At 43.0% G+C, this 474,119-nt stretch overlaps 1 protein-coding gene and 1 long non-coding RNA gene across 6 annotated transcripts; both read right to left on the bottom strand.

Moving 5' to 3' along the window:
* Positions 1–17,635: 17,635 nt before the first annotated feature.
* On the bottom strand, positions 17,636–438,434 carry DAB1 (DAB adaptor protein 1). 5 transcript variants are annotated; one of them, XM_082415009.1, is made up of 17 exons: positions 438,285–438,434; positions 303,373–303,575; positions 169,292–169,431; positions 161,258–161,356; positions 96,044–96,175; positions 95,298–95,417; positions 94,783–94,821; positions 93,128–93,193; positions 85,858–85,917; positions 58,596–58,646; positions 58,457–58,504; positions 54,043–54,105; positions 51,628–51,736; positions 43,619–44,167; positions 39,870–39,997; positions 39,390–39,500; positions 17,636–26,959 (listed from the first exon to the last, which is right to left on the bottom strand). In XM_082415009.1, exons 2-16 carry the CDS (start codon positions 303,437–303,439, stop codon positions 39,405–39,407), a joined length of 1,767 nt encoding a protein of 588 aa, XP_082271135.1. In that variant the 5' UTR covers positions 303,440–303,575; positions 438,285–438,434; the 3' UTR covers positions 17,636–26,959; positions 39,390–39,404. The 5 variants fall into 5 exon arrangements, with proteins under 5 accessions (XP_082271135.1, XP_082271137.1, XP_082271138.1 ...); XM_082415011.1 differs by lacking the exon at positions 39,390–39,500; XM_082415012.1 differs by lacking the exon at positions 39,390–39,500 and having other exon boundaries at positions 17,636–24,391.
* Positions 98,010–110,634, bottom strand: LOC309638812. Its single transcript, XR_014251318.1, has 2 exons — positions 106,215–110,634; positions 98,010–106,177 (listed from the first exon to the last, which is right to left on the bottom strand). It is a non-coding gene; the product is annotated as an uncharacterized lncRNA (long non-coding RNA).
* Positions 438,435–474,119: the final 35,685 nt, after the last annotated feature.

Here is a 474,119-nt window from a genome sequence, read left to right as displayed (position 1 = left end):
ATAGACTCCAATGCACAAGTGCTTTTAAAGCCTCTGACTGCAGTAGGTTTCTTAATGTCCCATTGGCCAGAGAAATGGCCAAGCCCACATTCAAGAGACAGAGACACAGATAATACCTGTTGATAGGAGGAAAAGCAGTCACTTTGTAAAGGGGTGTGCATACAACATGGGAAGGAATTTGTGGACATTTTGCAATTTATCCCAGACATATGCCACTTTCATGGTGAAGCAGTTAAAAGCCTGTGTACCTTCTCCATTTCTCTCTTTTTCTGTCCTGGTGATTTGAAAGCATGTGTTGAGATAACAGTGTCTTATGATGGAGGGAGCCTACAACCCTGACACACTGGTTGAGGAGAGTCTCTGCTGACCCATAAAGAACTTTCTATGAGTGAGAATTAAACTTTAATTGTGCTATTTCATTGAGATTTTGTGGTCTATATGTTACTGCAGTAACAGCTACCCTATCCTGGCTAATACACTCTTCTTTCACATACAAAACTTGGTGTGTATGTGCATTTTTCTGGAGAAAAAGTCCATAGCCTTCCTCAGATTCTCAAAAGGATCTGAGATTCAAAAGAAGTAAAAACAAAATGAAATAAGAAGGAAGAATTCCTTTAAGAGATGGAACTTTTTCATCTCACAAAATTATCTGTGGTCTCTTTGAAGGCAGTGTGGAGTAGCCTGAAGTGTTTGGGACATCAGACAGACCTAGATTGGCATTTCATTTCTCTCATTTATTAGTTTATATCCTGGACAAATCCCTTAAGCCCTCCGAGCACTGGTTTCCCTTGTTTCAAATGTAGGCTTGTGAACTAATGCTTCAATAATCATTTATTGAGAGCTACTAGATGCCAGGTACAATGCTAGGTGCCTGGATATAAAGATGAATATGTAATAGACCTTCCTGTAAGAGCTGACACCCTGGTGAGAGGGACAGACACAGTAATACATCAGGGCAGTACCGTGTGATGAGGGCAGTGCTGGAGGCTTGCATTAGTATGGTTTGGATGTAGCCAAATGTGCATGTGTGTGCGTGTGCATGTGGTCACTGAGAAACATTTCTCAAAAGTGATGCTTGAGCTGGCCCCTAAGGGGTGAGGAGGAGGTAGCAAACCAAGCACCAAAGGGAGGGCGCGTGGCAGTACAGGGAGAGGCCAGAAAAATCAAGATGCAAAGGTAAGAAATCGCACAGGGTTTGTGTGGAACCAAAGCCGCTCAATGTTGCTGGAGTCTGGAGTTCAGCTTGAGCAGTGGAAAGAAATGAAACCAGAGAGGCAGGCAGGAGGGGCCTGATGGGCAGGGCTAATGATATGGATTTTATCCTAAGTGCAATGGGGAGCTCTTGATGGGTTTCAGGAGGGAAGGAAGGGGACAGCTGTCTTTGTGAGAGAGATTACTCGGCTGCAGTGTAGAGAATGGATTAGAGGGAGGCAAATTGGAGCAGAGAGACGGTTAGGAGGCTGTTATAATAGTCTGCCGAGAGATGATGAGGGCCTGAATTAGGGCAGTGGTGGCACAGATGGAGAAGAAGGCATAAACGTAATATCTGTCTCCTGTCGTTGATAGAAGCCCTTTGTGAAGGGCTTTGTAAACAATGCAGCTGTGCACAAAGGTGGGGTTATTATGACGGAGACTATGGTTCTCTGTTAAGGAAGGTATATTAAGTCCCCAGGGCTGAGCTTGGCAGCTGTTCCGAGCAGCCCCCCTCCATACAGCTCACGATTCCTTCTTGGTTACCTGGTCCTGTGGATTGATGTGCCCAGGCTTGTCTCTCTTAAGTCGAGTTCCTGGTCTTCCAGGCTCACCTTCCCTGGATCCCGGAGGGAACGCGTTATGCCCGTCTTGTTGTTTGAGTCCTAATCAGTGTCTGTGAGCCCCTCGTCTCCAAAGTTTCTGCTGTTGATTTGTCCTTGAGTCCTGGAGAACCTGATTTAAAAGAGCCCTTAGCAGACCGCTGTGATAACTGCATCACCAGAGGTGGTGATGCACATTGGAACTCCTTATCCACGGCGGGGGTGCTATCACCAGGGTGGTGCAAAATGGGGCCAGAAAGAAGTGTGCATGGACCGAGTGGGCAGCGAGATCTTTGGAGGACTAGTGGGCAAAACAATAACTCACAGGAGAAAAGGAAATGGATCTATTATGAACTAGAAAAATGAGAAGGGGAAAAAAAAAGATAGCCAGGAAAATGAATGAAGAGTCCCATCTTTTCATGGAAAAGAGAATAGCTGTTCACAGATCCCCATCCTCTTCCTCTGAGGCAGTCAGTTACACTACATTTCCCAGCACACCCACAATCCTACTTGGCCCTATGACTAAAGTCACGTGGAATACAGGGAGAAGTGACGCGTGCCATTTTACCCTCCCTTGTGCCACTCCACACTCCTTTCCCTCATCAGCCTGCCAAATGTGGATACCCAGGGTGACCTTGGAAGCCAGTGCTGGAGAGGGTGGAACCTCTGGCAGCCTCGATTCCTGCACGACTGCGTGAAGCAGACTCCTCCCCACTCCCTGTTGACTAGTCTACGCCTGAGTAAGAAATAAACTTTTATTGTGTTGAGCTATTGAGATTATATACAATGGAATGCTACTCAGCCATGAAAAAAGAAATGATATTTTGCCATTCACAGCAACAAGGATAGACTTGGAGGGCATTATGCTCAGTGAAAGAAATCAGACAGAGAAAGATAAATACTGTATGTTATCACTTATACGTGGAATCTAAAATGTACAACAAACTAGTGAATATAACAAAAAAGAAGCAGACTCATAGATATGGAGAACAAACTAGTGGTTACAGTGGGGAGAGGGAAGGGCGAAGGGGCAATAGAGGGGTCAGGGAGTAGGAGGTGTAAGATAGGCTCAAGGATGTATTGTACAACATGGGGAATATAGCCTATATTTTGTTATAACTGTAAATGGAAAGTAACCTTTAAAAATTGTATAAAAAATTTTTTAATTAGAAACAATTTTAGGTAAAAAATAAAAATTAAAAATAAAGAAATGCAAATTAAAAAAAAAAAGAAAGAAATTTCTATTGTGTTGAGCTGCTGAGATTTCAGGGTTTTTCTGTTGTGGCTACCATTACCTAAACTAATACACCCTCCTTCCTACAATTCCCATTCCCCACTTCATGGAATTGGCAAGCATCCCTTGGAAAGGAGTCATGGGTTCACAGCAGTGATCTCAGTAGCCAATGTCTATGACGCAGCTCTGGTGGTGGCAGAAAAGCAGCACCTGTTTAGCAGAGGAGGCTCCCTATCTATGCCAGGGTTTGGTTTGTCTTTTGTGTTGAATTCTGCGTCCTCGACTATGTATATCTCTGCATATAAGTATGGATGTGTGTTTCTCTATGGAATACATAGGTGCCCTGTTTCTTCTATTGTAGATGGTCTCTAAAGGGGAGATACCTATTTCTCTCTGGTTGCAAGTAGAGAGGACTAGCTATAGGACACTGGGCATAAGCCAGACAGTTCAGGAAAACAGAGTAAGTGCGCCAAGAATAGGGGATCAACCCTGATGGGGGTGGTCAGCACTGTAAAGACCAGGTAGATGGGAGAGGCCAGCAGTGGGCTCCAAGGTGAGGGCTGGCCAGAGTGCTGAGGGAAGAGGCAGCTGTGCAGGCTCTGCCTCCATCATCTGGGATGTACTTGCCAAATGCAATTGGGAAGATTGGGAAAGCCCTCTAGGTACAAATGGATTTGCTGCTAGTGATTCGGGGCTGGAGAGGGCACACTGCTTGGCTCCTGGTCATTGGCAAGAGTGCTGATCAGAGAGGACTCTACAGTATATGTGAGAAGAAGAGGTAAAGAAGAAACACTAGAAGACAGGTGGGCCATGACAGTGGTGAAATTCATGCTTTTAATGCAGTCCCTAAACTGGAGAAAACTCTTAGACATAGATCGTGAAGCAGCAGTGTGTCCGGGATTCGCACGTGGGCAAGGTGGACGATTCATAGGTCACCCAGTGGTTCTCAGAGTCTGTACATAATTGTATGTCTAATACTGGAGCACAGGACATCATATTTTCTATTAAACACATTCTTGGTTCCCAAACTCTGAGGATATTTCACTGACCCCATAGAGCCCGTTGACATTACTGGCATTGGCAATGAAACATCTCGAGTTCAACCCAGAGCAACAAGTTTTTGTAAATGTTTTCAGATGAAAGTACAGGCAATTGCTTAAAAATAAAATATTGAGTACTCATTTTCTATTTCAGATATTTCCAGGAATGCTAGAAATGTGTAAGGAGGGGAAATGGGATTCCACCTGGCAATGTGCCAGGAAACTAATTACCTGGGGGACTTGAAATGACTCAGTGGATTATGTAGTTACATTGATTTTGTGGATTAACTGCGGCAAATGGTGAAATTTAAGCTACTTTGTTCATCTGTTCATTCACTCACTAGTGGATCAAGTTCAAACTTTACTTAGCCTGGCAAATGAATAATTTCTCAATCTTTGCCTTAGCTACTCTGACCTTCATACCAATCTGAACTTTGCACCAATGTATTTATTCATTCAAATATTTAGATATTTTTGATGTCTACTGTGCAGGGAGCCCTGTGCTAAACTGGGGGATGCAGCAGTAAATATCACCCTTGCTCCATGCCCACATGGATCTCCCAGGCTCCTAGAGGAAAAAACTCGAGTAATTGCACACATCTATAATGATGACCCGAGTAACTGTTAAGGAATAGAATCATATACTTTCCTGATGTCATCGGGGTGGTGGCTTGGGGTGGGGAAGGAACTCTGGGAAACTTCACCTGTGCTTGGAGACCCCAAACCAAAGCGTGAAGTGGTTGAATAGTCAGATTTTTGAATTACTGATGCAATTACTGATGTTACATTGTGTGACCCAGAGTTTCTGTTATCTGGTGTTTCCACAAAGAATCATCCCAACGAACCCTCCTACGCTGTTGGTGGAAATGTAAATTGGTGCAGCCACTATGGAAAACAGTATGGAGGTTCCTCAAAAAAACTAAAAATAGAGTTGCCATATGACACAGCAATCCCACTCCTGGACATATATCCAGAGAAAACCATAATTCGAAAAGATACATGCACCCCAGTGTTCATTGCAGCACTATTCACAATAGCCAAGACATGAAGAAAACCTAAATGTCCACTGACAGATGAATGGATAAAGAAGACGTGGTACATATATATAATGGAATACTACTCAGCCATGAAAAGAATGAAATAATGCCATTTGCAGCAACATGGATGGACCTAGAAATTACCATACTAAGTGAAGTAAGTCAGAAAGAGAAAGACAAAAACCATATAATATCACTTATATGTGGAATATAAAATATGACACAAATGAACTTACCTATAGAAATAGACTCACAGACACAGAGAACAGACTTGTGGTTGCCAAGGGAGTGGGGTTAGGGAAGGGATGGAGTAGGAGTTTGGGATTAGCAGATGCAAACTATTACATATAGAGTGGATTACAACAAAGTCCTACTGTAGAGCACAGGGAACTATATACAATATCCTGTGATAAACCATAATGGAAAAGAATATATATATATATATATATATATATATATATATATATATAACTGAATCACTTTGCTGTGCAGCAGCAATTAACACAATATTGTAAATCAACTGTACTTCAATAAAATAAATTTTTTAAAAAATCCCAAAACTTAGTGGCTTAAAACCTCAATTATTTTATTATAACTCACAATTCTGAAGGTCAAGAATTTGAACAGTGCCCAGCAGGAGTGGCCATCTCTGTTCCATATGACGTCTGCTGGGACTGGAACATTCCAAATGGCTTCTCCACTCAGATGTTTGTTGACTTGGCTGGGAAGTTGGACAGCTCAGGATTGGCAGGGATGGCTTGACTGGGGCCTCTGACCTCCTCGGGGCCTCTGTCCTCCTTGGGGACTCTTTCTCAGGTGGCCATTCCACAGGGGCTTCTGACATGGCAGCTCAGGGCTCCAAGAAGCTGCCAGACCAAGGCTTTAGCCTGGAACTGGTGCTACCTTGCTTCTATCTCATTCTATTGGTTAAAGTGAGTCACAGGGCCAGCCCTTGTGGGAGGGAGTAACACAAGGGTGTGAATACAGGGAGGTGTGATTCATTGGGAACCATCTTTGGAGACCAGCTACCACATTCAGGAAGTAGCATTGTTTAATGAAGTTGTTGTTGTTTTTAAATGTAAGTCTTAATCACGAGGAGCCTCTTTCTCCCCCAAAAGAGTCTACAAATACCTTTCTTTAACTACTGCTTCTAGAAAATATGGCTCACAGAGGGAGGTAAAGGTTTTTGATTAGAGAGAAAGGTATGCCACTGTCCCGCCACCAGGGGGAAACATCATTTCCAGACTCACAGGCGAAACTCCGACTTTGAGAATTGGCAGGTGTAAAGACCAAGGTCTTCCTCCAAAGGACTGAAAGACTCCTGATACATGGAAGCGACACAATCCAGAGAAAGAGAAGTGCAGGGACACTCAGAAGAGGATCAACAGACCTTACAAGCAAAACAAAGCAGGAGGCATGGTCCAACCGGGACAGAGGCTATACCCTTAGCTGAAGAAGATGTCAACATCAGGACCCCATAGTGTATTCTACATATTTCTGCTTAACTGGGTCATAAATCAGACATATGACACTAGGTTTGCCTTGCATACATGTTAAGAGAACAGGCTCTGAGGTCAGAATGTCTGGGTGTAAAGCCTGCCTCTTCCACTCACTGGATGAGTGGCCCTGGGTCAAGTTACTTGAGTTTTTTGTTCAGGCTGGTGAAGGCACTTAGCACAGTACCATGTATACCAAGATTTCAAGAAACTTTAACAATATCATTATTGATATTATCTTGATGGTTAATTACATAATTTCCAATGTATATGTCCCTCCAGCTGGATACCTGACTTGGATGGGCTCTTGTATCTGTCTACTGATGTGAGAATTGTAGCTCCCAGAGTGGGCAAAACCAGAATGATAGCCCTCTTGGCACAGGGAACATTCATGTCTGTCTAAGTGCAGCCAGTACCCAACCTTGCAGCAGCATGTGCTGGGGAGGAAAGCCATGGCCTTGCAAGCCTGACTCCTGCACAGGGTTGATAAACAGCAGAGTCAATGTCAAGGCCGAATCACCTGGGCATCTAAATCATACCGACTCATCAGCCCAAGAAAGATTTTTTTAAAAAATTGCTTGATGTACAAAGTTATTTTAGGAGTCTTATGTGGATTTAAATATGGTTTTGATTTTTATGCAAAATATTAGTTCGCTAGTTTCTATTTATCCTGAATATACTATTCTATTGATTCTGGACCCACGTCTGAATAACTGCATTTGTCAAAGCGTGCCATCACTCTTCCTCAGAGGCGCTCTTCACCTTGGAAATTGACACCACAGTCTCTGTACATGAGCCAGACACGGAGAAATTCCTTGTCTCCTGAGAGGGTAACATGGGACCGTGGGTACGCACAGACTCTGTAGCCCTGCTGCAGGGTGCAAAAGTGGGTGTCTTTGTCCATTTGGGCTGCTATCACAAAATACCAGACTGGGTGGCTAATAAACAACCAGACATTTATTTCTCACAGTTCTGGAGGTTGGAAGTCCAAGATCACGGTGCCAACAGATTCAGTGTCTGGCGAGAGCCCCCTTCTTGGCTCATAGGCAGCCGTTTTCCAACTTCATGTGTCCTTACCTAGTAGAAGGGGTGAGGGAGTTCTCTGGAGTCTCTTTTATAAGGGCACTAATCCCATTTATGATGACTCTGCCCTCATGACCTAATCACCTCCCAAAGGCTCCATCTCCAAATACCATCACATTGGGGATTAGGTTTCAACATACGAATTTTGGGGGGACACAAACATTCACTCTATAGCAGGGGACTTCTGCACTTACTAGCTATGCTTCTTACCTTCCGTTTTCCTGTCTGGAAAATGGGGTTAATTGTACCCACCTCACAGGGCTCTTGTGAAGGTTAACAAGTTAACATTACATAAAATATTTAGAACAGTTCATGACACATGATGAATACACTTCATAAGCATTAGCCATTATTATTCAGCTTCTATATCAAGCGTGGAGGTTTATTCCTGTCCTCAGGCTTCCCCTGTCTGGACCTGACCCTCAACTCCAAGGACTTCCTTGAACAAGCATGAAAAGGGGCAGAGAGATGGCCTTTTCCAGAGGTAGAGTTCTGCCTGACACCTGGCACCTGGCCTGGGCTTTGAGATTCTTCTAAGAGGCAGAACAGAATGGGAGGGAAAGTTCTGGGTTCATACCACCAGAGAACAGGGTGTGAGACCCATTCATGCCACCTGCATACCACCTGTGTGTGTCCTTGGGAAAGTCACATCTCACACAGTAAGACACTCCCTGTGGACAGGGTAGCCGGGCATTTCAGATCCAGGCAGACTCACTGAGAACGGGCAAGCCTGTGTGTCCCGTGTTCCAGACAGAGTCACTTGAATTTCTTTAGGGACCAGAAAGCAGATGACGGCTGGAGCCAGGCTCCTGGAAATGGGCACAAGGACCCAAAGACGCTGGCTGCTGGCTGGCTTGTGTTCAGATGCTTGCAGAGTGAGTGGCTCTTTTCCACCCCCAAATCTGACAACCTATGTCCTCAGAGGCCGAAAGAAAGCCAGCCTGTGAGTGCGTTCTGTGGGCTACTAAATGGCCCCCTGAGTCTGCTCTGTCCTCCCCAGGCAGGCCTTGCTGGCAAGGTTTCTCTCCAAACCTTCTAGAATCAGCCCAGGCCTCTCCAGTCTGCTGTGACCCTCCGCTCCTTTTTGGTACCTTTTCCTGTTACTTCCACCACCCTGGGGTTCATCTATTTGGTTTTCTCTTTGGTGAGAGGGCAGTTCTGCCCTTCATCAACAGCCCAGACACAGTGCTTACTTCTGTTTTGAGGATTTACACTTTTGAGAGGGAGTTGCCAAGGAGCGGGCAGTGTGGACACTGGAGGAACAATGGGCTGAGTTTGAATCTCAGTTCTGATCCTTACTAGCTCTGTGACTTTGGGCAAGTTCCTTTGCTTCTCTGATCCTCTACACTATAAAGTAGAGAGGATAGTACTTGGTATGAAGTATAAAGAATGTCTAGGACTGTGGCGGGAGGGTCACACAGATGTGGACCCATGTGCCACGAAGGTGAATCAAAAGGTCATTCTATCTTAGGGCACCCTAGGGCCAGACTTTAATCCTACATTTAGCCACATCTCGGGCTTTTGACCAAAAGCCCAACCACAACACTCACCAGAACTCTGTCTTTCCAGCTGGGCAGGAAGAATAAAGCCTCCAAGGAGGACTCGCTGCTTTGAGTTTTCAGCTTTGGCCTCAATCACACAGGTGTCCAGGAAAGAGTTGGCATCCTCTAAATACTGAATGAGAGCCACAGTGATAATGACCATCATAGCATAGGGATAATCACAGAAGGTTTTTTAAAAATGGGCTTTATATTGGCCATGGATAAGTGTACTCCCCATGGAGCTACTTAGGCTATCATTTTTTCCAGGCAGCTCTGACCCAATTGCAGAAACATAAATTCTGCAGAACTTTGGAAGAAGGAAAAGTGCCCCTCTCTTCAGCCCCCTCACTGCTCCACGTCTTAGAGTGTGAGTCTCTGTTTGCCAGGACGACGCTGCTGGAGTGAGGCAGGCGGCAGCCAAGCCTTGGCCAAGGCTGCCTTGCCAGATTCCTTGTCAATACCTGTTGACATTTCCAGGCGCCTCTGGTATATTTCTTCATAACATCGGATGGATTACAGGGGCTGTATTGATTTTGTGGTTTCATGTGTGAAAGATCTAATCTTAATCCTCCATTGTTCATTTTCCTTAACCTTTTAATAACATGATAGGGAGGCAACCCATCAGAATGGAAATTGTTTCTGAGTCATGTTGTCATAAATATATGCCACAGACTGTTTTATTTTATGGGAGCAGCCATATTTTTTTGAAATAATAATAATGATAAAATTTGTATGGTGTATTGCAGTTTACAAAGCACTTTCCCCTGTCAACTCATTTCATCCTGATGGCAATCCTGATAGGTAGGAGTTATTTTATTTATTTTGATTTGTTTATTCTGTGAGTCTTTCCACAACATGAATTTTTATTATTATTTGCTGTGTCACAGATGAGGAACCTGCATTGCTCAAGGTCACACAGCTCTTAAAAATAAGATTTGGAGTCAGGGTGATCTGCACTCAAATCCTGAGACTGCCAGAAGTTGTCACTGTGTAACCTTGGATGAGGGGTTTAAGCTCGCCACGGTTTATTTCTTTACCAAAAAAACTGGGATGATGAAACCTTCCTGGGATTTTGTAAGGATTAAAGCTGATGTAGGTACACCACCTGTACAGTACCTGGAACCAAGGAGAGGACCAATAAATGTTCTCTATTATAATTAAAATAATAATTAATATTATTATTTAATAAAGGTAGGATTTGAGCCAAGGACTCTCACGTCAAACCTCAGTTCTCCTTTGCTGGAGAGAAATCAGAATCTGGCTTCTCTCTCTCCTTCCCTCCTTCTCATTTCTTTCCGTAACTTTAAAAACCCCAGTGAACGAGAGTGGGTCACAGATGCTGGCTAATGTTCCTTCAGGAACAACTACTCTGTCCTCACGAGCATTGAGCTGCCTCACGCCCTTGACTCCGAACCCTTCACTCTGTCCTCCGCCCTTGACAGCTGTCTCTACCCACATTCTGCCCCCTGCTCACCTCTGTTTGGAGTTCGTCTGACTCTTCCTCCTGGCATTTTATCCTCAGGCTCTCTTTCGTGATCTTGAGGCTCTTTTCAATCTGGCTCTTGCTTTCTTGATAAAGACTCCCTGCTCTAGTTCCCAGCCCCACAAAAACCGACTGCGACCCTCCTCAATATTCCTCAGGTTAGTCCCAGCATCCGCAGTGAAATTAACTTGAATCCGGCACAATTACAGAGATGTTTCCATTGGCCAACTTTTCTTGGGTCTCTGGCATGGTCAGTTTCCTTTTAGCGGAAAACAAATCTGCTAAAGCACATCTTCCTTGAAATGATGGTTTCCAGTGCAGCCCTTGGTTTGCAAATTACAGCACCACTTGCAAAAATCCAATTCTTGTTCTACTTAAAACGCCATCAGCACAAAGCATGGATGGCTTTGCAGAATATTATTTTTTGAGTAAGCTCATGTGAAGTTTGATAAATCCTTTTCCTCATGATCCATAAACCAGATGTTTCCACCGAGATAACATGGCATCATTCGTGGCACATCTCATGCATTAATGTAACAGATATTAACTAAGCTCTTTCCATCTTCTGTTCAGGTAAACATAGAAAGAGCCGGAGAAAGGTGTCACAGCCAACCATGGTCCAGCAGCTTCCTGAAAGCGGGGTGTATCCCAAGCCGAAGTGAAAAGCCAGTCACCTCACTCTCATTGTCCCCAGGAAGCACGGAGTAGTGAAAGAGCGAGGGGTTGGGAGTCTGTCTGTCAGGGTTCAAGTTCTGGTCACACCATTTATCTGGAGAGCATTGTCTCCTGACCTGAAGTTCAGTTCCTTCTTTTATAAAATGCAAGTTAGAACACTCATTTCATAGGGCTGTTGTGCCAAAAAAAAAAAAAAAAAATGTAGATATGCTTCATCTCAGATACCATCCTCTATAAGAAAGGTTGTAAGGAGGAGGTGGGGGAAGAAGGGCCTGGTGAAAAGGCGGAAGCTTGAATGTGGGCATAAGTAATGAGCTGCTAAGGGACAGAGTCCTGGACTAGCTGTTTGGGGGTGAAAAGGTAGAACGGGCTGGGGGGGTCACAGGTCAAAGAGCCTCGTCTAAAGGGAGTGGACAACTGGGCCTGTGCCAGCTCAGCAACGAGGCAGAGGGAGATTCTGGGAGACTGAGGATAGACTTGAAGCAGCACTCCAGCCTGATAAGACAGGAAGTGATCCAGGGAGAATAAGGGGCTTGGCTCAAGAAAGTGTGTCAGACCCTGTGGGCAAAGTCAGCTCCAAAGCCCACTTGCTGGTGGCGCTCACCAACTCCCTCCGTGATCAGAGCTGACTCAGTGCTGAGCAGGGTGGGGCTGCCATTGAAGCTTCTGGGACATCTAAGGAGGAGAGTCAACAACTGCTCAGGATCTAACTTTATGATGGAATTCCAGAAACGTGGCCACTCCTGTCATTTTAATTCCTCCTTGTCTCTTGGAAAGCCTGGGTGGAAATATTAGACTCACCCAGACTGAAGTCTACAGGTAAAAAGGAGCCATGTAAGTTCTTAGAAGAAGAGAGTAAATAGGCAGAGCCACGCTTAGGAATATTTAGCAGACACTGTTTAAGAGGAAAGACAAGGTTACCACTTAGGAGGCTTGTATTGCAGTGGTAGTGGGATGGAGAAGGGGTGGATAGATGGACATGCGTGATCAAGGTGGAACTGTCAGAATTCTTCTGTAAAGGCTGGAGAAGGACGTGTGGGTGGTGGATCAGGTAACACTTTTCCCCTGGCCCCTTGAGGGTACCCTGTCTCTATAGGAGAAAGGCTGGATACCTTACCTACCACACTCTCCCTTGCAATGGAGAAGCTCAGGAAGTAAGAAAGGGTGAGGCTGAGAGTCCAACCGTGTGGGGTGGCCCAGGCAAAGCCTTGGAAGGGAGAACTCGAGGATCACAGCAGCTCACTCCATAGCCTAATGTCAAGTCACTTCTCTGCTGGGCCTCCGCTTTCCACTGGAAGTGTGGGGATCGGTGGTCACTCCTGCTTCCAAGAGAGGATCATGATGGCATGTACGGTGCACCAGCAGCCACGTGGGGCTGCAAGACCAGACCTACCTCCACTCCTCCCCAGCTGTGGACCTCAGATAATCTGTTCATATTTAACAGACACGAACATAGGGTTTACATGTGCCAGGCACTTTACAAATGCCAGCTCATTTTTTCCTCATTACAATGATATTCTCATCTCTATTTTACAGATGAGGATATGATAGCTCAGAGAAGTTAACTCACCCAACGACATAGAGCTACTATGTGACAGAGGTGGGCAGCTGGAATTTGAATTGTGTACTTTACAGTAAGAATTCTGTTCCTCAGTTTCATACACACACATGTACACACATATTTATCTGTATTGATTTATGCATACATGAGCGATAATATTCCACACTCATGGTTCTGTGAAGAAAAACAAATTCTATACATAGCATACTACTTATATATTAAAAAAGCATACTCCTATAACAGGGGTCCCCGACTCCTGGGCCATGGACCGATGCTGGTCCGTGGCCTGTTAGGAGCCAGGCTGCACAGCAGGAGGTGAGAGGTGGGTGAGCAAGCCAAGCTGCATCTGTATTTATAGCCGCTCCCCATCGCTCACATTACGGCCTGAGCTCCACCTCCTGTCAGATCAGCGGCGGCATTAGATTCTCATAAGAGCGCGAACCCTACTGTGAACTGCGCATGTGAGGGATCTAGGTTGCACACTCCTTATGAGAATCTAATGCCTGATGATCTGAGGTGGAGCTGAGGCAGTGATACTAGCGCTGGGGAGCAGCTGCAAATACAGATTATCATCAGCAGAGAGGTTTGACTGCACAGAGACCATAATAAATCAATTGCTCGCAGACATATCAAAACCCTATTAGTGAGTGGTAAGTGACAATTAAGCTGCATCTGGTGGCAGGCTTTATAGTGGCAAGTGAGTTGATTTACTTCAGGTGTACAGCTGCATCTGGTGGCAGGCTTTAAGTCAGAATCCGACACTTATTTCAGTCTGTGCGTGGTCCGCCCATTATTTTATTTACCACTTCCATCCTCGCCCCTTTCCCGCACTGTGCACTTGTCTCAGTCACGGTTTTGGTAAGCCCACAAACTAACCCTAGCCAAAATGAGTAAAAAACAAACGTCACTGGAGAGCTTCTTTGAAAAGCGGGAAAGACCCATTGATGAGACAGCAGAAAACTCTAAGACTGCCAAACAAAAAGAAAGTTGCATTTAAAAGAAAATACCAAGAGTCCTACTTAAATTACAGGTTCATTGCAACAGGTGATTCACATTCTCCAAGCCCACTTGTATAATATGTGGTGACCGGCTATCCAGCGAAGCCATGAAACCTTCAAAACTGCTTTGCCACATGGAGACCAAGCACCCTGCATTAAAAGACAAGCCTTTGGAGTTTTTCAAAAGAAAAAAACGTGAACACTAAGAACAGAAGCAATTATTGAAGGCCACCACTTCATCAAATGTGTCTGAACTAAGAGCATCATTCTTAGTGGCTAACTGCATTGCTAAAGCTAAGAAGCCCTTTACCATTGGTGAAGAGTTGATCCTGCCTGCTGCTAAGGACATTTGTTGTGAACTTTTTGGAGAGGCTGCAGTTCAAAAGGTGGCACGTGTTCCTCTTTCGGCTAGCATCATAAGTAGACGAATTGATGAAATAGCAGAGTATATTGCGGCACAATTGTTAGAGAGGATTAATGAGTCACTGTGGTATGCAATCCAGGTTGACAAGTCTCCCAATGTTGACAACAAGGCAGCAGTGCTTGTTTTTGTGCGATATATTTTTCAGGAGGATGTGCATGAGGATATATTATGTGCACTTTCGTTGCCAACCAACACCACAGCTGCAGAACTATTCAAGTCTTTGAATGATTACATATCAGGAAAACTGAATGGGTCATTTTGTGTCGGTATATGCATGGGCGGAGCAGCTGCCATGACTGGACGGCCTTCTGGTTTCACTACTCGGGTCAAAGAGGTCGTTTCTGAATGTGAGTCTACGCACTCTGTCATACATAGAGAAATGCTGGCTAGCTGAAAAATGTCACCTGAACTTAACAACGCTTTGCAGGATGTCATTAAAATTATCAACCACATTAAGGTACACGCCCTTAACTCACGTCTGTTCGTGCAGCTCTGCAAGGAGATGGACGCAGAGCACACACGTCTTCTCTTATACACAGAAGTGAGATGGCTTTCTAAAGGTAGATCACTGGCCAGAGTTTCTGAGTTACGAGAGCCACTCCAGAGATTTCTTTTAGAAAAACAGTCACCACTGGAAGCACATTTCAGTGCCACAGAATGGGTCGCAAAACTTGCTTACTTATGTGACATATTCAACCTGCTCAATGAACTCAATCTGTCACTTCAGGGGAGAACGACAACTGTGTTCAAGTCGGCAGATAAAGTGGCTGCATTCAAAGCCAAACTGGAATTATGGGGGCGACAAGTGAACATTGGGATTTTTGACATGTTTCAAACATTAGCAGAGATTTTGAAAGAGACTGAGCCAGGGCCTTCTTTCTCCCAGCTGGTGCGTGATCACCTATCTCAGCTTTCAAAAGAGTTTGAGCATTACTTCCCAACCACAAAAGACCCCCAAAAGAACTGGGAAGGAATGGATCCCTGACCCATTTGTGAATAAGCCAGGTGAATCGACTTTGTCCGTGCTAGAAGAGGATCATCTGCTTGAGATCGCAAATGAGAGTAGCCTTAAAAGTATGTTTGAGACAACTTCAAATCTCCATACGTTCTGGATGAAAGTCAAGGCGGAATATCCTGAGATTGCCACAAGAGCACTGAAAAGGCTGCTTCCGTTTCCAACATCCTATCTTTGTGAAGCAGGGTTTTCTGCAGTGACAGCAGCCAAAACGAGATTACGGAGTAGACTGGACATAAGCAACACACTTTGGGTGTCACTGTCTCCCATCACCCCCAGATGGAACCATCTAATTGCAGGAAAACAAGCTCAGGGCTCCCACTGATTCTGCATTACAGTGAATTGTATAATTATTTCATTATATATTACAATGTAATAATAATAGAAATAAAGTGCACAATAAATGTAATGCGCTTGAATCATCCTGAAACCACCCCCTTACCCCGGTCTGTGGAAAAACTGTCTTCCATAAAATGGTCACTGGTGCCGAAACGGTTGGGGACTGCTGTCCTATAAGGTAAAACTGTATATTTCTGTAGTGAACATTTGTGAGTGTAAATACTTAGAAGAATCTAGAAGAAGAGACAATGGATAACTGGTTTTCTCTGGGAAGGGAACAAGGAGGGTCAAGAGTTACTTTCCTATGTAATGTTAAAATTATTATATTAAGAATATATTTATGATTTCTATGTAATTCAAAAATACATAGAATTTAAATTTAATATTAAACACGAATTTACAAAACCAATGGCAAAATAAGTTGGCAGAGAGAGCAGGGTTTGGAGGAAACTTATAAGAGCTTTGTATTTATATATTTTATTTTTACTCTACTTTTAATTTTTATATTTGGGAAAACAGATAAAATGCGCCTTCTAAATAAAGCAACACTATTATCAAGTTGCAAGTGATGAACAAGGGGTTTCATAGATGGACTTAGATTGTTTCCCTTTGATCATGTCATGATCTTTTGGGGTGGGGAAGGTGGGGCATGTTGGCGCTGTGCCAGCAATGAGAAGGGAAGCAGACTGCAGGGGCTTGGAAATAAGAATCCCTGGGCGCCCTTCTTACCCCATCTTACCAATTGCCGTGATCCCTAAAATATCTTTGGTTTTCAGAGTGGAATTTTGTGCCTGCTGTGTTAGCAGACTCATCCTCTGCGCAAAAACACAACGGTCCAGCCCTCCCCAAACCATGCTCACCTCTTTTGAAGAATGCATGCAGGGCAGGACACCTGGCCCTTCTTATGGTCCCCTTGAACCTGTTTAGAGGATGATAGTGCGTCATTTAAACCTTGTCCAAAGATCAGCTTCCTTCGAGAAGGGGATTGACGGATCTCTATCAACTGCTTCATTAGCAGGGTCTGAAACTTAGAGTGAGAAATTGCTTACGTGTCCGAGTCCGTTTTGTTGATTCTAATCTCTTTTCTCCAACCAATACTGCTCAACTGGAAAACAAAACCAAAAATTTCAGGACAAAGGATAAAATGGAAGTCATATGAATCCTACCACCTGGATTTTTGCAGGCTTTTTTCTATGAATGTACGTGAATGCATATATTTATACAACCAAATTAGGATCATAATGTGCATATGATTTTACACTCTGCTATATTGAATTATTAATGAAAAAATGGCATGGGGAGCCCTGGGACAAAATATAGGTTCTACAACATTATTTTAGTGACTGCATAGTCCACATTCATAAATATATACTTACTGATACTGAAGATAAATGGGAGAGACATGGCCCTGTCTTCAAGGAGCTTATCATTGACCATGAAGGCATAGCCTCCCATTCTACAGCTATAACATGTAGGCAGTCTCACAGTACTGGAAATTTAGATCTCCAATATTTCTCTATTATGCATAATAAGTGAAGAACATGTTAATATCTATTTGTTCACTATCATGGGAATTTCCATCTTTTAAATTTCAGTCTTAGACATGGAATTACCATGTTGAAGATTATGCAACTTTTAAAAGATTTTGATTTAAAAATATCTTTGAATCAAACACTCAAAGTGTTTGAGAGTGTCTGTTTCCTCATATCCTCACCAACACAGGGGTAATTACCTTTTTAATCATTGCTAATCTGATAGGAAAACACAATCTTGATGAATTTCTTTGATTACAAAAATTTATGCAGTTAAAGAAATACTTTTTGGCCCTTAACAATATTGGAAACATAAGGTATGTAGCAACATAAAATTTCGAAAACTACAATAAAGTTTAGGTGAGAAGTTTGTTTTCTTGCAGGGTTAGTATGTGCCTCATATTGCTCTATGAAAACAAGGACTTTACTTCCCCAGCATATAGAACAATGCCTGGCACATAGCAGGCACTCAATAGATACTTATTAAATGAATGAGCAGTTTCATGAATATCATCATAATAATTTTCTATGGCTATATAAACACCTACATACATATTTTTTATACTATTAATAGAAATGGGAACTTACCAAACCCACTCTTCTTATATGTCTTTGACACTGTTTCATATAAGATTATTTAGAATCATTTCATTTCTTAAAAACGCTGCATAATACTGTAATTTAGTTAATGTGCTCCCTATTGATAAAACATTTTGCTGTTTTCTACTTCTAGCTCTTACTTATGGGCCCTTTGCATTTCTTCTCTGGGAATTGTTTGTTCATATTTAGTTATTTTTCTATAAACTTTTTCTGTAAGCTTTTAGGAGCTTTCTGTGTATTCAGGATAATAAAGCTTTGTTTATAACATATGCTGTAAATAGTTTTCTAATTTTTCCATGGCCTTTTAATGTTGTTTATGGCATTTTTTACATAAACATAAATTTTTATGAAGTTAAATCTCTCCATATTTTTAAAAGTATATATGTTTTGCATTTGGTGTTAGTAGACTTATGAGGGCCTTTTCTACCTCTACATGAATATTCATTAATGTTTTCTCATATACTTTGATGTCTACATATGATACATTTGATATTTAATTTATATGGATTTAATTAACTATATGGTGTGAAGTAAGAGTCTAACTTTTACTAACAAACAGTGTTTATTATCCTATTTCCATTTATTGAATAGTCTTTATCCCCACTGATCTGAATACTTTCAATTATCCATGAATTAATTATGCACTAACTTCTTGACCTAACTTCTGTAGCTTATATTGTTTCCCTGATCATGTTATTCTTTGTCTTATACCAATAACTTTACATTATTTTAGCTTTATGTTTTGAGATCTGTTAGTACATTTATCCTCATTACATCTTCTTGAATATTCTCACATGCTTTTCTCTTCAGATATGCTTTAGAATATTATTGAATATGAATATGTTGTTGAAGATGCACAATTGAGATTATGATTGAAATTGCACTGTTGTAAGTTGATTAGGGAGAATTGACATTTTTATAATCTTGAAACTTCCTCCCTGAATTTGTTCAGTTACTCTGTGCCTTTTGACAAGGTTTTGTAATTAAAAAAAAAAATCTAGATCTTACATATTCAGTATTAAATTTATTCTTGGGTATTTTATTCTTGTTGTTATTATTAATGAAATCTATTTTCCCATTAAGTGTTCTAAAAAGCTATCTATAGTAATATAGAAAATATTGATTTTTATATATTTATTTTAAAATGAATCACCTTAATTCTTTTATTAGTTTTTACAGCTTCTGGTAGATATTTCCTATTAGAAAATATTATCTGCAAACATTGACAATTTTCTCATTTTACATTAAATACCTGATTTTTCTTATATCAGTGCATTGCATTGTCTTAAATTTCAGAATGTTATATGATAGAGGTAATGGCTGACAGCCTCCGTCTGATTTTAATGGGGATGCCCTCAAGTTTCACTGCTATGTCTCCTGTTGGTTGGAGATCAGTGTTCTTCATCACGTAAAGGAAATTCTCTAATTCTAGTTTCCAGTGTTTTTCTTGAAGAAGATAATGAATTTTATCAGATGTCTTTCTGGCATCCACTAAGATGAGACAGTCTCTCTTGACCTATTAATCGCATTCCAAGAATCAACTTTATTTGGTCATGGTTTACAGCTGTGTTTAATTTGCTACTATTTAATTTAGGAATTTCTGATTAATCATTAGAAAGATTAGGTCATAACTGGTACAACTTTTTTGATGTTTTATTATTCTAGCTCTGAAATATTAATTGAGAAACTGGTTTTTCTGTGTTATTCAATAGCTTAAATAGTACATCATTTTCTCCCTTCATTTACAGCCACTCCAGGCACACCAGGCTCATTGGCTGTGCCAGTTCTGCTACAGCTTTTGCCTCTGCTGCCACTGCTTCATGATGAACTCCTACTCATTTCTTAAAACCCAACTCAACCATCAGCACTCCCACCATTCCCATAGTATCAGCTTGTGCCTTTCTTCCAGCACTACTCCTACTATAATTTATTCATCTATTAACTGCTTCTCCCCACTAGAATCTGAACTTCTTGAAGTGGGAATAGTCATGTACACATCTTAAAAATATTTCTGAATCTCCAGTGCTTATCACAGGACCTGGTACATAGCATGTGCTTAACAACTCTTACATGAATAAATCCATGATACATTTTTGCTTTACAGTTTGCCAGTGAAAAAATTTCAGAGATATGTGTATGCTTCTTTGCCTTTCTTTGACAATAAAATAGAGATAATAATCACTTATTGCCATTCTGCACACTTGGTAGAGTTACTGGGATAATAGATGTGAAAGGATAAAGTAAAAGAATTAAACACAAAAATACACAATAGCTATCACTCTTTCTTTAGTATTAATAATAGGTAACATGTATTGAGCACTTACTATGTTCCAGGTATGAAATTTTCAAATTTACGCCTCATAGCAGCCTTATGAGGAAGATATTATTGTCTCAGTTTTACATGTGAGTGAATTGAGTGTTAGTGAGCTTAAAGTGACTTGTCTGAGGTCAAACAACTAGAAAGTCGTGGAGCTAGAACCTACAGAGACTTCCTGATAAAATCGGGTGCATCCAGGGTGGTATGGCCGTAGACCATCAAGACTTTTCTGAATTCAGAGACAACATCTGGAAGCTACTTCTATACTAACTTGCCCGTAAAGACAGTGTGCTCCACTTTTGGAAGAAAAGAGACAAATGATGAGCAAAGGGTGAAGATCTGGTCAAATACTTGACTTCCGAGGTTCTGCCTAAGGTTAGTGCACAATAGGAAGAAAGAAAACTATCGAGTAGCAACCTGCTCGACTTTTGCATCACTTGTTTCTTTTCTGATGAAAGCGGACTAACCATCGACTAAGGTTTCCTTTACTTTTAGTTTATGATAGGATGTTGCTTCATTCTAAAAGAATAAACATGGACTGTGTGATCATTGACCACCTTTCTTTTATCTCCTAAGAAAGTCTGAAAGGGTACAAGACAGCTAAGAAGAAACAACTTCCCTTTAACAAGTAAGTCCTAGATACTTGAGCTCATGGCCCTGAGCTATGGGTAACTGACTTCTATAATCTGAAATGAGACAGATTTCAGGGTGCCTTCCCAGGAGGCATGGTAGGGTTGCTAAAAGTACAGTAGGAAGAAGGACAGCTTAGCATTTCATCGTTGACAAGGTGCCAGCCCTGATCGCTGCTTATTCCCTCTCCCCGCATCCTTGCTCGTTCCCCACTCCAGTCTGTGACCCCAGCGTGAGTGACAGAAATGGCAAGAGGTTGTTCCGAAGATTAAAGACCCAAGTCACCAGAAGCTGCTGCTTCGCAAGAATATTTAGACATTTTCCACTTGGCAGTCATTAATTTTCTTCAGCAAACGATGAACAGAAAAACCTGTTCAAAAAGGTTCCCTCTTCAGATCTCTGTATCTTGGATGATAAAATGAAGGCCAGGGTTTCGTTTTGAAATTAAATATTTATTGGATCGGGTTAGAGTTATCACTGTTTTTGAGACTAAAACTGGATTTTTCTTCTGTTTTTTCAAAAATCTAGTCATTTTCCTGAAGAATCCATTTCTGTACTAAATCAGTTGGGGAATGCCGGGTATGATTTTTCTAATAGACACTACTTGCAATGGAATACAGAAACACTCAAAGTATTTTACAGAGGGTGCATGAGCAATTTGACATCACAGAAACCCTGCAGACAGAAGCAACCATGGAAGAGAGGAAAGAGACTTGAAGGTCAGACCCTGGGAACTACGACAGCCTCTGGGTAAGCTCATCAGATCTGTTCATTGACAGCTGTTTTATAACATCTCTGAGTGTCAGTTTCCTAAGCTATAAAATGGGGAGCATATTTCTTTTCTTCTCAGGGCTTGTGTGAAACTTTGGAAATGATAGCTAGAAAATGAGTGACACATACAGATATAGAGCAGCACAAGAGTGGCAGCTATTATCCCTATTTTAACATAAATACTGAGAATCCGTCACTAAATGGCTTGAAAGCCATTTACGTCTGTTTACTTTTTTTTTTTTTTTATCTTTCAGGCATTGTTGCTAACAATTTCCTTGAATTTAAACATCTTTTAAAAGGTTTCAAAGCTTTGAAGGTTGATTTCAATGAAACCTGTTTTTATTCTAGGCGTTTTTCCTACTGTCATTCTGAGTAAAACAAAAACCATTTACTGTCAAAACAACAAGGGTTTGCTCTGAAGCACAAAATGAAAGCAGGTAAGTCTGCCTGATTTATTTTGGCATCCGCCTAGCAGTTAAATAGGACACCTATTAATTTGTCACTTCTTTAAGATTCAGTTAGGTTGGAAAAGTAAATCACCAGTGCTTGGTTTCAGCTAAACTTGAACTACTTGGGCAAAAAGGTATATTTTTTTATCCCTCAGACACATACCATTTCAAAAGTGTCAGTTAAAGAAGAAACTACAAAGTTGGCAACATACTTAAGATACTAAGATTTAATGTTTTTAAATTTTTACTTAACCTGGAGGAAGTTAGAAATTGAACTTATTTATCAAAGATCAACTAGAGGTCTGCGAAGAGGCATAGGAGGTCAGGCTTTTCAACAAGACCATGTAGAACTATTTTAAAGGGTGAATATCCAGCTTTTAAAAAAATTAAAATCAACTATGAGTAAAGAGACTTGAAATTTAAATTTTAACTCTACCATCTGCTAGCTGAAGAAGCTATTCGATCTCTCCAAGTCTCAGTTTCTTTATATATAAATTGGGGATAACGTCTACTGTTTAGAAGATTAAATGAGGCAATGGCCATACAGCATGGAGCGTCTATCGGGCACATATTAGCTGCTCAACAAGTATGAGGCGCTATATTATTCAGAAAGGCTTCTGTAACGTTTTCTAACAATTCCGTCCAAGAGTGAGCATTTCTTACTGTATGAAAGTTGTTTCTTCTATTTGGCCCAGATTTATTTTGCTGGAATCCATTCTCTCATTTTCTCAAAGTTGTTGGTAACATCTGTTTAATACTTTCTGTTTAAGGAGGCCAGATCGAGGGCATGTGTTTATACAACCGTTAACATAACCATTCCTAAACAGAGGTGCTTTTTGGCATCTCAATGACCTCATCATAATCTGTATTCTGGCTGATTACTGGATCAACCAACTGATTGAATAACAAGAGGAAATAAAAATGACACACACACATACATACACACATAAATACACACACGTGCTTTTCTTTTTCTGTTCTTCAATATATATAAAAGTCAAGGTCCAGCTTCAGACTTCGTTTCCTTTTATGTTTTTTTGTGTGGAGTGTGTGGGGAATGTGAAGGAAGATCAGTGCTTCCTTCTCTGAGTCCCTTAAAGCAGATGCTCTTGAAATGAACTATGGGGCAACTCTTTGAGAGTCTAGGTTAAGTTCGGTCTTCCAACCAACTGTTTAGCAGGTTTTCTGTTTAGTTTTTATTTTATTTTTTTTTTAGTAGAAGACACAAATCCATAGGGTGAATCCTGGGGTCTTTCCCAACTTTGAAAGTCCCACGCTAAATGTGGTCCAAACACTGCATCTATACATGGTGTGCTTTTTCTGACATCCTCCTCATTCCACACTGTGGCTGATCTTCCAAGCGGAGCCAGTACCTGAATTGAACTGAAGACAAACTGATCTAACTCCTCAATGAAGCTCGCTTTTTCTGGCCCAGTGCCAGGAAAACAGAGGCCTTCACCTGGTCTGATGGCAGCTTTGAGAGAAGAAATTTCCTCTTCCAATCCCTCACCTGAATATCTGGTAGAAGCTTGTGGAATAAAACGAGGCTAAACTGTTGTTCTCAAACATGTTTATTGGTAACAGTTTTACATGGAGTGTTACAGAAATTAATGGAAAATTTCTAAAAATTTTGCTGTTCTGTTGAATGCATTGTACATAAAGTTAAAAATAATGTGTCCATATATGTTAACAAACTGTCATCTGAGGTAAAGTTAAAGTAGGTCTAGAAATGTACTGCAACAGTCATTTTCTCTTTCTCATCTTTATTAAAAAAATATGTGTCAGAACGCAGAAATTGAAATGAACCAAACCCACAGAGTAAACATTTTTTTTTTAAAGAAGGTGCCCGGTACATTACATGATGCGGTTTCAGTAGACACTGGGATGAGTACGAATTATCAAAAAAGTCTTGCGGCATGTAAAGATCGGAGAGCTATGGGGAATGGGGACAGAATGACAGGTGGTGTTTCCCTGGTTTCAAAATTTAAAGTGACAAATTTCGTGCTAGTGAAGAATGAGGAATTAACAGTTGTACATGTGGATTTTCTACCAATCTAACTGGAACTGTGCAGACTCCCCCATGGCCTTTTGGTATCGGCACCTCAGCTCTTATTTGGAAATTTCACTGTATTCCTGGGATAGGATACGGTGGTTCTGAGTTCCCCAAACAGTGCTTATTAAACAGCAGAATTCTGCCAGTGATAACATGGATGGCAGTTTAAAATCTTGACTTTATTCTGCTCACTTTAATGAATCACAGGGGCCATCTTCTTTAAGTTCAGAGCCAGTTACATTTTCAACCACATTCAGTGAATGATGACAAGTCCACTGGGCTGTCACTTTCTTCTATGAAATGAGCTCCATACGGTGTACCTGAAATAGCAACATCAGCCAGAGTTCACTTTGAATGTGTCAGAAGCAACCCACAGAATCAGTGGAAGGGTGTGATACTGCAAGACAAACTCAAGACAGCCATATTGAGGGAGAAGATAGCACCACTGGTTTAGAATCAGAATCATGGACAACAGAGCAATTTAAGTCATTTCCCCATGGGAACTGCCTATCTCATCAAATCCTCAGAAAACACAGTTGAACTGGTCTCAGGACAGCTCTCATGGTTATCACACCTTTCCCATTTTCCCCTTCATGTGGAAGGATCAACTCATCAAAGGTATGCACATTCCTGAAGAAATCATGTCGACCAACATGTGACAGCTACAGAGGAAGGTAAATGGCCCTTTTCACCTTTCGGGTTCTTTAGACTTTGCACATTAGGGTGACACTTACATCTATTCTGTAATGGACATTTTTCCAGTTAACTGGAAAACATTCAGATTCCAGTGACCTGATAGTGTAAAACTTGGGCTTCAAACAGTACCAATCACCTTGACTTATCAATTTTTTTCTTGGTCACCATGTATACCTTCTTCCAAACCATTTTAGTTTCTATTGATATGAAGAATCAAAGTACACAGGTCAATTGAAGTCATTCATATCAAGGTAAATCCTACTTTTCAAATTTTAAAACCAAGTTAAGAATAATCACCCCCACCCCCAATCCAATTCATCACATGATTTTTTAAAGTTTTCTTCTTAGTGTTAAACCACTAAATTCAACATACTGTAACTGCATAGGAACATCAGGAAAACACATTTGACCTGTAGAACAATTCTCTGTAGGGCAAAAAATATATAGATTCTTTATGAAAATCATGTGCTAAACATACGAACCAAACACTGCACTTTTTGTCTCATAAATGTAAAAAAAGGAAGCTTAAACTCTTCTGTTTCACATACAAACAGTCCAGTGATGTCTACGGGGGTCGCTGGGAGTGGAGAAGTGGGAGGGAGTTTCAGAATCTGAAGGACAGGCCTTCAGAGCGTGAACTGTCTCTTTCTTGTTTTATGCAGAGGGCCAGTACTCTCGTGGAAAGGCTTAGATTAGCTGATGGAGTCACGTGCTCCCTTCCTGATCACTAGATGCTGATTGGCCGACAGCACCTGCCAGCTGCCCCTGAACTCCAGCTTCCTACCATACACTCCAGAGTAACATCTGGAAAGTGAGCCCCATCCATCAAGTTTGTCACATCTTGCACTCAATCTGCTACCTTCTCTACAGTGTAATGGCATTATTAAAAAGCATTTTCATTAACATTTATATTTACAAAAAAAAAACTGGCAATTTTTTTTCATTAGAACTCCTTAAAGCCATTTCCCTTAAATATTTAAAGAGTTTAATGGTAAGGTTTTTTTTTTTTTTCAAGTTATAAAATAAAAATCCCATTTGAATTTTCTGATGTAGAAAAAGAGATAGAGATGAACCATTGTGACCACGGAATCAGTTTGTTACTCTGAAAATTCATGTCACTATTGTTCTATTAGAAAGTCGGTTTTTAAGATCTCAAACCACATTACCAGGATTGTACCATAATTATTTGGCAAATGACTTTTCTTTGAAAATGGCACGTGAAGAAGACACTGTCTGCATAGCGTCACAGCAGCAAGATATCGGAAAAATAAAAAATCTCATTTTATTGGACTTAGAGTTTAGAGCTTCTGAGGAAATCAGATGCATTTTTCATCTTTCTCATCAATGGGATTCGATGTCCTTTCCTACTCACAGAGTGAAGGTTAAACCGAAAGCTGTCTTTCTTCACCAGGATGCAGAAGAGCTAAAGGGTTGTTTTGGCAACATTCTTGATCAAAAAGAATCATCGACCACTCATCTGTCTTGTGATTTCAAGTTAATTCATTTCATATGAGGTTTTTTTTTTTTTCCCAGTTAGATTTCTTCACCAATACCTAAAAATAGTCAAAAGCAATACAAAAATTTGTACACCCATTAATTTTCAAACATGAAAAAGAAAGGAAAGGGGAAAAAATGGCAGACCAGGCCTTGTGGAGTCATGTAAATACATCATCCTATTTGGAAAGGCATACGGATGATGATATTGTGGTGACAGAGACCTCTTACTTTTGCCTAAATGACGTCAGTGCCAACCCTGATGTAACACTCTGAGGCCTGTCACTCCAAATTTGATGTCTTTACAGTGGCCAACCGGTAGAGAAATAAAAAGAGAACTATGGTTTCACATACTGGGTCATCTTAAACCCACGTGTTAAGAGAGCTTACACTCTTTGTCAAGTAAGCATTTGCTTGATTTGTGATTTAACGTTGGGTATGATTTTTTATGCTTTTGTGTGTTTGTTTTTGTGCTGCCATAGATATCTGCCAGTGGTTGCCAAAAACTCTTAGTTCCCTCTTCCAAACGAGTTCCATTGGGCAATCATGAATTTCTTCGTGGGATGAGGTGAGGTGAAAGAATACAACAGAGCCTGTCGCGATGCTGATTTCCATGCCAGTCTTGAAGCACCCGCCACAAGCCCGCATTGATGCTATTTCTTAGATTTGTTGATCTGCGCATAAAGAGGCTCCAGCTCCTACGGACAGAGGGACAAAGTGAGATCTGCTCTTTTCCGGATACGATTTTCTGAGACAGCATGGGAAGGAGGGTTTGGGATTAGAACAGAAAGGTGACAGTTTATGATGAATGACCTCAGGTTATTTTTGGATTATTCAATCATGGTGCATATCATTTTGGTATCTTTTTTATCCTTAAGAAGAACAACTCACCCAGTTTTGCCCCTGGTTTTCAAGCTGAGCCTGACTGCCTGTTAGGGACATCGCAGGGTCTAGTAGACAGAGCCGGACCAGCTGTGTGATATGGACAAGATACTTACACTTTCTGAGCTTCAGTTTCCCCAACCACGAAATGGGAATAATACTGTTTATCCTACATGGTTCTTGAGAGAATTAGAGAGAATATATATAAAGCCTCTAGCACAGTGCTCAGAAGGAACAGGTCTTCAGAACACGGTAACAATGATCATGAGTTAAGTGAACATTTTTCCAACACGGTTTTACGAACATCCACTTGAGGCTGCTGAAATTCCATCTCAAACCGCTCTTTGGTTTCTACAAGCAGTGATGACTGGCTGCACTTTAGAATAAGAGAAATGGCAATCGTGCCGTTAGCTCTTAGTTAAAAGCTTCTCGAACTTGTTTCGATCCACTCAGCTGTGTGAGGTTTGGCGGGTCACTCGCCTGCACCCATGGGGCTGTGCTAAGACATACACAACGGTTTTCACCAACATATGACACAGCAAACCTCCAATCCAAATGTGTAGATGGGAAATGGCATTTGGCCTTGTTGAAATCACTTCAGACTTTAGTTCATGTTGAAATGGCCCAGGGTGCACTGGCCAAGCAGATCAGGTCAATATTCTGGTCTTAGGCATGCATAGGCCCTTTTATTAAAGTTGGCCTTCATGCTGTCACTCTTGGATATTTGTACCAGAACTAAGTGGACACAGTGACATCTTAATTCTGTCATATTTTATATATTAGCCTGCCTCTTGCCATGTGAGTAAAGATCCCTTTTAACTGCTTATTTTCTTGAAGCAACAGATTGAACTGGCATTCTATAGCCTCTCCTGTGTGTCTGGCACCATGCTAGATATTTTCAAGTACACTGTCTTTTGAAAACATCACAATAGCCTTGTAAGTCAGGTGATTTATCTCTTTTGTAAATGAGAAACCAAGCACAGAGACGTTAAGTAGTTTGTCTATGGTCACACAGCTAGTAAGTTTGGGACATGAGACCTAAAAGTAAGGTCCAGTGCTTTTTCTCATCTATTATAACAGCTGCCATTAAAACAAAACAAAAACAAAAAACCTTCAATCTATAGTGTTGTAGAGTGTTTTGGCGTTTATAAAGCACCCTTATGTCTTATTTAATCTGCCTAACAGTCCTGGGAGTGGCTTATATTCTTTCCATCTTCACTTTGCAGATAAAAACTGAAAATCAAAGAGGTTGTGTGATCTCAAAGTCATTGTGCTGCCTGTCATGGATTTAATATATTGTACTACTTGCTTTTATTGTAAAGTGGGGATGGATTAGAAGATAATTTTGTCCAGACCCATCATTTTACAGATGAGGAATGTGAAGCCCAATGAAGAGAGCTTTTGTTTCCCCAGAGTCACAAGGTTACTTAGTAACCATGCCATGAATAGAATCCAGGACTCCTGAGATCAGGTAGGTCCAGGATGTCTTCTTCTAGAATTCATCATCTCTGTATTCTTTCAGGAAGAAGGAGCTTCCTACCCTTTGAGGCACCCAATCCTGTAAAATAACAGATTGTCAATTTGTCCCTCGATGCTTTCCACCCATGGGACTTCATACTGGCCTTGGAAACATAAAGAATAAGTGTAATACTTCTTCCAAATATCTGATGACAGAAAGTAGGAAAGCCCATTCTTCCATGCCCTACTTCTGAGTTACCACTTTCCCATTCCATCAGCCATTTTACACGTGGACCCAGCACTGTAGGTGCACAATGAAGGTCTGCTGAGTGAATGAATGTCTAGGATACACTTTCTACTTTTTTCACTGTTCTGATCCCTTTGTCCTAAACACACTCTCCCTTGGCTTTATTCTCCCGTAATTGAATCAAAAATCAAAATCTATAGCAAGATGATTTATTAAGCACCTCATCTATTCTCTGCCAACGTCTTGAAATGTTTCAAATACCTGTGGTAAGGCTAAACATGGAACTTTACTGTGTGTTTGTGTTCTGGGGGTGAGGTGGGTGGAGCAAAGCTAGAGTGGTAAAGTAGTGAAGTACCACTACTGGGAAACAACATTTCCTTTTGCCTACGCTGGGCTATAAGGATGCATCTTCATCTTTCCTGGGTAGACTTTCTCAGCTCAGTCTGCTTTTTGGATGCCCTAAGAAGTCTGGCTGCCTTGATCTCACCCTACATTTGCTTTATTCCAATTTTGGAAACTAATTTATTCAACTGAGAATGACACCTAAAAACAGAAGAAGACAGCAGGCTCAGACAGGGTAATTAATGCCACACTGCATTAACTTTCTGCAACTGAGATAAATATTCACACATCTCCTGCTTGCCGGAATTTAGCTTCAAATACCCATCACAACAGTGGTAACGACTGCAGTCAACTCTCAATTATCCCCACTAATGAAGGGGAGCAGTGGTGTGTAAAACCCCAAGCAGCAGATAATCCCAAAGTCTGACACTCTGATGCATTATACGTTTTGGCAATAGCTTTACCTTCCTTGTTACAGAATCTTAGACTGTCAGAGCTGGAGGGGAGCTAAGAAATCATTTGATCCAGAAATTTCTGACCTGACTTCTGGCAAGGTCACCAGGGGGTCTTTAAGCTATTTTCGACATTCCAAAAAGCCTAAATGGAATCACACATTAACACAGCACGCTGTTGATATTTTTTGTTTTCTTTGGTCAGATCTGACCACATCTCGGCCCTGCTTCAAATCCTTCAAAGGCTCCTCATTACCCACAGGGGAAGGTCAAAGCTCCTTCACTGGGCACATAAGACCCATTAGTCTCGTAGTCCATTAGAGCTAATAAATGTCCCTTCCAGACCATGAACCAAAAGTTACCCTTCCTGGGACTTCCCTGGTGGCGCAGTGGTTAAGAATCCGCCTGCCAATGCAGGGGACACGGGTTCGAGCCTTGGTCCGGGAAGATCCCACATGCCGTGGAGCAGCTGAGTCCGTGCGCCACAACTACTGAGCCTGCGCTCTAGAGCCCGCAAGCCACAACTACTGAAGCCTGCGCTATAGAGCCCGTGCTCCACAACAAGAGAAGCCACCGCAATGAGAAGCCCAAGCACTGCAACACAGAGCAGCCCCCGCTCGCCACAACTAGAGAAAGCCCGCGCGCAGCAGCGAAGACCCAACACAGCCAAAAATAAAAATAAATAAATAAACTTATTTAAAAATAAAGTTACCCTTCCGGTCACGTACGTCATGCTTGAAAAAAATTCTTATGCTTCTGTCAGAATGATCTTTCTGAAATGGATTTCGTCATGCCAGTTTCCTGCTTAGAACAACCATCCCAGCTCCTTAAGCCCCCAAGGATAATGCAGACTCCTCGGGATGGTCCACAGGGCCCTTCCAACACGGTCCCCCTTCCCATCCGGCCTCATCTACTTCCTCTCTCTCCTAGCCTGCACCTTCTTCCCTGTACTAATGGTCCCCCCAATATGATGGGATTTCCCATCCCTGAGACTCTGCTTAGACAATTCCTTCCACCTCCAGGACCTCTCCTCGTCCTGCCCCTGGGGGTTCATACTTTCAGAACCAGCCCAAATAGAAGGGCTTCCTGGACTATGCAGGTGACATGGACCACTCTGCCCCGGGACTCCAGCAGTGCCCTGTGGAGTCTACACTGCCACCATGTTATCTCCCAGTGCCTCTACACAGTGAGCTCCGCTGCACCTTTCACGTCAGTATCCCAAATTCTGAGCACAAGCTTGGAACCTGGCAGGCGCACCCACTAACAACATGGAGCTTGAGGATGTGAAGGAGTGAATGAAAAGTGCCTCTCTTACCGGGAGCTGGCGAACACTTATGAACTTTAAGCTCATTTGTGAATCTGACATATTAATAATCTTCATTTCTAGAGGACAACGAAGTAGATTAGAAACCGTGCAGTAAAAATGAAAACAAATCAACTCTCCACCCTTTGACTTAAGTTGAATACCCTGCTTTCTGGGAGGTGCAATGAAAGAGTGCAAGTACACAGATGGGAAATCGGGCAGATCCAGGCTGGTATTCCTACAGCCAACTATTGCCTGCAGCCATAGACCACTGTGAACACACTTACCCTTGAACAAGTTGGGTTTATTACTCATTACAACGAGGGGAACCACGGGCAAGTCTGGAAGAGGTGATTAGAAAGGGCTTCTTATAGGTTTAGGCTTATATTAGATGTTTAGGGGGAGGGTCAAGAAAGTAAGGCTTCTCTCTGGGTTGGATGCTTTCAGGAAGCTGGAGTATGATTATCTTAATAATTCTTATCTGGAAGGCAGGTAGCATGGAGCAAGGCTAAAGCCAGGAGAGAAGAATATTTGGTCAGTTTTGGAATCTGGACAATGTTCCTGTCAGCCATGGCTACCGAGGGGTCTGGATGTGTCTTGACCCATCGCGGTCACGGAATGCTTTGTGCGATGCTGGTGTTCTGTGAAATTGTTTACGTTCAACAGAACACCAAGGGCCCAGCTCTTGCTGTCAGGCTGCTGTTCCCTTTCTCACTGTCACCTACTTAGTAACCTAAAACTCCGTGCAGGTTACTTAACCCTTCTGGGTGCTGGTTTTCTCATCTGTAACATGAGTCTAGAAATCCTCATTGAAGATTGAAGGAGAAAATACACATTGACTGTCTGGCACAGAGCCTGGCATGGAGGAGGTACTCCAAAGACAGTTAGGTTTCTTATGTCTGGGCATGTGGCTCTATCCTTCCTTTATAGAAGATGGTTTTAGGCCTAAAAATCACCTGTAGGTGGCTTTCCAAAGTCCATCTCCTTCATAGACACTACTTCATAGCGTAACTGGGCTGTTAGGAAACATAATAATGCCGCAGGATCCGCCTTGGGAAACTGTGTAGGAAGAATGCGGGGTTAATCTAAAGGATCTGGTTGGAGGGCCCTGTGGATGGCAGAGACTTCCACGTGTTTGCAGATGACTTTAAGTATGAAGTATGAGCTCACGTACAGAAGTCAAGTGGAATCACAGATTTAGAGTAATAATAGCTTATATTTACAGAAACTTTTACAGCCTCTAAAGGGGATTCCTCGATCACATACATGGTCTCATTTGGGCATCGCAGAATCTGTACCCTGGGTATTCCTATCTCCATTTAGAGGGAAGAAGCAGGGCTCCTCAGAGTTTGGTGACTGGCCCAAGGTCACTCAGCTAGCATAGGGCAGAGCTGGGATATAACCAGCTTTGTTATTTTTTTAGCTTTTGTACTGCAGTAAAATATTTAGAGCAAAGCATTTGACATTTTAACCATTTTTAAGCATACAATTCAGGGACATTCATTACACTCATCATGTTGTGCAACCATCACCATTATTTCTAAATCTCTTTCTTCTCCCCAAATAGACTCTGTACCCATTAAGCAGTGACTTGCTAGTCCCCCTGACCCCCAACCCCTGGTAACTAACCTCTAATCTACTTTCCATCTCTATGAATTTACTTATTCTTATATTTAAATCAACTGCATTGAGGTATGATTTGCATACAATGAAATGTTCCCATTTTAAGTGTACAGTTTGATGAGTTGTGAGAAATATATCCACCCATCTGGCCCTCCCCAGAGCAATCAAGCTGTAGAGCATTTCCTCACCCTAAAAACTTCCTCGGGGTCCTGCTCAGTCAACCCTTCACTCCAGTGCGGCAACCACTGATCTGCTTTCGACCACTGTAGATTAGATGTGTTTTCCTGAGCCTTTCATGTAAACACACCCAGCTCTTTCCTAAGCCCACTGTCCTCTCCACTGCCACATGACCCCTTTTGTAAAATGTCAAAGCAAGAAGGGCCATCGATCTGACGGTTCCTTTCCTACAGGAAGAAATGGAGGCCCCCAGATGTGAGGGTTTTGTTTTTCTTTTTCCCCAAAGTCCGCAGGAATCAGTGGAGAGCCAGGAGGGGCAGCCCAGGGTCTGGACTCCCCTTTCTGTGCTTATTCCCTCACTTTCCCTACCTATCTCCACCTGTCTGGCTTGAAGTATAAAGGCATATAGTTTCCAATCCCTCATTATAAGGAGCCCCTTTGGAAAGCCACCTAAATTGTGCTTATGACTTTGCATCCCTTTAATTTTTATTGTGTTTGTTTCTGGAAAGCTTGGCCACATGGAGCAAAGGTATGTCCAAAACAAATGATGAGTGGGGAGAAGACGTGGCATGCTGAGAAAGGTGGTCTTGGACGTGAGGTCACGCGCCATGCAATCTAGCTGCTGAGCAAGCCCATCTCTGCCCCTCTTGGGAACCTGGGGTAAGAGTCACGCCAAGCCAAGCTGGGGGTCAGACTGCAGCTAGGAGGTGAGCCAAAGCTTGAGGTCCTCAGCATTGCCCTGCCTAGGCAGCAACTTCAGCCTCAGGGTCTTTAAGCCCAAACACTTGGGCCTAGCTCAGCAGGGTCTAACATTTCCTGGCCGGATAAAATGAAAAAGGTGATGGTAACCAGGGAGTGGAAATAAGGCTGAAAGAACTCAAAGTTCCACCTGAATCCATGAAAAATGCATGGGGTTTAGCGCCACAAAGACCCCAGCAACTTCCTAACTACCTGTATGAACTGAGGAAGGCATTTCACCTGGGCCTCAGTTTCTTCATCTGTACGATGGGGTTTGTAACATCAACATCATGGGACTGTAACACGTAATAAGTGAGCTCATATGACGTAAGGAATTTTAACAAGGGGCAGGAGTCTTCCTTTCCTTTTTATTCAGAGGAAAGGGAAACAATAAAGCTTTCTGACCACTTTCAGCCTGAAAATCTGGCCTTCAGAGTAGGAAAGTCTTCAAAATACAGGATGGATTTAATGACGATGCCTTAGAGACTGAAGTTGCTGCTGAACGCACTCGCTTCCAGGGGTCTTGGGTGCTGAAACCCACTTGGTGAACACAGAGGTGCACACTCTGAGTTCCCAGGGGGTCTGCACATGTCCTGATCAACTCTGCACTTCCCCAATAATAATAATAATGATGGGTACAAGTTATCTGCTTTGCAGATTTACGTCACCTTTCTTGACCTTGTCACGTAGCAGAGGAGGGCACTGAGGTTGATGGCACCCGTTCTCGGCCATAAGCAGGATGGCCTGTCCTGAGTAGGTTCCTGGTGGTCAGGAGTGGGCCCTGGATCTCACACAGATAGTCACCAGGACCCCTAATGAAGTCAACATATTTCAGGGACTTCTGGCCTTTCCTTCATTAGCTGGGAATAAGGACAGCCTGGGAGAAGGGTGCTGTTGGAAGATCTAGTTTGAGGACTGGGTCTTCCAGGCTCTAGCTGGGTGACCGTGGGCAAGTTAGAGGGTCCTAGAATGTAAGCGCTAGAAGGGCCCGTGGGAATTGCTTTACCGAAGAGAAGACCAGAGGTCAGAAATGAAGCCGTCTGCCTCAGGTCACAAGCAATCAAGTCAGCGAGGCTGCTAAAACCCAGGTGTCTCGGCCTTGGTTGAGTGCTCTTAAGTTATTTAATCTGGGTCTAGATTCAAATCCTAGCCCTATTACAGGTGAATCGTGTGATTTCAACATGTCATGAACCTCTCTACCTTACCTGTCATATCTGTGAAACAGGAATGATAAAAATACTTCAGAGCGTTCCCCTGAGGATTGAATTAGGTGATGTCTATAAAAGTGCTATAAACATCCTAGTAATTTTTACATTTATTTTATTAGTAGTAGTAAATGCAAGGCTACTTGCATTAGCTTCTGCAGGGTGATTCTAGAAACGGTGAGCGTGATCTAACTCAGAGGTCATCATACGACAGCCCACTGGCCCATTTCAGTGGCTGCCAGTTCTTTTGTAAATAAAGTATTATTGGCACTCATCACGCCCAGTCCTTTATGCACTGTCTTTTGCTGCTTTCCTGCTGCAACGGTAGAGTAGATTAGTTGTGACAAAGGCCAGATGGCCCACAGAAACGTAAAGAGTCCCAGAGAGTGTGCTGGCCTCGGGTCTAAGTGATCAGTAGCGTCTAGCTGCGCTCACTACTCCAGGGGCTGAACACCATGTTGAAATCTCCATTTCTAGTCTTTTGTTCTCCAGAGTCTCATAGCCAGCAGTCTACCGGCATCTCTGCTTGGAAGTTCAAGGCCACCTCGGGTACAACTGGTCCCAAAGAAAACTGGCCTTTTTTTCTGCTCAAGCCTGCAGCTCTGCATTCCTTAGCACAGTGCCTGGCACCACCTAGATCCCCCAGTCAGGCAGCAACCTGGGGGTCATCCTAGCACATGCCCTCTTCTTCCTCACCTCCCACTTCCCTGCAGCCTTAAGCGCCTCCTGATTCCATCTTTTCACATCCCTGGGCATCATGCCCATCTCTCCAACCTGGCCGACACTGCTCTCAACCAGGCCTTCCCATCTCCCGCCTGGACTAGCTTGGCTTGGACTTGCCTCGGAGTGCTATGCCCGTGAAAAGGAGAGATTATTTTTCCATTTTTGTGGTTCTCTGTTTTGAGGCTCTTTGTTATGTGATTCTATTTAAAAACAGAAGAGTAACAATAATGCCAAATACGTGTATTCTACTTTCAAAGCTTATAAAGCACTTTCATACTCACGGTATCTTCTGATTCTGGGAGAGCCTGAGGAGGGATCTCTTGCTATGATTCGTCTTTATCCATATATGGTGACCGGGGGTTCCAGGGGCTAGCTAAAGTCCTGCCTAAGGTCACCTGCTTTGGAACCATAATTCAGACCCAAGTCCCCTGACTCTGGGCATTTCCTTTCTTTCTTTCCTTTTTTTTTTAAAAAATCTCTTACCAAAAGCATCTGAAGAGCTGCTTTCTTTGCCCCTAAACACTATAAATCCATCAGGTAACATTTTACATGTCTTGGGTTCCCACTATGAAGACTGGTCTTAAAAAATGACAGTGACTTATTATTTATGGCAATATCTACTGTTACTAAGGGAGACAGACCAAACAATTCCCCACTGTTACAGACGCTACTTTGACTTGACAGCTGGGAAAGTCTGATAGGCAGTTTATTTACTTAGCCATTTAACCAAATAAATGTTTTCATTTTTCTTTCATCTCCTCAAAAGCTAACATTTCACCCTTAAAATTGCTCCAGCAACGTATCAGTGGAGTATAAATTACCTGCCATTCCCACGCCAGCCATTATAATATTATTTGGTTTTTTTTTTTTGCCCCTGTTGACCCAGTCTTTCAAAGACACGTGATTCTCCCAGATGGGAGGGTAGGGGAAAAACATGAAATAACTGAAGATATTCCCCTTTATTGCTAAAACAGAAATGCTGTTTTGAGATTGGCCCCGAAGCTTCCCCCTGAGAGGATTGAGGCCATCCGTTTCCTCTTACTAGGGTGCAATATGGTTTTAACTTATCAACAGATGTCACCCCTACCTACTCAGAATTGTGCGGGCATTTCTAATAAAAAGCAGCTGGAGATAATGGGTGCAAGGTTGATAAGAAGGCTGAGACTCTTGCTCTCCAACTGTATGGAGGCAGCGGGGAAAATAGAGCCATGGACGTAACTCTCCCTGCATGGTATCCTTTTTCCAAATGCCTGGAAAGGCCCTAAGAAATTGCAGTCAGTAAATTGCCAGTTGGGTGGATGGGTGAATGGGATGGAGACAGAAAGATCAAACGTGGCTTATACTGCTATTGAAGGAGGGGCCCGAAAGGCTCGTTTGGACTTCCCTTATGGGTGTCTTAAGGGATGTGTCGGCAAGGCTGGCATCAGCCTCTTGGCATGCAATTCTTGATAGGCAATTGTGTAATTGCCAGACTAAGCTTTCAAAGGGAGAAAACTGTTTCATGGAAGATTACAGCCCAGCCCTCCTTTGGAGCTGGGAACTACTTATTATGATTTACATGTGAATCTAAGATAAAGCTGCTCATTTTTTGAGAAGTGAGAGGTGGCCTGTGAGGCCCTAACAGGGGTCCTTCTGATTATGGGACGGGGCGAGCCAGAAAACTAAGAAGTAGGGTTTTTTCTTTTTCCTTTTTCCCAAAGCTATTTTGAGGCATATTGAAAATTAATTACCTGCAAATAGAAAGTAAAAAGCAAAACCTCCCAGCCAGTGGCCTGGGTCCTTATGGTAGAATTTATTCAACACGAGGACATAAGGGCTAAACGTATAAAATCCAAGGGAGTGGCGAACCACATTTATTGAGCACATAGGATGATGATGGGGGTGGTGGTGATGGTGTTGGTGGTGGCGATGGCAACTAACAGCTCTTGGGTGCTTTCTCTGTGTCAGATGCTGTGCTAAGAGCTCCACACACATCACCTCCTATGATTACTGTCCAAACAATAAGCTTATGAGGAGAACGCTATTTTTACCCTCATTTTTCAAAATAAGATCGAGAATTATTATGACATCTCATGAGGGTCACATAGCTTATAAGTGCTAGCGCCAGATTCTGAACCCACTCTTGCTCCAGAACCAGATTTTTTTAAGCCGAGTACCGAGTACCTGTCTCCATGTGCTACCTTAGTTAATGTAATGTATACAGAAGGCCCTTTCAGCAGATAAGCAAACCAAGACTCAACAGCAAGTATGGTTCTTGCCCAAGATTTCCTGCTCTTAAGTAGCTGAGCTAGAATTTGAACTCAAGTTCCAAATTCTGAGCTCTTCCCACTAGACCACGCCACGTCCATTCACAACTCAACCCTGGCCTAGGGTTCTAGACAGAGCATCAAACACGGAACAGGCTGAAGCCTCACAAAACAGCCTGTACGACTGTCTCAAGCAGAACAGGCTCGTAAAGATGAGGGTGTGAAACATCGATCTGCAAATGCTGCACGTCATCTTTATTCTCTAGAAGAACTCAATTTTAGGACGATGTTGGCTGTTATGCTGATGAATGGCTCTTGTCACCTCTGGTTCATTCATCAAATTTTTCAAGGCAAGGGTGAGCATGTGAAATAAAACATATGTAAGGGGTAGAAAAACCTCTGGGGGAATCTTCCCAAGGTGTCCACCCATCATCTCCAACTTTTGTCTTTCCTGGAACATTGACTTTGCCTGTATCACAAGTTCCCCAAATAGCTTTGCAAGACTGGATTTTTAGATGGGCATTTGCATGGCATGATGTGTTCTCATGTGCTATCGTACTGAGGTGAAACATGGCAAAAAGTACGGTATGTGAGATTCTTTAATCATAAAATCTATTAGCAAAATGCACTTTCAAAACACTGTATGAGCTTTCAAGAACCATCAAAATAACTTACACATGAACTGCGACTGATTCTGAGGTAGCCTCAGAATCCATTTACGAACAGTGAAAACTATTTACCATTTTAATGGTTCTGACCATAATGTTCAGGCCTAAAAACAGAGCTCTGTCGGTATGGCCTTGCAGTCCTACACGTTTACGGAAAACTAGAAAGGTATATGAAAATTGAACACATTTGTCAAGGAGTGACCTTAGAAATCACGCCTGGGTAACAAGGGGTACTTCTGTCTCCTGGGAAGGTTCGCTTCATCAGCCCCTCTTTCTTTCCATAAAATCAGATGTATTAAAATTCAAGTGCCAAAACCCACTTCTAGTAAATGTAAGTACCCCTCTCTTGAAGCTGCTGCTGATGGAGTCTGAAGTGGTTTGGTGGCAAAACACAGGCTGTAGCACAGGTGCAAACAGCAGAGCCTCAGAGGCGAACGTGACAGGTCTCTGAGCTTTGAATTCCACTTTCACGTCAGAAAGGGTGCGGGGGCCCCTTCTGGCCAGACAAAATGGACTACCACGATCTCACATCTCTATCAATCTTATTTCAAGCACTGCTTGTTTCTGTTTCTTAGTCTGGCTTCTCGGTGTGTTTGGTTGGCGACCTTTTTTAGGATCTGCAGAGTGTAGGCAATGCAGTTGACACACTGCTTAAAAGGTTTAAGCATCTGGACCCTATTTCACTGAGAAAGAATCAGGGTGGGCAGAATGTGTCCATCTCAGAATGTTGATGCTTTTAGACACTGAGTCCACGTTAAGTAGCTTTGACCATGCCTCCTTCTATCAACACCCACCCACTCAGAACATATCATTAATAAGATATGACCATTCCCCACTCCTCACCTCTACCCCTCCCTCCCAATATATGTCAAAGGTCATGCAACCATGAGGATAAACAAGGTGGAAAACAGACATCAGGCAAGGCGAGATGATGCAAACATCAGGGATAGGCTCAGGCCAGGAGAGATGGTGCAAACATCAGGGATGTGACTTCAGAGGTAACAAACAAGCAAAAGGGAAAGCGGATGGCTTAAGGGTGGGAGATCAAAAGGACAGATACCTACCCAGACCTGTGCTATCTAGCTACCGGCCTGTGGACTTATATTATCACCATTGGGCTCCACACTGGGCTCACCAAAGGGATCACTGTTGGATGAGGCCTGTGACCCATCAGGCTAGAACACAAGAAGATAACACTTTTTTTTTTTTTTTCTTTTCAGTAATTGAAAATATAAGACAGCTGGGCATATTTTCATGCACACATATACTCTGTTATTTTAAAGGAGGCAGCACTTCGTTTAGAGGATGCCACTTCCGCAACTGTGAGAACTTGTAGTAACAACTTAATGAAAGGATAACGGTTTTCAGCTGCTCATTTGAACATAAAAGAAAACGCCTTTAGTCACCCCTTTAGAACTTAAGAGTCTGAGCCAGCATTCTTTTCTACATAGGTTTCCTCATGCATTGTCCATTTCAGATACAGAGGTTTTAAATTGAAGAATAAAAAAAAACAAACAAACAGAAAGAACAAACCGGTCACTTACAGCTTCTTGCTCTTCACTTTTGCTGGGACTTTCAAAGCCCTCTTCAAAGATGTCATCGGTGGTCGGATCACTGGCGTGGGAGGCAGATGATTTGGATGGAGAGCTCTGTCTAGGGGCTGGGGTTGGAGCTACATAGAGACCATGCAAAAAAAGAAAACATCCTAAGTGTCCGGCAGCAACCGTTTATACCCCACAGAAACCTCAGGGATCTGATTATATTCGAGTCAAATCCCAGGACTCCTCCCTTCCTATCACAAGTCAAATCAGTTGAACAGTTTAATATCTCCTCTGTACCTATTAATCTTGTCCTCTCCCAAACTTGATGGTCAGGAAGGAGCTGGTGGTCCACAGGGATGGGTGAGGCAGTGGTCCTCAAGGGATAGTCCCAGGACCAGAAGCATCAGTCACATCTGGGAACTTGATGGTAACACAGATTCTTGGACCCCACCCTAGACACACCGACTGAATCAGAAACTCTGTGTTTCTGCAGACTCAAATTGAGACCTGCTGGACTATAGTCTTCTTTCTTAACTTCATATAATTATTTCAATAAGAATAAATAGAGAAGAGGACAGTGATATGCATTTATTGAGTGCCTTCTATGTGTCGGAAGCCATCAGAAATTTTACAGGCAACATCGCTAATCTGCATAAAGCCTCTTCGAGGTAGGGGTTCTTCCAATTTTACAGATAAGGAAGGTGAAGACTGCTAAACTGCTCAAGGCCACGGACTTGGCAAGTGGTAGAAGCAGGCTTTGTATCCTGGCACATAGTAGGTATTCGATAAACACGTGCTGAATAGAGTGTCTCAGTGATCTGGGAAAATGAATGTAGCTGATGGCAACTTCACAGCTGGCACTTTTTTCCTTGTTCCATAAGGATCTCCATTTTCTGTCCTAACATTCCCACATTTTCCTTGTCTCCTTTATCCCAGAGGTTTATAATAAATATGGCATTAGAAACTACTTTCCTTTCAATAATTTCTTTTTCTTTTCAATAATTTCTAAATTGGCAGTGAAAATACCCAGCACTGGCTCAGCCCCAAAGGAGGGCGGGGGCGTGGCTTGATTTAATAGCTGAATTTCAAAAGCCATTGACAAGGCCTCCCTGCCATTACATCCCAGAATTTACAAAATCTGGCTGCTTATCAGACAGTGAGTGATTATAAAACTTGGTGAGTTGCTTTTGCCTCGATGAACCTCTCTTTAGAATGATGCTATTTATTGCGTGCCAGCAAGCTAGACACGGTGCTAGGCACTTTGCATTCATTATGCTCTCTAATATAAACCCTGCAAGGTGCTATTGTACCTATTGTCTTTTTCTGATGAAGAAACTGCGGCTCAGAGAGGTGAAGTGCCTTTCTTAGAGTTAACACAACTGTGAAGCAGGAGCGCTGGGATTTAACACATCTGACAGTGTTCAGTCCACTGTGCTTTTCTATTTCTATCTGAGGTGTACTTTTGGTTCCTCTCCACTCAAAACATTCGAAAGGTGATGCTGATGGATAAGAGGTTATAAAGATAGGCTGCACTCATTTTCTTTAAAATAAAACATTGTTTCTTTTTTCTTAATTTAAAAGGAAGTCTGTTTTGTTTCATGAGATGCCTATATAACCAACCAGTTACAGAGAGTTTGAGGTAAGCTTTATGAAAACACCTTGATATGCGGTAGATGCTTAATAATTATGAGTGTAATTGGATTCGGAACTGTGTTTGACATGGTTTCTTGCTTACTAAAGGCTGAGAACCCTGACAGAGCTGCCGATTCTGAGAGATATACTGCTCATACTTATTGGATGGAATCAGTGGGATGCAAAACTCGAAGTTTATTTATGCAAGTGTCTTAACCTTTAGAAGGTTTTGTAGAATACCTCTCTACCCTAAAACTGTGGTTCTCAATCTAGGACAATTTCACTCCCAAGGGACATCTGGCACTGTCTAGAATCATTTTTGGTCATCATGGCTAGGGGAAGAGGATGTGTGCTACCGGGCCTCTAGTGGCTAGAGGCCAGGAATGCTGCTAAACATCCTAAAATCCTCAGGACAGCCGCCCACAACAAAAAATTATCTGGCCCAAAATCTCCCGCTCTGACACACGAGAGTAACTGAGTAGCCTTTGTTTTGTCCCTTCATCCTCTACAATCGTTCCAAAACGCCGCCCATGTGCTAGACACCACACAACCACCATGAGAAGTGTAGCAACACGAGGATGATGAAGACATTTTCCCTGTCCTCAAAGAACTTAAACTTCCCTCTTTTATATGTACAGCTGGCACACAAGCCCCTTGAAAGAGAGACATGTGTCTTCAAAAGATGCTTGCTTTTTATGCATGGCTGTCATTTCTTTAGCATTTCATTTTTTATTCATGATTCTTCCTTGAAACCCTGTGAGCTGAAGTGAAGAGAGATGCCCCCACCATGTAGATCATATGGCCTGAGAGGAAGTAGGTTGTTTACACCCATAGAAGAGGTTCATTTTCAGAACAGCATTCCAAACCTTGCTGAAGTGACATTATCTGATTGTGTTAACATGAGATTTTTTTTTTGACAATTCACGGTCCTGGCTAAGCAGTAATCCATACCACCTGTGACAGTAATGAAAACGCCAACCTCGCTGTTCCATGAGCCTTTTCCTTCCCCTTATCAACTGTCAAGGCACAACTACTATGGGTCACCAGACACCTTCCCCGGATGGTGTCAACCAGGCATCGGTGTGCCCAAGTACCTCTGGATTCTGACTGGCTGCACAGTGCTGGTTTTCCAGATGCTGGCAATAGAAAAGTGAGCTGGGATAGGATCACTGAATGCCAGAACTAGGACAAGGCACAGAGCTATGGAAGCTAGCTCACTTATTTTACCCAAGACACAGCTGAGGTTAAGAGAAGTCACACACTTGCCCAAAGACACAGTTTGGGGTGGAGAAGGCAGGATTAGAACCTCGGTCCAAGACTGCGCAAACCCACTCAGTATGCCCTAACAATGACGATAAAAATACTTCCAACTCTTGTGAGGGACATAATGTTTTAGTACATGTACCACTGAATCCTTTTTATGACCCTTAGCCTAAGACAGATGAGGAAATTGAGGCTCAAAGAAGTAAAATGACTTGCCCATCGACACAAAACTAGTAAGTAATCAAGCCACTCCCTGGATTCCCAGTGCAGAGCTTTCTGACTACCTGAAGCTTTGAGCAAATTCTGGCTGCCACTCTACCAGTTGTAGGAGGCCTTATGGCTGCTCTATCTCTGGCCTGTGTTTTCTCCTGATCTTAATTTTCTAATTTTTTATACTTGTCCTTAACATTTTTTAAATGCACATACACCATTCATTTTTAGTTCAATAAGCCATACCCAAATCTATGTGTCAGAGCTGGGATATACATAAATGAATAAATGAATGTGCAAGGGAACAAAAACTTAAGAGCCAGAGTACCATGCTAGATAAATAACAGGCTTGTATTCAATTCCACCTTTTTGTCTATTTTCTTTGTCTTTGAATCTCACTTTCGTTATCTGTCAAACAGGTCTAACAAAACTTGCCATTAGCATTGTTAGGAGTATAGAAATAATAAATATAAAGCACATGGAGAAGGTGCGTATAACTGGCACCTAATAATGGGAGGCTATTGTTATTAGTAGTAGTCATATAAACAAAGAGGCCTGTTGAATGCAACTGAGGTGATTTCTCTGACACCAGAAACAAGGCATCAATTGCTCTCTGGGGGTTTATGCCTTCAAAGAAGGGCACTCACGTGAGTTGGTTGATGGTGTAGTAGAAGTCACAGGCGTCAAATTCAACTGGGAGATGTCAAAGTCATCACAGTCGTCTGTATCCTGTGCCACCCCGACTTTGTTGAAGTAACTGGAGAAGGCCTCTGAGGTGCAGGTGAGGGAGGGCTGGTCGGGTTTGCGGGAGGGCACGGGTGGAGGCTGGGCCATCTGGAAATCCTTAAACATTTCTTTCCCCATTTTCTGCCTGGGCTTGTCGGTCTGTGGACTTGACCTGGCGGAGTCACTCGTGGCTGGGACGGTTGCAAGGGGGGTGAGGGGACCTTGGAACATGGCAGCTGGCAAAGGCATAACAGTTTGTGTGGGCATGAAGGCGGCTGGCGGAAACTGCCCGGCCACGGTGGGCCAGGGCTGCTGAGCGGCAGGGAAGAGAGCCGGCTGGCCCCACGCGATGGGCTGAGCCCCTGGCATCACCTGAGCGACTGGTGGCTGAGGACCCATGGCGATCTGCTGTTGGACAAGGGGCTGCTGGCCCCAGAAAGATGGGAGGACGGCGCCCATTGCAACATAACCTGCAAGGGTTAAAAAGAAGAGTCAGGCGCCTTGGGAAAGAATCATTCAGGGAGTCAAGTGATGGGCAGAAAGGGACCAAGCAACTGTTGAGTGTCAGGCTGTGTGCTAGGATGCAAAGGTGAGTAAGACAGAAGTCCCTGCTCTGCTGGAGTCTGTCTTCTAGAGCCCTGGTCAGGGAAAACCGCTCTGTGGAGATGACTTGTAAGCAGAGACTAGAATACAGTGAGGGGGACGCCAGGCAGAGATCTGGGGAGTAACGATAATAGTGCTATAGTTCCTAAAGTTCTTATAGTCTTATAATTCTTAGAGGTTTCTGACATCACACAACCTCAGGAACCAGTGTGTCTCAGTGGAAAAGGCAGAGCGCTGGAAACCAGGCACATCTGGGTTTGAATCTTGCCTCCCCTTCTTGCTAGACTTAGGGCATTCCCAAATGCTTCAGCTCTCTAAGAGTCAAGCTCTTTGTTGTAAAGCCAGGTTATAACATCTTCCTTCTCAGCATCGAAGCGGTGTGCAAAATGATTAAGAATCAAAATGTTGGAGTTTTAGAGGCCAAGGTTAAAATTCACACTGCCACTTCTTATCTATGGTATTTGGGGAGAGCTTCAGAAGCTCCCTAAGCCTCTCCTTATCTGTAAAATGGGCAGAAAATACCTTCTGCCTCATTGGGTTAATTTAAAGATTTAATTTAGAGATTAAAAAAAATGTAAGTTAGCATCTACTCAGGACCACCTCATACAGTGGCATAGGTTGGGCACTGCAAAACTCCAGGGGGTGTACTCACATATGTCACCATAATTTTTTGGTACATTATTCCTTTCAGGTGAGATCTAGTCATTTTAAAAGGAGCACAAGTGATACTCTGTACCATAATAAGAGAAACAATAATAATTTCCACGTATTGAATGCTTACAACGTGCTAGGTACAGTATTAGGTGCTTCACATCTTTACAAAATCCCTGCAGGGTCGGTATCATTATCTCCATTTGAGGGATAAGGAGATTGGCGCTCAGAGAAGAAAAGTACCTCATTCAGGTTCACACAGCTGAGACAAGCTGGGATCAGGATCTGAACTGAGGTCATCTGTCCCCAAAGCCAGCATTCTTTCCACTGCCCCACACTGCCTCACCCAGATGGCCAAGACTGACTTCTGATCTTAGCACAGTCCGTAAAGCTGGTCTAGCCGTGTAACGTTTTCGCTCACTGTGGGCCTGGAGGAGACTCCCATGTTCTTCCAGGGGTCCCCACCCTTTTCAGGGTGCAATCAAGCCCAGGAGACAGATGACCAGTCCAGGCAGAGTAGAGGGCCTCTCAAAATATGCATTTTTATGGCTGTCGGAAGGAATTTGCAGGTACAGACCAGTGAGACCAGGAAAAGAAGAGGGTGGTTGCACGGTATCCCAGCAACTTCCAAATGCTAGACTGGCAGGCGTTAGGGCACTGGGCATGTCCTGGGTTGTGTCAGTGACCCTGGTGAGCCCAGAGGAATCACATGTGGGCTGCCTCACTCATGCTCTAGCCTCAGACCTACCTGCCCTTCAACTGATTCATAAGGGATGGAGGCACCTTTCAAAGCCAGTCCATTTCCTTCCAAGGTCAGAGGAGGCTCCAGTAGTGGGGTAGAGACAGACACACGGGTTTCCTGCCGATCAATCTAATAGTGTTAAATACTTTTATGGAATGAGGCAGGAGTGGCAACAAAATAGACAATATCCTTATCAGATCACCTTGGTCCTAGTGCAGGGAAATGAGAGGGGTGAAGAGGCATTGGTGCTGACATTTAAACTTGCAACTTGCTTACACTGTCTATCATAATAATGCAGTGACTTGAACCTACCAACAGACTAAGAATGTTGCAACATTGTTTTTCTTATTTTCTGATTGACTTTGACAGGGTTCAGTGGTTCTCAGTGGGAGTGCTACTGCCTCCTAGGGCATGATTAGGAAATTTCTGGGGCGTGTTTTGGTTGTCATGATAATTTCGCGGCCAGACAGTACTGGCATTTAAGGGGCCAAGAGCATTGACACTAGACCTTCTATAATGTGGGAGATAACGTGCATGACAAAGAAATGTCAGCATTCTGTTTGTGATTATTTGAGTATAGACTGGACTTTTTTAATGAATATTTTATTTTATTATTTATTTTTTTGGGGGGGGTTGGGGTGCCGCAACCCCGTGGCTTGCAGGATTTTAGTTCCCCGACCGGGAATTGAACCCAGGCTACAGCACCAAAAGTGCCGAGTCCTAACCACTGGACCGCCAGGGACTAGATTAGACTTTGAATCACATGGAAAATCAAAGTTTCTTTGCACAGTTTTAATGCACTTCATTTTCCAGGAATGTAAGAACTGTGTATATTTGAGGGAAGACTATATTTCATTTTGTTTGGAACACTGTCAAGAGTTGTTCACCAACTTGGAAAATCATGGTCCCTGATCATGGCATTGGAGGAAGCATGACACTCCTGTACTAGTTGGTCTGAACCTGTGGTGATTCTAGTTATAGGTACACACACCTGACCACTTAGTATGTTTTCTAGTGTAGTTTTACCTGGGTATTTCCTTACCGCAATACATTATCTTGCTATTATAAATTAGTTTCCTTTATTTCTTCTTTATATTACAGTTAGGACATTATATTGATTTTTGGAAAACCAAGTAGGTAGGTTATAGTCTCTCTGAGTTTCATTTCAAAATATTAAAGGAGACATCACAAATCCTTGTTATAAAAAAGGGGGCACTGGGTCTGACAGGGTGAAGACCTGCCCATGGATCTTACAGTCACACCAACCCTGATGCCCATTTTGGTAAATGGATGGAAGGCTTCAGCCTCCAGCCAGACTATTTTTTTGCTTGGCTTCCATCCCACCCTCCTTACTGCCACCAGACGACTGTTCTAAAATGCAAATTCAGTTGACCCTTGAACGACGTGTGGGTTAGGGGCGCTCAACTGCACACAGTGGAAATTCTGCATATAACTCATAGTCGGCCCTCCATATACCTGGTTCTGCATCCACGGAATCAACCAACCACAGACCATATATAGTACTACTGCAGTATTTCTTGGAAAACATCCACGTATAAGTGGACCCGTGCAGTTCAGGCCCGTGCTGTTCAAAGGTCAGCTGTACAGTGCTTCATTACCTTGAGAATGATGCCCAGAGGCCTTAGCTTGACCTTGGAGCTTTTGGGGTCAGTTCCTTTCCACTTCCTCACTCCCATTTTCCGTTTGCTCTCCCACTGGCACCCTTCCCTGCAGCAGTTGCAAACAACCCAACCTGCTCTCTCGTCTCTGTTGGTCCATCTGCCTGGAAAGCCATCCCTAATTCTTTTTCACATGGTTGCCCCTCCTTTGCTCTTTGAGACTTGGTTCAGCATCACCTCTGCCCTCTAGACTCAGCTGGTTCTCCTCTGGGTGTGCAAAGTCCCCCATGTTCATCTCCATCGTGGCACTTGTCACACTGCGCTGGAATTGCCCAGTGATTCTGTCTTCCCTCATGAGACTGGAAAGCTCCTGCTACGAGGAACCTTGTATTTCTTTCTCCCTCCCCCATCTGTGTCTAGCACAGTTTTGGGCACACATCCACTGCCCCATAAATGCTGGAGGCTGGAGAAAGGCTCTAAGTAGAGGTGAATGAGTCACAGTGGAATAAATGCCTTCACTGCATTTTTCTAAGTATCCAATTAAACTCCAGCATCCATAAGTGCTATGATCTCTGATGAGTCAGTCTACTGCTGGTGGCAGGCTTTTTCCTCCCCCATCTTTTTTTTTTTCCTTTTTTCCACAAGGAGCCAACAGATGGGCTGTGTACACTTTTCTGGAGAGAGCTATTAGCATGTCTCCCTGGCTTCATGCCATCTGCTTCAGAACAAAGTACAATATTCAAAAGAAAAAAAAAGGCAACAAGGGTAATTGGGTATCATGTTTGGGAACCTGCAGGTCTCACTTGCTCTTCCTGGCTGGGCGGGATCCCTGCAGTGGGGGCTTTCCCCAGACCTGTGAGCGAAGGCTCTCGGGCCACGTGGCACTGTGCCTCCCTGAAGGGACATCTCTGGCAGGGCTGCAGTAGCACTGGACATGGGAAACCACTGCGCGGCTGCCACTGCAGCCACTTAACAGCTTAGTAACTGTTTACTGGTTAACTTTCAACAGTGGAGGGAGGGGGTGCCAAAGAGCGTCTGTTTATGCCATGAAGTTCAGATCAATCATAAATCTCCTCGCTGTGCAGTGAAAGGAACCACCTGCATTACTGCCTTGCAGTTAGATTTTTTAAAGTGTTGAAAATTGCAATTTATAACCAGATGCTGGCACCTGGGGATACCCTCATTATTTAAAAAAAAAAAAAAAAAAAAAAAAAAAGCAGACTAAAATGGTGAAAACTAAAGGACTCCTCCAACATATATATAGAACTTACATGGTACCTCTTATCTACATTATGTCATTTGATTCATTTGTTCAAAAATGGCCCTCCTGGGTGCCAAGCACTGTTTGTCTTTGGAGATGCAGTGAAGAGCAAGACAGTAAAAAAAAAATCCTTGCCCTAGTGGAGCTCACATTTTTTGTGAAGTTGATCCTTGCAACAAGCCTCTGGGGTAGCTGTTATCAGTATCTCTTTAATCTGCATACAAGGAACCTACAGCTTCAGGAGGGGAAGGTTTGATGTGGCTACACAGCAAGCGTGGGTAGCAGAGCCAGGGTCCCCAGTGAGAAGGGTGGAGAACTTTTTCGGAGTGCTTACTTATGTAAACACTGCCAGGTACTGTTTTAAATGTTTCACTACATGTATTAACTCAGGAACAGCTCTATGAGGTGAAATTATCATCCCCATTTTACAGATAAGTTCCCTGAGGCTCCAAAGCTATATAGCTGAGTGTCACACAGCTGGTTAGGGCAGGGTCTGTACTCATACAGAGCACATTCTCCAAGCTCTTCAGGCCAGCTCTGCCATGTGCAGTCAGGAAGTCAAAGACCTAAACTTTATTTCATGCATTTTTTAAGAAAACATCCCAAGAAGGCAAAGGAAAAAAATATAGGTAAGAAGAAGACATATTTTCTTCTACTTTAGACGTCAGAGTAATAATAATAACAGCATTTTCCACATAGAGCATTTACAACGTGCCAGCATTTTTCAGAGGCACTTGACTTTATTTTCTCATTTAATTCTCATGATATTGTTGCAAGGTAAGTATTATTTTAAATTCAGTTATAAAAATGAAGAAACTCTGACTCTGACAGGTTAAGTAATTTGCCCAGGAGCCTAAAGCTTATAAATAACTGGCTGAGCCAGGGTTCAAACCCAGCCTATTAATTGTGCTGCACACCCCAGGTCATTTCCCATCTCCCAGTCACTGGCTGGGCAATTAGGGACAGGAGGCGGAGATTCAACAGCTGCAGTGATTTTTAAGGCCAGTTAAGGGAGGAAGAAGGCAGACAGTTTAACACCAACTGAAGCCCAGTTTTGTGTCTCAGCATAGCCAAAGTAGAGTAAGAGCAGCAAAAATATGCTAACTGAAATTAATTTTAGACTTACTTTCTAAAAATTAAAATCTTGGAGGTAACCTATCTTTTTTTTTTTTTTTTTTTTTTTTTTTAGCAGCTGAAGAAACAGAATCTGAATGTGCAGAAGTGGTTTATCCACCGTTTGCAACACAGCTGGTCAAGTACAAGACGGCAAAATCCAGGCCTTCAAAGCTCTGGCTGGGGAGAGGGCCCAGAGCAGTGCAGGCAGGTTCTCAGGCATTTTAGTCAAATGTTAGGGCCGGAATTGCATCCAGCCCCTCTGACTCACAGAGAAGGGGATGGAGGAGGGGCCGGGCCATTTCTCCACCTGGAGTACTCTCAATCCTGACGCCTTCCTGGCTCACATCACACATTTGCATAAGCCCCTCCTCCTGACCACAACCTCCATTCACACCTGCCCTGCTCCACATTTCCTTCTGTCCATACCACTGATCATTTTCTAGGATTATGTTAAGCTACTTATTTTTATGTTGTTGTCCATCTCCCCAATAGAAAGTAAGCTCTCTGTAGCCAGGGGTCTGTGTCCTTGGTATTCACTGACACACCCCAGACACCTAGAATAGGACCTGGCCCATAGTGAGTACTGAGTGAATATTTGTGGAATGAACATGCCTAAAAATGAGTAAGTTTGGTGCCATCAAATAGTGGGGACAAAGCATGGTTATTCTGGATACAAGGCTGATGGCACAGGAAGGTGGTACATTTCTGAAAAACTGTTATTCTTATTTAAAATGACAGATTCAATAACACTCTTCCCAAGGACATTTTAATATCCATTTTAGGTAGAGAAAACTAGTCACTGCCACTGTTCCATTTTAGGGGTGGGTAAAACAGATTTGATTGGAGAGCTTAGCAATTAAAGACATTTCTAGCCTACCTATAGATTCTCAACTGTAAGTCAGACCCACTGGCTATCAACCTCTGTTGCTTCTAGAAGTTCATAATGATCCCTCGGCTCATACTACTTTGGAACAGAGTATGAATTTTTAATTTCACTTTGAATAACAGCAAGGTTTATATTTGGTGGCAAGAATTTGTTTCTAATGCTATGTAATTAAAAGTAATTATAGAAGAATGCAAGAAATTTGTATTCTGAAATATTCAAACTCAGTTATTTATATAAATAAAGTAGAAAAAGAAAGATAAAGCCACAGATTTCAAATATGTAGTTAAAGAAAAAAAGTCTTTAAGGATGTTTTTGCCTTAAAGACTTTGCTTTTTGCCATGTATGCAAAAAGTGGAACTAATACCACCTTTGGCCATGTCCAGGTAGAGTGGGCCAGCTACACGGAGTGCCTGATGCCATGGAAACAAGATGCCTCAGACCCCACCAATTTGCACCTGCAACACTGTTCCTATATATATTTTTACCCTGTTGCAAAAGTATATATTATATATATATATATTTTAAAGAATATTTGGAATATAGAACAAATGCTCTTTAAATCACTAAGAGCCCCATTACAGTTCACTGTTAGCGGTTTGTTCTGTCTACTAGGTGTTTCCCTTTGCATGGGGAACCTCCCCTCCTTTAAGCCTCCACCAATAAGGCAGATCTCTTCTATCAAGCAGATCTCTAGAGGTCTGCAGAGCACGGACTCACCCCTCCCCCACCTTCCCTCCACCTGGCTGAGCTGGACAGTACAAATCAGGGTTTGCACTGATTTGCATGGTTGTGTGTGCACCGAGCGCCCCAAAGCTATACACCTGGAATCTTGACCTTTCAGGTGCAAGACATGAGTGATTTCCAGCCTGCAGCATCCCAGAGCTTTGTGAACATACCACCCCCCTGCCCGTGGCAGCTTCTCAATATCACCTGAAGAGTCACAAGGAGAGAATGGTGGTCCCACAGGTGTCTGGCATAAGCTGGCAGTGGTTCAGTCAACCCTTTCTCTTTCTTGGTGGGTGGAGGCAGAAGGAAGGTGGAAGAGGACTTACCTGAGGGTACAGCAGCAGTGCCGAAAGGTACAGAACCAAACATGTCTGCACTCGCCGGAAGTGTCTGAGATGAAGACGGGATAAAGGCATCACCTGGAGTTGCAGGAGTCTGTCAGACAGAGAAGGGCAGGGGTGCGTGAGGCTCCTGGGAGACGTGGCTCAGTGCCAATCAGGACGGGAAGCAGCAGGCACAGGAATGAAGCGGGGCAGTGCTACAGAAGCAAGCCCCGGTCTGGGCCACTTACTGTGGCAGGCAGACCATGAGCTGGTTATAAAGACTATAAAATGGGAAAAACAATACCCATCTCTAGAGCTGCTGAGAAGCTTAAATGAGATCATGCATTTCAATCACTTAGTACCTACCAGACAGAGGCACATAGTAGGTGCTCAGCAAACGCTGGCCAGTATCACGACTGTTTAGTTTGAGCTCCTACTCTTTGAGGGTGTTTTTGGGCCCTCAAATTATCCCACGATATCTTTCACCCTTCAGAAATGGTCAATTCAAAGTGACATACACTCACTCAGGACCTACTGCGTGCCCAGCTCAAGGCTGTCACTTAATACATGGCCAATAAACAGATGTTGACTAAATAAACAAATAAAGATTAGCAAGTAGAGTAGAGACCCTTGGGTCCTGGTGCCTCCCAGAATCCTGCCTGAACCTTCACTTGCAAAAAGAAGCAAATGTTCTCAAGAAGATGATAAAAAAAAAAACGATGCTTGAGCAGCTACAAACTCTAAAGCCTGGCCCATGCTGGAATTCCAAAAAGCCCTGCCGCATGAACTGCTGGGTAAGGTGAGGCTACTGAGATAAAAACATGGGTACTAGTTTTTTCAAAGGTCCACACCCATTTATAGAAGCCTTTTGCCTATAGAGTATGCCTATTTGATGCCATAATATGCTTATTTTTTTCCCCTTGGAATAGACTGGAGCAAGCAATTAATCCTGAAACCATGGCAATTAGACAAGGCCATTTTTAGACTAGCAGCTTGCAGGAGGCATGGCATTGTTCTGAGGATTATTAAATACCCATTTGGACAGCACTTGGGTTCAGGGCCAGAAACACAGCCATGAGCTGCTGCGTTAAGCCCTTTAAAACACAATCAATGTCATTCTCTTTTCTCTGGTGTGACCTTGGGTGAGTCACATGCCCTCTCTGGAACTCAGTTTGCTCATCTGTAAAACGAAGAGGCTAAGGTTAGACAATCTCTCCAGACCTTTCTAGCTCCATGGCCCCATGGTTCAGACATGCAGCTGTTCCCCCTGGGATGGAGGAGAGAAAGACTCTCTAGACCGTCCAGCTTCCCTGGAGACAGGAGCTGCTGTCCCCTCCTTCACAGCTGCTCTGGGCACCAGGCGTTCGGAGCAGAGCAGCTGTGCCTAGATTCCCTGGCGGCAACTGTGGGCAGCAGGCTCTCGTGCCATCTGTCCTCAGTGGTGAGGTTACAGCCTTTTCTCCGTGAGGTGCAGCTAGCCAGTGAACCATAGCACCATCCCTGGGTCTGTGCAACTGCGCGGTGCCCGCAGGAGCCGCCCCCTCCCAGCAGCTTCAGCTGGTGCAGCTGTGGCCGCCTGCTCTCCGCCCACCTCCGGGGAGTGGGCAGGGGAGGAGCTGGAAGGGTCAGCTTGGCATTTTTCTCTGCAGTGGCTGCAGGGTTGCCTCTGAATGCCTCCAGTTCTCAAAGCACTGGGATTCTATTTTGCTTCGGTTTTCATTCTTTTTTTTTTTTTCATTTTCATTTTCATTTTCAAGTGAGGGCTCCCTGCAATCTGTACCCCAGTGCAAGCAATGACTGAGATACCGTGGCTGAAACTAGAGCTGGGAATCCAAAGCTTCATGAGCTCAGAGAAGCCAGCAGGCAGGTGGGAAGGGAGGAGGAAATGAAAAGAAGATGGAGAGGGGAAGAAAAGAAGGAAACGAGAGAGGAGAGGGCAGAAAGGGCCGGGGGGAGAAGATGCTTCCTTTACTGGGCTGACCACCTGGCTTCCTTTACTGCGTAGGTTCTGGGTAGGAGATGACAAATGCCTCATCGGGTCTGCTGTCCTATGGAGTTTCTTGCCCATATTCCCAGCTAGACCATGTGTTCCTTGCAGGCAGGGACCACATCCTGTTCCTGTCTCTCTCCACTGCCCAGCATAACAGCAAGAACCCCAGTGATAGCCTGTAATTGCTGATGCACGGTCTCATTTATTTCTCAAAACAGAGCATGTATCATAATTCCTTTTAAAAATAAAATAGCAGAGGAAATTGAGGTTTAGAATTGCTAGTAAATTTGCCCAAATCACACAGCTTGAAAGAGTCCAAGTTGAAATCCACCAGTAGCCTCTTTTACCCAAAGCCCATATTTTTGTCACCATGTGACTGAAGAAGGAAAGGAAAGAGATGCAGGGCTCTGAGGGAAGTGCATACTTACTGGGGGAGAGGTTATATCAGGAGGGGTGGACATGTCCCCAAAAAGTTCTAACTGGGTCACAGCCTGAAAGGAAAAAAAAAGATAATGATGTAATCACAAGGGGAATTGATGCTGTGGGCATTGCTTTAAAAAAATATGATTTGAGGACATATGTTTCTCTTTTTCATCATGACTATATAAACAATAAACCCAGATGGTCATTATGATACCTCTTGATCCCAAAGACAACATCTCGGATGTAGCCAGAATCAATTATTGCTTCAGTGTGTCCGGCTGTTTATCTGGGCTTAGTCAAGCAGATCTGGGTTTAGCCACCTTGCATAAGCAATAATAATACCACTTTTACATATTTACCATCCGATGCCAACACTGTTTCTCTTCTCCAGGAGACAAAGGCAAGACACAATCTTACCATTTGCTTTTTTTTCATGAGTGTATCCACATGTACAAAATGCCTTTCATGTATCAAGTATAGCAAGTCACCACTTCATGGCCACTTCTCAGTAAATGCTCCCAATAATACTGACCCTGAGAGGTATGAATCCTCATTCCCATTTTTACAAATGAATAAATTGAGTCTCATAGAGGTCACCTCAAGGTCACCTGGGCCATGACTTGAATTTTCTGCATATAGAGCAGGCAGTCAAATGACAGTCCCCAAAAGAATCCATCTTTAAGATAAAAAATGTAGTTGGAGGAGAAGAAAACATATCATTTAATACCAGGAAGGGCATCAAAAACAGCCCAGTATATATACACTATTAATCATTCCGAGGGGCTCCAGCACTGTAGACACTGTATCAACTATATTCCCATCCATCATATGACAGTGTCTGAGCAAGGCCAGCCAGAGCGGTGGGAGAAGCCCTTTAAGACACACTTAGAAATTAATCTGCATACCCTTCCAGCTTCAGAGTCTGCAGGGAGTCTGCGGTCGGCAATCAAATGGCCTGACTTAAAGTATATAATCATGTGTCTTGCGCAAATCTGCCCACTGCAAAAAAGATACTTTCTGCTCGTCTTTGGATTTTAAGTGATAGTTTCTAATTGGGGGAACCTAAAAACACCACCCAACTGAAAGGACAGGGAGAGTCTGCCTGTCTGTCAGGCAGGACCCCTGCCCTCGAAATCTGTTCTAACCAGGCAAGGCAGGATCTCCACGATTCACACAAAGGAACATTCTCTGTTACTGACAAATGCGTGAGCTCTGGGCCCAGGAGGAGTCCCATCCCCAGGGATGGATTTGAGTTCCCCCACTGCCAACCTCTGCAATTCCTCATGGCCACTTTTCCCTCATCTGGACATTGGAGATAATGTCCAGATAATACCTCCTTTGCAGATTTACTGACAATATTACTAGCAGGATTTTGAAGTTTGGGCAAGCCTGGTGAAAAAGGCACAAAAGATTCTTTTTGCTGAAAGTCAAGCAGCTTAGCCTGGTTATTAACTCACTTTCAACTCTTCCCCTTAAGCTTTCAGATCGAATGAACGGTGCGTGGCACACCACAGGGCCCTATACATATTCACTTCCCTCCCAGCTACATAATATGTTTTTTTCTTTTCGTGCACGTCGGACTGTGAGGTGTCAGGCACTGTTCTGGGTGCTCGGAACATAATAATGAGAAATGACAAGTCCCAGCCTGCAGGGAGCTTACAGTCTGGTGGGGTCGATCCATAGAAATAGATTGTAAAACCTGCTTGTCTTCGGGAAGGCTTCTTTAGCATGTGGACAGTAGTTTATATTATTTGGTGAAATGATGTCAATCCTTAGGCTCTCTCCCAAACCCACAAAAGGCGTAATTCTATTTAATCCATTCAAGGGAAGCTTCTGGGCTTCCTGATCCTTGGAACTCAATGCTTTGCAAATGGCCCACGACTATTTTCAGTGGCAGGAAAATATTAAAATGAAGTTAATAATTAAGTCGCACAATTTACATTTCAAATGTGTTGAACTCGTGGCACACTTTCACTAACATCATAAATATAATTTATTGGCTAATTTTCTCCTTAAACACAACTTTTAAAATAACCTTCACTCTTGAGCTACAGACTTTCCTCCTGCCAGATGACTTCCACTCAAGGATTAAACGAGAAAAAAACACGCAGAGGCATTAAACATAGATTGGTATTTCATTCCATTGGATTTGCTGCTTAAATAGAACCTTGAGTTAATTAAATTTTATAGAAAAAGGGGATTCTTAGGCCATAAAATTAAAAATAATTCTAATAACCATATGTGATTGAGAATCTGGAATAATATCTATTTTCACAGGCCCTCTCCCCAAGTTAACCCTAGTCGTTTTATTTGTAACTTAATAAGCCATGTTCCATCTGATAATATTGTTGTAATTAATCACTTTAACGGCCTCATGAGAATAAAACTAACCATTCACATTTGTAAAACACTTTATAGTTTACAACGCATTTTCTGATACAGTATGATCACGTTGGACGCTCCCTGAGCCCCGTGAAGTCGGCAGCCCAGGAATCTCTCTCACTCTCTCTAGTTTGCAGATAAGCTATAGCAGAGGTCTGGAGGTTAAGTAACTTGCCTCTGATTGGTCAGCTAAAAGAAGCTGGGCTTGACCCACAGACCAGCCAGCATCTTGTTTATCCATTGGTCCCTTTACCAAGCCCTAGTTAGCCTTCCTTCAAGGTAGATGTCCAGCCCCACAATATTCTCTACCCAGAAGCCAGGGTCCCCACGAGTCCTGCCATGACACACATCCATCTGAAGAAGTCATCTCCAAGGTCAGCTCCAGATTCCTCCTTGCCTTCCCATTCCGGGCCCTTCGGATGTCTTCAGGTAGAGACGTGGCTGTTGATGGCAGATTCTGCCCCTTCTTTAGGCCCTGGGCGTCCTCCTCCAGGGTAAGCAGAGTGACCCTGGAAGCTGCCAAGGCCAGTGAAGGGGTTGAGGAGGAGCTTGGCTGTTGAGGGGGGAGCCCCTCAGTGTCTCCATCAGGCCTGTCCCCTTCCCCCACAAGCCATCCTTTGATATGAACAAATGATGGTTTTCCAATAACATCTGGAGTGCTGTACAACCTCTTTCAGGATTAGACCCCTGGTCCTTCTTTCAGCTAGCCCACTGCAACTAGACTCCTAGGTCCCTCCTGTAGAGAAGTTCTGAAAGTGCCACTGATGAAGGCAGAGGTATCCTTGACTGACCCCCAAGACATATTCACACAGACCCACTCCTGTTTTGACATCAGGTACTCCTTCGTTCAGGACAAGTATGTAGCCCCTACTGTGCATCAGCTACTGTGCCAAGAGCAGGGGATACAGGGATGAGTAAGGCAAGTTCCTGTTCTGAGTCTCATGAGCTGTCTGTTCTATGGGAAGACAGACCTATAGACACAATCAGGGCAGCGTTACGGAGGAGAGAAGCACCTGGGCTCACGAAAGGAGGGGCTGCCTCAGGGCCTTTGCACACGTTCCTCCTCTGACCTAGAACACACATTCCCTCCCCCAGTGCCTTTCCCACCCATCCTCCAGGACACAGATTAGAGGACTTTATTTCTTCCTGGGAAGTGTTTCCTAACTCAATTTGTACCCCAAATCCCACTGCCCCGAACAGCTTATGTGAGACTCTTAGAACAGTGGTTGTCAGCCTTGGGTGTACGTAAGGGAAAAATGTGAATGCCTGGTTCCCACCCCTTGAGGTTCTGAATTAGTTGGTTTGAGGTACAGTCTAGTAACTGAAACTTTAAAAACTCTCAAGGTGATTCTAATTGGCAGCCCAGATTGAGAACCCCTGTCCCAGAGGCTTCCCAAATGCCCTGTACTCAGGGGTGACAACATTCACCGGCCTATGTATTAACCAATCTGAATAAACACTGGCTGCAAACCAGTACACCTATTCCAGGCTATACCGACCAACTAGCAGCCTTGCCTGGTTTTTATCTCCCCAGGTGCACTGAGCACATCCTGTGTACATGTCTGAATCCCCACTATACTACATTATACTACACTACGCTACGCTCCCCTACCCTACCCTTCTCTACTGACCCCACCCTATCCTCTCCTATGCTATGCAATGTCGCACTGTGTTATACTTAGAGCTCCCTGAGAATAGGGGTTGTGTCTTCCTCTCTATTGCATCTCTAGCATCTATCAGAACACCTAGGACACGTCAGGAGATTGAAAAATATTTGTTGAATGAAATGAAGGGGTGTTACGTCCTCTCCAACACACACCCTCTCTCTCTCTCACGCGTGCAAGCGTGCACACACACATACCCGTGATCCTACACTTCCTTCATCGCGGGGCCCACCAGGAGTCTCCTGTGAACATTAGGATAGGCGGCACCGGAGCAGAGCAGAGCACCTGCCATTCCCGCAGGCGGATGAGGATGCATGGAATGGATGAGAATGACCAGAACAACCCTCATTTCACACGAGCCTGGACGCCTTACCTTTGTTGCCTCAAAAATCTCATCAGAGTGCATCGGCAGGTTTCTGTTCTGTAACCAGAAGGCATGACTTACGAGCGTGAAATGAGCGATGGGACAATGACATGAAACAGTTAATCGGGCTGGGCCCTCTCACACTTACAGGGGTCGCCGCTGCAAACCGTTCTTCAAAATCTTCAAACGCATAGCCGTTCTGAAAGTGTAAGGGATGATGAATGAGGATGAAGTGAATGACATACAGATGACATGGATTTATGAGCTTAATGATGACGGTATCTATGGTTCACACTCCCGTGGTCTCAGGAGGTGGGAGCTGTTGCCAACGTACTGTGAAAACTCTAGAATATGCTCCCAGCATATGATAAAACACGGGCCTGACGAGGAAATACAAGCAATGGGGAGTTTGTAAGTTTAAAGTCTATCTTCCTGAAATTACAGACCTGACTCGGCCAGTCTCAACAGTGGAAGCAGATAAGAGCGTGATGTTTACCCTTGAGATTTTTGCTTTAAAAAGAAAAAGGGTTATCATGTGTTTCAGCCACACTTAACCCTTGGAGCAGCCTGTGAACAGCAGGTTTTATAAGTGCCTTTGTGTGTGCGGCCTTTTCTGCTTGAAATGCTCTTCTCAGCCTTGCAAGCCCAAAGCTCACCCAATTCCTCAAACCCAGTTGAAAGGCCACCTCCTCCACGAAGCTTTCCTTGGTCCGCTAGGCTGAAAACCATCCTCTGAGAGCAAGGGCGCATCACTTGTGCCCACTACACGGTGAACTTCCTGAAGCAGGGACCACGGTGCATTTGTTCTTGAATCCCTAGCAGATCACAGGGGCTCAGGCTTGAAAATGTATGAACAAATGCACGCTGCGAAGAATAGCTGGCGGTTGACCAAACCTAATTGTTTTGATAATTTTTTATTTTGTTGTTTATAACTGTTGAGAGCTTTGCTAAACCGCTCCATAATATTGCTGCCTAAGTATCCACTTTGTGTGGCCAGGCAAGCCTGCACGGGCCTTGAACTGACACCAGTCTCTCCAGTGAGGCAGGCCCTAGATAACAACCCACAGAGTCACAAATAAATGTCAGTTCCTGATATGACCATCCTAACAGCCCTTATGATCACACTCTCCCCAGCCTCCCAGGGCCTTCCTTTATGTACCCCTTAGATAAGATTCCTTTGACACTTACCAAAACCCTGCTCTTTTTTGTTTGAATTGACCAATCCGGCCTCAGTCTAGGAACCCTAATAACGGCAAGTGCCCCAGGTCCTGCCTTGCTCTCTGCCTGCATCCTGCCCTGACCTCCCCTCATGCCCCTTCCTCCAGGAACTGAGAGTAATAAACTTCTCTATTTCAATTCCCTGGTGGTCTTTTGTTGAACCCTGGCTCACCATCCGACAACACCCCAGGGCTTTACTTAACAAATGTTAATTTAACAAAGTCACAACATTAATACATATTAGTATGTATAACATCTCTATATATACACATGTATTTTTTTCTTTTTCCCTCCCTCCCTCCCTCCCTCCCTCTCTTTCTTTCTTTCTGGGCTGCGTCGGGTCTTAGTTGTGGCAGGTGGAATCTTCATTGCAGCGCGGGCTTCTCTCTAGTTGCGGCGCATAGGTTTTCTCTTCTCTAGTTGTGGTGCGGGGTCCAGAGCGCGCGGGCTCTGTAGTTTGCGGCACTCGGGCTCGCTCATTGCGGCGAGCAAGCTCAGTAGTTGTGGCGCATGGGCTTAGTTGCAGCATGTGGGATCTTAGTTCCCTGACCAGGGATCGAACCCGTGTTCCCAGCATTGGAAGGCGGATTCTTTACCACTGGACCGCCAGGGAAGTCCCTATGTACATATATTTTTAATGCCCATGTTTTGGTCTACATTTCCAAGCTAATTACACTTTGGGTGACTTCCAAGCAGTGTAACATTAATATAAATCTGAAATATTGACATTAAATTGGAGTCATTATGCTTGAACAGAAATGCATTGTTTCCAAATTTTGAGGAGAGCTTCCTGTTGGCCATGGAGGAGTGGAGACACCACCAGCCACGATCACTTTCACTCTGACTGTAGCAAACGTGACTGCACATCACTTAGCCCCAGTTACAGGGTCGCAGAGCAGGAAAACCCACATGCCCGCACCTACCACGGCAGAGCCTCCGGGCCAGACACCAGCAAATTCCGTCATCAACCACCTGCTCCCACCAGGCCCTGGCTCGCCAGGAGTCAAGAGTGGCCAAGAGAAGAGGAGGAAGGACCACATCAAATAACCACTTAAATAATAATAATAATAATAATAATAATAATAATAATTATTATTATTATTATTATTATTATTATTTGGCCAGAGACAGGGAGACAATATTAGTCTAAGTGATCCTGTAACCTACAGTGTGGCCTGAAAGGTTAAGGTTATGTTGCTACATCCTTTATAAATCTCACACTTCTAAGGATTTATGGCACAGCCCCTACCAACTAGCTCTGGGTCATAACTTTTAATAAAAACATTTTTTAGTGTCCAAAATCTCATTACATCTGTCCAGTATAAAAAAGCAAATGGCTTCAGAGCATGATGGATGAATTAAATAAATTTGAAAAACAGCCGGTGGGAGAGTCTCATAAAAGCCCCACCATATAATGAAAATGTGTGAGAACAGCCAGCACGAGTGTGAGTCCGTCACTTTGCTGGTGACAGAAGAGGGGGCCTTTGGTGAGGGGTGGGGCTGGGGCGTGAGGGGGCGATTTCCATAAATTCAGACGGAGATGGGTCCGGACGTGAGAGCAAATGCATCTCTCTGGAGTCACACAAATACGGACTGAATCATGGCTGTGCCCCGTGCTGGCTGTGTGACCCTGGACAAGTCCGTGAGCCCCGGTTTTCTCATCTTCAAAGTGGGGATGATAATGATAACATCATCTCAGGTTTATGGAGAGGGTTAACTGAGATGTGTGTGCAATGTTTTGGTTGGTGTTTGGCACATAGAGATGTTTAATAAATCAGAGCTATTATTAGGATCTTCTCATCCTATTTCTTTTGGCTCTGTTTTGCAATGCACAGGGACACATTTTTTAATGTTAAGAAACTAGTACTATATGATATTTGGAAAAAGATAGAAGAAGAAGAAAAAAACATGTTGCAGGAAGCCCCTCTTTAGAAATCACCCCCACTTGAGAGCACGGACCAGACCCTGTGAAGAAGGATGCCCAGCACTTCCTGGCCTTAGTCCTGAACCCCTCAGTCCACTATTGACCCCACCTTCTCCCTCTCCTCTCTTCTGTCTACAGTCTTACCTGAGCATCTTCCCCTCTATATACCCTTTGTACCTGGAGCTTGTGGTTACCTTCCTGTTTTGATCTTGGCTCAGTCATTTCTTGGAGTTCCTTCCTCCCACCTGGGGTAACCTTCAGTAACACTCAGGGCACTTCAGCCACCCAGTGGGAGACCCCTCCAGCCAGTGCACTTTCTCTCAATTGATTCTCATGGGCAGAATCTGGAACCCATTCCCTAGTCTCCCTGCAGCCCCATCTCCTGCTTTACCCACAAATACTACTACAGTTTTTGTTCATTTACTTTCAAGTCTTTTTTTCCCCCTTATCAGATATATTTCTTACAGTTACTATCATGGCATGCATGCAGCTTTGTATTCTGCTTTTAAAAATTCAATACGAGGAATCAGACTCCCTGACTTCAGACTATACTACAAAGCTACAGTAATCAAGACAATACGGTACTGGCACAAAAACAGAAATATAGATCAATGGAACAGGATAGAAAGCCCAGAGATAAACCCACGCACCTATGGTCAACTAATCTATGACAAGGAAGGCAAGGATATACAATGGAAAAAAGACAGTCTCTTCAGTAAGTGGTGCTGGGAAAACTGGACAGCTACATGTAGAAGAATGAAATTAGAACACTCCCTAACACCATACACAAAAATAAACTCAAAATGGATTAAAGACCTAAATGTAAGACAGGACACTATAAAACTCTTAGAGGAAAACATAGGAAGAATACTCTTTGACATAAATCACAGCAAGATCTTTTTTGACCCACTTCCTAGAGTAATGGAAATAAAAACAAAAATAAACAAATGGGACATAATGAAACTTCAAAGCTTTTGCACACCAAAGGAAACTATAAACAAGATGAAAAGACAACCCTCAGAATGGGAGAAAATATTTGCAAATGAATCAACAGACAAAGGATTAATCTCCAAAATATATAAATAGCTCATGCAGCTCAATATTAAAAAAACAAACAACCCACTCCAAAAATGGGCAGAAGACCTAAATAGACATTTCTCCAAAGAAGACATACAGATGGCCAAGACGCACATGAAAAGCTGCTCAACATCACTAATTATTAGAGAAATGCAAATCAAAACTACAATGAGGTATCACCTCACACTGGTTAGAATGGGCATCATTGAAAATCTACAAACAACAAATGCTGGAGAGGGTGTGAAGAAAAGGGAACCCTCTTGCACTTTTGGTGGGAATGTAAATTGATACAGCCACTATGGAGAATGGCATGGAGGGTCCTTCAAAAACTAAAAATAGAATTACCATATGACCCAGCAATCCTACTACTAGGCATATACCCAGAGAAAACCATAATTCAAAAAGACACATGCACCCCAATGTTCATTGCAGCACTGTTTACAATAGCCAGGTCATGGAAGCAACCTAAATGCCCATTGACAGACGAATGGATAAAGAAGATGTGGTACATATATACAATGGAATATTAGCCATAAAAAAGAACGAAATTGGGTCTTTTTGTTCTTTGGATGGATGGACCTAGAGACTGTCATACAGAGTGAAGTAAGTCAGAAAGAGAAAAATATATATCGTATATTAACGCACATATGTGGAATCTAGAAAAATGGTACAGATGAATCGGTTTGCAAGGCAGAAATAGAGACACAGATGTAGAGAACACACATATGGACACCAAGGGGGTAAAGCGGGGTGGGGAGTGGTGATGGTGGGATGAATTGGGAGATTGGGATTGACATATATACACTAATATGTATAAAATAGATAACTAATAAGAACCTGCTGTATAAAAAAAATAAACAAAACTCAATATGACAATCCAATTTACTCACAACTTGAACGTCCAGTGAGGATTTAAAGGAAAAGATTCTCTTGGGTTATTTTAATACAGTTCTAGCCTGAATTGTCATTAAGACATTGAAATAAAGCTTCCACAGGGAGTTTACTTTCCCATAATCTCTTTGGAGCACTGGGGACACTACTATTGTCCCATAACTGAATAAGGTAACTCTTAAGACCAGACTCATGTTACTTTTGCAGCAAAAGTGAGTGGATGAGATGGGACTTGGTGTGAACACGTTAAAAAGGATGAAAACTTATTTATGGCTGCCAAATAAGAAACCTGCAGTGGTTCTCACCCCTGGCTGCACAATGTAATCCTCTGGGGCAGCTTTTACAAAACTTTGCATGCCTGAGCCCTGCATCTAAGACTTGGATTCTACTGGTCTGGTGTGGGGTCCTGGCATCAGTAGGTTCTAAAAGCTCCCCAGGTGATTCTAACAGGCAGCCAGACCTGTGAATCACTGTGTTGGGGAATGAACTCTCTGTAGGAATAATTAGTGAAAGTCCTACTGGGAAAACTGAAGGCATCTTGATTGATTACATAATTGATTCATTAATTTCTTCAACAAACATTCACTGGGTGCTTTCCACTTGCTGTGTCCTGACTAGGCACTGGAGATAACAAAGATGAATAATGCATGGTCCCTGCTCTCTTGAAGCTCAGAGCAGAGCCAGGATATATAATCATTCTAGCATGGGGGTGGGACATGAGTGGGGCAGGGAGGGCACAAGGCATGGAGATCTCAACTCAGAACCCAAGATGATGCTGCAGAAGAATGAATTCAATTATCCATTTAGAAAGCTCAGGAGGAATGGATTAACTTAAGTGATTTGTAACTGCACCAAGGTGGGTACTATTAACGCACCTAGTGATTCCAGGCATTTGGACGCAGGTGCTGTTGCCTGGTGAGTGATCTAACAATGAAGACACGTGCTAATGAAGACTAATGCCCTCTGGGGTATCTAGGAGTTTATGCTCTCTCACTGTTAGCCAGGAGTAAATAGCCACTTTCCTACTTCTCGGCAGAGGAAAACAGGAAAAGCTCTGTTTGGCAACTGAAGAACAAAGGGTTGGGGGGGGGGAGTTGAGATGCAGAGTAGAAAATGTGATGTTAATAAATGATTTCTCCCAAGAGCCGCACTGTCCAACAGAACTTTCTGTGATGATGAAAAGTTGTACACCTGCCCTTCCAACATGGTAGCCAGTGGCTACACGTGGCTATCGAGCACTTCAAATATGGCTTGTGTGACTAATGAATTGCATTTTAAATTTTATTTAGTTTTAATTGATTTCATTTTAAATAGCCACATGTGACCAGCGGCTACTGTACTGGAGAGCTAAGCTCTAGATAATAGATATTAAAAAACAAAACAAAACAAAACAAAAAACTTCAGCTGACTGGGTGCTTTCTAAACACTAAACATATTCCTTCCTTATATAGTCTCTTCTATTCTTTTAAAGAATATCCTACCTGTGCATTGACCAGAAGGGTTGTATGGGACAACTGAATTCTTTGCTATGCCTAGACAGTACCATGAAATCAAATTCAGTTTGCAAAAACAGCAGCCTTCTTCTGGATGTACGTTTTGTCATTGCCTGGGCTAAGCCAGACCCAGATGTTGGTGGGTTTTTTTTAAAGGAAGTTAAGATTCCTTTAATGGATTTCAAGTGGAAATCCGAGAAACCTCATCATCATTCCAACGGAATGGAATCCCCTTTAAGGCCAAAATGTCCCAGCCTACTGGGATTTGGGGCTCAGTGGTCTTGCTGGCCTCAAGGGCTTGATCTAACAGAGGAATTTGTGCTGCTTTGTGGATTTGTCCCTGTAATGACTGAGAAGTTGCCCCTAACTACTCAAAGTTGGGCTGCATTTTAGCAGTTAATTGCCCTCCTTCTGCCAGCTACCATTTTAGGAGGGTCCTAAAGGTTGTCTGGAAGGCTAGAGGGCGGAGGGAAATGCTTAGATCTTATAATGAAAGTTACATCTTCCCTTGAAGTGCACACAAGTGTAATATATCTGCTAATCCCTGGGACAATGAAATATTTACATCCAACTTCCTAAAATGAAGTTGGTCCTTAAAACAGCCTCCATTTTCCCCATTTATTTTTATTGTGGTAAGAACACGACATGGGATCTATCTTCTTAACACATTTTACAGTGTACAACACAGTATTGTTAACTGTAGGCACAATCTCTAGTACTTAATCTTCTTGCATAACAAACTTTATACCAATTAAATAGCATCTCCCCACCTCCCTCTCCCCCAGCCCCTGGCAACCACCATTCTGCTCTCTGCTTCTATGCGTTTGACTACTTTATGGACCTCATACAAGCAGTATCCTGCAGTATTTGCCTTTCTGTGATTGGCTCATTTCACGCAGCATAATGTCCTCAAGGTTCAGCCAAGTTGTCACATAAGCAAGGATAGACTTCTTTTTCAGGGCTAAATAATATGCCACTGTATGTATATACCACATTTTCTTTATCCATTCAGCCATCAGTGGATATTTAGGTTGAAATGGCCTTTGTTAACATGCAAGAAGAGAGTCAGGATGGAGACTGGCGGTAAAAGGAATTTGCTGGTGCTTTATTCAGGGGCATGAGAAAGGTAGACTCCTTGCACGAAGGTGAGGAGGCCAGGTTGACTGGCCTGTGCTAACGTGAATGAACAAGGGCAGCTGTGGCTGAGGACTCTGACTCTGGAGTCTTGAGTTTCCCAACTTTAATCAGGTCAAGAAAACCAATGTGCTTGCATTTGAAAACAATGGATGCTTTTAAAGTGAGAAATTTGATGTTTTTAGGAGAGGCAGGGTGGGGAAGTGGGAAGAGGGATATTAGAAACAGCAGCTTTCACAAGACATGGAAGCAAACTAAATGACCATCGACAGAGGAATGTACATATATACAATGGAATATTACTCAGCCATGAAAAGAGTGAAATAATGCCATTTGCAGCAACATGGATGGACCTAGAGATGATCATACTAAGTGAAGTAAGCCAGACAGAGAGAGACAAATATCATATGATAACAGTTATATGTGGAATCTAAAAAAATGTAATACAAATGAACTTATTTACAAAACAGAAGCAAACTCACAGACTTTGAAAACAAACTTATGGTTACCAAAGGGGAAACGTGGGGAGGGGGATAAATTAGGAGCTTGGGATTAACATAACACACTACTATATATAAAATAGATAATCGACAAGGGCCTACTGTATAGCACAGGGAACACAATATTCTGTAATAACCTATACGGAAAAAGAATCTGAAAAAGAATGGATATATGTATATGCATAACTGAATCACTTTGCTGTACAACTGAAACTAACACAACATTGTAAATCAGCTATACTCCAACAGCGGCTTTCAGTTCAAACTTCTACTTTCATTGGTGTTTCCTCAGATGAATTCCTTCCTCATTCTGAGCCTCAGTTTTCTCCTCAAGAAATAGGAATAATAATGCTTACAACATGGGCTCGCTGAGAAGAAGTGGTGAGAAGGTGGATGTACATGAAAAGAATTAGCACAGCAACTGATGGAGTAAAGTCTCTCGAAGGATGTCAGTTCCCTTTCCAAAAGTACAGAAAGGGAAGGGAGGATGGGAGGGAGGAGGGAGGGGGAGGAACAGGGATGGGGAGGAGGGAGGAAGAAGGGATGAGGGAGAGATGGCTGGGAAAGAGACAGAGCGAGAGAGGAAATGAAGAGAGAGATAGGGAGGAAAGAAAGGAAGAAGAAAGGAAAGGAAAGCCATGGGATTATATGCTTGGTAAGTGAGGGTAGGCGGGTTCCAGGCCATGGCAAAAGTTTGGGAAACACTGGTCCAGGGAAGGAACAAAGTCACCTGGAAGAGAAGCTAAACGTGTGACGTGATTTTCATAGGGCAGACATTGGTCACAGCAGGTTTCTGCTCCTGCACCTTTTCCCCAAACTTGAACCCTGGCAAGGCTGGACCGTTCTGAAGTCCATCAGCCCCACTGTTCATTCCATCTACCCCACACCCTTCTCTTCTCCACTGTCTTCCTTACACCTGTTTCAGAACACAGTGGGCAGCTCTATGTTTTCACACCTGGATTTTCTAAAACACATCCCTTATTTTCTTGAAAATACACCTAAGGATGGGGCTGGAGGTGCAATTTGTAGGCTGCTACCGATTATGCGATAAGATACTAAGATCTAAGTAAGTTTGATCTCAGCAACAGTGATAAAGGGAAGGAGATGCTGGTGGTCATGCCCAGGAAATGATGGTGTCCGTGTTGGGGGGGAGGGCAGCGGTGGTGACACCGACGGCGGTCATTAGCCGTGATAACCCACCACCCAGTCCCTCCACGTCAATTAACTCAGCATCTTCGATAAGACACAGTCCTTGTCCTTACATGGCGTGAGGGAGACAGAGGAGAAAACAGGGAATTATCACATGATTGGTGTCTTAAATGAGATGATTCACATGAAGCCTGTAGTATGTAGGGCGTAGTTCAGAGTGATGACATGACTCACGCCTGTGGTTACTACTGCTAGTATCCGATCCCATCCTGAGGGGGCAGACATTTTGAGACAGTGGCAAGACTGGTGCTGGGGATTTTGATGGTATCAATACTGTTGTCACGAGGCAGTGATTATAAAGAGAGACATGATAATCTGGTGAGAGCCCACATGAGGCCAGTGATGGGGATGAAGAAGAAATGCTGAAAACATCAGTCTACCATGGAGCTTCTCTAGAAGCCCTGGGGGATGACTTCATGCTCTGATACTCGTGGAAGCTTCCTGGGCTCTTGATCTCAGCCCCAGCCCATGACTTCATCCCAGATCTCTGACGTGTGACAAGGAGGATTTTAGAAAGTGGGGGGACCTTCGTTGCTGTGGATCCTTTGTGGGGGAAGGTGCAGGTTGCAAGATAGCTTGGCTACTTTACTGGCTGTCAACAGAATAAACGCACCTGCCCAGGTCTAAACATACAGCGACAACGAGAAACCAAAGGGGAATGATTTCCCAAAGCTTATAATTATTTGTTTTTCATTCTCTCTTCCTTTACCCCATCTCTTTTTTAAAAAAATCCATTATTCTAGTTCCACATTAGCAAAACTCAAGGATTTTTCAAAAACTCCTAACAAGATTTGGCGCCAGTTCAGTACTTTGAAAAGGGGTGAATTAGAATCACAGGAAAGTGAAATTGGCTCCTGTCAGCAGGATGACAGGCTCTCAGCACACTCCTGGGGGGGTGGGCAGGGGGGCTCTCAGACAGGCCGTCAGCTCTTTCTCCGCTGCTGTGTCGCTCTTGGAGAGGCTACTCCTGCGGTCCAGATGGCACCCAAACGGTAACAAGAAATATTGGATGGAGTTGAAATCAAGCGAGAGCAGCAGAGGCTCAGGCTGAAGGCAGAGCAAATCAGAGCAGATCACAAATGGAGAGATGTCACAGCAGAGGAAAAAATAGTCATGGAGGGCTCTGCCTGCTGCTCTGACAGCCGTTCCCTGTAAAATGCTTTTCCTTTTCTTCGCTGGAAGAATGCAGATTTTATATCTTAGGCATCTTTTCCTTTTCTTCGCTGGAAGAATGCAGATTTCATATCTTAGGCATTCATTTCCTTACTCCTTCATTCCTGGATTCAGCTCTCAAGGCATTCATTTCATAATTAATAAACTCTCCTTGAACACCTACACTGGACCAATATTGTGAGCACCAGGGTGCTGTTCCTTCTCTGAGCCGTAACAGTCAAGTGAGGGAGATGGGAGGATGCCCATTCAGGTCAGAGCAAGAGGAGAGTTATGACAGGGGTACCGCACTGAGGATTTTCACAGCGCATGGACCACTTTCACTGCCGCAATGCCATTCACAGGACTGAAGCCAGCTCCACTGCAAATGACCAAAACAAGAATTCTGTTTTCATGTGACTGGAATTTGACTAGTTTACCCATCTCTTGAATTTTTCTTTATTGTAAAATTAGGGAACTATCCACCTCACAAGACTGAAGATTTCCCTGTATAAGATTTGAGGTAACAGCTTAATTAGTACAGTACCTGACATGTAGTAAGACCTCCATTAGTGGGTCAACGATTCAGTGGAGTATCCTTTCAGAATACTATGATGATTTTATAGATCTATTTGATGGCATTTTTGAAAGTTTTATGAATTGCAGAATTGCAGAGGAGTAAAATTAGAAGAGGCTATAGAGATCTCTAACACAACTCAACCCTGTATTTTTCTCAGATGAAGAAACTGAGGCTTTCAAGTTTTTCAAAATCATGATAATGTTAGGGGCCGAGCTGGGATAAAACCCCAAGTTCCCAACTCCTAGTCTACTTCCTTTATTTCCATCACAATTCCCCTCATGGGTGAACAGACTGAGAGGAGGCAAAAAGAAGTAAGAACAGAGAAACCCAGCTCACAATTTACAACTAGGAAACTAAGGCCCCAAGGAAAGCCCAGCTTGCTCATATGTAAGACAGCAAGAGAAATGTCTCCTTCACAGAATTCCAAGGATCAAGAGAGGTGATGTTCACCAACAGTCTAGACTTGGAAGGCAGCCTATAAGTTTGAAGTCAGAGGAAAGCTGCGAGAGCATTATCTATACTTGTCTCAGATTGATTATCCAACCTATAAATAGTTTGTAACTTTGTGTCACGATTTCACCTGCCGTCTTAACAGGTCTCTCAGTATATTCCTTACCCTCTCAGGCCTTGGTACAAGCTACTCCTTGTGATGGGCTGCCCTTCCCATCCTTGTTCATCAGGAGACCCTGGAGACTTGGGTCTAGTCACCTGTCCCAAGCCTTCCTCTAAGGCCCTCCGGATAGACTAGATGATCCTCCTCTGGGCATCACACATGTCCAGTTATAATGGTTGATTGCTTTCTCTCTTCTCTACTACAGACTATGACCTCGTGACACTAAGTTCCTTGTATAGGAAACTGTATCTTATTCATCTTTGTATTCCTAATGTCTAAATAGCCCAGGGGCTAGCACACAAAAAGAAACTACATTGAACTGACAGATTTTAAAAAACAGAAAGAGTAAATGGATGAACTTGCATATACAAGAGAACAGAAAACTGAACAGAAAGAAACTTGGTGATAGCGTGATTTACAAGGCAGAGGGCATGGTAGTCCTTATGGTGTTTTCAAATGCTCAGCATGTATGTGTGTGCACGTGTGTGTATGCACTCACAGAGACATGGCATTTGCTATCGTAAACTCCAAAAAGGATGTCGCATCCACTGTCATTTGACCTAATGAGACTTTGCAATCAGAGTAAATGGCTCTGGCTCTAATTTCAAAGAAATACTAGGGGGATGTTCCAGAAAAAGTTATAAGAACAGGAATATGCTGTTCTTCTAGCTCTTCTAATATCTGGATGGCATTTTCTTCTGAATTCAAGTCCTTCCCATTGGCGAGACCCATCAGCGGCTCGAGCGTGGCAGTCAATCTCCGACGTTCCTCACTACTCGAAGTCCAGCCAATACCTGGCCTTACCATTGTCCCCAGCAAATGATGAAATGACTGTATCCCATACTGTTCAGACTCAAACTTAACAGGTCCAAAGAATTTTTGATCTCCCCAAACCTGTTCTTCCCTTGTCTTCTGATTTCTGTAAAGGCTACCAACTCAGGCCTAGATGCTCAAATCTCCAAGTGTAAAACTTATTCTCCATCCCTCTTTCTCCCACACCCTGACAGCCAATCATTCTTTAGAGAAATTCTGATTCTATCTCTAGGACGTACCCCAACTCCGCCTGCCCCTCTCCTTCTCCTCGGCAGCATTCTCTTTTGCCTGGACTGCTGCTTCTAACAGTTTCCCCCTTAAGTTCATCTCCCGCACAGCAGCCAGAGTGATATTTTAAAATTATCAGATCAGGGGCTTCCCTGGTGGCACAGTGGTTGAGAGTCTGCCTGCCAATGCAGGGAACACGGGTTCGAGCCCTGGTCTGGGAAGATCCCACATGCCGCGGAGCAACTAGGCCCGTGAGCCACAACTACTGAGCCTGTGCGTCTGGAGCCTGTGCTCCGCAACAAGAGAGGCCACGATAGTGAGAGGCCCGCGCACCGCGATGAAGGGTGGCCCCCGCTTGCCGCAACTAGAGAAAGCCCTTGCACGGAAACGAAGACCCAACACAGCCAAAAATAAATAAATAAATTAATTAATTAAAAAAAAATTATCAGATCAGGTTCACTGCCCTGATGAAAACCCTCCACCGTCTTCTGTTACACTTGGGATAAAATCCAAACTCCTTACCGTTACCTCTACTACTGTCCATGCTCGGCTGCTGCCTCTGAGTCTGAGCTCATCCGCCACCACTCTCCCCTTTCCCACCACACTCTGGCCAACACCAGTCTTCTCCATGTTCCTGGTGGACCCCTAGAACACTCCTGCCCCAAGGCCTTTGCCCTTGTCTTTCCCTGTCCTGATCCTACTCTCCATCTGGTTGGTTTCTTCTCGTAATTCAGATCTTGGCTCAGGTGTCATGTCCCTAGAGAACTCCTCTATTTACCTACATGCAGTCACAGCTCCCAGCTCTTGTCACATTTTCCTGTTCGGTTTTGTGCTCTGCGTGCCTGTTTACTTGCTTGTTGGCAGCCTTCTCCCATGAACCGTGAGCTGTGCAAGGGACGAGACCTGCTCTGACTTGTATAGCACCTGTGTCTGTGTGTGACATACGATGGACACTAGACCATATTTGTGGAAGGAGGAAGGAAAGAATGCTTGAACAGAAAAATGCATAAGTGACCAGAGGCTAGTTCTAGGAGGTACCTTCCAGTATTGCAGAAACTATAAAATTAAAACAAAAGGGGCACTTTGTGCATACTACTATAGGGTCAAGGGAACACCACGTTTGTCACTTTGACACCTGTGCTCCGGTCTCTGCCTTCTTTTCCTGTTTGTTCTCTGGTGCTGGACACCCCAACTCTGAAGACAATGGAGCTAGGGCTAGAGGATGGTATATTCAATGAGATCTCATACAGATCCCACAAGCAGAGACCCTCTTTACCTGCATCCTTGCTAAGTCCTATGAAAGACCTTTTTAATTTAATCAGTATCTCTGGTTATGTCACAAGTGGTTGAGATCATTATTTCTGGTTTTGCTAGATCCATCAAGTCCCCAAATGTACAAGTTACTCTTGATCCCTCTCTCTCCCACACCCTGACGTCCAATCATTCTAAGAAATGCTCATTCTATCTCTAGAACATACCCTAAACAGTCCATTCTGGTCTAAAGAGAAAGGAATGAGCTAAATAGTAATATTAAGACCTCATCCCTTCTTGGCCAAGCAGGGGTCAAGCAGGATGATAATCGTAATAGCTGATACTTAGATGGAAGTTCCTCTGTAGGAACCAGCCACGATTCTAAGGTGCTTTCGTATAATAACTCATTTAATTACCATGACAAATGTACGTGTTATTGCTATCCTCATTTTCAGAGGAGGGAACTGAGGCACAGAAGGGTCAATGAACTTGCCCAAGGTCACACTGCTAGTAAATGGCAGAGCTAAGATTTTCACCTAAGTGGGTGAGCTTTGAAGTATGTACTCTTAAGAATTATGCTAGGGTGAGGAGAACAAAAGGCGTGAGACAGTGTGTGTTTTACGATGAGGGTGAGAAGTAAGGGTTCTGGAAGGAGCAGCCACAGTGGGTAGTTCAAGTCCCTGCCAAGTCCACGGCCATCCTCTCTGGAGGACCACGGCCCAATCACACTGCAAATGTTATCCCTACAATGATGACAGGTGTAAGGGGGCTAGGACTTCTGAGGTGACAGTGGAAACAACAGCCTAGAGACAGACAAAGAGACAAGGCTACGAGATTACAAATACAGGAAAGGGGGAGAAAACCAGAGTACCGTGTTGACGGCACGCAATGGTGGGAAAGAGGAGTAATACTGGAGATAAGGCAGCTGCTAAGCTGCTGAAAAGAAACATGATGGCATGCTGACAGGACTCTGTGATAGGTAGAAAAATGGGAGGTGGAGAGGGGGAAAAGTGGTGTAACAAGTGAGAGTGAATGTCACCTTAACATGGAGCCATTCTTTATGCACAAGTGGAGAAGCAAGGGCCTCACCCTGCATATCAGACTTTACTTCCGTCTCCCCTTAGCAACCCAACCTCAATCTTCTCATTCACAAAATGGAGAAAATAATAGTTGTCATGTTAATGGAACTAGATAAACGTAGTGGAGTGTTGGAATCCATTGGGGGAACTTTGTAAATCTCCCTTTATATATAAATATATGCAAGCCTAACAAAAGTAGATCTATAGGGGTGGGGGCCGAGGAAGTTGTGTTTTTAAAAGTGTCACCAATGACTGTTAGGCAATACGGTTTTTGGGAATCACTGAACTAGATACAGCTTGCCAAGCAATGCACACACTCCCTGGCCCCCAGTAAGTGCTCTGCAAATACTTGTTTCTTGTAACGAGGGTTTTACACTTTAGGTTGGGACTGTCACTGATCTACATATTTTTTTTCTCCATGATCATTTATTTATCACTTTCTCCTTTTTTACAACTGGAGTTTGTTCATTATTCTTCTGTGACCACTAATAACAGCAGTTAAGGGAGAAAGAAAGAGCCTCAACACGATGACTTATCTAGAAATGCTGAATTACTGTACCGGGAGAGAATGAGTGTCAGCCTCAATGGATGTTTATGGGGAAACTATATATTACAGCTCTGCTCATTAGAGTTGCTGTAGTTAAAGTTCTGTAAATGTTAATGATCTGTAGTAGAGGAATAAGGATAGACTCATAGCAGCAGCAGTTAACAGATAGCCCTGAATCCCATTTTCTTACCATGTCACAGAGCTCCAAGGAATCTGGTTTATGCCCACTGAAGGAGCAGGCGTGCATTGGGGCACCTGTATCTTGGGGACAGTACTGTCTTTGCTTTAGCACGGGTAGCGTGATTGGCAAAGAGTTTCAGGAACAAAATGGATAGAGAGCGCCTCTCTTCTGTTTGAACTCTCACTGCGTTCTGGTCTTAGAGACAGCTGGACCCAGTGGGAAGAGCATTCACTGTGCTTGGGTAGCATGGACCTGCACCCTGGTCTGCCTAAGATCCCTCCCATTCCTGCCTACTGTCCTCACGGAATTATTAATAGCAACCCCCCTTTCCGTTTCAAAAGCGACCCAGTTTGGATGATAAACTAGGTCACCCTAGCTTCAGGGTCAGAGAGAGCTGGATTAGATTCTTAGTGATGCCTCTTCCGGCTGTGCTGATTTAACTTCTCTTATCTTCAACCGCCTTTACCGTAGAGAAGAGACCTACATCTTAGGGTTATTTGGAAATGTCTTGACGCAGGGCGTTAAGTGCCTTCCACGGGCCCTTGCTTGGTGGTGCTCAACATGTGGTAGTCACAGCTGTTTGTTATCTTCACCCCACAGCCCTGGCACTCCCCTGCAGGTTCAGCCCCCTCCCCTGTTAAACTTGATCTTGTTGGCATTACTGCTCGGGCAGGGAGAACTGAAGGCACTCCAGCCCCTTACTGCCCCCAGGGACACTAAAACACCCTAGAGGTTGAGCCAGGTCTTACTCATCGTCATATTTCTTGAAATACTTGGTACAGTCCTTTGTTCATAGAATAGCTCATAATAATGACTATGGCTAACACTTATTGGGTACTTCCTATATGTCAGGTGCTGTTCTAAATGTTTTCCATGCGTTACCTTATTCAAGTCCTCAAAAGAACTCCATGAAGTAGGTACAATAGTCATTATCCTCATGTTACAAGCGAACACACCGAGACGCAGAGAAGTTTAAATAACCCACCCAAGGTTACGTGGCTGCTAATGCAGGGAGACACTTTTCAAGCCTAAGTAGTCAGTCTTCAAGGCTCACCCTTTTAAGTGCCATCCCATGTTGCCTACCAGGTACTGAGTACCTACTCCGGGCAAACATGACAGCGATCACATCTGTTCTTGTATTTAATCCTCACAGGAACCCAGCGAAATAGCTCTCCCCACACTGTTAACTGGTCACTAAGAAGAATCCAAAAGATAAAGCACCTTGCCTGGAGTCACACAGTTAAGAAGTGTAAAGCTCTGTGTTTTGCAGATACTGAGACCCCCACCAGGTGGAAGAAGTTAACTGTATGCTGCCCACAGCCCTTAGACCACAGACCAGTTGAAACCAAAAGGTTGATGATGTTGACTCCCTATTACCTCACCACCAACCAATCAGAAGAATGTCCACCAGCTGATCACATACCCCACGATCTCCCTCCCTCACCCTGTCTTTTAAAACCTTTCCCCGAAAGCCATCAGGGAGTTCAGGTCTTTTAAGCACTAGCTGCTTGGATTCCTTGCTGGGCTCTGTGCAATAAACACTGCACTTTCCTTCACCACACACACACAAAAAAAAGTGTAAAGCTCTGAATCACTTCACATTTTGTGCTCTTTCTGCTGTTACTGCCTCCCAAAGACCAGACTCCCAATCTGCATTCAGAATTTGATCATCGAATAACAAAGCCTTGTTGGGAAGCCATGTGAAGGAGCTCCCGTCTGCCCGCCCAACTTCTCCCACCCACAGAACTAACTGTGGGTTCCTTTGACAGTGGTTCTCACACTACCCTCTCTGCATCTCTTCCCTTCTAGAACCTTCTGTCCTTCAGAGAGAGGAGGGGAGGGGGCTTCCAGGCAGATGGGCCTTGGGGTTCCAACCACATCTCCTCTTTCATCTGTTTGTATAGACGGCTACTGGGCACATTTCATTCGAATAAAGATTTCTGGGTTTTATCAAAAGCTTGAAGACCATCCCTCCAGGAAACCAGTGGTAGGTATTTTAGCAGAGGAGTGGAGTGATCACTGTTTTATCCAGATGTGATTTTTGCCAACACACAACTGAGCATGCAGAGCACCAGACATCTGCTGACACTTACCCCTCCATATTTGCATCTATGGGAAACAAGTTTCGGGGATGACTAACAGTGAGCTGTCTACAACTCTTTCTGATTCCATTCATGAGAGCCCTCATTTGCAACCCTGGGAGAGAAAGCCAGATATCATTCAAGGCGACAATGTGACCCGGCCCCAACGTGAGTCAGGGACTGAGAACAGAGAAGAAGATGAGAGGGATTACTACTGTCTTTGGCAAGAACCTGAAGACAACGAATGGAAGGGCTGATGCACAAACACCCTTAGAAGTCAGAGCGATAAAACAGCATGTTTGTAAATGACAGAGCTATGGGAGAGGAGACAGGGAGTTTGGTCCAGATCCCCTGGTTACCTGACCGCCCAGTTTGCCACTTTGGATGTAGCTTGTGTTTGTCTCACCCTCCACATCCATGAGACCTTCCAGATCTACCCTTGTCATCCACTCAAATGTACACGCCTCCCCTACCTACCCCCTTTCTCTTGTCTGCAGGGTCTCACCCTCAGTCCAGACCCACCCACAGTGGTCCTCAGTTGCCTACCCCTCACTGCTTTGCCCTCAGAACCATTCTTGCCTTTCCCTGCTCTGTGCTGAATGACAGTGGCTGATCCCTGTAAACTACATTGCCCAGGCTCCCTTGCCAATCCATCTCCACTTACATTTGACCAACAGGAGGCAGGGGTCAGAAATTGGATGGTGGGAGGGAGGGAGAAACAGTGAATTTTTTCCCTGCTCTCTTTGGGCAGTGTTGTTGCAATGGCTGAGTCTCTCCATGGTTTCCACCACACAGCCCCTTTCACTACGGTCTCGGCTCCCACCGGGCAGCTCCCTCTGTGGTCCCAGTGCCTGACGGCAGCCCCAGCTCCTGGGCTCTGCCCACACCACTGCCTTCCTTTGTCCTTTTAGTGCTAGGGATCACTCTAGTAGCAACTTCCAACTGTGACTCATCTGGGTTGGCCCACTGTTTCCCATTTGGCTTTTCAGCTTTTCTAACAGCTTGGTAACTAGTTCCGCATGTTCATTTCCCTTTATTAAACTGCCTGGTGTGGGTTCTGTTTTCCTGACAGAGACACATAGGTAACTCCACTAGCCTCATGACGGTCTCCTCCCCGCCTGCCAAGCCACCTGCCGCAGGCCACCACAGCGATGTTGAAAAATACAACTCCAACAGTGTCATTCCACCACCTGAAAGCAACAGTGGCCTCCCCACAAGTCCCAGCTTCTCAGCACCACATTTCAGGCCTTTTGCTCCCCGGGGCCGGCTTCCCTTGGTAGCCTTGTCTCCTTTCCCATGAAGGCATCCTGTGGTCCTGCCATCCCAGACTGCTCATCAGCCCCTGGGATACGTGAGGCTTTTCCACATTTCAGTGCTTTTAAACATTCAGTTCCCTCTTCCTGAATACTGTTCCACCCGTTCTCCAGTGCCAAACTCCCATCATCTTTTAAGATTATACCTAAACTCTATCCCTTGGGTGAAGACCTCGCTAAACCCACTCAGGCAAAGTTTACTGCCCCTCCACTCTGCTCCCATAGCATCTTGGACACAGCCTTTCACAATCTTGATTATACTGATTGTAATTATTTTTATATGTCTATCTTCTTCTTGAGACCATTAAGATTCTTAAGCAGCTGGTCTTATTCATCTTTATATCTCTAGGGAATAGAACACTGTCTGGCAGGTAGGAGGCTCTTAGTAAATATTTGCTAAATGGATGACTGAATGAATAAATAAGTGAATAGAAGTTGTAAGGAACTCCAAAAAAATAAATAAATAAAAAAGGGCTTTGTAGCAATCAGATGGCTGGGATTATAAAAGTAATGAAGGTCTGTCACTGCAGGTATGTGAATTGAAACCCAAGAGTCAGAGATGTTCATCTGCACTTATCACAAACCTTGGGGGATTCTTGCTTTGGTGGGAAGGCTAAACTAGATAGCATCTCTTAATGTTCCTATTAACTCTAAGATTCTAGAAATTTAGGATTCTATCCCAGGAAAATTTTTAAGTACAGCTAAAAGAAAGTCCACCCAAGAAACATCAGAAGAGGCAAGCTTCTCTTTCATTTGTGGGAATACACAGATTCAGATTCCTTTCTCTCACTTCGGGATGATATCCTCCCTTGTGACATCTATGTTAACTGTGTTGTGATCATTATAATTTCTCTACAATGTGGTGCTTAATGAGGAAGTGAAACTGACAAATGCTCATATTAGATTTAAGCCAATTAGGCAACATCTTGATCCAGATTTCAAACTAAAGGAAAAACTAACCGCTAAATTGTGAATGAAATTTTATTTGCCATGAACGATGGGGGACGGGGGTGTAGGGAAGAGTTGTCCAGAGAATTCTTGAAATTCTTCACATGAATGGATTGCCTCTTCCTACAGAGAAATGGAAATAAATCTAGGGCAAGGAAAACCAAGCAGATGCTGATTGTTGGGGGACAGGGGTCTCGTAGAAAAACACCAAGGAGTTTGGAGGGTTGGGGGAAGGGGTGGCAAAACGGACAGCTTTCTGAGCTTCGGAGGTGGGTGGCTTTCATTGAGATGTGCACCTTAACGTTCAAAAATATCTTTTCAACATCAGGATGAAGAAAGGGTGCCAGGCAGAGTGAGGGTTCAGGAATGGCTTAGACATGGCCACGCCCTCATAGAATTCAGTCTAGAGGTCGAGGGAGGTGTTCACAGCCAGGCAGGGAGTGTTGGGCCTCCGGAGCTCTAAGTGCTCAAAAACAATGAGTGATGGGAGATAGGAACTGAGGCCTGAGTACTAATTCTGAGCAGGTGAGGGTCAGGTGATTCTGACCAGGAGATGGAGGACTTCGCATTTTCTTTAATTCTAAAGGCAGTATATTTTAGTGGAAATTGTGTGGGTGCCTGAGTCAAAACAACGTAGGGTTCCAATTCTGACTCTGTGATCGTGGGTAAGTTATGGGACCTCTCGAAGCCTCAGACTCCTTGTGTGTAAATGACAGCTACCTCCTTGCAGGGTCGTGATTACTGAAGGAGATAAGCCGAGACCAGAGCCTAGGCTGTCCGTGGCACAGAGCAGGTGCTCAGTGGGGTCTGCCTGCTTTTTCCCACAGCTACGTTAGCTTTCGATACGGTACGTATGGCTACTGTCCTGGCATCATAAAACAAAGGAAGAAACTGAATGGAGGCCTGGACTTCATATCCGATCATCAGGGATGTTTATCAGTTTCTCCCAGCCTGGCTCCTTTTCAGGATACAGACAGATCTAGAGCCCTGATTTCAAGCTCTCTAGAAGGAAACTAAGGAGGAACAATTTTTTAAGCACCTACTCTGTGCCCAATGCTTGCTCAGTGATATGACTTGGTTATAATACTTGGTAACCTTCTTCCCATCCAGAGCACTAAGTTCACAGGGCCAGCCCAGAACTTATTGCTGGCCACTTCAGCGTGTGCTCCTTTACAGCCAGGTGATAATAATGAAGATACGAACGGGGCCTGTGGGGTACACGGCTTGGCAGCTGAGCTACTGGCAGCAAGACGATGAGTTAAGTACACAGGGGCAAATGGAGTGCCAGAGGAGATGAATGATTCTGAGGTCCACCACTGTAGTCACCTTTACAATACAAGGATTCCCTTACAGAACCATTTATCAGCTGCTTGAATACTCCTAGGGGCATAGAGCTCGCTACTCTGAGAGGCTGTCCCTTCTTCTGAAAATCAGCTCAGATGGTCTGAAATTCCTTTCTCATCTTGAGCCCAGTTTTGCCCTCTCTTGTCATTAAACTTGAGCCTTTCTCTTACTCATAGGACAGCACATAAAATAAACAGAAGCAACTAATACATACCACCCCTCAATCTTTACTTCCACAGCGTCTCATAAAAGCGACCCCTCATTATCACAGGAAATGCTTTCACATTGCCACGTGAGTCTCACGAAAGGCCTGAGATGTTGGTAGCAGTTGGTCATCCTTTCCGCTTTGCAGCCCAGCGAAAAAAGTCTCAGGAAGTCGAAGTGATTGACAAAAGGGAGGAAAGAACCTCAGGGAGGTCTGATCATTCCTTTCAATTTCTGAATCTGTGTTTCACCAAAAAGAAATTTAATGTCGAGGTCAACGTATCCATTTGACAATCTGTGTCCTTCCTATTTACCACGATGCCAAACTTTTCAGAATCTCTCTTTTGAAGGCCAGAAAAAGTTCAGCTAGAATTCACTGGCTCATTATTACCAATAATTAGAAAGTCTTTTATGCCTAATACAACTACATAAAAGGCTTTTAAACTGGGCAATTCAAAAGGTGAAGGATAAAAGATCTTTTTCAGCTCAAAGAATATTACATGAGGGCGTAAGCGGAGGGGAGAAGAAAAGCGCAGAGTATTTCTCATGCAAAAATGGCATAAGTCATACTAAGATTTAGGCCTGTGTCGTTGAAACAGTGTGACCTTCACGGTAAGTCTCAACCAAGTTCAGTGCTGTGGGGCATAAAAGGGTCTGAAATGGGCCCTTCAGCAGCCTGTGAATGCCCCACTGTGGAACTAGATCATGTCCAAAGGCTAACAGAGTGCAAAAAGCACTAACTAATGAATGCAGACACTTTCTTCCCCACTTAGGAATGTGCATTTTTGACATTCCCAGAGAGGCCAGGGTATTTGTCTAAAGAACATGACAGCATGGTCAGTCAGCTGGCAGAAAGGGAGACTACCTGTCTTCCCCCAAGGGCTTTGAGAGGGAAATTGATGAGAAATTAACCAGGTCTGAGTGCTGCTAAGTAAAGGCAGTATGGACTCAGGAGCCAGGATCCCAGTGATCTGCCCAGAAGTGCTTCCATGCCTCATTTGCCTGTTCAAATCCTGCTCATCCTGCAAGGCTTTGCCCAAGTTGTACCCTCTTTCCTGAAACCTTCCTAACTCTCTAGCCATCCAACATTTCCTGTCAGCAAGCATTTATGCCACTGGATTTCAGAGACCCTGACATAGAAATAGACTCACATATTTAAGATACAGGAAAGATTAGCCCCCATGCAAAGCTTTTGACTTCCTGGACCAGGAAGGGGTGAAATGTATATTTCTAGGAGTGAGTGGGATTAATCCTTATCTGGGCTTCGAGTTCCCAGGAAATGGTGGAGGGGAGCAAAGCATGACCTTAAGGACAAATCTACCAGAAGAAGGGGCTATTACAGGTGCAAAGTAAAATAAGCAAACAAAAGCAACCTAATGTGTTATCTGAGAAAGCAGAACAAGAAAAGGGTCAGTACAGCTGAGCATCTTACGGTCATGGGACAAGGGGGATGTAAAACTACCACAGGGATGAGTAAATGTGAGGGAGTGAAGACATGGAATTGGCTTTCTGCCTGGACCTGGGGCCCAGCTAATTGAAACAAAACTTTGCTCCCATAAGTTGATGCACTGAGGTGGGTAAGAACAATATAACAAACACTGTGAATTCTAACTTCCGCTGCCCTAAAACTCTGAAATCCCCAATACATCAAATTTGCCACCTTACTGAGGATATCTCTGACCATGGAAGAGTGATGACAAGCCACTAGACAGAGGTCTAGACAGAGCTCTAGACAGAGGTTCTAGAGCTGAGATCACGGGATCCCGTCGGCTTCAAGGACTACAAAAATTTACATGTGCACACGTGTTTCTTTCTGGGGAAAGAGTCTACCAGCAAAATCTCAAAGACATCAGAAATCCCAAGAAGAGTTACTTTAGGGATAGTGATGATTAAAAGTGATTCCTGTCCTCAAGGAGCTCGCAGAAAAGTAAGGAAACCAAATAGAATAACAGCTCACAGTTATGGAATCCATACTGCGCACCAAGCACTGTGCTGATTCACATACTTAAGCTCATCTAGTCTTTAGGCAAAAACTAGACAGGGCTATCATTCACCCCGAAGTCAAAGCTTTTAAGGAACCCAAAGTCCAATGGCTCACATGGATACATTAAGAGAAAATAATCCTTTATTATCATTGCAAAGAGAAGGATGGAGGTATCCCAGAGGGGCTGATGACTCTGGGGTAAGAAAGGCTTCCCAGAGGAGGTGTGTCATCCCCTAGAATACTTGGCAATCCCCAGCTGGGTGAGAACTGTTGGCTGGTACCCTGCTTGTTAGAGCAACAAATGGAAATGTTTGCATTTAGTCTACTCCATATCCCCGTAAGGGTTTTACATAAACGTTTCCTTTAATCTTCTAAACAAAGCTACAAGGTAGGCGTTACTTTCTTTTTACAGATGAGGACATTGAGGCTTAGCGATGCAAAAAGCTACTCCAGGACCCTTAGTAGGTGGCCAGGATGAGAGCCATACCCAGATCTGACTCTGAAGACCGGGTGGCTATTTCTTTGGGGGCTGGTTGGTGGCTTTCCCCAACCAGAGCCCCAAGCTGAGTTCCTTATTAGGACTCCATGCAGACCCGTCCCAAGGAAGAAGAAACCAGGTGGTCCCTAGACCAATAGGCCATTGCGCAGTCTCCCTTCTTGTGGGAAACTTGTGGGAGCCCCAAACTCCCTGGAAGCTGCCTAACATGGTCTACTGTGGCTGTGTTTGGTTTGTCTTTCTGGGTAAGGAGCAAGTGGTGAGGGAGCAAATAGCGACAACATGGCAGGGATTTTCGGGGCACAGAGGTATCCTAGGGAAGGTACACTCAGCAGAGTGGCAGGGCTTCCGGGGGAAACCTGGAACACTGGAAGATGTCAGAGCAGCGGGGGACATGGGGTATGTAAAGCACCTCTGGGAGGTTTAGGCAAGTGGGACCAACTTTCCAATACATAGACTATTATCTCCTCAAATCATCTTGCAAGTTAGGTTCCAAAACCCCTTTTGGAAGATGAGAACACTGAGACTCAGAGGGGCAAGGAGACCTGTCAGATGTCCCACAGGCAGTAAGGACAGGAACTAAGATTCTAGCTGAGTCCATCTGCCTCTAACTTGAAATTGTGCGTTTTCACTTCCTGCCTCTCGTAGGCTTTTATTAATACTCAGATAGTTCACGGAAAAGCCATCATCACCATCAGATGCTTCTAGGACTTTATGGAAGAGTGGGTTGGGAGCCACTGCGGGCCATTCAGGCAGCTCCGATATTTTCCAAGCAAAACCTCAGTATGTATAGTTAATGACTATTTTGGAATCAGAATAACAGGGAATTTCCATTAAAAAAAGTAGCAGGGATTATCATAAATTCCTTCTACGGGGTAGAGTCATACGTATATTTATTATATATGAATATATATAATAAATATATACTATTCCTAGAGCAGCTGTGAACCAGACCCTGGGCTTGCTCCTGGTAACACAAGGACCTCAGGAAGCTCCTGGAAGTAATGAGGAAGAAGAAGAATTCCAACACTGTGTGGTCAGAGGTATTCCTGGAAGAATGATAGGTATGGAGGCACAAAGCAGGGGTGATGTGCTCACACGATCGGGAGAAGTAAAGAAAGTCTCCCCCAAAACACAACGCTTGACACTAAGTCAGGATGTTGGGGGAAGGCGTGACTCCCCCAGGAAACTGTAGAGTTCCATCGAGCTGGACCAGGATGGGGCAGGTCAGAGATACAGAGAGGCTGGGACCCAAGTGCCGGGTACGTCAGGCTGAGGAGTCTGAAGGTTTTTTTTTCCTTCAGAGCTATTAAGCATGGAGGTGGTGTGGCCAGACGGGTTAATAACTTCACAAAACCAAGGCGGCAAGTGGAGCATGTTTCCTCATGTATCTAAGCCTGTTAGGGGCAAGTGAGGCAATTTAGGCACAAATTGAATTGGAGGGAGCTGTATGATAGGCGCTGGACCTAACTGAAACTCGAAGAGCAGACCGGTGTCTCGGTGACACGGAGGCTTGATTAAACGCAAAGGGCTCGGGGAGGAAAACCGCTCTTTCCCTGAGTGACACCACACTGCATGCCTTCTACTCTGTTTCTAGGCTCGGGGTTTTTTCAGGGGCTGGTATTCAGACATGCCTTTTCACTAAAACTAATGTGCATTGGGTTTTGGAAGCAGTATTTAGGTGGGATATGGTGGTTTCAAGGTATTGGCAGAGTGGGGTAGAGAAACGGACATGGATCAGAAAGAAAGTTCTCTAGGAAAAAGGGGAGCAGGGGTAGGGGAGGATAAGAAGGGACCAGAAAGACTCCCAGCTGGGGAATCCAGAAGCGCAAATCAGGAAGGAGCAACAAAGGCTCGTCTTGCCCCTCTAGCCATTCAGTGTTTGAATCCCTACTCCCTGCCTCCGCCCCATAATCTTTCTGACAGGTGGTCTCCAAGGCTCTGCTAGTATAGCTCCAGTGACAGGGAGCTCACTCTCTTAGGTGCCAGAGCTCCACCCTTGAGCAGCTCTGACTGTCAGTAGGTCACCCTCACTCGGAGTTAGAGCTGGCTTTCTTGTAGCGCCGCCCACTGGCCTTGGTTCCAAGAGTTGGCTGATACAGAGCAGTATAATCCCCCTTCCATTTAATGGCCCTGTGGATGCCCATCTCCATACTTATGGTTTCCTTTCTCCAGGCCAAACATCTCCAGGCCCTTCAGCTGCCCCTCATATGGGATGGGGTTTCAAACGCTATTATTAATCTCATCTTGAAACATGCAGGGTTGTCTTTATGTCTCTCACAGTATGGGGTCCACAACTGATAACAATGGTCCAGATAAGGTCATTTAGGCTCATAACAGCTGTTAGGACCAGAGCTGGGATTCCTGCGGGTCAGCATGACTTCAAAGCCCATGCTCTTTCCACCCAATGTTGAATGAGATCAACAGTGACTAAACGCCCCAGTTCTTTTTACATAAGCTGTAGCAAAGTCACATGTCCCCCTACTCAAGAGTCTGCACTGGCTCCCCAGGGCTGCCTGGGTTATGTGGAGGGTGCCTTCTGAGTGCCAGCTGAAGGGTGCCTTCTGACCCCAGCGGTGGCACAGAGCTGAGGATTTTCCTTCGTGTCTCAGATTTCCAGGAGTCCCACTAGCAGATGGGGTCCAGGTATACAGTGGGCCCTCTGGGTTCTCTGCGAGCCCACGATACCTGGTCTTTTCGACAGTGTGCTGCCCATTGGCTGGACCCTTATACACTCCAAAGGCTTTGGCCAGCCCTTCTTCTGACCCTCTGAAGCTTCTCGACCACTTTCAAATTGGGTGGACAACTCTCTTCCTAGAACCAAGAACTGCCCCCTGCTTGACCAGGTATAATGAAGTCTTTGGCTGGAGACTTTTTCCATAAAACGCCTGAGACTCTGAATCCCTTGGACACAGTAGTTTGCATGATTCAACTCATTTCCACTCATGGGGCCAGACCTTCATGCACCCCCTCCTTGGCCCCATCATTTCCGCCTCATGCCCCCTTCCCCCTGACCCACTGAGGAGTTCCCCAGCAAAGCCATACAGGTTGGGACTCGTATCCAGAAGGGCGGTTCCCTTCCTAGGACTGCAGACATAGCGTCCACATAAAGCCGGTCATGGGAACCCAGCAGAAGGGAGGAGATATACTTACACTTACAGGTTGACTTTTTGGCACATCATAAACACCTTCCTTCTTTTGGCTGGTGGGAACCTATGGAAAAACCAAATGTGAGACAGTCAAAACACTCTGGTACTACGTTTTCAAAGAACCAAGCAACCAGGCTTCCCCTCCAACGGCTAAGTATGTGTGAGGTGCCCAACTTCCAGAAGAAGGGGCTGCTGGGATCATGAAAGCAGTGGGCGAGGCGCCTTCTCTCAGGAAAACTGGAGGAGGAGAGGGAGGATGTGAATCATTCCACAAGGGTCTGCCACGGGGCTCCTCATAGAACCACAGAATAGGAGGCAAAATGCAGAGACCTCAGAGGTCACGGGGTGGAAAAAATAATCCTCATCTCACTGAAGACAAAAATGAGGCCCAGGGAGGTGCTAGGAGTTGCCTAAAGTGATTAAAAACAGTTTGCAGTGGAGCTTGAACTAGTCCATGCTGATTTGAGATCCAGGCTATTTAAAATACAGTAAATATCAAGGTCCTAGGACAAAGTACAGCTTCTGTTGGGATCATGTACAAACCATCTGATAATCACCAAAGGTTGCTACTCAAGAAAAGGGCCCATCAATGGCAGGAAAAGCATGAGCGAGAATCCAGAAAAATCTCTGATGGTTTTTAACACTTATCTGTAACTTCTTCCCTCCCTCTCTTCTCTTCCTCATCCATCTGGTCTTATTGGGCCACGTGGTAACTAGCAAGCCCTAAGCAGGTCACTTAGCTCCTCTGAACTTCACTATTATAAACTGGAGCTACTGACTCTGCTACTCGCTCAGGTTATTGAGAGGATCAAAAAGAAACGAGAGTAAATAATCAAAAACTATTAGGTACCATCATACTGTAAAGTGTTAGAATGATAATTTCCTTTACCATTGGTACATTATGTAAATATGTATCTAAATACATATGAATAACTGTGGATGCGTGAGATACTTTTCAAATCAGTCAATCAGGGGCCTTGCTCCGAAACATTCCAGTTGAAAAGCAATCACTAGTTCATCCTCAGCAACTAGCAAAGCTTAACTCAAACCTCCATGGGAGGGATCAGCCAGCAGTGCTTTTCTAAATGTCTGATAACCTGTCTTTCTTTCCATCAGACAGAGAGCCCCTTAAAAGCAGTCACAGTGCCTAACAGCCAGTAGGCATTTGGTAGGTGTCTGCCGGGTAAGTGTATCATCGAGGATTGTAGAGAATAGTGAAGAGAAAGTCAAAGCATCTTTTAGGCTGGGACCAGCTAACCACACCATTCTTCTTAGATAAGTAAGAATTTGAGCTTATGCCTTGAGTCCCTTTGTCATTTTCACTCTCATTTACCTTAAAATCCTTACAATAACCCTAAGAAGTTGTTATTATAATCTCCACTTTACATAGTAGAGAGTGAGGCTCAGAGTTGTTACGGAAATTTGCCCAAAGCTTCAAAGCTGGTAAGCGATCAGATTCAAATGTAGCTCATTCTGGCTACCGAACAAGACATTTATCACTAACAGTATGAGCTAACACTGCCAGGGCACTTTCTATGTGCCAGGCATCATGCTAGACATTTGTGTTTACATACATTCTCATGTAATCCTTGGGACAAGTCTTATCAGGTGAGGATGACAATTGTCCCCATGCTGCAGAGGAGGAAAAGGAGCCCTGGAGGGGGTCCCTCAGTCCGTGAACGGAGAGCCAGGAGCTTAAGCCTGGGCGGTCTGCCTTTGAACTGCTACAGCATATAAAGCTGCAGCTCACCCCTGTCCCCACCATTCCCACAGCAGTTTCAGGTGCCTCTTTTCCTCTGACATCACATTCTACACTCCCAGAAGCTCGTGCACATTCTTGCGAAAAACATGACTCTGAGTGAGCACGGCTGCGCAGAAGATGTGCTTTCAGAGCCGCTTCTGCAAACCTTAGTTTGCTGGTAGCCCATGAAGAATGTAATTTCTTTGCTCCTGATAACTGAGCTCCGGCTAAAAGGAATACTGTAAGAATGCCTACAGAGTCCTTGTTAACGAGGGCCGATAAATTACCAGCCCTCACTTTTATTTTTACTAGCTCACCCTTGCCTGAGCAAAACGAACAGTGTTTTTCTGTTCCCCGTAATTCACTGCTCACTATGGGCACTTAGCAAGTTGAACCACAGCTGACTCTCAATTATGCCTGCAAACGGAGGAGAAGCAGTGGATGGCGGAACCCAAACTGTGCATAATTGAAGAAAGCTCTTCTGCTTGGTTGTCCCATGGGTGAGATACCAATCTGCCTGTTTTTCCTTTAAGATTTATTTCTGCCGGGACATCTTCTTGGGAGACTTGTCTGACTCTCTAGGACTGACTTGAGCCTTCCTCTGTACTCTTGTAACCTCTGGTGCATCCTTTCATTAAGAAATAAGTTACCAAGAACCTATTAAGCGTCACGCACTGTGCTTTGCCCAGGACAATGGTGATGAACAAGATGAATACGGCCCCTGATTTATCGGCACTCCTTGACTTGCTGGGGGTAGATGGGAAAGTCATCAGGCTATTGAAGGAGGGTGTAAAATGTGCTTTATCTTATAAAGGAGTTGTCAAACCACACTGCAGCTTCCTGGCCACTCTGAATTCCAACTGATCTATAAGCTTGCTGAGGGCAGCGCGGTTATTTTATTATCCTTGTTTCCCCATCTGTAAATGGTGGTTAAACAAGAAACTTCTAAGCATCAAACATTTACCACATGTGTGCTGAGGACAGAGCACTAGCAGAAGCGCTAAAAGGATGAAGGCCAGAAAGTGCCTGGGTCCTGATTCTCATCTCCCCCCTAGCTGGTCCATCCCGTCTGTAGACCATTTCAGTAACATGATGGTGTGTACAGTGATAACAGTCCTGGACCAAAAGGAGGCAGGAGGTCTGGTTCCTAATCCTGGCTCTGCCACAGGCTGTGTGACCCTGGAGAGGTCACTTTGTTCTCTGAACCTCTGTTTCCTCATCTGGTTGTCATGAGTATCCAAGGAGTTACCTACAAACGCCTTGAAGGTGGGGACCAGGCTGTGGTTACTATTACATCCTCACGTGCCTGGCACAGGCTAGGTGCTCCATACATAATTACTTTTTGAATGAACGCATGAAATTAGTCTAAAAGCTATACGTTAAGGACCATCCATACAGAAGACACTTTCAGTGCAGCAACATATTAACAGGATGGAGAGACAGGTTAAGAGCTGGGTGACATAGGATTAGAGACATATCATTTTAAAATAACAATATGTGACATCTTGGGTGATTAAAAATGATTTTTGAATGAACAAACGTGGAGAATGTGCCCCTGGTGAGCTGCAATCTCGCGTATGCTGGAAGCTTGTTAATGTATGAAAGAACGCTGGGTTTAGAATCAGAGGCTCTGGCCTTGGGCCCATCACTTAAGTATGAAGGACTTGAATTTCTTACATTTAAAATGATAGTCATCGCAACTGCTCTCATCTCACGGAGTTACTGGAAGGGTCAAAATTAAGTGATGGGTAAAATCGCTCTGTACTGTGAGGCTCTGTGTTGTTTTAAAAAAACAACTGATACTTTTTTCTGAGGCATGCAAATAGAAAGACAATTATTATTATTAATCCGGTTTGGAGAATGAGACTACTGAGCCTCAAAGAGAGGTGACAATTACTCAAGGGTCTTTCCCTCCCTTGTGTTGGAGTTACAAATAGCAAAGTCAAGGGAGGCTGCAGCTTTCCGCTGCGCTCTCTGACAAGATGAGGCGAGCAAGTCATGTTCTACTTCACTTAATACATCATCATAAGACGTCTCGAGCAGCATCTGATATTGATGGCATTAGGAAGTAAAAGGAACTGACATTTACACAGAACCTACTACGTACCAAGTGCTGTCCTGGTTGCTTTACATCTTCACACCACTTCTAGAAGCAGAGAATACAGTACCCCTCTTTTGTAGCCCAGGAAATTGAGATACAAAAGTGAGGTACCTCACCTGAGGCCACAAAACAGTTAAAAACTTAGGCCCTCATTCCCGAAAACAGAGGATAAATAAAATCAAATCTGAGACTACCCTGATCAAGCTGAAGTATAAGAAACATTGCAATCGACTCAGGAGGAATAGATATGGAACACTTGTAGGCCCTAAAAAAATCCTGAGGCTCCCAATAGCAGCTCCCTAAGAGCCCAGCCTTATCTTTAGGCCCAAGAGCTTATCTCTTGTTAAGCAAACTGAGGCCCAGCGAACTGGCGAGGCAAGAGAGGAGGATGGCCAGAGGCCTTTCCAAAAGAGGGCGATAAAATATTCATTCCCTTAGATGGTACCTTCCTATTAATGACGGACAGATGGGAAGATCCTGGGCATCAGAACTGTTAAAACAAGTGCGATTTTTAGATAGTGACTTGAAACCTACACAGAATCTACTTGTAAAACTCAGCATCAAGGACATTCTCAGCTGAATAGAGCCTTGGATTTATTTTGTGTACAGAGGTCAGAGAGACCTGGCTATGAGTGGGGGGTTCTACCTCTTGCTAGCTCTGTGACCCTGGGCAAGATACCTTATCTTTGCGAGGCTCACCTTCCTCATCTGTAAAGTGGAAATAATGATATAAGGTACTTGGGGCTGCTGTGAGACATAATAAGATACTGCATGTAAGCGCCCATTCACAGGGACCTGGCTCTATAACTGTTACCAAAACCACACACACACACACACACACACACACACACACACACACACACCCTATTTCCAAGAGTCTTGTTGCTCTGTAAAGCAAGCCAGCATGCTCCTCTAACAGTCCTACGATGAAGCACTGGTTGCAAAGAACAGAAAAGGGCCGCGCCCGAGAGACTCTTCCATCTTATGTGCTCATTTTACAGATGAGTAAACTGAGGCCCAGAGAAAGTAAGGAATTGTCAAGGTGGCTTAATTGCTGTGGATTCAGTGTGTGACTGGGATGAAGCCTCTTCTTTACAGTCTCCACGTGATCTTGTTTCATTCTCATGCCAACATGTGATTTAGGGAGAACTTATTCCCCTATTTTATCGTTGGGGAAACTGAGTCTCAGAGAGGGCAAGTGTCTTGCCCATTACCCCTCAGCCAAATGTAGTTGGTGACAGAGCCAGAACTATACCCCAGTTCCCTGCTTGCCGAAACCGGGTTCTTCCCAGTACACTAGGCTGCCCCGGCAGAGTCCCCCGCAGGGCACAATGGGAGCCCTGCCAACTGTAGCTAACTCTGAAATCAAGAACCTCTTATATTGAAAAGGCTAATTTTATTTTCAAAGGTGCTCCCTCATCATAGGATTACTGGTTAGTGGCTCCTCTGGCCTCATACGGTAACTGAGCAGGACCCTGTGGGGTCTTCCCTGGACAGACGCCTCCCCCATATGCTCTGAAAGTACCTAGATAATAGGTACTGATATACATCTCCTGAGCTGTTCTGCAGATGCTAAAACCTCCACCAAATTGAAGAAGTTAACTACTTGATGACCATGAACATGTAGCCCTGAGACCCACTGATGCCTAAGGATTGATATACTGCGACACCACCTTGTTACCACATGATTAATCAATCAGAGAATTGTGCACGAGCTGATCACATCCCTGCCACTCCCCTCCCTCACCTGGCCTTTAAAAATGCTTTCCTGAAACCCATTGGGAAGTTCAGGTGTTCTGAGCACCAGCTGCCCTGGACTCCTTGCTTGGTGCCCTGCAATAAACTCGGCACTTTCCTTCACCACAACCTGGTGTCAGTAGATTGGCTTTGCTGCATGGGTGAGCGGATCCAAGTTTGGTTCAGTAACAATACTGAGACACTGCAAGGTTGTACCTTAAAATCTGACATTGAGGACAGATATGCAACTTTTCTGTTTAAAGATAGAAACTTCGTAAGCAATGATTTTAAACAAAGACACAAAGCACAACCTCACACTTGAATCCAACCTAGATGGATCCAGTGGATACAAATAGATTATTACTCCATAGGGCTGGTTAAACCGAGTTGTTGGTAGAGCTAACATTATACTTTGGTCATTTAGAATTCTGTGCATTTGATGGAAACTGAAAATCTGTTTTACTTTTGTTACATAAGTAATGCACGCCCAAGGCAGAATAACAGACCACACAACTAAGTAAATTAAGGAAATTAAAATCACTTCTTTAAATACATTAACATTTTTCCTGCTTCTGTAATGTTTATATTTCAAATTAGGACTAAAATTCTAATTAGTGAAAAATTGGAGGTCGTCCTATTTGTTTGATGTGCCCTGTGCTGTAATTACTCAGACTCTTTGGTGGAAAAGCAGAGGGGAAGCAGCATGAGTCCCGCCTTCACACACCTGCCTGGGTTTGATCCCGGCTCTAAACAGCTGTACAGCCCTGAGGAAGCTACTCAACCTTTCTGAGCCTCAGTTTCCCCTTGAGAAAGTGGGATTAAAATACCTATTTTATAGTACATTTAGGAGAATTAACGAGGTAAAAAGTGTGTTCAGCAGACTTGTGATTGCCAAAGGAAGGGAGTTGGGGGAGGAAAGGATTGGGAGTTTGGGGTTAGCAGATGCAAACTATTATATAAACAATGGATAAACAACAAGGTCCTACTGTATAGCACAGGGAACTATACTCAATATCCTGTGATAAACCATGGAAAAGAATATGAAAAAGAAAGTATATATATGTATAATTGAATCATCTTGCTGTACAGTAGAAATTAACACAACCTTGTGAATCAATTATACTCCAATAAAATGAATTTTTAAAAAAACGTGTGTTCAGGGTTCTTCACATAAGCAGACATTTAAGAATATTACTTTACCTTCCCTTCAGAAGGGGTAAAACTTTAGCTAGACTTTCTTTTATTCAGTTAATATTCCCAGTGTTGTCTCCAAATAGCATTTTTGAACTTGGCCTTCATTTTCAGTAGTGCAGTTGACTTTATAAAGAAATTCAACGGCACATTCTCTTGAGAAATGAAGGACCCTATTATATTTCGGACAACAACCCTCCAATAGATTACTTTAGTAAAATGGAATGTTTGACTTCTGAGTCAACTGAAAATAGTTAAGCTCCATTAAAAATTAAAACACTGTACCCAGTTGGCCATTAACCGTGTCTACAATCAGGCATGAAAACTACTGGCAAATGGCAGGGAAGTGGGAAGCAATTCGTGTGAAGGTATTTTAACAAGCCCAGAATGGCCAGAAGAGCAACGTGGAGCGTGTGAGTGAGGAGAGAGCCCGTGGCTGCTCAGCCCCTTCTGTGCATTTACTGGTGGTGGTGCAAAAGGTAGGAGAGGAAAGCGGTTTTATACCTGATAAATGTTTTCTTCCATTTCGGGATCACGGATTGGCTCGTGTCCAGCCTCAAACACAATGTACTATGAGGAGCGGCCAGAGAGGAAAAGTCAGAGGGGAAAATGAAAGAGGAAAAAAAAAAAAAGCATTTGGAATTCAGGATACAAATCGCAGTGAGCATTAAAGACACAGGCACAGGAGAAAACACCTTAAAGAGACAACTGAATTACTGACGTTCCAAATGGCCTGATACATTCCTGCCTCTTCTAAGGAAAACCGTGTCCGATGGTCAGCCCCTTAGCCATGTCTGCGTAAGCCCTCTGCAGACCTCTCTGGAGATATAACCTCTTCATTCAGTGGCATTTATCTCGGCAGTGTCTGCATGTGCTGGCACTGCTGAGTGGGAATGATATCTCCTGGGATCCCAACTTTGCAAACCCTGGGTTACAGTGGTCTCTCCCCTTTGCTCCCTAAGGCTCAGGGTCATATGCCAATTCTGACTTTGCTCAGAAGCCCCAAACTCCCTCATCTCATAAATATCACTTTACTTTACATTCTCAGTTTTAAATACCGAAATCAACTTTTCCATGTACATGTTTCAGACTCTAAAGGACTGGGCCATTTCAAAAAGAGCAATGTTCATCACTCTCCCAGCCCACGAACCAGGGGCTGAGCTCATATTACAGACAAATCCACGCCTCTGGTATTCTAAAGCAAGGCCTGCCGTCAAGCACACCTTTGACTTTTGTTTGCCATCTATGTCAGATACTTCTTCTCCTTCAAGTTATTCAGATTCTATTACTTTTTTATCCATATTATTTTCTTTTTGTCACAGCAGTAGCAGCTTTCTGTGTGAAACTATGCATTTACATAGAATGCATGTGTGACACACACACATATAACCCATGTGTGTCCCAGTTAGAAATGTAAGTTTCAGATTGTCTTTTATGTCCCACAAGTCAAATGTCTGGCTTCGTTCTCTCCTTGGGAATAAGCACAGAGCGGGAGAGGCCTCCTCTTCCCTCTTCTGCATCTGTTTAAGCAGAGCATATACTTGAACCCAAGAGAAGCCATCTCTACCCACACTTAGGCTGCAACCTTGAAGAGAGCACAGAGAAAGCTACGGGCAGGCATGTCTCTGGGATCTCCCTTCCCCCACTCACAACAGCCCCTATGCCATGAGCCAGGGAGTCAGGGGGCAGCCTAGCCAATCGGGGGCCCGAGAGACTTCTCCTCACAGCCTTTCTCAAGCTCACAAACTGTCCTTTGGGTTTGTGTTCAAATGTAGCCAAAATGTCAGTCCCCATCGCTGGTTCTTAACTCACTGAAGCCACCTCATTATTCACAGTCTCTCTAATGAACTCAGAATATTCAAGAGACTCTTGCAAACGTTCAGCTCTGGGATCAAACTTTTACAGATTGTGGAGAGGGCTGAGGCAGGGCAAGAAAGGAGAAGTCTATTTCCAAATCCCATGCTACTGATGCCGGCCAAACTTCTGTTAGTTTTTATGGAAATTCGCTCCTGGAGGGGTTGGCAGCCCTCACCCTCAGAAATAATCTTGGTCCCACTCCAGGCTCTGCAGCCAGCGGATCCTTCAGGTCTCTGACAAAATGTCTATACCACAGGCCTGGCCATTCCTGACCCTCGACCCCAACTAGTTTCAGAAATTACCTGGTATACAGGATCTTCAACATCCTCTTCCAGAATTGTCTACCGCAGAGTGAGGGAAGGGAGGACGCAAAGCAGAGGATATAAAGCGAGAGATGTGAGACGGTATTCAGAAATTACAGGACAGTGAAGAAACCAGCTCTGGGTAGGAGAGGCTGGCGGGTCATTAAGGCAGAAAACAGGCAGAAAAAAATGAAAACCCTGGTGATATTTTACCATTGCACAATCATTTCCAAATCTAATTCCACCCACTGCTAACAACAGCAAATGCAGTTGGGTTTCCTTAGGTCTCCTCCCCTGAAATCTTCCCCTGGTTGCAAGACTTCACTTTCTCCAACACGTCTAGAATCTCAGTGAATAAGCGCTCATGTCTAGTGGCTTTGCTTTCAATAATTTACACGGGAACCTTTCATCTTTGTTTATTTCTACTTGGCAGCAGGAGGAGAAGCCTTGACTGTCAGTTTTCACATCTGTTTATTTTAAGCCCCTGTTGTCTCAGGATAAATTCACAGGTATACCTGATACACAGCTTGTTCGCATTGCTTATCCTTTTGTGCCTTTTTTTCCAATTCTTCTCTTTGCTTCAATTCATAAATAAGTTGAAAGAGATCTCTCAAGTCCAGAATAACGGGTTCAGCCTGGAGTAAAAGGTGGTAAAGCACGTTAATAAAGGGATGGTTACTGAGCTGCAGTTGACCAGTTTTTGTTTTTCCTGGCTACAACCCGCAGCCCTTCCTTTTTCTATTAAACTGCAAGCATTCCATCTTTAATTAATTCTACCTTGTTACACTGGTTTAGCAAAATTGCATCTAAGCTAAAGTTCATTTCTTCAACTAATTATATTTGCAAATTCATAACAATCATAAGCATAAAAGGCACTGCTTTTATTTATTAGTAATTTCAAATTCAATAAAGTTAGGGTAGGCCTTATGCAAAATAGCTATTTGTTTCTTCTTATTTTCTTTTTAAATGAGGCTATGAACACAAGGAAACTTATTTGTATAGTGTGCCTCCGTCCAGCTTAATCAGAAAGGAAAACAATTAGTCATTACGAAATACCCATTAGAAAAAACAACAACACCACAACTGGATGGGCGTGAGCATGCTTCTTTGCTCCGAGGCTGTTCATCTTTTCTAGATGGGAAGCTGAGTGTCAGCATCGCTGAGTCATATGGCACAGTGGGCCCCCGAAGACCCACAGAGTGGCTGTGCTGTCCCAGAAAAGGTACAAGGAAAGGCGTCCTCTTCGGATGGGGATACTCACCGCCTGGGCTGTTTTTATGGCCACAAATCTGTGATTCCCTTCCTTCCCACAAACGTATCCGAAGGCCCGGTGATCTGTGATGTCCTTGGCGATGTAGGAAATTTCGTGAACAGCATGATGCTGCTGAAGGGCCTATGAGAAACAAAAAGAAGAGCCTATTTCAGGGGACTTTCCCTCCGAGATCTTGATCAATAAGAGATGTGTTTCCGCTACATGTGAACAAGCCCAGAGGGCTCCGGAAAAGCTGTTTGGTCCAGATGGAAGGAAAAAGAGCTGTGCCTGCCCTTGAGAAATGGAGGCTTCCTTCCATGGTCTTGGTGCTGTGACCAGAGAGATAAACAGGATTGTTCAGATGCTGAAGGAGCATCTGGCTCTTTTTTCTGCTTGCCAGGACCAGTCAGCCTCAATCAGTGGTATAGGCTCCTGCTACATCTTTCTTCATGACACAGCCCAGTCTAAGTTCTGGATTGATGTTTAGTACATTTACATATCCAGGGCCTCTGCTTGCCCTGCTGGAAGATGTACATTGCACAATGACAGGGGGTGCCCTTCGCATTCAGAGAACCATAGATGTGCATGGTTATAACAATTTTCCAAGAGGTGGCAATAGAGTGACTTGAGGATCAAACGCCCTTCTTTGTTTTGCCCAAGGTCACCACACCTCTGAGGCTTTTCATGTGTTGGTCCCCATGTCTGCAATGCCTGTTCTTTTATCCACCTGCCTGAATCCTATTCCTCTTGCAAAGCCTATTTGAAATAGCACCACCTCTGTGAAACCCCCTGATCAAGGCTTGCCTTCCCTTTCCCTGCAGATGTGATTCCTCCTGCTTCTGTGTTTCCCTAGAGCTTTAGTCTATAGTGATATTGAAACTCCTGATGGATTCCTCACACACAGCTACCCTGGCTCGTGCTTTCGTAGATCTTCCTTCTCTGATATATTTGCCTAAATCCCAGTCTTCCCCACCAGACTCTGTCTTCTTCACCTTTGCCATCCTAATACCTTGCACTGTGCCTGACCCACAGTCGTTGAACTAAAGTAAATTGGGATTGCTGATCAGTAATTCAAAAATCTTTTGATATTGACCTTCCTGCCTTTATTATCTAAACTTCAACAAATAATACTCACCATCCTGTTAAGTGATGGTGATCTTTATGGCCATTTTTCTATATTAAATGTTCCTAAAGCAATCCTCATTAAACAGTCCTCTGCATGTATCTGTGCATTATACGATGTGTTTCAAGTCTTTACAAAGGACCTTTTCATTATCCGGGGTGTTAAGAAGCTTGAATTCTAGCCACTCTATGTGAACACAAGGCACTCACTGTACCTCTCTGGATCTCCGTGTATTCCTCTATTAAAGAAGAACTCTGAACCAGATCAATGGCTCCTAACCCAAAGCTCTGGATCTACTGGGGTCGTTAAAAGTCATAAAAAGAGGTACCAGGCAATTTTCAACATTTCAAAAAGCTAAACAGAAATCTATAATTATCCCTAATAAGATGACACCTTTCATTGTGCACACAAATGAAAACGCCAAGTTTATTTAGAACCATATCCAGTTACTGTTGTACTTCTTAGCTCATCTGGGAGCAGATTCTCTTTGGCAATTAGTGATGGATTCAAATAATGCAAATAGGAAAGTAAATGATTATAACTGCATTTTTTTGGTGAACAAAGTTTCCCACGTTACTAAGTCTGTAGAGGGAAGGAGAAATGTAACACAAGGAGAATTTGGTTACGAAAATGTTGGGAACCACTGGAGTACATTTTCTCCCGGGTCTCTTTCCATCTCCCTGGATCCTTTAGCCATTTGGATTTCACACCACACAGCCAGCCTCTCAGGACAGTGGGCACCTGCCTCTCATGAAGGCCATTGCCTTGGTTCTGAATTATTGGCCCTGACCTTCCAAAATGTCCATTCCCCAGCCTGTTGCCATCCTTCCGGGCTTCTGACCTTAGGAATCATTTCTGCAGTAGAATTTGCTGCTGCACCTTTACCTTCCAGAGTCTGGCCATTCACTCATCTCTTTACTACTCTTGGGACTCTCCAGGTGGTTTCAAGCCTGCCCAGGTTGCCCAGTGTCTACTGGACATCATGCTTGGAGGGTGGTATCACTGCCCGGTCACCCTAGCCCCTCAAGTGGCCATAAGACAACTGTATAATTCTAGTGGATTTTGACACAAAGTTGGTGAAGAAGGAAGTATTTGTTAGTAAAATGATCAAGATTCATTTCTTCCTGTTTTATTAAGAGAACATATTTAGCTAGCAGAGAAAAACTGCTCAGAGAGCAGTAGCTTTTTCATGGTGTTAATGATGTAAAATTGATGAGATTGATATTCACGAAACATGGGGGTATTGATTTAGAGGCTTTTGTGAGATCGAATGGTATACAATAGGGAAAGTGGGAGACAAAGGCATCTTCCTTCTCTCCCTTTCCTGCAAGTATTTCTTTCTCTGCATAATACAGTGAATGTTATTCACATCTTCTATTGAATCAAAGTTTGACGACAGTACTTTATTGATTGCCAAATGGAATATTGTTCTAAAATTAAACCACAATTAGAAGTCTTCCTGGTGGAATTAGATTTGGAGATGATTGTGCAATGGTAAAATATCACCTACTAGGCAAGACAGCAGATGGAGATGTTTTAATTGATCTGGGAATGCTCATTAAGTGTTTTAAAATCAAAACATTTTTAACGCCTGATGATATCTAATGTTGCCTCGTGAAGTGTAGCTGTGTGTGTGCATAAAGTGCTTAAAAGTATTTGTAACATTACCTTTTCCCAGAGTTAATTTTAGGACATGTTAAAAAGGATTGTTCTGAAAGTGGCTCATTCATTTGGAAACGAAGAGCCAGTAAGGGGATACGTCTGCACTTTCTCCAACCGAAACCATGCACATGTCATACAGATCCTTGGACATACAAATATATTAGAATCCTGCTAATCCCACATTATCACATTCATCTTGGCAACACAGAGGACCTTGTAAATACTTGTTCACTGAGCCTCAGAATTGCTCCATGTCTTCAAACAAGTTTTAACAGCACAAATCAAAGACAGTTGGAGCCAGAGGAAACTTAAATATTGTATAGTTCACCTCCGAGTTTATTCATGAAAGGACTGAGGGTCAGACTGTGTTCTGGCTGGACCAATACTTAACCCAGGCCCCACTCTCCCTACTCAGGATGACAAAGCATTGAAAAGAGGAAATGAGATTATTTAGAACCAAGGTTCCTTTCCTTAGACTCCTGGGTCCCTAGACCAACAACAAAACCATGATCTCTGATAAGCTGGGATGAAGAAAGGGAACTGGAGAAGGAGGTAGAGCTGAGGCTATTCTGGATTCCAGCAGGATTCTGATATCAGAAAGGGTCATCAGTCAGAAGGTTTGGGGTCAAGGCCAGCTATCAGGATCTCAAAGAAAAAGGTCAAGGCCACATGGTCTGGAAGGGGAAGCCCAGGGGCTTGGCTACCTGTGGTATCTGCTGAGCAGCCAAGGCCACAAAGGGGAGGTGAGGCCCTTGGTCACAGGAGAAAAGGACCGTTTCATCCCAGGAGTGTTTCTGTGTGGAGTTTCTGGGGCGTCATGGGTTGTTCTGGAGGTGCAGAGAATCCTGGGCCACAGGGAGAGGGAGAGAGCGGAGGAAAGGCAGCTTCTGGGTGCTCTTCTTCCACCCTTCCTTTGGAAAAGAGTTTCTGTCTTCGAAAAACTTAGTCTAGATATTAAAGCACTGCCCCCCAATCAAAGCAGATATTTGATTTTAAAGAGAGAGTCTTCCAGAACACCCGATCTTTCCACCACCACTTCATTTACTCCTCCTATTCCGAACCCTCTCGTTGCAGATGAAAGTTATTGCTGCAGAATTCCAAGGCCGATTCAGAGAATAACCTCCCCAATCCTGTCTGACTTTCCTCCCAGGGGTGAAAATAATCTGAAGGGCTCATCGTCCCCCTTTGGGTTCTGGACTTTCCCACCTCTGTGCCCTTATGCATGTTGTTTTCTCTGCTGATTGCCCCCTTCTTCCCCTGACCCGTGTTTCATCAACTCCACCTAACTATATCATACCTATGCTCAAGGTCTAGCTCCAACATCCTGCTCATGCAGGGAACCTTCCCTGACTCCCCTGTTTCCCTTAGTAATAATTCCCAGCCCTAGATTTCACTGGGTTGTATTTTTTCTTCTATTTGGGATGCTTCATACTTCTTAATTTTGCTACACATTTATCCATGCATATAGTTATTCACACGGTATGTATTAATGCTTATTGAGTGCCTGTTCTTCATTTATCCATGCATATAGTCATTCACACGGTATGTATTAATGCTTATTGAGTGCCTGTTCTTTTCTAGATCTCATGCTAACTGCTACATCTACCCAAAAGATTAAAACATAGTCCCTTCCTCAAGGCCCTTGCAATCTCATAGAACAGGCAGGCAAAGAAACTAACAACCACAATATAAGAAGACAAGCTTTAGATTAAAGGGTTATGTAGGGTCAGAGCAGGAATGGGAAGGGGCATCAGGGAAGACTTGACAAAGGAGCTGACCTTGGACTCAGTCTCGAAGGATAAAGGGGAAGTCCCCAGAAAGTCAGGGGGAAAGGGCATTCTAGGCAGAAAGAATGGAGCATGCAAAGGCCTCTAGGTCCTGAGAACAGGACATCTGGAGAACATCTGTGCATTTGTTTTCTCTCCACTTTGGGGATGTTAGCTCCTTGAAAGAAAGATCCATGTCCGGTTCTCCTCAGTCTTATCCTAGTTACTAATACTGTTCCTTTTGAACAATAAGTGCTAAATAAGGTTTCGTGAATTAAAGAAGGAAGGAAGGAAGAACCAAGCTATCCAAAGATGTACACTGCACAAGGTAGTCACTCAATAAATGCTCAATGATTGACTCCATCAGGTTAATTCATGACATTTCACATAGGATTCATTCTGTAAACAGAGGGTTTCTTATCTGATCACCATTTTTTTCTTAGCATTTCCATGAGCCATTTACCAATGTTTAAATGAAGTACCAAACTGTTTGCAGGGTGATTGTCTGACAGGATAAATTACAGAGAAGACTTAATTTGTAGTATGGTTCAATACAGCCAATTAAATACAGTATGGATTAGAAAGTCATCTGCTCAGACTTTACCATTAGCTTTTTTTAAAGAATAAATTCTACCCTACTTAGCCTTCATATTATTATCGTGTGTGTGTATGTGTGTGTATGAGAGGGTGTGTCTTCCTGAGGCTATACTCTTCAAGGGAAAAACACCCACCAGGATTCAAGTGAGTTAATAAAAAAACAAAACAAGAAAAGCAGACATGCAGATAGCCACAGAACAAAAATAGATACATGAAAAATACACTACTTCACACTACAGGCAATTACGGTAGTTAAAATCTCACAAGACAAAGAGAGACCCAGACTCATTATAAAGGCCTTTCTCTTTTCTAACATATTTTTGGATGCATTTGCTGCATGGCAGTGCCAACAAGGCTGGGAGGCAACCTCTGTACCAGCCTCCAGGCACCCCATCGTCAAGTGCTCAACGGAGTAGGTCAGAGTGAATTCTTCCCTAAGTTCCCATCCTGAAATCTTCTAGAACGCTTTACTCAAGGCCAAGACCAAATTTCCAAAGATCCCAGTCTCTAGCTGAAGAGGCAGCCTGATAACAGAGGAAAGAATATGAACTCTGGAGCCAGAGAGAACACGATTCAAATCCAAGCTGTATCACTGACTGGATGTGTAACTTTGGGCATGTCCCGTGAACTTTCTGAGGCGTCTCTTTTTGTATAATATGAAGAATGATACAGAATCCAAAAAGTTGTTGGAAATATTAAACTGATTCATATAAAATATACCAGATACAACTGAGTTGCCACTTTTCGCCACCAGAATGAGAAAAACGAGATAATACCCAGTGTTGACAAAAGTATGGGGAAACATACTTTCTTGGGCTCTTGGTTTTCTATACATACAATGGGACCAACAGTGCCTCTCTCATGGTCCTGTTAGGAAGACGGATGACTTAGTCTGGTATATATAAAGGGCTTGGAGCAGTGCAAGGCACATACTGTAAGGGCTATGTAAATGTTGGCCATCATGGTTATTTTTGTTATTTGTGGGAGTGTGATTTGTTGCAACTTTTCTGGAGGGCAGACTGGCTGTATGTTTCAAGGCCTTAACAGAATGCACAAACTTTGACTTATGATTCTTCTTGTAGGGATTCAATTATCTGCAAATAATGTAAGATGTGGGCAAAGACTTGGATACAAGATATTCCCTGCAGTGCTATTAGAATAGTGAAAAATTAGAAATGTCTGAACTGTTGAGCATTAACTGATTGGTTGAAGTAACTGCATTTTGCTATAAGATGAAATAATATGCAGCGAACTGAAAATCATCTTGGGAACGTATGTCTTTTTTGCTGTGGAAATATATTCACAACATGGTACTGAATGAAAAAATAAAGGCATATGACAAAACAGTGTGTTCAATATGATCCTGTTTTTGAAAAAAGTATGATTATCCATCTATGTATGTGTATAAAAAGTCTGAAAAAACATCCGATAAAATCTTAACAAGAGTTCTCCCTTGAATGGTGAACTTATTAGTGATTTTAAAAACTGGACTTTTTGCTCACTTATACTAATTTTTTAAAAAAATTATACTTATTTATACAAGTTACATAAAATACTAAGCTTCCTGGACTTTTCTATATGGGACGATTCTTTAGTTTGTCATGACGTATATATGGATACCTATATATATAATACATCAGCTCCAGTGTGTCAGCAACAATATCTTTTTTTTCTCATCTTATCCTGAACATCAAGTATAGTGCCTGACATATAGTAAGGATTTAGTACATATATATCTTTATTGCGGAAAAATATACACAACTTGAATTACAATTTTAACCATTATTAAGTGTATGGCTCTGTGGCATTAAGTACGTTTACACTGCTCTGCAACCATCACCACCATCCATTTCCAGAACTTCTTCATCTCCCCAAAGTGACCATCTGCACCATTAAACACTAACTCCTCATTCCCCTTTTTCCAGTTGCTGGAAACCCCATCCTATGTTCTTTCTCTAATGACTTCGTCAGTACCTATTTTTAAATGAATAATTTGAATGAATGAATCTGTCAGTAAAATCTTGAGTCCAAGTCTGTCCTCGAACCCCCTCCCCACAACCCTACTGGCTCTACTTCTGTTTCTGTAACACTTCCTTTCCTCAGCTGTTAAAATAAGGAGGTTGGCTTCAGTAAATACTCATGTCCTTTTTTGCTCTTAACACTTCTTTTGAAACTTTGTAACAAGACAACAGCTATAAAAGGCAGCTTCTTCTTAGTAACTCTCTAAACATATGTTATAAACACACAGCTCTGGAACCATGTGAGTAAAGTTCTTGCCTAAAAATAGGGAGATGAACTAGTTGTGCTAGCTGAGAGCATTCCAGACCTATGATTTAGGCTTAAATTTGTCTAACAGGCAAAGTGGAGCCAGGTGTGCTGAATCAATTAGCAATCACCAAAGTGACAAGGAAGCAGATTTCTGCTCAGGAGAAATAAAAACCACCTTCAGTAGGAAACGAGCTTCTGTGTGAAGCACTAATTTCCTAACACTGGGGTTCAATCAAAATTCTACATCCCATGACCGAGGATGTGCTACAGCATAATCACAGTTGGTGCCGAGCTGGACTAGCTGTCCTCTCTCTCATTCAATTCGCATTCATGCCTAAAAGCCCTTCGGTACTCGGATACACCTGGAAATACTGAAATGAAGAAGATGCGGTCTGAGCTCTCAAAAGCCAGCAATACGTGTGTATGTGTAAGTCAGGGGGCTCCTCTTTTGCTTCACACTCAGAGTAGTTTGTATATTGTGTTGTCCTGTCCCCATTTCCAAAAGGCATGTCGTGCGATGGAAGGATTTAGATCTCAGCTTTGTCGCCATGTGCAAGTCACCTTACCTCACTGAGCCTCAGTTTCTTCATCTGTACAATGGGAATGTGAAGAAGATCACTTAATGTGTCTAGCAGGGTATCTGGTTGACAGTAGGCTCTGAATACTTTGAATCTTTTCCCAGACAACTGAGATGGCGTTCCCAGAAAGTATTTTAATATATCAACAGACCACAGCCAAAGCCTTAAATCAAACCCACACACAACTGAAAACTGCCTGCTCCATCTCTCACCCTTTTCTTCAGAGACGAGAAGAAAAAACACATGCGTGACCCTCACCCAGTGGTAGACAAGAGCAGCTTATCTGCTCTGCCTGGCTAGGTCTGGAACAAGGAGGCTCAGACTTCTGCTTCCTGGCCTCCTGTGCTCGAGCTCTGATTCCAGGGCCAGTGCTGCCAACCTCTGCCTAGATCCTGAGGGGGCACAGAACCGTGGAGGTCTGCCCCGTGTGGTGTGTCTTGGCGTGGCTTTTCAGCATTGTGCGACCCAACTGGATCTGACCCATCAGGTGACAAAGACACGTGCACAGCCCTACCAGTTCGAAAGTCGGGACAGGGGTATAGGTTTAAATGCAGGTGGTTTGAAGGAGGGATGTTTAATAAAGGCTTTGATTTAATCTTGAAGAAAAAAAAAGATCTAATGACTATGTAACATAGTGTTCAATTACCAAGCATGGTTCCCTCATGTCAGGACTTCCTTAGAACTCACAGGATAGTAGTCTTGGAATAACCAGAGGGTGGTAAGAAAGTCTTCTGGGAAATTGGGTCACCAGGAAAGAGAAAAGAGTTGAAAGAGAGAGCTTCAAACTTTATGACATCATCTAACAACCTGGATCCCACTGTCCTGAGAAATTTAACCTTGTAGTTTTCAGTTATATAATCAGTGAATTCCTTTCGTTGCTTAAGACTGAAGTGAGTTTTTTATTACTTGCAACCAAAAGATTTCTGAACAATACAGTGATCCCCATTATCCCTATCTTAGACAGGAAGAAACAGGCTCAGAAAGAAGTGACTTGCCCAGGGAATATCAGGCTAACATGAGATTTCAGCAAATCTCACTGACACTCAAGTCTATGCCTGGTTTATTGTTAGCAGTAATTCGTATTGGAATTGCAATTTTGAAATTGCTTTGGGTATATGTTAGGATAAAAACAATACATAAATACACTGTTATTAGAAAGCAAGCTTTTCAGTTAAAGAAAAATGAGATCTACATGTAAAAGTTAAGAAATAAGCCAATAATTGTAAATTTGAATTGGAATTATCAATGTGAACTCATCATTTAAAAACTATATTATTAGCACTGTTTGCAGAAAGGGAGTAGAAGCAATGAAACCCCGGGAGCGATGAGCACATCTAATGCAGCTATTTATTATCTAGATATCTATTGATCTATTGATCTCTTAACCTATCTAAAGAGAAAGAGAGTCAGAGAAAGCAAATATGGCGAAAGGTGAAATCTTCTGTTTGTTTGAACATTTTCATGGTAATACGTTAAAGAAAAAAATTAAATCTTAGCACGCTCCTTTCTCTATCTCCCATTCCCTTTTCCTCTCTCTGAGAACAGGAGAGACCAAGGCACTGAACACTTCAGTGACTTAACTGAAAGTAGGCTGCAGACAAAAGGCCTTTATCAAGTCCACCTCAGGCAACCACTGGTCCAAAACACAACGGGTTGTTCAGCACATTCAGAAGAGCTCAGTATAGTGCTGCCAGTTTTCTTTGTTCCTTCTTGCTTTCCCCAAGGCCAGCATAAATAAACATCAGCCAGTTGTGGTTCTATTTGCAACAACATTTTTAAAAGTTCAGGTTGAATAAATATGGAAACAATTTTATACTTCTGAAACTCTGGGGAAAACAATATCCCAAACTTGGAATATTCTCCAAATATGCATAAGGATTCAGATTTAATTTTCATTATGTTTTTTAAAAGGGTACTATCCAGATAATGACTACTATGTGCTAGGCATCGTGCCAGATACTCTACATATGTAATCCTCATTTATTTCACTCACCTGACAACCTTACATATTACTTCCCCTCCTTTTACTACTGACGTAAGTGAGACACAGAGAGGTTGAAGAACTTGACCCAGATCAAATTGCTGATATGGTAGACCCTGGATTGCTGCCAGGTATGGCTGGCTCCAGAACCCAGGCAGCCTCTGTGCACTGAAACCCCGGGAGCGATGAGCACATCTAAGGCAACTTTGAATACAGCTTTGAATGTACGTCAACTGCCTCTACTCTTATTCTCCTAAAATTCTTGTTTTTATTTCTGTCTCTTTCTGCATGAAGAATCCTAATAACCATTGTGGGTGTTTAGTAATGTAACCAATGATTTCAACATTTCAGCTTCTGGTGTAAAATTATTATAGCAGGTAGGTAAATGAGTGTGAATGAATGGAAATGAAACAGCAGGTTTTGCCACAAGTCACTGCAGAAACCAGGTCATTATATTTAATGGAAAATTACTTTTTGTGTTGTAACCAGTTTGAAATTAACCTCTGCCTTGGTCACAAAGAAGTCTTGCATGCCAGAGAGAAACTTACAAGAAAGTGATGTGACTAAAACGCAGCCAGTGGGAAGAATGCTGGATTAGGAGTGAGAAGGTTGGTGTCTTCATTTGTTAATTGAGGTGGATAGCAGGTGGTGGTAGTGGTGAATATGGTTTCTAAGATCTGTTTTAATAAGACACTTGGATGCTGAAGAAACACATGACTTTGGATAGACACCGGTCAGCACTTGAAATCCAAATCTATTCATACTACTTGTGTCAACTTGGGCAAATTACCTAGCTTCTCTGAACCTTAGTGCCCTCATCTGTAACTTCATTCTTTTGGAGGGAGAACTAAGTAACACCCTGGTACCCTGCCTGGAACCTAGTGATGCTTAATAAATGATTCTTCCTCTCCAGTTCAAAGATTCTATTCTCTAAATTGTTTGTGATCATTACATTTTGAATTGTAGCCTCCCCAAATTCATAGGTTGAAGTCCCACACCTCATGACTTTAGAATGTGACCTTATTTGGAAATACAGTTGACCCTTAAACAAAGTGTAGATTAGGGGCACCAACCCCGACTTCCCCCCCTACCCCTGTGTGGTAGAAAAATCCATGTATAACTTAACAGTCAGTCCTGTGTATCTGCAGTTCTGCATCTGCGGATTCACCAACCATAGATTGTACTGTAGTATGTATTTATTGAAAAAATCTGCATATAAGTGGACCCACGCAGTTCAGACCCATGTTGTTCAAGGGTCAACTATAGTCCTAAAACTTAAGGACTTCAGAATGCAACCTTATTTGGAAATAATGTCATTACTGAGGTAATTAGTTAAAATTATGGCATGCTAGAATAGGGTGTGCCTCTAATCCAATATGACTAGTGTCCTTATGAAAAGGGGAAATGTGGACACAGACACATGGACTGAATGCCTTGTGAACATGAAGGCAGAGATCCAGATGATGTGTCTTAAAGCCAAGGAACACCCAAGACTGCCAACAAACCACCAGAAGCCAGGAAAGAGGCCTGGTGCAGACCCTTTCTCACAGTGGTCAGAAGAAGTCAATCCTGCCAAAACTTGGATCTCAGACTTCTAGCCTTTACGAGACAATAAATTTCCATTTAAACCTCTCCGTTGTGGTAATTTGTTATAGCAGCCCCAGGAAAGAAATACAGCAACCTCCTTATTTTATCTCCAGATCCCTTTGTTTGAGGAGTTTGCCGAGAGGATGCAGTAGTGAAACAACAAAATCTTAGGTATCTAGCCCCATCTCCACTCCCTCATTGAGACTCAATTTTCCTACCTGTAAAATGAGGGGCAAGATGGGCCCCTGCCAGCTTTGCTCCGCTTTTCAAGGCAGGATAGCAAAGCCTTTAGTTTTCCTATTACTGCCAGACCTTGCTACTTGAATCAGAAGCCGAGCGTGGTGCAGCGCCGTGCAATATATAACAGCGTCTATCCAATTATTTCCCATTTAGTGCTGTGCGGCGTTTCCCCAAATAAACACCACCAAACCACTGAGGTGGTGGGCTGAGCTCTCTGAGTACCAGGATCAATTGTTTCTCTTACACTAATTGGCCCCATGATTTGTTAGGCTGTTGCCTTGGAAAATGAACTGTCAGGAAAAGAAATCAGCACAAAATTGCCTTTTTCGTTGGAAATACACCAAACACTATCCTGCAGCCATCTCCTCCAACTCACCGTTGGGTTTCAGAGGGCAAAATTGACACGAACTAAGAAATTCTAACCCTCGGCTCTATCATTTTCCAGTTAGAGATGAGAAACTGAGACTCAGAGGGCTTAAGCAACTTGCCCAATCAACGTTCGGTCAGCGGTGAAGATCAGAGCTGGTGCCAAAAGTCGGCGTGATGGCAGCAAACTTCACGCCCATTTTATCGCGTCGGGGTGCCTCCTGAAGGGCAGCGATCGGCAGCTTCTGCCCAGCTCTTTGCTCTCTTACCCCTTCGTCCCCTCCTCCCGCCATCTATCTCTGTGCCAGGCTCAGAGGGAGCAGTACTCAAGTGAGGGCAGCTGTACGGAGGCCTGGCTCGCTCACTTCGTGCTTCCGGCCCCCAAATACCTGCTGGCCCAGCTCCGACTTAGTTCCATGACTCCGTTCTAGTAACGGAGCATCTCCCTTGACCCAGAAACCCCGTGGCAGGCACCGTGCTGGGAATGCAAGGGCAGGATCCTTGCCCCTGGGGAGCTCATAGTCTCTGGGGAGACAGGGCGTTCGTTCGGTGCCTTTCTTTAATGTTTTCAAAGAAACCCATTCCCTTTCTTTCTAACGCATACCACAGTCTGTAATTATCCCTTCACGGGCATGACCGCCTGGTTAATATCTGTATCTTCCATTAGTCTGTGAAGACCAGGGAAGCAGTCCCCGTGTCAGGTCCTGGTCACCACTGCATCCCCAGCACCCAACGCAGGCAGCGGCTGACACTTTGTAGGGGCTCAGTCACCATTTGCTGACTGAATAAAAGAACGTTGCGTTCATGTCATAATAAAGGTAAGAACAGGGTAGGAGTGAAGGCCTGCATGGACTAGATTAGTAGGAGTTGACTTGGTAAAAATCGGTGCTCCTAGGGTTGGTAGGGATGAAGATGTTCCATCCAGGACCCTAATTTACCCTCCCCCCGCCCCCTTTCCCCTTCGGTACCATAAGTTTGTTTTCAAGGTCTGTGAGTCGGTTTCTGTTTTGTAAGTAAGTTCATTTGTATCGTTTTTTTCAGATTCCACATATAAGTGATATCACATGATATTTGTCTTTAGAGTTTGGGATTAACATCTACACACTACTATATATAAAATAATCAACAAGGGCCTACCGTATAGCACAGGGAACTCTACTCAATATTCTGTAATAACCCATGTGGGAAAAGAATCTGAAAAAGAATGGATATCTGTATACGTATAACTGAATCACTTTGCTGTATACCTGAAATGAACACAACATTGTAAATCAACTATACTCCAATATAAAATAAAAATTAAATTCAAAATGAAAAAAAAGATGTTCCATCCAGAGGGATACCAAAGAGATGTGATGCTATCAAATTGCATGTTATACATAGGGAACTGCAATCCGTTTGGGATGATTAACCCGTACAACGCTCGGAGAGTGGCAGTGTGAGAAGATAGGCCACGGCCAGGGGATGCAGGCTTTTGAAGGCCAGGTTAAAACATTGGGGTGGTTGAAATTGTCAGCAGCTTTCTACCTGACTCTGCTGTTAACCTGAGTGCAGCTGACCCTTTCAGCAGGCTGCAAAGGGAGTCCATCCTCTGGCTGGAGAAGGACAGGGAGCTGAGCAGCCCCTCCCTGCCGGGGGCCATCAGGATGGGAGCCAAGGGCATGCACAGCCGAAGCATCCGGGAAGGAGGCTCACAGGTGACAGATGGTTTTACAGGTGAACCGCCTGTCCTGCTGGAGAGGAGGCCCCAAGGGCCCTGGCCAGACTGCAGACTGGGCTTCTGCCCTGGGCTGTAGAAGCATAAGACTCTCTGATCTGGGGACAGTCTGGCAAAAAATGTCTGTGAGCCGAAGATGGATCCTACCTTCATCCACCCCTGCTCCCCGCCCACAATCCACGATCCACAGATGACAGGGGTTCTGTCTTACAAAAAAAACCTGGATGGCGGTGCTGGTAGCGGCAGTGATGATGGCGGGGTGCCGCTTTGTTTCACTGGCTGCACTGGTGGTTTTTGGAGACAACTGGATATGCTCCCAACCTCACAGCATGAGGCTCTGTGTTGCCTCCTGGTGAAGTCCATGCATAAGCACGGTCTGTGTGCCGGGGTCAGATGGGTCTGGAACATTCCTAGGCTCCACCATTTCCTTTGACCTTGGGGAAGTTGCAGACTGTACCAGGCCTCGGGGTGCCCATTCGGGAGATGCTGGCGGATGTAAGTGATGGGGCATCTGGGAGGGCCAGGAAGCACACCGGGCAAGAGCTGAACAGCCTGGATTCTCACGTCACAGACAGCGGCTGAAGGCCTGCTGCGAGGTAGCTGCTGTGGCAGCACAGGGCACGTGAAAGGCACATGGACAGAGGCAGCCCCTGCCCTCCCCAAGCACGTGGTCTAGAGGGCACAGCCGGGGGCCCAGACAATCGCAAGCAGGTGTGGCACCTTCTTAGCGACGCCGAGATCTGCAGATGCCGAGACCTACCAGTAGGGGCAGTTAACCCCACGGGGCAGGCTGCCAGGAAAAGGAGGCAATAGAGCCGGCTAGCAAAAGACAAGGCAGGAGAGGGGAGCAGCATGTGCAAACGCCAGAGCCGAATAGGTGGCTTCAGGGAATTCTAAGGGGTTCTGGGGTTGAGGGGTCAGGGGCTGTGGGTATGAGGTCATCTGCCTGGCCCTTCTGTGCACTCTTCCCAGAGCAACCTCGCAGTGTCATCCGAAGGAGACAGAGGCCGGTGGGGCCAAAATGTGGAGGCCTGTCGTGTCGCTTTGAGGAGTCTACTGCGACCCCAGGGCTGAGCCACTGAAGAACTGGTGCCGGGACTCCTGACGGGTTCCCGTCCCCAGCTGGGTTGGCTACCCGCCTCTGTGCTCCCTGAACCTCTCGGCTGCTGTTCCTGTGCTCCAAACACTTGCTCTTCTGACTTGCAATGACCTGTAATCTGTGCACCTATCTGTAACCTGTCTGGCTGTCCATTCGTGAATCTGCATGAGGATAAGAAGAGCAGTGACTTGCCCAGAGCAGAACTGGCGCAAGGATCCCGCAGACCAGCAATGGAAAGTAGAATGAACTAGTGACAAAGACTCCTTCCCAAACTCTAGCCACGCTCCTCTGAGCCCCCTGCTCGACTAGACCTCAACCGTGGCCAATAAAGACTTGAACAAAACACTAGCATCGTTTCTGACAGCTCAAGGCCACATCCCTAATGGCCCGTGCACCCCTCCAAGTCCCTGCCTAAGATAACTCAAGGTTTCCAAAAGAATTTATTGTTTGTCTCAGCCAACACCTGGAGGTAGGACTGGTCTCCCAGTCTCTGTGGGAGGCTGGAGCCCAAGCTTGGATAAGCGCCGGTTATCACACCCACATGAATTTCACATGGGCTAACCCCCATTTCCTGTTTTTTGTAACGTTTTACTCCCTGACTCTATACAGTCCCCACTCATCATCCCCCCCATTCCCTCATTCTCCCCTTCAAACCCTAGGCACCTCTGCATAAATTGGAAAGAAGTTCAGTTCTTTCCCCTACTGTCAGGAGTTCCTGAGTAAAATCTGTTTTCACTACTGTCGCATCCAGCTGTGTTTCTCTTTGACGCCACACAGGCGATGACAATCTCCACCTGCAGTGCAAAGCCCAGGCCCTGGGCTAAGCGCGTTATCCACGACCTTGTTTATTATGGCCCTGGAGCAGGAGGCATTCTGGGTGGAGAACAGGGAGGGTAGAACTAAGTAGTTAAGAGCCCAGGCTCTGGAGCCAGAGATCAAGACAGGGCCTTTCTATTCACGAGCTGTAACCCCCGGGCTAGGCACTAACCCTTTCTGTGAGCTGGCTTTTTCACCTGGATCCTAGGTATAACCATCTCTACCTCTCAGACTTGTTATGAGAACTGTATGAATCACACACACACACACACACACACACACACACACGCAGGCGTGTTGAGCCCAGAGCACCATAAGGGCTTAATAAATCTGCCACTGTTACTTCAAAGTCATTCAAAGCGTATCCCGTGAGGGAATATCCTCTCTGTTTATGCAAAATATACGCCCTCGCCTAGCACAAATCCCGGTGCACAGTCAATGCTTAATAAGTATTTGTTGAGTAAATGACTCAAGGTTGAAATGCTCATCCTCGCTCTGTTATTCACTCCTACGTGCTTTCCAGTCTGGTCCCAGAAGTGTGAGGCCACCCCTGGCTTGTGTCTGCACAGGAGCACGGGCGGGACCCTTGAGTGCACCTACACGCAGCATATAATTGCATATCTTATAACACGAGGCAGATGAGGATGGGAATGAGCACCTGTGACACCCAGCTGACTCCCAGAGTGGGTCCAGAGCAGAGGCGGCCAGAAGAAACCCTTAACACCCCTGGTCTCAACTGAGCAGAAGCAAAACTTGGCTTGAGACTGCTCCATTTCGTTCTTCCTCCGTGTATCAGAATAGAACGAGGGGACAAAGTGATAGGAGTTGTCAAGTTTTGAAATGAATAATAAGATGTCTTTCGAGTGAGGCATATAAAAGAGATGAGCTAAAAATACAGCTCCGAAAACATCTGGGAAGCTGAAGGATTAGCAAGACGCCTTTAATTGCCACAGAACAAAGGACCCCTGCTGAAGGGAATGTTTCCCCCACCAGTTGCACCTGCAGCAGGTAAGCAAAGGAATGAAAATACGGAGCGTTTATCCTGAATGCCCTCTCCCCACTTTAGGAAATAAATTCCAAAAAGTAGGCATCTAGAAATTTCGCATCATGTGGATGTGAGAGGAAGTAGCAAGGGGCTCAGCCAGTGGGAAACGGGGGTATGTTTTGGAGCACCTCCTACCAGCCTGACGCTTTTCTTATAGGATCAAATTTAATTCTCACGACAAACCAATGAGGATGGTTTTATTATCACTTATCTGACAGAGAAGGACACTGAGGAGAGAGGTGAAGTTGCAGGCTTAGGTTCAAACAGCTAGAAGGTGGAAGTCCTGGGATTGGACACCCACCCCGCTCCAACTCTCTAATCCCCAAATCCAAGACCACAATAATATGCTGCTTCTTACACATTTCCTTTGTTAAGTGTCCTCTACTTGAAGTATGTCTTCTAACATACTGATAAACTCTCTCTCCGTCCATGCATCCATCCATCCATCCATCCATTCACCCTCCCTCCCTCCCCACCTCCATTCTGCCCTGTTTTGAAAAAAAAACTCCCCATTGTTTTTGCAGATCCAAAGCATATAAGGCAAGCACCTCATTTTATCATTCAAAGCTCTCTGACATCTAACAGTTAATATCTAGTTCATACTTAGAAGGGCTAAGAGCTTTATAGCTTTTAAAGCTCCACCTAATGTATTATCCCATCCATTATCTTGTTTCATTACCCTCATGACATAATGAGGACATTACATAGCCCAGAGAGGTTAAGTAATCTGCCCCAAGTCACATTTAGTAAGCAGCAGATCTGAAGCAGGTCACCCTTGAAGACCTTCTGAATCCTACATCCAAGTTCCTTCTGTATCATCTTGATAGAAACAGTAAGTGCAGAGGTTAGGAATATGGGCACTGGGACAAGGCTGCCGGTTCAAATCTTGGCTCTGCCACTTACTAGCTGTGTGGCCTTGGGTAAACATGTATGCCCCTCTGTGTCTGAATTTGCTCATCTATAAAATGAACCTCAGGATGGTTCCTACACCTCAAGGAGTTGTGATGATTAAGTAGGGCATAATATTCAATACACTCAAAATAGTGTCTTGCATCTAGTGAACATTATGTAAGTATTAGGTTTTTATTTGCTTTGATTCTTGTCTTCTTGTTTCTTTTTGAATATGTACCTGCTCTTATGGTGGGAAGTCCTCCCCCAGTTGAGAGCATCCTGTAACTGGCCCAACGCTCCCCAGTTACGAAGTGGAAGAGTTAGGATTTGAACCGAGGCCTGTCTGACTCTTTCGGATGTATCAATGAAGACTCTCACTGGCATTCTTCTCTTTCTGAAACATGGGATTAGATGCAGAAAAGGAACTGGGCCGAGTCTCTCTATCCTGGCCTAGAATAAGGAAGTGTACCTCCTGGAGGGTACCACACCATTGTAAGGACACACTCTCAGGGGCACGTGAGTCATCACCACTGTATATATGACTTTGTTCATTCAACAGAATTATTCATTGAGTAATTGCTAGGTGTCAAGCACTGCCCTGGAAGCTAGGGACACAATGCGGAAACAGACACTGCCCCTGCTCCTCCTGAGTTCAAGGTCTAGTTCAAGGAAGCCGTGCATGAGCAACAGCAATGTGCTGTGCCAGGTGCCCTGAGGGGGAAGTACAGGGTGACTAAGGGGGATCCCATGGGAGATGCCTTTGATCCGTATAGGGGTGGGGTAAGCCCTCAGTACCTGCATTCTGAGACTAAAGACAAGCATTTAGAAACCATACAATTTAGTTTCCCAACCTTAAAAAAAAAAAAAAAAAAAATCCCTCCGAGGCTTCCCTTTCCCAGACACAAAATGAAGTAGTCCGTTTCTGGTTCAGGAAAGGAGTGACGAATGACTGAGAGGGAGTGGAGGGGGCTTCACTCATGTCATTCCCAGAAGGAGAGGAAAAACAGGTACAAGGTGTGAGGAGATCATGCAAAGAGCCAGACAGACCTAGGCGCTCATAGCCACTCTGCCAGTGCATGGCTGTGTCCAGCCTGTTCTTTCTCTGGCTGATTCCAGAGCTGGTAAGCAGCACAGATGACATAAGCGAGACAGAGGTTCAGGGAGAGGTAGGTGGATCCCCAACGCCTCCCTCTTTGCATCATGGCGGCGTGCCCAAGATGCAGAGTCTGGGCACCTCGCACTGCTCAAAAGGTGTTGTCCCTTGTTGGCTCTGAGGCTTCTTAGCACAGAAACAACATACATCTCATGCTCAGTGGACCCAGTTCCAGACTCACGCCTGGGATTCAGGCCTTGAAATCATTCTGTGCCAGCACTGGAGCAATCTCTCCTTATCTAACTTACAATGGGAGACCTGGCCTTAGTTTCCTCATCAACAAAATGGGGATAGTAAAACACCTTCCTTGCAGGGTGACTATGAGAAATAAAATGGATATTGCATATAAAACACATTATCAGGCTCATAACAAGCATCCAATCAATGGACGGTGGTGAGTGAATCCCAGTCTTCCAATAACTAGTATGACCTTAGGCAATAATTTCGCTTCTGGGTGCCTCAGTTTCTTGATCTGTAAAATGGGGACTAATAAACTTCACATCATAAACTTGTGAGTTAAATGAGATGATTTCTGTAAGAACCTAGGAGAGGGCTCAGAATGTCAGGTGGACTCAACTGCTAAGAATCTAGATGACATCTTCAAAACTTTTATTTTTCCTTTTTTTTCCATTTGAGTATAGTTTCTTTCACTTGTTCATTACTTTTTCACCCCTTCAGTAATATTTATGGAGTCCCTGCTCTCAGGCAGGCACACAGCAGGGCAGCTTTGGCTGTCTGTGTCTCTTCTACTTTCAGCAGCTACTTTCACAGGAGGGACAGAGCCCAACCTCAGCTTGCAAACCTTTACAGCATCCACCCTTCCTCATGAGTCTGAGCAATTCTAGCAGCAAAATCCAAATCTCTTTGTTCCTTTCACCTACATACATGGAGATTTGTTTTTTAGATGTACCTTCTCAGCTGCCTGTCTACAAAGGTCAGAGGGCCTGAGGTCAGAGGGGTTATACATAGGAGGAGAAGGGGGGATTTTGGATGCAGTCCTGCTGGAGTCGGCCAGTCCCATCCTAGATTTCCATTACATATTCACTTCTTTAGGGCGGGCAGGATTTCATTTTGATCAATTTGATACGTCTCCTAAAATTATTAGGAAACCAGTATCACAGAGTGTCTCCTGTGGGTAGCTCTCCTTGATCAGGTCCTGAAGGACCTCATTGCTGCCTGTGTGCAATCCTGTCTTTTGTGCCCATATCACACCAGGATCACTGGATGCAAATTCCCACAAAGCCAGGCTGGGTGTAAGTCAGGAGACAGAGCGTGGTGGATTTAGTTTCTGGGAAAGTAGCCCTGCCCTCCTTCTATACCACAGAAAAGTACCTTCCAACCACTCTGGCTGACATTGTTGACAGCCTTAATGCCTTCACCGCGTGCCCTGCATTATTCGTGCTCTTCATCCTACCTACCTGATTTTCCTCGATCTTCACCGATTAGTGGCTTCCTGTTAAAAGCCCTTCTTTGGCTACAGCTTTCCAAGACTGACCTATAATTTCTCCATATACTAAAATTCACTCTCCCTCAGGCTCAGCTGACTTGGTTGGCTCTGAGGAAACTCTTGTACCCATGCACTGAGTTTACCCTGAATGTTTCAGCAAGGCAATGACGCAGGACAGGATTCCACCTAGAGCTGAGAAAATTCAGCATTAACCTCCAATGACTCTTCAGAGTGAGTGGGACTCACTGAGGCAAGAGTCTCGGTCTCTTCAGAGAGCCTTGCTCGTTTGTCCGTCTGGCCTTGGTTTGCCTGCCCTTGGTTCTGTCTTCCTACTTTGAACAACATGGACTGAGGCCCCTGAGGCTGGGGATACCTTACCCTGGACCAGAAAGATGGAGGAAGCAGGTGCCCAGTCCTGTCTTGAAAGTGTATAGTTATCACCAATGTTCGTCCACTGTTTCCCAGCAGCCTGGATTTGGCAGGAAATTTCTCTCTCCTAGTCTCAGGTGCATTTTAGAGGTGAGGATAAATGAGATCATATATGTAAAGTATCCACCCTGATGGCTGGCACAGAGCAGAGTCTCAGCGTATTTTATTACAGTCAAGAAAGAGGACATTCAAAGCTGGGTGGAAGCCTGCTTGAATAAAAGTATGGAGGTCGATTTGGAGGAGAAAACCCTGGGATGTGAGTAATGAGAGTAGGGTTAATAACAGTGGGAGGTGAGGTGGAACTACTCTGGTCAAAAACAAGTGAAAGAGGGCCTCAGTTGCCAGGAGGAGAATTTGGGACTTGATATACTAGGGATAGGAGTCTAATGTAATTTGTGAAATAAATGAAAGCAAAGCCCTCATAAAAAATCACTGCAGAGACAGGGAAGAATAATGCCTCCTAACACAATAAATACGGTGGCGATGATAACAATAATGATAAAGATGAGAATGACAGTAATCATACCAATCACAGCTGATACTATTGACTGAGTGTTTTCTTCTTGCCACTTGCCATGCTAAGAACTTTTAGGCGCTATCTTATTTCAGCCTCATAACCAGCCTATGGGAGAGATGTTATTATTGTCTCCAGTTAATTGATGAGGAAACTGAAGCAAAGAGAGGTCATTCTTTGCCCAAGATCAGCCAGCTGGAAAGGCAGTGGAGCTGGGCTTCACACCCAGGCCTTTCTAACTGCAGAGCCTGTGGGTTTTCCAAATCCACAAAGCACACCGATAGCCTACTTCAACTTCTTTGCTTAAAAGCTTACTGCACATTCTCTCCTGGCTCTTCTCAGAGTACTGCTTTCTGAAATGCCTAAAATAAACGCACGCAAGTCCAATAATGGATACCTCCACTGCAGGAGATAGACTTAAACTCCCTATTTCAAGCAAAGGAAATTAAAAAAAACATCCAGCAAAAGAAAATTGAAATGTCCCAGCAATACCTGACATAGCAATAAGCCTGTAAGTTTCTGCTCCACACCCCTGTCTACCCTGAGAGCTGCATTTTTCATGTCTCCCCAGGGCCTTGAAGTCCATGGGCCCTGGTAAACTCAGTTCATAGATCACCTCCTCACGGGAGCCTCCCTGACCACCCCAGTTAAAGTTGCCCCCTTCAGTTCAACCCTACCATGTCACCCTTTTTTGTGGGCTTCATAATATTACTCTGAAATGAATTTGTTCCCTTATTTATGTCTTTATATATTGTCTTGCCTGTCTTGCTTACCACTATATCCACAGTGCCTAGAACCTGGCATAGAGTAACTGATCGATAAACATTCATAGAACAAATAAAACTCCTACTCATCCACCAAGGCCCTGTTCAACTTCCCCCGAAGCTAGGATTGGTGTCCCTCTTTCTGGGCTCCCATAACACTCCCCTTATCTATCAGCCCTTACCATATTGTATTATAATTCTAGATTTTTCTTGTCTGTTTCTCCAGCTAGATCCTGGCCCCAAGAAGGTAGGGATGATGGAGACTTTTAATTATTATATCCTCAGTACCCAGACTAGAATCTAGCAATGAATAGGTGGTAGGAAAATGTCTGTTGAATAAATAGGCTGATGGATGAATGGATGGACACATTAATAAAGGAAAGAAAAAAAAGAATGATTTTTTTTTCAGTTGTAAAAACTAAAATTTATAAGCACTGCCTGAAATACTGTACCCTCGAAGGCCTATGGTTTAATATATTAAACATATGCTAGGTTAACCATGAAATCTCAATGGCTTGTTACAACTAAGGTTCATCTTTGATTCAAGCTACATGTCCAACCTGGGTTGGCAGGGACTCTGATTACAGAGTCCCACTGGGCCCAGGTTGATGGATGCTTCCAAATCATACCCTATGGCCTTATAGTTGTCAAGGTAGGAGAAGAAGGAGCATCTGATGCTTATGAGATGGGCCTAGAAGTGATGTATGTCACTTCAGTTCATAGCCAGATTTAGTCATGTGGGTCCTAACTGCAGGGGCTGGAAATGTGGAGGAGCCACGGCTATAAGGTGGGGAGCAAATCTCTTCCACACCTGAGGATCACATAACTCCTAAAAGTCATGCTAAGCACTAAGGTGTCCGTGCGCTCCAGGTTTTGGGACATGTCACCCAAACTGCTTTAAGTATTAGTACATCATTGTTTAATTTTTATTTATTTATCAAAAACATGGTTAACTACCAATTGGAGCTTTATTTTTCTTGAATAAGTTGTAGAAGGTGACCTCATGGAGTTAATATAACTCCAATCAAAGCCAGGTAAAAATTCCATTCTGATTATACTTTACAACTTTATTAAAGGTAAATAGAGCTTCTCTCTTTTTGAAATAATAGCTCACATTTATTTACTGTCTACTTGGTGCTATTGTGGTTGGTCCTTTATTTATATAATATCTAATCCTCACAACACCCATGCAAAATAATAACTCCAGTTTTAAAAATGAGGGAACTGAGGCTCATAGGGATTAAGATTCTTGACCAAGGTCACACAAATCATAAGAATTCAACTGGAATTTGAACTCAAGTTTATCTGAAAACACTTTCAGAACCCATAATCATTTAACTAGAGCCCAGTGTATCTGGAGGACAGAGGAAGTAAACTGCTGAACTGATTCTTTCTACTATCCCTTTGACCTCTAACATCCTATGAAAACATTTTATAAGCCACAGTGGAAAAAAAAATCCAAACTGCATTATATAAATGTCTCTGATTTATCATGAATAAATTATGGCTTGTTCCTTGTTTAAAGATGTGAGAAGAAAAATGGAGGATTACAACTTAAGGATTGATGTTCTACCAGACTATAAGCAATCATGGGGCCCACTTAGGGAAACCAAAATAATCATCAACAACCATTGGGGAAATTATTAGGATTATATAAATACTAAATATATCTACGTTGACAGCCCTGGGGATCATATTATTTGAGATCTGCAGGCTCTGGAGTCAAAACACTTGGGTTCAAATCCCAGCTCCATCATCACTAAGCTATAGGATCTTGGGCATGCTACTGATGGGGAGGAAGAAATTTCCTCTACCCTTCTAGGTTCTTCTGGCTGGCCTGAGAATTAAATAGCTACGAGACAGATTAACAGGAGAAAAAAACCAAACAAAAGTCTAATAACATGTTTACATGGGAAAGAGCCAGGAAAACTGAGTAACTTGCCAAAATAGCTGAAGCTGTCACCTTAAATACCATCTTCAGCTAAAAAGTGGATGTTGAGGGTACTGGCTTGAGACTTCAAATGAGAGGAAGGCAATTCACATGGAGTTGGTGGAAAGGCAAATGTTTGGTAAATAAACGTTTTCTGGGCCATGCACAGACGATGGGAAACAGAGTGGACTCTGCTCTTGAGGCCCCTCCTCGCTCATATTCTTTGCAGGTGTCTCTGGTGATAGCTCTGTTCTGGGAATAGCTCCTCCATCGAAATTTTTTTAGGCAGTTAGGGGGAAGGTCAAAGTTTCTTCCCGACTCTCTTGAACACTGATTGTTTTTAGCTCGAAATGATTCACATGCCAAAGAGACATCTTGGGGTAGCAATTTTTGCTCCACTACATTGTGTAACCTCTCTGAACCTGTTTCCTCATCTGTGAAATGAAGATAAAAATAAAATCTACCTCATCAGGTTATTGTGAAGATGAAGTGAGTAAATAGCTTATATATGTTAAGTGCTTCAAATAGTGCCTGGCATACAGCAAGTGCTACACAGCTGCTATTATTGTTATTTTTCAGATGTTAGCATATATCCAAAAAGATTGTGCTACCCAACAGAATCAGACACCTAACTATATTGTTTGTCCATTTATTCTCCTATTTGTTTAACAGCACTGGCTGAGTGCTTTGTCTAGGCACTAGGGAATACAAAGATAATACATCACAGTCTCTATCCTCAGGTAGCTCAGACACACAAATAATGATACTAGACACAGAACAAACTACAATGCAAACACTATATTGCACTGACTCCAAGATGCTACAGACGGTAAGCCAAATCCTTATTGCAGAAATGTTAAAATGGGAGAGAAAAAATATCTTAAAATCACTGAAATATAATATATCCAAGATATAAAGTGGCAGAGGGAAAAGAGTGCCCAATTCTGCCTGGCAGAAGCAGGGGTGCTTCAAGGAAAAAGAATTAGTTAGATTAAGAATTGCAGGTTATGCAAACAAAAGTCCAGGACTGGATGGCGTCACTGTGGAATGCTACTAAACATACAATGAAGAACATATACTGATCCTTCTCACACTCTTCTAAAAGATTAAAGATGAGGGAACACTTCTAAAGTCATTCTATGAAGCCACCATCACCCTGATATTAAAACCAAAGACATTACAAGAAAAAAAAAAGAAAGAAAGAAAATCACAGGCCAATGTCTTTGATGAATATAGATGCAAAAATCCTCAACAAAATATTAGCAAACCAAATCCACCAACACATAAAAAGGATCATACACCATGATTAAGTTGGATTCATCCCGGGGTCACAAGGATGGTTCAACATATGCAAATCAATAAATGTGAGACACCATATCAACAAAAAAGACAAAAACCACACGATCATCTCAATAGATGCAGAAAAAGCATTTGATGTAATTCAACATCCATTCATGATAAAAACTCTTGCCAAAGTGGGTATAGAGGGAACATATCTGAATATAATAAAAGCCATTTATGACAAACCCACAGCCAACATAATGCTAACCAGTGAAAAGCTGAAAGCCTTCCTGCTAAATTCTGGAACAAGACAGGATGACCAATCTCACCACTTTTATTCAACATAGTACTGGAAGTCCTAGCCACAGCAATCAGACAAGAAAAAGAAATAAAAGTATCCAAATTGGAAAGGGAAGAGGTAACATTGTCTTTATATGCAGATGACATGATACTCTATACAGAAAACCCTAAAGACTCCACACAAAAAACATCAGAACTAATAAATGAATTCAGCAAGGTATCAGGATACAAGAGTAATATACAGAAATCTGTTGCATTTCTTTACACTAACAATGAAATAACAGAAGAGAATGTAAAAAACAATCCCGTTTAAAATCACATCAAAAAAATAAAAAAAGTAACTAGGAATAAACCTAACCAAGGAGGTGAAAGACTTATACACTGAGAACTACAAAACATTGATAAAGGAAATTGAAGATGATTCAAAGAAATGGAAAGATATCCCATGCTCTTGGATTGGAACAATTATTATAGTTAAAATGGTCATACAACCCAAAGTAATCTACAGATTTAATGTGATCCCTATCAAATTACCCATGACATTTTTCACAGAACTAGAACAAATAATCCTAAAATTTATGTGGAACCATAACAGACCCAGAATTGCCAAAGCAATCAATCCTGAGGAAAAAGAACAAAGCTGAAGGCATAACCCTTCCAGATTTCAGACAATACTACAAAGCTACATTAATCAAAACAGTGTGGTATTGGCACAAAAACATATATATAGCTCAGTAGAACAGAAGAGAGAGCTCAGAAATAAACTCACACACTTACAGTCAACTAATCTTTGACAAAGGGGGCAAGAATATACAATGGGGAAAAGACAGTCTCTTCAGCAAGTGGTGTTGGAAAGCTAGACAGCTGCATGTAAATCAATGAAGTTAGAACACACCCTCATACCATACACAAAAATAAACTCAAAATGGCTTAAAGACTTAAATATAAGACATGACACAATAAAACGCTTAGAAGAGAACACAGGCAAAATATTCTCCGACATAAATTGTAGCAATATTTTCTTAGGTCAATCTCCCAAAGCAAAAGAAACTTAAAATGGATTAAAGATATAAATGTAAGACCTGAAACCATAAAACTCCTAAAAGAAAACACAGGTGGAACACTCTTTGACATAAATCATAGCAATATTTTTTGGAATATGTTTCCTAATGCAAAGGAAAGAAAAGCAAAAATAAACAACTGGGTTCTAATTAAACTTGAAAGCTTTTTCAGAGCAAAAGAAACCATTGACAAAATGAAAAGACCACCTACTGAATGGCAGAAAATACTTGCAAACAATGCGACCAACAGGGGCTTAATTTCCAAACTATACAAACAGCTCATACAGCTCAATATCAAAATAAAACCAAACAACCCAATCAAAAACTGGGCAGAATACCTAAATAGACACTTCTCCAAAGAAGACACACAGATGACCAACATGAAAAGATGCTCAACATCATTAATTATCAGAGAAATGCAAATCAAAACTATAATGAGGTATCACCTCACACCAGTCAGAATGGCCATCATCAGAAAGTCTACAAATAATAAATGCTGGAGAGGGTGTGGAGAAAAGGGAACCCTCCTACACTACTGGTGGGAATGTAAATTGGTGCAGCCACTATGGAGAACAGGATGGAAATTCCTTAAAAAACTAAGACGGAAGCAACCTAATTGTTCAGATGAATGGATAAAGAAGATGTGACACACACACACACACACACACACACACACACACACACACAATGGAATATTACTCAGCCATAAAAAAGAATGAAATAATGCCATTTGCAGCAACATAGATAGACCTAGAAATTATCATACTAAGTGAAGTCAGATAAAGACAAATATTCTATGATACCACTTATATGTGGAATCTAAAAAAATAGTACAAATGAACTTATTTACAAAATAGAAACAGACATATAGACATAGAAAACAAACTTATGGTTACCAAAGGGTAAGGGAGGGGAGGGATAAATTAGGATTATGGGATTAGCAGATACACACTATCATATATAAAATAGATAAACAACAAGGATTTATTGCATAGCACAGGGAACTATATTCAATATCTTGTAATAACCTATAATGGAAAAGAATAAAAAAAGAATACATATATCTTATATCTACATCTCCAAGTTGCTTTGCTATATACCTGAAACTAACACAATATTGCAAATCAACTATACTTCAATAAAAAATTGAAAAAATTTTAAAAGAAGAACTGCAGGTTAAATAGGAGCTTTCCAAACTGGAGGAGCAGTGAGGAGGAGTGTGGGGGGGGACAGAAGACTGAAGCAGGGAGTCCCAGGGAGCAGTATGAGTAGGTATGGCTCACTGGGGGTGGGAGTGAGAAATAAGATCCATGGGGGAAAAGGCTGGAGAGAAAAGCAGAAGGTAGATCATAAATAATAACATCAAATAATTTTTAGCTCTTACAAGCCAGATACTGTTTAAGCACCTTAATCCTTCCGACTTCCCCATGAGGGTGATACTATTAGTAGCACCATTTCCAGAGGTGGGCGCTGGAGACACTGTGGGTCCACAGCAGAGGCAGGATTTGAACCCAGGCAGCCTGACTCCACAGCTCTTCCATATCTACTCACCATGCCAGACTCTATAAGTCTCACCCTTGCCAGGGCACAGGGTTTGACTTCTGCTCGGGGCCTGGTAAATTGCTACCAAGTCAGACCCAACACAAGGCTGTGTCCAAACAGAATCAACAGTCAACCCTCTTTCAGTCTCTTTTGTAGATTGACTTTCTAACAACTGTTCTCCGGTATTGATGTAATTACTTTGCTATTTGAAAACCAGTAACAAATTAAGGGAGCTACATAATCAACTGTTACGTTAATTAGTCACTCTTTGTTGAAAGGCAAACATCCTGTTAAATGTGTGAGTTAATAATGACTTCTGCAACAATTCTCAGTTTTGCACATTCTCAAAGGCTCAACTTCAGTCCCTGATTCGCAAACCTCTTTGTCTCTCCCGATAGCTATCTGAACCAAGTCCAGTCATCTCCGGGGAGGCCTCAAGTTCCAACAAAGAAGAGGCCTGGATTCTGGCAGAGCCAGTGAAATACAAAGAATGCTATAGATGCAAATAAGTAATGCGTGCTGCGGATTATAGCTGTGCTGTTTATTCACCCATCCGTCCTTCCACTCTTCACGCACTGATTCGTCATCGACTCTACAACAGTCACCGTTCAGGGAACTAGGGGTGTAGAGATAAGGATAACAGCTGACATTCAGTGAGCATTTTCGATGTGCCAGGCATCTTTCTAGGGTTCTACTTATTTAATCCTCATAACCACTCTAGGAGTCAGGCCACTGAGGCATAAAGAAGTGAATTACCTATGCAAAGCCACCAAGCTCACATGTTGGTGGAATGAGATTTGAAACTAGGCTGCCTGGCTCCAGAGCCACTGCTTTTAATCACTACGCCACATTGCCTGCTATTTCCAGGATAAATAAACAAGGGCCCCTGCTCTCAATGAACTCCCCACCTAGTGAGGCAACAGATGTGTAATCAATCAAAGGTCAAAGCAGTGCGATCTTTGCAGTGACAGAAGCATGTTTATAGAAAACCGTGGCCAGAGGATCTTCCTTTCAGGGATTGATTCCCTCTCTCCTTCTCTCTCTTTCTTCCTCCACCCCCTCATCCCCCTCCCTCTCTCCTCTCTCTCTCTGGAATTACCATACACATTGCTAATAGCAAAACCCAAGCCACATTATTTCAGAAACAAAGCTCAAAGGATGTTAGGATGGCTTGAGATAAGCTTAAACACTTGAGAAGAGCTACAGCCGCCATCCTACAGTGATGTTTTAATGATATTATACTGAAAGAGGCTACACTGCTGTCTTCATTATATTAATGCACTATAGTGATTCCAGTCTGTAAATAGTGTTTGGAATTGACTGACATGATACCAAATTTGCACTTGCATGCATAATTCTAGTATTTTATTATTAAACCGGGCTCACAGATTGAGTGCCAGGATTTAAAACAAACAAATATCTATAATTACAGCATATGAATTTTTCTCGTTGCCAGTGCCTGTTCAACTATCTTCATCGAGAATGCTTTTATTCTCCTCTCTTTTCAGAGCTTTCCTCGTTTCCAGTGGAGGCCGATGACACAAAGTATAGGATATCATGAAGTCGTAAAGTTCAGGGGATTCTCTTTCTCCTATTTTAAATGGAAAAAAAATGTTTTTCATCTCCTGAATAGTTCATTTATTCATGTAAATGGATTTCTAACTGTATATTCACATGTGTGAAGAGGCCGGAATATGCTGGGGCCTCCGGGAAGTTGTCAGCTCAGAAGCTCTCTGTCTGGTGCCCAAGGAAGCTCCAGACAAGAAGCTGAAAATGGCCAAGCCCTAGATATGAGTCAGACAGCTCCCTCCTCAAAATGGCAGAGCCTGAATAGGGGAGAAGAAGGTCCCTGCAATTAAGACTGGGTCTCAGAAACCCACAAACCCAGGCCTTTCAGAGAAAATGGACAAAATGGGGCTTTTTTTAGTTGTCCTTCAGGCTCTGCCTAATACCGAATCCCTGGGTGCCAACAGCTGGGTGCTAACATTATCTAGTAAGTGAGATGAGAGGCTACCAGGAAAGAAGGGTCAGCTGGAATGGGGGGATGGTGGCAAAAAGCAAAACGCAGAGACGCATGGAAGGGCATATCTCACTGTGGCGAGGAAGGGGGCGGACAGGAAGATGGTGTGATTTCCTAATCTCAGCACACTGAGGCCTCCTCAGGCCCAGTGAGGGCTCGGGAGAGGCCAACTCAGGCCCCCAGCATCTCCCAGGCTGGGTGTGGCTCTAACTAATAAGCTGTTCATCCCATCCCAGGCAAGTTACTTAACCTCTCTGAGCTTCGGGTTTCTCATTTTAAAAATAGGATGAATCGGGCTTCCCTGGTGGCGCAGTGATTAAGAATCCGCCTGCCAATGCAGAGGACACGGGTTCGAGCCCTGGTCCGGGAAGATCCCACATGCCACGCAGCAACTAAGCCCGTGCACCACAACTGCTGAGCCTGCGCTCTAGAGCCCATGAGCCATAACTACTGAGCCCGTGTGCCACAACTACTGAAGCCTGCGCGCCTAGAGCCCGTGCTCTGCAACAAGAGAAGCCACTGCAGTGAGAAGCCCACGCACCACAACGAAGAGTAGCCCCCGCTCGCCGCAATGAGAGAAAGCCCATGCGCAGAAACGAAGACCCAATGCAGCCAAAAATAAAATAAAATAAATAAATTTTAAAAATAGGATTAATCGTATTGTGGGGATGTGAGGATTAAATGTGATCATCCTTTGCAAAGTACCTAGCACAGAGCCCTGGAGTGGAGTAGCTACATGTACTGGGGTTGTAGGGAGAACATTCTATTCAAGAGGAACAGCAGGGGCAAAGGCCCTGAGGAGGCTTCGGGTGTGGAGGCAGAGGATTTTCACAGAACTGAGAGAAGGCCAGGCATGCAGGGGAGGAGGGAGTGGGGACAAGGATGCCTCAGGGAAGCAGATAGGGGCTGGGGGCCCCAGCACCTTACAGGTCACGGTAAGTGCTGTGATCTTTAGCAGAAGAGCGAAAGAAGCCACCAAAGGGCTTTAAGCAGAAGAGAAACATTCTCTACGTATATATTAATGAGGTTGCCGCAGCTTGATTTTGCAGAATGGATTGAAATGGGTCCAGAAAGGCTACAGAGGGACCAGGTAGGGAGCCCAGCACCCAGGTGAGATGGTGGGCGCTGGGATTACAGTGATGGCAGGTGAGATGAGGCAGGTGGGTGGGTCTAAGATAGGTAAGAGGCAAATGCAACAAGACTTATCACAGTTAGACGTGAGGATCGAGTGTCTGGCTTGTGCAAATGGATGAACGGTGGTGCCAGAGACAGGGGGCCCTGGAAGGTACCGGGTCTCTTCTACCTCACAACACAACGTGCCATGGGGAGTAAGAAGTTAATAACATCCAGAACACACATTTCGTGGTCTGCAGACCGGAATTGGTCTGTAAATTATTACTGATGTGTGGGAAGGTAAGTATGAAGATAGTAGTCTAGAAACCTCTATGGAAATGCTGCTGCAGCATCCAGGTGTGTGCTCAGTGGTCCTGTCTCACTGAGCAGGGCAGGGGTGAGTTTAGTTACCGTGGTGGAGCTCACGTGGTAAGTCACGGGTGGCACAAGGCATTCATTGCAGGACAACGTCTTGGTCCTTGATGGATTGGAAAATAAAGTAACCTGTCCTTCACCACAAATAGCTTAAAGAGGAACACCACTGTAATCTATATCTGACAATTTACATTTTTGCAATTAACATTTGCTGATTTTAACACTGAAGTGGGTTGACATTAAGAGAAGGTGTGCTGGGAATGAAGGCAGGGAGGGCTTAAATTGGTTTCAATCATAGCCTCTTATTTGAATTTATGCTCGACAGTTGAGGAAAGTTGTATATTTCAGGGGAACTGTAAGTTTCAGGCATAAACTATGGGGAGAGATGAAGTGAGTAGAACAGAGCTGAGGGGTTGCCAGCAGCCAGTGTACCCTACAGGAGACATCGACACCAAGACAACGTGAACTCCATGGTGTTTGGTTGAGACCCATGTTAAGAAATGGGAGGAGGAGAGGCTTGAGATCATGAGATCATGTACATGTGTTACAGAAAAAGTGGAAGAGGGTCAGTGGAGCGGTCTATCTGGGATGGTCATAACCAGATCCTATCACAGCGCAAATTCTGTCAAGAGAGGTGGGCTGGGACCCTGAGAGGCCATGTCAGAGAAAAAACTGGCGGTTCACCTACAGTCCTAGGTCACTTCACTGCCTGTCCTCATGAACATCTATCCCCCGAGGTCTGAGCCCATCTCCCAGGGCTGCCTCTAGGTCAAGTACCCTTGTGATAAACTTCAACGTCTGTGTACACTTGAAAATGATCACAGCCGTGCAGAGACAGAAGGGAAACCCCAGAAGGAAGTGAAAGCCCCATCCCACTCATCTGTTTGGTTCAGGTTATCAACAGATTTGGGATCTTTGTAGACAAATCTGGGTATTTTACAAATGCTTTTCCTTCCACCCAGTATACAACAAACACCCTAACTGATGCAAAATACCTCTATGGGAAGCACACGCTGGGAAAGGGGGTGGGGTGGTCTGGATTAATTGGACCCTGAAGTGAATGAGAAAAAAAAAATGCATTTTTCAAAAAGCCAACCTCAAAAGAGCCTGGAAAAGAACAAAGCTCTTTCAAGTGCTTCTCGGTGTGTATTTTTTTTCCCATCCCCCTGTTGTTTGCCGCTCCAGGGAGAGGTGGGAGCAGCCGCGGTCCCCCTCAGTAGGTGCCTGTCACATTGTGTTATTACAATTCTGTATTTCAATTAAAGCAATGTAGCCAATTTAAAAGTTCTTCCATGTGCCACTCAGGAAGCAGAGATCTAAGGATTCAACTCACACATTTTAATACCCCACTTTTTCCCCTTCTTCTCATTTTCATGTAAATCAGGTTGAACGCTGCCTTTCTTCTTCTTCCTCTAATCTAACCCTCAAAATACAATGCCAATTAAACAGTCTGTGCAAAGGCAGACTCTACAGCCCAGCGTGATTGCACTGTGCCACTTTGATTTTCCTTAAAGTTTTCTTTCTATCCTTTTCCTTTTCTATCTTCATATTCTAATTTGATAAGTGATATGATTTCCTTGTAGGGCATACATGCGATTTGGAGGCCTATTACTAATGCTCCTGTTTGATGGGTTTAGGGGAGAAGAACGTGAGTGTGGGGCTGGGAGCCCAGAGTCTGAATCCCAGCTCAGATGCTTCCTATTTGGGGTAACTTCAGGCAGATCTCTTACCCTCTGTAGACTCAGTATCCTGATCTGTCAAGCACAAAGACTAAAACCTGCTTTGCTGCCTTGTCAGTCTTCTATGGCCCCTCTTAGGTGCTCAGTTCCTGTTAGATTCTTTCCCCTTCTCTTAGGCAAAAATAATCACATTGGGTTAACCTTTTCTAAAACAGAAACAAGATCTGAAATGACACATAGAGCCTCTGCTATTTTATTTGATGTTCTGAAATATCTCTTTCTGTTCTTTTCCCCCAGTATTACCTCTTTGCACGAAACCACTGGGGGGAATTTTTAGTTCCTTTAATCTCAACAAGACACAGGCTCATTAAGACCATCTCCACACAGGGGGTGGGAGGAGCGAGTGTTCTGTTTGCCCAACTTAAATGCTTCATCACAAATTTTAGGTCATTTTCCGTATTCCGCGGGGTGTACAGCTCTTTTATAAACAACGAGCATAAGCCATCTTTGATGTATGTGGGTCTCGATCAGTCCCAAAGAGATCCAGTTGGTAGGGTGGAGCTTCCTCTCTGTTTCTTGTCTAAGGAGGGCCATGAAGGATTAGAGATCATAAAAATCTGAATTTTCACTTATACAGCATGAGGCCTTCAAAGACAGAAAAGTGTTTGAGACATAATAGAGCAGCTTCCTTTTGACTGAATCGTAGAAAAAATGAGGTCCCTTTAAAGGCATAAAGATGATAAAGGACTAAAGGAGTGGAATCAACTCATCTTTCACTTCTTTAGCACCTTCTATGTGTAAACTTGGTAGAAACCAAGATGGATAAGAACCTGCTCTTGCCCTCAAGACTCACTGACTGACAGAGGAGCAGAACCAGATAAACAAGTGCATTATAAGAAATAAATAAAAGCAGACACTAAGGAGGAGATGGAATAGAGGAAGAATGACCAATTCTATCAGGGTCTCAGGGAAGCAGGGCTGTATCAATATAGAGCGAGTCAGGGTATCATGGGGCTGGAGAGAATTTCAGGCATCATTTTTTTTTTTTTTTTTTTTTTTTTTGGCCACGCCATGTGGCTTGCAGGAACTTTCCTGACCAGGGACTGAACCCGGACCATGGCAGTGGAAGCACAGAATCCCAACCACTAGGCCACCAGGGAACTCCCTTCAGGCATCATCTTGCCTGATAGACCTGATTCATAGATAAGGTGATTTAATGAGATGAGTAAAAAAAAAAATAAGAAAAAGAAGCAGCTTTGCGATGTGAAAATTCCAAGTATTCTGTGGTCACTTTGCTTTTTCTCACCACTGCCGTCATTGTCACAATTTTGTGAACATACATATTTTAGAAATGCCAGATAATATTTTGAGGAATTATTACGAGCCGGGCATTGTGTTTGGTCCTCCATATGCTTTGTCTCGCTTATCCCCCACCTTGCAGCAGCCCTGTGAGGGAGGCATGGTTATTTTTCCCATATTTCTGATGAGGACAAGAAAAAGGACCTAGCACACAGTAGGTGTTCCTCAGTATTTGTTGAATGATTACATGAATCCTAGCCCCTTAAATGATTTCTAAAGACAATCTGCTGCGCTTCAGAAATCAATTACCCCAGCTGTCATTTAAAGGCTCACAAGCCTTCAAATCATGGATGGATCAATGCATATTACTTCCCGGGGAGGTGGGAATTTCCAGGGAGACATTTCTCCAGACGGACCATGGGGACAGGGCAAGGCCTGAGCTTATAAAAGTTACTCTGAGACACGGGAAGCATAACTCAACAAACTCTTTGTTTAGGCCAAACCTGGAGATGAGTTTGCACATAAGCACTTTTACATGAATGAGCTATAAATACGTGTCCATTCATTTATTACATGTTGATAGAGCATCTGTTCTGTCCAAGGGTCTGCTCTCTGCTAAGGATCAAAAGATGAACGAAACCAGCCTCTGCCACCATTTCCAAATAAAAACTAGGCCACATGTTCAAGAGAAGCAAGTGTTCTAATGGGACAAAATATTCTAAATTGGGGCTCATCTTGGAGAAATGGAGCTCTGTTACCCTCAGAGCTATCAATAACCTACTTCTGTGTACACTGCTGTTCTGAGAGGGACCAGACACTGCTTTCAGATCTACCACAATGGGTTTTGTAATGCTGGGCTTAACTCTTTAACCTCTGTTGGCCTCCATTTCCTTTTGTTTAAATTAAGGAGTTGAATTCATTCAGTGACAGCTAAGGTTCCTTCCAGTTCTGAAATTCTATAATGTTGGAGTATTTACATCTGTAGAGAAAAGGAAGATTTCATTTGTTTACACAAAATATTTACTGTGCACTATTTGTGTTCCAGGAACTGGGCTAGGTAATGCAGATATAAACGTTTATGATACACAGTCTCTGCTCTCAAACCGGAGCCGAATACAAGAGTGTTAACAACTGGCCATGAGGCATATGGTAACAGTAATTACAACAATTGTTTGCCTCTATTGAGTGCTTACTATGAACTAAGTGCTTTATGGGTATTATTTCATTTTCAGCTGTGAGTAACCCTATGCTATAGGCACTATAATTATGCCCATTTATGGATGATGAAACTAAGGTCTAGGGAGATCAAGTAATTCCTTCAAATCATGCATTAGAAAGCTGGAACTCAAACCCAGAGCCTGCCCTAACTCCATTGCCATGGTCTTGATAAATGAACAGACATATATACAACACAGAAGAGAATACGCTAGAATAGAAAAAGAGGAGTACAGATAAAGGGTTTAGGCAAAGGAGGATACTTATTGGGGCTGAATCCAGGGAAGGTTTCTGAGAGAGGAGCTATCTGACCCAGGCATGAAGGATGCGTGGGCTTTGGTTGGGGTAGATGGGGAGAGATGGAATTGTCAACAAGAGGAAGGAAAGGTTGACCGATCTGAACCTTGAGCCCCTCTCCAGCTGATGACATGTCCTTGTTTCACCATCAAGGCTGGGATGTATCAGTTTTCACTTTCGAGCACAAGTGCCTGCTGGTACCGGTCCCCCACAGCATTCTTCCCCCATCCCATGCTTTCGTTCATTCCTTCTTCTACAATTCAAGTTGCGGTTTAAGTGTCCGCTTACCAGAGATGCCTTCCCTTGCTCCTCCTATCTAATTCTGTCAGTCACTCCCTATCACCTTACCCTGAATTAAAAAAAAAAAAATCACAGTACTTATCACTATCTGAAATTATTTATTTACTTACATGGTACTGTCAGACTCTTCCAATAAAATAGAAGGTAAAAAGGGTCATGGCCTCATCTGTCTTGTTCCCTCAGTGCTGAATCCTCGGGGCTTATTATAGGTGATCGATAAACAGTTGTTGCACAGACAAACGACTAAATAATCTCTGCCACGAATTTAGGATGGATTTGTGGCAAGGTCTGGTTAGGTGATCAGGAGTCAAAGAACTTAAATTCTGCTCCAGGCTCTGAAATATTCTACAGGTAGATCCTCAGTTTCCACATCTGCCAAATAAGGTATTACTACTCCCATGAAGCACTTATGGATAAATTAAGTTTCCAACACATAAAAGTCTGTGATGTCATTATGACATTCTTGCTGTCACACTTTCTTTTAGTCTAGGGTCTAAGGGGGAAAGTCAAACTGTCTGCTTAATTTCAGCATTCCTTTCCACCTATCTAGAAGTTTGCTTCCAGTCTAGGAGTCTGAGAGTACAGAATAGTCTCAGGAACCTGTGTTCCGACAGAAAGCCAAAGACAGACTTCAGAGTAAGGGCTGCAGTCACCCTGCCGTGAATCTTCAGGCCAGACCATCCTGAGTCATTGAACATCAATGCAGCTGCTTAGCGAAGTCTCATCAGCCCAGTGGGTGAATCAAGATGGGATGATCCAGTTCCTGGCCTAGCAGGACCTTATGCCACCTTCTACCTGAGAAATCCTGCTGGACTTCCAAGGAGCAAGGATGGATGTAACTGCCAAGCAGGGGTTGGGGGGAAACAGCCATGCATCAGATGTAAACCAATGAGTGGGGCTGTCTTGCAATGAACTTCTATTTATGGACAATGAAATTTAAATTTCATATACTTTTTACACGTCGTGAAATGTTATTCTTCATTCAATTTCTTTCAACCATGAAAAGACATAAAAGCCATCCTTAACCTGTGACTGTACAAACACAGGTGGTGGGCTCCATGTAGCCTACAGGCCATTGCAGTTTGCTGACTCTGACTCCAGACCCAGGATGGGAACCCATTCAGTTTGATGTTAAAGCCCGTTCCCTTCACTAGCAGGTACACAGCACACCCTCAGATCCAAACCTCTCTCATTCCAAAGCACATGCTCATTCTCATAAATGCCCCTATTCCTGAGGAGTATTTGACAAGAATGGCCAAGGAATTCATAATGTACACACTCATAGAGTGGAATTCAACTCAAGGCTGGAACACTTCCCTGCTGCTTTTGGTGATGCCTTAGAGTCACTGTAAGAAGTTGTTTCTATGGAAACTGACCTAGTCCCCCTGCCTCGGTGATCCTTGTTTAAATTCCCTTCCCTGACCAAAATATGAATGCAGAGCTGGGGACCACCCACTATGTTCGCATCTATCCTCCCCAGCCTTCTTGTATTTAGGATTTCAGATATACCAACTTTATAGATAGAATTTATTAGTTAGCAGACCACTCCAGATATATGAGAAAATGGAATGAACATTGTTCATGAAGGTTCATCTTTTTTATTAGGCTCAAAGTTCTTAATGAATGAAAATGGAATGCAGATGGTGCTATTTTCTCCTTTCCTGTATGTTCAGGTTCAGTTACTGTAATTGAACAGATTAACTTAAAAGGGGGCTGGCAAAGAAACCTCCTTGGAAATGTATGGGAATCAACTGGAAAAGGTTTTGCTCTCTCCTTAAAGAGAAATTCCATTTATGTTTGAAAAAAAAAAAGAAGAAGCGACCCAGTGTTGCAGGTCTGTAATCAGTTTTCAAATTACAGAAGATGTTGTCCATTGTTGTGAAATGGGGCTCTGACAAGAAGTCAATCAGGTCTATTTGCTACATCGATTAGCACTTCAGTGGCAGAGGGAGAGGGTGAGCCTTTACGCAGGGCCAGCTCTCCAGGGACTAGATAAGCTCCCATGCTCAGAAGCATCTACTCCACTCAGACATCCTGCTCTGTTTACTCTCCCAAAGCAAGCAGAAGATTCACCGAGGTGCTCCACATTTCAGAAGAGGCAGAGAACCCTTCTGTTGATAGTAAGACAGAAATCAGACTGAAGTGGGTCAAAGTAACAAGACCCAGCGAACATGAGAGGGGCTTCTGAGTTCAGAACACCTGGGTCCCGTTTCAGCCTCTGTCACTTACCATGCTGCTTACTTAACTTTGAAGCTGTGATGTTTTTCATCTATGGAGGGAAGATAATAATCGTATCTACAGGATGGGGTTACTGGGAGAATTAAACATGACACACGCGCGGAAAGTGCTTAGCAGAGCGCCTAACAAAGGAACCCGTGCAGAATGAATAGCCAACATCATCCTCGACGCCCCGAGAGCTAGCATCAGCCTCGCCCCAGTCTCAGTTCACCCTCATCCCACCAGCTCACAGAAGACGCTACGCAGGAACTGACACAGGCGATGACTGCAGCTCCTGCAGGACACAGACACCGATAGTCAGTGGAGAACAGTGGCTCAGAAAGTGAGTTTCAGAGCAGACAGACCCAGCATCCGGTCCCAGCTCAGCTGCTTCCTAGCCATGTATCCTTGGGCAGGTTGACACCGCTAAGCCTCAGGCTGCTCATGTGTTAAATCATGCCTATTTCTAAAAATGTCCAGGTGATTATATATAAAGTGCTTGGCATGGGGTTGCACAGTAAGAAGTGGGCATTTCCACCACAGGGCAGCGTGAGACCAAATCTAGAACAGTCCCGTCTGACAGAACTTTCTGCGATGAAGGAAATGTTCTAAATGGGCACTGTCCGACATAGTAGTTTCCTGTGTGTTTCTCCTTTACTCTCACATGACAACCACACTTCTTACATTTTTGACACCAAATATATGTGGTTCCCCCCGGCCCCCCAACAAGCAATGCTCTGAGACACCAGCTGGGTGTCCTGCAGTGTAACGCAATTCTGACACTGTCTACCTGGCGATAGGGTCAGACCCCGCAGGTAAGGGGCTCATTCCCATTAGACTGCCCCCTCTTCAGATGCCACGTGCAGGTCCAGGTTGTTCTCACCAATTGGTTATAGATTGGAGGTGCCCACGACCCCCTTCTCAGGTTCGATTAACTTGCTAGAGCAGCTCCCAGAACTTAGGAAAACCATTTCCTTACTAGATTACTGGTTTATTATAAAAGGATAAGACAGCAATAGCCAGATGGACGAGCTGCATAGGGTGAGGTCTGCGGGAAGGGGCATAAAGCTCTGATGCCCCCTCTCAGGAAGCCACTCTCCCAGCACCTCCACACGGCGCCAACCCGGGAGCTCTCTGACCTCACACTTGTGGTCATTTTGTGGAGGCTTCATCATGTAGGCGTGATTGATCAGTAACTCAATCTTCAGACCATTCTCCCATTCTCAGGAGAGGGGGTGACGCTCAAAGATGCAAGCTTCTAATCAAGGCTTGGTCTTCCTGGTGACCAGCGCACACCCAGGAGCCACCCAGGAGCCCACCTGAAGTGGCCTCATTAGAACAGATGTCACCCCAGCACCCAGGAAATTCTGAGGGATTTAAGAGCTCTGTGTCAAGAACCAGAGTCAAAGACTCTCAAGTATTACAACAAAAGATATTCCTAGTGTTCTTCTCCCCTAGGAAATTATAAGGGTTTTAGGAGCTCTGTGCCAGGAACCGGGGACAGAGACCAATATATATATATTTCCTATTACTTCACAGGTAGCCACTAGCCACATGTGGCTTTTGAGCACTTGAAATGTGCCTGGGGTGACTGAGACACTGAGTTCTTAAATTTTATTAAAATTTAACTAATTTCAATTTAAATCTAAATAGCCACATGCGGCTAGAGGCTACTACACTGGACGGCACCAGTTCTAGAAGGACAACCTGATGTTTCCTGGGTTTTTAAGAAGCAAAAGGAGGGCTTTCAAATGGGCTGATGAGGAAAGGCCCCATGGGCTAGGGGTCTTCTCTGAGCTGCCCTCTTAAAGAACAGATTCTGACTTGCAGAAGGCTTGTCCTCACTTTGGGTGATGGGGAACGGGCCATTTCTCAAAAGGAAGGGATGTGAAGCTAGGCTGAGTTAGAGCCTCTCTTCAAAAGGCCTGATTACCAAGCTAATGAGGGACCCTCAATAGGCCACAGGGAACGCTGTTCCACGGAGGACAGGTGACATGGGACAGTGGTTCCTGCCCCCAAAGCCAGCTGTTACATGGGGATGCTAGCCCATCTCTCCTCACCCGTCATGACCTAATGTATCACGAACACGTCAATGACACGTGTAGCTACTGTTTCCGCAGCTCAGCAGACCGTGTTCAGGGATTGTTTAGGGACATGGTTCTCATCTCGGAGTGCTTTGCCTTTATACACAGATTAGCTCAGAAGGCAGGCGGAGGCCCTCACAGGGTCCCTCAGCCATACTGCATATATGAACCACACTTCTTTAGAAGCTATTCCAATGATTGCCCTCATTTTACAAGTAGCCAAACAGATGCCAGCAGAAGCACAGGGGACAACTCAGGGTCTCGCCTGCTCATACAAGGATAAAGGGAGCCCAAGGATAAAAAATGGTTCTTGGGGCTGAGAGTCTTTCTCACTAACTGTGCTGATGGTTACGAGAAGGGGAAAAAAGGAGATTATAGCCCAGTGGCTTTAATACTAGAATTACCTTGAATCTACTAAGATACCTGCCATCTTTGAAATATACAGCAGGAAGAAGAAGTAATTAGGTGGCTTTTTACAGCTCTCTGTAACTGCAAGGAATTAATAGGAGCGTCATGGAGAGAATTCTTTTTATGTCCTGGCATATAACTGGCTACAGAGCAGAACTAGCATTTATCCTGAATAGAGATTTCAGTGACTTCATCCCTGCCCTGTACAAACATCATCCAGCAGGCAGCAAAATGAGAGGCCAAGACAGTCAGAGCTCTTCTAATTCACACCTATGTGGAAAAAGCCCAATGATTCCTGGCTTTGACTTCTGTTTCCTCTCTATTCTTTCTCCAGTGAAGGTTATGAAATAGGTAAGAAGAGGCATTTGGCTGAGAAAGCTGGAAATTGTCTTGCAGTAAAAAGTAAGGAGCTCCCAGAGAAATGGAAATAAGAACACAAATAAACAAATGGGACCTAATGAAACTTAAAAGCTTTTGCACAGCAAAGGAAACCATAAACAAGACCAAAAGACAACCATCAGAATGGGAGAAAATATTTGCAAATGAAGCAACTGACAAAGGATTAATCTCCAAGATTTACAAGCAGCTCATGCAGCTCAATAACAAAAAAACGAACAACCCAATCCAAAAATGGGCCGAAGACCTAAATAGACATTTCTCCAAAGAAGATATACAGATGGCCTACAGACACATGAAAGAATGCTCAACATCATTAATCATTAGAGAAATGCAAATCAAAACTACAATGAGATATCATCTCACTCCGGTCAGAATGGCCATCATCAAAAAATCTAGAAACAATAAATGCTGGAGAGGGTGTGGAGGAAAGGGAACCCTCTTGCACTGTTGGTGGGAATGTAAATTGATACAGCCACTATGGAGAACAGTATGGAGGTTCCTTAAAAAACTACAAATAGAACTACCATACGACCCAGCAATCCCACTACTGGGCATATACCCTGAGAAAACCATAGGTCAAAAAGAGTCATGTACCAAAATGTTCATTGCAGCTCTATTTACAATAGCCAGGACATGGAAGCAATCTAAATGTCCATCGACAGATGAATGGATAAAGAAGATGTGGCACATATATACAATGGAATATTACTCAGCCATAAAAAGAAATGAAATGGAGGTATTTGTAATGAGGTGGATGGAGTTAGAGTCTGTCATACAGAGTGAAGTAAGTCAGAAAGAGAAAAACAAATACAGTATGCTAACACATATATACGGAATCTAAGGGGAAAAAAAAAAAAAAAAGAGAAAAAAAAAAAAAAAAAAAAAAAAAAGGCCATGAAGAACCTAGTGGCAAGACGGGAATAAAGACACAGACCTACTAGAGAATGGACTTGAGGATATGGGGAGGGGGTGGGGTGAGATGTGACAGGGTAAGAGAGTGTCATGGACATATATACACTACCAAATGTAAAATAGATAACTAGTGGGAAGCAGCCGCATAGCACAGGGAGATCAGCTCGGTGCTTTGTGACCATCTAGAGGGATGGGATGGGGAGGGTGGGAGGGAGGGAGATGCAAGAGGGAAGAGAAATGGGAACATATTGTATATGTATAACTGATTCACTTTGTTATAAAGCAGAAGCTAACACACCATTGTAAGGCAATTATACTTCAATAAAGATGTTAAAAAAAAAAAAAAAAAAAAAAAAAAAAGTAAGGGTTTCTCCATGGGAAAATTAACTGCAGTTACAGAGGTGCCCTTTGTACTTACAAGGACAGAGCCACTCCACCGGCTGGCCATCCCTATAATAAACATGCTGACTAACATCTGCAGAGTGCTTTAGAGTTCAAGTTTGTTTGTTTTTAATATTTATTTATCTATTTATTTATTTTTGGCTGCGTTCAGTCTTCGTTGCTGCACACGGGCTTTCTCTAGCTGCGGCGACCGGGGGCTACTCTTTGTTGTGGTGCGGGGGCTTCTCACTGCGGTGGCTTCTCTTGTTGCAGAGCATGGGCTCTAGGCGCGCGGGCTTCAGTAGTTGTGGCATGTGGGCTCAGTAGTTGTGGCTTGCAGGCTCTAGAGCACAGGCTTGGGAGTTGTGGCACATGGGCTTAGTTGCTCCGTGGCATGTGGGATCTTCTGGGACCAGGGCTCGAAACCATGTTCCCTGCATTGGCAGGCTGATTCTTAACCACTGCGCCACCAGGGAAGCCCTAGAGTTCAAGTTTTAAACACACAGTTTCACTTACATTGTATTGGAGCCTGACAATCATGCTGGGAAACAGGTGTGGGGTATGAAGATTATTCTGCCCATTTTACAGATAAAGAAATTGAGGCTCGTGGAGGTTAAATGTCCAAGATCATACAACTGGTCACTTGTAGAGCCGCACCATGAGCTTCTAGCTCAGTTCTTAAATGCTGCTCTCTTTCCACTTTTGCAGCAATTAACATTTTGTGGGGTATTTTGCAGTTTTCAAGGCATTTCTGACGTGCATAGTACAGTTCAAATCCTCAGTGCAGTGCAGTATATATCATTACTTACAAATAAAGAAATTGAGCTTCCAAAGCATTTGTGTAACCTGCCAAGATAATGCAGCTCACAAGTAGAACTAGGATTGACCCTGTATTTTCCCCTCCGATCCTTTATTTGTACCAAGCACCGGTTCTGTTTCTAAGCTGTTTTATTTGTGCTCTCACACTAAAAATCTTCCTAAAATGTTTAAGTCCATTTACCTTCCAGCCCTAGTTACAAAAGTCTCATGAAGACCTTCCAGCCCTGGTTACAAAAGTCTCATGAAGATAGTGGGATTTTCAACACAGTGTGGGGAAAGGGGGATGAAGGGCCAGTCCTGACATGGCCTTAGCCTATCCCTGTGACCCGCAGCTCTGCTGGTTTGGTGCATCTGCAGTCAGAGCTGAGGATACAGCCTGGCACATCTCGGGAAACTGTAGGCCAGTGACCTTCAAGGATACATAGCCAGTCAGAGGAAGAGCTGGCATTTATCTTTTGATACAAGGTGTATAGGTAAATGCCTATAGGGGTGGCTAAATCCTGGATTTGACCCCTTCTCTAGCACTTTTTCCAGCTAACAAGACTGGTCTAATTACAAAACAGTTGGAGAAGAAAAATATATGAGGTCAACAATGATTAGTCCTCATTCAAACAGACTCCTTAGTAAGTGTGTAGAGCTGCTATCACAACATCCAATGGGTTTTCCTGGGGGGAAAAGGAAGTATAGATCATCTTGCAAAAAAGACTGGAAGTCTAAAGGGGCCACATTAATTCACATTTGGACAAGACACAAGCTGTAGTAAGGTACTAGCAGGTCCCAGTTGAAAGTGAAAGATTCTACCAAGGAAGCTAGCTCCATCACCTCCCTCAGCTTTGGACAGGCTGGGAGACTAAGAGGGATGGAGGGAAGACAAAGCTCCTGCATCCCATACTCAAAAGTCAGAACAAAGACCAAAGCATGATATTAATACGGAAAACATGTAGCAGACAGCGAGTGTGGCATGAATTTAGACTTTGGAATGAAAAAGACCCACGTTCATATCTTCCATCAGTCACCTTGGGCAAGTTTTGGAGCCTCTCTGTGACTGGATTCTTCATCTTTAAAGTGGAAATGATACCGTCAGCTCCTACTTTTTGAGCACTTACTGTATGCCAGGCACTGTTCTGGGCACTATATGTATAGGGTCTCATTTAATCCTTTCAACAACCCTGTGACGTTTGTGAGGGTTGTTATAATTATTTCCATTTCCAAGTGAATAATCTAAGTCACAGATAAATTAAATATCATGCTCCAGGTAACACAGCTGGTAATACTTCCCATGCAGGATTGTCTTGAAGATAAAGTGTTAATATATGTAGGTAGATGGCATTAGTAGAAGCCCAGTAAGTGATAGGGTCAGCTAGTATTATTATTTATACTATTATAATGGCCTGCTACAATTCACTACAAGGATAAGTAAAGTACTGAGCCTCTCACATCTTTGGATATTTAAACAGGTTGGATGGCTGCTGCTGGACCATTTGTCTTACCTGTATCTACATCTTTTCCAGCCACTTGATTCTCTTAAACTATTTACACACAAGGGCAGCCTCTTCCCAGACTTTTCCCAGCACCAACACGTGCTTAATCCAAACAATGCAAGATTTATGGCATTCCTTTATTTGAGTTGATTCCAATGTGTCAGCAGATATGAATTGTAACATAAAATAATTACACTTGAAAGTGAAATGCAGGCCTAAGGATTCTGGTTGGCTATTTTTTTTAAATGCCAGCAATTTCTGAAAGACTGGATTTATTTAGTGCCTTTCCCCCCTCCTCTTGAGCACTTAGAGACCTCAGCATTTAGGAATGCTATTCTAGCTATCTTTATTACAGACTACTTTATCAATTACCATGACAATTATTCATACTATACATGAACGTACTTTATAGTTGCCACATGTGCTCCATACACAAAGTAATAAAACCTATAATGCATCTTTCTTATCGGTAAATCCTAATGGGTGATACAAGCCACAGACTCCTGAATGGGAGCCACTTAGAAGTGTGACAGAACTGAAGTAGCTTGAATTTATATACAAACAAATTAATGGAGTCTTTAATGAAGCACAAGAAGGGGGTTCCCACAAGGAAGATTAGCAATTAGGGCAGGAAGAGGCCTATTAAATCATGTTGTCCATCCCCAACCATGTGGGCTGTTCCCTATAGCAAAACCCCCTTCCAGGTTAAATTACCTGAGAGACTGGGATTCTGTTACAGCCCTTGGGAAACAACTGACTGCCCAATCAATCCCCCCATTCCAGTACTTCTGGTTACATGGCAAGAGATTGGAAAAAAACAAAAAGCAAATGAAAAGTGACTGTATCCCAGGGAAAGTCTTATATCAGCCTCTCTTTTTTCCCCCTTCCTTTTCTACCCTCTTTTCAGTCTTCTGAAATCATTTTTAATTTAAGACATGGCATTTCAGGTTCATTTATCTGCATCTACCTCCGCTTATTCTATCTAACTGTGTATAGAAAGTGAAGGCAAATAAAGGCTGGCATGATGAAAAGAGTATTTTTGGATTGAGGTTGACACCATCTGAGTTTCAATCCTGACTTGGACATTGACTACCTGTGAGATTTAGGCAGGTCACCATTCCTCTCCTAGTTTGAGTTTTCTCTATAACATTAGGATATATTAGCTTGATACTGTCATAATAGATAACTTCATTTATTCATTCACTCAACTTTTTTTAAGTGAGTACCTACTATCTGCAAGGTGTGTGCTAGCACTGAGGACACACCGATAAATCCCATGGTTCCTGCTCTCAACGGCACATAAGTTATTACAAGGTATGCTGTCTCAACATACCCAATTATAATGCATTTAAAAAATTGTGATAAAATATACATAACATAAAAACTACCATTTTAATCATTTGTAAGTATACAGTTCAGTGGAATCAAGAATATTTACACTATTGTGCAAACATCACCACCAACCATCTCCACCACCTTTTTTATCATCCCCAACTAAAACTCTGTACCTATTAAACAAATACTCCCCATTCTCCCCCACCCCCATGCCTGGCAAACACCTTTCTGCTCTCTGTGTCTATGAACTTGACTACTCTAGGAACCTTATGTAAGTGGAATCATACAATATTTGCTTTTTTGTGACTAGCTTATTTCACCTAGCATGATGTCTTCAAGGTTCATTCATGTTGTTGCATGAATCAGAATTCCCTTCTTTTTTAAGGCTGAATAATATTCCATTGTCTGTATATACCACATTTTGCTTGCCCACTCATCCACTGATAGACACTTGGGTTGCTTCCACCTTTGGTACAACACATTTTTATAAATATTGTTAACAGAAGTGGCTGGTGTGTGAGAGTATAGACAAGGGATATCCAACCTAGGTTGGTAGGTTAGGGAAGAATTTCTAAGGAAATGGTACCTGTGCTGAGAGGCCTGGAGGAGAAACTGGAGTCAGCCAAATAAAGGAAAGAGCCAAGAGAGGGTGGGTGGAGGGAAGGCAGCAGAAGAAAGTTCTAGGCAGAAAAACCAAACCAAAACAAACCACGCGCAAAGGCCAAGAAAGAAACCACTGAAAGTGGTTCTCTTTGATTGTGCGGGTCAGCTGGGGATGATGCTGAAAGGATTTTCTCTCTTCTGAGATGATCATTTCTGTGATTCTGTTCTCCACACAGTATCTCTGTATTATACGCATATTTCACCAACATTCCCTGTATGGATCCATTAAATATCATCTGCTGGTTTAATTAGAATGACTCTGTTTGCTTTTCTTTTCAGGTCATTACTACAGAAGCACAAACGTATGAACCTGAAGTGAGGCAACCATGCCGTGATCTTGCTTATCACACTGTCATGTAATTGGTTGTTTACTCAGGTGCTAGTTCATGAGCCCTGGGGAGGAGAGGGGTTTCTCTGACACGTCTTCATATCTCTGTGCCTGGGACATAGGGCACACTAGGTAAATGTTTGGTAGAAGAATTTAATTTTTACAGATGAGACTATCAGGGAAAGAAAAATAAATGACTTCACCAAGGTGCTGATGGGAGCCCTGGTTTCTTAAGGATGCAATTTTACACTCTATAAAATAGCTAACCTTAACTCTCCCAATGATATTCATATACTAGTTTCATAAAGAGAAATACAAGCAAAGGTAGATTTGTGCAGAAGGTACTCTGAGGTTAGAGAAATGGCCTCAAGAGGTTTAAGGTGCATTCAATTTTCTCGAAGACTTTAACCAGGTGGCAGAATATAGACACTGTGGGTGGAAAACCAAAGTGATGAGCGCCCTGGGGGTACTGGAGCTGTCCTGAAGGAGGCCACAGTCAAATCTCATTATTTCAGATCCCACTAATTCTGAATGTGGACAGAACCTGGGCTGTATCCCTTGCTCAGTAAAATTGCTGTCCATAAGCTAGATACAGTTCTTAGAACGTCAAGGGAGGAGTTTATTAATTGCTAAACATTTGGTATGTGCCAACTTTATTCTTCTCTTCTGACAAAACTAATGTACATAATCAAGGAGTACTTATTTGCAAAGAACTTCAATATGCATTCTTTCCCCCAGAATTACTGCAACAGACCTCTGCAGAAGGCCAAAGTCATCCTCATCTCCATCTCATAACTGAGAAAACGTAGGCTCAGAGTGATGGAATGACTTGGCCAAGATCGTACAGCTTTATGTGTAGGAATGAATATACAAATAAATTTTATTCTGCTTGAAAGTCAACGATCATAAATCTTAAATTATAATAGTAAAGACTGTCAAGTTTTCTCTTCTTGGTGACATTTATTCATACATGGCAAATCAACAATATTGCTCTAAACACTGCTCAGAGAAAGTGTATGACCGAGGGCAAAATGGTGGTCCAGACAGTTAACACCTTGACATTTGATAAGCCAAGCCTTATGAGAAATCCATTTTCAGCCAATTCTCAATGCCCTTTGACATCGTTCAGATCTGTAGGTAAAACCAATGGACCATGAGTCTCATTAGCGTAAAAGACAGACGCCACCATCATGTTGCTACCCTATGACTATCATGAGCAGATAAGGAAATTAAGACAGAGGCATTAAAACTAAAGTTTAATATCAAAAAGTTTAAAAATTTATATTTTACAATAATTGGTAATACTCCATGCTGACAAATATGTAGGGAAACAATATTTGTACCTCTGGTAGTACAACTTTCTAGAACATAATATGAACCCCCCCTCCCCCCCAAAAAAAGACCAAAGCATTAAAAGTATACATACTTGTTGACCCAGGAATTCTGGAACTTAACTAAAGGAAATAATCACAGATGTGTATAAAAAGATGTGCCCATAGATGCAGATACTAACAATAAGGTGTTTATTAAATTACGTTACACTCATAGGCTAGAATTCTTTACAGTAATTGAAAATGATGCTATAGAAAAATATTTAATAAAAGAAAATATGTGGATAAGAAATAAAGTAGGTCACAAAGCAGCATGTATAGTATAATTTCAATTAAAAATATATATATATTGATGTAAAGAAGACTATTGGTATATACACCAAAATATTGACTGGGTTTATGTTTAAGTGGTGGGATTTCAAGTAACTTCTATTTTCTTCCTTATGACTATTTTATATTTTGTAAATTTTCTATAGTAAATATATGCTACTTTTATAAATAGAAAAGGCATAAAATATAAATAAGGATTAGTCTCTGCCCATTATCACTGTGTGACTCTGGGCTGGCAATCAGACTCTCTGAGCTCCTGGTCCGTCACCAATAAAATTGCATGTGTAATACATATATCGTAAGATTAACGTGAAGATCAGTTGTAAGAAAAAAAGTGAAAGTAGTTTCCAAACTACAAAGAGATTCTCAAACATAAGCGATCCTTTTTTTTTTTTTTTTTTAATCATTGTATCTGATGAAGAAGTTTTTGTTAAGTGCTAGGGTGGTTGTATCACAGGCTAGAGACAGGCAGAAAACAATACAGGCACAGACTTTGACAGCACAGAAATAAACATGAAAGAGGACGCACGCCCATTCACACGGATAGGTGCACGTCTATTCACCCGAACAGATCACCCCGCACAGAGTCGTGAGACGATGCAGCTCCCTATATGGGTCTCAGGCACTCTCCTCGCACCCATTTATACTGAAGATGAAGCATCTGTTCCTCAAAAGTGAGGTTATGACCGTCTTGAGTTTAGACACTTGCCAGTACAATCTTTATTTTCAAAATTTTAAACATATAATTTCAAAACAGTCTACACGTTTCTTAGATACCATGAAAAATTCAAACCTCCATCCCTGGAGGTGCAGGCATTTTGTATTTAGATATCGAGGCCATGGTTCTGTGTAATTTCTTGCAGATTTGAAATCTCCTGATTTTCTGAATCGTTTAAGAAGTCAAATCCATCCTGCCACGCAAATCCCTGAGCTATGTGAGTGAGGCAGCTTGAAGGAAGGATGTGTACTGGAGTGATCCCAAAAGAAATATTTGGCCGAAGCTACAAGTATAGGAGCTGCTTGCAGTTGAGATGGCTGCACGCTGCATCTGATGTGGGCTCATCAGACGGATTGAAACCCTGGGCTCGAGTCAGAACTGTGAGGTCACTGGCCTTTGTCCTCAGTGCCTGGAGCACCTCTATTCTCCTCCACCCTCCATGTTCAGGGCTCCATCCAGAATGGAGTTGGTAATACCTATATGTAGTTCACAGTGTGATTATAAGGACTGAAGGAGACCATGCACGTAACTCACTCAGCACAGTGGATATAACACTCCTAGGTCATCCCTCACCACCTCATCAGCTCTCCTAGGCTAACCTCCTCTCTCTCACCCTTTGCATCAAAGCATACTTGTACATGCTCCAGGCTGCAGAGTGCCCAGGCATCAAAATTCTGAGGCGCAGACCCCAGGACCCTGAAAGGACTCCCACCCCTAGGGAAAGCTCCCCCTGCTGGGAGAAGGCAAGAATTTTTATCCTCCAGGAACTTACTTGTAATATTTAGTATAGACTTCAACACATAGTAGTTGCTCAATAAATGTTAGTTTCTTTCCTTCCCTTCAATTAGATATTACCTTTTCCTCATTCACATAATATATTATACTTCTTTTATAGCTGGCTGTACTTTCTATCTTATACATAGTGGGTACTTAATAATGTCTTTGGAAAATATATATGGCAATAGAAAAAAAGTGACTATATCTACATGCAAATGAGAGCATAGAAAAGGGATGAGGAAGAAGATAAAGGCAAATTAGATGGATGGGGAAAGAGAAAGGAAAATGGGGGGAAACAAATGACCTATGCATTAAGATCATTAATAACACCGGAAATTGAGATTGAATATATTATATGTAACCTTTAATATATTTTATATACTCTTCTATTCATCTAGAAGTTAAAGGAACCCTGGGAAGGGCAGATATGGCTTGAGTAAAATGCGTTGTATCACTGAAGCCCATGGCAGAGGGGATGAAGCTGCTATTTACTGTTCTCAGGGAGATAATTATTCTTAGAATTTAGATGCCACCCACAATGCCCAAAGGTTTTAGGTGGACACAGCTAGACAAGAAGGTGGATCAGAGGTCTGCCTGACTTCTACAATGAAGGAATTCAGCACAATTCCACAAATATCTCCTGGGAACCAACCACGTACCAGAAAGTGGTAGATATAAGAGTAACCAAATAATGGACCCTGGCTTCCAATTACTCATAGTCTAGGATTTTTGTTTGTTTCTTTGTTTAAAATTCTCTCTACTTTTCATGTTTGTAAGTAATCAGGGAATGCAAATGCTTTACCAGCTTAGCATGGTTATTCCTAATCTATAGAAAAGCAGGCAAAGGTGCAAGAAAGAAGTAGTGCCCATGAGCATAAGACATAAAAATGGGAGGGCATTAGATTTATCTCACTGTTGATGCTAGAATTTTAAAAAATATATACGTATTTTTTAATTCTAGCATCAACATATATACAAGTAAATATTTGTATTTAAATGAATGAATGAATAAGGTCAGTAACTACAGCACAAAAGAACAAATGATGAAAAAGTCAGCCAGGATATCACCGAGGTGTTTTATTCCAGGTAACATCTAACCATCCATGTAAGACAGACTCACACACCAGCTTCCTTGTTGTGGCCAGCAAACCAGTGTGAAATGAAATAAATGTGGTGGACAGGGCAGCCCTCATTAACTGAGGCATCTTAGCAGTTCACTGCACCTCTCTGAAACTCAGTGCCATCCTGTGTAAACCAGAGACAATACCTCTATTTGGCAAGACTGCTATAAAGCTTGGCTAGTTAATTACTGCTCATATACTCCAGAGGAGAACACAGAGCCACTAAGAGGTTCAGTGATTCATAAAAGTATGAAATGAGATGTGCGTAAAGCACTTACGACAAGATCTGGGACAACGGTAAGTGTTATCGCTATCATCACTATTATTGTCGTTGTTTTTATCATTACAGCTCGATCTGCACCTTTTTAACCGAGTGACGATACAAATTCAGGTCCTCTGACAATAAACCCAGACTTCTTTGCATAACACTGGTCATCCAGGCCCCAGGTTCCACCATGCACACTTCCCCAGACAGAGTCTCTCCTCTGGTGGATTTTACCAGGCTCTCACCTTGACCTGGGCTCACCTTCTAGGAAACACATTCCTTTATTGTCCCCAGAATTATTAATGCTCCTCCACCTCGGGCCACCACGGAGAAGTACTTGAGAGAAGCACAGAGAACCATCTTATCAGTGCTGGGCCTAATTATAGCATCACCATTTCTACACACACAGTTCCTGTAAGGGGTGTCTTCATAAAAATAGAAGCACCTATTAAATAACCAAGGCACAGTCATGGAAAATGAGTTTTAAATTAAAATTTAAAATAAATGTGCGAGATAGGAAAACAATAAACAGTAGACCCCATATAAAGCAATCAGCCTTCTAAATAAAAGCAGAGACACCCAAACTGACAGCTCTGATTTATCACGTGTAATGGCCCCTGGAATTTGGATGAGAATTTTCAGAAGTGTCTTTTTCCATTACTCAGTTGACCCTCAAAACTATAGGAAGCTCCCAGAGCATGTTCATATCTGTGATTTACGAGGCATGTATGTCACAGGCCCTTTTTCAAGGACCAAGGAAGTACAGTGGGAAAATGCTGTGACCTCGCTCTACTTTTATCTTTTTTCATAGCACTGATTACTTTCTAACAGAGTATATTATTGATGTATATCTATTGTTTCTTGTCTGTCTCCCTGCATTAGAATGTAAACTCTACAAGGTAGAGTCCTTCCTTTTATTTACCAATCTCTGCACACCCCTGAGAATACTCCTTGGCACACAGTAGGTACTCAATGAACATCTCCTGAATAATTAAATGGATCAAAATTTAAGAGTACTCCTGGTCAAGTGACTGAACCTCCCTGAGGGTCAGTCACCTCATCTGTGAAATGGGAATGATAATATGTTACTAAACAATGGATTGCAAGAATTCAATGAGAAAAAATATATGTGAAGCACTTAGCACAGTGTCTGGCAATTAGCGCTCCACAAATGGTAGAAATAACTAACACAATTCCCAGAGCTGAATATTTACCATCAAAGTTTATAAAAAGCATTCATCCCCAAAGTCAGCCACCAAAGAGCAGGGAACAAAGGGCCCAGAGATGAAGACCAGAGATCTTCAGCGGGTACTCACCCTGCTCTCCTACAGAGCTCGTTATGGGGTCAGAATGAGCAGATTAGAAGCTCCTTGGTAATCATCCAGACCAGAGCCAGCAGACACCAAGTTCCTTTCTCTACATATTGTCTGCGGGGGCCGTCACATAACAGTGGCCAAAGTAAATGGTTATGGGAGACCGTAAAGCCCACTATGCTCATGATCTGGACCTTTAAGAAAAGGTCTGAGGAATGACCCCAGGGTTCAGATGAGGAGAGAGTCCCAGAGACTAGGCAGAGGAGCCATCCCCGAGGTCACACTGCACACCCAGGCGCTGCCACTTTGAGACCAGCGGCTCACACACCCCTCAGAGGCCCAAAGAGTAGCTGATAGACCTTTAGTCACAGGGCTGGTCTGCATGACAGAAACCCTCAGAGCAGTTAGATTTCCCCCCTGGAGAATAAACGCACGGTCACTTGCTTTCCAGAGGCCCTAAGTATGCCCTTGAAAAGGAGAGAGACCACACTGGGAACTGAAAAGAACACAGGTCTTATTACCCTGCCAAGCCGGAGTCAGTGCCCAGCTCTGCAATTTGTTGGATATTCAGCCTTGTGCAATTCCCTTAACCTCTCTGTGTCTCAGTTTCCTCATCTGTTTAACAGGAAAAATAATACTTTCTTAGCTGAGTTCTTAGGGGATTGAATTAAATGAGACCAAGCGTGTAAAAGCAGCTAGCCCAGAAAATACTACCTCTTTACCTCCTTAAAGACCAAAATTGATAAAATGATTCATTAAGGGAAAGATAGTACATTTCTGAGTTTATCAAATCTGCTTGAAAACATTCGTGGTCTCACTTTCCAGGGTAATATGAATATCCATTTTTTTTCCCTGTCATGAATTATCCCCCGTCTAAATTATCTAACAGAGGCAGCTTCCTGACAGGGCCAATTTCTAAAAATATGTTGGATTTGAGCTATAAATTGATTTTTTATTGTGATAAATTAAAATCCAATATCATCCAACAAGACACTAAACATACAGAGGCCCACTTTTTTCCCTCAGATGTTCAGTCTCTTTGATATTAAAAGGGACCTGGGGCAGCTGTCAGGCTTTGGGAGCCTGAACATTGAAGCAAATGAGCAAAGAATATGGAGATGGTAGAGAGAGAAAGAGAAAAAGGTAATGAGGAAGGAAGGCAAAGTAAGGAAGAGGAGGAAGGGAAGAGGATGCTTTCCACTTCCTGTTTTGTGGGCATTAGAGTGACTCAGATTCGATGTTCAAGCCTAGGTGCTTTGCATACAATTTGCTGGGAGGTCTCAGGAGCCACTTACATTTTTTTCTTTTTTTTTTATAACATTTATTTATTTGGCTGCGCCAGGTCTTAGTCGCACCACGCATGTGGGATCTAGTTCCCTGACCAGGGATTGAACCCAGGCCCCTTGAATTGGGAGTGCGGAGTCTTAACCACTGAGCCACTAGGGAAGTCCTTCAGGAGCCGCCTCTTCTCTTTGGCTTCTGAGTTTCTTCACTTGTAAATGAGTGGGTTAGTCAATGCCTAAGGGACCTTCAACCCCTGACATCCTAGGACCAGGGTACTCTGAATCACATATATTATTCTTTCCATGCTCACTGCCTGCATGGCAAAACTTGCATCTTTGGTACGTAGCATCTTGGGCTCCAATATCTAGTCCAGACAATGAGCATTTCATTATAAGTTTACTCAGACAATGAGCATTTCATTATAAGTTTACTTATTCGTTACTTCCTGTTCCATCCTTCCCTCGCTTTTGTTCCATCTCTCCCTGACTGCCTTTCCTCCCTTCTTTCAATGTGCCATTGCATCTCTATCACATACCAGGACCTGTGTGAAACCCTGCAGATACAGCAATGGATGAGACCAGGGGCCTCGTGGAGTCTGTAGTCTGATGGAAGCATGGGTCAACTCATTCTTATACAGACAACCGTGTGCTGTGATAAAAGTGAACAGAGGACACTGTAGGAGGAATATGAAAGGATTTCTTAATTCTGAAGGGAGGACATAAGAAAGTCCATATCAGAGAGGGGATAATAGAGCTAATAATATAATATTAACACCTAGAGCTTTTTATTATACTAGGCACTATTCTAAGTCCTAGGGGATTAAATTAAATCCTCATTTAATCTTGCACCAATCCTCAGACATAGGTACTTTGATTATCCCCATCTTACAGATGAGTAAAAGACGTACAAAGTCATTCATAAAAATTGCTTTATAACCACATAGCTGGGCAGGAACGGATCCAAGGCAGCTCCTTCCACCATGCCCACTCTCTGGTGCCAGTACCATACCAGTGAGGAGTGTGGGCTGTGGATTCAGACAGACCCAACATGAATCCTGCTCGGAGGATGAAATGCATAAAGCACTTAGTTTACTAAAGCATCTGGCTCAAGAAAGGGCTTGATAAGTGGTCATTGTCGTGCTGTGTTGCTGTTGCTACTGTTGTTGACATTACTGGACCCTGAGGTGTTCACTGAGTGAAGAAGGGCAAAGGGATATACAGAGTGGAGGGGTCTCCTTTGGCTAGTCCTGCAAGCTGGTCAGTGAATGGTCGGTACAGGAACTGGCAAGATGGTACCCCCGGCATTCTGCTCATGCACGAATGATACTCCCAGGTCTGCTACGTACAGCTGGGCAGGGGGTACATTGCATAGATCTACGGGGAGGTAGTCATCGTATAGTCACCAAAAACATGTATACTTATTGCAACCGTTTCCCAGCAAAAGTCAACCCAGGCAATGAGCCTTAAAGAAAGGGACTTTTCCCTGATTTGCACAAAGACATCCGATGGGTCGAGGGTGGCCCTAGAGTCACTGTACCTACCTCTCTGCATAGCTAGTGCAGCTTCAGGGCCACAGAATACACTGAATAATAACTCAGGCTGTAATGGACATGATTCAACCAAAACTCTTTCTTTTTTTTTTTTTTTCTTTTTTTTTTTAAAGGATATTTATTTTACTTTTTTTTTAAAAAGGAATTCCTTTATATTTATTTTTAATTAATTTATTTATTTATTTTTGGCTGTGTTGGGTCTTCATTTCTGTGCGAGGGCTTTCTCTAGTTGTGGCAAGCGGGGGCCACTCTTCATCGCGGTGCGCGGGCCTCTCACTATCGTGGCCTCTCTTGTTGCGGAGCACAGGATCCAGACGCGCAGGCTCAGTAGTTGTGGCTCACGGGCCTAGTTGCTCCGCGGCATGTGGGATCTTCCCAGACCAGGGCTCGAACCCGTGTCCCCTGCATTGGCAGGCAGATTCTCAACCACTGTGCCACCAGGGAAGCCCTCAACCAGAACTCTTTAGTCGTACATTCCAGGCCTCGCAATCGGGCCCTGCCAACCCTCTCAGTTTTCTCTCACTGATGGCCATCACACATCCTCCAATCCAGAATATCCAGACATCTCAACTCTTCTCCACACCTGCCCTTCTTCATGACTTTCTCATTTTAGGGCCTTAGTAAACACTCCCCACAATTCCCTTTGCCTGGATACTGGTCCTCTTATATCTCTCACTTGAAACCCTGCCCATCCTTCAAAGTTCAGCCCTTTGTTCCTAAATCATTCCATACTTCTTTTCAGATGGAAGAAATCATTTCTTTTTTTGAACTCGCATGATAATTTTATATTTTTCTCTTATCATATTGGTATTCTTGCTTTGAGTTTTTAGTTATGTACATATGTCTTGCCTCCTAGGTTGCAGGTTCCTTGAAGAAAAGGTTTCAGGCTAGTTCATCCCTATCCATCACGTAGAATATCCCTTTCACTCAATAAGCATTTGTGGAATGAATGAATGAATGAACCAATGAAAATGGCAGCATGGTCTAGACAGGGATTCTTAACCTTATCTGACCCAACACCTCCTTCTTATAAACCAATATTTTGTAGTTCTTCTTTTATTATCTGGAAATGATTACATAATCTACCTGTACACATGAAGTTTAAGCAAATCAAAACATCCTACTTATAAAGGAGAAATAAAAGAAGATGATTTCTAATAAAAAATAATGTGAATTTCTACATATAAAGGCTTAGTTACAACTACAACAGAAGAACATAATGACATTGTCTTACGTTTGTGCTTTCTTATAATGAATAAATTCAGTTTTAAGAGATCATTCAACTCTTCCCTTTGTATCTGACATTTTTAAAGATGCGCCATGTAAGTCCAGTTACGGTGAACATAATAGCTACACATGAAACTGATGGAGTAGTGCCCTGCTGGGGACTCAAATGTGAAAAGCATCACAGGGGAGTGGTTTTCCAAAGTGATGACCAACTCTCGATGAGGTTTCAACAGAACAAAGCACATCTTTCTCTCTGTTTAGCTGCATGTCTGGAAAATTCACTACTATGAATATTGTACAAAATCACTTTTTTATAGATAAAGTAGCGTTCGGTTTTAGATTCAGGTAATTATAAACAGGTTTTTCATCTACGTGAATGTGTGATAAGACATTTAAAGTCACAGGGCACAGGAAACATCTGTGTTGTGTGTGAACGTCCTGTACATTGCAGAGTGGCTAGCATCCTTGCCCCTAGTAAATTCCTGCATCACCACCCCCTTCCGCAAAAGTCGTGACCACCCAAAATGCCTACATGAAATTCCAAAGCAGCCCCTTCTGGGGATAGAACCAGTCAAGTGGAGAATCTCTGGAGTAAAAGAAACAAAACAAGCTTAGGAGTTATAAATGTGAATTTGAATTCAATTCTTGCTACTCATAGTAGCCTCGGGCAAGCCCCTCACCCTACTTGTACCTTAGATGACTCTTCTGTAAAAAGGGGGTAATAAGACCTCCAAGAATTGTTGGGTGTCGAATGAGACAGAATCCACAAAAGCCTGCTATAGACGGTCCTGCTTATAGGCTAGTCATCTTGTGAGAGTCCTGTGTACTGTTTCAATGGCTCTCAGGATGACAGGGGTGTCCCAGGTCCCAGCATCCTGCTCTGCAACACCTTCATCTTCCTACCTGTCTCCCTCTCTAGGACCAGTTTCCTTTGCTCCACCTCAGTTGCTCTCCCCAAGTCCACTCAAAATATCCAGTTAGAAATAAAGGAAGAACAGTCCTGTTTTTGAAGAGACAGGAATAAGGTGATATCTGGTTTTCACTGAAGAATAAATTATTAAATCAGCCATGAAATGTAAGTGCAGCCATTACAGTTAAAACATCATTACCCCTCTATTATGAGGGACAATATTCAATTCTGGGCCACTCTCCACCTCTCCCCTGCTACGCCCTAGTTTTTCTGTGTACATTTGCTGAGTCGTAATCACTAAGTCATTTTATTTTCTGTGCAACAAGTACTACTGGGCACCTACTTAGTGGGCATCATGTGCTAACCAGATAGATAACAGTGATGAACAAAAAGATATAGCCTTCTTCATATGTGTGTTGATAGACGTGTTCAATAAATATTTCCTGAAGGGAAAAATGAACACACACACATATCTTTCTCCTTTAGACATTCGTGCATTTAGAAATACGTTTTTCTCTTCCCTGACTCGTTTACCTGATCCTCTCCAACTCACTCCTCCACTGCCAAGTCAGTGTGCCCTTTTCTGTGAAAACCCCCGACTATTCCAGGCAAAGCTCGGTCTCCATCCCCTGAGTACCGACAACTCCATTCACACCTGTGTCTCAGCAGCTGTCAGTTCATTTTGTGAGTCTGGTTTCACCACCAGACTGTGAACACCTCAGGGGCAAGGACACATCTTCTTCATCTTTGAATCCTCAGGAAACAGATAATCATGTGGCGTAAAACAGGCATCCGATATGCTCTTGCCTGACCATGTACTGGTTATACTGCCAACATTCTATCCACAAGACAGTCCCAGTGCTAACTCCACCTCTTTTATCTTCACTCAGGAAAGCTCATTAAAATGAAAGTGAATAATGGTGACAGGAAGACAGGGATAATATTGAATCTGCTCTAATACATATAAAAGGAAATCATTTATAAACTTTGATATCGCTATGGTCTGAAATGTTTATATTCCCTCAGATTTCATATGCTGAAATTCTAACCCTCAAGGTGATGGTATTAGGAGGTGGGGCCTTTGAGAGCTTATTAGGTCATGAGGGTGGAGCCCTTATACATGGGATTAGTGCCCTTATAAAAGAGGCCCTAGTAAGCATCCTCCCCCTCTCCCCCTTGCATCATAAGAGGACACAGAAAAAAGCACCATCTATGAGGAAGTGGGCTCTCACCAGACACCAAATCCTGGGGCTATGATCCTGGACTTTCCAGCCTCTAGGACTGTGAAATAAACATTTGCTGTTTATAAACCACCTAGTTTATAGTATTTTTGTTATAGCAGCCCAAACACACTAAGAAAGGTGTGATATATTACTAGCATTAAGTACTCTGGATGAGACTACCTGGGTTTGAATTTCAGCTCTGCCACTTGAGAGCTGTGTAATTAATTATTTGGACCTCAGTTTTCTCATCTGTAAAATAGTGATGATAATAGCATTTACTTCATAGAATTGCTATAATGTATTTAGAATGGTGCAAATAATAGTGCCAAATCAGTGCTGGCTAAACTAAATGAACAAGCAAAATCCATCTGTGATTGTGGCAACAAGATGTTGCATTATCTGGAAAAGTTGATACAGACCACTGCCCTCTATCCTGAGAAACAGACTCGTCTTTAGGCTCCTGCAATATTTATGATTTTTAAAACGTTATTTATTTATTTATTTTTGGCTGTGTTGGGTCTTCGTTGCTGCGCGCAGGCTTTCTCTAGTTGCGGTGAGCGGGGGCTACTCTTTGTTGCGGTGCGTGGGCTTCTCATTGCGGTGGCTTCTCTTTGTTGCGGAGCACAGGCTCTAGGCACATGGCTTCAGTAGTTGCGGCATGTGTGCTCAGTAGTTGTGGCTCATGGGCTCTAGAGCACAGGCTCAGTAGTTGTGGCGCACGGGCTTAGTTGCTCCGCGGCATGTGTGATCTTCCCAGACCAGGGCTCGAACCCGTGTCCCCTGCATTGGCAGGCAGATTCTTAACCACTGAGCCACCAGGGAAGTCCCAATATTTCTGATTTTTTAATGGCACAAATTATAATGATTCTATGGAATAAAATTATAAGTGGGGAGAGAGGAAAGCTAGTGAGTTTCCCTGGAAAGACATAGGATTTGGGGTTGGAAGGTCTGATCTGAGTCTCCAGCCAAGTCAGGAACACTCCCAGAATCTCAGTTTCCTTATTTGTGAAATGAAGATGACATCACTCCTGCCTTGGTGTCCACTGGTCTGATGCGAGGACCTAGTAACATACTGACATGAAACCATTTCTACTGCGAGTGCTACTGCTCCTACTATTCCTAGTAACAATGAGTTCATTTATGACATATTCTGCATTCTCACTGATCCTTTTGACATATTAGCAATACCTAGATACCTGAACATATGAACAGCTTTTGATATTGATTTATTTTCTGCAACATACTAATAATAAAATTTACTCACATAAGGTTTGGGATCAAGAACCCTTTGAAATTCAAGACAAGGTGTAAATTGCTGCAAAGGGGCTCTTTAATTGGGATCAAAACACTTCTGACAGCTTTTGGATTTTTAAAATTGTAGCTATTGTCACGTTCTGCTAATGTTTCTTTTCTTGGTTTTGAAAAAAATAGTGCAGCCAAGCTGGAGCAGGAATACTTTAGACATGATAAACAACTAAAATTTGTCATTCCAAATGACAAAGACCCAGTTTTTCATTTCTTTGATATGTAGGACAAAACACTTCACTTAGACTCTTATCCTGCATAATTCAGCCGGTCCCCTGCTGTGCAACGACAAAGGTTCAGTAAACTGTTCCTGCTCATAATCTCCAATGGAGGTTTTGAAAAGCCTCCATTTATCTGAAGATAAATCACATCGATAGGGTTGACTTTAAGGGAGAAACAGACTATTAAACTAGTCTGGGGAATCAACTTTGGTGATTCCCCAAAGATGTGACTTTGGTCAACATCTCATCTTCTACTTGACTTCCTTCCAAAATATCCCCATAATGTGACTGTTGCTTGAATCCTCCTAGGGCTGGTGAACTCCCTTGCACAGAAGGTGGTCCATCTACATGCTGAACAGCTCTGACTTGCAGGAAATTCTTCTTCCTCATAAACTGAAACTGCTTCCCAGAAACTTCTATCACCTGGTCTTGGTTCTGTCCCTTGAGTCACACAGAACAAGTCAGCTTCTTTTTCTACTAGACAACTCTTTGGAGAGATGAACGCTATTAATATGGAGTGCCTTGTTCCCACCATCCTCTCTACTTCAGGCTTAAACGTTCGATTCTCTCCACCAGTTTTCCCCAGGCTTGTGTTGAGACAAATTAACAAGCTAGGGTAGCAGAAGCCCAATGATACAGGGCCTAAGGTTAATCAAACAGAACTGGAGCAGACTAGGCCAGATAGAAAACATTTAACTCTGCCTTCACCCCGATTCTCCACTAGGAGATGACATTTTTTTTCAACAAAGCCAAATGGCTTTGAGCTGAAATAATGACTTTACTGCTGCTCTCTTTATGTCCAGATAAAGAATCAAAAAATCACATTATAAGGTTTGGTGGTATCTTTCTTTGGGGCCAGGTTAGCCACCCTTGAGTGAGGATTTAGAGAAAGGTAAAGAATATAAACTACCTCTTCTCATTAGTTAAAGTTTGGTGATGAGAACTATTTGATGGTAGGGTACATGATGGAATAGCAAAGCCAAAAACATGGCCCTAGACAAAATAAAATATCTGATACTCTGCTTTACTCCAGTCCCTTTGGTGATGTGATGTCAGTGTCATGTGATGGGCAGGCATGGACTTGGGAAGAGACTAGAGATGATGACGTATATTGGGCATATAAATACTTGTGAAAGCATCTCTCAGTTAGGCTTGATCCACGCTCCTTGGATCCCTACCATGAAGGATGCTAAGGGGTCAATGATATCCTCCACGTTTCTACAAGCCCAAAGCTCTCTGCCTCCTGTGTGTTACCCAGGATCCCACGTGGCCACATCTGTGTTCAGAAGTGTTGGCCCAGCGTAGTTTTCAGTCCCCCAACTGCCCTGGTCCCCTCATCAGGATATACTTTGATTCGACTATACCTTTTCTAAAATGTGAGGTTCAGAACTGAGCACAGGTCTCCAAACTATAGTCTGCCCAGGAAAAGGAAAATCTTCCCTAGTTTTAGAAACCATACTTTTATTAAAGCAGAAGAGGCTTACATTAGGCTCTTAATCTTGCTGCCTTCAAGCTCCTTGACTACTGATGCTTGTGCCCTCATTCTAAACTCCCTTTACCAAGGCATCCCCAAGTAGGTCCACCTTTCCTATAACATAGAGGTCAATTGCTTTGATTTTTTTTTTTAAGCAATTTTTAAAAATTTTATTTTTATTTATTTATTTATTTATTTATTTTTGGCTGTGTTGGGTCTTCGTTTCTGTGCGAGGGCTTTCTCTAGTTGCGGCAAGCGGGGGCCACTCTTCATCGCGGTGCATGGGCCTCTCACTATCGCGGCCTCTCTTGTTGGGAGCACAGGCTCCAGACGCGCAGGCTCAGTAGTTGTGGCTCACGGGCCTAGTTGCTCCGCGGCATGTGGGATCTTCCCGGACCAGGGCTCGAACCCGTGTCCCCTGCATTGGCAGGCAGATTCTCAACCATTGCGCCACCAGGGAAGCCCAACTGCTTTGATTTTTGACTCAGGTCAACTGGAGGCTAAATCCCAGCTCTGCCTCCTACATGCTGGATGAACCTGAGAAGGTCACTTACCCTGAGAGATAACAGACATTGTGGTTGGACTCATAAGCCAGACCGCCTAGGTTGTAATCCTGTCTCCACCACCACCTACTTCCAGCAAGTTACATATCCTTTTCTCTCCTTAATATCTTCAACTATAAAATGGAGATAACAGCACTATCTACTCATAGGGTTGTTGTAAGGATTAAATGGATTGGTACATCTAAAGGGCGTACAACAATGAGTGGAATATACTATGTGCTTGATACAGTACCTGTTATTATTACTCTCTCATAGGACCCTTGTGAGGACAAAACTGAATAATGTATGCAAATTGACTAATATGTACCTAGTATGTACTCAACAAACGGCAATTATTACTACTAGATTTTTTTATTGTGGTAATATATACATAACATAAAATTTACCATTATAACCATTTTTTTTAAATTAATTAATTTATTTATTTATTTTTGGCTGTGTTGGGTCTTCGTTTCTGTGCGAGGGCTTCCTCTAGTTGTGGCAAGCGGGGGCCACTCTTCATCGCGGTGCGCGGGCCTCTCACTATCGTGGCCTCTCTTGTTGCGGAGCACAGGCTCCAGACGCGCAGGCTCAGTAATTGTGGCTCACAGGCCCAGCTGCTCTGTGGCATGTGGGATCTTCCCAGACCAGGGCTCGAACCCATGTCCCCTGCATTAGCAGGCAGATTCTCAACCACTGCGCCACCGGGGAAGCCCCCATTATAACCATTTTTAAGTGCACAGTTCAGTGGCATAAAGTACATTCACATTGTTGAGCAGCCATCACAGCCATCCATCACCAGCACTGCTTCCCTCTCCCCAGACTTTTAACTCTGTACTCATTAAACACTAACTCTTTATCACCCCTCCCCCCAGGCCCAGTCAACCACCATTCTACTTTCTGTCTCTGTGAATCTGACTCCTCTAGATACCTCATTTAAGTGGAATCCTACTCAATTTGTCTATGTGTGACTGGCTTTTTTTTACTTTGCATAATGCCTTCCATGTTGTAGCATAGGTCAGAACTTCCTTTTTACTGCTTAATAATATTCCATTATACACACAAACACACACACACACACACACACCATATTTTGTCTATCCATTCATCCATAGATGGACAGTTGGGTTGCTTCTACCTTTTGGCCATTGTGAGTAATGCTGCTATGAACATGGGTGTACAAATGTCTGTGCTATTATTATTCAGGAATAACTTTTCTTCAAGAAAATCCATTTTTTACTGTTAAATTATCATCCTACTACCCACTGGTATCCTAATATGAGTCATAACAAAGGCGAGAAAATTATAATGCAAAATGACAAGGTTAGGTAACTTGGCTAGTTGAGTATTGTTTATACAGTGCTTGACAAATTACCTGTGAAGTTCAAAGGAGGTGATATAAGTGGAGGTGTGTTAGAAGCTATATAAAGCATTGAATGAATAAAAGGAAAACATGTCCATCTGACTCTTGCTCTCTGGACAAAACAGATCAAAGAACAGAACCCTTTTCTGTTTTTCCCTTACCATCAATGAACAAGGCCAACAATGCAAGGCAAGTCCTGGGGATGAAGCTGGGAGCTAACTGCTGCCAGGAGGTTGATGAAAATACAAACCACTACTTCAGTGGGTTTAACAAACAGATCAGCCCTTACATTTCCTGATCATGTAGTGATAGATTTTTTTCAAGATTGAAAACTCCATTTATTCTTTTTGATGACAGCAATTGCAAGGTGTCACAGGTTCAACTCAAGAGAGTCTGGATGCTTTGACCAAGTCAAATGACCCCCGTGCGTCTCCCTCTAGGATGCATGTCATTAAAGTTGCCAGCACACAAAGAAATTTAACTTAAACTGTCACATTACCCACCGCTCTTCAAAGCACATCAATCTCCCTATTGCATTACCAGGACTGTGTGACACTTTTATCCCAATTACACTGTAAGAAACACAGTCACACTGTGTTGGTGCAGTCACACTGTGGCCAAGTCAGGGAAGAGCCTCCCTTTGATGGACAATCACAGTTGATCAAGTTTGTCAGTTGCTTTATCTGTTTTTATGCTTGTTTGATATCCCTGCCCAGAGAATAGAGGCTTTTAAGGGCACATTTGTCAGTGGATTCAATTTCACCATGCCATGTGATTCTTTTACTTACCCCTGTCTTCTCATCAAAGATTTTGATTCCTCCAAAGGAGATGGTTAAAAAGATTTTCTGTTTGTGTTCTCCTTTGGAACGAGCGCCAGCAACAACGCCCTGTTGAAAGGAAGGATGTGGTTTTTACTTTAGTGTTTTCATTTGAAAATTCCCTCCGGTCCCAAAGGCATGTCAGATATCATGAACCGAAGGCACCAATCATGCACACTCCATTCCCTCCCCACTTCCATGCTGCCTTCCCCGACGGGCTTGCATTTTCTTGTTGTTTTAGGGTAGTACTTGTCCTCACTGCTCGAAAACTGTAGAAATAGATATTTGAACATGTATTCATTGGACGAACCAAGATTTATAGAGTGCCTACTTTGTGCCTAGATGCTCAGCTCAGAATTCGAGACCCCAGGATAAACAGAATATGGTCCTCTTGTTAAAATCGTTGCTGGGTTCTGTATTAGATATGGTTTTAACCTTTTAAATAAAGATGAGTCATGGAATACATTCCTAAATGTGATTTTAATTTTATACTTCTGGAAAAAGTTTTCACATGAATTCATTTTAGAGCTCAGAAAGAAAAGAAAAAATATTGCCAGACTGCATGTCTCAATTTTGTTTGGAAAAATGTGATGGTCATATGTCTAAGGTTTGCAGTTTTTACCCACACATTTTGTATGTTCTTCTACCATTGTTCCAATCATTCCTGTGCTCTCAAGGAAAGTACCTACCAAGTGCATTCCACTTCTCAAAAATCTGTTTCCCCACTTTTCCAAATTTTTTGTAAACTGAAGATATGTGGATGAGTCAATTCGAAGGTAGATGCCACGAAAGGTAGGTATGTTACTCTGTTCACTGCTCCCTTCCTCGTACCCAGGACAGTCCCTGGACCGTCCCTGGAGGTCAGGAGACACTCAGGAAATTATTGTCACATGAATGTGCTATCAAGAGTCCTCGCCAAAGTTGATATTATGCAAGTTAAGAGTAAAGACACTTGCTTTTTAAATCAGCCTCTGTGGTGGCCAATTACAGGCAAGCATGGGCATCATATTAGGGTACAACTCAGAAGATGAGGACATTCAAGGGATTTACGCTCCAGGGCTGTTGCAGACTCTGCATTCGATGTTTTGAGGCTTCCAGCCTCTTCATCCCTATTAGCCTCCACAGAGGGTGAGTAAGCCCAGTTCTCAACAGTTATCATTCTGGACTTCTTTAGGAGTCGAAAAGTCTAAAATCATCATGATTTCATACTTCCAAGAGATAAAAGTCCTTTGTGCTGTTCTCAGAACAGCGTGTTCTCGACCTCAGTCTTCAGCAAATAGAGTGAGAGGTATGACCAGAGGCACAAGGAACGGGCACTCCCTTGAGGTTGTGTGACTATCCTCCCTTTGGGTACTGGAAAGAGTCTGTGGAATGGAAACATCTGGATTATACTCCTGGCTGTGATCTTGGACAAATGACTTAACTCTCAACTCTACTTCCTCAAGTGTAAATACTTCTCTCGCATGATTGAGAGGATTAAATGAAAACTTATGGAAAGTACCTAGCACAACACCTGGTACACTGTAGGGATGTCATAAGAATTAATTTCTTCTAGTAAATGAATGACTGTCCCTTAGCATTCGTGGTCCAGTTCCTGTTTGGTACCTAGCAGTAGGAAATTCACTCCCTCAGGAGTCTCCCATTCATTCTCAAGCACCTCTGACATGTGGATGTACAGAATGTTGAAGTCAGAGAAAACCTTCAAACTAATCAGTCCAAATTCCTCTACCAACAGATGAGAAAACTGATGCCCGAAAAGCTGGATGGACAGTCCCAAGATGGTACAGAGAGCTGGTGAGAAAGCTGAGACCACAGGTCCACTCTCAAGACTCTTGGTGCAGGGGGCAGTTATTATTCCTTTACGTGTGTCTTCTTTCTAGCGAGCCCAGATCTCTTTCCTGTAACCCTACCCAGTGTTCCTCTTTTGACCCTTCAGGGATGGTACTCACTGACATAAGATTCCTCCTCCAATGACTGGCCTCTAAATAGTTAAAGAGAGTGACTCACCCCAAAGCGAAGTCTCTGTCTCTTTAACCCTTCCTCTTGTTCAAAGGCTTCTAGATTCCTCAGCGTGCTGCTTGTTTTCCCATAAATTCACTGAGGGATGGGTTTAAGGACATGGGAGAAGGGTCAAAGTATGTCTCTGCAATCCCAGGGGTAGTTCTTATTTCTCTTCAATGTCACCTGATTAGAGATACAGCCTCTGACCCCTCCACTCTCCAAACCAAACTGCATCCCATTCTTTTCCCCTGCATCTTTTTTCCTCGTCGTATCCACTGGAATATTGTATATTCATTTGTTGACTGTCTGCCTTTGCCCAACAGAACAAAAGCTCAACTGGGCACAGAACTTTGTTTTATTCATTCAACGCGCCCAGTGTCGAGAACGGAGCCTGGAATTAAAAAGGCACTCAAAAAAGTGAAGTGACTTTCCCCTCACTTGGGTAATGAACAAGCCAGGCTTTGAACCTATGAAAACTTGATTTGAAATCTGTGTTCCTGGCTGGATTTGGAGTAAAATAACTGATGCTGCCATCCTTACACAGCCTAACCTTCAACTTCACTATCCAGGCCTACGCAAAAGAGAGAACAAGTAGCGCCATCATAATGGAAGCCCCATTATAAATGGAAGCATTGAAAGGACTGTGTCAAAGGGCAGGGAGCCTCTCTTTCTTGTTTAAGTCCTCCCAACATGAAGACATCACAGCTCGTGGTGGGGAGAGGCTTGCACCTTTGGTCAAGAAGAGTAGCTTTAATGTCCCCATCTCCAAGATGGTCCTAACAACCCCTAGCTCTTAGAATTACCACAACATCAAATTGTGCTAATTCCCAGCACATAGTGCCGCTGACCAAGTGGCTATCAAAGAAGCCATGTTTCAGGAGCACTTCTGCTTGGGGCTGCTGATGGTACAGCTCCCCAGGACAAATGCAAGAGAGAAGGATGGTCCACATGGTGTGATCCTTGGGGAAATAAAACTCCAATTTTATCAGGCATGTTGGGAGACAGGACCCTGAGTTAAGCCCTGAAAAACTGCATGAAGTCCAAGCAAGCCTGCCACCAGCCAGCACGTTGCAGGGGCTCACCTCCCCACAGATGATTCAGGGCTGTTATGTAGAAGTGACGAAGGGCCAAGGGACAGGGCTGGCTGGGGAATCGGAAGCTATGGATGTAGGTGTCTTTTGGGGTTTCTGTGCCTAATATTAGCCACCTGACCTACAAAGTCACTGTTGGCAACCTGGAAATGAAGGAGTCAGATGTTTTCTTGGGCACCTACCAAATGGTAGGAGTTCTCTTATACGTCATATAATTCAGCCCATCCCACATTCCCGGGAAGGAAAAATTATCTCCCTTATTTTACAAATGACCAAACATAAGATCGGGGGGCCAAGTGAACACCCCAAACCTCAAGGAACTAAGAAGACATATAGAGGGAATTCAAACAGTGACCTTTCGAATTCCAGTGTTAGGGTTCCTTCTATTATAACCCTCTGGAAGGGCTCTCTGGGGAGGCATGGATGAAAAAAAGGTGGAACCACCAGCTTCCAAACTCAGTAGTGAAGGAGAACTCTAAAATGAGAATACTTCTTACTTCCTAAGAGTGAAGCGTGCACATACCGCACCTAGCATGGGGTGCAGCGTGCAAGGAGAGCTCAGCAAATGACCGTGACCATCACCTCTAATGCTAATACTGATTCTATGAAGCAATGCCATGTGCTGGGCACTGTATGGAATGACTGATGCAGGTGTCCCGAAGGGAGTCACACAGAGGCAGCGTCTTGCTGGAGGATTTTATACACAGGGAAGGGGTCAGGCACGCCAGGCAGGGTTGATAGCCTGCCCTGTCCAGCTCAGGGGTTGCCGTGAGAATCCAATAGGATGAGGCACAGCAAAGGACTCTCAGAAACCTCACCCAGCAGGGTGTATGCACGTGATGCGATGACTGTGATCTCCAGGGAACACGTCAAGCAGGTGTGCAACCTGAATAGCTGAAAACCTAGAATGCTATTCCAGAAAGCTCCGTGAACTAAACCTGGTCTCCAATCTCAGCCCTACTGGTTATCAGTTGTAGATCTATGGGGGAAAACTCATCCTAAGTTTCACTTTTCCGAGGTAAGAAGGAGAATACAAATATCCTCCTCTGCCCTGCTTTGTGCCCAGAGACTGGCCCCTGTGGTCTGCATTGCCAGGTCCTCTGAGCTTCCCGCCCTCTGGATTCCACTCAGGAAGGCACAGACAGGAGATCAGAGCGTGGAAGGAGAGAGGTCAGGGTATTTCATCCAGCCTCCTTCCCATCCTTGTTCTACAATCTCCAGGAGTAGCTTATTTTTGCTTGGCGAGGGAAGGGACTTTGTCCTCAATCTCGCCGTCCCTGGGTTCCAGTAAATAGATCTCATCCTAGGATGGTAACAGCTTCCCACTGTTTTTAGTTTCCAGTGCCTCACCGGCTCTTGTTTGCTACCTTAACCTTGCCTAACCTTTGTATGTCGCTCCTGCATTAAAGTATGCTCATCTGACCTAGTCGGGCTGGGTGTTTCTTACAAGACCCTGACTAATAGATTTACTTAGAGCTCTGTAATCAGCCCATCTCTCCCACAGCTTCAACCACCACCATTTTGCCCGATACCTCTGAAAGTTGACTGCTTTGGAAGTCAATGATGTGGGGCTATGTAGCTTACTGGTAGGAGCTTAAACTCTAGTTGGGGAACCAGGATAGATTCAACGCAGATACAAAACAGAATAGAACGAAGCACTAAACTGTATCTTATCAAACACTGGGCATCTGGAGATACAGGCTTGAATTCTGGGCTTATCCCAGATTAAATGAAGGTTCTGGGGCAAATCCTATAACTTCCGTGAGCCTCAGATTTCTTATTTACAAAACAGGGAGGCTAACAGCTACCTCATAAGAGCGAAAGAGATAATATATGTAAAAGTGCGTTGTTGACTAAATTAAAATACAATGACGATGTGGCTTCGCTGGTGGACGGGCAATGGCTCACTCATACTCACATTATGAATCCCCTCTTAAATCTCTACAATCCAAGAGAAAACTCTCTAAAACAGGAAGAGGCACCAGCTTCAGAGCGCCTAGCAAAGAAAAACAGATTAAAAAAAAAATTTTCTCCTATGGCCTGACATGAACAAGTGGGCCTTTTGCAAGGCTAACAGGCATTTTGTACTTCTTTGCCTTTCCTTCCTGGGCAAGTGGCCAAATGGAGAATCGATCATTTATGTTTCTGTGTTTCTTAAAGAAACACTACTGGGAACAGAAATGTCAACATTCTTCTCTGCAACTTGCAAATAACGAAAGACAACTGTCTGGGAACCAAGAACTGTCAACAAGTTCAGAGCATTTGACAGGAGCGTGTTATGGTTGGTCCAACTCTCCAGAGCTTTGGGGACCTCACAGTTATAAGGGGTGACAGATGGGGCACTTCACTGCAGGTAATTCCCCCCCCCCCACCACACACACACGCAAGGTTGGCAATCCTGGCCAGGCCTGGTACAGCTAGCCTGGCCCAGTGTTAATCCTGAGGGAGAACTTCAGGGCACACAGGCCAACTCCTGTCTCACATACGCTGAGACCTCCATGCTTCTATGAAGGCAGCTGTCAGTGAGGTGCTCCGTGGCCCATGCCTGCTGAACGCTATCTACCAGGATGCTGGGGGGAGATGCACCAGCCTCTTTCTTGTTCTCAGCAGACTTGTGGCTCTGGGTGAGAACCAGGCCACTGGAGAGCTTCTTGATGTCTTTCAATTAATATTTGTCAAAAGCAAATCTCCATTTGCCTGGCCTCATACTCAGTAAGGAGCAACTTCAGCAAGAATCAAGATCCAGGCCTTTATCCCCATTCTTGACTAGGGTCTCCTTGGCTCAGTGTTTCTGGGTTCTCTCTCTGCAGTCTACCCGCTGGTAGAGAGGCTGCGTTCTGGTCTGACCTCATGCGTGAATCACAGTTCTGCTCTGGGGCAGAGCAGGGGTCAGGGTGCGTGAACATGGAGTGCTGCAGTTATCCAACTGCCCCACAAACCAAGTGGAATGGCCTGTCTCTTTCAAGGATGCCCTGTGGCTGTGTGTCTACGTCACATCCTCCAGACCAGCATTTATCAGTCATGAAGCTGGAATTTATAATTCTTCCTGTTGGACTCCTTTGTGTATTTATCACTCAGACTTGAACTTGGCAGAAGAAGGGGGCTCATTACTGGACTGTCCTAAAATCTTATAACATTGCTTAATTATTATTATTATTATTATTTTAAAATATTTATTTATTTGGTTGCATCAGGTCTTAGTTGCGGCACGCGAACTCTTAGTTGCGGCATGGGAACTCTTGGTTGCGGCATGCACGTGGGATCTAGTTCCCTGACCGGGGATCAAACCCAGGCCCTCTGTATTGGGAGCATGGAGTCTTATCCACTGCACCACCAGGGAAGTCCTGCTTAATTATTTTTTATAAAAGGATACATTAACCTCTTCCAAGTAGACAATCTGTGAACTCATGATTTTAATGTCTTTTATACTTTTTTCTAGTAGGCCTTGTAGTAGATTAATAACTATTAAAATAAAGTTTGCTGTGTAACAGCTAAAAAAAAAAAAAAAGAAAGGAATGATACACAGTTTAGAAAATTAAGAGTTTTTAAAAAGAATGATTCCTACAGCTATACTACAGGGAGTCTTAGCATCTGATATACATGTTCAACTGTTGAGAAAATGTGTACAGTACATACAAAATTAATACCTGTGCTTTATTAAGCATCTATCAAAGAAAAGGCAATATAGAGGGTGTTTTATAGATATTGTCGCATTTAATATTAGTAGGCACTTGGCCAGCCTTGTTTTCTTTTTTCTTTCCTTTTCTTTTCTTCCCTTTTTCTTACATTAAAAAAAATTACATTGACCAAGTTGTATCCTCAGGGACTATTAGAAGATAAGAAAAAATGCTCATGATATATTATTAGGGAGAAAGAAAACAAGATACGAAACTATAAATAGTAATTCCAATTACACTACATATATGTGTATGATTCATATACATATACACAAATGTATATAAAAATACAAAGAGAGAGTGTTAGTTACACACAAAAATGCTGACACTGATTTTTCTTTTTGTGGTGGGATTGTGGATAAGTTTAATTTTCCCTCATACTTTTCTGTATTTTCAAAATTTTTACAATGAGCATTTTTTGAATTCTATAATCAGGAAAATAATTAAATTATAGGTCTTAAATGCATAAGATAGCTTATAAACTTCTTGCTAAATCATCTGTTTTTCTAATATTTTGTATTACTTTTTTAAAAAAGAGACATAGACTACATAGAGACCAGAATCTGGGAACAAACAATGTTCAATTTTGTATGTTTTTAAAGGCTATTTAAGAACATAATTTTCTTATTTTGCATATTAAAATTTTTCTCAATTTCTTTCTTAGTTTTCTCAATGAAAACCCTTCTTTAAAGTATTTAAAATCAGCAATCTCTTTGTGATACCGCCAAATATCAGTATCTAGTTACGTATCACTTTTTATAACATTTTCCCTTTAAAGTATTTGGGGGACATTAATAGAAATTTCAAGAATGAATAAAATCAGCTTTTTTATTAATATATCATCTTTTACCATATTCATCATAGGTGAAATATATAAAATTTATTAAAAAATAAAGTAGAAAATTTATAAAATCTGAGTGACAGTACAATTTGATGATTTTGTACTTTTATTTTTGCAGGCGTTGCACAGTGAAGATACAATTGAATAAAATGTGATATGCTCAAAAACCGTACAACAGGGGCTAGCAAAATACCTCCACATAGGAGATGCTCAACAAACATTTGCTAAATGATTGACATGTCCTCCCAATAAATAAATGCAGTGAGTCATCAGTGTACCAAGTAATATACCAGTATATGAATAAAAAAATATGTTTACCAGAATGACTGTAATCATTTCTTCCTCTCGGTCATCTCAAACCCACATTATTTAAATTAAAATGCATGCGCAGTACCTTGAGTTTCATCATGGAGTCTTGGCATAACTTGTCTCCCCGAGCTGCGGAAACCTCATCAATCCCGATCAGTTTGGCCTTGTACCGGACCCCTTCACCTTTAAACCTCTTTATCAAAGTGGCTTCACTGCGATCCTGACCTAAAAAGAGAGAAATGCAGGATTCAGATATGTAGGTGTTCAGGCCCCATTGGCTTTAAATATCCGCAGCTCCGAGATTGGTTCTCTGGTTCACCTACATGCTATGAAAGTCAAATCATTGGACCACGGACAAAAGAATGGTAAGACTCCTGTATGCAAATTCTGGCTCTATCCTTTTAAATCCTCAGGCAAATTACACAATTCTCTCTGAGACTCCATTTTCTCAGGCAGAAAAAGAAAAAAAAAAAAAAAAGAGTTAAAAATAACCAATCCCAAAGGGGCATTAAGATAAATAAACATGATGACACGTATAAAGTACCCAACACGGATTTTGATACACACTAGGTCATCAACAAACGATCATCACCCACTAGGAGTTTATGTCTGACATTCTTGTTACAATAGTATTAGCCCTGAGCCTCTCTGGCATTTCCAGCATTTAATATGACTTTGGCCCGGGTCCAAGACCCTCCTTACACCCAATTCCATGGGCTGTTTTATAGTGAGACTCCAAAGTAATTGCTTTGTATCAAGCAGTGACTCGGGGGCAATTATCAAAAAATGATTTTACAATGTCTCTTCTGCTAACTCATGCGTGTACAGAAAGAGGCTTCCATACTCCTTGGTACGGTGCGCCCACACCTTGTAACAGCTTTCTCAATAATTATTAGCATAATATTTTTCTGAGACACATCAACCAGAAGTTCAAACACATCCACATAAAATGAAGACAATAAAGTTACTGTGAACTTAGCACATCTTTCTTGTGAGATGTTTTATAAACTTTACCCCCTCTTCACAACGACTCAACCATATCCATTTCCCAGATGACAAAGACGAAGGTCACAGAGTTCAAGTAGCTTGTCCACGTTCACATAGTCAGAAAAAAAAAAAAAAAAAAAAGAATACATAGGAATTCAAATCTGTAACTTCAGCAAACTCCCATCAAAGGAGTCACAGGTTGGGGCATTGCTCATGTGGTTCTTAAAACCTGGAATGCCCTAGGCTTCTGATACTCATCTCCTGGAATATCATTAACTTCAACTTCTGATACCTCCTCTATCATGCCTTCTTTCCTCAGTCTGACACTTAGACCTGAAGACACTGGAGATAATTCAGCCCATTTCTTCTCTCCACATGATGGGCAAACTGAGGCCTTTCCATTATGTGGGGTTGAGAATTATTTGAGGACACATTTAAAATAGAAAAAAAACCAACAGCAATAGCTAACCATCATATAATGCTTTTCTATTGACGAAACATGGCTTGCATTTCATTCATTTATTCATTCATCCCTTACTGAGCATTGCTTCTGTGCCAGATGCTATTATTCACTGGCAACAGATGAATGAGACAAAGTCTATGCCCCTAGAGGCTCAAGTTTTTGATGACTGCAAACAAAAATGTGTAGTGCATTATGCTAGATGTGTAAGAAGGTATAAGCTTTAGAGCCAGATATCCTCATTTCAAATCATGGCTCTCTCACTTGTAAGCCAACTAAACTATCTGCCAAGCCTCTGTTTCCTTAACTGTTGAATGAAGATTAAATATCTACTTTAGGAGTTATTATGAATAGTAACTTAAATGAGATAGTATGTGCAAAGCATGGATTCACATGGTAAGTTTTCTATAAATGGTAGTTGTCGCCCGTTATCAGCTCAGTAAAAGAAGCACATAGAAGATACAATGCCGAGAGCAGGAAAACACAAAAGAAGGACGTCTGCATAGTTAGGCCTGGACCTGTCGTCCCCAAATCCCATTTGGTATTTTTTCTACCGCATCCTTGCTGACTTCTAGCGTATTAAACTTCTTGAATTACTTTCCATAAAGCAAATATAACACACGGATGATTCGTCTGAATGTGTAATCAATGTAAAAATTAAGCCTCCGGGATCAGTGAGGGCAGATGTCAGAGACTAAGGCTAACAACAAAGAGAAGAACATTTGCCATGATATACCCTCTACATACAGACATCTAGCTGTGGGCACCACAGGTCACCTCTCCCTGCATTATTATGCAATATTTGGTAGGAGTGGCCTATGGTTTGATCTATGTCTTGGGAAGGTTATCTTACTCTACCTTCTTATTCTATCACAAATACCATCTCTGCCTCTTCAATTCCTGACACTATTTCAGTCACTAATAGCATCCCTTTCACTATTTGGAACTTCCTCCAAAGTTTAAGTATAATAACAACAGCAGGTAGGATTTATCATGTCCTGTACAAAGCTCATTATATGCACCAACTTGTTTAGCTCTGGAAATAATCCTAGAGGTAGGTACTATTACTTAGGTTTTATAGACAAGGATCTATATTGAAGGTTTGAGAGGCCAAGTAATTTGTCCAAACTCACTGAGTGGGACCTGAACCCAGATCTGACTGATGCCAAAGCCCAGGCTTATGGTTTGCTTGTGTTCTGTGTCTTCAAGCCTGTTCTCTGAACCACGATGATTAACTGCTTCTCATCTATCCGACTTCCCTGTGAAGCCCCATCTAAACTTCTACCAAAACTCACCTGGCCCAAATCTGTTGATATTTAATACACTGGCAGCATTAAAACTCCATTGGAGAGATGGCTTGAAAATGGAAGAAACAGCTTCCAGCCTCCACGTCATGTCCAAAAAATGTCCGTAAGTCAGATACAAAGACAGCCTTAAGAAACATTTGTCAGGGCACAGAGCTCTTTTGAGGAGCATACTTCATAAGAGGAAGCAGAGCCAGATAGGTGAACGAGGGCAGAGATTAATAAGAAAATATTAGGTCATTTAGAGGAAAGTAGAGAGCCCAATTTAGATTAGGACCCAGGGCCAAGCTAATTTGTATGAAGGGCACTTATGTAGTAGATAATCCGGTTTCTCATTAAATGTTCCACCATTAAAAGGGTAATTTTTCATGAGCACATCTTGAGCAAGGTCTCAAATATGTAAGTTAAGAAATAAATAACAGAGATCAGAGCCATAAGGCTGTTCCTTCAGAGGCACATACGACTTGAGAGTGTTAGGGAGAGGGTTAATCTTCATGCATCCTAAGTTATCATGAATCCCCAGCCTATTTTGCTGAAAGCACCACTGACCCTCTGCTTCAGGATGGACAGGAGAAAGGTCATGTATTTAAGGAAAATCATCTATTATCGAGCATTTATGATACCAGTCATTGTGCCAAGAGTTTTACATGCAATCTCTTATTTAATCCTCACATCTGCTCTTTGAGTTAGTCTCTGTCATAAGCCCTATTTTATAGAAGATGACACCAATACCCAAAGCCAAGGGCATTGCCCTAATTTTTTTAGATAACAGCTTTATTGAGATTTAATTCCCATACCATTCAGTTCACTCTTTTAAAGTGTACAATTCAGTGATTTTAGTACATTCATAGAGTTATACAACCATCACTGCTAGCTAATTTCATAACATTTTCATCAACCCAGAAAGAAACCCTGTACACATTAGCAGTTATTCCCCATCTTCCCCAAGCCCACCAGCCCTAGGCAACCACTAATCTACTTTCTGTCTCTATAGACTTGCCTGTTCTGGAGACAAATTACATTTTATATAAATAGGATCATACAATATGTGGTCCTTTGTGACTGGCTTCCATCACTTAGCATCACATTTTCAAGATTATTCCATTTAATAGCATGTATCATCAGTACTTTGTCTTTTTCTTTCTGAATAATATTCCATTGTATGGATATACCACAACAGCTGATGGACATTTAAACAGTTTCTATTTCTTTGCTATTAAAAATAGAGCTATAATGAATATTTCTGTACCAGTTTTTACGTAGCCATATTTCTTCAATTCTCTTAGGATTATACCTAAGAGAGAAATTGCTGGGTCATATGGTAACTCTGTTTAACTTTTTGAAGAACTGTCAAGCTGTTTTTCCAAAGTGGCTCTACCAGTTTAGAATCCCACAAGCAAAGTATGAGAGTTCCAGTTTCTCTACCAGCTGTTCTTGCTACATCTCTTATTGTCTTTTTTTTTTTTTTTTTTTAACTTTAGCCATCCTAGTAGGTGTTTAGTGAAATCTCCTCATGGTTGCATTTTTCATTTTCCTCAGGACTAATGATACAGAGCATCTTTTCATGTGCTCGTTGCCCATGTGCCTATCTTCTTTGGAGAAATGTCTATTCAAATATGACAGCCTGAATTTGAACCCAGGTCTCAAGCAAAATGTCAGGCTTTTACCCATTAGGCTATGGGGTCTCCTGTGACCTGTCATAGCACTTACTACTTCTCACTTTGTGTCACAGCTATTTGAATAGATGTCTGATGGAGCCTACAGTAAACTGGCAGACAGCTTTCTCTTAAGACAAGTACATCACAAGCACACACACCTCGCCTGGTCTTCTCATACCATGTCCCATTTAATCCTCCAGGGTTACTGGCAGGAGGCATTGCCATCATTCTATGGATGAAGACACTAAAGCCAGAGAGGTACCTAAAGTTATTTCAAGCTGAGCTGTGAATAGAGCTTCATCCTGTCGTACTCTGAGGCCTGAGCTCCTCCACTGGGCGGCATGAGCTCTGGATTCAGAGGACCTGAGCTCAAGTCCCACCTCTCCCACCCCTCCCCTAATTGTGTTGCCTTAGGTAAGTTCCTTTACATGTCTTCCACGGCATCTTTCTCTGTTCAGTGCAGATAAAAACAGTTGCTCCCACATAGGGTCATTGTTTAGGTCAAAGAAATGACACACAGACAGCATGTAGGAGAGTGACAGGCAAACACTAAGAGCTAGTCAATGTTGGCCACTGTTATCTAGGTGCTCATACTTCCAGTTTGTCTGGGACAGTCCCTGTTTATACCTTTTGCCCTGACGCTATTATTACTAGCACCCCTCATTACTCTCAAATGTATCCCAGTTTGGATGGTGAATTGTGTGGTCACCCTAATTATATTATCACCATCTTTACACTGCACTGCCTCAGAGTGTTCTTTGTGCAAGGCACTGTGCTAGCTTTCTGTGGTACCCAGGTAAGTGAAAAGTGTCTCTTCTCCTGTCTGGAAGCCACAATTCAGAAGGAGACACACATAGCTTTACAAAATATGACCAGGACTGTGAATGTCACACAGAGCTGAGGGGAGGAGGAATTGTTTCTGTCTGGTGAGGAGAGGATTAGCAACAGCTGCAGATTTGAGATGCCATTTGAGGGAGGCTGGTGAAAAAGCAGGGATTCAACAGGTAGAGAAGCAAAGAAGCTGCTTCCTAGAGGAACGAAGATTACGGTAATATTCAGAGACAGTGAGTAATTAGGTTAGACTGAGCGTTTCTCAACCCTAACTATGTTTTAGAATCATCTAGGCAGCTTTTATAAATATCACTCCACAGATTTTGATTAGATTGATTTGGGGTAAGCCTGAGACAATCAATGTGCTTGCAAAGTACTGTGTCCCAACACATGGCTTGAGTGATGCTGACAAAGGCTGGAGGGGTCTAATCATGAAGGGCTTTGGAAGCCAAGCTAAAGCTTTTGGGCTTTGTTCTTTGGGCCACAGGAGCTATTTATGTTATGGTCTATTGTGAGGATTAGATTAAAACAACAGTGCAGCAACATTTGGGGAAGTATAAAGCTCTCATTGATTGATTATTGGTTGATTTATCATTCACTTATATATATATAGTGAGTGCTCACTATAAGTTCTAAGGTGCTAAAGATACAGCAGTGACCAAAATATATAAATACCCCTCTACTCATGGAGCTTACATTCTAGTGGAAAAGTCAATAGATTATTGCAGTCATTTTCTAATTCTAGTTTAATGAAGAATCACCTGTTTAAAACACACACACACAGACACACACACACACACCACATAGACACAAAAAACCACATTCCTAAATCCCACCCATTGAGATTCTGAGCCTAGTGGGAGGGATACAGTAGACTGAGTTGATTCAGACATTCGTAATTCTGGAAGCTCACCAGGAACAGCAAGTGGTCGAACAGCAACCTTTTTATGTAGAAAATTTCTTTGGAGGTGCTATTTCTCAAACTGGGTCCTCAGAATGAGAATTTCAAAACAAAGTTTTGATTTGGGGTTTTCAAATTGATAATAATATTTTAAACATGTTACCAGTTCACAAAGGATAAAAATCAGTAATAATAAAAGACATTATGCAGCAAAGGTATTTTCACAGAGTTTTCTTTGTTTTCTTAAAAGCCCAAGACTTTTCTTTTTAAATGTTTCCAAGGGATCTCCTTAAGTGGGAGAAACACTGCTCAGTTGCATTTGCAGCTGGCTGGGTGTACATGCCTGGGAGACAGGGAGGGCCTGAGGGGCACCACCTTATTAGTGCTTTCCTACTCACATCAGAGGAAAGGAGCCTAAGCGGAATGGTTTGGAGATTTCTGCCCTGGTGCACTGGCTTTACTAGGTTCCATAAACAGACAACAGTGATGAACAATCACTATAAGGGATGCTTTGTCAAGGATCTTAATCCAAAACTCTCCAAGTAATCTGAGAATTGAATTTTCAATATACCACTGATTGGAATTCCAAAGGAGGAAGATACAGGGTTTATGCCTGGAGACCACACCCCATGGAAGAAAAGCAGTAACTGGCTGGGAAGTAAGGAGGCCTGGATTCAAGTGTGGTCTCTGTTCCTATACCTTCACCTATGTGATTATGTGTAAGTCGTTTATCCTCTTGGGGGCTCAGTCTCCCCATGTACCAATGAGCATTCATAGAGAGAAAATGCTCTCCAGAGATCTCTGAGAGCTAACCGTCTATGAAGACATTTAAAACTAATATTTAGAGACTCTAACCATGGCCAGAACTGTATGCTGTGCTTTGTAGAGCTCAGTTTACTGTTAAGGCAATCGTATGTGGGTCCTATCCACATATCTTAGATCCAGAGCCAGAAATTCAGAGAGGTCATGTTGCTTAAATTGATTCACCTTGGTAAGTACTAGAGCCAGGATTTAATCCCAGGTCTGCCCGAGGCCACAGAAGCAGGTCTCCAGGGCTTTTTTCTTTCTTCTTCTTTTTTTTTAATCATATCTCTATCAGTAAAAGATTTTTGAGCATACAGCTCTAAAATAGGTATATTTCTGTATAACTAAAATGAACCTCCTTAAATATCCTGCAAGGCCCCCATAAATATGGTCCCTGTTGAACTCATCAACCTCATTTTGGACCACCCTCCCTTTTACTTTTCACATTCCCGCCACAGTGGCCTTCATCCAGACCCTCCAACAAGCCATGCTCTGAGCACACTGTGCTCTGCAGTTTTACACCTGCTGTTCTTTGGGCCTTGAAGCCACCACCCTTCCCTATCCTCCCCCATCCCCTCACCCCTCCCCTTCGACACCTGAGGTCTCAGCACAATGCCATGTGTCCAGGTTTCTCCATCCCAGAGATCTACCTGGGACGTCCCCTCTGAGATGTGTCCACAGTATTCTCCTGATAATCCCCCTGCCTTCTTGCAACAAATTAATCTCATTTGTAATAAATCCGTTTAAATTCCTCCTTCTCATTCCTCTGTAAGCTCCAGAAAGGCCTGGACTGTGTTAGATTTGTTAGCCAAGGTATCCCCGGAGCCTGGCATTTGCCTAACAAATAGACACATTTTCACTCAATTCGCTCACAGCATCTATCACAGCACCAGGGCACCTCACTGACTTTGTCTTCATGCCTGGCTCCTCTACATGTTAGCTCCCTGAGGGTGGGGGCAGGGATTGATTCACCTGTGTTCTCTGAACCTAGCATGGTGCTTGGCATAGAGTGGACCCACACTTCCCAGCTGTATTGAATAGTTCAATACATGAATGCATTTATTTAGTTATTCAAAAGAGGCTAGTGGACTCCCAGAGTCTGGATCACACTGGGAAAGTGTACAGGGTCACTACAAACCCCTTCCGTACAGACTTTATCTCAAATCCATTCCATGAGTGTGATTCACTAAGTCTTCAAGGAATAAAAGTCCTAACGGGATAAAGTAAATGTCACACCTGCAGTTAGTTCACTGTTGACTGCACTTCCTGCCATTAGGGAAGAGCGGTTCTCAGCCTCATCACAACCTGCTCATCTCATAACCCGGGAAATGACTCTGAGTTTAAATGGAGACAGTCCCCAGGGCACCGAGTAAACTCCCCATTTTGAAAAGGCCTCAAGGATGCTGTCAGGAAGAGCACCACGTCCCTGTCTTGGAGCAGAAGGTACTGCCAGCATGGAGGTCCCACACTGGGAGTGACCTTGCAGAAACTTCAACAAAAACAAGCCCCTCTGTCAGAAGTCAGGAGCCCAAAGAAGAAGGCAATTAGCATTTTTCATGACACTGAGGCAGAGAGCCCACAGAATCGACTGGAGTCGTAATCAGTCTCCCACTCCACGCTGTTCACTAAAGATGGCTAATGTCCAAACAAAAGAGATTTCACACCCAAGACTGTTCTCTCTTTACCTCCCCCACTCATCCCAGATAATGAGCATGGCCACAGAAACACACACAAAAGCCAAGACTGTTTTTTCTAACGTGGGCAGTCTGGCTGTGGATCCTTTTAATTCTTTTAACTTTTGACAGTTACAGTATTTTCCTGTCTAGTAGAGGTCAACATCAAGATATTTCTTATATCAAGCTGAGTATTCACTCCTCTTTTTTAGATACTTAAACATCTAAAGAAGTGTCTTAGCTGAGGCTGCTGTAACAAAATACCACACACTGGGTGGCTTAAATGACAGGCACAGATTTTTCATAGTTCTGGAGCCTGTGAAGTCCAAGATCAAGGTGCTGGCAGATTTGGTTCTGGGTAAGGTCCCTCTTTCTGGCTTGCAGATGGCTGCCCTCTTGCTGTATCTTCACTTAGTGGAGAGAAAGAGCATGTGAGAGAGCTCTGATCTCTCTTCCTCTTCTTATAAGGGCACTAATCCCACCAAGGGGGCCCCACCCTCATGACCTCATCTAACCCTAATTACCTCCCAAAGGCCCCACTTCCAATACCATCACATTGGCAGGTAGAGCTTCAATACATGAATTTTAGAGGGTGTGGGGGGAGGAGACACAAACATTCAGTCTGTAACAGGGAGGCTAGAATGAGGAAGGAGGAAGAGAAAGCTGGATGATATCTAAAAACAAAGATGTCTGTCCCATTTCCGCATACTGTCTTATTGAAAAGTCAGAACAACCTCGAAGGCAAAGACTGCATCCCATTCAGAGGAAGAGGGGACAGAAGTACAGGGAAGTAGGGTCAGCGGTACAAGGCCATGCTGCCAGTGAGGGGCGTGGTTGCCTAACGCTGCAGTCAGAAGGCACGGCAGTAGCTCTGTGACCACCTGTGTGTGTGCGATTCCAGGAAAGGCATTTAACTTTTGAGTGTTAGATTCTCCATCTGTACAACATTATAGTTATTTGCACTCCTCTCTAGGACAGTTAGAAGAATTACATGAGACAATACACATTTTGCTCTTAGCACACTCCCTGGCATGTGGCATTCTTTCAATAAATCTTTACTGCCTTCCTCCTCCCCAAATAATATATTTCACATTAAGCACCAGTGGCCCAAAGCTAACCATAGCAAAGTCATACTGCATTAGAAGTGATGGTCCCAGCTGTTTGGTAATTTTTTTTTTTTTTTTGGTTGCCTGGGAATAAGGGTACAATTAAGAACAGGATGTTCCTTCCTGAAGGCTATAGGGAGATCACCTTATGAATTATTAACCCAGTACCCAAACTGAGACATCCTCCCTCCTTCTGCATATCTCTCTGAATTACTAGGCCATCCATCTTGATGATAAGAAAATCTCAAAGAGGTTTCCCCCCACCCTTATCCCCCAGCCTAGCCAACATCATTCTATCCATTGCTGAGAGAGCTCTATTGTCTGTTAGGTTGTCCAATGTAAGAACAGATTGTGGGGGGAACTTCAGGGCCCAGGAGCAGAGATAACTTATTTTACTTAGAATTCTATCTTGCCGTTATCCAGGTGTTGATTTGCAATGGACAAGAAATTATGTATGCTGACTGTGTAGGGGAGAATGTTGATTTTTGTGTAATTAACTAGCTGGGTAGTGGGCAGAACAAGGGGAATGACACACTTAGGGGGCTGCTAAAAGGCACTTTTATGAACATGGTTGCTGTCATCATTGCTAAAAGGTAAACTAATTCAAAAACTAAAATAATATTCAACCTATGACTCATACATACATTTTCTTTAAAAGTTCTCCTCTCTGGTACTTCTGGAAAGAACTCTGTAGAAAGGGTATCTGGCATCCATGGGCACCTTTCTGTAGAAAACCAAGTCCTACGATTCCAGAGATTCTAATGTGAGGGCCTGGCAATCTGCATTTTCAAAGTTTGGCCAATGATTTTGAGGCAGAGTCAGATTACGAACCACAGAAGTACAAGGCAGGATCCTTTGGTGACCCCATATGTGACGCAATTCTTATGCTCTGACAGTTGGGCCTTCTTTCATTTTCCTAGTAGACAAAGGTCTGCTAGTATTTATTTGGTTCTTCTTTTCTGCCAGCTGTTATTTAACTTTAAAAATCTATTATAAAAATTGTATGACATCATTAATAAGCTCAATAACAGAAGGAAACAATCATTGGCCACGTCATGCCATTCCAGCAGATTCTTAGACCAACAATTTCCTAGCACTGTCCTTTCAAACACCATTTTAAAGTTTCTGTGAAGGGAAACGGAAGAGACTATCATGCTCAATGAGTGTGGGGTGTGCCTCGCGCTCCATGTGGTGACCCCTGGTGCAGGAGAGCATGTTGAGGCAGGAAGGACCTAGGCCCGGGAATCCCCCTAGCTGGACTGTAAGTAAGCTCCTGGAGGGCTCGCATTGTCTTCTGTTGTCCTCTCTGTGCATCTCAAACAACTAGGACACTGCCTGGCACTGAGTGGGTACTCAATAAATATTTGCTGAAGAAGGAAGTATACTGAGTAATGGAAAGTGCTCTCACTTTCCTTACCCAGAGTTTCCAACACCCTCCCCCAAACATACAGACATAGCGTTTTCTAACTTTGGAAGGTCAAGTTTAAGTTTTCATCATGGTGCCCAAAGTCTCAGGTGCTATTAAACAGGCTAGTGGCATTGCAACCCCTAGCAACGTTTTTCGAACAGAAGTCAGGTATAATAGAAAAATAGCCAATCATACCTCCATGTAAGAGGAAGAAGCAGTGAGACAGAAAAAGGGAGAAACCTTCCAGTTTTAAGATTATAAAGACGTCTATAACCCTCCATTGCCGAGTCCTTCTGAAGTCTTCCATGAAGGTCTAGGAGCTTGGTATATCCTGCTAACTTGGGCCTGTCAAGGACTAACCAGCCTGGCTTCTAATCTGCAGCTTTCCTTGTTCACACTTGCTTACCGGGAGCCTGAGGATGGCACACATCATTCGCTTTCTCAGGTCTTTGTATGGCTGGGCTTGGGTCTTTTTCCTAGTGGCCAAGGGGCAGAGAAGGTAAAGCCAGTATGTGCTGCCACTAAGGGTGTAAGGGAATGCACCAGGTGTACAATATTTTATCTCATGTTGATGCCACAGTGCAAGGCACAGAATGGACTTTAAACAATATGTTCCCCTTCATTGTCCTCTTATTCCTCACAACCTAGCATGACATGCACTATTAGTCCCTTCTTACAGATGAGAAAATTAAGGCTCCAAGAGGTAAAGACTGGCCCAAGACCACAGAGCTCAGAAAAGGCAGAGCCAGGAGTGCTGAAAAATCAATGCAGTTAATCCAAAGAAGTTTTAAGGCAAACAGGTAGATGCAGAGAACAGAGCAGTGGTTCCCAGAGGGGAAGGGGCTGGAGGGAGGGAAAAATGGGTAAAGGGAATCAACTATATGGTGATGGATGGAAAGTTTTGGTGGGGAGCACACTGTAGCATATATAGAAGTAGAATTATAAGGTTGGATACATGAAACTTATATAATGTTATAAACCAATGTTACCCCAATAAGAAACTAAAAAAAAAAAAAACAAGAAAACAAAACTAGCAGAAAAACAAACACACACAAAAAAAAGAAAACAAAACAGAACAAAAGTTTTAAGGAAGAGAATGTGAAACTTGAGGCTGGGTAAGAAATAGGATTGCAGAAGGCAGGGGAAGGACAGGTCTGAATCCACAGTCATTGAATGTATTTTTGTCTCTGTCGTTTGCAACAGAAAGGGTCCTATTATGGCTGTGGTGCCGCAGGGATGAAGGCCAGACAGGATGATGCATATAAGGGTGGGGGAGCGGCAGCATGATGAAGGGGAAAGAACACAGTCCAGGAGGGACCTGGGTCCTCAGCCCTTCGTCATTCGGAGCCTCCTGGCCTAGAGCAAGCCACTTCATCTCTCCGCAAGTGACGATAGTAACGTTCCTCCTGCAGGATTACTGTAAGAACTCCATGCAATCATATGTGTGAAGCACCCAACACAGCGGTACAGCTCCTGGACGGTACCATATGTTGACAATATTTTCACTTCCCTTTCTGTGAACTGCAGGCTACACGTGGTGTGTCTCCCAGACCCAGCTTTAGGTCTGAAGACTCATCCCCCAGCTGACATGCTGACCCAGGAAGGCTCTTAGGTGAGCTGCTCTCAGGGAACTCTCCTCCACCAAAGCGTCACCTCACCCAAGGCCATGTTCCCCTCACCTCGCTTCCCCCCCCCACCACCGAAGCTTGCATCCAATTAATAACTGGATTAGATGAGGCTGAGTATAAAAACCCAAGCCCCAAGCCTCAGTTGGGGACGACGCTGAAGGCCACTCAAGAGCTCCCTGTGGATAGTGAGATCAGCTGGGGCCTTTGTTGCAGCTGCATCAGGGTTCAACGCCCCCCTCTGCTCAGCCCTGCTACCCGGACTCCCCATCGGTGTTGATTCTGAAGGCACTTCTCCTAAGTTCCCCAGAGCAAATCTCCATCTCCACCACTGGTTTCCTGGGAACTCGATGGAAGACAGTACAAAGTCAGTGCATTTGAGGGAGGGAGTTCTGACAGATGATAGAGAGGGGGTCTTTTTTTTTTTTTTTAATAAATTTATTTATTTATTTTTGGCTGCGTTGGGTCTTCGTTGCTGCGCACGGGCTTTCTCTAGTTGCGGCGAGCGGGGGCTACTCTTCGTTGTGGTGCGTGGGCTTCTCACTGCGGCGGCTTCTCTTGTTGTGGAGCATGGGCTCTAGGCGTGCGGGCTTCAGTAGTTGTGGCGCACAGGCTCAGTAGTTGTGGCTCGCGGGCTCTAGAGCGCAGGCTCAGTAGTCGTGGCCCAGGGGCTTAGTTGCTCCGCGGCATGTGGGCTCTTCCCGGACCAGGGCTCGAACCCGTGTCTCCCGCATTAGCAGGCGGATTCTTAACCACTGCGCCACCAGGGAAGCCCGAGAGGGGGGTCTTGATGTGGAGATGCAAGCTAGCAAGTGCCTGCAATAATCCAAGAGTGACGGGAAGAGGGCTCGGGGCGGGGGGGGGGGGGGCAGTGCCGAGTGCCCCAATGATGTAACCTGCTTTGATGTTCCATGAGGCTAAGCCTAAGGAAGAAGGCAAATCCAGAGCTAACGCTCTCTCACCAAATGAAACTCAAAGGCCCCTGGCAAAACTGTGGCGTGTTCGCCAGCCGTCGCGGGCAGCTGAGTCTGTCAGAGTGAGCGGGGTGACCCTCACCGCCACCAGAACTGGGAGGTACAGTGGGGTTTGCTTTTCTAAAGTGCACAACTTGTCTCCCTTTGGCAAATGCACATGACAGCAGATACTAGGCATCTACAAAGCCCTGGGAGCTGATGACAAGTGAAGATGATCTTGTTTTCCAATGAAAAAATAACAGATACGTTTTTAAACTTTTTCTATTTCCATTCTTTAAAACAACTGTTTTTTTTTTTTTCTTTCCAATTACAAAGAGGAACATGCTCAAATCCTAAAATTTGGAAAACGCAGGACAGGAAAAAGAGGGAAAGTTATCCAAAATAACTTCCAGGGATATCTGTGGTTGCATTTGAGTATATGCCCTTCCAAACTTTTTCCTAAGTATACACACACAAATGCACATTTCTCAGAAATGTTTTCATACTCTATATCTGTAGCTTGCTTCTTCCATTTGGCAGGGCAGTGTATCTTTTCTTCCATATTAATATTTCTTGGAACATGATTCTTAGTGGCTGCCTGACACCCCCATTTTATAGATGTAGCGTAATTTATCTAACCAACCCCTTATCATTGGACAGTTAAGATCTTTCCAATTAAAACAGTGCAAAGGGATACAATACTGAGAACTCCTCCTGAAGACAGTAGGAAGATGGATTTTTCCCTGAGAGATGCCTCCATGGAGTCTTTCTACATGTATCAGAGTTGACACTTCATTACTCCCCCCCCCCTTCTTCCACTCCGGAGACGTGTGGGCTCCAAACAGACAAACATGTGAACACAGATGCGAAATTTACCTCTCCCAATGTTCTTCACTGGGGGAAACAATGAGGGCGAAGGAAGGAAGTCTGTAGGATTTGGATTACACATGAATCCCTGTAAGCTCTGGACATGTTGCCCACGGAAAGCCAGATGACTGAGAGCACAGAGAGAAGCGGGAGAGTGGGATTTAGTCAGTGAGCTGAGGTCACAGCGGAGCGCAGGACAGTTGAACCCCCCAGTTTGAAGTTCTCACCCCACGTGCGTGAATGCTCGGCATTTGAAAGCCTGCTCTCGGACCCAGACAGAGGTTAATTAAACCACAAATGAACGAGGGTTTCTACTTTCACGTGCAGCCTGCCACTGGCTGAGAACTTTCTTCTGCAGCAGCTACAACTTTCACGCGGTCATCTCCATTAGAAAAAAAAAAGAAAAAGAAAACATGAGGGTTTAATTGGGTCTCTCTGCTGCCAACTTGCTTGCAGACTATTTTTTAAGGTAGATTATTTTGGTCCTGGAATCGAGACCCACGCTTTATCTTCCATCTGCCTTCTAAACAAGAGGGCTGTGTATGCTATCGACTGATTAAATGATTTCTTTAGAGTACAAAGAAGTATTTGTGATGAAGACGACAGAGAGGGAAAATCAATTATTTACTGAGGAGGCTGCGATATAAGTTACATTTGATTAAACTCAGAGATAAATCCCAGTGATGGAGGGTTTAAGTGGAATGCGCTGGAACAGACAGTGACTAAGTGCCCCGCCCCCGACACTGCCAGTAATGAATGCAAGGGTACAGGCCCCACCCTGACGCCCCTGGATTTCTAACACAGGCAGCCTGATAGTCATTCATTCATGCCACAGACATGTGTTGCATGCCTACTACATGGCACCGGCCCAGGTCCCAGGGAAGAGGCGTAGACAAGAGAGAGGAAGCCCCTGCTCTCCTAGAGCTTCTCATCTGAAGGGGAAAGGAAGAGAATTAGCCGGTAAATAAATAATGAACGAGATCCTTCCAGAGAGTGATAAGTGTTATGAAGAAGATAAAACAGTTTGATGAGATGAAGAGTGACTGGGGGCAGGGTGGGGAACAATTAATTTCGACAGGCTGGTCCAGGAAGGCATTTCTGGAGAAATGACATTTGAAAGGGGATGTGAACAAGGAGAAAAGGGCAGTCATGCCGAGAGGGAGTGCGTTTGGCCTGTTTACAAAACAGAAAGAAGCTAGTGTGATGGGAGCAGAACCAAGGGGGAGGGGATGGGAGCGGCAAGAAAGAGGGAGGCAGGGCTCCTTCATGGGTCGCTTTAGAAGGTCAGGTAAGGAGTGTGGATTCAGTTCTAAGCCCAGCAAAACGCCATAGTAGGGCGGGGGGGCAAGCGGGGGTTATGCAGGTATATGGCCGCATTTATTTTTTTAAACATCTTTATTGGAGTGTAATTGCTTTACAATGGTGTGTTAGTTTCTGCTGTATAACAAAGTGAATCAGCTATACGTATACATATACGTATATCCCCATATCTCCTCCCTCTTGCGTCTCCCTCCCACCCTCCCTATCCCACCCCTCTAGGTGGTCACAAAGCACCGAGCTGATCTCCCTGTGCTATGCGGCTGCTTCCCACTAGCTAGCTATTTTACATTTGGTAGTGTATATATGTCCCTGCCATTCTCTCATTTCGCCCCAGCTTCGCCTTCCCCCTCCCCGTGTCCTCGAGTCCATTCTCTACGTCTGCGTCTTTATTCCTGTCCTGTATGGCTGCATTTTGTAATGATTTCTCCGACTGCTCTTTGGCAAAAGGGGGTGAAGTCGAAGCAGGAGGTATCATAGTGATCCAGGTGAGAGAGGAGACGAGGAGGGTGGATTAAGACATAGCGAAATGGGCTGAATCAAAACAGACACTGCAGGAAAAGCAGACAGGGCTCATTCATAGATTGTCTGTGGGAGAGACAGGAAAAGGGAGGAATCAAGTATGACTCTTGAATCTGGTTTGGGACCCCGAGTGGAAGGCAGTGTCTCTTCCTGAGACAAAGCCATTCCAATCAGTGATGGAGACAAAGCCAAAGGAACCGGGTGACTTAATGTTCCCTTCAAGGCCTTTCAAATTCCAGCTGTGTGGAGCGTGTGTGGGATTTGGGAGCGGACAGATGCCAACCTCCTGTTGCCTGTTGTGCCACGAGGGCCCCAGGCCCCACTACGTCACAGTAAGTTCCTTATTTACAGCGTGGAATAGACAAGACCTACCTGGATGTTTAGGAATGTAACCTGGATGTGTAACAGTGGTCCATCTGGCATAGAGGTGTTCCATAAATATGAGTTCTTTTCACTCCAGTTTAAATGTAGCCCGAGAGTTCAGACTGAACCATGTCAATGCTGAAAAACCATGGCTTCTTCTGAGCATGACATCATCATATAAAACCAACGCTTTTTTCTTCTTTTTTACTGCTTTTATCTCACTGACTATGTGAGAGTTGGGACCTGGCCTCATTCATCAAGACTAGACAAATTTAAGATATCTGTCCAATCTCAGTGATTGAACCCCCAGCTGACCGCCCTCTCCCAGAGGTATCATCACGGTGGCCGTGTTTATACAACATGACCCGACCCTCTGGCCCCTCTTGATTGAACCAGATGGTGACACCTGGGCCAAGCTATGTTGATCAGAGCCCCATCCTTGGAAATTGAGAATTGAAGCAGAGAAAGGAGTCAATCTTTCCTTATGACTAGATTATAGAACTCTGGGTGGCCAACTTTCCCTGCCATTGGCCTAGGTAAGAGAAAGGCAATCATATAAAAAGCCAAGGGAAAAGATGTTCTGGAAGAAATGACCACAGAGAGAAATTACTGTTGGGGTCCTTAGTGACTGAAAATTCCTGGTTCATCTTTCCAGAGGCTCAGCTCACACATGCCCTTCCTTAGGTCTGTGAGACAACTCTCAGTCCTTATGATGTGTCCCTCTATTATATTTAAGTCCATTCAAGTTGACTTTCATTACTTGCAACAACAAAGCTTTCATTAATAATGGATGTGAATTTCTGTACATCTGGCTCCTGGCCCACCTCTGCGTGGCCAGGAGACAGTCACTAAATGCTTGCCGAAGGGAAGGGATGTAGATGGTGGTACCCAGGTCACTGCCCCAGGAAATCTACATTATCTCTGATTCTCTCTCCCTAGCTTCATACCTGCTAATACAGTCATGAGAAGAGAAAGAACTTGGATTTTGATGATCTTTCCCCTGCTGTCATCACCAAGATCTCAAACCTCAAATTGCTTAATTTTGTAGTTTATCTCCCTGGAGAATAACTTTAGCTTTCAGTTAATTTTATATGTAAGAGCCTATTATCTTCTAAGCAACTTCTTTTTGTCTCCTTTCTGCCAACAAGGAAAAACAGACAAGCCTTTTTGATTGGATAACAAAAGCGTGAATGCCTACACAGCCTTGCTAATTTCAACAAAGCACCTCCTTTCCAAAGAGCTCAATATGGTTGCAAGCACAATCCTAATGCTTCTTAAACTACTGTAGTAAAGTGCCAGGGAGAAAATGTGACAAGTGTTGATAATCAGCAAAAGTAAGATATAATGGATCAACGGAAAACAGAAATAAGTATTAAATCTTTTTTAGTTTAATTCAGCCAACACCTTGTGAGCGTCTTTTATGTAACTGACATCCTGGGGCTGGAGCTGCCCATGTATTAAACATCTGCTATGTTCCAGGTACAGTGATAAACATTTTCGCATACATTACTTTTCATTTAGTTCATACGACAGCCCTAAAGGGTACTATGACCTCCCTTTGTGCAGATGAGGATACAGGCTTATGAGGTCAGGAAACCTGCCCAGAGTTCACATAGCCAATAAGAAGATGTGATTCACCAGGATTCACTCCAGCTATGTTTGTTTCCACATCTGTCTGTGTTCTCCACTCTACCTAAGTTGTCTCCCTGAGAAGATGAGTAAATGGAATTACTCCCTTTAGGAAGTCCCCAGTCTAACGGAAGAAACACAGTTTCATAAAAAGGCGGTGTTTCATAAATGAAGGTGCCACCAATGTACTAAGAGAGGAACAGGGAAGAATCCCACATTCTGATGGATGGGACAGGGCTGGCTGCATGGGCATTTCTGTGTGGGACTGTGGGATGCAAAGCCTTCCAGAGCAAATCTTTTAAGGTATCCTGACAAAACAGATATATTCATTATCGCACACTTAGTAAGGCCCAGGGAAGTGGTGACAAACATCATAACTGAGGACCAATTATGCAGTGTTTATGCCGTCAATGACACTATGAGGGGGGTATTATTATTTTTTCAGTTTTAGAGATGAAGAAAGTAGTGTTCCCAGTGGGTAGGTAATTTCTTCCATGTCACATAATCTTCATTTGGCTGCCAATTATTTCAAACCCAGGCCTTTGTGACTCTAAATAATGTATTTTCCCTGCTAGGCCATGTCTTCCAAAGAATGGAAAGACAGAAAAGAAAAAAGAAGAAAAAAAGAGCTACAAATTATAGATGCAATAAATTATAAGGCCTTTCTCTACCCTCAAGGAATTTACAGTCGAGTCAGGGGAGTAATACATAAACCTCTTAAAACTGAAACAAGAAATCAAGATAGGAAAACAAGTTAAGAACACTAGAAGTCATGGCCCAGGTTGGCCCAGGAATAACTAGCATATATATTATACTGAGTATTGTCCTAGGGATTTGCAGGAGGGAAACAGGACTTTGAAGCAAGGTCCTTGGAGGAAGTTTTCAGGGAGAGGTGGGACTAAAGCCAGGTGTCAAATGATACGCGTGATTTACGTGAAGTGGGGGCTGGAGGAAGAGCCTCCACCACAGTTAAAGGCAAAAGCAGGATCAGAAAAGTTGCAAAGGAGCCTTTATCTAACTCTGCACAGTAGTAACTGCTCCACATTACTGGGCATCCCTCCTGAGCCAGGAATGGTACTAGGCACATGGCAGATGATGCCTACGTACAGAAAATATACTGGGAGTCAGAGAGGGGCATGAGTTGGCCAAGTCAGACAGCCAGCAAGAGGGCTGCATTCAGTGGTGCCCGTCTGACTCCAGAGTTCATGCTCTTTCCACTACGATCCACCACCTGTGCAGTCTGGGCTCAGATTCTGGAGGGTTGTGAAGCCCAGGTCAGGTTTTTTCTGTGGGTGTTCAGGATGTCTTTATTCAGGGACATGATTATGACATGGTCAGAGCTGCATTATGGGCCAGAACTCAGTCTTTTACCCCCATTTTAGGAAAGGACTCAGTGACAAGTGAAGCATCTCAAAGGCAACCGGGATCTGGACAATCTACAAACTGACTTATCTGGTTCCAAAGCCACTAAAAATGCCACAACAGGCCACTAAGGAGTCGATGACATGGGATGTGCTCTCATGAAGGCCAACTCATCAAGGAATTATTACTGCAATGGTCCTCTCTCCACGCTCACTCTCCTTAGCCCCTCCATACAACTGGACATCTCACTGCCTCCTCTTTCTTGAAGAAGAAAGTCTTCTTATGCTTCTGTGACCATCTTGGTTCTCCTCCTTCCCTAACCAGTGCATCCTTTCTTTCCAGATCCGTAACAGAGGTTTTCTCTAACATTCTGTCCAGGGTCTTTATTTCGTACTTGACAATCTCACCCTCTCCTACATGACACCTTTGTCAACATATTTATCTTCAACACCTCTCCTGAGCTCCATCCATGCCCACCTTCTCATCTGCCTTCTAAATTCTGGCATCTAAATTTCTTACAATGAACAGAATGTAATATGTACAGAACTGAGATGAGCAATTTCTCCTTTACTCAAACTGGCTCTTCCGTTTCAGTGCCAAGTACCACTGCCACCTCCCCACCACCATCCCCCACGAAGCCTCACCAGGCCAAGTTTAAGTGCAGTCGCCGTACAACCTAACTATTCATTTATGGCAACAACGGCGACAACACCCAGCACACTGTGCAATTACTCGCAGGTCTGATGTACCACTTGTGATTCTTATTCATAATTGAGTCTTCAGTGTCTAAGACAGTGCCCAGTGCAATGCAGATAATATGTGTCAAATAAGTGAATGTCACAGGCAGTCTATCCTTTACCCAGGTAGACACTCTGGAGAGACTTTCATCCCCTTTCACCTTACTGTGGCTTTCACACAGGTTCTAAGAATTGTAAATGATATTTCTAAAATGTCCTCACTGTCACCACATTTATTCTGGTCCTTATACCTCCCCCTAGACAATTCCATGGTACCCTGGTTGACCTGACAATTTTTCAGGTAAACTGGTTTACCTGACGATTTTTCCCTACTCCAGTCCATCTGATAGAGAACTATAAGATGCTCTTCAGACAGTATACATTTATAAATGTCATTCCATTATTCACAAGTCTTCAAAGATTCCCCTTCCCTCCAAGCCAAATGAAACAGAAATTTCTCATTCATTGATTCAATGTTTCATCAAGTATTTACTGTACACCTACTTGCTAAGAATTGGGGAGCTAGAGGCGAGCTTTATGGACACATTCCCTGCCCGTGTGAAGACCACAGTCTTTTCAATTAGAAAGAAAACCCATTTTTAAGTCCTCACTCCCATTTTCCCCAACATAAGATCCTGGCTTCAGTCAAATAAAGCCCATTGGAACCCAGGTCCCCAAATACATCCTCCATGTTTGCACACCTGTGCATTTTCCTGCACGTTTCCTTTGTCATGAGCAAGAGCCTCTCTTACCCCACCAGTCCAAAATGTTGAGAGTCTTGCCTCCTGGTTCTCTCGTATGTGATGAATTGAGTTCCTTCCAAAATGCTATTTTTCCCTTGATCTCTCTCCCTCAATCTATGAATTCCACTCCCAGACATTCCCAACTGTCCCTTTCCCTTTAGTTCATATCGAAAAGTTTCTTATGAACTAAAGAAATACACAAAAATAAACTGAAGCAGGCACACACACACATTAAACCAAAGAACTCAACTGAGTTACAAAATACATTTTCTAACACAGCTAAAATCTAGTCGCAGACGGAGTCACCCAACAACCTTTCAGGTATGTGTATCCCCTTAGCAGTTACAGAGAAACTCACTCTTCAACAAGTTCTTTTTGTTTTTGCTAATATTTATTGAGCACTTACTATGTGCCAGCCTTGGTGCACATATTTTGCAAGCATCACCTCATTGATTTCTCACAAAAATCCCTTAGTGTAGACACTGTTAGCCTCCCTACTACACAAATGAGGAAACCAAGGCTTACAGAGGTAAAGGGGCTTGGCCAAGGTCACACAGACAGCTGGAATTTATTTGAACTCAAGTAGTGTGATTTTTAACCATTAACAACACCCTGCCTCCTTTAGGTATATAATTGATGAATATAATATACCTAGCAAAGTGCTTAACATATAGGAATCATTCAATAAATGTGACAGATGATAGATGGGGGAGAGAGAAAACAGGCTGACAGATACACACACAAGTGCAAGGCACATTCACCTACGCTATTGCACAAAATCCTGGCAACAGACCTGTCAGGTACTTACTATGAACCTATTTTACAAATAAAGATACTGCGATGCTGGCAGGTACAGGGGCTTTGAAAAGCTTTCCCACCTCGTCACTTGGCAGGCATAGGATTGGAAGGCATATCTCTGAGTCCAGCTCCAGTGCCCTCTGAGATGGCCCCATTGTCTCTTTTTCTCTGCCAAACCTATACATACCTCATCTTCTTTGTATTCCTGCAATGTCTGGGACAACAAAAGGGATGGCTCTGTATCTCGAAGGGCTGGGATAGATGTGAGTTTTGGAGAGGTCATGGGTTGGCTACTCTTGCTCTCGGTCTCTGCATGGAAATCACCCACAGGTGTGGAGCTTTTGATACTTCAAAAATCCTCTCTCCGCTGGAATTTTGCAGCCTGCAGGCGGCTCGCTCTGCGGGGGCCCTGGCTCCCTCACTGCCGCCTGGAACACTTGAAGGAGCTGAGATCCTAGGTTCTCAGATCAAGGCAAAGGGTTCAGTATGGCTCTGGAGAAAAGAGGGGACTGTTTGGCGTTGTGGCTGGAAAACTCTCCTCTGAGTCAGTGGATCAGGGCTGCTGGTTCCCAGAGTTTGAATTTCTTTACATTAAAGCTGCTGAGAGTGGTGACAGGATGCTATCGTCCAGTCAGGTGGAGGTTTTTCCATGTAGCATCAACACTAAAGCAAAGCTGTACCAAATAGGGCCAATTTCAAGGAAATGCCCAGTGAAGCACCAGGGCATGGCCTTGACCATGAACCCAGAAGGGGCTCCCTTTTACATTTAAAAATTGCTCAATTAATATGAATGGCAAAGTGAGGTGGTCTGTATTCACTGCGTACAATGCAAATCACTCCGGATGGTTTCAGGGAAGCAGCTCTCCTTGGTACCTCCTGCTGACTCCACACACCTGCAAATATCTTTTCCTGCTAGTGGAGAAACAGGAGACCTAGAAGAAAAGAATCCCTCTTTTCCCAGCTCTCTGAGATGCCTGAAAAAAATGTTGTTTCAAGATGACAGAAACAGCAATGTGTTTATATCTGCTGTTCCTTTTCAGGTCAGCGTCACGAGGCTGTTCTTACTGTCAAATCTCCCGTAGCAGGATGTGTGTGCCGAAGATGACACACACACTACCCAGAGGACTAAAAAATACATATTACATATCAGAGAAAAGAGGATGCCTCTTCTCTGTGCTCTTGGGAAGATCAGAAATGGTGTGTGCAGCACACCCAGGTGTATGTCCCTGAAGAGAGTCCTGCAGCACACTTACGTGGATATATTTAAAGGAGGCCACAGGAGGAAGAGGGACAGAGTGAAGAAAGGTCAAGAACTAAAATTGACTGACAGATGTTCATCAGTGTCCTAGGGCTGTTGGAACAAAGTACCACAAATAAGCAGCTTTAAACAACAGAAATTTATAGTCTTACACTTCTGGAAGCTAGAAGTCCAAGGTCAAGGTGTCGACAGGGTTGGTTCCCTCTGAGGGCTGTGAGAGAGACTCTGTTCCATGTCTCTTGGCTAGCTTTTGATGGCAATCTTTGGCGTTTCTTGGCTTATAGATGCATCACTCCAATTTCTGCCATTCACCTTCACATAGGATTCTCGCTCTGTGTCTGTCTCTACGTACTAATTTCCCCTTTTTGTGAGGACGGCAGTCATATTGGATTAGGACCCGCCCTGATGGTATCATGCTAATTAATTACATCTGCAACAACCCTATTGTCAAGTAAGGTCACATTCTGAGGTGTTGGGAGTTAGGACTTCAGCATATGAAAATTGGGGAGGGAAACACAACTCAATTCATAACGCAAACGCTTTATCCATGTTAGCTCATTTGATCTTCAAAACAATTTCATGGGGGAAAAAAAGACATTATGCTTCCCTGTCTACTGATGAGGAAGTGGAAGCTCAGCAAGGTGGAGTGATTTGGCCAAACTGCATAGGTAGGAAGAATGGAGCTGACATATGAACCTGAACCTGGTGACACAGTCTGTGCTCTTTCTGCTACATAACCGCCGACTGTAATAAAATATTTGGTTACCTGGTCTGCCTGCTGCCACTGATGACTAGTCCCAAGTGTTGGTCCTTCATAATGAGCCCTGACATCAGGAAAATAGAGCTGTATGTTACAGGCATAGTGATCAGAGGACACGACCCTTGCTACCAGTCACTTACTCCCAAAGCAGTGCGGATACCAGATCGTGGGTTATCAAAGCCAGAAACACCCCAGGTGGAGTGAGAGCTAACTGCCAGAGAGAAAAGCAGGTGAGAGATGAGAGTGCATTCTGTGGCTCGTGCTAAAGAGCTTTCTCAAATTAAAGCAAGCTAGAGCAGAAAGGGTCTTCCTCTCGACACTTCATAAAGGCCACTTCATTTCCTTTCTTTCTAACTTGGCATAGGGGCCCAAGCAACATTTTACTGTTTAGACATGGTTTCAGTAAAGAAGATTTGATTCTTATTAAGAGTTGCCAACAACTGGAGAGTGTATTTTTTCACCAGGAAGGAAGAATCGCGGCAAGTTCAGTCCATGCAGGGGGCTGTGAGGCTCTTGACTGTTTGATTTGAAAGTCTGGAATTTCATGAAATTTCTCTTTTGCCTTTTTATAGACTTAGATCTAAAAATGAGTAGCGTATGGTCACTGCCCTTAAGAAGTTCCTAGGATTGGAATCATGTTTTGTTTCCTTTTGCAAGCATTCTCTTGTCTGGTGGCAAACCTCTGCATAAGAAGTTTGATAAATTGATCTTAGCTGGCAGCAGGCTAGGCTGAAACCAAAAGGCAGGAGCTTCCCAGAAGGGTGCTTGAGAAAATCAGACTGACTTGGAACTTGTGTCCCCACCATTCCCATCAGGATCACGTCACTGGCCTTATACACTTGACACCTGTGATGGCATCTCCAAACTCCCTCACCTGTGCACATGTCAACCCCTAGCATTTGCTCTTGGCATCCCCACCCCAGACACAGGCCTCTTGGCCAGAATTCTCCTGCCCTCCCCTAAGAGTTATCCCCAACCTTGTTCAACTGCAAAAATTAAAACACATTTTCAGAAGGCCTACTAGATGCCAAGCAATATAGTGGAGAGAAAGCAAACGACGCTGACATGCCCTTTATCCTCAGCAAGCTCATAGGCTAGTAGGATAACTAAAGATTTAAACCAATGAAAATATAGTGATTGAATTGATGGGAGTGAAAAAAGAGGAAAAATTTAAGCTACAGTTTTCTGAGATCCTACTATGTACTCATCACTTTTTTTTATGCTAGTCATGTAATTTATATGCCTTACTTTAACTTATATCAAATCCTCAGAACAACTCTGTAGGAGAGGTATAGGAGAAAACCTCTTAAGTAACCAATGTGCTGGATTTGACCCCTCTCACTATCTGATGCTGGCTTCACTATGAACACTAATGTTAGGTGGGCTACTTGATTTCTGTTTGATTCTGTTGTTAGGTGTTTACCAAGAGTCTCATACATTTGTTACCATACCTGCCTATGAGAGTTATACTTGTTATGCTAAGTATATAATTATTAAATATTACATATATCAGTGAAACATGAATACAAAAAAAGGGAGGTGTTATTTCTATGAAAATGAAGTTCAATAATTGGAAACAATCAAAATGGGCAAGTGGTGAAAAGAAAGTGTTATAAAAAAAAATTAAGTGAAAAAAGCACACAGACCCAGATGGATTCTACATTCTGGTTACTTTGCAAGTGTTTTAAAATCCTCATGCCATTTTAAAGAAACCAAAACTGGTAATCATAGAAGACATGTTTCATGGGCATGGATTTTATTAGAAGAGTAGACAGCATTCCAATTAGCAAAACTGTATTCCAAGAAAAGTCCTTATACTGACATCAAAAGGTCAATAAATTGATGTACACTTATTATATAGCTTCAGTTGAAATAAAATGCAAAGGAAAACATGACTCATTTTTTTTAATGATTTCAGATTTTAAGTGATTTTTTTTGGATTGCCTGACCAACTGCAGATTCCAATATTCTCTGCTAAGTTCTATTAGCATGAAGATTTCTCTGTTGGGTTAATGAACTATTACCCAAGGAACTCTGGGGGAGCCTTCCTGAAAAGTAGGTCAGTTCCTTGCTATATAATTCTGATTATGTCAAAGCATTTATTCATGAGTTTTCTAATTCAACCCACTTCAAATAGAGTCGTATTTATATCACCACAAAAAATTACATCCAAATTACAACTAAAGCCTTTGCATTTAGCTCTTTGGTGAACACCAGAAATGCATGGCATGTCTGCGCTGAAATAGTAGGGCCCCAACATAGCATAATAATGGCCCAACCTGGAGAATTTCTCAGAAAGATTGCTGTCTTCCTGTACCTCCAAGGCAAACATGTACAAGTAACAAGGTCATAGGGGCAGGATGAAGAAAGAACTCTAAAGCACACACTCATGGAAAAATGCATTGGGAACAACTTAAGGAAACTGCTTAGTCCAGTATCCTGTCCAGAATCAGCATTCTGCAAAAGGTAGGAGGAGATATTATTGTCATCATTGTTTTTATTTTGTTTTAGGTTTTGTTTGTTTGTTTTCGCTTGTTTATTTTCCTGTCCAGACCAAAGTACACGTCATTCCATGAATTTTGTTTTACAAAAGCTGTTCACCTCCAAAACAGTAAGATGCAAGATATATTAGATGTTTGAGTGTTGCATATTACATATTCCCCTAAAATCACAATATAGGTACTATAAATAAACTTTAGGTACTTGACCACCCTTGACTATTCAGTTATGGACTCAATCCTCTTTATGTTTCCTACAGCTTTATGCATTTTATGGCATCTTTGTCAAAAACTGAGAATATGGCTTCCTCATTTGTTAGAGGGAAGCGGGTGACTATGATTAAGAAGGGACATGGGACAATTTTGGGGTGCTAGTTATGTTGTAATGTCTTGATTTGGATATGCGTTTTATAGGTGTTCATTTCATAATCATTCATTAGGCTGTCCATTTATGTCATTCATTTTTCTGTATTTTTTCTATCTTTATCATGTTACATAATACAAAACTGAAAAAAAAAACCCCAAAGATATACAATCACATATGGAAGATACCTAACAAAGTGCGAGGCACCCATTAGGTACAATAAAAGGGAAGCCCCCCACACCTACCTCCTAGAGATTAAAGGCTAGCTGAGAACGAAACACAACATTTTAAAGGTTTTCTTTAACTAAAAGCAATTAACTCGGGTTACTTTTAATGGAGGAGGAATGAATTTTTTATTTGGGGAGAAGAGTGTCATCAGATTTCAGCCTCATCTAGAAACCCTGCAATTCCATATTCAGACTCCACGCAGCCTACGGGCACCCGGGCTTTGGAGCGGATTAGAAGTGAGGCCTCGGCGCCCTGTTTAATGATGTGAGGCTGCTCTTCCAGGCTGTGGTGCTCAGTAAAAGCCTGCCGCTTCTATTTAAAGGAGATTCTAGCACAGCAGCTGAGGTGGATGGTGGATTAAGGCCTAACACAGCAATCTGCTAAACAGCTCAGGGACCAGGGAAACCCCCAAGGGCTACATCCCAGCCATTTAATGGCTTCTAGAAGCAGAGCTCAGGGAGGGGCAACAACAGGTGAGAAGTCAATTTCACCTTCATTGCTTGCCTGCGCGCTCCTGACGTGACCCTAGGAGAATTTATGTCAGGTGCAAAGTGTGTATTTGTCTCTGATTCAAATGGCGGCTCTAGTCTCCATTTCAGATTCATTCTTGTGCCTTTAGTTGCATTTTATGAAAAGTGGCTGTATTCACTACGAACCAATTTTCCTCTTGAGTTTTACTACTGAAATCATCCAAATAAACCACCTTGAATCCTCCATCCTACCTGCTTTAAAAGCTGGGGAGGGGGGAAACGGTGAAATCCTCTTAAAAAAATTTCATTGCCACTGAAATAGGCAATGTTGGCAAAACAATGTCTGTTACAATAAGATACATTAGACATTTAAATAAATAACCTTAAAAGCTATGTGAGGGGACATGAACCCGGTCGATTGAATCTGGAACAACGTTTTCTGCACAAGCGAGAACAAGCATACCTCTTGTTAAGACTGATGTAAACAGAACCATCAAAACCCTACAGAAGAAGCAGCTGAGCGGGGTGGGGGTGGAGGTGGGGTGGAGGTGAACAAGGGCCAAGGGGTGAACGGGGGCGGCAAACATTTTTGCAACATTTTTGTGCACTTGAGACAATGATTAGCTATTAAATTGAAATGTCTTTTTCCTGTCTCTTGTGTGTGTACACGTGTGTGTGTGTGTGTGTGTGAGAGAGAGAGAGAGAGAGAGAGAGAGAGAGTGTGTGTGTTGGGGGGAGGGGCAGTATGAAGTTTTGGTTTCCTCTAGGCTTGTAGTACTTTCCAATGGCTTGTTTTTACACGTACTAAGGAAAAGTACTATTTAAACAAGAAAAGCGTAAGGACAGATGGTGAACACTGACCCTAGGACATTAATCAGTCAACCAGAGGATGACAGCGGCATGCCGATTTTCACAAACCAGTTCTGGTGTTTTCGAATTAGTCTTTCTTTTTTGTTTTCTTTTTGTCCTAGTTGAGGGGGGAAAAAAGGGAAGAAAAAGAAAAAAATGGCGACCTTGCAAGAACCCTTTCCTTAACACACTCTCCGCACCCTGGCTGATGTTAATCCTCCTGCCAAGCTATAAATCTTCACTTCGCTCTTCTGTAGACTCCAAGAACAATTTGGTTTGCAAACTTTGGAAATGATCAGGCCAGCCTTAGGTGACAGAGCACAGCAAAGGGGACCAAGGGATCCCAGTCTTGTCCTCTGAGCCCTGGACTCCGGCTTCCCCTCCCCCAAGCAAGACCTTCTCACACTATTTTCACAACTAGTTTTAACCCAGACCTTATTTTGTAGAATAACAATTTTCATCCCCACCCTCAGTTCTGTTTTGTCCCTAGTGGTAGATGCCCTAAAGGTCAAAACAGTTGTGCTGCCAATGTTAATATTTAATGTTTTAATGCGTCAGCCATCCAGGACCTTTTAATTTCCAGCTGCAAGCAAAGGCTTAAACTAAAAGGCAGAACTTCGAGAGATTTCAAGGTTTGTGGACAGATGGGCAAGGATTTTCGGAAGCAATTTTGTGAAGGCTCTGAAATCATGCCATATAGGATAAGATATTTTACTCTAATTTTGGTCCTGGGTAACAATGACAATCCTGTCACCAAGCTCCCTACATACACTTCTACTGAAGTGCAAGTAAGAGGGGTGTCTCTGTGTCTCTGTTCCCGTTTCTCTCTCTCCTGAGAACCTATCAGCTTCTAGGCATGATCCAGATTTATTCCCACAGAAGATACCAAGCTAACCACTCTTCGGGATTTTTAAAATATATATATATAAATTTATTTATTTTTGGCTGTGTTGTGTCTTCGTTTCTCTGCGCGGACTTTCTCTAGTTGTGGCGAGCGGGGGCTACTCTTCGTTGTGGTGCGCAGGCTTCTCATTGCAGTGGCTTCTCTTGTTGTGGAGAACGGGCTCTAGGCGCATGGGCTTTAGTAGTTGTGGCATGCAGGCTCAGTAGTTGTGGCGCACAGGCTTAGTTGCTCCGCGGCATGTGAGATCTTGCCAGACCAGGGCTCGAACCTGTGTCCCCTGCATTGGCAGGCGGATTCTTAACCACTGCACCACCAGGGAAGCCCTGTTCGTTTCTTTAATACCCAGTTCAAATGCCAGCTCTTCTTAACACCCACTCTCTCCTTACCCCACAATTCTGCAGAAGAATTGTAAGCAGCTCTTCTGCCCCTTTCCTGTTTGCTCATTTCTGTTCCCCTGAAACTTTAAAAACTTAATTACAAATGTGAGATAACTCGACAATATTTAACCTAACCCGCATAGCACATGCCCTATTCATCACTAATTGGACAGCCTTTGCAAGTCCCTGATCAAACAATGCCTTGTCTAACCTGTTGATTATTTTCTTAAAGAAGTAGGAATGAAGAATAAGTAACAGATGACTAGATCTCTTCCCCAGCTTCCCTTTCAGTAATCCCGCAAGCAAACTGTGTGAACAGGATAGCATCCAAAGGAAGATCACAAGGAGTCAGCAAATCTGCACGCAATGGAAAATGAGGAAGAATCTGACGCCCTACATCAATGATTAACTGAGATTATTTCCCCTTTTCCCTTTAAAAAACTTTCATGGCCAAGCAGAATCTTCAGAGTTCTGGGACACGAGTCTGCCTTCTCCCCAGGTTGCTGGCCTCCTGAATAAACCAACCTTTCCTTTTCCAACCAACACTTGTCTTTCGAGTATTGGCTTTCAAGCGTTAGCAGCCAAGCCTGAGTTCAGTAACAGAATTAACCTTCCTTTCACCCCTTCATCGGCACTGTCATAGCACTTGGTGCTTTCTTTTCTCATGGTAGTGATGCCCAAACTTGGCTGTCCATATAAATCATCTGGAGACATTTTTTAAAAAGCATATCATTTTCTGGGCCTTCTCTTAGAGATTCAGACTTAGCAAGCCTAGGGTGATCTACTGCAGCGGTCTTTGCTAAAAAGCTATTTGGGCGATCCTGTGATGTAGACTAGTTTGGGAACCAATCTTACCATTTATCCCATCTGACCTCATATTGGAACTATCTGTATGACAATGGGGAGGCAATACAGCACAGTGGTCATGAGCAAAGACTGAAGCTGGGCTCCTTGGGTTCAAATCCTAGCTCTAACCCTTACTGGCTGTGTGATCTTGGGCAAGTTATGTAATCTCTCTGTGTCTGTTTCCCCAATTATAAAATGGGGATAAACAGTATCTAATGCATAGGATTGTGGTGAAGATTAATACTCTATGTAAGGTTCTCAGTGTGGCAGATACTTCTTACCATAGGTGTTCGCTAACACCACATGTGGGCCTTTTAAATTGGTGCTCTCTACTCAGATGTCAATGTCTAGCTCTGTCTCAGTGACAGGTATCTTTCCAGAGCAGGTTAACCCAGTGCCTATAAAACCCAGTGCCGTTATGTAGTAGACACTCGATAAAAGTGGCAGAGAAGGGAGGTGACGTTCAGAAAACAAAAAGCAACTCTAGGGGAAGGAACCCACTGGTGTCAATAAAAGGGCCCAGAATCCAGGCTCCGGATGAGTCTCTTCAAAAGCAAGGCTAATTTGTATAGATGAGGAAAGCAGGGCCCTGACTTGAAGTTCCTATGAGCTACCTTCAAACCCTGAAGTTTGAGCCCTCCAAGGATCGGACAGGAGCAGCCTTTCTGCTTTACACAGACCTGATAACCAATGAGACTTCTGGGACGCAGCTGATCAATGCACTTCACAACACTATCATTGAACACTTATCTTGAAAATGCCCATGACAATCTATTACACAACCTAATTGAGAGAATGGATTAGATGTTTCCTTAACTCTTTACCTAAAAACTGCAAGCAGGGAATGGAAACTCTGTACAAGGAATGCAATTGCAGTCTCCCCATCTACTCATTCAGGGGAATTCTGTTGGCTGTGTTAAAGTGATTTACCCCGTGATCTGTTTTAATTGAATAGGTGCGTCGCTACCTGGAATTAAGTACAAATCCATGTGAGAGTGGTATTAAGGACGTCTAGCATGGGCTTCGCATTCAGACAAACTTGGGTTTGCATTCCAGCTAAGCCACTTCCTAGCTGTAGAGCATAACTTCAACCACCAAATGTGATAGTCATAACTACCTTATTAGGGTTGTCCTAAAAAGTGAATCCTAATCAACTGTTTAACCCACTGATTAGCACTCAAGCACCTGAGGAAATTACAGGCGTAAAGGCTCAAACATTTGCAGAACATCTAGTAATAGTAGCTATCAATTACGGAGGGCCTGCCATGTCCCAGGGACTTGATGTATATTATCAGTAATCCTCATAACCTCTTGAACAATGAAGGAATCATAATGCTCCACTGACAGGTGAAAAAATTAAGGCTCAGCCAGGTGGACTTGGCCGAAGCTGCAGAACTGGTAAGTAGCAGCAAAGGGGCTGGAATGCAGAACTGCCTGTCCGCTTACCCTGTATCACAAGGCCCCTCACTGCGTGGGAGCCAGCAGCTACCGTGCTAGATTCCTTGGGATACCAGGAGGAGACATTTAGCCCCTACTCTGGAGGACGTTACAGTTTAATGGACAAGATGGAAGGAAAAAGACAGAGGCAAGAGATGGTACAATGTAAAATAAAATGCACGATGAGTTCCATGGTGGGAGTGAGGACAAAGTTGAAGCAGCACCAAATTCAGTCTCAGGTTCAGGAAATCTTTTAGTAACAGTAGCTGAGCTGATTCTTACAGAACAGTAGGAGTTTTCTTGCAAAGTATGCAGGGATGAACATTTTGGAAAGAGAGAAAACCTTGATCGAAGGTACAGAGGTATAGGATAGCTTAGTATATTCAGAGTCTAGAATGGCGCTGTCCAATATGGTAGACACTAGTACATGGCTATTCACATTTAAAGTAATTAAAATTAAATAAAATTAAAATTTCGATTCTTCTGTCATACTAACCACATTTCAAGTACTTAACAGGCCTATGTGGCTAATGGCTACCATATTGGAGAGCAAAGATGTAGAATATTTCTGTCATCACGGAAAGTTCAGTGGGACAGCACTGGAGGAAGACATTTCAATTTAATAGCTAATCATCGTCTCAAGTCACAAAAATGTTGCAAATACGTTTTAAGGGGATTTCACTGTTTCTCCCCCTGGCTTTTAAAGCAGGTAGGATGGAGGATTCGAGGTGATTTATTTGGATGATTTCAGTAGTAAAACTCAAGAGGAAAACTGGTTCATAGTGAATACAGCCACTTTTCATAAAATGCAACTAAAGGCACAAGAATGAATCTGAAATGGAGACTAGAGCTGCCATTTGAATCAGGGACATATACACACTTTGCACCTGACGTAAATTCTCCTAGGGTCACGTCAGGAGCGCGCAGGCAAGCAATGAAGGTGAAATTGACTTCTCACCTGTTGTTGCCCCTCCCTGAGCTCTGCTTCTAGAAGCCATTAAATGGCTGGGATGTAGCCCTCGGGGGTTTCCCCGGTCCCTGAGCTGTTTAGCAGATTGCTGTGTTAGGCCTTAATCCACCATCCACCTCAGCTACTGTGCTAGAATCTCCTTTAAATAGAAGCGGCAGGCTTTTACTGAGCACCACAGCCTGGAAGAGCAGCCTCACATCATTAAACAGGGCGCCGAGGCCTCACTTCTAATCCGCTCCAAACCCCGGGTGCCCGTAGGCTGCGTGGAGTCTGAATATGGAATTGCAGGGTTTCTAGATGAGGCTGAAATCTGATGACACTCTTCTCCCCAAATAAAAAATTCATTCCTCCTCCATTAAAAGTAACCCGAGTTAATTGCTTTTAGTTAAAGAAAACCTTTAAAGTGTTGTTTTATAACAATATAACTCTTCTCGCTCTCTGTGCCTAGCTAGCTCCAAATCAACCTTCAGCACTTGGTTGAGATGGCAATTATTCCAGGAAGTCTTCTGAGATTCAATGCCTCCCCATCTTTAACCGACTTAGGAACTTTCTTTGTGATCCCAGAGAATCCTGCACACTCTCTCTTCTGGCCCTCATCATGCTACTCTGTCACTTCATCTTAGGACGGTAACACTGGCTGCTAAAGGAGAATCTGGAGAACAGAAAGTCTGAAGGCCCAAAGACCAGTTATAAGGTGGCAATGGCAGCAATGGACAGAGGAAGACAGAGTTTGGAGACTCAAGATTCACGTGCCTGTGGCTTGGATACCTGGGCACAGAGAAAGAACCATCTTGGGGACAGACCATTAAAGAAAATTTTCAAGAGTTACACGCAAAGAAGACAGAGAAAGAAAGATGAGAGGAAGGAATCCTAGGGAGGCAAGAAATGAGACTGCAAGAAACCTTTATGAACCACCTCCCGCCTAAAGGGCCCTGATGACATAATCTTACTTAAATCTTCACAACAGCCTAGAGAAACAAACATTACCATCCCCTTCTTCGCCATAAGTCGCCTTAAACTCACTAACATAATGCAGCTAGAGGTGGTACTCGGGCATTGAACTTATGAGCTTGTCTCCCATGTAAGCAATTCCAAATTCACAATTTGACAAGGTTTCTGATTCTTCTCCAGAGACGGAGGTAGATTTCCCAGGGGCTCCCAGCCAGGAAGCACCAGGACACAAGCCTGGATTTCAAGGTCTCCCACTTGAGCCTTCCCCCCCGAGCCACAAATGCCCCACCAGACTTCCTGAGTCTTGAGATTCCAGAAGAAGAAAGCATGGAGGATTTCCACCCTCAGAGAGTCTAGTGTGGAGTTGGAGACTCACAGCCATTAAACGGGGTAACTGTTGGCCCTCCTGAGAACACAACTCAGTGATCCTCATCTTGGCTGCATGTCAGGATTCACCTGGGGACACCTGGACCAGGTGAATCCAAGTTTTTGGAGGTGGAGCCCAGGCAATGGTCTTTTAAGTGTTCTACGTAAGTGTAAGATGCAACCAAGTGGGCAAAATCACTAGACTAAATCAAGCCTCCTCACTGAGCGATTACATTAGAATAGAAACTCTCTCTAACGTGTATCAGGGTTTGTCCACAAACAGCCCCAACTCTCGAGTCCAGGATTACAATAGGAGAAGCAAACTCACGAAAACCCACACATGGAGTCTAGCTGGTCACCATTCTGACGGGAGTGCTGCCCCGGTCCATCAGCGTGAGGTGTGCTTATGTATTCCCACTTCCCTGGCAGATACGGATTACAGGGATATGAAAGAGTGCTCTGTAAAACGTTGTTTATTAGTGGGCCAATAGATTTTCATGTGAATCAGGTTTTACACATTCCATTTTCCACTGAAACAATGGAACGTTACACGGCTAATCATAAGGCACAGGCCTTGATTAAATACCCAATCCATAATTCAATAAAGAGGTTGTGCTGACATAATCAGCCAACAGGGGCCTTATGAATATCCAAATAAGCCACAACCTGAAATGCGTGAGTCAGCATTCACCTCCACAGAGGCATATTATTTGTAAAGGGTGCAAAACATTTTTTCTTCCAGTACCCAACTTCAAGAATTTTATAATTAGCAAAGATCCGTTAGTGATGTAAAGACATTCTGGATTCCAAGTGAAGGCCTGCCAGGAGTCTTAGGATGTTTTGCTGGGAAATTAACTACTCTGTTTCAGTTACATAAGGAATAATATATGCTCTTTAACTGAGTACCAGACTGTCTATTGAAGTAACAGACTGTCTATTCCATTGTCTTGAAAATTCCTTGAAGCTTAGCTCGAGGCTGCTTGATTTCCATTTTGTACTGGAGTGCCAAATTTTGACGGCTATTGTCACCCCCCAAAAAGGTACAATCTAAAAAGATCCCAGATGTACATTTTCCACTTTTGAAGTTAGAGTAGTATAAAAACTTCATACTGCACACTGAATTTAAAAATGTGCACCCACTTTAAATGAAGCACCTACCTTCTGTGATTCTCCAGAGCAGCTTTGTTTTGACTAGACACTGTAAATCTTAAAACTGTTTGTCTTTTTCCTTTGACCACTAGGAAGTTCAAGCCAAACAACAGGATCTTACTGCATGATTTTCATCTATCATCTCTTTCCTTGGTTCATATTAGTTATGTAACTAATATGCCCTATAATGTACATATCTCTATAAACCCCCTCGTTTCATCTTTGTAACAAGGTAGGGTGTAAAAAGCCCACAGCATCTTACTATAAGGCATCACATTTTACGTAGCAAGTTGCATGTGATTCTGGAACGTGCATGTACCAAAGACATCAATGTGCTCGGCCTGTGGAACAGGACACTAAAAACTGGAAACTTTCTAGGAAATCTGGGCATGTGGCCACTGCTCACACAGCACACCTCCCTTGGGGCTGACAATGCCCCCCGGGGGTTGCTATCTTGTCCTTTGAGATCGCCAAGCCAAGGCTGGAGAGTACCCCAGACACACCCACAAGGAACATTCCAGTAGAGAATAAAACCATTAAGTTAATTTCTGAATAAAGTTTGGGGGCTGGGGGTAGAAGTCCAAAACCAATTGCGGAAAGGAAAACGTTTCCCTCCATTAACCCAGGTGCATCAGTGGTCAACTTAAGAAAAAAAAAACTGACCAAAGTTATCAAAATGATTACGTTTATCTCTAAAGAAAGAGGAGGGTCTCTGATCTTTGAATCGGAGGGCACCTTGCCTCCTTAGGTTGAGTAAGCTTTCCTACACCTTGTGTGAACACGTCATCTTGGTCCGTGCAACCAATACAGAAGTGGTAAAGAGCATTGGCAGGGAGAGCGATGGAGATAAACCTAAGAGCAAACCCTGAGAGAGGAATCAGGAGAGGGAGCGTGGGCTGTGGAGTCATGCCAGCTCAGGTTCAGATCGCTGCTCCTCGACCTACCTGACTTCATACCTGTGATGACGGAGACCTGAAGCCTGCCTGCTGAGCCCTACTCTGCCCCTTCAGCTGCACAAGCCCTGACCAGGGATGCCCCAGACACGAAAGGGCTTTGGAAACAATAAAGTGGTCAACGAATTGCAAGGACTGTGATTAATAAAATTGTGTAGGGGAAGAATCTTTTCACGGTCACCTCCTGAGGTTGGAGATGACTAACAGGCATGTGGAAGGGGCAGGGCAAAGCAATTTCTCAAGGACACTCTATTCAATTCAACGCAGCCAGTATATACTGAGCACCTTCTACATTCCGGGCACTCAGGATAGAGCTGAGGACACAGTGATACACAACACAGATGTCTAATGATGACAATCATATGAACAGTTCTAAGTGGACATGCAAAACCCCATGACAAGGAATGTCCAGGGTGCCGTGGGGACACAGCGGAGGCACATCTAACCCAGGCTTGGGAGATCAGGGAAGACTTGGCAAATATGTGACCTGTATTTATATTCGTATCCCCACTGTATGGCAGGCAAAACTAAGGCTAAAAAAGAGGTTAAGTAAATTACTAAAAATTACTTACCCCATAAGTGGTTGAGCTGGGATTCTACCCAAAGTCCATCTGGCTCTTTAGCAAAAGGAGAAAAAAAGAAAGGCCATTCCCCGCGGCCCTGTGCTGTGCATGAGTAGGGTGCTGAGACCGCTCAGGCAAACCATCTCATTGATAATCCACCTCACAATTAGTTTAGATTTCCCATCCAATTAAGCACATTGACCATCTACGCTCTGAAATGGAAATTTTCATCATGAGTCATCACTATATGATAATGATTCAATGTGTGTGATCTATAAGACAAGGAAGGAAGAAAGAAAGAAATTATAAGTGGGGCTTTGGGGAGAAAAAAGGGTCCTGAACTAATGAAAAAAAAAAAGAAAAAAGCAAGACCAGAATTTGGCTCATAGCTAATTGGAGACTGTTTCGTAATGACCCAGAGAAAAGGCACTGAGAGCCATCATTTGGATATTCTCACACCTCATTTGTCTGATGTCATCATCAATGCAGAAGGGGGTGTGCGTGTGTGTGTGTGTGTGTGTGTGTGTGTGTGTGTAATGTATTCAAAGCCCCAGTGCTTTTATATCACATCTACCTTGCTTCTCCTTGCTACTTTCTGGTCTTTGGCTTGACTTCAATTTTGTTTCTCTCATTATCCCAAATTGTTCCATTTACCAGTGACTCGAGAAAGACTCCTGGGGCACAGTCCTAGACTTTCCTCCTTGTCTCACTCACCACGCTAACTCATGACCGCTATTTCAATAAGAATAATTAGAGCGAGCCTTTGCTGAGTCTTTACTGTGTACCAGGTCCTTTGCTAAAATAAATTCATCTTAAAAAGTTTCTCACTTAATCTTCATGATGATGCCACAGGGTTATTTATTCTCCCTCAGTTTAGAAATCAGCCAGTGGAGACTCTTACTTAATTCGCCCAAGGTCTCAGAGCTCAGAGGAGTGGGGAGGGCTGGGGGACAGAAATTCAAGTCCAATCCTGTTGGACTTCCCTTGACTACTCCACTCCACAGCGTTAATCAGGGCCCTTGTTACCGCTTGTCTGGATGATCCCAACCACCTCCGTATCATTGGTCTCCTTCCCTCCTCTCCGGTCCCTTGCAACCTGCTTTTTCTACCATAAGAACATTGAAGCCGATGTCACTGCAGCAGCATCTTCCAAGTGATCTGACCACAAGATACAATAGTTGACATTTGGAAAATCATATAAAGGTAGTCTTGTATCAACCTTTATCAGAGAAAAACAAGAGCATGGCTTCCTTTCAATCAAAGTGCTGAAACTTTGATCTCACAGATCCTTCTTTCCTCTGGGGAACACAGCAAGCTAGTTTTCTACTCAAATTATTCTGAGCTTCCAAGGCCAAGTCCTGTTAGCCCTTCCTAATCCAAAAATAATTAGTGGATAACAGACCCTGAGACAGAGTTATTTGTAAGCAATCTCTTGTCTGGAGCAAATGGCTTTGCAGGAATCACTAACCCTAATAGATTCTCCCGAGCACTTGCCACCTGCTTTTCTGAGACCCCTGTCATCTCTGACAGTGAAAGTGCAGGCAGGTCACGATATCGAGCCTGGAGCTATAAAGGTGCCACCACGTTGTCACTGATGAGGAGAATTAGGCCCATCCATCCACCAACTGGAGAAGAGACTGGATGCATGGGCACAGGCATTCCAAGGAGGCAAACAGGAGAGTAATTAAGAAGACAAGGAGGCTTGTCCAAAACCGGGGTATTTGGCCAGCTCTCAGAAGAATTTCAACATTTGTTGGCAGAGAACAGCAGAGGGAAAAAATAAAATAAACAAAACCACCGTAATGGCCCATTATGGCCTGAGTGGTCCTGCAGGATACCCGGGAGTGTATGGCAGTTCATGCTAGGCCTGAACAGAATTTGGTGTTAGGGGAGGGCTGAGAGCCTGACGCATAATGTTCAAATCAATGTTCGTCCCTGCTCAAAAGCTAGAAACAGGAACAGACCCCAAAAGAGAGGTCCACTTGGGAGAAAGGGTTCTCAAACTTGAGCGAGCATCGCGTCACCTGAGGGGCTTGTTAAGGAACAGATCACCGACCCGGTCCCCAGAGTTCCTGAGTCAGTAGGTGCCTGAGATGTGAGTTCCTGCCAAGTGTCCTGATGACACTGATCTGCTGGTCGGGGGACCACACTCTGAGAACCACTGCTTCTGAGAAGATAGGGAAAGACAATGAGGGAAGAAGCCAGCTTCAACTATAATCAACATATGCAAAGTGCTTCCCATTCCATAAGGATGTGCTCACACAATTTTCTTAAGCACAAAAGCAGACATTCTAAACCACATTCTGTAGATGAGGAAGCTAAGACACAGAGAGGTGAAGTGACCTGGGCAAGGTCACACAGCTAAGAAAGGAGCAGAGCCAGGATCAGAATCAGGGTCTTCAAGACCTTAAAACTGCTGTACTTGTTCTCAAGAAAAAATTCCAGCAAGTGGTGAATCTCAGGAAGACCCATTAGCTACTGAGACTCCTCTGTCTTCTGTAAAATGCCTGTTCAAAACTTTCCCCCAATAGGGAACAATTCAACCCACCTCTATGAGTCTTTAACGCCCAAATCCAACAGACCTAAGATGAAATGCAGAGAGGAAGGCAGACCCACCACTCAGAGACCATCGCAAAAGGAGGACGGAGAAGCAGAAGCACATACAATTCAAAGCTGGACTGTTAGGGGTCTCGAGGGGCGGTGTGCTATAGTGCCATCCAAGGGGCTCCACGACTCAACTGGCTAAGTGCAGAATTGGGGATCCTTCAGAATTACGAGTTGTTTTGGTACAAAGGACTGTGCATCTGATCTAAAGATGAGACTTCAGATCTGAAGATAATTACGTATTTGCCAAGAGTTAAGTCCCTTAACTCCCTGAGTTTCAGTTTCTTCACCTGAAAAATGGAGCTGTTCACATCAGCCATACTACTTCACAGGACACAGAAGAGCAGGAAGTGAAATAACGCCACTGTGTATGTATTCGGTGAGTTGTCAGCTGCCATAACAATGCAAAGCAATAGGAATCACGAGTGATGGGAAATGCACGCTAATGAGAAAGGAACTTGAAAATAGAAGCTCTTCATGGGGGACCTGACTTTGGCTCCTCAACGTTGGGATTTTGCATTTTATCAAAAGCCATTAGCTTCCCAGCCTTGGTTTCCTTAACTGAGATATGGAGATGCCCACACCTGTAAGACCTCACAGGATGGTGCGATGTTCTATCTTTTTGTACTCACGGCACACTTTCAGATCTGAGAATTTGTAGGGGAGCTTGAATAGATTTAAAGACTCAAAACAACAAATTAGCAATATCTATGGCCCAATCGCTGTCTGTACTGGGGTCTGGCTATCCATTAGCCCTTCCTTTCCCACTGACTCACTTCTTGAGGGTCGCCCTGTGTCCTCCTATGTGCTCCTGATGCTATGCGCTCCTACTTGCTTCCTCCTCGATGGCTCCGTAACAGTGATGGGAGATTTTTCCATCTTGATCAAAATGTCAAAGTACACCTATGCAAGGCTTAGCATGTACCACCAGTCCTGGACCACCGGTGCAGAGTCAGGGCAGGAAACCTGGTTCTCATGGGATAGTGACCCTGCTTAGGTCACTGAGCCCCAATTGCCTAATCTGTACTAAGTGGCCCACCCCTGCTGATCTCCTAGGGTTGCTGTGAGAATCAAAAGATAGGATGGATGTGAAATCGAACAGACGACCGTACTGTAATAACAGGGCTGCGCCGCAAGAGCTGAAACCATAAGAACTGCGGTTAGTGTCAGACAAGCAGCATAGCACAGCAGCTGAATGCAGTGGTTAAAATATGGGCTCTGGACCTACGTAGGTGGCTTCAAGTCCCAGCTCTTCCACTTACTATAGGTGTGCCTTTGGGTAAGTGATTTAACTTCTCTGGGCCTCAGGTTACTCACCTGTGAAAGAGGACTGAATGACTTAAAACAGGCACAGCACTCAGGAAGCGTGAGCTGCTGTTGCCAGCACCACCCTCCCTCCGCTTTGGCCGCTTGTCTTTCTTATTACAGCACTGCCGTCCCCACGTTCCACGTTCTCCACCCGCACGTGGCAGTGCCCTTCTGGGTACCTTCCTACCCCTTCTGCACCAAGGAACACAGCAGTGCCAATGACGTGCAGCAGGGTTGGGGGTAGGCTGGCGTGGGTACTTTAGCCCTGCCTTGTTAAAAAACCTTTCAATTCCATTATCATGCCTATATATATATATATTTTTAAAGCTGAAATCTTGACTGTTACATCTTTTTTTTTTTTTAAACTTTGGATTTATTTATTTATTTATTTATTTATGGCTGTGTTGGGTCTTCGTTTCTGTGCGAGGGCTTCCTCTAGTTGCGGCAAGTGGGGGCCACTCTTCATCGCGGTGCGCGGCGGGCCTCTCACTATCGCGGCCTCTCTTGTTGCGGAGCACAGGCTCCAGACGCGCAGGCGCAGTAATTGTGGCTCACGGGCCTAGTTGCTCTGCAGCATGTGGGATCTTCCCAGACCAGGACTCGAACCCGTGTCCCCTGCATTGGCAGGCAGAGTCTCAACCACTGCGCCACCAGGGAAGCTCCCATGTCTATTTTTTAAAAGCCATTAAGTTGTGTTTTTCTTGCATCCTGTATTTTTTAAATTGTGGTAAAATACACATAACATAAAATTTACCTTCTCAACCATGTTAAGTATACAGTTCAGTAGTGTTAAATATATTCACATTGTTGTCCAACCAATCTCCAGAACTCTTTTCATCTTTCAAAACTGAAACCCTGTACCCATTAAACAGCAACTTTCCATTTCTCCTCTCCACTCCAGTCCCTGGCAACTACCGATCTCCTTTCCGGCTCCACGAATTTGACTGCTCCAGGTAGCTCACATAAGTGGAATCATCCACTATCTGTCCTTTTGTGACGAGATTATTTCACTTAGCATAATGTCTTCAACGTTCATCCATATCATGGTATCATGCGTATTTTTCAAAGCACCAACCAACTTTTTGTATATGAACTCTGGAAAGACTTCTGAATTCCCTCAGTTAATTAATTACTTCATCGATTTTCACAAATAAATTCATTTAAATGAGAAACACCACAGTCTGGAGTAAAAGCATGGTAACTTGAGCCAATCCGTGGCTGAGATCCTGGACCCAGCAGTTATTAGCGATGTGGCCTTAGTCAAGTAACTTTAACCTCTCTGTGCCTCCGTTTCCTCATCTGCAAAATGTGTATATAGTGATTCTTAGTTCGTGGGGTTGTTGTGAGGATTAAATGGGTTATTTCACGCCAAGTGCCTAGAATATCCATCCCCGGCACATTCAAAAAGTGCTGGATATTTTATTATTCGATGCTTTTCCTGACGCCTCCCCTCCAAGACACTGATAAAAGGAGAGGCTTTGATGGCTGATGCAAGAGCAAAGGGCAGGCCTGCTCTGTGAGGGCCCGAGATGGCTCTTCCTCTAACATGCTGTGCCACTCTGGGAAAATCCCTTTCCCCCTTTGGGTCTTCGTTCAGAAAAAATAAATCCATTAACATTTTAGGTGTACGCAATTCTTTCCTCTCGCTGAGCCAGCTTCCTAAGCACAGCTCAAGACTCAGTGCCAACTTCAAATTCTCGTACCATCTGAAACCCACTGGCCTGTGTGACAGTGGCAGTTGTGAGCCACGCAGAGAACCCAATTCCATGGGTGATGTGGTAGCACATCTCCAGCCGGTCCTCAGGGAACATAGCCACACCCACTGCCGGCCCCGTCATTATACGATGCAACCCATGCTGCACCCCTGAGGCTTTGCTTACAGACAGATGGCAGGACAAGGGGCTTGTTACCATCCACACCCCTATTGGTACTTATGGTCATTTGTAACAGTGGAAGGGTAATAACCTTTGGATCTTAGGTCTTGGGATAATGAACAGAAAATGACTGAATAGAAAATACCCTTCCAAGTTCTACCTTCAAAGGGATGGGTAGATATAATATACTCTTGCCTGATTTGGGTTTCCCTGTCTCTCTGAATCACCCCGGTGCTATGTCAACATGGCACGCTCATTCCTTCTTCCACTATCATTTATTCATCAAACATTGCTGAGTCTAGTAGAAGCCAGGCAATAATCTGCTGGGTCAAAACAGCAACATAACTTTCAACGTGATCTTCTATCCTCTTTTTCTTGCTCTCACCCTTTAGAACACTCCTCAACACAGGGTGCCCACTGATACTGACAGGTTATCTGTTTAATACTGAAAGGGACTTTTTCTGCCTTCATTCATTAATGGTAGCAAAGAGACCTAACATTCATCAAGCACTTCCTGTGTACAGGCTGAGCATTTAAATGTGCTCTTATTTATTTCTCTCAAGAACACGTTGGCCTTATACCATGATATTCCCATTTTACAGAGAGGAAACTAAGGTGGAAAGCAGTTCAATAACTTGGGCAAAGTTTCACTGTGGCAAGGCCCAAGACTGAACCCAGTTCTCTCCAAAACAGCGTCTGGCTTCTCACCAGAGCCCGAACTGTCGCCAGCCGCTAGCGAGGTGGAATGAAGTAAGTTTTAAGTCAGAATACATCTCCCATGTGTGACCTTGGGCAACCAGCCTCAGACTCAGTTTCCTCAGCCATGAAATGAGAATATAGGGTTATTAGGAGGGTTTAAAGAGAGGCAGTCGTAGAATCCCTAGGAGTAGCACATACACTCAGTATATATTTTTTTAATTTTTAAAAAAATTTATTTATTTTATTTATTTATTTTTGGCTGTGTTGGGTCTTCGTTGCTGCACCCGGGCTTTCTCTAGTTGCGGCGAGCAGGGGCTACTCTTCCTCACGGTGCGCGGGCCCCTCACTGCGGTGCCTTCTCTTTGTTGTGGAGCATGGGCTATAGGCGCGTGGTCTTCGGTAGTTGTGGCGCATGGGCTCAGCAGTTGTGGCTCGCGGGCTCTAGAGCGCAGGCTCAGTAGGTGTGGCGCACGGGCTTAGTTGCTCTGCAGCATGTGGGATCTTCCTGGACCAGGGCTCGAACCCACGTCCCCCGCATTGGCAGGCAGATTCTTAACCACTGCGCCACCAGGGAAGCGCATACTCAGTAATCTGTGGCTATTACAAGTAGAGTCCAAGTACACAACTTTGTAGGTGGGTAGTGTGGCTTCACATTTCCCTTAGAAAGATCATTATGCCCAGTCAAGTAAGCCTGGCAAAAAAGTGTACAAATTGTATGAATTTGTAGATATAAAAGTCTAGAAAATGAAAGCAAATCTACAGTGACAGAAAGCAGAGCACTTGTTACCTGAGGACAGGGGTAGAAGTAAAGGGCAGAAGGGAAGATGACAAAGGGACAGGAAAACTTTTGGAAGTGATGGATGTTTAGTTACCTTGATCTTAGTCATGGCTTCACAGGTGTATACGTATGTCAAAACAGATCAAATTGTACACTTAAAATATGTCAATATATTGCATATCAATTACACGTCTATAAAGCTGTTTTTAAGAAGGCATTTCTGGCACATGGCTGTGCATTCTCTATTTAGGGAGGGGCCAGTTTTATCTACACTAGCTCAGTGTGGCTTCCTCACCATGGTATCACAGCCAGAGCTGGAGCTGAGGTTGCCGGGCTCATGTCTCAGCAAACCTCTCTTCTCTTTCTTAATTTGTCACGTGGCAGAAGGAGATGACCAGGCAACATCAGTGGAAGGTGCGTGGAGGCTTGGCTAGTCAGGGAGCTCGGCAAACATTATTGGATCATTTGATGAAGTCTTAGACAACATAAAGAGGAGAAGCTTTGGTTAATGAAAGGGCTTTAATAATTCTCAGTCTCAGCCCAAAGCTGGTCTAGACAATTGTGCTTAATGAAGATAACTTCTGAGCCTTGAGCCATTGGGCATCTTTCAGTGGGGTCAACCGAACCGGCGAGACTCCAAAATATTACAGTTACCACAACAAAGACAAACATTCAGATAAATCAGAAAATGAAAATATTCCTGACTTGTAGGCGCATCATATTAAGTGAAGAATCAATAATGTCTGATACAGTCCCTTTTGCTTCTGTAAAACTTAGCCTTTATATAGTCTGGAAATTCGCTTTTATTTGGCATTTGAAAGTAGGGAGCAACCAAACATGACGATAACTGATATTAGCAATAAGAGAAGCTAACATTCATCAGGGATTTACCACATGCCAGGCACTCCCCAAACACTTCACGGGTACTTGCTCATTGGATCCACTCAACACACCTGTTACTACTAACATTATCCCCATTTTAGAGATGAGGATATGGAAGCACAAAACTTCACTAACTTGATTAAAGCCATCCAGCAAGAAGCAGGGTTTTAACTATTAATGATAACAGCTACCATTTCTTTAGTACTTACCATGGGTTAGAACTTTTCCAAGCACTTTGTACATTTTCTTTTTAAAAACTGATGTTAATGACCTTTTTTTTTTTCCTTAGATTCCATATATATGTGTTAGCATACAGTTTTTGTTTTTCTCTTTCTGACTTCCTTCACTCTGTATGACAGACTCTAGGTCCATCTACCTCACTACAAATAACTCAATTTTGTTTCTTTTTATGGCTGAGTAATATTCCACTGTATATATGTGTCCCATCTTCTTTAAAAGGTCATGAAGAACCTAGGGGTAAGACGGGAATAAAGATACAGACCTACTAGAGAATGGACTTGAGGATATGGGGAGGGGGAAGGGTAAGCTGTGACAAAGTGAGAGAGTGGCATGGACATATATACACTACCAAACATAAAACAGATAGCTAGTGGGAAGCAGCCGCATAGCACAGGGAGATCAGCTCGGTGCTTTGTGACCACCTAGAGGGGTGGGATAGGGAGGATGGGAGGGAGACGCAAGAGGGAAGAGATATGGGAACATATGTATATGTATAACTGATTCACTTTGTTATACAGCAGAAACTAACACACCATTGTAAAGCAATTATACTCCAATAAAGATGTTTTAAAAAAAAAAAAACTGATGTTAAAACCACAACATGAACTAGTTAGAATTATCTTCAACTTACAAATAGGGACACTGGAGCTTTCACATATTAAGTGATTCATTCAATATCCCACACTGCTAATTAGTAGTAGAGCCCAATTTCAGAGCCAGATTCAGCTCATTCCATTTCCAGAGACTCATTAGAGAGCATAGTTTCATATCCCCTTTGAATAACTTCCTCTTCTCAAGACTGCAAGTTCCATCACTCACCTATGAGAGGCAGACACACAGACACCAAAGGGCTGAAGGGACAAACACCTGTTTAGCTTCACTTGTATGTTTTAGAGTCAGTTATTTTTAAAATGCAGGGAATGTAATCTTAAGGGAAATGCTTTGGAAAGCAATGCGGTGGATTAAACTATGGGAAGGTGATGATTTAGCAAACTGCTGAGGTGTTAGTAAAAATGAAAGAAAAGATCTCTTTGCATATCGTCTCCCCAAAGAATATCACCTAAGAAACATTCTTTGCACATAAAATAATGAAGCTAGAGTACACATAATAAACATCAACTACAGTCAATGAAAATCTGCTTTTCTCATAAACTCTGTCTGCCAAACTTACACCAGTAAGGTAGAAGGATATTAAAATACGAGCTGGAAGAAATGAGAAGGGATATTAGTGACTTCCAGCAGCCTTAGGTTCATTAACATAGCCTTCCCTTCTTTGTAACTATTCTACTAAATACTGAACATTTACTAACACCTACCACACTACAGAGTAAGAGATGGGGGGCTGAAGGCATGATGCTGCCCTCAAGAAATCCACAGTCTAGCCGGGAAGACAGACATGGTCCTAAAGCAAGATAATTAAAGAGAGTATAATGAAACCCCTCCTAACCTCCCTACTCTATTCAGAATAAAATCCAAACTACTGAGCACGGCCCCAAAGCCCTCAGTTTAGAGACTCACTTCCCACTACTCTCCCTAAACACCAGGAGTATAAGCCTCCTCTCAGTCCCCAAGGGCCCCAAACTCTTTCTCCTTTGCATTCTCTGTTCCCTTTCCTGGAAATGTCCCCTCCATCCACATCCTGGCCCAACACACAACACACACACACACACACACACACACACACACACACATACACACACATACACACACACACACACGTTAAGCATCAGCTTTTCCTGGGAGAATGAAGAATTTCCAGAGGAAGTGGCATGTCAGCTGGAATCTGAAGGAGGAGACAAGGTATTTCAAAGGAGAGAGAGAGGAAAGGCAAAGGCAAGGCAGAGATCCGGTGGGTAGAGGTGCTGACCCGTGAAAAAGCAGGCAGCCTGGGTGAACGCAGGGATGTGTGGGGTACTGAAATGTGTGGGGAGCAAATAAGAGAAGAGTGCGAGTTGAGTCCAGCTCCCAAGGGTCTGCCTATCAAGGCCAGTACCCTGCAGTGGGCTGTGTGCACCACGGAGGCCCCCAGAAGGGGACGAAGGAGGGCAATGGTGTCGCGAAATTTGTTTTGAAAGAAAAAGCCTGTGGCAGCTGTGTGGAGAAGAGACTGGACTTGACCAGATGAGGAAACTGAGGCTGGGGGAAGGGAAAAACACTTTCTATGGTTACAATTAGCGAGGAGTGGTGCCTGGACTCAAAACTGCCATGGTACCTAAGTCCCAACTACCTGCCATGGGAGCCCTCTAGGTTGCTTCCTTGTTATCTTGCTAAGAAGCTGTTAAGAGGTCCCTCTGAAATGGAATCAAAAGAACAGGGCTCAAAAAGAATGTTTATAGATGTATAACTAAATCGCTTTGCAGTACGGCAGAAATTAACACAACGCTGTAAATCAACTATACTTCGACAAAATAAATGTTAAAAAAAAAAGAACAAGGTTTCTGCAGCTTTGAGTAACTTCTTTTGCAAAGTAAAAGTCCTAACTACCTATTTTTTAAAAAGGGGGATGAACTAGTAGCTATCTTTTAAGATATCCACATGGAGGGCACCTCAGCCAGGAAGAGGGCATCAGAAAGTGCCTCGTGCAGCTCACATGGGCCACACAGGGGCTGCCCCAGAGAGACGTGCTCAACACCTGGGTGCTTTGTCACCTTCACTTAACGACTTGGAGGGAAGCAATGGCTGGCTTGCCTCCTGATGGCCCAGTGGCCACCATTATGGGAAATCGTGTCACACCGGGGGGAAATGTGACCACAGCCATAACGGCTGTGAGTAAGCAAGGGGACTGTGGGCTCTGCTTGGATCATTTCTTCCACGTCTTCCTGGTGCAAGAACAACTCTGACTATAGTGAAATCATGGGATATTGACAGGGCAACTGCGCGTGTCTGAGGAATAAAATCTCGGCCACCAAAGACTGGACCATGTGGAAAGAAGAGATGATAGGATCTGGAATCAGAAGTCCTCAGCCCCACGGCAGCTCCATGTCACTGTGACTGTGGGTCAAGTGTTCTCCCATGTCTGAGCCCATGTTTCCTTGCCCATTAAATGAGGAGAATGACCGGTCTACTGCAGGATGGATCTAGCCTAGTGCCAAGTGGTACTAATACTCAGCAGCATATTGCGGGGCCCAAATTAGTCCAAGATGCAATATATAGAGTCTTACAAGCCTCCTCAGGGGGAGTCCAGAGTCTGTGGAGGGGGTGGGGTCTGGCCAGGTTGAGCGTCAGGGCTCAGTTGAGTGGAAAAGGTACAGGATATTCAGGGGAAAGCCACTAATTAAAGAGTCCCCAAGAGAGGCAAAAGAGAGCTGAGGCCCACCCAGTGTGATCTGCCATCTAAGCAGATTAGTTAACTGGTTATTTATTTCTCTGTTTGAACAAACATGTATTATGTACTCAGTGTCTGCCATGTACTGAAGTCAACTCTGATTTCACCGAGGAATCCAGACTAAGCCTTCTCTCAAAAAGTTCACAGCACAAAGTGAGAGAGTGGCATGGACATATACACACTACCAAACGTAAAACAGATAGCTAGTGGGAAGCAGCCGCATAGCACAGGGAGATCAGCTCTGTGCTTTGTGACCACCTAGAAGGGTGGGATAGGGAGGGTGGGAGGGACGGAGACGCAAGAGGGAAGAGATATGGGAACATATGTATATGTATAACTGATTCACTTTGTTATAAAGCAGAAGCTAACACACCATTGTAAAGCAATTATACTCCAATAAAGATGTTTAAAAAAAAAAAAAAACGTTCACAGCAGATATTAGCCCCAGGCAAGCACCAGGTGGTGGGAGTGGAAAGAGGAAAGGGCATCTGCCTTCAAAACCTGGGGAGGAGAACTCAAGGATGGTTTCCTAGAGGAGGTGAAGTCTCTGCTGAGTTTAATAATCTGAGTGGGAGGTGAGTAGGGCTGGAGAGGCGGAGGGAAGGAAGCCAGAGCGCAGGCATGGTAGTGGGGCGCCCTGAGTTCGGGAGGGGTGCTATGAGCAGGGCAGGGCGGCAATGAGGCAGGAGTAACCTGCAGCATCTTTCTATACAGTGAACATGGGAATCTTCCTGTAGGACATGAGCAGCCAATGAAAGGGTTTAAAGCAGGGGAATAATATGATTGCTTCAGTTCACCAAGGAGGTGAATAACAAATGGGGGCCAGAATGAGAAGCTCTGGTGTTGTGCCCTGCTCTCCTAACAACCCCCATATTAATTACCTAACTGACCTCCAAATCAAAGGTTCAAAACTGGGGAAACATGGAACACGAACTAAATCAGCAGTTCCAAAACTGCTGGGTATAACAGACCATCACTTTATTTCCTGAGCCAAAACCTTGGGTTCTGGCCCTGCCTCTGCCATCGACAAGCTGTGTGGCCACGGGCAGGTCCCCCATACTCCTGGAACCATGAGCACACCTGCAGCCTATGGGCTTGGGACCAAGAGATCCTGGTCTCTAAGCAATCAGCCCTGTCAGTGCTGTAGTTCTAACAGGACTATGTGAATCAAACCAGTATTTCATTTAATCAAGTCCCTATTTCAAATGAGATCATCAGAATAACTTTAGGCAAGGAACTCTTTCTAAATACTGCCTCCTAGCAGATCTAAAATTACTGATGACTATGCCCCTTTCTCACCTTGGCTATCTTTAGCCCCTGCATAGCTGTGGTTCAGCTATACTCTAGCCTGAGGTCAATCTGTTTGCATCAAATAGTGTGTTTTAGTTGATAGAAAGGATTCATCTAGCATATATTTACTGAACACATACTATGCACCAGGCAGTGTTCTAGGCACAGTGGGTAAACATCAACATGGTCTCAGCCCTCATGTAACATGCAATTTACTCTGTGACAGGGAGGGGAGGCAGTAAGCAATGATTAATCTGACAAAGAAATAAAAATCTAGTCTTGGTGCTCTATGTCATGTACTGGTGACCAGCACATGATCTGGAGGCAGAGTGACTCTGGGTTCAAACCCAAGTCTGCTGCTTCCCCTGGTACACTCTGGGGCAAGCACCTTCATCTTTCTGGGCCTCAGTTTCTGCATGGAAGTGTGCTAAGGACTCAATGAGTTAATATATGTAAAGCTCTTAGGACAGTGCCTGGAACTGAATAAAATAAATGCTAGCTAAAATTTTAATAATTACATTTGACCAGCCCCACAAGTGATTTCATGTGTAATTTTGTAAGTTAATGCTTGAAGGTGATGATCAATAAACAGGCAAGCTTATAGAATAAAAAACAACTCATGTTTATACATCACTTTCCAATTTACAAAACATCTTCATACATTTGCTCACTTGATAATCAAAGCAAAGCTACCTGCAGCAGGTAGGCAAGTCAAGACATTTTTCTTAATGTCCTAATTCATTACAGGGTCCTTAGTACTTAGCCCAGGGCCAGAGTAATACTAGGCGTGCAACAGATGTTTCTTGAATGAACAAATGCCGATGAGAGAATTAAGGCAGCATTTACCATGAGACCGCCACTGTGCCTGATGCATTACATACATTAAATTCAGAGAGCTTAGGTGATTCTCTCAAGGCCACACAGCTAAGCAACACCAAGGGCTGGATCTGACACCAGAAGCCACTGCTTCTTCTGCAAAGCCATTGAAAAAAGTGCAAAGAGAACCCCTTGCCATCAAGTTTCTGTACCTTTGTCAATGAAACCCCTCTTGCTTGCCACATGGCAGGCGTTCATGGTGGGCATGAATGAGCATTCATTCATTGTTAGTCAAAAAACATTCACTCTGTGCCTACCATGCTACCCTGGACCTTAGGTGTGTGTCTACAGGTGTACGTCTTGGCCAAAAGACGGTATCCATCAACTTCCAAACCCTTCCCAGGAACCAGCCCTGTAAGACCCAGTGCACGAGATGCCACCACCCTGGAGAGTTGTCTGGATTCCACCAGCAGGACTATCCCAGATCAGGACCCTTTAAGCACATCTTCCGCATGTTGGTCGTCATCTTCAACATCCCACGTGACCCAGCTCCTGCCTACATCTCCAGACTCACTGGTCAAGGGCATGCAGCTGCCTTCCTGGGAGGCCTTCTCACAAACTCTTCGCTCCCCCAGAACACTCTCTATTCCCTACCTGTGCCCGTTCTTAACCAGCTGATTCCCAGTCACTCTTCAAGTCTTAGCTTTAATGTCACATCTCGGGAGACTCCACTTTCCTGGGCTTCACTGCTGATGTTAGGCTCTCTCATCTATGCTCTGAAAGTACACTCTATGTTTCAAAATTCATACAAAAACACATGTCAGGACGGTTGCAGGACCTGAGAATTCAGCATGAACACAACAGACAAAACTCCCTGCCCCCATAAAAATTTCCTTTCTAGGCAGATGTAGCATTTTCTCCCAGAGCTCTTATCAAAACTGTAAAGAATTCTTTGAAAGATCATTAGCTGGCTATAATTCATACTCAGTTGGAAGATGTATAAGAATAGGGATCTGGCTTTGTGTTCACCATTAAATCCGCAGAGCCTAGCACAGAGCCTGAAACCTGGCAGGTACTCAATAGGTTAGCTCTATGGAAGTTCGGATGAAAGATGATTACATACACGAATGAATGAATGAGTGAATGAATGAATGAACGAATGAATGCAGTTTAAATTCCCAAAGCATCTTACCCAGACTGTTTTAAAAAATAGGTTAAGGAAAAGGAAGACATTCAAGCTGCCACTGTCACAAATTCAAGTACTCCGCCATCTTTAAGGATTCCCTTCAATCTCTAATGTGTGGTACGCATATTTCTGCCAAGCAGAGGTATTTCAGAACAAGCTGCAAGGTAGTAATTATCTCCCCCAATATTCCTATAAATAGTTTTAGGCAGCCCTCCACCCCATTCTTGTTTCATTGCTGGATTTCTGGGCTGAATTTGAAAAGCAGATACTTTTTTTAAGCCTTGGCAATTTGGAAGCTATAGTTGGCTTACAGAGACTGTGCTTGCAGGTGTGAAAAAATACATTTTGCATACACAAAAAAATACAAGGAGGTCAGGCTGAATCCTTTGAAAATGTGGCCTTACATCTTTTTATTTTATTTTCCTGAATTTTTGATGAGGACAGATTTTTGTTGATGTGCTGTCCATTTTAATAGTACTTTGGAATTTGGCAGTTCCACGTGGGAGCGCATTGAAATGCAAAGAGAGGCCAGGTCTCTAACGTGGATCCCTTTACCTGCATTCACTCTGGAAGACGAGAAAATGTAATATGGAATTAACTACTGAATTACCGGTTGAATCAGGATTAGAAACTGGAGGATTATGGGGAGGGTTCATTCATTGAAATACTAATTCTGAACAGCAGGTGTCAAAAAAAAAGAAAAAAAAGTATCTATAGCCTCCATTTGGATAAGCACTTTACAGTTTAGAAGAGCATTTTTAAAAAACACATCCATTCATTATTTCATTTGATCCTCACTGAAAACCTGTGGTTAAGTTATCACACTGGTACCAGTTATCTTTTTTCTGTACAAATCAGATCATATAGTTCCCCACTTTAGTAGGTTCAGAGGGACCCTGTTGCTTTCACCTTGAAGTCCAAAGTGAAGGCTTGCCATATCTGGATTTAACCCACGTTCCCCGCTATGTGTTCCATCATTTCTTCATTCCCCAGTGATGAACATGCAGGCACAGTCCTTGCTTACCAAGATCTTCCAGTACAACAAAGGCAGGCAGACAGACCATCAATTCAAGCAAATGTGTGTTAGGACGTCCCACAATAGGGACTCCTGAAAGAAAGGGGGTCTAAGTTGACATATGTTAGTTGAGATCTGAGTTAGGTGGATGAAATATGTGGGGGCAGGTTGGGGTGGTCACCTAGAGATGGATTCAGGCAGAGGAAACTGACTACAAAGCAGTGCAAGAAAGAACACAACCCCCGCACGCCCAAACACAGCCACACAGGATAAATGCCAGCCAACTGGTCACACCTCCAAGTTTTGGACAATCTGACAGAAAGATCCCTTCATTCTCTCTCCAGTAGACAGACTCTTACTAATCCTTCAAGTCCCCTCTTACTTGTCATCTCCCCCTCTGCTTTCTTGGCTTCTCCATTTAGCTTTGCTTGTACATCTATCTCTTCCTGCTAGACTGTAAGCTCCCTGAGGGCAAGGAAAGTGAAGTGTGGGACTTGACACACAAGTGTGTGGATGAGCTGAACGGGGAGCCACTGCTTGGGACAGTGAGTAAGGGGGCCTTGCTGAGATGGGAACCGGTCACTCCTGAGACTGGCTGTCACCATGCTGCCCGCACTGCTGCTCTCAACAGCACACGTGAGTGACAGTGGCAGTGGCAGCTAGAAGACCAACTGGGCCAGCCTGTAAACTAAACTGCAAGAACAATTTGACCAGTGGAGATCCTTGTACGATCCCCACCTGACAGCTGAGAAAGGCCTCATGAGTGATTCATTAATGGTAAAGCTTATTGCATTCTGTGGCCTTTGCATCGGATACACTGTCTCCCTTCCAACACAAACCCATATCTATGCTTTTTTCATCCTCTATGTCTCTCAATGCCTATTTCCTTGAAGGACATAACACAACCCACTGTAGTTCTGGAAAACTAGTGAGGACAAGGAGGCATGCCTTACTGGGTTTGGATCAAACTCTTCTTAGAGCAGTGCTTTAAAAAAAAATAACAGCAGAAATTTTTCCCCCAAATTAAATAGTACTCGGAAACCTCCAAATCTAAAAAAGATAAGACAGTTGTTTTGAAATGGGAGTGGGGGGCATTGGGTGCCATTTATTCAGGCTTGCCCTTGACCTCCCGCTCCTGAGGCACCTCCACAGACCTCAGGATTCACAGAGCAAGAAATGGAAACACCAGTCTAGAGAAACGCGAAGTGTCACTACCAGTGGTTCTAGCAGGTTAGTACTTAATCCACACCTGAAACATCAAGGGGAAAGACCTGGATTTGGGGACATGAGAGTTTGATTCCAGACCACTTATTTGATGACATGATCTTAGGAAAGTCATTTCAGCCTCCTTCTATGTACAGTGGGGATCCTAACAAACGCTTTGCTGGGATTGTCCTGAGGGTTAGAGAAAATGTATGCAAAGTATTTCAGAGAATAGGCAAGCAACAAATATAAGCTGAATTGGCATTTGTGATTAAGGCTGATGTGCTGTTTATTACTGCCATTTACTTTTACCAAAGTTGTCTTTCATTCACTGTGATCAGATATACACCTAGGAGGCTCTGAAGAATGGCAACCGTTCTCCAACCCACACCCTCATTAAAATACAAATGGCAACACTGATTTTAAGGAGCTCTCAATGCAGAGAAAAAAGATCGTTGCAACAGTTTTGCAGATGAGTCTCTCACCTTTGGAAAACAAGGCTGCTTTGTGGGAAATTAAAGCCCACCCATTGGAGGATGTTAAATGAATTTCAGAGAAAGGTGCTCCTCTCTGAAGGCATCTGGTCCCTTCGTGTATTCGCTTATTATTACAGAGTTCCTCAGTTATTGTAAAGCATGAGGGGAAGATCCCGCTGCACCCAACTCAAAGGAGAATTTGTGAGACCATCTAATAAGAGGCAGGGTCTCTCATGAGCCCTGGAAATCAAAATCTGCCACAAACTTGGATTTCCTGGCAGCTCTACCTCAACAGCAATGAACTGGTTCAGCTAATGTCACTCATTATTCTTTCCAACAAATATTTATTGCTCACCTTCAATGTGCTAGGTATGGAGTAGAGTAGTAAACAAAAAAGATAGGTCTAGCCCTCTCTGAACTTATCAAGAGAGGCAAGCAGGGGATGGGGTATAAAAGTTTCCCCCACTAGAGCCCCCAAAGTCAGAGACTTTACCTATCTGGAAATAGAACTAAGAGTGATTGACCACCTACTATGTGTCAGAGACTGCAGGATGTGTCCATACGTCATCTCATCCAATTCTCTAATAACCAAAACTGAGTCTCAAAAGAGGCCAACTTCCTTCCTCAAGGTCACGCACCTAACTAAGTGGCCACCCTGAGACTGTCTGGTCTCAAAGTCAAGGCTATTCCAATACAACTTGGATCTCCAGTGCACAGGCTTAACAAACCTAATTTCATGAATATGTACAATGTCCCCAAGTACATTCACACAGTGTGACCAGAGGAGGGCCGCAAAGAGAAATCAGTGCATCTGCATTGAGAAACCACATGTCTTTATTCGCTCTCCTCTTTCTCGCTCACTTTTTTAACGCTCTCTCCAATACCAATTCACTTTATCTTTTTCAATAAGCATTTATCCAATTTAAAGTCAATGAAAAATACTGTACATTTTTCAACAAGTTTACATTAAGCACTGCAAAAGTGCTTATGTTCTTTTTAGTGCGGATGGCGCTAGAGCATGGAACACATTTGAATATGCCTTTAATTGAAGTCCAAAGGGGTTACCAGGAAGCTGGTTTTGTTCTGTAATTGAGGTAAGTAAGAGCTTGTTAGAAAGCCTTTGGGGAAGAGATAGGGGTAGGGAGAGGGCGGGGAGGCAGGGAAACAGAAGGGAGAGGGAAAGGAAGGAAGGGATGCTTAGCAAACAGAACTAAAGACATTAGGATGCAGGAGATGATCCCTTTCATCAGCAGCCTCCTCCCCAGCCTGGAGGATGGAATGGGGTCTCCCTCTACCGGACAGCGCCCCACTGGGCAGTCCAAGGATCTAGGCTCTATTACAGCTCTACAAATTCCTAACTCCGAATGCCTCATTGGTAAGATCTGTAATGTGGGAACAGTGTTAAGTTTCTAGGAAAAGTGGCAGAGCCTTCAACACCAACGCATTATTTTCACCTCTTCTTTGTATTTCAGTTAACATTTCAGGAACCAGGTCTGTCTCCTCCATTTGCTGTTCCTCTCACTAGACTAGACAAATGAGCACCATCATGTGCCAGGCTGTGGCTCATGGCTTTTCCTTTTCCTCAAAGAACTGTGTTGCAGCTCAGATCTGGCTTTCACATGGTTTCTCTTGCTTCTAAAGACACACGTGAAGGTCCACGATCCTTTTGGTTCTGCTGCTGGCCTGTGTCTACAGATCAGAGCTGAGTCCCAAGCATGGGGCTCTATCAAGAGGTAGTGTGTAGAAGAAAGGAAACTCAGGGGAGTTTTGAAGTCAGGAAGAGACCTGGGCTTAATTACATGCTCCTTCAGCACCTCTGAGGTTCCTGTCAGATAGGGTGTCGTAACAAACAAGTGCCATGTTGTGTGTACTATGTCTGACACATGTAGAGTACACTAATGAAAGCCACACTTATTTTTATTGTTAACAAATACCATTTGCTCCAGATAGCATAGGAATGTAGACGATGAAATTTTGAGCTCTTCGGTTCATGACTTGCCTCAAAAGAAGAGCAGAAAAAAACTTTTACGTCCTTTTACAAAAATAATTTCATGAATTAAATTTCTAGCCTCTCTCTTTCCAAAAGGAGTTTAAGCTGCCTTTGCTAGATATTTATTTCCTCTGGCCAGGCTGCAAGTCTTGGGATGGACTATGTATTTATATCTTAAAGGGCTTAGTTCTTAAAAGTTGAATAAAGCCACAGCTCAAGACAAACTGATGGCTGATCTGTCAGGTCACGTGCAAAGTGTACACAAAGGTCAAAGACCTTGAAATAGAATATGACCTTCTGAGACAGCAAGCTGGGAAAATACTTCCGTGTCTTACTTTGAGGTACCCTAAAGCAGGACCTGAAATAAGGATTCCAGTGCAGGTAGGAGAAGCGAGAAACACTGGCAGGGCAAGGGAAGGGGATACGGGAAGAGAAGACAGCCAACAGAAGTTGGACCAGATTAGACCAGATGCCAGAAAACAGAATAAAACACACAACCTCAATGATCCCACCAACTGCCAGAGTCATTGGTTAAGGGCTGCAAGCGATGTCAGCAACCCTGATCAGCAGAATGGCCTTCCTCAGTTCCAGAAAAGTCTGCAGAGAAACGCAGCTATGGGCATTCGGCACTGGAATGGCAGAGGACAATGGATATTGGGGGATGGGTGCCTGGAGCATCTGCTCCCCTTCCTAATGAGGTTTCTTGTCTAGATGCCGTGGATCACAATGTTTCCTTAGGCAAGAGCAATGCCATCTGACCTCCTCACCTGGACCACCCCTTCTTATCCTCCAAGAGCCATCTCCTTAGGCATCTCATCTTCATGCACCTCCTTACGCATACCTTCTCTCATACCACCTACGTTCAGCATCATACTAAAACCACCTGCACCTTGATCACCTCTGTAGGTGACACATCCAGAATAGAATCCAGAACACGATCAATGCACAGCGCATGTTTGCTAAGATAAGGAGTCCACTCTTTCCTGAGTGCTCTTTAAAGGCCATGTACTCTGGCAAGTGATTTCACGGCGTGTTGTTTGTCTAGTTTTCATGATATCCCCATTTATTGATTTCCCTCCCCATTTTATAGAAGAGGAAACTGAGGTCTAGAGGAGTTAAGACTGAGAGCTCAAATGAGGCAAGATTGAGATTCAAATCTAGGGTTCTTTGATTCCAAAGCTATGTCCTTACCCTTGAGGACTATGGGAGGAGTGTTCAGGTAAGGTTACAAGGAATTCTGAATCCACTGTAGGCTTTGGAGACAAATGCACGGTGTCAAAGGTTGTTGCTGGGGCCACATGGGGAACACAGTTCAACTGCTAGTTCCTCCTTGAGAAGGTGAGCTCCAGATGGCATTGTCCTTTCAGAATCACCCTCCCCCGCACAGCACGTTGCACGGGGCCTGGCACAGACTGAGTGTCCCATGGGGGCTAACTGGACAGAGCAAGCTGGATAAGTGACTAGGAGGTGAAGGGCAGAATGAACTGAAGGGATGGGAGAGGACGAGAGGCCATGAGGGATGCTGATTCAGGGAGGAAGTGGCATTATTATGCTCGGTGTCTCTGTATCGACTGGCATTTACTCAACACCACTGTCCTTAAGCAACATTTGGAAAGCCCAAACCATATGCTTTAAACACACTGGTTTTTTTTTTTTTTTTTTCCTGCTTAAATGCACATTCTCCTTCTGCCGCCAAGACACTTAAATGAATCGGGGGAAGTTCGTTCTTTGTACCGCAAACTGGGTATTTGCTGTAGTAAAATCACGGACTGAAAACCGTCCCTCTACTGTGGCGTGTGCTTGCTGCCGTCAATAACGTCTTTTACCTAATCACAAGGAAAGACGGATGCCTGGCAGTCAGCTTCAATTCCTCGCCACACCTTTCTTTTGCAATCTAAGGGGATCGCCCTGTAATATAGCTCCCATCTCCCGTCACTGAGCTGAATAGATCTGACGGCTAACATTTGGCTGCTTTATTTGACCTTGATCTGCTCTTGAACTTTGATTAGTGTTACTGGATAACCAGCAACTGCGAAGTGGGAGAAAGCAAGGAGCGTAATGCCTAGTTCGCAGTGCACTGCCCTTTCACTGTTGTTTAATTCAGTGGTTCGTCATTGCTCCTCTCCTCTGGTCCCAAAGCTGCATCCTCCATCCCCCCTCATACACACCAGGCAATCCCTCAACCTACCTGGTCTACTGTGAGATAAACACAACACAATTGTATAGGAAAAGGTCTTCATAGGATGATAGGAAAGCTGCATAGCTTGGACTAAAGAGACCGAAACTGAAATCTCGGTTTAGCTTCTTACAGATGTTGTGACCTTAGCCAAACGAATTAACCTCTTTAAGCCTTGGTTTCCTCATTAAGAAAACTGAGATGATAATGCCTAACTTCTAGGATTATGGTGAAGATTAAATGGGAAGATAGAAAAAAATATCTGAACCAGTGCTTGAAAACTTGACCTGTGGAAGATGCTCTCAGCACTAGTATTAATATTAATAAGCATCATGTTGCTAGTCGTCATTACTGTGTGATTTAAAGACATTCAATGTCCATTAATACTTCAGGGAATAATGTCTATTGCTATAATTCGAAAGCATAACCAAAAACATACTTGAAAAGGACAGTCATTTAATATTTTCCTGCCATAAAACTCTTGAAAATAAACTGTTCTACTGAATAAAGATAAAACTCAAAAATAATAAGTAAAACAGTGTAGCTTGCATCCTGGGAGGTAAAGTCAGCAGGAGCTAGCATACCCAGCTTGTTGGGGGCATGGGGATTGAGGGCTAGTAGTTTCTTGGTAAATGCTCTAAGAGCCCCATGTCTTGTAGATCACTGAGTCTCATCAGCAGTATACCAAAGGCTTCATTCATCAGCTTGCCATCTCAAAAAATCATCTGCATTTCGAGAAACACTGCAAGAAACTGTACCTAGACACACACACACCCATATACACATGCAGATAAAAGTTCATCTCAAACCAACAGGCTTATCAGTAAATTTGATGGAAACACCATGTGACTGCAGTCAACTTCATTGGGTTTTGGAAAGAGGGCAAAAGAGAGAGCATTTACATTTTAACAGGCACCGAGTCTAATTACCAATAGTAAATATTTAAAATGTACAAGTGAGGCGAAATGAAATGGGTTTCACTGTCTGTGCATAAATACACGAACGGTACATTCTACTACCCACCCATTAAAGTGAAAACATCCATCTTCATCACATCAATTTCATAACATTAGACACTGCCATTCTAATCTGGTATCGATAAGAAGGAACAGGCCTGGAATTTTACACCTGGGCGCATTTCATTTTGTTTCTCTTCGGTGACAGAATTCGATATGACACAGCTCAGAGTGACAGCGTCAGGCTGGGAGTGTCACCTTAGGGGCTTATACATCTTTAAAATTCTTACGAAAGTGAAAGTGACTGACAGCGAAGCAAAATGATGCTTTTAACTTGAGTTGGAAGATCAGAAAAGTCAACGAAAACACTCAGGGTTCGTTTAGGCTCTTCAGTGAGGGAGCTTTTAGAGGAAAGAGCTGGAGCCTCACAAGTGCTTCACTGCTGCGAAGCGGTGGGACCCCGCTGGCAGTCTGGAGGGGAACCTCTGTACAGAGGCCGTGGTGGGAAGAGTGGTGGCAGTTATGCTGAACTCTTTAATAAAGGAAGATTTTTCTCTTCTCATTTTATCAGATATAACATGGTGTATAGGAAGGAGTAAGAGGTACCCATTCACATCCTCCTCGCCATTTTACAGACAGATGACCTGGGAGACATCACTTAACTGTTGGGTGTCTCCCTTTAGTCATCTGCAAACTAGGGCTACAGAAACATGAATTTCAAAGTGTTGTGGAAACGTCCAATAAACCTAAATGTCCATCGACAGAGGAACAGATAAAGAAGAGGGGGTGCATTTATAGAATGGAATACTACTCAGCCATAAAAAAGAATGGAATAATGCCATTTGCAGCAACACGGATGGACCTAGAGATTACCATACTAAGTGAAGTCAGACGAGAAAGACAAATATCATATGATATTACTTATATGTGGAATCTAATAAAAAAAATGATACAAATGAACTTATTTACAAAACAGAAACAGACTCACAGATCTCAAAATCAAACTTATGGTACCAAAGGGGAAACGTGGGGGGAAGTGATAAATTAGGAGATGGGGATTAACATATACACACCGCTATATGAAACAGATAATTAACAAGGAACTACAGTATAGCACAGGGAACTCTACTCAATATTCTGTAATGACCTAAATGGGAAAAGAATCTAAACAAGAGTGGATATATGTATATGTATAATTGATTCCCTTTGCTGTACACCTGAAACTAAAACAACACTGTAAATCTAGTTGATTCCAATAAAAATTAAAAACAAAATGTATGTGGGTCTCCATCCCTCTCTCCCTGGCTGTTGGGCAGGGCGCACCCCTCACTACACTCAGTCCTTGGCCTGGGGCCCCAGGTCAAGCTTGCTCCCAGCTTGGGAGGGCCCTCTTGGATCCAGGAGCAGACCCTGGTGGTGGTGAAGCCAGATGGGGGCAGTGGCAGCTCCCTGGGGATGGGATCCGGCACTTGGAGAGGCTGGGCTTCCTGCTGGTGGGGGTGAAGGGGCTGCAGGCCCCAGAGGGCATCCTTACTGAGCACTATCCTGAGCTGCAGAGGTAGCCCCGCTACCCAGCCCTCATCAGCTCCCTGAGCTCTGGTCCCGTGGCAGCCACGGTCTGGGGAGGCCCCAATGTGGTCCACACCTCAAGGGCCATGATACAACACACCAACTTGGCCGAAGCTGCCCCCAGCACCACCTGGAGAGACTACAGTGTTCACATCAGCAGGAACACCACCCACTGCAGCCGCTCTGTGGAGGGGGCGCAGAGAGAGGTCCAGCTGCGGTTCCAGAGCAGTGAGCTGGCAGTTCCCAAACTCACCTTCTCTGCGTCACAGCACCCTGCAACCTGCCATAAAATCACAGAGCTGGAGGAATGCCTCCACCCTTTTATTTTTCAAACGGCCACACACTTCGGTGAGGGGAACCGAGATCAGGAAGTTAGGGGCAGGGGGTGGATAATGGCAACAATGATTACAATATAAAAACTAAAATATAATCACTGGTAATATCACATGCGCATGCCACTTTGTTATTTACAAAGCATATTCATATGGACTAATTTTTGACTCTTATCTTGACAACACCCTATGAGATGGTCAGGGTAATACTGTTACTCCCATTTTAAACAAGGGGAATCCAGCATTCAAAAAGGTACATCAACCTTCCCAAGGTTAAGTGGCTAATCAGTGGCAGAATGTGGACTCAAGGCTGGATCTGACCTCAATTTCTACCATCCTACACTGAGCTACAGAAAAGGTAGCACTGAGGTCCTGAGGACCTGGTCTGGCCAGTGAAGCGTGGCAGGAAGAGGTGTGGGCGGGAGCTGGCCACAACCTGGAGAAGAACTAGGGTGCAGCAGATGGGAGATGAGTCCAAGTGTTGGGTGAACTGTGCTGCCGAGGGCCCAAAATAGAAGATCTAGAGCAGTGAGGTCCGAAAGAAATCAAATGTGCGCTACAGACGTAATTGAAAATTTTCTCCTAACCACATTGAAAAAAGTGAAAAGAAACAGGTGGAATTTTACTAATACATTTTATTTAACCCAATATATGCAAAGTAGTATCATTTCAACATGTAAACAATGTAAAAATCATTAATGAGATATTTCACAGTCTCTTTGTTATGTACTGAGGTGGTGAAACCTGGGGTGCGCTTCCAGTACATCCCATTTTTGACTAACCACATATCAGGTGCTCCATGGCCCATCCTGGACAGTGCAGATCTAGAGGCCAGGCAGGGGGGCAGGGTCCTGACCTCTGGGCCCCGGGCAGACCCAAAAGGAGGAGGAGCAAGGCAACACTTTTCCTAGAGTTCACCTAAGTCCGCCATCACACAACACGCAGACTCCACCCAGAACCCAAAAGGAAGTTTGTTACATGGGTCACATCTTCCTCCTTTCTTTCCCTGGGGAAAGAATTAGAGAGGAAGCAGAAAGTACTAAAAGTGCAGAACAAAGCTTGCGTTGCATGATGTTACAGGCCGGTGACCTCTTTCAGACCCTGTTGCTTTACCTACAAAATGAGGTGATTTGACTAACCTAGGGACCTTTCCAATATTGAACCATTTTTTCTTTCTTTGGTTGTTGGGATAGTTAATTTTATGTGTTAGTTTGCCTGGGCCATGAGGTGCCCAGCTGTCGGGTTAAACATTATTTCTGGGTGTGTCTGGAAGGATATTTCTGGAAGAGATGAGCATTTGAGTCAGTAGACAAGTAAAGCCACCTGCCCTCCCTAATATTGAGTAGGCATCCCTCCATCCACTGACAGCCCAAATAGAACAAAAAGGTAGAGGAACAGAGAATTCGCTCTCTGCCTGAATGGTTGAGCTGGAACATCCGTCTTCTTCTGTGCCTGGGCTGAGACTTACACCATCAGGGCTCCTGGTTCTCAGGCCCTAGGACTAGACTGGAACTACACCACCAGCTTTCCTGGGCCTCCAGCTCGCAGACGGCAGATCATGGGATGTCACAGCCTCCATGGTTATGTGAGCTAATTCTTTATACATCTCTTATTATATATTTATAATGATTTACATATACAGGTATGAGATATATATATATATACCCACACATATATACATATATTTCCATATGTCTATATCCTATTGGTTTGGTTTCTCTGCAGAACCCAGACTATTACACTTGTTAATTCACCTCCTCTTCCAAGCTCTTTCTCCCCATCCCCCCACCACCACCTTTTCTCTCTGGTCCCCTTTCTCTTAAACTTCCATCATCCATTGAGTGTGTACTATAGGCAAGCCCTGTGCTAGTCACTGGGGGCTTAGAGATGAGTAAGACAGTCCCTGCCCTCAGAAGTTACCGCAAAGTGGAGAAACGGATGCACAAAAAGGTAATGCAGAGGGATGCAAAGTATAACGGGGTCACCAAGGAGAGAGCATGCAATTATCCTTTGGCTTGAGGGGGATCATAAATAGCCTCATAGAGGATAGGTTTTGTCTGCCAACCCCCAGTTATTAAGTCATCATTTCTTTTGCCAGTTTTCTTCTCCAGTGTAACCAAGAGCCTTCCAGTATGGTCACAATGAGTTCCAATACAAAGCAAAGAAACTTGACATTGCTGTTGGCCTACCCAGCTTTAGAGGAAGAGGGCACGGTTTCTGTTTCAGATTAGAAAAACAAAATGAAACAAAACACAGAGTGAAAGTTATTTGAGGATTTGTGAGATCTGGGCATCAAGCGCCAGGCAGGATTCCAGACTGGGGGACAATAAACTAAACAACCACTTGCGTAGTGCTGACCTCCCGGGACCCAGTAACAATCTCTCTCATACTCCGATTGAGCCTGTGAAGGTCCAGTTATCCCCCGGAGACTATTAGAGTTGGGGTTTGATCCTGAGCTGTGATCTCACAGCTTCCCATGCCGTGATGGATGCATGCTATTAGCTTGATGTGAAACATGTAAGGGAAAAAGCAGTTTTCCAAGTCAGATGTAGACTACAAGCATTCAGGAAGAATCTGCAAGTAGAAACTTAATAAAAACAGAAAACATTTGTTTCCAGGAGGTCTTGCTAGAACAAACCAACTGTACTGGGACTGTGGAAGAAGAGGAAATAAATGCACCACCCTGGAATGCCAGCCCTGCCCTTGATAGCTTCGCCTGAAAACTCTGCAACGTGAATTAGGTCTGATATTAGCTTCCTGAAGCCAGAAACTTTCTGAGCACATAGTCTTTGTGGTTTGAAAAAATGTCTTTGTGTTGGCCCATGAATTTTGTGTTCAAGCACCTTTTATAGAAACCTACCAAGTCCCCATTAATCCAGTGTCTACTCAGCTCTGACGATCTCTAATAATGATTCTATAACCTTTCTGAGAAGGTCATCCTGCTCCTAATGGAAACACAGTGATCACTGAAAGTAAAAACTTGCCTCCTTCCATCAAGCTTATTCCTCCCCAGCTAAACCTAGGCAGACACACACCTACTTTCTTCCTTCTGCACAAATTCAGACTGGTGCTGGGGAATGTTCAGGGGTTTCAGAAAGTCCCTTTTTGGACCAGCCCAGGCCAAGTCCAGACTAGTAACTGTGTGTGAAAAGGGTGAGTGGCAGGGAAACACCTGTTTGTGATCAGCATGTCCACAAAGGGCTCCACGGGAGACCCCTCTAGGATCTGAAGTGCAAGGCCAAACTAATTGGAGAGCCGTAAGTCAGACCACAGCTGGTAGATGAAAAGGAACTAACCAGAATAAATTTCAGAAACAGATGTCCTTGACCTACTCTTAGCATTTTACACATTCCCACTGCTGTTTGCATGGGGAGATATGACCACTTAAAGGAGAAGCTAGGAATGAACAATGATTTTTAAAAATCTAATACATGGGCTGAGGTTTTATTCTTCAGGTTACTAGCTCTGTGACCTTGGAAAGGTTACCTACCCTCCTGATCCCTTCAGATGCCTCACCTATAAAGTGGAGTGAATGTTCCCTCTCTGGGATTGCTACAAGGATTAAATATATGTAAGGCCTCCAGCACGGTGCCTAGAGCACACCAGGAAGTCAAGTAAAGCGACTCCTTTATATAATTATATATAAATCCAATTCCACCAACATTCATTAAGGTTATGGCACTATGTCAGACTCTATAAGGAACATGAAGAGTTACAGATGTGGCCTGGATTTCCTAGGAGAGTGTCATTTTCAAATATTCTCTTTAGTTTCCCTGTAAGTAAAACATGTTTTTATTAGATGACACATTGCCAATTTTGGCTCTGGATTAAATTGTCAACATGCATTCAGGCAACCAAGGCCCCTGGCCTCAAGGAGTTTTCAATCTAGCTTGGGAAAAAAAGGCATACTCAGAAATACCTATAATAAAGTACAAGATAATAAGATACAGTGACTAGATTTATACTCACCCCTTTTATTTATATACCACTTCATCATTGACAAGATATTTTTATATATATTTTCTTACAAGATAACCTTGCAAAATATTCTATTATCCCCATTTCTACGTATGAGAAAATGGGGATTCAGAAAGGGTTTGGACCCAGAGTACTTGACAAATGGCAGGACTGGGGTTTCTATTCAGATTTTCTTTCTTCTAAAGCTGGTTTCTCTTCTGATTTCCTCACTAAAGAGGCTCCAGTAGAAATTCAGGCTGTGTATATTTCATCCACTCATTCATTCAATAGATATTACCTGGGCCTTCCCGGGCTTTCATGTCCTATTATGGTGAAATTCTCACTCCACCGCCAGCGGAGCCTTTAGGTCTTGTTGCGGGAGAGTTGCCTCTGCTTTGTGGACTATAAAATGGGACTTCTCAGGCTGACACAGATAATTCATACTGGAAGACCGCCTAAGAAGAGAAACTAGCCTTCATAAAGGAGTGCATCACTTTTAACTTCCTCCCTAAATACCTCTTACTTCCTGCACAATACTTAAATGACCTAGTATCTTAATGGACTTCTTACACCTCCTCTAAGATAAGAATATTTAAATTAAAAACTATGTGCTTTAGGTTCTACACTGAAGTGCATTAGGGAAATTGACTTTAACTCTAGTACCGCTTGGTCAACCTCCTGAGGCCTATGGGAAGGTCAGCCTGCTACAATGGACCAGGCAAACCCGGGCTCTCCATCGGCAGTGGATACACAGGCCCTGAGTTACACTTCCCTACTGGTTCAGAAACGACATGGAGTTAACTCCAATTTATGTCACCATATTCCTTAGCTGTAGGAATCCAAAAAGAAAACATGACGAAACGATTTGAAAACACAGAAGCAGAGCACCGAGACACAAACAGGCTGGGTACATGGAGCAATATCACAGAAAAACAGCTCAGAAGATATCTGGCAAACTTCCAGGTTCATGCAATCACAGCCATGGAAGAAGCAGGCTGGTAGTCATTTTTTATCTTCCTAATAAAATGATTCATCCTAAGTCATGGTTCTGATGGTGTCACTGTCTTGTTTAGGGACAGCGACCCCTCAATCTGAGGAATAAATTATTGCATTTGCATGCAAACTCTTCCAGGATCTGATCCCATCTACTAATCCCCCCTGATAGCCAGCTATCCCTCCTTATATAGCTCACATTCATGTTGCCTTGGCCAAATCACCATTCATTCATTAATCCAAACATGGGTACTGGTGTCACACACTGAGAGGCACCTGGGATGTAACAGGAATAATAATACTCGGCCTCTAAGAGCTCAGTCTAGAGGAGACACATAATTACAGAAGAGTCACAAGTACCCTAATACAGCCCCATACCATGCTATAGGAAAGCAGAGGCGGATTTCTCAAAGAGCTGTCTGAGCTGTGTTGTGAAAGTCAATTATGTATTCACCAATGGGACAAGGTTGGGGAAAGGCATTGAAGGCAGAAGACACAGCATGTGCAAAGGCATTGAGGAGAGAAAAAGCATTCCCTGGTTTTATGTGCTATGACTTAAAAGCCTTTATCTACCTACAATATCTTCACTACATCTGCCTCTTAATATCTTACACATTTTGTAGGAAACAGCTCAAACAGTATTTCTTATAAGTAATCTTCTTTGTTTACTATTCTGGGCAAAATTATCTTTTCCTTCTTTCTTGCTCCCATAACCCACATTTTACCACCTTGCACAGTCTGCTCTGTGTTCACAATGACAGGAAAACAAAGTAACTGAGTGTTGTGAAGAGAGCTGGGTAAGAGAGTAGATGGCAGAAGAGGAAGAGCTGCTTTGACACAGCAGCTCTGGCTGAGACAAAATATGCTGGGGCTTTAGCCCCCATTCCTCTTCCTTAGGATGACGGCAGCACAGGTGTGGGTGAGGGTTTTACAGAGCCAGATTAGTGTCCTGCTCTGGCCTGGAATTATCCAGGGTAAAGGTAAAGCGTTGCTCGGGAAAGACATTGACAAAACCATTCTTAGCCTGTAAATAACCTAAGTGAATCATATTAAACTTTCTTTTTTCTATTACATTGATATAAGACAGTCTAGGCCCCGAGAGTGGCAGGAACTGGGAGCTAATACATTAAACTAGGAATTCCAGGGTTTTGGACTTTTATAGATTAGTGAAATTTCTAATAAATGAATAAGCAAACGCACAAGAACCATTTTAGGGTTGCTATCTTTATATTTTACCCACCAAGAATATGTTTGAAAATATATCTATTATGACTGTCGTTTCATAAAAGAAAGGCATTTAAACACTAAAATATAGAAGGTTTGTCTCAAAATAAAAGATAGCCTTTAAATCCAATCAATATGGCTTTTTAAAAAATGCACAAAATTGTTCTTATTTTTCTCACTTCAAATTAGACCAGTTCAGGTTAGGTAAATCGGTGCTTTAAAATTTCTTTATTTAGAGTCCCTACCCAATACCATATGTGACCGATCCACCATAAGGTGACTGCTCAATAACCCATGCCTCTGTATAGTTTCCTCCCTTTTGAACGCTGGCAGATCCTGTCACTTGCTTCTTGTCAATAGAATATGGCAACAGTGATGGGGTGGTCGCCCACTCCTGTGATTACATAAATTCTATAAGACGTTATCTTGGTAGACTGGAGAGAGAGAGAGATTCTCCTGCTGGCCTTAAAGATGGAAGCGCCATGTTGTGAGGGGTCCACATGGGAGGAAACTGCATGGACTTGATGAGCTGAGTGCAACCCCTGGATGGCCGTCAGCAAGGAAACGGGCACCTCAGTCCTACAACCACAGGGACTAAATTCTGCTAACAACCTCGTGAGCCTGGAAGAGAAATCCAAGCTCCAGGAAGGAACACAGCCCAGACAACACCGTGTAGCCTCATGAGACCCTGAGAACAAGACCCTGCCAGACTAAGCCCAGACTTCTGACTCTTAGAAACTGTGAGATAATAAATGTATGTTGTTTGCAGCCGCTAAGTTTGTGGTGATTCATTATGCAAAAATAGCTAAATAATGCACCACACTACCAGCTTCTTGAGAAAAGATTTCACAGGGCCTAGAATGGTTGCTGCACATAAATGCTAGGGAACAAGTGCTCCAGGTTTATCTGGACGAGCCCTGGCTTAAGGCTGTTGGTAATAGTCGCCTCTGTTTTCCAGGTTGCCAAAGCACTGGAAAGCGTGCCGTTGTAGCTATGACATGGTGGTCTCCTCAGTTCCAAAAGTCCTTTGACGGGTCATGCTGTGGTCATGTTGCTATAATCCTTCTGGAAAACCAGGAGGATCTTCTCAAGGACGCTAGTGGAATAGCACTGGTAGATTGTGTGCTCTGAGCTGTAAATCAGACATTCAATTGCACTGTTTCATCCTGAGATCTAAGACAAAAATTCCTAAGAGGGTTAGGTGGGGTGAGGCCTGAATTGTGGACCTGGATAGTAGCAACTATAACCATGACTGACTTTGGTACAACACACAGATTTCACAAAAGACTGCTTATCCATCATTACATGTGATCCTTTTAGCAACCTCTTGATATCAGGTATTATTAGTAGTATATCCATTGTACAACCAAGGAAACAGAAGTTTAGAGAAGTTACATGTCCAAGGTCATCTGATTAGTAATAGTAGAGACGTTTCTTCTTCCAAAATCCAGTGATATTTTCACAAAACCATGATGCTCTAGAATCAGACTGTCTGGCCCACATGGGGCTTGAATCCGCAATTTACGGAAATCCTAATCTCCACATCCTTCCCTCCTGAGATAGTAAGTGTGAGGTAAGACCTTGGAGGATGAAACATGATACTTAATCTGCGCTCTCAGTAGAATCACACCCTGCCTACTTTGGCCTTAAGACATCATTTGTGGTGAATGTTCTCAGAAAAAGATAAACAAAAAAAATACACATCTTTTCCTTTTCTGCCACAAAATGCCCCAAGACATCATCTCCTATCTGTAACATTACCCTCTGCCTCATATTTAAAGGATAAAAATGTCTTACCTTAAAATGGGCAGTAGTTAAAATTTGTGTTTTTTTTTTTTTTTTTGCTTTTATAGATTATTTTTCCCAGTTCCTTTCACATGAATTCCTTTTTATTTTTCTTTGCCCAAAGTGACCACTTGGGCAGGAAACTAGCATTTATTTCTAGCTTTCCAAGGGCCAGACACTGTTAGGTCCTTTAAAAATGTTTTCTCATTAATCCTTGTAATAATTCAGTAAGGAAAGTATTATTATTATTGTTATACCTTTTTTTCCCCAGCTGAAAAAACAAGGGGTCAAGAGTTGAAGAGATTTACTTGAGATGACACAGAAAAGCTCTGAACGGGACCCAAACACACATGACTATTTAGCTTATCTGTCCTTCATCTTTCCGTCTTTCTTTCTTTCTTTCCTTCCTCCCTCCCTTTTGCCTCCTTCCAAATACATGAATAAATTCTGCCACTAGGGATACAAAGTTCTGGTTTTATCCTAAGGAGCGTCAATGTAGTGAATAGCATAAAAGTCTGAAGTGCTGTGATGGAGGGAAATACAGGGGCAGTGGAAGCCAGATAAGGTCATTGGGACTGAGCTGCGGGGAAGGGACAACTGAGCCGAGTCCTCTGTGAGAGCGGGGGGGGGGTGGAACGGTGATGGGGGCAGCACGAGCTTCAGGTGACACAGTCCAGATGGGGCCAAGCCTCCTCGGCTTGGGCACCACCAGATCAGCGGTCAGCATTCCTGGTACCCAGAATCTGAATAAAGAACCGGCAGAGATACAGCTGGAAAGGGCGACGCAGGCTAGGACCTTTTATGCAACACTAAGGAATCTGGACTTACTCCACCACAGCCCAGGCTCACACATTTTGGTTTTCAATAGACCCACGAGACACAAGACATTCACATATTCGACCCATTCTCATAGGTGTAAATAGAATGATGCTCAATTCTGTCCATGCTAGTTGTAACTCCATCCCCTTTTTTCTCTCGTTGAGAAATGAAGGAATTAAATATCATGAGAGTTAATGACAGGAACAACCCTATATCCAATCTAACTGTTCTTTCAACAAGTACATAATTGGCAACTGTTTGTACTTTATTATTAATGACTTGTAATGCATTTCACGCCTGAGTCTGGGCACAGCTGCCCCACTCCAGATGCCTCCTGGGGCATGAAGGTACCTGCCTGGCTTCCCGGTGGAGCCTTGCAGAGTTACTTCTTGCAGGCTAAAATCTCCCCATCTTACCTCTGAATGCTCCTGCAGGAGAAGGTCTCCAACAGCTGACATACGCAGGGCTCCTCACATCATTCCCCTTTGTACAGAAACATCTCTACCATTTCAGCTTGCAAGAAACCAAAGGCAAGTGCTATTCAGAGCACGATCGATGCAGTCATTTGTTAGAGAAGCAAAAGGGAGAAGGGACCAAGAGGCCAAGGAGAATAAACACCATCCCGGACAGTGGAGGTTTCCAAAAGCATATTCAGTGACCACATCGGGAATCAACTTCATTTTTAAAAGAGAGAAGAAAACAGATAAAAAAAAGAGAGATTTCAAAACAGTAGGTGTTACAGGAGAGGATGCTTTGTGTGGTAACGGCAAGGCTTTTGTCCACAAGTATAGTATCTGCTAGGACCATGTGGCCCAAGTCTTTCCCCAGAAAGTGGAAATTTGCCTTGCTGGCTTAGAAACTGAGAGCAGGTTGCTGTAGTTCTCTTTCTGTCAACCCCCCTTCAAGCTACAAATGACCAGACTGGAGCCCTGTCTCCGGTCCGTATGCTCGGCAGAGCTACCCATTCATTAAGTGAAAACAGGAAATGGTCCATCACAGCACCCGCCTCCTAGTTAGCAGCGTGGATGGAAGCCAAGCCCATCCCAGGGTGCGCTGCCTCAACAGGCTCTGGGCAGAGGCAGGCAGATGCTGTAGGAACACCTAGGGCTCTGCAGCAGAACTGCAATAACCAAGGAGAACCATCGCCAGTGGATCCTCCAAGGCAGCCCTACTTAGCAGTCAGCATATACGCTCCTCAGTGGGCACTCCCAGCTTCGCTCAATCCACATGCCAATCAGTATGCACCAGTGGGCAGGGCTGGAGTGAGTCCCAGTGCCACAGTCCCTGGGGCTGGGAGCCACAATGCACAGCCCTACCCCTTCCCACCGCCGTGCCTCTTCAGGTTAGACTGTGTGATACCGTGAAAACACTAGCTGTGAAGTCAAAAAAACCTGAGTTCAATTCCTGGCTCCACCCCTTATTAGCTACGTGACTTTAGGTAAGTTAACCACTCCCTGATTCTTATACCGTTACCTTCTTTCTATGCACTTCCCAAGTACCCTACATTGTGCTTAGCACATTTTACTGTTCTTGCCAGTTTGCAACTATCCTCAACTAAAAGTTCCTCAAAGAACAAATACCACATCAGGCTTATTCACAGTCTTATCCCCAGTTCCTACTGCAAGTGCCTGGTACATAGCATGACTCAACAAGCAGATGTAGATGAATACTGAATCTCTACCTCAAGGGGCTCTGTGGAAGGTATAAAGAACCTGGCATAGTGGGCCATCATCGGAGCCCTTAATAAATGCTGGTTCTCTTAATCTTGCCCCTTCCCTTCCCTCATCACTACTTGAGTTCTGCCGGGGTTATGGCCATCCTTGGCGGTAGTCCACCAAATGTGTCTTATCAACCCCTCTGTCTGGAGAATAGGATCAGCCTATCTTCCACCCCCCTTCTGGCACTGGTGGAAGGCTTGCTTCAAAAGGATGAACCATCCTGAGCCAAGATGCTGCCAACTAACTAACTGGTCTGAATGCCACGTCCTACCCGACACCACCCAACAGCCAGGGCTGCCTTGATCATCAGTGATGACCTGAGTCACACTGGAGTCCTCCCTCTGCCTTTCCTTGGATAGCATCTCCCTTTGAGGCAGGTCTGGAGCTCAATTATTTCCCCTAGTCCTCTTCAACATAATCACTGTGGTCTAATAGAAAATACATATTTGTCTCTTACCCCCAGTTCCTGGCACAGAATTCAAAAATCCCTTAAAATTCCCCAAGCGATAGGAGTGCCTCTGTTATGCTTGTAAAGTGACTCCTGGCAGGGCCCTGAGATAGATTCGGGATGCGGCTGGTCACCAGAAAGGTGAACCACGTGATTAGAGGGGTGGAACTACAGCTGGGTCCCCTGACCTCTGGGGGGGGATTGAGTTCAATCATGTGACCAATGATTCACTTAATAATGCTTATGCAGTGAAACCTCAATTAAAAACTCTGAACAGTGAAGTTCGGGGAGGTTCCTCACTGATGAATAGGTTGATGTGCTGGAGGGCACCCTGACTCCACAGGGACAGATGCTCTTGCACCCTCCTCTCCCCCATCCTGTTGCCCTAAGTGCCTCTTCATCTGGCTATTCATTTAGATCCTCTATAGTAAAAGGGTAATCACAAGTGTACTGCTTTTCTTGAGTTCTGGGAGGTATTCTAACAAATTTCTGAACCTGAGGAGGTCATGCAAATCCCCCAATTTGTAGACGGCCAGGCAGAAGTGTGGGTTTCTTGGAGATACCCGAAAATTGTGGCTGGGGTCTGATGTGGGAAGGGGTAATCCTGTGGGACTGTGTCCTTCACTTGTGGGGACTGTGTTAACTCTGGGTAGTTGGGTAGTTAGTGTCAGAAGTGAATCAACCTAGTCAGCGCCAGAGAATTGGTGCTGAAATGTAATCACACATTCCAGCCTTCCCCACCCACCCATGTCACCAAGGATGCAGTACACCTCACAACTGGCCTGAGTTCAGTTCTGTCCAACAAAGCTTTCTTGAACACCCAGGCATACCAGGAGCTGGGAGGCATGCTGAAAATAAAAAGATTAATCAGCCACAGTTCCTGCCCTTAAGGAGCTCATGGCTTAGCGTGGGAGAAGACAACATGTAATTTCAATATAAGTAAAGTCATAGGGTTAGGGTAGAAGAGTGCAATGTATGGGGCTATAGAGATATATCTCTAAAAAGCACAGCTATCAATTAAAAAATGGGCCAAGGAGCTTAACAGACACCTTACCAAAAAAGATACACAGATGACAAATAAGCATATGAAAAGATGCTCCATATCATGTCATCAGGAAACGCAAATTAAAACAACAATGAGATACCACTACATACCTATTAAAATGGCCAAAATCTGGAACACTGATAACACCAAATGCTGGTGAGGACAAGGAGCAACAGGAACTCTCATTCACTGCTGCTGGAAATCCAAAATGGTACAGATACTTTGGAAGACAGTTTGGAGGTTTCTTACATTTGTACCATCGTACCATCACAGCAATCGTGTTCCTTGGTATTTACCAAGAGGAGTTGAAAACTTATGACCAGACAAAAACCTGCACACATATATTTTTACCATTTCACCCATAATTGCCACAACTTGGAAGCAAACAAGATGTCCTTAAGTAGGTAAATGGATAAATAAACCATGGTACATTTAGACAATGGAAGAATATTAATCAACTAAAAAGAAATGAAACTTAAATGCACATTACTAAGTGAAAGAAGCCAATCTGTAAAGGATGCATACTATATGATTCCAACCATATGATATTCTAAAAAAGGCAAGACTACAGAGAGAATAAAAAGATCAATGGTTCAATATTCATTGCAGCACTATTTACAATAGGCAGGACATGGAAGCAACCTAAGCGTCCATTGACAGATGAATGGATAAAGAAGATGTGGCACATATATACAATGGAATATTACTCAGCCATAAAAAGAAATGAAATTGAGTTATTTGTAGTGAGGTGGATGGACCTAGAGTCTGTCATACAGAGTGAAGTAAGTCAGAAAGAGAAAAACAAATACCATATGCTAATGCACATATATGGAATCTAAAAAAAAAAATGGTTCTGATGAACCTAGGGGCAGGGCAGGAATGAAGACACAGATGTAGAGAATGGACTTGAGGACACAGGGAGCGGGGGAAGGATAAGATGGGATGAAGTGAGAAAGTAGCAGTGACATATATACACTACCAAATGTAAAATAGATAGCTAGTGGGAAGTAGCTGCATAGCACAGGGAGATCAGCTCAGTGCTTTGTGTCCACCTAGAGGGGTAGGTTAGGGAGGGTGGGAGGGAGACGTAAGAGGGAGGAGAGATGGGGATATATGTATATGTATAGCTGATTCACTTTGTTGTACAGCAGAAACTAACACAACATTGTAAAGTAATTATACTCCAATAAAGGTGTTAAAAAAAAAAGAATTAAAAAAAAAGAGGGAGGGGATATGGGGATATATGTATATGTATAGCTGATTCACTTTGTTGCACAGCAGAAACTAACACAACATTGTAAAGCAATTATACTCCAATACAGATCCAAAAAAAAAAATATATATATATCAGTGGTTGCCAGTGGTGCGTGTGGAGGGAAGAGGGGAGACAAGAATAGGCAGAGCACAAAAGATTTTTAGGGCAGTGAAAATACTCCATATAATATTATAATGATGGATATGTGCCATTATACTTTTGTCCAAACCCATAGAATGTACACCACCAAGAGTGAACCCCAAGGTAAAACTATGGACTTTGGGTGATTATGATGTATCAATGTAGGTTTGCCCTTCATAAAAACTGTAACACCTTGGTGACTGATACTGATAACAGGGGAGGCTATGTTTATATGGGGGAAGTAGGGATATGGGAAATCTCTATACTCTTTTCAATTCTGTTGTAAACCTAAAACTGCTCTAAAAAAAAGTCTTTAAAATAAAAAGCACAACTAAGTGATAGCTAATTCTAGGCATCCAGTTGTAAATCAACCATCTCTGAAAAGCACAATTCATTAACATTTTAAAGAGATCAATTATGGAAGAAATGTTTTTCTGTTTTTGTTTTTTATAAGAGGGATTTTCAGAAGTTTCCTGGGTCAAGCTCCACAATACCATCTATCTTTAACAAAAGGTCCAAAACTATTTACATTTAACCTAATATTGATCAATTCTTAGTCCTTATCTTACTTGACATGCCAGCACTACTGAACATAGTTGGTCCCTCCTGCCTCCTGGAAACACCTCTTCTCTTGGCTCTTACTCTCCTGGATCTTTCCTTCTTCACTGGCCATTTTTACTCAGTCTCCTTCACTGGTTCCTTCTTAGTTCCTCACCTTCTAAATGTTGAGATATAGCATGACTCAGACTTCAAAACCCTTCTCTTCTCTCCCCAAACTCATTGCTTAAGTACTTTCATTCATTCTAATGGTTTCTAGTTGCATCTATATGATGAAGCCTCTCACATGTCCATCTTCAGCAGACACCTCTCCCCTGAACTCTAGATTCCTTTACCCAGCTGCCTACTCCACAACCATGAATGGGCATCTAGTCCACATCTCAAACTTAACGTCCATATTAACATTCCCCCAACCTTTCCTTCCTTCAGTGTTTCCCAGCTCAGTAAATGGCAACTCCAACCTTCCCAGTTTCTCAGCCCCGAAGCCTCGGAGACATTCTTGGTTGCTCTTTCTCTCATACACCCAAGCCAAACTCCTAATAAACTCTGCAGGCTCTATCTTTAAAATCCAGGTGGAATTTAATTGTTTCTCAACCCCGCCACCACTTCCTCTCTGAGCTGGGTGTGTCCATCTCCCCCATCGTCTCCTTGTTTCCATATGTACTCCCTTAATTCAAGAGATTCTCAACGCAGCCACCACAGCAAGCCTTTGAAAAGGCAAGCCAGATCTTGTTACTCAAGAGTGCTAAGATTATGCTAATGTTTACAAGGGAGGAAACAGTCTTTTTTTCTTTTAGGAAACAGTCTTAGGAAGGTTAAGTAAACAGTCACACCACCAGTAATTAGTAGAACAAGAATGATTTAAACCCAACTCCTTGTGAATCCAAAGCCCGTACTCTTACTCATAAACTCCTACTGCCAAGAAACCATTGTGTGCCTTAAAATGCAAACTATATTTATATCCTAAACCTTAGTGGAATTGAAATTTATCATTTCACATAGACAAGATTTTAAAGTACAGAATAGATTCCTTCCTTCCTTCCTTCCTTCATACATTCAACAAGCACTGTTTGGGACTCTATTACATGTCTGGCAATATTCTAGACCTGTTTGTTCAGCAATGAACACAGAAGACTGTCCTCTCAGAGCTTACAGTCTAATGAGGGAGATGCACAATAAAACAAAATAGATAATGCCAAGTGGTAATAAACAATAAAGAGTGATAAAGCTGGGTTGAGAAGACACAGAAACAGAGAATGACTAGTGCAGAGAAGCACAGACAGGGATGTTCTTAATGCACTGAAGCAACAGCAAGAGGCCAGCTATTCTGAAGCAGAGTAAGCGAGGGGCGACTGGTAGGAGGAAACATTATATCTAATGGTGAAGGGTGAGGAGAGAAGCATTAGTTATTGCCTGCCTCATAACCTGAAAGAGAAGCTGCAGAAATTCTTCTGGTCCCCGAAGCATTAAAGGGAATACTTGTAACCTTCCATCCTATTAACAGATTAAAGTGTCTGTAATAATACCCGGCACATAATATATGCTTAACAAGACAATATCCAGGAGTATAATATCTGTCACTTTGTTGTTCTTCCAAACAGTCTTCACTATTATTAGACATCTGTATTCTGATATGTACATTTCAGAAGCTGTCAAATGACACACAAACACACCCACATATGTTAGAATTTTGAGCTGGATTACACTGAATTTATTGTATCATCTGCAAAAACAATCACAACAATATTTATTAAGGTACCAAGAAAAGATCTGTAGATAGAATACACAAGAACTACATATCAACAAGAAAAAGGAAACTCACTCAAGATAAAAATAGGGCAAGGGATATGAACGTGAAACGTAGAAGAGAAAATCTGAATAGCCAATAAACAGATGAAAATAACCTAACCTCAAATGTATTCAGGCAAATGCAAATTAAAACAAAGATGCGGAACCATCATTCTATGCCCACCAGACTGGCAAAAACTAAAAGTATAACAGTAATAAATGATTTAATTATTGTTTTTTATATGGAGCACAGGGTACTCATATCCTGCTGGTGGATATATAAATTGGAAAATCCACTTTAAAACATAATTTGGCAATACCCACTAAAACTGAAGATGCGTATATAGTAAGATCCAACAATCTGGTCCTAGACATTCTATTCTACCTTGCAACATCGTCTCATACGAGGCCAAAGGGACAGATAAAGGATAGTTATTAAAGCTTTTTTTTTTTTCTACAGCCATATATTGTAAACTACCTAAGTGCTCATCATCAGAAGACGAGGTAAGTAAATATTGTTATATTCATTTAAACAAATACTAAGTAGCGTTTAAAATGAATGAATTAGAACTACTTACATCAACATGGATAAATCTCAAAAATGATGTTGAGCCCAAAAAGTAAAGAGATAAGTTCATATTCAGTATGAATGCATTTTTGTAAAGTTTTAAAATACATAGCATCTAAAGCACATTTTGTTTTAGATATATAATATGCAGTAAAATTTTAAACTCTTTAAGAAACGTCAAACACCAGACTCAAAATACTGATTTCTACTCAAGGAAAGATGGAATAGGTTCAAGTAGAAGTATCAGAGAGGCTTTACTCGCATCTATAATATTTTAATTCTTAAAGGAAAAAAATCCAAATCAAATAATGCAAAATTTTAAGCCTTGCCAAAACCAGGTAGTAGGTATACTGAGGTCTATTATTCTTTATATTTATCTGTATGTTTAAATCTCCATAATTTTAAAAGCAACAATAAAACATCAGAATGTTTTTTTCGGGTTGCAAGTGAGACTTTTTCAACATTTTGGTGGCCATCTGTAGAACTATATGGCCATATGCATCTTCCCAAAATTATGTTTCTGCTTCCAAGCAAAAGTAAACACGCTGTATTACATTCATTGTCAGAAGAGCTGAATTTGCCTTTTTTCTATGTGGGGTGACTTTGAGATGAGTAAGTGTCTTTCAGTTGGCCTCTGTCTGAAATAAGAACACCTGACTTGATGCCCCAAACCATCTCCCCAGTCATCAGAAGGGAAATTTGCAGGAGTCTAAGATTTGCGTTAGGCACCATTCCCACCTTCCTTATTTGGTCTTTGTCATCAAGACTTGTTTATTGAAGCATACATTTCTCCTTCCTAACACATGAAAAACATGTGACTATTGCACAGCCTTCTATATTTCAGTTCTGAACTCCATGAACACCCAAGTAATCTCTCTCGTGATTACAGATGATTTCTCTAGCAACCCAAAATTGAGCTCTTTAACTCTCATTCTGACAGTATCTACATTATCTTTTTTTTAATGCAAGCTAACAGCTACTCTGAAAATGTGTCAGCTACGACTCAGAGATTGCTTTAACCACTTGTTTTGTTTTCAATATTGAAGATGATTAAGAAAAAGCAAAAATTCTCCCTAAAGATTACAACTACCACCCCTTCAGAAAAAAATAAAACAAAACAGCTGCTCCAGATGTTAAGTGAATTAAATGACAACAAAGATATCAAATGTACTCATCAAATCTTCAAAATAATGTCATCCTGATAAGGAAATAGGATCATTAAAATTAAATGATTATATAGAAATGAACAAACATCATTTCCAATATTCTAATTTGGATTTGCAGTTAACAAACTCAACCATGCTATTTCTTTTATTTTTAAATAAAGAGATTTCTTGTGACAGCATAATGTTCTCTTACAGAGCATGAGCTCTGAAGACAGACAAAACCGGTTTAAGTCACAATTCTGTAAATTATTAACTAGTGACCTTGCAGAAATTACTTAACTTCTGTAAACTCCACACTCCTCCTTTGTAAAATGGGCATAATAAAACTGTTATGGGATAATAAAATGTATATTATGGGAATCTGTGAAGAATTAACTGACACAATGAATGAAAGTGCTTAGAAAAATGCTTGTGACATAATACAGATGAATCAATAATCATTAGTCATATGTTTAGGTGCCATAAATATTAGCTATTATTATCATCACTTGACACACATAATTGACACATGTGAGACCTTGTTGCTATCTGTTTTCAATAGATCTTCAATCAAGAGCTCCTGTTTCCTACAACTCAAATGTAGAATTGAAACTTTTAAAGAGAAAAGCCCACACAGCAGCCGACAAAATATCAGAGAACATTTTCTTTCCCCAAATTGGGTGAACATAGGCATCTTCAAAATACCTGAGCTGGTGCTTCCCTGGTGGCGCAGTGGCTAAGAATCCGCCTGCCAATGCAGGGGACACGGGTTTGAGCCCTGGTCTGGGAAGATCCCACATGCTGTGCAGCAACTAAGCCTGGGCGCCACAGCTACTGACCCTGCGCTCTAGAGACCGCGAGCCACAACTACTGAGCCCGTGTGCCACAACTACTGAAGCCCACATGCCTAGAGCCCGTGCTCTGCAACAAAGAGAAGCCACTGCCATGAGAAGCCCATGCACTGCAACGAAGAGTAAACCCCGCTCGCCACAACTAGAGAAAGCCCACGTGCAGCCAAAAATAAAAATAAATAAAATAAATAATTAAAAAACAAAAAATACCTGAGCTGGAGTGAAATGGATGCCTTCCCTGACTCCCCAAGACAGAACTGAGCATTTCTTTTTCTGGACACCCCCAGTTCATACTTCTGTATTTCTAGTATATTTCACATATAAACATACTGTGTTGTCATTTACCTTCTTCACTGCTCCTACCTCCTGCTCAGCCAGGAACTCCAGGGGAGAGGAAACCGTCTCTTTCAGGTCTGTATCACCTACATCAAGCGCAGTGCCTACCAAACTCGAGGTGCTCAATGAATATTTAATGACTGACCAGGAATGAGAAAGAGAAAATGAAACAAATACTTACTGATTCCCTGCTGTGTGCCAGACCCAGAGCCAGGTGCTTTACATACCTATCACCTGACCCAGTCCTCACAGTAACACTGTTATTAACCACATATGAAAGATGGAGAAATCAAGACTCAGAGAGAGAAGTCAATCCAGGGTATGAAAGTAGTAAATGATGGCACCAGTTTTCAAATTCACATTGGTCGAATTCTAAAACTCTTATTCTCTCTATTCATCTAGATCAACCCGCCTTACAGAACGAACTCTCTTTGGGGAAAATGGAGGTAAACTGGAACTTTTAGGATGAAGACCCTCATCTCTGGGACCCTACAAGTGACTCACCCGGCCCCCTCTCTGATATCAGACATCAAGCTCCCTATCCCTTGGACGCTTCCCCTGAGTTTCTCGCTCACTGGGTCTGTACACCATGTCCCTTGACCTGTACAGTTTCTCTATTTTGCCTAAGCTGACCTCCCCAGATTTCAACTCTTAACAGCTTAAACCTGAGGTCTAAGGGAAGTCTTTGGATTCTAAGCTCTCCCACCAACCCTTGGTGGCCACTGCCAACCATATCCCATCAGGACATGTAATTCATTGACTGGTCTATACCCCAGGTTTTTACATAACACACAAGAGCAATAACGAGACTAATTGTCTAGGGGACTGATGAGCCAAGAGCCACAAATGCGTCATCACTCCCACACCATCACAGCTGATACACTTGTCAAAGGCAGTGTATCAGCTGCCTTTTTTTTTTTTTTTTTGCACAAACCCCATCAAAATGAGCATAAAAGACAGTAACACATGTCGAGGATCTCTTCATTAGTTTCACCGACATTAGTTTATTCATCCATTCAGTCATTTATTCAACAAATATTTACTCTGCAACTGCTACCTGCTGGTCACCATGCCAGGCAACGGGAATACGAAATGAACAAGACACATGGCCGCCCCTCATGAAGCTTACTTACATCCTTAATATATTGCCTGAGCGCTAACAGATGAAACGCGCCTTAGAGATGATCTAAACACACACTCCCAGTTTTAGAGGAAACTGAGACCCAGAAGTCAAACAGCTAGTAAACGCCTGTTTCTCTGCCATTCCCAATCGAAATCTCTTTCCAATACACCAGATGGCGCCCATCTGATGAGCAACATGTGAGCTGACATTTATTAGGCGCCATGAAAGCAGGGACATTTCAAAAGGCTTGGCATTCAGGGAATGGAGGGTTTTTTCCTTTTTCTTTTCTTTTTTTTTTTTTTAAGTCCTCAATTCCATTGTCAGCAGTTCCACCGGAATCAGTGGAAACTAATCTGACAGTGTGGTGCGATTTCTTTGGAAAGACAGCAGGAGCCATATAAATTTTTTAGAATGGGACTGTCATTATCATGACCATGTCCAGTCAAACATTCAGCAGGTGGCCGATGCTTCTGAGGGGTTTCAGTCGCCTTCCTTTGTCTCCTTGAAGGTGTTCATTGCGTGATTTGTTACTAGCAGAATTGTGTGGGCTGTCTTGAGAAAGGGGAACTGCTTTAAAAATAAAACTGAATAGGAAAAACCGAAAGACACTGGCACCCACTCCTGAGACGACAATGAAAAACCAAGTGCCGACCCTCAAAGCTGGAATCCCTCTCTGAGTCATCCTGCTCCTGTTCTGCTCTGCCTTTTAACTGCCTCTCTCCAACAGCCCTGCCCACTGGGGAAGGATTCGCCCATCGCAGCAATGCAGCTGCAAGTTTCTGCTCCTGTTCTCAACAAACTTATTTTAAACCTGCTGGTGTCAGGTGAATGGCAAGGCCTCCTCCTCGAACTAAGAAAAGAAAGAGAAACTATAGACATGGATGTGAGTGGGGAGGTGAGAGCCCTGGGGAGCTGATTCATAAGGGTTGAGAGCTGTTAGATATAATAAATGCCAGGCTCACGCTGCCAGCCACCAAAACGGGGCAATTTAGGAGAAAGGTAGGGAAGCATTTCCACCGACATCCACTCCAAGGTCATGGGACCTTCGTTGAAACAGTAAAGTCCCAGCAATCCATTGGAAGAATAATATGTAACATATATAACCATATATTTTATAAGTCCAGGCCTTCTTGCGATTATGATGATTAAGAAGGCCCCTAATTGGGTGTGGAGAAAAGGGAACCCTCCTACACTGTTGGTGGGAATATAAATTGGTACAGCCACTATGGAGAACAGCCTGAGGCTCCTTAAAAAAACTAAAAAGAGTTACCATGTGATCCTGCAATCCCACTCCTAGGCATATATCTAGAAAAGACAAAAACTCTAATCTGAAAAGATACATGCACCCCTATGTTCATAGCAGCACTATGTACAATAGCCAAGACATGGAAGCAACCTAAATGTCCATCCACAGATGAATGGATAAAGAAGATGTGGTATATTTATACCATGGAATGTCAGTCATAAAAAAGAATGAAATAATGCCATTTGCAGCAACATGGATGGACCCAGAGATTATCATACTAAAGTAAGTAAGTCAGACAGAGAAAGACAAATATTATATGATATCAATTAAATGTGGAATCTAAAAAATAATACAAATGAACTTATTTACAAAACAGAGATAGACTCACAGACATAGAAAACAAACTTATGGTTACCCAAGGGAAAAGGGGCAGGGGGAGGGATAAATTAGGAGTTTGGGATTAACAGATACATACTACTATATATAAAATAGATAAACAAGGACCTACTGTATAGCACAGAGAACTATATTCAATAGCTTGTAATAACCTATAATGGAAAAAAATCTGAAAAAATATATATATGTATAACTGAATCACTTCGCTGTACACTTGAAACTAACACATTTCAACTATACTCCAATTAAATAAATAAATAAATAAATAAGGCCCTTAACTCAAGGAGCTCATAGTCTAGTGCAGTAACTCTACAAGTGTGTACTTTAAAAGCATCCATGAAGCTTTTTAAAAGAGAGTTACCCAAGATCACCCAAGACCTTGGGTCATGGTCAAGGTCATTCAATGACCTTGAATCATTACGACTGTGATCAGGATATAAGGATCCGTATGGCAAGCTCTGCCAGTAATTCCAATGTGCCTTCCTGGTTACAAATCACTGGTCTATGGATGAAGTGCACACTCTTATAAGAGGCAGCCCTTCCTGCACATTCTCACCATGACTGCCACTGGTTCTATGACCTTGGGCATGCTATTTAACCTTTTGGAGCCTCAGTTTCCCAATTTGTAAAAATCAGCATGACAATAAAAATAAGACAGAGGTAACATTTTTAAAGTGTTTTCTAAATGTCAAGAATGGTGCTGGGCTTCCGTGGTGGCACAGTGGTTGACAGTCTGCCTGCCAATGCAGGGGACACGGGTTCGAGCCCTGGTCTGGGAAGATCCCACATGCCGTGGAGCGACTAGGCCCGTGAGCCACAACTACTGAGCCTGCGCGTCTGGAGCCTGTGCTCCGCAACAAGAGAGGCCGCGATAGTGAGAGGCCCGCGCACCGCGGTGAAGAGTGGCCCCCACTTGCCGCAACTAGAGAAAGCCCTCGCACAGAAACGAAGACCCAACACAGGCATAAGTAAAAAAAAAAAAAAAAAAAAATAGCCTCAGTCATTTAAAAAAAAAAAAAATGGTGCTAAGTGCTTTACAGTTTTTTTTTTTTTCTTCATTTCTTCCATAAAATAACCTCATCAGGTAGATGCTTTTAACTAATAGACACTAATGTAAAGCATTTGTATTAGTTTCCGATTGCCGCGAAAAAAGTTACCGGAAATCTGGCAGCTTAACCCGACCCCCATTCTTGAGCTCACGGTTCAATAGTCTGAAGTCCAGGCGGGCTCAGCGGGCTTCCTGGCTCAGGGTCTCATCAGGACAAAATCAAGGTACTGGCCAGAGGTGTTCTCATCCGGGGCTCTAGGGAAGAACCCACTTCCGAGCACATTCAGGTTGTTGGCAGAATTTGGTTCTCTGTAGTTGCATCTGTGAGCTGGTGTCACTTAACATCTTCTTGAGGCCGAGGTCATCCAGATCCCTTCTAAGGGGCCCCTCCATCTCTAAAACAGCATCAGCACTGCAAATCTCCCTTGTGCTTCGAATCTCTCTGATTTCTCTTCTGCCATCTGAGAAATCTCTCTGCTTTTAAGGGCTTGGACAATTAGATTATGCCCACCTGAATAATCTCCCTTCTTTACGTAAACTGCACACATAACATAGTGTGATCACTAGAATGGCATCTCATCATAGTCATAGATTTCAGGGATTAGGACATAATATTTGGGGGGGGGGGGCGGTGCCATTATAGAAATTTTGCTTAGCACAGAGCTATAGCCAACCAAGTGAGTGGGAAAGTCTCAGAGGTGCAGTTGTACATACTGGGTTAAAACTCCCACTCTACCATTTAGTATCTGCTTGCCTTTAGACAAGTTACTTAACCTCTCTGGGCCTCTCTGTCATCACAGTTAAGTGGAGGACGTTATCACCTAGTTTACATGGTATGAAGATTTACTGAAGTCCCACCTGGGAAACTAATGTTTGACACAGGAACAGAAATGGAAAGAAGGGTCTAAGACAGGAGATGTCATTTTGTGGTAATGATCACATTTACATATTGAGGATCGTGATGGGAATTAAACGTGATACTGCACCTAACAGGCCTAGTACAGGGCCTGGCTCATAGAAGGTACCTGATATACAATAGTTCCTTCCTTCCTGGATTTTATGTTTTAAATGGTGGTGTGTCATTTCATGTAAGTATCACAAATCCATGTCAGGTAGTGAGGTATTATTACCATTATTACCTATGTTCTACAGGTAAGAAAATTTCAAGTGATTTACTCAGTGTCTCTCATTAAATGAGAGCAGAGCCGGCCAAAGCTCAGACCTAGATCTGTCTTAGTCCCTAGCCCTGTGCTTTCCAACTAAAACTTTCAAAAAACAATCGCCCTGTGCGATGCTGAATCACGTCTGTTGCACCCACCACAGTAAGCACAATTTAATGGCCTGCATTTTAATCCCCTTAATGCTAAACTCACAGAATAATGTAGACTCATCACAATGCCAGCGTCCCACCCTCACCCTGCTGCAGTGTGCACAGTGCAGAACTGATAGCCCACTTCATTAGGAGGATACACAGAGCCTGTTAGCAACATCTGTCTAAATAGAAGCCAGCGTGCCTCCTTATCTCCTGACCTACACTTTCCTTAAGATGATTAACTCATACTTGGGGGCAGTGCCTTGGTATCTGGCTTAACATCCTGAGTTCAAAGGTATTTGGCTCTGGATGCTGAGAGATCACCCAGAATTCTACAGCCAAGAAGAGAACAGAATTGGACTGGGGATCCAAAGGCTTTTACAAAGCTCTTTAGTGCTCATTTGGCCTGGGGAGTCTAGTGTGTTTTCACTCTTTTGTTTATCCATTTGCATAGTAATTTATTCATTCACATGGGAACCCATTCATTCAACCTGTCACTTTCAACTTCGTCTTTTATCAGAAGCAGGGTGTTCAAAGGTGACTAAGTGAAGTCTTTTTTTTTTTTTTTTTAACATAAATTTATTTATTTATTTTTTGGGCTGTGTTGGGTCTTCGTTTCTGTGTGAGGGCTTTCTCCAGTTGCAGCGAGCGGGGGCCACTCTTCATCGCGGTGCGCGGGCCTCTCACTGTCACGGCCTCTCCCGTTGTGGAGCACAGGCTCCAGACGTGCAGGCTCAGCAGTTTTGGCTCACGGGCTTAGTCACTCCGCAGCATGTGGGATCCTCCCAGACCAGGGCTCAAACCCCTGTCCCCCGCATTGGCAGGCAGACTCCCAACCACTGCCCCACCAGGGAAGCCCCTAAGTGAAGTCTTGCTCTCAAGGAAGGAGCTCACCATCGAGGAGGAAGAGAGACGTGTAAAGGGATCATTACAGCAGGACAGGAGAAGTGCCACAGGAGAGCTCTAGAAGCACAGCAAAGGAAGAGACCAACTGTCAGTAGACATTTAACCAGCTCCCTGAAGGATGTGCACGAAGAATGTGGATAAGAGGGAAGGGGTAAGAGGTAGGCAAAGGGCTAGAATAATGAAACTACAAGGCGTGATTGAAAAATGGTGAATTCAGTACAGCAATAGCACACATAGGGCAGGGGACAGGGACAGCACAGGGAAAAGTAACCCACGAATGCTCTTTTTATGTCATGCCAAAGACTTTATCTTTTCTTCTCACTGCATAGGAAGTTAAGGACTGATTTTCTTCTAGAATGGGAAATCCTGCCATTCGAGAGTAGAACATACCACTCTACTCCCAGAGTAGGTCAAGCTGAAGGGGCAGAAAGCCAATGAAGCCTGATGTCATGTGTCCCGCCAGGTCCTTGGTCCCCTAGAGAATGTACAGGAGCTGGATTCCCAGAGCTGCCCCACCGGACTCTCTACCATGATGGAAACATTCTGTGCTGTCTGATAGGGTAGCCACCGGCCACATGCAGCTTCTGAACACTTGAAATGTGGCTGGTGCAACTGAAGAATTGAATTTTTCATGTAAATACATTTAAATTAATTAAAATTTAAACTTGCCACGTGTGGCAAGTGGCGGTTGTACTGGAGAACACAGAGTTAGAATTTCCTTGGATGTTTCCATCTCCACTCTCTCAAGTGCCCTAGCCCCCCAATATTTGGGGATGAGAGAGATTGTCCCATGCAGGGGGGGTCATTTCTGACACTTAACTGTCACTACTGGACTTGAATTCTTTGAGGGCAGGAACTGTCTCTTTTCTATGGGAGTATATCCAAACTGCCCAGCGTGGGCCCGGATGCGAGGAACGCCTGTTGAGCTGAAGCGGGTGCTGTCCAGATGAAAGGCAACCTTTCCCAACGGGGAGATAATTCATCTTCTCTTAGGAAAGCTTTACAATTAAACACAAACCACCTCTGAGACTTTTTTTTTTAATAGCCCAGAGGTAAGTCAGATTGGAAAATAAATGATCCCTGCTTACCTTTATCAACCATCAAAAAGAATTTCTTTCCTTCTTTTTAGCATCAGGGCTCTACACAAAGAAACAGGCAGATTTTCCTTCTTTCTCATAAGGTCACTCCCATTTTCTACTGCCTAACCCTAACCCTAATGAGCTAAGCAAAGACATTAATTATAATTTTTCTAATAGCCCTGAGTATATAGGAAATACTCTAAGAAAAAATAATAGCCCGAATAACTAGTGTTTAAGAGCACTTCACAGTTTATGAAACATTTGTCCATGCACTGATGGGTTTGATCCCAGCAATAGCCTTGTAAGTTTCTAATCATCATTCCCACTTTACAGAAGAAGTAAAGGCTCAGAGAGATTCTCCAAATTGTTCAAAGATTCAAAGCTTCAAAGAGGTGGAGTTAGATCTGAAAACCAGGTTGATCTAAGAAGCCACCTACTGTGTGCAAGGAAAACACTTTGAGCCAATGTAAAGATGAATTAGATGTAGATCTTGAAGAATGGATTAGATTTCAACATAAGAAAATTAAAGACAAGTTTTGCCCGTTCTGTTCTCCCTGCCTGGAGAAATACCTCCTCTTTTTTTTTTTTTTTTTTTTCTTTTCATGTACCCAAAAGATTATTTCATCCTGAAAGAACCCAGATCGACTAATTAGGTTCCTCTTCAGGAAAAAAAAATATTCCACCCCACTAATAAATTCTCTGCCTTCTGATTCTCAAAGACTTTTGCTGTTTGTCAGGTCATTTGTCAGTTAACTAATCAATTTATCCATCCATCCAACTAGCAAACTTTTAAGGAGCCCCTGTTGTGACCTAGTCCCTCCACCAGGAATTCATAGATGAGAAAGGAAACAGCCTTTATCCTCTAGAAGCTTACTTGTTTCTTGACCCTGATTATTTTGAATTGAACTGTTATTCATTTTTCAATTTCATTTGTCTACAGCACACAGCAAACCCCGCCTCCCAGCCATACTAGGCATGGCAGTAATGTCTTTATATATACCTATGACAAACATTTATTAATTTGTGATAGAAAAGAAATGAGAAACAATACATTACTATTTGCTGAGCATTTCTTAAATCCCTACACTTGATAAGACCTGGGTTGGGGGAGGAAGAGGGACAAAACAAATAAAAGGAAAAGGAACCTCCCTAAGGACTAGAGAATCTGATTAGGGAAACAAGACATTTATAAAAACAAGCTGAAATGTAATAAATCAAAGAAGAATACACTCAAAAAGGCAAATTTGAATCTCATACAACACATACAACGAACAATGGTTTGACTGCACATATTTATCAATCATCTACAATGTGCCATACACAGTGCTAGGTGTTTCGAAAAAACAGCTGAGCTCTTAAGCAGTCTTCACACATCATCTGACTGGACCCACCAACCCTAAAATGCCAGCATCATTATAGATGAGGAAAACCGTTAAGGCTCAGAAAATGTTAAGTGGACCAAAGTCACAAATAATTGGAGGCATCAAGACCCAAACTCAGGTCTTCTGACTGCATGCCCACTGTTGTTCCACTAGACAACACTGTCTATTTTTATGGTTTAACTAATGAAAGGTAAGAATGATGAACATAGGCTAGAATGAGCTGAGGAGGACAGGCTTGGAAAGTGAAGGATGGATATGATACTACTACGGAAATTAAAATTTCAGTCATTATGCTGCGCTTACCATTGCGGATTCAATGTCTGTGATTAAACCACAAGGCCAATTGCTATCAATGTTTGGTTAATTATATCGACCTTCCCTCTGGGATTAACCCTTGCTCTGGGAAAGGCCCTATTTAAGATAAACACAGACCTCGTGTCTTCTTGCCTCCCCTGGTAGGATTTTCCTAGCTGTGCACATCCAGGTATATTAAATAATGGACAACAGTTACACGTACATGTATTTGTACCATATATGCAACCACTAGCAGGGTGGATATGCTAAGAAAGGAAACTGAGGGTGGGATACAGAAATCTGGCAGAGATTATCTTATTCACCACTGCATCTCCAGCACTTAGCAAGGTACCTGATCCAGATTAGGTGCTCCATAAAAGTGTACTGAATTAATGAACTTAACTGCTTTTTTTTTCTTGTCAACTATCAATCAACACAATCTCTGTTGCACAACAGCCAAAAGGGATACACAAATACTCCATGTAACTGGGGGAAGGAGGAAGAGAAGGAATAAAACCCTCAGAAATATACTGTTCTATACTGTCATGACCTCTGTCAGCCTGCCCTTGCCTTCTCCAGTCCTTCTCTGAGACATATGACCTTTGTATGAAACACCCAGGTTCCAGCCTATCAAATAATTTAACTGTAAATTATTACATTTAAATTATTAAATTCTAACATCTATCAACCAGGGCAGAAAAGAGATCATCAGCCTCACCAGCAAGTAACCTCATCACTCACTAACCTCATCATCACTAGCAAGTAGGGCCTGGAATGGGTCATGTGGCCATAGACCTAATACCGCTGGGCTTAGAGTAGGGTCTGGACATCCAGGTAATAAGTGAGTTACTGTCTGTCTGTGAACTTGGCTAGAGTATAGGACTGTACTGCCAACTTGGTCTGCAGCTGCACTGTTCTTCATTGGAAATGAGAATGCCCCCATTTATATAGAGGCTTCTTCTGAGTCTAGCTAACCCTTGCCAGATCCTGTCGTGGGAATTAGGCCCTTAATCCCCTTACTTTGAGCTCTTGGCTGGGTTCTGCCATGAAAAGGATGCCATGGGGGTTTTTCCTTTAACCTGCAGAGCTTCAAACACCCATTGCTTATCCCTTCTGCGCTGAGGCCCCAGCTACCATATTAATCCCCTTGCATTCTGATACCAGCTGAAGGAAAGCCCATCTTTCCAAGAACTCGGACTATAGCTTGTTAATGCCTTCAGTCTCAGTCAAGTAATTTCCCTGAATTCCTATATCTCGATCTTACATTAAAGTTACAAAATCTCATAGAAGAGCCTGCTTGAGTTATGTCAACCAGAGGTTTGAGGGAGCTAGTTTTACTTTTATGATCTTTATATATATATATCTCTATATATATATATCTATATATATATATCTTTTCATGTACCTTTTTCTAGGTACTATATACGAAAAAGATATCACAAGTAAATGGTTATAGATTTATGGTTGAAATTATTAAAGCCCAACTCCAAGACCCTAGAAAAAAAGCAAACTTCAACTTACCCTGAACTTTTTCTAAGAGTTAAAAGCATCTTTACAGTTTTTTTCCCTTCGGGGATTCAGAGCATCTTGGTGACAAAAGCATTTTCAGGTGCTTCCCTTCTGCCTTTAATCTTCTAACTATGGGCAAAGGTGTCATAAAGGACTTTGCTTGGGCAAAGGCAGAGAGAAAGAAAGGGATTCCTCTGGAGTGGAAAAAGGGCCAAGGCCCTTTCCTGGGGGTGCGGTGGTGGGGTAGATATACATCAGGGAGCTACAGGAGGTGGCTGCATTTCTAAAGGAGGTGCTCAGAACACAGACTATCTCAGAACCTTTTGGCCCTTACAATTTCCTTATTCTTACTTCTCAAAGAAAAAGCCAAAACAGGAGGAAGAAAAATACAAGGACATACACAACGGCAATAGCAACACACATGTAACTCCTTGGTACGCCCCCTTGCTGGTTGCTTTATCATTTTTAAATATTCCTCTATGTAATTTAGTTTTTTCCCAACCTATTCAACATTTTTTTTGGAGTCACGTATTATTAAGATTCCTAATTTCTGCCAGCAAATACTAAGGTCAGGACCTTCTGGCCATTCTTCAAGCAAAATTTAACCTGCTTCTCACTTATAAAAGAGCCAAAAGTCTCACTAAGCATTTCAAAACATATCTACACAGAACTGTGTTTTTAGACTATCTCCATTTGTCATTCCCTAGAGCCACAATTCTAAACATCATAAACCAACTGGAAAACACTTCAAGGAGAATTTCATTCAGATCAGTATCCTTTGATCACTGTTATTCTGGCAGCACAATTCGTGTGCTTAGTAGACACTCAATAAATACTCATTAAATTGACTTGAAATGGGTTGTCGCCAGCTGCTAGAGTCCTAAACTGGGTGCTAGGAGGTTCTTTTGACTGAATTACTCTAGTTTATGTTTGAGCCATCACACCTGTTAATAGTACTAATTATCCACCCGCTAAATGGAAAAGATAAGATTGATCAGCCATGATGGATCAATACTTACGTGTTTATTGCTATTATTTTTATTTTAATCATTCTTAAGGGCTGCCTTACGTGGTGTAATTATGGCGGTCCCTGAAATCACTGTGAATGAATATAACAGCTGCGAGTACTTGGAAAAAATACATAGAGGGTTTGTGGTTAATGGTGCATCTCTCCCATGCACCCTCAGATGCACAGTAGCTTTTTCCAACACTTTTTTGCCCCCCAAGTCTGTGTTTTTTCCTTATGACTAAGCTAACCAAATTCTAAACACCCAGTAAGCTCCCAATAAGTAGACTCTGAAGCCGTGTGCATGTGTGCGTGTGCGCGTGTGCATGCACCTTTTGCGGGAAGGAGGAAGAACGTGGGGAATGGGGAGGGGAGGGTCAACCCCACTCAAAGCCAATGCCCTGGCTCCCCACCCCCCTTGTCTCTGCCCTGCTGCTCATTGTCTCCTCTGATCTTGAATCTGTCCAGTGTCTGACCTCTAGGGCTCCCATTTTGCATGTCAGGCTTGCCTGCTGGACCAGGCAGTTTTTGATGCACTGGAAATTTACTCCTTGGTCAGGTCCTGTCTTCCCTTGGGCCGCTGGAGAGGTCCACTGGGGGCAGCTGGATCCTGGCACTGCCTACTATGTCACATAAACAGTGGTGGTGGCATCCTCCACACCAAGGGTACAGACCAACCCTGACAACCGCACAGGAGCCCGGCTCATCATGGAGGCAGATGAAAAGGACATCAGCCCTGAGCGTGCGCCCTTCCTAAACATTCAGACCCAATCCATGCACATCTCCTGCTACTCCCCACCGTCACTTACCCCACGGCTTTTGTTTTTTAAACCAATCTTGAACATATTCCATCTTCACATTCCTCTTTTCCTTTCTCTGTGCTGTTTCCTCTACCTGGGATGTTCTGCCCATTGCTTTCTTAACTTGGGAAAAAGCTCTTCAGTTCCCCAAATCTACTTATTCCCTTTTTGTGCATCCTCTCTTGGACTGCTCTTTGGCAGAATCAGCTTTGCCATCTCTCAGCCCAATTTCATTTTCTGCCTCATGCCCTTTCAAAATCTTACATTTTAATTATCTCTTTCCATGTCTGACTGTCTGACTTCACAGTGAACTTGTCAAAGGCGAGGCACCACATTTTTTTCTTGGTATTCCAAACACCTAACACAGTGCTAAGCACATTCAGTGGGCACAGTAAATATTAGACATGTTTGAGAAAAGAAAAGAATGAACAAATGAATGAAAACAAATGGACCAATGAAGGAAAGATGGATAGACGGGCAGACAAGTAATCGAGACTCTGTTCCATGCCTTATAGTAGTATCACCAGCTAAACTGCTACTGGAAGTCACACATCACCAAACAAGTGGTAAAGAGCAGACCAGAACAAGGGCTGATGCTCTCCAGCTGAAAACTCTGTCCTGAGAGGTACAGAATGGTATTTGTTGCACTGTTACTCTTGACAAGTGAAAATAATATTAATTGCTCTGCAAATCAGACACAGGGACTGCATCAAACCTTCCTTTCATTTTCTACCCGTGGCTTCAAATAAACACCATCAAAAGTTACTTAAAATGCCCCAAGTCTTCACTTCTTCTTTTGTAAAATAATTTTAATATATAACTTGAAGTTATTTGGAGGACAACATGCTATAATTCATGTGACAGTGTAAAGCAAGGGGCTTATCACCCAGTAGCCAATAAATGTACATGGTCCTCCTTTCTCTTGTATTACCATGGGTTCTGAATCTAACTTGTCTTCTGTAGTAGTTTGCTATGGTAGAGATTGAAAGGTGCGCCCCACCCCTGGGTACACAGCTGTGCCACATTCCCAGCCTCCCTTGCAGCTAGGTGTGGGCTTTGACTGGATCCAGCCTGTGGAATATAAGTAGAAGTGATGACTGCCATTTTCAGGCCTGGTTTGTAAAGACCACCTGTGGATGCTCTTCTCTTCCCTTGGTCCCTTTTATTTGTTTCGAATGGAGACCAGCCCCAGGAAGGCCTTGGACCCATTTGTAGAAAATAGCAGGACCTCCTTTAGTCTATATTCCTCAATGACTGCATAGAAAACAGATGCCCACCAACCAGTTCATCTGCCCAGTACTGCTACACAAGCAAGAAGTTGACGCTGCTTTTTCTTGAGTGATTACACATTTTGGCTGAGTGGCTGGGATTCCCTAACTAATACAACTGCACCCTCCTTGAGGGCCAGATCCACAGCACTGAACACACCACAGAACTAGAACAGTGCTTGGCCAATGGCATATACTCACCTGACGCTTCTAAAAGAAAAGAAAAAAAAAAAAAAGAACAAACCCACACCTATATCAGCTAACGAATGTCAGTGCTAAAAATGTGTCCTTGAGTTTGAATTCATGGACGTTCCCAAAATTGACTATAAAAACAGTGTTCAAAGTATTATAGTTCCTGGCTTTCCTGCCCTGTAATTCTCAGCACATATTGATTTTGAAGCTCAAGTCTTTACAATTCCCTGATAATGCTATTCCTCAGAATAATGAAGCAGGAAGGTCCCTAACGCCCACAATTTTGCTGGGAGTGCAGGAACTGTGATTTTCTTTAACCACAGGTATCTGCCTTCGCTCAGGCCCTCATTATAGTGTATGGAATGTTATTTAATCTCCAATGAATCTTTCTCTAACACTTTTTCTCTTTCTTATGAAAGCCAGTCAAGTCTCTTGCAGATGCTGTGTTGCCTTCACTAACAGGCTTCCCAGGACAGTCCTCGCAATTAACCCACCTGATTTCTGCTGCCCCTCAACAAGGGAGGTATGTTAACCTCATGGTCCCCAGACATGGGCAGTGCCAAGTCAGACCTTCTCTAAAGGTTTCATGCAATGCTTCAGGCCTGAACCAATTATTCAATTGTCAAGGGTCTACTGAAGGCCTTCCAAGTGCTTTCTGCTGGTGAGGAATGTATGATTTACTTGTGAAATGCGACAATCAAAAAAGCACAGTGACTGAATGTTGATGTGGTCCTTAGACATATAGAGAAAAACATCCATCTTTTGCATTACGCCAATTTATCTACTCTATCATTTATTAGTTTATTGAGTCCTAGGAGCTGGAGCTATATCTGTGTATAAAACAATGTCCCCACTCCCATGTCCCATGAAGCTCTCAACAAAATAGTTCTATTTATAATTTGATCTGAACACGCCCTGCCTTTTCTGACTTTGTACGTGTTATCTCTCTACCCAGAATGCTTAGTGCTCTTTCCATCTAGCGGTACTCCATCTATTCAACTTCCTGCATCTGACAACTAGTATCTCCATTCAAAACTCTGCTCAGACATTTCCTCCTCTAGTATGTGTCTCTGATAACCTTTTTTTTTTCTTAGATTAAAACATGCCCTACTCTGTGAGTCTTGCAATAATTTTCTTTTTGCATTTGTCATTATAATTAGGGATGTACCAGTCTACCTTTCTCCAAAGGTGGCACTGGAAAGCAAGGCCTGAGTCTCATCTGCCTTTAGGTCCCCGGGCCTGGAATCGGCTGGCCCACAATAATTCAGCCAACGTTTGCTGTCCTCAACTCAACTGCAAAGGAGGAAGTCAAACCCCACTGAAACAGAAGTGCCTGCCCAAGACCACAGAACTGGTTGGTAGCAAAGCTGAAACTAGATTCATGCCCTTGCCCAGATGAATCAAATTCATTGCCATGGACCATGTGGTCTGCAGGAGTTTTGCCTGGAGACAAATGTTAGTTCCTCACCTCAACTGGCAGAATACAGTACACCCATCTGTCTAGGTTTGGTACTGTAATTATTTACGTCACTAATCTTTCAATCTTTTATATTCAAGGTTACAATTACTAAGGAATAAAAATATGTAAAACTAAGGTAGCACCTATACAAAGAACCTAGGAGAAAAGAGCAAACATATTAAAAACTATAATATTTATCTTCCTCCTTTTACCTCATTATAAAATCCTCTAAGTGCAAACTTAGAAAGTTCTTCTGGGGACTTTCCTATTGCCTAGCACAGAAAGCTAGGTTCCAATAAAGTCTATTTAAAACAGATTCACTTCAAAAATCTTTTCAAGATTTTCCATTTCCTTACATTATAGCAAAAATCTATAGCCTTTCATAATTTGTACTTGCCTATCATTGCAGAATAATGGGCCCACAGCTAAGATTCATTCACCAGCCAACAGTTTTTCACTAATTCATTTCGGTAAATACACTTATTTAGTTGTTTTTTTTTTTTTAACCTCAATAAATTACTAAATACTTCATATGCATAATTCCATGTAATTCCTTTAAGGGAAATGCTTCTATTCCTCATTTTACAGATGAGAAATCTGATATCCAGAGAAGTAAAGTAACTTGACTAAAGTCATCCAGACAGCATTGTTCAGAACCACGATTTAAACTTGGGTCTTTCTGGATTTAAAGCTTATGTTCTTTTTACCATATCAGAGTTCAGAAGTTGTGTGTGTGTGGTGGTGCCTTGGGGGGTAGGGGATGGATGAGGGGTAGCATTAATTGGCTGGAAAAACAAAATGTGGTATCACTGAATTTATAGAAAAATCATACATTATTTTAAATGAAGGCCTTGAGATGTCTAGTTGCCTGCATGTCACTCTGGGTCACCAAAAAACTCCACCACATCTTACCAATGTGAATGACTGTCCCATGAATATTCTAGTTTAAAAAGTCAACTGCGTGTATACACGTGAAATTTTTTTTGAAGTGAAAGGCCTTGCTGCAAAGCAGGGCTTTGGGGCTGCCAGCTCACAGGGCCATTTCTGAAAACCCAGTCATTGAATTGCCTTGACAGCATTGTTAATCACCAGTGTCCTTAGAACCTACTGAAATGTCGAGATTTATGAAATATTTTGTGAGCATGTACACAGCTTCATCTTCTACCCAGACGGCTCCTTTAGCGACCAGCCTTTTAAAACTGTCTAGCCTGCTGGAGCTGAATAATTTTGTAAACAAAGTATTTAAAGGTTTATCATGGGATACGACCAATAACCCCGAGAACACTGAAATGGCCAGGAAGAAGCTTAAACAAGCTCTTGAGGAGACAGAAAAAGACATCATTAGACAAGTGCTTATAACTGCTGCCCCCTTGATTTTCTCATTTTGGGACTTTTATCAGCTCAGCTTCAACAGAAAGCAAAGCAAAGCAAAAAAAAAAAAGTCTCCCCTTTTAACTTGCTTATTGAAAGAGAAAGGAAGTTCTTTTTCTTGCTGGTCCCTGAAACCCTTTTCTTCCAAACAAAACTTGCTGAGAGAAGTTTTCTTTCTTTCTTTGGAGACAGTGATTTTGGAAACAGAAAATGCTGGCCTTTCTATGCGATCAGAGGGTTTGGGAGGGGCCCGCATGCACTGACGCGGAGGCACTAATAGGGAATGACCTTTGTCACCATGAGCCCTCCAGTAGCCAAGCTCCACAGAAACCTCCCGGACAGCAGGCGTGAAAACTGAGAACAGAGTCGCGGGACAGGATCAAAGTGAAACACACCTGCGGCTGTCTTCTTTTTCCTTTAAGTCCTTAAGAGTAAATCACAGCCATTGTTACCCCAATATCAGTGAGTCAAAGACTTCAAAGAAGGGCTCTCTATAACTGAAAAGAGTAGATTTAATAATAGGGGAAAACTCCAATTATAGCCACTATAAAGATACGTTCATCTGTCCTTCCCTTATTTAAAAAAAGAAAAAAGAAACTTTCATCCATCGCTAGTTTTCAGTACAAACCTGGCCCACAGCCCATGTTCTCCTATTTAATTCTGCAGCAAGGTAGATAAAATGTCATCCAAGTAAAACCAGTCCCTGTAACCTAAGTACTGGGTGAAGAACTCATGCAGCTTACCATGAAGGAGCCGAGATGAGGTGAGGGCTCTTACTCTATCTGATTCCATTGATAATAATAACAAGCCTCATGGCTATTTTAAGGATATCTTTAAAACAATGAAGACTTGCATTAAGAAATATTTATTTCCATGAAAACAAAAAAGCAAAACACAACAAGAAATCAGTTTGACAACCTCCTTTCGGATGGATTCGATGTAAGGTTAACTGTTCTATTTTTTTTTTTCCAAATGTTCATTCATTTACGTACCCAACAAAAAGTTAATGAACATCTACTCTGTACCAAATACGACGTCTCACATGTCTAGTTGGAGAGATGGAGAAATATACTAACAATGAAAATATGCTGTGATGAGAAATACAATGGGTGTAAAATAAATATAGATGCCTGGGTCACTGAGAAGAAGGGCACCCAACCCAGGAGAATAGGGGCATTTATTAGAGGCGAAGTTTCAGGGCTGAGAGAGCAGGGGCTCTGTTTAAGATCCTTTCAACAAACAGCTGGGCATGGCTGGTGCGTAGTTAGGAATCAGGGGGAGCAAATGGCAGGCACATCATGAAGGGGCTTAAAACCATGCTAACCTGAAAGACCAGAAAGCAGGAGAGTGGCAGGACCAGTTTTGTGTTTTAGGCAGATGAGTTCAGACAGCCAAGGGCCAGGCGGATGGATGGATGGATGAAGGCTGAAGGGAGCCCATGCAGTGGAGCCCCTCGCCCTCTTTCAAATGCTGAGAAGGCAGCATCAGCCCTTTCATCCCTCCCTACTGCCACTGCCCATAAGAGGAGTGAGTGATCCGATCCTTGGGACTGGGAAAGTTGTGAGGAGTGGAGTGCAGCCCATCTAGGGTTCTGCTTCGGGATCTGCATAATGAGAGTAAGCACACTGGTTTCGGGCCAACCAGGGCAAGTCCTGCCCCTGCCCCTGCCCCTGCCCCTGTCCCTGTATGTGTGGGAGAGGAAGCAAGGGGAGGATGTGAGTGGAACACTGTCTTTACCCCCCTGACCAGCTGGGTGACTGAGAGCTCTGCAGACCTCATTTTGACTTCAGGAGGTCTCCAGATATAGACTTGGAGGGCAACGAGGAGGAGGACTGATTCCAACCTTAGATCTAAGCCACATGCTCCAGCCCAGCTTTGCCAGCAACATGCGGGTATTTTTATCTCTATCTGGTTCCCATGTCGCATTTGCAGTTGGCTCACAATGCAGAGGGAGAGCGGCACGGTTAAGCAACCCTCCCAAAGGTTCCCCAAGAGCCCAAATCAAACAAATGGCAGTGGGGGTGAGAAGGACAAAAAGAGATTCCAGAAATACTGAAGGTTGGATTTAGGATCTGGATCACCAGTAACTAACAGTAAATGATCTTTCAAAATCACCACAAAGCAAACATCTAAAACACCTTTCAACCGAAGAGGAAACCCTGGAATTTAGCACTCTTATTTCTGTATTTCTTGATATTGTTAGTGTATGTACTTTTCAGAAAAAACTTTCTTGTGTCGAAAAACATATTAAGATCATCTTCTACTCCCCATAATTTCAGTCTCTCTGATGAAAAATAATTGCTTTGAAGGGGGAGGGGCGCCATGTTTGGACACCCTTAGTCAGCACGTTACCTGATAGGACATTTATTAAGGATAAAACATTTCTTTTATCCCAATAGCTGCCTCAGCAGTTGTTAAGATGAGGAGGGGGAGGGGAAAGAAAGCCTTTATCATTTCCTGATCTCTCTAGCAAATTGCCAATTTATGCACAGAATATTACAAATACTGCTGAATTATTTGAGCCTGGAATTAATTTAGAGAATCTTCTCCTTCTTTGGCTGCCCAGGGATTTGGCTTATCTTTATTTGCTGAAGGAACCATGTCACTGAAAGCAGTCCCGGGATTATTTCAAGTGAATGAATAATGAAATTGCCCGGCTTTCTAATGGCTTCCAAATTCCATGGCTAGCTCCGGATGCTCTCGTGGGCTACTTCATCAGCTGCGTCCCCTCGCTGTGGGTGAAGCACACCCAGACTTGAAATAGGAGCTTCTGCATGGAGTAATTAAAGCCAGTGAGGAAAACCCAGTGTCACCAGGGTTTACTGAAGGCTGCTTTGGAAAATGGAGAAAAGATATTTCATCCTTCAGACAGCATCATTAAGGTAACACACACAAAGCAATCAATTACCAAAAGCAGCTAGTTTTTAATAATCCTTCACTAGTGTGAAATCCCTTAATCATCTCGGAAATCATTGCTCTTGCCAGAGGTAAGAATGTTCCAAAGAAGAGAGAGGACTTCTTGGCTTTAAAACACAATAAACAAAGGATCCAAATAAATTATTGTTTTACACAAAGTTTTCTGTGTACCACAGCTAACCTCCTAAAAACCCTCCACTCACCCATGCTGGTCAATTATGTAACCAGTAGCCATTTTGGACACTTATTTCCTTTTCTCATCTTCCTAAGCCATGAATATTTATTGTGGAAAACAATATAAATACAAAAATGAAAACAAAATACATGCTTAATCTACAAAACCAGAGTATACACATTTAATACTTGGACCATTTCACTCTAATAATTGATTCTTCTACTCCTACCCAAATACATACACACACACATAGATAAAATGGAAGATGTAGACACTCATTCTGCTTTTGCGCTGAGATCTTAAGTACCTTGTCAAGTCCTTCACCATTTAAAAAGAAAAGTATGGCATATGATACTCTATCTTATGACCATAACATAGAATGTAAGAGACTACTGATTCTTTTTTAACTACTGAATCCTTAACACTCAAAACAGTGCCTGGCAAATAGTAGGCACTCAAACAAATGTCTGATGAATGTATAAATGAAAGAGCATGGATGAACAAACAATTGAATGAATGGCCCTTCCCCTGAAAACAGTGAAATATTCAGCTGGAAAATCACACTGCTTCTCCAAGAAACCATTATGTCAGAAGCAGGCCCCATCACAATAATGTCTGGAGTTAATAAAGTGTGTGTCGAACCTGGTTATGAAATTGTCTTAACTCATTTTATTATATACTTTATATATATTCTCTGAAACCCAAACAACACATCTCTTCTAGCGTGATATGAAATATCCAGCTCCTCTGTTCTGTTAAAAAAAAAAAAAAACCAAGTCTTTTCTTTAAGGATATTCTGGTCTCTTTTCCAGTCTACTGACTAAATCAGAATGTTACCCCAGCATACTCACAAGCCCCTCTCATAATAGTTCCTATAATTCTGCTGAACTGGGATTTCAAGGCGTTAAAATAAACAGTTGTAAATATCTACTGATTAAGCATTAAACCTAAGATATCATAAAATTGCTGAGTTCAAGGGGCTGCCATTTCCCGACTATTCAGCTCTTTAGGTGCAATTTTGATACATTTGCCTTAATGTGCCATTTGTGAAATATATATTTCAAAATCAGCAGTGAAATGAAACCAACATCATTAATTCTACAAAAATCAGGGAACCGCCACATGTATTACCCTGCCCCGTGCAATGTTATCAGCATGTTACTTCCCGGGCTGGATAGTACAACTGCTCAATATTAACCCTCATTACTTTAAAGGAAATTTTACATTTCACATCCAAATTAATGGCTAACCTCAAGAGACTTATTATGTTTAATTACTTTTTATTCCTGAATCCTCCCTTTCTCCCTGCTCATTCTTTCCTTAAATCATAGTCAAAAACTTGAGGTGTCATCAGAGAGCACAAAAGTTGTTAAACAGTGAGTGCTGATTAGAACAGAGTCAGGATCTGGAACTTAATCTCTAAATTCAAGAGCAAAGAGTCTCTGAAGCCTACAAAATAGGTCATATTTGATCAGTTCAAAAAATCTGGCCAAGGACAAAATGTCTAGGTTCAGCTCCATGTCTAACATGCCATGTCCTTAAGCGAGTTGCTAAATCCCTCTGGTCTCCACATTCCATATTCATCCATCAGGGTCTCCCTGTGTCACAGCCAACTCCACACCCATGCATGCAACGGGTCCATCCGGCCCTGCCTTGGTCCACAGTCTTAGCTAGAACTGCTTGCTTGTACCCATCTGGCATCCAACTTTCTAGACATCACTGATCTTTTCAGATCCCGACCTCATGCCTCACTTCCTGTCACCTTGCTTTGACCTGACTTCAGAAACTTGGGACTTGGCATTAAGTTGTCCTTAGAAACCTAGGCTCTGGGCCCAGCAGTCTTTTTTTTTTTTTTAACATCTTTATTGGAGTATAATTGCTTTACAATGGTGTGTTAGTTTCTGCTGTATAACAAAGTGAATCAGCTATACGTATACATATATCCCCATATCCCCTCCCTCTTGTGTCTCCCTCCCACCCTCTCTATCCCACCCCTCGAGGTGGTCACAGAGCACCGAGCTGATCTCCCTGTGCTATGCAGCTGCTTCCCACTAGCTATCTATTTTACATTTGGTAGTGTACATATGTCCACGCCACTCTCTCACTTTGTCACAGCTTACCCTTCCCCCTCCCCGTGTCCTCAAGTCCATTCTCTATGTCTGTGTCTTTATTCCTGTCCTGCCCCTAGGTTCTTCAGAACCATTATTTTTTTAGATTCTATATATATGTGTTAGCATACGGCATTTATTTTTCTCTTTCTGACTTGCTTCACTCTGTAAGACAGACTCTAGGTCCATCTATCTCACTACAAAGAACTCAATTTCATTTCTTTTTATGGCTGAGTAATATTCCATTGTATATATGTGCCACATCTTCTTTATCCATTTATCTGTCAATGGACACTTAGGTTGCTTCCTTCCATGTCCTGGTTATTTTAAATAGAGCTTGGGCCCAGCAGTCTTACCTGAGTTTCTTTCACTGGCAATCAGACCTGGGATCAAGAGTCCCCAGAACGACTTCCCTGCCTCAAACCCTGTTCCTAACCTGAGATATTCCCCCGTCTCGACCATGGTGCCAGCTCCTGGGTTCTGCTGGATTGCCCTTCCTACCACCCCAATCTGCTCTAGGACACGAGCCAGACTTGAGCCCCTTCTTGGTGCCATGGTCCTGCCTCCTACAGACAGACTGCCCAGGTGTCATCCACACTCCCAGCTACCTCCATACTACGGACTCTTACCTCCATCCTCCAAATCCGTGCCCTGACAGCTTGTCTGGAATTCTGAGTGCTGACTAAATACTGCCTGAGTTAAAGCTCAAAACTATGCCGAGCATTTTTAAAATGTGTCTATGGTGGATAAGGTGCATGCATTAACTCTTTCACATATTCCCAACAATCCATATAAGGAATCTATTATTATTCCATTTTAAAGGTGAAGAAACTGAGATCAAGACAGATGACCCAGGGTTCCACTGAAGTGAAAATCAGAGTCTGGACTTGACCCAGATCTTTTCTGTACTGGCTGGATTCTTTCTATTTAGTTTAATTTCCTGTGGCCTCTGTAACAAATTACCCCAAACTTGGTGCCTTAATAAAACAGATATTGATTCTCTCAGAGTTATAGAAGGTAGAAGTCTAAAATCAGTTTCACTGGGCTGAAATCAAAGTACTGGAAAAGCTGTGCTCCCTCCAAAGGCCCTAGGAGAGAACCCTATTTTTGTCTCTGCCAGCTTCTGGTGGTTGCTGGCATTCCTTGGCTTCTGGCTGCATCACTCCTATCTCTGCCTCTGTGGTCACATTACCTTCTTCTATGTCAGTCTCCCTCAGTCTCCCTCCTTGAACAGACATTTGTGATTGCATTTAAGCCACACCTGGATAATCCAGGACAATCTCCCTACCGCCAGATCCTTAATTTAATCATGTCTACAAAGTCCCACATAAGGTAACATTCACAGGCTCTTAGGATTAGGACACGGGTCTTTTAGGGGGTCATTATTCACCTGTCATATTAGTAAACAACCCATTTCCAACTTCCATTCATTAAAAGCACTGGATTCCTTTTTTGGCATTGTGAATATAATATTAATATTCATAAGAGTGAACTTCCTCAGTTTCCAGAAAAACTTGCATGTATTTCTCACATCTGTGATCTCATATATTCTTCAAAGCAGCAGGAAAGCAGGCATTAGTCTGTTCATGTTACAGTATGGGAAATCGAAAATCAGGGGGACACAGATTTTCACTGAGGGTCACAGGTAAGAAGGGAAGCAGGTGAGGTGTGCACCCGATAAAGTGAGCATGAATGCTCCTCTGCCTGACCAATCATCATCCCATCTCCCAGACCCTTCTCCACCCCACCCATTCCCTTTCTTGCTTCAGGAAATGTCCTCTCTCCTGCATTCCAAGCAGCTAAGACGTCACCAGGGCACTCTGCGTGCTCTGTCTCTGTTACCCAGAGCAGTGCTGTTTGTCCTTCGTCTCTAACGCATCAAGATAATGATTTCAATGAGCTTTTCTCCCAAATTGCTTTCCTCGTCCATAAACTGCGTTACTTTTTCCCCTTGTAATTATTCTACATTTTTGTACTTTGAACTACATTTACCATCTGCTAGCTCAATTACGCAAATGATCCAAATCCTTTTGAATCTGGTTAAACTGCTCGCTTTCCCCTTCTAAAATCATCTGTGAACCTGGATGTGACACAGCGAGTCATAAATAGATGGATGTGGGAAGGTGGGAAGTGGGGTGGGGGAGACATGTCAGGATTATGTCAGGGACAAATGGTGCAGGCTCTGTGAGGGGAGTGAATTCTGGACCCACTGCCCCAGGAGCCCGGGAGTTAATTGTATGAACCTCCAAATGTACAGGTTCAGCACCTTCGACGTCTCATTTCCTCATGCTACAAAAAAATGAATTCTACTCTCTTGCCTCCTTGGAAGATTTTTGTGAGGCTTAATAAGATGATTTTGATTAAGCACCTCGGAGAGCAACACTATGTAGGTAACTGACATCTGGATGACGTCACACAGTAGCTGTCATGGAAAATGTAAAGTCCCTGTGTCAACATAGTATCCTTTGGTCTCTGCCTTCCCTGTGCAGGGTGCCCTTTGCATCCAGGCACCCCCATTTGACCTCTTCCAGTTCATGAACCATTCAGCCAACAAAAATATATTAAGCCCCAGCTGGGGACCTAATGACCACAGACCCAGCCCTTGCCCTCAGGAGACTCAGGGTTTGGATGTGAGGCAGACCAGTAAAGAGGTGACTGAAACACAGTGAAGTGAGGCCTGTAGGAGGGAAGCAGGAGATTCTAGAAGAGTAGAGAAGAAAGTTACCTAATTTAAACTGGGGCCAGCCCATCAGGGCATCGGATTTCGGAATGAGGAGTAGCTGAACTAAGTCTTAACCAGCGGGCAGGAGTTGGCCCTGAGAGAGAAAGACAAGCACCCCAGGCTGAGCAGACAGCACATGCAAAGACCTAAAGGAGGAGAGGACAGGGAAGGTTCCAGGAGGTTTGGGGCCCTACTTTTTCCTGGTGAGGAGAGGCAAGGCAGAGCGACAGTGAGAAACTGCAGAACACACAGAGTAAATGACACACATGTGAAGGCACTGTCACTTGTAATTTACTTGGGTCACAACGCAACTAGTGTGCAAGAAGTAATAAAAAGGTTATGAACCAGTTCTAAGAGAAATTCTTCCCCTGGCCAACTGCTGCCGATGATTTTGGGGTTTCTGTGACCCTGCTGTGGGATCTGGATGATTAAAAACAGACCAGGCCCTGCTGTGTGACCTTGGGCAAGTTATTAACCTCTTTGTGCTACAGTGTGCCCTTCCATGAAATGGGGCTCAAGCTAATAGCTATCAACTAGGCTTGCTGTGAGGATTAAATGAGTTACCATGTGTAAGGGCTCAGATCAGTTCCTGGATTACGGCAAGCATGCAATAACTGTTAGTTCCATTTATGACTACTACTCCAACCCTCCTCATCTGTTCCTATACACTGGCACACTCTGGTCCTCTGGTAGCCTGCTGCAGGCCCCTCCCCACCACCAGCAAGAAACACGGACTGCCTGGATTTAATTCTTTACACCTTGAAATGAATCTCCCTGGGATCTGGCATATATTTTCTCAAAGTGCAGATAGGGACACAATCAATATCAATCAATATTTGTTTTAGGGCTTCCCTGGTGGTGCAGTGGTTGGGAATCCGCCTGCCAATGCAGGGGACACGGGTTTGTGCCCCGGTCCGGGAAGATCCCACATGCCGCGGAGCGGCTAGGCCCGTGAGCCACAACTACTGAGCCTGCGCGTCTGGAGCCTGTGCTCCGCAACAAGAGAGGCTGCGATAGTGAGAGGCCCGCGCACCACGATGAAGAGTGGCCCCCGCTTGCCGCAACTAGAGGAAGCCCTCGCACAGAAACGAAGACCCAACACAGCCAAAAATAAATAAATAAATAAAGTTTTAAAAAAATTTTTGTTTTATAGCAAGAGGTGCTAGAGGCTAAAGAGTCCTTTCAGAGGTCTCTGAGCCCTTAACTCATTTTTTCCCTATATTCTGTATGACCTTCTAATGTTCTCGATAATTTGCTTATTTAACAAACGTGTTGTTTATCCCTGCACTCTGCTCCCACTAACTGAAAGCAAGCTCTACGAAGGCAGTGATCCACGTTTATTTTGGTGTATCCCAAGCAGCTAGAAACGTTCGTTTAAGTGTTGGTCTCAGCAAGAATCAAGCCTGCTTCCCATGGGAAGCTCCAAAGGCAGCCCTACCTCCGCAGACACACAGGAAGTGCTCCACACACACTTGCTGACTAGTGAATGAAGCGTCAGACACGCCATGTACCAGTAGGGTGACCTTGGGCAAGTCACTGCCACCTCAGTAAGCTTCAACAACCTTACCTGTAAAATGATAATAATACGCCCCACCTCACAGATCACTGAGCAGCCTAAATAACAAGTGAACACTAAAATTACTTTTCCAAAATGAAGTGCAATACAGAAATGTCATTGTTGCTCGTATGTATGGAATGACAGGGACGTGAATAGTCATTCATCATTCATCCATCCAGGACGTGCGTTGAGCACAGACACTGTCCTCACAGAGTTTACTGGCTTGGGGTGAAAGAAAGAAGGCTTTGGGGGAGGGGGTGGTTTCCAGTCAGTCAACAGAGGAAGTGACCATCAAAACAGATGGAATCTAAGAGTGCACGGCAGAGAAGGGAGGAAAGGACGCACCCAGTGAGGTGAGAAGCTATTCAATGTGCCGGGCAGCTTGTACCTGTTAATACTCAGAACCACTCCTGTCACTGAGCATTGCTATTCCCATGGCACCAAGGAGGAAACCGAGACTCAGAGAGGTTCAGTGACTTACCCAAGGTCACACAGCTTTATGTGGCAGAAGCCACATTTGCACCAGGCCTGCTGGACTGCAATCACACCAGATAACAATCATTAGGTAAAACAGTCCGAGAGAAGTTTGGTTTCTCCTGAGAGCTGTGAACAACACTGGTGCCACGTGATTTGGCACCTCAGGGCCCAGGGCCTGTGCTCCGGCCCCGGATGCTTCTTCCCAGAGCTGCCAACAAGGATGAAGACGGAGCACCAGACCCCAGACCCACAGGTTAGCCCAGGTCTACAGGCCAGCCACCAAGCAGGGCTGGCACTGCTAATGAGCTGGCAAGTCTCTGAGGGAAGCTTTCCTCCTTTTTTTCAGTAGTCAGTGGTTTTAGTCACTCAGCCTTTCAGCTCATACCCAGAGCTCTTTATAGAAAAGTCATTTGCATCTCTAAGAGACTCATTTGCATCCAGTCAGACCTCTGGGACTGCTCTTCCTCTTTGTAAGGTACTGAGCCCATAATGTGAAGTGAGCATCCCAGGGCCTCTTCCTCCAGGTGCAGGGGGCAGGGGCTCACCATCCTCACATCCCTGCCCCCAGACCAAGTCTAAGAGAGAGGGTCCCTTGGAAGTGCTCTCCGATACTGGAAATATGGGTCCCACGCTCCAAGAGCACCAGGGCAGGCCCTGGGTATAGGGCCCAGGCTCTTTGCCCTATACCACAACAGGCAAATTGGAGACATCAGGAATACAGGCTCCTATTCTGGCCGGAGAGAATTCCTTCTTTTATGCTCCACAACTGTTTTATATATATTCACTATAAATATTTATATATCTTCTGTATTCACTTCTTACTTTTTCTCTCTGTATATCTCTGTATCTCTGTATCTATCTATATCTTCATATATATGCATATACATACAATATGCAATATTTTATGTATATAATGTATATATCTTCTGTATATATCATATTCCTCTTAGCATTTTGCTTTAGACCCATCTGTTCATATGTTTCCTCTCTATCCTCCCACCAACCAAACTATGAACTCTTTGAAGGATAGCAGTCTTTTCTGTACGCCAGTAGCTGCCCCCCATCATAATGCCTAACATGTAACAGACTTAACTCATGAAATATCTACTGTTCACCTACTAGGTGCTGGGGACTCTTCTAGGCACTTGGGAAACTTCGATGAGCAATACACACAAAAACATTCCTGCCTTTGTGGAACTTAACATTCGATCAATACACAGGAAACATCATAAATAAGTAAATATATGATTACTTAATGAGGTCAATAAATGAATGAATGATAAAGGCTGGGTGCCTGACCTGCCTCTGATCCCTTTCCAGCTTGATTATGATCCCATTTTCAATCAGAAACTTTACACTGGCACTATAATTTCCAAGGCATATCTGGGATTTTACCTGATTTCACATCAGTTCTGTGGAGAAGGTAATCATAGAATCATGTGCCCGATTTTGTGGAGAGGGAGACTGAGGGTAAGAGCCGTCCTGTGCCTTGAACAAGTGGAACCCCTAGAGAGTGAGGACCCCTGAGCACACAGCTTAAACACTGAGGGCAGGTCTCCTGATCTCCCCTGACCCTGACCCCCAGCCTCCCAGGCTCTCAACCATGTGGGTGTGGCTGAATGTCCTGTTCTCAAAGGTGAGGCAAAGTTCAGATTTACTCTCTGGCATTTCTCTTTGATCCCCAGATGTCTTGGCCTCAACGTCTTTCTTTCTTTCTTTTTTTTTTTTTTAATAGATCTTTATTGGAGTATAATTGCTTCACAATACTGTGTTAGTCTCTGTTGCACAACAAAGCAAATCAGCCATATGCATACGCATGTCCCCACATCCCCTCCCTCTTGAGCCTCCCTCCCATCCTCCGTATCCCACCCTCTAGGTCACCGCAAAGCGCCGAGCTGATCTCCCTGTGCTATGCTGCTGCTTCCCACCAGCCAACTATTTTACATTCTGTAGTGTATATATGTCGATGCTACTCTCACTTTGCCCCAGCTTCGCCCTCCCACCCCATGTCCTCAAGTCCATTCTCTATGTCTACCTCTTTACTCCTGCCCTGCAACTAGGTTCATCAGTACCTTTTTTTTTTTTAAGATTCCATATTTCCATATATATACAGAGAGAAGTCAGAAAGAAGAAAAACAAATACCATATGTTAACATCTTTCTGATCACCCACTCTATCTCTTCCTAGCTGTTATCAACAATAGTCAAGTTAGTAACAAACTTGATTTTGTAACAAAATCTTGTAACAAATTAACAGCTTATGTATGTACAGTCTTTTTCAGTTTCCAAGGAGTTCTCTAACCTCATTTGATCCCTGGGACAAAAGAAGTAGGAACAGCAGAGACCCTCAGAAGAAAGAAGTAGGAACAGCAGAGACCGTTGTTGCTGATTTCATTTTGCACGTGGGGAAACAAACCTATACGAGGGAAGATGAGACTGGCCAGGGTTTGTGTGGGTGCTGCGTGGCAGAGCTGAGATGGGATGCCACGCCCTTCTCCTGTTTCTGCTGGCTCCCCTCCTCCCACCAGCCCCACACCCAGCCCCCAGGCATAGTGGATTTGCTCTGAACAACTCATTCAGCACCTCCCAAGCCCTGCTCCCTTCCAGTGAGTCAGCGGCTGCCATCCACGCACATCTTTATGCAGATGAGACTCTCGCAGGATGTGCGTTCTTGTGTGGAAGCCTGTAAAATCTATTTATGGACCTAATTGTCAGTTTTCATGAGTGACAGGCATACAGTGCTTTGACTACCCAGCCTAATGTGTCTGTATCTGACATTTTAAATAGAATTCTCTCTTCTCCTCTCTGTTCTTTTAGGAAGTAATTTGAGAGAGCAGGTATTTTTAAATTCATATATCTTTAATTATATCTACACAACTGTCAGAGATTAATCATTTCCTCAATCTGCTTCTTCTTAAAGGAGAATTAGGAACTTAGGAAATGCTGAAAAGAGCTCCAATGGATAGGCTGTCAGTAACAAAGACAGTCGCAAGCAAGGGTTTCAGCTTCAGTCAAGTTCAAGTTCTTGTAGATTAATTTTGCGCAACGTCTCTATGAATTATTGAGAAAGGAGCACTCGTGGACAGCAAACGTAAATAGATCTACACTTGTAAACCAATAGAAGGGCATGTGACAGACTGGGAGCAAGCTCTGTGGGGAAATACTCCCCTGGCCCCCAGAGAAATAAGTAATAGGCCCCAGGTGGTATCCATGTCTTTTAACCCCAAAAGAAAATCTCACCTTCCCATGTAAGCAAACTCAATCTAGAAGCTCGAGGTCAGGGAGGACTTCACAAAGAATTGCATCCAGCTCTCCTGCTTGGTGCCAGAACTTCTGCTGAAATAAAACTCATTTAACAAAGATTTCCTCTATGCCTGTTGGGTGCCAGGCATAATGCCGGACAGGGGCACATGCTGGCCACAAGGCATGGCCTCTAGAATCAAGGGGACCACAATAGAGAGGGAATAAAAAAACAAGCTTAGAATCCTCAGCAGACAGTGGAGGAAGGCCATTGAGGGATGCTTGTCTACTGCCATCAGAAAGAAGGAGAGGCAGGCAACTGGGCACAAGCCCTCCTGCTAACCAGGTACGTGATGCTGGGCAAGTCCATTTCTCTTTCTTTCCCAGTAAAATGGCATCAGTACTATTTTCCCTTTGTGAGCATCACACGAAATCTGGCTTTTGTTTCCTATGGCTGTCTCATCTCCCTTGCATAAACCCTGTGCCCCTGCATCCCGAACTCCTCACCATCCCTCCAAAACGCTGTGATTCCTTATGCCTCGACACATGCAGCATCGAAAGCGGCTCATGCACGTCTTCCTTTTGTTTAATAAACTCCTGATCAACTTTCAGGATCAAGCTTGAATGCCACCTCTTCTGTGAAGCCTTCCCCAATCCCCCGCGTGCATTTATCATTCCTCTAATCCCTGGTAAATACCTTCATGAAGGTGTGTATCACACTGAGCTATAGTCACTGTCTATTCTCACAACCAGCTTGTGCCTCAAGAGAGAAATTGTGTTTCAAATTTTATTTCTTCAGGGCTTGGCTAGTGACTGGCCCGTGGTAGACAGGTATTCCATCAACTGCTGTTTAAATGAATGCATAAAGAATTAATGGATAAATGATCAAATGAATGATGCGTAATACGTGCAAATACCTTGTAAACTGTTAACAAAAGAAGCTACTGTTTAATAAACGTTTACTATGCCCCAGACACATAGGTACCTGCATACAATTTCAATTAACCACAACAACTCCACAAAGTAGACTTGTTTTTAAGTAATTCATGGCACCGGTACTGGCCAATCTGAACTGCTGCCAGTGACAGACAACATCAACCTTTTAGAAACTGTAATGGGCTAAATGGCAGTCCCCCAAATGATCTTTTTCATGTCCTAATCCATGGATCCTGTGTATGTAACCGTACTTGGAACAAAGGTCTTTGCAGATGCATTTAAGTGAAGCATTTGAGACAAAGAGATTGTTCTGGATTATTTGGGTGGGTCCTAAATCCAGTGACAGGTGTCCTTATAAGAGACACACAGAAGGGAAGTGAGGACAGAGCAGAAAGAGATGCGGCCATAAACCAAGGGATGCCAGCAGCTGCCAGAAGCCAGAAGAGGCAAGGGACAGATTCTCCTCTAGAACTTCCACAGGGACATCTTGATTTTGGACTTCTAGCCTCCAGAACTGTGAGAGAGTAAATTTCTGTTATCTTTTTAAGGCACTAAGTTTGTGGCAATTTTTTACAGCAGCCTTGGTAAACTAATACAGAGAGTTACTTTTATCTCTGTTATCAAGACAAGGAAACTGAAGTTGAGAGAGGAAGGGTTTTCCCCAAGGTACCCAGCTATCCATCATCCATCGGCAGAGATGAGATTCAGATCCGGGCCTGTCCTACTCTGAAGCCTTTGTGCTCTCTGTGATGTCATGATTCTCTCAGGGGCAGCCTCCCTAGAGAGACACCTCCTGAGGTTCTCCGTGCAAGCTCTGATGCATACAGATGCCCAGGCCCTACCTGTGGAGATGCCCACTCACTGGATCTGGGGAAGGGCCACAGCACCTGTGTTTTTGGATAAACACTCCAGGTGGTTGTGGTACACGGTACGGCTGAGAAAGGTGGGGTTTTCACTCTCACAGTCCTGCATGAGTGCCCACTCCAAAACACACATCGTGTAACACACAAGGCAAACTCAGAAGAATGAACCAAACCCTCAACTTAAAAGCTGAGCCTTGGGACTTCCTTGGTGGCGCGGTGGTTAGGAATCCACCTGCCAATGCAGGGGACATGGGTTCGAGCCCTGGTCCGGGAAGATCCCACATGCCTCGGAGCAACTAAGCCCGTGTGCCACAACTACTGAGCCTGTGCTCTAGAGCCCGTGAGCCACAACTACTGAAGCCCTCACGCCTAAAGCCCGTGTTCCGCAACAAGAGAAGCCACCACAATGAGAAGCCCACCAAAATAAATAAATAAATAAATTTGTTTTAAAAAAAGCTGAGCTCTCCATTTTTTCCACAGGCATCCCTGCCACCGCACCCCATGCTGCTACACCATTAGGGAGTAGATGCGGGTCAGGGAGACAAATATATGGGCTGGTTCTAAACCAAAGCCATTCTAACTCCCCAAAGGGTTTGTTAAATCATTTCTAATTCCAAGAAGCTGAAGTAAATATTTAACATTTGATTCCTAATCCATAAGTATTTACACGTAGGGATTTCCCCATGTTTGACAAGCCCACCAGAGGTTGTACAGCTTGAGTGAGTGTGACTAATGAAACCTTACAATCCCCCATGCCAAAGTGGGGAACATCTGGCCACTCTTGTAAGAGTCCTGATGCAGGGAACAGTCTGTGTGTGCCCGGGGTACAGTCATGATGGCTGAGAACTGCTAAGGGATTGAGCTTTGAACAGCCAGTTTAGGGAAGGAGAAGAAAGAGTGACCTGCCCCCAAACCCCCCGCCAAAAAGAAAAGAGGAAACTGACCATGTTGCTAGAGTAAGTATCTTCCAAAGGGTTCTGTGGTATTTTCTATTTATTAACTTCATGATAATTAACATTTAAAATGGGCTTCCAAAGTGAAAATAGTGATATAATTGCACTAGAAAATTCACCAAGAAATTCGCTTTGAATCTTCCTTTAAGAAACCTGGAATAACTGGAATGATGTTAGCAGAGTCAATCCATCCAACCCATTCAGTTGAGATATCTGTATGTATACATAAAACTTTATTATGTTTACTTATGTTATTAAATGTGAGGCATCCTGCTAGGAATTGAAAAATAAAAAGACCAGGTTCCTTCCTTGAGAGGTTCTTACTCTCTTCCTAAATGCCTTGCAATAAAAAAAATTAAAAAAAAAAAAGAATTGTCACTTCTTAAATACCTACTATGTGCCAAGCCCTCTGTTAGGTTCTGTTCATATATAGAATCTCCAATTCTAAAATCCCCATTTTCTGTGTGAGTAAAGAGGCTCTGCGGGTTAAGTAGCTTGTCCAGAGTTCTATTTCTCATATAGTGTGGAGCCAGGTTTCAAACAAAAGATCAGTTAGGGGCCAGTCAGACGAGCAGAGCCCTTGCCAGCTTTTCAAAGAGGGAATTTAATGTGGGGAACCCTTACAATGGTGTTGGAAAAGCTGAAAAGCCAGGGAAGAAGGAAGTGATCCGGGGATTAGCGAGAGCAGGAAGCTGCGACCAGCCCAGGGGTTACAGCCACAAAAAGAGAGGAGGTGCTGTGACCAGAACGCAGGAGATGGAGTCAGCGAGAGGCGGCTGGAACTATGGCTGGGTTGCCCTAGAAGGCTGCAGCCATCAAGAGAGGAGCCACTGTCCTGCAGGACCTGGATCCACGGAGAAGATGCAGGGACGGCCACAGCCAAAAGCGGAAGCAGAGGGACGGGGAGAAGCGCCCCAACCTCTCCCCTGGCCCTGCCCTCCAATCTCCCTCCAGGGCCTCCTACTGGCTGAGCCCAGCCAAAGCCCCAATGTCTGCAGAGTTTAGGGAAACGGAGTTTGCAAGGTCAGCTCCCTGGGGTACACAGAACACCCTGCCATGCACAGGTAGAGAATGAATGTGAGAGCAAACCGGCACGTGATCAGGATACCAAGACCTGTCTTACTTCTCAGCCCCTGATCCTGCTGACAGAAGAACGCTACGCCATCAGAATAAGCTGCGATCCAGTCTTGACGATGCCACTGTTCACCGCGTGACCACAAGCAAGCCACACAAGCCCTGTGCCTGTTTTGGAAGAGCATCCTGGACTTGTTATGCCTGGCCCCGCCACTCACAGAGCTGATCTGAGGGCCAGGCAGGATGGCCTAGACAGTGGTGCTTTGTTGACTGTGAGGCCCACGTGTGCTTCTGAATCACACAGCAGGTTTTCTTTCACTTAACAATACCATATATCCAGACTCAGCCCCTCCTCCCTTCCTCCGGGATACTCCCATCAGCCACTTACCCTGAGATGCCCTTTGCTCTGCCCCTGCTACCTTGCTCAGCTCTGCTCTTTCCAAGGATATTTTCTAGGGGCTGGAGAAAGGAGGAAGATTTCACATTAGGAAGTGACTGGCTGGTAGGGGAGAGGAGGTTAAGGGGGGACTGAGGCTGCTGCCTGGTAATCCTCTCCAAGTCATGTATGGCAAGAGGTAGCAGACAATCATTTCTTGTGACTGAAACAAGATTCAAAGGATTAAGGGGTTTTCAGTAAAGAAGGGTTGGCGCTCCGTCATGAGAATTGTAACAGTCAGGCTGCTGAAAAGAACAGCTTGCTAGGTGAAAGTCTGATAATATAGCCTAGGACGCCTGTGAAAAGCCTGAGCTCTTTCAGGGAGAAAGGCCAAGGAAAGGGCAGAGCGCTGGGTGTCTGCCCAGGAAAGCTGTTGTCACATCCCAGACAAGCCTGTTTGTGAACCTGCCTGCTGCCCCGGGAGGTGAGGGGTTACTGCCTGAGCCTTCGAGGTCTTCTACTAAAGGTGATGGCAACACCCACCGATTCTCAAGCACTGATCCCAGGCACGTGGCTCTGCATACCATCTCATACTAGTCGTCACCCTGTACGGCAGACAGAAGTATTCTCATTCAATAAATGAACAGACTGAGACATGGTAACAAGCACTTTATTTAAAGTTACTCCAATAACAACAGAAGTTACTAAGAACAACTATATTTGTTGAGTACTTACTACACACCAGGCACCATGCTAAGTGCTTCACAGTTAAGCCCCAAACCATAAGAGATACTGGTCTTCTCAATCAACAGTGAAGGACCAGGATCTGAGAGAGGCTGAGTAAGGGGCTTGTGTTTACCACGTTCAGAAGTGTCAGAAGCAAGATTCAAATCCATGTCTCTCTCCCACGAGAGCTCTTAATGACTTTTCATCATTGCTTCGTTCGTTCGTTCACTCAACAAATACTTACTGGGCACCTGCTATGTGCCAGGCACCGGTGGCTGCACTACAATGGACACAGCAGAGTCCTCAGGAAGCGGGCGCTCTCCTCTGTGACACCGCAGTGTGCTGGGGGACAGGTCCTCCACCAACAGGCGTGGAGCACCTTAGCGCCAGGCACCACACTTGGCCCTATCACACTGTTCCTAAGTGGCAAGGCCAGTGGGAAGGTCACACCTGTGCTGTGCCCTCCACTAACACCCTGCCTCGGTCTCAGCCCCTCAGCTCTCACGGGCAGGCTCTGGGGTGGGTATTTGGCTGAGGGTAGGGCGTGAGCCCTGGGTTTTGAAGACTTTTCACTCCAAGACCTTTAGGTCAGTCACCCAAAGTAAAATGAAACTTGGAAAAAGCTAAAGCAAAAATGCCTTTGTAAACCCTTCCTCAGAAAGGTTAAACCTGACACCTTCCAGCTGGTTTAAGCAGCTCAAGAGATACTGAGTGAACAGTTGCCAACTCAGCTCATTAGGTCTCCCAAGTTTTCATCTTTCCCAGGCTAATTGGCATCAATGGGCGGGGCACTGGATGGCTACCAGGTGGTGAGCTGCAGCAGGCTCTTCAACATTCAAAACCGAAAGAGTTTGGGATCAAAGACACAGAACGTGACTATCCATGAAAAGTGGCGGTCCCGTCCACGCTCTGCTCCTGTCCTCACGGATGTTTAGGGCATCTTGGCAGGAGAGGGCTGGGGACAGATGTTTTTCTGCCCAAGGGACCATTTCGTGCTGTCACTAGGAAGTATTTCTCATTGCGCGTTGCAATTATGTGTCTGTTTCCCCAGTGATACTCAATTCTGTAAACATTTACGGAGTACCTACTGCATGGCAGGCACTGGGCAACCAAAGGGGTTTGCAAAGAGGAGCTAAATCCCATCCCTGCTCGCTAGAGGCAGGATCTGATGGGAAGACAGACACGGGTTGAGGAAAGTGCAACACAACCTGAGAGCTAATGCAACAAAGGCCAGAGCCCAAAATCCAAGTGGCGCAGGGAAGGGCCTAGCCATCCTTGTTCCGCTGGTCCAGGAAGGCTTCTTGGAGGAAGTGACATCTAAACTGAATCTTTTTAGTAACCGTATGTATTCAGCCCATGCCTCTTTACTTTGCATAGTGATCCCCTCCCATCACCCACAGGGAGGGCTGTAACACCTATTGTCACATTATATGTCCCTGACTCTTGAAGAGATCAGGGGTGACCACCGTCAGAAATGGGCAAGCTTTACAGATTTTCTTTCCCCAGAATATCTGAAATTGAGATCCTGTGACTCAGTCTTAGTTGGGATCTTGAATAAAGATCCAGTAAAGCTGGCCATGAGCACAGTGACCAAGTCAAGCCTGCTGCATTGGGGGGCGCAGCTGGGGGGGTGGGGAGCAAGAAGTAGGGCTGAAAAAAAGCAAAGGAAAATAGCTCTGGAGAGACAGGAGGGGGACACATCAGTGTCTGGCTTCCCAGGGCGGGGCTCATGCGTGCCCTCAGGATGCCCAGCCTTCCAGATTGCTTCTTTTATGAGTAGGTTCTATTCCAAGCAACAAATGATTCTGGAGGGCGGCCAATGTGAAGGCTGAGCAGGGAGCCGTAAAGTAGCATGGTGTGCTTGGGGACCGACAGGTGACGCTGGAGCGCTCAGCTGTGACCTCCTCAAAGGCATGCAAGGGGCAGGTGGTGTCTTCCCACCACCAACAGCACCTCCAGCTCAGAGCCAGGCAGCGGTGGATGCGTGCACATGGCCTTGCACAGTCCACCCCTCACAAACCTTAGGGTCCCAAGGCTCAGCATGATACACGGGCTTTGGTTTTCTCATGGTCACAAGAGCAGCAAACTAGTGTGTTTTTTATTTATATATATATATATGTATGTATGTATCTCCAAGCATGCATATATATCTATATCTATATCTATATCTATCTATATGTATGCTTGGACATTTATACATATGATTTCATTTGGTCTGAATTATCTCCCTGAGAGATGGGTCCTAACACTTCCATTTTACACATATGGACACGGGGGCTTAGAGAATTGTAGAAGGTGCCCAAGGTCACATAACTTAATAATGGCAGAGCTGTGAAAGTTCAATTTGTAATTCTGAAGACATTAACACAACTACTAGGCTACACTCTAAAGAACACTTGCCTCACTGGTTGTGAAGGTTGACGGAGTTGACTTAAATAAGGCCCTGTGCCCGCTGGCCATTAGAAAGATGTTCAAGAAATGTGACCTCCCGGCCTTCCTGGCAACGGGGAGTGGTGGGGACAGGGATTAACGGGACGGCCATTCTCCTTTTTTGTGTGTGTGGGAAGAACACTGGGTACTAAGAGCGCTTCCTTCTCAGGCTGTCCATCTCCTCTTTTTTTGGTCCTTGCAGGCTGTGAAAGGGCAGAATGTTCTGGAACTTGTTGGACTAACTGGCCAGAGAATCTAGGACCCTGATCTCACTGAGCTTCACCTTTTACCCCACATTTACCCACCTTTGTCTGAGGGTATAGGGTGACCTGTGGAGAGGAATCTGAATGCCTGATTTGCACGAAACGGCGGCTAGTTGAAGAAGTTAGAGGGAAAGTCTCATAGCAACTTTTGTATCAGTTTGGTGCAACGTGGGGGCCATGAGAATGCATCTTGCAGACCACCAACTGCAGGGAAAGAAACAGACCCAGTGCCCCAGCGGCTGCACTCAGAAATCCACTAAGGAGAGCAGTATGGAGGTTCCTTAAAAAACTAAAAATAGAACTACCATATGATCCAGCAATCCCACTCTTGGGTATATATCCGGAAAAGACAAAAACTCTAATTTGAAAAGATGCATGCACTCCAATGTTCATAGCAGCACTATTTACAATAGCCAAGATGTGGAAGTGACCTAAATGTCCATCAACAGATGAATGGATAAAGAAGATGTGGTACATATATACAATGGAATATTAGCCATAAAAAAGAATGAAATAATGCCATGTGCAGCAACATACATGGACCTAGAGATTATCATACTAACTGAAGTCAGACAAATATCATATGATATCACTTATATGCAGAATCTAAAAAATGATACAAATGAACTCATTTACAAAACAGAAACAGACTCACAGACTTAGAAAACAAACTTATGGTTACCAAAGGGGAAAAGTGGGAGGGGGAAAGATAAATTAGGAGGTTGGGATTAACATATACACACTACTATATATAAAATAACCAACAAGGAGCTACTGTATAGCACGGGGAACTCTAGTCAATAGTCCATAATAACCTGAAAAGAATCTGAAAAAGAATGGATATATGTATATGCATAACTGAATCACTTTGCTGTGCACATGAAACTAACACGACATTGTACATCAACTATACTCCAATATACAATAAAAATAAAAATAAAAAAAAGAAAGAAATCCATCTACACCAAGACTATGCTTCCCACAAGCTGTTCCCAGCCAAAGATGGAGCAGGGCAGGGATACTCTGGCAGGCCCATTCCCAGGAGACACAGGACTCCTTTGATGAGTGACTTTGGTTCAAGGACTCTACAAAGACCTTGTGGATGTCTAAGATGCTTCCACCCATCCTTTCTTCCTTCCTTTCTTTCTTTCCTTCCCTCTTGCTTTCACTCAGGGTCAAACCTGCATTATGGTCTGATGGCTCCCCTAGGCTCTTCTGGCTCCCTCCCCATTTTTTCTCCCAGGCACAAAGAAATCTCTTCATCACCCCATGTCCTCACCTCCTATACCTGACTGGAATCCTACAAGCTCTTGACTCCGCCAGCTGCTGTTGAAATTGGAGCCTGGTGAGCAGAGGCAGAAAGGAAGAACTTGAGGCTCCTGTTGCAGATGGAAACGCCTGACACAACAGATAAGCTGGGACCATGTGTTAAAGGTGTACCCTCCTGATGCAACTCTTACTCCATTGATTTTCATCACTGAAGTTACTGGGTACCCTGGGCATTTTCTGAAGTGTACCAACCTCTGCAGCTGGCTTCAGAAGGATTTTAGGATGATTTCCCCCATCAAGATGGATAATCCTTCAGCTTTGAAATGGAAGATCATAATGCTTTGCCAATCTACTCTGATCCCAGAGAAAATGGACCGATAAAAGAAGATGATATCAAGGTTTAAAGCCACCCCTTCTAACACAATCTGCTCAAAATTAAAACTCAGCAAGGCATAGTGAGATGACTGTTCACTCTGTCATTCTTCTAAAATAGAGATACTAAATAGGCCCCCAATTTTCTTACTGAAATGAATTTTCTTTACTAAAAATAAAAATAGAAGCTAGTGTGGTGGGCAGAGTTCTAATTTGGAAGTGGGAGCTACATCCCTCACTCAGCTTTGGGCTCTGAGCAAGTTGCCTCCCATGAATGTCAGTTTCCCCTTTTAGAAAGCAACCTATGGGCTTCCCTTGTGGTGCCGTGGTTAAGAATCCGCCTGCCAATGCAGGGGACACGGGTTTGAGCCCTGGTCCGGGAAGATTCCACATGCCACGGAGCAACTAAGCCCGTGCGCCACAACTACTGAGCCTGCACTCTAAGCCCACGAGCCACAACTACTGAGCCCGCACGCCACAACTACTGAAGCCCGTGCACCTAGAGCCTGTGCTCCGCAACAAAGAGAAGCCACCACAATGAGAAGCCCGTGCACCAGAACGAAGAGTAGCCTCCGCTCGCCATAACTAGAGAAAGCCTGTGCGCAGCAACGAAGACCCAACACAGCCAAAAATAAATAAATTAAATAAATTAATTAAAAAAAAAAAAGAAAGAAACCTATTATTATCTTGAATGAGTTGTGACAAGTAAAACATAGAATAGTGCCCAGTGCGTAGTAAGTGCTCAATAAACATTAGCTATCACAATATTATTAATAACCGTGTCAGGATCATTGGTTTATCATGCAGATTAACTGAGATAACAGTATCTGGCGTATTTCAGGCCCCGGGCAAATGTTTACTTTCTCTGAATCTAAACCATGAGCTTCAATACTTAAAAAAAAAAAAGTGACTAATGCAAGTTTCCTCTTTTAGAGGCAGGGGAGGGGAAGGAGGAGGAAGAGAACTAATATTTAACTGAGGTCTGGTATAGGGTGTTTGTCTTCATTTTCTTTCAAGATCTTTGTTGCATTTTTTGTTTGATTGCAAGCAGTTCTGATCTTCCTGATGGATATGTGTGCTGTGCTCTCAAGAAGATAAAAAGAGAGAGCACAAACCTATATACACACAAACAATGATGCATGCCAAGGACAGAAAATTTCCAGTAGACCTGGTCTATAAATTGTCATTTAAATTTGCAATTTAAAAACACTGTCTGACTTTTTGATTTAGCTGACTGTATATGAGAGACAAATAATGGAATCCTAATAAGCAAGGTTTAAATGACATCTCCAGTCTCCCAGACAGAGAGGGCAATAGGAGAATTCTAAAAAGAGAAAATAAATCTACCAAGAATAGGAAAGACGACCAGAACTAAATAGTTGCCCATATCACTTGATGACAGATACCAGGAAAATGTATTTTTGACTGTTTAAAATTCAAATCCTTAACAGACGAAGGCTAGGTTATCAGCTGGAAAACCCTAAAGTCATTGTGAGGGGACAAGGCTGAGCTTGGTTTTTACATTTCATCACATTAAAATAGATGAACCAAAAAATCAAGGCACCAGGACAACGTATTAAAGTTGATAAGCTGAGGTTAAAAGAGCTGAACGGCAAAAAGCACCGGAGCTCAGAGGCAACCATTGGCAAAGCTCAATTCCAAGGCTGTACCAAAATGATGGCCCCCCCTGGTGGCCCTCCCACAAAGGGAAGCCCATCCCAAAGTCTCGCTTTCCTCTCACTGCAGGAAACGAGGTAGCATCTTCCCCCGGCCACAAAATACAAAAGACAAACACTGCATCAGTTCAAGGAGGAAAACAGAAATGAATCATCAGCTACTGAAAGCAATTCTGTATGCCCCAGCTTCAGGAAGATTTGGCAAAGTTGGGAATGGACCATTGAAAAATGGCAACAATGACAGAAGAGTTGGAGGAGGTGTTTCGTGACTAAAAGCTAAAGAAAATGAGATCACTTGGCATTTTTGTAAATGATGATTGTAAAAAGTTTATAATGACATTGAACAGCTTAAATTGTAAGGTTTAGTGAGAATTAAATATGCAGGAGGACCAAACTAGAATGTATGTGTTTGCATGCTTATGTGCGTACACTCTTGTGCAGAAAAAAATAAAAGACTGAAAGGAAATATACCAGAGTCTTAACTGTTCTCACTCAAAGCCAGGATATGACTTCAGAATCCTCTACACAGTGCCCGAGGCAGCCGTTAAAATCGACTGGCATTGGCAAATTACACAAAATCTATTTGCAATCTATAACTTTGAGAGCAGGAGGAGAAGCTACAGTAATCATTATTTTAAAACATCAAAGGAAAACTAATGGGATATAAATTACTGATTCTAGGATAACGTAGGCCAAAGGCCAAAGAATTACCTCTCTAATACAGCCTGTTCTATTGTTCAACACATGCTTAATGAGCACATACTATGTGCCTGGTCCTAGGCATAATAGGAAATGAATAAAATTTGTGTATATCTTGAAGGAGCTTTTACTCAAAAAGAGGGGGCAGCAAGTTGCTGCCCAGAGAGATGTCTGATCTGCTGGCCTTCCGTTCACTGGAAGACAGACTAGGATTTATTTTTCACAACTGGGATTTAAATCTAATAGGTAGACAATGTCTATAATAACTGGAGATATTTCACAAAGCATCCATTGAACGAGAAAAAGAAATCTGAACTCCAAGAGTCTTTTAAATCTCACAACCCCTGGGAAGTCCTTGGAAACTTGGTTATCTCTGCTCTGGGATTTTAACTTACTGCAATGAACTATAATTGCCTCTCAGTTGTCTGTCTTCCTTATTAGATTTTAAGTTCTTTAAGCTCAGGACTTGTTTACAGTCTTCTTCTGTGGCCAGCACTCTGCCTGGCTTTAGAAAAAGTCCACAAATGGAATGAAGGAATGAAGGAAAGAAGGTAGAAAAGAGAAGGGAAGGAGGGAAGAAAGGAAGGCACTCAAAGAACTCCACAATCATCGCACAGCCCCCTGACCAAATTAGTGTTGGCAATTCTTGATTTGACTAGCGTTTCTTGAACATCTACTCTGAGCTAAAGGCTACAGTAGGCACCTTCACATACGCACTGCATTCAGTTGTTTCTACTTCTACTATTTTGAACTCCAGCCAGTAGGTTATTTATTAAAAGCTACTATGGTCTACAAAGCACACGGAATTGGAGATCAGACTGCTCAGGTTCAAACCCTCACTCTGCTGGCTTCTAGCCTTGGGCAGGCTACTGAATCTCTATGACTCCAGGTTTCTACACATCCATGTGAAATGTGAAAAGAAAATGAGATTAAATATGTGACATGCCTGGTGCACCATTTTCTTCTCCCTATGGAAATGGTTTCATTTCCTACAAACTTATATCCCTTCTACTGTTTAATCACAGCCTCAGCCTGACCAAAAGCCACTGGGTACTCGGCTAAGATAGCAGGAACAAGTCGTGCAGAGCCTCGGGAAGCAAGGGCTAAAAGCGACCTGAGAGAGTTACACATTTCCCGTCTGCTATCAAGCATCAAGCTACCTTTCCTAAGTCCAGCCTGACTCCAGCACTCATGGCTATGCATCACAGCATCAGTGCCATGTCCATCGTCTTTAGCACACAGTTCCATATTACTGTTAATAAAGGACGTGGGGATGATCATTTGCCCAATGATAGGGGTCCTGATCCTTTTTAGGATCACATAATAAGAACATTTGTCATTGTTGGAGATAATTCCCCTTCCCGGGCACATTTGTCAAAGGCAGTTTCCAACAGTCCCGTACATCATCCTGAAATACATGATAAGATTTAGGTCTGCTATTCATCATTCGCTGGGCTTCTTCCAATGCGAGTGCCTGCGTGGCTTTTCTTGCCTCTAGTTTAACAATCGGAATGCACGTTCTCCCTAGAGCAGTAGCGCCAGCCAGGGAAGGTTGCAAGACTCAAGCAACCACAGTCCCCAACTGGAAGGAAATGAATCTCTAATGCTGATACAGAAACTCTTTATAAAAGTAAAAGTGGCATATACTGCCACTAATATGCAAGAGGAACCAGACCTGTAGGAAATGAGCTTTCACTGAGGTTTTATTCAACGGCCACTACTGAAAAAACGCAGAATATAGCGAAAAGGTCCTGTGCTTTGGATCATTTAGATCTGAGTTTGAAATTCCTGCTCTTCCAGGGACTTCCCTGGTAGCACAGTGGTTGGGAATCCGACTGCCAATGCAGGAGACACGGGTTTGAGCCCTGGTCCGGGAAGATCCCACATGCCGCGGAGCAACTAAGCCCGTGCGCCACAACTACTGAGGCCACGTGCCACAACTACTGAAACCCGTGTGCCACAACTACTGAAACCCACGCACCTAGAGCCCATGCTCTGCAACAAGAGAAGCCACCGCAATAAGAAGCCCACACACCGCAACGAAGACCCAATGCAGCCTAAATAAATAAATAAAATTCTTGCTCTTCCATTTACATGATGGATAACCATGAACAAACTGTGAACTTACCTTAGTATGTTTCTTCATCTGCAAAATGGGAGTATTACCGACCTCATAAATTTCTTGTATTCTCATTGTATTCTCTGCCTGCATTGAGTAGTCATGAAATTAAGGTCATTTTCCATTTTCCCCACTGGGAACTCTTTAATAAATTCTCCTCCTCCCAGCTTTCAGAGGATAAAATGATGCCCAAGACACAGTCCCCGCTATCAATCCAGGAAGGAAGAGAAGCCTATAAGTGCAATCCTAACAGATGGAAGAAAGAAAGGAGAGCTTCATCTGAATTAAAAAACACTTTTTTAAATAGTATGCTGAGAATCACAGGGAAAGGAAGGTTTAATTCCATGGGAGGACAGAGACGCTAAGGAAAAGCTTCAGGGAAGTGCCATCTAGCTGGGTCTCAGAGGACCAGATGAACCTTGACAGTACAGACAAGAGAGAAGGGGACTTTTTCCAGGTTGAAAGGAGAGCTGAAACAAACTCACGCATGCTCAGGGAGGGCCCAGCAGGTCACTGTGTGCAGGTGCATATAAGACACGTGTACTTGGTTGGCCAAAAAGTTCGTTCGGGTTTTTCTATAACATCTTATGGAAAACCTAAATGAACTTTTTGGCCAACCCAATAACATCTGCTGACTGGATGGGGAAGACAGAACCACAGGGCTCTTCAGAGCGTCGAGTCTGAGGTTACAGCATTCACTCCGTCTGGCCTCTCCGATTTCTGTTTTTTCACCTGTAAACATGAGATTTCAAATAAGGAGCTACCTCCAAGGGCTGGTCTGCGTGAGAAAATACATATAAAGGCTTGAATACATTGCCTGATATTTTGTAACTGCAGACAGAGAGTAGCTACCTTCATCACCAGCATCCTCGTTATTATTTCTGATGTGGAGATGCCCACTGGGAAGTAAGCTGAGCTGATGATACTATTCATAGATTTGGGGCATTTGCAAAATCAGAGTGCCAGCTCCAAATTCAGATCTAAACATGTATTTCGATTTATACACAGTCAAAATCCTTCAAATTCCCCTCAGCTTGACCTCTGTAAAGACTGGAGAACATCTGGAAAGTCTGGACTAACTGGCATCCTCCTTAAGAAAGGGAATTGTTTCCTTCTCAGCCTCCAGAGCCCTTGTGTGTGGCAACCTTCCACACACCACAGTCACGAGGGGTGAAGAGTTAGGGCTTCTGTGCTTTTCTAACTCCCTTTCTGCCTCCACCACGTAGTCTGCCGTCATTCCTTTCTGCTGCCGAGGCCACCTCAACCTAATGGTGCGGCTATTGGAATCCGTAGGGAGATGTCTTTCAGTGTAAGTATCACTTGGTAATTAATAAGAGGACACCCATTCAATAGGGAGCAGCTTAGTCCAGTGTTAAGCACGGGGACAGGCTCTGGGGTCAGAGAGATCTAGGTGCACATGGGTCCCTAACTTGCCACATGCTGTGTGGCCTCAGGTAAGCTGTTCACCAATCTGAGCCTCAGCTGCTGCTCACGAAAAATGGGAATGCTTGCCCAGAGGTTGTTTTCAAGCTTAAATGAGACATCTCCACCCCACCCTCTCCTCTGCCTTTGACCTATGGGTACTCTCTTGATGGATGGGGCAGAAACGTGCAGTCTTGCAACATGTATTCTTACCATCCCAGAAGCTGTGTCGCAATAGAAGGGGGTTGCTGACATCCCAAAATACCTGGGACCTTTGCTCAGCAAACCCACGTGGATAATAAAAACCCCATGCTCTGGGCCACTTACTGATTATCTGCAAAGGTGACCCTAGGATGCTGGGAAGGAGTGTACCCCTACCTGACTCACAGGACTCGGAGGGCTAATATGAAGGGCTTTGTTCTTCCAAACATCTAAATTCAAGCCCAGCCATGGCCAGGGGCAGCACACTGAGTTTAATGAAGCAGTGGGATGAGCTAATATGGCAAATCTTATAGCTCTTACTACCAATGTGGCCCATATCACGCTGAATTATAGCGCCAGATGTGACTGGACACACATCGCAAAAGGAGAGGTAGTTCACTGAATGCGAGGAATTTTCAATGCCACGTAATAAGAATCTCTAGAGCCAGCTCTTAGGGGAGATGTTTGTGGTTTTAAATTTCCTTTCTCCTTGTGCAAATCATTCTCCCTCACACTTTATGATAATTAATTCAACAAGCATTTAGTGAATACCAACCATGTTCCGAGTGCTGTGCTGGGAACTCATAGTTATTGGCAGAGACAGAGAAATAAGCAAAAAGCATAGGAAAAATGTGGCAGGTGTGATGTTTGAATAAGTGCAGGGTGCTTGCTATAGGAGCCCTCACAAATCCAGTCACGTGAGGCTTTCTCAGTCATAAGTTCATTCATTCACTCATTCATTCAACAAACATGGCTGCACACCTACATCTCCCAACATTGTGCTTAGTGGTAGAAGTGAAGCCAGACACAGTCCCGGCACTCACAGAGCTCCCAGCCTAATGAGTGATAAAGGGAAACAAAAAAGACAATTATCAATAAAATAATGTATTAAGATGGGCAAAGTGAGGTGCTTTGAGAGCACACAGACTGGTCATGACCACAGCTGGGGATCACGTTGGTTGGGTTGCAATCGGTCCCCAGAGCATTTCTGGGGAAAGAAATATCTAACTTGAAACTAAAGCAAAATTGGAGTTGGCTTTGAAGAGATTTTTTTTTTTTTAAAGTACTATTCCTGGAAGAAGAAAAAACATTTGCAACATTCCAAATGTGAACAACAACATGGTAGGATCAGGGGAATGAAATGAATTCAGTTGAGTCAGGGAGTGGAGTATCATTCTGGAAGAGCGGTGAGGGATGTGACTGGAAAGATAAGGAGGGGTCACGCCAGGCAGGGCCTCCTTGAAGCCCCGATAAGCCACGCGGACTTCATCCTGCGGGCAGTGGGGCCCGTTCACGGAAGAGTCTGAAGCAAAGGTCGCACCTGATGGGATCTTCCCATTAGTGAGCAGTGTCAGGGACAGCTTGGAGACCGATGATTCCGAAAACCTGAGGACTGCTCAAGAGGCTGCTAGGATGATCTGGGTGCCAGATGAAGGTAGCCTGAACTATCTTGAGGAGAGGGGCAGCAGGGAGAGAGAGAATGAGTGCTTTGGGAGATATTTAGGAGGTTGCAGGGGCTAATATTATTAATTAATTCATCGAGGGCACTTGGGAGCTCAAATGATCAAGGATGAAGTCTCCGTCAAATGGCTGCTGGGTTCTGAGGGATGAGCAGGAGGCAGCCCAGTGAACAGGGTGAGAAACATGACCCAAGCGCGGGAGCAGCACGCGCCAAAGTCGCAGAGGTGTGTCCTGGGACCCGAGCTCAGGGTGGGTCAGGGTGCAGAGAGGCAAAGGGACAGAAAGAGCGGCAGGGACCAGATCGCAGAAGGCTGGCTTGCTGGGTTGCCCTCTGCGGCGTGCTGCTGGTGTTACGAAATATGTTCAAGGAGGAGAGGAGGTGTGCAGGAGGGTTTGAAGAAAGCCTGACTTCTTGTAAGGAAACTAGTTAGAACGAAGTCACCAATGAAAACCAGAAGCGAGTTTGTCTTCAGGGAACGACCGCAAGGAGTGAGGTGTTCTGTAATAAGTTCAAGGCCACGTGCTCATGGAGAATACAGAAGTCTCTCCCCACCACATGTAACGTGATCCGGCAGTCAGTCTTTCCATAAAAACTAGACTTCTAGACCCAAAACGGTATTCCCTCACTCTCAAACCCTTCAGCCCAAGAGTTTCATGGACCAGCTCCAGAGAAATTTATGTTGTCTTGCTATTAAGTCCTTGATCTTGAATTTCCGAAGCCTGCAAATCACAGAGTCAGTAGAGAGCCATTAGCTTACCAAGATCCAAAACCTTGACAAGGCAGAACAGTGCCATAAATTTACATGAGGCGGCTGATCTGTTTCCATGCCCACCCCCTCCTAAAAAGAGTATAGCCCCTTTTCACATTTCCCAACCCCCCATCAAGGCACAGGGCAAACCCATAGCATGCATTCAGGGAAGAGGGCACCAGCTTTCACATCGGACAAACTTAGTGCTTTCCAGCCCATGCAGACAAGCCACGTGACCTGGGGCAAGTCTCTTGATCTCTCTGGATGTTATTTTCTTATGTGTTTCATGGGCAATGTAAGATTTGGGCTCATTAGGGACAATTTATCTAAAATGGCTAGCATGCAGGAAGCATGCAGTAAATGATGGTTATTAATGAATGTAGCTTGACAACGTGGTCTACTTTCCTTTGTATTTCCTGTCCACCTTCCCAGTTATTCTTGCAACAAGCATCCTTTTGAAGATGGACCAGTACTTTTTTGTCACTGCCCGACTACCCCATGCACCTCTGGAGAAAAGGGTACCTTCTACCCTTCTTTATATCCTCTGGCACTAAGAAAAGTGCTGCCTTTCAGGTAGGCAGCTGGGGGGGCCAGAAGGGAAAGGGAGAATTTCCTAATCTTGAGTCTGTGTACAGAGAACTGTGTTAGCTGTTTTATATTTTTGACTCATGTAGTGTTCATTACAACACTTTGAGATAGGTCCTATTACCTCCAATTTACAGATGAAGGAACTGAGGCTTGGAAAGATTAAGTAGCTAGCTTGAGATACACCCGTAGAAAATGTGCTGAGCCTTGACGCAAACTTCAGTCTATCGATTCTAAAGCATGAGCTCTTCCAGGAGTCTTCAATGTAAAGAAGATGGAGCAAACACACCTTGGGCTTAATCCGAAAAAGATAAGTTATTGAGAACCTATAAGCTCAAGCAACACCATCCGGGGATTCATTTCTGGGTTCCAGCTCTGGCTCTACCACTAACCAACTGAAAAACCGTGGGCAAGTCATTCTTCTCTTACGAACTCATCTCGAAAAAGAGGCTCTTCTAGCCCCCCAAACACTAATTCCTTCTAACCTTTCAGTACTTCTAGAGAAGCTATTCATGTTTCAATGTATGCAGACATTCAGAGTATTGTGTTACTTGTATTTATTAAGTTGAAAATCCACTTGCTTTGGGTCAGGAAAGCAGTGAAAAGAGTTTCCATAAGAGTTTTCTTTCTTATGATAAAAAAAGCAAGATTTTAATTAATAAATATAAATTTGGAGTAAAAACAAAACATAAAATTTATGAGTAGTCACAGAATAAATTAGCATGAATTTTATTCACTAAAATGAATAAAAGTAGCCAAGTGGAAAAAAAAAATGTTTTCAGGAAGGATGAGACCTACACAAATCAGAAGGGCCGCCCCTCAGGTGGAAATTCTTGGACTCTATTGACTGGCTAAAGTCAGAATCTCCTTCCCTGGTGTTTCTCTCCCCAGCAGAACACAGAGCTCCTGCAGGGCTCCCGGCTGGGGCTGGATAAACATTTGTAGACAAAATAACTACTTAATGAATGCCTATCCTACATTCCAAATATGGCCGAGCAAATGTAAGTTGTACATCCACTGGGTGCCTGAGGAAACTAAAGCTCAAGGCGTGGAGGTGACTTGCCTGAAGGTGAACAACTAGAGGGTGGGGACCTGGCTTATGAACCCAAATTCAAGGTCTTGATGACCCCAAGTCTACTTCCCCTGCAGGATAAAAGCAGCAGATAGAAGCAATGAAAAGGCAGCTCTCTCTGCACTGAAGGCCAGGTAAAACGAGTTTTTGAAAAATTAATCTCTCAGGGTCCTAAGGACCCAATGGGATAATAAATACGATAGCAGTTTATCAGCTCCTAAGTGGTAAGCCAGTTATTATTAACAGAGTTCTTTCCCAGGGCTCACTGACCAGTTGAGGGATCAGGACCCTGAACATGGGATTCCTGAAACAATTCCTTATCACAATTGACCAGAATTTCCTAAGAAACCTCCCCAAAGTTTGCACAGCTACTGAGGCACACAGCCAGGGTTCAAACTCAGTTCAATGTGGCTCCAGAGCTAAGGAGTCTGCCATGTGACCACCAATTTCTCCTGGATTCCATCAGGGCCTTGATTCTTGGAGTCCAGTCTTTCTGGGAGGAAAGATTGTCAGTGCCTTGTTGTTTTTGTTCACTAATGAGTTCTAATATAAATATAAGGAAAGTGAATAAGTTTATTTCCAGGTATTTCTAGAAAATAAGGAGAAAATACTGAACCACGATCTCAGAAGGAAGAGGACAGAAAAGCTAACGTTACCCACACCACTGCCATGTTGCAGATCCCAAGCTGGTCCTTTACCCAAGATAATCTCTCTCGCCTTTCTTATAACAAGCAGAGTAGTAATACACCACACACACACACACACACACACATCACACACCCTTAAAGACAAGGGTCAAAGAGGCTAAATGACCCATCTCTGGTTACACAGCAGATAAGAACAAGAGTTAGAAATTAAAAACCAGGTCTGTCTGACTCCAAAGTCAGTGCTCTTTCCATGACACCAAGCTGCCAGATGGCACTGCCTGCAAAACTCCAGGCACTATCCCCAGAAATGTCTGTGTCTGCTCATCCTGGGACCCGTTCCTCTACCACAGTCTTCTACTGGGTGTCCTAATGCCAGGATTACCACAGATTGCGTCAACTGATCGTCCCCCTTCGATGGCAGGTAACGAACCTGAAAATACACATTCTCTTCCTCCAGTCCTCCATCAAATTCCACTCCTAGAATAGGTACCGTCTGACAAGCTGTATGTGTAGTGACACAATCCAAGAAAAATGAAATGAAGAAAACAACTTTATTTCTCACTACTTTCATCCCCTCCTTATTTGAATTGTGAATACTCTAGTTACATCTCATACTTGGCCTGTCTAGAAACTCATTTTGTGGTGAAATATGCTCCTGTGTGACTTGTTTTTGAATCTGTCTGACTTGCTTTCAACAGCCTGGGTTAAAGAACTGGAGTGATAGGTTTGTGAGGAATTAGAAAGGGCTTCTTAACTTTCTTTTTGCCGCTCTTTTTCATGATAGATGCCTTACATTGTCAGGTATTTTTTTTTAGGAAATAAAATATCTGCTCCAGGAACCACCTAAATCTTGCCAAGAGAAGAAAAAACTTTACTATACTGTAATATCAGGTAGCAATATGAGAAATGTATTTATGACAGAATGTCAAATGACAAAGCAGGATGTAAAATTGTATGAACAGTATAATCTCATATTATCCTGGAAAGTCAGTCCAGAAGGAAGTAAGTTAGAATGTTAATAAAAGTTATTTTTAATTTTTAGGATTATGCATGCTTACTTTGTCTTTTCTAATTTTCAGTAATAAGCATATATAACTTCTTAAAAGTCTAATGGAATTACTAAAAAATATATTTTTTCATAAAGAAGTCTAAAATTATTATTTCCTTACCACCAAAATCATTATATGAGGTTAACAACTTTGACCTATATCAGGCACAAAGATTGTTCAAGAAAAGAAAAATATATACCAATCTTGCTGATGAATATAGATAGAAAAAAACTAAGTAAAATACCAAATTAAATCCACAGGGTATAGAAAATAAGACATCATAAACAGAAATGAAGATCAGAAAATCTATCAGTGAAATCCATGACTTATTATTGGTTTTAAACTAAAAGAGGAAATATATGTATAATCATTGAAATAAATATAGAAAAAGCATATGATAAAATTCAACATGAAAATTCAGGATTTAAAAAAAATAATTCCTAGAAATGAGAAATGAAGGCAAACTAATAAAGAATATTTAGTAAATACTTAAATATCACACTTACAGGTAACTTAAGGCATTTCCATTAATTTAAGTAAAAGTTAAGGATACCTTCTCTCTACTAGATATTATATTGACAGATCCAACCAACGGAATAAGATAAAAAAAAGAACAAGTACTTAAGGATTGAAGAGGAAGCCAGAAACTTACTTATGAGGTTATATATTACCTCAATAGAAAATCAAAGAGGGGTTAGAGAAAGTATTAGCAAAAGAGTTTAGTAAGGCTATTAAATTCAAGATTCAAGATCAATATATAAACTGCTTCTTTCCTTTTAAAGTTCTACTTATTTTCACCCAGCTAGCAACATTTGTTTAATGGAATACTTACTATCCCATAGCCAAAACTAAAGAACAGGAAATGAATTAATCCCGTTACCAGCACATTCTCGTTCTCTCTTCTTAATGTACGTGTGTGATTTCCTGCTGCCTTGGTCCAGACAAGGGTATCAAGAAAAAAAACTATTTGTCACTGTTGCATAATTACAAACAATTGTAAAATCTTGCTCTGGGACAAATCAGCTGTATACTTTTTAAGATCCCCGTAGGTAAGAGAAAACAATGTGATGATGCTGATGAAGAAGAGGAAGAGAAGGAGGATGGAGTGAAAAAGGGAGAAGAGAAATAGGACAAAGACGGGAGAGGTGGGAAAGATAGAGAAAGATGACAGTGAATGAAGGGGACGAGAAGAAGTAAGGAGAAGAGAAGGAGGGGGAAGGGGGAAGAGGAAGAGAGGAACACGTATAAACTTTGTTGAGTTTTTAACATATGCCAAGTTCTATACTGTTACATTTGCCTTATTTCAGTTAATCTTCCTAGTGAGCCTTTGAGCTCTGTAATATTACATCTTCATTTTATGGGAAAGGAAACGAGGCTCAGAGAGGTGAAGTAACATTCTAAGGTCACACAGTTAGGAAGTGATATAGCCAGAATCTGAAACCAGGTCTGCCTGCCCAGACTTTATGGTATTAGCCATTCACTAGAGGACACTCCTTGCATAGGTGCTGTGCTGATTTTAGAGCTACTAAGCACGTGAAGGTGAGGAGGATCTAAAAAGGTCACCTTCACCGTCCCATTCCAAGTTCTCAACTAAGCCAATGTTCTGAAAAATCGGAATCCTCTCTTTAGAATGCTTCTGGTTTTGCATGTTCAAATTAAGAATGAAAAGATATGCACTAAGTACAATTTTTAATGCATTAAGCATTCAAGAGCACAAGTTTAGTGGAAAGGTTAAATTTGAAGCAAAAATATAACTTGTCAGTTTCCAGTGAAAAAGCATTTGAATTCTAGTACATACTGGGCTCTGCAATCTTTTTTTTTTTTTTTCCCCCATGTAGCAGTTCTCCCAAGACCTGTTCTCTCACACACTTGCCTTCTTTCTATTATTCTTATTCCATGATGCATAAGAAACAAGGTTTACATTAGGTTTCAGGGGATAAAATAGACTGCTTCCAAAATATTTGTGCTTCAAATCAACATCTAAAGCAAAATTTATAGTCCTTCCTGGGGTTCTGGCTGTCCAAGAGCTGCATATGTATTACATTTATGTCCCTTGCTTCCTATGGAGTATCAGACAAATGCCATCAGAAGACATGACTGGGCAGGCACAGCAACGTCTCAGACAAATCACTGCCTATACAAAGCAACCAATGGCATCCTGTTTGCAGGCCCATATTGACAGATTTCAAGACCTGAAGGAGAGCTGTATTAATCCTCGTCCACGCAGTTTTAAAGACAGGGGAGGGAAAGAACTGAAACCACAGGGAGAAAACACACGCCACACACCACACATACACACACACACCCCCACACACACAGAGCAACAAGGTGCTTACATCTAATTCCAACAAGGAGACAAACTTAACGAAAGACGTGGTCATAAAGCCATAGGAACAAATTCTCCAAAAATCGTGAACAGTGATAGAATTATTTTATTATCACACTATGCATGCCAGTCTTCTCTACCAAATACCTATGTGCCTCCTCTGTGTCAAACACTTTCCAGTTGCTGGGAGTTAAAAGGGTGAACAAGGGATCCAGCTCTGAAGGACTGTATAGTATAGCTGACAAAGGGGGAAAAAAAAAACCAGGGTGTTTCTAAGAAAGTGAGCTACTAACAAAGTGCTAATGAAACAAAACAAACAAAAGCAAATAACCCAATGTGGGGAGTAAGGAAAGGCCCTCCAGGAGGCCCCACTAAGCTCAAATCTGAAGAATAAGTAGGAGTCGGTGTTAAGAAAAAGTGGAGAGCGACAAAAGTACTTCCGGCTGAAGCGACAGCCCAGGGGTTCTCAAACCAACATCAGCATCATCTGAGAACTTGCTATAAACGCAGCCTGGGCCCCACCCCAGGGCTAGGGAACCAAAAACTCTGGGGACGAGGCTCAGCAATCTGTGTTGTAACAAGCCTTCTAGGTGCTTTTTGTGTGGCTGGAGTTTGCGAATCACTGGTATATGCAAAGGTGAACTACAAGACACAGAATGCCTGGAGGGCAAACAGGGTTGGGTGGGGATGCAGCCCAGATTTGGGCAGAGATGTTGCTGGAGGGATGGGTAGAAGTCAGGTCAAGAAGGGCTCTGTTTGCATATTATGAAAAGAATTTTGGATTTTACCCAGAGAATAAGGACGAGCCATTAAAATATGATACCGTGAATACAAAAAACACCAAATAACGTTGGTGATTATTTAAAAATATATGCAATCACAAAGACAGCACCAAATACCCGTTCCAGAGACAGAAACACTCATTCCTGTACAACAGGTAGCCATTAGGAAAGGAACAGATTGGGCCCTACCTTTCTTTCTGGAGTCTTTCTTGGCGCTGGTTTTCACAGCTACTTGAGGTTCTGTCTCAGTTGACATCCTACTAAATCCTTAGTCCTCTTCACACAGATCCCGGGCCTCGGCCAGGCGCATTGAGGACTCCTCTCCCAGAAAACGACCCCCGCCTTCAGAAATGACACCCCGAGCTGCACATTTCACTCACTCCTTTCGAGCGCTGCAAATCAAGGGAAGAGATCATTCAGAATCACCACCCTGGTGAAGTTAGAAATTAGGAGGGCAGAAAGGAACTGTCAAACATACAAAAACAGGAAAACCTTGGTCTCCATGTAGAAACTGTTCACATGGTTTCATTAAGCCATCAACAGAGTTCATACAACAAAGAGAATTAGAGGCCTTATCTGCAAAACTCACAATAGGTAATGCAAAACAGATCTTTAAAACTCTGGATTTTCAAGAGAAGCAAAACTCAATTCTTTATTTTCCATGTTTCTTATTGTCAAGCAGTAGATGCCACCCAGAAAATACAGCACAGGCATATTTCCTGAGCAGCCCCATGGAGACATTTCCAACAACTAGGCACCCATACATCAGCCAAGCTTGACTAGTGCTTTGGCAGCTAAAGCAGATCATAGGGAAGTGACCTGTGGCCTGTCCCTCACTAGCAGGCATCAGAGGGAACGCGGAGTTGACATACAACTGGGCTCCAAGGGTGAGGTGACAAACGGGGCTGAGAAACTTTCCAGCAAGCCCATTTTTATGTCAGCTTTTCCCGCAGCTATAAGAGCAGACAAGCATTTAACGTGGGGAGGAAAAGAAAAGGAAAGAGGCAGGCAGACACACATTTCATCCCTTCTTTCTTTAATAAATATGCCTTGCACACTACTAGGTACTGTTAAGTTCAGACACTGTGCTGGGAAGAGATAATAATGATGATAATACCACTTCAATTACAGCCAGTATTTACTATACATTTACTATATACTATGCCCTCAGCTCCTGCTTCACATACGTTATCTCATTTGATTTCATTTAAATTGAATAAATGTATTCCCAGTGTCAAGTCAACAATCTTTCCCAGGGACCGTCTCTCTGATAGCTATATGTGAGAGTTCAGTTGAAAATAAACATTTCAGGAGTTATCCATTTTTAAAGAATATTAAGATAAAGCTACTGGAAATGGATCTTCAAACTGTGTAGCCAATTCTTAGCTCATGCCACAGATCTAGAACTTTTCATCTGAAAAGGCTGACCTTGAACGCCAGTTTCAGCTCAAAAAGAATAATGACCAAAATCTCTTAATCATGCCAATTAAAGATGGCTTAACTAGAAAGGCTAATATAAAAGCCACATAAATTGTAGTAAGGCTTAAATATGGGGAAACTCACACCTTATCCAAAGATATCTGCTTTCTTTGTTTGCTTTTAACAAACTGTTTTACAAACTATTTTTTAGGAGGACACTGGCCCTGAATGAAGGTACTTAAAGTAGAGGATCTAAGGCTACAACTAAAGAAAATGGAAAATTATCTTCCTAGAATGGGGTCCAGGAAACCATATGTTGAAAATGAGAACTTTTCCGGCCACTTTTGTGCCATCTATCTGCACCATGCCACTAAGCCCTCGCCCCCTTCCTAACCTCTTGCCCTCAAAAGACAACATTCCATGAGAGATGACAGAGTCACAAAACTTGGTCATATAAAGAGATAATTAATTTTATTAATAATACTAGTCATTTCATCGCAACAAATATCTACTAAGAACCTACAACAGGCCAGGTGCGAGTGCTGCCTCATTCATGTCAATAGACGTGTACTGTACAACCATGCAGGCCAAGAGTACAGGGTCAAAGTCTGATTCCTGTCCTCAAAGAAATTCAGTCTAGCAGAGGTGCCAGTCATGTAGGGGATTGCAATACACGTGACCAGAATGAAAACAGACAAAAACTGGGCATACTGGGTTACAAAGGAGCAAGCTTTCACCTTTGCTTGAAAGAATCAATGAAGCTTCACAGAGAAGAAGCTCTCCACTGTCTGATCTTGAAGAATGATGCCTCTGTCACATGGATGATAAGGGAAAGGACCAATGGGTACTCAATACATGCATGTGTAATAAAGGAATAAATGGTTGTCTCAGGCAGAAGGACCAGCATGTCCAAGGAGGCTTGAAATTAACAACCAAAATTTAAAAAAGGACGCATTAAGTCTAGTAGGGAGGTGACACGCTTTCCCATCTTCCCAATTCTCCCTTGTGCTGTTACCTTTCTATGGAATTTTTCTTTTCAATTCTGCTGACATTCTCAAGGTTCAGTTCAAAGAGGTATCTTAGGCAGAAAGATTTTCTGATCCCTCCATTAAATGGAACTGTAATAGGGAAGAACAAATCTGACTCCATATTGGATCTGTTTCTCTTACTTTAACCTTTGTACTCTATTGCATTTGCTACAAGCTAAGAATGTTGTCTTAGCCTGAAATATACAGGATAGGCCATTCTCAAGGCTCTGACCTTTAAAGGTATAACACTTTTCCATTCATACAGAGATAAAAAGTTGCACAACAGAGAATAACATTTGCCTTGTTGGAGGTTTACAGGAACATCCTGACCTGAGTTACAAGGACAGCTGCAAGAACAAAGGATTAAAACACCCAGAAGTTTGTAACAACCAGCCACACCCCCTCCCCTTCTAGTATAAAAGAAGCCTGAATTCTAACTCAGGGAAGATGGTTCTTTGGGACATTAGTCCACCATCTTCTCAGTCTGTTGGCTTTCCAAATAAAGTCACTATCCCTTGCCCCAAGACCTCATCTCTCAATTTACTGGCCTGTCGTGCAGCGAGCAGTACGAGCTTGGACTGGGTAACAGAATCTCTCCTTACTTGTGTTATGATCTGATTCTTGGCCAACTTCGTAGTTTGAGCCATTTACAAGCAATGTGATATTGAGGAAGCTATGCAACCCCTCTTTGCCTCAGTTTCTATACCTTTACAATGCGGATAACAGTATCAACTTCATGGAGTGGCTGTGGAAATTGTGATCACACATGTGACATGCTTGGAAGGGTGTCTGGGCACATCTCCTGGCAAGCACTTAATAAATATTAGGCTCTAATAGTTTCCTGTGTTACAAACACAGGAATACAAGGTCAAAACACAGCCTCATATTATTATCCTTTCACAGAGGAGGAAACTAAGGCAGGTTAAGTCTGCTCTCTAAGGACAAATTGTAGGAAATGGTAGAAGCTAAGATATTTCCATGATGCTGGTCTTGCACACAGTAGGTACCTAATCCATAAACACCGAAATGAACTGAAATATGGGTTTTACACCATTTCAAGCACTCTTGAAGTCGATGTATAAAACTGGATTGGATTTGGGCCATTTTCTTTCCTTCGACTTTGTAAGCCACAATAAAGAACCTCTCCCTACTCTGTGGGCATCTTCAGTGTCACTTGTTTGACAAAATGTGATTGTGTTCAAGTGTTATAAGCATTACTTGTGAATTCCTGAAGTACATCTCCATATCAATAAAGAAAGGAAACCAGCATCATCTCTAATAAAAACTTGCATAAGGAAGCTACAGTACGGAGAGAACATTCCACGACCAGGACCCTGGCATCCCCTTTAATTTTCCAAAAGCCAGAGGTTGAGCAAATGCTGTGAAGTAGCTCCAAATTATTTAGGAAATTCGTTTCTTTGTAATTAAGGAGATTAAAGTCCTCTAGGGCCAGAAACCATGTGACAACTCAAATCATTTTTCCCCAGTAAAAGCTGTGAAACCCTATCAGTTAAATTCAGGCTCGCCTAGAATTCTGAAATGCTTCAATAATGTTTCTTTGCTCCACACAATCTGCAGTAATTTAATATTCCTGAAGTGTGTCAGGTTTTTTATAATGAGCTCTTCAAATCTAAAAGTGAATTATGTAACATTCCACTACAGACATTCTGTCTACTGAACTGCTTCTAAATGTAAAATCCCACGTTCAGTGATGGGGTGGGGTAGGGAGTGGGGGAGGGGCAAAAACACCAAACCACAAAGCAGAGAAAACAGATAGGCCTTTTCATTTTTAAACAAAGCACAAAGGTTTGAGCAGCTACAACAGAACAAATGCATGGTAAAACACCTACTATAACTCACCTTTGTGTTCTCTCTCCTCCCCACCCACGCTCAGACGATCCTACGGTAAAATAGCTAATGTTTATGAAGGCCCATTATTTGCCAGGTACTATACTATGAACTTTTCACATATTATCTTAGCCAATCCTTCAGTCACTTGAAGAGTTAGATATTATTATTATGTTCATTTGACAAATGAGGAAAGGGAGGCACAAGCCAGTTTTGTAGCTCGTTCATGGTCACGTGGCTAGTAGGCAGCACAGCACAAGGCAGGGTACAAGCCTCTCTTCTCCCCAACTTCACTCACAATCCCCCTGGAGGTCCATTAGCTGGGGAATGGATAAACAAAATGTGGTGTAACCATACAATGGAATATTATTCAACCATAAAATGGAATGAAGGATTGATACATGCTACAAGGTGGATGAACCTGGCAAACAACATGCCAAGTGAAAGAAGTTAAACACAAAAGGTCACTTAGTGTGTGATTCCATTTACCTCCAAAATACCCAAAAATAAATAAATCCATAGAGATAGAAAGTAGATCAGTGGTTGTCAGGTGCTGGGGGAAGCCAGGGAGTGGGGAACGACTCTTCAATGGTTACAGGGTCTCTTCTGGAGGAGATGAAAATGTTTTGGAACTAGATGGTGGTGATGGTTGAACAACATCATGAATATAATAAATGCCACTGAATTATACATATGAAAACGGTTAATTTTATGTTATGTAAATTTCACCTCAATTTTAAAAAGAAAAAACAAAAAGTCAAAAACAACCCTCCCAGCCAGGTGCCACACCCTGATTTAAGCCTTGTGTGATATGCTAAGGACATTGAAATTCCAGGCTAAAGGGACAATCCAGCCTTAACACCCAGATGAAGAGGTATACTTCCCAGAAACAGGACTTTGGGTTTCAGTGGCAGCAATTTTATGGATTAAAAATTGTATGTGCTACTACCTGATGTTTCATAATTTAGGGCATCTTAATCAGCTTCATTCAAACTACAAAGCACTGAAAACAGGCCATTTATAAACAAGGCAAAAAGGTTTGCAATAGTACAGACCAGGGGTCTTAGTTTCCACATCAGTAAAATAGGAAGACCACCACCAAGTGTGTAAGATTTGGAAGATCAATGAAATCTGGGCACTTAGGAAGCCCAGCTCAATCTACAGCATGCTAGTTTCATGTAAGAAAGGAGGAGACTTAACTGCTTATCTTTACAAAAAGAAACAGGACAAACACACCAGAAAACAATGAAGCTGTCTTTCTACATGAATGGGTCGTAGAATGACTGACAGACCAGGTAGAAGGACAAGGCAGAGGGTGATACTTCTCAGAGTATAGCTTTTTGTTTAGTTTCCAAATTTGTAAGCCTATTAATGCTCTACATATCTGAAGAAAGTAAAATTAAGTTAACAGGGATAGGAAGTGGGGAAAATGCTAAAACTGCAAGTGGATGGAAACAAATGAATCCAACTGTATTTCAGAGGAGCATCATATGCACAATCACTGAAAGGGTAGGAGAAGAAGAACTAATATGAATAGCTACGAACACAATTTGACTGTTTACACTCGGTCTTGAACAGGATTGGGGCAGGGGGAGCTAAAAACAAACCTCAAACTCTTTTTAGTAGGCTTTTTTGGGTAATGCTATGGGCAAAGCAATTATAAAACTATTTTAGATGTATTATAAGATTGGACAAGGAAGTAAATTCTCTAACGTTCTTGGGAGCCAAGATTCTCACTATTCAAGAAGAGACATTAAAATATGGAAAGGGGGAGGGCAGGAAAGAGAACTGTGGGACAGACAGGAAATTGGAGATTTCAGGGTAAATTCGTGGTTTATAAAATATACATGCATCTGTATATGAGAATGTGTACACATGTGTTTATATGCATATGACTTCCCAGCCCTGTCCACTGAGCAGGTCAAGGAGCAAAGATAACCCAATGACAACATGACACCTAAATACCTAGATTTTGGTTTCTATTACCACTCCTCAGTAAAAGGACCCAGGGTTTCTTGGAGAAGTGGGTGATTCCAGAGCTGGGGCATGGCAGGTATAAGATGAGCCCGACATATCCTGTTGTTCCAGAAAGTAATGAAGTACTCAAAACCAGCACCAACGATAGGGGCATGTCACAAGGATATAGATGCCATCTTGGAGGAGCTCTCACTGGCCAATTCTGAAAGAGCTTAAACACCAATATAATTTAAGGAAGGTAAATAAATAATAAACCACTGAAAAAATGGGAATCCTTACTGAAAACAGACAGGTAAACAAGTGGGGGAAGAAGGGAAGGCTGTCTTGTTGACAGTAGAACAGATACTATCTGGTAAATACAGAGGAAGTGCTAGAGTATAAAATCACATTTTGCAGCCATCAGAGTAAAGCTTATCCAGACAAGAATCATCAATAAATGCTAAATCCAGGGAAATTTTTCGATGAGAAGCAAGCCATTTGTAGGTCTTAAAGTGTCTTCTCACTTGTTGTTTGTAGTTGCCAGGGGAAAATTTGTGATCATACGATGGAGACATTGAACACCACCTCAATTAGGTTATCAAAATTAACATTAACAAAGACGAGCAAATGGATATCCGGTGATACCCCAAGAAGACCACGTCATTATCATGCAGCATCCTGGCCAGGAATCTAATCAGAACATGCATATAAAAATGCGGAGAAAGTCTATTCTTTAAAAATGGCATAACCAGGGGCTTCCCTGGTGGCGCAGTGGTTGAGAATCTGCCTGCCAATGCAGGGGACACGGGTTCGAGTCCTGGTCTGGGAAGATCCCACATGCCGCGGAGCAACTGGGCCCGTGAGCCACAACTACTGAGCCTGCGCGTCTGGAGCCCGTGCTCCGCAACAAGAGAGGCCGTGATAGTGAGAGGCCCGCGCACCGCAATGAAGAGTGGCCCCCACTTGCCGCAACTAGAGAAAGCCCTCACACAGAAACGAAGACCCAACACAGCCATAAATAAATACATAAATAAATAAATAATTAAACTTAAAAAAACATGGCATAACCAAAGACAAAGACAGGCTGTGGAAATATTTTAGGTTAAAAGAAACAAAACAGGTACAACAACTAAATGCAATGCTTGTACCAGATCCTCCTTTACTAGCTAGAAAAGAAATGCTACAAAAGAAATTAGTGAGCCAATTGACAAATTTGAATATGGATGGCAAATTAGCTAAAAATATTATATCAAAGTTGAATTTATTTGATACCTTTCCTATGGCTGTGTAAGAGAAAATACCTATTCTTAGGGACTACCCCCCAAATATTTAGGTATACAGGGCTAAGCTACATGCACCATTCAAATGATTCAGGAAAAACCAATCATATATATGTACATGCAGCATATGTGTGTGTGTATCTATGCATATACACAGAGAGAGAGAATACACAAATGATAAAGCAAAGGTGATAAAATAGTAGCAACAGGTGAATCTAAGTAAAAGGCATAGAGTACTTTTTGTATATTCTTATTCTTTTACTTTTTTCTGTAATTGTGAAATTATTTCCAAATTTAACAAAAAAATTTTTTTAAAGCCTAGCTCAGAAGCTAACACATACAGGGATGCAACAAAGCCAATTCTGGTCTCACTTTTCTTTTAAAAAGTTCAGACCCATTGCAGCTCCCTGGATGGCATGCTTTCTAATTCCCAAGGCTACTGAGTTTAAAATCAGTTTATGGCTGTCAGTTCTTATTATAGATTCCAACTTCATCCTGTATCTGCCCGGAATGCTTGCCTTGACACAAGTCTCTGGACCAATGTTGTTTCGAGCAGGTCTGTTTCTTACTGAACTCTTGACTTCCCCTCCAGACTCTGCCTCCATGCCAGGAATTGCCCCCCAACCCCGTCCCAAGACTTTTCACCTACTGGCCCCATAGATCACTGCAAACTCCTTTAATTACATAGCCAAAGTTGGTCTTTGTTGGACCATCTCCCTCTGCATCCCTGGGACTATGATTTTAACCTGTCAACCCTTTTTCCTTTTTTTTTTTTAATATGTCAAGGGCTAACTGATCTGATCTAGCCCATTTGGGAACTGCCTAAAATTTGCTCATTCTGTACATCTGTTCTTTTCAGGAACAAGAAAAAAGGAAAGAGAAAGGTTTCGCTAGAGCCCAATGGCAACACTTACTTAATTCTGCCAAGGGTGTCAGAAGTGCAAGCGCTACAGAAACTTTACCAGAATGATATCTGAAGATACTACATCTCTCTCTCTACTGTTAAAATACCACCATCCTCACAGCAAATGTAGGGCCATCACTTGCTTTGCCCAAACCCTTCCAGAATACTACTACATTGATAGAACATATCCCTGGCTTTAAAACTCTGAAGGCCACAAAGTTGACAGATTAACAACCTCACTACAGACCCAATCAAAACTGTTTTGCCACAATTGTGTGTTTCAAGAAAGGAAAGAAAAATCACAGAAGAAGGACACGTCTCTTGGCCTGAGAGCTCACATTCACTGTGTTGCTCGTCGGTTATGTCCACCTGACATTATGAAAAAAATAAAAAGAATTCAGGCAGCTTATAGAACATTTTATAGAAAGTCATTCTCTAGAACAGGATAAAATTAATGAATGAGGAAAACTGAAGTGAATGGGGAACAAAGGATTGGAAATGAAGGTAGAGGCAGAAGCAACGATAGGCCACCAAATAAAATCTGTACGGTTACAGAAGATAGGATGTAAATCTATGAGATTCCTAGAGGCCAAAGCATAGAAGGAAATATGATCAGTTACAGGTTCCACAAAGTCCACACTCAAATAACCTTAAACCAGAAACAGAGAATGAAAAGGGCCTATAGGCTTTCATAAAATCAACGCTTTGTGGTCCCATGGACATTAACATCAGCACTGTCTCTATAGACAATCCAACAGGGAATTTTCAATGTGCCTTAACTTATGCTGAGACTATAATACTAAAGTATAATAGCAGTAATACTTTTGAATAGGGTCAAAACAATGAGACTCAAGTCATTTTAAATTCTCTTTGAACAAAGCATGCTTTCTTTTCTTTTAACTAATTTGAAAAATAAATAATTGGGATCTTACTATAGAGCTATCTGGTGGTCTGGCATTTCTAGGGCAAATCTAGAATTAAAAAACCGACATGGTCCATCAGTTTACTCATCTGTAAAATGGGATAATGCTGGCTATAATTCATGGGATTAAATGAACAGGAATAAATGAAAGCTATGTGAAAGTACTCTGGGGAAAATAAAATGCTACGCTCCAGAAGGCAGGCACTGTTATTACTCAGGTATCTGTCAGCCTTCAGCAAGGTGATAATAGGAGGAACAGAATGTGTTTCTTTAATCAAACTCAAAGCTCACAAAAGTCAGAACCAGATTTCAGCAATATTAAAGGAATTTATGTGACAGCAGCACGGCATACTTAGGAACATTTCATTTAACTAATGGATCACACAGTTTCATTGAGTATTTATTGCACCATGAAAATTCATTACGTAAACTAATAGAGTATCAGAAAAAAATGTGTATAAGCTTAAAATAATTCCATTAGCGTTTTCAGTACTTGAGGCCCCACTTCTGCCCCAACGTTCTAAAATCTCCACCTCTGATTTTACAAAAATGTGTCAGTAAATGGCAGAACCTAAAGCAATAAGCTGAGGGGCTGGGTTGGAATCATGCCTGACTCTCCCACTGACTGCTTATGTAACTTTAGGCACTCGAGCTACTAAACCAGTCTGAGCCTCAACTTCATCTATAACATGGGCATCCTGTAGTCCCTACTGAAGAAAATCCCCTGGAGTGAAGACATCAACCTCTGTAATATCTACTTACAAACTAAAAAAATAGGAGATAGTTTATTACTTTAACATGCAGATTCACAGCAGCGCATGTATATAAATTTATATCTAAAAATTCATACGTGGCTGCCAGGTGCAAACTTCAAATAGGATTCATCAGTGGGTGGTGACTACTAGCAGGTGACAGGCAACCACCGCAGTGACTGAACAGGGCAGCGGCTGACGTAGTTCAGGTTCTTTAAAGATGATGGTAACCCAGCAATCACCCCGGGGCTGGAGACCAGTGATACTGGGGGTCCAGCTGGGAGGCTGCTTGCAACAGCGGAGCTACTGAGTTTAAAAGCTTATGCGCTTCAAGTTTTCTTTCCAAAGATGTCCTAGATAAATGAATTTGCAGGAAGAAGTAGTAAAAAAGCAAATATCCCCAACTCCTTCAGCACACAGCCGTTAAATTACAGGTTGTGTAAACCAAATCAATTCCACATACATTTCTAAGCACCTACTCTGTGCACAGCGGACACTGGACTACAGGGGGGAGGTACAGAGAGAGATGAATCAAGGCCTGGTGGCCGCTACACTTTCCCAAGGATGGGGGCTGGCCTCAGGTGGCCTTCTTACCTGTTCCCCAGCACTAGTCCTAAAATGGCACCCCCCTCATCACCTGGCTTTTTAGCCGACGCCTGTTCTCACTTTAACCCCACCAGCCACACGACAAGGCGGGGCACGCTGTCTGTTTGCTCTTGGAGACTGAACGCCCTCTGCCATCATCCCAGTTCCCTCCACGATGTGTCTGAGTAACTTGGAACTGTTGCTATTCCCTGGGGTCTCGCAGGAAGAAAAGACAAGCATTTAATGAGGCCCTCCCAGTGAAGGGGATTTTAAATAAATAAGCATCACATCTGGCAGCTTCACCTGCTGATTTACCTAAAATATATACTGCCATTATTAACTCTCCTTTCCACAAGCTGCACTGCATTATCTTCAAAGGTGACGGTGGGAAAGACAACCACACAGGCCAACATCTGTCAGTGGCAAGCTGGGCAAGTAAGCAACAGATGTCCCCAAGCTGCCTGGTTCCCAGGGTGGCCCTGGGTGGCGGCTCATCCCAAGGAGGTCCACATCTCAGTGCCTGTCCTGATCACAGGGGGCACCTGCAACAGCCCTTCCTGTTGGTCCCACGCGAGGGAGGACTTGGCCCAGATGCCACCCTCCCCCTGCCCAGAGAGCCAGGAGACGGGCATGCTCTCTCCCATCACTGACATCCCATTTTAATTCTTCTCTCTCTTCTCAAACATCAAATTTTTTTCCACCTTCCTTTGGAAAAAAATAGAAAGCCCATCAACTTCGTTTGCTTTGCTAATGATTTGCTAGTCCAATCTCAATTACTGTAAAATGGGATACACGGATAGCTCAAATTTCCTCCACAAAAGGATCTGCACTTGATGGGAAGCAACCCAATTTCCACAATTATCTCCCTCACAAAATCCATCCCCAACAGTGATAACCATGGGGCTGTGTTTTGCTCAAGCCGTAAATGGGGACAGATGCTTGGACAAAGGAGCTCTTCTTTACCCCATCGTTTCCTGATTTGTGAATGTATTTATTTGAACCTTCTCACGGAAACCTAAAAATTCCATCACACTCGGCAAATACTGAGCAAATCGCCAACATGGAAAGCTGTCGACTCTCCATGAAATGCCCTCCTCACTGTTACACCCTGCAAATGCCTTCGACTCTTAAGTTCAAGCTCCCCTTCATGGGGAAGGCTTCCCTGACCATGTGCACCCTTCGCCTGGACCACCGTCCTTTAGTGATGAGTAATGCAGGGCAGAGGCTCCCAAGCTTTTCTGCACATTGGAATCACCTGAGGATCTGGAACGACTACTGACTCTTGGCTCTCACCCTGGGATTCTCATTTAACTGATCTGAGCTGCCACCTGGGCACTGGGATGCTTAAAATCTCCCCAGGTGATCCGAATATGCAGCAACATATACGGGAAACACAGGCATAAAGGTAAAGAGAATTCACATGTGATTTCCGGGCCGGCATGACCCACTCCCTGGTCCCCCACAACTGGGCCTGTTATTGAATTCCCCTGAGCCTGAACACGTCCACTGCAAAATACGATGGCTCTGAGAATAGGCACCAGATGTGGTGGGTTTATTAAATGACATAATCTATTTAAGATACTTATCACATAGTGTTAAGTGCTGGGGATAGTCAGGAAAATGCCCCCCCCCAAAAGATGCCTATGCCCTAATCACTGGAATATGATTTAGATAATTTAGATCATGAGAATCTGGACTTTTGAACTGATGAGATCACAGAGAGACCTTGCCTGTATTCTGCATTTGGGCTGGATGTGAATCTTTGGGGGCCAAGGGTGGACTGGAATAGACAATAATGCCCCACCCCCAAAATGTCCACTCCCTAATCTGTCCCAGCTGACTGCACCAGAAGTCCATTCCTTACCCGAGGACAATTCACTGGCTGACCAGAGCCACAACTTGGCCTGGTAGGAAGGGTTAGATCCAGACTGGATATATGAGAAGACAGGCATATTCTCTCTCTCAAGAATCTGAACTCATTAATACAGATTCTGTCCAGGAGCAACGGGGCCAGAAGTGAAAAGATGCACAAGCTCTGAGGCAGCAAGGGGTTGACTGAGCAGAAGTTATGACTCAGTGAAGAGAAGGCTGGCAGAAGCCACCAGGCAGAGAAATACATATACAATTAGGGAGTGAACAATGTCCTGTGCAATGGGAACAATAAGATGACCTGGTCCCTGAGAGACATCCAGGATCCTTCCTGTTATGAAATCATACCCCAGTCTCTGGGACGCCAGGCTGTACGGCTATTCTGAGATTCTAGAGACACTCCTCCTGCAGAAATTCCTCCTGCAGAAATTCCTGCTGTGCATGGCCTTACAATGCCACACCCCTTCTTCCTGGGGTGGGGTTTGGAAGGGGGGGGGCTGTAAAAAATAGCCTGAGGCTCACTCTGGTGTACATATATGTACCTCTCATCTGAACCCTTAACTACATCAGTCTTCACATCTTGCAGCTGGCAAAATCACAAGATCATGAATATCACCGTCTCACAGACTGGCCTTGGGTTTTCAAATCATGGCTCCACTAAGTCCCAGTTATGTGAGCTTTGGCAAGTCCCTTGAAGTCTTTGGGTCTCAATGCCCACCTCTGTGAAGCTGGGAAGTTGGTACCTTGCCCCTAATGGTTGCTGAGTAGAATAAATACGATGATATATGCAAATTGCCTGGCGCTACAGGAGAGATTCATTCCATATTGTTTGCCTTCCCTTCCCTCTATTTCATCTGCATATCATTCTTAGGAGGGAAAAGGGAGAAATTTCCGATATTTATTTCCTATACTATATACATATTAGTTTTTCGATACATATGCGTCAAAATGAAGCAGGAAACAATTACCAAGAACGATTTCTGCTGTGCTATGAAATCTGGTATGTTAACCTGACTTTCAGGCTCTAGCCCAGCCCATCTCCCCAGACTCACAGCTCAGCCCACCCTCCTCACAGGAAACACACACTATGGCCACACTAGGTTGGTCGTAGACCCCAGAGCACACCTTGGTGACCCAATGCCACACCTCCTCACCTAATCAAACTCAGCCAACTCTTTGAGGTCCCATCTGGAAACAGATGACAAACTCAAAATAGTATTATTGCAAAGAATTAATACAGAGATTATGTACCCAAGGGTGGGCTGTGTTGAAGGGAAACTCTGAAGGACAGGCCAGGGTCCCAGGGCTAGAATAGCAGAACTGTTACCTCTCCTAGGCTTGAAGGGGTGACAGAAGGGATGGGCGACTGGAACTGGGAGGGGACCCGGTAGAAAAAGTTGCCTTAAAAGGACCCGGTGACCTTCAGTCTAGGATACAGCAAGCCCAGGGCAACCCAGCCAGGAGAAAGTCTAAAAGCCGATCAAAACACATAGACTTCACTCTGCTTCCCGCCCACCCTTCAGCCTCCTGCTAGAACTCAGCAATGGCTAATTCCAAAAAGAGGCCAAGGGGCCAGGAAGCCCATGGATGCAGTCCACCCAGGTGAGCCTTCCTCCTGGAGGGAGAAAAGGAGGATGGAGGGGAGCAGAGTGCAGCCGGGAAGGGCAGGCAGAAGACAGCCAGCTCAAGGTCCAAGGGCAGCTCCTCCTCCATGAAAAATATTCTGTCACAGCCCATAGTCTTCAACATTCCTAAGGAACTTCAAAGACTACATGTCTCTTTGTGACAGAGCATGAAACAGAAGGGAGAAACAAAGAAAGGAAAATAGAATTGCATTTGTGATTATACTACTATGTGCCACATTCTGGGATAAGCATTCTACATGCCTCATTTCATTCATCTTTACAACCTGGGGAGGTATTATTATCTCTGTTTGCAGTAGTGGAAACTGAGGCACCGAACTGAGGAAACATCAAGCCCCAGGTAGATCCAGATCTAGAACCCAAGTGCATCTGTCTCCCAGTATCACAAAGTTTCCGTAAATCCAGCCTGCTTTGCATACATTGTCATTTTCTGATCTACCTACATCCTGTCCCTTGATGAGCATGAAGGCCACCTGAAGGTACGGACGATCTTCTATTCCTCTTGCATCTCCATTTGCCTCTGTGCTAATGAGATGCAAGCAAGTCCCACATAGAGCTGAATAAATAAAATCACAAAAATCTTTGAAATCCCCACAATCCTATTTTTCTTCAGTTTAAAAATAACCTGTTTTGCCAAACAGTCAGAAACTTCTTTTCCCTCTTTAAACATTTTTTTTTTTTTTTTTTTTACACACATCTCATATTGGGATTCACAACTCATCGCTCCTGCAAGAAATACCCCCAGGCTCCTTGTCTATTCAGGCAAGCACTTGGTAAATTTGGAAAGCAGTTTAGATAAATTTCTGCCTGCCAAGTACGAGGATTCTGGGTAGACTTCTCTTATACAAAGTTTGAAAAGAAATATTATGCTCGTTTCCTCAAGTACATCCAACAATAGTTTTTTAAATGGACTCTGGTTAAAGTCTTTATTACTAATAAAAAAAAAACCCCGCAAAATGATTAATAATACAGCCTTGCAGTTCTGCGTAGCTGACGTTATGTGTGTGTAATGTTACTTGGGTGAGTGCTTCTAAAACCTCCAAGTGCCTTTCTGGCACTTCATCATTAACTCCTTTTGCCTTCTCTGCGGGGTAGCAAAGGTGAGCTGGCCTGAGCTCCACGTGGAGGTTGAGGCCTGAGGCCCAAACAGCTCGCTTCCTCTGTTCCGCACTTGGCTCCCATTTTAATTTGATGGGAAGACAACAAGCCTTGTCAGAACACAGCAACAGGGAGAGGAAAAGATCTCCAGCTTCTCTTAGGAGGGTGCCTTCAGGCCTCCCCTTTTTCTCTGCGCGCATTTGACACTTCCTTTCTAAAGACTGTCACGGGTTGCCAAGCACTTTCCTGTCCGCACACTCATTTCATCTTCATGACAACTCAGTAAGGTGTTTCGCTGCCCCTATTTTGCCATGTTTGGATAAGAAGAGATGGGCCAGCAGTTTCTCAGCCGGGAAGTGTTGACAATAGGACTGGAATCCATGTCTTCTGGATTCCAAGATCTTTTTTCATACCTTGACTCCTAGATCTACATTATGCTTTCCTGTAGATTATCTAGAGTTAAAATTAATACTATGGGGGTGGGGGTGGGGATGAGGGTGGGATGAGAGTAAGAGGACAGGACCCTTTTGCTAGTATGGCTAGTAGGTTAGCTGGTCGCATCCCTCCTCTCTCAGCCCCAGCTGGTAAGACACACCTTCTTTGTTTGCTGACTCTAGGCTACACCTCTTCCCCTGTCTGATAAATCTCTGTACCTTTGCACAGCCATCTGGGCCAAAGCCGGTGGGGTCACTGGACCCAATAAAATGATAACTTTTCCCTCTCTGGAGGGAACTTCAGCCTCTAGTCATTCAAATTTACAGTCTAAATTAGGAGTATTCATTAGGGATAAAAAGATCAAGATAGAGAAAACAATACTAATATTAAATGGCTTCCAAGACCCAAATTGGTAAATGAAGGACTCCAGATTTTTAATTAGGTTTATCTCTAAAAAGTGAGCCAGTCTCCATTAGATGCCCATTAACTGGAAGTTTCCAGAAAGCAGCCAGCTGGTCCTGCAAAGAGCAACTCACTCGACATTTGTGATTCTCTAGGTATTACCAGCTAATATCCATCCACGGAGGAAGGGATATATGCTCAGAGGGAGCATGAAAAGATCTCTTCCCTCAGGAATTCCAGGGCGAAACACGCACAAAACATCAGTGGTTCAAAATGGGGACATTAAATACTCCTTTGAAAAATTTCATGAAAGCTATGTCTGAATCCCTTGCCCCAAGCTCAAGTCAAGAACTTAAGATGGGAATTAAAAAAAAAAAAAAATTCAAAAGTGAAACATAACACCCATATATTTTAAAAGTACCACTTAAAAACTGTCAGTATGATGTACAATGACTTTTCACCTCCTTTTATCCATTTTGTTGGCACAATGCCATGAAATCACAATAAAATAAGAAGTTGCCTCTAATAAAAACAGGATTCTACAGCTAAAAAGTATGTTCACCTTTGTGTGTCCAAATAAAATTCTCTTAATGCCCTTGGAAAAACACAAACTAGAAATCTTGATCCTCATTTGAAAGACTGAGAAACTGGGGCTCTGAGGAGGAAGGTGACTTACCACTTATTAGAAATGGCTGTATCCAAGTTAAAATTGAAGGCTTTAGGCTTCCAGTTTTGAGTTTTAAAGCTAGAAAGGATCTTGGATACCATCGAGACCATGGCCTAGAGTCTTCATTTTTCAAATGAAAAACTGTATCTTAGAGAGACTGAATGGTTTGCCCGAAGTCACTCAATTAGTAAGTTACACAGAACAATTAGCCAGGTCACCTGATTTCTAGTCCATTTCTGACACCACTACCATCCAATGTGTACACCATTCGTAACATCAGCTACAGAGAGAACTTCCATTATGATTTCATATTATTAGACAATCTCTAACGTCATTCACTTTTACAAAATTCCTGTTCCAGGAACAAGTTGTTTTTGAAACATTTCAAAAAGCATAAAAGAGACCTTTAAAAGAATTCAAGGAGAGTAAGACTTTCGCCCGCACTATAGAAGGTGCTCTCTGCTCAGAATTTACCAAAACTCAGCTTCACAGGATGACATTCTAGAAACTGTTTCCCTAGAACTTCAGGCAGAGGAAAGAGAGCGCTCAGGGAACTATCTCCTACCCAGGGGAAATAACCTCAGCATGCTAGAAGCAAATAACACCCAACAACCTGAGCAAATTAATTTCTAGTAAAGAGCTCTACTCAGAGGTTTTAAAAAATTAAATTAAATGTTACCATTACCCATGTGATCAGATTGCGAAGCACAGCTCCTGAAGAGACAGCTGTCTTGGACCTTGTGGGAGCCCAGAGCTACCCCGCAAAGAAGGAAGGGCAAAGTTCACAGCTGGGAATCGTAATTAGGAGTTTCAGTGATTGCCAGAGAAGGGGTTTGGCAAGGTGTGATCACATGGGGAGAAACTAAGTGTTCTGCCATGAACACCAATCAGGGCAAGGGGCATTCAAACACAGCTCGACTCCCACCTCCAACTCCAAACATATTTCTTTACTCATTCAGTCAACAGAGTTTAATGTACTGACTGCAGGCTGTTTGCCATGCATTTGTTCAGTTGTGGTAACGTGGCTTATGTCCTAGTGAAGGAAGACAGACAAAAATGTATAAGTCAAGCACAGGCAGACCTTGGAGATGTTGTAGCTTTGGTTCCAGACCACCTCAATAAAGCAGATATGGCAATAAAGCAAGTCACACGAATTTTTTGGTTTCCCAGTGCATATAAAAGTTATGTTTACACTAAAATGCAGTCTGTTTAGTGTGTAATACCGTTAGGTCTAAAAAACAACATTCATATCTTAATTAAAAAACCCTTTATCACTAAAAAATGCTAACCATCATCTGAGCTTTCAGTGAGTCATAATCTTTCTGCTGCTGGAGGGTTTGAAGTAACTTGGAGAATTACCAAAACGTGACACAGAGACATGAAGTGAGCAAATATTGCCGGGAAAATGGCGCCGATAGACTTGCTCAATGCAGGGCTGTCACATACCTTCAGTTTGTTAAAAAGCAGTAGCTGAGAAGCACAATAAAGCCAAGCACAATTAAACGAGGTATGCCTGTATGCAATATGTCAGATGTTGGGAAGTTCTGGGAAGGAAAATAAGGGTGGAGAGGGAATAAGAAGTGCTGGAAAGGGGAACATTTTCCAAAGAGTAGTCGGGGAAGGCCCCACTGAGAGGCCAGTGAGCACAGCTTTTAAGAAGGTAAAGGTGACACCACGCAGACTTGGGGGAAGAGCATTTCAGACAGAGGGGACAGCAAGCCCCAAATCCCTCAGCAGAAATATGCCCAGCGTCTTGAAAGAGCAGTGAAGAGGCTGTGTAACCGAGCAGGACCCTCTGAGGCCTTCTCAGAATAAACCTCCACCCATGTGCTCTGCCTGCCCTTTGTCTGTGGAAAAACTTTCGTCAAAGAATAAACGTAATCGGAGAAGTGAAAAAATGCAGAAAAACATAAAGACAGATAAGCAAGACAAAACAGTAATACTTTAGACATTGAACGAAGTCAAGGACCTTTGGTTCCTCCTCAAGGACCATAGATAATATTCTGAGCCACGTCCTTCGAGCTGTTATGCAGACACTGAACCCCCAGCAGGTGGAAGAAGTTAACTGTATGCTGCCCACAAGCAGTAGACCCCAGACCAGCTGGAACCAGAAGGTTAAAGATGCTGACTCCCCATTACCTCACCACCAGCCAATCAGAAGAATGTCCATGAGCTGACCACACCCTGCTCCTTGAACATTGTTAAGACTCCTCACTACCCCCCCTCCAGGGGAGCGGGGAGGGGAACACACAGTCTTGAGGGCATTAGCCTGCTGTGGCCCCCTTTGCCTGGCAAAGCAATAAAGCTCTTTCTGTCTGCTTCACCCAAAATTCTGTTTCCGAGATCTAATCCAGCACCGGTGTACAGAGGCCGAATTTCAGCAACAGCTGGTGTGGGCCAGAGGGGAGAGGGAGAAAGAAGCAAAAGGTGAGGCCTCAGTGAGGCCAGAGCCAGGCACCGGGGCAGAGAGGATGGGGTCCTTGCCCTTAAGCAGCTGACAGTCTAGTAAAAAGCAACGCAGCCCACCAGGCTGGGTTTTTCTGGCTTCACCAGTCTTTTTTTTTTTTTTTAAGTTATTTATTTTATTTATTTATTTTTGGCTGCGTTGGGTCTTCGTTGCTGCTCGCGGGCTTTCTCTAGTTGTGGCAAGCGGGGGCTACTCTTCCTTGAGCTGCGCGTGCTTCTCATTGCGGTGGTTTCTCTTGTTGCGGAGCATGGGCTCTAGGTGCGGGGGGCTTCAGCAGTTGTGGCACACGGGCTCAGTAGTTGTGGTTCCCCGGCTCTAGAGCGCAGGCTTGGTAGTTGTGGCACATGGGCTTAGTTGCTCCACGGCATGTGGGATCTTCCTGGACCGGGGCTTGAACCTGTGTCCCCTGCATTCACTAGCCATACGATGCTGGAAAGGAAAACCCTCGTGAATTGAGAACAGTCGTAACTTCATCTCATCTATCCCGCTAACCCTGCTCCTGTCACTAGAGTGAGATGACTTCAAAACACTAGACTCCCATGTGTCATCTCTCTTCCTCTGCAGAGCAGCCACGTGGGTTTAATATTTTCATCTCCATGTCACAGGTAAGAAACTTAAGACGCAGAGAGTTCAGTTCTTGCTCAAGAAAATACAGGTAGTGTCAGAACCAGGATCTGAACACAGGTCTTTGTGACGCTGAAGGCCACAGCTATGAGGTCCTTGTCATGACGGCGTAAGGAAAATGATGGCTGGAAGCGACATGCAACACGGGAAGGGCCATATGGCCTCATGATGGCTGTGCCTGTCCTAGTGACTCTGTGTGTCACACAGGACGGTGGAACAAAGTGTTCTCTCCCACACTGAGAGCTGGGCAGTCCCACATGGGGATGTCCCCATTCCATGGGTGGAAGACTAAACCTGTCTGGCTCCTACTGGTAAGTCTGGCTTCCAGAGCCTGATCACACTGGGAAACTGAGGCAGCTATCTAGGTCCCCCAGGCTTAGGAAGCTAAGCTTTAAAAAGAGACAGACAGACAGACATCAAATTCTCTGTAGCTGTCTTAGAATGATGGGGTTTATTCCTCTCTGAAAGGAAGACTTCCTGCCTCCAACCCACCTGAAGAAGAGGAAAGAAAATCAGTTATGCAGATCAGCACATGTTTATGGCACTGGACCTTGCTCCCAATATACCAAGATCCAGTTTAACTCACAAGAGAAATGAACATGTTCTGGTTGCTTTTCTCCCTGGAATGTCCCACACCCTTTTTTCCCAACAGAAATCTATATCCAGGCAAAGGTCACCAGTGGACACCCCAACTCAAGCCAATTTAACCCGATATGACTATGATGGTGTGTTGTCGATATGTACACATCTTTCTTCTCAATGGACTGTGAAACAAAGGCAACACATAGCACGAGGATAATGATGATAAAAATAACAGCAGCCATGAGGTGAAGTCAATCTTAGACTTAATTCCTGCTTCTGAACTTTACTGTTTCTTAACCTCTCGGAGCCTAAATTCCTCATCTCTGAAATATGAATACTAATATTTATCTCACAACTTTACTATTATGGGGAACAAAAAGTATGTAAAATTCCTGGTCCACAGTAGCTCCTAGTAACTGAGGGCTGTTATTCTCCATTAAAGTAAAGGTGAATATGATTTTCATGGCACTTTTTCCATCCATAATCTCAGTTGATCCCCCAAACAAATCCCTAGCCCTTCATTTGGGGTCTTTCACTAAGTAGTTGCTCAAAAAATAGAATTCAGAGCTAGAAGAAGAGTTCTGAAATCATCTCAGCCTCTTATTTTACAATTAGGAAACTGAGGCTCAAAGGGGGGACATATTATACTTTTACCTAAGCAATCACCTTCTACAATAATTCAGAGACCTCTTCTTGATGATAAATTTAGCCAAAGACAGCATGGCCTTAGAAGCTAAATGCCACAGGGAACGTCACCAGGGCATGGACAGATGCACTCAGGATCAAATGTAGTTGTGATTTCCAGAATGATCCAAAGGCTTTATTTACACTCCATTTTACATAGGAGAGTGGAGGAAAGTGCCTTGTGCCTCGAATGCAAACTGGCCCCCGTTTTACACTGGACTCCTGCTCAGGGAAATGAAGGCCAAGCTTTTCACAGGTTCTAATTGGCAGAAAAGTGGCTGGTGGGCAGCAGGGCTGTGTGCAAACCTCAACACTGTTGCTTTCCACCTGTCTCTCCACCTGCTTGTTATCCAAGGGCTCCAGGAGGCCAGTTCCACACTCGGTCTAACTGAACAGGGGCGCTTCTGCAAGACTGAATTGTCTGCTTGAACAAGGCAGGGCCGGTAGAGTCCGACTCTCAACCCTCCTCCCTCTCATCAGGACCTTACCTGGGCTGGTGCCTTTGCCCAGGAATCCTGGGATGAAGCCCTCTGTAAAAAGGTTCTGTGCCTCCCTGTCTCATTCTCCCAGAGCAGACGGGGTGCTAAAATTAAGGATGCAGAGGGACTTCCCTGGTGGCGCAGTGGTTAAGAATCCTCCTGCCAATGCAGGGGACACGGGTTCGAGCCCTGGTCCGGGAAGATCCCACATGTTGCAGAGCAACTAAGCCCACGTGCCACAACTACTGAGCCTGCGCTCTAGAGCCCGCAAGACACAGCTACTGAAGTCCGCACGCCTACAGCCCATGTTCTGCAACAAGAGAAGCCACCTCAATGAGAAGCCCGCGCACCGCAACGAAGAGTAGCCCCCACTCACCGCAACAACAGAAAGTCCGCGCGCAGCAACAAAGACCCAACACAGCCAAAAATGATAAATTTATTTTAAAAATAAAATAAAATAAAATTAAGGAAGCAGAGCCCCAGTTTTCAAGCACTTACTGTTTCTGTGGAAAGGACACTTAGGCTAAAAGTTAGAGAGAGTGGAGTAAAAGCAATTGAGAATGGGGCCTCAGGATGGGAGGGAAAGAATGCAGGGTTGGGACTGTGTTCATCTGTGTCCTTCACCCCTCATGGCTTTGAGCAAGCGTCAACTTTCCTGCAACCTCATGTGGTCCCCACATTGTGACTTTCTGAGGCCCCATCGACTTCTTCCTCCATGGCATTTCTCCATTAAAAAAAAAAAAAAATGTTAAAAATTCCATTCTATGACTGTGTTGGTCTAACGACAAATGTAATCTTCGACCCTAAAAGTTCATTTCCTTCTTCTGATTTTAAAAGAAATTGAAATATTTACCGTGGGCTACTAAAAATACGGTGGGACCTGAGGCACCATGCTATTGCTCTAGTGGCTAAATTGACCACGGTTTTCTAAACTGAAAACGGAACTGATGACACCTTCCTCTCAACACGTTGTGAGCATTAGTGGTTTAATCTATAATTCATCCAGCACGATGCCTGGGATCCAGCAGATGCTCAATGGCTCTTAATATTACATTATTGTTATTACTGAGAAAATGTAAGTCAGCCATTCCTCAAAGACCGTGAGCCTTTTGGAAGGAGAGAGGCATGAGTTTGTTCCCTGTGTGATTTACTCATTTATCAGCTCCTCTGAATCTCCCCATAGCTACGGGACCGTGGCCATCACTCAATAGAGGCACATACTGAAAAACGACAATGAACTTGAAAGGAAACATTTTCCCTCCAAAGAGAAACTTTACCAGAACTATCTTCATTGGCTATTAATTAATTAATTAATATATTATATACATAAGCATATGTATAAATAATTTTTATATGTGTATATATATATAAATATCAGAGCACTTAACAAAATCAATGTCCCAGGCTCTGTGGGCTGAAACTGAAGCTGGGGTCTGGAAGACCCCCAGGGTTTCCCACAGATCTCTCTATTCCTTAGGATGCTCTTTAAAAATAAGGAAGAAATGGGCAGATCCGAAAAGAATATATCTATATCTATCTATCTACGTATATGAATCACTTTGCTGTACACCAGAAACTAACACAACATTGTAAACCAACTATACCTTAACAACAAAAGATAAAAATAAAAAAAGGAACGGACAGACGGAAGGAAGGAGAGATAAATGGAAGAAAGGAAGAAAGAAAGGAATGAATCCATGGTTAAACAGTTGTGAAAAGACTTCATTATATAATGGTCCCCAATCCCTTGAAAAATCATAATGAATATGAGTATATTAAAAGTTGCTGAAAGATCGTTTTTAAGGAAACCCGCTTTACCTTTATGACCAAAAATTCCACAATTTGTTTAAGAAGTGTTTTCCCTGGCATGACTATAAATATCCCATCTGATCTGGGAAGTGCCCACCACCCTGGCTGTCTTCCTGTTCTTTCTGCATCAGGGTCTCTTTTCAGTTGCTGTTCCTTCCTAGGTTCCTTCTTACCTTCCAGGTCTCCCCTCAGATGCCACTCTTTAAATGGGCCTTTCCCAGCTCACCCAACCTGCAGCAGCCTCCCCACGTCCCTCCGACCAGTTACTCTCTATTATTTCAACCTCTATTTTACAGTATTTATTGATATTTCATCTAAAATGTATCAGTAATGTTCTTGCTCATTGTTCATCTAACCCCTTGAGGGCAGGCAGTTTTCCTGACCTCTTCGTGTCTTTATAGCCACTGCAATGAGAACAGCAGTGCCAGAGAGCACACCTCAATAAATACTGGCTGGATGGGTGGATGGGTGGATGGATGAGCGGGTGGAAAACAACTATTACATGATCTGTAGAAAATGCCTTAGCCTTCTGGGTCTTCCCCATCTATGATGAAGGACTTAACATTTAAAGTTCCTCCTAGTATTGTTATTTTAAGTACAGCATCGATAAAAACACCATCTATTAAGTATTTATTATGTGACAAGGAACTTCTCCTGGTGTTATTTTGTTTAACTTCATCTTTAAAACAACTCTGAGAAGTGTTTACTATCCCAATTTAAAGATGATGAAACTGAGGACGAAACCTGTATCTCCGACAGGTTGAATCCATCGCCCAAGCCTACTGCCCTGTCCTAAGCCAGTGCTGTTTCTACTACATTATGAATCTATAAGCCAGAAGGAAATAGTGGTGGTGCTCTCTATTGCAAAAGAAATATGACTGCAAAAGGAACAGGAAGGAGGGAACAGGTGAGGCATTTTGCACATAATTCAATTCACTGTGTATTAGTCTATGCCTGGAAAACAAGAAGCATTTCCTGAGTCAGTAGATTTTTAAAAAGCCTAAATTTAGATCTATACAAACGTCTTCTACTTTTTAATAAAATCTTTGGCATTTTATTTGCAGCACTTGTTCTAAATCATCTCTCTACTTGACAGTCAGGCGCCATCCACCTTCCCCCTCACGTGAAGAGTTTATTTTCTCTTGGAGAGCAATTACCGGACAAATGCCAGGCTACAGAGGGTGTTTCTCCAGCAGCGGCATCCGTCTCCTTGGCAGGCTCCTGAGGCAATTTTACTGGCAACGTTAAAATGGCCAAGGGGTCAGACAGAGCTCAGCTGCCCACAAGCGGCCTACCAGCCTCTGCCCGAATGTCTCCAAAAAGAAGCAGGCTTGGACCCACCTCCAAAGTCAAAGATCGGCCAAAGCCAACTCTAGCTCGACCAGGACCAGTTGGACCAATCCTGGTTTCTGCTGGGAGCCGAGAAATTCCCATGATCCTCTTTGCTAAACAAACTGGCAATAACAACGACCTGTTTAAGGGCATAAAGACACCCAGGTTTTTGTGATGATCGGCAAATACGCACTGGGGTAGGCAGCCTCTAAAAGGGCCCCCAGCAAACCCTGACTCATGGTACTCACGCCTTTGGTAACCCCCTCCCCTCTGAGTATGAGCTGGACCTAGCAGCCCATTTCTAGTACTTAGAATATAGCAAAAGTCATGAGATGTCACTTGGTAAATCAGGTTACAGAAAGGCTCTGGCTTCCTTCTTGCTGGCCACCCCTTGTCCTCCCGTCTGCTTGCTCTGATGGAAGTCGGCTGCCATATTTGTCATCGGCCCTATGGGGATACCCACGTGGCAAGGAACTGAAGGAGGCCTCTGGCCACCAGCCTGTGAGGGATGGAGGCCTGCCAACAGCCACTAGAGTGAGCTTGGAAACAGATCCATCCCAGGCCAGCCTTGAGATGGATGCAGCAGCTCTGGCCAACACCTTGATTGCAGCCTTGTAAGAGATCCTGAGCAAGAACACCCAGCTAAGGCCACCTACCAAAACTGGGGAATCATAAATGCCTGTTGCTCTAAGATGCAAAGTTTGGGGGCAGTTTGTTATGCAGCAATAGTTAACTGATAGGTGTTTTTAAAACAGAAAATAATATATATATATATATATATATATATATTTTAAAATCATGTCAATATAATCATCTTTTTCAAGTCTGTTCAAATGTCACGTCCACGGGCCTCTCCCAATCCCCCTGCTGAAAATTACAACTCACTTCTACCCGCATTTCCATGCCACCATATAATGCATCGGCTTTTCATATTTCCTCAATTCTTAAACATTATCTTTGACACTTTGCTACTCAAAATGTGGTCTTTGAACCAGCAGCATCATATCACATGGGAGCATGTTAGAAATGCAAATCTTAAGGACCATTCCAGACCTACGGAGTCAAAATCTGCACGACAGGAAAATCTCCAGTTGATTTACAGGTACATCAATGTTTGAGAAACACTGTTCTAACATTCTATAAGACTGCCTTATTTATGAAATTTTATTGGGTTTTTTTTTTCTGTCTCCCACCTTTCCCCCAACCCCAATGAGAAGTGAGATATGGAAATCATTTTTGATCTTGGTTTCCACCATTTGGAAGAACCCAGCCTGCTTTTGTAAAGGTACGCACAGAAATGAGAGACACAGAGGGACTATGCTTATGAAATTTTACAGTCAATGCCTCTTTGATCTAAGCTCATTTGACCTGAGTTTCTGTCTCTTGTGGTCAGGAGTATTTCCAAATGGCAGGGGTCAGAGCCCTCAACAAATCCCACACCTTACTCTCAGTTTGTCCCTAGTGATGAGCTGACTGAAATCTCTCTCTTAGATGCAGCTTAAAAGATCCCAGGGGGGCTTCCCTGGTGGTGCAGTGGTTGAGAATCTGCCTGCCAATGCAGGGGACACGGGTTCGAGCCCTGGTCTGGGAAGATCCCACATGCCGCGGAGCAACTGGGCCCGTGAGCCACAACTACTGAGCCTGCGCGTCTGGAGCCTGCGCTCCGCAACAAGAGAGGCCGCGATAGTGAGAGGCCAGCGCACTGCGATGAAGAGTGGCCCCCGCTTGCCGCAACTAGAGAAAGCCCTCGCACAGAAACGAAGACCCAACACAGCCATAAATAAATAAATAAATAAATAAATAAATAAATAAATAAATAAATAAATAAATAAATAAAAAAGAGCTCTTAAAAAAAAAAAATCCCAGGGATTGTAAATCAACTATACTTCAATAAAATAATTTTTTTTAAAAAGATCCCAGGGCAGATTTTGATTGGTCCTGACACATCATTTGCATCCAGTCCGTTGTATCTACAGAGCTAGAGCTGAATACTAGCTCCAACCACACAATTGAGGTGGTAAATAAACATCTCCAGAAGGAGAAAATGGGATTTTTTTTCTGAAGAAGGGGAGAAAAATGCTTAGTAAACAAAATATCAGGATGCTTATTGCATTTTACAACTTTATGCCCTTTAGGTGCTATTTCTCCACCTGGAATACCTACATAAAAGCCCTGATACCTCCACTACCTCCATTTACCTCCATAAGACTAGCAGGTTGCTACTCAGCCTCCCTGAATCAGTTCAAGAGTTATGTCCTCTTTGAGGCTCTCCCTAACTCCCAGGGGGGATGTAGAAATTCTTCACTGATCTTACTGTATTCATCCACTCTATTGGAGAAAATAATTATTATAGTAATTTAGTGCATTTTGACTCAGCATGATAAATGCATTATTAAACACAACCTTTTACTTACCAATAAATATGCAAAGAAAAAAGAATGTTCATCCAACTCCTGAGCCTCTGGATTAAGTATTGAGGAGATGGAGCAAGGCTTGGGCTTTGCATAGTGTTTTCACATTCTGCATGTTTATTTTGACATGACTGCACTATCACAGTTCAATGGGTTCTCCGCCTGCCCTTTAGAGTAGCACGATTTGTCAAGGTCATGTACAAAAATAGGTTCTTCCATCAACAACAGACAAGCAGACTCCACGTCCACCTGTTTTGCTTTTGTCCCACATCTCCCATCCCTTGCCCTCTAACAACTGCAGGTTAAAGGCCTCCCCGTCATTAGCGTTGGAGATCCCCACATGTCTCTCCATCTGGGAAACTCTCAGGGGTAGTGACAGATCTTAATGAATCACCTTGTCTTTTTAGAAGTGTTGCAAGGCCCTGGGGCAGCTGCTAATTACTAGACCTGTTACTACTGTAGGTGCTGTTCTCCTTCCCCAGGAACAGCTTATTTGGAGAGTTGGGGGAGAGCTATGGAGATGGGCATCTGCATCCTGGCAGAGCTCACAGACCGGCTCCCAAGAGCTAGTACCAGCAGCTGAGGACTGGCGGAGGGCAAAATTTGGGTCAGTAGCAGTAGCTGCAAACAAGAGCAACTGGCTGGCTCCTCAGTAGTCTTTCTACTCATGTATTTGGAATCCAGGCACTTCCTCTACACTACTCACTGATGAATGGCGTCTGCTTAGGGTAAAGCATCTTGAAGGCATTGAGAGCCCTCCTTGTTTCCCCTGCTCCTTTCTCTAGATGTTCTCCATCTCTTACCAAACAACCGTCCCGCCCCTCAACATTCAAGTACTTTGTGTGACCTCTCTGTGGCACATCAGCTCTCACATTTTCTTTGGTACACTGATGTTAGAAAGTTCTTTAACCAACACTGCCTCTTTCCCTTGCCCTCCTCCCTTAGAGATGCTGAAAAAGTCAGATACTTGCTTTCTTGGCCTCCCTTCTGGCTGGAAGTGGTAATATGAATGCATTCTGGCTCATAAAGAATAAGCAGGGATGGAGGTATCTTGTTTTGTGAGCGTTCCTTCTGGGGAATTTTTTGTTTTGTTTGTTTGTTTGTTTTGGGTTTTTTTAACCTCTGATAAAAGAAAGGAGACAAATAATGAAAGCTCTATCATACCACCCTGGCTGTCCTGGCTTCTTTCTGTTTTCAGTGAGGTTATATGAGGATGCAGTACTTGTTTCTATGGCAGCTATCCTGGGACCATAAAGCAATTAATCTAAGGATGACACAGAGTAGAAAGAACTTGAGCCCCTAATCACATCTTTGAACTGCTGCACTGATCTTGGGACCACCCACCTCTGACTCTTTGTTATACAAGGTAACAAAATGACTATTCCTGGTCACCCTCAGCCAGGGTTTCATTTTGCTCTTACTAACAGTTTCACGTTCCACCTCAAATTTCTTACACTAACACTTCTTAAACTTTATAAGGTCAGAGAGCAATGAATGAAGGCATAGATCTTCCCCATATAAACATGCAAACCCCCAAGTCTTGCCTACAATTTCAGGAGCATCACAGACCCCCTACAAGCCCACCCACAGACATCCCCCAACCCATAATCTCTTGCTCGTAGAGAAACCTTTCTATAGATTATGTACACACACTATAGGATTATATAATCAACACTGATACGATAATCAACACTGGTACGTACAATAAGGAGCCCAAGGCATTTTAAATTCCTTTGTCTTACAAGATACTGTGTATCATCATCATCATCATCATTTGTTGAATGCCTACTATGTTGAAGATCACTAGGCATCTTCCTAAGCACTCTATATATGTAATCCCATTTGATCTCTAAGCCCTATGAGGTAGGTATTACTATTAGCTCCACTTTATTCAAAGGCTTAGACAAAGTAAACTGCCCCAGGTCACAGGACTAGTAAATAGTAAAGTTAAAATCTAATCCCAGGCGGTCTGACTGCACAGTCTTTCTTTTAATGTCTACTTTGTGCTGCCTCAATTCTGTATAGTAGACTATGTACTATAATGAGGAAGTAGATTAATACAGTTTAGAAACTGCAACAAAATGGATGGAAATATTAACCTAAAATGTTTGATTAACTAAGGGTATCAGCTGTGCATCCAAATGTTTTTAAATGTAAGTTGAATTTTTATAGTGTGCCTCGATCTGAATAAAGGAGACAGGGTATCTTAAGTAAACTATTCCGTTTGTGGTACCTTCAGGGTTTACTTAGATTTAATAACTAATATGAATATAGACACCAAGTGCTTTCCATGTGTCAGCCACTGTTCAAACACTTTACGTGCATTATTCTACTTAAGCTTCGTGATAAACCTATGGGGTAGGGAGTGTTATCATCCCCATTTTACAGATGATGAAATCGAGGTCCAGAAAGGTAACGTGTGGAAGGACACATAGCTGAGAGTAGCCGAGTTCAGATATCAAGCCAGGTGGAAGCTTTACCTTGAGTCAGTATGTTATACTGACTCCAATTTCAGCCCTTGACTTGCATAGTCTCGTCTAGAATCTGAACATTTATAGCTGCATTCGCATTTTACTGAGGTTAAAAATCAGGTTTCCAACATGAAGTAACAGTCCATTCCTTCCTACTTAGGACTCACGGCTTCTCCTATGGCTTTGATTTCCAGCAAAGTGGAGTCAGCCTGCCCTGACCTCTCTGGTCTCCGCAGTCACCACCTTGGGAATCTTCTCAATGCAATGGCATCAACCCTCACCTGCTGGTAGAGCACGCTCAGGTCCACTTCTGCCATCCTGACCACTCTCTCAATTCCCAAGCCTTCATGGCCAGCTCTCCATATGACCTTTTCCACACAGATGCCTAAAGGTCACTTCAAATCCAGTGTCTAACTGCATCTGAAATCACAGAATCTTAGAGAGGAAAGGGACCACACAAGGCATCTGGTAGAGCTAAAAGATTATGGTTTGGGGCTTCCCTGGTGGCGCACTGGTTGAGAATCCGCCTGCCAATGCAGGGGACACGGGTTCGAGCCCTGGTCTGGGAAGATCCCACATGCCGCGGAGCAACTAGGCCCATGAGCCACAACTACTGAGCCTGCGCGTCTGGAGCCTGTGCTCCGCAACAAGAGAGGCCGCGACAGTGAGAGGCCCGCGCACCGCGATGAAGAGTGGTCCCCGCTCGCCACAACTAGAGAAAGCCCTCGCACAGAAACGAAGACCCAACACAGCCAAAAATAAATAAATAAATAAAATTTTAAAAAAAGATTATGGTTTGGAGGTCAGAAAGCCCAGGGTTCAAATCCTAGCTCTGAGCCCACTTCTTCTCTAAAATGGAAGTAATAACTGTCCCTTTTAATAGGGCTGCAGAAGGATTAAAGAAGATAATGGATACAAACTTGCCTAGCACAGTACCTGGCACATGTCATGGGCACTCAGTACACAGTAGTCACATTTACTACTACTGTCATCAACCACAAAATTTTTTTCATCTACTGCATGCATGCATCTTTCCACAATACCCACAACAGATGGCCATCCAGGCTCCGCTAGAACATTTCCAAAGATAGAGAGCTCGCTCATCGCACCATCTCCCCAGGCAGCCGGTTCTATTATTGGACGGCTCTCATTGGCAGCGAGTCTTTCCTACGTGGAGCCAAAATCTGCCTCTGTGAATTCCATTGGCCCTAGCTCCGCCCCGTGGAGCAGCACAGCACAATTCTGTTCTCTCACAACAGTCAGTCCTTCTGAAATAAGCAATCGGGTCCTCACCACACCCTCTCTTCTGCACGCATTCATTCCCACACACACCCTCCTTCCATGACATGATTTCTACATTATCCACTATGCTCACTAGTTCCTCAAAGCATGGTACCCAGAGAAGATACAGCCATTCAGTACCTCGTATGAGTGAATACTGTACTTCCATGAATGCATTTGAAAATTGTATTGTGATTTTCTTAGTAGCCAGATAAATAATCACTGTTGCATCATCCAGGGCTTGAGGTGAACTAAACCTGGAAGTCTACTCCCCTCCTATTAAAAGAGAACATGCTGGGTCTTCCCCGCCAAATCCTCTTCCCATGAAATCTGGGCACCACAACTTGATATATTCTGTAGAGTTTGACTTTGGCCAACTGAGAACACTCTGAATCATTTTTGTGCCATCTATACTAATAACCATGCCTCAATTCTTCATCCAAGCTATTGATAGTACTTTTTGAAATAAGTTTGCTCCAATGTTGTCCTCAAATTCGGTACTCAAGGCCTCCACTCTGGTTCATTTCCATCCACTTTAAGAAACAATTATTCAGTGAGAAATACTATGTTAGAGTCTCAGGATGTGTAAGAGAGTCCCCTCCCTTGAGAGGCAGGGAAGACAGACCCATAAATGAAAATGACTACACAGCGCAGTAAGTGCTATGATAGGAGATAGCAGTTGGGAAACATGAGCCCAGAGGTGGCTCACATATGTGGCCGCATATTAGCACCACCTACAGACCTTTTAATTGGCCATACCCCAACCAAGTACATCAGAAGCTCTGCCCGTGGGACCCAAGCATCAGTACTTTACAAAGACCCTCAGGTGATTCCAATGCACAGCCAAGTTTGAGAAGCAACAGCCTAGACCAGCCCGAGTTCTCCTCAAGCTTTAATATACATATGAATCACTGGGATCTGTTAAAATTCAGATGCTGAAACCTGAATGTCCATCGACAGATGATGAATAAAAAAGATGTGGTATATATACACAATGGAATATTACTCAGCCATAAAAAAGAATGAAATAATGCCATTTGCAGCAAGATGGATGGACCTAGACATTATCATACTAAGTGATAAGTCACACAGAGAAGGACAATTATCATATGATCACTTATATGTGGAATCAAAAAAAAATGATACAAATGAACTTATTTACAAAACAGAAACAGACTCAGAGAAATAGAAAACAAACTTAATGATTACCAAAGAGGATAGCGGTGTGGGGGGGGGCGGCAGGGGGTAAATTAGGAGTTTGGGATTAACATATAAAATAGGTAGACAACAAGGACCTACCGTATAGCACAGGGAACTATACTCAACACCTTGTAATAACCTATAATGGAAAAGAATCTGAAAAAGAATACATATGTGTATATATATATGTATAACAGAATCATTTTGCCGTATGCTTGAAACTAATACAACATTATATATTAACTATAACTCAATAATACCAAAAAATTCAGACGCTGAGTCTGTAGGTCTGAGGTGGAGAGTGAGATTTTGCGTTTTTAATTCACTGCCAGGAGACGCTAATGCTGCTGGTCCACGGACCACACATTGAGGAGCAGGGGCCTGGGATACACCATCTAATTCTCCCAAATTCCCTCTTCAGTCTTGCCTCTCTACTTATTGCAAGTTGAACCCTTCATTTCAGCTGATTGAAAGAGACAAACAAATGGTAAGATAAATACAACGATGGTTTGTTTATGACAGGAGCTGTGAGAGCCCAGAAGAGGGCACCTAATGAGACGAGCGGGGGGTGGTGGCTGAGGGAGGCTTCCCAGAAAAGGGTATGATTTCACTGAGCTATACAGAGAAAAGTACTCCAGACCCAGCAAAGGAGCAGGCATAGACTTCAAATCATGGGAGGAAAGGAACAAAAACAAAAACAAAACACAGAGCATATTCAGGAAACTTCAGTATTTCTTAGTTCCCATGGATTCCATCACTCATTTAACCACAGATGTGGCCTGGGATTTTCCTTAGTGTTGATTTGAACCACTGCTTAACTCTTCATACATTGAAGCCGTTTCACCAGAACCAGACCATGACCTCCTCAAGGGCAGAACCAGGTTCAACTACATTGCACACCCTCAGTATCTAGCAGAGTGTCCAGCCCCTAGGGATCTGAGTATGTCCGTAAAATAATTAAGAATTATGTTTTTTTAAATCAGATTTTTCAGTTTCTATCTTTTTTTCCTGAAGCACAGGCTGGTGTAAAGAGTTAAAGGTATTTACCAAGATTAGGAAAATGATGTAAACCAGTGAGATTGGGGTGGAGAAATGTTACCAAGGCTAATTAGAAAAGAGGAACACTTCGGAGAGGGGTGTCAGGAGGTGGAGTCGGTGTGAGGATGATGTGTACTTGTATTTGCAGACGGTTGGTGGGTTTCTCTCTAATCTGAGAGCAACACAGCCCAACCCATTCAGATGATTGGCATGGAGGGGAGAAAAATTACCCATGTTTGGGGAAAATGAAACCGCAAAGGGATGAGACAGAGATAGGCTCAGCCTAATTCAAGCGGACATTATCGTCAACCCTGGTTAATGGGAAACAATTAATACAATCCATTTTTATGCAGATTAAAACATTTCAAATTAACAGGTCAATCGCGCTCATATGTTCTGAACTTGGGCTCCACCAGAGCCAGGTGAACCGTTACGTGAACCAATCTAAACTTCATTACAGAGGAGGGCTCCGAGTCTCAGATATTCACACGAACTCAATTTGGAGTTAATCGCTCACATTTTTCTCTCATCTACCAGATATCCTAATTTAAAGACAGATCAGCTAGGCTCTCCTTTATGACAAAAGAGAACATGAATTATTCATTAGTAGTAAAGGTATCATTTTATCTGTTTATTTTCCAATTAGGTGAAGTCAGATAAAGAAGTAGTCAATAAAACCAAGAGATTTTCCCCCCACTGTATGGAATTAAAAGTAGACAGCATTAATGTGGGTCTTCAAGTCTATAACAAAACATTCAATTAGCAGTGTGTATTGGAGACGAGACTCTAGGATGGGAATTGCTCATGGTCTAAATGCCTCCATGTGTCAGGGCTCTAAAGGTCCTCCAGGGTGACCCCCACCTGCCTTTCCTCCCGCCTGTATCTTCAAGCTGCATCACTAGTTAGCCACCGCTGCTCCCGCGCCCTCAACATCCATCCTCCTTCTCAGCTTCTAAGCCTTTGCCCAAGCCCTGCCCTGGTTTAGCCATCCCCTCTCTGCTCCCAGTAACCTCCCAATTATTCTTTAAGGCACTGCTCCCCGCTCTGCAACCCGTGAAAAACTGTCGGGGTCGTCTCCCGTCTCCCAACACCCTCCACGCCTGCACGGCACAAAGAGGCTCTCCTCCTCCATGCTTCAGTCACTCTGTGTGTAGCTCTGTTTGGGTTTCAACCGATTCCTTCAGAACCACTTGAGAACCGGGGCTGAGGCTCTCTCCTCTTTGTATCTTTGGTGCCCTGCCCAGAGCAGTGCTCAAGGAATGTTTGCCCTGTCCCCACATAAGCCTTGCTGGCACATCACATAGATCCTGGAGCCCGCACTCCGTCATCTCCTTCCTCACCTTTTACTTCTCCTTGCCAGCGAAGCCACTAGACTTCCTTGGGATTCCATTCCAAGTTCCTTTCAGGCCAGCCTCGGGCAGAAGGCAGGCAGACAAGAGGCAGGAGACAGGACAGCTCACCCTCCGTTGGCACTCAATGTACACCTTGCTGAATCCCCAGAGCAAATCACCTGCCCCTCCTCCAGGCTCTCAGACCCTCATGTTGTTGCTGCAGTTAAAGGGGGTCGGTCTGTTCTGTAAGCGTGCATTACACAACGGACCCGAGGGGGAAGCAGGGCAAGGGTCAGAACCCAGCCCTGCTGCTTTCAGCAAATCACTTAACTTTTCTGAACCTTGTTCTCCCCACCTGCAAAAAGGTGATTAAACCTCACCTGCATGTAGATTTGGTGTGAAGACTAAATGAAACACTATATATATAGTGCCTAACATGACACCTGGTCCTGAGGAGGTGCTATTATTATAACCATATGTTTACATAATTTACTAGCCTGTGAGCTTCAGAAGGATAGAGACCATGTCTTATTTGTCTCTCTTCCCCCTCAAGCCAAGCTGCTGTTTGTATCCCCCTAAAATTCATATGTTGAAATCCTAACCCCCCAATGTGATGGTATCAGGAGGTGGGACCTTTGGGAGATGATTAGGTCATGAGGGTGGAGCCCTCACAAATGGGATTAGTGCCCTTATAAAGAGGCCCCAGAGAACACCATCACCCATTCTGCCATATGAGAACACAGAGAAGTCAGCCGTCTACAATCCTGAGGAGGGCCTTCACCAGGACCTGGCCATGCTGGCACCCTGATTTAGACTTCCAGCCTCTAGAACTGCGAGATATAAATTTCTATTGTTTATAAGCCACCTAGTCTATGGTACTTTATTACAGCAGCCCAAACTAAGACACAAGCCAATCACTATAAGTAGGTAACAACAGTTATTGAAGTGAATGACTAAAGGTAATACGGGATAAAGGGCAAACTCAAAGGTTGAAATATCTCTGGCCTCCCTCACCTTTCCATCCCCACAACACCCTAACCCAGAGAACATATTCCTTCTCTAGAATCCACCTCTAGAAAACATGAAATTCATGATTTCAAGAAATCAAGAACTGGACCTCATCATTCTTTTTCAAATCCACAACATCAGGGCCATTTTACCAGCCCACTACTGATAATCAACCACATTTTCCCTCTGACTCTTGGTTTCCTTGTTTCTAAAACAAATTTGGACTAAATAATTGCTTGGTTTCTTTCCAGCATTAAAGGTTTATGAATCTATTATCCCCAACAAATGATTTCATTTATTCAACAAGCATTTACTAGAGATTTCTTTGGGCTCTGCATGTTTGCTAGGCATGGGCTTAATGAAGAGGAGACACTCCCTGACCTCAAGGCGCTCACAGTCCAGCAGTGAAATGTTTGAAGATAATTAACACTGCACAGTAAATTGACTGACCATTCTAGTACTTTCCATAATTTCCCTTTATATTCAAAATGTCATGTCATACCCAGTCCCCCTTATTCTTCTCAGCTCCCAAACTGGCCAAATCATACATAGACATGAACTTCGGGACATCTATTCTCATGATCAAACAAAAAGGCAATGCTCATGTTCTGCCTGATCCAGACATAAACTCTAAAGGTAGCTGGAAGCAAAGGAGGGCAAGTTATGACCTAATCCATCTTTTCCAAAAGTGAGCTCTGGTGAAAACTAGAAAACACAAGTGTTTTGAAAATGTGTTCTATGAACAGGTGCATGTGGGGAGCATCTCCCTCTCCACTGCAGGACTTCTCAGAGCCTTTCGTGTTACCATGCACACTGTGACTCTCTGCTGGGAAAGGCAGTCTCATGCATGGAGTCCTTCAACCTCTGCTCAGCCACGTAAGAATGGGCCCTGGGCCTAGAATCCTCTCTTACCAAGAGCTAACAGTCATGCCAGGCTTATCGCCTTGTATGGAAATAGCTTTCCCTGTTTCAGAATCAGTGTGTTCTCCTCTGTTCTGTTTAAGGGTGTGCATCAGTGGCCCTCAGGTGCACCATCAGCTTTCAGTATTTTGGACTCCATGGTGGGGGTGTGTAGGCCAACTGCCTTGCTCTGGCTACCAGCCTTGGGGGACCAATGTCCACTACTGGGGCTGATCTTGCTCTGTCTCTTCTCCATGTAATTCGTGTTGTTCCATCCAGTGCCTGACTGCATTGTTTCTTTGGCAACTCTGATACCAAGATGCAGTGTACAGAAGCGCTTGGACTTCTATCGCTGGTGGCTGGCATTGTGATGATCTTTGCTCCCCTTCACGGAGTTGCGCTCCTCCCTGGCACTGATGCATGATGCTCTGCTTGACACTCACCAAGAAGACAACAGAGCAGGCAGCTTCTTAGTCAGCTGGGGCTGCCATAACAGAAGACCATAGACTGGGGAGACTTAAGTAATACATTTATTTCTCACAGTTCTGTGGGCTGGGAAGGTCAAGATCAAGGTGCCAGCAGATTTAGTTTCTGGTGAGAAAGCACTCTTCCTAGTTTGCAGATAGTGCTTTCTTGCTGTGTCTTCACGTAGTGGGGAGAGAGAGCAAGCTCTCTGGCGTCTCTTCTTACAAGCACTAACCCTAACATGGGGGCACCACCCTCATGACCTCATCTAACCTAACTGCCTCCCCAAAGCTCCACCCACTAATATCATCACATTTGGGGGTTAGGGGTTCAACATATAACTACTGCGAAACACAATTATTCAGTCCATAACTGGCAGCGTTCCCCAACCCCTTTCCACACAGAGCCCTCTTTATAAGAACATTAGGTGGGGCTACATGCCCAGGATCACACTTGGAGACCTGCTTGGATAATTTAGAGTATGAGCTGTCAGAGAAGAGAGAGAACGAAACATCAGTCTTCTTTGGGGTTAACCCACACGTCACCATTCTGCAGCACCAGGTTCCTTGCGCAGAGGAGGCTGTAATTTTCCTGAGTGTGTGAATGCATCTCTACATGACCCACAGGGGAACCATCTTCTAGTCTTCCAGGGCTGCAGATGGGGCCTCTTGAGACCTGCTGCTAAATCTGGCAATCAAATGCCCCAAATGGTTCACTCTGCCACGCAAGATGTCAGAGAAAAAAAGAAGGTTAAGAGATCACCAAAATGATAGCCTGTGGCAGAACACACCTCCTGTGCCTTGGCAGGAGAAGGGAAATGTAAATGCTAAGACAAATCATTTTGAGCTTGCCAGGGAACTGAACCAGAACAGGAAGAAAAGGACGTCCATCGTCCCATGGGCCGCGTGGCTCCACAGTGGCCCCTTGAGATGTGAGTGGCTGAATCACTGACTTTGCCAAAGCTATTCTTCCCCAAAGCCAAAGAGATTAAAAGGTTTTAGAAAATGAACGTGGGACTTGACTGATCTGAAATTCAGGTCTTGAATACCTCTAGGATATTAAAAAAAAGAAAACCCCAATTTTTAAAATTGGTGTCTCTAAGTGCCTCACAGGTCACATTTGGGGGAAGGAATCTAATCACGGCAGAGTATGAATTATTGAGTCTCTTGGGTCTAAAAATGCATATCTCTTGGCCTTGTACCAGGTAGTTTGCTAACCATGACGCTGGTGCGTCCTGCAGGGTAACATTTCTCACAGCTGCCACCTAGCTAGGAGCACAGAGCACACCTACCTAGCTACTGAGATGGATGGGTTTGTGAGTTTGAGGGGCCAGATCTCTTGAATTAGAGGCAAGAGACGTGCCCATCTCTGAGGAGAAGGAGGGAGGCTAGGGGCAGGTGTTGGGTCTAACATCTGGGCCAGGGCTAGAATGGCAGGTGAGTTTTCGTCTCACTTGCCAGGTTTGATCAACTGCTGAGTAGCAGCCTGGAGTGTTGTACTGAAAAGAATTTTAAGGCTGTACATGGACTCATGGAAAAGAGTGCCACAAAGGATTAGAAATACCCACTAGGGAGGTGAGCGGTGGTCTCCTAGATGCCAGGTACACGGCATCCCTAGGTTAGAAGAACCCTACACATTTGTACTATCTTTCCCAGTAGTGAGTACTTTCATACACCTTATTGAACTACATGGACGTGTCATTTTCTTGGTCAGGTTTACTTCAAAGATTTTTTAAAAAATACAGACCACAAGACTTTTATAACTTTGACTAAGGTCACAAAACTAATAACCAGAAGTGCCAGGATTCAATGCTAGGTCTTCCGACCCCCAGTTCTCTCTCCAGCCCACTGGGTTCCACATCTGAAGGCCAAGGTAGGATTCTCGTTTCCCTCACTGACTTAAAATTATTGGGGAAAGTACTTGGAGGTTGGACACCTGCCCAAAGTAACGTCTGCCCATACGGGGTATGAGATGAAATAATATATCTAAGTATTCCTTTGGCAATTATAAATCACTGGATAAATTCTGGCTATTAAGAATAAAATTATCAGTATGAGTATTCATATATGGAGAGGGCTAACAGGCTGACATGGAACAAGGGCCTTAGGAAAATATGTTCATGTTGACAACATCTCAAGAAACAAATTTCAACCAGATCTGCCTGCGTGAGAAAATTTCTGTCATCCCAGTACCCCACCTTTCTATAAATCTATCATTCATATGCTGTACTGGTATCAAAACCCTCCCACAGCCTAGAACAACATCCCACAAAGCAGCTGGAGTCCAGTGTAAGGAGATCTAGGCTCTGGTCAAGAGATTTGGCTAGTGGACCAATGCATCCCATGGTCACCAAACTAATCAGTGTGTTCATAGCAGCCCTATTCCAATAGCCAGGACATGGAAACAACCTAAGTGTCCATCAACAGATGAATGGATAAAGAAGATGTGGCATATATATACAATGGAATATTACTCAGCCATTAAAAAGAATGAAATAATGCCATTTGCAGCAACATGGATGGACCGAGAGATTGTCACACTAAGTGAAGTAAGTCAGAGAAAGACAAATACCATACGATATCACTTATACATGGAATCTAAAATATGACACAAATGAACTTATCTACGAAACAGAAACAGACTCACAGACATAGAGAACAGATGTAGTTACCAAGGCGGGTGGGGGTACGGGAGGGATGAATTAAGAGTTTGAGATTAGCAGATGCAAACTATTATATATAGGATGGATAAACAACAAGGTCCTACTGTAGAGCACAGAAAGCTATATTCAATATCCTGTGATAAAACATAATGGAGGGCTTCCCTGGTGGTGCAGTGGTTAAGAATCCGCCTGCCAATGCAGGAGACATGTGTTCGAGCCCTGGTCCGGGAAGATCCCACATGCCACGGAGCAGCTAAGCCGTGCGCCACGACTACTGTAGCCCATTCACCTAGAGCCCGTGCTCGCAACAAGAGAAGCCACCTCAGTGAGAAGCCCAGGCACTGCAAGAAGAGTAGCCCCTGCTCACTGCAACTAGAGAAAGCCCGCACGCAGCAACGAAGACCCAACACAGCCAAAAATAAATAAAATAAGTAATTTAAAAAAAAATAACAGAAAAGAGTATGTATTTTTAAAAGAATATATATATGTATATATATATGTACATATGTGTATGTATATGTGTAACTGAATCACTTTGCTGTACAGGAGAAATTAACACAACATGGCAAATCAACTATATTTCCATAAAATAAATTTTTAAAAATCTAATCAGTGTCACGAGAGAAGTGGATGCCAGGCAGCCTGCTTCCAGCCTCCTCCTCCTTCCTCCCTGCACAGCCCATGAGCAGCCATGGGAACACTCACACATCCCACAACACAAGCGAAATGGACATGATTTCCTATCGCTTTCTAGTTCTCGGTTACAAAGTCAGTGATAGAGATGCTTTAATGGGCTACTTCTCCCAGTTGATACTGACACTAGTTTTGCCACCCACTCTCCCTTTCCAGGGTTGCCTTTCTGCTTTTTGCATATTTAAATAGCAATTCTAATTGCCGGGGTTTGATGATCTGCCTCTTTGAAACCTTTCTCCAGTGTCATCTGCAGTTAGATTCTTTGTTACATTTAGATTCAGCAAGCTTATTTACGCACCACATTCATTAATTCCAGGATGGTCTGCAATTTGTCTCTTCCAAAAAGAAAAAATATATATATACACACACACACCTCTATATTCAGAGGACACTCATAATGGAGAAAGCAGGTGCCTGAGTGCTAGGCATTAAATCTTCCGAAGAGTGAAAAATCTGCTATTAAATAATCTGGAAGAGGTCAATCAATAAAAATAACTAAATAATTGATAGTGTTATATTAGGTTAACGTATAACATATGATCTTCATTAACCCGTCGAGAAATATCGCTTGAGTTAAACCACATATCTCAAATAAGCATTTCTGGTGTTAATTCAAAAGGCAATAGCAGTCACCCAGGGGATGTTTTTAATGTTTTATGCTTTCATTGCGGTGGTGTTTATAGAGGGGCAGGGCAATAAGGATCATATTTAGGCAGGCGGCTGGGTGACAGCTCAGGCACTGAACTACAATCAAGTCATCCGTCTTTACGTAAGCAACCTGGACAGCCCCACTCTGGCTAATCAGCCTGGCTGAGGAATAGCTGACAAGCTGGTGCAAATTTACTGTAGGAGTAAAGGGCTTTCCTTCTTCTTAAATAAAATAAATTGAAATTTAAAAATCCCAGCACTTGGTGTTTATACTGCATTTGGCTCTGAAGTGCCCTTGGATATTGTTGCATTTTAGCACAGGTCTGTGGTGGGGGGGGGGGGTGCGGGTCACTACCCAGGTTTCTGGAAGCAGAGCAGAGAGCATAGTGCACAGGTTCTGGAGTCAGAGAAACTTGAATCAGAGTCCTTGCTGTACCCCTGACTAGCTGGGGAGTCTGGAAAACTCGGTTAATCTTACCAAGTCTCAGTTTCCTCACCTGTAAAAGGGAGAGAATAACAACCTGAAGTTCAGTGAGACAGTGTCCACAAAACAGTTAGCCTTGAATCCGGCACAGAGCAGACAGTTAACAACATGTAGGTTTCTTCTATTTTTCTTCCCCTTTTAGAAAATGAGAAGACAAAGTACCAATGGGATGTGCTTCTTGAGAGTGGGGACCGCCCCTCACTGCTCATTGTGTCCCTAGGGCTCGGGGCAGCGCCTGACATCAAGGAGGTGCTCAGGAATCTTGCTCGCCCCTACGCTACTTTTTAGCCTGTAGGAAAGACTTGCTCTTCCCCCAACAGGCTGTGCAGTCTGACCCTTCTGCGGCTTTGCACCTGCTCAGCATATGCTGTTTCCTCTGTCAGGAATAATCTTCCCTCTTTTCTTCCTGGTGAGCCCAGCCTCATCTTTTTTTGCCACCTAAAGAGCATCGTCTCTATAAACACCCATCCTTTCATCCCTGACTCCCTCTCCCTTGCCTATCTATTCCCATTCACCTCCAAGGAACCTCAATCCCTCCCTCATCCCTGCTAATGCTGCCCCTCACGCCATCGCTAACTTAACCTTGTTGTATATTTTGTTTGACTCTCCGTATCCATAAATGCTGGCACAGAAGTGATTTACAATGTAACGGTAAAAATGGCTAACATACACAGACCTACCTCAGAGATATGGATTTGGTTCTAGACCACCACAATAAAGCAAATATTACAATAAAGAGAGTCACACGAATTTCTTGGTTTCTCAGTGCATATAAAAGTTGTGTTTAAGGATCTGTCTCCTCAGGCAAAGGAAGCAAAAGCAAAAGTAAACAAATGGGACCTAATAAAACTTAAAAGCTTTTGCACAGCAAAGGAAGCCACAGACAAAAAACCAAAAAGACAACCTACTGAATGGGAGAAAATATCTGCAAATGACGTGTCTGATAAGGGATTAATATCCAAAATATAAACAGCTCATACAACTCAATATCAAAGAACAAACGACCTGATTATAAAATGGGCAGAAGACCTGAATAGACATTTTTTGAAAGAAGACATACATGGCCAACAAGGCACATAAGATGCTCGACATCACTAATCACCAGGGATATTTAAATCAAAACCACAATGAGATATCACCTCACACCTGTCTGAATGGCTATCATCAAAAAGACCACAAATAACAGGGACTTCCCTGGCAGTCCAATGGTTAAGCCTTCATGCTTCCACTGCAGGGGGCGCAGGTTCAATCCCTGATCAGGGAACTAAGATCTGGCAAAAGAAAATCACACACACACACACACACACACACAAATAACAAATGTAGGGGAGGATGTGGACAAAAGGGAACACTTGTACACTGTTGATAGAAATGTAAACTGGTGCAGCCATTATGGAAAACAGTATGCACTTTCCTCAAAAAACTAAAAACAGACTACCATATGATCTAGCAATTCCACTCCTTGGGTATACAGCTGAAGAAAACAAAAACACTAATTTGAAAAGATATATATACCCCAATGTTCATAGCAGCATTATTTACAACAGATAAAATATGGAAGCAATCTAAGTGTCCATCAATAGCTGAACAGATAAAGAAGATATGGTGTACAGACATACAATGGAATATTACTCAGCCATAAAAAGAATGAAATTTTGCCATTTGCAACAACATGGATGGACATGGAGGGTATTATGCTTAGTGAAATAAGTCAGACAGAGAAAGACCAATACTGTATATTATCACTTATATATGGAATCTAAAAAATAAGACAAATTAATGAATATAACAAAACAGAAACAGACTCACAGATCTAAAGAACAAACTAGTGGTTACCAGTGGGGAAATGGAAAGGAGGAGGGGCAAGATAGGGATAGGGGTTTAAGAGGTACAAACTACAACGTATAAAATAAATAAGATACAAGGATATATTGTACAGCACAGGGAATATAGCCAATGTTTTATAATAACTTTAAATGGAGTATAATCTATAAAAGTATTCAATCACTATGTTGTACACCTGAAATAATATATTATAAATCAATTATACTTGAATTAAAAAGTTATGTTTTACACTATACTGTAATCTATTAAGTGTGCAATAGCATTATGTCTAAAAAACAATGTACATATCTTAATTAAAAAACACTTTAGGGGCTTCCCTGGTGGCGCAGTGGTTGAGAATCTGCCTGCCAATGCAAGGGACACGGGTTCGAGCCCTGGTCTGGGAAGATCCCACATGCCACGGAGCAACTGGGCCCGTGAGCCACAGCTACTGAGCCTGCGCGTCTGGAGCTTGTGCTCCGCAAGAAGAGAGGCCGCGACAGTGAGAGGCCCGCGCACCGCGATGAAGAGTGGCCCCCGCTCGCAGCAACTACAGGAAGCCCTCGCACAGAAACGAAGACCCAACACAGCCAAAAATAAAAATAAATTTTTTTAAAAATCTAAAAAGAACCCAAAAAACACTTTATTGCTAAAACATGCTAACCATCATGTGAGTCTCTAGTGAGTCAAAGTAGTAACATCAAAGATCACTGATCACAAATCACCATTATAAATATAATAACAACAAAAAAGTTTAAAGTAGTGCAAGAATTACCAAAATGTGACATGGAGACATCAAGTGAGCAAATGCTGTCGGAAAAATGGTGCCAACAGACTTGCTCAAGGAGGGTTGCCACAAACCTTCAATTTGTAAAAAACCACAACATCTGCAAAGTGCAATAAAGTGAGGTACGCCTTTATTTGGCGTGCGCTTATTATATGCCAGCCACTGTGGTAATTGTTTTATGATTGTTTTGTTTTATTTTCCCAATAACCCAATTGTTTAAATACTCTTATTACTCCCCTTTTACAAATAAAAATATTGGCATAGAGAGGTTAAATAACTGGTCCAAGATTCCCAAGCCTCTCTCCAAAAGGGGGACACCACGGCACTGTGGTCAAGGGTACGACTCTTGGAGTCTAAATGACTCGGCTGAAATACATTTCACCATTTACTAGCAGTGTGACTGGGGCGTGGCTCACTAACACACTTTCTAACACCCTTCTCTGTCACCTTGGCCTGCTCAACTATGAAGTGGAATTCCAGAATCCTGCTTCCCTTTTAGCTAGGGTTGGTCATGTAGCCCAGTTGGAGGCAAAATGAGATGTAGATAAATGTATCCCTTCTCCCAAAGGGCAAAGCCTCACAAGTGGAAGGCTTTGACCCTTCCCACAATTGCTCTTCTCCTTTGGCCCTTCTCCTTCCTCCTGACTTGACAACGAGACAAGAAAACTGGAGCTACAGCAGCTACTTTGCTCTCATGAGGAACAAAACCTGCACGGTAAGGATGATGGATCGGAAAGGCAAGGGGTCTTGGATTCTTGATGACTTTCTTGACCAGATTTCCCAGCACTAGTTTACTCTCACTCTTCTTTTAATATAATAATATAATAAAAATAAACATCTTACTTCTTCAGGCCACTTGTTGAGTTTTCTGTTATTCACAACCAAACACATGGAAACAGAGGCTTAGTCTCACTGTGCCTCAACTGTCAAATGAAGGTAATAACAGTATTTATGTCTTATATAGTGATGTGAGGATTAAATAACAATGCACTTAAATATCAGGGCTCAGTTTCCCACACATAGTAAGAGCCTATTGAATATTTTTTCTTTTTATCATCATCATTATTATTACTTCTACTACTGTGAATGAGTACCCAGGAACTCCACTGCTCAGCTTCCTGTTTTTATAAATCAGTCTTCCAAAGACTCCTCTCTTTTACACAGATAAACACATCAGGTAAATTAGCCATCATTCTCTGTGGCTTTTGAAGAATGCTTCTAAATTTCCTTGTGTCATTTGATGTTCAAACAATCCCTGAGATGGATGCAGGGCAGGGATTACTATCCATATCTAACATACGAAAAGTCTGCAGACTCAGACCTATAAAGGGATTTCTCAAGGTCAGATGGCTACTTTTATTCTAAGTTTTATGGAAGTTGGCATGAATTCCCAACTTCTTACCTTGTTCCAAGGGGCCCTCCTTGGTCTGACCTCTGCCTGCCTTCCACCAGGCGCGCTGCCCTTCCTTCTCTTCCTCAAATACCCCACACTTTCTTCTGCTTCAGGGCTGTTGTCCTTGCTGTGCCATCTGCCTGGTACTCTCTTTGCCTTGCTCTTTGCATGGCGGTCTCCTTTCCATCCTCTGGACCTCAGAGACGACCTCCCTGAGGACCCCAGCAAAATGCCTGCTTCTTAGATCAGGGGCTCTCTCCCACCTCTACCCTCTCAACCTCCTACACATCTGTAATGATCTGCTTATTTATCTGTTTGTGTCTTGTTCGATTCCCTGTCTAGAACATCTTTTTTTTTTTAATTGAAGTATAACTGATTTACAGTGTTGCCTTAATTTCTGCTACACAGCAAAGTGATTCAGTTATATATAAATATACATTCTTTTTCATGTTCTTTTCCATTATGGCTTATCCCAGGATATTGAATATATTGATTAATAGCTCCCCGTAGTGTACAGTAGGACTTGTTGTTTATCCATTCCATATATAGTAGTTTGTATCTGCTAATGCCGAATTCCTGATCCAGCCCTCCCCTCCCCTCCTTCCCCCTTGGCAACCACAAGTCTGTTCTCTATGTCTGTGAGTCTGTTTCTGTTTCGTAGATAAATTCATTTGTGTCATATTTTAGATTCCACATGTAAGTGATATCATACGGTATTTGTCTTTCTCTTTCTGACTTACTTCACTTAGTATGATCATCTCTAGGTCCAACCACGTTGCTGCAAATGGCATTATTTCATCCTTTTTTATGGATGAGTAATATTCCATTGTATATATATACCACATCTTCTTTATCCTAGAATGTAAGACTCTTTAAGACAGGCACCTTGTCTGTTTTGTTTACCACTGTAGTCTTAAAACTAGACGGAGGAGAAAGGGAAGAACTTAAATCCCTACAAAAGGGTGAGCTCTTTTTTTTTTTTTAATTTATTTTATTTATTTATTTTTGGCTGCATTGGGTCTTCGTTGCTATGTGCGGGCTTTCTCTAATTGAGGAGAGTGGGGGCTACTCTTCGCTGCAGTGCGCAGGCTTCTCATTGCGGTGGCTTCTCTTGTTGCGGAGCATGAGCTCTAGAGCACAGGCTCAGTAGTTGTAGCACACGGGCTCAGTAGTTGCAGTGCACGGGCTCAGTTGCTCTGCGGCATGTGGGATCCTCCTGGACCAGGGCTCGAACCTGTATCTCCTGCATTGGCACGTGGATTCCTAACTACCGTGCCACCAGGAAAGCCCAGTGTGAGCTTTTGTGTGGACAGACCTGGGCTCAAATCCTGATTTTGCCATGTAACAGCATGAGGGAAAGAAATCCCTCACTTAACAGGTCCAGTTCTCAGCGACCTCATCTCTTACAGCAGAACAAGCATACCTATCTCAGAGGATTGCTGTCAACATGACATACGATAACACGGGTAAAGGATGGAGCCCCGTGCCTAGCACCTGCATGTTCAATACACCCTTGCTCTGCCCCCTTTTATTCCTCCACTCACATGCATCACCTGCAGAACACGGTGCCAGGTGAATGTGCTCAACCAGCCAATTAACACCATGAAAAAAGATGAGTAGAATCAAATGTTGAAGGATCTGCCAGTTCTGCTCCTTACAAAGTTACCCCGTTCCCTGCAGACCATAGAGATTGCAGACGGTATCAGTACCTATCGCCTACATTGCCATGACTATTAGATAAATTACTAGGTAACTGCTGCTTCGAACAGTTAAGTGCTTAGAACAGGTCTGGCACATAGCAAACTCTCAATAAATGTCTGTTATTATTATCATCTGTGTCTTTGTGAACCAATCCAAACACATTTGATATTTTCAATTATCACTGAATGTCTAACTCCGAAACAAACTAAAATCCATCACGGTCATCATCATTGTCTTAATACCTTTTATTGCCAACGTGTATTGTATTGGGAATAACGGATAGAGAGGGGGTTGGAGGAGGTGATGAGGGGGTGATACAGCTGGCACAGGTATTTGGGGGAAAAAAGAAAATCAAAATAGGTCCCCGGGCCTCGGATTCCTGTTCCCTCACAGTAGGGACAAGCAGGCCAAGTGGAAGCTTCCGTGGGGAGCATGGGTGGGGCAGTATGGTCCAGCCCAGGTCACCATGGTGAATAGTGAGGCCTAAGTAAGATGCACATAGCACAGGGAGATCAGCTCGGTGCTTTGTGACCAGCTAGAAGGGTGGGATAGGGAGGGTGGGAGGGAGGGAGACGCAAGAGGGAAGAGATATGGGGATCTATGTATATATATAACTGATTCACTTTGTTATAAAACAGAAACTAACACACCATTGCAAAGCAATTATACTCCAATAAAAACGTAAAAAGACAAAGTAAGATGCACAGCCCTGTGTGTGAGGGAAGGGCCTGGAACACTGCTCAAACAGTATCCGTCTGGGGTGGACTCCCAGCTCAGGGCTTCGGGGCCTGAGCACAGGACTGAGGAGGCACAGATGTGAAAGGGCATTTGCTTGGAGGCAGACTGCCCTGCCCTCTAGCCCTGACGGCTGTTCACTCAGCCTGCTCCCCTCCCCCTGTGGGGACAGGGGTGGCTGAACTTCTCACAGCCTTTTTCCTCATCTGTAAAGTGAAGTTAGTAACTCCTACTCCTCCTCACAAGTTGCTACAAGGATTCCCAACCTAATGCCTTACATCCAGTGAGCACCTAATACATGGTAGCTAACTGAAAATAAAAATAGTAGCAAACACTTAGAGGACTCACTACACACTAGGGTTTGTTGGAAGTACTTTGCAAATAGGAACTGATTTAATCCACACAATAACCCTGTGCGGAAATGTTATTAACAGTAAGAATGATGATGATAATATAATGGCAGCATAATTAGCACTTCCCACAGACCAGGCATTGTTTACAGCTTTCCACATATTAACTCTTACAAACACCCTGTGGAGTAAATACTATTAATGTGCCCACTATACAGATGAGGAAACTGAGGCAGAGATTGGTGAACCTGCCTGAGGTCATCTGGCTAGTAAAGGTGGAGTTGGTCTTCTCACCCAGCTTAGCTATGGTACCTCTCAAAGGATAAAAGCTCAGGAAAATCCTAAAGAAAGTAAGAGGACATTGTTATCCTTCCTGTTTATAAATAAGGAAACAAAGGCTCAGAGAGGTGAGGTGTCACATAGCTGCAAACTGGAAAACTGTCTTTCTTTCTGGTAATGATAATCAAACCATAGCCTTTCAATCTGTGGTCCAGAGCTACGTCCATTTCACCACAGTCCTTTCAACAATCAAGTAAGTTAGTAGAAATATGTTCTACCTATTCTTCGAAGCTGGGCTGAAATCTGTAAATGTAGAAACAAGAATTTAGGAGCTTTCTGGCTTTCTTCCAGAGATAAGCGATCATAGCTAGGTGGGACCTGAACAGTTGGAAAAAAAAAAAAAGCACAATGTTAAAAAGCAACTTTATGTACTCTGATAATTAACAAGAACAAAATGCATTTGACCCAAAATGGGATGTAGTGTGAACCAAACGAGGTCTTCAATCATTTGGAAATGCTAACAGGCCAACTGCCTGATTAAACACAATTTGTATTGTCAATAAAAAATGCAAATGACTATTTTACTGGCAAATACAGCATTAGACTTTGCTTGATATGAGGATTAAATTGCATTTCAAGAACAATTCAGGAGGTCAAATTATAAATGAACATCCCCTTCCATTGTCCTTAGGTTCTGGAGGCCAGGATAGGAAATAAAATAACAAAAATAATTGCCTGCCACTGTGTGCCATTTCAGTTAAAATCCACGCCAGTTTTGTGTAGTGGAGAATAATATTTAAGCCCCCAAATGGGTCCCGTAATTTAGCACATAATTCCTTGAAATTTACATGGCACACTCCCACTCATCTGAAATCAACTGATAAACTCTCTTTTATTTGTATTAAAGAAAATGGGGATTAAAAGGTCGGGAATCCACACAGTGTAGATACTGAGAGCACGGGCCCCATTTTAAAACCTTTTAGTCAATAATCTGGCCCAGAGCTAAATCAACTACACGGGAATTATGTTTGACTGTAAATATTCCCCGGTAACAGACAGGAGTAAGACATGCATTCTGGATCCCACAGAAAAATATGGAATCACAGATGTTGCTTTTGAGCATCTTTATTTCTGAAATTACAAATAATCATTGTTGGCATCTGCGAGCAGAAAAACTAAAAAAGCAAAGAAATACCTCATCACCGCATTATGATGTGATAAAACCTCAGGATGGCAGGCAGCCGGCAAGGCATTAACACAGTTGTGCATTTTACATTCAGAGATGCACATGTCATTTTGGTTAAACATCACTGCCCAATTTCCCAAATTTCCCCTTTTTATTTTTTTCTCTACATTTTTCACATTAACTTCAAGCAAGACAAGTTTATACAGCCTCTAATATCTTGTTACAGCTATTGTCGTTTTCTTTCTGAAAGCTGGAATATATTTTTAGAGATGTTGGTAAACATGACTTATCCAAGAAGAAATTACAGAGACACTCAGATTGCACGGGATGAGCAAACAGAGAACCAAATAGAAGGGTTTGATTTCTTTGCAATTCTTTGACCATTGGGTAAAATTTGGATTCAGAAAACATGGGAATTTTTTTTAAAAATGCCCTGGGAATAGGTACAATGCAGCTCAAATATGCTAATGATCTGAGGATATTCTGAACAACTTCCCTGGAACTCACAGCGACACTAGGGACTAGTTTTGATTACTGTATGTCAGGCGTGTTCTACATGCTTACAAATTAATCTGGTAGGCAGGTATCACCTTTTCCACTGTACAAATGAGGCATGGAGGGATTAAGTGATTTGCCAGTGATTACATGGTTATAAAGGCTGAAGGAGGTCTGGCTTCTGAGTGGCTCTTAAATATCAATATAGCGTTATTCGGCCACTTAAAAGTCTCTGGATGTTACCTCTCTGTGTCTACCCTATTTATTAAGATGATTTCCCTAAGCAATTTGTATTTGTTATTTATATGCATAGGAAGTATACATAGTACTTTCCCGTTTTGCAGATAAGAAAATACAGGTTAAATGGTTGCTGCTCTGGACCCCCTCGCAGCACGTGGTAGGGCGGGATAGGAGCCCTGAAGGTCAGTCTCCTCTCCCACACAGCACAGCCTCTCCCCCCAGTATCGGTCTCTCTGGGGAGCATTCTCAGAGCGTGTGTTATTCACTCACTCTTGAAGGATGCGGATGCTGCAACTCTTCAGTGCCCTGCACCTCAGCGCCTGGCACCTAAGCACAAACTCAGTAAGCACTGGAAACACTCCATCTAGAATCCAAACTTCTCACCACGGCCTCAGCTAATACTCTGCTGCAAACCGCCATCAGCTTCTTTGTGGATTATCGCGACATCCTCCTAACGGTGTTCTCTGCCTCTGCTCAGTCTCCCCTACAGTGGGTTTTCAGAACAGCATCAGATTCTTCGATACTAGGACAAAGCGCTCTATGACCTTCCTGCCTGACCCCCTTTATTCCTCTGACCTCCTTGGCCACCATCCTCCCCTCCGTGCCCTGTCCCAGGCACACGGGCCGCCTTGCCATTCTTTCTACACGCATGGCGCGCTCCCACCTTGGCACCTGTGGCAGCAGGCCCACGCAACCTCTTTCAAGTCTCAACTCAAATGTCACTTTCTTAGGGAAGCCTGCCCCAATGTCCCTGTTTAAAATTGCAAACCCTACCCCCTATGTGCACAATCTGTCTCCTCTGCTATGTTTTCCTCCAAACACTTTCTATATTAGAAACTCGCACATTAGTTGTGTTTCTTGTGCAAATCTCCCAACTATAATGTAAACCTCTCCATGGCAGAGACTGTTTCACTGACTGCTGCATCTTTAGCACCTAGACAGGGCCTGTCTCAGGAGCAGGTGCTAATGACCACAGGAGGGAGGAGGGGAGGGAGGAGGGGAGGGAGGAGGGGAGGGAAGAGGGGAGGGAGGGAGTAAAGAAAGAAGGAAGAGCATCCTCACACTTCCAGGAGTGTCCACGACAGACTAGCTCCCCCCAGAACTTCCAGAACTCCAAGGTCTGTCTTTTTTTTTAATAGAAGTATAACTGATTTACAATGTCGTATTTCAGAGGTACAACACAGTGATTCAGTTATTAATATATGAGTGTATATATATATATATCTTTTTTAGATTCTTTTCCTTTATAGGTTATTACAAGATATTGAATATAGTTCCCTGTGCTATATAGTAGGTCCTGGTTGGTTATCTATTTTATATATTGCAGTGACCAAGGTCTTTCTGTTCACTCTTTTTTCTTCTCTTTTCCCTCCTTCTCTGTCCCCCTCGCCTACTTGCATTCCTTGTGTCCCAATTCGGAAGAACAGAGTTTTCCCTGAAAAACCTAAATCCTATAATATAATCAGGGACATATTTAGATGTGTCGTTTTGCTCATTTTAGATGATGGCCGTGGTATGTGTCCTTCTTTGTCATTTCAACCCCCTCCTTGCACTGGCCATTCTCAATATCAAGCTGGTAGCCTGCACGCAAGCATCTAGATACAAGGCTCAGTTTTTCAAAGTTTCTTTTCCAAAATTAGAAATAAGTTGATGTCTAATATCACCTTATAAAGGCAAAGGGACCTGGTTAAACACATATATGGTATCTATTTCTGCTTACCATTATATAGTAATCTGGAACCCCATCTAAGCCCCTAACTCTTCACATAATGATCGCTCAGCGTGCCACAGTGTGATATTATTCAAGTGCAGTCCTTTAGGTCTAAGGTCCCATGTCACAGCCCCAACCCTGACAGGTTCAAGGGGCCTTGGACAAGTCATTCCGGCTCTGTTATCTCAACCATAAAACTACTAAGAACCCCTACTTCATAAGTTTACTAAAAGGAATGAATGAGATGTAGTTTATAAACTCTCAGTGTTTAGAAGCTGTATTATCTTTTTTTCCGATTATAATCACAGCTCAATTCTTTTCTCCATTATTAAATTTTTTTTCTTTTCCTTGTCTTACTGCATTAGCTAGAACCTTCAGCACAGTGGTGACTGGAAGTATAAAATACTTTCTTGTCTCATTTCCAATATCAGAGATAATTTTTTCATAAAAGCTATATTACCTTGGCCAAGTTCATTATCTTTTTTAAGGCTCAGTTCCTCATCTGTGAAACAGGGTGAATGAACGGTTGACTGCTGAGTGACGATGAGATGAGAGGAAGCACAGAGGAAAGCCTGACACACCATTCCTCCTCAGCACCTGTCCATCACCACCATGTTTCTGCCTGTCTCCTTCTTCCTGACTTAAGAAAACACAGCACTTCTTTTTTAATCAACCGTTTTCAAAGCCTTTTAACAAAGCACTCCGTTATAGTCTTATTACTAAATTGTCATTTCTAAAGGCACACTTAAGAAAGGAAAGTGAGAACGAGAACTGATTACAGACCAGCGATTTCAGGCTGACACGTGAATTGAGCTGATACATTTAAGGTACTCATGGTCTCATTTTTTTAAAAGCCACCTTTTAATCAAAATCCAACCTGTATTTGCTGAACCTACCCTAGGTGCACACTACCATATTAGATGCGATAAAGAGTTTTCAAGGATTATAATTAGAAGGATGTGCTGAATTTAAAAATTAAGATATGATCCCTTATAATCTAGTTATGACATTTAGTGCCAAAAAGTTAAGTGTCAACAAAAGGTTTTCATGTTTAAGCAATAGATGTTATTCTGAAGTAGCACTTATTAATTTCCCAGTGAATGCCATGGAGGCAACACTCTGGGGTTTTATGGGGATGGTAGAGATGGAGCAAGGTCTAGGATACTTTGGATTCATTCAACAAACTTGTCCTGTGATGGACATTTCTGAGGCTGGTCACTCAGGCTGATTTGGAAAATGCCAAAGAGCAGAGAAAAATCCCTTCCGGTTACCCCAAGTAGAAGGGAATTTGCATAGTAGACATTACTGCAACCCTACCCTCGTTGATTCATTTGAAAAGAGGAAGAAGAGGTAAGACGCTATTTTATATACCTTAAGCCCCTCTCCAGAAAGAAAAAAAACCCCAAACCAAAACACATAGCACAAAACTCTGGAAATCCTGACACTGAACTAAAACAAATTAATGCTTGTACACGAGCTCATTCTTCTTGATTATATCTAAAAGCATGCGCCTGTTGTCAATTTGCATGTGTTGTGTGTTGGAAAATAAGCACCCTGGGTCTAACGAGAAGCAAACAGTGAAAATCCATCCTGCTGCTGTGGCTCAGGAAAACCTCAGATCCACTCTCTGCATCTGTGCGTCGTGGGCCGTGCAGTCTGTCTATCAGACACACTGTACTGGAAGTGATCGGGCAGCCGTGTGTATTGATTCCTGCAGCCACCATGGAAAGGCAGCCACTGTAACCATTCACTGGCTACATGGAGACACAATCTACATCTGCTTCAGTCCCTTTGGAGGCTGCAGTATGCAGGCTCTGCCTGGCCAGCCCAGCTCAGTACATAACCATAGGTAACACTTACTGAGTGTCAGTCTCTGGCCTGGCCTTGCGCTAAGTGCATGCACTGCACATTTTATTCCTCACAAGCCTGCTCTGTGTGTGCACCGAGGAAGCAGAAGCACAGAGGCTTTGCGGCTAGTAACCAGGTCTGTCTGGTACCAGCCCCTGAACTCTGCACTAGAAGAAGAGTCATATCCTGAGCACCCACTCGCGTTACCTCTTTTCATCCTCCCAACAGTTCTAGATGATGGGCATGTTGATCACAGGAAACAGAGGCTCAGAGAAGTGTATTAATTTGCTCAGGAAGAGTAGAACTGGCTTCCCCCTGGCAGCACATCCATGGCTCTCCCAACACCCAGGTGCTGTTCTAAGAATTTCACATGGTAGCACTCAGCAGCCCCACAAAGTGGTTACTGTTCTTCACCCCCATTTTACAGATGAGGAAATCGAGGCCTGTGGAAATCAGTACTTGCCTGAGGTTACACAGCTGGTAAGCGGCAGAGATTCTGAGATAGCTAGTCTGATCTCAGAGTGTGTGTTCTTAACTCCCACGCTGCATCTCTGATCGCTGCATCTCTGATCAGAGAGGCTCCCTACATCCAAACCCCCCACCCTTCCCCTCCACCCCAGTTCCTCCCTACATTCAGATCCATATAGTCTGGCTGGTTCATTCTCTGGCACATGGCTGGGAAGAAGCTGGGAGATCACCTGGCACCAAACCTTGGTTCTAGTGCTAAGCAAACAAATAGGCCATAAGACTTATTTCTATGCCTGTGGATTTTTCACTTGTCCACACCATGCCATAGACACCTGTACAATAAAACTATTAGCTTGACATGAATATCAGGAACACATTTAAAGAAACAAAGGGAGATTCCTTCTAAACCTTCAGGTTCTAACTCCTCTGAATGTGGGTTTTTATTCAAATGCCAAGTATTGGTGTGTCTGTGTATGTATGTGTACCAAACAAGGGGTCCCTAAACAAAAAGAAAGAAAAAATTCTTGTAATTTTTTTCTCTCTCTTTTTTTGAGCTATTAGACTCTCAACTAGGTTAATTCATCTTAGAACAAGAACACAGATCTCGTCTGCTGCATCTAACCATAGCTTTTCCCAAACCTTAAAGCACAAAGGTCCTGAGAAAAGATTACTACCAAGAATTCACTAAAAAGAAATGTTCTCCATCCAGCTATTGGTCAAATAGGTTTAGGGAATACCACATGTAAGAACCCCCTTTTGATGACACAGAATGCACCCTGACATTATCAAAGTCCTCAGAAGCTCTTAGGTAATGACATCTATTAAACACTGTTCAACACTACTTAACGTTAACTGAGAACATTCTCTGCTACTTTGTGCCAAGTAGTATTCCAGGAATATCCTTTGACTTGCTTCATTTTATCCTGACAACAGCTCTATGAGTATGAGGCAGGTCCTATCATTATGCCCATTTTACAGGTGAGGAAATGGAGGTAGGTTAAGTTACTTGCTCATATACAGTTTGCCCTAACCATTTGGAAGCACCCAGAAATTCCCCGAAAGAACCTTACTTCTTCTCACCTCCTTGCCTTTGTCATGGGTAACTTTCTCTGCCTGGAACTCTCTTTCAACCCCCCCTTACCTCATTGATTCCTACATATCTTGTGAAACTTTGCTTCTCCCCAAGGTTTTCTTTTCTTTTTGTTTTTATTGAAGTATAGTTGATTTACAATGGTGTGTTAGTTTCAGGTGTACAGCACAGTGATTCAGTATACATACATAATTCTTTTTCAGATTCTTTTCCCATATAGGTTATTACAAAATATTGAGTATAATTCCCTGTGCTATACAGTAGGCCCTTGTTGGTTATCTATTTTATATATAGTAGTGTGTATATGTTAATCCCAAACTCCTAATTTATTCCTCCCCCTGCCCCGCCTTCCCTTTTGGTAACTGTAAGTTTGTTTTCTATGTCTGTGGGTCTATTTCTGTTTTGTAAATAAGTTCATTTGCATCTTTTTTTCAGATATAAGCGATATCATGTGATATTTGCCTTTGTCTGGCTTACTTCACTTAGTATGATAATATCTAGGTCCATCTATGTTGCTACAAACGGCATTATTTCATTCTTTTTTTAAATTTCATTCCTTTTTTTTTTTTTTTTTTTGGGTGCGTTGGGTCTTCATTTCTGTGCGAGGGCTTTCTCTAGTTGCGGCAAGTGGGGGCCACTCTTCATCGCGGTGTGCGGGCCTCACTATCGCGGCCTCTTGTTGCGGAGCACAGGCTCCAGACGCGCAGGCTCAGTAGTTGTGGCTCACAGGCCCAGTTGCTCCGCGGCATGTGGGATCTCCCCAGACCAGGGCTCGAACCCATGTCCCCTGCATTGGCAGGCAGATTCTCAACCACTGCACCACCAGGGAAGCCCCAAATTTCATTCTTTTTATGGCTGAGTAATATTCCACTGTATATATGTACCACATCTTCTTTATCAATTCCTCTGCCAATGGACACTTAGGTTGCTTCCATGTCTTGTCTTTTGTGAACAGAGCTGCAATAAACATTGGGGCACTCGTATCTTTTTGAATTATAGTTTTCTCTGGATATATGCCCAGGAGTGGGATTGCTGGATCATATGGTAACTCCACTTTTAGTTTTTAAGTGACCTCCATACTGTTTTCCATAGTGGCTGTACAAATTTACCTTCCCACCAACTGTGTAGGAAAGTTCCTTTTTCTTCACACTCTCTCCAGTATTTATTATTTGTAGACTTTTTGATGATGGCCATTCTGACCGGAGTAAGATGAAACATAATTGTAGTTTCCCTAAGGTTTCTTATTGCCACTCCCTCCAAGGTGATCAGAGGCTGCACTGCACTTACCCTGCTATATCATAAGGCTGCTTTTATGTGCCTGTCTTTGTGCGGACAGGTCCTTCATGGCAGGACTGTGTTTTTTTATCAACTTATCTCCGGTGCTGGGCACAGCACTTGGCCCAGAGCAGATGCTCAATAAATGTTTCCTAAGGGAAAAAAATTCCCTCTCTAAGACAGTGAGCACTGTTTGCAGGAAAACAAAGTTCAAGATGACACTGAGAACAATAGTTCTAACTGAGTTCAGCCACTGTGCCAGGCCGTGACATACAGCGTGTCATTTTACCCTCACCAGAGCCTTTCAGCTATTTGCAAATATTATCCTCATTTTACAATGAGGCAAACTGAGGCTAAAGGATGGTAACTGACCTGCCCCAATTCATGCAACCAGAATGCAAGAACAAGGTGCTGCTCAAGAAAACTAGCATGCAATTGAACTAAGATGCAAAACCCAAGACCATCCAGTTCCAAAGTTCCTGCTCTTCACACATGCGGCTCCATGCTGCCAATGTGCAATTTGCAGATATGATTCTTTTAGTAACTGAGATCTCTTCTAGAACATTCTTCTCTTAAGGAACACCGCCTCTGCCCAGGCTCTTCTCTAACTGCTGAAGGAAATGAGCCGAGATAGCCTTCAGCTATACCATCGTGGTGATGGTTGGAGAAATGAATCCTGTGCCGTTTTGCATTTGCTGCTTGTGAATCAAACTGTGAAAGCTAATTTAAAAACTTTCACACTTGGTTTGAATGAGGACTGTCAGCACTTTGCGAATGCTAAATTGTACACAGTTAGCTCAGACAGTGTGAGTTCAGGCACACCCGGCAGCCTCTCAAATGAAAAGGCCCCCATGGTCACCCTGATGAAACAAGGGGAAAGTTAGAGAAGGTTCTAGCAAAAAGAAGTATCAAGAAGTGTCAGGGGCTTGTGAGGGACTTGGGTACTGATACATCTGTCCCAGTTTGTAATCCCATTATGACGGAGTTCCCCCCAACGCCCCAGGAGCGCCAGTGCTTCAGTGAGATCACAGACTCTGGAGCACACACACCTGGGTTAGATTCCCAGCTGTGACGGCCACGAGCTACACATCCTGGGGTGAGTTATGTAAGACACGGAAACCTTTGTTTTGTCATGTGTAGAACAGGGATAATACTACAGTCATCAGAAAGCTTTTGCTAGGATTTTACAGGATGCATGGAACACCCCCAGCATGGTGCCTCCCAGGTCAGAAGCCTGGTGATATTGGATGCTGTTATCGTGCCTGTCATGTGCTACCCCGACAGGATGTGCATACCTTGAGGGCAGAGACACAGTCTTGTTTACCTATGGTCCTGGCACATCTGTACTATCTTACAGCCCGATCTTCTTCAGGATGATTATTATCATTATTATTAGTAACAATACAGTTTTGGCCTTGAGTGGGTCTTAAGTCTTTGGCAGAATGCAATGGAAGGAGCACTGACGCTGGACCTGGGGACCCGAGTTCCCACCCTGGATCTGCCTTCCCTCCTGGCCAGGGGCACCTGCACAGACCGTTTGATCCCCCAGCACAGCACCTAACTTAATACAGCCCATCACTGGTAAATTGTTTTGGATGAACAAATAATAGTATACTTACCCTCTATTTTCTCATCTGAAACATAAAAAAATAATTAACAACTGCCTCAGAGAAAACGGACCAGAGGGCAGTCTGTAAAGGGGGAAAAGAAAAGCACTACATCAGGATAAAGGTGAGGAGGAGTGAGCGGGAACCAGCAGAGATGACAGAAGAGCCTGCTTCCTCTCCAGGCTCCAGTGTTACCAGCAAGTCCATGGTCAGTAACGCCATCTTTTTGGACCTATTCCTGTATCTAAATAATAAGAGCTTCTATCTGAGTGATGTCGCATGCCCGGTTATCTGACTCGGAAATTCTACAATCTTTCATAACTACCAGAAGGGAAAAAAAAAAGACTTAATAAAAGAATTTTAATAAGAGCAGTTCAATTTTAAGGCAAAAATAACTGTAATTACTTAGAGTCTTCATAACATCTAAAATCTGATTAAAATGTACCATCGTTTATGAGCTGAGATTAGATGGTTATCATGTATCACGGCCCTGCAATTACTGCTAGCGCCTGTGCACAGAAAAAGCTCTGGATTGCTTCTTTTTCATGCTTGCATGGTACTCTAATCCCTCAATAACAGGGGAATTTTAATGCATAATAGATACAAAAGAGGATGAGAAATGAATGTTTGTTGAGCTACTGTTGTAGGGCAGCAACTGGGAGGCACGTGAGAAATACGGCTAATGTAGAAATTAACATCGTCACTGGAAGAATGAAAACCCTGGAACTGGGAAGGCCACACAGGTGGAAAGTGGAAGAGGTGAACCAGATGCTGTTTGGTTGCCAAGAATGCGTGCTTTCACTCCCAAAGGGCTGAACTGGGCCGAGCAACGTCTACGTCGTGGCTTCACCGCGGTCAGTTCCCATGTGGCAGTTCTCACCCATTTCAGAGGAGGAGGGAGAAGGTGGCGGAGGAATCCACGCGCCAGGTAATATTTGCGCTTCCACTTGATTTCATAGGTATGATCCTGAAAGCCTACTATGCATTTTACTTGAAGGATGCTACCTCACAGATATTCTGATGCAGAAACAATTAGGATTTTAAAACATTCATCCTTTCAACACACAACTACTGACTGCACGTTCATTCATCAAACAGTGAAAAGTCAATTCTCAGAGAGCCTTTCTTGGCCACCCCATGTAGAATGGAACCCCCATCCTTCTTATCTCTGCTTTGCTTGTCTCCTCGTATTTTAATTCCTAGCCTACACAAACAGATGCAAAGTTACACATTTATTTATAAATTCTATTTCTTAAATTTGTCATCTCAATGACCAAAAATAAAAAATGGAAGCTCTCCTTTGATAGGAATTTCTAATCTGTTTTGTCACTGTGGCTTCCAAACACCTGGAACAGTGTCTAGAACACAGGAAGAGCATTTACTGTTAAATATGTTTGATGAATGAATTACTTAAAAGCTGAGGCCACAGCAGAGCAAATGGAGAGGCTACTTTTCAGACCCATATAGCAAGTTCTCAAAATACAGTGAGGTTTTTTTCTAAGTCTCTTTACCTCAGACTATCCGAATTTGCCATCTACCTCTTTAATTATCCATTCAACCATTTAACACGTATTTATTGAGTACCTGTGGTGGGACAGGAACTGTTTCAGGTGCCTGAATTCTAGGTGTAAACAAAAGAGATAAAGCCCATGAAGCTTATATTCTGGTGGAGAAAACCAACAGATAAAAGAAAATATACCTTCTATAACGTAAGGCGGTAATGAGAGCAATGACATCAAACAGGGCAAGGAGAGAGAGTGACGGAGTGAACGAGAGAGGCTAATTCAGTTCAAGGGCAGGGAAGGCCCCTCTGAGCAGGTGAAGTGTCAACAAAGGCGGGTTATTCAAACTAGGAGAGGACCTGGGGTCAGCAGGACAGCAGCAGCAAAGTCTCACCCCACTGTATCAACAGGACCCTAACACTCCTCATCTTCGACCCTTGGCTTCCTCACCTGGTACAGTGGCAATAATAATACTCGTGCTGCCTACCTTGCAAAATAGGCCTGCTACGACCATCAAATGAAATATCCCAGTTCCAGGGGCGGGGGGAGGGAGGGCAAAATGGGTAAAGGTGGTCAAATGGTACAAACTTCCAGTTATAAGATAAATAAGTCCTGGCATGTAATGTATAGCATGTGACTACCGTTCACAAGACTGTATTATAAATTTGAAAGTTGCTAAAAGAGTTGATCTTAAAAGTTCTCACCATAAGAAAAAGAACTATAACTAGGTGTGGTGATGGCTGTTAACTGAACTGACCGCAGTGATCGGTTCCCCAAATGTACACATACTAAACCATTATGTTGTATACCTAAAACTAACACGATGGTATATGTCAATGACATCTTAATAAAAAAATAACTCCTGGTTGCTTTTTATACTTCAATTTTTAGTGCTTAGATTTAAACTATAAATGGCCAGGTTCAAAATGATGCATATGAAACATCTGTAATAAAACACAAGAATATCCAAGTAAAGCTGTTTTGAAGTAATAGTGGTTCTAATTTTCCAGGCATTTTGAAGTGATTTTAAAGCAATGGAAAAAAAAAAAAATCCCATTCCCCCCATCCACGAGATGAAGGGGTTGCATTACAACATGATTTCTATGATCCCTTCTTGTTCTAATTTGCTAAGATTCTGTTGATATGAAAGAGGCTTATAAGTTCTAATTTGCTGCACAAATGTGTGAGATAATGGTCATCACAATGCTTTTTATCATTACTCCAATGATCTATTTTGGTTCTGGAGTTCAGAGCCCCCAGCATCAAGGCGTTGTTTAGACTCATTTTATTTAAGTGATTTCAAGATCTCATTGAAAATGTAACTTGAATAGTAATTTCATTCCTAGAGATGTTTTTCTGTCTAAGCCATAATTTAAATGTCCATCCTTAATTCTCCTAATTATCAGCACTAATGAGAGACAAAAATGGCATAGCTAATCCAAAAGGCCTATTCTAATTTGGTTTTAGGCTGTAGTTTAGGATTTTGTTTTTAAGTGTTAGATCTGCCTTCCCAGTCCTATTGTGGCTAAGTTATCACTAAAAAGAGCAAATTCCAGGTAAGCAAGAGATGCAGGGAAAAACCAGGGTGTAACCACACTGCTGTCTGTGGATGAGCTTCGGGGCTCCATCACTCCTCTGCCACTGCAGCAAAACTCCTTTGTTGGCATTCTAACCTCAGGAAAATGAACTAATCTCAACAACGTTCCAGGTTCTCTTCTAGAAGGAGCATTTGGCCCTTTGATCAACATGACCTGGAGCGATCAGCGAGAGTATCTGGGGAAGCACAGGACTATAAATTCACCTCAAATGACGTATCAACACAAGCCTAAAAAAGACAAACTGATGTAGCACTCAAAACTCACTGTTTCCTCTGCGCCAGGCAAGTTGCTGAGAGATGGGAGCACAGACATACCTCAGAGATAGATATTGGGGGTTTGGTTCCAGACCCACCAAAATAAAGTGAGTCACACGAATTTTTTTGGTTTCCCAGTGCATATAAAAGTTACGTTTACACTATACTATAGTCACTAAATATACAATAGCATTATGTCTAAAAACATACATACCTCAATTAAAAAATATTTGATTGTTAAAAAATGCTAACCATTGTCTGAGCCTTTAGCGAGTTGTAGTACTAGTAACATCAGACATCACTGATCACAGGTCACCATAACAAATATAACAATAATGAAAAAGTCTGAAATATTGTGAGAATTACCAAAATGCGACAGAGACATGAAGTGAGGAGATGCTGTTGGAAAAATGTGCCGACAGACTTGCTGGATGCAGGGTTGCCACACGCCTTCAATTCGTAAAAAACACAGGATCTACGAAGGCAATAAAGCGAAGCACCATGAAACGAGGTATGCCTGTACAGAGATGAGTAGATTTTCTCTGGCCCCCAGAAGCTCAGCGTCCACTGCAGGAAACAGACCACTGAGAAATTCACAAGTCGGCTAAACTGTCACAGGCACTACAACAGAAGAGGACAGAGGAAAAGCCAAGGAGAGGGGGCAGCTGTGCCTTCACACAGGAGGTGACCCTTGCTCTACGTCTTGCAATATAAATAAATGGTTGCAAAATACTTGAGGGGTGGCTGAGAAGCAGGAACCAATATTTATGAGTCAGGCTCAGCACGACATACATATATGTGTGAGTGTGTGTGTGTGTGCGCGCACACACGTATGTATACATATATGTGTATAGATATATGTGTGTGTATGTGTATATATATATACATACATACAGGGCTTATAACTGTTGCCTCGTTTAAGGTCTCAAGTACTGGTAACACAGGTCTTACCACCCCATTATACAGGTGAAGTAACTGAGGCACAGAAAGGTGAAATAGCTCCCCCCACATCACTCCCCTTGCCAGAGTCAGGAATGAAAACCAATCTACCCTCCAGGAACCAACCAGGATGCTTTTCTCCCCCCACCCACCCCCCGACAAGTACCTCCACCATGCTATCTCAGTATCTGACCGGCAGCCCACTGTCTCCTGCCTGACTACACAAAAGCCTGAGCCATGTCACCTGGCTTTTCCCCCTCTGGAAACACCTCTCTTGTTTATCCCTCAATCTGTAGCTTGGGTTCTTTTCCCACTCCAAGAAGACCCCAAAGTTCTCCAGGAGAGAAGCCTTTCTTGCCCTTGGCCTAGCTCCTTCATTCTTCCCCAAAACAGCGTTCCGCCTACAGAGGTTAAGAAGTAGGTTCAGCCATCTGTAGGGGAGGCCATGACAGCCAACATACAGTTCAGACCCATTTCCTTCCCAACCTGGGAACAGAAAACCTTTAGTATCTCAAGTTCTAGGCAAGTGATCCTGACCCTCCCCCACCATTCTAAAGAGGGTCAAACCTTCTTCCTCTGTGACCCTGGGTCCTTCAACACAGCCTTCCTTTTTGTTCCGTATTTCTTTGCTTTTATCTCTTCTTCACGTTCTAAGTGGGATATTTCCCATCCCAAACCATCAGGCATTGGTAGAATTTCTGAGCACTTCTCTAATCCTAACCTTGCTTTTGTGAAATCACCACTGCACTTTGGGTAAAAGGTTTTTGTTTTTTTTTTTTTTGGTGTGTGTGTTAGGGCTCTGTGTAGCACCCAGATTGCCTGAGCATCACACATTTCGCCTTTAATTTTCTGACATTAAGCTTCCTTCACTAGACTTAAAGCCCTATTTCTAAATCATGGGAAGCTGTGGTACCTTTTCTCTAAATGGGTAGTGAAAAAAAAAAAAAAAGGAAGTTCTCTGAAGAGAGTCCTCAGGGTTTTGAAATGTTTGAAAATAATCTCTTTTCCATTAATGCACAGAGTAACATATTTCCCCTGCTGTTAAATGACACCTTTCAGGACTGATGATTAACATATAGTCCTACCACTTAGGCACCTTCAAGGAAAAAGTGACATGCATTAGTTCAGTGGCTGCAGAGGAATTCTGCATGAGGTACGTTCACGTGATGGGGAGAATCTTCCCTCCTAAGGGGAAAAGAACACACAAAAGAAAGCTATGGACAAAAAGGAATCACATTCATCTGCAGTTTGTCCAAGAGTCACTACAAAGGAATATATTTTTATATGAATAAAACAGTGATTGTAGCTTCTTTTCCTTACCAATTATGTCTGCACAATCTCACCATCATGTGGCAATCCTGAGATACACACACTCATTCATGGGCAAGAAATGACAGGCATGGAATACTTCATCTCAACAGAAGAAAACCGTTGCAAGTGGCACCAACATTTTGAAATGGACCTGATTCCTTCAACGGCCACACCGGCAAGAGCCCAGTGCCCTTTCTCCTAGCCCACGAGGGCGCATCATCCCGAATCGCCGTCCTGATCAGCTACCCTTTATTCACAATCTACCACGTGGTGAGCCCTGTGATAAGCTACATATCCATCAAGTCAGTTGGCTTTCATGTTTATGAGGTAGACACTATTTTTATCCTTACTCTTGTTTTGTTAATTCTTTGTTGTTGTTATTTTAATTTTTTATCGAGGTATAAGATTTACAATGTTGTGTTAGTTTCTGGTATACAGCACTATATACTTTTTGTTGTTGTTGTTTTGTTTTTTCAGATTCTTTTCCATTATAGGTTATTACAAGATACTGAAAATAGTTCCCTGTGCCATACAACAGGTCTTTGTTGTTCATCTGTTTTATATATAGCACTGTGCATCTGTTAATCCCAAATTTATCCCTCCTCAGCTTTCCCCTTTGGTAACCATAACTCTGTTTTCTATGTTTGTGAGTCTATTTCTGTTTTGTAAATAAGTTCATTTGTATCATATTTTTAGAGTCCACACATAAATGATATCATATGGTATTTGTCTTTCTCTCTCTTACTTCACTTAGTATGATAATCTCTAGTTGCATCCATGCTGCTGTAAATGGCATTATTTCATTCTTTTTTATGGCCGAGTAATATTCCATTGTATATATGTACCACATCTTCTTCATTCATTCATCTGTCAGTGGACTTTTAGGTTTTTTCCATGTATTCCATTGTATATATGTACCACATCTTCTTCATTCGTTCATCTGTTGGTGGACTTTTAGGTTTTTTCCATGTATTCCATTGTATATATGTACCACATCTTCTTCATTCATTCATCTGTTGGTGGACTTTTAGGTTTTTTCCATGTATTCCATTGTATATATGTACCACATCTTCTTCATTCATTCATCTGTCGGTGGACTTTTAGGTTTTTTCCACGTCTTGGCTATGGTAAATAGTGCTGCTATGAACGTTGAGGGTGCACATATCTTTTCAAATTACTGTTTTCATCTTTGCTGGATATAGGCCCAGGAGTGGGATTGCTGGATCACATGGTAACTCTATTTTTAGTTTTTTAAGGAACCCTCCATACTGTTCTCCATAGCGGCTGCACCAATTTATTTTTTAATGAGGATACTGAGGCACAGAGAGCTTACGGAACTAGTCTTTGGTCCCACCAGCCTATAAGTGGCACAGCCAGGATTTGAACACAGATCTGTTTGATTTCATCACTCTCTACTGCTTCCTTACTTGCCATTATCATCCACCAATAGAGCTGACCACCCCTGTAGGTTCAAAGCTGTGTAATAACAAACCACATGCTAATGTCTGTTTGATGGTGTTAAATGTTCCATGAAAGGTACACAAGAAAATGACAAGGCAGCTCCCACTTGGCCCCTAGGCCTGAAAGGAATGAGCTTTCTCTGTACTCAGATCAACTTGGTAGGACGATTCTCAGGGAGAACAGCAATAATTATAAGTTCCTTGTCTGGCTGAGCCAATCAAAGGCATGCTTATACTTCCAACCAGCACTAAAAAGGGACAATGACCTTGGGAATCAAAGAGAAGTAAATCCCAAAGTCCAGGTGACTCCACACAAAATCAAAACATCTGGTATCAGTTGCCTTCAAAGAAAAATAGCTGTTCCAGTCATATGCCCAGACACTATGATAAAATGAAAATCTCCTTAGTGAAAGATCATGGTGAAGTTTGCAAACCACAGTCTGTGTGTTTGTGAAATGACTCTATGGATTCGGCTCATACAGAATTTACTAGAGATTTACTGAGCATGCTGTGCTAGGAGCTAGAGATACAGAAATAAAGAGGACAAGGTCCCTGACCTCAGAGAGGCTCAAATGAAACAAAAGGAAAAGACATATTGAGGTAGTCACGCCAGCACCCCACTTCCTGGAGGCTTGCCATGGGACAGGCGCTGTGCCAGTTGCTTCATGTTTATTACCTGCTTAATGCTACAAAGAGATACGCTATTATATGCAGTCTGCAAATGAGAAAGTTGTGGTCCAGAAGCATTGAGTCACCTGTTCAAGTTTCAAAAACTAGTAAAGAGCAGATCTGGGACTCAAACCTAGATTTTTCAGACTCTAAGGACTGTTAACTACTAAGTTGCACTGGCTCCATGCTCAGAAATAACTGTACTGCGCCATTGTAAGGACAAAAACAGAGGTATACATAAGTCCAAGAGGAGCCACCAAGGAGAATGGAATTCATTTGGGGACCCAAAGGAAAGGGGCGGGGTATCCTTCAGAGGACTGATGTCTGAATCAGGTTTTGAAGGATACATAGGAGTTCATCAGGCAGATAAAGGAGGGAGCTGAACATACAAGGCAGGAAGAACTCAGGAGTCCGGAGGCAGAGAAGATCACAACCCACTAAGGAGTTGCAAGGAATTCTGTGCAGCAATTATATCAAGTGATACTAGGGAGAGGGATAATAAGGACAACAAGTTGGCTGCAAATACAGGCAGGGAACAGGCTAAAGGGTCAGACATACACGTGTGCACAAACATTACACATACACACGTCTTTTTATGTGATTTCCCCAAGGAGGGACGAACTTGAGTTTTACTGGTCCCCTAATGTGAGTGCAAATAAGTGGAATTCAGCTAAGGCCATCATTGATTTTCATGGGGCCACTCACCTGCAAAGAGCCCAGTCTAGTGACACTGAGCTAGCTTATATAAAGCACCCACACGTGTTTGTCATTTCTCCCTGTTCAGAAATAACTACTAGCCTACCTAGCACGTAAATGGGGTATTTTGCACCTGTCCTTTTCTAGGGGACCTAGTTATAGTCAAAAAGGGAATGAAGCAATGTAGAGAAAGAATCAAACTAAATGTAAAATGAGCATTATTTCATGTAAATAATCCCTTTACATGAAAAGGAAACTTTCAAATTTGAACATCCAAAATAACTGAATTTCCAAATGCAAAGAGGCAGAAAACTCAGGCCTAGGTGACTTTGTCCCATCCAACATCATGCAGATATGTAAGAAAAGACGGAAAATGAACCAGGTGAACAGTCAAGAGAATTCCAACGGAGACCCCACTCAGCCATGAGTCACTGTATCACCTGGAGTGCATCATTTAACCCTCTAAGCCTCAGTTTATCATCTGGAAATAGGCACGATTATATACCTTACTCCATGTTTCTGATAAAGATTACATCAGAAAATGCGTATAAAGTACTTAAGCATAGTGGATGACAAACAATACTTATATGGCAATGTGAAAATATGTTAATCTAAAAAATACTTTTTCCTAAAACATGTTTTTAAAACATAAGGAGAGGGCTTCCCTGGTGGCGCAGTGGTTGAGAATCTGCCTGCCAATGAGGGGGACGCGGGTTCGAGCCCTGGCCTGGGAAGATCCCACATGCCGCGGAGCAACTAGGCCCGTGAGCCACAATTACTGAGCCTGTGCGTCTGGAGCTTGTGCTCCGCAACAAGAGAGGCCACGATAGTGAGAGGCCCGCGCACCGCGATGAAGAGTGGCTCCTGCTCGCCACAACTATAGAAAGCCCTCGCACAGAAACGAAGACCCAACACAGCCATAAATAAATAAATAAATAATTTAAAAAAAAAAAAACATAAGGAGAGTTTAAGCTTGCATAGGGTGTGTCTACGCTTAAATGCTTGTAAATGTCTAATACTACCAATATTAGCAGCTCCAGTTTATGGAGTATTCACTATAATGCCTTGTACTGACTCGCTTAAACTTCACAACCACTCTGTTGAGTAGGCACTATCATTACCTCCGTTTTACAGGTGAAGAAATCAAGGCACAGAAATTAAATTATTTGCCCAAAGATAACATGGATAGGAACTAATGGAGTAAGATTTAAACTCAGACATTCTAGTAACTTAGAGCCTTTCCTGATGCATCTCTTTAGAAATTACTCCTAGGGTGAGACAGTTAATTTTATGTGTCAACTGGGAGGGTGTTTTTGGATGAGAATAACATTTAAATTGGTGAATTTTGAATAAGCAGATTGCCCTTCATAAGGTGGGTGGGCCTCATCCTATCAGTTGAAGGCCTAGCTAGAATAAAAAGACCATCCTCTCCAAACAAGAGAGAATTCTCCAGCAAATGGCCTTCAGACTTCATCTGCACTATTAGACATCAACCCTCTGAAGGATACCCTGCTTTTCCTTTGTGCCCCCAAATGAATTCTTCTCTCTTTGTTGGCTCCTCGTGGACTTGTATATATATACCTCTGCTGTTGTCCTTACAATGCTGCAATATAATTATTTCTGGCATGAAACCAGAGCAACTTAGTAGTTAAGACTTTCGAGTCTTGAAAACCTAGGTTTGAGGCCCAGATCTGCTCTTTACTAGTTTTTGAAACTTGAACAGGTGACTCAATCTTTCTGAACCATGGCTTTCTCATCTGTAGACTGCAGATAATAGTGTATCTCTTTGTAGCATTAAGGAGGTAATACACATGGAATCAGGTTTTGAAATATACATAGGAGTTCATCAGATGGAACTGCCAGATTCCATAAATGCATGAAGCCAATTCCTTAAAATAAATCTTTCTATATATACACACATCCTCTTGGTTCTGCTTCTCTGGAGAATGCTGACTAATACATAGAGTTTCTTTTTTTTTAACCTTCTAATCCCATTTCTTACCTTTTCAACTCAATTTATTCAGCAGATATTCTCTGAGAGCTCCACATGAACTGGTCCTACACTATGCTTGATTACAAGGTTGAGAAGATACTCTCTGTTCAGTCCTCTTCTACCCCTGGTTTCCCACCCCTTGTTAGTCCACCCATCTCCCCTCTGGATTACAAGATCCTTGAGATCTGGGACCAGTCTCTGTAGAACATCAAGTACAGAGCTTCAGACAGACAACAGAGTAAATGCCCACCCATGTTGGTAAAATAAGTACTACTGACGCTTGCCATTGTGTTTTTCACCCTTTACTGAGTATGTGCAAGGCCCTATGCTAGATGCCCAGCATTCGTTTCTATCTCGTTTTGCCCCAATTTTAAGGAACAGAAAGGGAGATGCCAAGAGGTTAGCTTACCTGACTGGGACCACACAGAGTTATTCACACTCAGGTCTGTCTGAATCCAAAGCCAGCGGACTTCTCATCACCGCTTCTGCTAAGGCTTCCTGCCCCTCCCCCTTCCAAACTACAAATAACAGATGAGGCCTGGGATGAATGAGCAGCCCCAGAGCTCCAGGGCCTTCAGCCAAACTTCACAGATGTACAACTTCATCGCCTACACGAGGTGGAGTATAAAAATGAAGGCAATATAGGATGTTATCTATAAGCACCTCAAAGCTTCTTTTCCTTTAACTTAAAAATTCTCTGGTAATTGTTTTTTACTGCAATTAATCATAAAAATGAATCACCTCAAATTTTTGAAAGAAATTCTCCTTCAAAGCATGTCAACTTTGTGCCATGAGTTCATTTATTATGAGACCACATGATGCCTCCAAGTACTGCATTTTATTTAAACGTGACATTTTTTTCACTCTGTTTTGATTCCACAGCTGAAAATCGCTTCTATCAATCTTTCGCTGGAGCCAAACATAACTGTTTTGCTCACTGAAACATTACAGACTCGGGGTCCTAGAATCAAATTAAAAAATAAATAAACTAGTATCTGGCTGACATTCATAGCATCATATCCAGGGAGACCACAGATTTCAGAACTGCTGTGAACCCACTTCCAAGATCAAAATCAATCAATCCTAATCCTTTTGGATCTTAGATCACTTCAGAAGTCCAAAGACTTTACGTGGGCTGATTTTTCTTTGTGAGATTCAGTTTTAGAAATTGTGTACTATTCTGATTTTGAAAAGGGTATGACATCTCCAATGAAATCACCAGACTCTGCTGGGGCACTGATGGTGATCAATGATTTTCCGCATCAGTTGCTATTGGGTTGAGGGTGAGGGGTTGGGAGGCTCGCTATCTACTTACTTTCCCCATAATGCATCGTTCTCTTTCTAAACAGCAGCAGCAGACAGGCACATCCAATATGGTATTACTTCCTCCTTTCATTCATGACGATGTCCCACACAGGCCCTGAGAGTATGAAAAAAGAAGCATGTCCCAGGTTCTAAGGATGAAGGGAACCCCGGCCAATCCATCATGCTTTGTCTGCTAATGATAGACTCCTGCATAAGAGCCAGCATACTAGAGAGAGGCAGCGGGCATGAAAAGGAGTGAATCAGCTGTCAACGGGTCGGGTCTGGAGGACAGCAGAGCTGTGATTAGAATTTTCAATCAGGACTTCCACAATTCATCATGCTTTGGGAGGGATGAGAAAAGTTTGCAAAGGTATATTCCCCCATCAGCCCTATCTTCCCTCCTTCTATCAGCAGAGTTAAGTCCTAGGGGCCACAGAAAATTCAATGTCTTATTGACCCAAAGGATGAAACTTTAAAAGAGCTGCCAAAGTGGGGGCAGATGTGTGTCAGGATTAAACGACTTCCTCTCCACAATTAATCTCCAGATTAATGTCCTGAAAATACAATTCTGATCTTGTCATGTCTGATCAAAAAACCCTGATTTCGGAGAGGGAGGGAAGGATGGGGAGTTTGGGATTAGCAGAGGCAAACTATTATATACAGGATGGATAAACAACAAGGTCCTTCTGTATAGCACAGGGAACTATATTCAATATCTTGTGATAAACCATAATGGAAAAGAATATGAAAAAGAATACATATGTGTAACTGAATCACTTTGCTGTATAGCAGAAATTAAATACAACACTGTAAATCAACTATACTTCAGTAAAATTTTTTTTAAAACTCTGATTTCTTCCTTCCCTCCTCCTCCTCTTTTTTCTGTCCTCCCTTCCTTCCTTCCTTTCTCCCTTCCTTCTTTCCTTTCTTCCTAACTTCCATCCTCCTTTCTTAACTTCCTTAACTTCCTTTCCTTTCAGGCTAATCTTCCAGTCTTTCCCTCCTTCTTTCTTCCCTACCTCCTTGTCTATGTATGTTCCCTCCTTCTACATGTATTAAGCATTTACAAAGGAAAAGCATTTCCTAATGGAAGAATTCACAGTCTGCTGGGAGACGGACACCCACACAAACACAAAGCCGACAGAGTGTGAAATCAGACACTGGTGCTATGGAATGCAGTGGAACTGCGGGGAGAGGGTAAGCAATGTCCACAAAAGCTTCCTAGACGAAGTAAGAATGAGTTGCCAGCAGAGGAAATGACACACGCAAAGGCACAAGGACAGAAGGGTGTGGTATTTTCAAGGAAACAGAGCTGTATCAGTGAAGCTGGAGCACAGTTTATGGGGAAGTGCTATGAAATGAGTAGTAGACAAGACCCTGTTATTAAAAGCTTTGTACATAAGGATTTTATGAAAGCAATGGAGAGAAATCATAGGCCCTAAGCAGAAGTGGTGGTGGTGACTAGATTTTTAATTAAACCTCAATAAACACACACACACACACACACACACACGGACACACACACACATAGGTACTCTCTGAGCACGCTATTTAAAACTGCAACCTAACTCACTACTTATCCCCCTTCCCTTCTTTATTTCTCTCCATCACTCTTATCACCATCTGGAACCAGATCTACTTATTTATTGCCTATCTGCCTCCACTAAAATGTAAGCTCCATTTTGAGAGCAGGATTTTGGTTTTGTCCACTGCTGTATCCTTTGGACCTAGGATACTATTTAGCATGTAGTAGATATTCCATGAATATTGTTGAATAACATGATCTTTTCAGAGATAGTAAAACTCAATCATCTCAACATTTTATGTGGCAAAAAGACTTTGCCTTTAAAGCACACACATCACTTAAACTCGCTCAGACTCAATGCCCTGCAGAAGGCAAGTGAAACACCTATTTTTAAAGAAGTTATAATAAAAAGTTGGGTAAAGAACTCAGAATGGTAACTGGCCTATAGTAAGTCCTCAATAAGCTTCAACAACTGTTTTTGTTGTTATCATGTAATTCCCTGGGAAGCTCTTGAGCTCTTGAGGGTCTTAATCATCCAGCACACACTGGGGGCTCAGTGAATGACTTCTGAGACCATCAACCCAAGGGGTCCTCTCTTCAGGTCAAAAGGTGAGTAATTTCCCTAGAGTATTCTAAACATCACAACAAGCTCTTTTGGGAAAGAAAGAAGGCTTGGAAATGTAATGTGCTTTTCAAACAATGCAGTTTCAGGACCAAAGCTCAGCAGTGGCCAATGACAGTCCTAGAACCATGTATCCATGCTTCCTGGGGGGAGGGACCGATGATCATCTTCCATGGCACCATCATAAAGCCACCACAGCCATGTATAACACTGCTTTGAAATTCTGACTGCCTCCTGCAGGGGACCATATATGCCCCTTAATAGAAGGATATCACTGCTGGGGCACAGTAAGATATAGAGTTAAGAGCCTGGGATCTAGTGCCCAACTTTTGGGTTTGAATCCCAACTCTGCCACTTGCTAGCTGTGTGACCTTAAGAGAGTGACTTAATCTCTCTGTGCCTCAACTGCACATGGGGAACGATAATGATCCTACCTCACAGGGTTACTGCGTGGATTAACTGAGTCATCCTGTGAAGCACTTAGAACAGTACCTGGCACATAGTACATGTTCAAAAAACATTATATTTTCTCATCAGTACATCCCAGAACAGAAAAGATGTCCAAACAATGTTAATAATTCCATTTTGCTACCCACTGAAAATGACTGGAAAGGGGCTTAGGCACAACTCTATTCCTATCTCTGCTCAGAGAAGTGTTTAAAAATATGAATAACTCAAAAGGCTCTGCCCCTTTCTGGTTGCAGGCTTTGCGGCGTAACCTAATTTAACTGCAGAACCTCAGTTTCTTCACCTGTTGAGACTCACAGAGCAAGCCCAGAGTTGCTCTGTGGCTTGATAAGGTAACATCTGATGTTTTACAAACCCTAGAGTACTATAAAACATGAAGTCGGTATCACAACCAGAGAAGCTCCAGTCACTCGGCAACAGAGAGGGTTAAAAAAAAAAAAAAAAAAGGCATCTCAAACTACTTTGTCTTCTTACATTTGTGCAAAATTAAAATGACTCTTTGCAGAATCCAATTTGGATAAGCCCATGTCAATACTACTAATACAAGCCATCACTAATGACAAGATTGATAGCTCAGGAGAGCAAGCCATTTCATGTTCACTGTGCATCATGTTTAATTCGCCAAAAGGAGTTTGTGTGTATAATTAATGCGCTTTTCTTTCTGGCTTCATTTGGAAACATATACAGGGTCTCGAGGGACCTTCTGTAAGTCAGAAACAATTAATAAAATAAAACCACTTAATTAAAGAGAATAATTGGAGCCTATTTTAGACCAGAAAATGGAGGGATAAAATTCACTCTGGAAACACATTGTCTAAAAATTGCTGAGTTTTAAAAGAAAGAACAATCTGCAGCTGGAACACATGTAAGTCATGACAGTGGACAGATTTCCTAGGCCCTTTGTTCTGGGATGATATAAATCCAACTGACTTGACATGGACATGAAATGTGAGATTATTGACCCACAATGACGTGTCATTCTTATGTAGGAAAACTTCAACTCTTCATTATCTCAATGCACATTTACAGCCCCTTCTCTGTACCGCTGTAGGGACCCATATCTGAAAAGCAGCCCCTCTCCCTCTGCCTTCCAGAAACTCTCAGTTTAGTTAGGGGAAGAGAGAAGTCCACGCACAACTAAAATGCAGAGACATAAGCACTGAGGCAACAGAGGACACCATAGAGCAGTGAAGGAGGGCCCCCAACACAGCCTAGGAGAAACAAGTGATGCTTTCAGAGGCCCTGAGTATTCAGGAAAAAAATGAGCATTTACCAGGACAGAAAGAGGAAAATGCAATTACAGATATAACATTATACACCAAGTCACAGATTATGAATGTACACATTGCTTTGGTAAATTACATAAAACTCAGTGTGTCCCAAGAATACAGTATACGTTTCACAGCAGAAAGAGATGAAGTTGGAAACCAGATGGGGAACGAGCACGTACATGGAATCAGAAAAACTAGTTCAAATTCTGTAATCCTGTATGTACATAACACCTCCAGGCTTCAGTTTTCTCTTGAATAAAAGTAGAGTTCTAGGATCACTCAGATGGTAATATACTGCGTTATGATATCCAACTATCTGTGTCCTTCCCGGTGAGAGGTTTATTCATCTATGCCCTTTGCCGTGTGACTGCCAGCACTTCAAGGTAGATGGAGGATACTCTCTGCCCCATTGGCAGGTTTGGCCATATCACTAGTTTGTCCAATGCGATATAAGTGGACATAACACGCATCCCAACTGAGCAGAAACTTCAAAAGCACTTATGTTGTTCAGTGAAAACTTGCATTTCCACCCTTTGCCATGAGAACCACAGAGCCTGGGTTCCTGGAATGACAAGACTCTTAGAACTGAGCTGAGCTGAGCTGCAGCTGACCTGAATAACCACTGACATTTCGGGGGTGGCTTGTTACTAAAGCAAAAGATCAGTACAGAGATAAGTGAATAGCTCATAACCTAAGAGTGAGGTAAAGCTACAACAACCAGAAAAATGCCATGATAAATATATGCATGGGACAGTACTGAAGAACCAATAACATATGTAAAGACACTTATCCTACGTTAGGCATTGAATCATGTTTGATTCCTTTACCTTAGACCTCCCAGAAAGAGGCAAAAGTCTCAGAGTTAAGGAATGATAATGAAGGTCATGCCAAAGAGTGAATATATCAACTTGCTCCATATCCTTATAACTCTGATACCTGCAGTCAGAGTTAACTGGATGCATCCTAGCCTGGCCCTCAGACTTACCCTGGGCAAGTCCTTCAGCTCTTTGCACCTCAATTTTCTCATCTGTAAGATGAACAAAGTAGCTATGCACCTACTTCGAACAGCAGTTCTGGTAATTGTATGTTAATTCATGTGGAGTCCTAAAAAGAGAGCCTAATACCATATGTGCTCAATAGATGCAAACCACTGTTAGTATTAATTACTATTACTATTCAACTACTAATACCTACTGCAATTTACTAAGAAGGGACTGCTCCTACACCTTCTCAGCTATAAAACACCACATTTTAGGCTTTATTTTTAACTATAAACTGATGATCCACCTAAAATATAGGCATACATATGCACACAAACATACATATATACACACACAGCCCCTTATCCTTTACTGTTAGAACCTGTGTCACCACTTCCAGTGATAAAAAGTTGTTTTCAGTTTCTTTGAAAATGTTTAGTGAAAAGACATACTGGTGAAATATTTGGACTAAGTATAGTTTAACTCACAAAACAGGTTACTACTTTGGGTTCCTAGGCAAATTCCTTACAACAAATTTCCATAGTAACTACACAACTCCAAAATATTTGGTCATATCATTAAAAAGCAATCAATATAAGCCTTTGAAAGTTTAATCATTCACATGAAGAATGGATCTATTTCCTTGTCTTCAAATGGTTGATTGCAGTGGTTTGTTGTCTTAGTGACAGTAACATGAAGTCAGTGATTCTTACACTTTGGGGGTGACAGATCCCTGTGAGAGGGACAGAAACCTTGATCCTCTCTCCAGAAAAATGCAAATCAAGAATTCAGAATCCTAGCCATGTTCTTTTTTTGTGGTTCCACAGCTGAGAGATGGTGTGATGGCTAGATGTCCAATGTGAAAGGGGTCTGTGGGAAGGGGGACACCAAGAACGTACAATAGTTCCCATTCAAAGTATGAGGGACAGGGAATTCCCTGGCGGTCCAGTGGTTAGGACTCCACACTCTAACTGTTGAGGACCCGGGTTCAATCCCTGGTCAAGGAAAGATCCCACAAGCTGTGTGGCACAGCCAAAAAAAAAAAAAAGGAAAGGAAAAAAAAACAACCAAGTATGACAGACAGAGGCCCAAACAGATCTCTCCCAGAACAATTCCCAAATCCCCTGTTTCCTGGGGATTGGTGGGCCAAATGCGCCTCAATTTTCTGTGCTCAATTTCCTCCTTATACAATAAACATGATAAGAGTGCTTGTCTCATGGTGTTGTTGCGAAAACTAAATGAGGTGAGCCACGCACAGTGCCTGGCACATTACAAGCTCTTAACAAGTATGAGCTACTATTCCCACAACAAGAGGCAGGACGCTGAGGCCCAGAAAGAGGGATCACTTGCCCAACGCTGCACAGCTCCTGGGTAGCAGAGTGAGATGAAACACCGAGAGGGCTCCGAGAAGAGAGCTTATGAGTGAGCCAAACGCTGGAGTTAACAAACCAGGGCATCTCGAAATAAGAAGTGCTAAAAGCAGCTGCTGTTTGTTTGCGCCTCAGCTGTTCCACCGCAACAGCTGCTCAAACTTTCAGACGTGTCTCACCACAGAATCCCCCCCATCCTATATTCATTCCATCAGCCTCCAGTCTAATTGCGGTCCTAGAGAGTTTTTTTAAAAGGGGGCCTAAAATTGAATATCCATTCCTATTAATAGTAAAGGGACATTTCCTAAGAAAGTGCTTTATAAAGATTCAGATCCCTCTTTCCTCAGCAGTTTTTCCCCCTGGACATCTTGGGTCTATTTTGATTCCTTCCCTGATTGAAACATGTCTCACAGGCTCTCAGTGCTGAAGGGGTAGAAGCTTATGACAGGTCCATAGCCACGGGGTGCGCCCAGGGCCAGCATTAATGGGACAGAGCCCACGAGAAGCGAGCACTGACCCAACTTCGGAGACGGGGAGATAATCATCTCAACAGCAAATGCCGGCATATTTCTAGGAGAGTATTAAAGAGCTAGCCCAAATAAAAATTCCAAAATTGTAATATCAAGAGGATGGGAAATTGCTTAAAATAAAAAGGCAAACCATCAGACACGGAGCCTTGTCACAGCAATGAGCCAAACTGGGACAAGAGACTTGGACGACAGGCCCCGCACTGTCATTAACTAGCTGTGAGACCTTGCGAACCGCCCTGCTCTCAGCCGTCTTACATATGAAACAACTAGGCAGAGGCAAGATACAAGAATAAACTGTCTATAAAGACATTTTCAGGTTCAGAATCAAAGAGACAGAAGAATATTTATAGCAACATATTTCATAACAGTAAAAAAATGTAGAAACTAGCCAAATGCCTCCATTACTAGATAAGATAAATAAAGGGATACCCCAGGAACAGAATACTATACAGCAGTGAAAATTAATGAACTATATCTACATGCATGAATATCAGGAAATCTTGAAAATATAATGAGAACCAAAGTCACAAGCGTATTTTACAATATGTTTACATTTATGTAAAGTTCAAAAGCAGGCAAAATGAAATCAAACAATAAATTGTTTAGGGAGACCTATGAAAAGACATCAAAGAAATGATTGACATTTCAGGTTAGAAGTTACCTGGAGAGCAGGCAGGGGGATTCTATCAAGGAGGAGACCTTAGGAAGCTTCCAGAGACTCAGGGCATTCTCTTTCGTGGCCTGGGGAGTGGGTACCTGGGGTTTTATTTTATTTTTATTTGTTTATTGTTCATTAATTGTCCACATATGTGGTCAATAGACTCTTGTACATATTCTGCGTTTCACAATAAAAAAACAGGTCTAAAGGGCCATGTTTTAATTTAAATGGACCACTACATTCCAACCAAACACATGATACACCATTAGACCCTGCAACAGCCTGGCAACACAGCTAATACTGTGTTCATTTAGCAAATGAGGGTTCTGAGCAGTGTGGTAAAGACGAGGGGCCACGAGTCAGATGGGGTCCTTTTGTCAGCAAAGCCCGTGCACTTCCTGCTGCACCAGGCACTGGGTAGGCAGGCCAAATGTAATTCTGTCCCCCATGCTCCTGAGAAGGAAAGAGCCTCAGAAAGATGTCATATCTTGCTCCAGGTTGCCCAGGAATTTATAATTAAAAGAGCAGGAGTCATCATCTGACCCTAAAGTCCAGGCTCTTTCCACCACGTGTGGCTAAATCCTGTAAACTAGAGGCAAGGGGAAACTGGTATTTATGTGCTAGTTCCCAAAGAGAGGAAATAAGACTAAGCATCTCCAGTTTATCCCCTTTTGATTTGGTTTGCGTGAGGTCTGGGACTTTATCTCCCATCCGTGCAGCAGTGGAAAGGTGTGTGGAAAGATAGGACTATGCTAATATGATAGGCTGAAAATAATTTTCATTACCAAATGCGTCCTGCTGTTTGCAGGACCACTCTTCCCCAAGGACCCTATGTGCAAATATGTTCCTGCCTTCCTTCTCCCGGCCCAAAACAGCAAAATGGCATTACTCCATTTGCTGCTATCCGTGGATTTTCTCATTTAAATAGTGCTATTGTCTTTCTTGTTTATGAGTTTGTTCCCCAGCTCAGGAAATTTCAACCCACACATCGGCTACAAACGTGCTCCCTTCCATTTTTTCCCATTACTCTTAATTAGGTAGTAAAATACAATCCACCTACGTGAACAAGATGGGTAAAAGAAAGTAATAGCTAAATGCATTTTTCATTTCACACATCACGATTTGTAAGCAGAGAGTCAGAACGTCCCCCGAAGCGAACCACACAGTGAGTGCTTCCCCCAGTGATGGAAGGTCTGGCTGTTTACATCTATCACTGAACATCAGAGCTGAAACGGACACCAGGAATCCACCCCCAATCTCTAGCACGGTGTTTGGCACACGGCAGTAGCTTATTAAATGTTCGAAAGGTAAATAATGATAGCTTGTAATTATAGTAGCTAATACATATACAAAACGTTTATCATATGTCAGACACTGTTATAAGCATTATACCTACATAAATTATTTCATCTTGACGATGATATCAAAAGGTTGATATTGTTATTATCCTCACCTCAAAAACTAAGGCTCCAAATGATTATGGAACTCGTCCAACACGATACAGCTGGGGAGCAGCAGAGCCAGGGTCCAGGGTGTTGACTCCGGCGCCTGTGTTCTTAACCCCCAGGGTTATTCTGAGCCTCTCTTAGAAGAGATGGGAAGAATGAAGTGCAGGAATGTAAAATGACTATACAAAGCTCACCTAAAAGGGTACCTTGGAAAAAAAGCAAGAGCCCTGGAGTGTGAAAGACAGTTTCCAATCAGTGCGAGGTGCTTTACTTGTCTGGGGACCCGAGCAACACATGTGTCCAGAGACCTACTGGGGTTGTGCACCAGTGGTTCGCGGATTGTAGGACTGGTGTCAGCTTGTATTTGCATGTCTCCGTCTCCTCCTCTGTAAAATGAAGACAGTCACACCCACCTCAGCAGACTGCAGAGAGAATCAAGTCAGCAAGACGGCAAACGCTCCCCAAATTGCAGCTATCCAAAGAAACTGTGTAAGTTCAACTGTAAGTATCATGGCACGCACTCGTCCTCCCATCGCATATGGGCAAACTTCCCCAAGAGGTATTTTTTACCTCTCACCTCCCAAAACTAGCCAGAGGTTGATGTTAGAAACACACTAAGAAAAAAGTCACACATTCAGGTGGGGGACAGCTGAGTGGGGGTCGAAAGGAAGTAGCTTAGGACTCTAGAAAAGTGAATATTACATTTGCTCCACCGTGAGGCCAGAAAAATTGCCCAAGTGAATTACATCAAGAGGACAGACAATATTGCGTAATGGCTGAAGCTGAGGTGATGGAGCCAGATAGATCCCGGGTGGCATGCTGCCTCCTTCACTTGCTAGCAACAAATTAGGCAGCCTCTCCAGGCCTTCATTTCCTTGTTCCTGCTACGAATGCTGTGAGGATTTATCACAACGGCTGGCACAGAGCAAGAGCTTCATCAGTGGGAGCAAAAACTCAAAAAACCATGGGATGAGAGATGGGCAGGAAGGAGATCCAACCCTGCCTCTGGGGTGGGTGCCCAGGCAGCATCAAGATAAAGTCAAGGGATTATATAAGAAGGAATTAAAAAGTTAGGAAAAATTATTTTTCCTCTCCAGGACCAAGAACTTGATACTCTTCTTATTTTTTTTTTTTAATTTATTTATTTATTTATGGCTGTGTTGGGTGGTCGTTTCTGGGCGAGGGCTTTCTCTAGTTGCGGCAAGTGGGGGCCACTCTTCATCGCGGTGCGCAGGCCTCTCACTACTGTGGCCTCTCTTGTTGAGGAGCACAGGCTCCAAACGCGCAGGCTCAGCAATTGTGGCTCATGGGCCCAGTTGCTCGGCGGCATGTGGAATCTTCCCAGACCAGGGCTCGAACCCGTGTCCCCAGCATTGGCAGGCAGACTCTCAACCACTGCGCCACCAGGGAAGCCCGATACTCTTAATAAAGATTTTCCTTTTCCATATTTTACTCATCCATCATGAATAGAAAATTTGTGGATAAGAAATACGAGTGATGCATACACACGTCCCCAAACAAGGGCCTACCAAGTGGACATAGAGGACATCTTATTATATAGAACAATGAACATTCGTATAGTGTATACTTCCCTGTGATAGTATCAGCCCATTGAATCCTCAGAAGAGTCTTATACTCCCAGAGCCAGAACAAGCCAGTTCTAAGCTTGGGTTCTGGGTTTAGGCTTGAGATGAAATCATGGCTCTGCTCTGAACCTAGGAAACTTCCTTCTCTGGAACATGGGGGTACCTCACGTGGTCATGATGAATATCCAAGCACATTACAAGGCCAGGGACCTAGCAGTCAAAAAAGTATATATGTGAGTATAATGCAAGTAAGGGTATTATTAATGATCATCCTCACTATGCCAAATGAGGACGACATCAATGAATGACTGAACCAAGATCATCCAGCTAAGACGTTAGGAAGCTGGGTCTTGAATCAAGGTGTGTGTTCTTACATGGCACTACGCTAATTAACTCTCTTTCCAGGGCTTTCTTTTTGGCTCAGCACTCCTCGCAGCCCCTGCGATGAACATTCCTCCTGAAGTGACTGTCACATTCCCTGGTGTCACCTCTGACAGGCATCTTCACTAGCAGCCTCCACCCACAGCCCCAAAACAGTCTTCTTATCTTGAATATTACGTTCAGCAGGCATTGTCCACTCGTTTCTCAGTTTTCCCACCAAATAGTGAGCTCCTAAAGGCAGAGACCATGTCCTGCTGACCACTGCGCCTTGTTGACCAGAGTATAAAGCAGTTGCCCAGGAAATATTAGCTAACAAATGGCTGCAATAAGGAGAGTGCAAAATATGATAATAAGAAAGCTGCCTGCTTTGTGAAAGGATAACTCAACAGAGAGGACCCCTGGATTCAAGTTGCAGCTTTGCTAATAACTGGCTTTTAAAAAAATTTTTAACAGCATAATTCCCCTTCTCTGGACCTCTGTTTATGCATAAAGTAAAAGAAAGTAGTTGCACTTGACTATTTCTAAGTTATCATATCTAAGTCCAAAGTTTTAGCAGTCTAGGAAAATCACTGTTTATCTGTGCAAGTGAATCTGGGTCTAATTTTAGTGGAGGGGGTGGAGAAAGAGTGAGATAGATTTAAAGACAAGCCAAAAAAAAAAAAAAAATCTGTGACCTTGGACAAGTCATCTCATCCCCCAGTGATTTCCAGTATCCTCATCTGTAAATCGCGAAGTTTGGACCAGGTCATTTCTACCATCTTTTCTGATTTTAATCAAAGTGCCTTTTTTTTGGCTGTGTTGGGTCTTCATTGCTACGTACGGGCTTTCTCTAGTTGTGGCGAGCAGGGGCTACTCTTCGTTGCGGTGCGCGGGCTTCTCATTGCGGTGGCTTCTCGTGGCGGAGCACAGGCTCTAGGTGTGCGGGCTTCAGTAGTTGTGGCTCGTGGGCTTCAGTAGTTGTGGCTCACGGGCTCTAGAGCTCAGGCTCAGTAGTTGTGGTGCACGGGCTTAGTTGCTCCGAGGCATGTGGGATCTTCCCTGACCAGGGATCCCCTGTATTGGCAGGCGGATTCTTAACCACTGTGCCACCAGGGAAGTCCAACCAAAGTGCCTTTTGATTCCACTTTCCTCCTCAAGCCTTGAGTCCTGACCTAGAAATCCACTGTACCTTGTCAATGTTTTTTACAGTCCTTTTAAAAATCACACCATTGTAGTGGTCAAGCCTACAGAACGAATTTAAATCTAAAGTTGAAAAAGTGATTTCAGATACCTTCCAATAACACTAAACTTTTGTGCCATTTCAGCATCAATCTGGGGAAGGGTTGCGATGTTCTGACTTTTTTATAACTTTAAACGCAGGCCTTCGAAATAGTCATCGTGGTGAGATGAGATGGGCCACTCTGGCAGGGCAGTCAGGGGAGTTCCGGGACTCAGAAGCAGCTATATACACAGCTGTGATGATCTGGGAATGTAAAATAAAATAATTCATCCCTCACTGAACCAAAAAATTCTCCCTCTTGCCTGTGTGGATTCACAAAGACTCAACGGGTCCCCCCTGGACCTGGGCCCCAGAGCCATTGAGTGTAAAGTTCAAAGGAGGCAAAGTATCTGGCCTCTTGGGTGCCCATTAGGGGAGTATCCCACATCCAACAGCAGACTGTCATAATTGCCACAAAAGTGCATCTCTGATGCCATGTGACCACGGATGTTCTGTTAGTTCATCATTTTAATGTATTCTTTACATGCCAGGTAGCCATTCAACCAATATCTACCGAATATCTGCTATGTGCTGGTTGTTCAGATGCTGGGATACAAAAGAATATTAAAAACTCTCAGTTAATTTTTTTATGGAAATACATACATACATACATACATATGCATATACATACACACATAAATACATAAAAGCATACGTTTATGGAAGCTAAACACATATTTAGTGACATGTAATTGGTTTTTCTTATTCATTCAACAAATATTTCCTGGGGGCCCATTACTTGACTGGCAGTCCCAGGCCATGGGGACACAGAAAACTCAGAGCCCTGTCCTTGGGACTCACTTGCTAGAGGAGAAGTCAATATGTGACAAGGGTTTGTAACCCTGGGGTTTGCGTTTGCCTTTCCTCTTAAACTCTCAGCGATGTCACTGCATTCCGTGTTGAGAATGTCGAAGGGCCTTCACTGAACACCACATTAAGGCAGTGATTCTCACCCGGGGGCTCTTTTACCCCCCAGGGGGCAACATCTGAAGACATGCTTGGTTGTCACAACTGGTGGGACAAGATGTTACTGACATCTACTGGGTACAGGCCCGGGATGCTGCAAACCATCCTATAATGTGCAGCAAAAAATCTTCTGGCACAAAATGTCAACGGTCCTGAGACTGAGAAATCCTGACTAAGGTATGTATGGCCATTCTAAAAATGTTAGGGTTAAACTTTAAAACTCAGAGGCATTTATAGAATTGGAAAATCGAGGAAAGATGCCTGTGGTTAAGTTAAAAAAAAATCTAAAGAATCAAAAAAACTATTCAGTTGGATTTGCATGGAAGTAATAAACATTTGCAAGATGCATTAATGCTTGCCTTACCCGAGAGGAAATGCAGGGACATTTACAAATTATAACAATTTCTCTTATGTATGCCATAAAATGGTGTGTTTAATACCTCGTGATTCACCAGGGGGAGAACAGTATCCCAGTCTTCCTTTGGTTTTCCACCTTGTGGGGCTCACTGTTTAAGGCCTTACATCTCTCAGTTACAAGAACTTATCTCCAAAAAGACACATGGGCCCTGAGGCCTCCTTCAAGATTTGAAGAAGGCTGTAATTCAGGCATCAGACAATCAATATTCCAATTTGGAATTTAGCGCTTTGGAGCCAGAATGTTCAGAAACACACATAAAGGATCTGCTTATGATTGAGGCCCAACTCATATTTATAATATAATCACCTAATAAAAACGGTAATGACCTCCGGCTGACTTAACACAGCATGCTTTGGCACACAAGCTCCCTGAAAGGATTTTCACAGCCCTTGCCTTCAAGAAAATACATCTAAGTTCCTGTTTTTTCTATCAAGGCTGAAGAGCCCAGACCAAAAAAAAAAAATATATCATTTTGCTTTCAGAGCACTGACAAGCACAGTATGTATGGCAGATTACCTTGTAATAATATGATATTGTCCTCAAGAACTCTCTCTACTCATACATGTGACCTTTAAGACGAATGTATAATACACTTCTTGGTTCATCCCCTTTACAAGCAAAATTCAATCTCTCTCCCCTTCCATGGCTACCTTACAAATAAATCAAGACGCCCACTGATTGACACAGTTAGCTGCTGGTATGTTTGCTCCATCCCTCTGCCTCCTCTGACCAGCTTCCATGACCCCTTAATGATGCTCAACAGAGATAAAATTTTAACAACACATAGCTGGGCTGATAAGCCAAGTGAGCAGTTAAGAGCATATAAAGTTCCCTGAAAGAGAGAAAGGAGAGAGAGTGTATGCGTGTATGTGTGTGTGTGTGTTTTAACAGAAACAGTCCTGGTACAACCCCTCCAGGCCCAGCTGAAAGCATCTGGATTTAATGGAAAATAAAAGAGAATAGTGCAAATGCAAAGCAGGGTGGAGTGGTATCAAGAGATCTCAACTATATAAGTTTACCTACCTCCCAAATTGCCCAGGCTCTACTTTTATCATCTATGAGCTACTGTTTCCACACCCAAAAATTACTTCCTGAATCTATTAGCAAAAGTGGATGGAAGGAAATCAGCAGTCACAAACTCTGGTCCAAGGGGAATAAATCAGGGAGGGTGTCTCCCCTTGCCACTGGCAGAGGCATGAACATATTTCAAGAACATAATCGCTAGGTTCTTATAAAATTCAAGTTCATTTTTTCCCACTGCAAATTTTATATCTGCGGCACCATTCTGAGATGCACATCAGAAGATACTTAAAGGATTATTAAAGAATTGGGTATAACTTTTCCAGCCTATTTCAGGCCCCTCCAGGAAGCATATCCCAAAAGGGAAAAAGCAGTACGTGCTTTTTTCTAAAGCAAGTAAAATTCTGGCTTGCAAAGCCTTCATGTGGCATGCCCAGGGAGACCCGTCCCTTTGCCGGAATTTGAATTTGTTGATACAGGCATGCTAAGTGTACTCGCGACAAATTAAAATACACAAAGCAACCAACAAACAAAAAACTTTGTTTTAACAGTAAACATTTGTTGAATTAATGAACAATGGATTATTTTATGACTGATGATAAGCCTAAATGTTTTGACAGGAAAGTAAACAAGAATAAACAAAGTCCTAAGATCGGATAAACATTTTCATCAAAGCCATTATAATATGGATCATGTAACAGAACAAAGTTTTGTCATTTCAATGCATGATTCACTAATAAATCAAGAACATGTACACCTTTATTAATTTCTTTTAAATGTCTATATTAAGAAAAGTATCATTTCTTGCCTGGAAAGAAAACTTTTGGTGGAAGTAAATGATCGTACAAATTGTTATCATTCTACTAATATTTGACATAAAAAGAAATTTATCCCAGAGTAAATCACCTTTCCAATCATGCTAAATAAATTCAGAGCTGCATTATTTGGAAATAAAAAATGAAGTGTTTACGTTGCAGAGAGCTTTAACCTGTCAGAGAGACCTGGCCGATTCCCTCCTCGGCCCCTGCCCCCATCACCTCTTTGGCCTCGCCTCTCAAATAGGACAACTTGGCCTCACCTGAAGGTTCTGCCTCGGTAGCTCTCAACCCTGATGGCACATTACAATCACTTATGGATCTTTCATAAAATACTTAACTTGCACTCTCCAAGATGATGATGTAATTGCTTTGGAACTGGCCCATGCATAGGTATTTATTACAGAAGATTTAATGTGCAAGCAGCGCTTGGAGGCCTCTGCCTCAACCCAGGAGTGTAGCTGCAGCCCACCCTGTAGGGTGGGAAGGCTGAAAGTCCCTCCCTAAATTCTCACAGTGCTCAGCATCCCAGCATCCCATCTCTTAGTGGCTGGTCCTGCTATGACCTGCCACCCTGTCCCAGGTCTCAGGGTTCTGCCTGGTTTCAGAGACACTAATCCTAAATGATGGTACCTTCACTTAGGGCTTGTTCCACCACCCTTATAGACCCTTCTGTCTAACCCTGGCAGTGTCACAGGATGGCACATGTGGCTGCTTAGTCTCGAGCTTATCCTAAAAGAAGCCCTCCCTGCAAGCAGGTGGCCGTCTCTTCTCCCACTCGTTTCCTCCATCACACCTACGAAGTCCTTAGTACCACGCTATGTGCTTGACCTACAGGACCTCACTGACCCCTCAGAACTGCCCTTGAAGTCAGGCAACACTGTGAGCACCACTTAAGTAACAACAGAAACTGAGGTGATGTCCTCGCCTCAGGCCACAGAGCCAGGAAGTTGCAAAGGTGAGACATGAATCCAACTCTGATATCAGACAGGGGTCATTGTCTTGGTCTGCTCAAGCTGCTATAGCACACCACCACAGACTGGGTGGCTTAGACAACAGAAATTTACTTCTCACAATGCTAGAAGCTGCAAGCTCAAGGTGCCAGCAAATTTGGTGTCTGGTGGGGTCCACTTTCTAGTTCGTAGGCAGCCATCTTTCCACTGTGTCCTCACCTGCAGAAGGGGGAAAGCATCTCTCTGGGGCCTCTTTGTTAAGGGCACTAATCTCACTTGTGAGGTCTCCACCCTCGTGACCTAAGCACCTCCAAAGTCCCACCTCAAAATATCACATTGGGGCTTAGGTGAACATATGAATTTTGAGAGGACACAAATATCCCGTCTATAGCAGCCATGCTTCCAAACCCTTTGTGTTTGCTCTGTCCCAGGTACTGTGCTAAGCTCTGTACACATATTTACACATTTAATCCTACCAGACCCCAGAAGGTTGGTCAGACAAGGAGACTGAGGCATGGACAAGATATGCCATGTGGCCAAGGTCACAGAGCTAGTAAACGTCTGAGGCAGGAATTGAATCCAAGCCATCTGGCTCTAGAGTCCACACTCTGGCCACTCAGCCCCATTCCCTTCTCAACCACCACACTAGGTTGTCACGGAGGTGACAGCAGCTGTCATCATTCTCAGGACCCTGCACAGTAGTAACGTGTGCATGTGGCTGCTTCTACCACAGGCTGAAGCCACCTGAAGGGACTAACTTCCATCTCCTTTGAATCTAACAGTACCTAGCATATAGGAGGCATTTAATAAGGAGCTGTTCAATCCACGTATCTATTCCTTCGTTCAACTGACACTTTGTGTACCTCCTTCTGTAGCTTTCAGGGACAGAAGGATGAACTGCTCGTGGTCCCTGTCTTTCGGGAGTTTGTACGTGCGGAGGCAGGGACACAGCTAACCGTCACAGGCCATGATGAGTGTGCCAACAGAGGTATGAAGAGGCACTGGGATGTGCTACCAGTGGTTCGGTGGTAACGGAAAGCCCAGCGTCCCCTGCATGGCTCCACTGTCTTGTCTTCCACGTGTACCCAACCCAGAAGGTCTGCTACTTTTCTTAAAAATTTCCCAACACAAACAGCTATGCCAGAGCTGATGGCAAAGCACTGAAGTTTTGAAGTATGCAGCCCACGGTTGAGCCCCTTCTACTGCCAGCCCTGGGTTTCTCTAATCTGTCATTGTATATTTACAGTGATTGGCTCCATGGGCAGGGAATCGTGCTCCTTCAGTGCAGTCTGGTCTCACTCACTGCTGGGATCTGTCACAGTGAAGCTGGTGCTGCCTGGGGGAATAATGCCTGCACTGCTCTAGCTTGGAAAGGTCCCTTAGCCCGCCCCGGAGGTAGAAGGAAAAATTCCATCCTTTGTTTCTCACCATATTGTCTACTACTAGAGGACTAGTATGAACTGCAAGAATTTAAGCTCCATGAACGTAGGGATATTGGGCTGTTTTACTCACCACTGTATCCCCAGGGCCCAGAACAGTCCCTGGTAAATATTGGGTGTTCAATAAATATCTGTTGAATGAATAAACAAATATCTACTTGTCTGCACATTTGTTTTCTTGAGGACAGGGATGGCTTTTTATCTCTAGTACCTAGCAAAGCGCCTGGCACATAGTAGATGCTTAATAAATGTGTCATGAATGAGTAGATGAATGGACAGGTGGACGGAGAAATAGAAAACTGTTCCAAGACAAAGAGACTCATCAAAACACAAAGCCTACTGAGAAATTACCATCAACAACTAGTTTTATTAAGGGAAGAGACAGGGCACTATCTCGCTTAATGGTTCTTTTCAACAAAATTTCCCTTCCCTTAAGCACACACATGCATGCATGCCCACATGCACACACCTAGTACACAGAACCTTAATGAATTATGTTAAGTCCACCTGAAAGACGTGAATTTGATTATGGAATGTGACAGAGTTAAAAGGCCAAAAACTGATAAGCAGACTATGGCATAAAGAAGTGTTTATCAAAGGTGGTCTAGGGTCTACCTACGTCAAGTTCATCTGTAGATCTTGTTAAAAAGCAAGATTTCTGAGCCCTACTCCTGTCTATATAATTAGTCTTTGGGGAAAGGCGCCCAGTAACTGGCGATTTTGACAAGCTCCCCAGGTGATTTGTATCCACATAAAATTTGAGAATCATAGGCATCTATATATATATATAGTCTTCAACTTTAGCTACTGCCAAGGATGTATCTGAAAGTTAGGGAAAGGGAACTACCTAGAAGGTAATGCAAAGGACTTTTTCCAGTGAGACCTCCCTCTTAGTGACTCAAAGACTCAAACTGTAGGGCATTATAGTTGATGCTATGTTACCTAAGAAACCTCTACTGGTCCAGGCCCAGCAAGATCTAAGACGACCTCTTCAAACTGGGTGACCTGTGCAGAGATTGATACAGGAACTAGGTACAGAGGTGCAGGCAGGGTTACAGGGAAGCCGCACGGGACGGGGCAGCATTGCAGGGCTAGGAGCCATGGGGAATTATTACTGGGGAGCTGCTACCACCCCAAGGCCTGAAGGGACTGTGGGGAGGAGCGGTTACTAGAACTTAATACTGAGAGGCTGAGTGGAGAGGGCCATTCTATGGGTCTGTGACCTCTGGCGGAGAAAAGCAGCCAGCCTGCAGTGACCCTGAAGTGACAGAGATGGGAGAATAAAGTTCCCACCTTTACTTGGGGCCCTCTGTCAGCCCACCGCCAGTGTTCCCACCAGCCAAACAAAGCAGAAGCCAGAGGACAAGCATGTTAATGGAATCACAGAGGTCCGCCTCCCAGGACCCAGAGGGACAAACGGAAGATGTCCAGCAGAAACCCCCAAATCTCTGCAGAGAATTCGATCCTGACACTCTGTACTGGTGACTCCTCTGCCGGAGGGCAAGTGCCTCCAAATAATTAACAACTGGAATAGCCATTCTATTATCACTCACAGTCCTAAGGTTAGTTTAGTGACAACGACAAAAACTGCAAACACTCCACCTCTGCTTAAAATTGAGAGGGAAGCAGGCAGCAAAGAAATAAGAGGAGTTTTAGAGTTGAAGACCTTGTTGAGAATCCTGGGGCACTGGAGCCTCAAATCTGAATGTCTTTCTTAACTTTGAAATGGGTATAAGTCAAACCCCCTAACTCTGCCTACCTCGGAATGCCTGCCCTAATCATCACATGAGATATTGGGTCTTGAGTGCCTTCCTAAAATTGCCAAGCCCTATAAAATGTAAGTTATAATTGCCCCCCCTAAGTACAGTACAGATGTGCAAAATCCGAGCATGAGGAGGGGGGAGCAACCGATTCTGTTTTCACACTTGGATGATCTGTGCCCACATCAAAGGCGAACCACAACATATGCTTTCGTGTGAGTTTCTGTATTTTTAGCAATGCGTTAGGGAGATGGAGTCCCTGGGATGTACTGAAATCTGGCAACGCGGCACAGCATGCCTCAGCAACTTGGAGGTGGGCTAAGAACATATGTTTAACAGCCTTTTTCATGAACCCAAAAGGGGAAGAGAGGGGATGTCACTGCTTACTAAAACTGCTGCTACTTGAAGCATTTTCTACCTTTGATTAGCTTCCCTTTTAAAGTAAATGAATGGTGGGGGAGTGAAATGATCACTGGAAAAAAATGTCAAAGGACCCTGCTTTGCGATGCTGCCTTTGTCACCAGCTTAGCTCTGCATCTTGAGGGTTGAAGCTAATCTAGAGTTTCCAAACTGTGACGGACGTGGGTGGCCCTGGGGTGATTTTTTGCAGTTGTCTCAGGGCCTAACAGGAGGGTCCCTGAAGTTGAGGACGAGGAGGTGGTGTGAAGGGGCTGCCAGCTGAGAACCCCTTCCCAGGTCTACCAGTTTCATACAGTGGAGTTATGGATGGAATCTCACTTTTAAACAGGTTCTCACTGCCTAACATACAAAACAAATGAGCAAAAAGAAAACACTTTAAAGCAGATGATCTTTAAGATCCCTTAAAATGTAATATGAGATAGATTTATGAACTCCACATCTCATTGCATTTGGAGCTGTGAAGCCAGCAGTATTTGCCCAAATCTCCCTTCCAGTCTAAAGCACGAACCAACGTACCTAATGAAGCTACAAAGTAAGAATCATCTACTCAGAGTGAAATTAATACTATGGCTCACAGGCAGGTTTGTAATCAATATTTTTTAGAACAAAGGTAGACTGGGTCTCCTGCCCCAGGAACGGCTTAGCTGCTTTAGTGAGAGTTCGATCACTGCCTGTTAGCAACCGCCTATGGATGGAAACAGGGGAGCCAACCTCCATCATTCAACCAAGCGGCACCCCCAGGGAAACACAAACGAGGCTGCCTGCATGCTCACCAGCTGCAACAACTACCGCCCACATTATACAAATGAGGACAGACTCAGCATCGCTCACTGGATAAAGTTTAATCTCCAAGTTACACATCAAATATGATTTACCACTCTCTCCGTTTTGCAGACAGGGAAACAGACATGGAAGCAAGAAATCAAACCTTTGTGTTGAAAGTCAAGGAAAGACTTGCTTTAGAACTCCATCACTCACGAACGCCTGATTTTGGGTCAGTTATCTCACCATTCTGGTCCCAGTTTTTCCAATTGCCAAATGGAAACGGTGACATTACTTCACGTGTGAAGCCACGTGAAGTTCTTAGAAAAGTGCTTGGCGCGTAGGAAGCACTCCGTTAATGCCGGCTATTGCTTTTATTATTTTAGTTGTCAATAAGTTAATGCTTGTCAAGCACTTTGCAAAGTTTGAACAGACCATTCAACAAACATTTACTGAGCACCTACAAGGTGCTAGACACCATTCCTATTTCATGTAATGCCACAAAATGCTGTGAAGTAGGTATTATTATCTCCATTGTACAGATATGAAAATTGAGCCTTAGAGAAATTAGTAACAACAAACTAAAGAGTAAAATCGTCTGACCCAAAGCTTTATCTTTTCTTGAGGCTGCTGTAAAGCTGATCTGGTATTAGGTAAATAAGTTACCTAGCCCAGAACAGATCCTAATAAACAGTGGCTACCATCATTAACAGAATCATTTATGTTACCACACTGTTTAGTACGCTGTTTCCCAAATACCAGTCAATTATATACCTACTTCTGTACTTTTCACACCTGTGTCTTTACATATCGATTTTTTTAATTTGGTATAGATTTATGCTACTGTAAAATGGGGGAACAATTTTTACAACACTCAAAAACTATACCTATGTTATTTATATGTCTTGTCACCTCAGAAAATCCTTGTGGGACTTTTAAAAAATTATCTCTTGATCTTAAAAATTTTAGACCAGTCAGCTTATGTTTCTGTCATGTGAGGAAATTAATTTATTACAGCTTTTAAAAATGACTTTTGCTATGCTCTATATATGTAAAAATAATCTTTAATAGTTGTTACCACAGGATGATAATCGACACATTAACTTCTGATAAAGTTACTTGTCTAGATTTTTTTTTACTTGAAGCATAGTTGATTTACAATGTTGTGTTAATTTCTGTTGTACAGCAAAGTGATTCTACATACTGATATTTTTTAATAAGTGATCAGCATTTGAGATAATTCAGATAAACTTCGTGGCACAAAGCCTGAAACGCAGTAATAGTGATAATGATAATAATAACAACAATGTGTTTACTAATTATTATTGCATGTCAGCACTAGGGATACAAAGGTGAAATAGCATAGGTCTCTCTGCTCATACAGGGCTACGTCTAGTGGGGAGACACATAAACCAGTGCCAAGCACACGAAGGAACATTTTACAGCAGGAGCTAAGATGTGTGTCTGGCGAGAATAATCAAGAAAGGCTTCACACAACCTAAGTGTCCATCGACAGATGAATGGATAAAGAAGATGTGGCACATATATACAATGGAATATTACTCAGCCATAAAAAGAAATGAAATTGAGGTTATTTGTAGTGAGCTGGATGGACCTAGAGTCTGTCATGCAGAGTGAAATAAGTCAGAAAGAGAAAAATAAATACCGTATGTTAACACATATATATGGAACCTAAAAAAAAAAAAGGTTCTGAAGAACCTAGGGGCAGGACAGGAATAAAGACGCAGACGTAGAGAATGGACTTGAGTACATGGGGAGGGGGAAGGGGAAGCTGGGACGAAATGAGAAGCGGCAGGGACATATATACACTACCAAATGTAAAACAGATAGCTAGTGGGAAGCAGCTGCATAGCACAGGGAGATCAGCTCAGTGCTTTGTGACCACCTAGAGGGGTGGGATAGGGAGGGTGAGAGGGAGACGCAAGAGGGAGGGGATATGGGGGTATATGTATATGTATAGCTGATTCACTTTGTTGTACAGCAGAAACTAACACACCATTGTAAAGCAATTATACTCCAGTAAAGTTGTTAAAAAAAAAAAAAAAAAGAAAGGCTTCACAGAGGAGGTAGCCTTGATTTACGGCATGCAGGATGAAGAGGAGTTTATCAGATACACAATTAAAGGGCACTTCCAGCAGAGAGGCTGTCTAGGTCCTCCTCCAAACCCCACCCCTAGTACAGGCATAACAGCCTGCGGATTACATCTGAAATGTAAAGAGTTGATGACTATGAATCTCCTATACCTCCTCCAAGCTTCTGGTTCACCCCTCTCCTAAAATATTTTCACTCCAGAGACTTCCAGAGAGAGAAGGGTGAAGAGAAAGGAAATCTCTCGAGTAATCTGCTTATTGCAAAGAAATACCACCTTGTGCTCCTTTGTCATTCCCAAAGGGATGCTTCTACACAACAGGCTAATCAGCTGCGAAATTCCCTCGAGGAGCTGATTCTTAGTTATGCACAAGCAGAATAGTACTCAGAACATCTTCACATGGTTGGTTTTATAACTCAAGAAAGACTGCTCTGATTTAGCTTATTTTTCCAATTCAAACTCGGAAGATAATGGAACAAATGGATACTGGTACCTGTCACATGAGAGGGAAACAGAAATGCAGGAAACAAGCCTTGGGTAATCAATCCAGGCTTCTCACATCTAGGCATGGAGATGGTATAATCATTTTGGAGGCCAGAGCATAAAGCATAAGGTTCTTGAGGATTTTTATATAGAAGATGTTACTCTTAAAATACTGATGATGTGTCAACGTCTGTAGACTAAGTACTGCCTGTTATCGCGGAGCTGTACACGTCACTCATGCAGATTGCTCACTGTGTTCTCGTTTGGTGTCTTGTTTTTTCAGGTCCAAGAAGCATCCCCACCTCAGCCTAGCAAAGCTTTTAATGGAAAATTTTTATGAAGAAACCAGTCTCCCCACTATTTTCTCCCGCACACACCATCTGCCTTGGCTTGCCTGCCATGCACAGAGGCTTCAAAATCCACTGAAATAAATCTGCGGTGTCTGTATAAGCAAGTCTCAAAAAATACGACTTTACAGCTCCTCGGCCCCTACCAACCCCTTCATATTAACAATTGGGCATTGCTTTCAAGATTTCTCTCAAACCTGATGGTGTGAAATTAAATTTTTAGCTCACGGCTTTCCCAGATCTAACGCTAGCCCCTGATCCTGGGATGCCCTGACCCAGAGAGTTTCCCAAGACGAGATGCTAAAGGCAGATATGGCTGCTTCTTGTAGGTCCCAGCGAAGAAGCTGCTGGGTGGCACTTTTGTTTGTTTGTACGGAGGAACGGAGCGCGTGCGCTGCGGCTGAGGTTTTTAATTATGTCTCTGAAGTATACAGGGCGTCATAATGCTTTCATTCTCCTTTGCCCGTCTCAGCCAAGAGACACACCCACACTGCAACCCACTTTATCCGAGGATGAACCAACAGGAGACTTGCTGTGCGTGGCTGGGAAGATCGATGACAAACCAACATCCTCACACATCAGCAAGGAGGAAACATAGGGCGGGGTGGCTGAGAGATTAGAGATCCCGCTCTGCTCATCACCTACTCTGAGCCACTGGCCAACTGGCTTCACCTTGCTGACTCTGTTCCCTCTTAATGAGGATGAATCCTTACCTCTCTGTGCTGATAGGAGGTTCACTCGTTCATTCTCTCAACAAATATTTACTGAGTGCTCTATTAGTTTTCTAGTGCTACCCTAACAAACTACCACAAATTTAATGGCTTCAAACAACACAACTGTAATTATGTTCAGTGCTGTAGAAGTCCAACAAAGGTCTCACTGGGCAAAAAGCAGTTGTAAAGAGGGCTACATTCCCTTCTGGAGCCTCTAGCGGAGAATTCATTTCCTTGCTTTTTTCTAGCTTCTAGAGGCCGCTGATTCCTTGGCTTGTGGCCCCTTCTTACATCTACAAAGCCAGCAATGGCAGGCTGAGTCCTTCTCATGCTGCCATCTCTCTGGTTCTCTGCAGCCAGGAACATTCTCAGCTTTTAAGGACTTGTGTGATTAGATTGAGCCCATCCAGATAATCCAGGATAATTTCTCATCTCAGGGTCCTAACCTTAATCCTATCTGCAGAGTTCTTCTGCCATATAAGGTAACTTACTCACAGGCCCTGAGAAGTGAGGCGTGGAAATCTTTGGGGGCCGTTATTCTGCCCACCACAAACACACACTCTATACATACATCAGTGACTAAAAGGAAAATCCCTGCTTGAGAGAGTAAACATTCTAGTGGGTGGGGACAGACAATAAACGTTAAAAGGGCTTCCCTGGTGGCGCAGTGGTTGAGAATCTGCCTGCTAATGCAGGGGACACGGGTTCGAGCCCTGGTCTGGGAGGATCCCACATGCCGCAGAGCAACTGGGCCCATGAGCCACAACTGCTGAGCCTGCGCGTCTGGAGCCTGTGCTCCGCAACAAGAGAGGCCACGATAGCGAGAGGCCCACGCACCGCGGTGAAGAGTGGCCCCCACTTGCCGCAACTAGAGAAAGCCCTAGCACAGAAACGAAGACCCAACAGAGCAATCAATCAATCAATCAATCAATAAATAAATCTCTAAAAAAAAATAAACGTTAAAAAAGAAGCAAAGTATTCAGTATGTTAGAAGGTCTGAGCACGGGGGAAAAGATATAAGCAAAAGAAAGTAAAGAGGAATGGGAGTGTCAGGGTCAGGGGACAGATGTAGGGTTGAAGATGGTGGGAATACATATTAGAGGGTGGAATGCATGAAATTGAGATCACGAAAGGGTTGCAATTATTGGGAAATTATAAAATCATTAATTTTCAAAAATGTAGTTAGAGGGCCTAGCAGATACTAGTTTCTTTTTCCCTTCCAACGGTGATGACTCTCCTATGAAGAACCCTGGTTAAAGTTTGTCCCTCTGATTCTTAGGGTGGGGTATATCTTGGCCCAGGAGGCAACAAGCTTTGTAGCACAGTGAAGAGTGCAGAGGTCCAGCTCTTCAAATTACTGGCTGGGAGACCTGGAGATATCATTTTCCCTGTCTGGACCTCAAAGTTTTCATAGATTGATTGGCACGTACCCCTGGAACCTCACACTATTTGGGGAATAAAGAGCAGTAAGTCTAATCAAAACAGTGTGGTAGCAGCATAAAGACAGACCTATAGACCAAAAAAATGGAGCGGCCATAAATAAACCCTCGCATACATGGTCAAATGATTTTGGACTAGAGTTCCAAGACCATTCAATGGGGGAAAAGACAGTCTCTTCAATAAATAGTGTTGGGAAAATTAGATATCCACATGCAAAAGAATGAACTTGGACCCTTACCTTACACCATATCCAAAAATTATCTCAAAATGGATCAAAGACCAAAAGGCAAAACTGTAAAAATTTTAGGAGAAAACACAGGGGAAATTTTTCATGACATTGGATTTGGCAATGGTTTCTTGGATATGACACCAAAAGCACAGGCAACAAAAGAAAAAACACAGATAAATTAGACCGCATAAAAATGTAAAACTTCTGTGTATCAGAGGATACCAACGACAGGGTAAAACTGCATGGGAGGAAATATTTGCAAATCATATATCTGACAAGGGGTTAATATCCAGAATATGTTAAGAACTCATATAACTCAACAACAAAAAAACCACAAATAACTGAATTTAAAATGGGCAGAGGACTTTGGAGATTTTTTCCAAAGAATACATATGAATGGTCACAAAGCACACAAAAAGATGTTCAACATTACTAATCATTAAAAAAATGCAAATCAAAACTGCAGTGGGATATCACCTCACATCCACCAGAATGGCTACTGTCATAAAAACACATCACAAGTACAGGCATGGATGTGGAGAAATTGCAAGCCCTGTGCATTACTGATGGGTACATAAAATGGTTCGGTTCCTATGGAAAACAGTATGGCATTCCTCAAAAAATGAGAAATAAAACCACCATATTACCCAGTAATTTCGATCCTGGGTATATATCCCAAAGAACTGAAACCAGAGTCTTGGGGAGCTATTTGTACGCTCACGTTCATCTCAGCATTATTCACAAAGAGCCAAGCGGTGGAAGCAACCCAAGTGTCCAACAGTGGATGAATGGATAAACAACACGTAGTATATACATACAATGGAATATCGTTCAGCCATAAAAAAGAAGGAAATTCTGACATATTCCACAACATGGAAGAAACCTGAGGCGATTACACTAAGTGAAATAAGCCAGTCCCCACCCCCCAAAACACAAATACTATATGATTCCACTTACATGAGGTACCTAGAGTCCTCAAATTTATGGAAACAGAAAGTAGAATGGTGGTTGCCAGGGGGTGGGGGAGGGGAGAAATCAGGAGTTGTTACAATGAGTACAGAGTTTCAATTTTGCAAGAGAAGAACTTCTAGAGATTGGCTGCACAACACTGTGAATATCCTCAGCACTTAAAAAATGGCTGGGGTGGCAAATTTTATGGCATGTGTGTTTCACCACAATAAATTTTTTTAATTTAAAAAGCAGTAATGTAAGATCAGTAAGGAGGTACCTGTAGGATGTTTGTAGAGCACTAAGCACTGCCCCCCGTGCTATGATGTGCTCTTTGATGAGAAGTGACGGGTTTTATTAAGAGGCACACACCCCCTCTCCCAGATCTTCCATGATGAACAGCACACAAAATGGGGTGCCTGCCCATGGTCCACAGCAGCCGCGGGACACCATTTCTCAAGGTTTCTGTGGCAGACTGTGTACTCCCCCTGGCCAGATGAAGTACTAATGGAGTGGCTATTATTCAAACACTGCAAATCAACACAAATAAAATATGGTACTATGTTTTGAAACAGGAGACTCAGGGCAACCCTGAGTTTAAATGTTTCACATAAAATTCTTCCTTGGATTTGTGTTAGCTCCTTTCAGTTCTCCCAGATTTCACGGGCAGGCACCTGGCTCAGCCTGTGTAAAACAAGATGTGTGGCTGAAATTAGCTTCACAAGCTCATTTCTCTGTGCGGGTTCTGGGTGTGAGAAACATCACTTCTTGGATTATCTGTAACACATTCATTCAACAAACATTTACTTAGCAACTACCATATGCCAGCTCTTAGCCAGGTAAATAAGACATAGCCTCTGCCTTCCAGGAGACTCACTGGAGTTGAGGAGTCAGAGACAAAAACCTGTGATTACATTTCAAGGTGTGCAAAATCCAGAGGCAGAGACAGCATGACATACTCCGGGAAAGAGTAAAGAGCTCAGTAAGGGTGGAATTCAGGCTTCAAGGCAGGGAAGGAGAAAGAGAAGGGGCTAAAAAGTTACTGGATTAGAACACAGTGCAATTGAGCTCTAGCCACATGGCAGTGTTTCCCATGAAAGACGTCCTCAAAATGACAAGGTGCCATGGAGACGGCCCACTGGTGCTTCATTCATCACTGATTCTATTTTGCTTCCAAAGAAACGGATGGTTCATTGATGGCTCCCTTTGGGAGGTATTTATCGGTGCCCTCAGCCTCCTCTTGAGAGATGCACAATTCCAGAGAGTTAAGAGTACAGGGTTACAGTCAGCAACAGTCAAGGTTTTGATCCGAACTCTGTCTGTCCCCGTTGGCTATGAGGCCTTGGGTGAGTGACTGAACTGCCCAGTGTCTATATATACAGTATAACGAGGGAAAAAAGGATGGCTCCTATCTCATTGGATCGTTGTGTGGTTTACAAGAGGAAATTGGTGTCAAGTGCTTAGTACACAGTAAGCGCTTCATAAATGGTATGGCTGGTATTCATTCTTTCGTCAGACATTTAATAGGCACTGCTCCAGACACCGGGGGTTAAAGATAAATAAAGCACAGTCCTCAGTCCTCAAAAGCCCTCAGGCTAGTGGGTCAGATCGACATAAATATACAGGATGATAGAATGCCAACGTGTTTTCTCTCTCCACCACTTAGGCCCCTAGGAAGAAGGGTCCTGTCTAGTTTATCTCCATAAGAAGGACGGGACAGAAGTCCTAGCAGCTTTAATGGAGTCTAAGGAAACATAAGGCCAGACCTGGAGAACTGGTGACAAAAGAACCAGAGAGCGAACAGAACCTGCTAGAGGTTCTCTATTCTAGAATAGAGCCTGTTAGAACTAGAAAGGACCCTAGAGACCTAATGGATCAACTCTTTCACTTTGCAGATGGACAAACTGAGGCTCCAAAGACCATGCAAGTCACCTACAGTCTCTCCATTCAGTTCAGTGCTTGTTCCTGAGACGGGGCACTTTCCCTTCTTCACAGATGCAGCCTCATTCCTCAGCATCTTCTCTTTTTAAGTATGTATTTTTCTATTTTTTTTTATCATGACGGAACGTGATTTTCACACCAGTCTTCAAATGCAGAAGGGACACCAACGACTGTCCACTGGTTCTATCCCTTTCTACCTTCTAAAACCTGAAGCCCACGCAGCAGCAGCATTAAGCTGCAGAACGGTCCTGCTTTCTCTTCCTTCAGGAGCAAGTTTGTGGGCTGCCTTCAGATCACGTGGGCTCTATCTTTCCCAGAGGCCATAGAAAATTTCCCACTGGCCTGGCCAGGGGGTGGGGAGGCACAGGGGACTAAGTCACAGGGATCTTGGCAGTGGCATCAGCACTATCAGTCTAACCCTATTTTTTAAAGACATTATCCAGCTCTCCACTTTCCCCCCACTTTCAGGTTGAGAGTAAGGCTCTGAATTTAGTCAGACAAGGGTTTGTGCCTGGCTCCTCCACTTACTAGGTGAGACCTCAGGCAAGTCACTAAACCTCCCCAAGCCTCAGTTACCTCATCTGGAAAATGGGTATAATACCACCCACCTCTCTAAGTCATTATGAGGACTGACTAGGATGCTATGTTAAAGGAGCAGCACGGGGCTGGGCAAAGGGCCACGCCTCGATAATGGTACTCAGAAGGAGGACGAGGCGGTTATAGCATCAGCATCAGCAGTAGTATCAGAATTATACCTTATCTAAAACATAGAGAGGAAATCCTCACTGGGCCATCTTTGACTTCTGAACTTCATACCTTTGTATTTAGTGATAAAATGTACTATCACCAAATCACATTCGGTGTGTATGTGTGTCTACAAGCACACACGTGCACACATCATCCTTCTTCTAAATATCACAGTAACACTGTAAACCCATGAGGAAACTATGGATCAGAGGTCAAATGCCTGGCACCAGGTCATCTCACTAGAAAAGCAAGAAACAGATTTGAAATGAGGTGTCTGCAACTAAACCCATAATCCATCAGCTATATTCACTGCATCCTCTTTCTCGCGTCATACAACAGATTCTAAACAAAAGCTTCAAAGGTTTACTTGCTGTCCATTTCCAGGTACATCGATGACCCGCTGGAGGCCCCTCCCAACCTTCCCCTGACGCACTGAAGACCTCATATCTGTGCATACATCCTCCCTTACATGTTTCTCCTTGTGGGGTACATGCATTCATAAATGTGATTATTTCCCCTTCTGAGCAAATAAACCTTGAGATCAGACGTCTTTCAACAAAGATGTCCCTCCACCCATCCACCTGACGTCTGTTAAACAACAATCCTGTCCTTAGACGATTCTTCTCCTACTGACCAACTGTGCAGTCCCGATTCACCCAGAACACTTCCATCACCCTAGACAGCCTTGTTCCTTGTGCTATCGTTATAACAGGCTTCTCCTCTGCCGGAGCTCCAGGGGCCTTTTGTATTTCATGCTATTTGTGCTCCCGGGTCCGCGTGCAGGTTTTTGTTCCCATAGTGATGTGATTTCCTTGAACTTCTCGAGGCTCCTTTGTACCCCTCTCTTCTTTCTCAGGTTGCCTCTGACTGCCCACCAGCTCCATCCCAAGCTCCAGGCTCCCTCCCCTCTTCTGTATCTCCTGTATGTCTCCACCTTCTGTAACTCGGGTCCTACCTACGCTTGGCCTATCATCTCCATCTGCTTTAGTCTCTACCTCCATCTTTCTCTGAAGGCTCCTCCCCCTTCCCCTTTCTTTCCTCTTCTGTGCATTTCAGACAAAGACAGCCCTCTCTGAAGTGAGCAAGTGAGCCTAGCTCCCCATCCGCACAGCTCATTTCCCCTTCTGCTTTTCTTCTTACGACTCTTGTTTATCCCTCATTACTGTATCACTTTCCAGCTCTGTGACCCTCAATCTCGCATCTCCACTGAATCCCGCTCCCCCTCACAAAGTTCTCCTTCTCTTACCCACTCTGAAGCCTCAACAACATTATTTCAAAATGTGTCACCGGCTCTGCTTTGCTCTCTTTCCACCGGGGCCCTTGAAGCTGTTCCAGCTGTGCTTGCCTCATTTTTATGTCATTCTTTTAGAAAAACTTTCAAAGATATTCTCTTTTACGCCACAAGGGTAATAATCAATTCCTGCTTCAACTCTTCATTTTATTTTAAATAGGAGGCAGAGTTGGAACCTCGCGCTGTGCACCCCAGACACACACATCCTCTCCTCGCCACTCCTGTTGTCACTATCTTGGCTCTGGTCCTAATTATTTCTCTCCTACGCCCTTCACCCACATCTCTGACTTATTTTTTGTCACTTTCCATCTGCCCTTCACACCCTCTACTTGAGACTGGTTCCAAAAAGCAAATGTGATCAATTAACTCCCCAGATTTACAAGGCTCCAACAGCTTCCTGTGACTTTCAGCACAGAGACTAAACACTCCAGGATGGAACGCAAGGCCCTTTGGGATCTGGTCCCTGCCTACAACTGCAAGCTCACATCCTCTACTCACCACCATCTAAGCTCACTGGAGACAGTAATATGGGACCACTCTGTGGGTACAGCCAGAGGAAACACATGATGGTAGTTCATGCTGCCATGCCTCTAATATGATGTTCTTGTGTTGGGAATGCCCATTTTAGGTAGACAGATAGATAAACTCCGATTATCTTTTCTCTTTGATCCCATTATCCTTCTAGCCTCAAGCCAACAAAAGAATAGATGGAGGGAGGGAGAAGTGACACAAGGAGAGAGAGAACAAGCAACTGCGCAGTATACTCATAATTTCTTCACCAATAGATCATTTCTAACCCTGTATCAATTATAACTAAATTGTTCTTCAAATGAAATGTAAGGCAGGTAACTAGCCCTATACTTCCCTTGACACAGTCATTTGGATACCCAGCTGTACCCATATAAACCAGCATGACAATAAGAACAATAAAAATAATAGCTAATATACCATACTCCGGAAAACTTCTGAGTTCTTCACCTACGTTAACTCATAAAGTAGTTAACTCTTTACCTACGTTAACTCTTTACCTCCTATGTTTGAGGAGGCACAAACATCTTATTTGCTCAAAGCCATATAGCTTTTAGTGGAGGGCCAGAGTGCAAACCCCAAAGCCAATGCTCTTAAGTGGCAGTACACCAATACTGCCTCTGTGATCTGCTATTTTAAGCAGTACTATTAACACATACCAAACTTTCTTCAACAGTCTCATTATAGACAATGAAGGTTTGGGCCTCGCACAGTCCTCTTAAATAGACCATAACATTCTTCCAGAAGCTCATCAGAGTGAAAAGAATACAGAGTTTGAATCAGAAGGCCTGATGGGATTCCAGTTCTATCTATGTTACTCAGTAGATGTGTGGCCTTAAGGCAAATCATTTAACTTGGTCCTCAATTTCCGCCTGTAATGGAGATACTAACACCTACCCTCATAGGGATGCTCCAAAGTATAAATGAGATGAAGTCTATAAAAATATGTTGCAAAGGCACTCATTTCAATTCTAGCAGTTCTCGTCGGACACCAAAATATCCATGATTATTCTCCTGATATGAACAACCTGGAGCCCCTTAATTCCTGGACACAGAAGTCCTGCAAGCATCTGCCCTGAATTTTATCCCCGTGGTGCGAATAATCAGAGCCCTGGCACGTAACTTTCTCTGGACCACAAAGTCTTATCCTGTATGAAGTTACTTCTCCTTTCAAACCTTCCCTCGAAAGGGGCCTGTAGAGATGATTTCAGCTCCCCCCCCCCAAGAATGAGATCAGGAGAAATCAAGGAGAAAGAGAAAGAAAAGCCAGCTTTGGTCCTTTTCATTTTTCAACCTATCATGACCTGCATAATTTTCATTTTTTTGCCGTATTTTCCCTCTTCTCCCAACTCCCTGTTCACAAACTTTTACCATGCTTACTACAGTCCTAGCTAATGCCATTAAGGAAGTCTGCTTTCAGGGTATCCAAATTCCCAGCTTTCTTTCTCCAGCTGTGGCTATTTTTCCTTCTACATCCTCATGCCCCGTGGCTCACATAACCATCTCAATGGCATCCTCCTAACCTCTAAGGAGCCATACGATCATTTCCTGTAAATAATTTAAGTCCTTCAGCCATGTTGCTGGTAACCATGCTTTTCCTCCAGCTGTGCAGGAGAAACTCACTGATCCTTACCATATCCAGCCAGTGACAGCGCTGGGATTTGAACCCAGGCTCCCTGCCCACAACCAAAGCTCATTCCAGAATAACACACTACTCTACATTCTTCGTTCCAAGAATGTTCAGTAATTCACAAGTATTTAATAGCCCAGTACTATGCTTGGTACTGGGGATGCTCTAAGAGGCAAGAGGGATACAAAATACACTCAGAGAGGTATGAACCAAGAAGAGGATGCAACAGAGCCATCTGACAGTTCTTCATCATGTATTTTGTGGCAAGGATGTAGCACTAATGAATACAGTAACTCACAGGTGTTGATTATAGAATTTATCATATGTAAGATAATCAGAAGGAACAATCAAGTCATGGTGTTCACTGCTGCATCCTCAAGATCTAGCTCCCTGCTTGGCATATGCGAGGCATACTAAAAATATCAATTAATTAATGCTTTCATGTACTTAGTTAAGCTTGAATCTCTAAGAGCATGGGTCCTGAATGTTTCGCGGTTCATTTATTTATTTAACAACCATCTTTTACGGAACATTACTATGTTGGGAAATGTTACTATAATGACCCCTGAGATATCTTGATGCTAGCAGGTAAAAATAACTTCCTGTAAGACATCTGAAGCATTTCTCGACCCATGCATTCTACACGGGCAGATGAATATATACATACACATACACACAGAGGATGCCACTTTATGTTCCTGGAAAACTGCATTTTTAAAGTAATATAGTGTTCATGCCAAAAGTAACTCTGATCACAATTCTTATCGATGGCTTCTCTTCGATAAATTTAGTTTGTATCAGGCTCTTGGAACAAAAAGAAGGGAGGAATTCATTCTGCCCAGTGGAGTTTCAGAAAACAGAAAAGATATTTTTGTTGGGTCTTGAAAGTCGAGTACAAGTGGTGAAGAAGGGAAAGAAGGCCGGGAATGTACTCCCTTTATAAGGAACAGCACTTCCAAACCCTGCTGTGTGAGAGGCATGTTCTAGAAGCAGCCAGAAGACCCATGTGGGGTTCAAGGAAAACTGCATGTGGGCCTGGGGAGGCGGAGGTGAAGACAAGGGGATGTCTGTGAAGTCCAAGGAGCACTGTGCTAGCCTGTAAACCAGGGAGGCCTGTTTTTCCAGACGACAGTCTGGTGCTGGGGGAAGAGCAAAGGCCCTGGGCAGAACCCCGGGGCTGCACAGTCAGGCCCAGCCACGGCCTCCCTGTGTGACCTCTGACAGGCTAACTCCTCAGCCTTAGTTTCTGATACAAAATTCAGATGATAAAAATAGTATCTAACTCATCGGGTTGTTGTGACAGCTAAATGAGCATTTGGAATCATGCGCGATGACTAAATACTAGCAGTAAGAATCCATCTATAGCAAAGCCATTACTGCCCGAGAGTCACTGAAAGGACTTTTGGTTTTCCCAAAGTTCCACATCAGCGTAAGGATCTGATTCAGGCAAGCATTTCAGAAACTGCCTGTAACTGGTGCTTATACTGATTATCAAGGAGATAGATCCTCCGCAAACTCCGGCCTGTGGGCCAAACCCGGCTTGCTGCCTGTTTTTGTAAGTTTTATTGGAACACGTTCATTCGTGTATTGTCTATGGCTCCTTCTGAGCTACAGTGGCAGAGTTGAGTAGTTGCAACAAAGACCCTATGGCCTGCCAGGCCGAAAATATTTACTATGTGGTTCCTTTCAGAAAAAGTTTGCTGGCCCCTGAGACAGATGACTGAATAATATATAGAGAGAGATGACATCCATATATACGGTACATGAGAGAGAAATATCTGTATCCAGAATCCAGAATCTTGATTCAAGAACTTGCTAGTGAGCCTTTCCTGCTTTGGCTGCTCTTTTAGACAAGTAGTTCTCAATGTCCCACACTCTTGTGATTTGCTTATATGAGCGGGTTTATCTGTCAGCCTTTATCAAAGGTGGTACAGAGAGAGAACAAAATTGAGACCACTGCCTTAGATCTTACCAGATTATTCGAGCCAACCCCAGTAGAGCTTTATTCAAAGTAATCATTTCACTAACACAGGTTGGATTACTTTCCCCTTTTTCTATCAGACCAACGTCAGACCCAGTGGGCCTTGTGTTGCCAAGACAAACTGCTGAAGGCAGAGAGCCTTGCAAACCAATAGAAACACATGGCTACATCAGCCTCTAGTCCTGAAGTACAAACAAGAGCCTTTGTGGTTGTCTGAAATACAAGAGATCTCAATCACTGTTTACTGAACCTTAAACCTCGACAAAATAGGTTACTTTTAGGTCCTGAACTAACTTCGAATTTATCCTTTCCTTAAGGAACTACAAAAGAGATAAAAGAGATTGAGCTGGATACACCACATCCCTTTTGTTGTATTAGAATTAGGAATTAGAGCAGAAGCAAATGCTTTTTTTTTTTTTTTTTTTTTTGGCTACATTGGGTCTTCGTTGCTGTGCACGGGTTTTCTTTAGTTGCAGTGAGCAGGAGCTACTCTTCATTGTGGTGCACAGCCTTCTCACTGCAGTGGCTTCTCTTGTTGTGGAGCACAGGCTCCAGTAGTTGCAGCACACGGGCTCAGCAGTTGTGGCACACGGGCCCTAGGGCACGCAGGCTTCAGTAGTTGCAGCGCATGGGCTCAGTAGTTGCAGCGCGCAGGCTCTAGAGCACACGGGCTTCAGTAGTTGCAGCACGTGGGCTCAGTAGTTGTGGCTCGTGGGATCTAGAGCGCAAGCTCAGCAGACGTGGCGCACGGGCTTAGCTGCTCCGCAGCATGTGGGAGCTTCCCGGACCCGGGCTGCAACCCATGTCCCTGCACTGGCAGGTGGATTCTTAACCACTGCACCACCAGAGAAGTCCGCAAATGCTTTTCAATGAACCTCCTCTGCAGATGCCTCTGGAACACAGAGGTTGACCATGCCCTCAGAGCAGTATGTTCGAAATGGTTTCTATGGACACTATTTTAATAGGTGTTCTGTAAGAACAGGGAGGGGTCCCATGTCTAGAAAAGCTCAAAACGTTAAGTTTAAAAACATATTTCTAATAAGGACCTGCTGTATAAAAAAAATAAATAAAATAAAATTCAAAAATTAAAAAAATTAAAAATAAATAAATAAATAAAAACATATTTCTTTCCAGCAAGAGTTCTCCAACTTCTCTTTAACTTGTGCATTATGAATCTCCAAGAGGGAGAGAGCATGAGTTTCTCAAACTTATTTGATCAAAGAAAGCCTTTATGGGTCTGCTTTTCCTTGGAACGTAGGTTAGGGAACATGGTCTTTAGATTATGAAAAAGTTTCCTGAGAGATGCGACCTACTTTAGATACTCTCTTAGAAAGCAGCTACTCATTAAAAATTAGTTGTTTTTTGCCATTCTGCCTGTTAAAGGAGCAAACAATTACTAACATACATGTTAAATTCTATATTATCACTCAGCCACGGGAGACAACTTCTATGGAGGTGGGATTCACAAACCTCAGTCTTGCAAACTGGCTCTCAGCTATCAACCTGGATGTCACATACCATGGGTAACTTAAAAAAGGAATAAATGTCCCTTCAGCCACTACTGCAAGCCAAGAACTGTTTGACATATGACATTGCATTTAATCTCCAGAACAACCGTGCAACGTAAATATTTCCATTTTACAGATGAGGAAATTGGAGGCCAGAGAGTAACCTTCCCAACTATAAAATAACTAGCATTGAACCCATGTCTGTCTGGTTCAATCTGTTCTCAGGTCTCCATACAAATTATCCCAAGCACTTTTTAAATTTATTTATTTTTTTATGAAGTATAGTTGATTTACAATGTTGTTAGTTTCAGATGTACAGCAAAGTGATTCAGATATATATACACACACACATATATGTGTGTGTGTATATATATATATACATATATATACACACTTTATCAGATTCTTTTCCCTTATAGGTTATTACAAAATACTGAGTATAGTTCTCTGTGCTGTACAGTAGGTCCTTGTTGGTTATCTAGCTTATATGTAGTAGTGTGTATCTGTACAAGAGAATTCTCTGTGATGATGGAAATGATATGTATCTGTGCTGTCCACTAGCTCTACTAAGGTAGCCACTAGCCACGTGACACGACTGAGCCCTTGAAATGTGGCTAGTGTGACTCAGAAACCGAGTATTTTATTTTAATTAATTTACATTTAAATATCCACAGGTGTTCCCCTGACTACCATACTGGAGAGTATAGATCTGTAGCATTCCTTTCTTAAGTACAGAGGCTCTTTGACTCAATTTTCAGAAACACCAAGTTTCTGAAAGATAGTTTTCTGCTATCAACCTCTGGTTTTACTTTTCATCACTAAGCAAGGAGCCAACAGATCCCAGGGACAGGGGTCAGAGGGCAAATGGGTGTGGGGAAGCTGACTGGCAAATAGAGTAGAGAAGTGAAAGCAGAAAATGTGGGTAAGATAGAACACAAGCTAAAGGAAGAAAGCAGGTTAGGGATATTCCTTGTTGGGCCAAACCAACAGAAGTATTTTAATAAGCCATAAGGTGGCTAGGCAAAGACACAGCAAGATCAAAGCACCCAAAGGTCTGGGGTAACTCAGAATATGTCCAGGGCACTTCAGCGGGCTCTGAGACACCGTCTTACACTTCCCTCATTCCATTTGCTGTCATTGAAGCATAAGAAAAGTTTGGACACTTAAAACACAGGTTAGACACAGGTTTTGGAGAAATCCATTTAACCTCGCATCTCTATGCCATGAAGCACTTTCAGGTGTAAGGTGCCAGATTCTCTGGGACCCTTTGGGAAGTCGTATCTTTTTTTCAACTCTTCTTGTTAATTTTTTTTTTTTAATATTTATTTATTTATTTATTTTGGCTGCACCGGGTCTTAGTTGCAGCATGCGGACTTCTTAGTTGCAGCATCCAGGCTTCTTAGTTGCGGCATGTATGCGGGATCTAGTTCCTCGATCAGGGATCGAACCCGGGCCCCCTGCATTGGGAGCTAAAGGAAGCCTTACCCACTGGACCACCAGGGAAGTCCCTTCTTGCTAACTTTTGACACAGATCCTAGGACTCCATGTTTGGAAAAAAAACAGTTTTAGTTGTTAATTTTGCATTTTGATCATGTGAACGGTTGATAGCAAAGTAAATTGTTGGTTGCTCTTTGACTCCACGATTTTAGCAATTCATCATCAGAGATATCATGCTGACTCTAGAAATGCAAGCCCGCACAGAGGTTAAGAACAGGAGTCTTGAAATCACACTGTCTGGATCCAACACGGGTTCTGCCACTTAATGGCTATCTACGCGACATTGACTGTGTATTAGTACTTAACCTAAGCCTCGGTCTCTTCATCTACAAAATGGGGACAAAAATGGAATCTGCCTCTTAGGGATGTTCTAACTGCTCATATAGAGCCAGACTGCAAACACTTGTTAGGAAGTCAAGAACCTAGCTCCTCTAATAACCCTGAACAAGTCATCTGTCCATACCAAGTCAGTGGGTTTTTTAATCTATAGAACGACAAAAACAATTTTCCCCTATATTCACATATCTTCATTATAGGGTTCACTTGAGATCATATAAATAAACATGCTTTAGGAAGGATAAAAAATTATAATAATCACAGTTTACCTTTTATTAACACTACATTTTTCTAGGGTCAAAAAGGACTGTCACTCGATAGAATTCGTAAAATGTTAAAGTTAGAAGGATCCAGAAATCATTTTATTCAATCCCCCTATCCAATGTGGCAGTCTTCTACCATACCCTTTTCCATCAATTTTTTCATCCTACAAAATTTGGGAAAGGGAGCAAGGACATGGTCATGTATAAACCATTTCATATTCCTTGAGCCAAAACTTGCTTTTTCTGACCTTCACTTCTTTGGTGATAAAATACCCATTCCCCATAGCAGTTTTTAAAATATTTGAAGATAGTGATTATATTTCACACTTCCACCATACACCCATCCCTGCCAACAAACATGCGTTTCAAAGTACAACTATCTCTGGTTGCTTCTATTACTTTTCTAATTTTTAAGGGACAATCTTTTTTTTTTTTCCTCATTCAACATTCTACCTCCAGACACACTCTGGTTTGATCAATTCCTGTTCCACTAACATTTATCTAACCTACTACATTCCATGCCCAGTGCGGGGCTCCAGGGAAAAGAGCTGAGACAGAAAACACCATGCCACATTCACAGAGTCACCGCCTGGTATACGAGGCAGATGTGTCTACACTTACTTGAACTTCCGACTGGCCCTCCAGGGAAGAGGGACAGAAATCCACGATCAACTTCTTCTTTAGGTACTAAATACTTCTATTAATCTACCCCAACAGGCATCTTGCGTAGCCTATTGGTGGCATGTATCAACCTAAATCAATTCCTCCTCCCCATCTCCTTAAGAACAGCTAGATACTCACTACATTCTCTTTTGCTATTAATATGAACGGTTAGCACCTAAGTCCAAGACTTTGCATTTAGCTCTTTCAAATCTTACATTGTCTGACTCAGTCAACCCTCCTCAGGTCTGAAGACCTGTTTTAAGCTTGGTATGTTGGCTCTTTGGTCTCTGCGTTATCTGCCAATCAGGCCGGCGCACTTGGTCCACTTTCTCCCACTCCCTGATGAAACTGTTCACACCAAAAACGACTTCCACGTGGTGTACGCCCACATTAACCAGGTTTATCAGAGACACTGGATATTGAAGGTTTTCCATGCATTCATTCAGTCAACATTAGCGAGTGCCCTCTTTGAGCAAGGCCCAAAGGCAGGGGAGATTATAAAGAGAAGGAGACACAGTCACTGCACTGGGAACACTTGGAGTCTTACAGAGGTGACCATCGCGTATACGGATAACTAGAATACAGGGCCTAATGCTGGTGCCGCGGAGCGTGATCAGGAGAGCCATCCATTCGGACAGAGAGGACCTAGGACGGCCTGAGGGAGGGGAGGGCAATGAAATGGGGCTTTGACACATAAGGAGGAGCTCAGTAGGCAGTGGTGGGGAAAAGGGGAGATAACAGAAACAGGTAGGAGATGGGTTTTTAATGATGCAGGTGACATATCTATTTCTTGTTTGTTTGTTTTGGAATATTCTTCTCCTTGAAGTCTTCCTGAAAACCACTCAGTATGTTAACTGGCATCTCACAAACTTCTCCTCAACCACAAATGGCCTCTTTCTACTTCCAGCTTTTGATTTGGGAGTTTATAATAAAATTTATTTTTTTTCTGTCTTAAAATGCAAGGCAAAAACACCCGATGTTTACAAGTCAGAGGCAAATGCTCCAGCCCTTGTTTCACAGCTCTGAATGTCCTAACAGCATGTACGCCTGACTTCTGTTGGGAAGGTTGGAGATGTCAGCTCCAGGCTTGGGGACCGGCCACACTGAGGCTTTTCAAGGCCTCCTGGGTTTTGTCCCACTCCCCACGGGGTGCCCAATTACATCTCATTTTCTGTGTGGCCTTTTACTTCCTTTGAACACTGACTTGAAGTTTGGGTTATAGTTTTGAGCATGGCCATCCAATACTGAAGTCCTTCTTCCCGGGAAATGCTGTCCAGCTCCTGGTGGGGCTTTTGTTTATAAAGAGGCTTTTTCACAGTTCTTCCCTCCAATTCCAATCTTAGTTTACGCTTGAGGTGATTAAAGATGTTTGCAGGAGCCAGAATTGAGAAACCTTTTCCCCCCTTCTTTTCTATTGGGATCGCCAACTCACCATAAACATCCTTCCAGCCACACAGAACCCAAAAGGCAATGCGATGAAGAGCGACTGGCTTGTAACGCAAGGCTCTTCTTCCTTCATGGAGGATGAGGAGAGATTTGTGGACAAAGACTGTATCTTTCTTTGTTTTCTTAGCACTGTGCATAGCACCAAGCCTAGAGCAGGTGCTTAAGATGAACAAATACTGAGTAAGAGAATAACATGATAAATGGATGGATGGCATAGTTTCCTGCTCTCCAAATGGGATTGTCCTAATTAAACAACATTTTCATATTAATTCAAGCCTGAGATTCCAGGCTTATGTCATTCTGTGAAATAAATCAGGACATTGACAGGCATATTTACTTGGATAACATGCATATGCTTTAGAAGGTAGACCAAGTCTGAGAATCCCAGTAGCCTGTAAAGTACCCATGACCCAAATGCCTCTCATCAGCTCACTGGTCTAGCAAGCACAGAACTACCAGAATCCTATCTATATATCACAGAACGTGAAAGGTAAAAAAAACCCTCATTTCACAGATAAGAAAAGTGAGGCTGGGAGAAGTAAAGGGACTTGCCCAAGGTCACATAGCTAGTAAGCTGCATAACTTGGAATGAATTTATTGTTGCTTCCCCAGGAAAGCTGATCACTCATATTCAAGGTAGAAAAATAATATGCATCAGCTCGAGCCGTAATAGACCTAATGGACTCAAATAACTCCAAGGTTCCTGCCTCGCTACGAAGACCCAGCAGCAAGTCTAAGACATCAGGAGCCAGAGCTGAATTGAAAAAGATAATTGCTCTAAAATGGATAGTGCCGAAGTATAATAGCCTGTCCAACCTCCCCAATGCTTCGGGTACTCGCTCACTGACCATGTGGCTTCCTTTGCCCAGCACTCACTGTATGGGTAGCTTCCACTGGATTAGGAGCGAAGGGGACCTTTGGAATTACCATCTAAATTTCTTTCAAACTTAAAATAGAGCTAGTGTTTGACAGCTCCAAGGGTCCATCCCTGCAAGAGCTCCCCTCCTGGTATGACCCGCTGGAGATCGGAACCACCACCTCTGACTGTCTGCAAGTCAGTGCAAGAAATGAACGGGGCCTCGGTATTAGAGCATTTATTTTTCAGGTAAATTTTTAACACCTGCGGTGGAGAGAATGAAAAACAACAGCAGGCTTTCAGTCTGTGGAGCTGTTCCTTTCTAAACACTCCAACCCCCAATGCCCTGTACCTAAAATGGTGCTTGGCACACAGTAGGCATTTATTTCAAGCGGCTGAATGAACAAAAGTTATGAAAGTTCACCTGACCTGCCCATGGACTACTCCCCAGGTGGAAGCAGCAAACTGGAGGTTCTGTCCACAAACATGGTCAACCTACCCATGACTCTGTATTAAGCAAGGTTACCGAAGTACTTCATGCCAATCAGTGTTGTTTTTTTTTTTTTTTTTTTAACAAGCCACAAAGTGTGTTTCCCCATTGTCTCTGGTTAACAGTCACTTCTTACACTGGTCCATGGAGACTTCCTGAGTGCGGGCCCTAGATTATCTCATGTAGCCTGGACTGTTTATTTGAGACACTTCTCCTCACATGAATCCACCACATTACCATTTAGTAACACTGAGGAGAGAGAGGCAATCATAGCGCGTGACCATCTAAACGCATTACACAATTCATACATGGGGCAATCACGAGATGGGATTTATTCAGTCTCAGGCACTGACGTTGATGTGGCTCAAACCTAATTTTCTAGAGGACAGCACAATTCTCATTGATTTGGGGAGATGTATTCACACTGTCTTGCTCTGCAGACTGGCTCTCCATGCAAGAACAATCTTGAAACATCAAAACCCCAGTGAGGATGGTGGGAGCTGTCTTTTCTTTCTGAAAAGCACATGAATGACCTTACCACCCAGAAGGCCGCATTTTGACGTGATGGGAAGGAACATAGCACGGCCCCACCATAAGGCGCTGAGTAATCAGAAATGTATAAAAGGATTCCATTACGGGCATGAAATGATTTACCTCTCCACTCGACTGCAAACATTTGGCATTTCACATACATTAAAATGAAATCTCCCTGAGAAACGACTGAATTTACTTTACATGGCCTAAGTGTCTAAGCGATTTCACAACTATACAGGAGTCCCTTGCCTTTTCAGATATATTTGTATTTGTTTTTGTCTTTCCCTGTAAGATCTCTAAGATATGGATGCAAAATATTTATCGAGTGTCTCATTGCAAAATACTTTTCATATACGGGAAGATATATAAACAAAGGCATCTTCCCTCAAAGAACTCCCAGCCTTATGGGGAAGCCAAGATACCCAAAACTACCCATTCTGATGTACAATCTCATGTGTGAAAAGTACAGTAAGAACAGACAAGGACAGAGCCTCGGCCAAGGGAATGCGGAAAGGCTTTTGAGGCAGAGAGCAAGAGTGTGTGTGTGTAACCCTGAAATACACAGTCATTAGGTATTATTACACATCAACAAAGATTCAGGGTATATAAAATCAGGGAGTTACAGGGGGCAGGGATCTTAGAGATGGCTCATGCAAAGCCTTCTTTCTCAGCTGAGAATATGTAGGTGCAGAGAAGTTAAGTAAGTAGTTCAAGGACACCAGGTCATCTAACTCACCTGATAACATAACCTATATGTCCTATCGTGTCCTAGGATTCCCCTGCTCCACAGCCTGTTAGCGCTTCATTTCTTTTACCTTCACAGGTAACTCAACTCAGCGCAGGTGACTCAGCAGAAGTGCCCACAGAGTTTCCCTAAGACTGGGCTCCATGCTTTCAGCCCCTTTTACATATAGAGAGCTTGTCTATGATTCCACCTGAAATAAAACAACACTAAAAAAAAGCGAGCTGTGCTCCTGACACTGCCTGCATCTTTATACAATAATGACTAACTAGTTAAAAATTGATAATATGACAGGGTGACACAATATCTGGATTGAGGTCCTTACCGCCACTCCTGCCACAATGAAAATGAAGTAAAAATATATAGATAGATAAAGAAAAGACCGCTAATTTCACGGTACAGTAGATGTTAGGACAAGAAATGAACTTATACCTATGAGGTCAATCTCATCTTACAGGCGGGGAATATTAATTTGCTGATATGCTTTATGCTGGAGAGTTTAAAGGAAAATTGGCATGAATGGTGCTACAAAGCTTCAACCTCTCGTACGAGGCTGAGCACAGCAGTAAAAAAGAAACTGAGTCACCGTATTTTATTACACAGAGGGCTGAATCAGAAAATTGGAGTATTAATAAAATATCTTCTACATGGACTTTGCTGATGAAATAAATAGCTTCATGCTTTCATGACGATCTGATATGTTACTCACATTTAAGGGCAGTGAGTCCCCCTTTTTGTAATTACTAATAGGCATGGTTTAATTACACCTCGAAGTCCCAAGATACTGCTGCAATACACCAGCTGGGGACTGAAGTGCCCACTCTCTACCAGATTCCTAGATTATCTGGAGTCTGACATGCAAATTCCATCAGCTTTGATTCAGACACTTCCCGGAAGGGGCTTAGGCAATGTATCTTTTGCCTTATTCATAAAGAAAAATAATCACAATAGACGCATCGATTTACTTATTACCTTGTTAACTCTCTGGGGCACAGTTACCTACTTCCTAGAGAGGAAGAATTAACTTGTGAGCCTACTGTCATAAACACAGGCAGAGCAAGACCAGACAGAATCCAAACATCCCAGCGTTTTCATAATTGGACGACATCTAAGAACCCTCCTCTGGATAGGGGAATTGTCCCATTAAGTGATAGAAGCCTGCTATGTGAATTGACAGCAATTCACAGGACAGAAAATCCTCCCTCTCCCCCAACAAACTGGCTTTTCCTAAGAAGAGAATCAGGGGAGCTAAGAATGCTTCAAAGATACAGTGCAGCGAGCAGCGACTGCGTAGCCTGTGCCTGCCTGCCAAGCATGCATTTCCCACCCTGATTTTCCTTTGGGGAATCATCCTCTCATCTCAGTTTCATTCCATATAGTTTGGTGGGGCTGACCCCACCCCCTCTGGCTCTGTAGGTGGGGACTTGGGTCCAGTACTGGCCAACGGGCAGGAATTCTACCTCCCCAGCCCTGACCCACAGAGACGAATTCAGGAATCAGAACAAGTCCACTGAGTGCCAGCCCCAGGCTGTTCTGTGCTACTGGGAAAAAGCCTTCTTCCCCTCTGCCAGGGTTGCTAAGCTAGTAGGATGTAAGCCTGGATGGCTGGGGGCCGTCTTTGCCACTGCTTAGGAAGAGCCTTCTAACAAAGCCAAGGCAGAGAAAGTCAAGCTAGCGTGTGGAACCAGAGCTGACGGGGCACTCAGCTCTAACCACACCTGCAGCCAGACCACACCTACTGCTGGTTATGTGAGCAGAGAAACTCCCTCTTAGACTGAAGTCGCGCTAAGCTAGACTCCTGTCACTGGCAACCTGAAGAGTCCTCACAGAGTCAACATTTTCAACTCAGACTTTTTTTTTTTAAATCTTACACTAGTATAGTAGTACCTTTACTACAATTAATGAACCAACTGATGAACCAGTACACTATTATTAACTAAAGTCCGCATTTTATTAATATTTCCTTGGTTGTTATGCAGTGTCCTTTTTTTGGTTCACTGTTCTAGGATCTCGACCATGGTACCACATAACATTTAGCCATTATAACTCGAGACTCTGACAGTTCTCAGACTCTGCTTATTTTTGATGACCTTGACAGCTTTAGGAAGTACTGGTTGAGTATTTTGCAGAATGTCCCTCAATTGGGATTTGTCATAATTAGATTGGGGTTATGTGTTTTGGGGACGAAGACTGAAGAGGTAAAGTGCCATCTTCGTCACATCATATCAAAGGCACGTACTATCAACATGATCCATCCCTGTTGGTGTTAACCTCGATCACCTCGTTGATACGCTGTTTGTCAGGTTTTGCCACCACAAAGTTACTCTTTTTTATCCCCTTTCCATACTGTATTGTCTGGAAGGAGGTCACTATGAGCAACCCGTACTTAAGTATCAACTCAGACTTCTAACTTAACATGGCAGCACAGGTATGTGAGGCACCCTACACCAACCTCCTGTCAAAATAAAGTAGAAACATATAGAAAGGGAAAATGCAATATCTTGAGACGGTACTGGAGCTTAAAAGACCAGAAGAAAAAGCTAAATAGTCTATGGATGTCTGTACGAAAAACAAAATCCCAGCCTAAGTCCACTCTACTCTTTGATCCAGAACAGTGTAAGCCCACGCTGTCCAATATGGCAGCCACCAGCCCTGTAAGACTATTTAAAATTAAATAATGTTAAAAAAATTTTTTAATTTAGTTTCCCAGTCACACGAGATAACATTTCAAACGCTCAGAGCTAGGTGTGCCTTGTGGCTACTATACTGGACAGTGCAAAAAGCATCTCCATCATCACCAAAAGTTCCAATGGAGAATGCTGGCAGTAATTCTGCCCATTTCCAGATGCGGGAGGCAGTCACTGTACTAACAAGAAAATCAAGCTGCCGCAAAAGATTGATGAATGAAGATATTCATCACAGAATTATTTATAGTAAAAAAGAATGAGCAAAACTTAAATATACAAAGGGAAAGGCTAAACGTTGATACAGGCATGTTAATGAAATATTACATAACTTAAAAAGAACATTTAGATAGACATTTCTCCAAAGAAGACATACAGATGGCCAACAGGCACATGAAAAGATGCTCAATATCAGTAACCCTCAGAGAAGTGCAAATTAAAACTACAATGCGGTATCACCTCACACTGGTCAAAAAGGCCATCATTAAAAAGTCTACAAATAATAAATGCTGGAGAGGGTGTGGAGAAAAGGGAACCCTTCTACACTGTTGGTGGGAATATAAACTGGTGCAGCCACTATGGAGAACAATATGCAGGTTCCTTAAAAACTAAAAATAGTGCTACCATATGACCCAGCAATCTCACTTCTGGGAATATAGCTGGAGAAAAACTCTAATTTGAAAAGATACATGCACCCCAATGTTCACAGCACCACTACTTACAATAGGCAGGACATGGAAGCAATCTAAGTATCCATTGATAGATGAATGGATAAAGAAGATGTGGTACATATATATAATGGAATATTACTCAGCCATAAAAATGAGTGAAATAATGCCATTTGTGGCAACATGGATGGACTTAGTGATTTTCATACTAAGTTAAATAAGTCAGACGAAGAAAGACAAATATCGTATGATGTCACTTATATGTGGAGTCTAAAAAATGATATAAGTGAACTTATTTACAAAACAGAAATAGAGTCATAGACTAGAAAACAAACTTATGTTTACCAGAGGGGATATCCGGGAGGAGGTAAATTAGGAGATTAACATATACACACTACTATGTATAAAATATATAAACAACAAGGACCTACTAAGTAGCACAAGAAACTATATTCAGTATCTTGAAATAAACTATAATGCAAAAGAATCTGAAAAAGAATATATATATATACATAACTAAATCACTCTGCTTATACTTGGAGCTAATACAGCATTGCAAATTAACTATACTTTAATTTAAAAAAATAGAGGCTTCCCTGGTGGCGCAGTGGTTGAGAATCTGCCTGCTAATGCAGGGGACATGGGTTCGAGCCCTGGTCTGGGAAGATCCCACATGCCGTGGAGCAACTAGGCCTGTGAGCCACAACTACTGAGCCTGCGCATCTGGAGCCTGTGCTCCGCAACAAGAGAGGCCACAATAGTGAGAGGCCCGCGCACCGCGATGAAGAGTGGCCCCCGCTTGCCACAACTAGAGAAAGCCCTAGCACAGAAACTAAGACCCAACATAGCAATCAATCAATCAATCAATCAATCTTTAAAAAAAAAAAAAAAACAGAAATATAGAACCTACTGTGTACCACTGGAGAGGGGGAGGACATTTAAAGAGTATTTTTTAAAGAGATATGGGAACATCAGTTGTTTTATTTTTACAAAAAAATAATAGTGTTTTGACAACTATTTTTGATGAACTCCACCAGGTAAAATGTTTATAGCAAAAAGAGCCTTTCTCACCTTCTGAGATGGCCCACACTCTCTCTGTGGAGTGTGCCTGTCTCTAAATGAATCCACTTCTTACCTATCAAAAAAAAAAAATGTTTATAGCAAAAAGAAGAGAAAATACGATAGCTCAGTTTTTAAGTGATTTCTATGTGCCGAGTAATGTGCTAAATGCTTAATATGCATTATCTGGTTTCATAATCAACATGTTAAATAAAATAGATGTTATTTTTATCTCTATTTCGCAGATGAGAAAAATAAGCAGTGTCAAGATTAAATAAACAGAAGAACCTGGACTAAAATCCATGTTGGTCTGACCTCAAACCACAGCCTATTTATCTCTGCAACTCAAAAACATTAACAGTGATTGCTTCTGGATGGAAATATTATAAGCGACTTTGTTCTCTTTTATACTTTTTTGTGTTTTCCAAATTCAATAAACAGAGATTGTTTCTTTAAAAAAAAATTCTGAAAGAAACATTCATTAGACTTGACCATAGCACTATACGGCTAAAAGAAGACTGCTGTATGCAATGGATACTCGCTGAAAACGTGTTAATTACGAACACTAGGAGCTTTCATTTTTAGCTGAAGCTTCTGTTCAAATCTGATTCCTCAAAGTATATTGCTAGACACTAATGAAAACCCAAAGAGACACACGCATTCAGGAGATGTATAGCCAATGAATTTTCTGTTGTTTTTATAGTGAACAACTTTTTTATAGCCTAACATTTTTATGCCAGCTATGAAAAAGATAAATAAATATTTATGACATTCGCTCAATTCCACAGTAACTACTAAGTTGCTCATGTTCTCACTCTGGTTTGAAATGTGCATATTTTAGTGGCTGGGAGTCTCAACCCTAAATGAGAAAGCCACAGAATGCTATCATTTTCAAACCCTAAAACTACTCATTTGACTCGCTACAGGGATTTGCCTTGGTAGCAGCACATAACAAGCTTAATTAAGGCAGCTGTAGACTCAGACAGATACAAAGCTCAGTGCTGCCCAACAAACAGCTAAGAACACACCAGAATTGCCATGGGCACTGGTTTTACAAAGCTTCACCATGTATCAGAATCATCTGATCAAGAACAACAAACAAGGTGACTGAGGGAACACACAAATAAATGAGAACCAATTTCCACCATTCAACTGTCTTGCAGAAACTTTCCTTTACCAAAAAATGGCCCAATTTACCCCCTGGTAATGTCGACTGAACTTCCACTTGAGGGAGATTTATGTAGTCATAACATACTAATTATAACGAATAGGCCAAAATTCACCAATGGGTAGTTCATGAGCTAAAAGCCCACAGGCCAGTTATCTTCTGCCTACACATATTTTTTGTTTGTTGTTTGTTTTAACTGATTTAGCGCCGAATTTTTAAACAGAGGGATTTCTCATTAAAAAAAAAAAGTTTCTAGCTTTTCTTGGAAAAGCTGAAGACCTGGCTACATTGGTCCAGCACTCTCTTATTGCAATCATCATTTGGAGCTGAAGAGTGGCTTACCCAGTGCCCCCTCTCCACCTACTCCAGACTATTCCACCAGCTAATGTCAGCTGCATGGCCCTTGTAAGCACCTGCGCTTGCAGGTCTTGTAACAGGAGAACCTAAAAGACCAGTAAACTACACCACACCTGACAGTGCTCGTTTCACCTAAAAAAATACAACCGTATTTCTCCATAGACTGCTTTTTGAATCCAGGCAATAGGAGAAGCGAGAGAACTGCAGAGAAGGCGACATAAAGTGAAGTCTACTTGCCACCATCTACCCAACCACAACCTCCTGGCCAACATTTGGTAAAAAAGGTGATCCATGAACTACTGTCCCTGTTTACCCGCCCAGACTGACTTTCCCCGGCTCCTGACACCCCATCACTTTGTGATCCATTTGTACCAACTTATGTACGGTTCCTCATACATGGAAGTGCCCATCTCTACCTCTGTCATGGTCCCCCAGTCTACATGCCTCCTCCTGCCTTTACTGGTTTTGCATTTTCCCCCAGTGGACTGTATATGGAATACGGGCAACTAGAGTTCCTGACACACTCACTCTAAAAGCCCAACACAGGACTCAAAACACATTTATTGCACCAAGACTCACCGGCAAATTCCAAGCCACCTTCAGAATGCTTAGCTTAGATGCTGACCCTTCCCTACCCTGGCAAAATCCATCCTTCTGTCTTATTTTTCACTGTAACTAATACTTTTGGGGGCCATACTTAGCCATATTATTATCTGTTTATTTGTGCTTCCCGGGCTAATCCTGGATCTTGAGAAAGAAATCTGTCTTTTTTATGGCTAAAAAAAAAAAAAAATGGAGCTTGCCATTGTGCCAGTATGCTGCAGGGGCTCAAAAACACTGAGTGAATGGATGAAGTGACAGAGTCCCACGTCCTTTCCCGTAAATCATCACTCCCTGTCATGGACACAGAGGCAGCCGTTATTCTCCTCATCCCTATCACCATCATCCTCATCATCACCATCATCACTGCTGCCAGCACCACAATCTCCATTTGACAGACAGCAGAAACCCAGTACATGCAGCAAAAGAGCCAGGGTTCAAAAGCATGTCTTTGTGTCTAATGTAGCTGAAGTGCAGCCAAGGGGACAGAAAGGGTCACATCCCGAGGACTGTGATTATTCTACACGTTGCCACCTCCTCTTTCACACCCTCCCAATTTAAAAATAAAAGGGAACAAATGCTTGTTTAGATCATGTCCAAGACAAGGTCACCATCACATCAGCAACCTGGAATGTACCCCGAAGATAGCTAGCTGAATAACGCAGGCATAATTCAATTCTAGTGGTGGCAAGCCTGACGTCTTTACCTACAGAACATATCTCATATCTTCTTCCTCTGGAGTTTTCTATAAGTTATGGATTAATAAACTTTCCCCAAGAATGCTGCTTTATTAATCTTGCAAAATACTCAAAAAAAGAAAATATTTTATTATGCCCACCTAACATGAATTATGATAAACAAAGTCCCATGTGTGCTGACAAGAAGGTTGCTTTCTGCAGAAAATTGTGTTTGTGGCCATGGTGGTTTCCCCTCCAGTTGGACTTGGAGGAAACAAAATACCAAACTGTCTCCTGACCTTTGAAGACAATAGGGGTCACCAAGGTCACAGCAAATCGTGACTGATTTGAGGGTGGCATGACTTCAAGCCCCTCCTCTGAAAGCTGAAAGAAAAAAAAAGAAGGCACAGAGAGACAGGAGGTCTGTTACCATTCAACTACTGAACTCTCTTCATTATACTGAAGCATGTCCTTTTCAAAGGGAACGGCTGTGGGGCTGTGCCATCTATTTCACTTGTCTGACGGGGGAGGGGGAGGGAGAAAGGAACTACTGCTTATGGCATGACCACGGGTACCAGGCACAATTCTAATTGTGCTGTAGGTGTCACTTCTTTTGATTCACAAAACAGCCCTGTAGGAACCCATTTTTCCATTGAGGCTCAGAGAGTTGAGGGTCTTGCCTGTGGCCACAGAGCTATTACTGGCCAAGTCCCCTTGGTTTGACCATCTATAAAATGGGGACAGTAATGCCCTCCCTATCTGACAGGATTGTTCTGAAGATCAAAGTAGAAGACATCTGAATTGTGTGTGTGTGTGTGTGTGTGTGTGTGTGTGTGTGTAGATTTACCTATATATTTCACTTGCTGGCTTCCTTCATTCCATCTAAATGTCAAGTGTTCAAATGTTTGAAGTAACCAAAGAATCAAGCCTAAAATTCACTCACTAAATGCATTTGCCTAAAATTCATTCATTGTAAAGGGGCAATAAACGATTCCAGCTCCATGATTCACCCCTTGGTGACCCTGTGACATGTTTGCCAGGTCTCCAGCCTAAGCAAAAGACATCTCATCTACAGAATGAAGTGGTGGTTCTGCTGGGCTACAGGAGCACATCCAGCCCTGGCATTCCATGATTCCGGAGGGGCTGGGCTGTTTACCATCAGCATTGCCCTAGAACTGCATGTTACTGGGCCACATTTCCATTCATTCTTCCTCTGCCATGTTGAAATACAGGGTCACAATACCTTATCCAAATACTCTGGGTCTTTTGTGTTCATAATGTGGATTTTATTTTGCATTTTAGAAAGGCAGCCTTTACTATGCCATACACTTACCTTTTATTTGTAATACCCCTAGCTGGGTTTGGGGTGATGCCCTGTAATCAAATTCATTAATGCTTCTAGAGCCGCTGTACGCCTATTCACAAAGGGAGCACTAAAGGTTATAAGGAACTTCAAGCCACTTCAGGTCAGGTCACATTTTGCCACTAAATGAGTTATTAAAAAAAAAAAAAACTTTTGAGTTCTCAGAGACCTGTAGTCCTACTCTGCTGTCCTACTCAGCAGGGCACCCAACATTAACACAGCTCACCCTAACAAGATAGAGATTCAGCTGCCAGCAGAGTCACTCCCAATATTCTGCGAGGGAGGCTGGATGGGTTGGGGTGGGAGGAGAGAGAAGAGGAGGAACTTCGTTGTGTTCCTTTAGCTCTGCAATATTAATAAACACTTCTGTAAGAGATTTATTTCCCTGGCGTGTGAACTAGTCTTTTGCCTGTTTCTCTCAGATCCACTCCTGGCCCTTCCCCTCCACTCTGTTGAGTACGGCAGAAAGCTGGTCCCAACTACATTTCCCCAGGTTTTCTGGCCAACTAACTTCCAGTGAGGCTCAATGAATGGGAAAGATGGCAGGAGACAGGAAGAAAGGAGGAGGATCAAGGGTCTCCCTCTCTTTCTGCTTCAAGGTGGCATCCCCTGCTGTGGCAGAGTCTCCTCCACAGTTCCAGCCCCTCCCTGTGTGGTACCACTCTTATGCAGCCTCCGTTACATTTCCAACAGCCTCAACACCTGGGCTCTGATAACACCACCTGCTCCCTTGATGCCTGCAGATTAAGATCTAGAAGCAAACTGGCTTCCTGCTCTCGCTAGTGTCCATCCCTTGTCTCTCTGTCACACTTTCAGCTCTTCCAACATCTCTGTTACTAGTTCCCTGTATTGAATTCGTCCAGTTAAGGTACCTGGTATGTGTCTCCTGACTAGATTCTCACTGATACAGTGCATATCATTAACATAATTAAATTCTGCTTGAAAGTCGTGGTGGTGCAGCTGATGTTGTTTTGGGTGTGTTCGGGGATAGCACAGAAAGGCACTCTTCAGCCCTGACACATACTGGTTGGCAGAGTTTCGATCTTTAGGCTGAAATTTTAAACCAGCTACAGATCAGCCACAAGGTGACCAATCACCCACATAAAATACTCATGCTACTATGGGATTTGACAAGGAACTGCAAAGTCCACCTCCCAACTGCTCCCCAAATTCTTCCTCCTCCACTGAAATAATGCATGTGATAAAGACAGGGAATACTGCCCATTCCAGTAACTGTAAAGTCACACTACAGACCCATAAGTTGAGATGTCTTTGTTGTTGATTTCATGCAACTCCTTTGATTTGACTAAGAAAAAAAAACAAAAAAAACAACGGAAGGAGGGAAAGGAAGGAGAGGAGAAGGACAGCAAAGAACAGGACAGGAAAGGCATAGTTTTGGAATAAAAGGAGCTAAAAACATGTCCCAGAAGAAACTGTTCAAAATTACAACAGAAAGTCCCATTTTGTTTTCATAGACTCAAAATAGTTCACTAAAGGGATACTTTCCCCTCCACTGCAAAGGCACTATGGTAGCCTTTAAAAATTAAAGATGGTGGGCTTCCCTGGTGGCGCAGTGGTTGAGAGTCTGCCTGCCAATGCGGGGGACACGGGTTCGGGCCCTGGTCTGGGAGGATCCCACGTGCCGTGGAGCAACTGGGCCCATGAGCCACAACTACTGAGCCTGCGCGTCTGGAGCCTATGCTCCGCGACAAGAGAGGCCGCGACAGTGAGAGGCCCGCGCACCGCGATGAAGAGTGGCCCCCGCTTGCCGCAACTAGAGAGAGCCCTAGCACAGAAACGAAGACCCAACACAGCCATAAATAAATAAATAAATAAATAAAAATTTAAAATTAAAGGTAGCAAGTATTTACGGTGAACGTCCTCAACAGGCCAAGCATATGGTGCATGAAATCCAGTTGACAGTGCCCTTGAGAAACTCTCAACTTTAAAGGACTCCAGATCAACACACACGGAGCAGAACAACTGACGTAATGAAGTGTGGTGCTTAGCAGAGTCTGGGGCTCGGGAAGCCTGAGAAAGATGCACTTGCCTGGGAAAGGCAGACGGAAGGAAGCATCAAACTTAGATTGAGCCTATGGTGTAGAACCCTTATATTTTTTTTAGTTTTTACTTTATATTGGAGTACAGTTGATTCACAATGTTGTGTTAGTTTCAGGTGTACAGCAAAGTGATTCAGTTATACACATACATGTATCTCTTCTTTTTCAAATTCTTTTCCTATTTAGGTTATTACAGAGTATTGAGCAGCATTCCCTATGCTATACAGTTGGTCCTTGTGTGTGTAAAGTCAATGACCTTTATATTTTTAAAGAGGGCGATGTTACTCCGGTACCCAGCCCCCTTCCTTCCAGCCACGCTGACTTACGGCTACTGAAACAAGTCAAGACTTCCCCCTCCTCTGACACATCTGAGCAGTCAAATGTATACAGTATGATATCTCACCTTACTCCTATGACCCCACATACATAGCAGAGAGAAAATTTATAGTGTTATCAGGAGAACCAAGTGGTTAGATTTTTGGTCCCTTAATCTTGCTTTCTTTGAGACATCCTCTTTTACATCACCCTAACCTAGTGCGGTATGCATTATCTTCATTCCAGAAAATATAATGAAACGTGCTGATGACAGAATGTGAGAGAAGAAGGAAAGAGGTACAGCATCTGGCAAGGGGAGGAAAGAAATTTGAAATTTTATGGACACTGATATCCTAGGGGTAACCTTCAGAGAGAAATGGATATCCTGCCCTAGGTCCTAATATACAAATATTATTTGAATGGGGAGAAATGAGTGGGAGTAGGCTTATGAAAGAATTAATAGCATGAGGAAATCCAGAGAGACAGACAGACAGACAAACAGAGCAACAGAGAGAGGATAACAAATGGCAGGTAACAATCACCACATGGGCTACAGTCAGAAAGCTCTACAATTAGCCCTCTTTGGGCAGATATAAGTTACAATTCCCATGCATAATGGTGTTTCCTCAAATGAAAAATGCTTCAGTATTTCACTATATCATCATCGTCAAATACTTGAGGATCTGAGGACAATAAGGTGCAATGAAAGAGCATTGATATGGGTGCAGCGAGACCTGGGTCTTCATTCCAGCTCAGCTAGACGGCTTGCACACGTCTTTTCATTTCCCTAGACCTCTGGCTCCTTGATTGAAAGTGGGAACAATATTCACTGACCTGAGAGATCTACCTGAAAAGTCAAAGCAGACTGTAGCTACCAGCCAAACTGCATCCCTCAGGCAGCCAGACGACTCTGCACAACCCCTCACTCCAGGGGAAAACCAGAGACGTCTTTTAAAGGCCTCGGCCACCTGAACCAGGTGAGCGGCTGCTACTCGGGGTGATGACCCCTCATCGGCCGCACTCCTCACTTCCACAACCCCCTGACCCACTGGGACAAAGGAAAGCCCAGCACGGCTGGTCTGCAAAGGACAGCAGTGACCCAGCCAAGGGTGGTGCTAAGCCACCCAGAGCTCTTCCCTTGAGGCTGTTCTGCATTCAAATCAGAGCATGTAAAGAACCTAATGTTTAGTAAGCTCTCATAACCACCAGTTTTTCTCCTCCCCTTCTAGCCCTCACCATCCAGAATAAGAAATACAGGTGAAGTATGATGAAAACTAATGCATGCCTAGAAAATATAATATTTTAAAGATGGCATTGATAATAGCAACAACAAAAATATAAAGCACCTGGAAATAAATCTAATGAAAGAGTGCATACCTTCACGAAGAAATTTATAATCTGTATGGAAAGACATTAAATAAGAACTAAATGAATGGATGATGGTATTATGTTTATGGGTAGAAAGGCTCAACATTATAATAATGTCATTTCCCTGAGTTAATCTATAAATTCAAACAATAATTCCAATCAAATCTCAGTAAGTATTTGAGTGTAAGTTTATAAAGATAATTATAAAATGTATATGGAGAGAATGTACATGGAAGACAGAAGGCCAAGAAAGGCCAAGTTACTTTTGAAGAAGGACATCACGGGGGGTTTGTCCTGCAATTACCAAGGCTTTTTATAAAGCTATAATAATAAAGAAGTGTGGCTTGGGCAAAAGAGTGGACAAAATATATGCCTATAAACTAACCCTAAATGCCAGGATGACTTTTCCCCATATGGAAGAAAATTAGAAAAAACAGAATAAATTCCTACCTCACACACGTATATATCAATCCCACAACTAGAAATAACAATGCTATTATTCGTATAATAGCTGTTAATATTCCACCAAACGTTAATTCCAGAAAATATACTATAAGAAAGGATTATAGAACCTAAATGTGAAAGAAAAAACAATAAAGCTTTTAGAGGATAATAAAGGAGAATATCTTTATGACATCAGGGTTTTTAAAAAGGCTTTCTTAAACAAGACATAAAAGTACTAACCATAAGAAAAGATTGATAAATTCAACTACACTAAAATTAAGAAGTTAGATAGCAGAAGATTGGCAAGAATCCAACTTCTATGTGGCCTATAAATCTATTCAGCTTCCCAAAGGAATAAATTACAGTAACCTTTTTGCATTCATTGGAACTATGTTCTAACAATACATCCCGTAGCTCAGATTCAGCATATGGCTGGCCCATCTTTGACTTCAATTGGATTACCAGCACTTTTAGTCTAACTTGAGTATGTCTGAATGGTTGTGTTTTATATTCAGAACTTTCGTGAGCATGCGTGTAATACTGCTCAAAATAACGTGTCCTGGGATTGAAGACAAGCACCACCACATGCCATGGTCAGAGTGGGTGGGCGTCACCGGGCAGTCACTAGGGAACAGCAATGCATGGCTTCTCTTCCTTACTCTCTGGGCAGTGTCTGCATCATTTACGATCATTCACATCCAAAGCTGACTCTCGTCCTGCCACCTGTTGGGATTTTTACTACTACTCCCAAATCTACTGGGAAAAATCTGCACCAGTCAAGTCAAAGATAGAAAATCCTAGGGGTGTATCTTAGCTATAATCAACATAGAATCCTATGAGAAAAGCTAAGCCACCATCTTCCATGTAACCATGATTTAGCGCGAAAAGCCTCTCCCAGGGAGCCTGTAAGTCTCCCACTTGCTTTCCGCTCCCATTCTTTCTACTATGCATTCCTCAGCAACATTCTAACATTCACTCTACATGTGACATACATGTATACAGTAATATATGAATATAGGCTAGGATAATAAAAAAGGAAAATGTCACCCAAATATGACATGTGTTTTAGATGACGTGAGCTTTTTCAAGAGGATGTCCCTCACTTCTATGAAGAGAGATGCTTGTCGTGGCATGACGGTGTGTAATTATAAAGCTTTGTTACTGAAAATAAGTTACTCCCCGGGGAACCTCATAAACCTTCAAAGTATCTAGTGTCCAGGGACTGAGTAATTAATTAGCATTAATTGATAAATTTCCTTTGATTAAAAACATCTGGTTATCATTGTTCCTGTAATGAAAGTGGATAGTTCTAGTGAATCAGTTATAGGACAGATGTGAATAAGTTGTTACTGTTAATGATTCCAAAAGATGTCAAGAAAACAGAGATGACTTTCAATAGCTGATTGCTACTATTCATTTCCAAATCCAGATTACAAAATAAAGAACTGCCACCAAAAAAAAGAATGTGTTTTCAAGACTGTTGATCACAAAGAATTTCAATATTGGCGATGGAAAACAACTTACCCCAATCTTTCTATCCACATGAGCTTAATGAACCACATAAAAGTACACACATTTAATTCAATTCAATCCAGCAGACACTTATTGAGCATCTACTATATTCTAGGCACTGCTGGTAAAAGTAGAAGCCACATTCCTTCTCCCTAAAGAGCTTATAAATGTCCTCTCCTGGACAGTTATTGGACAAACTACTATTTCTTATCATCTCTGTAGTGACTAGCTAGAAACTGGATGAGAATTCAATGGAATTCTTTTTAAGTCTGTTCTTCTGAAAAGCATATTCAAAATAATTATATGGAATGATAAATACCAAATGTGGAATAGTGGTTCTCTCTGGCAGGAGGGAAGGAGATCTGATGGGGAGAGGTTACTAAGTGGCTTCGACTACATTTACATGGCTTGCCTTCCTAGGCTGAGTGGTAGGGACAGAGTTTTCTACTGCATTGTTATGTACACATTTTCATATGTCTTAGAAATATACCTTATTACATTTCAAATCAAACGCATTACCTTCTCAATCAAATTAACTGTTTTGCTTAAAAATCATAAGTGTTTACCTACAAACCTTTTCTCCAGTCTATCTCATGAGACACTGAGAGGGACTTCTTAAAATCAAAGATTCTGCAGAAAATAAGTTTGGAAAACTCTTAATGAGGTACATGAGTTTCTTAACTGCAGGAAATCTCTGCAGCTTTCACATGTCAGTAAATACTGTGTCTTACTAAGAGTAGGATATATAATTCAAGGCTTCCTAAGTATTTTTGAGCATGTAACCTTTTTTCCTTGTGAATGCCCTTTCTTTTGAAATACTCATAACCATCCTGGGGGACACCAGTGTTCCCCAGAACAGAGTTTGGAAAAGGCTCTACAAAATAATCCATTTCAGCCACATATGCTACCTTAGAGCCACTCTTAACAGGATGCCCATCCCCAAACCAGTGATGAAGCTTCTTGCCCGCCTGTCTTTGCCCATATAGTTCTTTCAACCTGGAATGCCTTCAACCCCTCAGAAACTCCTGGTCAACCTCCAGCTTCCAGCTGAAACAAAATCTCTTCTGTGAAGCCTTAGCTATCCTTTCCTTTCTCCAGGTAGAAATAATTCCTCATCTGGAAGCTTCCAGTGCTGCTATACAGATATTCTCTGTACCACATGTCATGCTGTAGCAGCTATTTATGTATAAGGCCAGGTGTCCAGATGGCAGAGACTGTACCTTTGCATCTTGGAACTGTCTGCAGTGCCTAGCACTGAACCAGAGCCAGGTAAAGGAGGTGCTAGTAAGACATGTTGAATGGACACAGGAGTGATGTCTGTATCAGGACATGTTTGGGCTCAATTTCCAGATACTCTTTATGCATATTCATAATTTTCAGTTGTTATTGTTGATTATGACACTAACAAGAATAGGAACAGACAGACATAAAGAATGAAAAAGAGACAAAGACTGGGATAAACACAAGAAGAGACAAAGGTAGAGAAAGAGATGCTTAACTGATGAAGAGTGAATGGATAGATCCAGTTGAGAAACAGAGTGAGAGACCAACAGAGAGTGAGAAATTGGTATGATGCTCAAATTATCAAAAATCACAGGGTTGGTAATTTTCCAAGACTCACTGTAGGTGGTCAACACAGCTGACTTGGGTTCACTCTGAACTTCACATCTGTCTGTTACCTTACCTCCTCTAATTGTATCCCCTAAGCCAAACAACCCATCTTTGATACCACAAACTTTTACCATTTTAGCTGTGAGTTCTCCTATTCAGTAGAATGTTATTTCTGTTTTCACTTTATGAGAATCCCCCAGTGGCACTGTAGACTGGTTACATGTCAGGTTAAAATAAAATAATAATAATAAAAGCAAGCTGGCAATTTCTTTCCAATAGAATATGGTAGCATATTTCATGAAATAGAAGCCAGAGGAGTTTTATGATCCCCAAACCAAAACCTTCCCGTTTCTAAGAACCCAATGGAAGCAAAACACAAAGGGCATCTCACAGAAAAAGAAACCTGATCATTTGCTCTCCAACCTAAGGGAAGTGTTCAAGTGATTAATTGATTTAATGTCTTTTTTCTTTTTTGTACACAGGTTCATATCCTGATACACATTTCATAGATTGAGTTCTGTGCTACTTTTTCATGGATATAACCCCAGAGGAGGGGTTTTCTTTTTCTACTGGACACTCTTTTTTCAGTACAGAACATCTGGCTGGCTTCCGCTCTTAGCTGGTAATACCCACCCCACCGCTCACCATCCCTTCCTGCTCCAATTCTATTTATATTTCAGGCCACTACTCTATCCTGGTATAGGAGACAGTCTGGTCTAGAAGAAGGAGCACTGGTCAAAGAATTCTCGGCTCTGATGGTGCCTCTCAGTGGTACAGTTATGCATCACCCCAAGTCTGATTTGCTTTCCAATCTATAAATTGGGAAGAGTTGACTAACTAATCCTAGAACTTAATCCATCCAACAGTCATTTTATGTCCTTGAAAATAACTGCTGAAAAGTGCAATGACATAGAAATCTTAGCATTATGAAGATTTCACCATTCCCTTCACAAAGAGGAGAAATGTTCAAGGAAATATTTCCAATAAGCCAAACACAAAACAAAACCTTTGCCTGAGGCTTCCCTGGTGGCGCAGTGGTTGAGAATCTGCCTGCCAAAGCAGGGAACACGGGTTCAAGCCTTGGTCTGGGAAGATCCCATATGCCGCGGAGCAACTGGGCCCGTGAGCCACAACTACTGAGCCTGCGCGTCTGGAGCCTGTGCTCCGCAACAAGAGAGGCCGCGATAGTGAGAGGCCCGCGCACCGCGATGAGGAGTGGTCCCCGCTTGCCACAACTAGAGAAAGCCCTCGTACAGAAACGAAGACCCAACACAGCCAAAATAAATAAATAAATAAATAAACAAATTAAAAAAAAAAAAAAAAACCTTTGCCTGAACTCCTTAAATATCTCTCCTCCTGTCTACCTCCTGGTTAGCAAAAAAGCAAAACAAAAAACAACAGGCCAGATACTCTTAGGATATTTAAGTCTTAGGATATCAGTGACGAACAGAAAACTTTTTATTTTCAAGGAAAAGGATTTTTCTCTTCTTTGAAGGATAACACTAACAGTTAAATAACATCACATGCTGGGTACTATTCTAAGCACTTGGTGTTAATTCCTATAATTCTCACAACAATCTTATGTGGCAGGTAGCTTTTTATTATAAAGAAAATTGAAGCACAGAGAAGTTAGATAAGCTGGTCAAAGCCACACAGCAGGCAGCGTTGGGGGAACTGAGGTCTGAACCCAGGCAGCCTAGCACCCAAGTCCAGTCTTCTAACGACCTGTTATACCACCTCTTAATTTTGAGAATCTCTGCGTACCTCCACTGGTAACCAATAAGAGCAGTAATGCAATCTCTGCCTACCCAGTTACTGAATATACTAACACAGTAGACATATGTGAACCAATACCTGCCACGATGTCAGAAGTGTTCAAAATGTCCACCATCAGCCTAATGCCCTGTTGGTACTAGAGAAGCACCCATTATGTTGTTGGCATCTGAAATTGGGAACAACCTGTAGTTTTCTCCTACAGGAAGTCTAACTATTCCATTATTCCCCATTAAATGTGACAACCACCCTGGGAGACAGAGCTCACCTCCCCACTCAGAGGTAACATAACATAGTCATTAGGACTGAAAGCTTGGATTTAAATTGTATTAGTTGCTGTATGACCTTGGGCCAGTTACCAACTCTCTCTGTGCCCCACTTTCCTTATCAATCAAATGAGAATAAGAATACAAGTATGCACTTCCTAGGGTTACTGAAGGATTAAACGAAGGATTAAATAAGTTAATGCATGTGAAGTGCTTAAGTCTGAGTCTTAGTAAGTGCCCCACAAAGGTTAGTTATTCCTATTTTTATTATACTAAGAGAGGTGATTTGCCAATCCAGTACCTGGATTTCATCCTGCCCTTCCAATTCCAAATACCATCCTCTCTCCTTAGCAGAATTCCATGCTCTCTATTACTAAAAGTTACCATTCTCCTGAAATCCTGCTAAGTGCCAAAGCTCCCAATGAGACATTTTCCCCCATAAAATTGCTCACAGCTCCACAAAGTAGATAATATTGTCCCTGTTGTGCAAATGATGAAACTGAGGTTCTGAGAGGTCAAGTGATTCATCCTCAATCACTTAACTCAACCAGTGAACATTTTTTGTTACAGTTAGCCCTAAGTAACACTTAAAGTTCCTGACAACCGCCTTCAATTTATGCAACTTTGTAAAGTGCTATCTAACAGACATATACTGTGATTTTCTTGCTTTGTTAGCTTTATTAGCTTGAGAGAAGGATTAAATCCCAGCAAAACCAAATGTTTGACTTGAGTGAATTATCAAAATGCAAATGCTGCCTCAATTAGATTCTTCCTCTGCCTGCAGGGTGGCTTCAGGCACCCGAAACCCACCAAAGGCCATTTTTAAGATGGGTACTATCAGGGACCACGCCAAACACCCACCCATTTAAGAAAAAATTCCTTGGAGGGCGGAGGGGAGTGGGAGCAGCGGATTCCTCTCTGGCTTTGGGAGAAAATGAACAATAAGTGATACCATGTCTTCCCTGCAGCCTCACACAATGGTCTGTCTTGCGAACGAAACATACTGTGAAACAGCTTGTGAGATGAGCTTCATCAACAGTAAGCAATTTTTATTCAGATTTTATTGTTGAATACAATGAACATGATTAAATGTTTCAGATATGCCTATTCAGACCTTAAGCAAACCACCACCCAAAAGGAGAGGGAAAAAAAAAAAAACACTAAAACTCATCTTCTAAATCTGCTTTAGTCAGAGATTTAATTGCTAACTTGATGTATAGAACTGAATTCCCACTTGGTAGCAGCGCTTTCCCAGAAGATAGTAACAACACGTTTGTACTCCCCACTTCGCCCTCTTCTCTCATCCCTGCGGATCCTATCCTCTCACCGTTGCCTAATAGTTACAATGTCAGTCTTTCAAATCACCGCATTTTGGACTTCCTAAACCCTTAAAGGGCCTCTCTGTATGGAAAAGAACAATAGCGCTTCAAAAGCCATTTCTTCGAGTTTTCAATACTCCATTTGAATGCTGGGATTTCAATCAAGGACATCAGCAGACAATTTCTGATTGCTTAGAAGTTGACTTTTATACAGTTTTCATTAGGTCGCCCTTCTCAATAGGAAACCAAGAAAATCTGTGGTCCCTTTCAGATTCCAGAATTGTCACCAAGCCTTGTCAGCACGGAGAGTGAAAGAGATGGGAGTGGGCTGAGGAGAAGCTGTGCAGTGTCCCTATTCCATCCAACCTCTCCACTTCCCCCCCCCCTCCTCTATCTTGCCTGTGCAATTCAGGGTTCCATCCAGAATCACTCATTGAGAGAATAAAAACAATGGGTGCTAATTCAGGGGGTGAGGATGGTTTATAATTTTATGGATTTCCCTAAGACCTATAATTGGCACATAAACGTACAAACGTGAACCGGATAATTAGGGGGTTCTAAACGCAAGCCACCTTTAATTTATATGATTACTAGAAAACATGTGAAGTGTGATGTAATGTCAGCGGAACCCCCCACAAGGCCTTTATTCAAAACCATCAACATTTTGAAAGTGCGCTGAACAGGCCAGCAGGAGGGGAGCAGGAGGGAGTAAGAAGCGATAGCAGCGGATCCTCGCTCCGGTCCCCGCCGGGATGTTAGGAGCGGCAGTGTAGCATCCTTCTCGGAGGACTCGCCCGCCCAGCTCTGGGCAGCAAAACACGCACTCTCTGCGGCAGCCTCTCAACTAGCTCCTCTTTCTGAACGAACTAAAACCCAGGTGTGCGCCGGCATCCAAACGCACACGCAGACGCCGACCCACGCGGGCGCGCACCCCACCCTGGGAGACAAGCGCCGGAGTGCACCGATGCCCGCGCCGCGGCGCTCTGCACTCCGTCCGCCGCCGCTGAGCAGAGGGCGAGAGCCACACCGCGGTCGCCCGGCGCCCCCGGCCTCCCCACCCCCACCCCATTCCTCCAGATTCTCCCAGCCCAGGCGGAAGTGCCCAGGCAGACCCCCAACAATGAGGACTTGTGTGCTGCAGGCTGCAATTGGGGGGATGGAGGTTAGTTCACAGGGAGTGAAACATACACAGTCTGGCGGGTCCGGGAGGGAGCAACGCAGGAGCCAAGTGGCATCAACCTCTTAAAGCAACCTTCCCTCGTGCCCCCTTCATCCCGTCCACCAGCACTACCACCACCAGAAAAAAAGAAAGAAAAAGTGCTTTAAAAAGTGCACAGAATACACGCGCCCTCCCACCAGGGGTCACAATAATACTCCGCGGGACGAGCCAGCGTCGGGAGGAGAGGCCCGGCTGCAGCAACCAGGGTTTTGAAATGTACTTAGTATACTCAGCCTACAGCTCCTTTCCGACGCCACGACACAACCTCCGCCATCCTTGACTCCCTGGCTGCAGGCTCTCTCGGCGGTTGAGTCCTCCTTTTAGGGCTCCTTTATGAACCGAACCACATGGATTTTAAAGTTTCCCCAGTAGGGGGGTGGGGAAACCTGGCTCTGCAGCCGAGGCAGAGCGTCAAGTCTGGAGCAGAGAGAAGCAAGAGGGGCGGGTGGGGAGGAGAGCTGTCGGAGTGGAGGGCGGCGCGGGGTGGTGCTGGGGAGTGGAATGCAAGGGGCGGCAGCAGAGAACCGAGTCGATGGAGGGCTCGGGAAGAGATGGGTTCCGAGGAGACGCGGGGTCCGGCTCTGATGGTGTTCGCGAAAGGGTAGGGGCCACTGGGATAGATCTCGCTTTTCGGCAGGTCGGAGCAGAACCGCAGCGCTACCGAGGAGTAGGGAAGTGAAAACCGGGTTTGGCTGAGCAGGGAAGAGGGTCCGACCCGGGGACGCCGGCAGCACGGCTGAGGAAGGGCTCGGGAGTACCAGGTAGGTTTTGGAGTGGGAGAAGGAAGGCTCGTTGGTGGACAGAGACGGGGCCGCAGGAAGGAGGAAGGTGCACGGGGTCCCGGAGAGAGACGAATGTATTAGGTGAGCAGGTCTGGAAAGAGAACGGCGCGTGGTCACAAGTAGGGAGATAAGAGGTGGTAGGGGGAGGCCCATACGGAAGGAGCAGAGGCGCCTTCCCCCCCTCCCCAGCAAGTGAAGGAACAGAGAGGAAAACTGCAGTCTCCATCCCCGCCGCACTCCTGGCCAAACTCCCGAGAGGAACGCCCCAGGAGCCCTCCTCCGCGCCCGGGGACCCCGACGGAGCCACCCGGGCGTCCGGGCGCCGCGTACCCGCCGACACCTGCCCGCGCTGAACTCCGGGGCGGCCGCGAGCCCACCGCCGTGCCTCACCTAGGCTCGCCGAGACCATCCTCCTCCGCTGCCGCAGCCGCCCAGGAAGCAGTTCCCCATGCCCGGCGGACGGCGGCACTCAGGCGCGCTCTCCAGCCCGGGGAAGCCCGGGCGAGAGCCGAGCTGGGTCCATTCTCCCCGGGAGCCACGGGCCCCACGTCAGAGCAGGGGGAGGAGACCGCCCCGCGCGCAGACCCGCCTCCTCCCGCGCCCCCGCCCCCGCCCCCGCCCCCGCCCCGCCAGCCCCGCGCCCGCCCGGCGCCCCGCGGCGCCGCTCACCTGTCCGCTCGCCGGCCGCAGCCGCCGCCGCCGCCGCCGCCGCCGCCTGGCCGCCCGCCGCGCTCCCCTCGCCCCGGCCTCGCGGCTCCCGCTCCCGCCCGGGTGCTCTGTGCGCCGCCCGAGCGCGTTCCGAGAGCTTAGCGGAGTCGCGGTGGCGACGAGGAGGAGGAAGAGCGAGCGAGCGAGCGAGCGGGGGCGCCGCGGTTCGCAGTCGCGCCTCTGGAGCCTTGCCGCTCACTCCCCATCCCGGCGTGGTGGAGGAGAGCCGAGCCCAGAGCGCCGGGTCTCCGCCCCGGCTGCGTGGGCGAGGAGGGCGTGAGGTCGAGATGGGGTAAAAGCCACCGGACTCGGGTTTTTCACAAACTATTCCCTGTTTTTGCCACTCACCATCGCCACCAGCCGCCCCCGCCCGGCCTCCCTCATTTTTCTCTAGGGTCTACTCTCTTATCATCCAGGCCTCTAAACATGCGCATACCCAAGTGGAAAAAGCGCTAGTGCGGGAAAACTCGAGGACGTGTGGCCCCCGCTCCCCTTCGCAGGAGGGGGCGCTAGGTCCCAGCGGCCAACCCTGACTCGTGCGCCCCTGTCGTCACCGAGGCTTCCCAGGCAAAGTTGGGAGAGGGAGGAGGCGTGCATCTATCACTCTTTCGTGAGTCCTAGGGAGGGACTCAGGCCCCTGAGAGAGTTCAGGCCCCAGTTAACCCCCAACGTTTCCCCCTGCCGTCCACCCTCCCAACTCTGGTTCTCAGAATGTCCGGGAGTAAACCATCCCAGATTAGGACACGCGCAGGAGAAGGCTCCAGCCAGGATGCAATCAGTTGCTCCCTACTTCTGGTCCTAGCTTACAAAGATCCACCAAATCTCAGAAAAGAGTGTGTGAGTCCGAAAATTCTTCAGCCCTGAGACTGGATTCAACAGACAGTCGTGGCACACCCATCTCCAGAGTCCCGAATGCCAGGTGAGGGAGGGAAAAATATCGAGTGAAATCCTGTGCTGTTGAAGCAGGGCGCGGGGAAGGAAAAGAAGAGACTGGCTACAGTTCCTTAAAAAGTTTATTTTTATTCTTTATAAGGGCCACACTCCTGTCCTCCAGCTGGGTAATAAATGAACCTAATGTGGCTGATTTGGGCTTTGTTTGTTTGTTTGTTTTCCTCGTAGTTTCCATCACTCAGCCATGAAAATTTAATGAAGCATTTAGGGTTATTACCTCCAGAGTCAATGGGCTAAAAATATTTAGCCGAATGCACTCCTTGTAGAGCCAGTAGGTCCATGGCTGGTACATACAAAGTGATCGAGAGACCCTCCCTGTCTCCACAAAATTCACGACCCATTAAACTTATTCCATAATAACAGCTTCTGTACAAATGGAGGCCCCAGCAAACAGAGGCTGTCATGCACCTCCTGAAAAGATAGCAACTTACATAGAGACAGGAAAAATGTCTGAGGTCATTGGCAGGATGCAATCTTGGGAGAAAAGTTGATGGGAGGGAACTCCCAACAAGGTGAGAGGGAGGTACCACCGGTGGATACTACTGTTTCTATTTACTTCCGGGTGTGACCAGCGAACCTAATGGTGGGGACCAGAGAAGGTGGCTCAAGTCTCTCCAACTTTTCTAAAGTTCTAGAAAGTGGCAAGAGTTGCTACAGAACACTTAAGATACATTAGTAGATAGTTCAAGCTCTCCAGGCAACTCTATTAGTTTCCTCATCTATAAAGACAGACCTCCAGAGTCTGAACTCAATACAAAGAAAACCAGGGGACATGGACAAACCACAGAAGACCTCACTGAAATAGAGAAAGGGAGTGTAGAAAACTTATGCACTTCAAGCAACTGGGATAAATGTCAAACCTTACGTGATTGAACATAGGTCTAACTTTTCATTGACTCTCCCAAAAAGTTTCTCAATGCTTGAGACAGCTGTGAAACATCAGAACAATTTATACACATGTTAAGACCCTGCCTTTGAGAGTTGTGGACTTCACCCCCTTCCACCTTGTTCTGTTTTCAGATGAGGTTATGATTACAGACTTTGAAGGGAATACCTGACACCGAGTGGCTCAGTGATAAAAATGGAAGATGCTCATGCAAAACTCTCTCTTCAGTGTTGGAGAAGGTGCACCAGGGAAACTCAGCAAATTCTCATTAAATCTGACAGGGGCAACAAGCTACAACTGTTCCCAACTCCAGGCTGGAAGAAAGTTATACAGATTCTAACTGCAAACAAGCTGCCCACCAAGGACCTAATAGTCTTCAGGGTTAAACCAAATCAAATCTTAAAGTACCGTTTTAAGTTTTTATGCCAAACATGTCAAGAAACAACTTACTTAAATATTAGGGTGTTTTTTTTCTTCTCTTAAATAATAATATAGTTTGTATTATGTGTGGCATAAAGAAAAAATCAATAAACATTCCTTTATCATCTACCCTGAGAAACAGCAAAAATGTTTACATTGCTTATTACATTCCAGGCACCATTCTGGGTGCTTTCCATTCATTAACTCATTTAACCTTCAAGACAGCCCAGATAGAGAAGTACTCCTCTTGGTGTGTACTGGGTCCTGAGTCATCTTTGACAAGTTACTTACCTCTCTGAGCTTCAAAATCTCAGTTCTACCATAGTGATACCTGCTTCATGAGATTGTGCAAGCTTTAAATGGAAAAATATATTGAACATGGCTAGCACTGAATAAGTCACCCAGTAAACATTGGTTCTCATTCCAGAACAATTCCAAAAATAGTTCACTTTAAATCAACGAGCGTTTATGGAGTCCATTTTATATATCAGGCATTGTGCAAGGCATTGGAAATAATGATGGTAAATCAGAAACAGATCCTGCCTTTAAGGAGCTCTGAGTCAACTGAATAAAAAACATGGGCATGAGTAGCATGCAGATGGGTAGAAAGGAGTTTTATTGAACTTCACGTAATTCATCCCTATGCACATGATTCTTAAGACACCCAGAGGGGCAGTCTCTATAAGTACTGTTTGAGACTGACCTGCAATTGAAAGCAAAACCAAATGTCAGAAGTCATAAATTCAACTAGCAATAATCACTCCTCCAAAGGAAGGGATGAAAAGTAGTTCATTTTGTGTATTATACATTACTTAAAATTCTGTTTATTCCTACAATCATTTCAAATATACCTCTCATTGGATGGAGTATAATAAAATGAATTTGCGCTGTAAGCTCTGGGGATTTCAAACAAATTATTACATAGCCACTGTTTATTAAATAGTTTGTAGTGCTTGCATATGCCAGGAATATGCTAATATTTCTCTACACATAAAGCTCTCAAATTAATAAAATTTTGAATAACGTTCAGTAGGAACGTTTCTACCCAGCTTATTAGAAACATCATGTGTTCCAAGTATACTAAAATACAGAATGCACAAAATTTCAAAGGTTAATACCAAAGGTATATAAGCCTCTCATGGTCCCTTTCATTCAAGATCACACTCAGATTCTATTTGTTTATTCAAAAAATATTTACTGATTGCTTACTCTATACTAGGCACAATGTTGGGCATTGGCAGAAGAAGAAAACAAAAAGAAAAAAAAAAATTGCTCTTAAACAACTTACAGGCCCATGAAGAAAACCCATCATTGCATTGCATTGCATTGCAGTAAATGCTATGATAGTGATAGTGCTAAGTACGGGATGCTAGGGGGGCATCAAATCTGGGCATTTAACCCAGAGTAGGATGTTAAGACTTTGTGAAGGAAGTGATACCATCTTGAAAGATAACTGAGTAACCAGGTGAAGCAGGGAAAGGTATTATGATTCCACCTATATGAGGATCAAAAACAGGAAAAATAAATCTATGATAAGAAATATTAGAACAGTAGTTACCTCTGTGGAGGGGGATTGCCTGGAAAGGGGCACAAGGTACTTTCTGGGATAATGGAATATATGATATCTTTAATGTAGAGTTGGTTTATATAGGCAAATACGTTCGTCAAAACTGATCAAACTAATCTTAAGATCTATGCATTTCAATATATATCTATTTTATCTTAATTTAAACAATTTTAAAAAGAGCAGGCACAGAGAAAGTGGAGCAGCCAGTGAGACCCCACATGTTTATGGGAACCACGCTACTGATCTCGGGTGGCCTTGGCCTGCAGCAGCTTGAAGCAGGGTTTTGGTTCCCGGCCAGAGATTAAAGTCAGGCCGCGGCAGTGAGAGCACTGAATCCTAGCCATGAGACCACCGGGGACCAGTGGCCAGTGACAAGAGCCTGGCCTGTCAGCTGTATAGAAAAGAATTTCCACATAGAGATGGAAAGTAGTGAAACAAGTGAAGTGTTTATTAGGAGGGAAAAGGGTATGTGTGGATAGACACACAGGTGGGCTCAGAGAGAGTTGCTCCCTTGTGGTAGTTTGAATCACTTTCATGGGGCATTTCTGCCGGCTTTTCTTTGGCCAATCATCTTGCTTTGCCTGGTTCTGAGTCCATATTTAGTTTATCTCAGGATCCTCCCATGTGTGTGCGCGCATCTCTTAGCCAAGATGGATTCCAGCGAAGAGGCCTATGGGTAGGTTGACATCACTTACTATGAGGTGACGCCCCCTCCCTTTTTGACCTCCAAGGAGCCCTTCTGCATGTGTGTAGTCGGGAAGGTCTCCTTGACTTCGAGAATGAAGAATATGTGGTCTTTTATCTCTTATCTGGACAGGGCTTAGCTTCTCCTCCCTCCTGCCATTTTGGAGTATCTGTCCACAGGGGACAAACTCCAGCTGTTCAGACTGGGGCCCATCTATCTCCTGCCTCACTATGATGGCCCAACACATATCTGTGCTAATATTGCAAGTCCTGAATAAAATATTCTACTCTCAATATAAAAAGAGTGCTGTATGTTGTGCATAGCACTGCCAAAGCAATGAATGTGTTTAAAAAAAAAAAAAAAGTATCCTTTAAAGTACATTAATGCAAGGATAGTTAGGCCAAAATGGAGCATCTTCCAAAAAATGAAAGCACTGACCAGTGACGATGTGGGTGTCATCAGAAGGCAAAGAATTTCCTGGCACAGGAGTTAATCAAATATAGTTTGGATGATGGCTTGGAAGGAATTCAATGGAGAAATTCAAGCTTCAGATGGAGGAAGTAAATGGGGGAAAGAAGTCTTGAGCAAGAAGACCTTTAAATTCTCCTTCTAAACCCTGATATTCTATGATGCCTTGAAGAGTTCTTATTAAAAAGCTCTGAAACCATAGTCACACTTCACATTGTTCTCTCCTCTCCTGTCCCAAGAAGCCAATAAGAGGCTTTAACTCTATACCGGAAGATATAGGCTGCATGGTTGAATTTGTATGAAAACCTCACAAGGGAAAAGTCGCCACTTTTCCTGGAAACATACTGATGCAAATCACACTTTATAAAATGTTTTTTTAAATAAAAAAGAATGTAATTGCTCATTGAATTGTAATATGAATGCAAATTAACTTACAGTAATTATACTGTGCAATTTTCTACTTTAAAAACTTAGAAAATGGAAGAGACCTGATAAGTAATTTGAACTTAATTCTTCATTGTGTTCCTTCATTATGCAATGGTTACCATAAGCAATTTGCTCTGCTTTAATGTAAAATGTTTTTAGTTCATACCTTTACATTGGCAGGACTCAAATAAGACCATTCAATAGATACAGATACTTGTTTATCCCTCCCACCAGTGCCTTGTAGAAACAATGAAGATTAAAATTAATACAGCACAAGGGAATTTGTGAAAGAGTCTTCATATATTTTCATTTTGGAACCTTTAGCACATTAAGTGTCTCTATCCTAAGCACTCAATGTGTTTTAAGTAATCAGGGAACTCCTAACCAAATAGGAGTCCGATGATCAGCATACGTGCTTTAATGGCAAGACTTTGGCATAGAAGTAAAGAAAATGCGTGCTAGTCCCAGCTCTGCCACTAATTAACTGTGTGACCTTCCCTATTCAGGCCCTCATTTCACTCATATGTAAATTAAAAGGTTGGGCTAGGTGATTTCCAGCTTCCGTCTCAGCCTTTACAGTCTGAAATTGCTCTGCACTCACTCTTCGCTCTGCATTGTTTAAGCAACATGAGTGACAGTAAATGAATTTCTTATTTAGAATTAATGACCCTCTGAATGAACCGCAAGCCCTCTAGTTCAGTCATTCATTGCTAAAGAATGTCTAACACAAAGATTATCTGCGATGACGCGAATGTAAAAAATAATAATGACCCGTTTTCATGCTAATAATAATTTGCATGTGTAGTTCCCTCAGCGTGGATCCTGTTTAACTGCAAGGCAAAGATGCAGAGAGCTGGGGATCTCATTAAGCAGCGGCACGGTGTAGTGGAAAGAGGGTGAGTCCCAAGACTTGGGTTTGGTATTTCCTGTGGCTAATAACCAGAGGAAATTCATCAGCCTCAGGAATTTCATCTCTTAAGACGGGATGCTCTCCGGTTACTTCCCTGGAAGTTGTAAAAATTCAACCCATAATGAACGGAAAAACATTTGGTCACCTGGATTGGTAAATGTCTCATTTCATCCTCTTAACAACCCTGTGAAGTAGGAGCTACTATTATCTCTATATTCCAGCCCTCCCCCCAAAAAAACTGAAGGTAAGAGAAGTTTAATAACTTACTCAGTGTCACAGCCCATGACACTTGTCTGCCCTGTCTCTGCAGAGGGGATAGTAACATTCCTTCACCTTCTGGAGTCTCATAATGACATATACAGCATAGATTTTTTTTTTTCTCTCAACGTATATAGCCTTTTTTAAAAAAGGGAACTATTTCATCTTTGCGTAAGTAACAGGACTATAAATGTCCACTCCTCAGCTACAAAATGGCAATGAAAGTACCTATATTTCTCTAAAGGATTCTCTTTAATTCCCTCTTTAGCATTTATCCCAACCACACCCAGTCCCTTTCTTCCTTCCTAAAAACCTCAGTTCACATTTGGGAAAGTATGTGATTTCTCGGAAGCTGACTTCACCCACAGCTCTGGATCGGAGCACAGGACCTAAGCTAAGCCAGTCAACACACTCCATGACACTCCATCCCCTTGACCAGACTGGTTGATTCAGGGGCTGGCAGAAAACTTGACTTTGTCCATCCAGACTTCTGCTGGAAATACTGAGACAAAAATAGCCTGTAGCCCAGGAAGCAACAGTGTGGGCTCCTAAAGGGAACAGCCCTTATGATAAAGTTGGACCCAATGAGGTCAAAGCAGAGAGATCAAGAGAAATCACATCCTGTCACATCACTGAGTCACTGCCTAAAGCCAGCATTACCTTAAAAATAACATGAGACAATATATCCTTTTTATTGTATTAGCCAGCATTATTTGCAGTTTTCATTACTTTCCACGAAAACCAAGCCATCAACTCAGTGAAGAGGTATTAAAGACGTAATGAAGTCATGAATGAGAAATTGTAAAAAGCTATGCAATCATAGGGCTTCCCTGGTGGCACAGTGGTTAAGAATCCGCCTGCCGATGCAGGGTACACGGGTTCGAGCCCTTGTCCGGGAAGGTCCCACATGCCGCGGAGCAACTAAGCCCGTGCACCACAACTACTGAGCCCGTGTGCCACAACTACTGAAGCCCGTGCACCTAGAGCCCGTGGTTGCAACTAGAGAAGCCACCGTAATGAGAAAGCCCGCGCACCGCAACAAAGAGTAGCCCCCGCTCGCCGCAACTAGAGAAAGCCCGCACGCAGCAACGAAGACCCAACGTAGCCAAAAATAAATAAATAAAATTTTTTTTAAAAAGCTATGCAATCATAAAGTTTAATAATGGTGATTATGACAACAATGAAAATGATGATGGAAGTGAAGAAGGAAATGAGAGCCTTTCAACAAATATGGCACCAAAATTTCAGGCAGAGCAAAAGCTTCCCTCCACGATTAAAAAAAAACAGTTCTTTCCTCTATGTTCCCACAACTCATCTTATAATATTCTAGTAGCATGCTCATATATCCCTGATCAAAGCACCACAGATGAGGGGTCTTTTCCTGACCACACCTTCGACGTGTGTCTCCATTACTCTGCTCGTGCTGTTTCCTCCTCCAGGATTGCTCTTTCCCTTTCCCATTTATTGAAATCCTTCCCAATCTGCAGGATCTAGTTTAAATGAAGCTCCTTCCCTTCTCCGATCATTCTCTCTTTTCACTTTTTTTATATGTTGGGCCTCCTTATAATCCTGATCCCTGCCATGTGTTGGAGCCATTTTTCACATGTCTGGATCCCCCATAGAGACTGTAATTTCTTAGAGTAGATGCTAAGCTCCTTATAAACGGCAGAGAGAAAGAGATGTATGCAACATCTGTCCCTGCACTAATGTCAAGGGTGACTGAGCCGATGTGGTTGTAATTCCACCAGTGAGCAGTCATCAACCAAAAATATATAAGGAGCACCTTATGAAGAGATGAAAGCACCTTGTAATTAAGAATGTTTAGATCACAGTCTAACTGGGAGTTGTGAAGAAAGACAGGAAAATGGATGACAGAGGAAGGAAGGAAAGAAGGAACGGAGGGAGGGAGGGAGGGAGGGAGGGTGGAGGGAGGGAGGAGTATGGTTTGTGGAATGTTGTCAAAGGATGCCAAGGCAAAGTTCTCCATGGCTTTTGTCTGTCTTCCTGTGCCTTGGGGAGAAAAAACATGAAGCTCTTGATAGCCATGCCTATTCTCTAAGGGATATCTCCAGAATGATTAGAAATATAGAGTCTCTTCTATATGTATCCCAGGTAGCAGTTTTATTGTACATTTATAAATATAGAATAAAACATATAAATAGTGATTAAGATCATATAATGTTAAACTACAGCTTCATTTCTAATATTAGTTCTGACACTACAAGGGTGTGAATTTGGGTGAGTTCTTCAACTCTCAGCTGCACTTACCTCTCCTGTAAAATGGGGATAATGATAGATGGTTCTAGTGTCTATTTTAATTATTCAATAAAATAGTGTTTGTAAACGTTTGCCATACTACTTGGTATATGCTAAGAAACTTAATAAATCAGTGGCTATCAGTAGTAGAGGTTGCAGTAGTAATCACTAACTGGCACATGGCTATCTCTTTTCTGGTCACTCAACTGTCTCTAGAAAAGTTACCCTTGGGATAATAAGCACAGATATTCCAGAGTATAGCCGTGCAAAGCTTTGGTAACACTACTGCCAAGCCTGGTACTCAAACTGCCTTAAAAAATGCCCTTAGTCATGCTAAGCGTGACAAGTATTAAGACACTGGTAGATTTTTTTTTTTTTTTTGGAGTGAGCTTCTTTTCCCAAAAATCAATAATCATTGATCATAAAATTCCCCATATTTGTGAACATTTACTTGGGTGGTATACTACAGCACATCATTATCCCTATAAAAATGTTACTATCAGGCTCTTGCATTCCCATATGTTTTCCTGCCTAGGAGATAAAGAGTAGACATACAGCTGACATGCCCAGAAGTGTCAATGACCCTGGGTCTTACCCAGTAGAAGAGTGCCACTCCTGTGAATGTCATTTGCCACATGTGTATCAGTGGAAGCTATTTTGGAAACTACTGATACAGGTGAATGGAAACTATCAAAAGGCTTTGAACATTTGAGGGAAAGGGTCAAATTTGTGAGGTAGACACATCACTCTCATAGCAGAAAGAAGGTCAAGTAATATATCCAACCCACCCTGACATCAGGCATTTCCTTCCTACTTTTTGCTGCATCACACCCCTACCCAAACACCACTACTCATGTACACTGAGAATAAGAGAGCCTGAAATCTTGCGTATTCACTTAAAAATAAAAACTAAACAAGTATCTATCATGGGCACATAATGTTACTTCCAGAAGAAAGTTAATATTTCCTGCCAAATTCTAAAAAAGGACACTTAGTCATTGGGCATCTTCTGGATCTGGATTAACTAAATCATAATGTTTATGCAGTTTAGGAACATGTGAGTCTGTAGTTGCTGGTTGAGTGGGATGATCTGAGATGGTCACGCTCAGTTGGAATGGGTTTATAGTAGGAAGGCCAGGTCATAGGAAGAATCAACACACTACTGTGTGCAAAGGACCATGATAAACATTAAAAAGAGATGCTGTTGGGAACACAAACATTCACTTGCACGCTTCCCTCCCAGGGATCCTCCTAGCTCCCTGAACACGCACACACCACACACCTTCATGTCTCTGGATATTTTTCCTCATGCTCCTCCCTCTATATGAAATGCTCTTCTCTACCACTTTGCCTAACTAACATTCTTCAAAGCCTAATTCAAACTTTGGCATTCTACCCACCCCATCCCAACCCTGTTCTAGGTACTATCACTTGTTCTCTCATCTGTATTATTTAATCACCTTATGAGTCGCTGTATTATAGTCATTTGTTTAATGCCTGTCCCTCCAACAGACTGAAAGCATCCTTGAAGCTTCATTTCTCTATAGCCACTCCTTTCCCAAACCATGTCAATTCTACCTCCAACATGTAACTCGAGTACACTTCCATCATCTCTCCTGCTATCACCCTGGACCCAGCCATAGCCACCTCTTGCCTAGAACTTCCTTTTCTTCTGCTTTTACTCTTGCTTCCCTAGAACACAAGGTCCAAATAGTAGCTGCAGTAACATTTAAAAAACACAATTCAAATCCTCCTGTTTAGAATACATCAGTGGTTCCTCACTGTATTTAGGTTTCCAAAAGTCTTTATAAAGGCTTTCAAGTCCCTCGACGATCTGACCCAGCCTCAACTCACTCCACTCTTCCCCTGCTCAGTATACTCCAGCCACAATGGCCTTCATTCACTTCTACAAAGCCCCATCTCAAAGCCTTGGCACATAATGTCCTGTTTGTTGGAACAGTCTCTCCCGACCTCTCTAACAGCCTCCCTCTCCCCAGGCCCCAACTCCTACACAGTCACTGATGGTCAGCTTAAATGCCACTTATCCAGAGGTCTGACCTGACCTCCATCCTTAATGAGGGCCCCTTGTTAAAATCTTTGAAGGCACCCTGTAATTTCCCTTCATAGACCTAATCACAATCTATAACTGTTATTTATAACTATCTATAATATATAATTGTATTTTATAATTATATCTTGACAATCTCTATTTCCCCTAGTAGACTATAAACTCCATAAGGGCGAAGAAATGTTTTTGTTTTTGCTTGTTGTTTTTGTGTTTGTTTGGTCACTGTAGTGGGTTGAATGGTGTCTCCCGAACATATATGCCCACCTCCTAATCCCAGGAATCTGTGAATGTGAGCTTATTTGGAAAGAATTTTTGCAGTCTTGCTACACAAGTTAGGATCTTGAGATGAGAAGACAACCCTGGATTATACAAGTGAGTCCTAAATCCAATTACGAGTGTCCTCATAAGACACACATTGAGGAAAGACAGAGAAGAGAAGGAGGCAATGTGACCACAGTGGCAGAGATTGGAGTGATGTGGCCACAAGCCAAAGAACACCTGCGGCCACAAGAAGCTGGAAGAGGCAAGACACAGATACTTCCCTAAGCACACAGCTGATTTTGGACTTCTGGCCTCTAGAGCTATAGGAAAATAAATATCTGTTGTTTTAAGTCACCAAGTTTGTGGTAATTTTTTACAGCAGACTTGGGAATCTAATACAGTAAGTTTATATTCCTAGTCCCGAACAGTAACTATGTGTTGGATGAATGAATGGGTGAGCATTCATTGAACAAACGTCATACACGTTCATCACTACACGCCAGAACTTACCACAGTGAACAGAACACAGTAGATGTTCAAATTATTGATTAAATTTTATCGAGTTGGATCTCAGTTTGTAGAAATATAGGTCTATAACATTCTTAGACCTTAACTATGCAAAAGAAACTTAAAGATAAAGCTTAAGCAAATTTCTTCTTTTATAAATGAGAACAGTAGAGTTGAGAAAGGTTATCTGACTTACCCATGGCCACAGAGCAGGCTCAGGCAGCAGGAAATTGCATTTATTTATATAATTCCTATACCAACATCTGCCAGAGTATCTTCCCTGAGTACAATTACATCATTCTCATTAAAATCATTTGCTATGTTGTTAGTTAAAGACGCCAGCATTCATTGTCATTAAACTAGTCAGTGTGTGTAGGTCTACACTGATAATAAAATAAATATTGAACTAAATCCCAAGAATTGTAAGATAAAAAAATTTATCCATTCAAATTCCAAGGAACCCAAGAGGGAATAGCAACACTAGATAGACATTTACTATTACATTTCACTTGATTTAATTATGATTTCATTACTGGTATTCAAATATTTAAGAGCTTATCAGGGATTATCTCGTCATTTAAGGATTTACCCCAAAATATATTAAAATGTATAGAATAAACCAACTCACTTCAGATCAAGGTCTTTCCCACTTCATTTCTGACTTAGGGATAACTCCACTTGAGGGGTCTCTAATGATTACGGTATAAACTTAATGCTTTCCCTCAGATTACCTGGTGCATGGCAGAAAAGACTGCATCTGTTTCTATCAATACAAAAGGAATATCTTGAATCAACCCTTCTTTCCTTCTTCTTCCTCTGCATGGGAACACAATATAACTCTGGAAATCTGAATTTCTGTAATTATTTCACCAGTCATCATAATTTTATGATCTGAGGCAACTAACATGACCTACTTCTGTGTCACTCACCCATCCACCTATCCAGCCACTCAGGCATTAATTCAAAAAGTACTGATGCCAACCTACATCATCTGATTCCAAAACTCAAGTTCTTTTTCATCATTGTGTCCCCAGTCAATCCATCTCCGTGTAAATGCACCATTAATACCTGTCTATAAAATGAACTATATGATGATATTTCTAGAATCTGGTATATTATGTCCTTTGGGTTTATTATGTGTAACTAAATCTGGAGAATCTAGTTATAGTTGGAGGAATCCAGAAAGTCATTTAGTTACGTTCCCAGCTGCAGATCAGTTCTTAATTACGCACATCTATGTAAGTTTATGCATTATATCCCTAAGTATCCTTGGGGCTGGAGCCTTCAGTATCTCGCCTGAAATCTGTTCCTCTGAACAACTATGTCTGGTTCCATTCAGAAAGCCCATATTATGATCATTCATATGTTCATTTATTCAAAAACTTCCTGAGTGTACTCCTCGTGAATGATGCACTGAACTAGGCACTGATGCTAAGGAAATGAGAGACTAGTTCTGTTCCAAAGTAACTCACAGAATAATGGGAGAGGAAGGTAAGTAAGCAGGGAGTTTTGTAAAATAGTGTCCTAAGTTCTAAAACACAGATAATTACTAAACGCTTGAAACACCTCCCCATGTCCCCAGAGAGAAGTATTCAGGGTGGGAGAGTGACCAGCAAGGCTTCAAAAGCAGGGGACTTTGTGAGTCTGTTAGGACAAAGGCCATCCCTCCCTTAGCCACTCACCCACCAGATTCTTTACTACTCAAAGGGTCTCTCCAACTAATTCCTTTCCAGTGACACCAGTCACCCTGTTAAAATTCTCACAGAAGTTACAAAGACAGAAATCCTTGTGAAGATTTATCTCTCTCTGGGCAACCACGGGGCCACTGCCCAGATGAGATATAACTGTCGTACCTTTACTTGTGCTCATATTTGCACACGGTTTGTTATTGTCTCAATATATTTCATAGTTTTTAGAGGAAGATTCATCCCTTCTGTGGGCTTTATTTTCAGAAAGGTCAATAAAGAATCAGATTCCTAGAGAAAAATACTGTATGATGGTACATAATGTGAAACCCAAATGTGATTATACCAAGCCCTTATTTAAAATCATTTAACGGCTCCCCAGTGGCTGCAGGATAAAATCCAGTGTCTTTAATCTGGCGTACGGGACCTCCATGGCGAGCACCTGCCCACTCTGCAGCCGCATATTTTATCAAGATTCCCTAACACGTTGGAAAGCACCAGGCAGAACTCCTTTAGGTTGTAGGAGTCACTGAAGGGCTTAGTGGAGAAGCGATAAGAGCTGGACTACATTTACAGAAGCTTGTTCTACATTCCCTGAATGAAGCAACTGAAAATCCATACGTAACTCAATTTGCTTCCTCAATACCCTTTTGGAATGAGGCAGACCGTAAATTAGGAAGCAAAACACAAAGAAAGAAAATAAATAATAAAAATGTTCATATAACCCTTTACGAAAAATACAACTATAAAGGATCTCCACAGGGACTTCCCTGGTGGTCCAGTGGTTAAGACTTTGTCTTTTAATGCAGGGGGTGAGGGTTCGATCCCTGGTCGGGGAGCTAAGATCCCACATGCCTCGCAGCCAAAAAACCAAAACATAAAACAGAAGCAACATTGTAACAAATTCAATAAAGACATTAGAAATGGTCCACATTAAAAAAAAAAAAATCTTAAAAAAAAAAAAAAAAAAAAAAGGATCTCCATGATATTTACTATTGCTTCTGTAAAGATGTCGGTCTGAAGGTTTGCAGACAGCCTCCCTGAGTTATGCCAGTGACAATCCATTAAGTATTCTCAGACAACTGGGAATCTTGACAAATCCTGAATCACCCAATAGTATGTAAATAGCACTCTATATGTCCCAACAGTTTTGTACAGGTGCATGGGGGTGTATATGTGAATTACTGTGTTTAGTTATTGTCATACTGTCCTGCACCCATTTTTGAAGTGTGCCTTGAATTCAGATGTTGATTTTCCTTTTTTCCTTTTTGAAAAAATAAAATGTGAAACACAAAAACTCAAACCAGTTAAGAAATATACAACTGCTCTTCTCTACTGGGCAATAAACTAGTTACAGGGAAAAAAACCCTCCAGCAACTTAGAATCAAAATAACCCAATCTGTAACTAATAACATTTGAGTGTTGTATTATTATATTGAACAAACAATCACTGAATTTGTCTCCTTTGATGTACTAATTAATTCAATAAATATTTGCTGTGTATGTATTAGACACACAAAAAACCAAATTGTTGTCCAAGATATTATCCTTGCCTTCAAGGAGCAGAGTATTTCCATTTATTTTGAGGTCTCAGTAGCAAGAAATCAAAACAAATACAGGACACAATTTGATACATCCTTCATGCTATCAAGCTCACCCCTACACAGACACATACACACAGATAGACACACACACACATACACAAACATACAACACTGAAAACATTGATTAAGAATTGGCCTTACACTGTTATTGACCCCAGTTCTAAATCACTAAACCTTGTCTACTTTATGCTCCAAATGTTGGTAGGTCCTTACCTTCCCACTTCTGACCTTAAGGCTCATTTTTTAATAGGAACTTTTATTCCCCATTTTTTTTTTTTTTCACTGAAATTCCAACTAGGATTTTGATTCCTCCCGAGAAACAACAGCTCAACTTGTCTTGGATAAATATTTTGCCCTCTGATCTGTGGGTCAGAGGCCACTGTCAAGTTCAGTAGGGGAGGGACAACTCCCCAACCCGCTCACCATGTTATAACAAGTCCCCATCCGACAGCCCAACATAACAACCCCACATTTCAAAGAAGAAATGTGTAAATGTAAGAAATATGATAGACCATGAACCATAAGTCAGGATTCTGCTTGCTTTATGGCAGTATAAAAACAAACAAATATTGCACTAAAATAGTGACTAAAAACCAAGAAACTCTAGGTATGCCATCTTGTGGAGATCCCTTTTTGCCACGACATCAGCTGGAGTCCCCACTCCCCCATTTTACCCTTTTAGTCTCTTTTGGACCTGATTCCATAAGTGGTTCCTAGGCAGAAGGTGGATTATTTAGGTGCCTTAGAGACTCTTTTCCAATCTTACCAATGGCTGTGAAACATTTTTCAACTATATCATTTAGTGTATTTTTCCTCAGCTTGTGAAAATGTGACATATTTGACATGACTTGCTATATCTGTAAGGTTGATTTTATTTATTCTATAATTATTTAGAGTGTTAAATATATGACAGTCTTTGTATCCAACCACTGAATAGCCAACAAGACAGCTATGATCCCTTCCTTTAGGGAGCTCACAATCCTGTGTTAAAAGACATTTTACATATTAGGGTCATGGATATACTGCAGGTTGTTTTTTACTAGGGGCACCTAATAAAAATCCTTAAACAAAAACTACTGGAGCATCTTATGCTCCTGGAATTATTGTAATAGGCTAAACAGCCTTGCTATTATTTAACTGGAAGATAATGACTGAAATGTAAAAGACTAAGGGAGAGAGACCACATTGACTTAAATTCATACTAAAGTGTAAATGACTAACATTGGATATTATTTTATGAATAAAGCTCTTGATAGGGTAGAGCCAAAGAGGAGGGTACACTAGGTTCTGAATTTGGGGAAATCATGGCAGAGAGAAACTTGATGTTATGAGGGGAGAAATTGTCTAGCAAATAATCCAGCTTGTGGTGGGTCCTTTGTAATATTTTTTTGCTGAAAAGAATACCAAGCTTGAAATCAGAAGTTCTGGGTTCCTGTTTGGGCTCTACAACTTCGTTTTGTGGCTCTGAAAAAGGCCCCTATTCTCTCTGGGACTGAAGTTACTTGTTTATAAAAACGGATAAGATATTCTGCCCAGTGATCTCACAGATTTATTGGGAAGGTAATATTGATCATAGGCCATAGAAATGTAAGGTGTTAATAGGGCGGGAACACTGTTCTGTCACAAGGATACCTCAAATTATTTCCAAAACGTGAATGAGACCAGTGTAAGCTGGGGACACTGATTTAAAATTAATTATACACACACAAATCTTTGTTGGTCCAATTACAAAGTTCTACTTTCAAACTTTAAAACAATGAACTTCAATTTACCTAAAGCCATGCTTTCCGATTACAATAACTGATGATTCCTTTATGCCTTTCAAAGGAATTATTGTGCCACAGGGCTTAGCTCACATTTTTGAAATAAATGTGTTCCAGTAGGATTGGCTGGTTTCTGTTATCCAATCATTCTACAGTTAACATATGTTATATATATTTCAGTGAAAATACCATAACGCTTTTGAAAGAGTTTTGTTTTCCTAAGAAGGCATGTTTCTTGTTTTATATTAGCCATGATTTAATTGCAGGTCATGAAACCCAATGGACAAAAGTCTTCCAGGTCAGCATTCATTACACATCTCCTCCTTGCCTTGGGATGGATCAGCTAATTCTCGACCCCAGACTCCAAGACCACCGGCTTGCAGACACGCCTCTGCATTAGTCCCACTTGGGTAACTCTCCCCACTTTTGTTACCTCCCAATGCTTGCTGAGAGGTTAATTTACTGAGGTTCAAAGAAGTTAAGCTTCTGTCCACAGACAGGTGGAAAAACATGAACCTCTAAGACTTGAACTTAGATTTCTAAGGCACCAAAGCCCATATTTGTTCTTCCTGCCACATCGTGCTGATTTGTAGAACATCTGACTTCTCCATAGTGAGAATCTTTTTTAGTGGGAGAGACCTGGGTTGTAGTATTCTATTAAAAGAAAAAAAAAAAAAAACTATATTAAAAGATGTTTTGTGATGTGTAGGACAAAGAGGGCTATTTAAATTGAAATCATTTTCCTAGTATCCAAGATCTCTAAATCTCATGCACATTAAGTTTGAATTAACACTAACAAGGGTCTAACAGCTTTGATGCTGTGTTCTTAGATAATTAAATTCTTAGAAAATCATTCCACATTTGAGGGAGAAGAGAAGGACACAGAGAGTTCAGTCTTAATTCAAAGTCACTTACACATTGTTACCTGCTGTTTCCAGGCCTTCACAGAATCAGCAGGGAAGATTTGATATTAAAAATGAGGGTTCCCTCTCTCTCTCTCTCTCTCTCTCTCGCTCGCTCTCTTTTTTTTTTTTTTTTTGCCAAGCCCTCAGGGTTGTGGGAATGGTGGAACTGTCCACTGGAACTCTTCCTAAGCTATCACCTTACTTTGGCATCTATCATATACTGGAAGATCCAGGCCGTTTGGCACGTGAAACTGAGGCTCCTATCAGCAGTACCCCTTCCTTTACAACCACACCCCACTTTATGTGTACAAAGCGCTTCATAGTCTACAAAGCCCTTTCCATTCATTATTGCATGTGACCCTCAGGTCCACCTGCAGAACCTTGAAAGATGGCACATACTTCCACATCACCATCCAGAGACAGTGGCAGGCTGCCAATAGGCCTTATCAGGTAGCATTTACCTTGGATAACGCTTTCCATCCTAAACTAACATTTGACCCTGAGACTTAAAGTCATAAGCTAAATCTTGTTGTATCCTAGAAGTAAGCAGGCTTGGGAAGAGTAACTCACAATAACAAACCTCACAAGAGGCTGATGAATATACTTAAATTCTAGCTTAAGATTTTAGGATGAGAAATAGAACTGCCAGTGGGTGGTAATCATTAAATCGGCATAATCAGGGCACTTTGTTCCAGGACAGCCAAGTTATCAGAAGGTCGTTTGATTTTCAAGATGAGAAAGCTAAAGCTCAGAGAGGACTTCCCTGGTGTTGCAGTGGTTAAGAATCCGCCTGCCAATGCAGGGGACACAGGTTCGATCCCTGGTCTGGGAAGGTCCCACATGCTGCAGAGCAACTAAGCCCGTGCGCCACAACTACTGAACCTGTGCTCTAGAGCCTGCAAACCACAACTACCGAGCCCACATGCCACAACTACTGAAGCCCACGCACCTACAGCCCATGCTCCGCAACAAGAGAAGCCACCACAATGAGAAGCCCGCGCGCCACAACTAGAGAAAGCCCGTGTGCGGCAATGAAGACCCAGTGCGGCCATAAATAAATAAATACCCCAACCCTGAATTAGTAAAGTATAACTTCAGCTTTGTTCTGGTTTGGGAGGGGGATTCTGTTCCTTTAAGGCAACTTTGTATATTTCTGCTTTGATCTGATATGTGCTGGTTTAGAGTTGGACCCTCAGACAGTCACCTTACTTCCTAGGTTAAGATGGCACTCTACAACCAGCTCTGTTTACCAGCACGTAACTCTTTCTAGTAGATGGGGTGGGAATTATCACCCCCATTTTTCATTTGAGGAACTGGAAACTCAGAGAATTTCTCAAAGGTCCTACAGCTTGTAAGCAGAGGCTCCAGACGTCGTCCACACTTCGGGCTTCAGGTCGTGTGCTCTTTCTACTATATCACAATGCCTAAGGACAACAATAATCATAATATTCATCGACCACTGTTCTAAATATCTTAAATGCACTAATATATTTGATCATCACAGCAGCTCTCACTGTTATTATTCCTGTTTTATCGATGATAAGATTATGGCGCAGAGAAACCAACTAACTAGTTCAAGGGCGCACAGTGAGTAAGTAACAGAGCCAGGATTTAAACTCAGTCTGGGCCCAGAGTTTGCGCTCTTAACCGCTTCCTCACAAGTGGAAGAAAGAAGACTGCTCTGGTGTGGGGTTTCAGGGTCTTGGCTTGGCCGAATATCCTCTGCTCATCTACTGACCAGTGTTGAACTCTGACACTGGGGCCTCATTCTGGCTTCTAGGAGGGTTGTCTAGCTTCTAAAAATGCAAACAGTGACTCATTAATTACTCACATAACAGTGTAGTGGAACATCTGATGAGACAAAGACTTTGTGAATGGAAATTACACCACACGGAGACCCTGCGGAGGAAGGCGAGGAAGCTCAGCCCCTGAATCCAAGGGTCCCAAACAAGAAGGAGGAAACTAGTATCTACTCGCTGGGACTCTCACATCCATCCAGCCCGCTCGTTATTGATAACAAGTCAATAACGTGTCATTTCGCAACGTTTGCAACAGCTTGAGGGGAGAAATAAGAATTCAAACTCTGGTCTGTCTGACTCCAAAACCACTGTTTTTTCTCCATAGCATGATTGCTCCCAGGACATAATCATTTCATTGAAGTCACAATCTCAACCTCTGACTCCCACTTCCCACCTCCCAAAGGTGTCACTTTCCTAGATGTAAAGACTTAAAAGGCATAATTGAACCAGACTATCAAATGCCAGGATAATCCATGCTTAGCAAACAGAATGTGGGGGAAAATTTCAAGAAAGAGTTTACCGAGTGTTTGTGTTTGAAATGCCATTCCCATGAAGCCCTTAATTCAATTACTCCCGGCCACAATATTGAGCTGACAGCTCAGGACCCTGTGTAGGCAGTTACTGTTAACAGAAAAGACCCAAATACACGTTTCCCTGCTTTGGAAAGACGCTGTGAACTTGCAGGAAGAGGAGGGGAAAAGAGGGTCAGGACTAAACATTTCCTGGGCCTCTAGAATGGGCCAAGCACATTCATAATCCCCCAGAGTCCTCTCAACAACCCTGTAAAGTAGGTACTACTGCCTTTTTCTACAGATGAGGAAACCAAAGACAGTTAAGCAACAAGCATGGAGTCACATAGCTTGTAAATGTTGGAGTCAAGTTTTCAGGACAACACTACCCTCCCCCATATTCCCAGCAGGCACATCCTCTCTTGGCTTAGCTTGAGCACGTCCATTTTCAGACATGTAAAGCTCCTATAAAGGTCAGAAAGGTTAAATGATATAGCCACCATTTCTAGCCAGTCCTCTTTCTGCTCTTAAGCTCTTACTAGCCTATGCCCCAGGCTCTACCTGGTACAATGTGAACATTTCATTGCACTTCTGAAGAAAATACAAAACGTAAAGGACCCTGTAAGAAGCATCTTGTGACTAGAGACCATACCTTGTCTGATCTATGCATCATCGTATCCAATGCCTGGCCCAGAGTAGGTACTCAATAAATGTGGAAGAGAGGGAGGGAGGGAGGGAGGGAGGGAGGGAGAGAGGAAGGAAGGAAGGAAGGAAGGAAGGAAGGAAGGAAGGAAGGAAGGAAGGAAGGAAGGAAGGAAGGAAGGGAAGGAGGGAGGGAGGAAATATTATAGAAGTAAAAGTAAACTGGTAGAATTTGGGAGTTTATTACATGGGAAGGAGTTAGAGAGAATGGAGAGAAACCAAGAAGATGAAGACATGGGCCATCAAGAATCTTATTGTCTAGTAGATGAGGGTTATGTCTGTGAATATTTATCATCAGTTTACAGAGTGTGTTCTTTTAATAAATGAGAGAGTGTTCCAATTATTTTTTTATTCTGAAGTTTATATTCAGTTCCACCACTTGAACTACAAGCAAGGAAAAGATTTAACCACATTTGTACTTTCTGTATTCACATCTGAGAAAATCTGCTGAAATGTTTTTTTAATAAGATTCAAGAAAATGCCCCTAGCCAATCAATAAGCCAGGAAAAAAATACTCCTCTGGTGAGTCGGTGAATTATCCATGTGTTGGTATTTTGGAGCTACAAGAGCCTCATGTTGTTTTACTGAAACTTATCCCACAGGATATTATCAGGAAGTATCATGTGGTTCTGCAGGTTAGCTGATCTGTAAGAAGGAGGTGGCATGAATACCGTGAACCACAACTCCAGCACTGTAATCTAATTTCTAAGTCCTCAGACATGTTCTTACTGAAAACATAACCCCCAAAAAATAGTATAGACAGAAATCAATTTTCTCACTTAATCAGCTTCTTTGTGAATTCAACCATAAATTATGTGCTAGAGGAGTCTAATCACATTGTATATGAATCTCCCAAAATTTGCATTAATTACAAGCTAAGATGTAAGTGCATTATGTGGCATTGTATGTATTTTTAGTTTATCTCATAAAAAAGGTTATAGCTGCTTATGGTAGACATGACTTCTTTATTTCTCCAAACACATAAAAGAAGAAAAACAAAATCCTACTGATTGGTTTAGGAAATGGTGTCTTTAGGAAGAAGATAATCTTTTTAACTCTGCTGGTTCTTGAATCGCTGCTAGAGCAGCATCTCCGAGACTCTTGCAAGAGTCTCCCTCTATAGCTAATCTCCTTTGAAGCCTAGAAGAGAGGTGCCTAAGAACCAGTTACCTGAATGAGGAGGGGAAAAGAGGGTCAGGACTAAACATTTCCTGGGCCTCTAGAATGGGCCAAACACATTCATAATTCCCCAGAGTCCTCTCAACAACCCTGTAAACTAGGTACTACTGCCTTTTTCTACAGATGAGGAAACCAAAGACAGTTAAGCAACAAGCATGGAGTCACATAGCTTATAAACGTTGGAGTCAAGTTTTGTACCAGGTAGAGCCTGGGGCATAGGCTAGTAAGAGCTTAAGAGCAGAAAGAGGACTGGCTAGAAATACAAACCTCTGATAAGGTGATTCTGGGTTAAGTTTACTGTGTCCAGTCTTTCCTACTATTCTTCAGACCCTCAGGTGACTAATAGTGAATGTGGTTCCTATTCTTTCCTATTTTATGGTCACCGGGCTAATTCCCAACTGTCTTGGAAGTACAGTTATAAGGGGGAATGAGGTAACTCTCCATAAACCAAGATGATAATTAGTTGAGGAGCTGCTGAGATGGGAGGAAAAGTCCCTTTTATGGCTAGAGATGCCAGAATATAATACTCTGTTCATTCTTCCACTCATTTCATAGACCTCTACCGTATGCCTGTCATGCACTAAGAATTAAGTTGAGCACTGGGAATTCTAAAATGAACAAACGAGAAATTCTCCATCTTCAAAGACAGCAGTCTGGTAGAGAAGGCAGAATATAATCAAATTATATCAATATTGTGCTGCAAATGCTTTAATAAAGGTATGTGAAAAGAACAGTAATTGATACAAAGGAAAGAGAGAACAACTTCATCTAGCAGAAAGGGGACAATTAGGGAAAGAGGAGGAGGAGATGCAGAGCTTGGTCTTGAAAGATGAAAAGGGATGACAATTCAGAAGAACAAAGGAGATTTCAGGTAGAAGGAAAAGCATGTTTCAGGTAGAGAACCATTGTATGTAAAGGGGACTGTAAGTAGTTTCTAAGGGGCAGCAGTGACAAGATGGAATAGGAAGGGATGCGTCAGTTCATGGAGCAGCCAACCTTAACTGTGTGTGTGTGTGTGTGTGCGTGTGTGTGTGTGTGTGTGTGTGTGTATGTATCAGCTCTATCTATCTATCTATCTAGTGTGTGTATGATATAATTTAATGCTCATAAACCCGAGGTAGTAATTTTCATTATCTGAAATTTACAGGTGAGAAAGCTGAGACACATCTGGCTATCCAAGGCCACACAGCTGGGAATTAACAGCAACTGAGTACAAATGTATGAGTCTAATCCTAGAGGCATGTCTCTTCATCATTACATGAGAGTTTGGACTTCACCCTTAGGACGTGGGGAAGAGTTTCAAAGAGAGGAGTGTTATGGTAAGAGTAGGTTTTACGTAGATCCCCAAATCACAGTGTGGAGAATGGACCACAGGCAGAAAAACACTTAGGATACCAATGTTAACCATCAAGGCAGTATAACGAAGACCTAAACTACTGCAGCACAGTAAAGTGATTTACCCAAAGCAACATAACCAGCTAAATCAGGACAAGAAAGCGGGGTCTGGACTCAGCTCACCATCCCGCATCATTCGTGATCTTGTTAAATATGGAATTAAGAGAAAAGACCCTCTATTCTAATCTGCAGGTGGGGGGTCCTGAGTCACAGAACCTAGAGTTGAGAGAAACTTAGGTTGATTCTGTACATCTGTCTTCTCCAATCAGGAATTCCTTATAGAACATCACTGTCAGAGGATGGTCCATCGTGTGCCTGAATTCATTTCCACAAAATGTCTTTCGAACGATTAACAACATTTACTCAGTAAACATTTATTGAGCATCTGTTGTGGTTAAGGCTGTAGATAGAATGAACGAAACCCAACAGGATCCTTCAGGAGCTTACAATGTAATACTAAAAGTTGTTTTCCTCTAATATCTACTTATTGTCACTAATTTTATTCCCTAGAATTATACATAATAAGCTTATTCTCTTATGCATGGTAGCATTTCAAATACTGAAAGATTTGAAAGCTCTCGAGTGTTTCTTTTTCTCTTTTCCAAGCTAAACACTCAGTTTCTTCAACAGTTTTTCATATAAGGCAGTCAGAGTCCAAGATTGACATAGAAATCAAATCAGTTATAATTAGAAAGATAGCAGATGTTGGTGGCTTTGAGGTATCTGATCACTAGGATCATGCAGGGAGCTGTATTAGAACTCAAATTAGAGTAAATTTAAAATAAAAATGCCTTAATATATTTGCACCTATACTCAAGATCAAAATGAAGTTATTAAATGAATCTTAATAATCAGAGGCTTCTGGTTTAAAATAGTATTAGAAAAGTAGTTGGAGAAAACCTCTGTCAATCTTCCAATAAAGATAGAAAATCCCAAAACTCATAAAAACACACCGATAACCAGTGTCAAGATAGTGACAAATTATTCAAGAATTGCTCATTAACTACAAGAATTGAACTGTTTAAAATGTAATCAATGTTCCAACCGTATCATTCCCATCTGATCTTTAAGAGGATGCTTCTTCAGCCCTTCCCAGTTATCTCCACTCTGATTCCAAAAAATAAAATCTGTTTCAACTTGAAAACTGGGCAAACATTCTTCTCCTAATGGGGTCCACTTTTGAAAGAAAAGTAGAGCCCAGAGTGTCCTTCCTAACTTTCCATATTAGAATTCTTTTTATAACCACTCCAAATCATAATTACCAGAATTAAAAAGACAAACAAAATTGGAATCAGGAAGAAAGACAAAATGTTAACGGTAGTGCAATGAATCCAAGGAGGTATGATTTTCAAAAGTAAAATTGTAAAATTGCCAGAGATGAGGGAGGGGGAAACATGCAGTCCTGTAGCAGTGAATCCTGGGGACTGTGGTTCATATACACTTCATCTGGGATCATGGAGAGGAAGGCAAAGAGGAAAGAACCTGTCTCAGTAGCCCTAAACAGATGCGCGGGAAACACAAGAATTGTACTAAGGACTCTGTGCATCAACCTGCCATCCACTGCAGATCTGTTAAAGGACTTGACCAGCATGTCAGTGGACAGAAACTGGGGTCAAGGGCAATCCACATATCACATTTGTTGGCAAACACTAGATCTGAATAGAGATCTCTTCTGTTAAAGGCTGAGTAAATGGAAAACAACAATATCAACATGGGGACTGTAAAAAAAAGTACTACAGAGACAGAGAAAAGGAATTACATATTCAGAAGACTTCTGAAAATTATCTATTGCAGGAACTCTAGAGGAAATAATTTTGGAAATCTATTTGGCATCCTCAGTGTATGCAGGAAGGTATGATCTTCATGAAACCAGAACCAAAAGCCACAAGAAAGAAGGACAGAAGTAAACTAAAAATGTTAAAATTAAAGCCTACTTTGGAAGTGGTAAAGAACAAAATAAACCCTGAGGATAATGGGATTTGTGATGAAGAGGACAAATTTGAAAAATTTCCAGAGGGAGAAAAAGGGCAAAGACCCATCAAAATAATTAGAAGGTGATAAAAATGGAGGACAGTAAAGAAAATCCGCTGTAAGAATTATAGGATTGTCTGAGGAGCAAATGAGAACTGAAACAGAAGTAATAACTTAAGATATAATTGAGGAAAACTTTCCTAAGAGAAAAACAAAGAGCAAAATGACAACGAATTTAAGCGTACAGATAGCAAAAGCTTGCTGCATTTTAGGTAAAATCAGTTAACAATAGACATACATCTATGAAGAACCTGGAAAGAATGTTAGTTTATACTGTTTTACTAATAAATTGTGGTAAAATACTATGGTGTTTGTCTGTGTATGTGTGTGTGGTGTGTGTGTGTCTGTGTGTGATTCCCTTCCAGTAAGATATTTAATACATAAGAATATATATATGAAATATAGATATAAGTATGAAATATACATACATTTATATGTAGCACATATGTACACATAATATGCATATTCTTTTGTAGCTTTCTTTTTTCAATTAACAATGTGTCACAAACATTTTCTATTGCCCTTAAGGATTCTAAAATATTTTTATAGTAGTCCATCACATCATGAGTTATTTAACTAATGCTTTTAAGTCATTCTAATTTTTCATGACTATAAATATAACTGTATTATAAACTTTACCATAAACAACCACATTTCTCTTTATCCTATGAGGTAAATTTGTCAAACTTAAACTGTTAGATTAAACAATATAGATAATAATTTTAAGTTATAAATTTAAAAATCCTAGGTATTCCCTGACCAAACAGAAGACTTCAGTTTCCTTTGAGATGATCACCTGCAAGTTAGCCTAAGACTTCTCTTCAATACTTCAACCAGAAGACAGCAAGGAAAAGCCCAAAGTCTTCTCAGAATAAAACGTTGCAACTCAAGATATTTATGCTGAGCTAAGCTGTCTTAATGAGTAAAGGCAAAAGGAAGATGTGTAAAGGCTCAAATAATATGCCACTTGTGTACCCTTATTTTAAAAAATCCTTGATAAAGAAGATGTGGTGTGTATATATATATATATATATATATATACACACAAATATATATATACAACAGAATATTACTTAGCCATAAAAAAGAATGAAATCATGCCATTTGCAGCAACATGGATGGACCTAGAGATGATCATACTAAATGAAGTAAGTAGGACAGAAAAAGACAAATGCCATATGATATCACTTATATGGGGAATCTAAAATATGATACAAATGAATTTACTTACAAAACAGAAATAGACTCACAGACATAGAAAGCAAACTTATGGTTACCAAAGGGAAAAGGGGTGGGAAGAGATAAATTAGGAGTTTGGGATTAATAGATACACACTACTATATATAAAATAGATAAACAATAAGGACCTATTGTATAGCATAGGGAACTATATTCAATATCTTGTAATAATTTATAATGTTTAAAAATGTATAGTTTGATAAAAAATTTTTTAATTAAAAAAAGAATGATTACAAATGCAGTCATGTAATCTTAGCTTTTATATGCACAGCTAATAATTTTCTTATAATAGATTCTACAAAAGTTAGTTGTCTTCATGAGTCATGTGAAGACATGACTTTTTGCTCTACCTTTAAAAAAATTAAATGAGATTAAATAATACATTATGTATTTATAAACCTTTTTAATGACATGGAAAAATATGACACAAAGTCAAATGATAAAAAGAAAAAAAGGAAACAATTTAGATTTGTAGAGAGGATGATCTGCCTATGTAAAGAAAAACCAAAATCAATGTTTAAAAGACTAGAAGACCAAAATCTTAAAATAGGTTGCCTGTGATCAGTAGAATTTGAATATTTTTCCCTTTCCTTATACTTTTTTTGAACTTCCAGAACTTATATACGAAGCATCACGTTTTATAATCACAAGAGGAATATATAATTCAGAATGTTTTGATGAAATACCTTTAACTGAGCAAAGTGAAGTGAGATTTAAAATTTTTTAATTTTTGTAAACTACTTATAAACCCATCACCAAAATATGCTATTTTATGTTGTGTTCTCTTTCAACCAATCTATCTATAAGTGGTTTTTATACCTGTAATATAGCTATATACAATTTTAAATTCCCTATTTTCTACTCAGTTTTATTTCATAAACACATATGCATATTTCTACTTGGAGAGATATCACACTTGGTATGCTATGATGGTAAAACATTCCATCACATGTATACACTATGATTTATAAAAACAGTCTCCTATTGTGGGGCATTTAGGTGTTGGCAGTTTGTCATGATGACAAATGCCACAACTTTGTACTCAGAGCTCTTTTCTTCCTTTTATAATTTTTTGGGATATGCTCCAGAACTGTAATTTTTGTGCATAAGGGAATGCATGAACATTGTTATGGTTTTTGGTATGTGTTGCCAGATCACCCTCCAACAGATGAACCAAAGGAAAAGCCCACTGGGCTTCTTGAACATGAAACTAGAAGAGGCATTGGCAATCAGCTGAATGGTGCAATTCTAATTTTACAGGAAGAAATAGGAACTGAGAGTAGTCACTGGCTCCAGGACCCAAAGCACGTTTCATACAGAACAAAGATCAAACTTAGACCCCTTGACTACAGAGCTCCTCTCACATCACTGTGCCAACGTATTCTCTCCCTCCTTTCTCAATCCTTTTCCTGGAGGTGAAGGAAGAAAACTGTGTCGATTTTAGTTTAAGGCAGCAGAGGAAGCAAGAATTTGCTTCAGATCAAGTCCTTGCTCTGCCACTTGTAACTCTCACCATGCTGCTTAATTTTTCTGGCCCTCAGTTTTCTCATCTGTAATACAGAGATCCTAATACTATGCCCATTTTACAGGTTGTTGCAAGGATTAGAGATAATGTTGTGGAGCCATCACTAGCTCATATGGCACTTTGTGAGGGTTAGAAAAAATCAGTCCCCTGAAAAGGTGTGCAAAAGCTAGAACGCACCATTTCTTGAGCAGACAGAACCTTTGTGCCAGTTAGAAAAGGTGTTCCTTCCCCAGGGGAAGCAGAGCCTAACGGCGTGGGGAGCATAACACAGGATGATGTCACCTCTCATTCATCCCTTCATTCTGGAGCCTTCACGCTGAACCACACAGTGAGGCCCAATCCGTGGGGCATCATTCGTATTCTCATTCCCATTATTATTTGGGAGAGAGGACAATTTCTTTAGGACACTCACCCCATCCATCTTAACCCCACAACAGTGAAGGCAGAGAATACTTCCTGGCCAGCAAGAGTTAACAGGGGGCTAAATTCCACTGCTCTGAAGGCCATCAAGGCCAAATGTGAGCGCTGACCTTCATTCATTCAAGCTTTGTACTTCTGCTAAGGGGCTGCAGTTTGCCTGATGCATCTGCTCTTCCTAATTTGGCCTGTTTGGGTAACAGAGCTCCCAGTGATCATCTAAACCTCATTTGATGCACCTGTGAACAATTCATTATATTAATATAACAGCAGGGGAGGAGCAGAGACACTAATAAATAGACTTTAGCTGCCAGGACTCCTTGTTGCAGCCGTGGAGGCCCTTTGCTCCTCTCTCCTTACACTCTCCGGCCCCCCGCGGCACTGGGAAGGTCCTGCAGACCACACAGGATGTGTCAGTTCCCACAGCTGGCCAGAGTTAAGCACATCAGTGAACTGTCTCTTGTCAAGATCTGTAGAATTTCCACCTTATCCGATTCGAAAAATTTGTTCTCAGGTAGAAATGGAGCACAAGTGTTGCTAACTAAGGTCGCTTTGTTCAGGATCTGGGCACTCTCCTCATGGCTGAATCTCCATTTATCTCAGCGGATCTGTACCACAGCGGCACACAGAGCGATTGGTCAATGTCTTCGTTTGGTGACTCTCAGCACTTCTGTGCTGGCCTAATGCTGGAGAGAATTTTCCCTTTTCCATCCCTGGAGGAGATACCCACATACGTTTTGTAATGCTCTAGTTTACTGCTTCTTCCAAAACATGGGTTGTTTTTCTTTTTTTCCCCACAAACATAACCCACTCAACTTCAAAAGAAAACATGTAGATTCTGGAAACCAAAATCAATCTACAGATGTTTCAACATGGTGTATATCACGCCCCTCCCCCATCTTCCCCCAGTATGTGACCACTGACTTCCTCTCCAGCCCTGTCTCTCCCCACTTCGTGTCGCGTGCTTCATGCTCTAGTAGGAAAAGGAAACTGTTGACAGTTCCTCGCGGATGTCACACTGTTCCCTGCCCCTGTGTGTTTGCCCAAGCTGTGTCCTCTGCCACAAATGCCCCCCACTGTTCAGTGTGCCTTGTTACCTCTTACTCATCCTTCACATTTTGCTCAAGGCTGGATTAATTATCCCTCATCTGTGCTCCCTGCGCACACCTCTATCATTACATCAATTCTCTCCTATTATAACTACCTGTTATGTTTCTATCTCCCCCTTTCCCCTCCCCCGGGAGTGTGAGCTCCAGAAATGTAGGGGTTGCTCTTACTATATGTACATCCTCACTGGATGAATAAAACCATGAACAGCTTTTTGCTGGGGGGAGATGAGGGTAGAGGAGAAAGAAATACACAAAGATGGTGAGACATGGAACTGAGTGGTGTAGGTGAGAACACTGGCCCGAGGCCAGACCTCCCCGCCTATCACTGGCTGTGTGAGCTTAGACAAGTCAGTTCACCTCTCTAGGCTTTTGGTTTTTATTCCATAAAGAATGTTGGGTGATCTCTGGAGCTCAAGGGATTCTGGTGGGGTGAGGGCTGCCCACAAAGCAGGTGGGTAAAACAGATGGAACTCTAGTATTTTCTTTCCTCAGATTCAGCTTAATTTGAAGAATGAGCTCTATGTCTGTAACTGTTGGCCTGAGAAAGCAGTTAACGACTACCGAAAACTCCCAAATGCTTGACATACACTAACTCATTTCCTCTTACAATAACCCTATAAGAGGGAAATACTGTTCCCGTTTTTTAAATGAGGAACTGAAGCACAGAGAAGTCAAATAAAATGCAAATGGACACACAGCTCAACAGTGATGGAGCTAAGATCTGAACTCAGAGTAAGGGGCCTTTCAGGACTAATACTTGGTGGTTTTAATATTGAGCTGAGGATGTAGATAAAAAATACACCTATGTACATAATGTAGTACTTGCAGAGCACTAAGCCAGCGATGCAAACCTGATGACTGAATGGCAGAGTCCAGAGAAAGCAGTAATCAGTCTGGCTTGGCATATTCAACAAGGGCGCTTGGTGGTGGTGAAACTTTGCAGAACCCCCAAACGAGAGCAGGATCCAGATAAGTGGACAAATGCAGGAGAAACATTAGATCTAGGAGAAAGGGAATATAATCTAATATAAAATATAAAATGAATATGTTTACCAAACCCAAAGGTAGCAAGGGCTTCATAGTCTATCTTTAAAAGGCATCCATTCCCTCTTGTCACTGCATATGCAGGCCCTAGTCAGGGTCCGAGTACCAGCTGTACCACTTACCAACTGCGCTACCCTGGACAGGTCCCTTGGCTATGAGGCACCTCAGTCTTCCCATCTTTAGAACAGGGTTAATGACAGTGGATTGTATGTGACAGGATGTGTAGTTTATAATAAAATGCAAAGGCACCAAGGTTATTACTATGCTTGGGCATATTTTAACTATTTTCAATATCCTCATTATAAAAATTGTGTACATATAATTCTTGAAATAGCAATATAATACGGATTTCTATTTTGGAGGTCTTAGATTTTTATTATCATGTAATACATTCTAGCTGCACATTTTTGCCTCAAGGGAGGTATAGAAAAGAAATATAATGCTCCAAATTTATTCTAAGAGGCAAGAGGGAAGATCTCTAGGATGAGTGTCCTTTTTACTTTCCTGCTGTTCCAAACTTTTGGTGGCCTGGAGTAGCAGAGTTTTCTAACAGCCATTGCAAAGTAAATACCTCAGTGACAAAGAGCTACCCTTCTTTGAATTTCCCACAACACTTAGCTCAGCACCAAGATTCAGTGGGATTTTATTGGATTCTATTCTATTCTATTCTATTGTTTCTAATCTCTTCTATTTATTCATTCATTCATGAAACATCTATTGAGAAACTATTTTGTGCCAGGCACTCTATTAGGTGTGTTGATACAACATAAATAAGACATAGCACTTGTCTGCAAAGAACCGATAATTTTGAGTCAGATACAGACATATAAACAACAAATATTTGCTACATCTCTACATTGGAGAGCTCCTTATGTAGAACACAGGCTACATGCTAGCTGTAAAGAAAGCCTGGTATACAAGACTGAAAGAAAACCCAAGAAGTCCAGTTATCCTGATCTTGAATTTTTCTTAGTTCCTCAATAAGTGAATAAATACTAGCTAACATTTCATGAGTACTTACTAATAAACACTAAACTAAATATTTTAATGGACTATCCAATGAAGCCTAGCAACACTATAAATATGGGTTTTATCATTATCCCCATTTTAAAGATGAGGAAACTGAGGCTTAGAGAAGTTAAGCAACTTGCCATGCTCTCTTTCACCTATGAACCCTTTTTTATGTGCTGTACCCTCTGTTTGGAAAATGCCATCTCCCTTTTTTTCACTGGTCCCCCCTCACTCACACCCCCCAAAAGGCTAGATAACTCCTAACTCCCACCTATGCTTTCAATTTTGCTTTGAATATCACTTTCTCAAAATAGCTGTCTTTGATCTCTTACACCACTATTTCTCACAGCACGTGTACTCTGCAATCTTGGCTTACCATCATGTACCAGAATTGCTTGTAGAATCTTCCTCTCCTCCACCAGACATGATCTCCATGAAGGTCATTCTGCCTTGGGTTTGTTTCTTTCCTTAGTATTTTCCAAGAGTCCAGCAAAGGGCTTGGCACATAGAAGGTTTCAAAAAATATTTCTCAAATGAAAGAAGGGGGGAAAAGGTATTCGAAAGATTTCAAGTAGCCATCAAATTCAAAAGATCTCCAAGTACTTAATAAGAAATTCTTCCTGGGGTCTTATCATACTGTTTCCACAGATGGCAAAAGGACAGTAGATTGGTGAATTGCACCAGTTTTCTTAGGTAAGTTGACATTTGTTGTACTGCAGGGAATTTCTCTTAGCACAATATTTCCTGGGAGGAGCAGGTAAATATTGAGACAAGATACACATCAAGTTTTTTTTTCCTGTGAACCACTGTACAATAATCAATTCCAGAGATAACAAAGGCATTTGTTAACAGCTCCTTCTCCTTTTTCAGAGCTCAGTTCTCAGTCTGGCAACGTTACAAAGCTCAGGAAAAGAAGTGTTGTTAGCAGATGCCATCCACTTGTCAGAGGAAAAATCCAAAAGGCACTCTGTAATACCTCAGCTTTTTTACATACAGATAGGCTTTCTGTCCCCTAGTTCATCAAAATTCCTGACGGAGTGGCTGTAGAAATGGAAAGTGAGGGTTTTACAGCAGATTAAATAAGAAAAAAACTCAGTCCAGCAGAAAAATCTCCTTGCACAGTCCTCTGGTTTTCAAGTTATATTTTCACAAACAAGAGTTCATGGCTAGGGACATATGTTTCCCTCTATTAGAGTATTTTGCACATTGAACCTGTTATTATTATTATTAATATTTTTTGGTCACCTGTGCTAGATTTTGAGGGCAAAACTTTGTTTCTTTTACCTTTGTACCTTTGCCTACCTGGGTAGCACATTGAAGGCCCCTGGTGTATATTCTCTGAGCAAATGAATGAATGACATGAATGAACATTCAGTGTGAGTGAAGCCAGTGCAGCCCCTACTTGGAAGAGCTAACATAATTCATTCTTGGATGGATTTCTGTAGAATTTCTATTAAGTACTTTTGGAATTTGCCTATGCAAACAGATTAATAGAGCTAAAAACTCTTTTCAAAAGATAGGATCAAAATTGGGGATAGATTTTTCTTTTCATTCTTTCTGAAGAGAAGATGCTTTTCATTTTGGGCTTAAACTGTGGCCTGATGAAGTCCAGTTGCCTCTGCATCCCACTGGACACACCAGCAGGAGCCTAATACGTGTGTAGGCGGGACAGATGAATGAGTGAATGGATGGACCTTCCTGTTGTCTTGGCTTCCCTTAGTCAGTGTCTGAGAGAGCAGAGAAAAAACTGAATGAAAAGACCAGGTTGAAGCAAGCACGCAGCACACATCATACCTTTGGCAGAAGTGTCTTCTCCTGATTCGACTGCCAGAGGACAGAGCTTCGTTGAGTCTCAATGTTTTATATCCCAGCTGTCATCACCACACTCTAAGTTCTGTTCTAGGAAGAAACACTGTCAAGGCCTTACCTAAATGTTCTCTTTATCTCTAGTGAGCCATGAGGATGTAAGACCCTGGTCAAGGACCAAGCCCAGCCATTTGTTCCTGGCCCCCTGACACACTGATTGCATTCCCAACCTTCAGAGCAAGTGTCAGGAGAATCTGATGGTCCAGTCACCTCCAATCCATGAATTGTGGCTACATTAAGCCTGAAAGGATATCCCAACCCTCCCTTATCTGTTCAAACCATTCAACTATCTTACAGAGAGAGCAGAATGGAGTTTGCAATTTCTGTGGGTACATCAAAGAAATAGGATTCATTTTTTCCATGTCTACTGACTGGGGTCTTTCTTCTTCAGCTTCTTCCAGTCTCCCAATTTCCTATATGCTTGATTCCCTGCCCCCTTTTTTGTGAGAGTTAGGGAATTTTGGAGAGAGAGAAAAAAAGAAATATATATATATATATATATATATATATATATATATATATATATATACACACACACACACACACACACACACATTCAAATTATGGTTCTGCCATTAGGCGTGAGACTGTGGGAAAAAAAGATAAGCCCTCTGAGTCTACCTGGTCATCCATAACATGGGGATAATAATACTTAGGTATCAGAGCTCCAGGGAGGATCATATTACATAATGTAGTCACTGCTGAGCCTGAATGTTGATGCATTAGTTTTCAATTTCTGCATAACGAATTACCGCACATTTACCAGCTTAAAACAACACCCATTTATTCTCTCAGAGTTCTGTAGGTGAGATGTCTGGGCAGGTTTGGCTGAGTTCTCTGCTTAGGGTCTCACAAGGCCAAAGCCAGTGTGTTGGCTAGACTGGGCTCTTATCTGGAGGCTCTGGGGAGGAATCAGCTTCCAGGCCCATTCAGGTTGTTGGCAAACTTCAGTTCCCTGTGGTTGTAGGACTGAGGTCCCTGTCTCCTGTTGGCTGTTGGTAGGCACTGCTCTCAGCCCCTAAGGCTTCCTGCGTTCCTTCTCACACAACCCTCTCCGCCTTCTAGTCAGCAATGTGGTGCATTGACTTCTGATTTTTGAAACCTCTCCAACTTCTTCTTTTGCCACAAACCAGAGAAAATGCTGCTTTTAAAGAGCATGTGTGATTACATTAGACTCACTAGGTAATCTCCCTTTTGCCATGTAATCATGAGAATTACATATCATAGTATTCACAAGTTCCAACCACACTCAAAAAGGAGGAAATTACACAAGGGCAAGGCCACTGAAATCCATTCTTAGAATTCTGACTACCACAGTGTATCAGAATCACCTTGGAGCTTTTTAAAAAAAACACTGATTTTTCTCTACCATAGGCCCTCTCAGGCAGAATGTCTAAAAGTGGGTACTGGGAATTTGTATATTTAAAACTTTCTTCATATAATCTGAACATAACCAGTCTATGAATGTAATGTGAAAACCATTAAGTTAATGTATTCAAAGAGCCTTGTACAGTGCCTGCAATATAACATGAACTGAACACGTGTTATTTTCTGTTCCTCTTACCTCTACTATCTTGCTACTAAAAGTGTGGTCCATGGGCCAGTATCATCATCACTTAGAAGCATCTTAGAAATAAAGAAGCACAGGTATCACCTCATAGACTCAGAATCTGTATTGTAAAAAGATCTCCAGGTCATTTGTAACACTGCCTTAGGAAGGTCTCCTAAAATGGACTCATATTATAAACCCCAAAATGCTATTTGAACTTACTGCTTATTTCCAAGTCGATGTGTATATACAAATATTTCAATTCTATTAGAATCAATTCAACTGAATCCCAGACCATTTTCCCACACTTTATTGTATACCCAGCACAATGATAGATGGTATATGAAAAAAAAAAGAATTGTAAGTCATAATCATGGTTTACTAATGCTCACACTGTTATTAGATGCATAAAATACAGAACAATTTGAGGCAGCAAGTTTGATAGAACGTTTCAAGAACTGTAAGAGCATTTTATTTCAGAGTAGACAGGGAGAAGACCTTGAGCTGGTTCTTGAAGGATAG

The sequence above is a fragment of the Balaenoptera physalus genome (assembly GCF_965194825.1).
Source record: "Balaenoptera physalus genome assembly, chromosome: 1".
NCBI classification, from domain to species: Eukaryota; Metazoa; Chordata; class Mammalia; order Artiodactyla; family Balaenopteridae; genus Balaenoptera; species Balaenoptera physalus.
The sequence above is the reverse complement of the archived record's forward strand: the minus strand, read 5'-3'. Positions and strand labels throughout refer to the sequence as shown.

What these genes read in the sequence shown, in the direction of transcription:
- DAB1 (XM_082415009.1), bottom strand. Translation starts at nt 303,439, where the DNA reads ATGTCAACTGAGACAGAACCTCAAGTAGCTGTGAAAACCAGCGCCAAG. An exon ending in GAAAGACTCCAGAAAGAAAG is followed by an intron (nt 169,432 to 303,372) that starts GTAGGGCCCAAT and finishes CTCTCTTTTTAG; the next exon opens with GTCAGGATCGCAGTGAAGCC. An exon ending in AGATTTTTGAGGCAACAAAG is followed by an intron (nt 54,106 to 58,456) that starts GTAAGGCGTCCA and finishes TTTTCCTTTCAG; the next exon opens with GCTGTGACCCAGTTAGAACT.